Source organism: Pteropus medius, unplaced genomic scaffold (assembly GCF_902729225.1).
Source record: "Pteropus medius unplaced genomic scaffold, Ma_sr-lr_union100, whole genome shotgun sequence".
Lineage (NCBI taxonomy): Eukaryota > Metazoa > Chordata > Mammalia > Chiroptera > Pteropodidae > Pteropus > Pteropus medius.
In genome coordinates, this window is record NW_024354911.1 from 1,373,764 (window position 1) to 1,950,479 (window position 576,716).

The window sequence follows — 576,716 nt, forward strand, 5'->3', positions numbered from 1 at the left end:
CATGAACCACCTTTTATGGAAAGTGAACTCATCTCTTTCAAAATCTTGTGATATCCGAATCATATTTAACCAAGGTATATAATCTCGGGCTCCTCGACCCCGTTGCCAAAATAAACCGTTTGATTTTCCTGGTCAAAGGATTATTTGGCTTATCAAGTTGAAACCTCTCAGTTTTCTTGGCTGGTTAACAGCCAACCAGTTCTCCATACACAAAGAGCTCCAAATAAGAGTCCTCACTCTGAGTCGGCAGCATCCCTGCATATCTGCACCATTTGGTCAAATGGCTCGGGACTAGCACTGGAGCTGCGGGGACTCCAGGCCCTGACCAAAAAAAAGAAAATCGGAGCCTGACCCTTTGGGGAATACTCTATTTTGAGTCTGAAGTCCTGAACGAATCTGCAGCGAGAATCCCCGGTCCAGCAGGTTGTTCCAGGGTCTCGGCCTAGCCTCTCGGGCGGAGCCCCCTGGAGGAAGCCAGCCGCCTGAGGCGTCGGGCTTGAGCGCTGAGGCCGCCTGAAGCCTCCTAAGGCTTCCAATCATCGCCCTCCACGCCCAGGGCCTTCGTCTTAGCCTGGGAGCGACTTCCCTACCCTTCTACCGCAGAACCCCATTTCCCCTAACACCAGCTCGCCGCCGCGGCCCCTGCCGGCCCTTCGAGCGCCTCAGGCGAGGCCGAAGCAGGCCGCGCCGCCGGCCCCTCCCCCTTCCCCGCCCTGTGTCCCGCGCTCACCCAAAAGATGAGGTTGAGAAACACCAGGACAGTCTTGGAGGAGGTGATGCCGCACTGGCCCATGGTGCGGGCGGTCGCTGGTGCCCTGCTCAAAGAGCCGGATGCGCCCACCCAGCGAAGCTGCAATGGCGACGGCGCCTCCTGCCTGCAAACTTCACCGCCTGCGCGGCGAAGCCTCAAGCCCCCGGGTGTGCTGCGCAGCCCCAGACCCAGCAAGCACCTGGCTCCTCAGCGCAGGCGCTGCAGTCCCCTAGGGCAGCCACGCTGCTCCCTGGCAACCGAGTCCCGCCCCCCGGACAGGCAGCTTCAGCCAATCACTCCCTCAGTGGCTACATTGAGGCCACGCCTCTTAAAGGACCCAAAGTCCTGGCGATGCAGATGCCTGATTAGGGAAGTTTCAGAGGAAATCCACGCTTCCCCTGTTGAGCCATGTTTACTATACCAGCCTTCTTGATGACCCCAAAGAATGTTGTCTGTCTATCTAGCCTACTCTTCAGCTCCAATGCAATGCCAACGGAAATCCCCAGTATGGAATGCAGTGAAGAAAACTTTATTTGCTGTAAAGAGCTTAACCACGATGAGAGAGGAGAGGAGGCATCTGAAAAAATGCAAAAGAAAGGGCCTGCAGAAATAACTGACTCAGCTGGTTAAAACTGCTCTCTCCTCCCATTCTGCCCAGTGCTCTCCAGCTAACATGTTTTCCCATAGCTGCCTCCCCCACCTCAAGGACTCTCCAGCTCACATCTGTTGGTTTATAGCTTGCTATCTAACTAAGATTCTTATCTCTATAGCTGTGTAAGAATAACAAAATTGTGTAAAACTACTTGTTATGTTACAATTAGAGCTCAGCCTTTAGATAGGAATCTGCTAAGCAGGTCCTGTCTCTCTGTTCAAGAATCCTACAATGGTGCTGATAACGCCAAGGTCGTGGGTTCTACAAAACAAAGACATGTAAGACCAGTGATCTGGAAATTCCTCCACCTTTGCAGCCCCCGCCCCCCAGACTCAAAGCTCCCCCTCCCTTCCTAAGTCATGAAGCACACGTGAAACCTCAGACAAAGGAATCACGCATCCGTTGCATGGACATTGCAAGAGTATATAAGCTATAAGAAATCTAACCAAGGAGAGATCACGCTTTGGGTCTGTTGAATGCCTCCACGCTCTCCGCCGGCATTAAAGTCTCCTTCCTCTAACAAAGTTGTCTGAGCATCTAATTTCCTCCATCAGGTGTCACTTCCTGCAACAATGATACAGCACAGCTGTGGAGCAGCTCAATGTTTTACAGCTCAATTATGGAATAGCGCCACTATTATGTGGTCCTGGGGTGAGGCGGTCCTAAGACAAGGCTCCTCTCTGGCTAGACTGCTCTGCTCCAAATTGGTTCACTCTGCTTGGCTCTGCCCTGCTCTAGGCAAGAGGTCTTTAGTGGTTCAGCATCAGTAGATGGTCTTCAGTGCAAAGGGAAAGTATACTCTCCCAAACATTAGCTGACTTATATAGAGAGAGTTCCCCACTCTGATCCCTGATTGGTCTGTTCTCATGCAAGTGAGGATTCCAAATCGTCACAGCTTGATTGGTCCAAAAGCACCATCCTGATTGGTCTGAATGGAGCTGCTCTGATTGGTCAGTGAAGATGCTAATGAGGATACAGCTGCATGCTCTAATTGGATAGGGAAAGTCTCAGTCCTATTGGTTGAACTACAGTTCCAGGAACTCCTTTATAGGGGCTGGCTCAGATGGCACAAACCTAATACAACCAGGCAAGTTAATGTAGGCTTCTCCCTGAAGTGCTGTGTGGCGGGGAAGCCCCTGTTAGACCCGCTGGTAGGCTCTGATTTTAAATTTGATCCCACTGGCCACCAGTAGTCCTTCTTGGCAGCTATCTTGTTTCTTGAGGTTGACACTCTTTAAGGAGGTTGCAGACACCAATCTCTCCCACTCCACATTGAGATTTTCCTGACCAGGTAACAACACCTAAGTACTGTTCAGTAAAAGTGCAATGAACATCAAAAAACATCAAAGAACTTATGCCAGGTGCTAGGTTAACTCTCAGAAGAAGAGTTTTCAGAAAGAAGAAAAGGATGGTGATGGATTGGCACAACAAAGACATGTTTGTGTGGGAATATGATTGGGATAAGGTTGAACACATCAAGTCTTTTCCAGGGCAGAACATTTTGGACCAAGACTTAGAACAATTACAGAACATTTCACACTCTTTGCCTGATCCTGGATCATCATAGTAATTATAACTTTTTGAGAGCTTACCTTATGGTAGTCTCTATAATTATTAGCTCATTTAACCCTGTCACAACCTTAGGTGGAAGGTACTATGGTTATCAGCCCCATGACGTGGCAATTGAGGCTTAGAAATATGAAAAAACTCTCCCAAAGCCCCACAGAGAGTAAGCAGTCCTGTGCAGAAACCATGTTTCAGCCACAGAGGAAATCTGCCTTGTTTACTGTATGTCCTGCCATTGCAACCCTGCACTCCTTCCTTGACTGGGCTCTTAAAGATGCCCATTTACTTGTCCTCAATCATCTCATTCTTTTGCAATCTTCCTGGCTAATCACTTTCTCCTTGCACTCTCAGCAATACCTTTCTATCTCAGCATGCTATTCATTTTCACCAAGCAGCAACAGGCTCATCACTCATCAAACTTTTTGCAAGCATTACCTCTGTGTTCATTCTTCTAGATGATAGGTATTCCACAGTGAGCAAGATAAATCCTTGCTCCCGTGAAACCTTCATACTGGTAGAGGAGGCAGACGTTCAACAAATAGGCAAGTAAGTTTATGACATGATGTTGGATAGTGATAGAAAACAATTCAGAGGAAGGGGATAGAGAGTGATAAGGGAAGTCCTCTCTGAGGAGAAGACATTTGGAGGAGACCTGAATGAAATGAGGGAGAGACCATGTGAATATCTGGAGGAAGAACAGCCCATAGATGGAATAGCAGGTACAAAGGCCCTGAGGCAAGAACATGTCCCTACAAAAAGAAACACTGAAGAGCCTGGGTTGCTGGAGGTCAATAGAGAATGAAGTCAGCAAGGCCAGATCATCAAGGTCCTAGTAAGCCACATGTGATGGGAAGATACTGCAAGGCTTTGAACAAGCCAGTAACATCAAATGACTTAAATTTTTAAAGTACCGTTCTTGCCACACCATGCATGTCCTAGTTAAAATTTAAGAAACTAATCAATCATTCATGGCTCTCAGATATGATTCCCTTTAAGTGTCTATCTCCTTGCTGGTACTCATCCTCTACAAATTTATCTCTCTGCTTTACTGTTACTGCTTTTCCTCCTTCCCCAAAACATCTCCTTTGCATTTTTTCATCCCATCTCTTCCCATGTCCCTTGATTAATTTGTCATTCCCTGGTGCCTGTGCCTCTTTTCTGTCCTTCCTTCCTTGAATCTTCTCCTTGGATAGGTCTTCACCCTCTACACCCCACATTAGAATCACCTGGGTCACACAGACAGATTTTTCTGGGGATAGGCCTCAGGGAATTAATCATTTTTAACAGCACCCCAGGTGCTTCTAATGTGTTGCAGACTTGCAAACCACTGTTTAAATTTATGAAAATGCTTAAGTTTCTTCATCTGAGAATGAAAACCTCTTACTTACCACTACATTTTTCTTTCTCTCTCTCTCTCTCTCCTCTTAGCCAAAGTTCCTGAAAGATCACCTAGCGTCATACTTCTTAGACTTCACTGTGCACACGAACCACCTTAGAGCTTGTGAAAATAGAGAGTTTGATTAAGAAGGTCGGGCTAGGGCACGAGAGAAGTGGACCCCTCTTCGCAGCGAAGGGCTGGACCTTCTTGTTTCCAATTCACTTTTTAAACTTACTGCCATGTGGCTTCACACCACAGCACTACTGAAATTGCTCCTGCCAATGACCCATCTGTTACTCTTCTCCGAGGCAGCATATATAATGATGAAGAACATACTCAGGAACCAGATAGCCTAGGTTAAAATACAGGGCTCCACCCCACTTACTGGCTGGATGATCTCACTGTGCTTCAGTAAATTCATCTTAGGGAGGGGGCAATGATGATAACACCTGCCTGATATGGTTGTCATGAGAATTGAATTAATACACTTAGAGCTGTCAGAACAGTGCCTGGCACACAAATGCTTTGTAAGCATTGGTGGTTTTCATCTTACAAGACCTCTCAGCAGCATTTGACTCCTTTGACTTCTCCAGGCTTAAAATTCTCTCTTCCCTTAGCTTCCAGGAAACCGCCCTCTCTTAGTTTCCTGCCGACCTCTCTAGCTGCTCCTCTTGCTTGTCCCACTTGGACGATGGTGTTTCCCAGGTTTCTGACTTGGACTTTAGTTTTTTCAACCCATCTTACCCAGTGCCTTGGATTCAGTTACTATCTAAGTACAGAACTCTCCTAAGCCTAGAGCTTCATTCCAGGTCTTTCTCTCAATTTTCTATCCATATATCCAAATATGTGCTGCACAACTAACTCCACATTCATTAATTCATTCAACACATATGTTTTGTTAACTCTGCCTTGAGTTAACAAAGATTAAACATGAATTATGCAATTATTGATTTAATTGCAATTGGGATAAGCAATACAAATGAAAGTTGCAGGCTGCTGTGAGAGTGTGCAGTTGAGACCTTGACCTTGTTTGTGCTTAAGACTCAGTATGTCCCAGACTGAACTCATCAATTCCCCCAAACGTGCTACTACGCTGCCTGTGTTCCTTTGCTCCAGGAACAACAAGCTCACTGTCCTTCCCGTGTGTCATGACTTGCACTCTCCCTCAGCGACCCCTTTCACCCTTCTTTCTGGAAAATTAGCTTTCCTGGGTAACTCCTGGCACTCTCAGTTCCCACTATTCAGTGCTCAAAGAGTCTCACTTTACCCACACTGGCAAAATTTGACCTGTAAGAAAAAGAGCAAATGAGGGGGCAAGGTCCCTCCCCAGAAATGCAGACCTTCTGTGTGTCCTGCTGCACACCTGTCTCAGGATGATGGGAGGATAGGGCACTCCTGCCTACTTTTACTGACCCTTAGCTCTTAACTTTCCCCAATAAATTCTATTTTTAATCTGTACTGTCTAAAGTAAAATGTACTCTGATCTACATTATGTAACACAAAATGTCTATATTTTGCCAAGAGATAAAAGGTTTGTTTTTGTCCATTGTAAAATTAATGCCTGCTTAGGGTGGTTAGTATCCTTCTTAGACCAGCTCTGTAGCCTAATTTGGGACATTGTAGTAGTAGTAATCATCATCATCATCACCATCATCAAAATATGTGCTTGTAGTGAACATTTGTCTTTTTTTGAGCTATCCCAAGTTTGAACATCCTACCTATATGGAAGGATCCCCATTTTATGAATTTGGGATAAACCCAGCCAAGAGCCCAACAGTCCTTCTCCTTGCCTTCAGAAAGTTAGAATGTAATTGATGTTGGTGAATCAGATGACCCTGCCCAGATATCTGAACCTTTAGAAAATGACACAAAGACACAGAGATTGTTAGAGTGTTTATAATGGCAGTGCAGGCATCAGGAGTCCAGCAGCAGTGATGGCTGTGAGTGCCTGGGTGGCAGTGCCAGCAGCAGCCTTCTAACCAAACCATTGATCTTCGCTCGACCTTAGCTGGGCTCTCTTTCTCTCCCACTAAGGTTTCCTTAGCTTCCAGCATTCCTAAAGATGCTAGGAATTACCTAATGTCCTTACAATAAATCTTTTTCTACTGAAGGTAGCTTAAATCAGTTTCCATTATTTGTAATCAAGGGTCTTCACTGATATAATGACCATCACAGAAAAATTAAAATATTCCAAAAAGTAGAGGGAGGAAAAAACTTATTGTTCTATATTCAGGGAGAAAAAAATATTAACAATTTCTTCTACTCTTTTACTGTATGCATATTTTGACATAATTGCAATTCTATTATATTTTAAAATTATATATTCTAAATTGATTTTTATTTTTTTTCTGTAGTTTTGTGGGTTTTTTAAATTAAGATTATTGGGGTAACATTGGTTAATACAATTATATAATTTTCAGGTGTACATTATAATTTGACATCCGTATATTCTATTGTGTGTTTAACACCCAAAGATCAGTTTCCTTCATCTACCATATATTTGATCCCCTTTACCCACTTCACCTTCCCTCTATCTCCCTATATTTGACCCCCTTTACTCTGTCTAACTCTTCCCCCAGCCCCGACCCTCTGGTAACCACTAGCCTATATTCCATGTCCATGAATCTCTGTTTGTTTGTCCTATTCATTTGTTGCTTTTAGGTTTATATCCCACATATAAGTGAAATCATGTGATATTCAACTTTTTCTGTCTGGCTTTTTCACTTAATATGATTATTTCAAGGTCCATCCATGTTGTCGCAAATGGCAGTATTTCATCTCTTCTTCTGGCTGAGTAATATTCCATTGTATATATGTACCACAGCTTCTTTATCCAGTCATCTATCATAGGACACTTTGGTTGCTTCCATGTCCTGGCCACCATGAACATTGGTGCTCAAAAATCTTTATGGATATGAGTTTTCAAGTCTTTGGGATAAAGACCCAGTAGAGAGATTGCTGGATCATATGGTAGATCTATTCTTAGATTTTTGAGGAACCTCCATACTCTTTTCCATAGTAGCTGTACGAATTTGCAGTCCCACCAGCAGTGTATGAGGGTTCCTATTTCCCCACATCCTCTCCAGCATTTGTTATTACTTGTCCTGTTGATTATAGCTATCCTAACAGGTGTGAGATGATATCTCATTGTGGTTTTCATTTGCATTTCCCTAATATCTAGCAATGTTGATCATCTTTTCATATATTTGTTGACCATTTGTACGTCCTCTCAGTAGAAGTGTCTGTTCAGATCCTCTGGCAATTTTTTGATTGAATCATTTGGGTTTTTTTCTTGTTATTGAGTTGTATGAGTTCTTTGTATACTTTGGCTATTAGTCCCTTATCGGAGGCATTGCTTGCAAACATATCTTCCCATTCAGATGATCATCTCTTTATCTTGTTGACATTTTCTTTTGCTGAACAGAAGCTTTTTAGTTTGACGTAGTCTCATTCATTTATTTTTGCTTTTACTTCCCTTGCCTTTGGGGTCAAATTCATAAAATCCTCTTTAAGTCCAAGATTCTTGAGTTTAGTTCCTATGTTTTCTTCTATGCAGTTTATCGTTTCAGGTCTTCTATTCAGGTCCTTAATCCATTTTAAGTTAATTTTGGTGTGTGGTAATAGATAACAGTCTAGTTTCATTCTTTTGCAGGTGGCTTTCCAGTATTCCCAGCATCACTTATTGAAGAGGCATTCCTTTCTCAACTGTATGTTTTTGGTGTTTTTGTTGAAAATTATTTGCCCATATAAATATGGATTTATTTCTGGACTCTCAATTCTGTTCCACTGGTCTGTGTGTCTGTGTTCCTGCCAATACCATGCCGTTTTGATTACTGTCACTTTGTAGTATAATTTGAAGTCGGGCAGAGCGATGCCTCCAGCTTTGTTCTCCTTTCTCAGGATGGCTTTGGCAATTTGGGGTCTTTGTGCTTCCATATAAATCTGATGGGTTTTTTGTTCTATTTCTTTTAAAAATACTGATGAAATTTTGATGGGGATTGCATTAAATCTGTATAATGCTTTAGGTAATAAGGTTATTTTAACTATGTTGATTCTCCCAATCCAAGAACACGGAATATCTTTCCATTTCTTTGTATCTTCTTTGATTTTTTTCATAGGGTCTTAAAGTTTTCATCATATAGGTCCTTCATATGTTTTATTAAATTTATTCCTAAGTATTTTATTCTTTTTGTTGCAATTGCAAAGGGAATTATTTTTTCTACTTCTTTTTCTGACACTTTGTTGTTAGAGTATAGGAACGCTATGGATTTTCGAACGTTGATTTTGTATCCAGAGACTTTACTGTATTTGCTTACTGTTTCTAGTAGTGTTCCTGTGGAGTCTTTAGGGATTTCTATAGAGAATCTTGTCATCCACAAATAGTGATAGTTTGACTTCTTCGTTTCCTATTTGGATGCCTTTTATATCTTTCTCTTGTCTGATTGCACTCACTAAGACCTCCAATGTTATATTGAATAACAGTAGCGATAGTGGACATCCTTGCCTTGTTCCTGATCTTAGAGAGAAGGTTTTCAGTTTTTCACCATTAAGTATAATGTTGGCTGAGGGTTTGTCATATTTGGCCTTTATTATGTTAAGGTACTTTCTTTCTATACCAATTTTGTTAAGTGTTTTGATCATAAATGGATGCTGTATCTTGTCAAAGTCTTTTTCTGTGTCTGTTGATAGGATCATATGATTTTTATTTTTTAATTTGTTTATGTGCTGTAACACATTAATCAATTTGTATATATAGTACCATCCTTGTGCCTCTGGGATGAAGCCCACTTGATTGTGGTGTATAATCTTTTCAATATGTTGCTGTATTTGGTTTGCTAGTATCTTATTTAGGATTTTTGCATCTGTGTTCATGAGAGATATCGGTCTGCAGTTTTCTTTTTTTGTGTTATCTTTACCAGGTCTTGATATCAGAGTAATATTAGCCTCATAAAATTGGGAAGTATTTGCCTCCTCTTTGATTTTTTGGAAGAGTTTGAGGAGAATAGGTATTAAATCTTCTTTGAATGTTTGGTAGAATTCACTGGTGAAGCCATCTGGTCCTGGACCTTTACTTTTTGTAGGATTTTGATGATTGTTTCAATTTCCATACTGCTGATCAGTCTATTTAGATTTTCCCGTTCTTCTTGGTTCAGTCTAGGAAGGTCGTATCTTTCTAAGTACTAGTCCTTTTCTTCTAGGTTATTAAATTTGGTGTTATATACTTTTTTATAGTATATAGTATGATCCTTTGTATTTTTCCTCTTTTATCCTTGATTTTATTTATTTGTGTCCTTTCTCTTTTTTCTTTAGTGAGTCTAGCCAGGAGTTCGTCAATTTTATTAACCTTCTCAAAGAACCAGGTCCTTGTTGCATTTATTTTTTCTTTTGTTTTTTGTTTGTTTGTTTGTTTTCAATTTTATTTATTTATGCTCTAATTTTGATTATTTCTTTCCTTCTGTTGACTTTAGGCTTCAATTTTTCTTCCTTTTCCAGCTTTTTAAGATAAAGCGTTAGATTGTTTATTTGGCCTCAATCTTGTTTTTACAAGTAGGCCTGTAATGATATGAACTATTCTCTTATTACCGCTTTTGCCATGTCTCAAAAGTTTTGATATTGTTGTACTATCATTATCATTCGTTTCTATGTATTTCTTGATCTCTTGACCTCTTTTCATTTCTTCTCTGACCCAGTTATTCTTCAGTAGCATATTGTTTAATCTCCATGTATTTGTGAATCTTCCTGATTTCTTTTTACAGTTGATCTCTAGTTTCAGAGCATTATGATCAGAGAATATGGTTGGTATGATTTCAAATCTCTTATATTTGTTATGGCTATCTCTGTGTCCCAGTATGTGGTAGATTCTTGAGAATGTTCCATGTGCACTAGAGAAGAATGTATAAGCAGCTGTCTTGGGATGGAAGGCTCTGTAAATGTCAATTACGTCCAGTTGATCTAATGTGTCCTTTAAGGATGTTATTTCCTATTGATTTTCTGTTTGGATCATTTGTTCATATCTGACAGTGGGGTATTTAGGTCCCCTACTACGATGGTGTTTTAGTCTGTTTCTCTCTTTAGTTCTGTTAGTATTTGCTTTATTTTGGGGCTCCCTGATTGGGAGCATAGATATTAATAAGTGTTATGTCTTCTTGGTGCATGATTCTCTGTATCATTGTGAGGTGTCCCTCGGTATCTTTCTTTACCTTTTTTATTTTGAAGTCTATTTCATTTCATATTAATATTGCTACTCCCGCTTTTCTCTGAATGCCATTTGCTACTCTTTCGCTTTGAGTCTCTATTTGTGTTTGGAACTGAGATGTGTCTCCTGGAGGCAGCATATGGTTGGGTTTTGTTTTTTGATCCATTCTGCAACTCTGTGCCTTTTTATTGGTGAGTTCAGTTCATTTATATTTAGGTTGATTATTGCAGTATGAAATCTGCTTATAGCCATTTTATCTTTCGCTTTCTGCTAGATCGGTGTTTCTATTGCTTCCTTGTCCTTGTGTCTTGTTTTCTTTATTTTGGTTGGATTTTGTAGGTTTTGCTTCTGGTTCTTCTTGTTTTGTTATATACTTCAGTTCTAAATCTTTGGTGTGTGGTTACCATTACAAATATGTAAAGGATAGTCATATATATATATATGACTATCCTTTATACAGTCATCCATTTTTTCTGTATGTGCCTTATCGCTATTCCCCTTTGTGAATTTGGATCTTTGAATCCTCCCCTTTTCAGTCATTGTTGTCTCACTTTGTCCCTCTCTATGCTGAACATTCATTACTATCTTCTTATAACAATTCACTTCTTATTATTTAAGCTTATAATGCCCTGTTCTTAGTAAGGGTTGCACTCCTCTGCTTCTATTTACCTGATAGTCACTTTACTCCTAATTATATATTTTTGTTGTTGTTATTCTGTTTCAGGTGAGCTGACTTCTTTCAATATTTCCTGTAGTGCAGGCCTCATAGTGGAGAATTCTCTCAATTTTTGTTTGTCTGGAAAAGTCTTGATTTCTCCTTCATATCTAAAGGAAAGCTTAGCTGGAAACATTATTATTGGCTGGTAGTTTCTTTCACTTAATAGTTTAAATATTTGGTTCCATTCCTCTCTGGCTTGTAAGGCCTTTGCTGAGAAGTCCGATGATAATCTAATGGGTTTTCCTTTATATGTTACTGTTTTTTTCTCCCTGGCTGCCTTGAGAATTCTATCGTGGTCATTGATTTTTGATAACTTTAATACAATGTGTCTTGGTGAAGGCCTTTTTGGGTTGAGATAATTGGGTGTTCTGTTGACTTCTTGAATTTCAAGCTCCAGCTCATTCCTTAGATTTGGGAAATTCTAGTCCACTATTTTTCTGAAAATGCTTTCTAGTCCCTGCTCCTTTTCCTCACCTTTGGTAATGCCCATTGTTCTTATGTTTCCTCTCCTGATGGTATCAGCTAGTTCTTGTATTTCTCTTTTATTATTTTTCATTCTTCGGTTTCTCTCTTCTTCCTTCTAATTTATTTCTAGATTTTTGTCTTTGATATCACTGATCCTTTCCTCCATTTAGTTGACTGTATTTCCCAGGCTTGATATTTCATTTTTCAACTCTTGTAGTGTGTTTTTTATCTCCAGAAGATCTATTCTGTTCTTTTTGAGGGTTTCAATTTCCTCGCTCTGCTCATCTAGTTGTTTTTTTAAAATCCTGAAATTGTTGATATGACTCATTTCAGAACTCACTGAGCTCTTTCAGAAGTACCATCCTGAATTCTCTGTCATTTAAGTTGCATATTTCTATGTCTGTAAGCTTGTTTTTTGGAGATTTTTTTCTTTCTGAAATGCCTCGTCACCTTGGTTGTTCACAGTGTTTAATGGACTATTTCTCTGCCTTGGCATTAATGGAAGTATATTCTGCTGTTTTTCCAGAAAGAGAGTTTATTATATAAAGGTCTGTCTTTAGCCTGTTGCAAAGAAGGCACTTTTCTTTTGGTTTCCAGTAGATGTGTCTGAGCCTCTCGGATCCCTGCTTTATATAAAGCCTTAAAAATGCCTTTTTAAAAATTTTCTTGTAGATAGTTAATTATGCTCGCTACCCTCAGTTTCAGTCCCTGTCAGTGTCAGTGACAGTCTCAGCAGTGTTTGCTCAGATTCCCCTGTGGCTTCGCGGTGATTGGTCTCAGAGGGTATGGGTCAAGGGGCCCTGTGGGTTGGGGAATAGGGGCTGTGGCTCGGCCTCAGTTTTGCAACCGGGGATGGTAAAAATCAATTGTTGTTTCTTGCAGTTCTGTCCCACTTCTCTGTCTTCTGCCTTGATGACTGGGCCCTGCCACCCACCGTGGGGAGCTCACAGCTCTCCCAGGCAGGGCTGTTCAGGGAAGTCCCTGCACCTTTACCCCTCCCCCTCCTCCTGCTGGGAGCTCCAGAGGCTGCTCTTTATTTCTCCCAATCCACCACCTGACACCCAGAGTTTTGACCTGTGGTAGCTCTTATCCTCACCAATAACTATCTAGCCTTGAGGAAATCTGAAATAGAGTACTACACCATGTTGGCCAAGACTGGTGTTCATCACTACAGTGGCAATATTGAATTGGGCACAGTGCGTGGAAAATATTACAGAGTATGCACACTGGCTATCATTGATCCAGGTGATTCTGATACTATCAGAAGTATGCCAGAACAGACTGGTGAAAAGTAAATCATGCAACTTTTCTTTAATAAAATGGGACAGAGGTTGTTTAAAAAAAACTGCTAGTGTGCAGTTTGGGTGTTTTTCGTTGAGTTTTAGATGTTCAGTTTATTGTTGTTTCAAGGGGAGAGATCTGGGGATGTCTCTCACTCTGCCATGTTTTCCCCTTCTTCATCTAAATTTTTGTATAATTTAAAAAGTGACAGATATTCATTGTAGAAAATTTGAGAATACCAAAAAATATATATATTTTTAAACTACAACCCAGAAATAACTATTGTTAATAATTTGGTCTATTCCCAAAAGAAAGAAGAAAAAAAGTTCTCTGCATTTTTACAAAGCTGATATACAGTGATTATTCCAAATGTTTATTCGAACTAAGGAATTTTAAAAATCTCTAGATAAAAAGATGATATGAAGAGGTTCTAAGGGATGGATATAAATAATAATTGTCATTCACATGGTGTATCACTCAATACCAATTAAAAAGCCTTAATGAAGGCAGGTCCAAGATGGTAATGCACGTAGACCCTGAGCTTGCCCCATCCCAAGAATACATTGAGTGTATGCCTATATTTTGAGCTTTCCTCCTGAGAGAGAACTGAAAGACTACTGAACAGCTTCTGAACAACAGGCAAGACAGAGAAACCACATAGAGGATGCTAGGGAACTGCGAGAGCTCTCAAGGACCAGAGGAATTGGTGAGCACCATTGTTTACATTTCTCCTCCACATGGATAATGAGTGGGAGCACTATTCAGGTTCTCTAGCCAACCTGTAGGGCCACTGTAGCACATCCCCAGCCACCCTCCTGGAATTAGTTCCAGCAGAAGTAAGAAGGAGCCATAGTGTGTGTACAGGGGACTTTCCGCCAGGAGATAGGTCCAGAAAGTACTACAGGATGCTGCTTCACACACCCACTGGGCTGAGCATGTACACAAGGCTCCCCAGCCTGGAGAGAGTGCAGAGCTAGCAAAACGTTGAGATACCCACATGCAGGGCTCCCCGTCTAAATAAAATATGACGATAATGAACATGTCCTGCCCCAAAAAAGTGCAGAGCGAGCAAAACATTGCAGTACTCACACACAGGGCTGCCTCATGTGGGGTGCAGCTGAGTGTATGAGAAGCTGCACCACCCAGAAAGGGTACAGAACTAGCAAAATATGGCTGTGCATCACACAAAGCTGCCCTACCCGGAGAAAGACCAGAGCTAATCACACAGAGCAGCCCCACCCATACTCTGCTGTGGCAACAGGCAATTAAAGTAATGGGGCGCACCAAGTGTGCACCCAAGTAGCCTTACCCACATCAGGCAGCCCCACTCATATCAGAAGAGCAAGAAAGCATGTGCACATAAAGATGCTCCACCCAGAACCCGCTCCTTCTGGCGAGGCAATGCACAGATACTGTACACACCCGCCCTAACTACAACCAGCCTACTGAAATTGTCCAACACACAGTCTACACAGACCACTTTTTCAAGACTGAGAGAGAGAGCTATTTTGTGTAACTCATAGGAACAGACACAGAAAATCAGACAAAATGGGGAGACAGAAGAATATTGCCCAAATGAAAAACAAGATAAAAACCCAGGAAAAAACCTTAGTGAAATGGAGATCAGTAGTTTACCTGATAAATAATTCAAACAAATGATTATCAGGATGCTCGACAAATTTGAGAATAGAATAGAGGAACTCAGAGAGCACCTCAACGAGAGACAGAAAATGTAACAAAGAACCAATCAGAGATAAAGAATACAATAACTGCAATGAAGAACACATTAGAAGGGATCAACAGAAGATTAGTTAATACAGAAGAATGGCTTAGCGACCTGGTAGACAGAATGGTAGAAATCATCCAATCAGACAGCAAAATGAAAAAAGAATTTTAAAAAAATGAAGATGGTATAAGAGATCACTGGGATAACATCAAGTGCTCTAATATTTTCATTATAGGAATTCTAAAAAGAAAAGAGAGAGAGATTCCTTCTAGGTCCATGAAGCACAGAGAATTCAAACAAGATGAACCCAAAGAGACCCACATCATATATGTCAATATTGTAATTAAAATGGCAAAAGTTAGAGACAATCTTGAAGGCAATAAAAATGAAACAACAAGTCACATACAACCTCATAAGGCTATCAGCTGATTTCTCAGAAGCAACTTTACAGGCCAGAAGGGAGTGGCAGGAAATAGGTAAAGTGCTGAAAAAAAGGAGTAAAAATGTAATGATTTTAGAATGCAATTGAACTTAAGTATTATCAGTTTAAAATAGATATAGGTGGATTTATATGAACCTCATGGTAAGCACAAACCAAAAACATATAAAACACACACATGCAAATACATACACACAAAAAATTAAAGAACCCAATCAAAACACTAAAGAAAATGAACAAGTCAAAAGGAAAGACAAAAGCCTGGGACCAGATGTCTTCAAAGGTGAATTACACCAAATACTTAAATGTAAATGGATTAAATAATCCAATCAAAAGACATAGAGTGGCTGAATGGATTCAAAAAAATAAAAACAGGGCCCATCTGTATGATGCCTATAAGAGACTTACTTCAGATCAAAAGACACACACAGACTGAAAGTGAAAGGATGAGACAAAGATATTCCATGCAAATAAAAATGAAAAGAAAGCTGAAGTAGCAATGCTCATATCAGACAAAAAAACTTTTAAATTAAGAATGCAAAAAGAGTCAAAAAAGGACATTACATGATTTTAAAGGGGTCAATCCAAGAACAGATATACCAATTATAAATATCTACACACCCAACATAGGAGCATCCAAGTATATAAAGCAAATATTAATGGACTTAAAAGTAGAAATTAACAGTAATATAGTAATAGCTGTAGACTTTAATACTTCACTTACTTCAATAGATTGATCATCCAGACAGACAATTAATAAGAAAATAAGGGCCTTAAAAGCCACATTAGACCAGTTTGACTTAATAGACATTTATAGAGCATTTCATTGCCAAACTGCAGATCACACATTTTTATCAAGTGCACATGGAACATTCTCCAGAATAGATCGATACTAAGCCACAAAAAAAGCCTCAATAAATTAAAAAATATTGAAATTATATCAAGCATCTTTTCCAACCACAATGGCATGAAACTAGAAATCAACTATAAGAAGAAAACTGGAAAACCCACAAATACATGGAGATTAAATAACATGTTTCTGAACAACCAATGGATCAAAGAGGAAATCAAATATGAAATCCAAAGTTACCTTGAGACAAATAAAAACAAAAACACAACCTTACAAATTTTATAGGTACAGCAAAAGCAGTTGTAAGAGGAAAGTCCACAGCTGTATAGGTCTACCTCAAGGAACAAGAAAAATCCCAAATAAACAATATAAATTTACACCTAAAGGAACTAAAAATAAAAGAACAAACAAAACACAAAGTAAGTAGAAAGAAGGAAATAATAAAGATCAGAGCAGAAATTTAAAAAAATAGAAAAACAATAGAAAAGATCAATGAAATTAAGAGCTGGATAGCTCTTTCATTTATCCTTGAAAAGATAAATAAAATTGACAAGCCTCTGGTAAGATTCACCAAGAAAAAAAGAAATAAAATCAGAAATGAGAGAGGAAAGTTATACCTCATACCACAGAAAAACAAAGGATCATAAAAGAATAATATGAACAATTATATGCCAACAAATTGGACAATCTAAAAGAAATGAATACATTTCTAGAAACATACAACCTTTCAAGACTAAACTAGAAAGAAACAGAGAATTGAACAGACTGATTACTAGCAATGAAATTGAAACAGTAATAAAAAAACAACTCCCAGCAAACAAAAGCCCAGGACCAGATGACTTCATAGGTGAATTACACCGAACATTTAAAGAAGAATTAGTACCTATCTTTCTCAAACTATTTCAAAAAATTGAAGAAGAAGGAATGCTTCCAAACTCATTCTATAAGGCCAGGATTACCTGATACTCAAACCAGAGAAAGACACTGTAATCAAAGAGAATTACAAGCCAATATCCCTGATGAACGTAGATGCCAAATTCTCAAAAAATATTAGCAAACTGATTTCAACAGTATATTAGAAGGGCTTTACACCACGATCAAATGGGATTTACAACAGGGATACAAAGGTGGTTCATTATCTACCAAACAAGTAATGTGACTCATCACATCAACAAAACCAAGGAAAAAAATCATGTAATTATCTCAGTAGATGCAGAAAAAAAGCATTTGACAAAATTCAACATCCACTTATTATATATATATATATATTTTTTAAAAACTAACAAATTGGGTATAGAAGGAACTTACCTCAACTTGTTAAAGTCTATGTATGACAAACCCACAGCTAACATCACACTGAACAGAGAAAAGCCGAAAGCTTTCCAAGATCGGGAACAAGACAGGATGCCCACTTTCATCACTATTATTCAATATACTATTGGAAGTCCTAGCCATAGCAATCAGACAAGAAAAAGAAATAAAAGTCATCTAAAACGAAAAAGATAAAGTAAAACTGTCACTACAGATGACTTGCTACTATATGTAGAAAACCATAAAGAATCCACCAAAAAATTAGTAGATAAAAGGAATTTAGTAAAGTAGCAAGATAAAAATTAATATACAGTATTGTGTCACATTCCTGTACACTAATAATGAGCAATCAAAAGGAGGAATTAAGAAAACAATCTCATTTACAATTGCATCAAAAAGAGTAAAATATCTAGTAGAAGTAAATTTAATCAATGCAGTGAAATACTTGTACTCTGGAAATGATAAGATGTTGAAGGAAGAAATTGAAGAGGACAGAAATAAATGGAAAGATATACTATGCTCATGAATTGAAATAATTGATATCATTAAAATGACCATACTACCCAAAGCAACTATAGTTTCAATACAATCCCTATCAAAATACCAATGACATTCTTCTCAGAACTAAAACATATAATCATAAAATTTATATGGAAAAAATTATGCGAAACTGCAAAAGACCATAAATACCCAAAACAATTTTGGGAAAGAACAACGTTGGAGGTATCATGCTCCTGACCTCAAACTATGCTACAAGGTTATAATAATCAAAACAGCATGATACAGGCACAAAAACAGACATATAGATCAATGAGACAGAATAGAGAGCCCAGAAAAAAACCCTCACATATATGGTCAAATAATCTACTACAAAGAAGGCAAGGGTATACAATGGGGGTAAAGGCAGTCTATTCAATAAATAACATTGGGAAAATTGCACAGATACATGCAAAAAAAAAAAAAAAAAAAGGAAGAGAAACTTGACCACTCTCTTACACCATAGACAAAAATACACTTGAAATTAATTAAAGACTTAAATGTAAGATCCAAAAATCATAAAAATCCTAGAAGAAAATATAGGTACTTGACATTAATCTGAATAATGTCTTTTTGGTTATGTCCCCTCCAGCAAGGGAAACAAAAGCAATAATAAACAAATGTGACTATATCAAACTGAAAACTTCTGCACAGTGAAGGAAACCATCAACAACAACAAAAAAGACAGCTTACTAAATGGGAGAAGATATTTGCAAATGATATATCTGAAAAAGGTGTAGGTGAATACAGTCAATAATTTTGTGATAAGTTTGCACAGTGACAGATGATTACTAAAATTAATGAAGTGATCATATTGTAGGGTATTAAACTGTTGAATCACTATATTGTACACCTAAAATTACTATAATTGATATGATATAGCAACTATACAAAGATAATAAAGTTTTTTTAGTCTACAAAAATAAATAAATAAGGCCTTAATAGATTCAGGGCTTTAAAGATGCAGAAAATTGTTATGCAAGTTTTTGGCAGTGAAAATGAGTATTACACTGCCTTTCACAACTCTGCTTCTACTAACAAAAATGCAGAAGACTTCTTGTTCAGCTATTTTCCTGGCACAGTGTTCCAAACTCTTAAGAAGTTTGTCCTTTATTGGCAGGTGCTGAAACACAGTAGGGATCATTATTGCTTTTAATGTCATCAAATGTGGCAGAAAGATCATATGACTTGGGAATGAATTAGTAGCTTGAGAAACACTTTTCCAGGAGCAGAATAGAAAAGGAGTGGAATAGAAAAGAAACAGCTGATAAACTGATTCAGTGGAGTGGCAAAGAACATGAGTCCTGGGACCAAACTGCTGAGGTTAGACTCTTGGTTCTTAATCCTCAGTTGTTTTGTGACTTTGGAGAAGTTACTTTAAATTCTAGGCCTATTTCCTCATCTGTAAATTGAGGAATGATATTTGCTAATATTTTCTTTCACATTTTTGCAACTACCTTCAAAATGAAGGTAGGGTGGGTGATAAGAATAATACCTACTTCACTGAGCTCTATTTAATCAGAGAGGATTAAATAAGTGAATGAATATGAAGTTTTCAGCTACACTGCTGAGCTATAGGATCCACATACAACAAAAGATTCAAGAGTTTGAAAAGACTTACAAATTCTTTACAATTTTCCACTTCCTAAGTGATTCCTTTTTTATTATTATTTTTTTACTGATATAAAACATACATTCAGAAAAGTGAACAAACCATAAATGCATGGCTTAATTGTTATAAAGTGAACACACTTGTTAAACCATCACCCAGGTCAAGAAATAGGTGATCAGCACCAGAAATCTTCTCTCATAGCCCTTCACATAGTCATTACTCCCACCAAGAGTAACCACTATCCTGACTTCTAATACCATAAATTAATTTTGCCTGTTTTTGAGATTTTTATAAATGAAATTATACAGTATGTACTCTTCTATGTTTAGCTTCTTTCACTCACATTATGCATATGGAATTCATCCATATGGTTGCATGTAGCACTAGTTTATTCATTGTCACGGCTACATATATTCATTTGTGTAATTACATCTCGATAACTTTATGCCTTCTATCATTGAAGAACATTTGAGTTGTTTCTAGTTTTTAGGCTATTTAGAGTAATGCTGCTATTCTTGAGTCTTCCAGTTCATAAACATAGTATACTCCTCCCTCCTTATATTTAGGTCTTCTTTAATTTCTCTTAGTAATGTAGTATGTAGTCTTATATACCTTTCATTAGACTTATTCCCAGATATTTCTTGCTTTTTTGATGTTACTGTAAATGGTCTCATTTTTTTTTATTTCACTAGCTAATTGTTTGTTAGTAGCTAGTTAGTAGAAATATTATTGATTTTTGTACATGGACAGTGTATCCAGCAACATTGCTAAATTTAATAAATTGTTTTTCTCTATTGCTTGTTTTTGTATTTCGTTTATTTTTGGTCTTATCGTTATTTTCCTTCTTCTACTGTACTTTGCTTAATTTTGTGTTCTTTTTTTCGCTTCTTGCTCCATAGAGAAGTGGGGATTCTCTTCTGTTCCCACCACTTGGTCTCTTCCATTCTGGATTAATGGAGTATGTGAAAAACTGTGCATCGTTATCAGTTCTCCTATTCCATCTTTGATCCTACCTCAGTGCTTTATTTTGAGATTCTTCACCTTTCAGGATGTTAAGTGCCAACCTCATGCTCCTCTACTTTTTTTCCTTTTGTTTTTTTTGGGGATTATACCTCATTTAGTTTCAGAAAGATAGATACAAGAGGACAGAAATTTGAAAATACTGTGCCGGCTACCTCAAAAGTCAACCCATTTACAGGAAATGGGCAGCAGTGTGATTTTCTAGTCGTTAGATATTTGGGGGTCTCTGGACAGCATGAGAATTAAGTGTATTTCTGTCTTTATTTATGTGAGCAGATTGCTTCGTTTCCTAGCATAGGCAAGCAATTGTTTTGCCTTTCAGATTCCAGTAATTGAATGACTGTTAGTTTTGATTTTTCGAATTGTTTTGCATTTTTACGTTTTTCTTGTAAGAAGTGCAAAAAGCTGTAATAGAGGCTATTCTCCAGACACCATTTAGAACAAGATGTCTCCCAGGGTGATTTTTCTGAAATGCAAGTCTGACGGTATTTCAGATGCCTTACCCTCAAAACAGTTTAGTAATTTTCACTGTCTACTGAATAGAAACCAAACTCCCAGCTTGGCTAAACAGCTCTTTGTAATTAAGCACCTGGCTGAGGCTCTGGCCATCCTGAACAACTTTCAGTTCTCCAAAATTGCCCTGCCCTCTCACCCCACCCAGCATCTGAACATGTTACACACTTGGCCTAGAATGCTCTCTCTCATCCCCGTTTACCTTGAAGGACTGCTTATCCTTCAAGATCCAGCTCAGTCATCACCTCCAGAAACTTTCCTGATCTATCCCCTCAAGCTGGATTAAATCCTCTTACCAGGGCCCCCACAGAGCCCCCCAACACACACACCTGCATTCCTCTATCAAACCACTTGCTACACTGGCTTGTGATGTTCTGTGTTATAAGCTCCTTTAGGTAATAGACCATTTCTTGTGCATCGCCCTATCCCACGGCCTACTTATGAAAGGACCTCAGTAATGGTTCGTGCTGGCTCCTTCTGGGCTAGGAGCTCCTATTGGATATGATATTGTGGTATTAAGGCCTCCAGATATATAAAGATGTTGGTGCCTCATGTATTCCCACAAGACCTACTGTCCCCTGCTAGCTGTACCCTTGTATATGTGTGTAGACAAATAGACAAGGATTGCTTTCCACTATTCACCCCGTGCAGGCCAATTGCCCCCTCTCATCCTCTGGGTTCAGCTCTGTCCAACATTCCCAGCTGTTGCACTAAGGGTAAAAGAGAAACAGGGTAAGGAATCAGTGTGAAAGCTGCTCTTGATACTATCAGAGCTGAGAGAGGGCAGCTGCAACCTATGGAAAGAGCTTGTCCTTGGGATCAAGCTATATCGGAATCAAATCCTGGCACTACACTTACTATGTTACCTTGTGCAAATTACTCAACCTCTCTGGGCCTCAGTTTTCTCATTGGTAAAGTATGGTTAATAATATGTAACTTGCAAGGTAGTTGTGAGAATGAAATGAGGCAACATAAGTAAAGTGCCAGCACAATGCCTGGCACATAACAGGTGCTCAAAAAAATGCTTAACATTTCTAAAGTGGATAAAGTTTCACTACAAATACCACCTGTGGTTTCACAGCACACTGGATGATCTTTGAGGGAGCAATGATGTCCTACTCTTATGTGTGTCTCTGTGCTCAGCCCAGGGCCCACAGACAGGAGGCTACAGGGAGTGTTTACTCACTGAAGAAATGAATGGAGAAGGGGTGCTCATCTCCTGCTAATCTGGTGAGGAAGACAGTGCATGTGCACTCACATAAAACAATCACTCTGTTCAGGTATATAGACTCATTTGACACCATTTCAGTAAAACAGACCCTACCAAAGCCAGAAGCAAAAATTCCTCTGTAGAAAAGACATCCTGGCCCTAATTAATAAACCTGGACAACGAGGAGAGAAAAGGAAAACAGAGAAACATACAAGCACTTTGGAGTTCCTTACAAGAGGGAGTGACCTGTGGTAAAATGTGAGTGGTATGCTGGAGCCAGGCTGGAAAGTCAAGAAGAGGCATTTTGGAGGAGCTGAGTATTGGAGCAGGAAGAGAATTACAAAAGCAATTAGCAGAATAGAATAAAGAAGTGTGAGAGACAGAGAGAAGAGTAAATGGGAAGTGTGATTCAGAGAAGCAGGCCCAGGGGAGCCCCAAAGGCCAAGGTAGAGCAGGAATCCATAGAGCAGGAAGCATGGGGTAGGAATGAGGGTGAGGAATTTACTGTCCAGGCACAGAGGCTAAGGGAAAGTAAAGAGGGTAAAGATCAGCAGAGCTCAGGCAGGGGAGCCAAGGCCTTGGATGCAGGGCAGAGGGAAAGGGAAACTGCCTGTCTGGGCCCACAGCCCCTAGTGCTTCCCTGACTGGGGTCCTGGGTCAGGGAGGACCCTCCAATAAGTGGAGGTGGCCCAGCAGTGCTAAGACAGGCCAGGAGGTGGGGGTAAGGAGTTTTGGCAGCTTTCATATTTTCACTGCCACCAACTCAGCAGGTGGAGCAATTGCTGGGCAAGAGAAAAATAGGCAGAATGATTTGTAATAGTAGCGAAACCTATTTCTGAACTTCACAAGGAAGAGCCAGGAGGAGCTGAGGATAGGCAGAGGCCAGCAGGCCTTGGGGGTAAGATGATGATAGGCTTTTATCAATGCCTTGGCCAAACCCTATGTCAGTGCTTCCAGCCTCCTGCAGACACTGGTAAAAGCCTTACTTCTTCCATTCTCCCCACCGCTAGAGAGGCCAGAAATAGCTCCTGGTACTGCTACTCTGTTGTCTTGCATAAAGTGACCTGGCTTCTGGGGCTCACCTCATCCCTGGGCAGGGTCAGCTGGCTTCCAATGAATTGACCTGGAGTCTGAAGCTTCAAGGGTTCGCCAGCTTTGGGTTTCCCCTCACATTTATGGGCTTTATACAGTGTAAGCATTTTTCTTCCTCTAGGGTTGCAGCTCCTCAGGAGTTGAAGGACCCTTGCATCTGGTATTTGCCCTTGTCTGTGCACAGGCTCATTCTTATCTCTCCCTCTTTTCTATTTCCTAGCCCAGGAGAGCCCCTGCTCTCTATAGCATGTGCCTCATAGTAGACATGGCTTCAAAAGCATTGCTGCTGATAGTCTAGACGAAAAAGGGACTACATACTGCGGACAAAAAAAAAAGGCCACATATTAACTTGACAAGCTCAGGGAGAGGTCAGCATGGTGGGCCTTACAAACTCAGAGATTGAAAGTAATCACAAAGAATGGTCTGAACATAAAATTTCTAACCAAAAGCAGGTCATGGCGGGTAGTCACATCTTGGGCCTGTAGCTTTCGTAAGGAAGGTCAATCTTTACGTTAAGTGAGCTTGTCTATTGTCTTTTTGCATCTGAGATAACATACCCTTGGAAAGTCAGAGTAATCCCTTTTTTCCAGACCCCTCAAGACACAATCCACTGCACCAGAGCAGGAGACCACAGAACCCCTCATGGTTATATTGTCCCCCGCAAACCATCTCTATGTGCCATAAATGTTAATTATTAACTCTCCTGTACCCACCAATGTAAAAGAAGTATGTGTCTCAGTGTTTTACTTTTTACCCAGTCTGAGATACTCCCTTTGCTTTCTCCTGCCCCCTTAATCTACCACCAGTAGATTCCATGTAACTCTCCTTATATCTCCTCCTTTTACTCTAATGTATAAAATAAGCTGCAAAACTGCCATTCTCCAGAGCATTTTCTTAATCCATTGATATCTTGCTCCCCAGCAATTGTCAGTTTAGCTCATACACTAAAAATTCTCTACAGTTTTGGATGTTTTTACATCAACAATAAGAAAATGAAGCTTTTGGAATTTTAGAAATACTGAAGTTTCCTACCAAAACCTGTTAGCCTATAGTATCTTTCTTATAGGGAGTCCAGCACATCATGATTTAAGTGGAATTAAAAAGACATCACCTGATAGCTTGACAGTGTCTTACAAAACAAAACATACTCTCATCATATGAACCTTGCATTCCTTGGTATTTACCCGAATAAGTCGAAAATTTATGTCCACACAAACACCTGCACATGAATGTTTATAGAAGCTTTATTCATCATAATCAAACTTGGAAGCAACCAAGATGTCCTTCAATATGTGAATGGAGAAAAAACTGTGGTCCATCCAGACAATGAGATATTTTTTGGCAAGCTATCAAGCCACAGGAAAACATGGAGGAAACTTAAATATATATTGCTAAGTGAAAGGAGGCAGTCTGAAAAGACTATATATTCTATGATTCCAACTACATGACATTCTAGAAGAGGTAAAACTATGGAGACAGTAAAAAGATCAGTGATTGCTAAGGGTTTGTGGCAAGGGAAGGATGAGTTGTTAGAGCACAGAGGATTTTCGGGGCAGTGAAACTCTTCCATATGATGGTATAATGGTGGGTACATGTCCCTAGGGCCCCCTAGGGTCTTTTGTTCCTGCTTCTGCATTTATGCCACTGGGCTCTGCACCTGCCTCTGTCTGGGCTTCTCCAGAACTCATCCGTGCCACCTACTCCTGCCCCAGCGCCAGATTCAGTCTAACTTTTCTCAGACTGGATTGCTCCCTGCCTCTCATTGGGTGTCAGCCAATCAGATGTGGTCATGGGGGCAGTGTTACTCAGCACAAAGGTAGCTTCCTAAGATTCTTCTCTCTCTTTAGTTTGGACTGTGGTTGGAGACAGTTTCAAAGAAGAGGAGTCTGGGCAGGAAAACAATAATAGGCTTGCTTGGTACAGGTTTTTGCTGGACAGGTCACTCAGAGGTCAGGCAGAGCAAAGATTCAGCCTGCAATGGGGTCTCCTAGGCATGGGGGAGCATATGAAGGCTCTTAGGTTCCTGAAGGAGAGAGGCAGAGAGAATACTTGACAGTTGGGTTAGGAGTCTGTCCTTCCTTTCTGTGTGACCTGGGCAAGTGCCTTCCCCTCTCTGAGCTTCCGTTTCCCATTTGTGGGACAAGGGGATTGGACTAGATGATATTCTAAGGTCCCTTTGGGCTCTAAAGGGGGAAAAAGCAAAGTGCTGTTTAAGAAAGCATTGAAGTAGGAATGGGGAGACCTGGTTTCGAGGGTCTCTTCTCCCATAGCCTTTCTATTAGGCCTTAATCAGGCCATATGGCCTCGGTGAGCCCCAGTTTCCTATATCAGAAAATGGGGATAACAATCCCTGCAGATTGCTTCAAGAGTTAAAAAAACTCATGTGAGTAAAACTGCCTTGTCAACTGTCCTGCAGGCATAGGTGTGAAGGGGTGATTATAAAGGTTACTAACTCTATAAAAAGCAGTCATAACCCTTTCCTTGTCCCTCTGTCAGGATGACTGTGGGGACAAATGAGGCAGTGGGGTCCTGGCATGGCAAATGAGCCCAAGACTGTCTCATTCTCTGTCATATTTCCACTCATGTTCGGTGGTGTTGAATTGCCTTGAGTAACTTTGGGATCTGGCTAAGGGGAAGTTGAATCAAAGATACATTTATTTGGTTTAGTGGGATATATTTATGTTGTTTATAGTCACTTCTGTGTAGTTAAATCATTGCTAGCCATTCTGGCAATAATATTCTTACCCACCAATACCCACCATGCCAACTCAGCCATTATCATGACATAAGGGTGCAGGCCAGAGACTATATTGAAATGCAAATGTGTCAGCACCCAGCACTGGCAGGTTGTGGAAGAGAAATAAGGTTTGAAGTGTAAAAAACCAGGAACTATGGGAAATTCTTCCACCATCAGAACGTAGCACTCATTTCTCATGGATGCTCAGTCAAAATAGAAATTCTCTTCTCTCAAAGAATTTATTTCTGTCAAAGAATATACTCAATAATGCTGCATACACAATTAATGCACCATTTTGTTTCTCTTTAATGAGATTCATACAAAGTAAAATTTATCAGAATTCCATCATTTACAGTGCTTGAGTACTACAACCATCCTACAAACAGCGGGTACTCCTGTGTGGAAATTGGATGTTTTATGCATGCCAATATATGAAATAATATCTTGGTGTAACTGATGCATCTTGTCCTGATGAAGTCTGGCAGTTTCAGATGAAATGGCACATGAAATTGCCAATAACACAGCAAGACGGCCTGGAGAAACAGGTGTTCCAGTGACAAAGTTCCTATGCATACTCCTCAATAAGTACACTGTAGCACAGGAGTAATTTTATTATACAATTATGAAACTCAAAACTCAAAACAATGTAGTAGCAATTTAAGAATGCTCTGGTTAACGAGCCATCAATTCCGAATATTTAAAATTGACCCTCACTCTGCAACCTTACAGCTCATTTATAAAAGAAATTTGATAGAGATTTCCCCCAATCGACAACAATCCTGACAACTTTACCAATAAGTAGTAAAGCTGAAAGAAACTTTCCTAAACTATTAGTAACAAAATAACAAACTTGCTAACACAGTAGGGGAAAACACTGAATTATCTTTCCATATTATTTATAAGAAATGTCGTATACTATGCTTTATAGTATCATTATATGAAGAGGTAAACATAAGGCATGTAGCCAAAAATCAAGGGAAAAAAGTGTTAGGTACTTAAAAATATTATGCTCTTTGGGGGCATTTTGTGATATTTGTAGTATGTCAGCTTTTCTTATTGGTTGGTTGTTTTGAATTCTTTTCCCATTCTAAGAAACTGTTCGTGTTTGTACCCAATTTTGTATTTATAGTTTTTACTGTTTTTCTTATGGAAGCCCTCCAAATTATACAAGCTAAGGTTCCATAAAAATCAGATCTGCTGCTGACTGAGGGGCTGTACTGACTCACACCCCACAAGAGACCCCTCTAGAACCCTGGTCTCTCCTGCTCTCTCCAGCTACTGTGGCCTTCGGTTGGTGAGACCTTGCACGCCCTACCAGAGTGCACTGCAGTTGGCAATGATCTGGGTCTGAGCCACATGCGGCCCCAGCCCCAGACACGGTAGGCATCTCCCAGAAGGAATGAACCTGGCTCTGGGAGCTCCCACAGTCTTGAACACCCCAGCATTCAGCTTTCTAACACAGGCCCGATTCTCTCACACCTTCTCTGGCTCCTTGGCACCTTCAAGACAAAATAGCCTGACATTCAAGGTCCTCCTGGGTCTGGTTTTACTTTATGTTGAAAATGGGATTGTAAAAATTAAATGTCCTTGCAGAATAGAGCTGATAAATAGGAAAGCAAGTTTGTATGTGTTCGCCACAGTAAATTCTTAATGTTTTTGATTTTTTTTCCCTATAATTCTCTAGGAATTTCTAGGAAGACAAGCATGTCATCTGAGAAATGCCATGTGTTCTATTCCTTGCCAATACTTACACTTCTGTACCAGCCGAAGCTTTGGTTTGCAATCGACAAAAACCAACTCTACTTAAACTAAAATTGGAAGGCTACTGGGAGACCCACACTCTGGATAGTCAAAATAACCTACCAAGTCCTACAACAGTTTAGGCTTCCTTTTATCCTTATATACCCAAAACAAACAAACAAAAACAGTTTCAGCCTAACAAACCGAAAATATCTTCACTCTTTTATCAGTTACTCTAAACAACTCAAGTCCAGGATTTCTGGGAAAGGTCTATTCCTTCTCTAATTCGGAGTCCTGTCTCAACATTCTGCAAACAATATGTATAATAGTAGATTAAAAGGAAACAACAAAAATTCATTAAAGCATGTAAATATATACAGGGCAGAGCAAGGAAGAGAATATGGATGACCTCTCTCCACTACTGTTTATTTCAAAGTTGACATCGACTTTGCTTTCAGCCAACACCTCAGCTGGCTGCAGTTCTTTACCTGGTGGGATGGCCTGAGGAGTCTGAGCCCTAGTAGTCTTGAACAAATACATTTGTTGTCATCTTCCTTCCATATTGATCAGTACACATAGTAGTACCAGCAGGCACAGCAGAGGGTTCCCTCAGAGTCAACCTCATTTCTTCGTGCTTCCATTGTAATGATCTCCCATTACCCTTTGATTGTCTGAATCAGCACTGTTCAATAGAATTTTCTACAATGGTGGAAATGTTCCACATCTGCTCTGCCTAATGTGGTAGCCAATGTGGATAAGGATCACTTGAAATGTGGCTAGTGTGACTGAGTGACCGAATCTCCAATTTTGTGTAATTTACATTAATTGAAATGTAATGGCTATAAGTGGCTGGTGGCTACAGTATTGGACAGCACAGATCTAAATCAATCATTCTAACACCATGACCTCTCTTTGGGCCTGTTTATCCAGTGGCATGGAAAGCCCATAACAGCAGGTCAGCAGTATTAGCTTTCTATTCAGTGGAACCATTATGAGCCCTCACAAAGAAGCTTTCCTCCCTTGGAGATCAAAACCTCTACACCAGCAGATGTAGAGTTGTAGGGATGAGAAGCAAAATTTTAAAATAATGCTAAGCACCATTCCCACATCCATGCCTTGGTGCCAAGATCACTATAAATTAGTTGCTGGTTGAGCTCATATACTACATGCTGGAGGACAGTGTCCCCAACTCAGAAGATGCTGTTGACCATCTTCTGATTTCAAGAGTCCATTTCTGCTCTTCTGTCAAGTCAGCTCTCCTGGTGTATGCTAAGACCAGTGAATCAATGATCATTAGCCCATTGCTTCACTTCGTTGACTGTAAATTGAGTTCCTTGGGCAGAAACGGTGTTGAGTGGTTTGCACTGATGGCATTTATTAAGTCCAGTGATGGTGGTCCTGATGGAAGCATAAAGGAGAGAAAATGTATATTCAACTCTAATGTAAATATTTATTCCAATGAGGACAAATCACTGCCCCTCCATGATGGAAGAAGTCCAGTATAACAGACTCACTATCAAATAGCTGACTGGTCCTCTCCTCTGTAGTATAATATCATATTTGCAGAAATGGTCTCTATCACTGGAAATTAGACCTTCATCAGTGGAACTTGCTATTAGATATTTATTTGGATCTGTGGTCTCTGTTCCTGCCTCCAAAATTACTTTATTCCTGAATGGGCCCAAGAGTAACTGGGGAAAAAAGTTGATGGACATCCACTCATCCACCAGGTGGACCGTCTTTTCTACTTGGTTCTTGAAAACTTCCTCCATAGTGGGGACATTTTGGAGAGCATCCATGTGGGACACAAGTATTCTCTGCCTCTAAGTTAGTTCTAACAGATTTATTCACATTCTCTTCCCCAGACCACCTTGTCACCAGTCTCCAATCTTATTCTTTCCAAGCTGCTGATCATTAAACCAGACCATTAACTACTCCCCATGAACCAGTATAAATCTATATCTCAGGCCATTTTGCCTTCAGGAAAAGTGATCAACAAGATGTAATATTCTAACGTCTGCCCTTGAGAGGATTTTTCTCCCCTACTATCTTTTGGGCCCATCCATGAGTAGGATGGTAGCACCACAGCAGTCCACTTCCAATGGGCCAATTGTGTGTAAACCCTGCTCAATTTTTTCCTCCCCTGGCAACTGGCTGTAATAAATATTCCATGAAATTATTTATGCATAAGAGATGTCCCTATAGCTGTGTTTGGGTGACAGACCACTCATGTGCTCAAGTGAATACACACAATGCCTTCCACTGCAACTTCTTCCTCAAGGCAGTTTGCACCCCAGCCTTCCTGCATCTATTCTTGTAATTTTAATTCCAGTATTTATTTTATTAGATTTTGTATGCCAGCCTTGCAAGAGTCTCTTTCCATCTTTATGTCTTACATAGTTTAAAAAAGATTATTAGTACCTCGAAAGTTTGCCAAATTTTACTTTGAAAGTATTTAGGTATTAATATGTTTTGGTGGGTAGATCCTGAACAATGTTTTCAGTTTCTTCTGTAGTTATTGGGCCACTCAGATTTTCCACCACTTACTGATTTTGGTAATCTACATATTTCTAGTAATTTATGCATTTTATCTGTAATAGCTATTGTTTTATCCAAGTTTTCAAATTTTTGAGATTGTGTTATACATATTATTCGCTTATAATCTGTACAATGCCTCTTATCTGCAGCTATATCATTCCCTTTGTCATTTCTAATAATACATATTTGTGATCTCTCTTTTTCTTAGACTTAGCAGTCTGATCAATTTTATTTTTATCAATTTTATTTTTCTAAGTCATTTATTTTTACATTTTTATTCTTCTCTCTTACATTTCTGAGGGCATTTTATTGTACCTTTTCAGTTTCTTGAATTGAATTATTTAGGACTTTTTAAAATAATTCTTAATTATCCACTTGAATATAAGCTCCACGAAGAGCAACTTTCTTTTGGTCACTCATCTATCCCAGCACTGGGAGCAGTGCTAGCCTGTAATAAGCAATCTGAAAGTCTTGTGAAATGAATGAATGAGTTATTGACTTTACACAAAAGAGTTTAAGACTATGACCACCACTCTGAGGATCTTCAGTCAGATTATTTAGGTTTTGATATGAAATATTCTCATTGTTAATAATTTCAGACATTTTGTAATTACAATTTTTATTTTTCCATTTAACTTGAGCTATTTAGAGGAATTTTAAAAACTTTCCAAGTGGTTAGATTTGACATAAAGGCATTATCTTTTTGTTGTTTATACTTAGATTTATTACATTGTGATCAGAGAAGGTGGCCCATATGGTTTCTACTTTTTAGTTACTGAGATCTTTGTGGCTTGGTATGTGGTCAGTTTTTGTTATTGTTCCACAAGGATTTGAAAAAAAAAAAACAGTTTGCTTTTGGGCTGCATGTGAATCTTGTTAAATTTGATAATCAAACCTTCTCTTTCCTCTGTTTGATTCTGGATTATGATAAATTCTTCACTATGACTATGGCTTGGTTAAAAATCCCTTTTTATTGCATATCTTCTTAGAAGACTGTAACTTTTATTTGAAAACATTATGCTCTTTGTTTTGTTTAATGTATCTTGTCTTGAATTCTACTTTGCCTGATCGACTACAACCTACCTGTCTTTCTTTTTGTCAGCATTTGCCTTGACATCTTTTCCAGATCTTTAATGTCAACCTTTGTCATTTTGTGTTAAGTGAGTATTTGTGTGTGTGAGTGTATACAAGAATATGTGTGTGCAGGCCTAATATTAGGGTATCTTTAATAAAGATTTAACTAAGTCATAGTTATACTGTAACAAATATTTGGTCTTCCCACCATTTCATTTCGTGTTTTCTGTTTCTTATACCTTGTCAAGATTTTCTTTTTTCCCTTTTTCGAATTTTGTTGGGTTGATGCGTTGTTTGTAGCTGTTTTTTTCTTCTACGTCTTTTAAGTTCCATAGCCCATATCCATATTATTAGTGCTTATCTTTAAATTAGTAAATGTATTTGAACGTACAATTTCTTATTTACATTAAGAATTAAATAGGATATAATTTATCCACTGAATAAGACAAGTCTGTCATAAGAGATAGATACCCAGCTCAAACTGGCTTAAGAAAGCAATTTCATAACCAAGTAGCCCAGAGGACCAGTCTAAGTTTAAACACCAGCTTTTCAGAGAGTTGTCCAGAAACACTAACTGCCAGTCCCTGATAACCTGGTAGAAAATTGACTGCCGAGGTAAGGGTAGCCCTCAGTGAGCATTCAAGTTGTTACCAAGCAACCTGAGTTTCCACAGTCATTTGCTGAATAACTCACTTTGTCTCTTCATGTCCTGTTTTTTTTCTATTCCCTGGAGTAATTTAATGAGTATTGAGAATATCTTGTTCTTTTAGCTTTGTACAATTCGTTTCTGAAGTCAGTTTTAGGGACTGACTCTTTAGCAACTTTATTTCTTTATTAAGATTTATCTCTTTAGATTTTCTATCTCTTCTGGGGTCAGTTTTGAAATATAATGTATTCCTAGAAAATCATGACGTCAACTAGATTTTAAAATTTTACTTAGAGTTATGAAGAGAAATCTTATAATTTTTAAATTCCTTCAGCTTCAAAGGTTATTCCCCCTTTGTCTTTCTTGTTTTGGATATATGTGCTTTCTCATGCATGAGTCTCTCTCTCTATCCTTCTTTGACTGACAGATGGATGTCAATACTCAGGGTAACCTCGGAGATCACTTGCTGACAATGATGGAGCTTCTTTCATCCTGAGTCTATGGAAGATTATGGGCAGCAAAATCCCCACCTCACTCCATGCCCTCCAATGGATGCCACATGAGCAAAAAATAAACTTGTACTAAACCACTGATACTTTTGGAGTTTACTGCACCTTGTCCAATATACATGTTTTTTTCTATTATTTTTATAATTTCAGTTTTACAATGAAAGTCCATCTGAACTTTGTTTTAGAATAAGAAGTAATATGAGAAACCATCTTTTTTTTTCTAGATACATGGTCAGTTGTACCAAAATCTTTTACTGAATGATCTTTCTCCCCTTCTGATTTGCTACTTTTATCTTAAAGTGAATCCTCATGTCATTTCTGTCCATTTTTGAGGTCTTGATTTTATTCCTTAAATTAATCTGTTTATATACCAGGACCAAATGGTGTTGGTCTTGAATGTTCATTATCAAATTTTCCCTGAGATGTAGTGTGCTTTTTCAACCTGTGATTTCAAGTCTTCCCTTACTTTAGGAATGTTTTCTTCTAACTTTCTTGAGTTCTTTGTTCTTCTTCATGTCCCTTTTTGCATTTTTAGCATTCTACTTTTGGATGCACTAAAGTCATTTTCATTTTGACAGTCATGTTTGTAATTTCTGAATTCTCTTTCTCTTTCATGGTAGCCTGTTCTGGTTTTATCTATGCAGCGTCCTCTTGAATCTCTCAGAAAATGAGGCTCAGAATTTTTACAAAGTTATTTGCTGAACTCACTCCTTTCACTGCAGGTTTTTCCTTTTGACTTCTCATCTTCATCCTCTCTTTTGAGCATCTCTTTCTCCTCATATTATGATGATTTATTGCTATAGCTAATGTTTGACTACCCACTTCTCACCTACTTAAATAAATGTCTCCTACTTAAATAAAGGTCTAGATCCTCACTCTCCAAGATGAACTCTACAGCACACTACTTCCATGGGGTATTTAAAAGGATTATAAGGGAAAAGGTCCAGTGGTTTAATAAGTATGGGAAATGATGAGTTAAACAAAGAACTTTTTAAGTTACCGCAGAAACACCAAATAATGGTGAAGATATGGAGCAACAGAAGCTCTCATACATTTCAGGGGGCTGGGGTGACAAGTGTAAACTAGTACTTTGAAAAACAGTTTGGCAGTATGCATATACCTGCAAATAACATTGCTCGGTATAAGTCCCTAGGAAAAGTGCAAAACATATACTCACAAAAAGTCTAGTACAGAAGTGTTCATAGCAGATTTGTTCAAGCAAAAACTGAAAAACTCTAAATATTTACCAGAAAGAAAATAGATAAATAAAGTCTAATAAATATATTCTTACTGAGGAATACTCCTAAACAATTTTTAAAAATGAACTACCAGCACATGCAACAACATGGATGAATTTTGCAGTTACTATGCTGAGTGAAAGAAGCCAGACATGAAAGAGTACATATTGTATAAGAATCCATTTATATAAAGCCTTAGAACATACAAAAGTAATCTATTACAAAAGTCATAAAGTGGCTCCTCTGGGGTGTGGTAGGGATGATGGGAAAGGGGCATGAGGGAATTTTCTAGGTGAACGAAGATGTTCTAAATCTTGAAACAGTTGTGGGTTTTGTGAATATGATCTCTTGTCAAAATTCATTAAACCGCAATGCACACTTAAGATCTGTAACTGCACTGAATGTAAATTGCATAATAAAAGTTACTGGAAGAGTTCTCATATATGAATGTCAAGAGGGGAATATAGCACACAGGATCTTCTGAACTAATTTGAGCCTTGTTGGAAGAAACAGTCCAAGTGCATGAACTGAGAGCATATGGCCATGTGGAGACAGGAGCCACAGGATTCCTTGTGCTTCATGTCCCAGGTCTCACCAAGAGGCTGAGGCTGGGAGGGGCGGGTCTAGGCCATGCCAACTGCTTCCCACCTGCTTCCCACCTACCTATTCCTACAGCTTTTATTTAAGGGGACCTCAGGGTGTCCATGAGGGGACTAGACTGGAACAGCCAAGAGCAATAGAGAAGAATTTTCTGGCATGGCAGGAGCTGCCATTGCTGGGTCAAGACCCTCTCATGCTTTCTCTCTGGTGACCTATCTCTTCTGTCCTGTTCAGGCCTCCCAGACTTCTCACTGACTCAGCACACAGTCTTAATCCAGTAAAACCTGGGAACAGAGGCCAGACTAGATGTAGCTTTTGAGGCCTCCTCTAGACCCTTTGCCCAGCCCTGCTGCTCAGAGTTGGGGTGGCTCCCTGGGCTTTGATGGGGAAACTGGTCTCCAGAATTGTCTGGGTGGGTCACAGGCTGTACAACACCAATGGGCTTCTAGTTTTGCTTGTTTTTATCTGCTTTTAGCTTCTAGAAATCTTTCAGAATGATCACTCTGTCAATTTGCTATTTTCCCTTTGCTATTTTCCGACACTGCTAAAGAGGTGATCTTAATTTCTTTTTGTCTATGCAAATGGTGCAGAGCAGGTAATATAGGAATGAATCAGTGTGTGTGTGTGTGTGTGTGTGTGTGTGTGTGTGTGTGTGTGTGTGTGTGTGTATCTGTGCAGCCTGAGCCAGGCAAGGGGAATGGACTGGAGGAGGGGCTGGTGGAGGTGGGCAGTGGGGTAGTCAGGCAGGCAGTTGACAGTCTGCCCCATGAAAGGTCCTTGCTGCACACAAGAATGACATTGCTGTGTAATGGGGCTGACAGATGCTCTGTGAGAGATTAGGAAATAAATCTGCATCTCCCCTGGGTCTTGATACCATCAGCAGTTAAAAGGCCTGTCTGATTTCATTACAAAGCATCCATTCCCAGGGCTTAGAGTTCAGCCTCCAGACTCAGGTGTGGGAGGACAGTGGGCCACAGCAAGGGCACTTTGCTTTTAATTGTGCCATTAATCTGGCACCAACAACTAGACTATCTTGCAGAAGGGAAGAGTGACAGGAAACCCATCAATTGGGAACCAGATTGCCCTGCTGCTTTGCTTTATAGCAAGTGTGGAGAGAGGTAAAAGTTTTTTAATCCTGCTTTTTAGGACTCAACTTTTCTGGCCTCAGTGGGAAGAATCCAGGTTTGCTTTCTCCCTAGATTTTGTACGAGTTTCCTGGAGCCAGTAGATGACCAGCTCCCAGCCATGTTCCTCCTATTTTTCCAGGGCCAGGGCCAGGGCCAGTGTGGTGTGTGGTGACACTTTGCCTAGTGCCAACCTCTGCCCCAAAGTCAGGGTATGTCTCAGTGAGAAAAGTGAGGTAGGAATGTTTACCAGGAGGCAGGGAACATCTGGAACAGCCCAATGAGGAGTAGGGCAGAGTGTGGCGAGAAGCCCCAGAGTCAGACTGGGCATAACTAGGGAAGCCAGTGTGGCCACAAAGTGGGGAGCTGGGCCAGATCACATGTGCGAGAGAGAGAGAGAGAGAGAGAGAGAGACAGAGACAGAGACAGAGACAGAGACAGAGAATGAGAGACAGAGAGACAGAGAGAGACAGAGACAGAGAGAGATGGAGAGGGCTGACAGAATTTCATCCAGCAAATTCCATCTCCATACACCCACAACCCTCAGCTGGAGCTACCATGGGAACAACTCTGGCAGACTTTGGGTACTCTTCGGAGGTGTGGGCCTGCCCTGGGGGCTTGCCAGCGTCCAAGTGCCCAGTAGCAGATGGGGAGATATCCCGTGGAGTTAGAGAGAAGGTAGATAGACTAAGGCCTTGAAGGGTGAACAGAATTCTGACAGGCGGGTGTATATATGGGAAGGGTATGCTGGTGGGGCTCCTGGCAAAGAAACTACCTGAGGGTTTGCTGAGGAGTGGGGATTTACTAAAGAAAGAGGCTCCACTAACAGTGAGCTTGATTCCTGGGGGCAGATCTGGGATTAGTGGCTGCCTCTGTGAGGACATTTTTCCAAGAGTGGCCCTGTGTCCTCAGGCCCCCGCATCTTGGAGAGAGCCAGGGGCAAGGCCAGGGCATCCATAATCACAGCAGCCATCAACTACAGTGTGCCAGAACCCCAGGGACCCCCAGGCAGCTCTGAGAGGAGCCGATGCAGACATAGTCTATCAGTTGCTGAGGCTTGGAGAGGAGAGGAACATGCCCAGGGTCACACAGGGAGTAAGTGTTTGAGATCAGGCCTTCTTGCTATACTATGGGATCTTAAGGAAGGAAGCCCAGACACTCCTCACCTTCTCCTACCTGACAGGAGGGGCCTGAGCGCGGATGTGGGAGGGAACAAGTTGCTGAGGTCTGGGGTCCAGTGTTCCCGGAGTCCTATTTGGTGCTGTTCGGTGCTGTGAAGTTCTTTCCATTTCCCAAAGGAAAACTGAGGCTCCTTTTGCCTGTTATAATGGATAATTTAGGGTAAAGAATCAATTAAGCCCTGTCTGAATGTGAAGCACACATTTATCTGGGGTAGGTCAAGAGGAGTCCTAGCTCAGCCTGGGAGAGCTGCCCCATCTCCCACTTCCTAAGCTTAGTAACTTTGGGCAAGTTATTGACCATCTCGATGCCCATGTTTCCTCATTGCTGAAGTGGGGTAAGAACAGGGCCTGCTTCACAGGGTTGTCCTAAAGATTGGATGCATTATGCAGGTAAAGTACACATAACAATATCTGGCCAAAGGAAGCTGCTCAACTTGAGCCATTGCTGCTATTCAAGTCTTATGACCCCATGGCACAATTCAGAGGAAGAACAGACCACTCAGTTGCCAAGAAGTTTGTCCAGAAAGGAGGGTGTCACCCCTGCCTTTCCTTTCATCTGCTCCCTCCCTTCTTGAGAGGTCTGAGCTCGTGGGCAGCTGCCCAAGCTAGGAACTGCTGATTCAATCTCCTGAATATTTCTAGGATCTGGCCCTTCCATCTCCATGGCAATGAGTTGAGCTGGGGGACTCCCAACCTCCCTCACCTGGCTCTCTCTGCCTTTAGATTCCCCCTCTGGATCTTCCTCTATTGCAGCAGCCAGAGGGATCTTTCCTACAGCTCAAATCTGAACATGTCTTGCCTTTCAGAGCCTCCTTTGGCTCTCACCTTTGCCAGAACAAACCTGGCTTTGCACATGCTGCTGCCTCTGACTTTGTCTGCTTGGCGAACTCCTATTTGTCCTTCAAAATCCAATGTAGATACACCTCTTCTTAAAGACTTCATAGACTGTCCTTCTCACAAATCCAAGGCAACATGCATGGTCTGTCACATTGCCTTCTATGTTGTGTGGCCCCCTCTGTTGTCACCCAGTTTACACAACCATCACTGTCACTACTGTGCTATCTCCTTGAGGCCTTTGGATCTATCTTTACGCTCACACTTAACTCAGGGGCTGATTCATGCCAGTTTTGGTGGAACCAAACTGAACTTGTTTCTAGTCAAAGACTCCTTGGGTTGTAGGTGATACGGTACCAGGACCACATTGTGTGGCCTTGGGCATGCCCCTTCCCTCTCTGGGCTGCAGTTTCCACATCCATATAATAAGGAGCTGCCAGGGTCTATAGCTGTTCTGGGTTTCTGTAGCTGCCAGGTGTGGACAAAGAGCTTGAGGTTCTCAGCTACCTGCAGACAATCTGCCTCTCTGGTCATCTGCGCTCCCAAGAATCAGCAACTGCATCGCCCTGGACCAGGTGACTAGTATTCTTAAAAAACAAAGGAACATTTGCAACTTAAAACTTTTTTCTCTCCCCAAGAGAAATGGAGAAGCCTCTTTAAGCCAAGACGAGAGAACTGGGTCACACTCTGGTGATGCCAAGCAGGGGCTACCACCTGGCTCTGTGAGTAAAGCAGGTGGTTCGATTTCAGACATAAGAAATAATCTGCTCCCTGCACTCACCTGATCACTTTACTAGCACAAAAGAGAAATTTAAACCACAGACTTGTGGCAAAAAAAGAAATGTCCCCACTCTCTTCCTAATTAAACCAAGAGAAGCCAGCTAGATCCAAGGACACCCGGACCACTCAATTAATGAACACTTATTATAATCGGAAAACAATTTAATTCAATTAAAATGTTTCCACAAAAGTAATTTAATGAGTCTCCCCAAAATAAAGTGCATTTGACTGGAGCATTTATTATGCCAAGGCACAGTGTTGTGAAGGGAGCTGAAATGACAGCCCTGGTACAGACAACAGGCTCTGAGGAAGGACAAGGACAAGGCAGGTGAGGCTCTGGGCCAAGCCCATTGTCAGGAGAGGGAGAGGATGTCTGGACACAGCGGCCCTCGAATGAGCAAGCAGGCCCAGAGCCAGAGGTGCTGCCCACAGCTGCCTTCGCCCTCACTCCTACTGTCCACTGCAGCCCTCAATTTCTTTTGTCAGCCCATCACTGTGCCTGGCACTCCTCCATTAAAAAGTTAGATTTGGTAGGGATTTAAGGGGCAGGCTTGGATTCAGGGGCCTGGGTCCATTTCTGCCTCTGATGTTCTATGTCATCTTGGGCAGGCAGGAGGTGTTCAGAGACAGGACTGTTAGCAGGGCTTTCTGAAATTTAGCCAGGAGATATTTGGAAAGCTATAGAGACTGCCATTAAAAAGTCCTTCAGTTTTCTGACTCTCTCGAGGTAGATATTTAAATTCACAGTGCCTTTGTTCAGTAAAAGTCCCTTAATGGGCCCTTAGTTATAAAAACAGAAAGCGAATACTCGCTCAGAGTTTGTTCTTTTGAGCTAACATATTTGAGCATGTACTGTTGCCAGGCAATGGGCTAAACACATTTGCTGGACTATGCCCTTTAATCCTCACAATGCCCTGAGAGGTAGAAATCTCCATTAAAACCAAGGCTCATAGTTACTTAGAGGTAGGCCCTGAATCCAAACCTGGGCAGCCAGACCCAGGCACCTGGCAAGCGCAGAATAACTGGGGAAACCTGGGGAGAAGGGGGCCTAATTCACTGGATTTGGGTGGGGCCCCAGAGTCTGTCTTTTTGAACAGCTCCCTGGTAAGTCTGGTGCTCTTGCCTTGAAGATCTAAATTCTTTACATCCACTCTGTCTACTAGGGTCACACTTTGCCCCGCACCCTGGCTCAGCTGTGGCCTCAGAAAAAGGACAGGATGAATTAAGCTCCTTTCCATCCAATTCAATTGCATTTTCACTGTCTGAGCCATATACACTGTCACCAGCATTAAATATAAGCTTTAAAAAGGCCTTTGTTAATCTGATAGGCAGAAAATGGAATGCCAACAAAATGATCCTAATTTAAAAAGGAACAGGCAGAGGGAACAACACTTGCAGGATATATACAGCAAGTGTTAGTGGTGGTCATTTCTGGATGGTGACCTAGTGGGTTAATTTTATTTTCCAGATTTTCCACCATAAACCTACATTACTTTTATAATCAGTAAAAGCTATTAAAATGGTTTTTAGAAATGCCATCTTAGTTTTTCATTTCTCTTATTTCTAGAAAGTTTAAATATCTGGATTCTTCTGTGACTTGTCTCTTCTCATCTATTGGCATTTTATATCCTTAATGACTTGTATAATAAGCTCTTTATAACTAAGAATTTTAACCTTATGTTCGTTATATTTGTCGAAACAGTTTTCCTGGCTGGTTACTTACTTTTCAATTTTGTTTTTAATGTTTTCAGTGGACAAAGGTTTATCATTTTATGTAGTCAAACCTATTGATCTTTTCCCTTGTGGTGTTTTCCTTTGCTTCCTTTCCTTTCTCCACTAACCTATATCTTGTTTATCCTCCCAATTTCACCCTAATTAGAAGACTGGAGAAGCTGAACAGTAAATTCTGAGACCCAGTGTCAGCAAGTAGTCTAGCAAGCTTGTCTTCTGGAGAATGAAGAGAGGAGGAACTTGTAAAAAATAATTTTTAAAAAATATACCTAAACAGAAAATTAGAAAGTCCTTTATGAACAAGAGATAAAACAATCTTTTATCTCTTGACTTAGCAATCTTTCTAATTCTTACAGTTTCTTTTCTTTTTTCTTTCCTTTGTGGCATGTAGCTGTTTGTTTGCTCTTGTTTGGATTTATTTTGGTTTACAGTGTGCAGATTAATTACTTTCCAAATAGCTAACCAATTGTACCAGTACATTTTATCGGATAAGATTTTCTTTCCTTTCCATATAGTGACATCTTATCCTATAGTTTTATAGACATTTTTCTAGATATTTTCATTTTTAGGTTACGTTGACCTCAAGAAGAAACGTACCTGCCAAGAAGGACTCCTTGTGGTTACCTGAACCCAAAATCATAACCAGAATCTAACAGCTATTGCTAATGGAGGCCTCTCAGGCACACTGCATTCCTCTTGCTCTGTGCTACCCTGGAGTTTGTATTTTAATCAATGGGCTGAGACCTGCTCTGTCCAATCAGAACTGCACTGCTATATACTTATTTGCATCTTAACTGACCAATCAGAATGCACAATTCTTACCAATTAGGACAGTGCTATTTGGATTCATCTTTTGCATAAAGGTGGACCAATCAGGGATTGGGGTGGGAACTTTATAACAACAGCTCTCCCTGTCTCAGCCAGCAGAGTTTCAGTTTCCATTGGAAGATGCATTTCCCCAGTTTGTAAGCTGTTCTCTTGAATAAATTTTTCTCCTTTTATTGCCCCCCGAACTGGGAACTCCTGTTGCATTGGATTGGTGGCAGCAAACTTTTGTTGTCAGTTACCTATTTCATTACATTGAGCTGTTTTTGCTTATGCCTATATCACACTATTTTACTGATCAAAGCTTTCTCATATGTTGAGTTTCTCAATTTCAACAATTTCTGGGGTTCTTTCACCTATTCATTCCTCCAAGTGATTCTGAGAACCATTTTGTAAAAGTCAAAAAAATTGATATTTTTAATTTGAATTTCATTAAAATAGAAGACAATGGGGTCTTTCTTTCCACCCTGATGGTTCATCTCTTTAAGCATCTCCTTTCATAGTATTTTGGGGAATTTTAGTTTTTCATATTTCAGTGTTTAGCCACCCCTACAAGGATGTGACTAGATGCTCAGAGAAGTAGAAATAATAAGAATAAATTACATATATGTATGTTTTGTAATACTATCATTTTTAGTGAGAGAAGCTGCCCTTTAAGAAGTGCTATGACTGTGATGTCTGTTGGGGCCAATGCTTAAGTGAGAAAAGCAGTTTGCAGAGTATTGTATATATACACAGGGGTGTGTGTGTATGTGTGTGTATATATCTATATCTATATCTATATATAATGTTTTGTGTATATTTACATGAGCATGAAGCAAGGGGTTGAGGGCTTTACGATCTTACCACAAAGCAGACAAAACCTGTCTAGCTTGTTTTCTCATCAGTAAAATGAGGATAATTCTAGAACCTACTTCACAGGATTGTTGTGAAGATAAAATTAAGCTGGTTCAAGAGAAGCGCCTCTAGAGAACACAGATTCGTTTACCCTCAGTTCTCCCCTGCATTCAACACTGCCCCTTCCCTGGGGCCTGGTGACTTTGCCCTCCAGCAGCAGTCCCTTGATGCCCCATTCAGATGGACCCCAGATGAGCCTATCCCATTGGGACCCCCTTCCAGGCACTCAGGCTGGGACCCTCATCCACTTTGCAAGGCAGAATGAATTGGCCTGAAGTTGGCTGGAGGTATAGAGTGGGCAATATCAGGGTGCAGATGCTGGAGATGGGGCCAGCAGGGCCTTGTCCCTCAAACACTATTCTTTCAAGATAACAGTCTGTCCCTCAGAGGTCCCTCTTCTCAGGCTATGACCAGTTTCACCTGAACCCACAAATACTTTTCTTTCTTCCCTTGCTTCTTTCTGAATGCCTCATGTGTGCTCTGCTTTTTAACAACACAGGCTAAAACATTTGCACAAATGTTACTTCATTCATTCATCCCCCCAGATACCTGTCTAGGAAGGTGTGGCAGTCAAGTCTCTATTCCTCAGATGAACTGGAGTTCACAGAGGTTAAGAAATCTGCTCAAGATCCCTTCAAACCAGGTTTCTGGCTTCTTGGAGACAGGGAGTGGATGTGGCTAGCCCAGGGTGGTGCTGAGGGATACTGGTAGCCTATCTGGTCCTGATCTGTTGAGACTTCAGCATATGTAGCACTACATGGCACCCTTGGGCCTAGGGAAGGAAGGATTCCAGAGACCTTTGCCTTTGTCTGCAGGATAAATGTTTGTTTAGCCCAGCAGGTGGGAAGACAATTCATTCCAGACCCTGGCTTCATTTCTCTAAACCATTCCCCAGGCATACAGCAGTGGGCAGGTGCCTTTGCTCCTTGTTAACCTTCCAGCTGGCACCCTCTATGTCCTCTCTGCCTATTAGAGCTGGTGCAGGGCTCCCGCTGGCTTTGCCCATCATTGGGTCCCTGGAACAGGGGGCAAAAGAATACATGTAGAAAAGGCCTCCTCTCTTTTGAGGCTCTACAATTACTCCTAGGAAACTGCTCTCCCCTGAGCTCCCTGAGTGTCCTAGCCACACAGAGGTGGCAGGATGGCATGGAAGAACAACTAGAAGTCACACAGATCTGGGTTCAAACTCTCTGATTACTTGAGTTAAAAATGGGCAGAATGAAGTCATCTGTGGGTTAGCAGTGAGAATAAAGTGAGACTGAGGGAGAAGTGCACATTATCTTTTGTGTTAGCGCTCACTTGGCTGTAGCCTAGGGGTTCTCTGGTGCAGTACCCAGGCCAGTTGCCTACAGGTGCTTAGGAAAGGCTGGCTTCCCTGATTTTCTAGAGCAGGCCCAGGGTCAGGAGGCTAAGGAGAAAGAAAAGTCAGTCTGGGAAGCTGAGCAGCTTCAAGCCTCAGGCCCTGAGGGAGGGAGGCCTGCAGAGTTTGATGTTTTTGGCCCCAGAATTGGGTGGTATCAAACATGTCCCCAGATCTCTGGTAGAGTGTGGTGCAGGGAGAAAAGGTATTTGAGATTAGGGGAAGAATGGAAGATGAGCAACAGGCTTGGAGGTTTTCACGGTCTTTGACCTCCAATCCCTGGTTCTGCAACTCCCACTAGAGTGTGGGATGCTGAGTGAGTGATGGGCAGTGGAGGGTGACAGACCTGCAGAGAGCTGAGAGCTCTGACCCCTCGACATAGATGCAGAGTTCCTCTATTCCTGGGGCCCCCGGTAGGCCCCTAACCCCTTATAGATTCCCCAGGAGTCCAGCACCTCTCCCAGCCATGCCCTGATTCTTAAGCTGAGACTGGTGACCAGCGCCGTTCTACCTTCCAGTTGCTGCCATGTACCTTCTAGAGCATGTGCACAGAGTTCTCTGGAATCTCCAGCAAGCCAGGAGTTGTGCCCAGGCAGCCTACTTCTGTGTAAGTACTATGTGCTAACTGACTGCGCCACTAGAGCTCCGCAGCCTATTTCTGTAACTGCACATAAACTTCATTTCTTTAATATGTTTTTTTTCCTGATTCAAGATGGTTTTGCCCAGCTAATGGCATTGTGACTTGCTTGCTTCTTTTCCCTGCCCTTATCCTCTATATGCCTGCTCCTTTAATAATTAGGGCTTAGGGACATAAGATAGTTGAGCTTCAGGTCTATAATCATGAGGACAATAGCTTTAGACTAAGGATAACAGGTTGGCTTTAGCTGTTTTCAGCTCCAGGCTCATCCAGGCAGAACAACCCCACCAGCCATGGGACCAGACCACAGTACCAGATGGGATGGTGCCATGGCTGATTCCAGAACCGAACACAATGATCAATTACCTCATCCCCCTCCAATCATCCAAAATTGGTAGCACCCAGGACCCCAACTCCCTTAGTGTCCATGACTACTGATTTTTCCCTATATAATCTACTCCCAAGACACCTGGGGAGTCAGGCCTTTAAGTGATAGCTCGCTTGTGTCTCCAAGACTTGGAACTCTAATAAACCTTACTTTCTTTGCTGCAAAACCTGCACGTATCTATTACTTGGCTTGGATGCACACAGGCAGACATATTCCTTTTTTGTCCCAATAACATTTTCCCTCAGAGGTTTGCAAATTTGAGAGGACTGGATCTTAGCAATTGACTCTCTCCTGTCCCCCACCCAGAGTGAATCCAATTTTTAAGTTTCAGCTGTAATTGCCTTGAGTAACTCTTAATGAGAACTAGTGACCTGTAAACTGCAGTTCTTGGCTCCAAAGGCACTAATGAAATCCTTTTCCTTGCAGAGCATAGGCTCACTTAAAATGAAGTAGAATTTACTGGGCCTTGGAGAGCAGGCAAAGAGCTTCTGTAGCAGACGGTACATGCTCAGAGCCCCAGGAGTTCATGAGCTCCTCTTACTAGTTCATTCCAGATAGGAAAGATCCACATTTTCTGTGACCTGGGTCGAAATAAGTCAGTCTCCAGGCCTGCAGAAACCAAAGACCCTATCCAAATGTCAGTGGTCTATCATCTCTGGACAACCCAGGAAAGGATCCTGTGCTGGGTGAAGTGATGGAGGAGAAATAGGATGATGTCTCTCCAGGCTCTCCAGTTATATCAAAAGACAAAGCGAACCCACTGGAAGAACACAAACTGTTTTTCTTTGGACTATGACTAGGGCAACCCTGAACTGGTTCCACCATATCCCTTCAGGGCCTCAGGTTGGCCCCTCGTGCCAGCAGAGCATGACAGAAGCCCAAGCCTAATGCACTCCCATCTCCGTGACTTTGTGACCTCTCAGTCCTGACTCCCTGCTTCTTTATTTAGTTCCTTTCCTCTAGAAGCCAGTGTGCTGTGCTCACAACTAAGGCAGGCTCCTCTCCAGTGAGCAGGCTAAGGACCTCAGCAGGCAGAGCCCGTGCACCTGGAGTTGTCTCTCGGGTTCTGCAGCTGACCTTTCCTCTGAGGCTCAGGCAAGACAGAGCTTTGAGGCCCAAACCAACATGGGTTTTTGCTTCCTCAGCAACACAAAACTCCAGTCTGGCAATCAGTTTTATGGAATATGCCTTAAATATCATGTCTGTAAAGTCCAGAGTGCTTGCTAGTAAAGAGGAGCAGAAACGCTAGGCTGCAGTGTCCATTATAAAAGGTTCAGAGCTCTGGTCTAATTTTAGAGTCTACATGTTTGCATTGTCATCCATGCTATTCAATAATGTGGCAGCTGTTACTACCACTGCCAACTGCTGACTCTTCCTGCCTAAGCCAGGTGTCCTTCTTTGCTACTGAAGTGTCCACATTAATTAGCCTGTCTGCCTTTGTGAGGACTCTGTCTGTGCGTGACTGTGTACCTTACGGAACAGGCAAAAGGCATGTGAATTCTGTAGCAGATGATGCTCTCTCTCTGCGAGGCCTTTGCCTCTGCTTATATTGCCTGCACAGCTCTGAGATCTCCACTGGGTGCCAACCAGAGCCTGCTAATCAAGTCTAAAATACAGGAAGACTATACGGTGACCGGCCACCAGGGGGCAAGCTCACACAGCAAATCTGCAGCCTTCTCAGCTCTGGGGAAAGCAGGTGTTCACTTTCCATTCCGGGCCTAAATTTCTCAGGTGAGGAAGGGAATGAACAGAAAATATGGTCCATGTCAGCAGGGGATGAGGATCCAAAAGGGCACGAGTCCTGGGTGGTAAGACATAACCATGTCTGCAACTAAACCCTCCCCAGCATGTCAGTACGGATGGCACTGAAAGGACAAGCACTTGTCTGGTTTTTAGTGTATTTTAAAATGAATTTATTTACACAGTAACATGATGCCACAGATAACACAGCAAAGTACCACAGCAAACCAAAGGGCAGAACCACTTGGTGACAGAGGGGACCTTTTATTGGTATATTTATATAATTCTAAAATATGTAAGTAGAGAGGTGAAGCTTCAAGAAAGAGCGAGAGAAACAATATTTTCAAATATAAAGTGTGGGCCGAGTCATGGAGAATTAGAGAGATTGGAATGAAAACTACCATGATTCAAATCACTGAGAACGATGACATCTTGCTTCTGCCCTGATCTCTTGCCAAACTGCCTTGCATATCAACCCAGTGTGTCCACACACAATACACTTTAAACCTGGTTAGGGAAGGGATGACCAAGTAGTATTTGGAGCAAGTTTTCTGAAGCAGTGTGGTTTACCTTTCAAAAATGCTACCCTGAAGCCTAGCGATGGTCCAACATTCAAGTTACTGTGAGTACAGACACACACATACTTTCCGCACACTGTAAGGGCAAAGTGAATTTTCCATAATACAATATTTGTAGCAAAATATATCACTCTGTAATAGGTTAAAAAAAATTTTTCCTCTTTTGATTCCCTGAAACTTTCTTGATTTAAAGAAAACATGGTGGCGAGTGGGATGGGAAAAGGCGAGGAGCTAGAATAAACACGGAGGCTCTCTGGAGTGGGAAATGTATTGAGATGTGTGGAATGCAGGTCCCCGCAGCCGACCTATGTGGAGAAAGCTTCTAGCAATAGCTGATACAGAAACCTATTCTAATTTCAAACAGCTGCAGAGAGGGTGTGTTTAGCAGCTGTATAGCACCTTGTACATTCTGGGCACTTAAAAACATTAAATGATGGTGATGATGAGTGGTAAACATCTCTGTAGGAAGGTTTATAGAAACTATTACAATTTGTTAAGAAATTTCCCAAGAATTCTTTAAACAAATGTACATCTCTTTAAAAAATTCTCAGCCCTCAGTCTCACCTGGATATGATATTCTCAGGCTGAACCTACAGTCATGACAAGGGGAACTCCTTAAAAGAACTGGAGAACTTTACAATCTGCCCAAGGCTTTCATCGCCATCATCATCTTTTATGCCCTAATACACAAAGTGGACTTAAAAAAAAAGGATACTTTTTTGAGGAAGGATTATTTTATTAGCCAAATACCTTGATATGGAATGTATGTGAATTCCCCTTCCATTACTTTAGAAGCATCAGGACAACAAGGCTTGCTTTCTTTGGTATAATCCCTATCTAGGCTCTTGCATTGCAGCTCTGTTTCCCTTATAGCATCATTTTTGGACCATGGAATCTCCACTTTCGGCATTGCCATAGGATGGACAGCTGGACTTCGGTGTACATTTTGGCAAGAGCGGCACTTGGATTTGTCTCAGCATAGCACTTGGGGCCTTTGAGAGTATAAGCTTCAATGAGGTAAAACTAATAACCAGTTTTCGTGGGCAGCCATCCTCTTTACTCATTAGGCTGAACCAGAATTTTCAACCCTTATCAACTAGTCCAAAGAATAAAAAATATGTCAGAGTTGGCCTAAAGAATCAAGTTCCTCTCTCCCCCTCTCCAAGTATGTTCCTTTTTTATTTATCCATACTAGCCTGCATTTTTTCAGATCACTGCTGGTAAAATCTAGGGAATAATCCTAGTTGCAGGTTACCAGCAAAACCAAGTGAGGTTATTTCCTAGCAGCAAATTATTCTTAATATAAATTTGAGGAGCTAAGTGTAATCTTTCTGTGCCCTACTATTTAGTAGGCCCCAAAGATCTTTCATGGAAATTCTATAATACTAAAAACTTTAAAATACAATTTAGGTAGTTTTACTCTCAGAAATATCATTAATATTCCTAGAGGATTAAATTTCTTGGCTTAAGAGTTTTCCATGTCCACAAATTTATTCTGAGTTTGGAAGCAAAACTGGCCCTCACTTAATGTGACAATGAAAATCTATTCGGGCTTTTAAAATCCTAATGTATATATTTTACTTTTAGCACCCCAACATTAGTAGTGTGGGTGCTTGTGCCCCTCTCCATACCTCATCTAGTTCATCTTCAGAGGGCAAAACTTTAAACCCATTGCCATACTCCTGGCTTCCAGAGCTAAATTAGCCTAGGGGTTGGTAGACCTCATTCATGATTCTTTAATTGTTGATTCTACAGGTTACAATTGTTCTTTTTCCCATCCTGTTATTCTTCATGAATGAATGTCTGGGTATCACACTAGTGTACATATACCAAAGGAGCTCTCCTCAAGCTCGCATGGGAGATCTCTCCCAGTCCTAGTCCTCTTTGTGGAATATCTGATTCTCTTCCTTCCAAGACTAGGTTATATCGCTCTACCAAGGCTCTCTGTTTTACATTCCATTTTGGTCTTGCCTACTCCAGCTGTTGTCTTGTTTCTCTAGCACCCAGATGAGTTGGAGAGATTGTTCTTGCTCATGCGGCTTAAAGGAAAGTTCCAATAGTGGCTTAATTGTTCGAACTCTCAATATGGAAGAATAAATAGTACAGACTTCATTAGAAAAGAAAAAAAAATCCAATTACTATTAAAGACAGTAACTTGAAGTTACTTGAGAAAACTTAAAGTGCTTTACTAGTCACAATCCCAAACTCAGATATATATCTCTGTGTCTGAGGGTAGCGTTTCTTTTTAGTTGAATTCAAAGTTCTTAATATAATTAAAATGGAAATGTAAAAAAAATCATGATAGAGTTAGATTGACTGAATTTCATTATTTTGGAAAAATATTCTGAGGACCATCTGATGTAGTACTTCCTGCCTAAACATACAGTTATTTTGTCTATTTTGCTCTAACCTGTAACACCTTTTGCCCTCTTTACCTCACATTTCTCGGCCATCACTCAGAGAAAAATAAATCTAGCCGCCTGTCTCTAGGAAGCCTGAGTCCCTTCTACTACTAGATGGCATTTATCTTTTGCCCTTAACAAATGTGAATATAAAAGCAGTACTAAACATATCTGAAGTGAAGAGGTGCTTGGTTTACCAGTGCTATAAGATAATGATGGTAAAGGGTTATATAGAGTTAAAATGAAGAAGATTGGATCCAAGTCAAAACGTGGGAGTGGTGGAGGCATGGGTGGAGGAGAAAGAAAAAGAGAAAAGAAGAAAGAAAAATACTACCTAGAGAACAAATAAATGGACCAGAGAACTTTCTTGATTAAATATGAAACCACATTAAATACTCAACATTCAAATTTACATGGGCAAGGCACCACAAGAGTGACATTGAGAAAGAATCTCAATATGCAAACCGTCGGGGAATGGGGGGAGGCTGGTAAGGGAATGTGCTGGCTGACATGGTCAGTGGTCTGAGTGCTGCTACTTCAGTGTATAATTAGGCAAGGAGTTATGTGCACATGGGCTATGCTAAAGTGAACCCAAAACCAGTCTCTTAGGCAAGGCAGAGCCATGCCACAGGACACTGCGAGAGTGGACTGTGGCATGCCCATTCTCTGGCCATCCTTAGGGGCAGAGCCCTGCACTCTGGCTAGAGGAGACAAGCCACTTTTTGGGCCACCCATCTCCCTCTCTTAGGAGTCCTGTACTGCTGGCCAGGACAGGGACATCCTTCATGGAACCTCACATGTCCCATTCTCTTAAAAAAAAAAAAAGTATAATAAAATACATTCTTCTCCTTTCTTGATCCTCTTTGATACAGGTGAATCATATGAAAGGCTGTTAAAAATGTTAAAAGTTTAGAAACTTCCAAAGGCCACTAATGTGCGATCTAAGTAATACTGCACAATCAGTCTTGGCTTTAAGGAACTCTGCGCTGGTAGGTGAAGCGCCTAAGGGCGCCCTCACTGACTAGGTGCAGAAAACATGACTATCAATCCCGTCACAGGCTGCTCCCCTAGAAGCCTGGCCTCTACTTCCAGCATGTGTGCACACACATGGGGCACACGTGTGTACACACTCACACTGTCCGAGTGACTCTTGGGATTTCGAATTTGAAGTAAACAGATACTCACAGTTTTGAATAAAACAAGCACACACACACTCACGCACCCTGGTGGAAGGAACACTTGTCTCTTAGAGCAAATATGTGCCAAGGGAAGAAGGGGAAGATTTCTGTAGATCTTGCTTCAGGTGAAGTTGCAACATAAACACTGTAATACACAGCTAAAAATATTCATACAAAAATTGCACATATATCCATGAGAGGAGCACAGACCCCATGTATGGTGAATAGCTCTCAGCCACTCACCTCAGCAATCAAAATTCCCTGTGAGCTGTCCTTCAGAGCCATTTCAGAGTCATAAGGAGCAACATGCCAGTGCAACTTGGAGGCAGTCTCTCCAGAAAAGGTCAGCATTCTAAGGAGGAGGTGAGCAGTCTCATCAGTGGCCTTCTCTCCTTCTCCTTCCACTGGCCATCCTAACAGCCATTTGTGCCATGCTCTGTAGGGAAATCTTAGAGCTCAATTGACAGCCATTTCATTCAGAGCTGTTGTCTATAGCACTTGGTAGACCGATTAAGACTGGCTACTAAAAGTAGGAAGCTGGCCAGTTACCTCTTAGGGGAAAAAACTGATCTGTGTACCACCAGCTTTGGAGGCCAACTCTGACAGTAATCAGAGGACAGTCTTTAAACTCTGTTCTCCTGATGGTCCCTAGAGAATTGCACATGCAGGAAAATCACCTCCTTCTGTACTGCCAGCTATTTATCAGATCTGAACTGCACTCCACCCTGCTGAGGCATCGGTGACACTACCTTGGGTCAGCTCTGTAATATGCCACAAGCGGCTGATACACCCAAATTTCATTGGCAAGTGGGGACAGAGTAGAGGTGAAGGAGAGTCAGGCAGTGGCAGCAGAAGGGGGACTGTTAGGGCTGCGTCCTCCATGCAGTATACTGTCTTATCGATAATGGAAATGAAAATGGGTCCATGACCCAAGGGACGGGATCTCTTCTTGTCCCACTATCTGCTGGAACAAAGAACATACTCCCTGGAATCAAAGTTGGGCCGATACTAAAGATGGAAGTTCTGCTTGGTAACAGAGGAAGTCTATTGTGAGAGCTTAGTGGATGATGGTAGAATTGGTTAAATCTATCTATTGCTAGTGACAATAAATACTTGGTATTAAAAAGACAGGTGAAATTCAGAATTACGGAGGAACTGGACAGAGCTCACTGAGTTCATTCCAAAGGAGCTGTCCCTTCAAAAATGTTCATTTTCATTTTTTATCTGCATTTGCGGTACAATTAGGGTGAAAGGTGTCAAATGGAAGGCAACTGCATGTTTGTAACAGTAGAATTTCTGTAAAGTTAAGACAGACTCAGCTTCTTATCCGATTTTGAGCTGTGGAAAACCTTTCTGAGTAGACTCATTTGTTTGTGGAAAGAGATGGACAGTTTCACTCTCTTCTGTGAGTACTAGGATGGAGAAGTGCGTGGGTGACTTGAAGAAGGTGAAAATGGAGTAAAAGCAGCAAACAGGATACATTAACGATGGTGCAGGATTTTCACAATACGACTGAGGGTGTCTGGAGTGGCAAAAGCCAAATACTGAGCACAAAGCCAGTCTTCAAGGCTGACCCCACCCTCCCTATTCAGGGACTTCTCAGCAAACCTGATCATCAGCAGTGTTCGTTTGATGTCCAGCCAGTTTTGGAGCAGGGCATTCCTTTGCACTGGGCTGGGGGTGGTGGTGAAAGTCTGGAAGAGATCTTCCCGGGGACCCCAAAGCAGACACTGGAGGATGCCTTTGGCATCTGAAATGAGGATCCGCTCAGAAGGGTTGGGATTCAGGAGGCAGTTGGCCAGCTGCTGAAGGCCCCAGGAATAGGGGGAGCGGAGCGGGATTCGAGGCAGGTCTGCTCGAGTGTACTCCTTCTCCTTTAGCTCTGGGTTCTCATCAAAGGGGTTGGGCAGGTGTAGCATCTCATAGATGAGGATGCCCGTCTGGAACTCATCACACTTTTTGTACTGGGTAGCTGTTATGATCTCTGGGGCGAGGCGAGACTGGTCCCGGAGAATGTCAGGATCCACCAGGTGGCTCTTCTGCTTGGCTTGAGAGAAGTTGCTTACTATAAGCCTTGTGGGACAAGATGAGGTGGGGTTGGGCTCCGCAGGCCCAAGGCCTTGGGTGGTTCTCCCGGGCTGGTAGTGGACAAGTAGCAGGTTCTCCAGACGGAGATCGCAGTGAGTGACATGGTAGGGTTTGAGGTGCTCAAGGCCAGAGCACAGCTGTAAGAGCAGCAGACACACTTGCCTCTCATATAAATCAGGGCTTTTCCCATGTTGGGCCAGAGAATCTTGCACGAAATCAGCCATGGTGAGATATGGAACCTCTCTGGTTATGACCACAACATGGCTTCTTTGCTTCCTGCTAATAACTCCCTGGCTTTCCTTCTGGGATGACTCTATTTCAGAGCAGGGCTCTGGGCTTTTCCCAACAGTTTCTCCTTTCACATCTTCATTCTCTTGCATTTCATTCTCTTCCTCTTCAGGGGCATCAGGATCCTCCCAGGGAAGAAGACGCTTAGGGACTTCAGCAAGGAAATGACCACAATCCTGCTGGATGTTAAAATGGACAGCCAGACTCTGACGAACAGCCAAACTGTGATAATACTGCTGAGATTCTTTAGCTTTGCTCTTACAGATCTGAAAGAAGAAAGCAAATAACACAAGTTAAAACACGTACTTTCATAACCAGGCTTATGATGTGTAAAGGAGGATTAAAATGGAAGGTGACTAGTTAGGAACAGTATTATAATGAAGTCTTCAGAAAGGGTCGTCCTGTGCTGAGTAACAGTAATAATGGCAGTAGCCATTTCTTAAGGCTGTCTACGTGCTTGGCACTTTATGTGTATTATATATATATGTGTATAATATATACATATTATATATATGTATATAATATACATATATATATATATATATGTGTATTATATAACCTTCAAAGCAAGCTAAGGATCTAAGAATAAAACAAAGAAATGAACAAAAAAAAAGGCAGCCTAGGGCTACCAGTTTGTAAACCTAAGTCTGTCTCCACTATATCTTATACTTCACCTAGAAAACAGAACAACAAAAAATAATTTTTCACCTACTTTCTGTGGAGGTTTACAGCCAAGACTTACACAGCAGCTCAATAAATGGCTCATAGATACCTTATTTTACCACTGGTCAGGAGAGTGACATACAATTGGCCAAATAAACTGCGGGTTTTCCTAACTTGTCAGTGAACGTCACTGTGATGGTTACAATTCAGGCACTCATAATTCACTGGCAAGGTAGAGATAGAGGTTTGAGAGAATCGCTGGTCTGGCCTGGTGAAAACAAAACCAACATTTTGATGGCAGGAACCTGAGTTTTATGTTTCCTCTTAACAGACCTCATTTAAGGCCCAATATTCAAGGCAATAAGGCCTTTTAAAAAGAACTTTATTAAGTGGTTACAGATCAAGGAAGAGTTTTTTGATCAAAAACATTATCCAAGAGTCCTACACATTAAAACTATTGTATTTCTAGTCTTAAAGGGTTAGAAAAGCAAAAAGTAAATAAAATCTCCCCAAAATGGATTATCTTCATTATATAATGGAGAAGCTGACAGTGGACGATTCAGTCTCTAATACTAGTTCATAGGTCATAATAACACGGTCAGGACAACTCCTCTACAACCCTGTTAACTGAGGAGCACATTTTACACTCTTCCCCCTCAGCATGTGTACAATGCCATATTTCACAGAAATCAGAGCCCCAACAACAGGCACTCTGCAGTATTTACACTGCCCATTTATTGCAGTTATTCAGAAAAGAAGCAAATTTTAAAAAAGATTTTCTAGTCATTTTTATTTAAAATAAAAATGTACATATTATTAGGAAGATGCTGATGGGTTCCCAGTTCTGAGAGGCAGCATGCTCTGATTTCCATTCAAAGAGATATTAAAAAAAAAAAAAAAAAAAGGGTAAAGGAGTATCAAGGGGAAAGAGGCATCCCTCTCTCGTGTACTGTATTTACATATCATATATTATAGTTAGAGACTTGATCAATGCCATAGAAATCTCTCTCTTTCTTTCTTCACTCTACTGCCTCTGAAAACAAGTTTCTTCAAGTCTTCTACCACCTACTTAATCAGTTTGAAGGTATACGAGGCATTTCTTTCTTCTTTAAGCAAACTTCTGGTTTTGAAACAGAGATATCCCCAGGCTGAATTCAAGTTCGAATATATATCTTTCAGAAAATATTATCTTTGGAAAGCTCTCAAAATCTCAGCACATGAAGTATAACATATAATCCTACATGCTCAACAACTACATGAATTCTTTCTATACTGTACTGTTGACAATATTTCATGTTCATGTGTCACGAGATATTTGAAAATCCTATATTAGTCATCATTTAGTTGTATGGAAAGAGGCCCAGGGCATGGCACCATTAACCCCATTTCTAGATTTAATAATTTGCTCAATATCACATTTCCTACTGGAATGAAAGTTCGAAGGTCTCAACTCCTCAGCCTTTGCAAAGTCAATCAAATATCCGAGTTTGGCTGAATGAGACTGCGTAGTTAAACTCTAGCTGTCATGTTACAGAAAGTGTACTCAACCAAAGACTTGGGAGGCCTGGGGTTTAGCCTCGCCACTAGCTATGTAACCTTGGGCATATTACTTAATTACTCTGGGTCTCAATCTCCCTAATTAAGGAGACAATATAAAGAATATTGAAACCTACTTCATAGGGTAGTGGTAAGGATTGAAATAGATCAAGTATGCAGAGCATACCTGTAAATCTCAAAGCTGTACACATGTAACATTGATAGTGACTAAAACAATGAATGTGAAAAGTGATGCAATATTATAGAATCCTCATTTTTTCAAAGAGAGCAAGGCAAAAAAAATGAGTATTTCTTTTGAGTCCTGAGAGCCACTTGCCCCAGCGGTGAGTCTCTCTGACTACATGTTTGGCAGAGGGCAGCTAAAATTCAACACCTCCATGCCAGGGTCAGCCCTGAAAAATAAGTCAAGACTTGCAGTATGTTCTGATCCAAGAAAGATCTACCTAAGGTTTAGAGAGAGAGAACTGTTTCGCCAACTTCGGTTTTCACTATGTCAAGTTGCACTAAAAAAACTTGCCACCTTCTGGTTTGGCATTAGAAGCAGAGAAGATATTTTAATTGTAATTCTTATTCTAATTGTGACATTCTAATTGTATCTACACACACGCCCACACACACACACACACACAATTTGTGTAAGATTCCCCAGAGACTTGTGAATAGGTAAGAACATGGACACTATAACAAAAATTTATGTTTAGCTTCACAGATCAACTTGAGATAAAGGTTCAAAGTGATTTACAAAAAAGAAATGATAAATTGTTCAACCATTCTGGATGCTCTGAAGGAAAATGGTCTGCCTAGATAGCCAATCCGAGTAGATGGTACTTCCTTATCTCTTCATCTCATAATATGTAGAAAATCTGAAGAACAATGGTCACTCTAGTTTTAAGGGCAAAGGAAATAGGGAGAAGATTAGAGTGTGAAAGAGGGAAACAAAATACTAGAGCTTTTAACTGGTACATAACCATGAAAACAGTTACAAGCAAAACACAGACATATGGAGATTTCTATAATAGGATTTCTCAGATGATGTGGATCTCATAAATCTTTATTACGGAGTCTGCAAAGATGTTAATTTAGGTGGGAGTATTATATTATTCTATGTGCCGCATAGTAGCCATTTTTCAAATATTAATAACTCGACTCCTTTAGGTTTTCTTAAAAAAAAACCTGACTTCAGATGATAAATTTCTAGTTCCAAAAGTCATTTCAGAAAACAAGCCACTCTTTCTGGAACAAATTGACAGGGTTTTTCCTGCTGGTTGAGTTTTTTCCTTCTTCCTTTACCCAGGGATCAAAGTAACTCCTTATCTTTCTTGAAAGGAATTCATATTTCTTCCTTTTAAAGGGTAATTGTCTTGAACTGGAGGAGTCTCATGAAAGAGTTCACTCTTCAAGAAGAATGACTTCCACAGGATTCAGGCTCCCTAAAATTTTGAAATAGGAACAAAACTAGAGCTGGAATGGTCCCATATCTTCATGTAAGATTCTCCCTTTTAAAGAAAGAAAAATCACCTCATATTTGTTTTGACTGTGAATGGAAAAACCTATTTCAAATGCTGCCAATTTTATCAGATTCTGTATTGCCTACATTTTCAGAATGGGAAGAAAAAGCCACAGTAACATTAGAGGAAGCTGTAATATCGATTGCCAGGTGTCATTTACATGTAGACTGTATAGCAAAAGGACAAATCGTAAAATACACCATAGGTCCATTTTCTGAACAAGTTTTTGGTTCTAAGAAGGTGGCAATGTCAAATTTATGCAAATGGAACACTTCATGTGAAGAGCACAAGTGGAAAGAGATGCCCACGCTGGGCACAGAGACCCTTGCCCACTTGCCTACTCACAGGGCATGCCTTCCTGAGCTATTTCTCCAGAGGACACCAGAAGAACATCAAAAAGGACAGCCAGCCAACTGGTAGTTACATACTCACCAACGTGGGCAATGCACTGTCACAAAAATAGAGGCTTGAGGGGAAACTGAGTGCTTGCCTGAGTTAATTAAGGTGAGTGAGGACAGAGAAGCGGAAAGAAAAATGTTGATTCTTATCAACTGAACATTCAAACAAGTATCTGATAGTTCCTCAGCACTTCCAATTTGAAGGACATGGCATCCTGAAGCAATCCAGACAGAGCCCCAAATACAGTGGGGGTGAGTATCTCTTAACCACCGATAAATCATCTGTTGGAGAATGGGAATAAGAACATGCTTCCAGAATCAGAGCCAAATTGCCTTTCCCTGAGACCTTCTTAGATGCAGGTCAAAGCACACATAACTTACACAGGCCTGATCCTAGAGGAGAAACAGAGTGTTACAATGATTCCTCATAGACAACTCAAAAAGTTTAATTTCAAACATTCATTTCAGTACAGGGGGCTCATTTTCTGTGTCGTTTGTGACAACTGGTCTACATATCTTTGAGGCAAATTTGCCATTAGAAAGCATTTATGTTTGTAATAATAATCTCAACAGAGACAGCTAACTTAAAAAGCAGATTTTGGGGGACTTTGACTATAAAGCCCCCATTAAAAGCAACTGGGAAGGGGAAGATGGCATAGTATGTCAAAACTACTGACCCTTTCAGAGTGCCCACAATGACCAACGAGTATGTACATCTTACTACTCTTTCAATACTAGGGAGCAGAACAGATATTCAGTTTAAGGCAACAAAGTAGGGAGGTATGAGGGAAAGGTGGGCATTTAGCAAAACAAAATGGCATGGCTATGGAATAAATCAGTCATGAATAGAATGGTATTATCCATTCTTCTTTACTTGACCTTTCCTCCCAAAGTCTCCTTTAAATGCTGGTGTTTGGGGGCGGGTCTGCTCTCTGTTCTCTTTTCTCATTGATTCCCTTCAGCAAAATCATAGCTTGCTTGATATGTTGCTGACTTCCACATCTACATTTGTAACCCTGACTTGTGTCTGGGATTTAAACTCATCTATACAATGGCCTATTTGATTTATTCCAATGTATGTCCCATATCACAGATGCCTTAAGCTCAACATAATCAAACCTGAATTTTTCTTCCCACCAAACCCCGTTCTTCCAGCACTCCCTCTGTTGGTGAATTATGCTGACTTCTCACCCAGATGTTAGGACAGATGTTACCTCTGGATTTCTCCTCTATCTTCACTTCCTATATCCAAGTACTTACCAACCTCTATTGATTTTCTTCCCAAATAACTTTCAAATTATCCTCTTTCCTCCATCTCTATTGCTACTATTATCACTTGCCTGGACCACTACAAAATATTTCCAGCTGGTTTCCCTGCCTCTCTTGTGATTCCCCTTAAATAACCTTCCACATAGCTACCACAGCCACCTTTCAAAAAAATTGCTTGCCTATTTAAATTTCCTAGTTGCTCCCCACAGGATAAAGTCCTGGCCTGGCCATCCTTTCCAGACTTATTTCTCACCTCTCTTCTACTTTTGCTTTATTGAAAATGACCTACAGCCAGCTCCTTCTCCCCTGGTGTTTTCTCTGTTTGAGGCCCCTTCTCATCACTCATCTCCTTGAGTGATTCCTACTTATTCTTTCAAAGCCCTTCTCATGTGTCAAAGAGAGAAAGTACTAAATACCCTAAACTTATTTTCTGTGTTTCTTCTATATCTTGTACACATCTCTATTATTACAGATATCATTTTTTTGTCTGTCTTAAGAGCAGATATTTGTATCTTTACAGTCTAGCACAGAGCCAGGCACATAGTACATCTAAATATGTCTGTACAAAATACTGAGAAAGGCTCCATGTGATCTGGTGTAGCCACAGGGCTTATTTACTCAGACCAACTGAGTAATAAACGAACAGCTTTTATGAAACAGATAGAAGTTGTTAAGGTGATGGGGGAGGGGGCAAATCTGAGTAATAAACACTTATGACCTAACTATACAAATGAGTAAAATCTGCATAATGAGGTCTGTCTACTGAGTCTAGGCTGCCCTGGAGGCTCAGTGATTTTGCTGCACAAAACTACACAAAAAAACATTGCCCTTCATTATTCTATTCAATTTTCTTTCCTTTTCCCCAAAGAAAGCAATAATTACAAAATACAGAACTCTTCAAAACTATTTCACACTAGCTTTTATTTTTGCATTATAGGCCCAATTGGCTTAGTATGCCTTCAGCCTACTTCCACTTTATCAGCAGAGAATCTCATTTACATCTTACACTGCATTTTAAAGTGCCTCTGTGAACTCTAATAGAGATGGATATTATAAGAAGTAAATCGTAGAAGGACAAAAATGAGAAACACTGAAGATCACACACACTATACCATCTGTGCTTTGCCACATTACACAAAAGCACAGCTGCAAATGGGAGAGAGTATAGAATGAAAACCCGCAAATTCTAAATTGATATCCAGTATGTGGTACAATCTCACTCTAAGAATACAGGTCAATCACTGATTCACCTCAATTCCTTGATCTGCCTAGGAAGAGTGTTGTTTTACTTGCTGCAACAGAGCTAAGACCCAGACACACTTAATGCTGTCACGGATATATTAAAAATGGATTAAGTATTTAATGTATAAATACTGTCTGGACCCCAAGCATTCAGAACTCCATTGTTATAGGAATCTGCTATGAGACCTGTCAGGTAAGCCAGGTAATTTACAGATTAACTTGCTGCAAAATGTTCACATTCCCAAGAAATCTATTTTGGAATCTAAAAGAGAAATTCCAAAAGGCAGTTGTATAAGATTTTACTATTTTACTTGTGACTAGTACTCATCAAATCTTGTCACATTCCCACTCAGCATGTGGATCAAAAGAAAATCACTTGTGTTCCTGAGCCAGTAATTCAGGCTGACAGAATGACATCCAGGATGTTCACACTAGAGAAAATGAGGCACAGAGAAGTTCAATAACCACTCATAGTCCAGATTAGGAATTAAATTAATTAGAATCCAAATTTATAATTCTTACCTCATTAAAAGTTATGGCTCCGTTTTTCTACTAGACAATTCATTTTGATTCTAGGTTTTCATGAGTACCCTAAACCTCTCCTTTCTAAACCAATCCTCAGTTGAGACTCTTAGGTACTTCTGTAAGCATTCAGCCCTGAAATGAAGTGGACATTCACCCAGGATGGCTATGAGTATGTATAGTTGGCTGCTGATCAATTATTTTCTGTGAAGTTTCAATGTTGGGCATATTTGCGTTGAGTTATGAAAGTAGAAGTGGTTTCTCCTCTATAATTTTTTCCTTGTCACTAAGTCAGTAATTAATTGCCTGTGTCCACAGTCTGCACTAGCTGTAAATTCCTACCAAACAAATTTCTGTTAATGCTTTTTCATTTAGTTTCTTACTTTCTCAAAGTCCATCCAAATAAGATAAGCGGAGACTCTGGAAGTCAAAATGCAATAAAAGATGCTGGTCTCCATAGTTCACCTCTATTACAGCTTTCAACAGGATTCCTGGCATAGGGGAAAGAGAAGTGGCCCCACTGCTGTTGTAGAGAAGTGTATACCTTCATTGAACTTCATGTGCTCTAGCCTTGAAAACAAAGACCTGGGTTACGTCTAAAAGAGAAGATGCCTTTACTATCTTAAATTTGGACTGTTGGAAAAATACGTCAGAAATTTATACTTTTTGCTGATGTGAGATTTTCATTATCTCCTCAAAGTAATCTCATCCAAATTTCTTATGTGGTGTCCACATAACAGCATTTGTTATAAAATGATCTCATGAGAGCAGTGAAAAAATAATGTCCCAATAAGACTGAGCCATGATTTTACCAACTGTTCACCCTGCTTCTAGGCAAAAGGATGTCATTTGTCCATACAGGGACAACACTGAAGCACAGCAGGGTCAGTCTATTGACAGTAGGGCAGGTTCCATGTAGAAGTCAGGAAGCAGCCTTCCAGGAAGCTGGTGACCCTATGCAAAACTAATTGTTCCTCTCTGGCCTCAGTTTCCTCCTGTGTAGAATGATGAAGGTCCACTCTAAAGTTAACTTGAGTCTCTTTGAGAGTTATGTGTATGGCCAGTGTCTACACAGATCTTTTGAAAGGGGGAAAAACAGGGTAGATTTTATTTAGAGTAGGGAAGTTAAGGGCTGGAGGCCAACCAATACGCAGCCCACAGAGACACATGGTCCGGTCTGCTGGGTGGTGGCTCACCAAAAGGTGATGAGGGGATAAAAAGGAGACATGAATAAGACAGGAGTAGGAGTTGAGGCTAAATATTGCCTGGGCATCAATTTGGCCTTTCCTTCACCAAAACATTTAAAAAGTAGGCTGTGCTCATTGTCTCCATAGCTTCCCCGCTTCATGCTCCCTCTATCTCGCTGTATTTGGTATCCACTCCCATTATTCCTGAGACTGTGTTTTCTTAAGGTTTACCAGAGACTGAACTCCTTCCTTTACTCATTCTGCTCAAGCTTTCTGCAACCTTGGACTCTCTGATCTATAGGTCTTCGGTTTTTGATACTTCTTTTCTAAATTCTCTTAATTTGGGTCCCTTAGGTGTGTGGGCCTTTTCCCAATTTGTAGGCTCTAGCACTACCATCTCATATATTCCCACAGTTTGAACTAAATCAAGTCTATGAGGTGTGTGGGTACCATATTTCTAGTCCTGACCTCTCTTCTGAATACCAAAACTACAGTTTAAAAATCTGGCTACCGTGTTTCTCTTGACTTAACTGTCCCGGGGGCATACTTCACAAAGAGCTTATCTTTCTAGCTTTTCTGATCCATATTTTAGTTAATGGTATCACCATCCTCCTGGATTGTTCCTTCTTGAAATTTTAGCATTACTCCCCTCATTCTACATCTGGCCACTCACCAGACATAGTTTATCATCTGCCTTAGCTCTTTCACTATCTGCCCCTTCTTTTCCACTGTCCCATTTTAGGGACTCAATATTATTTACCTGGACTCTTGCAATGGCATAATGTCTGACTTCCCTTCTTCCAGTTCTTCTGGACTTTTCCACCATAGTTTTCTTTCAAAATCATTAATTTTATGCTATGCCTCTTTGTGAAAATCCTTAGTGGCCTCCCACATAAAACAAAATCTAACCTCTTAAGCTCATCAATCAAAGCTTCTAAATTTGGTCCCAAAACTCTCCATAGCCAAATTTTTCACGATTCTCTCCACACACTGTATTTAGCACAGTGTGAAGTGGACACGAGAGGCCCTTTTTGTGGCCCTGAGATAAATGTTAATGACTTCTTTCATTCATTCATCTTCATTCATCTTTACATCTCTGTATGCGACTCTGAACCTTCATCATAATGTCTTGTTTAAGAATTACTTATGCCTTTGTCTTTCCCACTACAATATAAGCTCCTTGAGAGCAAGGCCTGTGTCCTATTTATATGTAGTTCTGTAAACCTACACAGATATCACATTTTGTACAGTAAATGTTTCCTAAAAGGTAAAAAAAATACTTATCGAATGCCCACCATGTACATGGTATTACATTAGACAGCATATACTGCTATCTAATGCTAAGGATATCAGATTAATAATATAATAAGGATATAAGGATTAATAAGTGATGGTTCTTGTCATGGGGAAGCTCAAATCTAATAGTGGGGAGGGGAAGCATGTTACCTTAATTGCATAATGGCAGTATTGTACAAATGTACAACTGTAGCATAACTTAGGTGCAGTGATAGAGAAATTCATGGGGTATAAAATACATAAACAGAGAGGAGCCATCAACATGTTCTCAGAAGGTCAGAGAAGAAAATTCACAGAGCTGGATTAAAAAAACACAGGAAGGAGTTTTCTAGGTACATGAGAAGAGAGTGAAGGAATCAATAGCTAGCACTTACTGAATGCTTTCAAATGATGCTCTGAGCATTATATACATCACCATGTACATATTGACTCCTGTGATATTTCACAATGGCTTTAAGAAGAATGAGGTTTTTTTCTCCATTTTATATATAAAGACACCCAGCTCAGAAACAACAAGTAACTGGGCCAGGGTAACACAGCTTATTAATAAGTTGCTAAAGCACAAATTTAAACCCAGGTCTTTCTGACTTAAAAGCCCAAATTCTTAACCACCATATCAACAGTCCTCAAAGTTTGTGTATAGAAATCACCTGGGGGTGCTTGCTAATAATTGGAGTTTCTGAGGCCTCACTTCCAGAGATTCTGATTCTGTAGGTATGGATGGGGCCAAGGAAACTACATTTTTCATGAGGACCCCTGAAGTGACTCTGAAAGAGGTCAACTGCTCTTCCCAGAAGAGCAGTCCAGACAGGATGAGTGTGTACAAATCTGGTTAGCATGAAATAGAACCTATTTATAATTTGTGCTAGAGTATGAGACTAAAGAGATGAATTACTAAGGATACCTGCTTTTGAGAAGCTAAATCTCAAATGATCCAAAATTTCTAATTCCTTAGTTTTTGCACTGAAAAGACATTATGATATTACTTTTTAAAACAAAATAAAAATTACCTGTAACTATCACTATTCTTACATAGGAATTATCCACATAGTACAATTTTGTTGGTCAATTTTTTAAAAGTTATAATCATATTATCTGGTATTCTATTTTCATGTGACATTTTACAAAACATGTTTTTCATGATTTGTACAGTCTTCATAATTACCATTTTTAATAGCTGCAACATTCCATTGGGCTGATGTAGCATAATTTATTAAATTGTTTCTTTAATAACAGGCACTTAGTTTGTTTCCAATTTTTCGCAGTGCTAAAAACCATGAAGATATTAGCATTTAGTAGCTTTCTCTCATAATTTTAAGGAAAGATGTTTACATCTTTGAAGTAATGAGAAAGAAAATATCTAAGTACAGAACCTATCTAAATATGCTCAGGCTAGTGCCTAATATTAAAGAAGAATAATAGTGAATAATCTAAAAAAAATGTTGAGCAGTAATTTTCCATTACTGTTAAAAACAATAATGTATTATTTCATTATATTTTATATATACTTTATAATTTATAAAAGCAGTTTCACTACATAAACATATGTGCATTATAACAATCTTATAAGGTAGGTAGGGCAGTAAGTATACATTCATGTGAAAACCAAGACATGTTTAGTTAAATGATATACTTGGGAATATATAGCAATAGATTCAGGACTTGGACTCATGACAGCTGACTCTGAATCTCCTTTATTTAATCTGTGTTGACTTTTAGTTTAATATCAATAAAAAGAAAAATGCTATTCACACTGAATGAAAAATAAAGTTATAGACTGAATTGTGTCCTCCCAAAAGTCTTATGTTGAAGCCCCAACCCCTAACCCCTAATGTGATATACTCTGTCCCCCACCCCAACCCACAATCCCCTACACAGCTATCTACAAGCTATGCTGTCTGTAAGCCAGACCACTGATTTTCTTAGGAAAGAGACAAAATTGCATGGCAACAATACATAAAGTTAGTCAAATCCTACTTCTCAGTTGTTTTGAAATAACATATATTTCAATATCCCTTTCTGAAATATGTCCTCATCCTGCACTGACACTCCTGTATTATAGCAATAATAAGGTAATCCAAGGTAGAAAAGGCCCCATTAACCCTAATTGATATAACAGCCCTTGAGCACAACACAGAATCTCAAAATGCTATTTTAGACTCAACAGTAATATATGGGTTGGGACACAGGGCAACTCTGCCAGTGTCACTACAGGTAAACGATGTAGGTGCTGCAACTGCAGAGAGCAGCTAGTTTAAGGTCTGGTCCAAATATATACTGTTGTGATATATGGGTAAGGGCTTTAGTTTATCTTATTCATTAATTTACTAAGACACCATCTGGTCTTTCTAAGGCAAATTAACAAATAGAAGTCTTTTAGATATGTTAATTGGTTTTAAACCATGAATAGAATCAGTGAAAAGGAACTATGGGATTGGAGAACATTACCTTACGTTTACATAGATCTTTGTGTTTTTAAAAACTCTTTCACATGCAGTTATCTCACTTGATCCCAACCTGGATTATTACTGTAAACATTTAAGAGGAGGAAACTGAGGCTTAAATATTATTACTCTCTTAATGTATCGGGCAGAACTTAAGGAATAGTGAAAGAAATACTTATCAGAGACATTTTGTTTTCTATTAGCCAAACAGCCCCATAGGATGGGTAATCATTATCCTTTTTTAAAGTTGAGGAAGTTGAGATTCAGAGTAGCAACTTGTGACAAAGCTACTAAGTGGCAGAGCCAGAATTTGAACCCAGATCTTTTAGACTTCAAAGTCCAGGCTTTATTTAGTACATTGAAGAAGCTTATCACTTACTGTTACATTGAACGTAATTGGACAAGAATTCTTGACATTGAGTTTTTGCCCTCTGAAAAAACAGGTTGTCTGGAATGGGCCATATACGTTAAGAAATTAATATGTGACATAATGGAGAAAGTGTAGTCTATGGAATCAGAGAGATTTGTATTTAAATCACAAATCTACTAATTTCTAGCTGTGTGACTCTAAGCAAGTTAGTTCACCTCTCCAAGCTTTATTTCCTCATCTGTCAAATAGAAAAAAAGATCTTAGCCTTATAAAGTTGCTGTGAAGATAAAATTATATAACACTAACACAGTTCTTGGCACATCAACAAATATTGGTTATCTTCCTCTATAAAAATGTTTCTCTAGGAAGCAGAACAATTATAGAGCAGGGGTAGACAAGGGTCTCTTATTTGCTACAGCAGTGTCTCCAACCCCTGGGCCACTGATGGATATTGGTCCCAGTTAGGAACTGGGCCTCATAGCAGGAGGTAAGCGACAGGTGATTGAGCAAAACTTCATTTGTATTTGCAGCTGCTCCCCAGAGCTAGCATCATCGCTTCAGCTTGCCGTCAGGCCATCAGGCATTAGAATCTCATAGGAAAACCAGTCCTTGGTACCAAAAAGTTTGGGGTCTGCTGTGCTAGAGAACAAAGACAGAAAAACTTGGAGTGCAAGGCACATAACAGACCTTATCTGTACAGGTAGCCAATGCAAACAATCACAGCTCAAGGATTATCTATTTCAAGAAGACTTCTTTGACCTTTAGAGTCTGGGTTAAGGTCCTTCCAAGCTCCTATAGAATGCTGTTTACCATTATTTTAGTATACTGCATTGTAAGTCTGTCTCTTTACATGTCTGTTTAGATAATAAGTAAGCTCCCTGCTTATTACAATATCTGGTGTAAGGTAGATGCTTAACAACTTTTTGCAGAATGGAGGAAAGAAGAACAGACTTGTTCCAATAACAGTGTGCTGGATAAGATTAAAATCAAATTTATAACATTTTCTTACCTTGACTGCATAGTTATTAAGTGGATCTTTTGCATATGACGCTGTGTAGTAAACTGCATCACCTGCCTCGCAACATGGCTTGTCATTGGTTAGCCTGAAGTCTGACCAGCTGTCCACCCCAAAACGGAGCTGGTCTTTCTGCCCAGCCATGAAGAGGTCTTCACATTTAACAGCTAGTTTCTTCAAGGCATCTGTATAAAGGCTTCGGATTTTCCCCACCACTTCTTCCTGATTCTCAAGTCCTCGATAAAGTGCTTGTCTCTGTGGCTTCTGGATGCCTCGGCCCTGTTTGCAAGAGGGACCACGTCGACTGGAGAGGGACTCCATGCTGTTGCAAAATCTATCCTTAATACTGAGAGTGGTTAAGCTGGAATTGCTATTTGCTGCTGAGGGGATAGGTTGCTCCTTGTGCAAAGGTCTCTCCAAGGAGTCATTAGACTCAATGTCCAGTCCCTTGAGTTCATAACTAATGGAAGAGCCAGCACTGCTGGCATCCCAGTTGGGATCAATATCATAGGTAGGATTAGCCATGACATAAAGACTAGTTTCCATGGATTTTTGTAGGTCTTTGGAGATTGGCTCTGTATTGGCTCTTATAATCATTTTCTTTGGCAGTGGGGGTGGCATAGGTTGGGAAGCATTAGGTGCTTCTTGGTCTGTTTTCCCAGCAAAGGTAATGGCATCATCCAAAGCTCCCTTAGGCTGCCGTGGATGCTTGGGAGGTATCATAGCTGCTCTAGATTGCCCTGAATTGTTTGAAAAGAAAAAAAAAGAACAAGTAAAGTTTTCATTATTGCTACATAATTGAAACTAAAGCAGAAACAAGTGAGGTGGCCATAAGAATGTAAGAAGTCAATGGCTCAATTCAAAATCATAGAAGAAAACAACCAATAAATAGCTAAATATTAAAAACAGACCCCAATACTTGGTGGAAGCAACAAATGTGAACAATGTCTCAGGAATTCTGTGCCAAAAGAACAGGGTGATGGGCTTTGTTTTCAAGAAGAAATCCAAATTCTTTATTCTTGACCCTAAGAGTGCCACTCCTTAGTATTCTAGAGGTGTGAATAATACTAAGAAGTGACAGACACTAAAATAATTGCATTGTGACAGAGTAGAGATAACAGCATTTGTGGATTAAAAAAAATACTTGGGAAGGTTATTAACAACAATTGAAATAAGCAAAGAGACCACTAGACAGGTGCTCAGAAGATACCATTTTGTTCTTTTAACTTTGTTCCAAAGTTAAGTTGTACTGTATACAGCACTTGTCATTTTCAATCCAACACATATGAATATAATTTCATAAACCATGTTCTTTTATTTCAATACAGAGATGGATTCTGGCAGTGCTTAAACTGGTCTATGTATAAGATTCCTGTGATTGTGGTAAGGGGACAGTGTACATGAGCAGTCAACTGCTTTTCCAAACATCATTCACAAACTCTTATGTGATTCTGTTTTATTTGGGCGGGCACATAAACTGTGATTTGAGAGATATTACTTTTGAACATTACTCTTACAAGCCCTGGTTATAGAACTAATCAGAACTAATCTCTGCTTCCTTGCCAGTATTTACATTTAGAAAATAAAATAATGTGTGTGATCAATGATACCTTCAGGGCTTATTGTATAATGGGGAGGGGACATTATTTTTTTAAAAGACAGAACATACCATGAAACTTTTATAAAAGCTACTAAAATTAGTTATGTTACTGAGGCCTCCACTCAGTTTCTCAGAGTGAGAGCACAATACACTGATACAGGTTGAATTATGTACCCTCTCCCAAAATATGTTGAATTACCAACCTCTGGTACCTATAAATGTGATCTTATTTGGAAACAGAGTCCTTGTAGAGGTAATCAAGTTAAGATGGCATCATTAGGATGGGCCCTAATCCAATATGGCTGGTGTCCTTATAAGTGCAGAATGGCTTATGAAGACAGACACACAGGGAGAACACCATGTGATGACAGAGGCACAACCTGGAGTAAGGCAACTGCCAGCCAAGAATGCCAAGGATTCATGGCCACCACCAGATGCTAAGAAGAGATAAGGAAGGATTCTACCCAGAGTCCCAGAGGGAGCATGGCCTTGCTAACACTTTGATTTCAGACTCCGAGCCTACAGACTGTGGGAGAATAGATTTCACTTGTTTTAAGTCACCCAGTTTGTGGTACTTTGTTACAATGGTCCTAGGAAACTGATACATGCTTCTGCTGCTGATCAGACAGAATAGAAGGCACTGATGGTCCTGAAGATGATAATAAATACAGATGGTGGTAGTTTGTTTTATTAAAAATATGTCCTTGTAGCAATGCCAAGAGTAAGCACCAATATAAACTATGATTGTAATAACAATATATTCTACTTCCCATGCATACAACTCAGATCAAGAATAGCTAAGAGTTTATACAAACTATGACAATATACACATCAAACCAAAGGACTCCATTTCTCCACCAATGGCATGTCGGAATTTTTTAAAACAAGGATTAGATCTACATTACATGTAAACATAAACAAAAATATGTATATATAGGTAACATGAAATGAGAAAAAGAATACGAGAAAGCTCCACTGGGCCAGGACTTTTGTTTTATTCACTGTTCTATCCTTTATGTCAACAACAGGGTCTGGATATAATAGATGCTCAATAAATATTTCTTGAATTACTAAAGGAATAAGTATTTAGTACTGAAAGAGAAAACATGGTAAATTTGTATACGTACCTATAACAAGGAAAGATACTGAATTAGTAATTTAAAAAATTTTCAAATAGAAAGTCCAGGACCATAGCTTCATTAATGAATTCTACCAAACATTTAAAGTATTAACACCAATCCTTCACAAACTCTTCCAAAAAACAGAAGTGGAGGGAACACTTTCCAGCTTGAAATGAGGCCAATATCATCCACATACCAAAAACCAAAGATATTACAAGAAAACTAGAGACTAATATCCCTTATGAATATAGATACAAAAGTCCTCACAAAATAGTAGCAAACTGAAGCTAGCAAGATATAAAGAGGACTATATACCATGACAAAGTTGTATTTCTCCTAGAAATTCAAGGTTGGTTTAACATCTGAAAATCAACCAATGTAATATACCATGTAAACAGAACAAAGGGGAAAAAATCCCTCACATGATCACCTCAATAGATGTAGAAAAAGCGTTTGATAAAATTTAACATCTTTTCATGATAAAAACACTGTACAAACTAGAAAAAAAAAAGAGAGAACATCTTCAACCTGATAAAAGGGTACCTATGAAAAACCAAGAGCTAATATACTTACTGTTAAAATAAATAAATAAATAAATAAACAAAAAAAACCCCATGAACAACAACAACAAAAAAACCTGGATGTTTCCTGTCTAAAATCAAGAAGGAGACAAGGATTTTTATTCTTGTCATTGCTGTTGTACATTATACTAGAGAATCAAGCCAGGAATTAGGCAAGAAAAAAACTGGAAAAGAAGAAAAACCATCTCTATTCACAGAAGACATAATCTTATATATAGGAAAAGCTAAGGAATCCACAAAAAAACTAACAGAACTAATATACCAGTTCAGTAAGTTTGCAGGATATAAAATCAGCATAAAGATCAGTTGTATCTATACACTAGCAATGAACAATATAAAAATCAAATTAAGAAAATTCCATTTATAATATCATTAAAAATAAAGTATTAAAGAATAAATTTAACAAAATTTCACAAAAGTATAAGGCTTACACACTGAAATCTATCAAAAGTTGCTAAAGGAATTTAAAGATCTAAATAAATGGAAAGACGTGTTATGGATCAGAGACTTAATATGTTAAGATGAAAATACTTTCAAATTGAGCTAAAGATTTATTGTAATCCTTATCAAAACCCCAGCTGGCTATCTTGCAGAAATTAATAGGATGATCCTAAAATTCATAAGTAAATACGAAGGATGCAGAGTAGCCAAAAAAAAAAAAAAAAAAAATCTTGAAAGAAAAGAAAACAAAGTTGGAGAACTCACATTTCCTGATTTCAAAACTGACTTTAAGACTACAGCAATCAAGATTGTGGGGTTCTGGCATGAAAATGGAAATATAAATGAATAAAACAGAATCGAGAGTCCAGAAATAAATCTTTACATTTATGGTCAATTGATTTCAACAAGGATACCAAGACAATTCAATAGGGAACAGTCTTTCACCAAATGGTGCTAGGACAACTGGATATGAAGTTAGATCCCTACCTCATACTATACACAAAAATTAATTCAAAATGTATCAATGATCTAAATGTAAGAGTTAAAACTATAAAACTCTTAAAGAAAACATAGGAATAAATCTTTTTGACCTTTGGTTAGGAAAAGTTTCCTAGATATGACACCTAAAGTACAAGTAAGAAAAGAAAAATTAAATAAATTGGAATTCATAAACTTGAAAAACTTTTGTGCTTCAAAGGTCAATTTCAAGAAAATGAAAAGACAATCTATAGAGTGGAAGAAAATATGTGCAAAGTATCTTCAGAATTTATAAATAATTCTTACTATAAAAAGGAATGAAATAATCCATTAAAAGTGGACAAAGGACTTGCATTAGACATTTTTCCAAAGAAGATACACAAATGGCCAATAAGCATACAGAAAAGATGTTCACCATTACTGATTAGGTAAATGTAAGTCAGAATCATGAGACCCCACCTCACATTCACTAAACTAGTTATAATCAAAAAGATGGACAAGTGTTGGTAAGTGAGGATATGAAGAAATTCAAACCTTCATACATTGCTAGTGAGAATCTAAAACTTGTATGCAAATGTTCATAGCAACATTATTCATAAGAGCCAAAAAGTGATAACAACCCAAATGTTCATCAACTAATGAATAAATTGTAGTATAGTCATAAAATGGAATAATAGCCATAAAGAGAAATGAAGTACTGGTATATGCTGCTACCAGTATGGACCTTGAAAACATTATGCTAAGGGAGAGAAGTCAGTCGCAAAAGACCACATATTATATGATTCCAATTATATGAAATGTTCAGAAATACATAAATTCAGAGACAGAGAATAGATTAGTGGTTGCCAGGGGCTTAGGGAAGATGAGGGAAAAAAACTGGAGAGTGACTGCTAGTGGGTTTCAGTTTAGGTTGATACAATGTTCTGGAATTAGATACTGGTGATGGTTGTAAAATTCTGTGAATACACTAAAACTCATTAAATTGCTACTTTACGCTCTATGTCTGTGCTCACATTGACCCTCTTCCAGGAATGGTTTCCCTCTCCTCTCATCTTTAAACATTCCATCTCTCAGGAGTGTTTCGTATACCACTTCCAAAAATTGACCTCTCCTTCCTTAGGACCTCAGATATATCCTGTGAACACTAAACACTTGACTTGTGTCCCTGTCTGATTTCCCTATAGTTTTGCTCATTGAGGGCAGAGATTATCTTCTCTTTATACTCAGAACACCAAGCAAAAAGTTTGGCTGAATGAAGGGGAATGAAGAAAAGGAAGGAAGGAAGGAAGGAAGGAAGGGAGGAAGGAAGGAAGGAAGGAAGGAAGGAAGGAAGGAAGGAAGGAAGGAAGGAAGGAAGGAAGAAGAAGGAAGGAAGGGAAGGAAGGAAGGAAGGGGGTGACAGAAAGGTGGGTGGGTGAAGGGAGGAGAGAGGAAAGGGAGGAGGGAAAAAAACTAGAAACATGAACCTATTCTTGCTCCTTCCAATGTGAGCCTTAGAGGGCTTTTATGGGGTGCCATTTTCTACTCAATTCTCCAAATTAGAACAAAAATAATCATGGACATGGAAGAAATGTAGGATTCAAAAAGTGTTTTTTTTTTTCTTTTCATTACCTCAGAACTGACAAGTGAGACAAGGTCAAGGTCTATCACTATCAGCAGCTCTTTATTGCTTATCAGAGGAGGTAGAAGAGAGCTGATCATGCCGCTTTCTACCACCTGTAGAATAAAGTCCAAACTCCTCAGCAAGTTGGTCAAGGCTCTCAGTCTTATCTACCAACATTTCTCATTAGACCCTCCCACACAAATCACTCACTTCCTGTTCAATATGATCCATATTTTTATTTTTACATCCCTGCCTTAGTAATGGTCTGTTCTAAGCCCAGTTCAAATGACCCTTTTCCACTGAAGCCCTCCCTACTCTCTACCCACCAACTCCAAATTGGGAGTGATCACTCCTTCCTCTGTATTCTCTTAGCACTTTTTGCTCTATTAGAGCATTTTTAGCCTTTTATAACATTTTTTAAAAAAACATTCTCTCAGAACCTGGTGTGGTGTGAGACACACAGCAAATATTAAGTAAATGGCTGCCATACTGAAGGACAGAGAGCAGAGATGGTCATCATTCCAAAATGAAAATAGATCGCCAAGGCAGCAAGGAAATAAAGACAATTAATGGTGGCTTCTCCTTCCCAACAGCGGGATAGGATCTCCTGGGAACTAAGGAGATTTCCACGTGGGAATCAGAAACTTTTGCATTCCAAATGATACGACGAGCATTCCACAGTCCATGCAAGTAGGTCAAGCCATTCTTCCAAGTCTAAAAGTGTTTCGTGTTGTTATTTTTTTCCCCCTCCCAAATGAATTCCAATGATCTGGGTCAGTGTTTTAAAAGCTTGGTATCTTAGCTGTTTTTATTTTAAACTTTTAATCCTGTACATTCCTCTCAAGCCTCTGGGACCAGACACTAAGTTCTGCTTTCAGCAGGCCTGATATAACATCACATACTCTACATTTTTGTGGCATACGAGCTCTCTAAAAAGAAAAATTAGACCGTTTTCTAAATCTTGCTTCGCTATAGACTAAAAAGAAGTTTTTCGGGACAAATATGTTTGACTAAACCTTCACTCAAACCTTACTTTCCTCTTTTTGAGCCTTCTTATACTCTCTTTACCTTCTCTTTGCTTAAGAATGTCTTCAGACTTACAGATAAGGCCCTATATGTTCTGAAACTCAAGCGATGAAAACTGGATTAAAAAGGAATAATTTAATGACTCAAATTCAAAGAAGCCAAAAGAGTGTTTGAAACATCTCAGAAGAAAAATGATTGATATGGGGCTCTTAAAATTTACAAGACTGGTGTAATAAACAGAAAGAAAATAATAAAAATATTACTTCTAAAGATCAACATTTTAAAGATGACTGCATATTGAAAAACTCAAAATAATAAATGCATTATTATAGAGGTCTACAGAGAGGCACTATCATTGAAAACACACTAGGGACAAAACAATGATCCATTTGGGTAGGATCAGTATGCTAATGAGTACGATTAGCTCTTTATTCTAGTAAGACAGGAATAGGCTTCTGGTCAGTCTCCCTGCCTCCATTCGTCCCATCGGTAGCTTCCAGAACGATCTTTTAAACATCCTGATCATGCCAATAAAGGGACATGGTCAGGATCATAGATCGATATTCTTCAGTGGGTTTCCATTTCCTTTGGGTAAAAGATACACTCGTTGTGATATATACACACCATTTATGATCTAGCCTTGCTTTTCCGCTCTTATTTCTCCCACTCTGCCCCCTTTCACTCTGCACTTAAACTACCCTGAATTAATTACTTGTAGTTAATTTTTCTATCAAGCTCCAGGCCTTTATACATACTCTTTACTTGGAATATTCTCCCTTGCTTGTCAAGCTGGCAAACAACTACTCTTCTTTCAAACTCTGCTCAAAACCTTAGTGACCCTCTCATAGATTCCTTTGGGCAGATATTTTCATTAAACCTTTAAATATCTGTATCACAAGCAACTACCACATGGGCTCCTAAGAGCCCAGCCCTATATCTGTCTTTCCCAAAGATCAGGAGTCCTTGAAGATTCAGTTCCTAGCCTGGTTCCCAGGAGATAGCTGGTATTCAAAAAAAAAAAAAAAAGTTTGCTCAATGAAAGCATTAAAGCCAAAATAAATGGAACATTAAAATTGCAATTTCAATCTTCATTCCTACTTTTCCCCTGGACTCAATATAAGTAATATAGATGAAATGGGAAGGGAGAAGACAAAAGAAGAGATGACCATCTCAAATTGAAAAATATGCGCTAGAGTTTATAAATATAGATGCCACTCACTACCATTATGCACCAGCCTTGTCAAGTGAGTAGGTCTCTCATTGGCTGAATTTAGTGCTCACTATATCATCTCTTGGCAGCAAGCATAAGCAGTTTAAGAGGATGGGTCCCAATCTACCTGGGCATTATTATTGTGCTGGGTCCCACCGCAGTCAAACATAAGCACCAACAGGCAAACTGCAGGGGATATCAACTTCATGCCAAATGATAAAACAAAACTGATCTCCAAAGACCACTTTTGGCTTAAACTCTAAAGAATGTCAGTAATGTAGCAGCTGACAGACTCAGTTTTTTTAAAGATCTCATTAGTGAAAACCTCTCTAAAACAGAATTATTTATTTGGGGGTAGGTTATTTGTGTAATTTGAAAACTGTACTCTGCCAACTAATTCCAGTATATGGGAAACTATTTTTAAATGTGAATGCAACTAATTTTAAAGATGAAGAAGACACAGTCTATGATTTATTTTTAAATAGAAATAATTACATTTTCGGAAGTACAACAATTGCTCAAATGTTCAAAGCTATCAATCTCAGTTTTTTAATCATCCAGATAATCTAAAAATGTACTAATTCTTTAATCTTTGGTTCAAAACATTAACTTCACATTGTATGGGATAATGTCTGGTCTCTAAAAGTTTCTCAATAATTATTTGTTAAGTAAAGGAACAAATGGTTAATGTATTCTTCAGCATGACTTTTTTTTTAAAAAAAGCTGCCATTTATGATGACATTATTCCATAATTACAACATCAAAGCCAACAATGTAATGACATTTTTTTTAAGTACATCTTAAAAAAGTAGTCCTTAAAATTTAACACTGACGACCAGTACACTGCCAAAGTTCTGGAGACAGAAGACTTTCGGTGTTTTCTTTCAGTGTTTAATGGGTGTAGCCTTAAGATGATCGAGGTAAAGATGAGAAATGTGGAGTTTCTTGTGGGCACATGTAGAAAGGAAACTGAGGCATGGCTTATACAATTCCATAATTTGGAAACCTCTGGATTAAATAAGCCTCATATTAGAAAAAAAAAAGTCAGCTGATTAATGGAACACATAAATTGGGACTTGAAATTTTCCTACTTGAATTTTGCTGAGGAGAGTTTGATTTCTCTAAACTGGGAATCTTAAAAAGTCAAATGCAAAAATAATTTTTGGCTCATTCATTCAAACATGTTTTTAGCCCTTACTGTGTGTTTTAGATAAGGTGTTAGGTTACTAGGGACACAGAAAGAGGAGCAAGCCAAAAATCTGTTGAGTAAAGGGAGACTTGATAGATCTTTCTAAAAAGCAATGTACAGAGTACTCAGTTACCAAGTGAGTCAAGGAGAGTATCGTCATCAACTTATTTCCAACAGAATAGAAGTCATTATGAGCTGATTTTAGCAGGCTGATAAACACGTGCCATATAAAAAATTAGCGATATTTCTTCTAGATATTTTGAGACAGACGTAAGAAATATGGGGAAAATATTGAAGGTCTGATTTTAAAAAAAGTTCTGTCACTTTGAGAAATCATTTTGGGTGGCAGATACTCTGCTAAATTCAGTGTGGGTTAGATTAAGGTATTATAGATGAGAATTTGTTCAGTGATTTCCTATCACCATCACCCAGAACGAAACCATCATTCTGTAAGGAGCAACCTTTTTAAGGAGTTGTCAAGTTGCATAAAGACCAGTATGATTTTTGTGCCCATAGAAGACAATACAAATCCCCCAATTAACCAATTCTTTAAAGCAGTGCAGCTCAACATAACGTTCTGTGATGATAAAAATATTCTATATCCACATGCCCAATACAGTAGCTACTAGCCACATATAGCTAATGAGCACTTGAAATGTTGCGAATGAGATTAAGAACTGAACTATTATTTATATTTTAATAATTTTAAATATAAACAACAAGATGTGGCTAGTGGTTGGTTATAAACCAATCATGTATAGGATACTGCAGCTCTAGAATCTCATAATTCAGTTATAAACAAAATCCAGTTTGCTTTACTTATGTTAAGAACAAGATAAAAGGCTTCTGAATTAACCCTGGAGAGTGATCTCTGAAGGTAAAAAAAGAAAAATGCATGCACATAAGTCAGTAGATTTTTGTGAGAATGGTTGAATCACAACAGCTCTTGTTATATCACAATAGAATAATGAGACTATCTCAAGGATAGAGGTCTAATGGGAGATTCTGAAGAGAGTAATCAAGGCATATGCCAGTTGAGGGTTTTTTCCTTTTAACTTAATAGCTTTCAGAACTATCTAATAAATGTGGGAACTACAAACAAATCCAAACCATGTCCCTTCCTTTGCTATAATTAGCAGACCTTGAGGGACTGGATCTGTCAGTTATTTTGCTATTATTTGTTCTCTCTCCTCTGGTTCTTGTTAGCCACCTTGGGGTCCTGTCCTGTATCATGTTTCACACCCTCAGTCAGTAGTTGTGCAGGAGGCCCACAACTTTTTGGATTTTTATTTTGTTTTTCCATTTGTTCAATGTATCTAATAAAAATTTTAAATTAGTTCCACTTTATTCTACATTTTATGGCTATTACAACAAACATATTTAAAGGAGAAAGCAGTAGTATATTTTGGGGGAGAAATACAGGAACTTCACAATTATTAAGCACTTCTATGTACCAGGTACTTCTTTTGCTATCAGTCCTACAAAGCTAAGGAATAATAAATAGATGACCCACAATCATGCAGGTAGGCAGTGACACTGCTGTCACATGAACCAAATTTGTCTGATCTCCCAAACCTATGCTTTTTTCCTACTATATTATACCTGCTTCCTAAACCCAATTTACAGAAATAAATTTCACAGTAAAAATGATGGTTACCCTTAACTTTCCTCCCTCAATTTCTTCCATTGGTCTATCCATCCTCTGCCTCATTTTTTAAAAAAAGAAAGAACATGGTGTTTATGGGATGGTTCTGGAATATTTAAAAGGATCTAAAGCTATTACATGAAGAGTTCTTTTTCCTTTTTTTTTTTAAGCTATCAGGGCTTTAAATCACAAGAAATTACCCAAAGGGATAGTTTAAAACATCATGCAAACTGTTTAAAGTATTAACAAATGTCAGTTCCAAATGCCACCTAAAATACTTGTTCCATTAGGGAAAATAACAAGACAAAACAAAACACCCCTCGGTTTGTAGAACTAATGGAGTCAACCCTATCTATTACTCACTTATTATTTTATTCACATAGTAAATCCTTTCCAATGAAGCAACTAACCATGTGTCATACACTATGGAGTCAAATACAGCCACTTAAGCACTTAAGGAAAACTAGGTAATATTTTATGAGCATCACATACTTGTAAAAGTAAAGTAATAGATAGAAAGAAAGCTATTTTCCTGGTGGAACATCTATAATGTAGTATTTTTGTACTCTGAGTAATCATAATCCTTTTTTTAAGTCTTTTTCGAAGTAGATAACTTAAAAAAAAAAGGGGGAGATAGCTGCAGTCCTTCAGTATTTTGCAATAATTTAGTAGTTACAATCATTACAGTTTAATGCTTAAGACTGACTAGGTTCCAACTTTGGTTCAGTCCTTACTGGTTCTGTGACCTTGAGCAAAGCACTCTGACTCACCTTACTCACTGAAAAATGGGGATAATAATTCCTAAGGTTATTGGGAGAATTTAAATGAGTTAAAATATGAAAGGCACTTGGAATAATCATGGAAGTAATGCTCTATTTTTTCTAACAATCTACATAACTGAGAAGACAATAAGATAAAATAATTAACTAATGTTGGCTAATGAATATTTTTAAAGAAGAGATGCCATAAGATACCATACAATCAACAAAAATTAGTATATATTTTACCAAGGACATTATGAAAGAAATTTTGGTCCAGAAAGAATGTCTGAAATGTAATTCCTGATATATTATGCTATCTGAGGGCATACAGTAAATAAACAACAAATTTTTCATCTTATAATGCCTCATAAAATGTAAAAGAATAGAAAAAGTTCAATAAGCTGCTTGACTATAAAATCTATTCCAACTGGAAAATGGTATCCAAGATCACTGCTTGGGTAAACTGTAATATGCTCTCCCCTACCCAAAAAAAATATAAATTTCTAAAACTTAGCATAGAAGTCTTTTCCTTACGTAATATATTTTCAACCGCATGTGGGTTGTTATGGTTGAGTTTCCCAAAAGGACATATTAGAGCATTTCTCTAACAGTGTTACCTCAACCTTCTGACCTTCCTAAGGACTCCTTTATTTCCAAGTACACTAGCTGATTTCAGAATGATTCTTCCTTACAATAACCTGATAGAAGAAAAAGACAAAAAAAAAAAAAAGAAGAGATGACAAACTAGATAGGAGAAAGCATTGATATTATATGCCAGTGGTTTCCAAACAGGTGTTAAGAGTTGGTCAGTGGTACCTAAGAATCTTGCTAGTGCTGTGCATACAGGAGTTCAGCTCATGCTACTCATTTCTCCTGACTTCATGGAAGAGTAGCACTGAGAAATCCTTATCTAGCTCCAAGCTCTGCATTTAGAAGGAAGGAAACTGTGTGACATTCAAAGGAAGGAGAAAAGTCAGAAGTCAGTGGCACTCATTCAATTTAGAAGAGTAAAGATGATTAGGAAAAAAGAATCTTTGCATAGGCAGGCACCTTAGAGGTAATTTAATTCAACTCTTTTTGCAGTGTAGGATTCTCCTTCACAGTATATCTGAGAGACAGCCTTTCAATCTCCGCATGAAGACCTTCAATAATTGGGATCTTACTTCCGTGAGTCTTCTAGCTACAAGCCAGAAATCTGGGTTATACCAAAGATTCTTCACATCATTCATATCCAGTTAGCTACTAAGCCTTACGTATTTTACCTCTTAAATATATCTTAAATCTGTCCACTCTTGCCCCTCTTAGTTGAGACCTCTCTTTTTCATACCTTTATGTGGTCTTGCAATAGTATCCAACTACTAGATTTCCTACTATCAAATACTTCACCTATAAAACATCCTCGCATGGCAAGCCCACAGAGTGGATATTCTAAAATATAAATCTAGGCACTTTCAGTCAAGATGGTGGATTAAGAAAATGCTTGCTCACCTCCTTCTGTTACTACATCAAAATTACAACTAAATTATAGAAAAATAACCTTTGAGAACCACCTGAAGACTAGATGGGAAAAAAGCTATAACTAAGGATATAAAGAAGACACATCAAGACCGGTAGAAGGGGAGGAGACACAAAATGGGCTGGTTCCACACCCATGAGTGGTAGTTAAGAATCAGGAGGGATATCTTGGCTGCACAAGTCTCTCCTGAGGAGCAAGGGGTCCAAGCGCCACACAGGGTTCCTTGTTCCGGAGCACTAGTGCCAGGAAGAGAGTCCCCACAACATCTGGCTATGAAAATCAGCATGAAATGCATCATAGTGAGATGGAGGGCTTCTGTAGTCTCAGCCTTCCTTTTAAAGGGCCTGAGCATAGACTCATTCATTCACAAACACTCACCCTAAGCTCCAGCAAAGAAACAACAGTTCAAAAAGCACCTAGGACATAAGGAGAGGAACTGAATTGGCTAGCTTCAGGGCGAGGACTAGAGGGACAACTCTCATTTCTGTCTCTAATAGATGTCCTGGCAGGCACCACTGTTCCTTTGTTGAGCCTTCCCTCCACCCAGCCTGCAGGTGCGGGCAGTGCCTAATCTAGAGTCTCTATCAATATGGCTAACATAGCTTGCATGACCCTGGTGATTCTCTGAGAACATGCACCACCCAATTCCCGCACAGGCCAGAACCTTTTTCAGTAGCTATTCTTTACAAGTGGTGGTCTTCAACTGCACTGTGGACTTCCCCCAAATCTCTCAAAGGTCCACAAACCCCAAACAAGTGTTGGCTGGCCTCGGTGCTCCCCCTACCTCTTTCTTAGCCACTCTAAGCCCGGCATCAGTGGCAGCCAGTCTCACTTTGCGACTTAGCCTCTCCGAGGTGCCTCCAAGCCCAACACAGTTGGCAACCATCTGCAGACCGCTTTGTAGCTCCAACCAGGTAGCTCCGCTGGCCTGCACCAGAGCCTTTCCCAAGAAGCCGTAGAATGATTACAGTAGGTGGCCAGCTTCAGACTACACCAGAGTAACACTCAACTAGCTCCACAAATGACACACACAAATAGTGGACTCAGCAAACACTGAAACTCTGTTGAAGCAAAATCCACTTGATGGGGTCAACCCTGCACAACAGCTCATATACTGAGTTACAGCCAGTCCTCATAGCCAGTCAGCCTGAGCATCAGTCTCACCCACTACGTGCCAACAGCAATCAAGGCTCAACTACAATAGGAGGGCAACACACAACCCACAGAAGAGAAATCCGTGGAGCACATGGCTTAGGTGACAGGGGAGACTGTGCCACTGGGCCCCACAAGACACCTGCCACATAAGGCCAATCTGCGAAGATTGGTAGATGAGGCATATATAATTAATACATGGATACAAACAAGGGAATCAGCCAAAACGAAGAAACAAAGAAACATGTCCTAAATGAAAGAACAGGATAAAACGCCAGAAAAATATCTAAATTAAATGGAGACAGTTCAAAACACTGGTTAAAAGGATGCTCAATGAACTTAGGGGAAGAGTAGATGAACTCAGTGACAAATTAAAAAGAGATAAGAAACATAAAAATGGAGATAGAAAACATAATGAAGAACCACTCAAAAATGAAGGGTATAATAACTGAAAAGAAGAATACATTAGAGGAAATCAACAGTAGGTTACATGAAGCAGAGGACCATATTAGTGATTTGGAAGACAAGTTGGTGGAAAACACCCAATCGGAACAACAACAAAAAGAATTTTAAAAAATTAAGATAGTGTAAGAGACATTTGGGACATTAAGCATAACATTCACATCATAGGGGTACCAGAAAAAGAGAGAGAGCAAGGGACTGAAAATCTATTTGAAGAAATAATGATGAAAAACTTCACTAACTGGGCAAAATAGACACACAAGTAGAGGAAGTGCAAAGAATCCCAAACAAGATGAACCCAAAGATGCTCACACAAGACACATCAAAATTAAAATTCCAAAGGTTAAAGACAGAGAGAGAATATTAAGAGCAGCAAGACAAAAGCAGTTGGTTACCTACAAGGGAGCTCCCATTAGGCTGTCAGCTGATTTCTCAACAGTAACTTTTATAGGACAAAAGGGATTGGCATAAAATTTATTCAAAGTGATGAAAAGTAAGGACCTACAACTAAGATTACTCTACCTAGCAAGGCTATCATTTTGAGAGATAAAGAGCTTCCCAGAAAAGGAAAAACAGAAGTTCATCTCCACCAAACCAGTATTATAAGAAATGTTAGAGAAGAAGGAGAGGAGAAACAGAAGGAGAAGAAGAGAAGGAAAAAGAAGGAAGAAAAAGGAGAGGGAGGAAGAAGAAAAATAAAAAAATATGAATAATAAAATGGCAATAACTACATACCTATCAATCATTACTTCAAAATGAATTAAATGCTCCAATCAAAAGAAAGGGTGGCTGAATAAATAAGAAAACAAGACCCATAAATATGCTGTCTACAAGATACTCCTTTCGGGTACTTTCGCAGACTGAAAGTAAAGGGATGGAAAAAGATATCTGATGCAAATGGAAATTTAAAAAAGCTTGGATAGCAATCATTATATCAGCCAAAATAGACTTTAAAACAAAGGCTAAAACAAGAGACAATGAAGAACATTTCAAAATGATAAAGGGATCAATCCAACAAGAGGATATAACCCTTGTGAAAATTTATGCACCCAACATAGGAGTACCTAAATATATAAAGCCAATATTGACTGGCATAAAGGGGGAAACGGATGGTAATACACTTAATTGTAGGGGACTTTAATGCTCCAATGACATTAATGGATAAATCATTCAGACAGAAAATCCAAAACGGAACAGCCTTAAATGACACATTAAATCAAATAAATTTAATTGAGATTTTTAGAACATTTCACCCCAAAGCAGCAGAATATACTCTTCTTAATTACACATGAAACATTTTCCAGGATAGACCACATGTTAGGCCAAAAAACAAGTCTCAATAAATATAAAAGATTAAAATCATATGAAGCATGTTCTCCAACCACAATGGTATAAAACTAGATATCAGTTACAAGAAGAAAACTGAAAACAAAACAAAACAAAACAAAACAAAACACAAACACATGGAGTCTAAACAACATGCTACTAAACAATGAAGGGGTTAACGAGATCAAGGAAGAAATCACCGGATACCATGAGACAAATGAAAATGAAAACACAAGAACCCCAAATCTATGGAACACAGTGAAAGCAGTTATAAGAGGGAAATTCATAGCAATATAGGCCTGTCTCAAGAAACAAGAATAATCTCAAATTAACAATCTATCCTTATACCTAAAGGAACTAGAAAAAGAACGAACAAAGCACAAAGTGAGTAGAAGGAAGGAAAAAATAAAGATCAGAGTGGAAATAAATAAAATAGTCTAAAGAAAACAATGAAAAAGATCAATGTAACCAAGAGCTAGTTCTATAAACTTTCAGCCAGATTCATCAAGAAAAAGAGAGCCCAAATAAATAAAATCAGAAACAAAAGTGAAGATGTGACAACTAACACCAGAGAAATAAAAAGGAATATAAGAAAATACTATGAATAATCATATGCCAAATAATTTGACAATCTGGAAGAAATGGATAAATTCTTAGAAACATGCAATCTTCCAAGAATGGGTAAAGAAGGAATAAGAGATCTGAATAGACTGGTAACTACTAATGAAATTGAATCAGTAATAAAAAAAAAAAAATCCCAACAAACAAAAGTCCTGGAACAGATGGCTTCATAAATGAATTTTATCAAACATTCAAAGAATTAACACATACACTTCTCAAACTATTCCAAAAAACTGAAGAGAAGGGAAGGCTCCCAAGTTCATGTTATGAGGTAAGCATTACCCTGATTCCAAAACCAGAGATATTACAAAAAAAAAAATTACAGGCTATTATCCCTGATGAACATAGATGCAAAATTCTCAACAAAATATTAGCAACCGAATTCAGTGATACATTAAAAATATCATATGCCATGATCAAGTAGGATATATTAACGGGATGCAAAAATGGTTCAATATTTACAAATCAATTAATGTGATACACCACATAGACAAAATGAAGGATAAAAAATCATATAATCAAATCAATAGGTGCAGAAAAAACATCTGACAATATTCAGCATCTGTTTATGATAAAACTCTCAGCAATGTGGGAATACAAGGAACATACCTCAAGGGCCATATATGACAAACTCACAGCTAACAACATACTCAGTGGTGAAAAGCTAAAATCGCTTTCTTTAAGATCAGGAACAAGACAAGAATGTCCACTTTCACCAGTTCTATTCAATATAGTACTGGAAATCCTAGTCATAGCAATCAGACAAGAAAAAATAAAAGGTATCCAAATTGGGAAGGAAGAAGTAAAACTGTCATTATTTGCAGATAAAATGACACTATACAGAAAGTGACCCTAAAGAGTCCACCAAAACACTATTAGAACTAATAAATGAATTCAGTCAGTAGGGGACACAAAATTAATATTCAGAAACTGGTTATATTTTTAAGAGAATTTAAAAAAGCAATCCCATTAAATAGAAAAGAAAAAAATCCATTTATAATTGCATAAAAAGATACCTAGAAATAAATTTAACCAAGGAGGTTAAACAGTTTAATTGATAAATTATAAGACAATGAAAAAAGAAATTGAAGAAGATAAAAATAAACATAAGCATACACTATGCTCATGGATAGGGAGAACTGACATTGTTAAAATGTCCATATCACTCAAGGCAATCAATGTACAGATTCAGTGCTATCCCTATCAAAATACCAACGGCTTTTTCACAGAGCTAAAACAAATAATCTTAACATGTATATGGAATCTCAAAAGACCTTGAATAGCCAAAGCAATCTTGAGAAAAAAGAACAAGGTTGGAGGTCTCATGCTACCTGATTTCAAACTATACTACAAGGTTATATAGTGCAAAACAACATGGTACCGCCATAAAAATAGACACAGATCAATGGAACAGAATAGAGTCCAGAAACAAACCCACACTTATATGGTCAACTAATTTATGACAAAGGAGGCAAGAATATACAATTGGGTAAAGATAGTCTCTTCAATAATGGTGTTGGGAAAACTGGACAGATAGATGCAAAGAAATGAAACTAAACCACTTTCTCATACCATATACATAAATAAACTCAAAATGGATTAAAGACTTAAAGATTTAAATATTAAGACTTGAAACCATCAAACTCCTAGAAGAAAACAGGCAATAAGCTCTTTGACATTGGTCTTAGCAATTTTTTTGGATATGTCTCCTAGGGCAAAGACATCAAAAGCAGAAATAAAGAAATGGGACTATATCAAACTAAAAACTTTTTGCACAGTAAAGGAAACCATCAACAAAACAAAAAGCTTATTGAATGGGAAAAGATATTCTCCAATGAAACATCCGATAAGGCGTTAATATCCTAAGTAATATAAAGAACTCATACAACTTACCACCAAATGGCAAATAATCTGATTAAAAAATGGGCAGAGACTTGAATTTCTCCAAAGAAGACATACAGATGGCAAACAGACACATGAAAAGATACTCAACGTCACTAATTATCAGAGAAATGCAAATTAAAACCATGATGAGATTTCACCCTACACCTGTCATAATGGCTATTTTCAATAAATCAACCAACACAAAGATTGGCGAAGATGTGGAGAAATGGGAACCCTTGTACACTGTTGGTGGAATTGTAAATGAGTACAACCACTATGGAGAACACTGTGCAGGTTCTGCAAAAAATTAAAAACAGAATTACCATATGATTTAGCAATTCTACTTTTGGCTATTTATCTGAAGAAATCCAAACCAGTAATTGGAAGAGCTATATGCATCCCTATGTTCATTGCGGCATTATTTACAGTAGCCAAGATACAAAAGCAACCTAATGTCCATCGACAGACAAATGGATAAAGAAGTGGTACATATATACAATGGAATATTACTTGGCCATAAAAAAAGAATGAAATCTTGCCATTTGTGACAACATAAATGGACCTAGAGGGTATTATGCTAAGTGAAACAAGTTGGTCAGAGAAAGTCAAATATCATATGATTTCACTTATATGTGGAATCTAAAGAACAAACAAAACAGAAACAGACTCATAAATACAGAGAACAAACTGATGTTGCCAGATGGTTTGGGGGCCTGGGAGAAAAAGGTAAGAGGAATTAAGAAGTAGAAATTGGCAGTTACAAAACAGTCATGGAATGTAAAGGAAATATAGTCACTAATATTGTAATAACTAACTATGTATGATGTAAAGTAGGTACTAGACTTACTGGCAGGAATCACTCAGTAAGTCATATAAATGTCTAACCATTATGCTGTACACCTGAAACTAATATAATATTGAACATCGACTCTAATTGAAAATAAAATAAAATACAAATCTAATTATGTGATTCCTCTGCTTAAAACCCTTTGATGGTTCACTATCACAAAAGCAAAAAGTCTAAGGTTATAGCCTGAAATGCATGATCTCGTCTAACTCTTCAGTTCACATTTCAGCCACATTGAATGGCTGTGGTATCTACCTGCACCAAGATGTTTAGCATCTCCATGTTTTTGCTCCTGTTGTTACCTCTGGTTAGAATACTCTTCCTTCCCTCTTCAGCCAGCTAAATCACTTCAGGAATTATCTACAGGATGGCATCTTTTGACACCCTCACCTATGTAATATAAAAAATATTCCATGTGTATCTCTGTCAGTGCATTCATCATATTTACTGAAATCATCAACAAGATCATCTTTTTCCCTCGAGGTGAGTCCCTCATGGCAGTGACCACGTAAGACCTTTAGCACATGGAACAGGACTCATGGTAGCAGGTGTTGAATGCATGCCTAGTAAACACCAGGACTTTTTTTGATATGAGTTAAATTTATAATTCCATTGTTCAACTTTTGCTCCATGGAGCAATAAGAATCATCTCTCCAGCAAAATATAGCATTTGGCTAGTTCATGAAAAGGTAAAGTTTAAACACCACTTATATGACATTTGCACTTACCTAAGTTGCTGTATGTTGCACTACAGGGATTTATGTCCATTGAATCTGAAATGTCTTCTTTCTCCTCTTCCCTTTCCAATTCAGGTAGGGGTAATGATGATGTGCAGCCCCTGCCATCTTCTTTCACAACAACAGTTCTGGGGTCCCAAGGAGAAAAATCCTCCGTCACTTCATGGGTCACATGACTAAAACAAAGCAGACCACTGTTAGACTGGCATTCAAAGGTCTTGCTAAAATTTAGATTTATGGAAGGCATATACTTGCCATAAATGTAAATAACTGGCCCTTCAGTCACAGCTATGGGTCATAAGCCCCAACATGCTTGTCTGAATATAACACAGTCCTTCATGAAGGCTGATACTTCTATTTATCAAGAATTCAGTTTGATAGAAGAGGTATGGTAGGCACAGAGGGAAGCCTGAGAATAACAGGTAAGGAGTGGAACTTTTTTTTTAAGGTAGGAGGTGGTGATGGTGGTGGTAGAGGGATTGAATGCTTAACTGGTTAAAGACAAATATAATCAAGTATTTAATGAAGTATTTAGCATATTTACTACACTACAGTTCTATTATACTAGGATAAATATCAAATACTTTACTATATAGTATTTATTTAGTATATAGTATTTTACATACTAAAGTATTAAAATATTTAGTAAAGGATCAGGAATAAAGTTGAAATTAGACTATCTACTTTATTTTACTTTACAACATGCTTAATATTGTATTATGCTTACTGTAAATATATTACAACCCAGATATATCCCAAAATGTTAACAGTGATTTTGTAATTTGGGGGTTACAAGTGATTTTTTAAAAATTAGTTTCAAGTATACAGTACATTGGTTAGACATTTATATCGTTTATAAAACGATCCCCCTAATTGCTCCTTCTCTCCTCTGGTTTTCCACCTAGCTAATATATTAATGCTAACTACGTTCTCTATGCCGTGCTGAAATTAGACTACTTAAACAAGGAAGCTAAGCAATTGTCTTAGCAGATAAACTGAGGCCAGGAAAGTCTTGTTGCCAAGATTGTGTTCCCAATCTTGTTTCACTTCTCTGCCTGCTCACCCTGCCTGAACTGTTAATTTCTGTTGCTATAAATTACAAGAGAATAGAATGGTCATTAAATATTGGTGGAGAAAACTGGCTTAGAAAATCTCATTGGTCAATGAAATAAATTCAAAATCAGGCATCTTTAATGGTCCACTGAAAGTGTTCCTGGACTGTCACACACTCATCTGCTCTTCTTCCTGTTTTTAATTTAATTTTTTTTTAATGGGTAAAGAGACAGAAAGAAAAGAAATATATCCTATTGCATATTATTTCTGGGTTTGCAACTGGCAATGAGTCATGGTGATATTTACAAGTTTCTTTGAAAGAGGTACTCTGTTTAATCATGTGTCATCAGAACATATACCACCTGAGGATTTGAGGAAGTAGATCTGAAGGAAGAGTAGCTTCTTATCAATCTTTCATTATTGAAATTGTTCAGGGACATTTCTGTTCAAATGTGCCTAAGCAGAAAAATAAGCCTTGTAGTCTGCTGAATGTACAACTTCAAAATGTTTTTGAAAGCTGGTAGAGCCAGGGTCTCTCTATACTGAGAGTGAGCAATGAGCTGGAGGTTACATCATGGGATGTGGCTCTTGGGGAGAATGCTGAGGTGGGCAGGAATCACCCCACTGGCAGCCAAGAGGGTGGGTTTATGTAAAGGAGGCCTCAGACAGTAAAGCACGCTGCCTCTTCTTAATGGGCTGCCCTTAGTTCATCAACCCCAAATTGGAGCTCCACTTCCAATCGTTAGCAAAGATGAAGCAAAGTGACACTTATAAAACACTCTCAGACACCACTTAGTGTCAAGACTGTAGATCACTGAGTACTTATCAATATGCTTCAGGAGAGGGAAAATGTTCTTTGTTGGCAAAAGTTAATATAAGCCATTTCTGATTTCAAAGCAATAAACATAAAGTGATTTAAAAATATCAGCCTCCCTTGAGAAGAAAAACGTTAAGCCTCCAAACCATTCTCTTCTTACTCTAGACTCAACTTGAGAGGTTTCTATAAAGCTGTTTTTAGGCTCTTAACATCTGCAGCCTTGCTCTTGCTTATTCTCTTTCTTCCCCTAAGCTCCTCATTATTACTAAAAGAAAGCTCTCATTTCCATTTGTCAAAAAGGACTGCTGATGGTTGGTTCAGAAACCATGACTCTACCTTCACTTATCTGATTTTCTCCTAGGAAATGAGCTATTATCAATGAGTCTCAACTATTGTGAAAACCACAGTTAGAGTTGTTGCTATTAAATCTGTGAGGAATTTCCTGGCCTGTTTCTACATACATGAATCACAGCTCTGTGCTGTTAGGAGCTTCTCAAACCAAAGTATGAATGCTAAAAAGCAAGAAATATTAATGACTCACCTACTGTAACCGCTCATACAATTCCCCATTAAAGGAGATTCTACACAGCCTTCTGGAATCTGTTAACTATGTTCTGAAGCTCGGATGAACCACAGTCCCACTGAGTTCTGGAGGACTACATACTGCGCAAGATATAAGTGGCTCCAATTCTACACTTTAATATCACCCTCTGCACCTTGACCTTTACCTTAGGGGTTTGGTCTGGGAAATGTGCCAATTACCTTCGGGGAGCTAAGCAAAGTGAAAGCTAGTTTTATTAACTCTTTGAGGACCAGGGCAGTATAACCTACACAAAAATCAGTTTTTATAAGCACATTTTAAATAAGTGTACTAGCATATTAAATCATAAATTAAAATAACTCAACCATAAACAATTTTGCAAGGAGAGCTGATGAAAGGAAAATCATATGGATTTGCAAATGGATGCTAAGATGTTTAATCTGCATTTATAGTGACAGCAGTATCTAAAAAGGAAGAATTTTAAAAAATGCATCAGTGATATGTCATGTCATATCTTGATGCTTGAGGGGAGAATAGCTCTTTATATGATTGAAATGGCAAAATAGAGGCAGGGAAAAGGAGAAGTTTTGAGAGTTCAAGCATAGATGTGGTAACGTTGTAACTAAAAATGAAAAAGAATCAAGAACAGCATTAGAGAAGGTTGACTCTATGTATAAACAGACAAACCATTCTGAAAGGAAGTAAATTTTAGTTAGTTTACCTTAGACATATTAATTTTATAAGGGAATATAATTTTTGACCATTGATTTATTTTTTGTTTCATGTTTAGTTTTATAATCAAAATACCTCCTCTCAAATAATAAAATAAGTTTCCCAGTTCAAGTTTTATCTCCTAACGAAGTGGTTCACCACTCGCATTTCATTGGGAAGTGTTTAATATAATGGAGAAAACACCAAAATGGGAATCAGAGAACTCAGGTTCCGTTCCCCTATTACTTTGACTTTCTACAACTAGATGACAGCATCATGTAGGAAATAATGGAGAAAATGAAAAATTTCCCCCATTTCATCTATGAGACAGAGAGTAAAAAAAAAAAATCCTTTAAAATAAAATCAGAAGAAATCTACTAGAATTTCTGATACACTATATCTTAGCATGCATCTTGAAATAGCAAATAACAATGAGAGTAATAATTTTTTTCAGGGTAATTATAATTTGATAGCTATTACTATAAAACATAACTGTTAACTGATAAATGGCCCACAAAGAGGAAGTTATGGCTTTTCTATTTATATATTGAGATAATTCCTAGTTCTATAATGTAATGTAGAATGCTTGCAATAACTATTGCATTGACATGTTGGTCCTTGATAGGTTCGGCCAAACCCTGACAGCCTGCTCTTATCCTGGACCCTCAGCGTTCATTCTGCTTTCATATGGGAAGACATAACAAGTTTGTCTTTACCTCAAACTCTTCCACAAACTTTTCATTAATGACTAGTTTTTAATTAAGATTTGGTTTATCTGACCTGACATGTAAAAAAACAAATCACATGATAATCTCCACAAACAGATCTCATTTTCTGAACATGGAGAATGAACTTAAGGTGTTCATAGGAAACAGTACCAGTTTCAGTTATTTCTGTTATATAAATGAATCCCTTGGTAAGGTGTATCTCATCAGTCTGCAATATTTATACATAATTCAAAACTGCAGAAGCAATCTCCTAAGGGAAGCTCATCTGGCTTACCCAGGTGGTAGGATTAATTATTACAGCATCAAATAAAAGAATCCACCCCCCACCACCCCTGGAAAATTCATTCAAAGCAGATTTTTGTAAGAATTCAATCAAATGTCTAAATGTACATTTTTAAAAGGCAAATCAGATTCCACATTAGGTGAGAGTAAATGCCTTAGGTACCCTAGTATTTCCACAATTTCAGTTCAACTTTATCTTCAAATTCAACTACGTTCATTCAGCTTCGGAAGGGACAGTAAATGAAATCAGGCTTCTATAGAGACCATCTGCCTCTTGTGGCAAATGATACTCTACATTTCTATTTGCCAGTTCTCTTCAGAAGCTACATTATCTCTAGTTGCCCAAGACAGACAATAAACAAATGTGTGATTTTTAAAACTTCCTTTTATACCTTTTCTGATCAAAGCACATCAGAAACAGCATTTCATGGTTTTGTTACTGGTTTCTAAAGCTGATTTCTGGGATTACTGAGGATGACGGACCTTTGCAGAAATGGGATGTGCACAAATACGTAAGGAAGAAAGTTCAAAGTTATCAAATCTCACATCTTTAATCTACTAGAAGGGGAAAAACTCCATTCCTTTCTGTCTCTCTAACCCCCTACCAAAAGTGAAATTTCTTAATCCTATCTTAGTTTCCAGCTCATGAACTTGATTTTGCTACATTTTCCAATTACTGACATTCTCAGGTAGAAAAGTGTTCTGTCCATGGATCACTATTTTAGTGTCTCCAATTTTCCACTAAGGCCTTCTGTAGTCTCTGTAGTCTTCTGTAGAAATGTGAAGAAAACTTCACATTTCTATCCCTGAGATTAACTTTTAACCGAAATCTGATGAGTTCTTGCTAATATGTCTAACATAGTCTGATAAAGCAAAGGTAGCTCTTACTGGTGTGGATGAAGTGGCTAGATCTTGGGATGAGGAAGGTCTTGAATAGACTCTAATTTTCAGACACTGTAGTTTCACTTTTTCTTTTTTAACAGATGTGAATAGCAAATTAAAAGTGGCTTCAAGACGGATTCCGGTCAAGATAGTGGCTAGGTAAAAGCAGAGTTTGCCTCCTTCCACGACTGCATTAAAATTACAACCAAATTATAAAACAAACAACTTGGAGAACCACCTGAAGTCCAGCTGATCATAACACATACATCTGAGGTTATAAAGAAAAAGCCACATCAAGTCTGGTAGGAGGGGCAGAGACATGAAGCAGGTAGGTCTGACACACACATGTGGCAGTTGAGCAGCAGGAAAGCATGGCTGCAGAGCTCTTGGCTGCCACAAGGAACAAGGGGCCCTAGCCCCAACAGGGGCTTTCTAGCCCGGGGTTCCAGTCCTGGGAAGAGGAGTTCCCACAAAAACCTCACTGTAAAAACCAGTGGGGACTCTGGCCATCTGGGTAAAACAGAAAAAAAATCTGAAAACCCAAACATTCCGGTAAAAGGGCCGGCACACTGACTCACTTGCTCTTAGACACCCCATGCTCCGTTGGAGAGTCAGCAGCTCAGGAGGCACAAGACGCATACATGGAAAGACTGAGTTCTGGGGCACTGGGGCAAGGGCTAGAGGGACAGTTGTCATTGCTCCTTGGTTCAGCCCCTCTCCAGGGCAGTCTACGGGTGGGTGCCATCTTGCTTGTGTTGAACCCTTCCCCTGCTAATTCTGAAGCTGCATGGGTCAGGTGAGATCGCCCTCCTCTACTCCATGTCTCCCTGGGACCCTGCCCCACCGAGCCCACAAATTGCTGAGGTGGCCTGTTGCCTGGAAGCCAGCCTCATCGTATGGCTTTTTTGGGCCACATATTTATTGGCAGGCAGCAGCTCTCAGCTCATGTGGTCCACACACAAACCGCACATTTTGGGGAAGACTTTTGGTGGCAAGTCATTGGTGCTAGTCCAAGATGTAATATCTTTTGGGTGGATCACGGGGGTCTGAGGGACTGAGGAGGACAGTGGCTGGCTTTGCTGCAATCTGAGACTTTCATAGGAAGCTGCAGATTCAGCACTGGCATGAAACCTGACTGCATTGGCAGGGTGAAATTCCATCACTTTACCCCAGTGACTCCCTGGGTTGTCACCCCTCCCAACTTGCACACCATTCAAAGGCTCTTCCAGCTGCAGAGTTATATGAGCAGTTGGCAGGCAGCCTCAGGCACTGAAGTGCATAGGTCCTTTTGCTAAGCCATCCCAGGCTGGGTACTGGGGGTAACTGACCTCAGCTCCCAGCGTGGTCTCACTCACTTCCAGATCTAGCACAGGCAGAAACCATTCACAGAGTGCTTTGTAGCTCCTACCAGGTAGCCCCAAAGGCAGTAGCTGACTTTGGCCTACACTGGAGCACCTCCCAACGGGTCACAGAACCAACACATCCAAAGACTGGCATCAGACCACAGGTGCACCATCTGATTGCTCCATAAGCGGCACACCAGGTGGTCTCATCAGGTACATGAGACTGCTGGGGTGAATCCCACTCCATGAGGGCTCATACCATGTGGGTGTGGCCAGTCCTCACAGTCAGTCAGCTCGAGAGTCAATCCCATCCACTGACACACTAACAGCAATCAAGGCTTAGCTACAATAGGAGAACATACACAACCACACAAGGAACATGCCCAGAGCCCCTGGCACAGGTGATCAGGAAAACTGCACCACTGGGCCACACAGGACACCTACTACATAAGGCCACCTAGCCAAGGCTGGGAGATGTAACAAATCTTTCTTATACATAAAAACAAACATAGAGAGGCAACTAAAATGAGAAAACAAAGAAACATGCCGTGAATAAAAAAATGAGAAAACTCCAGGAAAAAAACTAAACAAAATGGAGGCAAGCAACCTACCAGAGACAGCATTCAAAACACTGGTCATGATGATGCTCAATGAAATTAGTGAAAGAATAGATGATCTCAGTGAGGAATTCAACAAAGAGACAGTAGGTATAAAAAAGGACAAAGAAACCATAAAGAACCAGTCAGAAATAAAGAATACAATAAGCAAAATGAAGACTACACTAGAAGGAATCAACAGTAGATTAGATGAAGTAGAGGATGAATCAGTGAGTTGGAAGACAAGGTAGCAGAAAACGCCCTATTGGAACAGCAAAAAGAAAAAAGAATTTAAAAAATGAGGAAAGTTTAAGGGACCTCTGGAACAACATCAAATGTACCAACATCCGCATCATTGGGGTACCAGAAGGAGAGAGAGAGAGCAAGAGATTGAGAACCTATTTGAAGAAATAATGACAGAAAACTTCCCTAACCTGGCAAAGGAAATAGATATACAAGTCCAGGAAGTGCAGAGTCCCAAACAAGAGGAACTCAAACAGACCCATACCAAAACACATCCTCATTAAAATGCCAAAGGCTGGAGACTAAGACAGAATTGTTACTTACAAGGGTACCCCCCATAATAATGTCAGCTGACTTTTCAACAGAAACTTAGTAGGCCAGAAAGGACTGGCACAAAATATTCAAAGTAATGAAAAACAAGAACCTACGACCAAGACTACTCTACTCAGCAAGGCTATCAACTAAAATTGAAGTGATAAAGATCCTTCCAGACAGAAAAAGTTAAAGGAATTCATCACCGACAAGCCAGATTATAAGAAATGTTAAGGGGACTTCTGTAAAAAGAAGGGGGGAAAGGCCCTGTAAATATGAATAATACAATGTACCTATCAATAATTGCTTTAAATGTAAGTGGATTAAATGCTCCAATCAAAAGACATAGGGTAGTTCAATGGAAAAGGAAATAAGGTCCATACGTAAGCTGTCTACAAGAGACCCACCTCAGACCAAATGACACACACAGACTGAAAATAAAGGGATGGAAAAAGATATTTCATACAAATGGAAATGAAAGAAAAGGCTGGGGTAGCAATACTTACACAAGCCAAAATACTTTAAAACAAAGGCTATAATAAGAGACAAAGAAGGGCATTACATAATGGTAAAGAGATCAATACAACAAGAGGACATAACCTAAGGCAACATATATGTACCCAACATAGGAGCACCTATATATAAAGCGATTATTGACTGACATAAAGGGACAGATTGACAGTAATACACTCATAATAGGAGACTTTAACATCCCATTGACACCAATGGACAGATTTTCCAGACAGAAATTCAATAAGGAACAGCAGCCTTAAGTGAAACACTAGAGTAGATGAATTTAATTGATATTTTCAAAAAGTTTCACCCCAAAGCAGAATATACATTCTTCTCAAGTGCACATGGAACATTTTTCAGGACAGACCACATGTTAGGCCAAAATACAAGTCTCAATAAATTTAAGAAGACAGAAATCATATCAATGGTTTAAAACTAGAAATCAACTATAAGAAAAAAATCTAGAAAATACACAAACACATGGAGGCTAAACAATATGCTACTAAACAATGAATGTGTTGAAAAAGACATCAAAGAAGAAATTTAAAGATACCTAGAGGCAAACAAAAACGAAAACACAAAGACTCAAAATCTACTGGATACAGCGAAAGCAGTCCTAAGAGGGAAATTCATAGCAATACAGGCCTACCTCAAGAAACAAGAAAAATAAACAATCTAATCTCACACTAAAAAGTGCTAGAAAAAGAACAGAAAAAAAAAGTCAGTAAAAGGAAATAATAAAGATCAAAGCAGAAATAAATGAAATAGAGTTTAGAAAAATACAAAAGATCAATGAAACCAAGAGCTGATTCTTTGAAAAGATAAATGAGATTGATAAATCTTTAACTAGACTCATCAGGAGAAAAAGAGAGAGGACCCAAATAAAAAAAATCAGAAATGATAAAAGAGAAGTAACTATGGACTCCACAGCAATACAAAGGATCATAAGAAAATACTGCGAGCAATTACACGCCAACAAATTGGACAATCTGGAAGAAATGGATATATTCCTAAAAACATACAATCTTCCAAGACTGAGTCAAGAAGAAACAAAATCTGAACCAACCGATTATCACTATGAATCAGTAGTCAAAAAACTTCCAAAAAAACAAAAGTCCTAGACCAGAAAGCCTCATAGGTAAATTTTACCAAACATTCAAAGAATTATTAACATCTATCCTCAAACTACTGCAAAAAATTCAAGAGGAGAGAAGGCTCCCAATCTCATTTTATGGAGTTACCATTACCTTGATTCCAAAACCAGACAATTGGGCAGATACATGCAAAAAAATAAAACTGAACCACCTTCTTATACCATATACAAGAATAAACTCAAAATGGATTAAAGACTTAAATGTAAGACCCAAAACCATAAAACTTCTAGAAGAAAACATAGGCAGTAAACTTTCTGATAATGTTATTAGTAGTTTCTTTTCAGATATATCTCCTCAGGCAAGAGAAAAAAAAAGAAAAAATAAACAAATGGGACTACAACAAACTAAAAAGTTTTTGCACAGAGAAGGAAACCATCAACAAAACAAAAAGACAACCTACTGAATGGGAGCAGATATTTGACTATGATACATTTGACAGGGGTTAATATCCAAAATTTATGAAGAACTCAACAACAACAAAAAAACAAACAACCCAATTTAAAAATGGGCAGAAGACCTGAATAGGTATTTCTCCAAAGAGGACATACAGATGGCCAACAGAAATGAAAAGATGTTCAAGGTCACTAATCATCAGAGAAATGCAAATTAAAAGCACGATGAGCTATCACCTCACACCTGTCAGATTGGCTATTATCAATAAATCAAAAAACAACAAATGTTGGCAAAGATGTGGAGAAAAGGGAACTCTCGTACATTGTTGGTGAGATTGCAAACTGGTACAGCCACTCTGGAACAGTTTGAATGCTCCTATAAAAATTAAAAATAGAACTACCATTTGACCCAGTAATTGTATTTCTGGGTATATTTATCCAAAGAAAACCAAAACACTAGTTTGTAAAGATCTATGCAACTCTATGATCATGGCAGTGCTATTTACAATAACCAGGATATGGAAACTACCTAAGTGCCCATCAATACACGATTGGATAATACAATGAAATATCACTCAGCTATTAAAAAAAATCTTACCATTTGCAATATGGATGGTGCTAGAGGGTATGATGCAGAGTGAAATTAGTAGGATGAGAAAGATAAATATCATATGTATAATTTCTTGAAAGGCAAAATATCAGAATAAAATGCCCACAGGTCTCTCTAATAGGACTAACCTAGGAAGGATATGAAACAGCCTTATTTGGGTCCTGGACTTTTTCTGTATCTCCAGAAACAGTAGAGAGCACAGCACTACAGTTTTTTTCCAATTTCCTCTTATCTCCCTCAACTGCCTGTTTGCCTTTTGAGTCAGAGGAGAGAAATGCTGAGAGATGATCATGTACACTAACTCTCCAAAATCACTGCGGGCTCAGTGAGGGAATATATGTAGGGAGGTAATGGAAACTGCTTTGAATCTACTCTTACTCAACACTGCACAATCTGCACACTTTTCCATTTAATTCACAAAAACACCTCAGGAGGTAGATTTTACAGATGGGGAAACTGAGATTGAAACAAGTGAAATAAATTGCCTAAGTACCCCGGGTACTTAGGTAGAGAGTCAGGATCTGAATTTGACACTATCCAGCTCTAATATCTGTGTTCTTTCCACTCTACCAGTACCATACGGCAAGCTTGGTGTATCGTAAACACTCAACAATAAATGCTTAATTATGAAGATGAAGTTAAGGTGCTTTGAAAAGCATAAAGCTATTATGATTACAGATGTGTTCTATTCTTGAAAAATTCTAAACAAAAGTTACAAAAGGATTTATCTAAATAGGAGCTGCTCTAGTATAGAAAGACTGTGTTTATAGATCTCTGGCTTCCTGATAGTCACCACCACCACCTCTACATTTGCTGAGTACTAGGTACTGTGCTTAAATATACATCTCCTAACAATAACATTCCAAGTAAGGTTTGTCATTCTCATAATAGCAAATAACAATAGCAACCAAAATTTACATAGTGCTTAATATATGCCTGTTCTAAGCCAAGTTTCTCAAAAGTGGCACTATTGACATTTTGGACCAAAATGTCAATTCTGTGCTGTGGAGAGCTGTCCTATGTATAGTAGGATCACACTAGCACCTCTTGCCTCCATCTAGTAGGTGTTAGAATGACTCCTTTTGCTTCTCCCCTAGTTGTGACACCAGTCTGTCTCCACTGTGTCAAAAATGCCCTGAGAAGCAAAATTCCTCCCCAATATCCTACTTTCTAAACTCTCTATATAAATTCTTTCAAGTCTTATAACAACCTAACAGGCAGGTTATTATCTCTCTTTTACAAAGTAAAAAATATAGTCATTTGCCTCTTGTAACACAGCTAGTAACTGATGGAACCAAGATTCAAACCCAGCAATTCAGCTCTAGTCAGTGCTCCATTCTGCCCGTTTATAGATGAAGAAACTCAGAAGAAGCAAAGTTCAAATAACTTACTTGTCCAAGAGCTAATAAGTGATGAAAGCAGGACTTAAATCCAGGTCTGAGTGACTTCAAAGTCTATGTTCTAAAATATTAGGCCAATTATTATCAGACTTCAATGTGCCTAAAAATTACTTTGGGAGCTTGTTAAAAATGCAGATTTGTGGCTCTTACCTTCAGGGATTGATTTTACAGGTCTGGGGTATGACCCAGGAATCTGCATTTATACAAACATCCCAGGTGATTCTGATGCAGTTGGTCCCAAGACCACACTCTGAGAAACTATTTTTCACTACCCCATCATCCCATCCCAAAAAGAACAGAATGATAAGTATAAAAGGAGCAAGGTGTAAAAAACGAGTAGAAAAATTTTAAGGAGCATCATTATTCAGATGTGATACAGTGAAAAAGGGGAAATGAAATAAGTAACCACTTATGAAAAATAGGCTATTTTAAAAAGGAGTTGTTTTGGGACCAATTCCTACCTTCTGAAGTTTATTCTTAGAATACAATTTATACAAACTCACAAAATGTTATAAAATGAGTATTTGGTATAGTATGACATTTATGATTTTATTAGAAGCCCTAGCTGGATGAAAACCACTCTGAAAGAAACGACATTTATGACACCAACAATGTCTTCCAACGTGTAGCCACTATCTCAGTTCTTTGTATCAATAAAGGATAGAGGTGAGCACAAAAGGCAGGCCCCCATGATTCAAAAAGCTGCTTATAAGAAGAGAAGAGAAACCATAGCACCTGTATCTTTTATCCACCCTGCTTTCCTAAAATCTCTCTTTTGTTCTGCTGTTCGTCTGTTCCATATCATCCATAGATCTTTGTGACCCGCCAAGGTCAGGTCCAGACTGTCTGCAGGTCTTCAAGATGCATCACAATGAGGCTGCAAAGTATTTTTCCAACTTTACTCCAAATTTTCTGAGACAAAATCCTTCAGCTCCAGACAGGCCAATGTATTTCTACATCATAACTCCCCGTCCCTTGGGCACACCATATTCTACAACTTTGCTGTGCCTATTTTCCCTTCCTAGAGTTGCCTCCCTTCTTTTTAACATCTATTCCAAACTCAGCCAGTCTTTAAAGATTATTCTAGTCTCACATTGCCCATGACGTCTCACTGTCCACCGGGACCTCTTCTTTCTTTGAACACCCAACTGAATGTTTATGTCACCTCCACATTTATATTTTGAAGCCCTAACCTCCTAGTGTGACTGTATCTGGAGATGGGGCCTCTAAGAAACAATTAAGATGAAATGAGATCAGAAGGGCAGAGCCCTGATCAGATAGGATTAATGTCCTTATAAGAAGAGACACCAGAGGGCTTGGTCTCTCCCTTTACCTTTCCGCATACATTCACTGAAGAGAGTGAGGACATAGTGAGAAGGCGGCCATCTGCAAGCAAGGAAGAGTCCTCACCAGAAACCAAATCAGCTGGAACCCGATCTTGGACTCTGGCCACAGGAACTATGAGAAAAAAAATTTCTGTTGTTTAATTCACCCCATCTATGATATTTTGTTATGGCAGTCCGAGTTAACTCATACCGCAGGGAATGAGCATTACAGCAAGCACTCAGGAAACAGGTGCTGAATAAATCAAATCAGGTGAGGTCTTGGCAGTGGGGTACTAGAGAATATCACCAGGATCTGTTTCCTCACTCCTCCCAGCAAAATTTCTCCTTGTATCACCATGGAGAAAGGAATTGGGACAGGTTCCAAAGTGAAGCATCCAAGGGATGGGGATGAGAATGGGAAACTCCCTCCCCACTAAGAAGTAAGAGGAACATGACATCTTCCCAGATACAGCGTGGAGCTTCATCAATGTGCTAGCAGTACTGAAAAGCCAACAGCTGATTCCAGAGGCTATTTCACTTCTGCATAATCAGTGTGCGTTGCTATCATCACTCTGTTCTTTTCAGGCAAGCCTTTCTCCCTGCTATTAATAAATCACCATTATAGAGGCACCAATAAGGATAAACTACTTGTCCTGGAATTAAACTTTTAAATGTCACCTGATCAATACCCTACTACAGTTATGCTAAATAATCACTAACTGAAACTATGGTCTAGAGGTCTGAATTCAGGTCTAGAAATTAGAAACTCAAATTTAATTTCATTTCTGCCACCAATGATACTCTGTCCACGTCTCCCATTATTCAACTATAAAACAGGTGTGGTAACATTTACAGGAGTATGCATTCATTAGGAAATTCACATAAACTGCTTTTAAGAGAGTGAACAACTATGCCAGTGTTGAATACTTTAAGATTGTTTCAATGAATCAGTGCACATCACTATGACCCTTACTGGTCCCACGCCTTCTTGTGCTCTGGCTAACTTTATAAAAGACACGTAGACAGCGACAGACTCAACAATCACCAGCAAGAGTACAAGAAAAATCACTGCAGGTCCAAACATCTCTGAAGTCAGAGTGGTCTTGGCAATGTCAACAAATTACTTTGTTTTTCAATTTCCTATAAAATACAAAAAATGCACTGTCATAGATGTTGGGACAATTGAGATAATGTGAAACTGTTTTAAGAATTACCTAATAAGACACTGGATTTAACCTCAGGCAAACAAAAAAATAATACTGACCCAATAAGTCAGAGAATTCTCAGTTTGAGTCTTCACTTTGGAATATATTCATTATGAGACTCTAAGCAAGCCAGCTTACTTTTCTGGAGTTTTATCACTTCCCAAAAGGGAAAGGAACATAAAGCTGTCTGAAGACCACTCCATCCTGGTGCATAAACATAACCATTCTGCATCATTCTGTGATTAGGAACAAGTGAGATACTTATGAGTTTTCTCTAAAGCAGAGTTTTTAAAAAAATCAACAGTAAGGACTTTATGAACTCATCTAAACTTTAGGAACAATATGTCAGCAAATGTAGAAGTGATCTCTATAAATGCTAATAGTCCAAAAGTTTGTTTACAGCAAAAAACACGTGAACAGGAGAACAAGCAGCTACTTTCAGCTTCTATTTCCAATTATTTTTCTTTATGAGAAATAGGAATTTGAACTTCAGAGGCCAGTTTGGTCCTAAGCATGAAAAGATGACTTTGATAGGGTTCTCTTAGTAGAGATAATGCAAATTAAGATATAATTGGAACATAAGTATTTTAAAAATTTAAGCTTCTGACTTTCCAGAGGGGATAATGTCACATTTTACCATAGTGTCTTTTTTCTATACTATATGTGCATACACACATATATATAAAGAAACTTAGGCTTTGGTTACTTTAGCAAGCAGCAAACCTATTTGATGTTTAGCATGCCTGGCAACCACAGACAAATCAGCTATTATTTGAGTCCAGGGATCAGCAAACTTTTTCTGTGAAAGGTCAAGTAGTAAATATTTTAGGCTTTACAGGCCATATGATGTCTATTGCAACTACTCAGTCCTGCTGTAATAGTGGAAAAGAAGCCATAGACAGCATGTAAAAGAATGAATGTGGCTGTTTTCCAATAAGACAGGCAGGACTTGGCCCGCAGGTCATAGTTTGCTGAACTTAGAATGTATTAGATGGCTCCTAGGATTATTGAGGAATGTGGCTTAATTCTAAGAACTAAGAAGATATAAGGGCCTGGGAGGTGAAAGGAAGGCTTATACAAATGCACAGCATTCCCAAGGGAGGAAAGGTGTGCCAAATCTAATTTGCCTGACAGAAATAGGAGTTGGCTGAGGACTGAATAGAATTCCAGCAGTGCGAGGCATAGCTAGATTCCTGAGATAGTTCTGGGAATCCTAGAAAAATCCTACTTATATGGTATCCAAAAGTACATGCTGGAGATTTTTGCTAATTAGGAACATGACATTCAGGGTTGGTAGAGTTAGAAAGCTTAGCCAAAGGTCAAAAGGCCATTCAGGGGGGCAAATGATATCCTTACCTTCGGCTGGGAGCGTTATAGTTACTTTAGGTGAGTTAGTTATTTTCTTAGTCATGGGCTAAGTTTTTCTGATTACAAAAAAAAAAAATTTTTAACTAAATTTTTAAGAACATGTATGTGATTGACAAGATTGCCTGCCAATTATGAAATTAATATGATTTTAGTCATTAATAATTAAAAGTTTACCACTATGGTTTACTGGAAAGACTACTAGAAAGGTATACTTCAGGAAGAAGGAAATTGAATCCAAAAGGGAGGAGCAAAATGAAGAAAAAAATAGTAAAAAAAATAAAAAAGTGATAAGCATATGAATAAATCTAAAATAGAAAAGAATGCTGTGATGAGGAGTAATAGGGTGGGAGGAGTTTCTTAAGACTGGATAGCCAGTGAAGATTTTTTTGAGGAGGTGACATTTAAATTGAGAGCTGAATGACAAGGATCTAGCCATGCAGAGATAGGAAGGAAGCATTTCAAATAAGAAGATAGCTGACATAAAGGGGTACGGTTGGCATGTTTGAAGAACAGAAAGAAAACTTGTATTGTGAGAAGTTCATGAGCAAGGGGGTGAGTAGGAGATAGGTTAAACAGGTAGGCAAAGGTCATATTATATAGGAACTTCCTTCACTGTGTTGAAACAATGGGATTTGCATTTTAAAAAGAGTACTTAATTTGACCTAGAGAGACTAGATTAGCTAGAAGGGAGATCAATTAAGATGATGATGATGGGTTGAGAAATGATGGTGGGTTGGACTAGGTGGTAGAAGACAAGGTGGAAAGAAGTAAACAGCTTTGGGATATATTTGGAAGGTTAACAAGACTTGCTGACATTTTGGATATAGAAGGTGAGGGAAAGAGAAGAATCAAAGGTGACTCCTAGTCTTCTGGCTTGAGCTGAATGGATGGTGGGACCTTTTACCAAGAAGGGAAGATTTTAGATGGAATAGATTTGTAGGAAAAATCAAGAGTTCCGTTTTGGATATGTTTCATTTGAGATGTCCATTTGAAATTTAAGTGGAGATACCAACTGGATACTTGTTATGTAATCATAAGAGAGAGATCAAGGATGAAGATACAAATGTGGGAGTCATCAGAACATACATAATATTTAAAGTCTTGATACCAGATGATGTTTAGCCAGGGCTTAGCCATTAAAGTTTAAAGAACCCTTTTTAGTAATATGGTTATGATGGGGAAAAAAAAGAACTTACCTTCTGGAGATACATACTGAAATATTTACGAAGTGAAATGATGTCTGGAATTTGCTTAAAAATAATGGAAGGAAGGGGATAGAGGTATAGATGAAACAAAATTGGTCATAAATTGTTATTTGTTGAAGTGTGGGTCTGGGGTAAATGATATTTCATCTTACCAATCTATCTATGTTTGTATATGTTTAAAATTTTCTATCATAAAAAATTTTAAATATCCTGTTAGAATAGCTATAATCAACAGAACAAGTAATAACAAATGCTGAAGAGGATGTGAAGAAATAGGAACCCTCATACGCTGCTGGTGAGACTGCGAATTGGTACAGCCACTATGGAAAACAGTAAGGAAGGCCCTCAAAAAACTAAGAATGGATCTACCATATGATCCAGCAATCCCTCTACTGGGTATTTACCCCAAAGACTTGAAAACTCATATCTAAAAGATGATGTTCATAGCAGCATTATTCACAGTGGCCAGGACATGGAAGCGACCGAAGTGTCCTATGATAGATGACTGGATAAAGAAGCTGTGGTACATATATACAATGGAATATTACTCAGCCATAAGAAGAGATGAAATACTGCTATTTGCAATAACTTGGATGGACCTTGAGAAAATCATATTAAGTGAAATAAGTCAGACAGAAAAAGTTGAAAATCACATGCTATCACTTATATGTGGGATATAAACCTAAAAGCAATAAATGAACAGGACAAACAAACAGAGACTCATGGACATGAACAATGGACTGACTAGTGGTTACCAGAGGGTAGAGGGGACGAGGGAGGGGGGAGGTAGATGGGAGGAAAAAAATTTAAATCATTTCTTCAATTAAAAAAATAAAAAATAAAGATAAAGTTTAAAATAAAATGAAAATAAATAAAAGGACCCATTTTAAGATGGTTTACATTAAAAGGTAGTCCTGTAGTACTGATTCCATGGTCAACATTACAAACAAAGCACTCAGAAAAAAGAAAAGCCAGATTAATCAGAGGTTCATGAGCAAGAGAGTAAGATTAAACAGGTAGACAGAGGTCACATATATAGGGCCTTGTTCAGTGTGGGGAAATGACTGAATTTACATTTAAGAAAGAGACTTGGCTGTTCTATGAATAGATTGGCAGGGCAAAACATTAAACAAGGATTATCTTAAGTTCTTGTGCCCTAAGCATAATTTGTAAAGAGGTCAACTTGTACAGCTAGCTGCTTTACAGGTACATATTTAGTCCTCATAATATCTCCATAAGCTAGGTATTATGATCACTATTGTATAGGTTGGGAAGCCTCCGCTTAGAAAAGTTAAGTACAAAGTCACACCAGTGGTGTGATTCAAATCTTTGTCTGATTCCAGTGCTTGCATTTGCTCATTATGCAATATTATCCCCTAATCTGTGGACACCAGAGTTGCAGAGATGGTAGACAGGCTACTGCTGCTAAAAGCGACAGTGGAGCAATTCCCTCCTGGTCACAAACCAGACTAACCACACTCAATTAAGTTCTCTTGATCCAGACTAGCCAGATAGAAATGATGCCCATGAGTACATTCCTAAGCCAAAATTTAACTGGTATACCTGTCACTGGTGTTTCCACCTCTCAGCCCATTTTCAGTACTAATGCCAGAAGAGATTTTTATTTAAAAATTTTTTTTAAATCTCAACTCACACTACCTTCCCTCTTAAAAACTTTCTGCTTACAAAATCTACATGATAAAGGCCAAATGTTTCAATGTATCATGCAAGGCTATTCACTGTCTGTCTCAGCAGTCCTCAAACTTTCTTCTCAGGATTCCTTTATACAGTTAAAAATCATTGAGAACGGCAAGGGCTCTTGTTTACGTGAGCCCTTATCTACTGACATTTATTATATTCGCAATTAAAACTGAGAAAAATTTAAAAGTTATTAATTCATTAGAAAATAATAAACCCTTTAAGTATTAACCTAAACAATATTTTTTTCAAATCTCTCATATCTGGCTTAATAGAAGACAGTTAAATTCTCATATGTGTTTCTGCATTCAATCTACTGTGATAAGTTATTTTGGCTAAATTATATGAAAAAAATCTAGCAGGAAAGGGAAGAGTACCTTAGTGGCCTTTTACATAATTGTGAATTTTCCTCCTTGGTACTATACCAGAACTTGGTAAGTGGTAGTTCCTTAAGGGTAACTTTCAATGTGGAATCTGAAACCATATCAATGAACTTTTTGTGTTCAGTAACATTAAAATCCATTGGTCTAACTTGCAGTTTTACTCACAGATCTTTTACTCATGGGTCATTTGGAAGTTATTAGTTCACTGAGTTAAGCAGCTCTTCCAAATGTTGACACATTTCATTATATAATATTGAAAAATCTTTTTGCTAATATCCCCAACAATCTCATCAGAAAAATGTTCAAGTATTAACAAGCCATCAAGGTCATGGTGATAAATAAAAGTTTTCAAAAATTCTTTCTTATTTTTGCTTTAAAGTTTTAATTTTATCATTGACAACAAATATTCCCAGTTGTTTCTGCTGAATAGGCTCACTACATTCATTCTTAAGAAAATACCTGCCAAACGTCCAAGAGTGAACAACCACAATTCATCAGCCACTTGTTCTTTTGAGATGGTCCATGAAAAAAGGGGCTTTGTAATTCAAATTTTGAAACAAACTATTTCACAAGTGTTTTTCATTAAGACAACTATTAAACTTTGGTATCCAGCAGAAGTACTCCATGTGTACTTTCCGTTTAATCACACAGATATATATTTTTAAACAGCCGTATATTCAAGGGTTGAGATTTAATAACATTTACAACTTCATCAAGGACATTCTTAAGTGAAACCAATGTTTTGGATTTTCTTTTTTAAACCTATTAGTATAATATGGTGGCATGACTTTGATTTGTGCTAAGGTATAAGTAGTTTTACCTGTTGTAACAGTGAAAAAGACAAATAATGTCTTAGTATTATGAAAATGGTGAATTTTGCAGGGTCACTATTTGACCTTGTATGAACCACATTTGAAGAACCACTGGTCTATTCATTATCCTTTTCCAGTCACCTGTCCTGCTCCTGTTTGCCATAATCATCTCTGTGACTTTGCATGTTATTCTTTTTGCCTACAATGTCTTTTATAACCAGCTGGCAAAGTCTTATTTGTCTTTTAAGACCTGGTTTGTATTTCATTTTTGAGATGTCTCCTTTAAGCTGATTTTTGTGCTTCTGTGCCACTCCGCATAAACATTGTTTTAGCATTTATCATACTGAGAGCAGAGGGGCTACTATCATTTTAAAATACCCAATACATACAAGACTCTGTGCTAATTCTTTTGCATATTTTCTCATTATATCCTCTAATTCTATATGATAGGTATCATTATAGCCACTGTACACAGAAGGACCAGACAGACAGCCGAAGCTAACATAAAACCCAATTATTTCAGCAGTGTGAAAATTTCCCCATTTGTCCCTATTGACACTGTTAAATACTCAATTTATGTTGCCTGAACGGTCAAATAAATGAACTTAGTGACAACTTAATCCCATAATAAAAGGCTCTTCAAAGTCCCTCATGTTTCAGAGCCTACATCCTGGCCTTCAGTATTTTTCATTCCTTATTCCTTATGTTTGGATTTGGAATCATTTACTCATAGAAAAACTTGTATATTCATTTCATACAGCAGTGTATTTCCAGGTACAGCATGGTGACTTAATGATTACACTGCTGGCAAACCAGAAACATAAATGTTGACATTTGAAAGGAATGTTTTTCCTCTCGAAGTTGCTTCAGAAAAATAACAGCGGTGTCTCCAAGTAAATGAGGTGATTATTGTAAAACAAATGGTGTATAGTTTTCAATATGTGTATTCATGTTTTAAACTTTTTGAAAAGCTAAAAAAACTATTTAATACCTCTTTTCTACTTAGTCTTGGACGTTATGAAATGTGAAAATTCCCGTGTGCCTCTAAGAAAAGCGTAATACCTCAAAATTGCTTTAGTTAGATACAGCACGTATCTTTAGAATGGTGGTAAGAGATAAGAGTGGTTCCATAGGTGTGGCCCCAGGACCAGCAGCATCAGCATCACCTGAGATTGCTAGAAACACAAATTATTAGGACCCACCTCAGACCTACTGAATCAGACACTACGGGGTTGGGGGCCAGCAATCTGTGTTTCACAGCCCTCCAGTTATTGTTGTAATGTATGGTTAAACCTGAGAACCCATGAGAAAAACTAATCACATCATCTGGATTCATGAATGTTACCTATAAAGAACTGATACATTTTAGAAGATATGACTGGCCCATGTATTACCAAATCTGTGAAAATATAAACTGTATAGTAAGAAGTCTATCACGCCAAGGGCCTGGGCCATCCTCATGCCTACATATCAGTGGCATGAAGCTAAAGTAGAGAGTTTCATCCTATAGAAGAGAGGCCAAATAATTCCTTGGCTCTGCCTTCCAGGATGTTGGTAAATATCCCATAGCCATTCTAATCTGCAAGAACTATCTGACATTCCCTCACAAGTAACTGCAACCATGTGCTGTCTAAATTGCTTCTTTCCTAAGAAAAACACTAACTTGTAATACATGCATTTTATTACTACTGGACTACAACACTCTATCATCCACTTTCAACTACCAATGACACACTATTATAAATGTACTACCAGGAGTACATTTATAATCACTATTCTATTGCTTTGGTATTACATGGAATTAAGGAAAACAGGAACTTGCTAGCATGTCGACAACAATTTGTAGGTATGTAAAAAGCTTATTTTAGTAAAGAATATATATAAAATTTCCTAGCATTTTGTTAGAAAAAGTGAAGGCATTAAGTGATTACTTCATTTTTATTTATACTTTTCTAAAAAAAAAAAAGCTGGTGAGAGAATCTGCCCAGTTTATTGTCCTTGCCAGAGAGATCACACCTGTTACAGAAGTTTTACTGTCAATCAGGAGGGAGGATGACTCAGAATCAGATGAATGAAGCACCTGGAGCATATCTCTAAGCATAAAAAGACAGGAGATATAAGGAAAACATCCCATTTATTACAAAACTGGGATAGTAGTTCCTTGTTTTTATTGGTAGTTCATTAATGATGCTTACAATACAAATGAGAAAGAAAAAACTTAAGCTTCCTAAAGTTTGTGAATCATTAAAAGACAAAATATAAAAATTTTGTTTGATCTTGCATTGATTAACAATGTTAACATTATAGGAAGAATACAAGCTTTAGAGTGAGGCAGATCAGGGTTTGAATTCTGACTCTGACTAGCTGTGTAAATGTGGTCAATTCTTAACTTACTAGATTTTTAGTTTCCTCATCTGAAGAGTACAACCAATCTGTAGGACTGTCATAAGGATTTGAGATAAATATTTGGGATGTGCCTTACACAGAGTAGATAATCATTAAACAGTTATTACAGTATTAAAGAAAACTAATGCCTAGAGAACTGATGTGGGTATACACTCTGCCTGGCTGAACTGAGGATTAAAGCATAGGTCTCAATATCAATAACCAATGTCTCCAATCTCATTTACATGCGAAATAACTATTAACAGCTTGTACACTATGCCCCACCCCCACTCCACTCTGCAACACTTGGAAGGACAGAAAGAGACAGCAATGAAAAACCAAATATTCCCTTAAAATAAACTACTGCATATAGAGATAACAACTTGGTGAGCCAAAAAGAATTGCTTGAAGAGTTTTATGTCATCTACAGTGAGGGGAAGAACAGTACCACCATTTATTCATTTAATCCTGTTTTGTCTGCACACTATCATAGCATTTCAAAGTAACATATTATTTATTGCTATTAAGGTGTTATGGATTTATTTGCTTTTCTAGGTGAAAGCTCCTCTGCATTCACCAGAATGTAGCAGGCTACTTTAAAGTTCCAGGGCCATAAATCTTGTCCAATGCAATAAGATCACTTTAATAATATGCTAATCTTGGAATGCAGTTATAGATAGATGGCCACTAAGTGCTACTTACAAACAAAAATGGCTCTTCTGTAATCTTAAAGATATAAAAAAACTTAGGACCTGAAAATGTGTTTAAAAATTTCCCATATTCTGCCAGTCTATTTTACATACCTGAGAATTTTTTTAGGAATCTGTGGAGAAGAATGACTCCTTTTCTTCTCTAGGTCCTGTAGTAAACCATCCTCTGTTCCACCCTTCTCCATGATTGCTGACTGGTCTGCCCTGGCCTTGCTCTGATCCACACTGAGGTGGCCTTGGGCAGGGTCGCACCTGTACATGAAGATGATGGCTGGCTTCTCACTGGATTCTCCTTTTGCCTCTGTGAACCAGTGATGGCGCTGAACTGGAGGAGGGGGCAGCATGTGGATGACTGTGCCATCCAGGCCCACCAGTTTCCCTTTCTCTCGGTCTTTCTCTTTATCATCCTCCTCATCTGTTTTCCGACGGCGGAAGAAGCTTTTAAATGATATCCAGCGTTTAGGTTTTGCATCAGCTGCCCGCCTGCTGCTTTCAGAGTGCAAAACTGATTCGGCTTCTGTTGACCTGGTAGAGCTGGCTGGCTTTGTCCAGTTGGTGAAATGCTTCTGCAAAAGGTTACTTGCATGGTAAGGGGAGGAAGTAGAGCGTGGTGGGGGAAAAGGAGGTGGTAGCTCACCTTGGGGATTAGTCACTAATTTGGAGGGAGAGGTGGTGACTGGCTTTGCCAGAGGATCTTTCTGTACTTTGGTGGTAAGATTTTCTGTGGTCTGAGGTGCTTCAGCCTCACTACTGGGCTGAGACGTAAAGAGAGATTTGGGCCGGACTGGTGTACTCTTAGCAGCATCAACATCTGGGGGAACTGCATATAGCTCTTCCACACTGCAAGCTTTAGGGCCAGACTGGGGCATTTCTGGAGGAGACTGTGGGGGTTGGATAGAAGCCACAATCTGAGAAAGCACTGTACTTGCTTTCTCCCTGGTGCTGCTGCCACTGCCCACTATCTGAGACTCCTGAGTGCCTTCTATTTTGGCAACAGGTTCTTGAATGGTTCTCTGGATCTTTGTTGGGGAGTTGTGGCTGGAACTATAGCTTCTCTGTGGTGAAGACTGACCTCTGTTAAGACAGCTGTTAAATTCCTGGACCTTCTGAGCCACTGAGCCCCTTTTACGCTCTGTGCTGTTTGAAAACCCTTTAGCTTGGGGGCATTCAGTGGGTTTGCTAGTGGTGTCATCAGACACTTTGCTTGCAGTTTCTATTTCTTCGTAAGTATGGCTTATTATACTTGTGGTTTTTTCCTTCACTGAAAGTTCTCCACTTGTTCCGAGAAAACTTTTATAAATGGCTAGATTGTCATATGCATTTGGATTGATTACAATAGGAACCTTGACAGCATTTTTGGAACTCCGAGCATAAGCCGGCTCATCATGAATGATTATTGGAAAAGGTGGCATACCAGCATTGTTATAACTATTAAATTTTATTTCAGACAGATTAGGTGACTTAACAGGGATGGTTCTGGAGGAAATGTTTGTAGCTATAGGTGAAGTAGGTGCTGATTTGTGACAGTTTTTCCTTGGAGGGACATTTGGTCCAGTTCCACTACTAATTAATTCTACCTTAGGGATCTTTTGTCGTGGACTAGTACTAGAAGTCCAAACTTCCTGGTATCGAATTGCACTGGATTTCTGGGAATGGGCACTTATGAGTCCTGATGTCAATGCAGGTGATATTACTGGAGAGTTTGGAGTAGAAGATGAGCTTTTTGTCTTGGGGCTATTAACAGGGCCCTCCAGGTGCTCACTGGCCATGGCTGCGGACACGTCCACAACAGTATATGGCTTGCACAATGGCTGTTCAAGATTCACAACACGGTAGGGCTTCGCTTGTTCTTCTACAGGAATGAGGTTTATGGTTACTGCTTGGCCAGCAATATCCGTAGAGGCTTTACTTTCTTCCTTCTCAGTTTGTACAGCAATCTTGCCATCTTTCTCTTCTAATCGGAGAGCAAGGACTGCTTTATGTGTCTCTGGAACTTTCACTGAGCTTCTGGATGCTTGTGATAAATCTTTCTCCTGATTATTGCCAGAGAGACTTTCATAATTGGGCTCACTTTCCTTCATGTCCTTAGAATCTCCTGGGTTACCAGGAGATACTCCCCCATTACAAATCTTCTGGGATATACTACTGGCTGTCTCTGAACGTGATTCTTCTGTTAAAGAAGATTCTGGTGATGTGGAGTCAGATGACACCATGCTCTGAATACTTCCTGGTACATAGGAGACCATGGAATTCTCTTCATAACCATTCAGGATTTCATCATAACTGTCATCATAATCTACAGCACAGATTCTCTGCAGAGACTTATTTCGTAGAGGAACAGTATTCCATTTTTTGTCCACACAGAATCGAACAGGAGATAAAGTGTTTGCCCTAAAGTTTGCGAAGCGAGGTTGCCCTCTCATGCGAATCTCCATGGCCAACAGCTCTTCATCACTCTCATCCCAGCTCTCATGCTCCTCCTCCATGTTACTGAAAAGTTCATCTTCCTCACTCTCCTCACCACTAGAAAACTCTGGGTAACAGAACCGGCCCCCTTCATTACTGATCACTTCTGTGCTCCCACTCAGAATAACGTGCTTGCCCTGAGTATCCTTCATCCCACCCATCATGCAACTTGGTGGAAGCTTTCTTTCCAATGATCGTTTATAGCAATCATTTATTCTTTCTAAGAATGTTTCTCTAGAGTTTGTTTCATTTCCTCTTATCTGAGGAGTAGTATCCAAGCCTGCTATCTCCTTCAACACTTCAGTTAGTCCATTATTGTTATTTGGTATCTTCTTTGCACTATCATTATTGTCGTAAGGTTTAGGAACACGGCTAAATCCTTCGATATCCTCTTCATTATTATTATTAAGTGGTTTCTGAGTCAAGGCTGTCCTGTTTTGGTTTCTCCCTATGATGACAGGTTTGTTCTCACTGTGTTCTTGGATACTAAGCTCACCACATATACTTTGCCCATCTGCTACCATCATAGTGGGCTTCACAGCTATAGTGGGTTTTTTAGCCACAGGAGGCCGGAAGTTTCCGGTGTTCCTGATGCGGTGGTTGTTACTGTGATTGGCATTAGTTTTCACATTGCCATGGGTGATGGGTGCCTTCTCAGGGTCTGGGGGAAACTGGTGCAAGCTTTTAGGTTTAAAGCAGTTCTTGCATTCTCCAGGTTTCCAAACGTGTTCAGTAAAGGTGCTACAAGCAGACATTTTTTAAAATAGAACTTCATAAACAATGCTTTCCTTTCAGTGCATGGCAATACTTCATCCGTTAGTTTTCACCTCCCCTATGTATCACAGCAGCTCTTGTTAAATGTGATCAACCTGTGGGGGATAGGGAGGGGAAAGGAAGAAAATCTGAATGCAAAAGGCACCATGAGGCTTTTCATGATGAATAGCTTGATAAAATTGGCCCTGTTCCTTAAATTAAAAGATTGAGAGAAAAACTAATTTGAATACATTCTGAACTCCCTTTAGCCAATCAGCACTTTAGAAAGTTAGTTTTTTAACCATAATTTTATGCATTGTTCTGGAACCATATCTAATCCTTCAGTTGATGTCTCTGGCAATGATACTGTGACTTTCCCCCCGGAAATGCCTTTAAAACTGCTCTGTTATCTACCAATCTGACATTTCTTAGGCCACTGTGGGTTCTTCTTCTACCCTCTCTATATATTTTGAATATCTCATAGACTCCTCAAACTCAATGCATTAAAAACTAATCCTCTAACTACCTCTTTCCTCAAGTTCAAGAAACTATTTTACTCTATCCCTCCTCTACTCCCCAGACCCCTTCTTACTCTTGTCTTTTATCCTAGTTCAGTTAATGTCACTATCATTCACCTCAATTGTTAAGCTTCAACCTTTAGACCATTCTTGACACCTCTCCCCTCACTTCAAACTCCACATCTTACTAACTCCCTAGACTTGCCAATTTTATTTATTACATTTCACTAGAACTCGTTCTTGCCATTACCAGACACGGAATAATTCAAATATTCACCATCTGTTGCCTAGATTCCTGCAATAAACTGAAAACTGATCTTCGCATCTGTAGTCTCACCCCATTCCAATCTAACCTCTCTACACTTGTCAGTCAAGGTGTAGTCAGTTAAGCATTATCAATTTAATCTGGGAGCTTGTTAGAAAGGCAGTATCTTAGGGTCAATCCCAGAGTTACTGGATTAGAATCCACATTTTAATGAGATTCTCAGGTGATTCCAACTATTCTATACTACCACCAAATTTTACTTTCTAAAATGCTAATATGATCATCTTCTTATCTAGCTTAATTATTCTGTGGTTTAATCTTACTAAATGTCAGTGTGCAGACTGCAGGTTGCTAGCGAAATAAGAACCACCTAGGAAACCACCCTAGATGTACCGAGTCAATCTCTGAGGGATCAGTCCAGGAATCTGATTTTTTACAACAAATTCTCCAGGTAATTCCTTGAGCATTGAGGTATGGAACCTCTGAGTTATAGTATGGAATACAAGCCCCTTAGCTTTCATGATATGGTCCTTGCCTCCCTTCTAGCATATGTCTTGAAAATCAGGTAGCCTTAAACTCTAGATTCCACTGGGCTACTCCATGGCACTATCAAAGCCATTCAGACATATCTCGATGAACAAGCACTTTCATTTTTTAATTGTCTGTTTCCTCACTTAAAGAAGTTTTTGAGTTTCTTTAAGGCCTGGGCTACATCTTATTCATCTTTACATGTCTAGTATAATACGGTGAATAAACACTGGTTGATTAAATGTGCTGGTTTTAAGGTTTATCTTTTTAAAAATAAATCTTGTGGCTCTCTCTCATCTTAGGGACATAGCTGCAGATCTTCCCACAGAACATCACTACAGTCTTCCATTTCTACATTGGATATTATAATAAAGTTGGCAGTAGGCATGTACATGTAAGAACTATTTTCATAAATGGAAAGGTTAACTCTATTCCTGTACAATGACAGTGACAGGATCCTTGCTTTGGTCAGAAACCCAGAGTTTTTGCCAAGTTTCAACATGCTTATAAAGAAGAAAAATATATTCTCTTAAAAAAATATATACACAGACTGACATCAGAAACGTGGCAGAGAGATGCCCCCAGACCTATCCCCTTGAAACAACAATAAGCTGAACATCCAAAAATCAACGAAAAACAGCCAAACTTCCAGGACGTCAGAGCATGGCATCTGAACATAAAAGATACCACAGGTCAGAACCCCAGTGTCAGGCAGTGGACTGGGAGAAACAAAGAAGCTGCTCTCACAGCCGGAACTCCCTGTAGGAGGAGGGTGAGGGGAGAAAGTGTGGTGAGTTCCCTGAACAGCTCTGCCCAGGAGAACTGTGAGCTCCCTGTGGCCAGAGGCAGTGCCAGGTCATCAGGTCAGAAAGCAGAGAAACGGGGACGGCAGAAAAGTAGGAATGGAAGATAAACAACAGTTGATTTTTACCCACCATGGTTTCAAAACCAAGGCCCTTCCCCCCATAGACTCCAAGCCCGAAAACTGTGAAACCCCAGAAGAAACACTACAGAAACTAACACTAACAACTGACTGGAACTGAGACTGCGATTAGCAAGTGTGATTAAATATCTATAAGAGAAAAAAAGACATTATTAAGACTTTATATAAAGCATAGATCCAAGAGGCTTAGACGCCACCTACTAAAAGAAAAGTGCTTTCCTTGAAACAGACTAGGGCCCATTATATAATATTCTTTCTGGGGGGGAAAAAAAAGAGCAGAATACACTTCCATTAATGTCCAGGCAAAGAAACAGTCCATTAAACACTATGAACGAACAATCAAGGCGACAAAGCATCTAAGAAAGAAAGAGAAAAGTCTCCAGATAATAAGCTTAGAGATATAGAAATATGCGACTTAAATGATAGAGATTCAGGATGGTACTTCTGAAAAAACTCAATGAGATCCAAAATGAATCATATCAACAATTTCAGGAATTAAAAAATGACTAGATGAGCAGAATGAGTTCTTTAGCAAGGAGATTTAACACCCCTGCCCCCCAAATCTAAGGAATGAGATGGAGCTTGAAATTCAAGAAGTCAACAGAACACTCAATTATCTCAACCCAAAAAGGCCTTCACCAAAACACACTGTATTAAAGTTATCAAAAATCAATGACAAAGATAGAATTCTCAAGGCAGCCAGGGAGAAGAAAACAGTAACGTATAAAGGAAATCCATTAGATTATCATCAGACTTCTCAGACCTTAAAAGCCAGAAAGGAATGGAATCAAATATTTAAACTATCACGTGAAAGTAACTACCAGCCAAGAATAATGTATCCAGCTAAGCTCGCCTTTAGATATGAAGGAGAAATAAAGACCTTTTCAGACATACAAAAACTTAGGAATTTCTCCACTATGAGGCCTGTACTACAGGAAATACTGAAAGAGATCAGCTCACCTAAAACAAAATGACAAACAAACAAACAAACAAACAAAAACCCACCACCACAACCAACAATAACAAAAAAAACATAATTAGGAGTAAAGAGACTAGCAGGCTGATAGAAGCAGAGGAGTGCAACCCTTACTAGGACCAGGACATTATAAGCTTAAAATAAGAAGAGATTTGCTATAGCAAGATAGTAATGAACATTCAGCATATATAGGGACAAAATGAGACAACAATGACTGAAAAGGGGAGGATTCAAAGATCCAAATTCACAAAGGAGAATGGAGATAAGGCACAGGCAGAAGAAAAGGAACTACTATATATATATAACTATCCTTTTCATATTCATAGTGGTAACCACAGGGCAAAGATTTAGAATGGAAGTATATGACATAAAACAAGAAGGCCAAGAGGGAAAATCCACAAAAGCCAACCAAAATAAAGAAAACAGAAACACATAAAAAGGAAACAATGGAAACATCGAGCTACCAGAAAGCAAAAGATAAAATGGCTATAAGCAGATTTCATATTGCAATAATCAACCTAAATATAAATGAACTGAACTCACCAATAAAAAGACAAAGAGTTGCAGAATGGATCAAAAAACAAAACCCAACCATATGCTGCCTCCAGGAGACACATCTCAGTTCCAAAGACAAATAGAGACTCAAAGTGAAAGGGTAGAAAATGATATTTCCAGCAAATGGCATTCAGAGAAAAGCAGGAGTTGGGTACTAATATTGGAAAAAATAGACTTCAATATCAAAAAGGTACAGAAAGATACTGAGGGACACTTCATAATGATAAAGACATATAACACTTATTAATATCTATGCTCTGAGTGTTATGTACCAAGAAGACATAACACTTATTAATATCTATGCTCCCAATCAGGAAGCCCCAAAATAAAGCAAATACTAACAGAACTAAAGAGAGAAACAGACTAAAACACCATCGTAGTAGGGGACCTAAATACCCCACTGTCGGATATGGACAGCTCATCCAAACAGAAAATCAATAACGAAATAACATCCTTAAATGACACATTAGACAAACTGGAAATAATTGACATTTACAGAGCCTTCCATCCCAAAACAGCTGCTTATATATTCTTCTCTAATGCACATGGAACATTCTCAAGGACTGAACACATACTGGGACACAGAGATAGCCTCAACAAATATAAGAGGGTTGACATCATACCAACCATATTCTCTGATCACAGTGCTTTGAAACTAGAGATCAACTGCAAAAAGAAAGTAGGAAGAACAACAAATACATGGAGATTAAACAACATGCTACTGATGAATAACTGGGTCAGAAAAAAATAGAGAGAGATACATAGAAACAAATGATAATGATAGTACAACATATCAAAACTTTTGGGACACGGCAAAAGCAATCATAAGAGAAAAGTTCTTATTGATAAAGGCTTATCTCCAAAAACAAGAACGAGCCCAAATAAACAACCTAACGCTTCACCTTAAAAAACTAGAAATGGAAGAACAAATGAAGCCTAAAGTCGGCAGAAGGAAAGATATAACCAAAATTAGAGCAGAACTAAAGGAAATTGAAAACAAAAAAAAAATAGTAGAAAAAAACAAATGCAACAAAGAGCTGGTTCTTTGAGAAGGATAATAAAATTGGCAAACCCCTGGCTACACTCACTAAAGAAAGAGAAAAGACACAAATAAAATCAGGGATGAAAGAGGGGAAATTACGACAGACACTGCAGAAATACAAAGGATCTTAAAAAGAATACTATGAAACAGTATATAACACCTAATTTAATAACCTAGAGGAAATGGACCAGTACTTAGAAAAATACAACCTTCGTAGACTGAATCAAGAAGAACTTGAAAATCTGAATAGATCTATCAGCCATATAAAAATTGAAACAATCATCAAAAAACCTACCAAAAAGTAAAAGCCCAGGACCAGATGGCTTCACCAGTGAATTCTACCAAACATTCAAAGAAGACTTAATATCTACTCTCCTCAAACTCTTCCAAAAAATCGAAGAGGAGGCAATACTTCCCAACTCATTTTATGAGGCCAATATTACCCTCATACCAAAACCTAGTAAAGATAACAGAAAAAAAGAAAGTTACAGACTGATATCTCTCATGAACACAGATACAAAAATCCTAAAAAAGATAATAGCAAACTGAATACAGCAACATATTAAAAAGATGCAGTATCTAAGGAACAAAAAGAACAAACTAATCAAAAATAGACTCATAAATATAGTGGACAATTTGGTGATGTACAGAGGGGAGCGGGGTTGAGAGGCCGGGAGAATAGGGTGACAAAATAAAAGCCAAAAACATATAGTGGAGAAAGAAAAGCCTCTTCAATAAATGGTGCTGGGAAAACTGGAAAGCCACCTGCAAAAGAATGAAACTAGACTACTGCCTATCACCACACACCAAAATTAACTCAAAATGGATTAAAGACCTGAATAGAAGACCTGAAACAATAAAGTGCTTAGAAGAAAACACAGGAACTAAACTCAAAGACCTTGGACTTAAAGAGGATTTTATGAATCTGACCTCAAAGGCAAGGGAAGTAAAAGCTAAAATAAATGAATCGGACTACACCAAACTTAAAAGCTTCTGCTCAGCAAAAGAAACTGTTGACAAGGCAGAGACAACCATCCGAATAGGAAAATATATTTGCAAGCAGTGCCTCCGATAAGGGCTTAATATCCAACATATACAAAGAACTCATATAACTCAATAACAACAACAAAAAAAACCCCCAAATGATCCAATCAAAAAATGGGCAGAGGGCCTGAACAGACATTTCTCCCTAGAGGACATACAAATGGTCAACACATACATGAAAAGATGCTCAACATCGCTAACTATTAGGGAAATGCAAATCAAAACCACAATGAGATACCATGTCATACCTGTTGGGATAGCTATAATCAACAGGACAAGTAATAACAAATGCTGGAGAGGATGTGGAGAAATAGGAACCCTCATACACTGCTGGTGGAATTGCAAATACACACACACAAAGCTAAGCCCCTTATAAACAATACTCATAAAGCACTCTGCCTCAGTGGAAGAAGTACCGACTGAAAGATCAAAGAACTCCATAAGAAGAATCCAACAAACCAGCCAAAATCTAAGTTCATTATTTGCTGGAGATCACTGAACTACTGTTTCAATAAGATTCAAATATATTTTTCAAGTGTTTGAAAGCATTTATTACTCTTTCAAATATTCTGAAAGATACATCCCTTAGTTGATGAAATCATTTCCTATTAGCCTGAGACTAGAACACATTAAAAAAAGACACACTAAAAAATAATAGCTATAAGTGTGATGACACAGAAGCCAGATGAGATTTCATTAAGGGAAAGAAGACAATTATTCAAATGCTGCTGGCAGGTAATGGAGAATGAGGACCTAAATGTGCCCACTGGACTTGGTGCTGTAAGCTCATTGGTGATCTTAGCATGAACTATTTTGGTGCAATGGTGGAGATGGAAAGCAGACTTTGGTGCATTGAAGAGTGAGGAGATAAGAGAGATTAAGCGTAGGTAACTTTTTGGAGAAGTTAGGTGAAAAGTAGGGGTATGTCTAGAAAGGACTTCCTTATTTTAAGATGGCAGAAACTAGATCATGTTGAATGCTAATATTGGATAAAGACACAGATGAGTGGTAGAGGCTGAAAAAGTAGGAAAAAGAGGCCAATAATCACAAAACTTAGAATGTTAAAACTGAGTAGGCCCCTAGATCAATCCTTCTGTTTTATAAATGAGGCAAAACTGAGGCCCAGAAAGATAGCCCATACAGTAAATGAAAAAGACCTGGAACTGAGACTCAAGGCTATAGCTACCTACGATATGCTTTGTTTTTAATTTTTTCTTTTATATATGCTCTCTGTGAGAAATAAGAAAAGCATAAAGAAAACAGAAATCGCGTGTAATCCTGTTACTCAGAAGTAATTTCTATTAATGTTTGGAACAGTTCCTGTCAATCACCAAGAATTTTCTTAAAAAACAAAAACAAAAACAAAAAAACAACATTCCCTGTCTATTCAGTACTACATGGCATTGAATACAATAAGGCATCCTGGCCTAATAGCTTGTTAACCAAGCTAAATCCACTGTGGTGAGAGGAATTAAATTTTCTCTTTATAAACAGTACAGTATATTTTCTTTTTCCAAGACTGGTTGATAAATAGTAAAACTAATTCCCTACTTTGAGTGCAAGTAGGTTAGTTCTGTCAAGGGATGGCTGTTGAGTTGATTAGCAGCTATAACATTACTCACAGGATAGACAAAAGAGATTCACATTCACTAGGAACACAATTAGCTTATGTCAGTGCCATGTGCAACAGAAACTCATCAATAAAACTGAGACCTTGGATTTGACATTCTTTTAGAAGTTCTATGTACATCCGCATTCATGCTGCTATAAAACCATGAGATGAACCAAGCAAACACCTTTAGCAAGCACAAGATGGAGCTGCTGTCTAAGCCTTAACTATGAGGTTTTCGTTTTTCAACACTAATTATGTTTGGAGACAAAGATGTGCACTTAAAGACAGTGCCATAACTATTTTAATTTATAATGGCTCTCACAAAGAGAAGCTGTATCAGGTGTAGCTCTGTCCAAAGAGCAGTCCTTAGGCTTTACTGCCTTGTGAAATGACTTCAATAGCAATCAATAGCTAGCAGCTTTGCCTGCTCAACATTGACACCCCTAAAATAGAAAACTCTAGTCATCAAAGTTATGCTTGAGAAAAAAAAAATGTCTCCCAAGGCACTTAAGTATAGGAAATATGACAATCTAACCTGGTGTCCTCTATTTATTTGCCAAAACAGACCTGATATGGACTTACCTAAGTTGAATAATAAAGGACTGTCAACTGAAAAATAAAAACCGGTCTGATATGGAATACCCAAATAGAATATTTGATAAGAAAAGCTCATTTGCCTCCACATTCCTTATAATCTCAAAGCAAATCCTCAGATGAAATGGTCAATGGGAGAGTTTAATGGCTGAAGCTGCCCCTAGAAGCTAGCCAGAATTCCAAGACCTAAAATATGGTTTCATATTTGACAGCTTTCAAGACCAAAGCCATTCAGGCTGCAGATAAAGCTATTCAAGAGTAACTTATTGCACTTCAAGTCATGACGGCTTTTTAAGAACCTATTACTGCTTTTACTCTCTCTACTGCTATACAATGACAATACTTAGTTTGCTTCTAGTCCAACAGTTTAAAGCAAATTTGATACTAAACAATTAAATCCACACTGGATTTCAATCTTGCAATAAACAGGCTGGGCAGAAAGAGCTGGAGCTCCTTAAGCTGAATGCAGTTTCCAAGTCAACGAAAAGAGGGAGAGTGTTGTAGGTGGTATATAAACACCATATATACAACATTTCCTAAAGGTGCCCAAGGAAAATCTGTTAATAATAAAGGAGGATGGGGAATGGACTGCTAAGTTCCTTCCCCAAACCTGTGACTCCCAGAGGCCATTATTTCTCTTCATAAAATCTGTCACATTGCCACAGAGACAAAGTCAAGAATCCTCACTGCTGTAAATAGGCTTTTAAGGATACTCTCACTAAGGAACTATTGCCTATGTCATTCTACACAATCCATCTCTAGGAAACTAGGGTAAAATTTACAAGTCCACGTTTTCATTAGGCTTTTGTAATGGAACATATGGGTCACTTATATAAAAAAAGGAAAAGAAAATGTGACAAGTATCCTCATATCACTGTTCCCAACTTTTCCTTCTTCCACAGTAAAAATGCTGACCTCATACCTCAACAGCTGCTAAAACCTTCAGCATATGACTAAAAGGGTGGGGAAAGGAAGTGAAAGCAAAGCTGCAGGAAAAGATTTGTAGGAGATAAAACACAGCTCTAATTTGGTACATAAGTGGAAATTCCGTGAGTAAAAGAAACCTCCTTGAGATCTCACACACACACACACACACACACACACACACACACATTACAGTACTTTGCTATCATCAGAATAGGGAAGATCTTAAGACATAAGGTTTTGCTGTTTATAGAAGAAACTAAAACTTGCTTAATACCAATCCAGTTTTTAAATTCAAACTTTTTGATGAACTAGTTAAATAATAGTAATTATTATAAACTTGTTATAAGATTATAAGTTCCAAAATGTTCACTGAACCTACCTTAGACCCTTACTTAAGATGGTACACATCAGAGAAAAGGTTAAAATGTTTTCTAATAACAGCTAAGGACTTGATAGTCTTTTACAATTTATTCTGTTCCCTCTGCCTGGAATATATTTCCTCTAATGCTGTTTCATTTGGCAAAACCCAATTTATCCTTCAAGAATCAGTTCAAATGGTATCAGTGCTGAAACTTTACCTGATTCCTTAAATACCTTTAATATAGTACCATGTTGTATTGTAATTATATAAGTTCCTAGAAGGAACTTCTCTATATCTCTTGGATTGCTTGAAAAATATGAGATATGAAATAATGTTTGCTGAATAATAATAATTCCAGGTACCATTTACTACTAAGTCCCAGGTACTATCTGAAGCACTTTACCCATGAAAACTCTCAGTTCTCACAAAAACTCTATGATGTATATACTACTATTAGCCCCACTTCACTAATGAAGAAACTAAGACTTGCCCAATGTCACAAATCTGGTAAATGGAAGAGCCAGGATGGATGAATCAATGCTTGTATGCACAAACGGTAGAGCTCAGCTACCCATGATGGCATCCAGAGGCTACTTTAGACATCAGCATGGTGGTACCTGAAAGGCAAACCACTCAGCAGCAGTAGCACTGCCCACCATAGTGGAATTATACCTTGAACAAAGAAGCATTAGAAATAAGCACACATGTGCTTCCCCCAGCTCAGCTTTGAGTTGGGCCAGGTAGGTCCATGTGCTCACTGCAGAGCAAGCGTGGAGTAAACTAACAGACATACAATCAGCTATTTAGGCTGCCCCAAAGTTGTGCTTTTTGTGCTTTCAGAGTATTGAACGAATGAATATTGAGGCAAATTAATCATGACCTTTCATCTAGTCCAGCTGGAGTCAGGAGCCACCCTTATTTGGAGGGACCTCTGAAGTGGCTGGTTGAGAATGAATGGTGGGATGCTGCTAGAAGTTGTCTTGCCCTCAACTACTGAGCTGTCAAGTGAAGATGCCAGACTGTAAAAAGATGTGAAGAAAAGATAGGTGCTCTCTGGTTTAAAAGAAGAGAATAAGAAAAGGAGAAAAGAAGGCAGTACAAGATTCAAAGGCAAGAAAAAGATGACGAAGAGGGTAAAAAGAAATTAGAAAGGAAAGAGATATAAGAAAACAGTCAATCATTCTGAGAGAAATCATACTTGAATTTTATAGCAACATAATCAGAGGAAGCAAAACTGTCATTTGTTACCACTCTTCATCGTATCTGGAGGCTTTATTTTCTTCCATGACTTGTATGTTTGGTAGGAGGTATTATTTTTCCACACTAAATTTTGCCTTCCCTAGCTATGGAAAAGAATAAACAATACATTCTGAAAAACATTTATATTTAGACTTTTTAAAGGGAAAAAGTCTGAATTATACAATACTTAAAAAAATATATTTGTTGCTTTCAAAGAGACCATAAACTAGTGTAACAGTCTTTCCTGGTAAGGGTATTTGGAAGACCCGTTCTAATAAATAGGTAAGAATTATTTTTATAATAGTTATTTAAAAATGCCTTAAAAACACATTAAAAGAGTACTTTTCAAACTGGGATCCAGTATATATTTTCAAAGGTCTGTGAGTCTCCAAAAGAGTTTCAACACTAAACTGAAAGCAAAGTTTACACCCACTTAAAATAAATTAATATAAACATATGCTGGATCATTGCAATAGCCACTTATTAACTAAGCAGTTACAGGATTTACAAAATGATTACAAATGTATACATACATTTGTTTTTCTACTCTGAACTGCCATCAGGCACACCACTTTAATTTTAAGGATTAATAGAAAAGGAGGCTCACTTAATATGCAAATGATACTGTCCCACTAAGTAAAGATCAAAATGGCATGGTGCACACACTGTACATTGTACCAATCTTGGATTTTCAATATCCTGGAAAGAAATTTGGCAGAAGAAGAGAGCCAATGATAATGAAAGCTGCCAAGAAACTTGTGGGGTGGCAGGCAGCTCCATACTCATATTGTGAGCAACAATTTAGTTTCAGTAAACAATCATCTATCACATTAAAATAATGTTAATTTGCATGTCATTAGATTTATAGGCTTTTTTGTGCTTAACTTTTAAATAAGTTTTGGTTTATAGCTAAATGAGAAATATAAACATAAGGAATATATACCTAACTTTGTTTGTTCATATTTAAGTAAAATTACTATAATGTATACTGAAAGACTGCAGTTTTTTAATCAATTAAAAGGTGTCTATAACTTACTAAGGTTTGAAAAGCAGTGCTTAAAAACAATATTCTTTTATGTCAGGTAAGGATTCCTCTTGTGATATTATTTACATAATTAATTTGCTAAGCTCCTATTAAATGAGTATAATAATCATCTACCTCACAGAGCTATTGTTTAAATGAATTAAGATAAAATATGAAAATCTTTGTATGAAAATAGGAATTATATAGAATCTATAGGTGGCTTTGGGTAGTATGGACATTTTAATAATATTAATTCTTCGATCCATGAACACCAGGTATCTTTCTATTTGTTGTAGCTTCTTCAATTTCTTTCATCAAAGTCTTGTAGTTTTCAATGTACAAATTTTTCATTTCTTTGGTTAAATTTATTTCTAAGTATTTTATTGTTTTTTTGGTGCTATGGTATTATTATGTGAATGGTATTATTTTATTTCTTTTTCAGGCATCTCATTTTTTTATGTATAGAAATATAACTGGTTTCTGCATATGGATTTTATTTATATCCTGCAACTTTACTGAATTCATTGATTAGTTAAGGTATAGGGCATATAGCCATATACCTTAAGGTCATCACTGTATTTTCCATAATAGCACTGTGACTGACTTTGATGCTAATGATCGCAAGGTATCAAGTAAATGATAAATTATGTTTAGAATCTTATATTTAATAAGGAGAGAAGAAAATAGAAGTGTGAAATGTATTTTGGAAAGATTTTCATACAAATGGCTTTGTTTTTAAGTTTTTTATTTATTTATAAAATAAACACCCATTATAGCAAACTTGAAAAATAAAGATAGAATGAGGAAAAGGCACTCCAAATCTTAGCCTATGTTTTAAAAAAATGTAGGTCACATAAGCACTAAAAACATTTTAGTTAGAATAATGAACTCAAGCTCACAGTTACCTAGAAAATAACTCAATCTAGTTCTAGGACACAGAGAGCTAAGATTTTACTGTATCACTACACAGTTATCCATTCGACTCTTTTGTTTTAATGTGTGACTGGAATGACGGGGTAAGAAAGAGATGAGGAAATGGGGAAAAAAAAAGAAAATAAAAATAGAGTGTGAGAAAGAAGAAAGGAAACGCAAAAAAAAAAAAAAAACAAAAGGTGGGAGGACAATCACAAGTGCTAGGAAGAAAAGAAAAACAGAAAAAAGAAAAGCCCAATATAGGAGCAGACTCATTCAGAAAAAGGACAGTTCTTCTTTAATTTCCTGTTTCTTAACTCCCTTTGTTCTAATTGACTTCAGGTTGATGTGTTTACCCTTAGATGCATGCTGAATTCCAATGAAGTCCTCTTACCCACATACTTTATACCAAAACAATCCAGTTTTAAGGATTTTAATTGGTGTGCACCATTCCCTGAAATTTCGACATTTAAAAAATGAATAGGCTTGCTAAGTACCAGATGGTGACATGTATTAATTAATCAGACCTATTCAATGAATGAGCATATGAAAATGAAAGCAACTATTAGACATGTGCTGCTGACGACGTTCCACTCTGAGGAACTCTCCCTTTAAATGAGTGCCCATGGAAGGTCTAGATTTACTGTGCAGTATTCACAAGTCTCTTACACAATATTTGCAGCAGGATTACCATTATTCTTGCATCTCCCTCTAGATCACTCTATATTTTATGCTAAGCAGCCTGCAAGTCCTGTTATTCTTCTATAATCTATTTAATCTTTATAAGCAAGAGCTAGCTATATATAAGGTTTGCATTTTTCTACTAAAGAGAAGATTTTATAAGCACATTAAGGTCATTTGTTAAATGTACAAACAGGTGAAGAACAGATCAAATGATCCAACTTCCTTCCTGCCCAATTTTGTCTGTCAGGCACTGAAAGCCATAGCATTGCTAGCTATGTCAGAGAATAAAACAGTGCAAATGACAAGTTGCCATGCTCTGGTTTTCTTGAAATATTGTTAGCACTGGGGAGAAAGGTATACTCTATTGCTGGGTCTCAAAATACTACTAGGTACATTTTTTGAAAGATAAAGAAATCCTAGAAACGATATGGTTTCTTAGCTCTTCATACGCACCACTCGTGTATCTTGGATCATCACAATTTCAACTATATTCTAATCTCCCAAATCTCTCTAGATTTACTGAGAAAAACAGGTTTCTGATTTGTTGATGGAACTGAAAACTGAGTGGCTGATCAGGTAAGGAAGCAACAATGCATAAGACAAAACCTGGACTTTGGAGAAGAAAGAGGTGTTGTGAGACATAAACATTATCTGGTACACAGTAGACACTGACAAATGTTAGTTCCCTCCCAGAGATAACTAAAAAATGGTAGGGAAAATTTTTGTTTGCTCATTAAAAAATCAACTTGAGGGAAAACTAACAGAATATAATTATATTCTGTTATATATATAATTATATATAATTATTTTTGGAGAATATAGAGATTATGTAGAAAATGTGATTTTTGAGTATACCTTTAAAATTAAAGACAATATACTTCCCTTCCAAAATAAGCCTAGAAGACAGAATTTCAAGAAATATGTTTATGATGTATGGTGATGGTTATTGCTTAAAATCATAATATTACCCAAAAGAATTCTTAGGGGAGGGCAAATCAATAGTAGAAACAACAAAACCTGTAGTTACAGCCTCCCCTAATGGCAAAGGTCATTTAAATTTGATTACCTTCCCTAGGCTCCTGCCTAAAAATAAAAGAGAGAGAGAATTAATTATTCAAGGAGAATTTAATTAATTTGGACAAAATTAAAAGTCAAAAATAATAACGTTTTCATCAGAGTTTCTGTGCAATGATTCAAAAATTTTTTGAAAATGTCTATTATTTTGGTTTAATAATTTTAGGGAGATTACTATTAACTTTCAAATTTTGGTTCTACCTTTCTTCCCCTCTTAAGAGAATATTTTGGTAGAGTGTTCAGCACACAGACAAGTTCTTCTAACAGTCCATGTTCTGAGATAAGGCAAAATTCAGGAAGAGAAGATATCAAAACCAACCACAATTCCTAGCCTAAACACTTAAAAGAAACCATATTAGAAAAACTGGAACCCTAACTGGAGAGAAAGCAATGATTTATACTAACATAAGCACACTAAGAAAATTTTTGCACAATTCTGAAAAACAATTTATTGTTAAATTATTAAGAACACAGTTTGCTACTACCCCACAAATCTAGACAAAAAGAAAACACGATGCTTCTTTAACATAGAGGATGTGAATAGCTTAATGTGAAACTACATGAAAAAGGTCATAGCATCTGTTTTTACTTTACAGGTAGCTCTAGGAGATTGCATTAATATTAAACCTTAGCTTGATTTGGAACAATATTAGAGTCTAAAATAAATATCAAGTTTGACAGAAAGCAGGTAAGTAAGATGCACAAAGGGAGCCAGTGTGGTCTAAGTATGATATCGAACACAGTGGGTGGGGATTCTACTTCTGTTTCTCTCTCTAAGATACAACTCTGAATTAGTCATTTCTGCCTCTGACTGCACAGCAAGCTACATCTAAGGTGCCTGGAATTCCTTGGAAAGGAGTCATGAATATATTAATATAAAAACAGACTCTGGAGTAGTTTTTTCTAGATGATATACCAAAAATGATGAAAAGACAGTATTTAGAATATGCTAGACTCTATGTAGTATTTTCAACACTAGAAAGACCCTTGACTGATGAAAGGGAGGCAGAATTGATTACTTCTTCATGAACAAAAGACGGTATCAGAAAATGGGGAAACAGTATTAACACATAAAAGGTTATCAATTTATACAATAAAATCTGAGATTAAAAAATAGGTCTTAATGTTGAAAAGACAGTAGTGAAACCTCTTTTTAAGAATCTAATCCCTGAAATCATTAACAGTAATCTTGAACTGCTTAAACTAAACTTGACACATTTAGCTTAGGCCATATAAATCTGAGAAGAAATGCTAAACATCTGTTAACATCTATACAGTTGATTGTTAAAAAGAAATCACATCACAGTGAGTACGTGAAAAAATTTAACTCTAATTTTAGGGTTGGGGAAAAAAGAAATTCACATTTGTTGAGGTATTATAGTCAATATGCTAGAAACTTTATATAATAACACCTCATCTAATTCTCATAACCTTATAAGGTATGTATCATCTCCAATTTACAGATGAGGAAATTAAGGTTCAAGGTTACAAAATTAGATAACAGTGCAGTTAATAAATATTAGAACCAAGCCCATCTGACTCCAAATCCTGTGCTTCTTAAAATTAATAACATTTGTTATGGCAAAGATAATATATTTTACCCCAGAGGGGAGTTACTGCAAAGTATGATTCTACATGTTATAACTCTCTAAAGTTGGTTAGCAGGAAAAGTACAAAAAGAAACAAGAAATTCACCATTTCAATGACAAGCAGAATGATTTGAAACTCATTTGATCCTATTGGAAGATCTTTCAAGCATCAAGAATTACTTGCTAACATTAAAGTTTATATTGAGTATGCTGGTCGTCCCCTCCCCGTGCCCCCTGCCATTTATCTCTTGTCTTCTAAGTGACTGGCAGGTCCAAAACGAGCAAACTCTCAAAATAAATGAAGCAAAAACCTTCCAGGATCCTGAACACAGTTTTTAAATTGTGAGGGACTTTCAAATTGTAAAAAGTGAAGCTACTACGCTATATTCATTTAGATAAAACTTGATTTTAGAGTAGGGCTTCTTAAACTTTAATGTGCTTACAAAGTACCTGTGTATCTGTAAAAACACAAATTTTGATTCAGTAGGTCTGGGGCCACAGACCATTATTTGAGTAGTGGGTTTTAGAATACATACAAAATATAGGTGTGATAAAAGTCTGGGAAATAGTATATGAAGAAATAATTTATACTGTTCCTCAGACAGGTAGCTAAAGTAGAGCACCATGATGAAGTTACTCTTGTAACTTCATAGTCTATCAAATTAAAATCAATAGCCCCACCCAGAAGAGCCAACACAATTTTGAAGAAGAAAGTCAAAGAACTGACACAACTCATTTATAAGACTAACTACAAAGCTATAATAATCAAGAGTGTGGTATTGGAGAAAGAATAAATAGATCCGTGGAAGAGAGCTCAGAAACAGATCTTTACAAATACAGTCAACTGATCTTTGACAAAGGAGCAAAGGTAATTCAATGAAGAAAAGATAGTCTTTTCCACAACTAACACTGGAACAACTAGAAATATATATATATATATTTATATATATATATATATATATATATATATATATATATATATACACACACACATATATATATATATATATTTATATAGTATACATGTATAAAATGGTACAACCATAAAATGGAGTATTAGTCAGTAACAAAAAAATATGAGCTATCAAGCCAGGAAGATATAGAAGAACCTTAAATGCACATTACTAAATGAAAGAAGCCAATCTGAAAATGCTACATACTATGTGATTCCAATTGTAGTAAAAATATTAGTGGTTGCCAGGGGCTTGGTAGAAGGGAGATAATGAATAAGTGGAGCACAGAGAATTGTAGGGCAATGAAATTATTCTGTATAATGGTATAATGGTGGAGACATGACATTATGCATATGTCAAAACTCATAGAATGTACACCACCAAGAATAAATCCTAACGTAAACATTGGACTTTGTTTGATAATGATGTGAAAATATTGGTTCACTGATTGTTAACAAATGTACTACCACATTCGTGTGGGATTTTGATGGTAGGGGAGGCTGTGTATATGTGTGTGAAGAACAGGTATATGGGAACTCTCCACACTTTCCACTCAATTTTGCTATGAACCTAAAACTGCCCTATAAAATAAAGCCTATAAATTAAAAGAAAATCAAGAGTACACATCTCTCTAATGCTTAAAAAGATTTAATTAATGGTTAGCTATAAGCACTGAAAACTTCCACAGCTAAATTAGTGTAACAGTAAAATAATTTGAGTTTATACAAGAAGGCATATGTATTTTTTGTTTTTGGATTTAAAAATTTTAAACAAAATTTTGTTTTCCAAAAGAGTATTGCTTGACTGATTGACCAGGCAGAAGGGAGTCTTTCTTTTAACAGGGATCCATATCAGGGAGTACCAAGGCAGTGCCATGGGTGCTAGAAGAGAATGTGCAGGGATGATGGAGGATTTCTAACAAAGAGTACTATGTTTTCATTTTCCAGTTATGTTTTCAGTTTTCCTTCCAGGACTCTCACAGTGTTCCTCCTCAGCTCCAGGCTCAGTTCAGGCCTGGGACCAAGTTGGGCTGAAAACGGATCTGTGCTATTCTGAAATAAGGGATATGGCTCTGAGTAAAGTTCTTCCCCCTAAGATTTTCTACAGAGTTGGTGAGAAAAATCTAATGTTAAGCAAACTCTGCTATGCATCTGCTATCTTTCTGGCTCCTATTTACTGGACTACGATGACTACTAGGATGACTACTACTATTATTACCACTAGGACATATGTCTTATCTTTAATTCATATGATAACCTTGAGGGGCAGCAATTATCATTTTAATAAAAGAGGAAGTGAGGACTAAAGAGATTAAGTTACTTGTCCAACACCATATAGCTTTTAAGTAGTAAGCTAAGATATGAACTCAGTCTGAACTCACTTCAAAGTCTCACTCAATTCTATTAAATCATGCAGTTTCTATATTTCTTGATAATCACCACATGCCCTCTTTGCTGGGTTGAAACACTTCTCTAAGTTTCTGATCTTAGCACATCCCATTCCATTCTGTACTTGGTCATTCCCTTGGCTAGTGCCACCAGATGCTCTTAGGAAAATAATAATCCCATTTTCAGTATTTTTTCCATGGGACTTACATTGGCCAGGCCAGTAGCTTCTTCTCAGGGTGAACATTATTAATCATTGTTAACTACAGCATTCATCCTTCCTTCCATTTTTCTTCATTTAATTGCTTATATGAACTGGAAGATCTATGAATTCTAGGCAATGTAGTTTAGAGGAAAAACACTGTCCTTCCTACCTGAGGAAAAAAGCTAGGAAAATGACTCAAAAATCAAACTGCTGTTTAGAATAATAGAAACCAAATAAAACAAACCCAAATGATGAATTATGAAACAGTTAAAGTCTAATGTATTAAATGTATAAAAATAATCTAATGATTTTAGTAAGACAGAAACGTAACTGTGAGAAACTATTAATGAAAAACTGAATGGCCAAAAAAAAAAAAGTCATGAGCAATTATTAAATAATACATGTCCTTTACCATCTCCATTACCACTTTGTATAGCAGCTATAAAACAAAGGTTCTACAAACTAATCAAAAACAGACTCACAAATACAGAGAGGACAATCTGGTGACTGCTAGAGGGGAGGGAGGTTGCGGGGCTGGGAAAAGGGTTGAAGGGCTTAAGAAGTACAAATCAGTAGTTAAGAGATGGTCACGGGGATGGGAGTATGGCATAGGGAATACAGTCAGCAGTAATGTAATGGCTATTGTTTCATAAACTACATAAATGTCTAAATAATGTATTGTATACTTGAAACTAATAATAAAATAAAATGCTTTAAAATTTTTTAAAAATAAAGATCATGAACTCATAAAAAACATATGTTCTAGAGTTCTTTTTGTTAAAATTCATTTTTGAAGGACTATCTTCTTTCTATTGCTATTTTTGAAATAAAGAAAGAGCTAAGTATCTAGACTGCAACTGAACTTACAGTACAGATTCAACTATTTATTCACTGACATAAAGACAGGATATAAATGTTGAAAAAAGTTCTATAAAGAAAACAAATTGAAACCAGATCTAAAAAAAAATCTAAGATAACCTTTTATCTCTTTTTAATGTAAAATTTAAAAATCATGACATATAAGAGATGATATAGAAAGTTCAAGATTGCCATAGACCCTCAGACTTTGAGTCTAAACACTAGCAAAAGAGATTCTCAAAGTATCTGATTAAAGTCAAAACTCTGCATCCATTTTATCCTTAGCTTATTTCTCTATCCTTCAGGAAAAGATGCTTTTTTTTTTTTTGCTAGAAACTATCAAACAAGCTGACAGATGGCAAGGGCATTGAATCAAGTCTAATTTGGGCTGAATTCAAGTTTGATTATCTGGAGACATAAAAGCAATTTACCTATATTAGCATCAAATGCCTAATACTAATAAAAATGTTATGAAAGTATGATCCAGTAGAAAGTTTTCTGTATTGGGACTTAAAAGATCCCTCCCACCCCATCCCCAGGCTAATTAGTTATAAAATTCTGGCAAAGTCACAGACTCTTTCTGCTTCAGGATCCATTATCTGTCCAATGGGGTGACAGTAATTAGTCCTCCTTCCTATGAGATAGGATAAAATAATGGCCCCACAAAGATGTCCATATCCTAATCCCTAGAACCTGTGAAAATGTTACCTTATATAGCAAAAGGGGCTTTACAGATTTGATTAAATTAGGATCTTATATACTAATTTGACATGACTTGAATGTTTGTGATTTAAGTTACCTTAATCCACTTGCCTATGGCAAAGACAAACGAAACTCTGTTTTTCGAAGTTGTTTTGATGTAAGAATGAAGTAAGTTGTGTCAGGATGTCATCATGTCATCTGTCGTCATTGACAAGCACGCAGTAGCTCAGCTGCTGAGAGGCCCCACTGGGGACTTATCCATAAGAACACATAGAGAAGCAACTATGCCAAGGTGACATTTAGACTGTAAATACCGAGAGCTTGTGAGGACCTATTTGAGAGTTTCAGTCTGGGCAGTGCAACTCTTTGCTGACCTAAAATAGCTCTCCGAAGACCTTTGATGCATTAGCTCTCTGTGGTAAAGGCAGCTTTTTTACGAGTTGTGGTGAAAGCTGTACAGGGGCCCCCAGAAGGAGAACATCTTGCCCAACACCTGGAGCCATCATTCCCTAGCCACAAGGGACTTTGGTTTCAGCCCTGACAGCTGGAAGTCGGCTCGAGGTTGGTTAAGCCATCTCTCCCAAGTACCAACTCCTAAAAAGTTCACCTTGAGCTTAATTTGAACTTTATTCTTTTCATCTCACCTTGTCTGGAACAATCATGTAATTAATCTATGGTTGCTTTAAAGTATGCTATTTCTTTATTAGCTTATTAAGAAACACTAACCTCTATACTATGAAATTCCCAGTGAACCTGTATCAAATAAATTGCTGGAGAAGACAAACTTAGTTTCTGAGCATAATATGTCCCCCGCAAAAGATTTTGAGAATAGGAGATTATCCAAGATTATCTGAGTGATTCCAATGTAATAACAAGGGTCCTTAAAAGTAAAAGAATAAAGTAAGAGGGTCAGAATCTGAGTGATGTGATATGAGAAAGGCTTGAGCAGCCACTGTTGGTTTTGAAGACGGAAATGGGTCATAAGACTATAAGATCAAAATTCCAAAAAGGAAGAAGCGATATGTATGTAATTTGTTTTAAACCCAGTTTATATAAACAGTATAAAATCAAGACTCTGCATTGTTTATCCTTAGGTTATGTCTTTATCCTTTAGGAAAAGGTGCTTTTTATACTAGAAAATTTTGATGACCAAAGATGATAAAATTTAAGATAAGAAGACAGATCACTATATCCCACCTCTTTATTTTACTAATAAAGAAAAATAATTACAGTAAAGTTACCTAATTTGGTTTGTTACCAATATTCAGCCAGTTCACGTCAGAGATGGATTACCTCTGGGTTTTCTACCTTCAATCTATGCTATTTTGTTACAATAGGGATTAGCAAACTATGGCCTGTGGGTCAAATCTGGTCTGCCATCTGTTTTAATAAAGTTTTAGTGGAACACAGGCATACCCATCAATTACATATTGTTACAGCTGCTTTTGTGCTATCTGGCCTGCAAAGCCTAACATGTTTGTGATCTGGCACTTATACAGAAAGCTTGCTTGCTCTTGTGCTATAGTATACTGCTTCCCAAGGCACAGAAACTTAATTTATCTTATAAAATGTTTAAAAATAATACCTTTTAAATATGACCTTTCAGCAAAATCTTAAGAAGGTTATACAAATAAAGAAATACTATGGCTTTTACCATTAAATATGGATGAAATTCTGTGCAGTCCAGGTTTTGAGGATCCACTAAGAGACACCAGGGGGGTAAGTTCACTTTTGACTAAATGCTGTTGATTTAATAATAGCAAAATTACTCATCTCAGCATACACATGCCAAGCAAAATAATGACTTACTATTGCTGTAATCATTATTCAATACAGACTGCTGTAAACATATTTGATAACTTTTATTAAAAACTGATTATTAAAAGTAATATGAAACACTGTATATATGCTTCATAAAGCATTTATTCATTAATATTTATTGAGTTCCTAATCCAGTGGGATTATATAGCTTTTATAAAACTTACATCCATATTTTCTTATGATCTAGTATGGGGAAAGGAACTAAACTATGTAACCACTAAATTTTCAAAATAAACTTATGAAGAAAGAATTCTCATTTCCATTTTCATAGCTTAAGAAATAGACTCAAGAAAAGTGGGCATCCCTCCAAGGTTATACCATTAGAGCCATGAGGCTTTTAAGTCTATAAGATTCTTTTCTTATTACTTCTCCTGCCTTTTATAACATCTTCAGATCAATAATCTTTTGTATCTTTGGTACAGAACTGTGAGTCTAAGCTGACTATGCGTTCAAATACTTTGGATTCAAAGATCGTTTTAAGAAATTTAAAACTCAGCCTTACCTTTAGCACTTTTCACGGGGAAGTGGAATATCCCTAAATTTGGGCAAAAAGATAAATCAGTCTCTTCAATTTTTAAAAATAAATGTCAATTTTTTATCACTTATACAATTCTGTCACCTAAAGTACATGGATCTCCCCTGGACTCAATAATACGGAATGCAGTCATATCATAAAATGATATGATAAAAATTGATTAAATTTAGTTTAGTCTAAAAATCTGCTTGCTACTATTTGACAGAGGCCAAATAAAGGATATTTTAGTTATATGTTTCCTTCACTAAACTCTATACTTGTATGTACATCATCTACAAGAAACAAACCAGGACAACGTTATCGCAAAAGTCCTGTGAAAAGGTCATCAATGAATTCAGATTTAAATGTTATGCACCTGGCTTTTTATAAAAGTGATATGAAAAACATCTAATCAGAGAACGTTTCTAGCTCTTTTGCAAAATCCCAGACTGAGTTATCTGAGTTGTTTATTATACTCAACGTCATTTACATAAGAATCCATGTAATATCTCCTAGAGTTTAGCATTAACAAAAATCTTTTTTTTCCACTTATCAGGATTGAGAAAACTTTTCAAAGGAACAAATAAGCTTGGAATCTGGGGTAGGGGAGGTAATTCTTTTGTTAGATAAAGGAAATCGTAAGAGATCACAATTGCTTATGCTGAATGTATTTTCAAAGCAGTACATTTGCAGTCAGAAAAGACTGAAATCCAGTTAACTGGAACTCTGCATTAAATGGAATGATGTCATATTCACTGTTTTGAGAAAAGGAAATAAATAACAAGATACACAAAATCAACTTTGGGGATCCAAGATAAAATTAGAAATGGTCTCTGCCTCCAAAGAAATTAATCTAGTACGGGAGTTGAAATATACAAATAAAATGACAAAACATAGAAAATGATTAAGGAGCACACCAAGATTTCCAGATAAAGAGTTCTGGGAGTTCAGAGAAATGAAACATTGTTTCCAACAGAAAGAATAAAGAAAGGTTTGATAAATAGGTGGCATAAAGGTAGGCAAAAAAGATGTATAGGATTTATTTATTTTTCCTTTTTTTACTGTTTACAATAAGAAAATCCACCGATTTCGTATACAGTGGGATAATATTTGTTAACTGTATATAATTGGGTACCCACTACAACAATGAAGATACAGAATATTCTCTTACTCAAATATCATATAAATAGAATCATACAGTATATAGTGTTTATGTTTGACTTCTCACACTTAGCATGTTTTTGAGATTCACCCATGTTGTTCTGTGCAATACTATTTTGTTCCTTTATACTGTTGGTAGGATTCCATGGACTAGATATACTATAATTTGTCAAGCACCAGTCTTTAGTTATTAGGAATAATGCTGTTATGAACATCTGGACACATTTCTGGGTGGGCATGTGTTTTCATTTTGCTTGGGTTAATATCTTTAAGTGGAATTGCTAGGTCGAATGGTGAATGTATATTTAACTTTATATGGTACCGCCATATTGTTTTTTGAAGTCAATATACAAATTTGCATGTTCGCTGTCAGTGTCCAAGAATTCTAGTTGTTCTACAAGCTCATCAACACTTGGCATTATTTGTCTCTTATTTTTTAACTTGCATTTGTCAGATAACAGGTGATGCTGAGCATCTCTTCCTGGGCTTATTGACCATTCATATATCTACTGTGAAGTTCCTGTTTAAATTATTTGTCCATTTAAAATCGAATTGCTTATCAGGGAAAGACAAATACCATATAATCTTACTTATATTTGGAATCTAAAGAACAAAATAAATGAACAAAGCAGAAACAGGACTTCCAGTCATGATAGCAGAGTTAAGTAAATCCTGTGCTTGTCTTATGTCACAATCACATAGAAATTACAACTAAACAACAGAATAGCCATTATTGATAGTCACTTGAAATCTAGCTGAACACCACAAGTCCTACAAATGGGGATAAAAAGAAAGAGCTATTTTGAGACTGATAGGAAGGGTGGAGACATGGAACAAGCTGGTCCCACACCGGTGTATGGTGATTGAAAATTGGGAGGGGTATCTCAGTTCTGAAGGAGCGAGGGGTCCCGGCTGCACACCAGCGTCCCCAGCCCAGGGTTCCAGTGCCAGGAAGAGAAGTTCTCACAATTTCTGGCTGTGAAAACCAATGGAGATTGTGGCTGAGTGAGACAGAGGAATGCTGGAGTAACAGGAATTCCTCATAAGGGGCCCTGGGTGAACTTATTCACTAACAGATTCACTCACTCTGAGCTCTAGCAGTGGGGCAGCAGTTCAAAAGGCAATGAGGACATACTGGGAGGAACTGAGTTATCTGACGCAGGGCCATGGCTGGAAGGGCAGCTTTCTCCCACATGGAAGTGCTGGTGGAATCCATTTTCTCTTCACTGAGCACCACCCCTCCACTGCCGACTGGCATGAATACTAAGGCAGCTGACATGTCTGAGTCTCCATCAACCTGGCTAATACTGGTCATCCAGCCCTGGAGATTCCCTGAGACCAAATCTGACCCAACTTACAGGACCAACAAAGTCACTTCCAGTGACTTTTCCATACAAATGGCCTGTCGTGGCTCATGCTGCAAACTTTTGTAACCTCTCTCAAAGGTCTGAAAAACCCAAATAAGCAGCATCTGGCTTCAGTGTGCTCCGTACGTCTTGCTGAGCAGCCCCAAGCCTAGCACAAAGGGCTGCTTGGCTCAGTTTGTGGCTTGACCTCTTGAGGTACCTCAAATCCCAGTACAGTTGGTGGCCATGCAAAGTGCTTGGTGACTCTTGCAAGGTGGCCCCAGGCAGGGCATAGGCTCAGATAAACTTAGCCTAAGGCATGGCCCCTCCTAGGAGGCCCTGGAGCCGGCACACCCAGCAGCCAGCTTCTTACATAACTAGAGCCATCACCTGGCGCCTCATCAGAGGATGATACACCCAAAAAATGGACTGGGCAGGCACCAAAGCTCTGCTAAAGTGACTCTTGCCCCATTGATTCAGCCCCTCAACAGCCAGTCCTCACAACCAATCAGCCTGAGGGTCAACCCTTCCCATTGACATGCAAACAGCAACCAAGGCTCAACTAAAAGAGAAGGGAACACACAACCCATACAAGGGACAAATCTGGAGCTCCCAGCTCTGGTGACCAGGGAAGACTGTGCCACTGAGCCCTGTAGGATACCTACTACATAAGGCTACTCTACCAAGACAGGGAGATATAGGAGCCCTATCTAATATATAGAAACAAACACAGGAAGGTAGCCAAAATGAAGAGACAAAGAAACATGTTCCAAATAAAGAACAGAACAAGGTTCCAGAAAAGCAACTAAACAAAATGGAGACAAGCAACCTATCAGATGCAGAGTTCAAAACATTGGTTATAAAGATGCTCAATGAACCTAGAGGAAGAGTAGATGAACTCAGTGACAACTTTAACAAAGAGATAGAGAACATAAAAATGTAAATAGGAAACATAAAAGAGAACCAGTCAGATGAAGAATGCAATAACTAAAATGAAGACAATATTAGAGGGAATCAATAACAGATTAGATGAAGCAGAAGAGCAAATCAGCGACTTAGAAAATAAGGTAGCAGAAAACACCCAATAAAAACAGCAAAAAGAAAAAAGAATCCAAATAAAGATGGTTTAAGGGGCCTCTGGGACAACATCAAGCATATTGACATTCACATCACAGGGGTACCAGAAGGAGAAGAGAGAGCAAGGAATTGAAAACCTAGTTGAAGAAATAATGACAGAAAATTTCCCTAACCTGGTGGGAAACAGACGTACAAGCCCAAGAAGCACATAGAGTCCCAAACAAGTTGAATCCAAAGAGGCCCACACCAAGACACATCATAATTAAAATGCCAAGGTTAAAGACAAAGAGAAAATCTGAAAAGTAGCAAGAGAAAAACAGTTAGCTACCTACAAGGGAGCTCCCATAAGACTTTCAGTTGGTTTCTCGACAGAAACGTTTCAGACCAGGAGGCACTGGCATGAAGTATTCAAAGTGATGAAAAGCAAATACCTACAACCAAAATTACTCTACCCAGCAAAGCTATCATTTAGAATTGAAGGACAGATAAAGAGCTTCCCAAACAAGAAAATTAGCTAAAAGAGTTTATCATCACCAAGCCAGTATACAGGAAATGTTGGAGGGACTTCTATCAGAAAAAGAAAAAAGAAAAAAACATGAATAATAAAATGGCAGTAACTACATATCTATCAACAATTACTTTAAATGTAAATGGATTAAATGTTCCAATCAAAAGATAAGGTGACTGAATGAATAGGAAAACAAGACCTGCTGCCTTACAAGAGACTCACTTTAGACTGAAAGACACACACAGACTGAAAGTAAAGGGATGAGAAAAAAATATTTTATGAAATAACATGAATATTTAATGAAACAAACAAAAAAGCTAGGGTAGTAATATTTATACCAGACATATTGGACTTTAAAACAAAAGCTATACAAAAGACAAAGAAGGACACAGAAGTCCCACTTCTAGGTATTTGCCCAAAGGAACCTAAAACACTACTTTGGAAGGACACATGAATCCATATGTTCACTGCAACATTATTTACAATAGCCCAGATATGGAAGTAACCTGGGTGTCCATCAATGGATGAATAAAGAAGAGGTGATACATATATACAATGGAATATTACTCAAGCCATAGAAAAGAATGAAATCTTGCCATCTGCAACAACATGGATAGACCTAAAGGGTATTGTGCTGAGTAGAGTAAGTCAGATAGACAAAGACAAATGCCATATAATTTCACTTATATGTGGAATCCAGAGAACAGGATAAATTAAAGTTACAAAGATTTTCTCCTATGGTTTCTTCTAGAAGTTTAATAGCTTTAACTTTTAAATTTAGGTGGATTTTTTAAAATAAAACTTCATGTGTAATTTGAGGTAAAGGTTAAGGTTCATTTTAGCCCATATAGATGTCCACTTGTTTAGACACTATTTGTTGAAAAGACTGTCTCTTTTCCATTGAATTACATTGGCACTTTTAAAAAGTCAATTTATCATATATGTGTGGAGTTATTTCTGCACTCTCTATTCTCTTCCACTGATCTATTCCTTTGTTTGTATCAGACTGCCTTTTCCATTGATCTATTTGTTTCTCTTTACATTGTACCACACTGTCTTGATTACTGTGGGCTATAAGTGTTGAAATCAAATAGAGTAAGTCTTCCAACTTCATTCTTATTTTGCAACATCATTTTGGCTCATGTCCCATTGTGTTTCAGTATGAATTTTATAAATTTATAAAATTTTAGCATCACCTTGTCGATTAGATCATCTACTTAAAACATTTCTTCTTGTGTAATATAGGCATTTCCTTCTAGGTACTACATTTCCCTCTAGGTACCACAAATTTCAGTATGTGATATCTTCATTATCAATTTAAAATATTTTCAAATTTCTCCTGTGATTTCTTCTTTGACCCAATGCTCATTTAGAAGTGTTTTTCTGATAATCTTATTGTTACTGATTTCAATTTCGTTGTCGTTAGATAACACAGTATGGTTTCAATTTTTCTAAATATAAGACTTGTTTTTTGGCACAGATTATAGTTTATTTTGTAAACATACCACGTGCACTTGAAAAAAAATGTCCATTCTGCCACCGTTTGGTATAATGTCCTAAGAATAACAATTAAAGTTAGGCAGTAGATATTCAATGTGTTTGCAGAATTTTTCATGTTGTCTAGTTCCATCAGTTGAAGAAAGGATGATATTAAAATCAACTATGACTGTGAAATTATCTAGTCTGGCCTATATTCTGTCAATTTTTGCTTCATGTAATTTAAAGTACTATTATTGCATATATACATATTTATGTTTGTTATGTGTTCCTGTTGAATTCCAGTTTAATTTTCCTGTTGGATTTTTAGCTATTATATTTTTCGTTATTTTTATAATAATTGTCCCTAGGGATTACAATATATATCCTTAAGTTTTCACAGTTCACTTAAAGTTAATAATGGACTATTTCACATAAAACAGAAAGTGTTTGCAATCATATAGGTCTATACGTCCCCAAATACACATCATGAGCCCCATAAGACGATGTTGTAATTTTAGTTTTCGATGGTTATATAGTCTATAAAGAAGAGGAAAAAGGCAAGAAAAAGAAATCTTTTATGTTTGCCCATATATTTAAAATGTCTGATGTTCTTTATTTCTTACTGAATATTCAAGTTTCCCTCTAGAATTACTTATCTTCAACCTGAAGAACTTCCTTTAGCATTTCTTGTAGTGCAAGTCCCTAAGTAGCAAATTGTCTTTGCTTTCTTTTATCTAAATATGTACTTGGCCTTCATTCTTTTAATTGAAGTATAATTGACATAACATTATAGTAGCCTTAGATGCACAATGTAATGATTTGATATTTGTATATATTGCAAAATAATTACCACAGTAAGTATAGCCTTCATTCTTAAACAATATTTTTCGTGGGTATAGAATTCCAAGTTTATTTTCTTTCAGCACTTAAAAAATATTATACTCTCTTCTGTCCTCAATGGTTTCTGATGAGAAGTCAATTATTAAATACCATCTAACAGATCTTTGGGGCTTTATTCACTTCCCCTCTAATCTTTCTTTTTCTGTTTTGCCTTAATTTAATATTGATATGTTTGAGATCAATTACTCTCTTTTACTACAAAAGACTGAAAGACTAATAAATAAAATGTTAAATGAAAAGGTATATATTCAAAATTTACTATGAGCATATTTCATTTAACATTTATTACTTTCATAATTAGAAAATAATTACATTAGGTTACTATAAAAACAGTCACGTGTCCTTTACCCATATGCAATCTACTTTAAATATTCTAGCCCTGATAATTATACACAAACCTTCTGCTCTGTCACTGCAGTTCTGAATGAGTCTGGCAGAGATCATTTTGAACATCTATCACATGGTTAGTCACCTGGGAGGGATGACATCAAATCGTTATGAATTTGGGGACCCAAATGACTGCCCTCTATTGCAGACCAAGACTATGTGTGTCCTAGGCAAGATTTATTCTCTAGATGTTAAAGGTTAATGCATTAACCAGATTTTATATAAATGTCTTCATCATTTGTGAATGGCCAGATGGTTGGTTATAAATGTAGATATTAAGAAACATAAGCTGACTGATTTCAATTAGCTTTGAAGTCAGACAAACAATAGTGAGGATACTAAGAGAATGTGTTCTTACAGATGAATACCCTATAAGCTAGAGTTACCAATTATATAATGTAGCAAATAGGTTACCCTGGAATATATGTGCTGTTAGAAAGAATCTCTGTTATGAAACACTTAATGGGGCATATATTTTATGCCCCAAATAAGGAAATCAGCTAATGTAATATGCTTGTATTTCAGAATGCACTAGATTTTATGAGGAATTTTGGAAGCAAATAATACTTTTAAAGTAAGCTGTAGTAGTTCTGGGCCAAATCCAAACTCTGCCTGAAAAGATTAGTAACTGAACAAGTGTTGGCTTTTCCAGGCTTAGCAGGCAATGCCAATTTTATACCATGCTCCTCAAAGTATCAGCTGTGTTGTTCTTGATGATTCTCCTCTGTACTACAATGAGAAAAAGGGCACAAAAGAGTCCTTGAGAATGTCACTATCTTTAGGAATGTCTTGACCTTAAAAATTCAGGTAAAGTCAGAAGAGAATGGAATTATTTGACTTATTCAAAATAAAGTTGAGAATCTAAAATTTAGTATCTTTTCTGAATCACAGAGATTCTAATGGTCATTCAGGAAAGTGATTCGACTCCAAGTCTCCCAAAGAAATTAAATGAATAATTTTTATAGAAAATATGATGCAAAACAAAAATAAAAATATTTTAAACATAATTTTAACTTTTTTTCTTTTATAGAAAGCAATCCATAAACTTCTTTCTCCTTTTGGCTACATTGCTAATGAAATCCCTGATGTTAAGAAAATTAAATCATTTTTAATGCTTGTTTCACCCCATTGACTGTGATGCTTATCGTTGATTACTAATGCCTATATGGTAGGCACACTATACCATATACATTATTGCTTATCACTAACTATACCAAAGACCTTATACAGATAAGTATTTTCATTTCACAGAATAATGAATTGAGAGTCAAAGAAATTAAGTAACCTGACCAAAATCGCACAGTCCAGGTCCTACTCCCAAATCCATGCTACTTCCATATAACCATAATTATAAACGGAAAGATATCTTAGTCAATTGATCTCAGTGCTTTAACTTTCCTGCAAGCAGAGACAATGAAAGACTCCTCTGGGACACACCGCAATGGTCCTAGACAAAGCATGGAGTTTCCACTAATAAAGAGGCATGTCTTCCTTTGCAGTTTTGTCATAGAATAAATAAGCATTTCACAATAGTTTAAAGTTGCAAAATAAAGGGTAAACAGCTAATAGGCAAAAAAAGGCAAACACAGGAGCTATAGGTAATAAGTTAAGACTTTTGTTACTCAGAATGCGGTCCGCTAACCAGCAGCATTGGTATCAGCCTGTTAGAACTGCAGAATATTAGAACTTGCTCCACACCAGATGAATCAATCTGGTTGTAAAAAGATTAGCATGCTCAAGTAAGCTTGAGAAGCAATGATTTTAATTATAATTACTGATGGATCCCTCTCCTCACTGAAAACAGCGGCTGTGCAAGACAGTTTAAAACAATCTCTTCAAAGTATCTGTCCAGATGATAATGAGTTAATTTTAAAAGGAAAAGAGCCTCATTTGAGAGATTTTTTAAAAATTTATGTATTATATATATGTTAGGTTTACAAAGTACTCATGGGGAACAATAAAGAATGCTTACAAGTCTAAATCTATCCCTGTGGGTATATATTAAAGAAATTCTTTCAAATTGATTTTAGTCCTTTTCTTATTTATTTATTTATTTGTTTGTTTGTTTGTTTGGGGGAGTCAAGGTTATTCTTCATCACTCATAAAAAAAAATCTGAATCAAAATCCCCAAAAAGCTTTAAAAAATCGGTAGTATATATTTCTTCTACTTTAATTTTAAAAATCTCTCTACCCAAAGGATAATAAATTCAGACCAAAATACTGAGACATTATCTGGTTTCTAATTCTAGATTCTTCTACTTTATAATCTTATAAATCTAATATTCTTGTAGTCTACAATAAAAAGTACTGAAAAAAATTGATGTCATCTACCTAATACCACAGCAAAGGATTAGTGATACAATTCAATGTTCATATTATAAAATTTTATTAATCATACAGATTTTGCTTTTCTCCTTCAACATGACTGTTGACTGTGCTTTTAAAAGGACTGATCTGACTTATCAGATGGTTGCAGTCTGACTAATTTGAGTAAGCTCTAAAAAATGTTGTTTAAGAAAGGTCAATTAGTTCTAAACAAAGGCATTCAGTAAGCATCTCCAATAGAGATACTTCCTACAGAGATAAGCCAATATTTCCTGTTGTGCTCTAGTGTATAAAGGAGTAAAGGAGCTGTAAGTGAATGCACACATTAACAGCTGGATCCCCCAGAGTTTATAATTTCTGACAGCACTTACAAGAGATTTCCACTGAGCTGCTACACCAGCATTTTCTAAGATTTTGCTGAATTATGTCATTTGTTGGGGGAGGAGTATTTAAAAATATGTTTACTTCATTATGAAATCTGGATGATTTTTTTTTTCCTCCACAGTGATTTTTGGTCTTGCTCGTCTATTTCAACTTCTACAGTTGCATCTTTCACATTTAGATTGTCCTGGTAGTCTCCTAGCTGGTGTCTTTGCCTCTAGGCCCTCCCACTCTATCAACATATAGCCACTAAAATAATGTTCCTCAATTAAGTTCATCATGTAATATGTCTGTTCAAAAATTACAGGACTCCTTATTTCTCAGCATATCAAACTCAAATTTCTTAGCTTGGGTTTCAAAACCCTCCACACTTCAAATTAATTATTATCTCTGTTAAAGATGAGAAAACTGAAGCACTTTGAGGCAATTTGCCCAAGGTCATATAGTTAGTAGAGGAGTTGATAAGCAATCTAGTTCTAAAGTTTATGCTATCAAACATTATGCTATATGTGAATGTTACCTTGCAAATCATTTATGGGTCTCTGGATATTTCCCCAACTCCATTATTCTCTGAGACAGTCTACTTCCTTTGTAAGGTCACACAGAGCCGATACATAGTAGAAACTTACTATGGTAGAAACTTACTATGTTTCATTTACTGGTGTTACACTAGAATGGTAGTTCAGGTGAACTATAATGCCAAGATTCCAATTGCTCAGAGTTAAAGATTTCTGAATGTATAAGGTGGTTAAAATAATTTTTTTCTATTCATATCCTCATCTGCTGTAGTTTCTACGTTTCTCTGTCTGTAAACAGTTGTGGTATTAAATTTTCCTATATTGTGTTCTGGTCCAAAAATATGCAGCGGTACAATCTGAACAGTGGCTTACCGCCCGCCCCCGCCCCCCCCGCCCCTTTCCGAATCAAATAACTAGGCTTAAAGGAAAAAGCTCCTGATGTGTTAAAGGCAATTCTAGAAATAAAAAAAGTAGAAAGGCTACATCAAGCATGACATTATGTAACCTCCAGCACTTGCAATGTTTAAATTTAAAACATTTAATATACTTGTTTTCTATATATGATGAAACCAACAAAGTAAATAAAGGGGGCGCCCCCTCACTGAGAAGGCACTGTTAATGTACATTTCCTGAGAGAAAACAGCTATTTGTAGCCTTGTTAAATGCTAGGCAAAGTTCATGTATATTAAATATTCGAGCTAGCATTATGCTCTATATGATCAATCCTTAACTAAGGAAAAAAAAAAAAGAGAAATCAATACTTCTTTTTAATTCTGTCAAGTTTGCCACAACTGAAAATAAAAGGATATATAAGTAATGTTAGATAGGATAGACCATAATAACCAGAAACTGAACAGTGTCTTTCCTCTTCTCCTTTCTCTTATAGTTTTTCATCACTGCATTGTCAATTAAATTGACCTAAGATGTTTCAAAAGAAATCTAAAATACTATCATTTACAAATCTAGAGATTAACAATACAAACATATGATGGAGCTGTCAGTATAAAGACTTAGGCATCCATATGTTCTTTCATTGACAAAAATCCACTGTTTTATGATTTTGCAACTAACAAGTTTGTGTCACAAGTTCATAATATGCCAATATACCTATTCTTAAAATAAGACAATATATAAATAACTCTGAAACTGGAACCAGAAATAATTAGCTACTCCAAATGATGCTAGGAAACTGAAAACTAAGATGCCAACTACTTTCTCTACCACTATTTTCCAAGCAGTCCAAATGCAAACTTAGAAGAAAGTTCAAAGCCCAAAGTAAATCTAATTAAAAGACAGCTGGAGGAAATTCTGCGTAAATATTCTTTTGGATGCAGAAAAGAACTACTATGAGAAAAACCTCACTCATCTTAAGATGAAAAATGAGGGTAACTCCACGCTACTAGATTAATAACACTAGCTATCACTAACTGTATGTCAAGTACTTTTCATCTATGAACTACTTTAAACCTCCCAATTACCTTATAAAATATTACCATTTCTATTTTATAGACAAAGATATTGAAGTTCAGAGAGATAGATTAATTTGGTCATATGCCTAGGTCTGGGTTCAGACACCTTGAATGTGGCAGATCTGGACTCTGGACTCTGGACTTAGACTTGTCTAATTCTACAGTCTATGCTTCTCTTAACTTTACTATACTGCAATAGTTCTCAACCTTTAGTCCTTGTCACAATCATCTGGAATCTTTTTCAAAATACAGATGCATGGGTTAAGTACCCATAGATCCTAAACCAGCCAGTCTGAAATGGCACCTGAACATCTTTATTTTTAAAAAGTAGTTCAGGTGCTTCTGATGTACATCAAAGTAGTTGTAGTTATTACTAGACTGGGGATAAAAACAGCAATCTAAAATTAATTTCTTTGTCATTTTGTAATACTTGTTTTTCAGCAAATTTACCTTTCAAATAATATATTTTGTAGAAATCCTTAAATCAGTATGATATCGCTAAGCAAATAGGAGGTTAGAGTAGTGTAGGTGATATAGAGGCTCACTTAGTATAGAAGGAACATCAAACAGATTGATCATTTTCTTCTAATAATCTAAAAAATGGAAAAGATGGACAGAAGTAGAGAAATATTGCTCTAATATCTTAATATAGCACATATTTTAGATTAGACAGAGAACAAAATCTTATAAATTAACAAAAAACAATAATTTAAAAGAGCTCTGGGCTTAACCTCCAGGATCTTATAATTTGTAGAAATGAAATTTAAATACTTTAGATACAACCATCTTCAAAATGTTTTCTGCTATGAATAAGCACCAAAGAATAAGATGGTCCTGGTTTTAGGTCCTTCATTTGATGGTCAAAACCAGTTTTATTCTCCTTGAGGAGACCTGATTCTGTCACTATACATGTTGCTTCTCTATGACTTAGGATGTACTGGCCCTAGAAAGCTCAGCCTTTTATAATCAGGCTACTCCAGTGATTCTCATTCCAGCAGCATTTCAGAACCTAATTCTTCATTCTGAACCAGGCAGTCCCTTAGAAAACCATTCTGAGAGAGTCTGAAGTACTCAACAGATATCAGCTGCTAGGTCTCTAAGAATGAAAACAATCTCCAGGGTCCCAAATACATTTAAAAGGAATACTGGGCAAGTCACTTCATCAGGATTTACCATCTTTCACAACCTACAGAGACATCCTTACTCTAAGAATGTGTAAGAGGATTTTCTCAACTAGATATGATTTTGTTTCCAGTATAGTCACTGTGTAAAACTGCTATACCATTCACAAAATGAAAGGTGTTAATTCTATTATAACCAGGAAAAAAAAAAACAAACAAACTACCAAGTCTGATATTTTATACACTTTAAGAAAACTGCCATTTTAAAACAGAATTTATCATTCTCATAGCACCTACTCTGACTGGTTTGACTTTGGGGTGTTCAGGTATGAGGCTCAGCTTGAGTCCTATCCTCTCTTGTAATTCAACATTGATCACTCCTCTCATGATTAGAGGTATTTGATTACAGACCATTTCTGTCACATTGTTTTTTTTTAGCTGTTTTTGATCTTTAATTCAATAAATACTATTTTGTAACTACTATATAGCAACAAATACTATATAACTATTATATATACTATACAGACATGCTATATACAAAGATCAGTAAAACAAGAAGAGTAATTTCAAGCAAGTGGAGAATACAAAATATACTAATATTTAAAATAGGGCAAAACATAAGTGCCACTATAGGGTACTTATTGAATGAAGACGGTTTCTCGAAAAACATCATGTCAGCGATAGCATTTGAGATGAGCCTTATTGAGAGGAAAGATTATTCAGCATCGGAAACAAGACAGAAGAGGACACTACATAGCAAAGACACAGAAAGAACAGTGTCAAATATATTTACAAAACAGCAAGAAGTATAATTTGGTTTACAAGATGCAGTACTGGTATTAAGAAGTAAAAGGCAAAATTAGGGTCAAAATACAAATATCTAAAAGGAATATTAACATCTGGAACTTTTATACTTTGTTTATATTCGTATAGCTCAGCCCAGTGTTGGTCATATATTTGGTTATTAACTTAAGCTGTCAGAAAAAGCATATACATAGTAATCCCCAGGCACCTGTCCAAAAGCATCTAATAATTAGAGTAAATATACAACTAATTAAGGCACTTGGAAAAACATCCCTTCCAATTCATTATTAAATTATATAGATTTGGGGGGAAATCATGCTAACATTTCTTGTAATATAAATTTGGTAAGATGAAAAATTCTAATAGGCCCCACGCATTTCATAACATTTCAGTGAAGTCCAGAAATAAAGTGTGTAAAAAGCTATGTGTAAGTGAGTTTCAATAAAAAAGAATCTCTAATAGTTTAGCCTACTCAGTTCACTTTTCGTCAAGTCTTCCAAGGCAGATGCAAATTTAATCTAATAAAGAAAAACTGTCATGGCTTCTCAAGCAAAAAGGGGCAGCTAAAACTAAAGACAAAGTTTTACAGAGAATGATTTGCAATTGCACAATTAGGTATGACTAAGGTAATAAAAGATGGCATCTTCGGTTTGAGAAAATGCCCAAATTAAACTGAAATTCAGAATTTTCTTGTAGTAAAAAAAAAAAAAATCCAAGTATAATTTATTTTAAGATGTGGGCAAAATATGGAAATTAAAATACACAAATAGATTCAAACTGCTAGAAATAAATGGAATAAATATTTAAGTAGTACTTTAGCTGAAAAATTATAATGCTTGCAAGTACAATGCAATATCTGTTCATTTAATGTGTTAAAAGCTAAACTGGTTATAGAACAATTGTTATACTCATTTCCTCTGACCATTAACCTATCAATACTAAGACTAAATGATCAATGTCTTCTTACATACTTGTATACATTCACTTTCTCTTCTAAGCAGCTCTGCAATTATATACTGTGAAATTTGAACAGAAACAGATATTTACTTTAAGACTACCATTATGACACAAAGTTATTGTAAAATGCTTCTTCAAGAGTGGCCCACAGTCCACGTGAATCATATTTCACCTCACTTTTTCTGATTTTCTCCCTACTTCATTGGCCAGCTCCTTCTCAATCTGTTCCTCGCCCCCACCTCCCCCACCCCCGCCCTGGCTTCTTCTCTAATACATCTCTCAAAGTTTGGGTGACTAAGAATATCCCTTTTCACTCCCCCACCCTCTTTATCCATTCTCTTTCCCTAAGTGTTTTTATCTCATACCATGGCTTTGGGTACCATCTAATATATATTCTATTACTCTCAAATTTTACCTCCAATCCATATCTCTCTTTATGAACTTCAGCCTCCTTTATATGACTGCCTTCTTAACATCTCCACTTGGATGTCTAAAACACATCTACACTTAACATCTCACAAAACGAAACTAGTGACATCTAATCTCTCCACTTGCAAAGTCTTCCCATCTCAGTAAATGGTCCACTATCCAAAAACTTGCTCATTCAAAAACTAGCAGTAATTTTATTTTCCACACTCTCCACCCTCTCTCCTCTAATCCAATGCATCTGCTTAACTCTTGCTAGCTCTACCTCCAGTATATACCTCAAATCTGACCAGGTTAAGCTGAGACTGAGTCCCTTTTAAGTGTCTGATGCCAGAACTCCACTTCAATGCCTTTTTTCCCTGCCTTCTACTTGTCAAACGCACATTCACCAGCTTAGTTCAAAGTCCTCATTTTCTTATTTAAACAACTGCCTTAGAGAGAAAGACAAATACCATATGATCTCATATATATGTGGAATAAAAATAAATAAATGAATAAATGAAAGAGAAGCAGACCTACATAGAGAATAAGCTAATGGTTGCCAAAGAGGAGTAGGGTGGGGGGGATGAGAAAAAACTCTTTTTAAACAATAACAAATAAATAAATGTCCCATGAAGGAAACTAGAGGAGGAGGAGTGGGGAGGGAAGGAGGGAGGAGGGAGGGAGGGAGGGAAGGAAGGCCGGAAGGAAGGAAGGAGTTTAAAGGAAGGAAGGAAGGAAGAAGGAAGGAAGGAAGGAAGGAAGGGAAAGGAGAGAGAGAGAGAGAAAGAAAGAAAAAAAAGAGAGAGAGAAAGAAAGACAGAAAGAGACAAAGAGAGAAAGAAAGAGAGAAAGAAAGAGAGAGAGAAATCTAGGAGGTAATACCAAGGTCCTAGAAATTAGGGTATAAAAATGTCTTAGATAGCTGTTTCCGAAAGGCCGTGCCAGGCCTGGATATGACCAAGGTTGCTCAGAATGTTTAAACTTTTACTAAACCAGCTCGATCTCCATTCTCTGACACACACAACCCCTCTTTCCACTTTGAATAATAAATTAATAACATTAATAAGTTTTCATGAAAATATGTGACGTTAAAGATCAGCCAAACACATTTTTTCATACAGGGAGGCAGAACTCCAAATAATATAGCTTATAACTCTCAAAACAGAAATCTTTCCATAAAACCAAACTGACAAGCTCCTTAAAAAAATCAGTGGGGTGTACTATGAAAACATAACATGTACAATATTCTTGGGACAGTTAACACTCAAACTCAGCAGAGTGAATCTTCCCAATACCCAAAAATGAGATAATTAAGATAATTCATGAATGAAAAAAAGTATATGCTTCAGAGAAAAAAATTGTTTATTAAGCACCTGGCAAAGTATGTGACCCAGAGTAAACAATTATTCATGCCACAAATTTAACTGTGGGCCTGGGAGCTGGAAAAAAAAACTGCCTTAGCCACCTAAATATAAGTCTTCCAGCCTCAGATATCTCCCTTTCCAAGTCACTTTTCACACTGTCACTATTCAGTGCTTAAAATCCTTTGGTGGTGGGATTTGGAGAAACATGGTGGAGTGAGAGACGTTCCCAGATCTCTCCCCTTGAAACAACAATAAGCTGAATATCTAAAACTCAACAAAAAACACCCAAACTGCACACCACCACATCTGAGCGTGGTATCTGTGCATAAGAGCTAACACAGGTCAGAACCCCAGGTGTCGGGCAGTGGACTAGGAGAAATAAAGAAGTTGCCAATCACAGCTGCTGGAGTTCCCTGTAGGAGGAGGGGGAGGAGAGAAGATGTGGCGAGTTACTGAACAGTCCTGCCTGTGAGCTCCATGTGGCTGGTGGCAGGGCCCAGTCATCGGGGCAGAAAACAGAGAAGCAGGAAGGCAGAAAAATAACAGTTGATTTTTACCCGCCGCGGTTGCAAAACTGAGGCTGAACCACAGCTCCCAAAACCAAACCCAGAAAGCGCGTCCCCCCATACCTTCCGAGACCCAACACCCCGGAGCCCCAAAAGAATCTAAGCAAACATTACTCAAAATATTGCTAAAACTGACAGGGAGTGAGACTGAGGTAAGTGAGTGTGATTAAACATCTACAAGGAAAAAAAAAAAGGCATTATTATGGCATTATATAAAGCAGGGATACAAGAGGCTTAGACACCACCTACTGGAAACCAAAAGAAAAGCGCCTTCTTTGCATCAGGCTGAAGAGAGACCATTATATATAAATCTTCTGGGGAAAAAAGCAAAAAACACCTCCATTAATGCCTAGGCAGAGAAACAGTCCATTAAACACCATGAACGACCAAGGTGACCAGGCATCTAAGAAAGAGAAAAATCTCCAAGGTGACAAGGCATGTAAGAAAGAAAGAGAAAATAAGCTTACAGACATAGAAATATGCAACTTAAATGACAGACAATTCAGAATGATACTTCTGAAAAAACTCGGTGAGTTCCGAAAAGAGTCACATCCACAATTTCAGAAAGCGAAAAAACTAGATGAGCAGAATGAGTTCTTTAGCAAGGAGACTGAAACCTTCAAAAAGAACAGAATAGATATTCTGGAGATAAAAAACACACACACACACACACACACACACACACACTGTAAGAGTTGAAAAATGAAATAGTAAGCTTGGGAAATAGAGTTGACCAAATGGAGGAAAGGATCAGTGATATCAAAGACAGAATTCTAGAGATAAATTGGAAGGAAGAACAGAGAAACAGAAGAATGAAAAATAATAAAAAGAAATACAAGAACGAGTTGACACCATCAGGAGAGGAAATATAAGAAAAATGGGCATTATTGAAGGTGAGTAAAAGGAGCAGGGACTAGAAAGCATTTTCAGACAAAGAGTTGATGAGAATTCCCCAAATCTAAGGAATAAGCAGGAGCTTGATATTCAAGAAGTCAACAGGACATCGAATTATCTCAATCCAAAAAGGTCTTCACCAAGGCACATTGTATTAAAATTATCAAAAATCAACGACAAAGACAGAATTCTCAGGGCAGCTCAAAAGAAGAAAACGGTTAACTTAAAAAAGAAAATTCATTAAATTATCATCAGACTTCTCAGTGCAAACCTTATAAGCCAGAAAGTAATGGAACCAAATATTTTAACATTAAGTGAAAGGAAGTACCAGCCTAGAATAATATATCCAGCTAAGCTCTCCTTTAGATATGAAGGAGAAATAAAGACCTTTCCAGACATACAAAAATTGAGAGAATTCTCCACTACGAGGCCTGCACTACAGGAAATACTGAAAGGAGTCAGCTAACCTAGAACAAAATGACAAAAAAAAAACAAAAACATAATTAGGAGTAAAGTGACTGTCAGGAAAATAAAAGCAGAGGAGTGTAACCCTTACTAAGAACAGGGCATTACAAGCTTAAACAATAAGAAAAAAATTGCTATAGCAAGATAGTAATGAACATTCAGCATACATACGGACAAATTGAGACAACAATGACTTAAAAAAGGAGGATTCAAAGATCCAAATTCACAAAGGGGAATAGAGATAAGGCACACACAGAAGAAACATTACATATTTGTAATGTTAACTACACACCAAAGATTCAGAACTGAAGTATATAACATAAAACAAGAAGAACCAGAGGGAAAACCCAGAAAAGCCAACCAAAATAAAGAAAATACAAACACAAGGGTAAGGATATAATGGAAACACTGAACGAAAATAAAATGGCTATAGGAAAACCTCATATTTCAATAATTATACTAAATGTAAATGGACTGAACTCACCAATAAAAAGGAACAGAGTTGCAGAATGAATCTAAAACCAAAACCCAACCAAGTGCTGCCTCAAGAATACACATTTCAGTTCCAAAGACAAATAGGGACTCAAAGTGAAAGGGTGGAAAATGATATTTCAAGCAAAGGGCATTCAGAGAAAAGTGGGAGTAGCTGTACTAATATCAGATAACATAGACTTTAAAAGGAAAAAGAAAAGAATGATACTGAGGGACCCTTTATTATGATAAAAGAATCATACATCAAAAAGACATAACACTTATTAATATCTATGTTCCCAATCAGGGAGCCCTGAAATATGTAAAGCAAATACTAACAGAACTAAAGGGAGAAACAGACCAAAACACTATCGTAGTTGGAGACCTAAATACTTCACTGTCGGATATGGACAGATCATCCAAACAGAAAATCAGTAACGAAATAACATCCTTAAATGACACATTAGACAAACTGGACATAATGGACTTTTACAGAGCCTTTCATCCCAAAACAGCTGCTTATGTATTCTTCTCTAGTGCACATGGAACATTCTCAAGGATTGACCACATACTGGGACACAGAGATAGCTTCAACAAATATAGGAGCATTGAAATCATACCAACCACATTCTCTGATCATAATGCTTTGAAACTAGAGATGAACTGCAAAAAGAAAGGGGGAAGAATCACAAATACATGGAGATTAAACAACATGCTACTGATGAATAACTGGGTCAGAAAAAAATAAAAAGAGAGATAAGAGACACATAGAAACGAATGATAATGATAGTACAACACATCAAAACTTCTGGGACATGGCAAAAGCAATCATAAGAGAACAGTTCTTATCGATAAAAGCCTATCTCCAAAAACAAGAACAAGCCCAAATAAACAACCTAACGCTTCATCTTAAAAAACTAGAAATGGAAGAACAAATGAAGCCCAAAGTCAACCGAAGGAAAGATACAATCAAAATTAGAGCAGAACTAAAGGAAATTGAAAACAACAACAAAAAAAAATAGTAGAAAAAACAAATGCAACAAAGAGCTGGTTCCTTGAAAAGGTTAATAAAATTGACAGTCCCCTGTCTAGACTCACTAAAAGAAAAAGAGAAAGGATACAAATAAACAAAATTAGAAATGAAAGAGGGGAAATTATGACTGACATCGAAGAAATACAAAGGATCATACAAGAATACTATGAAAAAGTATATAACACCAAATTTAATAACCTAGAAGAAATGGACCAGTACTTAGAAAAATACAATCTTCCTAGACTGAATCAAGATGAACTGGAAAATCTAAAAAGACCGATTACCAGTATAGAAGTTAAAACAATCATCAGAAACCTACCAAAAAGTAAAAGTCCAGGACCAGATGGCTTCACCAGTGAATTCTACCAAACATTCAAAGAAGATTCAATATCTATTCTCCTCAAACTCTTCAAAAAAATCAAACAGAAGGCGATACTTCCCAACTCATTTTATGAGGACAATATTACCCTAATAACAAAATGTGGTAAAGATAACACAGGAAAAGAAAGCTATAGACTGATATTTCTCATGAACACAGATGCAAAAATCCTCAATAAGATACTAGCGAACCGAATACAGCAACATATTAAAAAGATTATACAGCACGATAAAGTGGGCTTCATTCCAGGGGTGCAGGGATGGTTGGACATATGCAAATCAATTAATGTGATATACCACATAAACAAATTAAAAAATAATAATCATATAGTCATATCAATAGGTGCAGAAAAAGCCTTCAACAAGATACAGCATCCATTATGATCAAAACATTTTACAAAATAAGTATTGAAGGAAAGTACCTTAAAATAATAAAGGCCATATAAGACAAACCCTCAGCCAACATTATACTTAATGGTGAAATACTAAATGCCTTTCTTCTAAGATCAGGAACAATGCAAGGCTGTGCACTATCGCCACTGTTATTCAATATAACGTTGGAGGTCCTGGCAATGCAATCAGGCAAGAGAAAGATATAAAAAGCCATCCAAGTAGGAAATGAAAAAATCAATCTGTCACTATTTGTGGATGACATGATTCTCTCTATAGAAAACCCTAAAGACTCCACAAGAACACTACTAGAAACAACAAGCAAAAACAGTAAAGTCTCTGGATACAAAATGAACGTTCAAAAATCCACAGCGTTCCTATACTCTAATAATGAATTGTCAGAAAGAGAAGTGGAAAAAATAATTTCTTTTACATTTCAACAACAACAACAAAAATACCTAGGAAAAATCTAACAAAACATGTGAAGGACCTATATAATGAAAACTCTAAGACTCTATAAAAAGAAATCGAAGAAGATACAAAGAAATGGAAAGATATTCTGTATTCTTGGATTGGAAGAATCAACAGTTAAAATGACCATATTACCTAAAGCATTATACAGATTTAATACAATCCCCATCAAGATCCCATGAGCATTTCTGAAATAGAACAAAAAATCATCAGATTTGTATGGAAGCACAAAAGACCCTAAATTTCTAAAGCCATTCTGAGCAAAAATAATGAGGCTGGAGGAATTACACTGCCCAACTTCTAATTATATTACAAAGTGACAGTAATCAAAATGGCATGGTATTGGCAGCAAAATAGACACACGGACCAGTGGAATAGAATTGAGAGTCCAGAAGTAAACCCATATTTATATGGGCAAATAATTTTCAACAAAAAACCAAAAACATATAGTGGTGAAAGGAAAGCCTCTTCAATAAATGGTGCTTGGAAAACTGGAAAGCCACCTGCAAAAGAATGAAACTAGACTGTTGTCTATTATCACACGCCAAAATTAACTCAAAATGGATTAAGGACCTGAACAGAAGACCTGAAACAATAAAATGCATAGAAGAAAACATAGAAACTAAACTCAAGGACCTCGGAAACTAAATTCAAGGACCTCAAGGACCAAGGAAACTAAACTTAAAGAGGATTTTATGAATTTGACTTCAAAGGCAAGGGAAGTAAAAGCTAAAATAAATAAATGGGACTACGTCAAACTAAAAGCTTCTGCTCAGCAAAAGAAACCGTCAATAAGGTAAAGAGCGACCATCTGAATGGGAAAATATATTTGCAAAGAACGCCTCCGATAAGGCCTTAATATCCAAAATACACAAAGAACTCATACGACTCAATAACAACAAAAAAAGAAACGATCCAATCAAAAAATGGGCCGAGAAGAGGATCTGAATGGACACTTCTCCCTAGAGAACATACAAATGGTCAATAAATATTTGAAAACATGCTCAACATTATTAGTTATTATGGAAATGCAAATCAAAACCACAGTGCAATACCATCTCGCACCTGTTACAATAGCTGTCATCAACAGGACAAGTAATAAAAAATGTTGGAGAGGATGTGGAGAAAAAGGAACCCTCATACACTGCTGGAGGGACTGCAAATTGGTACAGCCACTATGTAAAACAGTTATGGAGGTTCCTCAAAAAACTAAGAATTGATATACCATATGATCCAATAATCCCTCTACTGGGTATTTACTCCAAAGACTTGAAAACCCATATCTAAAAATATATTTGCACACCAATGTTCATAGCAGCATTATTCACAGTGGCCAAGACATGGCAACCAAAGTGTCCTATTATAGATGACTGGATAAAGAAGCTCTGGTACATATATATAAGGGACTATTATTCAGCCATAAGAAGAGATGAAATACTGCCATTTGTGACAACATGGATGGACCTTGAGATAATCATGTTAAGTGAAATAAGCCAGACAGAAAATGTTGAAAACTACATGATATCACTTATATGTGGGATATAAACCGAAAAGCAACAATTGAACGGGACAAACAAACAGAGACTCATGGACATGGACAATAGACTAATGGTTACCAGAGGGTGGGAGGGAATGGGCAAGAGGGGAGTTAGATGAGGTAAAAGGGGTCAAATATGTGGTGACAGAAAGAAATCTAACTATGGGTGGTGAACACACAATGTAATATATATTTAAATGCCTTAGTGCTAAATTGTACACCTGAAACTTACTGGACTTTGTTAAGAAATATCACTATAATAAAATAAATAAATAAATAATTATAAAAATAATAAAAAAAACATTCAAGTTAAAAAATGAGCAGATGACCTGAACAAGACATTCCTCCAAAGAAGACATAGCAACAGCCGGCATACACATGAAAAGATGCTCAACATCTCTAACCATCACAAAACCACAAGGAAATATCACCTCAGACCTGTCAGAATGGCTATTAATAAAAAGGCAAAAAATAACATGTTTTGTACAGGACGTGAAGAAATGGGAACCTTCATGCACTGTTGGTGGGAATGTAAATGGGTACAGCCACTATCGAAAATAGTATGGAGGTTTTTCGAAAGAATAAAAATAGGACTACTACATGACCCAGTATTGCACTTCTGCAATTATCAGAACACTAAACCACTAATTCAAAAAGATATATGCATCTGTATGTTTATCTAGCATTTTTGACAAAAGCCAGGATATGGAAGCAATGTAGGTATCCAACAACAAATGGATAAGGAAGATGTGGGGTGTGTGTGTGTGTGTGTGTATATATATATCTTATTACTGAATAATATATTTTATTTCAGTAATAAAAAGAATAAAATCCTGTTTTGCAACAATATTGATGGACCTATAGAGTATTATGGTAAATAAGTCAGACAGAGAAAGATGAATACGTATCATTTCACTTACAAGTAGAATCTAAAAAAGCAAAATAAATGGACAAACAAAACAGAAACAGACTCATATATGCAGAGAACAAATTGATGTTGCCAAAGAGGAAACAGGTGGGGTATGGATATAAAAAGTAAAGAGAAATAAGAGGTACAAATTTTAAGTTATAAAATAAATAACAAATGGGGAAATAAAGTCAATAACATTATAATAATTTTGTATAATGATGGTTACTAGACACATCATGGTGATCATATCATAAGGTATATAAATGTAGAACCACTATGTTGTACACCTGAAACTAATATGATATTGTATGTCAGCTATGCTTTAATAAAAAGAAAGAAAACAATTCTATTTACATTGCATCAAAAAGAATACTTAGAAATAAATTTAACCAAGGAGGTGTAAGATTATACACTAAAAACTACAAAATATTAACGAAAGAAATTAACAGAAACTACAAAAGATTATACACTAAAAACTACAAAATATTAACGAAAGAAATTAACAGAAACTACAAAATATTAACGAAAGAAATTAACAGAAATTTCACATAAATGGAAATATATCCCAAGTTCATGGACTGGAAAATGTAATATTATTAAGATAGCAATATTACCCAAATTGACCTAGTTATCGAATGCAACCCCTATCAAATTCTCAGTTGCCTTTAAATGTAGAAATTGATAAGCTGATTATAAAATTCATATGGAGTCTCAAGGGACCCTAATAATCAAGACAATCCTGAGAAAGAAAAACAAAGTTGGACAACTCATACTTTCACATTCAAAAATTATTACAAAGCTACAGTAATCATAATAGTGTGGTACTGGCATGAGGGTAAACAAATGGAATAGAATTGAGTCCAAGAACAAACCCATACATCTATGGTCACTGAATTTTGACAAGGGTGCCAAAATCAATGGGGGAAAGAATCATCTCTTCAATAAACAATGCTAGTACAACTAATATCAAAATGTAAAAAAAATGAAGTTGGACTCCTACTTCACATAATATATACAAAAATGAACTCAAAATGTATCAGCATCCTAAATTTAAGTACTAAAAGCATAAATCTTTTAAAAGAAAATATAAAGACAAGCTTCATTATTCTGGATTGTTTTCCATCACTTTGAATATTTCATGCCAATCCCTTCTGGCCTGCAAAGTTTTCTTGAGAAATCAGCTGCTAGTCTTATAGGTGCTCTCTTGTAGGTAACTGCTTTTCTCTTGCTGCTTTTAAGATTCTCTCTTTTTCTTTGGCATTTTAATGATGATGTGTCTTGGTGTGGGTCTTTTGGGGTTCATCTTTTTTGGGACTCTCTGAACTTCCTGTGCTTGTATGTTTATTTCTTCACCAGGTTAAGGAAGTTTTCAGTCATTATTTCTTCAAATACATTTTCAATCCCTTGCTCTCTCTTTCTCCTTCTGGTACCCTTATGAGTAAATGTTCATACCCTTATATTGTCCCAGAGTCCCCTTAAACCATCATCATTTTGTTGGATTCTTTTTTCTTTTTGCTGTTTTGATTGGGTGTTTTCTACCACCATAATTCTATATCGCTGATTGGATCCTCTACTTCATCTCATTTTCTGTTGATTCCTCCTAAGGCATTCTTCAGTTATTGCATTCTTCATTTCTGACTGGTTCTTTTTTATATTTCCTATCTCTACTTTTATGTTTTTGATCTCTTTGTTAAAGTTCTCACTAAGTTCATCTACTCTGCCCCTAAGTTCATTAAGCATTCTAATAACCAGTGTTTTGAACTCTCATCTGGTAGGTTGCTTATCTCTATTTTAATAGTTGCTTTTCTGGAGCCTTGTTCTGTTCTTTTATTTGGAATATGTTTCTTTGTCTCCTCATTTATCCTGCTTCCCTGTGGTTGTTTCTATATTTTAGATAGGGCTGCTATATTTCCTGGTCTTAGTAGAGTCATTTTACGTAGTAGGTTGTGCTGTGGTACCTCAGATGTGGCCACCGGGGTGCCTTGCCACAGGCCAAGTTCAGCTGCAGCACGTGCCCTGCCCAGGGCCACCTAGCATAAGCCACCAAGAAATCCACAGATGGCTGCCACCCACACTGGACTTGGATGTTCCTCAAGAGGCCAAGCAACAAACTGAGGTCGACTGCCACTAGTGCTGAGCTTGGAGCTTCCCAGTAAGAAGTACAGGGCATGCTGAGGCCAGATGCTGCTTGTTTAGGTTTTGTGAACCTTTGAGAGATTTTAGGACAGCTCACAGCATTAGCCAAGACAGGTTGTTTGTATGGAAAAGCCACTGGAAGCAGGCTGTGTGGATCGACACATTGGTGGTGTGGAGTCTCAGGGAATTCTCAAGGTGTGGTGACCAGTGTTAGATATGTTGATGGAGACTCAGATATCCCACCGGCCAGGGTCTGCAAGCCAATCTGGGGCAGGCTCAACAAAAGAACAACTGCCTTTTCTGCCAGCAATTCTGCCTGGGCAAAAACTACCCTTCCAGCCCTCACCCTGAAGCCAGACAACTTAGTTTCTCCCCATATCTTCCTGGTGCCTCCTGAGCTGCTGCCCCAGTGTTATCTGTCAGAGAAAGTCTACATATGGGCCCCTTAAGAGGAATGTCTGTGACTCCAGAGGCTTTTCATCTCACTCAGCCACAATCTTCACTGGTTTTCACAGCCAGAAGTTGTAGGGACCTATCTTTGATGCACTGGAACTCAGTGTTCTGTGAGGCTGGGACCACTCACTCTTCTGGGAGGATCTCCATAGCCAAGAAATTTCTTCCAATTCTCAACTGTCACATGCCCATTTCGCATCTCCACCCTTTCGATCAGTCTCAAGGTAGCCTCTTCTGCGTGTTCCCAGTTGTAGGACTTCTTTCAGCTAGACTTCAGACGAGTCCCAATGATGGCTATTCTGTAGTTTAGTTGTAAATCTGATATGGCTGTCAGAGAAAGCAAGCAGAACATTTACCTACTCTGCTGTCTCAAATTCAGATTGGTATTTCCAGCTGCCTACTGAACCAGATACTTGGTCATCTCCAAATCGATTTTTTGCCATCAGGAGCTTTGGTGATGTAGCATTTCTCAAGAGTGCTCTGCTGGTGTTTCCTAACAGAATATTATTGAGCCATAAGAATGAATGAAGTACTAATACAAGCCACAACATAAATGAAATTCAAAACCTTATGCTAAGTAAAGGAAGCAATACACAAAGGGTCAGAAAATGTATGATTCTTATATATGAAATATTGAGAATAGGCAAAATCATACAAATAGAAAGCATATTGGAGATAGACAAGGGGAAGTTGAGAATGAAGACTGATTGCTTAAAGGACAAGGGGTTTCCTTTAGAGGTGATGAACTTGATAGAGGTGGTGGTTGGAAAACATTGTTAATGTACTGAATTGGCTTAAGATGATTAATTTTACATTATGTCAATTTTGTCTCGATGAAAATAAATAAATAAGAAAAAATTCTGGTGCTTCTTATTAGCAAAGTTATTAAAACTATTCTGAGTCTTAGCCAGAGAGGACGCACAAAATAAAAAAAAAAAAAATTTAGAAATTATAAGAAGCAAATGATTACAACTACACTACAAAAAAATAATTACCTTTTATTTCTCTTAGGAAATACAAAAGAAAATACCTTGAGAGATAAAGAACCAGTAATATAAATATTGCTCTGCTTATTTTTCTGGAAAATTACTCTTATAGGACTTTTAATTGGACATATGCATTTTTATTGGCTCCAAAACTCCACTATAGTAACAGTAAAGGAATGAAAAAAAAAAGGGGGACAATATTGTATGAGAGATATCAAGGAAAGTTTAGAAGCTAAAAAAACAGATGAATAGGTTCAAATCTTTGTCGTAATCTATGAGTCCTATCCTGACCAACCAATTTAAAATTTCAACCCCTTCCCTGTATAGTATGATACTTCCAATCCCACTATCTTACTATGCTTTGCCCATAGAAGATTTTCACCCACTAATGTGTAATGTAACTTAATTACTAGGTTTACTGTTGATGTTTGTTTCCCACTGCTAGAATATATACACCATGAAGACAGGCATTTTTGTCTGTTTGACTGGTTAATGAATAATCAGTGCCTAGAACTTTGCTTAGCACATGGTAAATACTAAATAAATATTTGTTGAGAAAATAAAGTAAATTAACAGACCAAAGAAGTGCCTAGGGAGGAAGGGAGAAGGAGGAGCCAGTATGTATCATGTCATGTCTCATGTAACAGAATCTGCAGGCAGTGGCATGTTGTAGAGATAAAAACAGCAGATTCCTTGAATGTACTAAGAATTGAGAGCACAGAGACTTACAATATTTAAAATATCCAGAATATTAAAAATTACTTGGCATGGGAAAACACAATCTACAGACACCGATGTCATCTGACAAAGACTTTAAAAATGGCTATTAAAAAAGACTTAAACATGTGAGGGTAAAAACTTTTGAATCAAATAGAAAGATAAAAAGTCTAAGTAAAGAAATAGAAATCAAAAAAAGAATAACCAAATGGATATTTTGGAATTGAAAAATACAACATTTTAATTAAAAAAAAAAAACTCACTAGGAGGGTTAAACAGCAAACAATAAAATAAAGTCAATAAACCTGAGTATAATTAAATAGAAATTATACAATCTGAACAACAGGGAAACAAATTTGAGCAAAAATAAGGAAAGACTCAGGGGACTGTGGAAATAATTGGGCCTATTATCAACACTACTGTAGTTCCAGAAGTATAGGAAAAAGAATGTTGTGCTAAAACAAAACAAAACAAAACAAAAAAACAAAAAATACAATGGAAACAATAATGTCTAAAAATTTCTCAAGTTTGGCAAAAGACATACCCTAAACAGAAAAAACTCGGTGAACTCAACAAAGAATAAGTCCAAAAAATTCACACCAGGACATCACAATCAAACAAATAATCCATGATTCAAAGAGAAAGATTCAAGGGAAATTAGGATATATTTTGAATTAAACAAAAATAAATTTCAACATTTGTGGGATGCAACTACAGCAGTGCTTACAGGGAAACTTATAGTATTAAATTTTTATATTACAAAAGAAAAGTCTCAAACCAGTAATTTAATACATTAAGATTTCACCATAAAAAAAATTAGAGTAAGACCAAAATAAACCCAAAGCATGCAGAAGAAAATAGTAAAACTAAGGGCAGAAATAGGTAAAATAGAAAAGAGGAAAACAATAGAACTTCCATCTGATTTTTTTAAATGTTAAAAATAAAATTGATAAATCCCTAGCAAGACTGACAAAAAAAGACCAAAGATACAAAACACCAAATTACTAATATTAGGAATGAAGTATGAGGTATCTCTACAGACCTTGCAGATATTAGGTAAGGTAATAAAAAGGAACACTAGGAGCAACTCCACACTTAAATTTGACAAGTTAGATAAAATAGATCAATACTTTAAAAATCACAAGCTACATAAACTCACCTCAGAAAAAATAGATAACCTAAATATCCTTGCAAGTATAAAAGAAATTGAATTTGTAGTTCATCCCACCCCGCCCCTCCCATCCCACACACACACCAGGACTAGTTGGTTTCACTTTCAAATTCTATGAAACATTTAAAGAAGAAATAACACTAATTCTAGACAATTTATTCTACAATATAGAATAAGAAGGAATTCTTTCAACTCATGAGATCTGCTTTACTGATGCCCAAATCAGGCAAAACAGTACCAAAAAGAAAAAAAAATCAATAAATCATTCACAAGTAGACCAATATCTCCCATGAACATAAGTATGAAAATCCTTAACAAATGTTAAGAAACCAAACCTAATTAATATCTGAATAATGCACCACAAATAATGGAGTTCATCCCAGGAATGTGATATAGAAGATTTATCTGACAAAATCTAACACCCATATGAAAACTCTCAGCAAACTAGGAATGGAACTTCAATACGCTTAAATGGAATCTACAAAAACTAAAGCTGACATCATACTTAATAATGAAAAATTGAACACTGCTTCAACATGCACAAAATAGAGAACAAGGCAAGAATGCCCACTCCCATTATTTCTAGTCCACATCATCCTAGAAGTCCTACGTAGTGCAATAAGACAAGAAAAAGAAATAAGAAGCATATAGATTGGAAAGTGGAAACTCCCATCTGGAGCCCTCTTCTAGGCCCTCAGCAGCTGAGGAAGGATCGTGTGTGTTGCCCTTGGTTCCTCTACCCTATGCCCACCCCCATGTTAAATGTTTGCAAGCACAAATCTAAAAGGTTCTAACCAAGAACCGAATTACTCTAATAAAGAATCCTTTTTTTTTTTTTTAAAGGAAAGGAAGAAATAAAACTGTGGCAATTTACAGATGACATGAAGTTGTGTATATAGAAAATCCAAAAAAATCTGCAAAAAAAGCCTCAAAATTAATCTGAGTACTGTGAGGTTGCAGAATACAAGGTAAACACACAAAAATCAATTGCACTTCAATGTACAAGCAATATACAAATGAAAACCAACATTTTAAAAGCACCTTTTAGAACAGCTCCAAAAAAAAAAATGAAATATCTGTGTATAAATCTAAGAAAACAGGTACAACGGTTGTATGCTAAGAATGATAAAACACTAATGAAAGAAATCAAAGACCTATATATGTGAAGAGACATACTATGCTCATCTATTGAAAGACCCAAATAGTAAAGATACCAATTTTCCTCCAAATGATGTACAGATTTAATACAAGTCCAATAAAAATCCTGCTTTTTTCCCCATTGAACAATATATCATGAATATTTTTCCATATCAATATTCTTCTAGAACATCATTTTAAATGGCAGTATATTCTTTCATTTTCTAAATTTATCCTAAAACTATCCATTCCTTATATTTTGATGTTTAAGTCCTTTTCTATATTTTCTCTAATATAAACATGCTTTAGTGAACACCCTCCTATGTTAATCTTTGCAAACATTTTTATCTCTAAACTGTATAGATACACATATTTTTTAAACTTTTCATATATATCAAAATGCTCAGAAAGGTCTTTTAAATTTTGACTCAAAACTTACCTTATCTGAAACTCTGTGATTAGCTTTCCCATTATTGCATCTGTGTAACTACTTTGTCTCATTAAATTATTATTATATTTTTTGAAGCATTTAAGCAATTACTGCTTTAATAAGACATTAAGTCTCCAGGCTATCTGCTTACAAAGTACATAATATGTCTTAAGAGTAAATCTAAGTGAGGAGAAAATATATACAGGGTAATGATAAACTTATGGGCGATGAATTGGCTAACAATGTTGGTGTAAAACATGAGGTATTGAAATTAAGTGGGTAGCACCCTATTTTCTATAAATGTAACACATTCTAATCATTTTTAAAATGTTCTTATTGTACTAATTTGTGTACCCATTAAAAGGCAGTGACTGCAGGTCAGGTTTGCATTTTATGTATTATTTTTAGAATTAGTGAAGAAGTTCAGGCTCCGGAAAATTTCGTCAAATTCTCCATATCTACAAAATTCATATATGTTCTTTCTAAATTTCTATCATGCCTTACTCATAAACCATAAAACTGAAGGCGAACTGATGTCTTGTGACAGAGAAGTATAAAAATAAATCAGAAACACTGCCTGGTATGTTTTATTCCACCTGTGAAATGAAATCATATACATTAAAATAAAGCCTCAAACTATGCATTTTCAGCATTTGACATCACTCACAATTAGCTAGTACCAATTAGGCCTTCATTAAAAAAATTAATTAGTTCTGTTAATTATGAATGCCAAAAGAAAGCCCAACCCTGGTACACTATTTATTTTCAGAACTCATTGCTGAGAATTATGTCCCCTAATTTTATTTTTATGGCTCAATATGATATTAAAATGTAGCAGTCCCTTGTATTGCCTGTTTCCTGCAAATATTAACTAAATATGCTACGTCAGAAGCATAGTTTTCATAACCACATGTGTCAGACTAAATCTGAACTAAGAAGGAGAATGACTGCAACTCATGTGATTTATATTTGGCACATGCAGAGATATTAAGTTCCTGGTTTGAATGCCTACATGCTATTGCCATGGCAACTGCATAAACATTTTCCTCATAACACATTGCCATCTTCATTCTTTACATCAAATTGTTTTTTCCACTCTCAGAGTAAAGCCTAATTTATTCCCCAGGAAAAATCAATCAATGGTTTTCTTAATGAGTGGCATTTTAAGAGTAGGTGGCATAGTTCTTTTTATGGGAAAGCAATTTCCATGAACATTCTTGCTATGTGATAGAAAACTGGGGGAGAATAAAAGTAGTACTTGCTTTAAGGAAAGTGTGAATACAAGTTGCAATAAATAATCCTTCCAAGAGAGATGAGAATGTGCCTTAGAAATCCACAAAAGTTGGCCAAAGTGATAATATGCAACTCCAGTTTCTCTTTTCCATGTGTATGGAGTATCATGGAGAATCCTTTATGGAAAAAAAATCTTTCATTCCTACAGAGTTTTAACAGTCTGAAAAAATTCACTTGCTGCTTTCCTTGTGTGATAGACACTACACAGAATGGCTAGCAACTAGAGGCACGAGAAAGACTAACCATTTAAAAGCAGATTGAATGACACCCCCCGCCCCCCAAAAAAAGATAAAAGGAAACTACATCAGATTTCTTCATTCACTCTGTCTATTCTTTGAGGTTGAGGTAATTATCACAGATTCAAATGGCAGATGGGAGAGATCTCATATTGGATTTCTGATATCAAATTAACAATTTTCAAAGTATTGAAAGGGACAGTGGATCAATTAACATTCTTCAGTGCACTCAAGAGCACAGTGGGCTAGCAAGAGAAGCCCATTAAAGGTGACTGTAGCTATTAACTACTCCTCTCCACTAGGCTTCCCTGGCACCACTACAATAGCACTTATCACCATTTTGTTATTGTTCATATGATTCTCTCAAGGGACTTTTATAATGTCCCTCTGTGAATATTAGGGTGCTTATTAAGCTAATGGATTAAAGGACTTTTTGTTTCTTTTTAGTTTTATTTCTAAATGTTCTGTACCATTTGTTGAAGACTAATCATTCTTCATTCTGCACCTTTGTCAAAAATCAGATTTTGAGGGGTAGATTATTTTGGATTTTCTACATAGAAAATTATTTCATTTGCAAATATAAAGAGCTTTATTTCTTCCCCTTCAATGTGCACTCCTTTCATTTTCTTTTTCTTCCCTTACACAACTAGTTATGACCTAGGAGTGGAATTTCTGGGTCATATGGTAATTTTATGTTTACCTTTTTGAAGGGACCATCTAACATTTTCACTGCAGCTGTAACATTTCACATTCCTACCAGCAATGTAGAGGTTCTGATTTTTCTACATTCTTGCCAACTCTTGTCGCTTTCCTTTCTTTCTTTCTTTTTTCTTTCTTTCTTTTTTTCTTTTTTTGCTTATAGCCTTCTTCGGAGATGTAGTAGGTTATCTATTGTGGTTGGTACCTTTGTCTTTGCACCTTTTGTTTTGTTTTTTTTTTTAAACTTGGACACCTGCCTGATGATTTTGGAAGGGTATACATGAGATTCCAGGAGTCCTGGTTATTTTCTTTGTTGGCAGATGGGCAATTGCATATAGAATAATTAACAGTTAAGAAATATATCTGGAAATAAAGATAATGACTGTGCATTTCTCCATTTTGTATCTGAACAAAGCATCCACAACTTGTTTCCTTTAAAACATCCTTCATGTGAAACTTACCTGTGCTTTAGCACAGTTATACAATGGACCATTACATATCATCAGAGAGGCTAAGCACCAGAATGTTTTATGTTTTCCTTCCTTTCTATATGACAAATCAATGGGAGGAAACAAAAGCTGGGACTGATTCCAATAAAAATGAGTTTCTTAGCGACCAAGTGTCTTTTCATTTTACAATTTGGCATTCTCAGATAAGCTTCCCTGTAACCTGGTATCAGAATTGTTAATCTTCAAAATATAAAAGCCAGAATAATAATACTAATTATTTTTCCTCCCTTGTTCTGTTGCTATTACATGGGGACAATTACTTCTGAATTAAAGTACCAGAGGAGTTGAGAATAACTGGCTTGTTTATTACAAACATTTTTGCAGATTTTCTGTTTTCCACTATTATAAGACTGTGGTACGTGAATTTCACTTCTTCTAATAGTAACATGGGGAATCTTCGAATTCATTATGCTCTTCGATCACTTCATATGTTTGGTGGCATTCCAGCTAACTGCCATTAACTTGAAACATTTACTGCTAATTACAGTTGGCACAATGACTCAAAGGGTAAAAATTGTTCTTAAGATCCACAGTAATCATCTCCTTCACAATTGCTGCAGATTCCCATCTTTTCCTCCATCATCACTAATGCCAGGGCTAGGCCTTTGGGGAAAGGACTTCTAAAGCTCTTCTCAAAATTCAGACAAACATCCTCTTCCTGGATCAACTCATCATGGTGTTTTTGAAGGCTAACTCTTTTCATACAGCATGAATGGCTTCTTACTACATACATAGCACGTTGTCTTGCTGGCAATGCATGTGTAAAGGGAGAACTTCTACCACGATACAGTCATTTCTTGGTCATCTGACTCTACTAGAGAATATTTCTGTTAAAATTATCTCAGTAGTATAGAATTTTTAAAATCTAATGTTAGAGCAGATGTAAGCCCACAGGAATAACTGTTCTCCCTATGAAAATCTTAAAAATATATTTTTGAAAACCTACTGAATGATGGAATTACATTCTTCCAAAACACAATGCCGATTTAACAAGACAGTGGCACTTTAGGTAGCAAGAAGATAACAAGAGAACAAAGCCACAACACGACAGCAAATCTCCATTATTGATTACTGCTCTTCTGCGCTCTATTTTATTTTGAGTTTAGATGAAAAATAGATTTAAATGAATATCGCATGCCAATGGAAGATGCGAAATATACATAAAGAATATCATTTGCACTACATATTGTTTAAGAATACACATATAAGAATATATATTCAACTTTATAAAGCATTTTCTCTGAAGAAGAATAGTAATGAGATTGGAGAGTGATCCAAAAAAGATCACAACTGTTCCTAAGTTGTTTCCTTTTAGCATGAATGACAAAATCTTACCATGAAATTAATTCTTGATGGTGAGATAACAAATGTCTGTTTCATATTATTTTGAACTTTTTGAATTCTTGAAAATTTTCACAATAAAAAATTTTAAAGAGATATAACAACACTTGTTTACATTTTTGCTTGGAAGTAAAGCAGATTTATAAACACAGTAAACATAAGGAAGACCTTGTTTCTTGGAGTAGAGTAATATCGGACCAAAATACATTTTGATCTATATTGTTTGAAAAAAAAAACTTGAAGTGATACTGTAATGTCTGAGTAATATTAGGCAAGTACATTTGCCTCCAAGAGCTTCCATTTCTTTTTGTGTAAAGCAAGAGTGTCAAAATATCTTGGATAACCTCAACTTTAAAGGTTTGACTTTTTTTCCCCTAGAGGATGTAAGTATATTTCTGCACGTTATTTCCTTTGCCTAGAATTCTTTTTCTCTAGCTTGTTCCCTGGCAGTAAACTCCTTTTTATCCAGTAACATTCAGCACAAAGAATACCTTCTCTCACCCCTCCCAGGCAGCAAAAAGCACTGTCACAACTCACTACTCACACTTTCATTAAGTACTAGATGCACTGCTAAACTGTCTGTTTATGTTTGGCTGTCCTGATAAATAGTGAGCCGCTAAGGACAAGACTTGCACTGTACCCTTCTTTGTATCCCCTGTACTTTCCACAATGACATACTTACAGCCAAGAGAGCTGTAATATACACAAACCATATAAATCTAACACAAGATTAAATTTTTTTTCATTCATTGCTAATATTATTTTTCCCAACTAAATGTATGATGTGTCAATATGTAAAATGGCATAAAATTTACTCCACTGGTCAGGTAGGTTGATCTTTCCACTAGAAAGTAGGAGTATAACCCAGATAATCTATCAATGTTCTCTCCAAAAGAATCCATAAGATCATTTTAAGTTTTATGGTGTTGGTTTAGAAAGCAAGGATGAAATAACTTTTCTTGTTATCCTTTTCTTTTTCTTTATACTACCCAGCTTTTTATGAAGTACATGATACACTCTTCTTAAGCAAAATCTCATTAAATTAAGATACACTAAACAAACTGAAATACTTATAAATAAGTAAAACATTTGATTATATATATTTAGATATTATGTGACTGGCTGTCAAGTTTTCATTCATTCGTTTTTCATTCAACTCCTGTTCTCAAATGGGGCCTGGCTACAGTTCATGTGGTGGAGGAAAAATAGTGATAATGTGGAGGGGAGAAAAAACTTCATGGAAAATGGCAAGCAACCCTCCTGCCCCAAGAACCCAAGGAAACGGAAGAGTAGATCTTAGGATCCTGAGTACTCTTTTAGCCCAATCTCCTCAGGTTAGGTTCATAAAATAGTTGCTCACTGGGAGATTCTTAGAATCAATGGGATTGTTCTGGGAGTCTTTCATCCTGCCACAAAACCTAGAAATACCCCCTGACAATATTTAAGACAAGGCAGACAACTGCCACCAGATGGAACAGGGAGAATCTGGAACTCAAAGCTGCATCCTCAGAATTCCTAACCAGGTACCTGTGGAGCTCACTCTACTTATTGCACTAACATAGAAGTAAAATGACTACTTTTTACAGGACTGAATTTTCTGAATCACACTAATTATGACAGGGTTATTTTTTTAGCTTTTTATTTTGAAATAGAGATTTATATGAAGTTGCAAAGATAGTACACAGAGAGACCATTTACCCTTTAAAAAGTTGCCCAAATAGTCACATCTTACATAAATGCCATACAATATCAAAACCAAAATTGACATTGGTATAATGTGTGTGTATTCCATGTCATTTTATGATGTGTAGATAAGAACTATTCCCTCACTGCGAAAATCTCCTATGTGTTATCTCTTTATAGTCATACCCACCCAATTACCCCTCAAACTTCCCAAATCCATGCCAACAACCAATTTGTTCTCCATTACTCTAATTTTGTAATTTCAAGAATGTAATATAAATGGAATCATATACTTTGTGACCTTTTGAGACTGGCTGTTTTATTCATTCCTTTTTATTGCTTATATAGTATTCCATGGTATAGAGTTTAACCATTTACATACAGTAAGGCATTTTGGTTGGTACAATTTGTGGCTATTACAAATAAAACTGGTATGAAAAATCATGTACATGTTTTTGTGTAGATATAAGTTTTCATTTTACTGAGATAAATGCCCAAGACTGTGATCACTATGTCATATGGTAGTATATGTTAGTTTTCAAAGAAACTATCAAATTATGTTCCAGAGTGTCTGTACCATTTTACATTCCTGCCAACAATTCGTGAAAAATGTAGTTTCTCTGCATTCTCACAAGCATTTCACATTGCTATTATTTATTTTAGTTGTTCTTATAAATATATAGTGATAACTTATAATTTGTATTTCTGTAATAGCAAATGATGTTAAATATCTTTTCATGTGCTTATTTGCCAATATTAAAAGAAAATGTATCCTTTTCGGTAAAATGTCTCATGTCTTCTGCCCATTTTCGAATTTGATTATATTTTTTTAACTGTTGAGTTTTAAGAGATCTTTATATAGTCTACATATGATTCGTTTGTCTTCTCCTCCTTTTAACTGCATCTTCTACAGAAGAAAAGTTTTCTAATTTTGATGAAATCTGAATTGTCAATTTTATTTTCTTTTATAGATCATGCTTTGGTGTCACATCTAACTATTCTTTATCAAGCCCTATGTCCTAAAGGTTTTTTCCTTTGTTTTCTTCTAAAAAGTTTTGCTTTAAAGACAATCTATTCTCCATTGAATTGCTTTTACATTTTTGTAAAAGAAAAATAAAAAATCAACCAGTTATACTTGTGTGGGACTATTTCTAGGTTTTCTATTCTAATCCATTGATTTATGTGTCTATCCTGATGCCAATACCAGTTTTGAGTACTGAGACTATATAAATAATAAGTCTTGCAATTGGGTAAACTGGTTCCTTCCTTTTTTTTTTCAAAATTGTTTTAGCTGTTCCAATTCCTTTGACTTTCCATATAAATTTTTAGAAATAAATATACATTAGAATTTAGAAACTGAATTAAACCTATACATCAATTTGGGAAAATTAATATATTTATTATGTTGAATCTTAATATGTTGAACTATCTTAAAGTTGATGATAGGTTAATGTACTGTTTACTATAACTAAAATAAATACCTATTTGAAAAAGACTACATATAAATTTAACAAAGATGCCATTAAAATAAACTGGATTCATTACTGTTTTAGTTTTTAGTGACAATAACAGTTTCTGAGACTGAAAAACAATTAAGAATCTTCTGGGGATAAAAGAAAGAGAGGAAGGCAAGTAAGATTTCAAGGGAAGACCACTGAGTAACGAGGTCAGTTTTGCATTTTTCCCAGCCCATTTCTCCTATCTTCCTCTGTTCTCTAAGTCTCTTTCAAATAAAATGTGGGTCTACCGATATAATTAAAAACTAAACCTTTACTTAGTAGTAGATTAAGTCATCTTTAAAATTATATAACTAACACTTTAAGAACATAATCAAAACAATGATAAATTACTGACAAAATAAAATCGATGCTGCAAAAGAAACATGTATCTCAAAGGAGAATAATTTTACAAAGCTGAAATGAGAATATGCTAAGAATAAGACATTCTTCTTATCTACCACTAAGTAAAGAAGCAACTTCGACAAATTGTACTGAATATTTGTAAACTACAATAAACTCCTGCTTAAGATCTCACCTCATGGATGTGAGTTACATGACTTCTGAACTAGAAGAGATGTAGTTTTTATTTTGGAGAGAGGTCAAGATCTAACCTAATTTATTCCTTGATAATATAACACTGAAAAGAAATTTGGAAGTAAAAAAAGTAGAAATTAATGATTAGAAATACCCACTATCTATGGATTTCAATGATTCCATCCATGGTTACCAAAAATATCTGAGACATAGATTTAAATGGAATTAAAAGTTTGATAAGGAGTGGTAAAAGTGCTATGGTAAAAATTTTGACTATGCTGTTTCTGTGGGGGTCATTAATGAAACTGTGGTTACATAAGATTATAAAATCAGATATAATTAGATGGGTAAAGAAACTTCAATCATTAATTCAGAAGACAGGAAAATTTGGTGACTATCTTATAAGTGAACATTCAGCACTTTTATTTCTGCTGTTTTGAAAGTAACTTTTTCAACTTTACTTAACTTTCTAAATGGTTGAGGGCTAGACAGAATTTCTGGACATTTAAAAATGGCTAAATGCTGCTACATGGCTGGTAGTGATAAGAACATAGAAAAGTTCTAATTATGCCATAGGTAGAGGTTTAACCAATAACTGGAGAACTTTTAAAAAATCGATGTTAAGGTTATTTTTTTTTTATCAAGGTTAATAATGTTAGCACAGGCAACAGTAATTAGAATATTCATTCATTATATACTATTTATCCTTGGGTTACACTTGTCAATTTGAATATTTCCTTGAAATAGGTACTGCATTCCTTAGAATCATTAGGACTAGTAACTGATAACTGTATTTGATAGATTTTTCACATCTCTTGCATTTCAAAGCAAAAACCTAGTTTTAGTAAATTCACTACCAAAACGCACTGACTCAAGCAAAAGATAACCTCTCAAAATTAGATTAATAGACTTCCAATGAATAAAAGTTCTAATTGTTCACTAGGATGACGTAAAAAATTTGCAAAAATTTGAATCTTTACAAAACATGCATTGAAACAACTTTGGTCTAAGATCAAGGAGATTTAAGAAGACTGATGAAGAATCTTAAATCTTTTTATAATTGCTTTACGCTGTACTTGAAATGTAAAGAGTCCTTGCAATTTCACAGGAAGAAATGATTTTATAATCTTTTCAAATTTCTATCTCCTTTTTTATTCTGTCTTTCCTAACTTAAATTTCTGAGGAGGGACAAAGAAGAAATTAAATATTAAATAAAAATAAGATGTCAGATATGAAGGGAAAAAAGATCAAGACCAAGTCAAGTAAGAAAACTAAAAAACAACATGAAATAAAATTCAGAAAACAAGGCTAAAAACCTTTGTATATACGATAGGATACTGCCATTTATGTTGCCTGAGTTATTTCTATAAAAGAAAAAAAAAATATTTGGTGAAGAATAGATCTATAACTATACCATTACTATGCCATATTCTTTACTCCAATAAGCTTATCTATGTCTATGTTAGGAAGTTCATAACATAGCTGGAAAAATTCTTTTGACCAATATCAGGGTTGAACTGTAAGAATCAAACTAAAAATCTGACTATGTTAAATAAGTTATAAAATTACCAGTTTTATCTATATTTTGGCATGTGTAAGGTAAATATTTAAATTTAAGAAGAAATCCTTTCAAGTCATCTAAAGTTCTTGGTTGAAATGTAAATGATATGAGAATTCTGGTTACCAGTTAAATTTGAAGTACTTCATCCATTATGGTGACAAAGGTGGTTTTAGCAGCTATCATTACATTCCTTTAAAATTTCAAAGTAGTTTGGATCTTTCCAAGATGTCCTTTCTTCCTCTCTTCTCATTCCTTATTTTTTGAAGACAGCAATGTTTACTGCAGGAGAAAAAAATAAAATAAAATAATAAAATAATTTAAATAAAATAAAATAAAATAGAGCAAAACTAGAGAGTAAGCAAGTTTTAAATATATTGGACATTTTTTTCCTTTAGAAAATTCTTAATTTCACCCTCACTCAATAGTTATAATTAGTCTTATTTATTTAAGAAGTAACTTCCTTACTTAGGACAGAGCCTCACACACTCAAGAACTATACATAACATATCCAAGAACCAAGGAACTTACAAGAATCAAACTAACACTGGTGCACTTAAAACTTTCTAAGACTTTATTTGGCTGTCGTTGTATATCTTTTTTTTTGGCTAGAAATATAAGAGCATCTATCTAATGAGAAATATTAAATGCTACTTCATTTTTACAAAAATCCAATTCTAAAAGTCAATGTCCAAATTTGATATAGCCTCTGTAAAATACGTAAGTAGATATCTCCAAAAGCAAAAATTTCTTTAGTCACTCTGCAGTGTTACTTTAAGCTCAAGTATGAAATGTATTTATACTTTGATATATAAAAATGTCACTTAAATTAATAAATTTCTATCTATTTCTGATTCTTGGGCACCAAGTATATGTATGTTCAAACTGGCTCAACCCCTAATTGGTTTTCTCTATATCACCAATTACAAGGAAAATAACTGGAAGAGTTAAGTAGAAAGTGAAAGATAAATGTGATTATTTTTAAATGATTCTCGATTGTGCTTAACGTATTGTAGAAATGAATCTTTCAATAAATTTTAAGACAACGAAAAAGCATTTTAAAAAGGAAGATTTTGTGCACTATCAAGCAATATCTAACTCCGACACAATTGGGTTGTTCATGATGAAAACAACACCCAATGTTCTTAGAGTATTTATATTCATCACTTAATGTGGTATACAACATTAAGCAGTATGTAGGAGAAATAATACCAAGAATATACATATACCACTAATATATAAATGAAATGATGATGCTTGGGATCACTACACAGTGGCAATGTAAGTCTTCAAATTATGTAAGTCTTCTTTCCATTATGAGTCTCTGAAGAAGAAAAATGGAATTTATGCTGATTTTAAATTTTGAATATGAAAAAACTGAATATATAGGCATACAAATATTAGCAACCTAGAAAAGCACAGCGCGATAGAAAAGTGAAGTAATTTCCCAAGGGAAGGTGTTTGGCAGGTGACTAAACTGAAATGAGAATACAGATCTCTTTTCTCCCAGTGCAGCGTTCTATTATCTTCCTATAATTCATCCTGCATTCTCTCTTCTCAGCCCCCAAAATTGTGTGTTTGTGAATATTTTATTCTTGGACTTGTACGTATTCCATCATAATATAGCCATTGAAAGCTTACCCAACAATGTAAGAGATAAAGAGACATAAAGTGTTTAATTAAATCTTCACATTTTAAACGTGTAATTTATAGACGGGATAGTTGTGTCTTATATTTTTCTCTAGTCTGAAAATTCCTGACTCTAAATTGGAGAGTTTAGTTCATCAATATTTATGTAATTAATGAAATGACTGGGTTCATAACTACCATTTTGCTGTTATCTATTTCTATTGTTTTCTGCTGCTTTTGTTTTGTTTTGATCCTGTTCTGCCTTTTTCTGTTTTAATTTCAGTTAATCAAATATTTTTAATGTTTTAATTGCTCTTCTTTATATCGGGGAAGGGTGACACTCTAAGGATTATTTATAATATGCATCCTGAAATTATCACAGTCCACTTAAAGTTAATATTGAACATCATGCAAAGCTAAGAACCTTGCAATGGTATAATCTATTTACTACAATATCCTTTTTGCTAATGTCATATATTTCTACATGTATTATAAAACCTTATAATGAGTAGTTTAAGTAGTTAGCTTTCTATTAAAGTAACATGAGGAAAAAGAGATAAATTGCTTATATTTATCATTGTTGGTGGTTTTCATTTCTTCCTGTAGAACCAAGTTTCTATTTAATATCACTGCCCTTCAGCTTACTCTCTTTTATTATTTCTTATATTGCAGGTCTGCTGACAATGAATTATCGAAGTTTTTATTGATCTGAAATGGTCATTATATTACCTTCATTTCTGAATGTTATTTTCATTGGATATAGAATTCTGAGTTGAAAGTTTTCTTTTTTCCTTACAGCTCTTTAAAGATGCCATAGTTTTCTGGCTTCCATTATTCTGATAAATTAGCTATTATTAATAGTATTGTTACCCTATTTCTTTTGATTTCTGGTTGTTTTTAAGACTTTATCTTTGTTTTTCAGGAGTATGACTAATATATGTCCAGATTTGGCTTTCTTTGTATTTATTCTTCCTTTGGGTCACAGAGTTTTTTGGTTCTGTAAGTCTTTTGCTAAATTTGAGAAGTTCTGCTAAATTTGAGAAGTTTTCAGCCATTATTTCTTTTAAAAAATTTTCTGTACCATTTTCTCTCTTTACTTCCTGGGATTTCGACATATGTAAGTTTGATTCTTGTTATTGAGGTTCTTTTTTAAAATCTTTTTTCTCTTTGTTCTTCAAGTAGGATAATTTCTATTGATCTGTCATCAAGTTCATTGGCCCTTTCTTCAGCCATCTCCCGTCTGATGTTAGGTCTAGATAGTGAATATTTCATTTTAGGTATTATATTTCCAGTTCTACAACTTTTTTTTTCTTTTTTAAAAATAGTTTCTACTTGTCTCTGCGGAGAGACTGGTTTCATTCAGTAAGTCCTCCTTTTTTGTTATTTTTGTTATTGATCATATTCATAATAGTCGATTTAAAGTTATTGTTTCCTGACTCTAACATCTAGATTGACTCCTTTTTCTCTTAATTATGGGTAGTATTTTCTTGTTATTTCACAAGTAATAACTTTTTTGCTGCAAAAAGACAATATGGATGATAAGCTATAGAAACTCTGTATTTATCTTGCTTTGAAGCATGTTGATTTTTCTTCCAATAGGTAGTTAAATACTGACTGCTCATCTTGTACTTGTGGATTCTTGGCTTTACACTGTGTTACGGAGGATATGTTTCAGCTTTGCCCTTTGTCCTAGAACAAATCTCTTAGGCTTTGAACATCTTTACTTCTAAGTCAGGACCCTTCTGAGATTTCAATAGAAACCCTGATATGTTTGATAGGACTCAAACTCCAAATGTGATCAGAAATACCACCTCAACAACTTCCCATGTCAGCTCTTAGTTTCCACTAGGCTCTATGGAGTCTCCTCTATACATGTGAACTTAAGGATGAGCAAAAAGAATTGAAAGGAATACTTGTGAAAATTTTGAGGCTCTATACTCTGTCTCTCTCTTTTCTGGGGATTTTTACCACTAAATTCCAGAACAACAGGCATGACTTGAAAGGCTTGTGGATTACACAGCAGTAATATATCAACGTTGATTTGCTGATTGTGATTATTTTATCTTAGTTGTGTGGAAGAACATTATTATTGTTGTAGAAAATATACTCTAAAGTATTCAGAGGTGATGAGGTATAATATCAGCAATTTATTCTCAAATGATTCAGGAAAAATGATCTGTACTATTATTACAACTTGCGTATAAATTTGAAACTATTACAAAATATAAAGAAAAAAATTAAATGTATCAACAGACTCTATCACATTTTTAAAATGTCTAATACTGTTAAATTCTTCAAGAAAAAATAGTTTACCATAAGGCAAAGTCAAACTTTTACTCATTCTATTTAATGGACTTGCTTTTAAGTGACAAAATAATGAAGACATGTTTTAGTTAGATTTAGTAGAGAAAATATTATAAATTTAAGTAGCCAAAAAGGAACTGTACCTCAAAAAATTACTTTCAATGAATAATTATACCTTTGTTAAAAAAGACTTAACTACTCAGGAGAGGATTACATGAAGTAATGTAGTTCATTACATTGTACAAAAATACTTCTAGAGTTATAGTTCTTAATATTTTGGGTGAAGCGTGAGTGGTAAGGAATACAAAACTATGAGAATCTGATAAAAGCTATGAACTGTATCACCAGAAAAATGCACATACATGCATCATATTTTGCATATAATTTTAGCTGAGTCATGAAACCCAGCCATGGATCCTGTGAATCTCTAAAATCTATTAGTAGACTTCAAGCAACTTCTGTTTTTGAATTTTTCAAAATAATGCACTTACAGGATTTTAGAACCTTAAGCAAGTTCACAATCTAATGTAAACTGCTTATAGAAAAATAAAGAAACAATAGACCACGAAGATAAAAAGAATTAAGTAAACCTTACCACATTCAGTTGGACTTTTGGTCTAAACACATAACAGATCATCAGTGGTGGTAAAAAGAATGAAATTTATATTGATGTGTGAAAGTTATATAGATAGATGTATAAAGCTGAGTTATATAGATGTGTGTAAAAGGTGATCGAGTTACTTAATCTTTCCTATCTTCGGGTTCTTCAAAAACAAAATGAAATATAACATTTACCCTGGTTGAATTATTTTTAAAATAAAATCAGATAACATGTATAAAGAATTTAATACAGTTCCTAGTACATCGTAGGTGCTCATGAAATGACACGATTTTTAAAATATTCCTTGTCAAGTCATAGAATTGGATAAAATATAAAATCTCAAAGTAAATGAGACGGTTTCCAGCTGAACAAAGTAAGTGCCAAACATTTACTAAGTATCTAACTATATAATATACTATTCAAGGTATTACTGAGGATACAAAAAGGAAGTTGTCCTTCTCTCAAAAGGAATTAGGCAAAGACAGAGCTTTTTCCTTCTTAGTTTCTTTCCTGGGTTCCTTTTTTTTTCCTTTTCCCTTAGGATTCAACTTTTTGCCCGCTTCATACGCTACCCACATTCTCTGTGCCCCCACTAGGACTAGGAGGACCTTCATATGAATATCCCTAATCCTGACCTTCCACCTAAGTTTCAGTCTCCTATATCCTATTACTTACTGGATGTTTCCACCTGAATGTACCATAGTTAAATTAAGTAAGTTCAAAGCTGAGCTGTTGATCTTTTTCTAAAGTCTGTTCCTTCTTTAAATTCTGTTACAGTTAACAGTACCACAGCCACTTATCAAGCCAAGTCTGGCAACAATCTCACGTTACTACCAATCATCTTCAAGCCTTAATGATTTCTACTCTAAACACTTTCCAAGTTTACTTTCTCAGCTCTATCCTTATTAACAGAATCCAAATCCAGGTCATTATGTTCTTAATATGACAAAATTAGTAACATACTTGATCTATCTACTGCTACTCTTATCCTACCTCAAAATCACTTACCATACTGTTGTCAAAATAATTACTCTTAAGTGAAAATTTTGCCACATCACACACTTACGTCAAACTTTCATATGTCAAACCCTTCAATGGCTATCTATTATCCATAAAGTCCAAGTTCACCCATAAAATAAATGTCCAGTAGGACATATAAAGTCCTCAATGACCTGGCTCATGCCTATCTCTTTGGCTTCATTTTCTATCTGCCACTTCATCACAACACAGCCATACTCAACTATTTGTCAATCCCATGTATTCTCCTGCTACTCTCTTTGCCAACATAACCTTTGTGTGACCCTTTCCACACAGAGGAAAATCTTACCTGGTCTTAAAGGTTCAAGTACTCTGGGAAGTCTATCCAGGGTATGAACTTCACTACCCCATCAAGCATTTTGTACTTCACTACCATCATCACAAGCATTTTGTTAAAGTGAACAAAAGTGAAACTAAGCAAATTAATGACAAAGCAGCAAACAATGTACACATATAAAACTAGTGGGAAGGGCAACTAGATGGATCTCAGTGTCTCCTTAGAGAAAAAAATCTTTATCTGGGGATATGAGAATAATTCATTGTTCACAGGTTGTTGAAGAGAGGCAAATAAAGTTTTTGAGTAAGTAAAAGAGATGAAAATGAACACATTTAGAGGAGACGTGTATGGCAAGGCTAAAGGGATAGTGAACAGCAAATATGAACTCACAAATACAGCCATCCTTTTAAAGAGGTTTAGAGACCAATAAATCATCAAAGGTAGCAAATTGCTGGATACGCTATATTTATAAAATTGAACAGCTGATCATAGATTGAAAATGCTAGTGCTATGTAAATGTAATGGCATAATAAAGTGAAGGAAGTGGTCACAGGACAGATAAATCATCACCTATATCAGTTTCTATCACCCAAATGTTCTTTGTCTCCACATCCTATTTAATCCATCAAAAAAAGTATACATAAATAGCTATTTCTGACCTGTAAGCTATTACCAAATTATATTTCACAGGTTCTCTCAACTAATTTGCTCTATTTTGCTTTTGCCATAAAAACCTACCAACTTCTTTTATTTGCAATCTCTATTACTTACACTAATGGAAAGGGGACAGAGTGGTAAAAATTCAAAAAACATTCAAAAATCAAAATTTATAAATTCAAACTAGACGATAAATGAACTTTAATCATGATATATGAGGAACTGGGGCTATTCTTCCTGGAGAATACTTAGGGAAGCAGACATGATGGCTGTCTTCAAATACGTGAGTTGTCATACCACAAATAGTGCTAAGAATTCAAGCCAGGGGATAAAAAATTGTATAATGGCAGGCTTCACGGTATAAAAGACAATCTCTTATGTATGGGTTGAACACCCAGAAACCAAAGGACATTGAATAGAGAGGTATCTGAACTAAAGAACACCCAGAAACCAAAGGACATTGAATAGAGAGGTATCTGAACTAAAACTAAATGGCCTCTAAAGCCTCTTTCATCTCCTGAGTCTATGACTTTGCAATGTAATGTTTAAATTTATGATCAAATCTGGAAGTATGACAGCATTTCATGAAATCACGCAAAGTTCTAACTGTAAAGTTTCAGTCTTGGGAGTGATGGTAGTGAGGATAGAATGCTGACCCTGAATTACTCTTAAAATCCTTAGGTTTCTAGTTTGGTCATAGTACTCATTTAAGCAGACCTTGTATTACTCAGAACTTTTCTGAACAAAGCAAACAACTGATAACTTTCTCTGTGGGTTTCTTACCAAAATATAAAAAACAAACCAAACCAAAATTTAAAAATTAAAGAGAAAATGGACTGGGCAGTAATAAAAAGTTTTTGAGCAGAAGAATCTAAGGTGCTAACATGAGTCGTATTTAAGGAATTGATCATGAAGTCTATACAGGACAGAAATTTAATGGGATGAGTGAATGAGCAGTTTGTATACAAGGAAAGGTTTCTGGAAGGGTGGATGCAGAAAAGCTATTTTTATAAAAGAAACTATAATCATTTTTGAAAATTAAAGGCAAATATATGCTCTCCACCTTGCTCAAGTCTATATGTTTATGCAAAAGACAAAGTAAGTGAAACATATAACAAAGGAATTTGACCTAGACCTGAGTGTGGACATCTGGAGGATGCACTGAGATTTGAAGGACAAGATCTAAATGATAAATGTTCCAGACAGAATAATATGTGCCAAAGACCTGAGGTGAAAGGGAGCACAGTATGTTTAAAGAACTGAAAGAAAACAAATGAGGCTAGAGATGTAGATACTCAGGAACCAATCTATGCAGTACATTGCAGGTCATGTTACGATTTAGTTTGCTGTCTAAGATCATCAGGAAACCAGAGAAGGGTTTTTAAACGCAGGGCCATAATGATCAGATTTGGAGTTTGAAAAGATCACTGGATACTGGGTAAAGAATGTATTTTACGAGTTACCAAAGTAGGAGCAGAGGGACAATTTAAATAGGCCATGATGATGGTAGTCTAGAACAAGGTGGTGGTAATGAAGATGGAAAGTAGATGAATTCAAGAGGTATTTCAACTAACTGTTCAAGAAGTGTATCACATAGCTGTTGCCAGTTAGGTGATAAGAGGTTGAATACAAGGGATCTTTGGGAGGGACAGGTAGAGAATTAGGGAAGATCTTCTGAAAGACCAGTTCTGACTCTTAAAAGAATAAAAAGCATTGAGAGCAGTAAGAATTTCCGGCTGAAAGTATGTTCTAAGATAAATAAGGACCCAGAAAACAAATGACAGAATTAGTTACACGTTTGGAATGAATTCAGGGGTGCGTGCTGTGGGGCTGTTTGTATAAGATGCTGTCATGAGATAAAGGTGGATAGCCAGGCGAGGTCAGATTCTGAAAGGCTGTCAAAAGCAAACAATTTGAACTTTATACTTGAGACTATACAGAGTCAATATATAATTTTACTCAAGAAAGAAACAAGATTTGATCTGCCTTTTGGAAAGACTGCTTTGCAAGTGGTGTGGGACGAAATGAACTGGGGGGCAGAGAGACTAGGTGACTAAGTATAAAGGGTTGTAATGATTTATATAAGAGAAATTTATGAGGTTCAGACCTAGTAGAGGAGCAAAGAAATTAAAGAAGATGAAACAAAAAATATTTATAAGGTAAAAAGAAAAACAGGCTGTGGTAACCAAATGGATGTGGAGAGTTAGAAAAAAAGAAAAGACTAGAACTGTTCTTAGGTTTCTGTCCTGGAACCAGGTAAAATGCAGAACCATCTGTAGAAATGGAGAAAACAATAAGATACATTAAAGTGATAGATCGATAATGGGTAATTGTGATCAAGAAAATGACAAATGTTTTTAATCACAGTTACTCATGTAATTATCCTATTCTGCATACCATTATTCAACTTAGGTTCAGTGGAAACAGGAATAACAGAGTTCCTCTCTTTTCGTTCCATTTAAGAGAGCCTTACACCTGGTTGGTCCTCAACAAATATTTCTTTAATAAATGAATTATAATTTTGCCAACCAAGTGGATATCTGAGTTGGCTAAGACTGTGTGCTTGGCTGTAGCAATTACAGAAAAACAAAGCAACAATCATTTAAACACATAGGAGTTTATTTCATTTCAGGCAACAAGAAGTCTGGAGCTGAGTAGACCAGGGATGGTTCACTTGCAGGTCAGCAGTGAAATAAGAGAACAAGGTTCCTCCTATTGCCCTACTATGCATTCTCTGGCATCTGTTTTCATATTCACACTGAACATTCAGGTATAAATTCCATTTTCCTGACAGGAAGAAGGCTGAAAGGGCCCAAAGATATCTCCATCCAGGTTTTGTCTTTTGAGTTTGGAAAGAAAGCCCTTCCCAGGAGATTTGTACTTATATTTCCCTGGACAGCACTGTGTCACAGGGCCAACCTTGGCAGACTGATGTCTAAGGGAGAAGGAGGGAGAAAGTAGTTGAAAATAGATGTTTAATAAGCCAACCTAAATTTGCAATGGTAAAATTAATATTAGATTTATCAGAGGTCTTAAGGGAAAGAAAAAAAAAGGAAAGCACAGAACTATGAAAAAAAATAGTAAGAGAAAAATGTAATAGCACCCAGATCTTGGTTTTTAATACTATTCCCCATGAAGAGGAAGCAAAGCTCTTTGGAAAAATGGCAGATTCTAGATCTGTGGAAAAATATACAAGATAAGTCTAGGGCACCTTGTAGTATCAGGAAATAAGAAAGTGCTTAAAAAACAAACAAATACAAAAAAGCTTTATTACTGGGGCACAAGAGGCAACTGCAAGAGCTCCTAATGGCCAAAGCTGGAATTATTTGAGCAATAAAATAAAGCGGTATTGGATTAAAACCCAAAGCATAAAATCAATCTCCATGAATTCATATTAATGATTAAATCAGTAATTAAATGGAAAAGACAAATCTTCTGTACAGAGGAATTTCAAATAATTTAGACATATATTCCAAGTATAGACTGTGCATAGAGACTTCCTTCTAAAGAGTAGAATATGTAAAGGAGAAAAAAAAAAGTAACTCTGTAGTGGAGAAACATGACAAACACTACTTCATCAAAGGGATCAAGGTTAACAGTAATGTCACGTTGACAGTATGTACCCTCGATATATCATAATCATAATGTGACAAGAATGGCACTTTGGTGTTCTTCCCCTCAAAAACCCATACTGTAGTATAAATCAAGAAAAACACATCAGATAAATCCCAATAGAGGGATATTCTACAAAATGCCAGTACTCCTTAAAACTGACAAGGACATCGAAAATAATAAAAGTCTGAGAAACTGTCAAAAGAAGCCTAAAAAGACACAAAAATTAAATGTAATGTGGTATCCTGGATGAGATCCTGGAACAGAAAAACAATATTAAGTAAAAAGCTAAGGAGGCTCGAAGAAATAATGGGTAATTAATAATAATGTATCAATATTGGTTTTATTAATTGTAACAAATGTACCACACTGTTATAAGATGTTAATAAAGGAAGCTGTGTATGTGTGCGTGTTTGGGTGAGGAGGGTATATGAGAACTCTTTGTACCATCTTCTCCATTTCTCTGTAAAGCTAATGCTGCTCTTAAAAACAATCTGTTAAAAAATACAATAGCTATGTCTAATGCTACCACAGTATTAATGCTTTGAGATATATTTTATCAATTTTGTTTCCTCTATGAACATGCATATTTATACATCAAACAGGTTTATGATTTTCCTTTTCATATAAATAATAAATACGTGTTCACTGTAGAAAAATCAGAAAATATAGATTTTAAAAAAGCTGTAATGCCAACAACCTACAAATAAACACAAATGCCATTTTGATATACAGCTTTCCAGTTGTGTACAGGAATATCTAGATAAATATCTATTCATCCATGTACTACTCCTTCATCAGCCTTTCCTAATTCACACATAGCCAATCTTGGATTTCATCTCAAAAGTTACTTTCTCTGGGAGATCCTCCTTGGTTCCCAGACCAGGTTAAGTCCCTCTAAAAGGCACTTGCATAGCTCCCTGTACTGCTTTTTCCTAGTGCGTGTCATATCTGTAATCAAATAATCAATTGAGAAATTAATCATTATTAATGTCTGCCTTCCCTCTAAAATGTAGGCTTTATGCATTATCATAGTTTCCCCAACAAGGTGCCTTGAACACAGCAGGTATTCACTGAAGAGTAACTGAATAAATGAATGAATGTACACAGTGAAATAACTATATGTGTGTACAGAGACCTTGGTAAAATGTTCAAATACTTGAGTAAAAAAAACAAGATACGAAAAAAAAAATGTGCACAGCACATTTGTAATAATAATAACAAAAGCTTACACTATGCATAGAAAAACGAACAGTTCACAGTAGTTAACTTTGGGAAGGAGGTTTCAGTAGGAATTTACTTTCTAGTGTATATAGTTGTCATGTTTCAATTTCCAGTAAGTATGCATTATTTTTATAAATAGAAAAATAAGGTAAAATACACATTCATTACGAAAAAGTTGAAAAATAAGTTTTCTTTGGGGAAAAAAACACCTATTGTCAATCTCATTACATAAGACACAACACCATAGTTAACATTTGTACCTTACATATATCTTTTGTTTGACGTAGTTTAGAAAAATTTGTATTTTGATTTATATGTCTCGTTTAATCCACATAATCACCTCATCAGGTGGGAGACAGCCCTTGGCCACAGGAAATGGTTACAAACGGGTTGAATGACAAGCATGTAGCATGTGGTCCCAGGGTTGATTAGAAACATAAGAATGAAGTCTCCGGATATTCAGTCTTGCATTCCCAAGTAGACTTAACAGTTCAGTAAAAAATGGTAAAAGCTGAGATTTCATATATATTGTGTAACAACTGAATTTGAATTTACCAGCTCTATAACTTTAATCACTTTTATAATATTTTAAACGTTGTTCATATGGTTAGACAAATATTTATTGTGACCTTAAGGAGAGAATACAATAATTTTTTAAAATAGGATAATTACTGACACATGTGACAACTTTAATGGATCTCAAGGGAATTAGTCTGGGTCAAAAAAAGTCAATCTTAAAGACTATGTACTATGTGATTCTATTTATATAAAATTCTCAAAATGGCAAAATTTCAGAGATAGGCAGCAGATTAGTGGTTGCCAGGGAATAGGGACCATGGGAGAGAACAGCGTGAACTATAAAGGGGTAGTATTAAGGGACTCTTTGTGGGTATGGAATAGTTCTATATCTTAACTATGGTGGTAGTTAGACAAATCTACATGTGATGGAATTGCATAGAAATACACACACACACAGCCCCCACACACAGAGAAATACATGTAAAATTGGTGAAAAAAAGTTTGTGTTCTGTACTAATATCAATTTCCTAGTTTTACTATTTACAATGATTTTGTAAAATGTTATCTTTGGGGAAAACTGGAAAATAGTACACAGGAACTCTGTACTATTTTGGCAACTTCTTGTGAATATTTAACTATTTTGAAATAGTTTTTTTAAATGAGCAAAAACGATAGTTTATAAAAAATATCCCCAAAATCTCAAATTTACTCATCAGAAACTCTTTATATTAGGTTTTCATACAAATTCAGTACAGAGTGGTAATAACTGGATGGGAAGAAATATGATACTATGGGGGAAACTGCTTAACAGAGCCATTTCACAATAGAATGTGGTCTCAGAGAGGCAGTGAGCTCCTCACTGGAGGTATCTGAATGAAGAAAGAATCATTTTCTGAAAAGGATATTTTGGTTAACAAGTAGGACTAAATATTTACTCTAAAACTCCTTTATGAATTTAGCAAACATACTGCATAAGTAACATAAATCTCACCCCCTCCGTTTCCAACTTGTGATCACGTAAGACATTAATAAATTGCTCACTCTTTTCCAAATGTCCCCAAGAAACCTCCTAATTGTCAAAAGACAATCCAGGCAGCTATTACCAATCAGATTTGGTACCTCCTAACAATGCAGTCAATATTTTATAAACTCTCCGATGACGGCAAAACTATAAAGTTTAATTAAAAAGTAAAGCTTTGCCAAACCTTGCATTAGAATCAAGAAAACTAATAACCTAATAGGTTCTGGAAAAGACTGCCTCCAACTGCTAAAGTAATCAGAATCAATATGATACAGCTTTGAAATTCAATAACTACACTGATCTAATGACTTACAACAACACTTTATCATTCAAAATAAATTAGACTTACTTTTGAAACTATTCTTACAGAACAGGTGAGAAATTATTCTTGGTCTATAATGGGTAAAATTCTAGCACGCAGAAGGTGAGCAATAATTTGCCCCAAATATAGTTAAAAACAAACACAAATGCACACCCACATACCATTTATAAAACTCAAGGCTTTGAATCTTTTGAGTGATCTAAAAACATGTTTAATTTCAAAAAGAGTATAGGGAGAAAATCCCAAACAAAGAAAATAAGTGTATACTTAATATTAAAACTATTCTCTAAAGTAACCAAAGAGTTAATAAATATTGAAAGTTCTTAAATAAAAGAAATTATGTAAAGGGAATCAAAACTGGTTCTAACTGTCAGACAGGAATCTTTGTTGGAATCATGCAGAATTCTAGAAGTAGCTCTGGTACTAATGGAAAAATGCACTACAGCTAATGAACAGACATAAAGCATAAATATAAAAGGTACTTTGAAGTGTTTTATGCTATTAAAAAGGTGTTAAGGAATAAGAATAAATAATACTAACCATTTCAACTAGCCACGAAATGAAATAAAAATACCGGATGTATATCTCCTATAGACAGACCTCTGTTTTCTAATTTTGCGCATCGAGTCCTCTCAAATAGCAGTTCTACTGCGCAAGGCTATTTTGTCCCAATGTTACAGACCCTCCAATACCAAATTTACAGATGCATCCACTTAGAGCAGAACAAATGGGTTGGCATTTTTGGCAGTATCACTATGGATGGTCTTTTATTCTTTCTCTGTTCATTTTCTTCATTTAAAAAAAAAATGGGAAGTTGCAAAATTTATAGGTTGGTGAACATACAAGGAGCTGGAAGAGTGCTCAGAGAAAGCATGGAAAACCCATGCCCCTTTCTCCATAACTTGCATTATGCACCTCTTTCACCTGGCTGTTTCTGAGTATAATACTCTCTTATAATAAACGAGTAAAATAAAAAAATCCACTGAATCTCTCTCAATGCTGAAATGTTTGAGGATTTTATTCAAAAGAATCTCCATTTATTTACTATATAGCAGATTCTGGAATAACATCGTTTCATTCAATGTCATTTTATTACAATACTGAAATGCCATAGGAACTGAACTCTTGTTTAAAATAAATTACATTACGTGGTGGCAGCACACCTTGGTTTGCAACATGGCCACTCTTAAATTCCTCTGGGTATAAGATAGGCAGCTACCAACCACGGATCACTCTGTAGCTCCTACATAGTGGCCAAAGCCAGGCACAGGCAGTGGCTAACTTGGGCCTGAACCAGAGCCCCTCTAAGGAGGCCCCAGTACCAACACACCCAGTAGTCTGCTTCCGACCACAACAAAGCACCGTACAATTAGCTCCACAAGGGCCACTCAAAAGGTGGTCTTGTCAGGCACCAGAGCCTCACTGTGGTGAACCCTGCTCCTACACAATAGTTTATGCACTGTGGTTGTGGCCAATGCTCACAGCAGTCAGCTTGCAGGTCAATCCCATCCGCTGAAATGCCAAAAGCAATCAAGGCTCAACTATAATAGGAGAGCATATACAGCCCACACAAGAGATACTCCCTGAAGATCCTGGATCAGGTAACAAGGAGACTGCAACACTGGGCCCCACAGGATACGTACTACATGAGGCCTCCTGGCAAAGACTGGGAAATGTAGTAGATCTACCTGATACCTAGAAACACACAGAAGCAGCCAAAATGAGGAGACAAAGAAACATCCCTCAAATGAAACAACAGGAGAAAACTCCAGAAAAAGAAAAGTACACAAAACTATCTATCGGACACAGAGTTCGAAACACTGGTTATAAGGATGCTCAATGAACTTAGAGGAAGAAGAGATGATCCCAACAAAAGATAGGAACAAAGAGATAGGAACATAAAAAGAGAGATAAAAAAGCATAAAAAAGAACCATTCAGAAATAAAGAATACAATAACTAAAATGAAGACTACATTAGACGAATAAATAACAGATTAGATAAAGAAGAGGAATGAATCATCTATTTGAAAGACAAAGTAGTAGAAAACACTCAACCAGAACAACAAAAAGTAAAAAGAATTTTTTAAAAAATGAGGATAGCTTAAGGGGCTTCTGGGACAACATCGAGTGTAATAATATTCATATACAGGGGCACTAAAAGAGAGAGAGCAAGGAACTGAAAACTTATTTAAAAAATAATGACGAAAAACTTCCCTTAACTGGTGAAGAAAATAGACATGCATTCTGAAAACCCTTTCCTAGTGTGACCAAGACAAAGAGGTGAAGCTGAGCTGTCAAACACTTTTATGCAGAGAGAAAAAATGAGCAATAAAAGGGCTACCGAAGAGCCAGAAGCAGTCAATCTCCTTATAAAACCTACATTTTTTTGAGCAAATTAAAGTTCCCAAGAGGAAAAGCTAGCTTTCTATTTTAGAACTGCTTTTAAAAAGATGTTGTAAAGTCTTTGAATTTACTTTCCTTCAACAATATATAGATCAAATTTTCAACTTATAAATTGAAAGATGATTTTTCTAACTGGGATCTGAATATCTAGCTGTGTCCTACTCACTTCTTTTTTATGTTTCTCTCTCCCTCTCAGGGACTAAGATTCTTTGATATAAATTTAGTTCTCCTTGAACTATAATCAACAAATTTTGTTGTTATTTGGAGTTAAATCTGCTTTGAAGAATGGATTAAGATTTTTAAAAAAGAGCCACAAATATAAGTAATAGTATGAATATAACAAAATTTACAGAAATTATAATTTTTAAAAGTAAACTAAAACCATATACTAAATCTAACTTCTACTGGTTAAAAATCTAATCCTATATAGTTTAAATGTGTGTATTAAATGTCCTAAATTGTAAGAGAAAATGATTTCAAGATATTATCCATAGATTATAGGAGATAAAATCTCCCCATTTGCTAAGCCATTTCAGCCATCTGTCTTGAACACTTAACATTTTCCCCTGGTTCCCTATCCCAACACCCCTACCCAGATTCATTGTTGGATTTTAGAGAATGACATAATGAACTACATCATTAGCAGCCTATTAACTTTAATAAAGGGACAGTCTAAAACATCAATAACAAACTACATCAATAACCTTCAACTACTCTCGTGATCAAAAACCACGATACTCTGGGTCTTGACAATCTTTCAAAAGGATAGATAAATGCAGAAATTTTAAATGAAGAGAAATAATAATAATAATAATAAAAGACAAACAATAACAAAATAAAAGACAAATAATAACAAAATATCTCTAATGGAAACAAAATGCCAAAACCATTCCAAAACAAAGTTATATCCATTTCATTAGAATGAAAATTAATCTATATTTTATCCTGGCATAAATAAAATGTAAGTCTAGAAAGTTCTGTTCTGAGACTCCCTCTATCAATCTGTACTTTCCAACTGATGATAGCATTCTCTGAATGCAGGGAATATCTCCCTCATCATAGAAACTTCCTGACCGGTAACCTAGGAGGAAAAAAAAATCACTCTTGGCTCCTAGATCTAATGTTTTAGCAATGGTAGAAGGACTTCTGCTTAAGATGTTAAGATGGTTCTGAAACTTGATAGTACTTCATTTACGCCAAAACAAAGAATCAGTCAGGGTCCATATTCTTGTTATTATTCTGTTTAGGAAGCAGCTTGACATGTGCAATGTCTAAAAAAAATTGTCAGTGACAAATGAGCTCATGCTAGAGGCAGACAGAAGAAAAACTATTTCATGTACTATATTTTGAAAATCTTCAGAAATTAAGTTTAGTAAAACAAAATAATCCCAATAGGGTAAACTATCATTTGCCTCATGTAAACATCTGTAACAACAAACTACATCCAAGAATATTTATCATAATAATAATGACATTTGACTAACATTTAAAATAAGTCTTCAGAATATGCAAAGAAAATGCAAACACTTCTGATGGGGTTCTTTCTTCTCCATGGTAATTAATAACATCATTGGACAAATTATATTTTGAAAAGACCAAAAATACATAACCAATGTTTTAGAAATAAGAAAATAACCAAAGATTTTCATGCAAAAAAGTGTTCTCAAGAGGGCTTCCAGTCAAGAGAGCAGAGTAAGCACACGCTGTGCCTGCCTTCTCTCACAACCAAATCAAAACTACAGCTGCAGAACAGCCATCATTGGAAAATGCCTGAAGTCTAGCTCAAGACTGGTGAACATGCAGGATGTGCTGATCCCACACTTGCGTGTAGTAGTTGAGAATCGGGAGAAATATCTTGGCTGTGGAGGTCTCCCCAGAGGAGCAATGGGTCCCAGCCCTATACCAGGCTCCCCAGCCCAGGATTCCAGTGCCTGAAAGAGAAGTACCCACAAATTCTGGCTGTGAAAACCAGCAGATATTGTGGCTGAGTAAGACAGAGGGCTAAGAAAGTCACAGACTTTCCTCTTAAGGGGCCCACACACGAACTTACTTCATGACGAACTCACTCACTCTGAGCTTCAGCAATAGCTCAAGGGCACCAGGGGCATGCCAGAGGAAACTGAGTTGCGTGGCTTCAAGGGGAGTGCTAGAGGAACAGCTTTCTCCCAGACAGAAATGCTGGCTGAGGGCATTGCTCCTTTGTTGAGTCATTCCCCAGTCGGGCTTAATATCTGAGTCTCCATCAACATAGCTAACAGTGGTCACCTCACCCTGGTGATTCCAAGACCTGTCCCTTCCAACTTGTGGACCCACCTAAGCTGCCTCTAGTGATGATGGCTTACCTTAGCTCATGCTGACGACTTTCCTAAAATCTCTCAAAGGTTCCCCAAAATTAAATAAGCAGCATGTGGCCTCAGCATGCCCCCTACCTCTTGCTGAGCAGCCCCAAGCCCAGCACTAGTGGCAGCCGATCTCAGTGTGCAGCTTGGCCTCTCTAGGCACTTCCAAGCCCAGTGTGGGTGTCAGCCATCTGAGGATGGCTTGGTGGTTCATGCCAGGTGGACCTAGGCAGTTCAAATGCTACGGCTGAACTTGGTTTCCATGCCTGGTGGCCGGCTTTGGTCTGAGTTGAAGCACCACCCATGGCCACATATGAGGATGACACATCCAAAGGGGAGACTGAAAAGGCTCCATAGGGTCAACTCCTGTACAACAGCTTCTTCACTGTAGTGACCAGCTAGTCTTCACAATCAATCAGCCCAAGGGTCAATCCCTCTCATTGACATGCAAACAGCAACCAAGGCTCAACTATAACAAGAAGACACGTGAAACCCATAAAACAGACATATCTGGAAAACTCAGCTGAGGTGACCAACCAGACTGTGCCACTAGGCTCCACAGGATACCTACTACATAAGGCCACTCTACTAAGACTGGAATACTTAGCAGTCCTATCTAACACATAGAAACAAACACAGGAAGGCAACCAAAATGAGGAGACAAAGAAATATGTCTCAAATGAAAGAACAGAACAAAGCTCCAGAAAAAGAACTAAACAAAATAGAGACAAGCGATCTACCAGATGCAGAGTTCAAAATAAAGGTTTTAAGGATGTTCAATGAACTCAGGGGAAGGTTAGATTAACTCAGTGAGAAACTTAACAAAGAGATAGAAAACATAAAAATGGAGATAAGAAACATAAAAAAAAAAAAGGTCAAAAATGAAGATTGCAATAACTGAAATGAGAATACCTTAGGAGGAATCAACAGAAGATGAGATGAAGCAGAAGATCAAATCAGCAATTTGGAAGAAATGGTAGCAGAAAAATACCCAATCAAAACAGCAAAAAGAAAAAAGAATCCAAAATTATGAGGATACTTTAAAGGAGCCTCTGGGCAACATCAAGCCTATTGACATTCACATCATAGGGGTACCAGAAGAAGAAGAAAGAGCAAAGACTTGAAAACCTTGTTGAAGAAATAATGACAGAAAATTTCCCTAACCTGGTGAAGAAAATAGACATACACACCCAGGAAGCATGAGAGTCCCAAACAAGTTGAACCCAAAGAGGCCCACACCAAGACACATCAAGACACATCAAGACACATAATTAAAATGCCAAGGTTAAAGACAAAGAGAGAATCATAAAAGCAGCAAGAGAAAGGCAGTTAGTTACCTATAAGGGAGCTCCCATAAGACTGTCAGCCAATTTCTTAACAGAAACTTTGCAGGCCAGAAGGGACTGGCACAAAATATCCAAAGTGATGAAAAGCCAGGATACACAACCAAGATTATTTTACCCAGCAAAGCTATCATTTAGAATCAAAGGACAAATAAAGAGCTCCCCAGACAAGAAAATGCTAAAGGAGTTCTTCGCCACCAGGCCGGTATTATCGGAAATGTTGGAGGGATTTCTTTAAAAGGAAGAAAAAAGAAAAAAGATCAAAAATATGAATAATTAAATAACAATAATTACATATCTATCAAAAATTACTTTAAATGTCAATAAAGTATACTCCAATCACAAGATAGGCTGGCTGAATCGATAAGAGAACAAGATTCTTACATATTGCTGCCTACAACAGATTCACTTCCGTTTGAAAGACACACGCAGACTGAAAATAAAGAGATGGAAAAAGATGTTTCATAAAAACGGAAATACAAAGAAGCTGGGCTAGCAGTACTTATACCAGACAAAATAGACTTTAAAACAAAAGCCATATCGAAAGACAAGGACCGAGTTATCCCACTTCTGGGTGTTTATCCAAAGAAACCCAAACCGAAAACACTACCTCAAAGGGACATGTACATCCATATGTTCATTGCAGCATTATTTACAATAGCCAAGATATGGAGGCAACCTGGGTATCCATCAATAGTAGAGTGGATAAAGAAGTGGTACATATATACAATGGAATATTGCTCAGCCTTAGAAAAGAATGAAATCTTGCCATCTGCAACATGGATGGACCTAGAAGATACTGTGGTGAATGGAGTAAAGTCAGAGAAAGACAAATGCCATATGATTTCACTTACCTGTGGAACCTAATGAACAAAATAAACAAACAAATGGAAACAAATCCATAGACACAGAGAACATTTTTATGGTTGCTAGGTGAGAGAGGGATTGGAAAGTGGGTGAAAAAGGGGAAGGGATTAAGAAATATAAATTGATAGTTATGAATAATTATGGGGATGTAAAATAACATAGGGATATAGTCAATAATATTGCAATAACTGTATGTATGGTGTCAGATGGGTACTAGATTTACCAGGGTGATCGGGGTCATTTTTAAGTTATATAAATGTTATACACCTGAAACTAACATATGCCAACTATAATTTAAAAAATTAAAAATTAATTTTTAAAAATTGGCAGCAAATTTTAAAGAACAATATATACCTTTTCAGACAAAGGGGGGGAAAGTGCTTTGTATAAAAATTATCTTATAGTGTAACAAAATAACCAAAGGTTCTATTCAATACACAAGCCAAATTTTAAAAATAAATAGAACAAGAAAGATTTACTGGTTGCCTACCACATGCTAGGCATAATACAAGAGGCATATCACAACCAATCTATAGGATAGGTAGTTTTATTAATGATGAAACTGAGACTCTGACAGCCATTCACAGTGCTATTCAGTAGCAGAACTGGAAATTCATCCCAGGTCTGAGTGATAGCAGTGTATTTTATTCCCACAGTGCCACATGTAATTCACAGAAATGTAATTAAGAAATTCAGAAAGCATAAAAATTAGAGGCAAGACAATTATTTTTGAAGCAAAGAAATTATTTTCATTCAAACATTCAAGAAACAACAACATAAACACTGGTTCTAAATCACTAGAAAACTGAACTGAATATCTACATTCCAATCAGACAAAGAAAAACAAGTCAAATATAACAAAACATTTACATACCACACATTGTTTAATAGGTATAGAAAAGTACAGAAGGTATAGAAAATTCTTTAGACAATAAAAATGGTTCACAATTACATTTCATCAGACTTCTCTTTCTCTACAAAAAAGAAATCATACTTATTTTTATTAATGGACTAAAGTACAGCCAACAGGCAATGAAGTAAGTTTGCTTGTATAAAACAAGTACTACTATAAATTTGCAATTTACAAGTGAAGCATGATTTCAAGCCAAACATTAAAGCAATATATAATCTTATCTTGGCCAGTGAGCTCCTCAATATCACTTGATGATGAATTTCTTGGGAACAAAAACTCAGAATCTCCATTTTTCAGGTAATTTTACAGGACTAAACACTGACAATCCAAGCAAGTGTTACTATTTTCACTAATATAAAACTCATGTTTTATGCTTCCAGATGATGAGAGTTTTCTCGACTTTGTTTAAAAACTCAGTCATCCAGATTATCTATAGCCAATTCTGAATTCCAGTCTCACTCCTCCCCTACCCCGCCCCTTGCTAATCAGCACACTCTGGACCATTACAACTTTCACCTAGGTTAGAGTGAGTTGGTTTATAAGTGCTCTGATATTTGGTATAATCAAGTAAATCAGAAAGGTAAGTCATAAGAGAAAACTCATAGTTCAGTATATTTTAATTTGTACAAATGATCTTCAAGAAATCAGCAATTCAACTCACATTCATTAGCAAGGATGACCTAGATAAGATCATTCTGTTGATTTATATTGCACAGTTTTTTGTCACTGAGTTATTCTGATTAGTGATGAGGTAAGCTCAGCAGAACACCTAAGTAAAAATGTATCCTTATAGCACATAATTAATCAAAGATGTAAAATACTAGGTGTTTAAAGTTTACATCACAAAGGAAAACAAGGTGATAGGGAAAATGCTGAATATAGGTCTCTCTAGCTTGAAGAAATGTGTAATTTCCTTTCTCAATCAATCTTACCAGTCAGTTAACTGGGCCTACTCACCATCTGAATCACCGAACAAAAAGGAATGCCTAACCCTAAAAGCAAAAAAATATAACTCTTAATTTTTTAAATGCATATAATATTTTGAAATCAGGTGGGGAAAAAAACATAGTGAAAGTAGAAGTCATTTGTAAACTTTTGAAAAACATCTGTATAAAGAAAATACAAACCATCTGCAATCTACCAAATATAATTATTTATATATTGATATAAATATTTAATTCTTTCCTCAAATAAGGGTTTATGGGTATGTGCCACAAATTCAGAATCAAACCACTTGGTCCAAGTTACCATCATGACAGGGTTATTACAATAGCCTCTTAACTATTTCTATGCTCCCATTCCTGCCACACTCCAGTCTATTCTACACGAAACAGCCAAAAGGATCTTTTTAAAATGTCAGTCATATTTCAATTCTCTGTTCAAAATCCTACGATGGCTTCTCATCTCAGAGTAAATATTAGGTGCTTACAAAGTCCTCTAAGACCAATGTAATGATCCTCCATTTTTACCCTCAACTTTCACTTCTCTTGCCTTATTTCCTATACACTTTCTCCCTTAGTTTGTATCAATACTACTGACCCACACCCTCACTGGAACACGAAACACATCTCCGTGTGAAGTCTCCTAACATGGAGTTCCCTACACCAGAAATACTCTTCCCTCAGAAGTAAACATTGTTCTCACTCTCTCCGTCGCTTTTTTCAGATCTTGATTTAAATGTGATTTTTCAGAGACTTCCCTGACCCACCTTATATAAAATAGCAATCTTCCGCCTCCCTTCCCTTGGTACTCCCTATCTACTTTAACCCTGTTATATTTTTCTCCAAAGCACTTGTCTCCAAAGCAACTGACAAATTGTTTATTTTTCTGTCTCTCCTGACCAGACTGTAAGTTCCATGAAGGCAAAGAAATGACATGTTTTGTTTTTTCCCTGCTCAGTGCTCTATTTCTAGATTCTGGTAGAATGCCTGAGTTATCATTAAGTATTTATGAGGAAATGGCTAAATAATTGCATGAGTAACTAGGATCAGGGTTATCTAAAATTTATACTCTGCTTTTGTTATTTACTATTATCAGGTAAAACATTCCTAATTTTTACACAGCATTCCATTACAGAGATACACTATAGCATATTCAATCAATTTTCTATTTGGAATATTTAGGCTGTTACTAAATTTACATGATCATTAAATATCCTGGTATACACTGGTATTCCTTGCATATACTAAATATCCTTGAATATATGTCTTCTTGCAGAGCTCTGATCATTTCTTTAGGATAAATTATTTTAAGTAAAATCATTGGGTCAGAAAATATATAGATAATGAATGCTTTTAACATATTTTTCTAAACTGTCCTAGAGAATGGCTCTATCAATTTATCTTACTCCTAATGATACAAGACTACAATTTTCCTCACCAACAATGAGTATCTGGATCCTTTTTTACCAAAAGAGCTGATATTTTTTCCTGAACATAAGCAGCAATACATGGCCACTATACAATACTTTTTATTTTATTCTATTGAAAAATTTTAATAGAAAAGTTTGAGGAAAATATAAATTTTATTAGTTAATGACAATGGCTGTTTCCAAGCACTATCTTCCACACTAGCATTTTCAATTTTAAAAGTTGCAGCAATCTGATAGTTTCTTAAAGATATCTCAACTTTTTTAAAAAGTACCTCATTGTTTTTCTATTTTCAATTTCATATTGACAATGTTTTCCCATGTTTATTGGTTGTTTCTATGTTTTCCTTAACAAACTGCCTATTCATGACTACCCATTATTCTATTCAGGTATTCATTTTCTTATTGACTTACAAGAGTTCTTCTTGCATTAAAAGTGTTGAGTTTTCATCATGTGGCATATATGTATGTTCACAGTTGCCATTTCCCTTTTCTTCCTGTTAACGATATTTGACACATTTATGTGTTTGTGCAGCAAATCAATCACTTTTTATATGTGGTTTCTTCATTTCATTTTACATTTAAAAGAACCTTCCCACATACAAACAACATGCTATCAATGGTGGTCTCTGATTGGGTGGAATTCTTGGCTTTTCCTTCTTTTTGCTTATATTTTTCCTCTAATAACTATACATGTGTCAGAAGAAGTTTTTTCTTAAATGTTTAAAATAGCAAAGGATTTCTCCACTACTTGGTGATTTATTTATATATGTATTTCCTCAAATTCTTCTATTCCATTATAAGAATATTTCATCATCTTAACCACCTAAAATTTTAGTTTAGGTGCAAAGTATAACTAATTTTATAGTCTTCCAATTTCTGAACCTATTTTCTAGCATCATTTGTTAAATCAGTTTTTCTCCCAATGAACTGAAATGACATCACTGTCAAATACTAATAAGTATTTTTTTCAGGACTATACCTTATTCTTAGTCATAATATTTTAATTATTGTAGGTTTATAAAAATCTTCTAATACATGGTAGTGCAAATGCAACTTCTTAACTCTATTCTTTCAAAAATTTTTTCTTAGACTTATTCTTCTAAATCAATTTCAGAAAAATATTGTTAAATTCTCTATCTATCCCACCTCTAAAACTCAAAAACATTGGTTAGACTTCTGACTAGAATTGCATTAAATTAATGGATTTGAAAAGAATCCATATAATTTTGAGTCCTCTTAATCAGAAACATGTTTAATCTCTCTACTTATTAAGTTTCTTACAGTTTCTAACTAGGTATTGCTAGAATATTGAAAAATTATGGATTTCAGTGTATGTAGTTGGTAAACAACAATGTAACTTAATATTACTTCAAACAGGTTTTCAGGTAATTTTCTTAGATTTTTAGGTACATCATCATATCATCTGTGAATAACGATAATTCTCTCTTCTTTTTTTCTAATGATTATACCACACCATGCAATCTTTCTGGTCCTAACGACCCTTTATTCCAGAAAAAAGGCCTCCCATCTTGCCAGCTATCTTCTTTAATTTTTTTGTGGTTTTTTTTTTTTTTTGCTTGTTTGCTTTTGTTTTTGATTCTTCACCTGCATTTTTTTTGCCAGCTTTTTACTTGTTTCTCAGAAGGGGATAGTCAATGGGATTTATTCAGCATCTCTTCTACTTACGACTCAGGCAGTCTGCTCTTTCATGGATGGAGAATTTAGGAGTTGAGGTGGCTCTCTGTACCTCCATCAGTTCAGTTCCTTTCATACTCTTGCTAGCACATCACCTAGCATATAAAAATGCTGAAGATAACATCCCAAAAAGGAGATACACTATAATTTGGCAAAGAGAATCTACAATGACTCCATTTTTTTTAGGGAACACCAAAGGAAAAAAAAAATCCTAGAACAAAAAACAGCTCTTCAGAATCTATTTAGTAAGCCTCTAAAAACACATCCCATAATAAAGTTTAAAGATACATTTGAAGGTTGAAATTTTTAACCCTCGGGTCAGAACTATATCTATGCTAATACAGAAAACCAAGATAAAATTACAACTAATGACAAATTAATTTTTAACATTAAATTGCTCTCAATTAAAATATTTTTTCCTATAAATTAAAATAATCTTCTAAATTGTAAAAATAATGCTAGGTTTTAAAATATGCAAGTTGCTAAAATACATGTAATGTTCATAATGTTGTTATTGTGAAATTTTAAAACAAAATACTTAAAACAAAATATTTAGTAAACTGTAAAAATGCATAGATCTTAAAAACACAAAATAAATAAAAATGATTACTTTTGAGAAAGGGAGAGGGATGAGATTAGGAGGGACTTACAGGGGTCTTAACTGCATTGATTTTATAACCTATAGATTTATAAGGTAAAATGTTAATATTTTATAAAACCATTTTATAGCTACTTTATGTATGGGTCATTATATCCTCATACCTGTTTCAAATATCTTATACTTTTAAAAAAATGTAAAACAAAATTTACAAAAAAATTAACTCAAAATGAATCACAGATATAAATTAAAACAAAAAACTATAAAACCTCTAGAAAATGACATAGGAAAAAATCTAGCTGACCTTGGGTTGGTGATACTTTTTAGATACAAAGAAATACCAAGAAATAAAGAAACTAATAAGTTGGACTTCATTAAAATTAAAAACTGCTCTGCAAAAGACATTCTAAATAAAAAGATAAGACATACTAGAAGAAAACATTTGCAAAAGACTCATCTATTAAAAGAGATTACCCAAAATATACTAAGAGCTCTTCAATTCAGCAAAAAGAAAACATAACACAATTAAAAAGTAGAAAAAGAGCTGAACAGACACCAAACCGAAAAAGATATAAGATGTAAAATAAACATATGAAAAGATGTTCAACATTACATGCTGGTAAGAGAATTACAAATTAAAACAATGAGGACTTCTGGTCAAAAAAAAAAAAAAAAAAAAGCTAAACTATGAGATCACCTGCTCCCACAATCACATCAAAATTACAACTAAATTATAGAAAAAGATCACTAAAAACCACCTGAAGACTAGCTGGACAAAATTCCTATATCTAAGGTTATAAAGAAGAAGCCATGTCGAGACTGGTAGGAGAAACACAGACACAGACCCTGGGTGTGCAGGTCCCACACCCAGTGTATGGCAATGAAGAAACAAGAGGATATATCACCTGCACAGGACCCACTGAGGAGAGAGAAGATATAGTACCACACTGGGATGCCCAGGCTGGGGCACCAGAAAGAGATCCTGTAACACTTAGCTGAGAAAACCAGTGGGGACTGTATCCCAAAGAGACAAATGGCTGTAGGAAATAAAACATACTGCTCTTAAAGATGTTCAACATCTTTAACTCACTTGCACAAACTGACTTGCTCTAAATAAGTTCCAGCACAGGGACAGCAACTTGAAAAGCACCAGGAACATACAGGAAGAAACTAAAATCGACTAACTTCAGGTGGAGGGCTAGAGGGGCAGGGTTGGGACAACTCTCTCCCAGGACAGAAGTGCTGGTAGGCACCATTGTTTTTTGTCGAGCATTTCTCCCTTCCAGCAGGCCTGGAACAGGCAGGCACCAAATCTATGCTCTCCATTAACCTGGCTAACATCACTCTGCCCACCCTGCTGATTCCCTGAGACTCTGCCCCACCTAACATGCTGGCAGGGCCTAAGCCTCTTCCAGCACCTCCTCTGTAGCAGCGACCTGGCTCAGCTCATGCTACAGAAACACTCACAGGACCACAAACATGACATGAGTGGTGGCTGCCCTAGCCTTGCACTGCAGACTTTCTCAAAAGTCCGCAAATCCCATTCAAGTGGCAGCTGCTCTCTGATGAGCTACAGACTCTCTCAGAGGTCCATACACTCTATACAAGCAACAGCCAGACTTGGTGTACATTGTGGCTCCTGCAAAGTTGCCCCTAAACCAGCAGAAGGTGCAACCAGTCTCAACTTGCACTGTAATTCTCATAAGGTGGCGTCGAACCTGGCATGAGTGGCACTAAGTCTTGGCCTATATAAATAGTTCCACTAAGGAGCCATAAGCCTGCTGCAAGTGGCAACTGACACTGGCTCACACAGTAGTGCCCAAAAATGGTCCAAAGAGGAGAACAAGTGGTAGCCAGCTTCATTTCATAACACAGCCTCTCCCAAGCACCACCAAATACTACACAAGCAACAAACAACTGCAGATCACTTTGTAGCTCCTACCAAGCAGCCCCTAACCCTATATGAGTGGTGGCTGATCTTGGCCTGCACTAAAGCCCTTCCCAAGAGGTCAGAGACAAAATGTACCAAGCCATCTTTAGACTGTACCAGAGCCCCATCTAACCAGCTCCACAACCAACACATCCAAAAGGCGGCCTCAGCTGGCACCAAAGCACCATGGAATCCGTTCTCACAACACAGCTCGTCCACTGTAGTTACTGCCAGCCATCACAGCCAGTAAGTCTAAGTATAAATTTCCCCCAATGACCTGCCAGAAGCAATCGAAGCCATTACAACAGGAAGGCACACAGAAATCCCAGAGGTGACACCCCTGTAGTACCTGGCTCAGATGACTAGGGTAATGGCACCAGAGTCCCAGAAGACACTTTCTACATGTAGCCACTCTGTCAAGCTAGAAATGAAGGGGACCAAACTAATACAGTAAAACAAGCACATGGAGTCAGACAAAATGAAGAGACAATGAAACATATTCCACATATAAGAACAGGACAAAACTCCAGAAAAAAAATAAATAACAAAATAAAGGCAAACATCTATCAGGTGCAAAGTTCAAAACAGTGGTTTTGAATATATAAACTTGAGAGAATATATAAACTCAGTAAGAACTTTGACAAAGTGATAAAAAAAACACAAAAAGGGCAACAAAAAACATAAAGAACCAATCAGAACTGATTAATATAATAACTGAAAGAATTTATTAGAGGGAATCAATATCAGATTAGATGAAACAAACAATCAAATTGGCAATCTATAAGACAAAGTAGCAGAAAACACCCAATGAGAACAACAAAAAGGAAAAAGAATTTTAAAAAATGAGAAGAGTTTAAGGATCTCTGGGATAACATCAAGTGTACCAACATCCATCATAGGAATGCTAGAATGAGAAGAGAAAGGTCAAGGAACTGAAAACATCTGAAAAAATAATGACTGAAAAATTCTATAACCTGGTGAAGGAAACAGAAATACAAGTTCAGAGAATGCAGAGTCCCCAAAACGATAAACTCAATAAGGTCAATATCAAGACATTAAAAATAAAATGCCAAATGTTAAATACAAAAAGAGACTCTTAAAAGTAGCAAGAGAGAGGCAGCTGGTTACATAAAAGGAAGCTCCCAAAAGACTACCAGCTGACTTTTTCAAAGGAACTTTGAAAGTAACAAGGGAATGGCATAAAATATTCAAAGTGATAAATGAGAAAAAACTACAACCAAGATTACTCTACCTAGGAAAGCCCATCATTTAGAAGCAAGGAGGAGGTAAAGAGCTTCTGAGACAAGAAAAAGCTAAAGGTGTTCAACGCCACTCAACTAGTAGTATTACAAGAAATGTTAAAGAAACCTCTTAAAGTAAATATATATGTAAATATATATAAATAAGAAATAGAGGAAAGAAAAAAACTCAATGCTAAAGACAAACAATAAAAGCAATGGATCAATCAATTATAAAGCTAGTGCAAAGGTCAAAAGACAAAAGTAGGAAGGTCATGTGTAATTACAACAGTAAAGTAAGGAATACATGCAAACACACACCACAAAAGAAGTAAAAATTAACAAAACATAAATGTAGAGAAGGTGAGTAAAAATGGTAGTGATTTTAGAATATGTTCAAACTTAAGCAACCATGCATTTGAAATAGACTGCTATAAACATAGTTCTGATATATAAGGCCCATGGTAAACACAATATAAACAAACCAAAAGTCTACAAGATACATACAAAAAAATAAAGAGAAAAGAATCCAAATACAACACTATAGAAACACATCAATATATAAGAGAAGGAACTGAGTAAATATGAAAGAAACAGAGATCTACAAAAATAATCAGAATACAATAAAATAGCAATCACTATATATTATCAATAATTACTTTAAATTTAAATGTATTAAATGCTCCAATCAAAAGACACAAGGAGGCTGAATGCATTAAAAGCAAGACCCAAATACATACTGTCTACAAGTGACCCACATCAGATCAAAAGATAGTCAGACACTGAATATAAAGGAATAAAAAATATATATTTCATGCATATGGAAACAAAACAAAACAAAAAGTTTGGGTAGTAATACTTACATTGAACAAAATAGACTTTAAAACAAAGGATATAACAAGGGACAAAGAAGGACAATTCATAATGATAAAAAGATCAATGCAACAAGAAGTAAACATTTATGCACACAAAACAGAAGAACCTACTAAAGCAAATATTGAAAGACATAAAGAGAGTGTTTAACAGTAATATAATAATTGCAGGGGACTTGAACTCCATTGACATCAATGGATAGATGATTCAGACAGAAAATCAACAAGGAAACAGTGGCCTTAAATGACACATTAGATCAGACTGATTTAACTGATATTTTTAGAGCATTTCTTCCCAAAGCCGCATAATATACATTCTTTTCAAGCACACGTGAAATGTTTTCCAGGACGGGCCACATACTCGCCCACAAAACAGGTCTCAATATATTAAAAAAGACTGAATCAAGAGTGCTCTCTGACAACTATGGAATGAAACGAGAATTCAGTTACAAGAAGAAAATTGAAAAACACATCAACATATGGGTGCTAAAAAACATGCTACTAAACGATGAATGGGTTAACAATTAAATCAAGGAGAAAATCAGAAGATACCTGGAGACAAATGAAAACAAAAACACAACCCAAAATCAATGGGACACAGTGAAAGCAATTCACAGAAAAAAATTTACAGCAATACAGACCTACCTCTGGAAACAAAAAAAAAAAATCTCAAATAAACAATCTAAACTTACACCTAAAGGAACTAGGAAAAAAAAGAATAAACAAAGCCCAAAGTGAGTAGAAGGAAATAATAAAAATCAGAGCAGAAATAAATAAAACAGTCTAAAAAAAAAAAACAACAATATGAAAGATTAATGAAACCAAGAGCTGGGTCTTTGAAAATATAAACAAAATTGATAAAATTTTAACCAGACTCATCAAGAAAAAAAAAGGAGAGCAGACTCATATAAATAAAATCATAAATGAAAGAAGAGATGTGACAACTGACACCACAGTAATAAAATGGATAAAATATTATGAACATTTATATGCCAACTAATTGGACAGCTGGGAAGAAATAGATAAATTCCTAAAAACATAAACTTTCCAAGACTGAGTCAAGAAGTAACAGAAAATCTGAACAGACTGATAACGACTAACAAAATTGAATCAGTAATCAAAAAATACCGAACAAACAAAAGTCTGGTACTGGACATCTTCACAGGTAAGTTTTACAAAATATTCAAAGAAGAAGTAACACTCATCTTCAAACTACTCCAAAGACTTCAAAAGGGGGGGAGGCTTCCAAGCTCATTTTATGAGGCCAGCATTACCCTGAATCCAAAACTAGACAAAGACACTACAAAAAAAGAAAATTATGGCCAATATCCTTGATGAATATAGATGTAAAAATCCTCAATAAAATATTAGTAAACTGAATTTAGCAATACATTAAAAAGATCATACGCCATGATCAAGTGGGATATATCCTGGGATGCAAGTTTGGTTCAAAATCTGCAAATCAATTAATGGGATACATCACATTGACAAAATGAAGGATAAAATCATGTGATCGTATCAATAGATGTAGAAAAAGCATTTTATAAAGTCCAACATCCATTTATGATAAAATGTCTCAGTAAAGTGGGAATATAGAGGCAATACCTCAACATAATAAAGGCTATACATGACAAGCCCACAGCTAACATCATACTCAATGATGAAAAGCTAAAAACTTTTTCTTTATGATGAGGAAAAAGACAAGAATGTCCACTTTCATCACTTTTATTCAGCACAGTATTGGAGGTCCTAGCCACAGCAATTAGACAACACAAAGAAATAAAAGGCATCCAGATTATAAAGGAAGAAGTAAAACTGTCATTATTTGCAGATGACATGATACTATATAGAGACAATCCTAAAGATTCTACCAGAATTAATGGTGGAACTAATAAAGTTATTAGAACTAATAAATGAATTCGATAAACTTGCAGGATACAAAATTAACATTCAGAAGTCAGGTGAATTTTTATACACCAATAACAAATCATCAGAGAGAGAAATTAAGAAAATGACACCATTTACAATTGCATCGAAAAGAATAAAATAACTGGAAATAAATTTAACAAAGGAAGTAAAAGACTAGTACTCAGAATCCTATAAAATATTAAAGAAATGGAAGACAACCCAAATAAATGGAAGGATATACCATGCCTCAGGATTGGAGCAATTAACATCATTAAAATGATGGTACTACTCAAAACCATCTAGAAGATTCATTTTAATCCCTATCAAAATAACAATGACATTCTTCTCAGAACTAGAACAGATCATCTTAAAATTGATATGGAACTACGAAAGACCACAAATAGCCACAGCAATCTTGAGAAAGAACAAAGTTGGAAGTCTCATGCAACCTGCTAGTTAACTATACAACAAGGCTATAGTAACCAAAATAGCAATGGTACTGGCATAAAAACAGACTCATAGATCAATGAAACAGAAAACAGAGACCAGAAATAAACCCATGCCTACATGGAAGAGAAGGCAAGACTATACAGTGGGGTAAAGACAGTCTGTTCAATAAATGGTTTGGGAAAACTGGATAGATACGTGCACACAAATGAAACTAGACTACTTTCTTATACCACACACAAGAATAAACTCAAAATGGATTAAAGACTTAAGTATAAGACCTGAAACCATAAAACTCCTAGAAGAAAACATAGAAATAAACTCTTCGACACTTCTCTTAGTAATATTTTTTGGATATGTTGCCCCAGGCAAAGGAAACAAAAGAAAAAATAAACGAATGGACTACATGAAATAAGTTTTGCACAGCAAAGGAAACCATTAACAAAACAAAAAGACAACCTACTGAATGGAAGAAGGTATTTGCCAATGATACATCAGATAAGGGGTTAATATCCAACATATATAAACTCATACAGCTTCACACACACACACACACACACACACACACACACACACACACACACACTCCAATTAAAAAATGAGCAGAGGACCTAAACAGACATTTCCCCAAAGAAGATATAAAGATGGCCAACAGACATGAAAAGGTGCTCAAGGTCACTAATCCTCAGAGAAATGCAAATTAAAACCATGATGGGATAGCACAACACATCTGTCAGAATGGCTATCATCAAAAAGGCAACAAAAAACAATGCTAGCAAGGACTGGCAAAATGGGAACCCTTGTGTACTGTTAGTGGAATTGTACATGAGTGCAGCCACTATGGAAAACAACATGGTGGCTCCCCAAAAATTAAAAATAACACTACCAAATGACCCGGCAATCCTACTTCTTGGTATTTAACCAAAGAAATCTAAAATACCAATTCAAAAATATATATGCACCCCTCTGTTCACTGCAGCATTATTTACAATAGCCAAGATATGGAAGCAACTCAAATGCCCATTGATAGATGAATGGATAAAGAAGATGTGGTACACATATACAATGGAATATTACTCAACCATAAAAAAAATATGATCTTGCCATTTGTGGAATGTAGAAAACAAAATGAAGGAACAAACAAAAAAGAAACAAACTCAGAGATACAGAGAACAACTTGATATTCACCAAATTGGGGGGAGGAGGTTGGGAGAAGGGGTGGAAAAGGTGAAAAGGATTAAGAAATACAAATTGCCAATTATAAAAATAGTCATGGGATGTAAATTATTGCACATAGTCAATAATATTTTAGTAATGATGCTAGATGGGTACTAGACTTATCAATCACTTCAGAGGTATGCAAATGTCTAATCACTATGTTTTACAGCTGAAACTAATATAATACTGTATGCCAAATGTAAAAAAAAAAATGTTAAAAAAATGTCTTAAGATAAAAACAGCGGCAATGAAATACCACACTACACAACTATTAGAATTGATGAAATTCAAAACAATGACAAAATCAAATGCTGACAAGGATGTGGAATAACAGAACTCTCATTTATTGCTGGTGAGAATGCAAATGGTATAGCCACTTTGGATAGCAGTTTGGCATTTTCCTACAAAGGTAAACTTAGCCTGACTATGTGATCCAGCAATTTTGCTCTAACTTGAGAAACAACATCCACTCAAAAGTCTGCACATGAATTTTTATAGCAATATTATTCATAACTGCCAAAACTTGGAAACACTCAAGATACACTTTCAATAGGTTAATGGATAAACTGGCAATCCACAAAATGGAGTACTATTGAGCAATAAAAATATATTAGCCAATCAAACCACAAAAATAAAAGGAGGAACCTTAATGGCATACTGCTAAGTGAAAGAAGCCACTTAAAAACACTACTTTATGATTTCAAATATATGACAGTCTGACAAAAGCAAAGCTATAGAGACAATGAAGATGAATGGTGGTGTCAGGGGTTTGGGGGCAAGAGAGAGAGAAATATGAATTGGTAATACACAGGAGTTTTATTGGGCAGTGAAACTACTGTGTATGATACTGTAATGATAAACCCATGACATTATGAATTTGTCAAAACCCATGAAGCTGTACAACATAAAGAGTAAACCCTAAAGCAAACTATGGATTTCATTTTATAATAAAGTATCAATAGTGGTTCATTAATCATAACAAATGTACCACTATTCTGTTTCAACCTTAAATGAACATACTGCATTTCATTTCTGATACTAACCACTCAGAAGTCTAGAATACACAAGTCAAAAGGCATTAACCCATACAAGACTAAACATACTTCAGATGCCAGCTGAACTTCAAGAGTCCCCAGGCCATCTGCATTTCTCAAACAAAGAGCTTCCATGCCCTTTGTCCATAAGTCAAGATGTGTCATTTTCCCAGAACATCAATGTGTTCACCAATCGAAAAGCCCCAGTGATCTTTCATGTCTAGAATCCTTATTGGGGTTTCAATATACAGGCATAATAGGTAAAATCACTATATGCATGATGAAACTCAATCTTCAAACCTTTCCCCACTCTGAAGAGGTCTTAATAGTCCAAAGCCTCAACTCTCTGTTTATGTGCTTGGTGTTTCCGGTGACCAGCCCTCATCCTAAAGTTATCTAAGGGTCCACCATGAGTTGCCACATTAGCATTCACCAAAGACTAAGTTAATATCCTCATTGTGCATAAGCTTCTCTTAATTTTTCTAACAAAATATTAAAGCAAAATGACACAAACTCTTTTAGTTTCATGAAAGATCAGAGGTTCTAAAGGGATGAAAGGAAGGGAGTATTGATTACAAGGAGACTTTCAAGAGGAGCACTTTTCACAACTGGCTCAGATTGGAATCTCATCAAAAAAGTTTATCAAAAAGGATTAAGGCAGACCAATGCCGCCACGTTTGCTAACACTGAGGCATGTGTCAATATAAAACTCAGAACTGGCATACTCTTAATATAAAACCCATTTCAATTCATTTTTTTAAATGGATACTCTGGCTATGGCACATAACAATAGTTAAAGTCTATCAGTCAAATGGAATCGTTATTAAATGAATTAACAAACGGAGAATGAAACGGAAAATCAAGTTGCATTCTTCCTAAAACCTGCCTCTTTCCATAGAGTTAACTGAAGGAGCAAGGACTCAAAACCTATGCCACAAACCAAAGCTCTGAGGATCAAAAATTATAGTTTATAGAACTGTCACTTTCCTCACCAACACCAATAAATAAGTTATTAAATCTACCCTGCTAGCATAATAAAGTCATTTCAATAGAACTAAGAGTGCTACAGTTTCAATGTCAACTTTTCTGAAAATAATCGCTGCCGTGCCTCAGAATTCAAATTGCAAAAGTAGGTCATTATTCTTTTCTAGTCTGTCGACACATTTTAATTCATTTTATAAACCTAGAATTTGTTTCTCTTCTATAACCCTAGAAAAATATATTTATGGGAAGGCAATTTAATTTTGCTAGATTGACAGTGACAGTCCTTTAGGGTAGAGACCAACTCAAGCAGGACTAAAGCTGCCATTAGGAGCCAGATTGTCTACCTGCTGATTTTGTGACTAGGTTGCACCAGCTAGGACACCCACCTGGCAAACAACAGATATATTGAAATAGTCACATCTCAAGAGGCTGAATATCAGAAGGCTTCTCCCCATTTCTCTGAAAGAATTCAACTAGGGAACTGAAAAGCAAGTGAAGAGAAAAACGTCAAAAGTATATTAAACACTAATTGTAAAACATTAATTGTACCTTCCTGACTACCAATAGGAAAAAATAAAATAAAAATAGAATTTTATAAATAGCCAATAGAAAGATTATTTGGTCATTCAACAAACATTTACTGAAATGCCTGTGGCAGACACTGTTCTAGGTGCTGAGGATACAGCAGTAAACAAAACAATGTCTCTGACTCCATTAGAGAAGATAAATGAGAAATAAATAACTACCAATTAGTAATTAGGTAGTAAAAAGAAAATAAAACATGGCTGTGTAATAAAAAGTACTGAAGGAGTGCTAATTTATAGAAAATTGTCAAGGAAAACCTCTAGAAGGGACATTTAAGCTGAGACTTGAATGACAAGAAGGATACAGCCAAGCAACAATCTGGGGGAAGACCACTCCCCACAAAAGGACAAGTAGAAAACCTAGAAGCTGAAATGAATTGTAGAGGTAAGAATTGTAAGGTCTGACTTGTAGAACAGAAACAATGGCCTATGTGGCTAGAGTTTCCTGATCAAGATTAAGAATGGCAGTAGACAAGGTCTCCTTAAAGTGTCCCAGCCATTTCAAAGTCATCAGTTGGAAAAATAAAAATAAAACTGCAACCATCGAGTTACTCATGGGAACTTACTTTTGGTCTAGTAATGACCACCAGGAAACTTTCAACAGAAAAAAAGAGAAATATGAGTTAAGAAATGTCCAAAGAGGAGAGGTTTCTGAATCAGAAAACATCAGTATCAGAGTCCTGGCTGAACCAGTGCTGTCAATCACTCCAAAAGCAACAGTGTTCTAAGTAAGATCAATATATCTAGGGCTGGTATGCCTGAACAAAGGGATATCTGAAACTTATAAAAGGAAATGTTAAAACACAGAACTCATAAATGAAATCTTAGAAAATTATGCTATGTGTGACAGTCTTCTTACATTCACAAATTAAAATTTTTAAATGAAAAAAATTTAGTAAGTATTTAGTTCACCTATTTTCTTTCTATAGCAAGGATAAAACAAGCCCTTAAGTTTAAAAGCATCTAGAACATTAAATACTATATTTTTAAAATAAAATATACCTATTAAAACAGAACTAACTCATCTTATTTGATGGACAAACTATGTTTTGCAGCATTGACAGATTCTCAGATATACTGTACATTATATAACACTAACAAAAATTTTTATAATTGTGCTATAATGTTAAAATTCTCAAACTATGCTTAATGCTATTGAATAAATGCATTTTTCTACAATAGCATTTTCATAAGGCTCTACCTTCATTTTGAGAAAAGAACAAGAAAACAATGAAGATCAAAGCTTACTTTAAATGATGTAGCAATGTGTCTACTTAAGCTATATGCTATTATAAAAAGAACACTGGGATCACAGACTAGATCCCACCTCTAATACTCATCAGCTGTGCAAGCTCCCTGAACCTCAGTTTTCCTCATCAGTAAAATGAGGTTAATACCGCCTACTCTCACAAAATGGACAGGAAGATTAAATGAAATATAATAGGGTCCATTGTTTCTATCATTAATGACTCTAACATTCACATCCTTAAAAATTACTTAATCCTTTATGTTTATCTATCTGTCTGTCTGTCTTTCATGCAGGATATTCAAGTTAACACTTAGGTCAATCAGTCTACGTAAATCAAGATGATTCACTTTTATAAAAGTGACACACAGGGAGGAAATAAGCTGTCTGACTTCAGGGCGAGGGCTGGAGGGGCAGCTTTCTCCTGAATAGAAGTGCCAGCAGAGTGTTGAACCCTCCCTCCACCCAGTGTGCAGACCCAGGTGATCACCATCTCTGAGTCTCCATCAACCTGGCTAACACAGGTTGCCACGCATAGGTTATTCCCTGAGACCTTGCCTCTTCCAACTTGTGGTCCTACCCGAGCCACCAACAGTGTTCTTTGCCATACAAATAGCCTGTCTTGGCTCATGCTATGGACTTTCCTAAAATCTTCCAAAGGTTCACAGAAGTCAAAGAAGCAGTATCTGGCCTCAACATGCCCCATACCTCTTGCTGAGAAGCCTCAAGTCTGGCACTAGCAGCAGCCTACCTTGGTTCATGGCGTGGCCTGTTGAGGTAACTCAGACAAACATGGGTGGCAGCCATCTGAGGATTGCTTGGTGACTCTTGCCAGGTAGCCCCGGGCAGTGCACAGGCTATGTCTAAACCTGGCCTGCAGCTGGGCCCCTCCCAGGAAGCCCTTGGGTCAGTGCACCCAGTGCCTGGTTTCAACCGGAGTCGAAGCACCACCCATGGCTGCAACTAAGGAGGATACATCCAAAAGGCAGACTGGTCAGGCACCAGAGCCCTGCTAAAGTGAAGCCCGCTCCGTAGGTTTGGCTCCTCACCAGCCAATACTCACATCTAATCAGCCCGTGGTTCAATTACTCCCACTGATGTGCAAATAGCAACAAAGGCTCAACTACAACAGGAAAGTATAAACAACCCATACAAGGGACACACCTTGAGCACCTGGCTCAGCTGATCAGGGTTGACTGTGCCACTGGGCCCCATAGGACACCTAATACATAAAGCCATTCTACGAAGACCAGGAGTCTTAGAAACCTTACCTAATACATAGAAACAAACGCAGGGAGGCAGCCAAAACGAAGAGACAAAGAAACATGTCCCAAATGAAAGAACAGGACAAAATTCCAGAAAAAGAACTAAACAAAATGGAGACAAGCAATCTACCAGATGCAGAGTTCAAAACACTAGTTATAAGGATGCTCAGTGAACTTAGAAGAGCAGATGAACTCATTAAGAAATTAAACAAAGAGAAAACATAAAAATGGAGCTAAGAAACATAAAAAAGAACCAGTCAGAAATGAAAAATACAATAACTGAAATGAAGAAAACATTAGCGAGAATCAACAGATTAGATGAAGCACAGGATCAAATCAGAGATTTGGAAGAAAAGGTAGCAGAAAATACCCAATCAGAACGGCAACAAGAGAAAAGAATACAAAAAAGTGAGGATGATTTAAGGGACAACATCAGGGGTACTGACATTCACCTCATAGTGGTACCAGAAGTAAGAGAGCGAGCAAGGAATTGAAAACCTAGTTGAAGAAATAAAGACGGAAAAAGGTCCCTAACTGGTGAAGGAAATACATATACAAGTCCAGGAATTTCAGAGACTCCCGAACAAGATGAACCCAAAGAGGTCCACATCAAGCCACATCATTAAAATGCCAAAGGTTAAAAATAGAATCTTAGAAGCAGCAAGAGAAAAGCAGTTAATTTACCTACAAGGGAGCTTCCATAAGACTGTCAGCTGATTTCTCAACCAACACTGCAGGCCAGAAGGGACTGGCATGAAATATGCAAAGTGATGAAAAGCAAGGATATACAACCAAGATTACTCTACTCAGCAAAGCTAACATTCAGAATCTAAGGACAGATAAAGAGCTTCTTCACCACCAAGCCAGTATTATAGGAAATGTTCAAAGAACTTCTTTAAGAAAAAATGTTTTGAAAAATACGAATAATAAAGTGACAATAACTACATATCTATAAACAATTACTTCAAATAAAAAATAATTAAATGCTCCAATCAAAAGACAGGGTGTCTAAATGGATAAGAAAACAAGACCCTTACATATACTGTCTACAAGAGACTCACTTCAGATCAAAAGACACACAGACTTAAAGTGATGGGAAAAAATATTTAAAAGTATTTAAAATGGAAATTTTAAAAAAACCTGGGGTAGCAATACTTATATCAGATAAAACAGACTTTAAAAACAAAGTCTATAATAAGAGACAAAGAAGGAAACAGTAATCCCATTTCTCAGTATTTAACCGAAAAAACCCAAAATATGACTTTGAAGGGACGTGTATATCCATATGTTCACTGCAGCATTTTTTACAATAGCCAAGATATAGAGGCAACCTAGGTGGCCATCAATGGATAAATGGATAAAGAAGAGGTGGTACACAATGGAATATTACTTAGCTATAAAAAGAAACAAATAAAAGAATGAAATCTTGCAATCTGCAACAACATGGATGGACTTACAGGGTATTGTGCGGAGTGGACAAAGTCAGGCAAAGAAAGACAAATGACATATAATTTCACTTACATGTGAACTCTAAGGAACAAAACAAACAAAACAGAAACAAGTGCACAGATGCAGAGAACATTTTGAAGGTTGCCAGATGGGAGAGGGGCTGGGCAGTAGGTATAAAAGGGGAATACAAATTAGAAATACCAATTGGTAGTTACAAAATAGTATGGGGATGTAAAATATAGCATAGGGAATACAGTCAATAATACTGTAAAAACTATGTATGGTGTCAGACGGGTACTAGATTTCTTGGGGTAATCACCTTCATAAGCTATATAAATGTCTAATCACTATGTCATACACCTGAAACTAATATAATGTTATATGCCAACTGTAACTGAAAAATAAAAAATATTTTTTTAAAAAAGGATCTAGCTTTGCAGGAAGTTTTCTAGGTTTAACAAGAGAATAAGGCACAGCAATGTAGAGAGAGTGCAACTACCATGTTGGTTTTCAAATTACTTGTTCCCTGGGTTCCAAGCAGGTCTCTGCTCAAAGCCACCCTCAAAGATATGAAAATGCAGGCCCATATACATAAAAGTAATTTCTGAGTTTTGCAACTAATAATTTGTAACACTGTTATTGGACAAGTGAGAGCAAATGATAACCATTAAATTAATACACAAATGAGCAGTAACCACTACACTATTTCCAAATGAATGGAAGAAAAATAAATAAATAATGTAGATGGGGATCAAGCACTCTGAAACAGTCATGGCCAGAGAGTACCATCAAATTAATTGCTTAGCTCAGTTCATAAGACCTCACCTGGGCTCAGCAGGGACTTCACTGAATAGAACACAGCCTGAATGCAGAAAGCTGTCTGGTGAATTTGGATAGTGCACATGCCTTTAGGTATGTTGCTTGTCTGTGTGTTCTGAGCATTTTAAAAACTACATTTGATAGTAATGCAATTGTGAATCCCTTTTATCTAGTGTTAAATTTATAGTATACTGCTTAGGTAGGCAAAATAGTAAGTAAATAAGTATGTTAGAGAGTCAACTGTAAAAACAAGGTCCAGCTTATGACAAAGAAACACTACAGATACCACTCAATCCCTTACAGTTTCCTCAGCCATAGCTCTAAAAGAGCCATACGATTCAGAATTATTACGCTGAAGTATCTTATGAATTAACAAAGACCTATAAATTCTGTACAGACCCTTTTGTTTAGCATTCAAATTATCTAAAACTGAGAATTTGTAATTGGCTGTTATGCAGCAAAAACAATTAATAGAATACTCAATTCCTTAATCACCTTGGATATGCAAGAGTTTACTATAAACAGTCCTGTATTTAAAGCAATTTGCACTTAAAGCACTACACTAATTACATTCTTCATTCAATACACATTTATTAAGCACTTGTGTAACAGGCACTATTAATGCCTTAATACCATGGTGAATCAAACTGTCCCTGCCTTTGAAGGCAGAGAGTGAGGCTTACAGATATGCAAATAATACACGGTGAAACAAGTGCTATAATAGAACTGTACAAATCACAATGGAAATATTGGAGAGGAGGACTTAATTCTTCCTGGGGAAGTGAAGAAAGGTTTGCCAGACTATATAACATTTTAACTGAGTGTTAAGTTATTTTAACTGAGTGTATAGATAAACTAGAGTTTCTTCATGGGGAGAGGGGAGTGTGACAGACCTATAGCCTATGCAAAGTTGTGTAGGTAGAAAATAGTACTTGTTTGGCATGGAAACAACAGAGCTTAAAAATAAGTAAAGATAAAAAGTAAGCAATGACCAGAAAGGGGCACAAAGAATCTTCAACAGGCCAATTTAGGAAGTCTGGACTTTAACCCAATGAAAATGCAAAGCACTGACAGGTTTCAAGCAGGGTTGTGATAATGGTTTTGGTTTTAGAGAAATCCTTCTGGCCACACAACAAAAGGAAGAAGTAATGTTGGAGGCAATCAAGTTTGGTAGTACTATTAAAAAATTACTATTAAATTACTATTAAAATCACTACTACCCTTAGATCAAGGCTTTGGCCCCAAAGGATTTGGCCCTCATGTGGCCATACCTCTCTGCATATAATGTGCAGTGCAAAGGGACAAGATTAAGCACTTTACTGGGTATAATCCCAGAGATCACTTTTCAACTACCTTGAACTCCAGATCCAGCTCAGGTGGCTGAGCCCATTTCCAGGACAGGTCCTCATGCAGGTGTGTGCACTCCTTGGCCTTAAGGGTAGCCAAGCAGCAGCTGTTGAGGGAAGATGGGGACTGTAAAGAAAGCCTGGACATTCCACAAAATATATATCTATAAATATATACATATTTGCAATATTATATGATATATATGACCAAGTTAAAAATATTTCAATTGTGATAAAATGTATATACGTATGTATACTTTTATATAATTGTATATAAGTATCAATATACTTATATAATATAAAACATATACAACATCCACAACATTGGGTGTGTACATATGTACACACATGTGCATGTGCAATATTGTCAATAAGCAATTTTATACCATAGTCACATATACATAAATATTTTTGCCTAGGAACCTAAGATTTTTATGATATATAGTACTGACCTGAAATTTAAAATTTTTTAATATTTCAAAAGATCTCAAATAATTCTTTGACAAAAAATACCTCTTCTATAAGACACACTAAAGTCAGGATCAACTTATTAGAAAGTCAAAACAATTTGAAAACAGATATGCCAACCAGGTGTTGGTAACAGCTTGGTTTTTAAATAAATCATTTAGTGAAAGATCAATGTGTGGCTAAAAGCTGATATGAGCTTCTATACTGTACAGCTCTTCTCATTAGTGTACAGAGATGCATTACCCTTGCATTAAATAAAGACAGTGAGCAAAACACTGTAGCGAGCCATCTGTTGGCTAATGAAAAAGAAAACCATAGACTCTTTGAGATCAATTTCCATCCAGCCATAAGCAGCAAACACATGTAATGCTTTTTACTATCGACCCCAAACATACATAAAAAAGCAGCTCCACAGCTTTTATGTTATTTTGTGGCAAAGACATTCTAGGTATTAATTACATATGCTAAACAAGACACTTAAAAAAAGTTAACTCTAAATAGCAAATGTCAAAATACAAAACTGCATTTTATTCTCTTTCCACTTACTTTGTATCAATATCCATGGTAAATAGAACAAAATGCAGTAACAAAACTGTAAACTAGGCAGTTTGTCTTCTATGTCCAATCACTTACAATATCACTTATTTTTTTCTATCCCTATTTCACTACCTCTTTTCCTCCCCAACATTCTCATATTTTCCAGGACTTTTTAATCTAATATTCCCTGGGGTCTTCCTTGGCCTCCCTTGTTCCTGTGTTGAAATTTATTATATCAATATTTCTCTCAGAATGTCACATGACCTGATACAGGAAGAGCAACCACAAATACTTTCCTTTTGCCTCTCCTCTTGTTCAAGACTAATGCTTTCACCTAACCTCAAGACCATACCCTTTCCTGCCTTCTCAGAAACATTTTAAATATCTTTTATCTTTCCTAGGTATTCAAATTTCTCTCTTCACTACCATCTTTCCCTCATTACATAAATACATTTAAGTCTCCATCTAAAGAACAATAGAACCCTCAGCTTAAAAGGTAAATAAATACTAGTATGTGGAACTTAACCTATAGTGTCCGCCCTTCAGTCTCTGTCTTCTCACTCTCCTTCCCTTCACACCATTTCAAAGCCCAGTATACAGAAATATAACTTCTGTTAATACCATTACATTAATCCAAAGGTTCTGAATCTAAAGGCTACAGGCTCTGTAGATAGAATTCAGGAGATCCATGAACTTAGGTGAAAAAGCAAATTATTTTCTCCAACCTCTAAAACAACTAATATATTTACAACTACAGGCTCCACTGTATCATGTTGTATATTGTGTTTAAAATGCACATGTACCTTATAACAATTAGTTTGGCAACAATACTTTAATAATTGATTTCCTTTGTAATCCTATGTATTTTATCTGTCTGCAGCAGACTGTATTTTCCAAATTTTCTGCAATAATAGCTCCCATTCCACATGCTCTTCTATGATATAAATTAGTCACCTCACCACAAAGATTTGGATTCCCTTCTCCTTAAATCCAGGCTGGCATTTAACTTGTATCCAAGATAGAAGTAACACTGATGGACTTCTAAGGCTAGGTTACGAAGAACAACATAGGTTCTGGGACTAGGTTTGGGGTGGTCTATTCAACAGCAATAGTTAACCAGAACAGAACTTGGTACCTGGAACTGGAGTATGACATAACAAAAGCATATGACAATGGCTTTGGGATTGGGTGGTAGGCAAAAACTGGAAGGGCCCTGAGGCTTTCACTAGCAAAAGGCTGATGAGCCTTGAGGAGAAGACTTAAAGGAGAGTAAAATGTTATCCGAAGCTGAAGGAAAAGAAGACCCTGTTAAGAAGTAACAGAAAAATTGGCAAAATGTTGTCTGTGGTAAGTGAAAAAAAAAACAGAAAATGTTGGTAATAAACTGTTACTTCTAGCTAAGGTAATTTATAAGCAGAATTTCCAAACTATCAACTTGTTTCTTTTATATGTGTAATAGAAGGTACAGATAGATGAGCTATAGAAGAAGGTACTGTTTTCAAGCAGAGTTTAGAGAAAATATTTTTAAAAAACAACAATTACTGAGTTAAAAAATAAAACAATGTTTTATCCACAATCTCTCCCAGAAGAGAAAGCTCAAAATAAGAAAAGGTCTGAGGACAAATAACAAATACAGAGTGCTGAAAGAAAAATCTGGCCTCCAGGTAGAGATGAAGCCAAGGGTGCTACTGTAAAATCTTTGTTAACATTTGATTTCTACTTTCTGATCTCCTTCCCAATGCTTTTCTCCATAATGTCCAATAAAATGAGATGTGCTCAGGGGTCTCATTCTCAATTCTGAGCAATTTCTTCTGCATCCACTCCCAAAATCTATTAACGTGAAAAAATTAGCACTCTCTCCTTCTGCCAGCCTCTCTCTCTCTCTGGCCTACATAGCTTTCTGATTTCTCCATTCCAAAATATTTTGTATACTATGCTCAAAATAATCTTAATATATTAGCCATCCTACTCTCCTGCTCAAGATCCTTCAATACATCCCTATCAAAACCTTTTGACATAGCTTACAAATAGAACCTCTGTAAGCTACTCGTTCCCTACAAATTGCTCCCACATACCATTTATTCCAACCATGCCAAAAAACAGGACCCACTGTGGTTATGAGTGCATGCTTTTCTCTCTAGAATGCAACTCCTGTTATGAATCTTAAGTACTTTACTATATATTTTTAATTTTTAAAATTTATTTAATTAGCTATGCAATGGTATGTTTTACTACCTACTAGTTGTGTGATTTTGGCAAATTATGTAAATTTTCAATTTTTTTAATTTTTCAATTACAGTTGACATTTAACATTATATTAGTTTCAGGTATACAGCATAGTGGTTACACATTTATATAATTTATAAAGTGATCATACCAATATATCTAGTACCCACCTAACACCATATATAGTTATTACAATATTATTGACTATATTCCCTAAGCTGCACTTTATATACCTGTGACTATTTTCTAACAGCCAATTTCTATTTTTAATCCCTTCACCTTTTTCACTCAGTCTCCCAACCCTTTTCCTATCTGGCAACCGTCAGTTCTTTGCATCTATGAGTTTGATTTGTTTGTTCAATTATTTTATTTTTTTCGGATTCCACATAAAAGTGAAATCATATGGTATTTGTCTTTCTCTCACTGACTTACTCACTTAACATTCTCTAGGTCCATCCACGTTGTTGCAAACTTTAAGATTCCATTGTACATAAGTACCACATCTTTAACCATTCATCTTTTGATTGGAGGATTTAATTCATTTATATTTAAAATAAACAATGATAGGTGGGTATATTTTACTCCCTTATTGATTTCTGATTGTTTTTGTAGTTCTTCTCTGTTCCTTTTTTATTCTCCTGCTCTCTTCTCTTGTATATTGAGGACTTTCTGTGGTGCTGTTTTTGGATTTGTTCTCCGTTTTGTGTATATCTCTTGTAGATTTTTGGGTTACCATGAGCTTCGTATATACCAAGTTATGTTTATAACAGTCCATTTTAAGTGGATGATCCCTTCAATTTGAACATATTTTAAAACCACTATCATTTTACTCACTCGCTCCACATATTTTTGTCATTATTTCTTAATTCTGTTGTGTTTATGTGTATCCCTTAATTTACTGTTGAAATTACACATGACCTTCCTACATTTGCCTTTTAACCTTTGTACTAGCTTTAGTATTGGTTGATCCACTGCTTTCATTGTTTGCCTTTGTCAGTGAGAATTATTTTCTTTGTGATATTTTCTTATTCATATTTTTTATTATTTTTTCTTCTCAAAAAAGTCCCTTTAACATTTATTGTAGTACTGGTTTGATGGTGATAAACTCCTTTAGTTTTTTTCTTCTCTGGGAAACCGTTTCTCTCTCCTTTGATTCTAAATGACAGCCTTGCTGAGTAAAGAAAACTTGCTTCTCATCACTTTGAATATTTCATGCCAGTCCCTTCTGGCCTGCAGTGTTGGTTGAGAAATCAGCTGACAGTCTTATGGAAGCTCCCTTGTAGGTAAATTAACTGCTTTTCTTTGCTGCTTCTAAGATTCTGTTTTTAACCTTTGGCATTTTAATGATGAGGCTTGATGTGGACCTCTTTGGGTTCATCTTGTTCGGGAGCCTCTAAAATTCCTGGACTTGTATATGTATTTCCTTCACCAGTTAGGGACCTTTTTCCGTCTTTATTTCTTCAACTAGGTTTTCAATTCCTTGCTCGCTCTCCTACTTCTGGTACCACTATGAGGTGAATGTCAGTACCCCTGATGTTGTCCCTTAAATCATCCTCACTTTTTTGTATTCTTTTCTCTTGTTGCTGTTCTGATTGGGTATTTTCTGCTACTTTTTCTTCCAAATCTCTGATTTGATCCTGTGCTTCATCTAATCTGTTGATTCTCGCTAATGTTTTCTTCATTTCAGTTATTGTATTTTTCATTTCTGACTGGTTCTTTTTTATGTTTCTTAGCTCCATTTTTATGTTTTCTCTTTGTTTAATTTCTCACTGAGTTCATCTGCAACAGGCTAAAGAGAGATCTTTATATTATAAATCTTTTGGGGAAAAAAAAAAAACCAAAAAACTGAATACACTTCATTAATGCCCAGGCAGAGAAATAGTCCGTTAAACACCATGAACTACCAAGGCAGCTCAGAAACAGAAAAATCTCCAGAAAATAAGCTTACAGACATAGAAATATGCGACTTAAATGATAGAGAATTCAGGATGGTACTTCTGAAAAAACTCAATGAGACCCAAAATAATTCATGTCAACAACTTCAGGAACTGAAAAAACAACTAGAATAGCCAAATGAGTTCTTTAGCCAGGAGACTGAAATCCTCAGCAAGAACCAAATAGAACTTCTGGAGATGAAGAACACACTGAAATAAATGAAAAATGAAATAGCAAACTTGGAAAAGTCGACCAAATGAAGAAAAGTATCAGTAATATCGAAGACAGAAATCTAGAAATAAATCAGAAGGAAAGAGAGAAACCGAAGAATAAAAACTAATAAAAGAGAATTATAAGAACTACCTCATACCATCAGGAGAGGGAACATGCAAATAATGGGCATTTTCGAAAGGGAGGAAAAGGAGTAGAGATTAGAAAACATTTCTGACAAATAGTTGACGAGAATTTCCCAAATCTCAAGTATGAACTGTAGTTTGGAATTCAAGAAGTCAACAGAACACCTAATTAATTCAACCCAAAAATGCCTTCTGCAAGGTACATATTAAAATTATCAAAAATCAAAGACAAAGAAAGAATTCTCAGGATAGCTAGGGAAAAGAAGATGGTAACCTGTAAAGGAAAACCCATTAGATTACTGTCGGACTTCTCAGCACAAACTTTACAAGCCAGAAAAGAGTGGAATCAAATATTCAAACTATTAAATGAAAAGACCTACCAGCCAAGAATAATGCATCCAGCAAAACTCTCCTTTGGATATAAAGGAGAAATAAGACTTTTCTAGACATAACAAAAATTGAGGGACTTCTCCACTACTAGACCTGCATTACAGAAAATATTGAAAGGGGTCAGCTCGCCTAAAAGAAAATGACACACACACACACACACACAAAAATACATAACTAGAGTTAAGGAGACTAGCAGGCAGAAAGAATCATAGGAGTGCAACCCTTACTAAGAACAGGGAATTATAAGCTTAAACATTAGAAAAGAATTGCCATAGCAAGATAGTAATGAACGTTCAATATACATAGGGACAAATTGAGACAACAATGACTGAAAAGAAGAGGATTCTAAGAACCAAATTCGCAAAGGGGAATGGAGATATGACACAAGCAGAAGAAAAGGGATGACTGTATATATATAAAACTATCCTTTACATATTTGTAATGGTAGCCACACACCAAAGATTCAGAACTGAAGTATATAACATAAAACAAGACAGATCAGAGGGAAAACCACAAAACCCAACCAAAGTTAAAAAAATATATATATATATATAAACGCATAAAAAGGAAGCAATGCAAAGAACAAGTTCCCAGAAAGCAAAAGATAGAATGGGTATAGGAAAACCTCATATTTCAATAATCACCCTAAATGTAAATGGACTGAACTCACCAAATAAAAAGGCACAGAGTCGTAGATTGGACCAAAAAACAAAATGCAACCATATGCTACCTCCAAGAGACACATCTCAGCTCAAAAGATGAATACAGACTCAAAGGAAAAAGGGTGAAAATGATATTTCAAGCAAATGGCATTCAAAGAAAAGTGGGAGTAGCAGTACTAATATCGGAAGAAATAAACTTCAAAATAAAAAAGGTAAAGAAAGATACTGAGGGACACTTCATAATGATAAAGAGAATCATACACCAAGAAGACATACACTTATTAATATCTATACTCCCCACCAGGGAGCCCTGAAATATATAAAGCAATTACTAACAGAACTAAAGGGGGAAACAGACCAAAACACTATCGTAGTAGGGGATTTAAATACTCCACTGTCGGATATAAATAGATCATCCAAACAGGAAATAACATCCTTACATGACACATTAGACCAACTGGGCATAGGTGACATTTATAGAGCCTTTCATCCCCAAACAGCTGCTTATACATTCTTCTCTAGTGTACATGGAACAATCTCAAGGACTGACCACATACTGGGATGCAGAGATAGCCTCAATAAATATAAGAGGGTTGAAATCATACCAATCATATTCTCAGACTATAATGTTTTGAAACTAGAGATCAACTGTAAAAAAAAAAAAAGCGGAAAGAATCACAAATACATGAAGATTAACAACATGCTACTAAAGAATGACTGGGTCTCAGAAAAAATAAAAGGAGAGATCAAGAGATACATAAAAACGAATGGTAATTTTAGTACAACATATCAAAATTTTTGGGACATGGCAAAAGTAGTAATAAGCGGAAAGTTCATATCATTACGGGACTATCTCCAAAAACAAGAACGAGCCCAGATAAACAACCTAATGCTTCATCTTAAAAGATGAGGAAAAGGAGAACAAATAAAGCCTAAAATCAGTAGAAAGAAAGAAATAATTAAAAGTAGAGCAGAATTAAATTAAATTGAAAAGAAAAAAATTAGAAAAAATAAATGCAACAAAGAGCTGGTTCTTTGAGAAGGTTAATAAAATTGACAAACTTTTGGAAAGACTTACTAAAGAAAAAAGAGAAAGGACACAAATAAACAAGATAAGGGATGAAAGAGGAGAAATCACAACAGACACCGCATAAAAACAAAGAGTCATACAAGACTACTATAAAAAAGTATATAAAACCAAATTTAATAACCTAGAAGAAATGGACAAGTATTTAGAAAGATACAACCTTCCTAGACTGAATCAAGAAGAACTGGAAAATCTAAACAGATTGATCAGCAGTATGGAAATTGAAACAATCATCAAAAACCTACTAAAAGTAAAAGTCCAGACCCAGATGGCTTCACCAGTGAATTCAAAGATTTAATACCTTTCTCCTCAAATTCTTCCAAAAAATGGAAGAAGAGGCAATACTCCTCAATTCATTTTGAGTCCAATATCATCCTGATACCAAAATCTAGTAAAGATAACACACACAAAATAAAATTAAAGACCCATATCTCTTGTGAACACAGATGCAAAAATCCTAAATAAGATACTAGCAAACCGAATACAGCGACATATTAAAAAGATTATACACCACAATCAAGTGGGCTTCATCCCAGAGGCACAGGGATGGTTCAACATACGCAAATTGATTAATGGAATATACCACATAAACAAATTAAAATATAAGAATCTTATGATCATATCAAAGATGCAGAAAAAGCTTTCGACAAGATAGAGCATCCATTTCTGATCAAAACACTTAACAAAATCGGTATGGAAGGAAAGTAACTTAACATAATAAAGGCCTTAGAAGATATACCCTCAACCAACATTATACTTAATGGTGAAATACTAAAAACCTTCCCTCTAAGATCAAGAACAAGGTAATGCTGTCCACTATCACCACTGTTATTCAATATGACATTGGAGATCCTAGCGAGTGCAATCTGGCAAGGGAAAGATATAAAAGGCATCCAAGTAGGAAATGACGAAGTCAAACTGTCACTATTTGTGGATGACATGATTCTCTGTATAGAAAACCTAAAGACTCCACAAGAACACTACTAGAAACAATAAGCAAATACAGTAAAGTCTCTGGATACAAAATTAATGTTCAAAAATCCATAGCATTCTTATACACTAATAATGAAGTGTCAGAAAAAGTGGAAAAAATAAGTCCTTTTGCAGTTGCAACAAAAAGAATAAAATACATAGGAATAAATGTAATGAAACGTGAAGGATCTATATAATAAAAACTGTAAGACCCTACTAAAAGAAATCGAAGAAGATACAAAGAAATAGAAAGATATTCCGTGTTCTTGGAATTGGAAGAATCAACATAGTTAAAATGACCTTAATACTTAAAGCATTACACAGATTTAATGCAATCCCCATCAAAATCCCATCGGCATTTTTTAAGAAAAATAGAACAAAAAAATCATCAGATTTGTATAGAAGCAAAAAAGACCCCAAAATGCCAAAGCCATCCTGAGAAAAAACGAAGCTAGAGGCATCACTCTGCCTGATTTCAGGTTATACTACAAAGCAACAGTAATCAAAACAGCATGGTATTGGCAGAAAAAGAGACACACAGACCAGTTGAACAGAATCAAGAGTCCAAAAGTAAACCCATGTTTATATGGGCAAATAATTTTCGACAGAAGAGCCATGTTATATGGGCAAATAATTTTTGACAAAAAAAGCCAAAAACAATACAATGGAGAAAAGAAAGCTCTTCAATAAATCATTCTTTTGCCACCTGCAAAAGAATGACACTAGACTATTGTCTATCACCACACACCAAAATTAACTCAAAATGGATTAAGGACCTGAACAGAAGACCTGAAACAAATTGCATAGAAGAAAACACAGGAACTATACTCATGGATCTTGGATGTAAGGAGGATTTAATGAATTTGACCTCGATGGCAAGTGAAGTCAAAGCAAAAATAAATGAATGGGACTACATCAAACTAAAAAGGTTCTGCACAGCAAAATAAACCATCGACAAAATAAGGAGACAACTATACGAATGGGAAAATATATTTGCAAGCAATGCTTCCGATAAGGGCCTAATATCCAAAATATACAAAGAGCTCACACAACTCATACAACTCAATAACAACAACAAAAAAAAACGATCCAATCAAAATACGGGCAGAGGACCTGAACAGACACTTCTCACAACAAGACATACAAAAGGCCAACAAACGTATGAAAGGATGGTTAATACTGTTAGTTATTAGGGAAATGCAAATCAAAAACAAAATGAGATAGCATATCACACTTGTTAGAATAGCTATTATCAACAGGACAAGTAATAACAAGTGTTAGAGAGGATGCGGAGAAAAAGGAACCCTCATACACTGCTGGTGGGACTGCAAATTGGTACAGTCACTATGGGAAACAGTATGGAGGTTCTTCAAACAACTAAGACTTGATCTACCATATGATCCAGCAATTCCTCTACTGGGTATTTACCCTAAAGACTTGAAAATATATCCGAAAAGGTTTCTGCACACCAATGTTCATAGCAGCATTATTCACAGGGGCCAGGACATGGAAGCAACCGAAGTATCCTACGATAGATGATTAGATAAAGAAACTGTGGTACATATATACAATGGAATAATACTCAGCTATTTGTTGCAAATGTCAGTATTTCACCTCTTCTTTTATCTCAGTGACCTTGAGATAATCATGCTAAGTGAAATAAGCCAGATAGAAAAAGTTGAAAACCACATGATACCACTTATATGGGGGATATAAACCTAAAAGCAACAAAGGAATCAAACAGAGACTCCTGGACATGGGCAACAGACTAGTGGTTACCAGAAGGCAAAAGGGGAGGAGCGGGAAGGAGGGAGACAGATGTGGCAAAAGGGTTCAACTATGTGGTGACCAAAAGAAATTAACTATAGGCAGTGAACAGACAACACTGTGTGTGTGTGTGTGTGTATGTATGTATGTATGTATGTATATGCCTTACTGTTGAATTGTACACTTGAAATTTATTGGATATCGTTAACCAATGTTACCATAATAAAAAATAAATAAATACATACAAAAAAAAATAAAGTGCCATTATTAAGCAGGAGATCCCTTTTAAGTCATTGACTCTCTTAGATTTGATCAAATCACATCACAAGGAACTTTTGGCTCCACCTATCGAAAAAGCCACCCCTGGCTAGGTGAACATTCAGTAAAACACCGCTGGATGGTCAAAAAAAATTCTGTGGTACTCTTTGCTACAGCCAGCCCACAACTCTATACAGCCACTACAGAAGGCTTCAAACATAGCATAGAAAAAGTCTTGCAAATGACTGAGAAATCTTGAATCTACTCATTTTAGGGGGACGGGGCCATATTAAAGTTATCTATAATTATGAAGGAAGTCTAAGAAGGTTAAGAATAATTTTATCCTGGCTCCAATTCCTGCCAAGATGCTGAATTAGCAAAACTGCTGAACCTCTCTCAGAAGATCAGCCCTTGGGGAAGATACACAGAAAAAATAGAAAATTGTAAAACCACTTGGGGTGACAAAGACCCATTTTGAACTGGTATATGTGGAACAGTGGCTTTGGCTTAATGCAAGAAGCAGCCCACCAAAGCTGTGGAATAACAAAACAGAAAAAAAGAACTATTGAAGTTCTACTATTGCTTGTGTCCCAGCACCTATGTACATACAACCTGGTCCCACATATGCATTACTCAGACTTCTGGTCTAAGGTCCTCAAAAAGATAACCAGGAGCTGAGAAAAAAACAGTTGGATACACATTAACCTTCCCTGGCTGCTTCTTCACATCACCCTCTCCTCCTATGCAAACCCCAGGGCTAAGCAACTATTATCTCAGCAGTGCTTTCCCCCTAAATGCAGCTTCTTCCTCAACAGCAAATAAGTGATCTGAGGTGTGGGCTGAGGAGTAACTGACTCAAGCTCTCTGAAGCCTGGAGCTCTCCAACTCCTGCCCCTGATATCACTGGGACTGATACAAAACTGAAGTTCTCCACACAAGCAATGTCTCACGGATTAAAATATCAAGTACCAAAGAATAAACGAAAACAAGGTGTATTAGTCTGCTTGAAATGCATAACCACAGACTTGGTGACGTAAACAACAGGAATATTTTCTCAGAGTACTGGAAGCTGGAAGTCAGAGATCAGGGTAACTGTACAGTCAGGTTCTTGTGAGAGCTCTATTTCTGGCTTCCAGACAGCTGCCTTCTGACTGTGTCCTCACACAGATAGGAGAAGGATGAGCAAACTCTCTGGTGTCTCCTTATAAAGGCATTAATCCCATTGAATGAGGGACCCACCTTCCTTACCTCATTTAACCCTAATTAGCCTCCAAAGGTCTCATCTCCAAATACCATCACATCAGGAATTTTGGGAGGACACAAACATCCAGTCCATAACATCTACGTTAAAAAAAAAAATGGTGACATTTGATCTCATCACCATACCAGGTGAAAAATCAACACCGGATGGATTAAGGACTTAAAGGTCAAGAGCAACTTTTAAAAACTTAATGGAAGAGATGAGTATCTTTCGATCCAAGAATAAGGCAAGATTTCTTAAACAAGACAAATCTGTCCATATCAAAATTAAGAACAAGTGTTCACCAAAAAGTACCTTAAAGAAAGTGGAAATAGAAGTAATAAACTAGGAGAAAGTATTCACTATACACAATTTATAATGCATTATTATCAAGAACATATAAAGCATTAATACACATGCACAAACCCCTAATGCATGGGCAGAAAAAATGGGCAAGAGACAATGAAGAGGCATTTCACAACAGAACATATACATAAAACCAACAAATGAAAAACTGTTCAAATCACGGGAACCATGGAAATTCAAAGAAAGTCCCCTTGCCAGGAAAAAGTGAAAAGCCATGAAATGGGGGGAAAAAAATAGATTAGTAAATGTTTTCCCTAACTCACACATTCATTATCTCCATCTTCCAATGCTTTGAGCAATTTTTCAATTTGATAAAATGTAAAAAATCAATAATAATGTAAACTATTCTAATGCACAAAAGAGCAAATTACTGTTCAGTGGACTGTAATTGATAATTGCTCAGTGGACAGACCAATTTGAAAAATTTCTTTCAGTGTTACTTTACTGCATATAAATCAGTAGCTCTTCAATTTTTCCTTTGAACTGGTTTTAACATCTTACCAATTTCCTCATGAATTAATGAGTTAAATAAAATATCTGACAAGTGTTATAACAATATGAGTCATGATTATACCGTACCCTTTAAAAAATTATCCTTTAACACCAAAATTAGAATTCAACATCACCCATTTATAATTTAAAAAAAAAAAATTTTTTTTTCAGCAAAGGAGGAATAAAAGGGGCTATAACCCAAGGAGAACATCATACTTCATGGTCAAAGACTTAAAACTTTCCCTAAAATCAGGAACAAGCTAAGGATGTCTGCTCTCACCACTTCTACTCAATATTGTATTGGAGGTTCTAGTAAGAAAAATAAGGCAAAAATAAATAAGACATACATGTTGATAGGAAAAAAAAAACTGTATTTACTTACATACACATATAGTTAGAATAAAGCCTAGAAAACCTTTAAAAAAACAGGACTAGAAATAACACAGGCCAGTATACAGAATTCCATTCTACTTTTACATACTAATAATGAACAACTGGAAGTAAAACTTTTTAAATGCCATTATCATATCATAAAAATCAAAGTACGAAATTTATACAATGGAAACTTTAAAAATACGGCTCTTGAGAATTTAAAAATGATATAAATGGAGAGAGAGAGATCATGTTTACAGAGTGTAAAGATGTCTACTCTCTCTACAGAAATCTGTGAACACAATGTCAAGCGAAATCTACAGATGTTTTTATAAAAAAATGAGAGGCTGATCCTAAAATCGATATGGAAAAGTGGATTTTAAAATTTTATATAAAAATGCAAAGGACTTAGAATAGCCAAAATGAATCTTTATAAAGAAGAAAATTAGAGCACTTACAATAATATTCAACTTCAAAACTTATTATAAAGCTACTGTAATCAAGATAGCTTGATAGTTGCCAAAAGAAAACTGTCAGTGGAACAGAAGACAGAACATAAAAATAGACTCATACATATATACAGTTAATTGATTTTTGACAAAGTAATCAAAGCAATTCAATGAGGAAAAGAAAGTCTTTTAACAAATAATGCTGGGAAAACAAGATATTCACAAGCATAAGAATGAAGTTGTATCCTTACCTAGCATCATATACAAAAATTAACTCAAAATGGACCAGGGACCTAAATGTAAAACCTAACACTATAAAACTCTTGAAGAAAACATACGACAAAAGCTTCGTCATGCTGGATTTTGCATTGCTTCTTGGGTATGACACCAAAGACACAGTTAACAAAAGAAAAAATAGAAAAATTGGACTTCGTGAATTTTAAATTTTTGTTTATCAAACAAAACACACTATCCAAGGAGTAAAATGGCACCAACAGAATGAAAAAAAAAAAATCTTCAAATTATATATCTAATAAGGAATTAAAATCCAGATATATAGAGATTCCTAAATCTCAACAACAAAAAACAAAGAACTTGATTCAAAAATGAACCAAGAACTTGAACAGACATTTCTCCAAGAGGATATATGAGTGGCCAATAAGCACATGAAAAGATGCTCAACATCACTGATCTTTAGGGAAATGTAAATCAAAACTACAATGAGATACCACTTCACACTTGTTAGGATGCCTACTAACAAAAAAGAGAAAACAACAAATGTGGGCGAAGATGTGGAGAGACTGGAGCCCTTGTACACTGTTGGTGAGAATTTAAAATGGTACAAGCTGCTGTGGAAAACATTACAGTGGTTCCTCAAAAACTGAAAATAGAATTACCATCTGACCCAGCAGTTCCACTTCTGGGTACATACCTGAAAGAACTGAAAGCAAAGTCCTAAAGAGATATTCGTACACTCATGTTCACAGCAGCATTATTCACATAGCTTAAATATGGAAGCAACCCAGAGATACAACAACAGATGAATGGATTAGCAAAATGTGGTATAATCATATAATGGAATACTATTCAGCCTTAAAAAGGAAGGATGGATGAACCTTGAGGATATTATGCCAAGTAAAATAAGCCAGTCACAAAAAGACAAATACTGTATGACGCCACTTACATCAGGTGCTTAGAATAATCAAAATCATAAAGACAGAAAATAAAATGGTAGTTCCTAGGGACTGGGGGGAGGAGAAAATAGGGAGTTATTGTTTACTGGGTATAGAGTTTCAGTTTTACAAAATAAAAAGAGTTATAGGGATGAATAGTGGTGACTGTTTCAGAACAATGTGAAGTATTTAATAACACTGAAATACATACTTAAAAGTGGTTAAGATAAATTTTATGCATAACTTATCACAATTTTTTAAGACACTCAGAGAATGAAAGGAAGGAAGTTGATAATGATGAGGACAAACAATTCTCTAAAATAAAAAAGTGACAGAAATCAGGAAGTGGTTCCCTTGTGTGAGGGGAAAGAATGTCAACAAAGGAGCCCAACGGAATTTATGGGGTAATAAAAATGTTCTCAATTTTTATAGGGAAGTGGATTACACAGGTATATGCATTTGTCAAAATCCACTGAACTATAGATTTAAGACCTGTATTCTGGTGTAAAATTGAAAATTAAACCTCAATTTTTAAAAGGTTTTTTGTAATTTAGATCACTCAACCAGCAAAATTTAAAAGTCTGAAAACACCAAGTATTGGAGAGATTGTAAAAGAACAAGCTCTCTTATGCATCACTGGTAGGAGGATAAAATGGTACAATCACTCTGGAAATATTTTTTTTTTCTCTCTTTAACATTTACTACCCAGCAACCCAGCAATTCCATTCATAGGTATATACCCCCAGGAGAATCTCCTGCACCAGTACTACAGGAGTCATGTATAGGAATATTTCTCACATCACTGTTCAAAACAGCAAACACCTGAAAACAGGATTCTTATCACTCAATCCCAGAAATAAGTTGAGTATGATAACTAAGGGTACCATTTTTTAATATTTAAAATGTCTTTATGTTTTAAAGACAACTCAGTTTCACTATACAGTTGACCCTTGAACAACACTGGTTTGAACTCACAGGTCCTCTTAGATGCAGATATTTTTCAATAAATATATATTCACTCTTCTGTATCTCTGAGTTTTGCACCTGCGGATTCAACCAACCATGATCAAAAATAGTATTTTTTATCTATAATTGTAATCTGTGGATGCAGAGGGCTGACTGCATGCACTGTTCTACGCCATTTTATATGCACTGTTCTACTTGAGCATCCTTGGATTTTGGTATCTGTGGAGAGACCCGGGAACTAATCCCCCATGAATATCAAGGCACTATAGTTAAGTTTTGGGGGAGTCAAAAGTTATACATGGATTTTCAACCACATAGAGGAGGAGCCCCTAATCTCACACTGTTCAAGGGTTAACTGTCTATATATCATCACTATGTCCAATGTGTATGTGTACAAAATAAATCCAAAATTAATGCACGGAATGAAGTTGCTATAATGATTTGGTATTTTATGGGACTAAAGATCGGAACCCACCTAAACGCTGGTTATACAATTTATACTATATTTATACATAAATAATCCTGTAGCTGCAAACATGAAAGAGGTTAGATCTAAGTATATGAAAAGATCTCCAAGATAGAGAAGTTTGCTAAAAAAGCAAGAAGTAGAACAGTAAGTTCTCATGGATTAAACTCCGTATATATTTATCTATTTGCAAAAACAATTTGAAAGTAAATAAACTGCTAATGGTATTAAATAGGGATAGGAAATCTGAGATGAAGGGAAGACTTACTTTTCACTGTAAATCCTTTTGTTGTACCACCTGAATTTCTAACCAGGTACGTATTTTTCTCAGTTTTTATGGAGTAAAAGGAGAAAGAAGCCCTCAAAAAAAGCCTTTTCTGTTTCTGGTGATCAACCTCTCCCGTACCTCAGAGCAGATATACCAAACTTTCACCAGACCCCTCAAACTCCATATCTCACCCTTTTTGCTTCTTCCCAGAACATGGAACCACAACCTCATCAAGCCAAGGCCCTTGTCTTCTACTTTAGAGAAAAAGAGAACACCCTATATTTCCTAGTTCATACTCCCAAGTTTACCTCTAGCTATATCCATAGGCACCTCCTTTCCTCAGAAGAAAGAGGCCACTCCAGGTAAATCTCCCATTTCTGCATGGGAGCCAGTTCCCTGTTATTCCTCTCTCTCTCCACTTCCACAAGCTTCCCACCTTTGTGTATAGGCATGCTCAAGTCTCTCCTAAATTAAAAAATACCTATGTTCCCCTCTATGTGGCACCATAAAATCATTCTCCCCCTTCCCAGTTAAACTTCTCAGAACAGTCTATACTCCTTGACAGTCTCTTCTTCATCTTCCATTCACTGCTCAGTATCTGGCTTCTGTCTCCAGTGCTACTTTAAAAAAAAAAAAAAAAAGTCTTGCTAAAGTCACTAAAAGTCTAAGCCAACAGCCAATTATGAACCTTATTTTACTTGATCTTGATCTCTCTGCGACATCTGACACTGCTGATTTCCACCACCCTTCAGGAAACTCTCTAATCCCTTGGCTGCTATGACATATCTCTTCCCTGTCTCTCCACTCTGCACACTGAAGATTCAAAGACAAATATGACAAAGTCTCTGACTTCAAGAAGCACAAATTCTAAAATGAGAGAAATATATGCAAATAATCGCAACACAGTGAAAAAGGAGTATGACAGTGAGAGGTACAAAGTGCTGTGGCAGCTTTTAGATGGGGAAAGAGAGAGAATGTATTCTAGGGGGAGTAATCCAGCATGTACAGGCACATGTATAAATCAGCATGGTCTGTACATAGAATTCAATGGATAATGATTGAGCACATAAGTTTGAAATCAAACAATCTGATTCTACCACTTACCACCTCAATGGGAATAAAATAAGTTTTTGTCTCACAGGACTATTATGTAAATTAAATTAAATACTAGATGTAAAAACACTTAACATAGGGCCTGGTATTTATCAAAAGGTCTCAATAAATGTTAAGTCTTTCATGACAAAAACAGTCAATAAACTAGAAATAAAAGGAAACTTCCTCAACCTCATAAAGGTCAGTTATTAAAAAATCCACAGGTAACATTACACTTAATGATTAAAAAGTGAACGCTTTCCCCCTAAGATCAATAACAAGACAGGCTGTCAGTTCTCACCACTTCTATTTAACATTTGCTGAAGGATTTAGCTAGGGCAATCAGGAAAGAAAAAAAATAGAAACATAAAAGGCAACCAGATCATGAAGGAAAAAAATAAACTAGTAGTAATTGCAAATGACATGATCTTATACATTAAAAAATTCTAAATAATGTATTAACTATTAGAGTTAGTAGTTTAATAGTTCAGCAAGGTTGCATGATATGAAAATCAATTATATTTCTATATACTAGCAATGAACAATTCAAAAATGAAAGAAAACAATTTCATTTACAATATTACCAAAAAGAATAAAGTACTCAGAAATAAAATTTAAAAAAGTACAAAACATAAACTGAAAATTACAAAACATTGAAAGAAATTAAAGAACACCAAAATAAATAGAAAAACATTCACTGTTCATGAATTAGAGGACTTAACTATTGTCAAGAGTCTGAATTGATTTACAGATTCATAACATAGATTCAACACAATCAATATCAAAACCCCAGCTATAATTTTAATGTGAAATTGACAAGCTGATCTTAAAATTCATAGGAAAATGCAAGTGACCCAGAAAAGCCAAAATGATCTTGAATGAGAACAAAACTGTAGAACTCATACTTCATGATTTCAAAACTTACTACAAACCTACAGTAACCAAGACAGTCCGGTTCTGGCATAAGGAGAGATGTATAAATCAGTGGAATAGAACTGAAAGTCCAGATATAAACCCTTACATTTACAATCAACTGATATTCTTCAAGGGTGCCAAGATAATACAATGGTCTGGGACAAATGAATATTGAAATGCAAAAGAATAAAGATGAACCTCTACCTCACATCATACAAAAAATTAACTTAAAATGGATTATAGACCTAAATTTAAGAGTTAAAATAAAACTCATATTTAGAAGAAAATATGAGTTAATCTTCATGACCTTAAATTAGGGAATGGTTTCTTAGATACAAGACCAAAAGCTTAAGCAACAAAAGAAAAAGATAAAGTTGAAAACTTTTGTGCTTCAAAGAACAATATCAAGAAAGTGAAAAAACATCTCAACAAGAAGAAATATTTGCAAACTATAGATTTCATAAGTGACCTGTATCCAGAATATATAAAGAACTCTTACAAAAACAGGATAAATAACTTAATTTTTTTAATGGGCAAAGAATTTGAATAGACATTTCTCCAAAGAAAGAAACACATACAGCCAGCAAACACATGAAAAAAATACTCAACATCATTAGTCATTAGGAAAATACAAATCAAAACCACATTTAGATACCACTTCACATCCACTAAAATGGCTATAATTTTTTTTAATAAGAAAGGACAATAGCAAATGTTTGTGAGAATATGGAGAAACAGGAACCCTCACACATTGCTGGTGAGAATGTAAAATCATACTATCTCTTTGGAAAACGGTTTGGCAGTTCCTCAAAATGTTAAACACAGAGTTACCAAATGACCTAGCAATTCCACTCTTAGGTATATACATGAAAATATCTACACACAAAAACTTGTACACAAATTTTCATAGCAAAATGCTCATAATAATAGCCAAAATGTGGAAACAACCCAAATGTCCACCAACTGACGAATGAATAAGCAAAATATGGTATATACATATTGAGGAGTCCAGCTCCTGACCAAGAAATCTGTGACTTTTCTTGTTCGACTATAAACAATTACAAAAGCTTTACCTGGCAGGCCTCACATAGGAAAGTTGACTTTCCCAATTTAGACCAGGTGCACAGCCAGTGTGCACTGCAGTCTCTCAAGAGAGTTGCAGTCAAGAAGTCAGGTCCCCTTGACTGAAGGTGTCCTTAAGCATAGCTGCATTCCTAGCGCAGGTGCCTTCATTCAGAAGTCTCTTTATCTGTGGCCTTCAGCTGAAGCCTTTTCCCAGGTGCCTCTGCAAAGGCCTCCTCATCAGAAAAGAACCCATTTCCCATTTAGAAAATAAGTGCAGCTCACTGCCAGCATTAATTTAATTTTACATAAACACACTCTTTGAGGTTGAAGCAAATCAAACTGGTTTTCGATGTGAAAATAAAATATAAAAACTCTTTTTGGAGTTATTTTTAAACAGAACTTGTCTCTAACCCTAATGCAACAGAAATATATACATAAATCAAGTGAATCTTCATAATAATCTTCATAATAACTGTTGTTCGACAACGATGTTAACATCATGTATTAGGAATGCTATGTTTTCTAGGATTTGACATTTTCGGCAATGGAGAATTACTATATTTTTTGTAGAAATACCACTACAAAAAACAGAATGGTATAAATAGAATGATGCCATTTGTTCCCAAAGACCGTTGATATTCTAGAGCAATGCAAAAATAATTTTAAAAAAGTGAGATATTTCATGGCAAACTTTGGGGGTAGAGTTAGGACTGTAATCCACGAGATATCTCAGGGTAAACGTAGCTGCAAGCACCGCTAGCAAGTATTCTCGGGACAAACAGGAAATGGGTTAATGATACTTTTTCTCTACTCTCAGTACTTTTCCACTCTTAGTTTCTCCACCTCACCCTCTAACCAGCCCTGGGTCCATAAAACTGTAGGAACCTTTTATTTGGGGCTCCTTTAGCAGTGAGATGACCTCCTCATCTCCCAACCCACTATGTGCTGATCCACCTGAGGTTAGAGAGAGCCTGCACTTTCTCAGGTTTAGCATCCTACTTATATTGTCTCAGTAAGTAAATAAACGTTAAACCATTCTTTGATTTGGGCTTGACTTTAATCAGCTACCCTGACATCTGGAAGCTCAGCTCATGCTCCAATTTAGCTGAGTTCCTAACACTTACAATGGAATATCATTCAGCTATATAAAGGAATGAAGTACTAATTTATGCTAAAATATGGATGAACCTTGAAAAATTTACGCTAAGTGGAAGAAATAAGTCACAAAAGACCATACATTATATGATTCCATTTATATGAAATATCCAGAACAGGCAGATCTACAGAGACAGAAAGTAGATTAGTAATTGACAGGGACTGACTGGCGGGAGGAATTAGTAGTGACTGCTAATGAGTACCAATATCTCTTTGGAATGATAAAATATTCTAAAATTAGACTGCTGTGGTGGTTGCACAACTCTGTAAAAACTAAGAAAAACCACTGAATTCTTCCTATAAGTGGCCTGGCATGACCTCTGAAAAGGTTTGCTAATTACTTGACCCAGAAAACCCCACAAAATCATGCAAATCAAGTTCAAATCTTCATATTGACTTTAAGAACATTCATGAAGCTGCCCAGGTCATCGAGGTTATGCACATTCCAAAAGCCACCAAACAGCTGAAGGATTTCATTTTACCGAAGCAATATGTGCCATTACACCATTACAATGGAGTTGGTAGGTTTGTTCAGGCCAAACAGAAGGGTTGGACGCAGGGTCATTGGCCCAAATAGAGTGCTAAATTTTCACTGCACATGCTTAAAAATGCAGAGAGTAATGCCGAACTTAAAGGTTTAGATGTAGATTTTCTGGTCATTGAATATATCTGGTAAACAAAGCTCCCAAGATGCAGCACAGAACTTAGAGAGCTCATGGGTGGATTAACTTCTACAAGAGCAATCCCTGCCACACTGAGATGATCCTCACTGAAAAAGAGCAGTGTGTTCCCAAACCAGAAGATTGCACAGAAGAAAAAAATATCACAGAAGAAAATGAAGAAACAAAAACATATGGCCTAGGAGTAAATTCTCCAAGAAAGGGAAAAAATCACTCCGGCGACAGTGCAAAAGCGAAAGGCGGATCGCTCAAACAAGTCTCCAGTTGATAAAATATCCTTTAAGGAACGAAAGATACTGAAGAATTCTGGGTGACATGACTGATATGACATTTATCTTTTAGAAAAAGCAACTGGTAACTGTGACGACAATGGCTTGTAGAGAAGTTGCACTCAAGGTAGAAGGACCAGATGACAGACTTACAATCGTCTACTAAAAAAATAAACATGAAGAGGGCTTGAGCCAAGACAGGTAAGAAAACAGAAAGGGCTATATAGGATCCTACAGTGGAATGCTATCTATAGAAGCTTTCTATAGAAACCAACTATTAACATAATAAAGGATATACCCCTATTTTATAAGCCCCACCAAATGGAGGGAACTAGAGAAAATAACCAAGTACAGTTAAATAGAGTGGTATAAAACTCTTGATAACTGGCCTAATAAAATGGTTACCCATTGTTGTAAACTAAGACTTAACAAATTAAGGATTTGCCTTCAAGAATAACAAATTATAATGCCAATATCTTTCTCAAGTGTGTGTCGAAGAACAGTAGAATGAACTCCATCTTTGAGTATAAAAAAGGATGGAAAATTTCACTCAAAACTAATCTAATTACCAGAACCAGGTTCATTTCTTTCAATGAAATGTCTTAAGAACTAAAAATAAATATGTTATATATGTAGCTTTATAATAAATAATATTTGCCTCCCATTAAAACTCTCAGAGGAAAAGACATGTGGTGCTGCCTCATATTTTTCAAAAACGATTCTTTCTCTTTATAATAAAATAATGAGTAAAAAGTAAATGCATCTATAAAATATCTCACCTTAGATTTTTAGAAAAATCCACAAAGAAATGGCTACAGCATAAGTTCCAGTTTAGGCAAATACCTGAATTGGAAAAAAAAAGGAAAAAGACATGGTCAATATGACAATCTGAATTGGGAACTGAATTTTTTCAATAGGAAAACCCTAACTTGATCATTTACCCCTAAACTTTGCAGTTCAATTTATTCTTTAGAAAACTATAGAAACTTTCCATTGTCTTTAATTATTTAATGTTTTCGTAAACCTTGACATAAAATACTTGTTAAACCGTATACTATACTAATGGGAGGTGGGGAATAAAGTCTTTCATCTGCTCAAGTCTTCAAAAGAAAAGGCATTTTCTAAAAGTCTGCACTCCCTGTATCATCATCATGACCTCCCATCCTCACAAAAATTATAGAATTCAAAAATCCGGATATGTAAAAGTAAACCAACAGCACGTGTTTATAACACTCTGATAAAAGGGAAAATTAAATAAAACAAATGGCTAATAAATTATAAAAATGTTCATGTACACTGGCAAAAAAATCAAATCAAAATAAGATGTCATCTTTCATCAATGAAATCAGAGTTGTTTTTTAAGTAAGACATCAGTCATTAGCACTGTTCCAGTTCTCCTTCCCAGACTCACAGTAGGATTGCACTTCACTGCCCCGTTTCAATTTAGGTTGAACTATGTGACTTGCTTTAGCCACTAAAATGTACCATAGACATGATGTGAAACATTACCAGACATAAGCTTCTGGAAACGGTACACAACTGAAAGACCTACACATTGCTGCAGTGATTAGGAAAGCAAGTAACCAGATGGAACTCTGATCAGGCGGGTTTGCTAAACTGACCCCAAAGTGAGAGACTCCCCCAGTTGACAGTGATAGGTGTGTTAGACATGTAGCATGAGCAAAAAACAAACTTCGTTGTATTAAGCCACTCAGATTTTGGAAATTAATTGTTACTACAGCACAATGTAAGCTATAGTGACACTACACATGATACTGTAATATAATATGTATTATGATATAATAATGCAATATTAATAGGCATCTTTGCACACTTCATGGTAGTGTCAATTGGTAAAATCTTTTCGCAAAGCAATTTTGCAATACACAAGTCTTAAAAAGTTCAAACCTTAACCTAGTAACTTCTCTTCCAGCAATGTCTGTCTTAAATAATAAAAAATCCAAAGACTGCTCATTTACGACTGTAAAGAACTACAAACAACCTAAAAGTCCAAATGATTAGTTAATAAGTTAGAAAAGGCTATCATTAAAACCATATATCAAAACTGTTTTATGACTAATAAGGGAAACTATATACAGGGTACATATGGGAACTCTACTATCTGCTCGATTTTTCTGCATATGTAATTCTAGAATAGGCAAAATTAATATATAGTAACAGATACCAGATCAGTTGTCGAAAGAGCCAAAGGGGCTTAAGAGAAATTTTTAAGAATGATAGAAATTTCTATATCTTGATTGTGGTAGTGGTTACATTAGTCAAAATTCATCATACTGCACTACACATAAATCATATCTTACTAAAGTTTATTTTTAAAATTAAATAAAAAATGCTTAATCAAAGGAAAATGGTCATCTACTGAATAATTTAAATGTGTGTAATACATACATTTACACAGAAAAAGACTAAAAATACAATTTAATAGTACTTGTCTTAGTATAACAATTACAGCTCATTTTAATTTTTCCATGTGTTCTATACATTCAAAGTGCTCTAAATAGTATGTATTTTTTATTGAGAATCACAGCCTGAAATCTAGACTCAGTCTGAGGTTTTATTAATTTATTCAGTATTTATTGCAAGCCTCCAGGTATAAACAGCATTCTAAGTGGTAGAGGAATACTTCTGCACTTGGGTATTTCCCCAAAGTTCAGCTAGACAAGTATTTCAAGTGATCATTGTAGCCAGTCAGTGTGCAAACATCAACAATCTGCAAAACACATCTGTTTATCATCTTTACGCTGGCAAATGTCAGGTATGTCAGAACTATTTTTAAGGACTGTTTGCATTTGTGATTACTTATTTACCTAATTTTTCTGAAAATAATCTTAAAATTTCTACAATGTTTAATACTGAAAATGTACCACATGTTTTGAATTTATGTATTTTGAATTATGTGTGAATGTGTTCAAGGATTACATGCATTGATAACTATTTTAAATTTTTATGTTTTGAGAATGTATTTAGGATTAAAAGTTTTTTACAACTATAAAAAGGGCTAACATGTTTAAACTAAGAAATTGTAGAGAAATGTAAATGAGACAAAAAAAGAAAAATGTGATAATGAAAACAGGGCATTAAACAAAGAGAATAAAGTATTGTTAATCAATAGAAATAACTGAGGCATAGAACAGGCTATAATCAACAAGGACATGTTTAACAAAGAAAATATTTGAGCAGCGAGCTTCATACCTAGGGCTTAGTAGAGGCTATGTACTTGTTGAATTAACACTGGGATATGATATACTAAAGATTTCACTTAAGTACTCTGAAAATACTCCTGCTTTCTATTTATTCAGAGTAACAAGTAGAGAAAAATAATATTCATAGAAAATGTAAAAATGAAGCCATTAAAAAACTTAAACCATTATTTCCAAACCACCTTTGAACCAAATAAACTGTTCACAAGGAACTCAAACGTTTTTTATCATGTCCTTTGTTCTACCACCACACATACCCATAAAGACAGTCATTTGTACTAAATATAGATTGAGAAAGAAAATCTCATTATAGCCAAGAAAATGTCAGTTGTTCACGTTTGTATTCCACACAATTCCTAGCACATAAGTGGGTACTTTCAAATCATTCACGGAGCTGAATGTTCAGAGAAAATGTTTTCTCTGCTGTCCGTACAACTTCTTTATATTTCAAAGGTGTGTCATCAACTCTGGCATTAAAAGAATTTACACCACAACAAATGTTTACCATATTACAAGAACTCTCAGAAATGAGAAGAGATATCCATAGATGTGTTCCCTAAGTTTCACAAGTATGAGAAAATACATCATTTTACTATTGTTGATCGGCTATATTAGATGACTCTGAATTGAATTATTCAAGCACACACAAATACAACCTTGAAGAGGTCCACATACTTGCTCCTGACAATATAGAAACAAAAGCTGCTAGTCAGATGAAATAAACGATAAGCAAAAGGAATCTGACAGGTACTGCATTTTCTGCACATTTGCATTTGTAGGCTTCCACAGCCATTAAGCAAAATTAGTTTCATGATATCAGCCAAAAAGACTCATGGGCAACAGTTTTATGCCATTAAAAGAACTACCATCCTCAATCTGCCTGATTTTGTGTTTGCTCATTAGAAGCCTCTCAGTGAATTGGTACAGAGATTTTAATAGCACTCTTGCTCTATCAATGTTTAGGATAGCCCTGAACCATAACTAATTCCTATTCTCCCTTCTTTCTCTATACCTAAAGTAATTTACACACAGTTGAACAAAACTAAGTATCAGACAGTCTAGCAGTTCTCTACCAAAAATGGAACAATTTCAAAGTCAGAGAAAGACATCTTCATCTTCTAACTCTCCCGCTTGTTAATCTCTGAATCCACTATGTTCTCTTACGTGCCCATACCTTTGCAAATGCTATTTTCCTGTGGGCTTGATTAGTATCTCCTCCTCAACCCTGACTGTAGCAAATTTCTACTGACTACAGAAGTCTTAACTAACCAGTGTTCTCCAAAAAACAGTTCATGCAATCCTTTCCCTTATCTACCTTTTACATACTTCCATTGGGCACCTCTCAAACTGGGTTATAACTCTGTCTCTTACAATCAGAGAACTGAACACCTCTTGGTAGAGCTAATATTCAGTCAGTACAGACCAGGACAGCTTCAAAGGCTGTACTGAAGTACTGAAATACTTCTGTAATGTAGTCTGGAAAAGTCATCACTCCAAACTCCACCAGCTCTACGGTGCCTGCTGATGGCCTCCTGCCCCCCCCACCACCACCACTCAACAACAAAAACAGCAAAGCTTGATACAGTATAAAGGATAAAAGGGTGCTTCCAAACCCTGATCCAGTGCTATAGCCACCTTGATTGATTGGTACCTGTGTTGTAGTGACTAATAAATAATTTGAATATCATCCTTGCCTCCTTGTACTAAAAGCCTAAGACACTGCCTAGAATATAGAAGATCTTTAATGAACTGTTAATTCTGTCAAAATAATGAATTGATGCCAGCCCTATTCGATGACACAAAGCCAACGGTATGCTGTCAAAACTATGCAGACACTGATGAGATTATTAACAAAAACCCAGGTCCTTAAGTACAAAATATGAAAGTGGTCAAGTCTATCTATTTGCTGCGCTTGCCAACAGCCTCTGATAAAATAAATGTTTGATTTAATAATGTAGGCAAAAATCTTCAATGTGATACTTTATAGAACATATGATTCAAGTATTTTTTAATGTTATTTAACGAAATTTATAAAGAAAGTTCCTATAAAATAATAATCTCTATAAGAATACCATAAATACTCACTTCCGGTCAAGATAGTGGAGCAGATAAACACTGTGCTCATCTCCCACAAACACATCAATATTACTACTACAGAACCACCATCATTGAGAATCACCTGAAGTCTAGCTGAACGGAAGTACCATAACTAAGATTATATAGAAGAAGCCACACTGAGAGTGGTAGAGAAGAGGACCAAGCTGGTGTTATATCCACACATGGCAGTTAAAACTCAAGAGAAATAGCTCAGCTGTGATGATCCTTGCCCCTACTCCCGAGAAGCAGGAAGTACCAGCCCCATACCAGTCTCCCCAGCACAGAGTTCCAGTGCCAGGGAGAGAATTCCCCATAACTTCTGGCTATGAAAACCAGCAAGGATTATGACTGAGAGAGACAGAGGGCTGTTAGAATCCCAAGCATTCTTCTTAAAGGACCCACACACAGACTTACTCACTGATAGACTTACTCTGAGTTCTAGTGCTGGGGTAGCAACTCAAAAGGCGTCAGGGACATTTAGGAAGAAACCAAATTGTCTGGCTCTGAGGCAAGATCTGGAGGGACAGCTTTCTACCAGGCAGAAGCCACTGTTTCTTTGTTGAGACTTCCCCTCACCTGGCCTATACATACAACTGGGTGCTATATCTGAGTCTCCTTCAGCCTAGCTAACATCATCCACCCTGCTCTGGTGATTCTCTGAGACCTCTGCTCCCTCTAACTTGCAGGCCCACCCAAGCCACTTTCAATGTCTTTTCCATACAAATGGCCTTTCTTAGCTTGGGCTGCAGACTTTCCTAAAAACTCTCAAAGGTTCACAAACCCCGCAAAAAGAGCATCTGGCTTCGATGTGCCCTGTACCTCTTGCTAAATAGTCCAAGCCTGAGACTAGTAGCAGCCAGTCTCGGTTCAGAGATTAGCCTCTCCTCCAAGCCCAGCACAAGTAACAACCATCTATAAGTCACTCTATAGCTCATACTAAGTGGTCCCAGGCAGGGGACAGGAAGCAGCTGATATTGGCCTGCACCAGAACCTTCCCAAGGAGCCCCAGAACGAACACACCTAGTAGCCAGATTCAGACAAGAGAGTACCACCTAATCACCTCCACAGATGACACACCCAAAGGGCAAGTCTCAACAGGCACCAGAGCCCCACTAAAGTGAATCCTGCTCTGTAGAGTCAGCCCCTGCACAACAGCTCCTCCACTGTAGTCATGACCAGTTCTCAGAACCAACCAGCCTGAGGGTTAATCCCTCCCATTGATATGCCAATAGTAATCAAGGTTCAACTACAACAGGAGGATACACACAACCCATACAAGGGACACTCCTGGAGCACCCAGCTCAGGTGAACAGGGAGATTGTGCCACTGGACCCCACAGAACACCTACTACATAAGGCCACCCTGTCAAGACTGGGAGATGTAGCAGATCTATCTATATGTAGAAACAAACACAAGGAGGCAGCCACAGTGAAGACACAAAGAAACATGTCTCTAATGAAAGAACAGGACAAAACTTGAGGAAAAGAACCAAATGAAATGAAGGCAAGCAATCTACCAGATACAGAGTTTAAACACTGGTTACAAGGATGCTCAATATACTTAGGAAGGAATAGATGAACTCAGTGAGAACTTATACCAAGAGATATAAACCATAAAAGAGAACTGGCCAGAAATGAAGAATACAATAATTAAAAATGAAGAACACATTAGATGGAATCAACAGGAGATTAGATGAAGCAGAGGGTTGAATTGGCAATTTGGTAAATATGGTAGCAGAAAACATCAGATTAGAACAAGAAGGAGTAAAAAGAATCCAAGAAAATGAGTATAGTTTAAGGAGCCTCTTGGGCAACTTCAAGCATACCAACATTCACATCATGGGGGTATGAAAAGGAGGAGAGAGAGAACAAGGAATTGAAAACCTTTCAAGAAATAATGACAGAAAACTTCCCTAACCTAGCAAAGGAAATAGACATACAAGCCCAGGAATCATGAGAGTACCAAACAAGATGAATCCAAAGAGGCCTATACCAAGACACATCATCATTAAAATGCCAAAGGTTAAAGACAAAGAGAGAATCTTAAAAGCAGCAAGAGAAAAGCAGTTACTTATCTACAAAGGAGCTCCCGTAATACAGTCAACTTATTTCTCAACAGAAACTTTGCAGGCCAGAAGGGACTGCCATGAAATATTCAAAGTGATGAAAAGTAGGGACCTAAAACCAAGATTTCTCTACACAGCAAGGCCATTATTTAGATTCAAAGGAGAGCTAAAGGAGTTCATCACCATCAAACCAATATGAATATTACAAGAAATGTTAAAGGTACCTCTTTAAGAAGAAAAAAGATCAAAAATATGAATAATAAAATGTAAAAATAAAATAAAAAATAACTACATATTATCAGTGATTACTTTAAATGTAAATGCATTAAATGCTCCAGTCAAAAGACACAAGACCCTTACATATGATGCCTACAAGGGACTCACTTCAGACTGAAAGACACAGAGACCGAAAGCAAAGGGACAGAAAAAGATGTTTCATGAAAATAGAAACAAAAAAGAAAAAGCTGAGATAGCAATACATATACAAGACAAAATAGACTTTAAAATGAAGGCTATAACAAGAGACAAAGAAGGACCCAGTAATCACACTTCTGAGTATTTATCTGAACAAATCCAAAACACTACTTCGAAAGAACATGTGAATCCATATGTTCTTTGCAGCATTATTTACAATAGCCAAGATATGGAGGCAATCTGAGTGTCTAACAATAAATAAATGGATAAAGAAGAGGTAGTACATACGTACATTGCAATATTACTCAGTCATAAAAAAGAATGATACCTTGCTAGCTGCAACAACATGGATGGACTAAGATGATATTATGCTAAGTGAAATAAGTCAGACAAAAAAAAAAACAAATACCATATGACTTCACTTACATGTGAAATTTAAAAAACAAAATAAATGAACAAACAAAACAGAAACAGACTCATAGATACAGAAACATTCTGATGGTTGAAGATGAGAGGGGGGTTTGGGGGGATGGGTGAAAAAGTTGAAGGGATTAAGAAATACAAATTAGTAGTTACAATATAGTTATAAAGATGAATAACACAGAACTTATTGTCAATAATATTGTAATAACTATGTATGGTGTCAGATGTATACTATATTTATCAGGGTGATTACTTCATCAGCTATATATATATGTCTAATCATTATGTCATACACCTGAAACTAATATAATAATGTATGTCAAATGTAATTGAAAATTTTTTTTAATTGTCCAAAAAAAAAAAGAATACCACAAACAGTGATCACAGTTAGAAAGGTATCATTAAGAACACAGTGATTAATTCAACTGAAGAGGAAAAGGCAAGAATAAAAAGAGTCTGTTAATTATGAATCACTGGTCTAATTATAGACTTTGCTAGGAGGTTTCAGATACTTCTAATTAGTTGGCATAATAATTATAAATAAAATATCATAAGAGAATGTACTGTGTATATAAAATTAGATATTTTTATCATCTTTATAATTTAATAATTAAGTATTCAATAAAACATAATTATTTTGAAAGTCATCAATAAAATATACATCACATTAAAATCAAGTTATTCAGAACACTACTCAGGTAGTGATAGATAGAATCTTTAATCCCTAAGAATGAAAGTATGTAGCTGAAAGGATAAATATGTAGCTTTAATTAGAATTTTGAACTTATAAATGGTTCTATAACATTTGTTTTAGGCTACTTACTTTCTAATAGAAAAATCACCTTTCAGTCATGTTGTAGGAAGTTTCAGAGAGCTGTAAGATTAAAAAATTAAAAATAAGGATGGAAGCAAAGAATAACAGTAACATCTTTGAAAAGAGAAGCTTAATTATCTAATTTCAACACTGTCCCATGAAGCTAACATCAATCTTTAGCAAAACAATGCTGTGCTGCAAGCTAGGCTAATGAAAAATTCCAGAAGGTGACAAAATCTCAAGAAGCATCATGAATTTATTTAGAACAATCAAGAAAGAGCAGACTGATTTTTTTGTAGTTATTAAATTGGAAACGAGAAAAAGACCATAATAAATTTTAATTTTAAAATAAGCTTTTAAGGTCTAACTAATCTTAATCTGAAACAACCATGTAAATTATCTTGGCTATTAGCACTACCATGTAAATTTAAACAGAAAATGTATACAAACAGGTATGTAATAATAACAGTAGCTGCAATTTATTGAGCACCATTATAGTATAGCAGACAGATGCAAGGTTCTTTACAAAGATTGTTAACTTTCACAACCAGCTTACAAGGCAGATATATCATCCCTAACTTACTAATGATGAATCAATGCCAGAAATAATCTTTCCAAGGTCAGCTAGCAAGTGTCAGAGTAAAAACTGAAACTCCACAATTCCTGAGCTTTACTCCACTTCCTGACCAGGTGTCCTCAGTGGAATTAAAGTAAGTCAACTTAGCACTGTACTTCCATGGTCTATTAGCTATTCTAAAGGGATGAAAACTATGGTCTACTATCCCAATTGATGTGACCATCTGAATACCTACAGAAAACAATATAACTCAGTAACTATATTTCTGACCCTTATTTGGGAAATCAAGGATTTGCCAGTCAGCTTAAGGGCTGTTAGGAAATTTTATCTTCATTAAACGTGCTTGGATCTAAATGATAACAATAAAATTACTAAACACTTAGATGAAGAAGTAGTAGAATTCTGAGAAGAAAAAAACAAATAAGAGAATGTAAATAATTTGTATACCTTTAGAATCTTGCATAAAAAGGCTCTAAATGAGATACAGGTATTCATGACAAAGAACCAAGTTCCATGGTCAGTATAAACAAAAGAAAAAATATGAAATTCAATCAGGACAGATATAGTAGTATAAGTTAAAATAGATGTAATGATAAAAATAAATGAGAGTTTGTACTGAAAAATAACCTTTCCCCAACTCTTGTGAACCTATAACAAACTGAGAAGAAATTATAATATTGGTTTAAAACAGGCAGTCATTTTGAATATTTCTCTTCCAAAACATGACCATAAATAAATTGATATGTAAAAAGTTAGTACACATCTTAAAAAGGCGCACAACAAATGTCTGATGGACAAGTAAATTGTTTGGCTAAACGAAGATGAAAAGTGAAAATGAGGAAGAAAAGGAAAGCTAAGAGGGTAGCGGGAAGAAGAAAAGAGGGAAGTAGATGGGGTAGAAGGGGTCAAATATGTGATGACAAAAAGAAATCTATGAGAGGGAAACATACATACATACACGCATATTTTTTTAAAAAAGAGTTGATGTTTCTCCAAGTTCCTTCTCATGTAAATAGTACCTGCTCTTGGGGTTCTTTCTAAAAGCAAACTACCTCAGAATATAACTTCTCTGGTAGAAATCTCTTCATATTGTGCCCCAAGAAATAACACCTCTCTCCTAAGAAAAGGCTTTACATCCAATGACATTTCCCTTATCCTGAACAGTCTCTTTCTGGAATTACTTCCAGGAACATTTCTGAGGACAACTTTTCTGTTTCTATTGGTTTTCTGAATTGAGTATTAATGCCTAATCATATGATTAAAAAAAATTTAGAATTTTTTGTTACACAGGATCCTTACTGCAATTATAATTTTTTGAAAAACACAGGCATCCTTCACAAAGATGGAGCTATTTGAAAAAAAAATTTTTTAAAAGACTTTGCTACATGAGTTATTTTCTACATTTTTATTTTAAAGAAACCATATCTTTAACAAAACCTGTATTATTCACAACTCTCACCTTGTTTACGAGTACCTGGAATAACCTCTCACATCTTACCTACTCTATCACTTGCTGACTCAAAAATCACCTTAGAGCCCAACTCCTTACTTGACCTAACAAAATCTGCTGAGCTTGCATACAAAAAGGCTGTACATAGTGTATTTTTTCCAGAACGATGTCTATGGTTATACAAGTTGAGACCAAAGGTGACTTCCTCTTCCCCTTATACCATATAACTAACCTATAATTTCACATGTTACTATTCTACATGAGTTTAAAAGGAAAAACTCGCCTGCTAGTCATATTTCCTAAAATTCTCAGCATCTAAGGACTGCACTGATACTACATAGTAACACTAAACATATCGCATAAAAACTAAATAATTTGTAGCTCCTGTTTCACTTGTGAAAAGGTCAGCCACATATCAGTTTTATGGAGCACCTCATTTCTTTAGCAAACTATTAAAAGATGATCTCCCTTTCTTTGACATATGTGGACAGTGTAACTCATAAGCAAGTCTAAATGAAATGGTCCACAGAAATTCTTGCTTCTAGTGTGTGGAATTCAACAGTCCGGCTACCAGGGATCTTACTATAGCAGGCTATTATTTACACTTACAAATCAAGTTTAAATAGAGTTATAGTACACAGGGCTTAATTATAGTTTGTTATTTGTTGCATTTTAAAGTCATTGGAAAATAAAATCTTTCCTTCACTGACATTCTAAATGCACTTTTAACTCCGTTGTGAATTCTAAGTTTATAACAATAACATTTTACATCTTAATGATTTTGGTATGGCACACTTATTTGTTGAAATAAAAAAATCCTTTTAAAAATCACATTGCTAGTTCTCCTTGGTCCAAGAAAATACACATGTAAAAAATTCATCTAGTCAGGATACATTTGAAATGCTATTAAATGATCTTGAGGACCAAATCTGGGTCAAACTACAAAAAGATCTTCAATCTCTGCTACCTGAGAATTCTGTTGCTTCATTCATGTACCTAATTCACACGTCCTTAGTCAAGCAGAGACATGTTAGCTGAGATGGAAGGTGTAAAAGTCCAATGATTTTATCCCCTGTCTCATCTTTCCTTAATCTTCAAGAAAACCACTGTAGTTCAACTGAGATTGTCTTTAACTGATTTATCTTTAAAGAAATATAACTGCTTAAATGAACCTTGCCAAAAAGCACTGCAGCCCCTCTAGTGGGTTCCAAGTTACACTGACGATGACTTAACTGTGTTCAGTAAGGTAACAAGAAAGAAGACAAAGGCCACCTACAGTAGTGCTGAGAATTTGAAGTAATGCAAAAATTTTCTCCAAAGAAAGAAAAGGAATTGAGTACTATTTATTTCAAATGGAACCTCAAAGATTTTGTGGTGTCCACAGCAAGACCTTCCCAAAGAAACAAAATTATTTAGTAATCATTCTGAGAATTTCCTGAATTAGCATTGTCCATAGAGCTAAAAATCATAACAGAATGTGAGTCACTCCTGAAGAGTGAGTTGAAGAATAAAATGTAAAAGACTTCAAGTGTTAAGAAACATCCCAAGTTGTATATAACTTAACAAAAATAACACTTATCAAACATCCTTATACATATAATTCTGTACCCTCTGAGAAGGATGGCATATGCTAACTAGACATACTAGGCTATGGTTCCCTATATCAAACATGCAGACCCACGCTATTCCTGTGAATATTCTAGAAGTGCATATCTAGAGTGGTTCAATGCCAACACTAAGTCCCACCCTAACTTTATACTACACCAGCAAGGACCCATGAGAGAGTTGGTTAGTTCTAGAACGTTAAGAGATTTAATCAACTTTGGGAAAGTGGCTAGAAATGCACTTGCCTAGGAGATGCCAGAACAAATGCTGGTCACTACAATGGGACCTGTTTTAACCCATCACATACAGATCTACAAATTCATTCTACCTTTTCCAAAATGCTATTTTTCAGTCCTTAATCAGAATAACCACCATTCCAGTTCCTTCTAGTACTAAAAATACCTTATTTTTTTTCCTAGACAATTAGTGAATTTCCACACTATGTTTCCTTGCCTTATAAATGAATAAACTCGGCTTTGTTTAATTTTGTTTAGTTTTGCTTTTTTAGCCCCAGTGGCCTGTTTTATTCTTTGATATACTGACTTTTCAAGAATACTCTCTTCCTCTTTCCTCCACCTAAAGCAAATCCTTTTAAAGATCAGAACTGGCCTAGGAGCTGATGCTGGTTGGTCAACAACATAGGCTGCCCTAGGAATCAGTAATACAGGCTGAAGGAGGTTACAGTTCTGAATGATGGTTGTGTCATGCCCGTGTTGTACCTGAAAATCTGCCAGACAGAATTACCACTTCAGCAAAACAGCAATCCTCTGAGTATTGAATGGTGGTGCTTAAAAGTAAGATGTTGGGAGGTAGGAAATAACTGATTTTTAAAGACAAATTTATTTTTTATCCTCTTCCTGCTTATCATATACGTAATCCAACTGTCAAGAGATAAGAGAAAATCAATTATTAAGTAACAATTATTTGTCTCTCAAAGACAGCCATCTCCCTACTATTACAAATGGCAGATAGATTGGTGTGTTGCTGGAAATCCTGGACTACTACACTCACCAACCAAAAACTACCACTTTCAATCACACAGTCTTCTATGACGGACTTATTCCTTAGGTGAAGGGTATCTGAAAAATTTAAAAAAAAAAAATATTTAGACAATAAAAATTAATAATATGAGTTGTCTTATTAGGTCAGACTCAATACCCCAGCACATCTCAAGCTTTCCTCTCCCTATTCAGAGAATATTCCAGAGGTTCTTTGGTACCCAAACAGAGAGCAAAATAGTACTGCAGATTTTTATATTAAGGGAATAACATGAGGAAAATCGTATTTCAAGAAGGTTAATAACACGACAAGATAACTGAAGACTACAATTGGGAGATAATGGAAGAAAACTGACCAATTCAACAGGAGATGATAACTGGTCCATACAAAATAAGACAATGGCTGTTGCAATAAAGAAGAGTTCCAAATAGGAAATGAAGAAGTCAAACTGTCACTATTTACAGATGACATGATTCTCTATATAGAAAATCCTAGACTCCACAAGAATACTACTAGAAACAATAAGCAAATACAGTAAAGTTTCTAGATACAAAACCAATGTTAAAAAATCCATAACGTTCCTATACGCTAATAATAAAGTGTCAGAAAAAGAAGTGGAAAAAATAATTCCTTTTGCAATTGAAACAAAAAAAAACACCTAGGAATAAATTTAACGAAACATGTGAAGGACCTACATAATGAAAACTACAAGGCTCTATTAAAAGAAATTAAAGAAAATACGAAGTAATAGAAAGGTATTCTGTGTTCTCGGATTGGAAAAATCAACACAGTTAAAATGACCATGTTACCTAAAGCATTATACAGATTTAATGCAGTCCTCATCAAAATCCAATTGGCTTTTTTTAAAGAAATAGAACAAAAAAATCATCAGATTTGTATGGAAGCACAAAAGACTCTGAATTGCCAAAGCCATCCTGAGAAAAAAGAATGAGGCTGGAGGCATCACTCTGCCTGACTTCAAATTATACTACAACGCAACAGTAATCAAAATGGCATGGTATTGGCAGAAAAACAGACTCACGGATCAGTGGAACAGAATCGAATCAGAAATAAACCCATATTTATATGGACAAATAATTTTCAACAAAAAAGCCAAAAACATACAGTGGAGAAAGGAAAGCCTCTTCAATGAATGGTGCTGGGAAAACTGGAAAGCCACCTGCAAAAGAATGAAACTAGACTGTTGTCTATCACCACACACCAAAATTAACTCAAAAATGGATCAAAGACATGAATAGAAGACCTGAAACAACAAAATTCATAGAAAAAAACATAGGAACTAAGTTCAAGGACCTTGGACTTAAAGAGGATTTTATGAGTTTGACCACATAGGCAAGGGAAGTAAAAGCTAAAGTAAATTAATGGGACTATATCAAACTAAAAAGCTTCTGCTCAGCAAAGGAAATCGTCAACAAGGTAAAGAGACAACTATCCAAATGGGAAAATATATTTGCAAGCGACAACTCTGATAAGAGACTAATATCCAAAATATACAAAGAACTTATACGACTCAATAACAACAAAAAGACAAACAATCCAATCAAAAAATGGGCAGAGGATCTGAACAGACACTTCTCCCTAAAGGACATACAAATGGCCAACAAATATTTGAAAAGATGCTCAACATCGCTAGCTATTTGGGAAATGCAAATCAAAACCACAATGAGATTCCATCTCACACCTGTTAGAATAGCTATAATCAACAGGACAAGTCATAACAAATGTTGGAGGATGCAGAGAAAAAGGAACCCTCATACGCTGCTGGTGGGACTGCAAATTGGTACAGCCACTGTGGAAAACAGTATGGAGGGTCCTCAAAAAACTAAGAATGGATCGACCATATGATCCAGCAATCCCACTACTGGGTATTTACCCTAAAGACTTAAAAACTCATATCCAAAAATATATTTGCACACCGATGTTCATAGCAGCACTATTCACAGTAGCCAGGACATGGAAGCAACCGAAGGATCCTATGGTAGATGATTGGCTAAAGCTGTGGTACATATATACAATGGACTATTATTACTCAGCCATAAGAAGAGATGAAATACTGCCATTTGCAACGACATGGATGGACCTTGAGATAATCATGCTAAGTGAAACAAGCCAGACAGAAAAAGTTGAAAATCACATGATATCACTTATATGTGGGATATAAACCTAAAAGTAACAAATAAACAAGACAAACAAAGAGAGATTCATGGTCATGAATTTTTCTGAGCTGTGAGACTAAAACTAGTGGTTACCAGAGGGTAGGGGGTAGAGGAGAGGGGGTAGATAGGATGGTTAAAAGGAGGTCAAATGGGGGGGATAGGAGAAGGGTGAAGGAGGTAAAGGGGGGTCAAAGATATGGTAGCTGAAGGAAACTGGACTTTGGGTTGTAAACACACAATAGAATATACAGATGTAAAATTATAATGTACACCTGAAAAATATATAATTGTATTAACCAATATTATCCCAATAAACTTAATAAAGAAAAAAAAAAGAGTTGAACCTGACATTACCAACAAACTCCACCTTTTCTATTACAAATTCAGTTTATTCTGGTAACAAGGTGAATGCAAGTAATTACTTTCTTAATTTGCCTGATAGAAGAAAGGGGGCCTTAAGAGTTCTCTCAGGAGATTCTAAGGTCTCCGTTTTCCACGGTACAAAATGTTTGAAATTTAAACACCAGGAAATCATCTTTTTCAATTACAACACTGTACTTTCACAGCATTTTCTGCCAAAACATCCTAGAAGGAGTAATTCCAGAAATACTGATTTAGCCATTATTGCTGCTTTGATGGCAATCAGCTTGCCTGCCTGCCCTCTCCATGTGCACCCATCTCCACAGACACTCCCACCTTGAAACACAGGGCCAGGGGAAAAAAGAAGGGTCCAAGAACCTAATTTTTTCTGAGCTGTGAGACTAAAACAGATGAGATGCTTTGCCTAAATTAGTAATGAAACCAGAATTAAAGTCAAGAGTTTTAAACTCTACCTTCACATTTTCTCTGCTGTTGGATATAATTTGGAAAAAAAAATTTTTTTCCCTAATTTTAAAAATCACAGAAGTTTCACACTAGACTCCACTTTCCTTTAAAAAAAAGAAAAAAAAATATATATATATATATTAGTGGGGCAAGAGTGGTTAACAGACACAGTTTATAAATCAAAGAGAATATGAACACAAGCTTCCTTCAGGGACTCCCTGCCATTGTCAGGACAAAGTTCTGACTCTACAGCCTGGTATATAAGGCCCTTGATATTTTAAATCCAACAATCCTTAACAACTTCATGCTTCATCTCACCATTTTCCACCTCTTCATTCTTCAACCATTAGTCCTATCTACAGATCCCCAGTGTTTAACATCCTCTTTCACGGACCCATGCCTTAGCTCATTCCATTTTTCTTCATAAAACATTCTTTTCCCTTGCCTGCATGGCAATGTTAAGCTCATGTTCTTTTCTGAGAAATAATCTCTTGATGTTCTTGCTCTTGGATCCTGAAACACATTCCTCCCTAACCCATACCAAGTCTGAATTAGGCTCCCTTCTTCATGCACATCTCTATCAAAAAATACAGAGTATTGTTAATTCCCAAACTAGTGAATGCCTGCCACATTATAGGTACGAAAGTGATCATTAATTCCCAGTTTTGTGTTCTCTCCACAGGACAGTATTCAATTTACTCCATCAAGATATACAGCTAGTTTTTTTTCCTTCTCCTATTTTGATTTGTTATCTAAGAATGTTCAGTATTTTTCCTATTAACCTGACAGTTTTCAGCACATTTAGAATGTGGCCACTAGCTTTTTTAAAGAGATTAAATATACATGAGAATTTTTCCATATAGGGCTCAATGGACCAAAATGACAAAAAAAAAAAAAAAAAAACATGAATATTTATAATGCTGTTAAAAAAAAAAGAACTTCACTTAAAATGTTCACTATATCTACTTGGAAAATGTAATCATATACCAGAGCTTCCAAATGGTAAAAAGTTAAAATATGAAATCGATTTATAGTATCATTTTAAATAAAGAATGATATCCACACTGTAACTGGAAATACCTGCCTTGAGAAGAAACAACAGAGTTAAAACTTACAACATCCAATTCTGTTCCCTTGATCTTTTTAGGTAGGATAACTATTAAAGGATACATCAAAATCTAATAACCACATTTTTCAGAATTCAAAGCTTTTCCTACTAAAGGATTCAGACTGGGGGCTGCATGACATCCTGATACTATTAGTTTAAAAAATAAAACAAAAAGGAAGCTTCAAGCAAAACATTATTCAAGACTACACTCAGGCAGAGTCTCAAACTGGTGACAAACCCCATATGCAATTGTTTTTATAATACTAGGTTGAGGAATTTTACCAAATCAATTGTTCTAATAAAAGTCAAAGGAAACTAAAATCTTTTCAGACTCAAAATGCAAAATGTCTATACCTAGGACCACTCCAATTACTATTAGTCAGCATTAAGTATGGTATGGTCAGAATGAGGTTGAGTAATGACAGAAGTCTATTTGTGTACCATTATTTCTGCATTTTTAAGTGGAAAAAATGGCTATATGTGCCTAAAACAAATGCACTTTAAAGATCTGTCAAAAGAAACAGTTATATTTTCAATGATGCTGTTATACTGTAAAGCCATCTTAAAATTTTCAGGTTTAAAATTCAAGAGCCAAACCTGATTAAGATATTGTATACTTAGATCTTTAATAAATATTTGGTGAATAAACAGTTACATAGGTGCCCAGGTTATTAACTTTGGTGCAATTATTTTTGTGTGTAACAATTTTTAGTCTCCTTAGGTAAGGATGTAGATCTAGAAAAGGAGTCTTTTGTAACCAATCCCAACACAACCCAAGGCCACTGTCATATCTAGGGACAGGAGGTGGTGATGCTGCCCCAGTCTGCTGAGGGGATGGAAAAAAAATTACATTGTATGAAAACAATTCCCAAAAACCTTGAGGCCTAAAAGGTACATTTATAAAAAGAGGGAGGGGCATCATATCATGTTATCCTGGTGATAGGAGAGGCATTCAGATGCTATCTGAGCCTTTGGTCTTCTAACACCAACTGCCTGCTAGAGTCAATGGCCAGCAAATAGTTAACAGCACTTAGAATTTCCAAAGGACTAGGCTTAGAGCAGTATAGTATATGAATAAGGGTGAGCCTGGGTTTTAGAATGAGTCACAAAGATCTAATTTGAATCATGACTCTGTCACCTATTTCATATGTGATGCAAGTTATTTAACCTCCCTGAGTCTGTTTCCTCATGAGGATAGTGATGGTACTACTTTCACAGGATTAGTATGAGGATTAAAAGAGCTACAGGAAGGTTTGACCACTGGAATGTAAAATTAACTAATTAATTGCAGCTAAACATATATAGAACCATAGGCTAAGCATATATTCCTCAAGAAACCTATGAGATAGGTCCTATTATTATAACTTGCCCAAGGTCACAAAATGAGAAAGTGGCACAACCACATGTGGAACCAGGGACTGCAGCTCTAGCATCAATGCTCTAACCTACATTATACTGCAGTTATTATAAGAATGGGCATCCTAGATATTCCTTAAAATGGCTCTATTAAAACAAAGTATTTGAAGTCCTTATTCATTAACATTTGAATTTTAATAGAGTTCTAGTTTGGAAACAATCCTGCTATGTTGTTAAAATGCTGCTGGTAGCACAAAGCTAATAATGCTATGGTTATAAACTCATTATCTGTTTAGGTCACTTAACTTCGAAGAAAACTTAATTTCCAAAACTGTAGAACATTTAGACTGGCACAAGTAGCCATACCAGCATGTAATGAATGGGTGTGACTGTTTGAATACAACTTAATTTACGAAGGCCTAGTTTGAGAATGGTAGAGGGTCCAGTAAAGGCACATTTTTGATGAAAAAAAAGAATAGAAGAAGCTACAGAACAAATATCCCTCTCTCCAAGAAAACAGCTCAGAAAGGGTTTTGGTGGCATCATAAAAGCAGAGACTCAAAGCTAGAAGGGTCGAGTCCTCAATCTAACTTCCTTACTTTATAGAGTGGGAACCAAAGTCGAGAGAGGTATGACTTTCTCCATGTTCTCCAGCTAGTCATCATGTCGGACCATTTGCAGGAGGTCCTTTCCACTACACCAGTTGTCCCCAACCTTTTTGGCACCAGGGACCAGTGCTCTTATGAGAATCAAATGCCTGATGATCTGAGGTGGAGCATAGGAGGTGATGCTAGCACTGGGGAGAGGCTGCAAATACAGATGAAGCTTCACTAGATCACTGGCTGCTCACCTCCTGCTATGCGACCAGTTCCTAACAGGCCACCAGAACTGATCCGCAGCCCAAGATTGGAGATTCCTGCACTACACCACTCTGTCTAGATTCCTATTGAACTGCAAACTCAGTGCCTCTTTAATGTCTACTGAAAATGATGTATAGGCAGTGACATCAGCATCACTGCAAAATGAGAAGATCCCTTGGTTTCTCTTCTTACAGTTACAAATCAGACCACTATAATTCAAAAAAAGATTCCCCGCTCAACATACAAACAGTTCTGAGACATCCACACATGGAGACACATGAAGATGGGAATATAAGAATGAGCAGGGGAAGGAGGGGGACAGAGACAGGGGCTACAGATGCAGTCCAATGCCCAAAATGGCTCCAGCTGAAGCAATAACAGTAAAGGAGTCAGGTTGCAGCCCTCACAGAGCAGCCCAGAGGGACAGAAGTAACATTCCAGCTTCAGTAGCCAGTACGTATTGCAGCTAAACCTGGTGACAGGAGCAGAGATGTGGTGCAGCAGTGTGGCAGCCTTCGACTGGCAGCTGTCATTGCTAAAGAAAAGACAAAGCCACAGACTTGCAAATGTGTCTCCCCTCACCCTCCTGGACCCCGCCCAGCACCAGCTGACACAGTAGCAGTGGAGATGTCATGCTGAAGCCCACGCTCAGTTGGCCAGAGGACAGGAGGGGCAGAAGCAACATTCCTGCCTGAGTGACTAGCACGAATTACAGCTAAACCCAGGAAGAGGCAGTGCAACAGTGTGGCAGCAGCAAACTAGAAGCCATCATTACTAGCAAGAAGGCAAAGCCACCGACTCCCAAACCTACCTCCACAGGCCTAACCCCACCACCACCCATCGTAGCAAAACCCCATAGAGGCAGTAGAAACATGTCAGATAGCACAATGCAGCTGGCAACCCAGTTAGAGAGGGGACACCCACCTCCTCAGAGAATGCAGGGCATTTTCCACTACCAAGGCAACACAGCCCACTGAGATCCCAAAAGTCACAGTGCAGGTAAGAAGGAAAAAAAAGTGCTACAGCACCATCTACTGGAAAACAAAAGAAAGACCTCCATTTATCAACCTACTGAATTGTTAAAAGCTAAACAGTACTTGAAAAAAAGAACTCACTACCCTCAAATGTCCAGGCAGAGAAACAATCCATTAAATACCATGAGTAAAACAGGTAACAAAGAAAGAAAATGAAAAGTCTCTAGGAACCAAACTCAAAGACATGGAAGACTACAATTTTAAATAACAGAGAATTCAAGATTGCAGTTTTGAAAAAACTTAATAAAACAAGAAAACTCAGAAAGGCAGTTCAATAAGCTCAGGAATAAAATCAATGAACAAAAGGAGTACATTACCAAAGAGATACTATAAAAAAGAACTAAAGAGAAATTCTGGAGCTGAAGAACTCAATAAAAAAAGGTGAAGAATTAATTAGAGAACATGGAAAAGAGGGCAGACCAGGTGGAAGAGAGAATTAGTGAGCTCAAATATAATAATCTAGAAATAACTGGGTGGGAAAAGAGAGAAATTAGAGGTTTAAAAACAATGAAAGAACTCTATGAGAACTATCTGCTGCCATTAGCAAGAGCAATATAAACATAATGGGTATACTAGAAGGAGAAGAAAGGGAACAGAGAGCGTATTTGAAGAAATAATTGATGAGAACTTCCCAAAACTATGATAAGAAAAGGACCCTCAAATTCAAGAGGCTAACAGAGTATCTAATTAATTCAATAAAAAAATGACCTCCAAGACACATTATATTAAAATTGTGAAAAATTAATAACAAAGAAAGAAACTCAAGGCAGCAAGGGAAAAGAAGATTGTAGCCTATAAAAGAAACCCCACTGGATTATAACCCAGATTTTTTAGCAGGGACTTTATAAGCTAGGAGAGAGTAAAATGAAATATTCAAATTATTGAAAGGGAGAAATCACTAGCCAAAAATAATATATCTATAAAAGTTATCTTATGAAGAGAAAATAAAGGATTTTCCAAACATACGAAAGTTAAAGGAATTCACCACCGAAACACCTGCATTACAAGAAATGTTTAAAGTACTACTATTTCAAACAAAAAGACAAAAATATAGAAAACTTTGAGTAAGATGACAGAAACTACAACTCTATTTCAGAACAGACTATTAAACTCTAAATCATTTAACATAAAGGTTAAAGAGAGGATAAGCACTTTTTAAAAAAAGATTTATTTCTACAATTTGGAAATGAACATACAGTATAAAAACGGATAATCTGTGACAACAAAAACATAAAAAGGAAAAGGGAAAGAATTGAACTTGAACAGGTGAGTGAAGATAACATACAATCTGAAGGAAAGAGAGTACTATATATATATATGAAATCTTTTTTTACATAAACCTAATAATGGTAACCGCAAAACTAAAATGCAGATTTGAGAGATATAATATTAACAAAAGATGCAATGGAGGGGAAAAAATCATAAAATACCACCAAACTAAAACAGCAGAACAGAAACACAAGAGAAAGGAAACAATGGTGATACAGAGCAATCAGAATGCGAAAGATTAAATGGCTGTAGTACGTCCTCGTATGTCATTAACCACCCTAAATGTAAATGGACTGAACTGACCAATCCAATGAAAAGGTACAGAGTAACAATATGAATTAAAAAAACAAAACCTATCTCAGCTTACCAAAAAAAAAAGATAGGTTTAAAGTGAAGGGGTAGAAGATAAGACTCCAAGAAAGATATCCAGAGAAAAGCAGGTATAGCCACATTCATATCAGACAAAAACAGACTTCAAGACAAAAAAAAAAAAAAAGGCAATAAGAGACAAAGATAGACATTGTATAATGATAAAGGGGACAATTCATCAGGAAGACATAACACTTATTAATATGCACCCAACCTGGAAGCACCAAATATATAAAGCAATTACTAACAGACCTAAAGGGAGAAAATGACAAAAATACAGTTATAGTAAGGGACCTGAATATCCCTTTGACAACAATGGACAGATCATCCAAACAGAAGTCAATAAGGAAATAAGAGACATATGAAGAACAAATGGACATGATCAACATATAGAGAGAGTTTTCCATCTCTAAACAATAGAGTATGCATTTTCTCAACTGCACACAGAACATTCTCAAGACTAGACCATAAGCTGGCATATGAAACTAGTCTCAGTAGATTTAAGAAGACTGAAATCACACCAAGTATATTTTCTGACAATGTTTTCAAACTGGAAATTAACTATAAAAAGAAAACTGGAAAGAACAAGTGCTGGTGAGGATGTGGAGAAAAGGAAACTCTCATAGTCTGTTGGTGAGATTACAAATTGGTACAGCTGCTAAGGAAAACAGTCTGGAGGTTTCTTAATAAATTAAAAATGGATATATCTTTTGACCCAGCAACAATTGCACTTCTGGGTATTTATCCAAAGAAAACCGAAACAATAATTCATAAAGACCTATGTAACCCTATGTTCATGGCAGCATAATTTACAGTAGCCAAGATATGGAAGAAACCTAAATGCCCATCAACAGATGATTAGATAAAGAATTTATGGTTCATATATACAATGGAATATAACTCAACCACTAAAGAAAATGAAATCCTACCATTCGCAATGACATGGATAGACCTAGAGGTTATTATGCTGAGTGAAATAAGTCAGGCATAGAAAGATAAATACTATATGATTTCACTTATAAGAGGAAGCTAAGGAACAAAAAGAACAAACTAATCAAAAACAGACTCATAAATATAGAAGACATTCTGGTGACAGCCAGAGTGGCGGGGGGGAGGGGGAGGGGAGGGGTATTGGGTGAATGGGAGAAAGGGGTGAAGGGTTAAAGAAGTACAAATTAGTAGTTGATAGACAGTCACAGGGATAGGGAGCACAGCATAGGAAATGCAGTTAGCATTAATGTAATGGCTAGGTGTAGAGCCAGAGGAGAGAAAGAGCAATTAGGGGGATCGTTTTATAAACTATATAAATGTCTAACCAATGTTCTGTATCCTTGAAACTAATAATAAAATTTTTAAAAAGAAGAAAGCTGGAAAAACCACAAATATATGAAATATTAAACAATATATTACTGAACAACTATTGAGTCAAAGAAAAAATTTAAAGACATAAAAAAAGACAATACGAGATATCAAAATTTGGGGATACAGCAAAAGTGATACTAAGAGGAAAGTTTATAGCAGTGGTCCCAACCTTTTTGGCTCCAAGGATCAGTGCTTCTATGAGAATCTAATGCCGGATGATCTGAGGTAGAGCTGAGGCGGTGATGCTAGACCTGGAAAGCAGCTGCAAATACAGATGAAGCTTCACTCGCTCACCTCCTGTTGTGCGGCCTGGTTCCTAACAGACCACGGACTAGTACCAGTCCACAGCCTGGGAGTTGGGGACCTGGTTTATAGCTTTACAGGCCCACCTCAAGAAACAAAAAGGTCAAATAATCCAATGGTACACCTCAAAGAACTAAAAATAGAACAAATCCAAAGTCAATAGAAGAAAGGAAATAAAAATTAGAGCAAAAATAAATGGAACACAAAATGAAACAAAAATAGAAAAAATTTAATGAAACTAAGAGTTGGTTTTGTGAAAAGAAAAATAAATGCCAAACCTCTAGCTAGATTCATTAAGAGAAAAAGAGATAAGACTCAAATAAATAAAATCAGAAATGAAAGAGAAATTAAAACGGACACCGCAAAAATACAAAGGACTATATAAGAGTATCATGAAAGGCTATATACCACAAAACTTGGTAACTTAAATTAATGGGAAAATTCTTAGAAATATATAATCTTCCTACACTGAATAATGAAGAATTGGAAAACCTAAATAGACCTATCATTAGTAAGGAAATTGAAACAATAATAAAAAAAAATTCTCCCAAAAAACAAAAGTCCAGGACCAAACAGCTTCACTGGTGAATTCTACCAAACATTCAAAGAGGTTTTAATACCTATCCTTGCCAAACACTTTCAAAAAATTGAAGAGGGAATACTTTCTAACAAGGCCAACATTGCCCTGATACCAAAACCTGGCAAGAATAACTCAAAAAAAAAAGGAAATTACAAGCCAATATCTCTGATGAACACAGATGCAAACCTTCTAAACAAAATACTAGCAAATCAAATACAACAATACATTAGAAAGATAGTACATCAAAATCAAGTGAGGTTATTCCAGAGATGCAAGGATGGTTCAACATATAGCAATCACTGTGATACATATTAATAAAATAAAAGACAAAAATCATGGCCCTATCAATAGATACAGAAAAAGAACTGACAAAATACAACAACCATTTATGATTAAAACACTTAATAAAATGGGTATATAAGGAAAGTACCTCAACATAATGAAGACCACATATAACAAACTCTCAGTTAATAACCTATTATTAAGTGGTGAAAAACTAAAAGCTTTTCCTCCGAGATCAAGAATAAGACAAGGATGCCCACTCTTACCACTGTTATTCAACACAGTACTGGAAGTCTTAGCCAGAGCAATGAGGCAAGAGAAAGAAATAAAAGGCATCCAAACTGGGAATGAATAAGTAAAACTGAGAAAATTGTCAAGACAGTGGAGTAGGTAGACTCTGCTCACCCCTGCCCACGAACACACAGAAATTACAACTAAGTTAATAAACTACCATCACTGAGAACCACCTGAAGATTAGCTGAACAAAAGTCCTATAACTAAATATATATAAAAAAGAAGCCACATCAAGACTGGTAATGGGCAGAAATGAGGAATTAGGAGGGATATCTCTGCTGCAGAGGTCCCTCTTGGGGAGCAAGAGGTCAGAGCCTCACACAGGGTTCCCTAGCCCAGGACACCAGTTCCAGGAAAAGAATTCCCCATAACATGACTGAGAAAACCAGCAGGTACTGCATACAAGAAAGACAAAAGGCTCTGGGAGACTGAGACAGGCTACTCTTAAAAGGCCAGTATACAGGCTCATGCTTACAAACTCACTTGCTTTAATATCCAGCGCAGGGACAGCAGCTGAAAAGGTGCTAGATACACATGGTGAGAAACTAACCTGACTAACCACAGGGCAAAAGCTGGAGGGACAGGGGTCAGGGAATCTTTCTCTAGGGATGTAAGCACTAGCAGTTACCAATGTTCCTTTGTTAAGCTCTCCTTACACCAAGCAGGCCTGGGGCAGGCAGGCACCATATCTGTGCTCGCCATTAACCTGGCTTACACTGTTCACTTTGCCCTAGAGATTCCCTGAGACAACACCCCACCCAACTTGCTCATCTGGTGTGGGACTCTTCCAGTGGATCCTCCAGGGGAGCAGCCTGCCTCAGCTCATGCTACAGACTTTCCCAAACCCTCCCAAAAGTCAACAAACCACAAACAAGCAAGAAGTCAGCCTCAGTACACCTTGTAGCTCTTGCTAAGTGACCCCAAGCTCACCACAAGCATGACCAGTCTTGGCCAAGAACAGTAGCTTCAACTGAGCGGTCACAAATCCAGAACAAGTGGCATCTGGCCTCAGCTCACATTGTGGTGCTTACCAAAGGGTCTCAAGCTGGGCACTAGTTGACTCACAGCGAAGCCTCTTCCAAGTGCCTCCAGGCTTGGCACAAGCGGCAACCAATCAAAGATAGCCACATCATCCTACCAAGAGCCCCTCAGCCCAGCAAAAGCAGCAGTTGACCTAGGGCTGCACTAGAGCCCATCCCAAGAGGCTCTACTCACAACATACCTGGTAGATGGCTTCAGAGCATCAACCGACAAAGCAGCTCTAAAACCAACATACTCAAAGAGTGGTCTCGGCTAGCTTCACAGCCCCACTAAAGTGACTCACGGTCAACCCAACCCACTGATGAAACAACAGCAATTAAGGCACACCTACTACAGGAGGATATATACCACCAATATAGTGGACACACTTGGAGCACCCAACTCAAGTGACCAGGAAGACTGCACCACTGGGTGCAACAGTACACCTTTTTTATAAGGCAGCTCTGTCAAGACAGAGAAACGTAGCACACCTACCTAATATATAGACACAAAGGGAGTCAGCCCAAACAGGAAAAAAAAACTGCAGGGAAAAAAAAATTTTAAAATGGAGATGAGCAACCTACCAGATACAATTAAAAACAGTGGTTATAAGGATGCTCAATGATCTCGGCAAGAACTTCAACAAAGAGATAAGACACGTAAAATTGGAAATAGAAAACAAAAAGAAATAGTACATTAGAGGGAATCGACAACACATTATATGAAGAAGCAGAGGATCAAAGCAGAGGATCAAAGCAGAGATTTGGAATACAAAGTCATGAAAAACATCGAAAGAGAAGAGCAAAAAAGAAAAAAGATTTTAAAAAATGAGAATTGATTAAGAGACCTCTAGGACAATACCGAGTGAACCAACATTTGCATCATAGAAGTACCAAAAGGAGAAGAGTGCAAGGGATTGAATACCTATTTGAAGAAATAATAATGGAAAACTTCCCCATCCTGGTGAAGGAAATAGGCATACAAGCCCAGGAAGTGCAGAGATTCTCAGACAAGATGAAACCAAAGAGACCGACACCCAGACACATCATTATTAAAATGTCAAAAGTTAAAGACAAAGTAAGAATCTTAAAAGTAGCAAATGAAATATAGCTAGGTACATAAGGAAGCTCCAATAAGACTATCAGTTGTTTTGTAAACAAAAACTTTGCATGCAAGTAGGGAATGCCATGAAATATTCAAATTGATGAAAGTGAAAAAAAAACCTACTTAACCAAGATTACTCTTACACAGCAAGGCTATCATTTACAATTGAAGAAGAGGTAAAGAATTTCCCAGACCAAAAAAAAAAAAAAAAAAAAAAAAGGAGCTAAAAGAGTTCAATACCACTATACCAGTATTACAAGAAATATTAAAAGGACATGTTTAAGTAGAAAAGATAAAAAATGTGAATAAAAAATACAAGAATGAAAAATGCTCACTAACAAAGGCAAACAATTAGTAAAAGAAGTGGATCAACCAACTATAAAGCTAGTATAAAGCTTAAAAGATAAAAATAGCAAGATCATGTGTAATTACAACAATGAATTAAGGAATACAAATATACACAATCATAAAAGAAGTAAAAATAACAAAAACATAAATGTGGAAAGGGTGAGTAAAAATTGTAGTAGTTTTAGAATGTGTCTGAACATAAGTGACTGTCCACTTGAAACGGATTGCTATAAACATAACTTGATATATATGAAGCATGTGGTAACCAAAAACCAAAAATTTACACAAGGTTTACAAGAAAAAAATAGAAAGGAAACAAAATACAACACAATTGAAAGTCATCAACATACAGGAGAATGAGAGAATAAGAACGGAACAGAGAACTACAAAAACAATCAAAACAATAAAATAGCAATATCTACAAACCTATCAATTACTTTATATGTAAATAAACTAAGTCCTCCAATCAAAAGACAGAGAATGGCTGAATGGATAAAAAACACAAGACCCATACGCATGCTGCCTACAATTGGCCCACTTCAGATCGAAAGACACACACAGACTAGAAGTAAACAAATGGAAAAAGATATTTCATGCAAATGAAAACAAAAAAAAGAACAAGCTGGAATACCAATACATGTATCAGACAAAAAAAACTGGAATAGCAATACATATATCAGATAAAACAGATGTTAAAACAAAGCCTTTAACAACAGATAAAGAAGGACATTTACTAATGATAAAGGGATCGATCCAACAAAAGAATATAACTCTTGTAAACATCTATGAACACAACTTAGGGGCTCATAAATGTATAAAGTAAATATTAATGCACACAAAAGGAGAAATCAACAGTAATACAATAATAATAGGGGACTATAACACTCCATTGACATCAATGAATAGATCATCTAGACAGAAAATCAACAAGAAAACAGTGACCTTAAATGACACATCAGACTAGATGGATTTAATATATATTTTTAGAACATTTCACCCAAAATTAGAATATATACTCTTTTTAGGTACACATGGAACATTTTCCAGGATAGACCACGTTAGGCCAAAAAACGAGTCTCAATAAATTTAAGAAGACGGAAATCACATCAGGCATGTTCTCTGATCACAGTGGTATAAAACTAGAACTCAATTACAAGAAAAAAAAACTGAAAAATATATAAACACATGAAGGCTAAATAACATACTACTAAACAATGAATAGGTTGAAAATGAGATCGAGAATGAAATCAAAAGATAACTTGAGATAAGTGAAAATGAAAACAAAACTAACAAAACCTATGAACTACCAAAGCAGCTCTAAGAGGAAGATTCATAGCAATACAGGCCTATCTCAAGAAACAAGAAAGATCTCAAATAAAGACTCTAACTTAACACCTAAAGGAACCGAAAAAAAAAAAAACCCAAAGTGAGTAGAAAGAAGGAAAGAATAAAGATCAGAGCAGAAATAGTCTACAAAAATAAATATAAAAGATCAACGAAACCAAGAGCTATTTCTTTGAAAAGATAAACAAGTTGATAAATCTTCAGCCACACTCAAGAAAGAAGGCCCAATAAATAAAATCAGAAATGAAAGAGAAGTGAAAACCAACACCAAAAAAATACAAGGGTTTATTAAAAAAAAAATACTACAAACAATTATATGCCAACACTTTGGACAACCTGGACGAAACAGGCAGGTACTTTATTCTTTGACATTACTCTTAGCAATATATTTTTGATATGTTTCCTTGGGCAACAAAGAGAAAACAACAAAAATGCGATTACATCAAACTAAACGAAGAGACAACCTACTGAATAGGAAAAGATATTCGCCAATGATATATCTGATAAGGGATCAATACCCAATAATTTATTCAAAAATTCATACAACTCAACACCAAAAAAACAAACAATCCAATTTAAGAATGGGCAGAAGACATAATTGTCATTCCTCCAAAGAAGACATACAGATAGCCAACAGACATATGAAAAGATGCTCAACAGCATTAGTCACCAGGGAAATACAAATCAAAACCACAATGAGATATCGCCTTATACCTGTCAGAATGGCTATCATTAAAAAGGCAACAAATAACAAGTTTTGGAGAGGACATGGAGATATGGGAACCTTCGTGCATTGCTGGTGGTATTATAAATGCATGCAGCCACTATGGAAAACAGTATGGAGTTTCCTCAAAAAATTAAAAATAGAGGGGGAGTGGAGAGATAGATGGGGTAAAGGGGGCCAAATATGTGGTGACAGAAAGAAATCTAACCATGGGAGGTGAACACACAACATAAATATATATGTGCCTTACTGTTAAAATGTACAGCTAAAACTTACAGGATTTCGTTAACCAATGTCACCATAAAAAAATTAATAAACTTTTTTTTTTTAAATTAAAAACAGAACTATCATATGATCCAGTAATCCCAGTTCTGGGTATTTAATGGAAAAAAATCCAAAACATTGATTTGAAAAGATATGTGCACCCCTTCATTCACTGCAGTGTTATTTACAATAGCCAAGATATGGAAGCAACCTAAGTGCCCATCAATAGACAACTGGATAGAGATGAGATGGTACAAATATACAATGGAATATGTCATAAAAAAGAATGAAATCTTACCACTTAGGAAAACACAGATGTGCCTGGAGGATATTATGCTATGAGAAATAAGTAGACAGATAATCTAATTTATATGTGAAATTTAAAGAACAAAATAAATGAACAAACAAAACAGAAACATAGATACAGAGAACATACTATAGGTTGCCAGATAAGATGGGGGTTAAGGGACTGTGTGAAAAAGGTGAAGGGTTAACTAACTATTAAGTGCCAGGCTTGTACTAGACTAATTGGGGGAATCACTCTGTAAATTATGTAAACGTCTAACCATTATGCTGTACACCTGAACTAATATAAAATAATAGCGAATGTCAACTGTAATTGAAAAATAAAAAATGTAAAAACAGAAAAAAGATATGCATCCCTATGTTCACTGAAGCAATAGCCAAGATATGGAAGCAATCTAGGTGTCCATGGAGTGAATCAAAAAAATGTGATACATATATACAATGGAATATTACTCAGCCATAAAAAATGAAATACAGCCATTTGCATGAACATGAATGGACTTAGAGGGTATTATGCTAAATGAAATAAGTCAGAGAAAGACAAATGCCATATGATTTCACTTATATGTGGAACTTAAAAAACAAAATACACGAAAAAAACATTAAAAAACTCATAGCTACACAGAACAAACTCAAGGTCACCAGATGGGAGCAGGGTTGAGAAGATAGATGAAAAAGGTGAAGGGATTAAGAAATACAAATTGCCATTTGAAAATAGTCATTTCTTTGTTAAAAAATAAATAAATAAGTAAATAAAATGTTTAAAAAAATAGTCATGGTGATGTAAAGTACAGCATTGGGAATATAGTCAATAATATTGTGATAACTGTGTGTGGTGCCAGATGTGTACTAGACTTATCGGGTTGATCACTTTGTAAGGTATATAAATGTTTAATCACTATGTTGTACATCTGAAACTAATATATGTCGACTGTAACTGAAAAATAAATTTTAAAAAAAAGTAACTGACACTATTTACAGATCACATGATTCTATATATAGAAAACCCTCAAGACTCCACCAAAAAACTATTAGAAACAATAAACAAATACAGTAAATTTGAATATACAAAGATACAAAAATCCACTGCATTCCTTTACACTAACAATGAAATATAAGAAAAAGCAATGAAGAAAACAATCCCATTTACAATTGCAACAACAAAAAAAAGAATACAATACCTAGGAATAAACATAACAAAGGAAGTGAAGGAACTGTACAGTAAAAACCATAAGACATTGTTGAATGAAAATGAAGAATATACAAACAATTGGAAAGATGTTCCTTCTTCATAGATTGGAAGATTAACATTGTTAAAATGGCCATATTACCTAAAACAATATACAGATTTAACATAATCGACATCAAAATCTCTGTCACATTTTCGCAGAAATAGAACAAAAAAATCCCCCCATTTGTATGTAACCGCAAAAAAAAACAACAGCCAAAGCAAACGTGAGAAAAAGGAACAGAGCCACACGTATTACACTCCCTGACTCAAACTATACTACAAAAGCAACAATAATCAAAGCAGTATGGTACTGACAGAAAAACAGACATATAGACCAATGGAAAAGAACTGAGAGCCCAGAAATAAATCCACACATATATGAGCAACTAATTTTCAATAAAAAGTCAAAAACATACAATGGAGAAAGGAAAGCCTCTTCAATAAATGGTTTTGGGAAAACTGCAAACCCACATACAAAAGAATGAAATTAGGCTGCTATCTGACACCACACAAAAAAATTACTTCAAAAATGGATTAAAGACTTGAATAAAAGACCCGAAACAAAAAATACATAGAAGAAAACATAGATATCAAACTTATGGACCTTGATCTCAGAAGAGTTTTTGTGAACCTGACCCCAAAGGCAAGAGAAGTAATAGCAAAAATAAACGAATGGAATTACATGAAACTAAAAAACTTCCGCACAGCAAAATAAACCATCAACAAAACGCAAAAGCAACCCTACTGAATGGAAGAAGATATTTGCAAAGAACACCTCCAATAAGGGGCTAATATCCAAAATACATAAAGAACTCATACTACTGCAAAACAAAATCTGATTTAAAAACAGGCAAAGGACCTGTATAAGACACTTTTACAAGGAAGACATACAGATGGCCAACAGGTATATGAAAAGATGCTCACCTTCACTAGTTATAAGGGAAATGTAAATCAAAACCACACTGAGATAATATCTTATACTTGTGAAAAAAGTATCAGTAAGACGAGAAATAGCAAGTATTGGAGAGAATATGGAGAAAAGGGAATCCTCACACACTGCTTGTGGGAATGGTTTGGTAAGGCCAATGTGGAAAACAGTATGGAGGTTTCTCAAAAAATTAAGAATAGTGCTACCATATAACCCAGCAATCCTTCTTCTGGGTATCTATCTGAAAAACTTGAAAACACTTATTCGTAAAGATATATTTTATGTACCCCTATGTTCACTGTAGCATTATTCACAATAGCTAAGATATGGAAACAACCTAAATTTCCTTTAACCAGTGACTTATAAAGAAAATATGGTACACATATATGGTGGAATACTACTCAACCATAAAATAGATGAAATATTGCCATTTGCGACAACACGGATAGATCTTGAGATTATCATGCTAAGTGAGATAAGTCAAATGGAAAAGGATACTCATATACGGGATATAAAACACTCATATATGGGATATCCCACTCATATATGGGATATAAAACAAAGCAACAAATGAACAAACATAACAAACTCATGCATGCAGACAAGAGAATGGTGGCTAGCAGGAAGGAAGGAGGGGTGAAGGAAGGACGACAAGGGTAAAAGGGGCTAAATATTTCATGACAAAAAGAAACTAGACTTTGGGTGATGAGCAAACAATGGAGTACAGAGATATATTATAAAACTGTACATTCTGACATAATAATGTTATTAACTAATGTTACCCCGATAAAGTTAATTTAAATTTTTTTAATGTTAAAAAAAGACATGTACAGGTTGTTGCTCAATAGAAATATATTAGAAATCAACAGATGGGGAGGAGTCTTTTACCAAAGATCTTTAAAGAATCTATAACTGAACAAAACATAGTCAACTTGTTGACTCTGAACAAAATGCAGACATAAAAGTAAACATTCCTAAACATTCAGCTCTTCTGAACTGTTTCTGTGTTCTCAACATAGAATAAGTCTCTAATAGAAATTATCTCCCCATTTTTATTTTCCCCACATAAAAACTGCCATTAAAGCCTGATTATATTCCTGATAATCTTTTCTACAAAAACATTTGCCCCTTAAGTCAATAAATTATAAAATTAATTCTTCCTTGGAAAAAAAAAAAACACATCAACACACTTTTAAAATAATGAGTTATCATATACTTTACCATCCTCTCAGATGATTGCATGTTCATTGCCCAAGTGTAAATATAATTAGTTTGCTCCTAAAATTTCAAATAAAAGATAGAAGCTTCACACTATAGGGTAGAAATTCCCATAGTAGGTTGTAAATATGTGTCTTCAAACATATACCTTTTGTTTAAGGCAAAAGAGATGAATCTGTTGTTCAAATTCAGAACAATCACAAAAGGAAAGTGATTTTATTACGTGTTAACTGCTGATGTTTTCAATTCCTCTTAGGCCAACCCTAACTGATGCTTATTATCTCCTCTTTTAGAACTGAAACTTATGGTTCCAATAAGGAGCTAAGTCTCCAGTGACATAATCTAGCAGCAAAACTAAGGGTAAATAACTAAAATAAGAAAAAAAGAAATGGCACTACCCAGGAAATTGTCTTTCAAAATATACTCGAAGAGCCTTACAGGAACTCTCAAAATACAAGAAACAATTCTCTTTTCATACATAGTGAAAAAAGGGGGAAAATCAACTAGTTGTGATGAAGAGAAAGGAACAAACTATACATTCCAAAGGAAGACTCAGCAAGATACAAAGATGGAGTCAATGAGTCAAAAGTGACAGCAGTTTGGTGCCTGGGCAACCATGCGGATGAGGACCTTGACAAACTCAGAATTCAGAGAAAAGCTGGTTGCTGGGGAAGGGAGGTAAGGCCAGTTTAGCAAGTGGGTATATTTAGTATGTCTTAGTGTATGCAACTGGATCATGGGTAAATTGAAGATGCAGAACCTGAGCCTCTTCTAGGGCTTAAACACATGAAAATGTTAAATAACTAAGGTGGGCTTCTTAGGTAAAAACTAAAGCCTCTTAGTAACAGATATGACATGCTAACATACAGCTAATAAAATTCATTATCTGAACCCTTAGTGTATTACAAATACCTCCTCAGATAATTGCAGTAGTTACTGAATGTGTATCTCCTTACCCTCTACTTAAACAAATTCCAAATAAAAGAGACACATCACACTGGGATCTCATTTCTCAAAAAATATAATTTAATACTATGGCAACAAACTCTAGAATGCTTACCTGAATCTTCTCTCTCTGAAACAAATATTTGCAATTAACTTTTAATGAACCATATCTATATCAAACCCCCACCTAGCCCACATATCTTTAACACTTCATCTTGATCATTTTTTTTTGTTAAATATACATAACATTTCTATTTCTACATTTTCCTTTCCACTGGTAACATCATCTTTACCCTCTCTTCTAGATATAATTGAAAATTGAATTCTGAATCTCCAAGTTAAAATGTGACACTACCAAAAAAAATCTTCCATTAGACAAAACTGCCTTCTATGAATTATTTCAATTTCTTGCTTCCTATCTTTTATAGTTAGTCCACATTTATCAATTTAAGTTTCTTCATACCTTCTTTCCACCTATTTACCTTCTTTTGCCTATTCTCTTTATTTAGTCATACCATTTATAAGTTTCTCTAGGAAAAAAAATTTGACTAACTTTGGAATTCGGCTTTCTTATTCTGAAAGAAAAAAAAGCTGTGGAATGAATCAACTCGCATCTGTCACTAAACAGCTGTGAAACCTTAGGCAAACTATCTACCCTTCCTAAGCCTGTTTTCTCATTTATAAATGGGAGATGATAACACCTATCATGCAGGGATGTTTTCCAAATTAAAGAAAAAGAAATGTAACAAATGAAGTAATAAGTTAATAGTATTTGATAAACTGGTTGTTATACATAGAAAGGTGTATGTTATAATCAAAGTCATTATCTCATAGGCCATTACAGAACTTTGCTACCAAAAGCACTGAATGTATTTCCTAATTCTGGCCTCAATTCAAGGATAGAATACAAATTACATTACTGCAATTCTATTGGAGAAGCCGTCATGAGGAGTATGTAATGGAAACATGAGCGACAACATCTGGGCAGAAAGGAGCTGGAATACAAGATCAGGAAAACCAAATCTCAAGGTTTACCATATTCCAGCATCCCTGTACGCCCTTGAAAGTAGTAAAATCATCATGGCAAAAGGGAGGTTATAGTATATGTATGCAGAGAGCTGCTACATTTCATTTAGCCTTCTAGTTCCAAGCAGAAATCAGCGCAAGTTTATATTTCACTGCTGATTTGAAACATGGAACAATGATGACCATGATGATGACAACAAATATATTAACTTTACAACTAATATTTGAGATTTACTGCATGTCAGGCACGATGCTAAGTATTTTGTAGTAATTATTAATCCTTAAAACAATCCTATGAGGTACATATTTTTATTCCATTTGACAAAACTGAAGACTGGCAGAACTGGGATTCAAACCCAAGTAACAGTGAAAATTTCAAACATTCAATAACACTCAACATGTTATATGCTTATCGCAGCAATCAGAACTATTTGGGTATCTGTGTGGGAAATGGAGCATCATGCTCACTCAACATATATAAGCAAAAGCAGGAGGGATGCAGAAGAAAGGGTTACCTTCCATAGTAAACAATTCTGGAACTTCCAAATACTAAAAATCATGACACTGTCAAATTGAGCATGGCCTGCTTTGGAGATAATTAGAGCTCTCCAGATCAAAGGTTCTCCACCTGACACATAGTGATAAATGAGGACATTAGAAGCTGATGATATGGTGCCATCATATGCTCAACACATCTTCATGGACCTCCATGGGTCTCCATACATCTCCATACACCTCCTGTATAGGCCTAGGTGAAATTCTCAGAACATCAGCTACACCTCTGTGCCTTCTCAGGAAAACACATTAGAATGAAAACAAGTAAAATAGATGTGAATTTTCTCTGTATCAAATACTAATATTTACTGAACACTGGTACTACGTACCAGGCATGTTCTAAACCCTTTCTTTGCCTATGTTAATCCTCCAATGACATTATGAATTAAGTGCTTGCTATTTTATTCCCATTTCACAGATGAGGTAACTGAGACACAAAGATAAAGGAAATAGCAGTTCCAAGATTCCAATAAGGAGGTCTGGTTGCAGATCTCCAGCTCTTAAACACAACAGTAAAGTGTCTCCCAGCTTTCCTAAGGCATGATCTAGTGGGCAAGTGCCATAATCAAAAATTAAGACCTTTTGCCTTTATGGTATACACCCAAAAGGCTCCCTAGGACTGTGAGGGTTCACTCCTCCCCCAGGATTTTAGTTTGTTACAGTAAACTTGGATTCTAGCCCCACAGCCCCAGGCAAAAACTTCATTTAGACCATCTCCTTATCTAATCCTGGGTAAGATGAGCAGTAGGAATTTAGTAACCCTATCAAAAGATACTAGTTATAAGGCAGCCCAGCCCCACAGTGCTACTGCTGGGCTATATGGATTCAACAAAGCTTCACACAAAGAACAAGACTACAATGTCTTGCTCTGAAACAAGATCTGTATATTAAAGTTTCACTGTTTTCTGTGTAAGGTTGTTCATATATTGTTAATTCAAGAATAATTATATGTGAGTCTGCTACGTGCCAGGCAGTATTCTAAGTGCTAGAATACATCTGTGAACAAGAAGCCCTACTGAGCTTAATTCTAGCGGGATAGAAATATGGGTCTATATGGACCAACAAACGTCAGCTAGAGAAAAAGATGCTAGCACCATCCTAAATTCTGGAAGAAAAAAAAAGACGTGAGTAAAAAGGGGCACTATTTATTCTTCCTGAGCTAAAGTTCTCAAATTGATAGCTGTATTAATACCAATGCAATTTAAAGGCCAATCTCTGCAGTCTTTACTGCTGAGTTATTTTCAACTCATGGCCCAAATACTGACATGTTTCATATACATGGCATTAATGCACTCAATGATTCCTACATCTTCATGTTTCTGTCACGTTAAGTACAATGAGAGGTACAAGGGATCTAATACAACAGGAAAACACAGGGCTCCTAACCTTATGGATAGTCTTTCATATTCAAAAAAGAAGATCTATATAGCCTAAATATAAGCTGCTTATATCCTTCCTGTCGCATTGCAGATAACTTTAATGATTTTTGTTCTTCCCAACTGCAAGTAGGAACTCGGTTTCAATTGCATTAAATCATATATCTAGAATAGTACAAAACAATGCAAGCATTTTTAAAAGAAGTTGAAACAATCTATGGATTAACTAATTTTCGCTTCCACCCAGTTTTGATGAAGAATTTGATGACGAAACCAAGGGGTATTTCCATGTTAAAAAAGTGCTAAATTCACAGTAAGGTCAATTTCAAGAGCATTGTTTTTTATTCTTTTTTAATGGAATAAACTTAAACTATGATAACTCTATGCTAAGGAATACTATGTAGCAGTTAAAAATGAGACAGAACCTGTACTGACCTGAGAAAACATGTTCCACTTTGGGGTAGAGAACAGAAAGCAGAACAATGTATGCAATGTGTAAAAATACACAAAATAAAACTACACACACAGAGAGAGAGAATAAAAGATCTGGAAGGATCGCAATCTGACTGCAGTGATTATCCCTGGGAAGTAAATCCATAGAGGGAGAGATCTGCAGGAGAAATTTGGCTCCTTTCTCTATATATTGCTATATTGTTTGATTTCTTCTAAGATATTATTCATCTATCCCTTGTTTAATTGAAAAACATGTTTAAAGAAAGTCTCTAAAACCTGATAACCATCCAATATGTAGCATTTGTCCCTTAACATTCCAAATGCTAAAGAAAAAACAATCTTGTTTGAATAGTCAGATTAACTGATATAGCATTTAGAAACAATAAAACACATATAATAAGTGGCATGAACCTTGAAATTTTAAATTCTAAAAGGAGTCAGTCAGAAAAAAGAAATCTTATGCTTTCAAAATGCATATTCTAAGCCACTGGAATCAGGCTAGATACTATAAAAACTGCTTTCATAGATACTCTATAACCAATATATTATGTTTTACAGATTAACAGTTACCAATATCCTCAAACTATAAACTACTATCTCCAAAATAATTACCTTATAAAAATTAGCAACTTTTTTTCTTCCCTCAGGAAGTTTTGCTCTACATACCATTTCCTTTCCTCCTAACAGTTCAATTTGCTAGGAACTGAAGCACTAAACCTTAAGAATATACAGCCTTCTTGCTCTCTCAAAATTTTCCCAGAAATTACACTCAAGACCAAAAATTGAAACATCACCATGACAGTCAATCTGCACTAGTCACAATAAAACTGTTAAGGGTATGAAAAGAACTTATGTAACTAAAAGCATGTTCCTTTTCTTCTGCTTCTTAAAAAATTCAACGCAGAAATTATAGCTCATGATTCAACTAAATTCCCAAATCAGCTATGAACATATCTTTTTCCACAAGATTAGTCATTGAACTTCATCAGTCAGACACTGGCATGAAAGAATCAAAAATTAATGTAAAGCGTACTGTCAAATGCATGAATTACAACTTGGTATATATTTAAAGTGCCAGTTTACTTTCCTGGTAGCTTTTGCTGATTTGGATTGGAATTTTTAAGGGCCTAATAATAAAAATTATTCAGAACCAGATTACAAGTAGTCATGAAATGAACACCTTCCTTTAACCAGTTATTGTTAGTATTTTCTAAGCTAAGAATGAGCAGATGCACAACACATAAAGAAGTAGAATTAAAGAAAAAGGACAAGATTTCAAACTTCTTTCCCTTGTGCCTGAGTATACCAAACAGAAAAATTCAGAATAAAACAGAAATAAGCAGAGTATTTTTTTCTAATAGAATTGCTTTAAAGTGCCATCAGGGAGGAAAAATCAACGAGGGAAGAGAATAAGCAAGTTCCTTCTTTGCATTTAACTGAAGCCAATCATGTCATTTGATCGATAGATCACTCATTTTTCATCTGGCCGAGTGGTCTGTCTATACTCTCAATGCATATACCTCCTTTACTAATATGTTCTATATTTCTTCATGTGAATAATTTTAATATTTACTGTCATATGGAGAAAAAATAAAATGTGATTTGATTATCTGTCACCTAACATACTCAAAGGTTTGGGGTGAAGACAGAAGTGGAAGATAGAATACTGGGCCAACTAATCCCAGAGTGTATCATTTAATGGTGTCCTAGTACAGAGACAATACTCACCTGCTTTCTAAAAGTTCCTCATTTACCCCCCCACGCAACAATGAAGAATACCGTTAAACTGCACATGCTATTTTATATAAGGCTTGCTTACTTCATTCATGATTGATAAAAGGAAGCCACTTTTCCAGAAAATACACCCTAAAAAATAGGAAATATCCAAATTTTCAATTCCTACAGATGACTCAGTGAGTTGACAATTACAGAAACTCATAGCTGATGCTAGAAAACCTGTTTTCATGAAGATCACTTTGAAAAGCTGTTCCAAATGGACATTATTTGCTTTTACATTACAATTTTTACTTCCACACTAAGTACTTATGAAGTGCTACACCCCTTGTAGAGGGAAAAAACAGACTTTCTCTGGTTATTACAGAAATAAGGAAGCCATTCTTATTTTCTGATAACTAGACTACATTCTAGTAATTAAAATATTGCTACTTTGCCTCTACAATTTTGGCATACAATGAGCCTGCATTTGTGTCTCAAATAGGCTAATTGTTAAGCTGATAAAGATTGGGTACAGTGAAAACAGTCACATCTATCTCCCAATAATAAAAAAAGTTAACTGTTGAAACAGAAATAGATATTTATTTTAAATGGTAGACAGCTTTTAAAACAAGATTATGACATATTTTAAAGATATATTTATATCCAGACAAGATCTGATGAATATTAACAATAAGTAAAAATACAACCACAACAGGCAATCCTTTTTTTTTTCCTATTTTTTGATTGTATGGGCAAATATTATAGTTCTCATATTCCAGTAAAGAACTTAAATAAGGATAGTACAAACCAAGTATAGTAAACATAATGGCCTCCACTTATAACACTCTCAGTTTAGAAAGTTCTTTTACATATAATCAGCCCTGGAATTCAATATTTATTGGGTGTTAGTCTGTCAGACCCTGCACTAAGTCCTGGGGACATAAGATGAATAGATAACATCCCTTTAGTCTCCATTCATCTCATCTGATAATCAAAATCATACTAAGAAAAAAGAGCAGGATAATCTCCATCTTATAGAACAAAATGAAGCTTAGAGATATTAAATTTTTTTTACATGATTACTAAATTGAAAGCAAAACTTGTTCAATACTCTTCTAGCATATATTATACTCAGTTTCTATTACTAACCCTAAGGATCTTCCTAATTTTGCCAAATCTCTTTTCATGCCACAAATTAATTTTGAGAATGATTTTAATTGCTATTGTTTCCTAAGAGTAATAAGGATTATGACAAATGTGTGTGCATGTATGTATATAGATAATTTATATATGCATATATAATATGTATGAATATATGTGTTTATTACTTCACAAAAGTATTCTCTACAAGGAAAGATAAAATTTATTTGTTCTCAGGTCTTAAATCACAAGGCATACTTGCGAACTCTTATTTATACAAAATCCTTGGAATATGGAATTGATCATACTATACTGAAATTATATGCTCTAGGACTGTGCTAATACTAGCCACATCTGGCTACTGAGCACTTGAAATGTGGCTATTCTGAATTGAGATATGTTATAAGTGAAAAATATACATCAAATTTTGAAGACTTAGTAAGAAAAAAAGATTGTAAAACATTTCATTAATTTTTTTATATTGAGTATTGTTGCAATGATATCGTAGCTATACTAGAGTAAATAAATCATTAAAATTAATTTCACCTGTTTCTGTGAACTTTTAAAAATGTAGCTACTAAAAGATTTTAAATTATACATGTGGCATGCATTACTTGTTGGACAGCACAGCTCTCAGTTATGCTGAAGAGATTTGAGACATTATTTGAGGCTGTCAAGGGCCCATTCAACTAATATATCCTATATTATTGCCAATTCTCAATCTATCACAAAGTGAACATGAGTGGGTAGGAGGCAGAATTTAAACATCCATAATATAGTAACAGAAAAAAAAAACAGGACATGAGATTATTAAAAAGTAGAGCTGCTTCAAACATGCAAGTTATTCAAATTTATTCCTCTAAATTAAAAACATCTCCTCAGTGAGCATGAATCTACTGCCTCCTCAGCAAGTCTTGGCTCCTGCATGCCTCTCACAGCATGATCAGCTTACTGCACTGACTATAACTGATACATAAATTATATCTCAATTATATACAATATGACATCAATTTGATATTTTGAAACGTACATATACAAAAAGAAAGAGAGAGAGAGTGAGAGAGAGAGAGAGAAAGGCACCAAATTATTAGTACTGGTTATCTCTGAATGGGAGAATAACAGATTTTCTCCTTTTAAATTATTCTACATTTTTCCAATTTTTTCTATAATGTTAACTTTTCTTCTATCGTAAAAACTATTGTTTAAAGACATGTAGTATAATGGGTAATATCAAACTCCACTTCAGATCTGCAGCCAAAAAAGATAGAATCAGAGGAAAGCCATTTTGTACACTTAGGATTCAGTTTCCTATTATTTTAAGTTTCCTAGTCAGAAAACTAGTCCACGAAAATCCAGACCACACAGTCCCAGAGGAGAGAAGAGGGGGTGAGCATTAATAAAGCTACAAAGCTACAAAGCGCTACACTTGCCTTTTACAAAAAAAAAATACAAAACATTCTTTTCTAGATGACGAGATTTTTTGCATGAGTTTTGGAATGAAAAACTGTCAAAAGAACTACAAGTTGCATGTATAATAGGAGTCAAATTTTATTCGTATATATTTAATAAAAAAATAAATGTGAAATAAAATATAAGTCTATAAAGTTCAACTCCCTAAATTAGGTACTGTATTTATAAATTATTTCTAAGCTGCTAATGGTAAAATTTACATATTCACTGATGCTCTCATTCCACAAGCTACATTTCTATGGAAAGGAGTATACTATGAGAAACAATGTAAACTTGCTCTTATACTACATACAAGACAAAAAGTTATCCCACAGCAGCATTCACTTCTCTCCCTTCTCTCTTACAATATACTAATTTCTTCATTGATTCTGGAAACCAACAAACTTTTTTAACTTCAGGACCAATAGCTGAATTAAGATTTGGCATCTACTTGAAAATATTTAGTCTTGAGGTTTAACACTATGAATGCAGCCAGTCCCCAAAATAGAAATGCTGAAAAATAGCATAAAGGATATTGCTGCCAAAACAGTTTTTCAAGTCAAAGAGAAAAGTGAATTAGGCAAATATTTTTTATTTGTTTTTATTTATTAATTTATAATTCTTTAATGTCACCACATATTTGACCCCTTTTACCACATCTACCTCCATCTTCCTCCCTCCCCCCCACCCTCTGATAACCACTAGTCTATTGGCCATGTCCATGAGTCTCTCTTTGTAAGTCCTGTTCGTTTGTTGCTTTTAGGTTTATATCCCACATATAAGTGATATCAGTTTCAACTTTTTCTGTCTGCCTTATTTCACTTAGCATGATCATCTCGAGGTTCATCCACATTGTCGCAAATGGCAGTATTTCATCTCTTCTTATAGCTGAGTAATATTCCATTGTATATATGCACCACAGCTTCTTTATCCAATTATCTATCATAGGACACTTTGGTTGCTTCCATGTCCTGGCCACCATAAAAAATGCTGCTGTGAACTCTGGTGTGCAAAAATCTTTTTGGATATGAGTTTTCAAGACTTTGGGGTAAGTACCCAAAAGAGGTATTGCTGGATCATATGACAGATCAATTCTTAGTTTTTTGAGGAACCTCCATAACCGTTTTCCATAGTGGCTGTATCAATTTGCAGTCCCACCAGCAGTGTATGAGGGTTCCTTTTTCTCCGTATCCTCCAACATGTTATTACTTGTCCTGTTAATTATAGTTATTTTAACAGGTGTGAGATGGTATTTCATTGTGGTTTTGATTTGCATTTCCCTCATAGCTAGCAATGTAGGACATCTTTTCAAATATTTGTTGGCCATTTGTAAGTCCTCCAGAGAGAAGTGTCTGTTCAGGTCCTCTGCCCATTTTTTGATTGGATCATTTGATTTTCTGTTGTTATTGAGTTCTATGAGTTCTTTGTATATACTGGATATTAGGCCCTTATCGGAGGTGTGCCTTGCAAATATATTTTCCAGTTCAGATGGTTGTCTCTTTACCTTGTTGACGATTTCCTTTGCTGAGCAGAAGCTTTTAAGTCTGATGAAGTCCCATTCATTAATTTTTGTTTTTATTTCCCTTTCCATTGAGGCCAAATTCATAAAATCCTCTTTAAGTCCAAGGTCCTTGAGTTTAGTTCCTAAGTCTTCTTCTATGCACTTTGTTACAGATCTTCTTTTCAGGTCTTTAATCCGTTTTGAGTTAATTTTGGTGTGTGGTGATAGACAACAGTCTAGATTCATTCTATTGCAGATAGCTTTTCGGTTTTCCCAGCATCATTTATTGGAGAAGCTTTTCTTTCTCTGCTGTATGCTTTTGGCTTTTTTGTCGAAAATTATTTGCCCATATAAACATGGGTTTCTTTCTGGATTCTCAACTCTGTTCCACTGGTCTGTGCGTGTTTTTCTGCCAATACCATGCTGTTTTGATTACTGTCGCTTTGTAGTATAATTTGAAGTCGGGCAGAGTGATGCCTCCAGCCTCGTTCTATTTTCTCAGGATGGCTTTGGCAATTTGGGGTCTTCTGTAATTTCATACAAATCTAATAATTTTTTGTTTCATTTCTTTAAAAAATGCTGATGGGATTTTGTTAAGGACTACATTAAATCTGTATAATGCTTTAGATAATAAGGTCAATTTAACTATGTTGATTCTTCCAATCCAAGAATATGGAATATTTTTCCATTTCTTTGTATCTTCTTCGATTCCTTTTTATAGGGTCTTATAGTTTTCATTATATAGGTCCTTCACATTTCGTTAAATTTATTCCTCTGTATTTTATTTTTTGTTGCAATTGAAAAGGAATTATTTTTTCCACTTCTTTTTGACACTTCAAATTATAGAAACACTATGAATTTTTGAACATTGATTTTGTATCCAGAGATTTTACTGTATTTGCTTATTGTTTCCAGTAGTGTTCTTGTGGAATCTTTAGGGTTTTCTATACAGAGAATCATGTCATCCACAAATAGTGACAGTTTGACTTCTTCGTTTCCTATTTGTATGCTTTTTGTATCTTTCTCTTGTCTGACTGCACTAGCTAGGAACTCCAATGCTATATTGAATAACAGTGGCGATAGTGGACAGCTTTATCTTGTTCCTGATCTTAGAGTAAAGGTTTTTAGTTTTTCACCATTAAGTATAATGTTGGCTGAGGGATTGTTGTATATGACCTTTATTATTTTAAGGTACTTTCCTTCTATATCAACTTTGTTAAATGTTTTGATCATGAATGGATGCTGTATCTTGTAGAAGGCTTTTTCTGCATCTATTGATATGATCATAATTCTTATATTTTGTTTATGTGGTATATCTCATTAATGGAAATGCGTATGTTGAACCATCCCTGTGCCCCTGGGACAAAGCTCACTTGATCGTGATGTACAATCTTTTTAATATGTTGCTGTATTCGGTTTGCTAATATCTTATTTAGGATTTCTGCATCTATGTCCATGAGAGATATTGGTCTGCAGTTTTCTTTTTTGTGTGTTATCTTTACCAAGTTTTGGTATTAGAGTAATACTGGCCTCATAAAACGAGTTGGGAAATATTGCAGCTTCTTCAATTTTTTGGAAGAGTTTGCGGAGAATAGGTTAAATCTTAGAATGTTTGCTAGGATTCACTGGTGAAGCCATCCGGTCCTGGACTTTTACTTTTTGGTAGGTTTTTGATGATTGTTTCCATTTCCATACTGCTGATCATTCCATTTAATTTTCCAGTTCTTCTTGATTCAGTCTAGGAAGGTTGTATCTTTCTAAGTATTGGTCCATTTCTTCTAGGTTACTAAATTTGGTGTTATATACTTTTTCACAGTATTCTTTTATGATTCTTTGTACTTCTGCAATGTCAGTAGTAATTTCCACTTTCATCCTGTTTGTGTCCTTTCTCTTTTCCCTTTAGTGAGTCTAGCCAGGGGTTTGTCAATTTTATTAACCTTCTCAAAGAACCAGCTCTTTGTTTCATTTATTTTTTATATATTTTTTATTTTTCCATTTCATTTATTTCTGCTCTAATTTTATTATTTCTTTCCTTCTAACAACTTTAAGGTTAATTTGTTCTTCCTTTTCTTGTTTTTTAAAATGAAGCATTAGGATGTTTATTTGGGGTTTTTTTGTTTGTTTGTTTTTTGAGATAGGCCTGTAATGATATGAACTTTCCTCTTATTACCGCTTTTGCTGTGTCCCAAAAGTTTTGATATGTTGTACTATCTTTTTCACTCATTTCTATGTATCTCTTGATCTCTCTTTTCATTTCCTCTCAGTTATTCTTTAATATGAAGTGTCAGAAAAATACCCAGTTATTCTTTAGTAGCATGTTGTTTAATCTCCATGTATTTGTGGTTCTTCCCCCTTTCTTTTTACAGTTGACCTATAGTTTCAAAGTATTATGATCAGAGAATATGGTTGGTGTGATTCCAACCATCTTATATTTGTTGAGACTATCTCTGTGTCCCAGGATGTGGTCAATCTTTGAGAATGTTCCATGTGCACTGGAGAAGAATGTATAAGCAGCTGTTTTGGGATGAAAGGCTCTGTAAATGTCAATTATGTCTAGCTGGTCTAATGTGTCATTTAAGGATGTTATTTCCTTATTGATTTTCTGTTTGGATGATCTGTCCATACCAACAGTGGAGTATTTAGGTCCCCTACTACGATAGTGTTTTGGTCTGTTTCTCCCTTTAGTTCTGTTAGTATTTGCTTTATGTATTTCAGGGCTCCCTGATTGAGAGCATTGATATTAACAAGTGTTATGTCTTCTTGGTGCATGATTCCCTTTATCATTATGAAGTGTCCCTCAGAATCTTTCTTTACCTTTTTTATTTTGAAGTCTGTTTCGTCCGATATTAGAACCACTACTCCCGCTTTTCTCTGAATGCCATTTGCGGAATTTTTTTTTTTTTTTTTTTTTTTTTTTGGTGGAATATCATTTTCCACCCTTTCACTTTGAGTCTATATTTGTCTTTGGAGCTGATATGTGCCTCCTGGAGGCAGTATATGGTTGGGTTTTGTTTTTTGATCCAATCTGCAATTCTGTGCCTTTTTGTGGGTGAGTTCAATTCATTTACATTTAGAGTAATTATTGAAATATGAGGTTTTCCTATAACCATTTTATCTTTTGCTTTCTGGTAGCTCGATGTTTCCATTGTTTCCTTGTCCTTGTGTGTCTTTTTTTATTTTGGTTGGGTTTTGTGGGTTTTCCCTCTGGTCCTTCTTGCTTTATGTTATATACTTCAGTTCTGAATCTTTGGCGTGTTGGCGTGTGGTTACCAATACAAATATGTAAGGTTATATATATGTGTGTGTGTGTGTGTGTGTGTGTGTGTGTGTAACATGTGGCCAGCATAGCATATATATATATCTGTATATATATGTGTGTGTGTATATATATATGTATATATATATATTCCATTTTCTTCTGCATATATTTTATCTCCATTCCTCTTTGTGAATTTGGATCTTTGAATCCTCTCCTTTTGTCATTGTTGTCTCAATTTGTCCCTCAGTATGCTGAACGTTCATTACTATCTTGCAATAGCAAATCTCTTCTTATCGTTTATGCTTATAATGCCCTAAGTAAGGGTTGCACTCTTCTGCTTCCAACTGCCTGCTAGTTATTATTAATTACTTCTATTAACTAGAAATTACTAGTTATGTTTTCTTTTTGTTTTTTTTATCATTTTGTTTTAGGTGACCTGACCCCTTTCAGTATTTCCTGTAATGCAGGCCTCGTAGTGAAGAATTCTCTAAGTTTTTGAATGTTTGGAAAGGACTTTATTTCTCCTTCATATTTAAAGGAGAGCTTAGATGGATACATTACTCTTGGCTGGTAGTTCCTTTCATTTAATAGTATGAATATTTGATTCCACTCCTTTCTGGCTGTAAGGTTTGTGGTGGGAAGTCTGACGATAATCTAATGGGTTTTCTCTTATAGGTTACCGTCTTCTTTTCCCTGGCTGCCCTGAGAATTTTTATCGTTGATTTTTGATAACTTAATATAATGTGTCTTGGAGAATGGGTTGAGATAACTGGGTAGTCTGTTGACTTCTTGAATTCCAAGTCCTAGTTCATTCCTTAGATTTCGGAAATTCTCATCTACTATTTTTCTAAAATGCTTTCTAATCCCTCCTCCTTTTCCTCCCCTTCAAGAATGCCCATTATTTTTATGTTTCCTCTCCCAAAGGTATAGCTAGTTCTTGTATTTCTCTTTCATTATTTTTCATTCTTTGGTTTCTCTCTTCTCCTTATGATTTATTTCTAGATTTCTGTCTTCGATATCATTGATTCTTTCCTCCATTTGGTCGACTCTATTTCCCAAGCTTGCTATTTCATTATTCATTTATTTCGGTGTGTTCTTCATCTCTATAAGTTCTATTTGGTTCTTTTTGAGGGTTTCAGTCTCCTGGCTAAAGAACTCATTCTGCTGGTATAGTTGTTTTTCCAACTCCTGGAATTGTTGATATGAATTATTTGGACCTGAGTTTTTTTTTTTTCAGAAGTACCATCCTGAATTCTCTGTCATTTAAGTCGCATATTTCTATGTCTGTAAGCTCATTTTCTGGAGATTTTTCTCTTTCTTTCTGAGTTGCCTTGTCACCTTGGTGGTTCATGGTGTTTAATGGACTATTTCTCTGCCTGGGCATTAATGGAAGTGTATTCTGCTTTTTTCCAGAAAGATTATATAAAGCTCTCTTGTTAGCCTGTTACAAAAAAGTTTTTCCTTTGGTTTCCAGTAGGTGGCATCTAAGCCTCTTGGATCTCTGCTTTATATAAAGCCTTAATAATGCCTTTTTTTCTTATAGATATTTAATCCTGCTCTCTCCCTCAGTCTCATTCCCTGTCAGTGTTAGCGACAGTTTCGTTAGCATTTGCTCAGATTCCTGTGAGGCTCTGCGACGTGCAGTCTTGTAGGATATGGGTGACGGGCCCTCTGGGTTGGAGAATGGGGGCTGCGGCTCAGCCTCATGTTTTCCAACCGTGGCTGATAATAATCAACTGTTGTTTCTCTGCCATCCCCACTACTCTGCTTTCTGCCCTGATCCCTGGGCACTGCCTTCGGCTACGGGAAGCTCACAGCTCTCCCAGTCAAGGTATTCAGGGAACGTGCTGCACTTTTTCCCCTCTCTCTCCTTCTACAGGGAGCTCCAGCTACAAGAGGCAGCTTCTTTGTTTCTCCCAGTCTATCGCCCAACTCCCAGGATTCTGACATGTAGTAGCTCTTTTGTGCAGATCCCATGCTCGGATGTGCTAGTGCACAGTTTGGGTGTTTTTTGTTGAGTTTTAGATGTTTAACTTACTGTTGTTTCAAGAGGAGAAATCCGGAGATATGTCTCACTCCGCCACGTTTCTGACGTCACTGCTACACAAATATTTTTTATTGCTTCTCCAATGCCTTGACTCTTCTTTCACACAAACTCCCACAATTACACCTACTTCATACCCAAATGAAATCTATAAAAACTGTTGTACATCTGGGAAGAAGGCAGTTTCTCAGCATTTGAAATATTCAACTCATTATTCCAAAATATTTAAGAGGTGAACCATGGTCTTTTCTCTTATAATAACAAAGGTAACTGAATCTATGAAAATTACAAGTGGGAATCCTAATCTTAAACAATGGAAAATGTTCATATCATAAACGATTTATAAGGACACATAGTTTTCCTGCTCCTCCACCATCAACAGAACCAAAGAAGCTCAGGAAAGCAGAAGTAGGGGAATAAGAGGAAACCTTTTCCCCTAAAGCTAGGAAAAGTATCTACCTAATATGTATGAAGCTATAAATATACTGGAAAGCTATTAATATCTTTAATTTCTAAATGTAACATTTCTACCATACTTTGTTTACTTTATTCAACGAACACATTTTACCTACTATGTTCCAGGCATTATTTTAAGCACTTTTCAAATATTAGCTGATCAAAAACCCTTTGAGGTGAGTACCATCATTATCCCCATTTTACAGATGAGAACACTAAGGTATAGAGAAATAAAGTAATTTTGCCAATAATTACACAGCTATTAAGTGGCAGAGATGAGATTCAATCCCAGGCTCTCTGGGTCCAGAATCCATGTTCTTTAACCAGAAGACAATGCTAACTCTCAAAAAGTCACATGCTCATGAAAACTCTTAGAGTTAAATATTTAATTAAAATCTGCTAAACAAATTAAGAGGGAAAAAATGGAGATGGCAAAAAGTAAAACACCTATTAATAGTTCCAACACATCACTATACTTCCCACCACCTTTTTTCCTTGTTCACAGAGGGGTTTTTGTTTTTCCTTTAATTAAGACTCATCAGACATGATTTTCTAGTAAATGAAAGACTTTAAGACATTAGTCTCAGAATTTTTAGAAGAGTTAAAATTAATTGAACACATTGTATGTCAAACACTTAATTTGCTTGTTATATATTCTTATTGCATCTCATAAACCCACAAAGTAGGTACCATATTACCCCCATTTTACAAATGAAGAAACTGAAGCACAATTAAGAAACTAACTTAAGATCATATAGGTAGGATGCAGGTGAGCCAGAATTCAAATTCAAGCAGTTTGACTCAACTAGAATTCCTGATACTCCTGGAGATTAGGATTATGAGCTATTTAAAAGTGATCACATTTTTACAGTTTCATTATTTGTTTGGCTAAGCCTAAAATGAGGATGATACTATACAGATTTATTTTATTTTGCCCCAACTCTGACTTAGACAACTAAAGTTTTTATACCTTAAGATTTCTTGGAAAAGCTAAAAAACTCTTCACATTTTATTTTATAAGAGCCAAGTATCTTATGTAATTCCTTCATTCAACAACCATTTGAGTATCTGTTACATGCTACAGACCAAGTTTTAGTAGTACTAGTAGTAGTAGTAGCAGTAGTAATAGTAGAAGAAGACTGTCTTTGCACCTAAGACAGAGTCTCTTTTCAGTCAGCATATAAATATGCTCAAGTTTCTCACAATAAATATAACACACCAGTACATAGAAACAGATAACAGCTTTGTCAATCATTCAGTGGTAGAACCGAGAATGGAATTCTGATATTCTTTGCCCCATATACTATAAAATAGATAAATCCCTTATTTTTCTTACAGTTCCTAAAGAGTGACTGAAAAATAATTACTCAGTAGGTACTATTTGCCTGTCTCATGCTATATCACCTCTACCAGTTGGCAATAAAAGCCTATCCATTTTTAGTGCAAGGAATTGAAATTAAAATCTTTTTACTAAAATCTTGGTTTACTAGGTTCCATGTTTAAGTTACTTTTAAAGTTCCATAATTGTATTTTGGGTATGTCTTTAATAACCACATAATAAATATAAATGTCTAAGACCATTCATGAAAGAAGCAATCAAAAAATAAGCATGTTTACAAATAGTAAGGCCACTTGTTTGATTTTACATACAAACATTTTGTTTTAAGCAGTATTGAGCTGAATCCAGTTGATTGTGGAAAGGTTAGCAGACAAAAAAAGTCAAGTACAGGAGAAATCCTCCAACCAGTTCACTGAGGCTTAATTGACAGCCAATAATTATAGGCACAATTACCAACCCAAGACCTTATAATGGCAGGGGACCAAGAGCCAAAGCAATCAAAGAAACCTTGGTCAATATACAGAGAAGCTTCTGCCTATTACTAATTATCAGTGTGTGCATGAAACCTTGATAAGTTTCTTGACTGACACATGCTTACATCAGTGTTTATGGCACATTTTGAACTCATTTCTTATGTCCAATGTCCCTTACAAGCTTCTCTAGTATGTTATACTTGTATCATTATCTGATATTTGCTATTCCACTGCTACTCTCTTTTTCTGTCTGTAATCTGTCTCATCTGAAATTGTAAATTTGTGGAGGAAGGGAGCAATGTTAACTCCCCAAACAGCATGGTGCCCTGCAAATATTAGGAACTGAGTTAGTGTTTGTTAAGCATAAATATGAAATCCACCCTATAGCCACACCCTAATCATTATGATTTTGCAGAACTGCTCCTCCTAATCTCTCTGACTGGAACGTCCCTAGGGTCATTCCTTGAACCTCTTCTTGTTCTGCATTTATCTATACTGGCAACTTCCAAGTATATCCAACCTAGACCATTCTCTGAACTCCAGATTCATTTGTTCAATAGCTGACTTAACGTTTCCATTAGCGTGTCTATTAGACATCTCAAAAACTTAGCCAGTCTGGAACAGAACTCCTGAAATCTCAGAAACCTGGGCTGCCTACAGTATACCATCTATGTTAATGACAACTCCATCCTTCTAGTGGCTTGAGCCAAAACTGTTGAAGTCATTTTTGACTCCTCTCTTTTCACATTCCACATCCAATCCATCAGCAAACCTACTTATATCAAAACATGTCCAGTTAAGAGTCAGAGATGTCAGTATAAGTGCATTCCTATTTTTATACACAAAAATATAGGTGTGAATACATAGGTCAGTACACATACATTTATTTCCTAGCTCTGCCCTGAGAGCACCTAGCTTCAGTAACACTACAGTAGCAACAAGCACACCTAGCATCCAGATCTTAAACCTTAAAATACCATTCTCCAATAAAAGGAACCAGGGTTTCTTGGAAAAATGAGTAGAGCTGGGGCAGGAAAAGTACAAGATGAGCCTGAAGCATCTAATAGTGTCAGAGACTAAAGAAGTGCACATGTACACACACAAAGGATAGGAACATGTCAAAAAGCCACAGAAGTCACCCTAAAAGAGCTCTCAATGGCCAAAGCTAGAATAATTTGAGGGAAAAAAATGATAACACTGAATTATAAACCTAAGAATAAGTATCCATGAATTGGAACTGACGTAAAATGATTAAAACAGATAGATGAGAAGGGAATTTCTTACAGAATTCCAATTAATAAAAGAAACAAGAATGAGGGAAATAAAAAAATACCTTTAGAATACCATAGCAGTAATTACTGCAGGCAAGATCTACTGACGAATGCTAAAATTAGTAAACTGAAACAGGATACTGGCAAAGCCTCAAAGTATCTCCCTCCAAATATTTACCAATTACTGGGGTGGTTTTAATATATATTCATAAATTCTTTGATACTCATCCCTCCAGGAAGTGGAGTTTAATTCCCCTCCCCTTGAGTGTAGGCTGGACTTAGTGACTTGCTTCTAAAGAAAAGAGTATGGAAAGAGTAAAATAGTACTTTTCCAGTGGAGAAACCTGGCAGAAACCACCTTAACAAAGAGACCACCAGTGATGTCATTTTTGTATCATGTAGCTCCTACAGGGCGAGACAAGAAGAACACTTCACATCAGTGGTAGTCTTCCCCTAAAACCGTAATCCCAGGTTAGTCATGAGAAAATATCAGACAAACCCAAATTGAGGAATACCCTACCAAATACCTAACCAGTACTCTTTGAAAGTATCAAGGTCGGGTCTACGGCCATGCTATCCTGAACAAGCTCCATCCCATCTGATCTCAGAAGCTAAACAGGGTCAGGCCTGGTTAGTACTTTGATGGAAGACCACCTAGGAAGACCAGGTGCTGCAGGCGTAAAAAATAAAAAATAAGGGCTTGTAAGCTGACAAGTTCCTTGCAATCTGTGAGGTCAACAAAGGGTTGCCGCATCTAAAAATAATAATAATAATAAAATAAAGTATTAAGGTCATTAAAAGAGAAGGAAAAACCAAGAAACTGTCATACATTAGAAGAGACAAAGACTGGACAAGTAAAAGCGACGTGGTATCCTGGTTTGGATAATGGAATGGAAAAAGAATATTAGTGGGGGAAAAAATGGTGAAATACAAATAAAATCTGGAGTCTGGTTGAAGCAATGTATCAATGTTAATTTTTTACCTTGGTAAAATATACCACCCGTTATGTTAAGACATTAACATTAAGGGAAACAGGGTGAAAGATATATGGCAGTGGTTCTTAATAGGAGCAATTTTGCCCCACAGGAATCATTTGGCAATGTCTGGAGATTTTCTGATTGTTACAACCTGATGGATGGTACTGGCACCCAGTGGATAAAGGCCAAGGATACTACTTAACATTCTCTGGCACAGGGGAATCCCCACAACAAAGGATTATCCAGCCCAAAAAGGTCAGTAGTGCTGAGGTTGAGAAACACTGGCATAAGGAAATTCTTATTCTATCTTTGCAACTTTTCTGTAAATCTTAAATTGCATCAAAACAAAAAGTTAAAAATATACATCCAAGTCCAATCATTTTTCATCAATACCCTGGTGTAAGACACCACTATCTCTCAATCGGATTTTTTTTTTTATGACATTGGTTAACAAAATCCAGTAAGTTTCAGCTGTACACTTTAACAATAAGGCATACACACACGCACACACACGCACACACACACACACACACACACACACACACATATATACACACACTTACAGTGTAAATATATATATGTGTGTATATATGTGTGTGTATATATATACATATATATATGTGTGTGTGTGTATATATATATATATACGCACACATATATACACACATATATATACATATACACATACACTTACCTCCCATAGTTAGATTTCTGCCAATTGGATTTTTAAAGAGCCTCCTAACTGGTCTTGCTTTTACTCATTGCCTCCTTAAACTACTTTTAACACAGTAGCCAGAGTGAAGTTTTTATTTAAAGTGTAAATCTGATCATGTCACTCTTTTGCTCAAAACCCTGTAATAGTTCCCATCTCAGAAAGTAAACACCCAAGTCTTTACAATGGCCTACAGGCTCTTATCTAATCTGGAACCAGTTATCTCTCTGACCTTACCACTTCTACTCTTCTATTCACACTAGTTTCAGTGACCGTGGCCTCCTAAAGGTCTGGGAAAATACCAAACACACCTCTGCTTTAGGGCCAATGCAAAATGTTTCTTCTGTGCCCCCTTATCCGCTTCAAGACTTTGCTCACTTCTCACCAAGTCCTTCCCAGGCATCCTCTTTAAAACTGCACATACTCCTTGACATTCTTGTCCCTCTTGTCTGCTTAACTATTCTCTACAGCATTCATCTAATATACTACAGCGGTACCTTTCTTTTTTTGTTTAATGTCTGTCTCATCTTCTTCAGCTCTAAGAGGGCAGGAATTTTTGTGTTTCACTACTGTAACCTCTGCACCTAGAACAGTGACTGGCACATATTAATGCTCACCAAACATTTGTTAAATGAATGATACACCTCTGAAGTCCTAAATTAAATATCCTAGTGTCTTTCTAGCACCTTTTATCATCACTGCATTTTCTCTCTTATTTCCTTACTTAAAGAAAATGTAGTTTTGAGAAGTAAGAATGGGCTTTGGATTCTGACTCTATCATTTGATAGTGTGTGTCTTTGGACATGTTATTTAACCTCTCTAATCCTCACTCAATTTCTTCATCAAAGGAGAATGGATAAAGGAAAGACTAAAAGGTTAATAACCTTGTAGTTTAGTGTTACAATTAGAAATAAGGTAGTAAAATGTCTAGCACATAGTAACTGCTCTATAAATAAAAGCTAATATTACTGCTCTTTCCTCATTAGCTAGCTCTTCAGTTTCACACTGACCTCTAGCCTTTCATTCCCATCATTTTCTTCCAATTGAATCACCCTTCCAAGCTTCCTGCTTATGATCCAGGCTAGATTCCACAGTTCTTCATTTCAGTCACAATCGACATCATTAATTCTCTCATGCACTGTTCTTCAGATATCTCTACCAAATCGACATCTGCAAAGCAATGGATAACAGCCTGGGCCCTGGAATTAAAGGAGCAGTATTTGAAACCAAGCTGTTCATCTTACAATCAAGGAGAGTAAGAGTATCTACTTTATGAGTTCTAATGAGTTTCTTCAGCTATACCCAGAGTGATCACTGCTGGAAGAAAATCAAACAATGCAAATTGATATTCCTACAAATCCAAGGTCTGGTACAACCTCAAATGGATCCTCAGTGCTACCTAACAATCATTTTTTAATTTTCCTAATCATGTGTCTGTCAATATGTCTGCGCCCATGCCTCTGCTCCCCTCCCCATTCCCTTCGAAGCTGTTATAAACTCACATATTCTTTTTAAGACTCCCTATTCCACCATGTTCGCCTTCATTCCTAGCAGGTACTCAAAAATGATAGAAGACACACCCTCAACTCATTCTCCCTCCTGCCCTTCAGATAAACTTATTTACACTGCCTCCAACTTCACTTCCTTCAATTCTGCTCACTAGAAAAGGAAAACTACCTCCTACCCAAGGCCAATTTCTCCACCTAGGCATTGGATCCCACCCATCCCCTTCTGCAGCCTCCAAATTCTTGGCTCCACCTATTATCCCTCTTTCCTCCCAACCTTTTTTCCCACCCTCCCCCTTTCAATTTCTCTCCATTGGCTCTTTCCAATCCCATATAAATGTGCTCCAAACCTCCTAAATTAAAAAGGGCGGTGGGGGGCGGGGAAAGGGATGGTAAAATACTTTAAATTCTCTGCATCTCTCTCCTCCAGATCTTTTCTTCAGTCTTTGGTTGAAAACACTGTTAGCTACACTTCTAGTTTGTTATTCATTCTTCAATCCCACAGATGGTTGGCTTCTCTTCAGCTGCCTACCCCATTCAGTAGCCACTTCAGAAATGTGGAAATCATCCTAAATCTTCAATTTTGATAGCCTCCATAATCTGATTATTTATCCTGGCCTGTTGATAATACTTTCTAAATCTTTCATATGTCCACCCCCTCTTCTACATCTTTTATCATTTCTCTCCATAAATGGCTTCCTAACTGGTCTTGCTTCCAGTTTTGCCCTTCTCTAATTCAGCATTCAGTTTGCTGCCAACATGAGAGATCTAAAATACTAATCTGATTCTATCATGGCATTTCCCCTGCCCCGCCCCCGCAAACCCTCACAGCCTTTGAGATAAAGTTAAAGCTCCTTAACTTGATTCACGAGCCATCGGTGATTTGGTTTCTTACCACTCCATTGGCCTGTTTTAAAAATTGTGCTGTCCACCTGTGGCTATTCAGCACCTTGTACTTGAATGACTGGTGCTCAATAGATATGACTATTCCAAACTGAGATATGATATAAATGTAACTGAATATTTGGAATAGATATGACTATTCCAAACTGAGATATGGTATAAATGTAAAATACATACCAGCTTCTAAAGACTTAGAATAAAAAAGCAAATATCAGAGTTCTAGTCAATATGATGGAATAGGAAAATGCTATGCTTGCCTCCTCCCATGAACATATTAAAATTACAACTAAATTGTAGAATAACCAACCTGGAAAACCATATGAAGACTAGCTAGACAGAAGTCTTATAACTAAGAATATAAACAAGAATCTATGTCTAGACTGGTAGGAGGGGTGGAGACATGAAACAAGCTGGTCCCATACACACATGTGGCAGTTGTGAATCGGGAGGGATAGCACAGCTAGAAAAGAAAGGTCCCCTCTGAGGAGCAAAGGGTCCTAGACGCACATTGGGCTCCCTAGCCTTAAGCACCAGTGCTGGGGAAGAAGATCCACAACATCTGGCTATTAAGTGGGTATTCAGTCCCCTGGGTGAGATAAAGGACTGCTGGAAACCCAGGCATCTTCTTAAAGGGCTGCACACAGACTCACTCCCAGGAACTCTCCCTGGGCTCCAGGAGAGGGACAGCGGCTCAGGAGGCACCAGAAACATACAGGGAAAGACTGAGTTGTTTGGCTTCACGGCCAGGGCTGGAAGAACAGCCACTGTTGTCCCTGTATTGAGTCCTCCTCCCACACAGCCTACAAGCAGGTACCATCTTTCCTATGTTGGACCCTCCCTCTACACAGCCAAATTTGAATCTGCATTGGTCTGGTGAACTCTACTCCCTCCACTCTGGTGACTCTCTGCAACCCTGCACCACCTACAACCCTGCACCACCTAACTCACCTACCATCTGAGGCTCCTTCAGCAGCAGAGAGCCAGCATTGGTTCCAGAAAACTGCAATATTTTTTGAACAACTCTGGTGAGTCTGCAGGCCTCAGGCAGGTGGGGTCTGGCGTTGGTATATTCTGCGCCACACAAGTGCTCAGCACTGGTGCCAAGTTTGAATATTCATTAACTGAATATTCATTAACTTGGTGAACACCACTAGTCAGCCCACCCTGGTGACTCCCTGAGACTCACATACCACACGAGGCTCTTTCAGCGGCAGAGCCTTTTGCTGAGTTGCCACAGGCCCAGTACAGGTGGCAGTAAGCCTTGGTTCACAGTAGAGCTTCTACGTTCCTCCAGGGCCAGCACAGGCAGCAACCAACTGCAAATAGCCTTGTAGCTCCTAACATGTAGCCCCAGGCTGACCTTGGCCTGCATGGGGAGCCACTCCCAAGAAACCCCAGAACCAATAGTCAGTGGCCAGCTACAGACAACAACAAAACACCATCCAATTAGTCCCACAAAAGGCACACACAAAGGGTGGTCTCAGCAGGCACCAAAGCCACTGCAGTAAATCCCGCTCAGTGGGGTCAGGCCCCATATAGAAGCTTATTGCTGTATTCATGGCTAATCTTCACAGCCAGTCAGCCTGAGGATCAATTCTACCTACTGATGTGCCAACAGCAATCAAGGCTCAACTACAACAGGAGAGCACGCACGACCCACGAAAGGGACACTGCTAGAGTACCCATCTCAAATGATCAGAGAAACTGTGCCACTGGTCCCCAAGGGCACATACTACATAAGACCACCCTACCAAGACTGGGAGATGTAACAAATCAACTTAATACATAAAAACAAAGACAGAGAGGCAACCAAAAAGGAAACAAACCAAGAGAAAACAAATAAACATGTTCCAAATAAAAGAACTGCATAAAACTTCAGTAAAAGAACTACACAAAATGGAAGCAAACAATCTACCAGATATAGAGTTCAAAACACTAGTTGTAAGGATGTTCGGGGAACTTAAGTGAGAACTTCAACAAAGTGATAATAAGCACAAAAAAGGACACAGAAACCACAAAAACAATCAGAAATGAAAACTATAATAACTGAAATGAAAAATACACTACAAGGAATCAACAACAGATTAGCTGAAGCAGAAAATCAAATCAGCGATTTTATGAGGCCATCATTACCCTAATTCCAAAACCAGACAAAAACATTACTGGAAAAAAAAAAAATACAAGCCAATATACCTGATGAGCAGAGATGCAGAAATTTTTAACAGAATATTAGCAAACCAAATTCAGCAGTACATTAAAAAGGTCATACACCATGACTAAGTACACTATGTTCCTGGGATGCAAGGTTGGTTCAATCCAGAAATCAATTAACGTAATATACCACATTAACAAAATGAAGGATAAAAAATCATATGATCATATCAATAGGTGCAAAAAAGCATCTGACAATGTCCAGCATCCATTTATGATAAAACTCTCTGCAATGTGGGAATACAGTGAACATACCTCAACATAATAAAGGGCATATATGACAAACCCACAGCTAACATCATACTCAATGCTGAAGGGCTAAAAGCATTTTCCTTAAGAGCAGGCACAAGACAAATATGTCCACTTTCACCATTTTTATTCAATCTAGTATTGGAAGTCCTAGGCATAGCAATCAGACAAGAAAAAACAAAAGGCATCCAAATTGGAAAGGAAGAAGTAAAACTGTTATTATTTGCAGATGACATACTATAGAGAACTCTGAAGATTCCACCAAAAAAAAAACTATTATAATGGATAAATGAACTCAGTAAAGTAGCAGGATACAAAATTAATATTCAGAAATGGGTTAAATTCTTATACACTAAAAATGACTTATCAAAGAGGAAAGGAAACAACTAAATTTATAACTGTATCAAAAAAGAAAATACCAAGGAATAAATTTAACCAAGGACGAAAAAAAAAAAAAAAAAAACAAAAAAAAAAAACCTCTACTTAGAAAATTATAAGACATTGAAAATGGAAGCATATACTGTTCTCATGGACAGGAATAAGTGACATCGTTAAAATGGCCTTTCTACCCAAAAAATTTATAGATTCAATGCAATCCCTATCAAAATACCAATGGCATTTGTCACAGAACTAGAACAAATAATCCTAAAATTTATATGGAACTACAAAAGACCCAACCAAATAGCCACAGCAATCTTAAGAAGAACAAAGTTGAAAGTATCATGCCAACTATACTGCAAGATTATAGTAATCAAAACGGCATGGTATTGGCATAAAAACAGACACATAGATCAACAGAACAGAGCACCCAGAAGTAAATCCACACTTCTATGATCAATTAATCTACAATAATGGTGGCAAGAATATACAATGAGATAAAGACAGTCTCTTCAACAAATGGTGTTGGGGAAAACTGGACAGATTCATGCAAAAAAATAAAAGTGAACCACTTTCTTACACCACAAACTCAAAATGGATTAAAGCCTTAAATGTAAGACCTGAAACCATAAAACTCCTAGAAGGAAACATAGGCAATAAACTCTGACATTGCTTTTAGTAATTTTTTTGGCTACATCTCTTCAGGCAATAGAAAAATTAAAAAATGGGACACTAATGGATTTTTGCAAAGGAAACCATCAACCAAACAAAAAGACAACCTACTGAACAGGAGAATATACTCACCAATGATACATCAGACAGACAGATTATATATGTGTATGTGTGTGTGTGTGTGTGTGTGTGTGTGTATCCAAGATATATAAAGAATTCATACAACTTAACACCAAAAGAACTGAAAATCCAATTCAAAATTAGTAGAGGACCTGAATAGAGATTTCTCCAAAGAGGACATACAGATAGCCAGCAGACATATGAAAAGATACTCAACGTCACTACTCATCAGAAAAAGGCAAATTAAAACCACAATGAGATAGCACTTCATACCTGTTGAAATAGCTATCACCAATAAATCAACAAACAACACGTGTTGACAAGGATGTGGAGAAAAGGGAAGTCTTGTGTACTGTTGGTGGGATTGCAAGTTGGTGCAGCCACCATGGAAAACAGAAGCAGACTCATAGACACAGAGAACAAACTGATGGTTGCCATATGGGAGGGGGATTAGAGGGTTGGGTGAAAAAAATTAAGAGATTAAGAAGTACAAATTGGTAGTTACAAAACAGTCAAGAAGAAATAGTCAATAGGAAATATAGTCAATAATAATGTAATAACTAAGTATAATGCCAGGTACTAGACTAATTGGGGAGATGACTTCATAAATTAACTGTCTAAACACTATGCTGTACATCTGAAACTAATATAAAATAATATTGAATGTCAACTGTAATTGAAAACTAAAAAAAAATAAAATAAAAAGTAAAGCAAATATCAAATATAAAAATGTTTTTATAGATTATGTTGAAATATTTTTGATATATCAAGTTAAATAAAATATAGTATTAAAACTAATTTCATTTTCCTTTTTTAATGTGGTTACTAGAAAAATTTTAAATACATATATGACTTACATTTGTGGCTTGTTTTATATTTTTACAGGACGGTGCTGGTCTATAAATGTCTTTTCCCTCTTTCTGAACCTAGATAATTCTTATTTTTGAAAATTAGCTTAGGTAACCCACTAAGATATATTTCAGGACACTCCTCTGCCCCCAAGATCCTACCCAAGTCTTAGTCAACTATCCCTCCTTCTCTGTGCTTCCATACATAAGAATCTGCTTATACCTGTTACATAGCATACCACATTGTAATTGTTGATTATCAGCTATCATCTCCTCAACTGCACACTCCTTGAAAAAAGCGGTATCATTCTACATATACTCGACGTACCATCATGCCTACCTCTTAAAAGGCACTCAAAATATCTGTCAAACAGATGTGAACTATCTATATTCCTGGCCTGATACTTCGAAGAATTTCTTCGAAGAAAACAAATCATCAATGAAGGAGCCTAGACTTTCTCAGGAGCTCTCTAGTAATGAAAAGACTGGGATGGTGATAGGGAGTAGAAATTACAGTAAAGAGAACAGTAAGGAGAAAATAGAGTTCATCACGCACGCTTGCCTCCTACAGTTAAAAAGGTATTTGCAGCAGCGATATGGAGCCCTGAACTCACACTTGGCATGCCAGGGGCCACAGCTTGGTTTCTAAATTACTTAAAATGCCCATCCAACAAAAAAAGTATGATTTGGCAAGCTTCGACACAAACAGCTAGAGCTCAGCACCTGTTCCATTTAAACGGCACATCATTAAAGTTAAAAACAACAAATCTCTTTCATGAATGCTAATCTCATGATGCTTCACCACGGAGCAATTTTGAAGAGTTATATGAAATGTGCCAGAGCATGAATTTATGGCTGATGCTTATTTGGCAAATATGATTGACACTGCTAGAGGTTGAAAAACATGTATGCAAATAAGCAAATAAAAGTTTTTAAGCTCTAAAACTTAAATATTTACATTAGCATAAAAGTACAAAGATAAATGTTTATGAGTACACATATAACACATCCAGGAACAATTTTTCAATGTGATTGTCAGGAACAGTTATGAAGTGACATTATTTCTTTACAGGCCTCAGGGTAGACGTTTAAAAATAAATTCTGACAGAATGTTAATGGGGCACGAAAATTATCGAGGAAGTTTCTGTGTAGTATCACTAGGTAAAATAAACAGTCACAGTATCATAGTAGTTCAAAACAATCTTATCTTTTCCTTTCACCAAAACATTTTTCTTCCCATCCTGGAACCCAGCCAAACATAATGTCAGCCCCTAAATGGAGGGTACAGGGTGGAGAGAAGGACTACATATCAAAAAGCCTTCAATAATTTGACATTTTTTCCCACATAACATAGTCATGTTAGTCTCCAAAATAAAGACATGATAAAATATTTCCTCCTCCTCCCCTTGACAGCTATGGAAAGATGTTTGTTTTTTCACATAGTTTGTGAATTGGTCATAGGCAAACTCACTAGCAATGGTATGAATTCTGCTTCCTTTGTTAACTGTTAATCTCTGGGCTGAGGCTATAACTCCATGTTTGAAGCCAAGAAAATGTACTATAACTGCCATTACAGTTTACTAAACGAGTCACCAAAGAGAAGTGCCAGGCACTTCAGAAAGTAATTAAGGTAGTCAGTAAACAGCTATCTAAAAATGCTCTTAGATTACAGAAGCCATCAAGAAGCGAGACTGCTCATGGAAAGTTTTACCCTTGTGGATAATTCATGTTTTTCACTTCCATACTGCAGAGAGCAATATACATTCTCCGACTACACACGGTACTACATCATTTCATTTATAAGGAAAAAAGACGTTGTGGCTAAACAAAAATCAGTAAGAAGTCCCCAAAACAGAATCCTCAAGGCAATCCCAATTCAGGTGAAAAGCTGTTGACACACGTCATCCAATGACCTAAAAAGTAGTCTTTTACGTAAGTCTCCAAATATTTAATTCAATGTATACTCATCACATTTAACAGAAGCAAAAGAAAAATGTATTAGGTTTTCTACAGCAAGGCCGATAAAGATGAAACCTAGTTTTTCTTTAACTTGTCACTAACGCCAGCCTTCCAATAAAACTCCATTCCGCAGCTCTCCAATTCCTAAACTTAGATCTTAAAAATAACAACGGGTTACAAGAAAGTAACATTTAAAGGTGGGAGGGCTCCTCTTTCCTGTTGCTCTCAGCAGACTTTAACGTCGTCAAAGGACGAAAAACGAAATCAAACTCTCAGATGGGTGGCGCAGGAGACGGAGACAGGATAGGGAAAGGGGTTCAGACGTTGAGTCCTCATCACGGAAGGTAAGAAAAGTTGCAAGAATGGACGAGTCAAAGGAGAAACAAACTGACCAGCCGAGCAAAGCAGCCCGTTAGGGGGCTCACAAGCCGCAGCCCGAAGAGAGCGGGCAAAGAGCCACAGACTAGGCTGAGCTGGTACTCCAGGGACTGGAGCGGGATGTTCGTGTAGACCTAGAGGGAGCGAGAAGAGACCTTCTTGCTCCAGTCTCTTTGCTCCCAGCACTTCCAGCCTTCACTTTCCCCACCATCCTCCCAGCCACGCCCGGGGACGTCTCTAGCTGCCAGGTCCCGACTTTCTCTCCTCGGGGGCGGGAAGGGGGGAGGGCGCTGAGCTACTGGGGCCGCTGCTGCAGACGCAGGAGAGGGGGAGAGAAGGCGCGCAGTGCCGGCGGGCCCCGGAGGCGCAGAGGCGCAGGGACGGCCAAGGCCGGAGAGCCCGGGCCGGGATGGCCGCCCGAGACCCCGGGGCGGCGCTAACCAGACTCCGCGGCGCCCTACCCGGATTTCTTCGGGTTAGCGCCCTCAACTCACCGGGACCCTGGTCCCACAAGCCGGCGCGAGAAGAGAAGGGGAAGGAGAGGACGCAGGCAGCCCTGCCCCCGTTACCTGAGAGGCGAACACGCCGCCGCAGGACCACCATCACCGGCCTTCCAGCCCTCTTTCCGGTCGCCGTGGCCACTGCCGCGGAGCTACTGACACTAACAACAACTATTCGCTGTTGCTGAGTCCACCGCGCGCTCCCGGCTGCCCGCCCAGCCCACCAGCCTACCAGCCTTCACCCAGCCCCGCGACTGCCTCTTCGCGCGCGCGCGCGCGCGCTCGGCGTCGCGCTCCATAAGGAACGCGCACGCGCACAGGCCCTCGACCCAATACCCTGTCGCGTCTCAGTCCCGCAGAAGGAGCCACCATGAGGGCCCTCCTCTCACGTTACTACCCTAATAGAATGAATCCTAGAAGGCCCCTTATTGGCTGAGGAGAGTGTGGCCAATATGGAGGGCGGGACGACCAGAACCTTAGGCTGCCCTGAAGCAAAATTTCGGTTCAAGTAAGTTCCAGTGGAAAAGGGAAATGAAATATTGGCCCATTTGGTGCCGGAGCCCCTTAAGTCAGCTTGTCGACGAATAGAATATTTGTGTTTTCAAGGACTCCAATATATAGTAATTGCCAATTTAAGTCCTAATACTTTCTGCAGGCCTTAGCGATTAAAAAAACTACATCTCCCAGAAACCTTCACGAAAATGAGTCTCGCCTTGCGTAGTCACGTAGTCCTTCGTCACTTTTGAACAAAATAATCCCTCCATTTTTCTGAAGGTATCGGGTGTAATATTTCATTTTTCTGCTCGCCAAAACAATTTTAAATGTTAGTGCAATAAGAGAAGTTGCCTATGGGAAGATGGTTAAGCGATTAGATAAAGAGAAAGAAAGGACATCATAATAAAGTACTGCGGAGGAATTTTTGTCAACCTGTGAGACAACGGAGTGAGAAGAGTGAATGCGATTGTAAGGGGCTTAAAGAATTGTCTTCTGTGTAGGCGACATTCTTTAGCCGTAGACCCCTGCCTACGCGTATCGTCAGAAGGTCAGTAAGCAAGGCGAGCTGGGGGGTGGCCATAGTGGAGGTGCCCCTCACCCTTTAAAGACCGTCGCTCTTTTGCTGTTCTTAATTGGTTTGTCTCGATTTGAGGCCGACTGAATGGGGCACCTTACTTCCGGTTGGGGGGGGGAGGGGAGGAAGGCTTCCTGGGGGAAACGGGGCGGGGAAACAACTCACTTCCTATGCGGGTGATGGTTTGGGGGTGCCCAGTCCACTTCCTGTGCCGCGAGGGCTTGAAAACGTGAAGCTTGGTGCCATTTGAACAGACCGTATTTTAAAGGTTTGGCATTGTGTTTTATGAGAACAGTTAAGGTTATCCCACCAATTTGTGCTAATCTCCCGCCTTCAGTAAAAATTTGTGTTTTGTTTCAATGTGTAAGATGGAAAATTTTCTCCCCGAAAAAATTTTGTTAATGCATTCTTCAAAGAATTCGAAACCCTTGTTAAAATTCTCTATTCATTTCTGCAAGACGACATACTTTCTTGTGTGACTCATAATTGCCCACCTCTGTTCCCCTACTCAAGTCCAGCCTTCACCGAGTGAGATACAGTGTTCTCTGCCTTGACACGCTACAGGTACTTATTTTCAAGTAGGTTTATTACAGGACTCTATATATGATGTAAATTATGAGGCATGTTCAGCTTACCAAATGGAAGTGTCATACTGAGGTGCTCAAAAACTTATTACTTTAACTGATATGATTACTATCTTAAACTTCTTAGACTTTCATTTTAGCCTACAGATTCTGCCCTGTGCCTGAGAACAACTTCCTGAGTCTTAAAAATTCTTACATGTAACATGTAGCATTTGCGAAAGTTAGAGACTTTAGTACATTTTCCCCTGTAGTTTAATTTTATATCGATTCAAAAATGGTATCTTCTTCGTGTTTTTAAAGCATCGTACAAGGATCAAGAGGTTCAGCTCAGATTTTAAGTGGGAGGAGGGAAATTGGCTCACGAAGGACAACAGATGAAGAAGAATTTCTATTTTTCCTGCAGTCTCTGTTTTGTAAGAAACTGTATAAAGTAGTAATAAACACTCAACAATTTTGATTCCTTGGCTTCTGTTTTCAAGTACCATGGTATTTGGGTTAGGTGAGTGTGTAGTGAAGGAATCAATCTATTTGGAGCTTATGAAATCTCCACAATTTTAATTTTAGAATATCTATCAAGTGAACTGTAATGTCTTTAATGGATTTTTAAGAGACTAAAGCCTATGTTTTTTTCTTTGGAATTGTTACATAATCTATCCTCAGAATTTGCAATTATTTTAATTTTAGTTCTTTTAAAAAGTTATTTGGTTCAGAGTTTAATAAAAATATGTTTTAAAAAATGTTACAGTAAAGGGAGAAAATATATGTTTTAACCTTCTGTAGACACAAAAGAGCTGTCTAAGACCCTAAAATCAGTGAGTTCATCTTTTCAAAGACTACAAAATTTATGCAGTAGTTGAAAAGGCGAGACAAAATACTGTCTGTTAGAAGATTAGGGACATGTAGACTACCTCAAGCAAGAATTGATTAAAGAGAAGGTGTTCACTGTCTTCATTATAGCGTAATATAAAAGAAAATACGATATTCTGACAAACTAAACTATTAAACTATAGTATTAGGAATTACTGAAGTAAATAAAGATTGTGGAACTAAGTGGAAAAGACAAAAATCAGTTAATATAATATTGGTTGAGAAACAGTAATACTGCCTTTTGGAAAGCAAAGGAATTTATTAAATTAGTTTCTCTTGCTATTCATGGAAGAAATGCAATGAGAAAAATAAAAATTTCTGCAGCTGAAAGACTTGAACAGCCTGAAGAACTGTCTGTTCGGAAGAAAGCAATATATAAAGTACATATCTGAGAGAAAATGGTTTGTGATAAGTGGCAGTTACTCATTGGTGCAATCAAAAAAGAAATACTAGACAAGTTGTGAAAAAAGTCCATGGAACCTGTTTTTATTCTCTTTAAGTGTTTCTGTAGAGAGGCTTACTGCCTCCGAAGGGCTTTTACTTTTCTTAAGGATTTTTTTGCAGTTTTCTTTGCATGTTCTAATAGAAGTATACTATCAAAATTAGAAAAATGCTTTTCTAAGTGTGCTCTTGTTATATCCTTGAATAACAAGAATTTGAGATTTTCATTCCATTATTTGCCATCCGTAATAAAGAACTTATCCATTTTGTGAAGTATTTAGATTAGATAACCGTTTTCTTTTCCAAAAGCTGTCATTGGATACAGTGCTCACAGCAGTTTGAAATATTAAAACAGATCAAAATTCTGAATTTCATCTCACTGAAATTTGATTAACCACAAAGTGCTAGATACCATGTATAATGCAAAAGTATCTTTTCATTCTTTGGTCTACCATTTTTTTTATAAAATCTTGATACTGTTTTACAGCTGTTGCTTTCTTTGTTTAGTAGTTTTTGTCATGAGGTTGAGTGTTAAAGAGAGTATGCTAACCATTTAAATGGTTTTAAACTTAGTACTGTGCTGTCTTTATATTTCAGAACCTCAAGACTATTCAATATCCCTTACATGACTTTTCATTATTTCAGCAAAAGTTTATTGAATGCCTGTTGTGTGCTAGTCACTGTTCTAGGAACTTGGAATATATCAATGAATACAAATATTCATAGTTTCTTGGAGATTATTCTCGTTTCCAAATTAAAATTATAATTTTGTTCCCTTGGTATTATGATCATTGTCCAGTTTGGATCAAGAAGCAGCCCTAAACTTGGTCTCTCTTGATCTGGATCTCTAAGCCATTCTAACCCCAGTTTTGAATATTTCAACCTAATTTTTTTCTAGAGCATACAAGCCCATCCGTTAAATATTCAGCCCTTTTCATTGACACATGCATTGTGATTCTACCGTCCCAGACTCTTTTTATGGCAAAAACAAATTAAAGTGGACAATGGGGAAAATAACAGCATCAGACAGGCCTGGGTTCAAAACTTGACATTTTGCTAACTAAGCTTACTAGCTTGGCAATCTTAAGCAATTTACTTGACCTCTGAGCCTTAGTTACCATAAACCTAAACATGGTTGTTGGGTAGATCAAGGATATTATATGTAAATCACCAGGCACAATACCTATTGTTAGGAGCTTAATGAATACTATTATTTTCTCCGCAGTCTTGCTTCTGCTAGTCTAGCTATTGGGACTTGCCCACATGTCTGTCTTAGGATACAGTAGTAAAAGAATAGGATAAGGTATAGGATTATTTAAATTCTATCATTCCCTTATAGCATGCTCACTTAGTTGTCAAGATTTTATTTCTTGTTTCTCGTGGGAAGGAGAGATAACTAATTTCCATGGTCACTTTAGAAAATATACATAATAGAAAGATTTGAAGCAAAGGTTAGGGAATCACTAGGGTAATTTGAATTGTTATAGGAAGACTTTCAAACCATTCTTCGAAACCTATTAAATGCTAAGCCTACCATTCAAGATTCTTCACACTATGACCATATCTCATTACTTACCTTTCCACAACTGAATAACTATTGGTCTCTGAAAAAAAATTCTATACTGTATTGAAAAAAATTCTGTACTGTATACAGGTTTTCTCTCTTTGTTCATGCTAGCTATCCTCTGCCTGAAATACTTTCTCTTTTCCTAGGAATCCCTATCAATCAAATGCCACTTTCTTTGAGGCTCTTTCCTAAGTACTATATTCAACTTCAAGAAGTATTTCCTGATGTCTATCTTCTCTTTCCACTCTCAAGCATATATGCTGTGTTCATTGAACCTCCGTTTTGTACTTTTCTTATGGTATCTAACATCCAGTGCTGCTTTTATTGTCGCTTGTTATTGTTATTGCATATAGAGTTTATGTACTTACATAAAAAGCTTTAGATTATCTTATTTTTATTTGTGCCTCCTGTCATACCTGGCACAATGCAGTTCACATCATAAGTAGTAAATATTTCTGGAGTTGAACTAGCACTTGGGATAAAGTGAAACTAATCAGTAAGTTTTATCTAATATTTATGCTCACCATTAAGCACAGTGAACAGCATACAATACTCAAATATCTGCCAAATGAAAGAGTGAATAAGTCATCATTTTCTCATTTGTGGGCATCTTACGGTGTCAATATGTCAATGAGTGTGTATTAAATACCTACTATATGATCTGAAATAAGAGAGCTGATCCTTGCCCTCAGTTTAACTGGAAAGAAGTTATCATTGATGTAGACTCTGAAGACTGCAGGTGTTTTGAGTAAAGATGGGGTGGATAGGTTAGTATAAAGCTGTTTGCATTGTGAGAGATATCTCAGGCTATTTGAACTCGGAAACAGAATAGATTTCGATATCAAGAGACGCTTAAATTGCAGTTTCGCTCCTGGGTGTGTATACCCAAGAGAATTGAAAGTGCGTTCACACAAAAACTTTTACGTCAATGTTTATAGCAGGATTATTCATAAGAGCTAAAAAGTAGAAACAAACCCAATGTCCATCAATTGATGAATGAATAAATAAAGTGTACTATAGCCGTACAATGGAATATTATTCGGCCATAAAAAGGAATGTAATGATACATGCTATAATATGGATGAACCTTGGAAATATTACCCTAAAGTGAAAGGAACCACAAAAGGCTATATACTGCATGATGCCATTTATTTGAGATGTCTAGAAAAGGCACATTCATAGAGACAGAAAGTATATTGGTTGCCAAGGACTGGGGATGGGAAGTGACTGCTAATGGGTGTGAAGTTTTTTGGAGGAGTAATGAAAATGTTCCAGCAATAGATAGTTGTGATAGTTGCACAACCTTGTTACTAAAATACCTGATATAACAATATACTAAAAACCACTGAATTGTACACTAAAGAAGTGAATTTTATGGTACATGAATTATATCTCAAAAAAAGAGGAAGGGAGAGATTTAAACTTAAAAAATAAAAACTTTTGGATGGGGCTAGAAGAAGAAAGCAAGATAAATGAAAGCAAGAAGGTGGCAATTCTTCCTCAGATCCTAGAGGGAAGGAAATATAAGTGACTAGGTATAGGGCTAGAGGTATATTGAGGATCAGGTGAAGATGAATATGAAGGTTTCTGGGTATCATGTCTTAAAGAAGCAGGCAGTTAGGTGAATGTTTAGAATAAAGGGGTGTTAACAAAGGAGAAAGACATCTTAGGATCTTGAAGGAAGCTTCAGATTTCTTTTTGATTAGGTCAAGGATATAGTATGTGGTCAACTTGGTTTCTATGTGACAGTCAGCTGAGTTCAGAGGGCAAAAGCATCATAAGGTAAGGCAGTCTGATAGCAATCAACAATGAAGTTACTAAAAAGGATGGGAGAAAAGAGACTAGAGAAAATTTGATTCTAGTTTGATTCTAAAACTACCCCCAGATGATGAAAATAGATAAATCTTAATGGGAAGGATCAAAGGGCAGTATTTTGAGAAGTTTATACAAATAAAGGTATTCATTGGAAGAAATACTTGAGTACCTTTTATGCGCCAGGCACTATTAAATAAAACTATAACTATTTTTCTTATTTGAATTCTTTCTTAGGATAATGTCTTATGAGTGGGATATTGATTCAAAGAGTATGGGCATTTTACAGTTCTCTGTATAAAAACTATATTATTTCCCTAAAAGTTTGTACTAATTTTTTATGTCACTAGTAATGCATGAGTGTGTTGTTTTTACCACAGTTTCACCAGCAAATTTTGGGCTAATTGAATAGGCATAAGATCATTCTTCATATTGGTTATTGCTTCTAATATAAGGATTTCTATACCACAGCACTGGCATTTCTTGAAGCATGAAGGAGTTCAAAGCCTTTATATTGGCTCCACAATCTGAAAGGATATGGATGTTTAAGGACCCTAGAAATCAAACCAGCCTCTAATTTGAACCAGTTCAAAAACCACTTTTATTCAGTGATGCGCTCATTTTCTAAATGATATTCACAATTATACCACATTTAGCCATAATTCTAATTCCCATTTGACTAACTTAATTCTAATAATTTGGTGTTGTAGATATTAACTAACTTTATTTTGCTTATGATAAAATTGAAGTTTAGAGAGGTTAGGCCACGTGCCCAAAGTCACTTAACCAGTAAGTGATAGAGAAAGGATTTGAATACCTCTTAGGCCAGTGATCACTCTCATACTCCATGACCCCTGAGTGTCACTACTAAAATTTACTGGGAGCTAATGGAAACTGGAAGAGTAATCTGAAATAGAACTTGGTAATTAGGTACTTACTTACCTGTGTACATAATAAAGCAGTTAAATTTTTTTTTTTTTTTTTTATTGAGGCTGTAGCATATTGACAAAAAGAGGGAAATTTTTCTTTAAGCCCACATTTTCAAGGCCTTTTCTCTTCTTCCCCGATGAGCAGGTACATACTGTCCCAAAATCTATGATGGGAGCAAAGTAGGAGGAGGAAGGCAGTGGTAGGAAGGTGCCTGCCTTTGAGTGTATACATTGAGATTCATCTGATGATAGAAGGAGCAAGTAAGTGACCCAAAATAACTTTTAAAATAATAACTTCAAGTCTTAACATGATAACAAGGTTAATAAGATTTTCAGAGCATTGGCAAAAAGATTCTTTCATTTTTATTCAAGTATAGTATACTCGCTAGACAAATTTAAGATAAGGAATGTAAAACAAGAGATGCCATGGTCCACCGCTGGCTTTTAGACAAGACATAATCACAATATATAAATAAGGCAAAAAGGCCCAGAATTACACACCAAATAAGTGATACAATGGGCATTAGAACATAGGCCTCCTGCTTCCCAGTACATTTTACTAAATTGACTGAACTAAGTAGAAACAACAATTTATGTGGTTGTTTTATATGTACAATTTTTTATATCTTAATGTGGTATCCTTACAGATCATTTCTCCGTGTATTTTAAAACAACAGTGATGAAGATCCACACACCAAATTGCTAGGTTAGAAAAAGAAGTGATACTGAAGATCAGATGGAACCCTGATGTATCAGATAGTCTATCTGTAAATTATACCTAAATCATATATATCTGTATCCAAGAATGCTTTGATGGGGGTGGGAGATACATATCTTTTGAAAACTATCATAGAAACATTATTCTTGAAAGATTATGATGTGGATATATGTGTATTCGTATTTAAGCATTTGAATTTTCAACAAAGCCCAGTCCTCATCCATCCCTGCTACTTTAAGTGAAACTTATATTCCTGCTTCACAAGAAATGGTATCCGGATACTCCACTTTTTTCTTAGTCTCAAATTTTATATCTCTCTTCTCTTGCCCATCTCCACACTGCCTTCCTTCCTGCACTCCATAGCTCTAACTTCCTGTTCTCTTAACACAAACCTTTCATGTTTGTTGCTAGTGATATCAATTACTACAACTCTTGGGACAACAATATAGCTGTTGTATCAACAAACATAAAATGTTCATAGTTTTGAACTAGTAATTCCACTGATAGGATTTTATTCTGAGAAAATACTTAAAATAAGGAAAATAGCTAATGGCACAAAATGTTAACAGCACTGATATCCATACTGTCTTAAAAAAATGGAATTATTAAATCCATATTAAGTGCTTTGCACATAGTAAGCCCTCATTAAGTGTTTTTGTTACTAGATGTTTTATAGACATATCGCATTTAATCTTCACATTCTCACAATTTTATGAGATATTTTTATTTTCATTTTACTTAAAATTACAACTCAGAATGTGTAAATACCTAGGTAAAATAACTTGCCACAGTCACATAGCTAATAAAGAGTAGAGTTTTGATTGAGAATCCAAGCTATGACTTCCATTCCTGGCTTGGACGGACGAGGTTGCTGCAGACTAATGCTGAGAACAACATGAAGAGGCAGATTTTTTTTTTTTTCTTTCAAGAAAAGGAATAGTGAAAGCTTCAGAGTCCTACTGAGGCAGCCAGAACCTTTTAAGAAATCAAAATCATGGAGCTAAGAGAACTTCAGAATGTGAGCTGATAATGTTCTATGCTTCTCTTTTCTTCCAGGAATTTGCTTAATTCATAGTGTGGGACAAGAAACTATGAAACTTAGCAGAGGATTTCTGCTAAAGACAGGAAACAGTAGTCTCATGGGGCAGGGTACACAAAATTTGGAGTTTTATTTACAAGTGGCTAAGACTGAGGGGCCAAGATCCTGGAAGAGAAGGAAGACAGCAAGAAAAGATCTTTTAAACTTACTTTGCCATCAAGGTATTTGCTGCACAAACTCAAAGGCTGAGAAGCTAAGTAGAAAACCTCTGAAAAACAGGTGAATTTTTTATTCATCTCATGATGTCGAGAAGTGAAAATTAAAATATCCAAGGAGGAGAGGACCTGTAAACACCTCAGACTCTCAAGGAAGATTTCCTAGAAGACTACACCCTTAAGTGGGGGCAAACTAGAGGTACAGAGAGGGCCTTACAAAAATTATCACCTAGACTCAAATTAGCTTAGTTTCTTATTGAAATAAAATGATCTGTCCTGCTGCTGCATTCCAGAGGATAGGGTGATTTCACTTTGGAGGAAGTAGTACCATCCAAAGTGGCTACAGCTTCGCATGTACAAGATCTACCATACTAGTAGAAATTACCAGGCATATGAAAACAATGAAATCAAGAGAAAATGTTGACAATAGAAACAGACACAGAAATGATCCAGATGTTAGGAGTTATCAGATGTTGATTGTGACTACTATGTTCACGGAAATAGATGCCAAGATGGAAATTTTCACTAGAGAAGAAGAATCTATTTTTAAAATAATTTTGAAGTTCTAGAAACTGAAAAATACAGTGATTGAAATTAAGAACCTTTACAGAGGATTTAACACAGCAGAACAGATGATTAATGAAGGGGAAGATAGAGCCTTAGAAAATATACAGATTGAAATATGGAGAGGAAAAAGGATAAAATTAAAGAAAAGAACATTATATAGAGGGCTGAATAATGGTTCCTGAAAGTTGTCCATATCCTAATCCCCAGAACCTGCACACACATTACTCTGCATAGCAAAAAAAGACTTTGCAGATGTGACTATGTTAGGAATCTTGAGATTATCCTGGATAATCCAGATGTATCCTGTGTAATCACAGGGTCTTAAGTGGGAGGCAAGAAGGTCAAAGATACAGATAGAAGGTACTAAGGACAGAAATACATCAGAGAAAAAAGAAGTTACATTCTTGGCTTCGAAGATAGAGTAAGGAGCCATAAACCAGTGAATATAGGCAGTTCCTAGAAGTTGGAAAAATCAAAGAAACGGATTCTTTCCTAGAGCCTCCACAAAATTCTGTGGAACCATTTTAGACTTATAATATCTAGATTATAAGAAAATAAATTTGTATTGCTTTAAGCCAGTAGTTTTGTGGTAATTTTTTTAAGTAACAATATAAAACTATTACAGAAGTATAGGGAAAATGATGAAAAAGTCTAATACATGTGTAATTGGAATCCCAGAAAAGGAGTAATTAGAAGAAGGAGTATTTGTTGAGATGATGTGTTGTGACTTTGTCAAATTAACCTTAGAACCCTGGAGTGTCAGATAGTAAGCTACGGTTCAGAAAAAGACCATAAGGGAATTGAAATAGAGAAGTTTATTTCTCACAGGTCTTGGAGGAAGTACATGGATGCCTTGAGAGGGCACACAGGAAGGTCAAGGCAGGGTGCAAGCAGAGAGAGCTGTAGGACCTGGGGCACACGCCTTTATTAGGATTCATGGATGGAATGCTTTGGCATTGCCAGGCCTAGTCTGGACTGGTCAGTTGAAACGGAAAAAAATAAGATTTAGGTAAGCTCCAAGGGGTTTTTGTCTAAAAGGCACACAAGGGGAAGGCCTTGGGCGGTTAGGAGACTGTTTATCACAAGAGATCTTGAGGAAGTCATATCAGGAACTTATATTTACTTGCGACTCTGCGGGATGTTATATAAGGCATGTGCATTGCATGAGGGGCTCATGTCTATTTAAAGCCCCCAAAGACTACTTAGCCAAACAAAATGGATGCCAAGGCAGCAATACTAGAGCGTATGTAGCTAATGACAGGGTTTTCCAAAGCTGATGAAATCCATCAAACCGTGGATCTGAAAAGTGTGAAAAACCCCAAGCAAATACAAGGAATATCAAACTTAGGCATTTCATAGTAAAACTGCTAAAAGTAGCCAGAGGAAAAAAAGACATATGCAAGGAACAATGATATGACTGACATCTGACTTTTCAACAGAAAAAGTGAGGACCAAAAAACAATGAAATGCAATCTTTAAAGGGCTTAAAATAACTGCCAATCTAGAATTCTGTCTCCAACAAAAACATTGTTCTAAAGTACATGAGCCATAAAGAGATTTCCAGAAAAATAAGACAATTCACTGCATGAAGACCCTCACTTAAAAAAAAAAAATACCAAAGGTAATTTTTTAAGCAGAAGAAGAATGATTCTCGTTGGAAACTTGAAAGCTCAAGGAAGGAGTGAAGAGCAATAAATAGAAAGAATAAACAAAATACAACTAAATATTGACTGTACAAAATAATAATGCTTTTTGGGGTTATAAGTACACATCATTTTAAAATGTATGATAACATAAAAGGTGGGGTCACTGTACATGGAGATAAAATATAGTAAGGGTCATAGCATCTTCTGGGAAGTAGTAGAATTATAAATTCTAATAACTATTGTATAACTATTAAAAGAACAGTAAGTGAACATATAACTAGGAGACAAACAATGAAAAATTAATAGATTAATCCAAAAGAAGGAAAGAAAAGGGCATATAACAGCTGAGACAGAACAATAGGTAAAAAAAAATTTATCAAAAATCCAAGTAAAACAATAATTGTCATTTTTTTTATTCCAATGATTTTTTTAAATCCAATTTATACTGCTTATGAAAGACAGGCCACAAATTATAAGGACCAAGAACTATTGGAAGTAAAAGAATGGAAAATATACATCTTGCAAACACCAACCAAAAGAAATTAGAGTTATACTGTATTAATGTCAATTCATAATAGACTTGAATTCAAGAAGAATGACTAGAAATAAGGAAAAACATTTCGTAACTATAAAAAGATCATTCTACCAGAAAAATACAAGAACTAAATTTGTATCAAGTAATGTAGCTTCAAAAACTATTTTTCAAGGTCACACTGAATTTTTACCAGAAAGAGTGTACGATGGGCCATAAAGTAAGTCCACAAATTTCATCCAGGATATATCATCTGACCACAGTAGTATTAAGTACAAAATGGTTTATAAAACAATAACTAACAAACTCCAACCCCAAAATAATTTTTTGAAAAGCCTGTTGGATCAAAAAAGAAAGCCCAATGGGAATTAAAACACATTTGTAACAATAATGAAGATGCAGTATATCAAAATACATGCAAATCAGCTAAAGTTATACTTGATGGGAAATGTGTAGCCTAAAATGCATGTACTAGAAAAGAAAATAGTCAAAAACCAGTGATCTAAATATCCTATCTAAAGAAATTAGGAAAAGAAGAGCAAATTAAAGTTGAAAGAAATTATAAAAATCAGAAATTAATTAAATGAAAAAATTTGGCCAAATTTTGTTCTTAAAAGGCCAGTAAAATGCATAAGCCCTCTAAAAATACTGATCAGGAAAGAACACAAATTACCAATATTAGGAATGAAAAGAGGACATTTCTCTACAGTTTCTACAGATGTTAAAATCATAAGATATAAACAACCTATTAAACAAATTTGAAGTTTTTGGCGAAATGGACATTGTTAAGCACACTTTACCAAAATTGGCACATGAAGCAATAGAATATTTGAATATTTAAATTGGTTTACAAAGGAAACAATGTCTAGATGACTTTATTGATGAATTCTTACAAATATTTAAAGAAGTAATCCCTGTCTTACAAACTCTTCCATAGAGTACAACTTGTTTTCTGAGATCAGTGAAGCCTTGATATCAGTCCCTTTAATGAACTTAAATGTATTGGGAATGTACAAACTCTAAAAGAATCTACAAATTATTAGAATTAATAAATTTAACAAAACTACTTGATGCAAGGTCAAATTACAAAGTAAATTTATATATACAAGTAACAAAAAAGTTAGAAAATGAAATTTATAAAAACAGTACCATTTACAATAGAATCCAAAAAATCAAACTTAAGTTTTGCAATACCTTTAGACAGAAAACTAAAACGTTGAGAGAAATTAACTAATAATCTGTAGTCATAGATTGGAAAACTCAGTATTATGAAGATGTCACTTCTCTCCAAATTGGACTACAGAGTGAATGGAATCCTAATAAAATCCCAGATGGTTGTATATAGGACAGAAAGGGAGAATTTACATGCTGGTTCCAAAATCCACATAAACTAAAAGGACTAAGCATAGTCAAGACAATATGATTAAAAACAAAGCTGGAAGACTCATTACCAGATACCAGGGTATACTGTAAAGCTACAGTAATTAGATAATGTCATATTCGAACAAGTGTACACGAATGGACCCATGGAACAGAATAAAGAGCCCAGAAACAGTCTGACACATACTTGTTTTATGACAGCAGTGGCATAGTAGTACAGTAGGGAAAGGACGGATTTTTCAATAAATTCTGCTGGGTCATTTGGGGAGAAAAGAAATGAATCTTGATTTCTACCTCACAACAAAAATCAATTCCAATTGGATTATCTAAATGTAAAAAAAATGCTTTAGAGAAAAACTTGAAAATATCTTAATCTAGATGTAGGTAAAGATCTAAAAAAGGAAAAGGTAAATCGGACTTCATTAAAATTAAGAAATTATGTTCATCAAAGAAACCATTATGAGAGTGAAAAGACAAGTCACAGAGTGAAGCGCATATTTGTAATTCATGTATTCCGTAAAGGACTTGTAGAACTCCTAAAAATAGGGAAAAAAGACAATCAAATTTCAATAAAAAAAGGTGCTCCACAAAACTATCCAAAGGCCAATATGTATTCAATGATCAATAATCATCAGATAAATGTAGTGAGATACCATTACATACCCTGTGAAATGACTAAAATTTTTAGACTGACACTATCAGGTGTCGATGCGAAAGAGTTGAAACTTACATGCTACTGATGCATAAATCATTACAATCATTTTGGACATCAGTATGGCTGTATATTTTTAATTTTTTTATTTCAGGTATACAGTACAGTGGTTATATATCTATATAATTTATTAAGTGATCTGATTACTATAGCATAGCACCCATCTGTTTTTACACATTATCCTTACAATAATATTGACTGTATTCCTTTATCTTTTTCACCTAACCCAGCCACCCTCCCCACTGGCAATCACCAGTTCTCTGTACCTGTGAGTCTGGTTTTTTTTTTAGTTTATTCCTTTTGTCCCTTAGATTCCTCATAATAGTGAAATCTTTTGACATTTATCTTTCTCTGACTTATTTCACTCAGCATAGTACCCTCTAGGTCCATCCATGTCGTTGCAAATGGTAAGATTTTATGGCTGAGTAACATTCCATTGTATAAATGTACCATAACTTCTTTGTGCAGTTGTCTATTGGTGGGCACTTACATTGCTTCCATATCTCAGCTATTGTGAATAGTGCTGCATTGAATATAGGAGCACATAAATATTTACGAATTAGTTTTCATATTCTTTGGATAAATACCCAGAAGTGCAATTGCTGGGTCAAAAAGTAGTTCTATTTTTAACTTTTTTAGGAACCTCCAAACTGTTTTCCATGTGGCTGTACCAACTTGCAGTCTCACCAGTAGTGTACGAGGGTTCTCTTTGCTCCACGTCCTCGCCAATGCTTGTTGTTTTTTGATTTATTAATGATAGCCATTCTGATGGTTGTGAAGTGATGTCTCATTGTGGTTTTAATTTGCACTTCTCTGATAACTAATAATGTTGAGCATCTTATCGTATGTCTGTTGGCCACTTGTATGTCCTCTTTGGAAAAATGTCTATTCAGGTCCTCTGCCCATTTCTTTTAATTGGATTGATTTTTTTATTGATGAGTAGTATGAGTTCTTTAGAGTTTCTGGATATTAACCCCTTGTCAGATGTATGATCTCCCATTCAGTAGGTTGTCTTTTTGTTTTGTTAATGGTTTCCTTTGTTGTGCAAAAACTTTTAATTTGTTGTAGTCCCATTTGTTTGTTGTTGTTGTTTCCCTTGTCCAAGGAGATATATCAGAAAAAAATTATTAGCAATATCAGAGCATTTACTGTCTATGTTTTCTTCTAGAACTTTTATGGTTTCAGATCTTCAATCTATTTTGAGTTTATTCTCAGATATGGTGTAAGAAAGTGGTCCAGTTTTATTTTTATGCATGTATCTGTCCAGTGTTCCCAACACTATTTGTTGAAGAGACTTCTTTACCTCATTGTATATTCTTGCCACCCTTGTCATAGTTTAATTGACTATAGAGGCATGGATTTATTTCTGGGCTCTCTCTTCTGTTCTGTTGATTGAGGTGTCTGTTTTTCTGCCAGTACCATCTTGTTTTGATTACTATAGCTTTGTAGTATATTTTGATATCAGGTAGCATACCTCCAACTTTGTTCTTAAGATTGCCATAGCTATTTGGGGTCTTTTGTGGTTCCATATAAACTTTAGGATTATTTATTCTAGTTCTGTGAGTAATGCCATTGGTATTTTGAGACTGCATTGAACCTATAGATTGTTTTGGATAGTATGGCCATTTTAATGATGTTAATTCTCTCTACCGATGAGCATAGTATATGCTTCTATTTATTGTATCTTCAATTTCTTTTTTCAATGACATAATTTTCAAATAACAGGTATTTTACTTCCTTGGTTAAATTCCTAGGCATTTTATTGTTTTTGATGCAATTGTAAATGAGATTGTTTTCTTAATTTGTCTTTCTGAAAGTTCATTATTGGTATATAAAAATGCAGCGAACCTCTGAATATGAATTTCTTATCCTGCTACTGTACTGGATTCATTTATTCTAACAGTTTTTGGTGGAATCTTTAGGGTTTCCTACATATAGTATCATGTTATCTGCAAATAATGACAGTTTTACTTCTTCCTTTCCAATTTGGATGCCTTTTATTTCTTTCTTGTCTAATTGCTGTAGCTAGCACTTCCAATACTATGTTGAATAGAACTGGTGAAAGTGGATATCCTTGTCTTGTTCTTGATCTTAAGAAAAACACTTTTAGCTTTTCAGCATTGAATATGATGTTAGTCGTAGGTTTGTCATATATGGCCTTTATTATGTTGAGGTATGTTCCATCTATTCCCATTTTGCTGAGTTGTTTTTTTTTTTTTTTTATCATGAATGGATGCTGGGTTTTGTTGAACACTTTTTCTGCATCTATTGAGCATATGGTTTTTATCTTTCAATTTGTTAATGTGATGTATCACATTGATTGATTTGCAGATATTGAACCAACCTTGCATCCCAGGAAGAAATTCAACTTGCTCATGGTGTATGCTCTTTTTATGTATTACTAAATTCAGTTTGCTAATATTTTGTTCAGGATTTTTACATTAATGATCATCAGGGATATTGGCCTGTAGTTTTCTTTTTTTGTAATGTCTTTGTCCGGTTTTGAAATCAGGGTCATGTTGGCCTCATAAAGGATTAGGGAGCCTTCCCTTCTCTTGAATTTTTTTGGAATAGTTTGAGAAGAATAGGTGTTAATTCTTCTTTGGATGTTTGGTTAAGTTCATATATAAAGCCATTCAGTCCAGACTTTTTGTCTTTTGGGAGGTTTTTGGTTACCAACACAATTTTGTTGGTAGTAATAGGTCGGTTCAGATTTTCTGTTTCTTCTTGACTTTGTCTTGGGAGATTGTATGTTTCTAGGATTGTATCCATTTCTTGTATCCATTTCTTTCAGATTGCCCCATTTGTTGGCATATAATTGTTCATAGTATTTTCTTATAATCCTTTGTATTTCCATAGAGTCCATAGTTCTCTTTTATTTCTGATTTTATTTGGGTCTTTTTTTTTTTTTTTTTTTTTTTTTTTTTGGTGAATCTAGTTAAAGTTTTATCAGTTTTATTTTATCAAAGAATTAGCTCTTGTATTTTTCTAGGCTCTATTTTTTCTCTCTAGTCTATGTTATTGCCTTCCTTCTCACTTTGGGTTTTGTTTGATGTTCATTTTTAGTTCTTTTAAGTGTAAAGTTAGATTGTTTATTTGAGATTTTTCTTGTTTCTTGAAGTTGGCCTGTATTGCTATGAATTTTCCTATTAGGACTGCTTTCACTGTGTCCTATAGATTTTGAGTTGTCATGTTTTTATTTTTATTTGTCTCAAGGTATCTTTTGATTTCTTCCTTGATCTCATTGTTAACCCAGTCATTGTTTAGTAACATGTTATTTAGCCTCCATGTGTTTGTGTATTTTCCATTTTTTTTCTTGTAGTTGATTTCTAGTTTCATACCATTGCAGTTGGAGAAGACGTATGATATGATTTCAGATTTGTTATGTGGTCTATCCTAGAAAATGTTCCATGTGCACTTGTGGCTGTATATTCAAATGTTGAATATATAGATATCTTCTACTGTTTCTAGGTGTGTACCCAACAAAAATTTATACATATGTTCACCAAAAGACAAGAACAAGCAAGAATATTCATGGTAACATTATTCTTAGTAGCCTAAATGTCCATCAAAGTAGAATGGATAAATAAATGATTCTTGTCACAACATGGATGATCATGGCAACATTTAATCTCGGCAACATTTAAGTTTCAGGTATAATACTCAGCAAAAGTAGCTAGACATAAATGAGTACATGGTATATGAAGAAAGTTCAAAAAACAAGCAAAGCGATTGTATGGTATTAGAAGTCACACTGGTTACTTTTATGGGAATAATGGGGAGAGGGCACAAGATGGGAGATTTCTGGCTTATAGTAATATTCTAGTTCTTGATAAGGCTGCAGGTGACACAAGTTTATATACTTTGTGAAAAGTCACACCCTTCACAAGGTATACACTTATAATTTGTATAATTTTTTCTAATACAATTAAATTTACTTTACCTCCCCCCACTTTCCAAATGACTTTAAAGGCTATGTAATTTTTCTAGACATCCCACACACACAAACCACATAGATTGTATGCTTCAACACCTGCTACTCCAAAAGGGCTCTTGCTAGATCACTAATAACTTCCATGTTGTGAAAACAAATAGACATCTTTCACAGTCTCATTTTATTTAATCTTGGCAACATTTAAGTTTCTTTTTTTCTTGAAATACTCTTTGACACCACTCCTAGTTTTCTGCCTATCTCTGGCACGCCTCTGCATACTCCTCTATTGATCTTGTAATTCCTGATTTCCTCGGGACTCAATCCTAACTCTTTTCTTATTCTCTCATCTCTCTCTAGGTTATCTCTTACATTCATGACTTAAGATACCAGCTATACCATATGTGCTGAAACTCCTAAATTTCTGTCTCCAGCCCAGACTTCTCTTCTGAGCTCTAGGCTCTGGTATCCAGCTCCCAACTTGACATTTATCTCAGAGACATCTTACAATGAACATGTTCAATCTTAAAATCTTGATCTTTCCCATAATTCTACATCTCCAGTCTTCCTCATCTCTATAAATCTTATCTCCATAAATATCTACAGTCAGCCCTCAATCACCCCTTTGTATCTAGATTCCACATCCAAGGATTCAACCAACGTTGGATCGAAAATAATCGGAAAAAAAATTCCAGAAATTTGATCCCTAAACAATACGATGTAACAACTATTTACAGGTCATTTACATTTTATTAGGTTTGTAAGTAATCTAGAGAGCATTTAAAGTATGCAGGAGGATTGTGTAGGCTGTATGCAAATAATACGCTATTTTATATAATGGATTTGACCATCTGTGGATTTTGATATCCAATGTGGGGTCCTGGAAGCAATTCCCTATGGATGCCAAGGGGGGACTGTACTAATTTCTCAATCAGAAATCTTGGTATCATTCTTGAGACTTCTCACTACCACACACACATATACACAGACATACACTCCTCCACCTAGACCACTACAAAATTGTATTGATTCTCCCTCCTAAATATATCTTGAAACCACCCTCTGTGCTACATTTCTACTCCCAGTAGTCTATTTTAAGTCACCATCATGGTGTGATAGACTATTACAGTAGCTTCCCAACTAATCTTTCTAGATCTTCTTAGTACTCATCAGTCCACTTTTTGCACAGAAGTTAGAGTGATCCTTTAAAAATGCATAAATATTGCAAGCCCCTCCTTAAAATTCTTCAAAAGTTTGCTCTTACACACTTTGGAGAAAACCTAAATCTTTAACATAGCCCTACGTCTCTGCAGGATTTGGTTCCTGCCAACCTCTCTTTGCTGTTCTCCTATCCTGATCATTTTTCTCTAGACCACTCTAGCCTTCTTTTACTTTCTTCAAAGCACCAAGTTTTTTTTTAACCTCAAGGCCTCATAAACTAATTCCTCAGCATAGAATGTACCTACTTAATATCGCGCTCTCACTTTACTTCAGAGAGATTCCCTGTCTAAATGACATTTCCCACTCTTATTCTATAATGTTCTATTTCCCTTCATAGCATATTTTCACAATTTAAAATTTTGCTTCTGGTACATTTGCCTAATGTCATTCAATTCAAACCGTAATTTTCATGACAGCAGAAACTATTTGTTCACCATTGTAGTCCTGGTGTCTTCACCGTATACAGGCTGGTACATATTATATGTTTAGTAAATACATGATGAATAAGAAAAAATATTGCAAGATTCTCAAATGGAGAGTCGGGACACCTAGGCTATAAGCAGGAAGCAGCGTTTATTGATGCGGACACCGGCTCAGCAGATTCTTATCCAAAGACTGAGCCCCAATTGTAACATAATGGGCAGTTTTATATAGTCTTGTCATTCCTACACATTCCTACACAGCCAACATTGATTGGTTGGCAAGCTGTGAAAAAACTGATGTTAGCCGGAGAGTCCTGGGGGTGGGGGCAGTCAAGAACGAACTTGTTCAAGCAGGAAATGGCCAGGCAAGGTCAGGCTGCCATATTAGCATGCCCCCTTCAGTAAACTATAGGTCTGGAACTGTTTCATAAGCATGCCCTGTACTTTAGAAGCATGGAGAAATTATTTGTTTCCTCTGGTTTAGTCTTTTGTATCTTCAAAATTGCTTTCTCAGAAAGGCACCGCATAATCATTGTAATGCCTGGAGACTGTTTTCAATTATTAGACAGCCTTCTCAGTGATGTATATTTTATGTGCTAAGCTAAACTGGCAGTTGTTGGCCAGGTTTTATTGAAGCCCCTAAGAGGAATATACCTGCACACGTTTCTTGGATTGGAGCTCTTGAAAACTAGAAGCAGTGTTCTCAGTGACAGTTTTGGCTAAGCAACTTGTCTTCTTTTCTAGAACTTAACTTTTTTAAAAAACATTATGCCCTACAGAGGAAAGATAGTCAAATTGTATTTGCTTAACTACTGAGATTAACAGTATTGTTTGATAAGTATACCATAGTGCTACCACAGTAGGTATACGACATGCCTTTGAATTATAAGGCAAAACTGACCACATTTCACAATACTAATGTCTTCATATATGTTTTATAAGATACAGACCAATTATGATTTAATATTACAAAATACTCATTTTCATAGAGAGCTTGCGTTTGCTTTCTTCATTTTAGACTTAATTTTTAATTAAATTTTTAATTGTTTTTAAGCTAGTTTCAGTAAAATAAGATGTATAATTGTATGGTAGAAAATTATAAGTCCAACAACTTGATACAGCTTTCAGGCTACTAACATTTCTCAAAACTCAGGGAAAATGCCCCTTTAATACCCGTTTTAGACCAGATAAATTTCATTTCAAGAGGAGATATTTTAGAGATTTGTCGTATTTCTTATAGTAAATGAGGTATTATTCATTTTTAAAGTCTAGATACCATACTAGACTCCCATAAACTGAAGAAACATGCTGAATGTTTATTATGCCTGTTAGCAGGTTCAGGGCCATGTTGAGGAAGGGAAGTAGACAAGAAAAATGAGAATTTTGAATGCTTAGAAAAAGCCAAGTTTCTGACATCATCGTTGTTATTATCATTATCATTATTATTTATTTTACCTTTAGTAAAATTAATTCTAAGTGAAATAACTTTTAAAGTTTCATCTATTTATTGATATTTGCAGATTTACCCTATGTTTAGAGCTGTTCTCATGTCCATGAAATTAGGAGCGCATAAGAGTTTGTAAATGTCGGCTGCTGGATCTGACTAAATATGTTTCTGAATTTCATAATCCTCTGGTTGCTGTTGCAGGCTTTTTCAGATTTCTTAACTGTAGATCACTGACTCTAGAGCTAGTAAAAGAATATGAGGAATATATAAGTTCTTTCTATAGTATTATAGACATACACAAATACGGTACATTATGGTAATAGGGGGGTAGGGAGATTTAAGTACAGGAAACTCTGCCGTATGTAAAAACAGTCTTCTCAAGCTAATTGTCAATTTAGGGACTATGTTAAATAAATGCAATGGAGTACTTTTATGTTTATTTCTAAAAAAGGGAAAAAGCAGCTTTAGTTTGCCAGAAAGACAATGTCAGCTGTTAGACATTTATTTCCTAGCAAAACAAACCACTTTCAAAATTCTAACTGGCAGATTTCTTCTCTCTGGTGTTTAATTAAAATCTTTCTCTAACAATACATGCTACTGAGTATAGTGTATAGATTCATTTATTGTACCAAGAATGACTTTAGTCAACTATATCTTTCTAACTTTCAGCCTTTACTAATTATGTGTCTTATTTGTTGAACAGTTTTGTCTAACAGCAGTATCATTGATAAAGAGTAGAATAGATGTGGTGTTCAGTCTTTCCCTTCTATGTCTGAGTCACCATCAGTAGTTTTATTTCTTTATGCAAAGAGTTTATTGTTTATTTAGATAAGTAAAATCTTATCACCCTAGAAATTGCAACTTGATTTTTGTTTTTAGCTTAACGTCTGCCATGTAATAAAATAACCCCAGTGCATAGGATTAAATTCTACTTACGTCCTACCTTAGACTGCTGACCTATCAATGGCAGGGGTAGGTGGAAGACTGAGGATGAATTGGTATAATTGCATTTTTGTTATTAAAAAATAGAAAGTGCCTAGCCATTAGTGAAACAGCAGTCATTTTTATATAACAAGGACACTATCCTTTTAGTTAACAGTTGATCATCATCCAATAGGAGGCTTGCATTCAAAGATTCAGAACACTATTTTTCAAATAGAATAAGTGGATTTAAGTTCAGTAGTACATCGCTTGATGACCTGTTTTAGAAAGCAGAGAGTGTAGTTTTAACGATTGTGAGAGCTTTTCCATCCTTAGTACTTCAATTGTTAATTGCTTTTTTTTTTCCCCCCCAAACTATGCCTTATTAGACTGTAGGGAAGACCTGTTTAACCTCGTGTGTTCAACTCTTCGCTGGGCCTCATGTTTTTTGTTTCAGTACTTTTTATTATATATATTATACATAAATAATAAAAAATAAATTGTAGTTGCAGTTCTGAATTTACTCTGCTAAGACCTGTAATAGTGTGCTCTGTACTCTGCTCTCTACTTTTTAAGCAAATCACATCATCCAAAACTTATAGCTTACTTTACTATAATAGTACTGTTCATGTTTTAGGAGCCTTGAAGACAGATTTAAATTTAACTGATATCATGGGATCTCAGTTGGTATAACAGCTTCTCCAATCCTTACTTCGTAATGCATGTATAATAATACTGAATGGCATTCACTCTCAAGAGGTTTTGGAGTTGATTGCAACAGAAATGTATTTCTGGAAAGAAAATAAATACTGTAATTAAAAGGGTTATGAGAGAGACTAAAAATTACTCTGTCTGATAACCTGTTAATTTGAAGACTTAAACCATGTATTTAAATATGATACTATCAAAAATAATCTTCCTAGTTTGAAAATTAAAAGTAAACTCCATCATAAATAATTATGTATATTAAGCACTAATCTTATGATACTCATTTACTTTATCTCTTTTCTTAGTAATTGTGTTTATTTCCTGGACATAGCTAGTATTATAGTTTATTGTTCTTTTATTTACTTAAACAGAGAAGATCAGGGCTGCAATTTTTTACTCAATAATTTTCAGCTCTGTAAAAACAGTCTTATTAGCAAGCAAGCTGAATTTTACTCTCTAAAGGTAAATTTATAAGATGTTTCATGTGAGAACGTAGAGGGTACCAATATGTGAATTGAATGTAGAAAAGATTTAGTTGTTTTTAATATATTGTTTATAACTTTTTGCATTCTGTTTCATTTAAATGTGTCAAGATTCCTTCTCCTGATACCAAAACTGGTTTAAAAGTAGTCATTCACTATAATGGGGCTAAGTTTCACTGTTTGTTCTAATGACAAAATAATGTATCCTTATTTTAAAACAGTCCAACTTTAAAATTCAGAACAAGCATAACTTTTATGCTTTCAAACAGAATTTTCAAAAGGAAAAGGAAAAGTCACCTGAAGACAATGGGTAACCTCTTGAATGATTTTAAACAAGGAATGGCATACATAATTAGATTCATACTTTCCAGTGATCACTGGCAGCTGTGTGGAAACCAAGCTGTGTGGAGGCAGGAAGGACAGGTAGGAGACTGTTAGAGTACTCAGGCCAAGAAAAATAAAAGCTTTAACTGAGACAGTAATAACAGGAAACATAGAAGAGGCAAAATCAGCTGGGTTTGGTAAGGGATTGAATGTGGTGGGAAGGGCATTGGAAATCTTGTAAAGGACTCCCAAGCTTTTAGCTTGAGTAAGAGTACAGTACCCTCAGCTGATGTAGAGAACATGGGAGATGAAACAGATCTTGAGGAAAAGAAAATGGATTCAACTGTACATGTATTAAGTGTAAGTTGCTGATGGCGTACCATGGAACATATTTCCTTTGCCATTTGAGGTACAGGCTTGGAATTTAAAAGATTTGGTTTTCGATGTCACTAATATAAGTGGTTTTTGAAATTAGGGGGCTGAGAGAGATTACTAGGAAAACAGATAGAAAGAGGAGGGCCTAAGTTTGAAAGAATGGCTAAAGAGGTGGTGGGGAATGGATGGTATACAGGAAGCAGTGGAAGAAGAGTTTGAAGAGTTAGCAACCAAATAGGATGAAAATTAAGAAGTGTCCATTGAAATTACCTTAATGTAATAAAGGCCATATACGACAAGCCCTCAGCCAACATTATACTTAATGGTGAAAAACTAAAAACCTTCCCTTTAAGATCAGGAACAAGATACGGCTGTCCATTGTCACCAATGTTATTCCATATAACATTGGAGGTCCTACCAAGTGCAATCAGACAAGAGAAAGATACAAAAGGCATCCACATAGGAAACAAAGAAATCAAATTGTCACTATTTGCAGATGACATGATTCTCTATATAGAAAACCCTAAAGACTCCACAAGAACACAACTAGAAACAGTAAGCAAATACAGTAAAATCTCTGGATACAAAAATCAATGTTCAAAAATCCATAGCGTTCTTCTACTATAATAATGAAGTGTCAGAAAAAGAAGTAGGAAAAAAATGATTCCTTTTTCAATTGCAACAAAAAGAATAAAATACATAGGAATAAATCTAACGAAACATGTGAAGGAATTATATAATGAAAACTACAAGACCCTATTAAAAGAAATTGAAGAAGATACAAAGAAATGGAAAGATATTCCATGTTCTTGGTTTGGAAGAACCAACATAGTTAAAATGACCTTACTACCTAAAGCATTATACAGATTTAATGCAGTCCTCATCAAAATCCCATCAGCATTTTTTAAAGAAATGGAACAAAAAAATCATCAGATTTGTATGGAAGCACAAAAGACCCTGAATTGCCAAAGCCATCCTGAGAAAAGAGAACGAGGCTGGAGGCATCACTCTGCCTGACTTCAAATTATACTACAAAGCAACAGTAATCAAAATGGCATGGTATTGGCAGCAAGACAGACACACGGACCAGTGGAACAAATCGAGAGTCCAGAAGTAAACCCATATTTATATGGGCAAATAATTTTTGACAAAAAAGCCAAAAACAAACAGCAGAGAAAGAAAAGCTTCTCCAATAAATGGTGCTGGGAGAACTGGAAAGCCACCTGCAAAAGAATGAAACTAGACTGTTGTCTATCACCACACACCAAAATTAACTCAAAATGGATTAAGGACCTGAACAGAAGACCTGAAACAATAAAATGCATAGAAGAAAACATAGGAACTAAACTCAAGGACCTTGGACTTAAAGAGGATTTTATGGATTTGACCTCAAATACAAGGGAAGTAAAAGCAAAAATAAATGAATGGGACTACATCAAACTAAAAAGCTTCTGCTCAGCAAAAGAAACCGTAAATAAGGTAAAGAGACAACCTTCCAAATGGGAAAATATATTTGTAAGCAACGCCTCCGAAAAGGCCCTGATATCCAAAATATACAAAGGACTCATACAACTCAATAACAAAAATAACAAATTACCCAATCAAAAAATGGGAAGAGGACCTGAACAGACACTTATCCCTAGAGGACATACAAATGGCCAATAAATATATGAAAAGATGCTCAACATCGCTAGCTATTAGGGAAATGCAAATCAAAACCACAATGAAATACCACCTCACAACTGTTAAAATAGCTATAATCAACAGGACAAGTCATAACAAATGTTGGACAGGATGTGGAGGAAAAGGAACCCTCATACACTGCTGGTGGGACTACAAGTTGGTACAGCCACTATGGAAAATAGTTATGGAGGTTCCTCAAAAAACTAAGAATTGATGTACCATATGATCCAGCAATCCCTCTCATGGGTATTTACTCCAAAGACTTGAAAACTCATATCCAAAAATATATTTGCACACCAATACAGTGGCCAGGACATGGAAGCAACCGAAGTGTGTCCTACGATAGATGATTGGATAAAGAAGCTGTGGTACATATATACAATGAAATAATACTCAGCCATAAGAAGAGATGAAATACTGCCATTTGCAACAAACAACATGGATGGACCTTGAGATAATAATGCTAAGTGAATTAAGCCAGACAGAAAAAAGTTGAAAATCACATGATATCACATACACGTGGGATATATACTTAAAAGGAACAAATGAACAGGACAAAGAAACAGAGACTCATGGTCATGGACAATAAACTAGTGGTTACCAGAGAGTAGGGAGGAGGGGGCGGGGGGAGGTAGACAGGGAAAATTTTTAATTAAATCATTTCTTCAATAAAAACTTAAAAAAAAAATTTTTTTTTAAGTGTCCATTGAAATCAGCAGTTTAGAGATTACTGGTATCTGAGACTGGTCAGTAGTGTGAGTTAAGAATAGAAACCAGATTACCATAAGTTTCAGACTGTGACTAGAATATCATCCTTCAGGAAGCTTAGTTTATAAAGAAAAGGTAAATGAACGAGCAGTTGCTGGTAGAGAAGATAGAAATTAATGGAGAGTTTTATTGTTTTCTTTTTAGGAGCAGAATATATATCTGAAGGAAAAGAAATAGTCACTGTTGCAAAAGAAGTTAAAGTGATAGAGAACTAAAGTACTTGAAGAAACTGGAAAGATATCTAGAGCATGCTGTCATCCATGAAGAAGACAGATACTTACATAAAGAAATTACAGCACAAAGTGATAAGATTCCTGATAATAGAGTTTTAAGTGCCAAGTGTTAGACGAATGAAAAGAGAAGGCCAGTTAGCTTCGGAGAAGTTGAGAAAAGTTTGATAGTTTGATGTCAAGTGCTAAACTCAGTCAGATACCCTCCCACATTTAATTTTCTTTGTAAATCAGTGTGTCACTGAGCAGTGTACAGCATAAGCCTTCAGTTCATTATTGCTGATGAGAACCTTTAGTTGCGTATAGTATTTCCCTGGTTCAGTCTGATGGATGAGCTCACTGTCTTCAGACATTTAATCTCCATGTTTCTATGCCAACTCCATAATACCATAAATTTCATGATACCTTTTCTCTTGGAGAGCACAGCCATGCAAAAAATTCTTAGATTGCAATAAAGCATTATTAGTAGTAAATTTTCCTTCTCATTCTCACTTTCTATTCTGCCTCAAGACTGCCCCAGAGTCATGAAATGAATATATTTTTGCATAATTCATATTACAGATAATCTATCTGTAAATAATCTTGAGTCCGTCTTAATTCTTATTCCAGCCTGTACAATAAAGGGCAAAACAGTAAGAATATGAGATTGCAACAGTGAAAGGGCAGTCATAAATAATGCTATAGGCAAACTGTTAGTGTTTGGCTTTTTAAATGGAAGGCCTGAGTACTACCAGAACATACATCATCTTGAATGTAAGAAAAATCTCATTCTGGTTTTACTTTTATCTCCTAAACTCATTAGGCTCTTTGAGGTTAAGGAAATGCTCTTGTGTTTGTTCATAAAGTCCATTATGATTCATTGCTTTAGGCATAACCAGTGCTTTCCACATATTCATCCTTATTCCCAATGTACAGGTCAAAATAGTCACCATTGACTTGACTTTCTGTCTAAGAAATACACTTCTTTTCAGTCTAAACATTTAATGGTAAGCGTTCTCTAAATGCAAGTTAGGTATCTTTCTGAGGAACCTTGATATTGTAATTTGTTATGCATTGAGAGGTATCCTTTCCTGCTCTCCTGAGCATACAAGTGTGGTGATCTACATACTATAAATATTGACATACATTAAAATTCATATTTTGAGTAAAAATCTACAAGCTGGCGATCTACTCAGGTTGAAGCATAACTTTAGCATAACTGAAGCTCAACAGGTGTGGAGAATTATAGAATTTTTAGAGCTGAAAGGAATCTCAGCAGTCATCAGATAAGTCTTAGGATAACTAAGGGGATAATATTTAGAAGAGGGAGCATACATATAGATATGTCCCCAAAAGAGTAGAACGAGAACCTAAGGATGGAAGAAACACCTTGTAATATTCAGAGCTACTCAGCAATGGGAGTGGACATCCCCAAAAGAGACATTCAGATTGGGTGCTGAGACTTGGATATGTAGATGGATTCAGTGATCTTTGTGGAACCTTCCATTCATGGAATTCTTATGTAAACCAATGCTTCTTCCTTTTCTTTCAAGTTTTTTAAACTGTGGTATATACAGTAAATCACTTAAATCTTAAATGTACAAGTCAACGAATTTTTACGTACATGTAAACATACATGTAAATGTGAATACCCAGTACTTCAAGAGGCTCTCCAGTCAGTACCCTCTCTCTCCCATCATAGATAACCACTATTCTGATTTCTATCACCAGAGTAGTTTCACCTGTACTTAAACATTATATAAATGGATTCACAGGGTATTTACTCTTGTGGATCTGGCTTCTTTTGTTCATCACTATGTCTATGAGGTTCATCCATGTTGCATGTAGCAGTAGTTAAATCTGTGTAATTTTCCACTGATTTCATTGTAGGAATATAGCATAATGTAGCTATGCCACTCTTGATGGACTCCTGGGCTGGTTCCACTTTGAGGCTATTATTAATAATGGTGCTATGAACATTCTTATACATGTCTTTTGGTGGACATCCGCACCTATTTCTCTTGGATCTAGTACTAGGAATAGAGTTGCCAGTTCATAGGATAACAATTATTGTAGCAGTTATTGCCAAACAATATTCCAAGGTTATTATAAACGTTTAAATTTCCACTAGAAACATAGAATTTCAGTTCCTCTTCATCCTTGCCAATACTATATTTTTTATTTTAGCCATTCTGGTGAATACGTTGCAGTATTTCTTTTTCTGTGGCTGTTGATCATTTGAATAGTCTCTTTTATGAAGTGCTTGTTTTATTTTTAGCTCTTTTTAAAAATTACGTCATTTATCTTACTGATTTGTAGGAATTTTTTATATATTCTGAATGAGTCTTTAGGGGATGTATGTATTACAAATATAATTTCCCAGTCTATGGCTTACTTTTTCTCTCTTTTAACATGAGCTTTGATGAACAAACATTTTTAGTTTTAGTGACTTCCAATTCATTATTTTTCCTTTTGTGGTTAATGCTTTTTGTTTCCTCTTCAAGAAGTCTTTGCCTAGCCCAAGGTCATGAAGACATTTAGACCAAGTAATTCTTAAATTGTGATACTAAATTAGATCATCCAACTTTCATTAGTTCACACATTTTTTAAAAAAAGGATTAAATGGATAGAATTGTATTAGTTTCCTCCACAATTCTTAAACTTTCAACGTTACCTATAAATAAGTAATCATGATGATATTAAATCTAAAATTTACTGTAATAACCAAGGCTATCCTTGGTAACTATGGTAACAAAACCACTACAAAATCTCAGGCTTTTTTCTCATTCATGCAACTTGTCTCAAGCGGATTAATGGGGGCATTGCTTTTTGGGGTCTTAGGCAACCAGGCTAACACAAATTCCATTGTAATACAGGTTTTCATAATCACTGTAAATAGAGGAAAGGGAACATGGAAAATTGCTAATGGAGGAAGTATAATCTTACTGTGTTCTTGAAAGAATAACTAAACCTATTTGTGAATAGCCATAATGGATATCACATTTAACTTGGGCAAGTTACTTAACCTCTCTATGGATTAGATTATTCACTAAGAGGCTAATGATAATATCTACTTCACATGGTAGTTATGAGGATTAAATGGGATACATATGTAAAACTCTTAGAATAGTGCCTGCTTTTTTGTAAACACTCAATAAATGTTAGCTACAATTGCTGCTTATCATTGTTATTAGGCTCTTACGTGATGCACACCATACTACCTGCTTTACATGGATTAATTCTTCAGATGATTCCTATAGTAGGTACTATTACTGTCCTCGTTTACAAATGAACTTTGGTTCAGAGTTATTAACAAACTTGCCCAAGTTCCATGCTAAAAATAAAAGGTAGGATTTGAATACAGGCAGTCTGATTTCAGAGCCTTCAGTATTAACCTCCCTTCCAGATAGCAAATAAATATTAACAGAAGAATTCATGAATGCATACATTGTTGGAGAATTCTGTGTGTGTCCATATATGTTCATGGTTATGGTTTTACATTGAGTTCTTAATATATTTCTATTTTCTGCTAGTTTCTAAAATCATTTCTAGTTCATATCCTTTAATTAAATGTACTATTTCATGGTATTCTGTCATGGACTGACACCTAAACAAAGTTAAAATTGATTTTATCCTTCATTAAAAGATTAAGAAACTTGGGCCAGAATGGGTTAAGTGATGCCAGAAGACACAGCTTGTTGATGGCTGAGCTTGAACTACGAATCAGACTTCCTGACTTAAGTTCATAGTTCTTCCTATTGCCTCAGGTTGCTTCCATATAGTTTGTATAGCACATAAATCCTTTGTCAAAAATTTGAAGCTCTTTGGGTTTTTTCTCCAAAACTGAGTGAATTTGTTGTAGAAAACTGTAATTGTGCTTTTTTTCCTTACAGCTCCCATTGGTACATCTTAATTAGAAGTTACAAATTTTGTCTTTTAAATATTCTAATGTTACAGATATCCAGAGCCAAATTAGATATTTAGAGAGACTTTATAATAAGAATAAATGTCTCCAGAGAATATAGATGCTCCTGTGGAAACACATTTTAATGATGAGCTTTTTGATGTAAGCCAGATTTGGAGTCAAATTTCTGAAGGAAAAGAGATGTCAGTGGAATTAAGAGACAGATCAAGTACATTACATTTGAGGTATATCAAGATGTATTACCAAGAAGTAAAACAATTTATAAAAAGCATGTTACTTTTCTTACCAGTGACATAAGAATGAATGTATATTTATCAACTTCAGGTGTATTATAATTTTCAGAATTAATCTTTTAAGGAAATGCTGTCGAACCATATTAAATTCATAGTTATGGTCTCTTTTTCTATAATTAAATGGGATTTTTGTATGATAATTGCAATATATTGTCATGTAATTTTATCTGGAAAGTTGACCGGATATAAATTGAGTTAACCATATATTTCTAGCCAATAATGGAAATTTCTCATTCTGTTGCTGTCTAGTGAAGAAGAAATAGGAAGTCACAATACTGCTTTATCTCTGAGTATCAAAATTTGTCACTTATCTGCCAGGAAGATGAACTATGTGTGCTATGTGATATTGCACTCATATTTTGCGAGAGTACATGACACTTTCCCCTGGTCTCCTATAATTTCAAACATTTATTTTTTGCATTAAAATAAATACTGTTTTATAAAATTGAATACAGAATTTAAATGAACCTTTTTAAAATTTTTATCTTATTAGTTTCAAGTATACAGTACATTGGTTAGATATTTATATAGTTTATAAAACAATCCCCCTAATTGTTCTTTCTCTCCTCTGTCAATAATACTAACTGTATTTTCTATTATCATTCTCCTCATCCCCAGGACCATCTATCAACTACTAATTTATACTTTAACCCTTCACCCCATTCTCCCAGCTCCCCCAAACCCCTCTCCTCTGGCCATCACCAAATTGTCCTCTATATTTGTGAATCTGTTTTTGATTAGTTTGGTTTTTCTGTTCCTTAAATTCCCCCATAAGCGAAATCATATAGTATTTATCTTTCTCTGTCTGACTTACTATACTCAGCATAATAATCTCTGTGTCCATCCATGTCATTGCAAATGGTAGGATTTCTTTTTCTTTTTAATGGCTGAGTAATATTCCATCATATATATGAAACATAACTTCTTTATCCAGTCGTCTGTTGATGAGCATTTAGGTTGCTTCCATATCTTGGCTATTGTGAATAGTGCTGCAGTGAATATAGGGTTGCATAAATCTTTATGTTTTAGTTTTCATATTTTTTGGATAAATACCCAGAAGTACAATTGCTGGATCAAAAGGTATATTCATTTTTAATTTTTTGAGAAATCTTCATACTGTTTTCCATAGTGGCTGTCCCAATTTGTAATCCCACCAACAGTGTTTGAGGGTTCCCTTTTCTCCACATTCTCACCAGCACTTGTTCTTTGATTTATTGATGAAGCCATTTTGACAGGTGTGAGGTAATATCTCATTGTGGTTTTAATTTGCATTTCTCTGAAGATTAGTGACCTTGAGCATCTTTTCATATGTCTATTGGCCATCTGTATTTCCTCTTTGGAGAAATATCTGTTCAGGTCTTCTGCCCATTTTTTAAATGGGTTTTTTGGTTGTTGTTGAGTTGTATGAGTTCTTTATATATTTTGGATATTAAGCTATTTAAATGAACTTTTTAATATAAAATGCAAAGTTTATAAACTGCCTTCATACTTTTCCTGGTTGACATGTTTACTCTTCTCTGTCCTGTAGGGATAATTTCGAATTAAGAGAGAGAATGAATATATCACTAAGAGTTACCTCTACCGCTTCTTTCAGCAGTAAGGTAGAAACTCTTCTAACAGTATTCTTTCTGGAGGGAGGAATAAGGAGAGTCTGTGAAAGGGAATTTTAGCTCTATTGTGTAGTCAAGTATTTTTTTTAAATAAAAGTATATTCATGTATTTCCTGTGAAATTGAAATATAAGTTTAAAAAGTCTTTGGTTCTTGAAGGTACATTCCTCTCTTTAACATAACCATATTACTGAATGTTGAGGAGTTAAAGATTGAAAAGTCTCATAATTCCACCACCACTCTCACCACCCTAACATAATTACTTTGAACATTTTGATATGTATCCTTCCGATCTTTTTTTGTATATATCTGTTCATTTAATGTAATATAACCTATATACTTTCTCATAAATATGTCATTGGAAATTTTGTAACATAATTCGCAAAAAAAGTTTCACATTCTTTTATTGTTTGCAAACCACATAAATATATATTTGATCCTCACTATATCTTTTTGAGTTAGAGAAGGTATTAGCACCATTTTACATGAAAGCAAATAATCATATAATGCCTCTACATAGTCTATGTTGGGTTTGTGTTCTCGACAGAAGTACTTGCTAACATAGGCAGGTGAGTTCATTTAATGTATAAAGAAGAGCAAAACAAATCATTCTGAAAATTCTTACTCCCTGGGACCTACTCCTGCCTACTGGACTAAGTGAACCTTTGAACAGGTAACTCTGGAAGTAAAGATTTTGTCAGATTTTAGTAATACACTAAACACCAAGAATCTTGAGGTGATTTAATTAGTCTGGTTACTCTCCAGTTAGTTACTGCTAATATGGTTTTAAACTTGCTTTTGTTTCACCTAGAAACAAAAGAAACAACATCAATAGCTTATAAATCAGGAAGATAACATCTAACCACTTCATGAGAATTGCCTTGGTAGGATGGGAGCCTGGTGTCTCTTTGTATGAAGGGAGACTTAACATATTTGGTAGGATACTTAAAGGAAAACTGTTCCTAGGAAACTTGACTTTTAGAGCTATTGTTACAGGAAGCAACTCCCGACGGAGGAATTCGGATGTTCAGACAACTTTGTTAGAGGAAGGAGAATTTATTAGTTGTTATATGGGGTAACAACTCTATGCACGAGCTTGGTCTGGTTAGATTTATTACAGTTTATATACTTTTGCAGTGTCTATGCAAGGGGCACGTGATTCCTTTGAGGTTTTACATGTGCCTTCTTTCTCAGGATGGGGATTGGGAGCTTCGGGTGGGGGGTTACAAGCGGGGAGGAATTTTCAGACCACTGGTCTTAAGGCCATTTGTTTGCGGAACCCGCAACCTTGGCGTTATCAGCACCATTATAGGATTTCTGAATAGAGAGACTGGACTCCGAGGCTATAAGCAGAAAGTAGCACTTATTGATGCTGGCACCTTCTCAGCAGATTCCTATCCAAAGGCTGAGCTCTAATTGTAACATAACAAACAGTTTTACACAGTCTTGTTATTCCTACACAACTACAGAGATAAGAACATTAGTTGGATAGCAAGCTATGAATCAACAGATGTGAGCTGGAGAGTCCTTGAGGTGGGGGAGGTAGTTATAGGAAAACATGTTAGCTGGAGAGCACTGGGCAGAATGGGGGGAGAGAGCAGTTTTAACCAGCTGAGTCAATTATTTCTACAGGCCCTTTCTTTTGCATTTTTTCAGATGCTTCCTCTCCTCTCTCACTATAAATGTGCCAAATTTGAATTCTTTGAATTGGTTTACTTTCTGAAGTCCTGAGCATTGTCAGCTTTAGGATTCAAAAACAAAATATAGCAGAATACGTCTGGGTTTTACGTTTTCTTTATTCCAGTTTAAAGTGCCCTGTTAAGCACATTGCAATTGTGCCTATTTGTTTTGTGAGGAATACAATTTCATGTTACTGTTCAAAGTACTGAAGACTATTAACTAACCGCTTTCCTTCTCTGCCCTTGTGAGGAGGGAGAGAGAGAGAGAAGAGAGAGTGAATGAGTGTGTGTGTGTGTGTGTGTGTGTGTGTGTGTGTGTGTGTGTGTGTGTGTGTGTGTGTTTGTCTTCAACTTTGAGCTGAAGAAAAATTCCCTACTATCCAAAGCTCTCTGTTTTCCTTTTAGGAATTCTTTTCTGTGAAGAGAATTTAATTTGTAAGTCAATTGATTAAAATGAAGAACATTTTTATAGGATCTGTTTCCTTGTATGACACTATAGTTTTTATAAATGATCTCCAATTTTCCTTCTCAAAACATGTTATCTTTTACTTTTAATATTCATTGTCTTTGAAAGGTAAAAGGTTTGGGAGTTAATGCCTGTAATGCATGTCTTCTTTGCTGTGATGGTTTACAGCTGCAGGTTTGAGCTGAAGAAATCGATGTAAAATGTAGGAAAATAGAGGAGCAACGTTCCTCAAACCAATAAGGACCCTTGCCCTAGTGCTGTTAACTAGTAAGTTTTTGCGTGTCAAGATACTAGTGACCTTAGTTGCTTCTGCTTTCTCAAATATTGCCTTCCTCAGACTTCAGGCTTGAATTATTTTGTTTTAGAATTAGAAAAGAATCCTGTCTTCCTATCAGACATGAGTCTAGATTCCAAACATGTAAGTACCCTGAGCTAAATGTTCTTTCTCAGGTGTTTATTCCGCTGGTATTTTAAGTTTCCTTCAGATCTGGAATGCATCTGTGACTTTATTATTATAATTACAATTATTTTAGCGGGTCACCCCATCTATTCCATTCATCTCTTTCCCTTTCCTGCTTTTCTCATATATTTAAATAAGTAAATAAATCTTTATCTTTAAACACATCAACTACTACAGCCTTTACATTTTTTTACGGTTTACCCATCTGTCTCCCCACTAGGTTATGAAAAAGGGTAAGAATTTCTTGTTAATCTTACTTACCTCTTTGTCTTTGGTGCCTAACACTGTGAAAAGGGTTGTTTTTCAGGTTTAGTTAAAACCTGTATTTCCTCTTGATAAACATAAAATGCCTCTGTTCTGACATATTCTCCACAAGACTCACCAAGAAGTGAAAAAATACATGTATGTATCTTTATCAAATAAGTACATTAACTTTCTGTACTTTCTATAATTAATTACTTCTGTTTTCGAAATACAAAATTATAATATTGAATATCATTGAAAATACCTTTTCACATATTATATGGCCCCCTAGAAGGAATATGCCCATTCTGGCTTCCCCTCCCCCACCTACTACCTCTCAATCCCCACCTCATACCCACCTTTTTACTATTTCATATTACCCAGTATCCTAGGAAATTTGGAAGGAAAATATTCTACACTAAGGAAATAATGCCAAATTTTATTGGATTACTTTGACTCTTAGTTCCAACACTGGTCCAGAAGTTGTGTTACTTGGGCAGTTATCTCCTTGTTTACTAATAATAAAAGCGGTGCTCGATTAGGCTGTGTAGGAAGGGCAACAGCTACACTGGGAAAGCTAAGTAGACTGTGACCTCAAAAAGCAACACCCTGCTTATAAAATGACAAGTTTTGTTTTAGCAGTGGCAAATGTTGGTTTGTTTATTTTTCCATTATCGCTGTGCTTTATACCATAATAAACAACTATATCTAGATTTCTGTTAAGTGTTTTGATAAGTGGATGCCGTATCTTGTCAAAGGCTTGATCATAAAGATGCTGTATCTTGTCAAAGACTTTTTCTGCATCTATTGATATGATCATAGGAATCTTATTTTTTATTTGTTTATGTGGTATATCACATTAATCGATTTGCATGAATTATCCCTGTGCCCCTGGGATGAAGCTCACTTGATCGTGTTGTATAATGTTTTTAATATGTTGCTGTATTTGGTTCGCTAGTATCTTTTTTAGGAAATTTGCATCAGTGTTCATGAGAGATATTGGTCTATAGCTTTTGTGTATGTATTTTTCAGATTTTGGTATCAGGGTAATGGCCTCATAAAATGAGTTAGGAAATATTGCCTCCTTTTCAATTTTTTGGAAGAGTTTGAAGAGAACAGATATTAAATCTTCTTTGAATGTTTACTAGAATTCACTGGTGAAGCCATCTGGTCCTGGACTTTTACTTTTAGTAGGTTTTTGATAATTGTTTCAATTTCCATAGTGCTAATTGGTCTATTTAGATTTTCCGGTTTTTCTTGATTCAGTCTAGGAAGGTTGTTGTATCTTTCTAAGTACTGGTCCATTCTTCTAGCTTATTTAATTTGGTGTTATATACTTTTTCATAGTATCCTTGTATGATCCTTTGTATTTCATAATTTCCCCTCTTTCGTCCCTGATTTTGTTTATTTGTGTCCTTTTTCTTTTTTCTTTAGTGAGTCTAGTCAGGGGTTTGTCAATTTTATTAATCTTCTCAAAGAACCAGCTCTTTTTTTCATTTTTTTCCTATTGTTTTTTTGTTTTCAATTTCATTTAATTCTGCTCTAATTTTGATTCTTTCTTTCCTTCTGCTGACTTTAGGCTTCATTTGTTCTTTTCTTCATTTTTTAAGATGAAGCATTAGGTTGTTTATTTGGGCTCATTCTTGTTTTTGGAGATAGGCCTGTAATGATATGAACTTTCCTCTTACGACCGCTTTTGCCGTGTCCCAGAAGTTTTGATATGTTGTACTATCATTATCATTCGTTTCTATGTTTCTCTTGATCTCTCTTTTTATTTCTTCTTGGACCTGGCCATTCTTCAGTATCATGTTGTTTAACTCCATGAATTTGTGGTTCTTCCTGCTTTCTTTTTGTAGTTTATCTCTAGTTTCAAAGCATTACGATCAGAGAATATGGTTAGTATGATTTCAACCGTCTTATATTTATTTATTGTTGAGGCTATCTCTGTGTCCTGGTATGTGGTCAATCATTGAGAATGTTCCGTGTGCACTAGAGAAGAATTTATAAGCAGCTGTTTTGGGATGAAAGGCTCTGTAAATGTCAATTATGTCCAGTTGGTCTAATGTGTCATTTAAGGATGTTATTTCCTTATTGATTTTCTGTTTGGATGATCTGTCCATACCAGCAGTGGGGTATTTCGGTCCCTACTACAGTAATGTTTTGGTCTGTTTCTCCCTTTAGTTCTGTTAGTAATTGCTTTATATATTTCGGGGCTCCGTGATTGGGCGCATAGATATTAATAAGTGTTATGTCTTCTTGGTGCATGATTCCCTTTATCATTATGAAGTGACCCTCAGTATCTTTCTTTACCTTTTTTATTTTGAAGTCTATTTTGTCCGATATTAGAACCGCTACTCCCACTTTTCTCTGAATGTCATTTGCTTGAAATATCATTTTCCACCCTTTCACTTTGAGTCTATATTTGTCTTTGGAACTGAGATGTGTCTCCTGGAGGCAGCATATGGTTGGGTTTTGTTTTTTGATCCATTCTGCAACTCTGTGCCTTTTTATCGGTGAGTTCCGTCCATTTACATTTATGGTGATTTTTAAAATATGAGGTCTTCTTATAGCCATTTTATCTTTTGCTTTCTGGTAGCTCGATGTTTCCATTGCTTCCTTTTTATGTGTTTCTGTTTTCTTTATTTTGGTTGGGTTTTGTGGGTTTTCCCTCTGGTTCTTCTTGTTTTATGTTATATACTTCAGTTCTGAATCTTTGGCATGTGGTTACCATTATGAATATGTAAAAGATAGTTGTATGTATGTATGTATGTGTGTGTTTGTGTGTGTGTGTGTGTGTATGTGTATGTATGTATACACCTGTGTGTGTGTATACATACATACACATACACACACACACACACACAAACACACACATACATACATCCATTTTCTTCTGCACATGCCTTATCTCCATTCCCCTTTGCGAATTTGGATCTTTGATTCTTCCCCTTTTTAGTCATTGTTGTCTCATTTTGTCCCTATGTATGCTGAACACTCATTACTATCTTGCAATAGCAAATCTCTTCTTATTGTTTAAGCTTATAGTACCCTGTTCTTAATAAGGGTTATACTCTTCTGCTTCTATCAGCCTTCTAGTCACCTTACTCCTAATTATGTATTTTTTGTGTCATTTTGTTTTAGGTGAGCTGACCCCTTTCAGTATTTTCTGTAATGCAGGCCTCATAGTGGAGAATTCCCTCGATTTTTGTATGTCTGGAAAGGTCTTTATTTCTCCTTCATATATAAAGGAGAGCTTAGCTGGATACATTATTCTTGGCTGGTAGTTCCTTTCGTTTAATAGTTTGAATATTTGATTCCACTCTTTCCTTACTTGTCAGGTTTGTTTCAGAAGTCCAAGGATAATCTAATGTGTTTTCCTTTATAGGTTACCATCTTCTTTATCCTGGCTGCTCTGAGATTTCTCTTTGTCATTGATTTTTGATAACTTTAATATAATGTGTCTTGATGAAGGCCTCTTTGGGTTGAGATAATTGAGTGTTCTGTTGACTTCTTGAATTCCAAGCTCCAGCTCATTCCTGTGGTAGTTCTTATGGCGCAGATCCCATGCTCAGACATGCTAGTGTGCAGTTTGGTCAGTTTGGTTGTTTTTGTTGAGTGTTAGATGTTAAGCTTATTGTTGTTTCAAGGGGAAAGATATGGGGATGTCTCTCACTTGCCGTGTTTCTGATGTTCACCCACAGATTTTTCCTTTATTTTCTTTTATTGTTGTATTATGTTAATTGATTTGCAGATACGAATATATTCTTGCTCCCAGGAATATATCCCACTTGATCATGGTGTATGATCTTTGTAATGTATTGCTGAATTCAGTCTGCTCATATGTTGTTGAGGACTTTTGCATCTGTGTTCACCAGGGATAAATATCATATAATTTTCTTTTTTGTAATGTCTCTGTCTAGTTTTGGAATCAGGGTAGTGCTGGCCTCATAAAATTATCTTGTGAGGTTTCTCTCCTCTTGAATTTTTTGGAATAGTTTTAGAAGGATAGGTGTTAATTCTTCTTTGAATGTTTCATAAAATTCACCTATAAGCCATCCAATCCAGGGCTTTTGTTTGTTGGGAGTTTCTTGATTACTGATTCAATTTTGTTGTAGTTATCAGTCTATTCATATTTTGTTTTTTATTGACTCGGTCTTGGAAGGTTTTATGTTTCTAGGCATTTGTCCATTTCTTCCAGGTTGTCCAATTTGTTGGCATATAATTATTCATGGTATTATTTTTGTAATCATATTTTTTCTTTGGTGTTAGTTGCCATTTCTCTTTTTTTATTTATGATTCTGTTTGGGCTTTCTCTCTTTTTCTTGATAAGTCTGGTTAAAGGTTTATCAGTTTTGTTTATCTTTTCAAAGAACCACCCAGTATTGTTTCTTTTAGGCTATTTATTTATTTCCACTCTGATATTATTATTTCCCCTCTTCTACTTCCTTGGGGCTTTGTTCGTTGTTCTTGTTGTTGTTGTTGTTGTTGTTGTTGTTTTTAGTTCTTTTACGTTTCAGGTTAGATTGTTTATTTGAGAGTTTTTCTTGTTTCTTCAGGCAGGCCCATATTGCTATGAATTTCCCTCTTGGAGTTACTTTGACTGTAGCTCATAGATTTGGGGGTCATTTAGTTTTCAGTATTACCTGTCCTGAGGTATCTTTTTATTTCTATCTTGATCTCATTATTAACTCATTTATTTTTAGTAGCATGTTATTATTTAGCCTTTACTTTTTTTGTGTTTTTCAGTTTTCTTCTTGTAATTTATACTTTCATATCATTGTGATTGGAGTAGATTCTTGGTTTGATCTCAGTCTTCTTAAATTTATCAAGACTAGTTTTGTGGCCTAACATGTGGTCTATTCTGGAAAATGTTCCTTGTGCACTTGAAAGGAATGTATATTCTGCTGCTTTGGGGTGAAACACTGAAAATATCAATTAAATCCATCCAGTTTGGCGTGTTGTTTAAGGCTGCTAATTCCTTATTGACTTTTGTCTGGAAGATCTGGCCATGGGTATCAATGGAGTGTTAAAGTCTCCTACTACAAGCATATTACTGTCTATCTCTCCTTTTATATCAGTCAATAATTGCTTTATATATATAGATTTTCCTATGTTGGATGCATATATGTTTACTTGGGTTATATCCTCTTGTTGTAATGATCCCTTTATCATTATGTAATGCCCATCTTTGTCTCTTATTATGGGCTTTGTTTTAAAGTCTATTTTGTCTGATATAAGTAATGTTTCCCCAGTTTTCTTTTCATTTCCATTTTGCATGAAATATCTTTTTCCATCCCTTTACTTACAGTCTGTGCCTGTCTTTCAATCTGAAGTGAGTCTCTTATAGACAGCATATGTATAGGCTTATTTTCTTATCCATTCAGCCACCCTATGCCTTTTGAATGGAACATTTAACTCATTTACATTTAAAGTAAGTATTGATAGGTGTATAGTTATTGCCATTTTATTATTCATATTTTTTATCTTTTCTTCTCCTTCTACCATCCTTTCTTCTCTCTCTTCCCCCTATGCCTCTGCCTCCTCTTTTTTCTCCTACAAGAAGTCCCTTTAACATTTCTTGTAATACTGGTTTGGTGGTGATATACTCTTTCAGTTTTTCCTCATCTGGGAATCTCTTTATCTCTCCTTAGATTCTAAACGATAGCCTTATTGGGTAGAGTAATCTTGGTTGTAGGTCCTTACTTTTCATCACTTTGAATATTTCATGCCAGTCCCTTCTAGCCTGCAAAGTTTCTGTTGAGAAATCAGCTGACAGTTTATGGGAGCTCCCTTCTAGGTAACTAACTGCTTTTCTCTTGCTGCTTCTAAGATTCTGTCTTTGTCTTTAATCTTTGGCATTTTAATAATGATGTGTCTTGGTGTGGGCCTCTTTGGGTTCATCTTGTTTGGGATTCTCTGTGCATCCTGCAGTTGTATGTCTATTTTCTTTGCCAGGTTAGGGATGTTTTCAGTAATTATTTATTCAAATAACTTTTCAATTCCTCACTCTCTCTCCTCTCCTTCTGATACTCCTATGAGGTAAATGTTGGTATGCTTGATGTTCTCCTAAAGATCCCTTAAACTATCCTCATTTTTTGGATTCTTTTTTCTTTTAGCCATTCTGATTGGGTGTTTTTCACAACTTTGTCTTCTAGATTGCTGATTTAATCCTCTCCTTCATCTAATCTGCTATTGAGTCCATGTAATGTATTCTTCATTTCTGACTGGTTCTTTTTTATGGTTTCTATCTCTTGGTGTAAGTTTTCACTAAGTCCATCTATTCTTTTCCTAAGTTCATAAGCATTCTATAACCAGTGTTTTGAACTCTGTATCTGGTAGATTGTTTGCCTCCATTTCATTTAGTTCTTTTTCTGCAGTTTTGTTCTGTTCTTTCATTAGAGAGATGTTTCTTTGTGTCCTCATTTTGGCTGCCTCCTTGGGTTCATGTCAACATATTAGGTAAATCTGCTTGGTCTCCCAGACTTGACAGGGTAGCCTTATGTAGTAGGTATACTATGGGGCCCAGTGGCACAGTCTCCCTCTTCACCTGAGCCAGGTGCTCCAGGAGTGTCACTTGTTTGGGTTGTGTGTGCTCTCTTGTTGTAGTTGAGCCTTAATTGCCGTTGGCATATCAGTGAGTAGGATTGACCCTCAGGCTGACTGGCTGTGAGGATTGGCTATGACTTCAGCGGACAAATGGTTGTGTGAGGGCTGAACCTATAGAGTGGGGCTCTGGTGCCTGCTGTGTCCACCCTTTGGGTATGTCATTTGTGGAGCTAATTGAGTGGTGCTCTATTGTGGTCTGAAGACAGCCACTGGGAATGTTGGTTCTGGGGCCTTTTGCAAGAGACTCTGGTGCAGGCTCAGGTTAGCCACTGCCTGTGCCCCTCCTAGGGCCACCTGATTGGAGCTTCAAAGTGATCCTCGATTGGTGTCTGCCTGTTCTGGGCTTAGAGGTACCTGGGAGAGGCTATGCTGCAAACTAAGGCCAGCTGTCACTAGTACTGGGCTAGAGGCTGCTTAGTAAGTGGTACAGAGCATACTGAGGCTAGCTGCCACTTGTTTGGGGTTTGTGGACCTTTCAGTGATTTTAGAGAGGTCCACAGCACTGGCTAAGGCTAGCCACTGTAACAGCTGTTGAAAGAGGTTATGACCTGTGCTCAAGTTGAGTGAAGTAGGTTCTTAGGAAATCATCAGCATTGGGCAAGTTTGATGTAGTCTCAGATTTGGTGCCCACCTGCACCTACAGGCTTGGTGGGGGAAGGACTGAACAAAAGAACAGTAGTGCCTGCTACTAAAGAACAGTTAGTCTTTAATCTTGGAGAGAGCTGCCTATCCAGACAGCTCTGGAGCCTCACGCTGAAGCCAGACAATTTATTTCCGTCTCATATATCCCTGGTGCTTTCCAAGCTGCTGCCTTGGAGCTGGAAGTCAGAAGCAGTGAGTCTGTCAGGAAGTAATTCTGTGCACGGACCCTTTAAGAGGAACTCCTGGTAATCCAGCAGCCCTCCTTCTCACTCGGACAGAATGCCCACAGATTCTTGCAGCTCTAATGGGGACTCCTCTTCCTGGCACTGGTAGTCTAGGCTGGGGAGCTCCGTGTGAGGTTGGGACCCCTTGCTCCTCCTCAGTGGGGACCTTGTCAGTTGAGATATCTTTCCCAAATTTTGACTGCCACATGTGGGTGTGGGGCCAGCCTGTTTAGCGTCTCCACCTCTCCTACTAGTCTGGACATGGCTTCTTTATATCCTTAGTTATAGGAGTTCTGTTCAGCTAATCATCAGGTAGTTCTCAAGGGTGGTTGTTCTTTAATCTAGTTTTGGTCGTGGGAGGAGGCGTGCACAGCGTTTACATCTCCCGCCATCTCGACCCTAACTTTTTTGTTACTCTCGATTCACAGAAAGAAACAGAGGTAAAAGAACGGTCTGTTTTTGACATCCCTATATTTACAGAGGAATTCCTGAACCACAGCAAAGGTGATTACCAAAGTATCATTCTGTGTACCTCAGGTCTGTGACACAGGATTTTTGTTCTCTTAAAAGCAATGGTAGTGATATTTCAGACCCTAGTGCTGATCTGGAAGGGAAAAACTGCTGCTGTTTCACTCTCTAGTAAGGGTTGCTACTCAAAGACCAGTGAAGGAAAGCTAGGCCAATGTTGTCAAATTGTCAAAGCTGCTTTAGTCTCTGGATCAAAACAAATAAATATATGTCACTAATTCAGTTGCTTCAGTTTGTTAGTCTAGAACCCTTTGTACAAATAAAAGCTTACATGGGCATCCAAAATATAAAATAAATAAGAGCAAAATTCGATCCCATTGCAGTGAAGATGATGACCCAAAACTGTACCTGCCCAATCTCCCTGGATTCCCCTGTGAAACTTGTTAGGTTTCTTATTACATAGTTTTTAAAAAACAAAACACTAAAAATTACAGGAATTGCAACTGTTCCATGCAATTTTAAGTATAGAATATAACCAGCTTTAAGAATTAAAATAGCTCTGGGGAGCCAGGAATTTTATTGCTGAAATTGCTATCTGGGAGGCCATAATGAGAATAGGGAGGTGAGATGAGCTCGCTAATTAGAGACAGCTAAGAACTTCCTTGTAGGAGTCATTGGGACTCCTCAGAGACTCCTGGTGCTACATGTGTCTGGTGGGGGGGTGTTCACAGCTCGGGAGGCAGAGCTCCGCCAGCTTCGCAAATCCAATATGGAGTTTGAGGAGAGGAATGCAGCCCTGCAAAAGCACGTGGAGAGCATGCGCACAGCAGTGGAGAAGCTGGAGGTAGATGTTATCCAGGAGCGGAGCCGTAACACTGTCTTACAGCAGCACTTGGAGACCCTGCGGCAGGTGTTGACCAGCAGCTTTGTCAGCATGCCCTTGCCTGGTAATGCAATCCTTAACTGAGTACTTCAGGAATGGGGGAGGTGCTGTTTCTGTTGGTATTGATGTGGTGAGGCTGAAGTCTTTGTCCAAGAGGAAAATCAATAGAATAAGAGATTTTTTTTCCCCCTCAGCGTTTTCTGTGGGTCATGCAATAGAAGCTCAGTATTGACTACAGTCATTTGAAATTTCAGGCTCTCTAGTCATTTAAATTTTTCTCCAGTTATATTTTAATACTTACTTTCTATTAAGCTTAATTTGCTATTCAGAACAATTGAAACTGAGTAATAAATCCTGAGTAGTATACTTAGAGTATATGGATTAATTTTTTTTTTTTTTTGAGGTCTAAAATTCTCTCCTCTGAAATTAAAATCTGTCTGAGGAGCAGACCACTTTAGAGACTTCTTTTGTTATGGATTCACTTAACTATATTATGGTTGAACTGAATGAAGAGGATTTTCTTACTTTCTCTTCTTATCTCACTTCAGGAAGTGGAGAGACACCTACAGTGGACACCATTGACTCATATATGAACAGACTGCACAGTATTATTTTAGCTAATCCTCAAGACAATGAAAACTTCATAGCTACAGTTCGAGAAGTTGTAAACAGGCTTGATCGTTAGAGAATGGTGAGTGCTCATTGATGTCAGCACATCTTCAAAAATAAGATGGCATTAGACTTTATCAACACCACTAAAACCCTACAATTACATTGAATAAATGAGTTGGAGACTTGATTAAAAATTCTTGTTGCATAGTTGCTAAATAAGTAAATAATGTTGGAAAACAGAATCAGGACAGTTTTTTTCTCATATATGCTTCAGCATGGTTTAATGGAAAGAGCATGATTTTTGTGGTTGGTTCTACTCATTACCTGTATTCTCTGGTGTTAGTTTCCAGAGGGTTTTGAAGAGTGAGTGAGAACCTTGGAGAAAATTGCCCCCCAAAACAGCACTTAGATATAAGAACAAAATAAAAATCAATTAAGCTTTCTTTTCCCTGGAAAATATTAATGATAATTTACAACAGTAGTCAGTGAGACATACATAAGAAGCTTTTCATTCACCACCCAATTCAGGTTAACTATGATGTTAAATGTGAATGTAAACTAACCTTACAGTGAAACAGTGCCCTGATTAAATGGATTAGAAAATAAACTCTCAATAAACAAAAAAGAGAGAAGAGAGTAAATATGCTTTTTAAAAACAGATTTAACAAATCACTAGTAGTATGTGTTATGTCCTTTTAGAGGAAACAAAAAGTATATTTCCAAAAGTACATTCATGTAAATGTTTTGGTGTGAATGGTCAGTCATCAGGTATCATTTCTTAAATGGAACTGGTGTTTGGTCACTCAAATTCCTAAAGCTAGAGTGCCTTTTAGTATTCTAGCTCATAAAATTGACGGCCCTTTAGTCTATCAATTAAATTGTTCTATACCTGCAGACCTATGAACTGTGTGGAAATCCTAGGGTTGGACCATATGGTGTGGTGACAAGAGTAGGCTGCAGGATATGCACCTTAGAATGGCCAGTCATGGATTTGAATCTTTTATTTATTTGTCCTATAGGTATGTGGGCATACTCATATTCATATTCTAGCATGGTTTGGACCTTGAGCAACATGTATAAGAATAAATAAAATCCATGATTCTTTATCTAATGAGGCAACATCTGCTAGCAGAGACAAAAGCAGTAGTCTTTATCCTTCTTAGTCATGCCCTTCGATAATTACTGTACAAGGCAATTCATTATACTTTAGCCTCAGCCATGTTCTTATGGAGAAGGGATTACTGTCCTTCTAGTGAGTAGCCAGATAGAAGGGACTATACTTCTAAGAGATGGCCGAACTCACTACAGAATAAAGAACTAGCATTACTGCTGCTGTTTATGAAGAGAACAGCTTGTAAATCTATTCCTGAGATTTTCAGGAACTCATCATCCTTCTCATTTTCATGCAGTGTTTTCAATAGGCACGCTTATAGACTTAAAAAGAGAGAGCTGGGAGAAACAGTGTTGGAAGCTTGTGAAAGAACAAAGTAATTGATAACATGGTATCTCCTCATGTAGGTATAGGGCAGTTATTGCAAGTTTGGGGCCAAAAGTGGTTTTCTGTTTTGAGCATTTTGCCAATAAGACTGTCCTAAAGTTTTACCCATCCTAAGGATATAAACTATAATATCTGCTTTCTGAGCTGTCTGAAAACCTAAAATGTTATCATTATCCTTGATTTTAAACTATAAATATTTTGCCCTTGGAAAAAATAATGCCTAAAAATGTGAATCATTTTATTATTACAGTTTCTTACAATCTAGCTGTACAAATATAAGACTGGATAGTTCCCCAGACCCCCAAAACTGTCAAACAAAAAAATTTTAAAGACCATGATTAATACTAGCTTGGCCTCATTACACAAATATGTAAAGAAAGCTAGGCTCAATGTTCCTAGCATCCGTGGTACAATTAATTACTCTGACATAAGCTTGGCAAAGGTTTCATCCACTGTCAGTAGCCAGTGAGTGAAGGGAAGTTAATGGTCTCCAGTTTTAAAGGAGCATATTAGAGCTAGAAGGGACCTTTAGAAATCCCAGCATTTTACATATGAAGAAACTGAGTCCTGTTTCTTATGTCTTACCTGAAAATACCTGTGCAGATGAGTACAGAGTCTAGGTCTAAAATACATATGTCAAAACTCTAGTTCATTGGAGTTCCTAAAACATTGCTATAAGGAAGTGAGTATAAGGGGAAAACAGTAAAAAATTTTGGAAAGAGCATTAAGATAAATAAGAGGTAAACAGAAAAAATTACAATCCAGTAATTATAATGTTATAAAATTTTGGTCAGCCCATTTAAAAATTATTTTTATAGATATACAATGGAATAATTACCCCCAGCTGTCATCTTTCTTTGTGACTAACTTGTACCTAGAAAAAAGTGGAGCCAGGAGGAAACCTTGGGGTGATTTCATGTTGAAAGGTGACCACTTTATATAAACTATTAATATCCATATGTTGCTTCATTTCAATCAAACCAAATGATAAATATTTGGCTGTTTGAGGGTTGAAAAAAATCTTATGTGATTGAATTTTTATCAGTGTAAGAAATATATGCACACAATACATTCCTACACATGCAGAGATCCTTAGATTTATACTTGAAGAAAATTGGTTTTAATTGGCCATCTATTCTTTGGACTAAAGTAGAGTACTAATTTTCTGTCATCAAATTTGTCCCTGATAGTTGCTTTTCTGTGTTCAGCTGAATTATTTTCCTATATCCATTGTTGCTGAACTGGAGCACAGGGCCATGTTTCTCACTGAAGTATTATCTAAAACATCTCAGTGAGGTTGCCTGCTTGCAGCTTTATGAGCTCTTTTGTTTACACACACTCTGCTCCTCACCTGAACCCTACTGAAAATAGAGCACAGCATTTATTAACCCATAGACCTTAACTTCTTCTGGTCAGCACTTAACTTTTTGCTATCTTCTCTCTCCTTCTCTCCCTCCCTCTTTCTCTCTCTCCCTCCTCCCCATTTCCCTTCTTCTTTTTCCCCCTCTCTCTCCTCTTCTCTCCCTCCCCTACCTCTCCCTTCCTCCATCCTTTTCTCTCTCTATCTTTTTCTCTCACAATTCTGCAGGTCTTAGAGCTCCATGATGTTCTGTAAGTGGTTTTAATTGTGAGGAGTGAGAAGCCATTTGTGGAAATGTGAACTGAGTGGAGGCAGAGAGGGAATATATATATATGACTCTACTTGTGAAAGAACTATCAGTTATGAGTTAAATGCCTTCACCCCAGGAAGCCATACGAGGGAGCACCAAAAGGAACATGTATATTAACTTTCTGTGGAATAGTCTTTGTGAAGCTTTAGTGTGCAGCCTCTCTCCCAAGTCTTCAATTTCTTATGATCTGCTTTTCTGTTAAAGTGGATCTGCATATATTCCACTAAGTAACCCTGAGACTGACATCTTCTACAGCAGAAAAGAAGCCTTCTCATTGTTCTACTTCAGATTGGACCCTTTCATCAGTGGCGCTCTGGTTTTCCAATCTACCTGTCACTTTTTTAAATGCCTTTGGGGGTTATCTTTTTATTCTCTTCTACTCTACCAAGTTACACATCTCCATTTTCTGAACTCTGGGCTTTGTTGGTCAGTGGAGCCTTGAAGGAGAGTTTTTCTTATTGGACAGACCCAATCTTCTTCCATCATTGTCCTGCTGTGACTCCAAAGAAAGGATCTTCTTGGTGACCGTTGTGTGGAGTGAGGCTATGTTATGTTTCCTACTCCACAGTGGGTACCAGCCCTCGTGGAGGCTTTGTGATTGCTGCCCTAAAGGAGAATGTGCTTTCCTTCCTCCTTGGTACTACCTGCTGTTTTCTGAGCTTTGCTCCTGCTCATACCCAACGTCCCAGCCCCAGCAAGGTTCTTCTGTTCCCATCTGTTGTCAGTGTTTTGTGGAGCATTTTTTGCTGAGGAAAAGGTCACTGGTAAATAGGATAGAAAAGGAAAAGTAGTTTCTCATTAGGCATTTAAAAAAAAAAGTTTATCATAAGTGAAAAGGAATTCCCTGTCTGCTTTAGGTACTGATTCATGGATCTCACAGTAGTCTCTTGAACTAACAAAAAAGGACACAGAGAAATTCTCATGTCCTCTATCTTCCTTCTGTAGCCATAACTGTAGAATCTATGCCAAATGAACAGGCTTCTCTTCCTCTTCCCCGCTTAGTGAGTGAATTTTTTTTAAAAAAACACCAAAAGGGAAAAGAGTTTCTGATTCTCACCTCAGGGTTTGGTTTTGTTTCGATGCTCTACAGCATGAGACTGATGGTTGCAGCTGAGATCTTTGGATTCAAAACTGGGCATGCTGAGCCCATTTTCCAGGTACCACACCACTGAAGCAGGTGGAAGTGTAGCCTCTTCACAACATGCTCACAGGTACAAGCCAGAAACCCCCTGTCACGTTGCTGCACCATCCTGTCTTCTCTGCATCTCACTACCAGATTTCTCCAGCAGCACAAAAGAAATAAAACAACAAAAAATAGCCTTTTTAAAAATGTCTTATATGAACACACATCGAACTTCCGTGCACCGAAGTCTACATGTCACCACATGGCAGTTTTTTTTAGAATAAGAGCCCATTCTTATCTATTGCTATAAACCTAGCCAACTCACCTGCTTTTTTCTGTATTTTTTTGTTTTCTTGCTCTCACCTACTGGTCCTGTCACTTCTCTCAGACTCCTTGCCTGTTAAATCCAAGTTAGAACACAGTGTCTATAGCAGAAGGACATCCAGGCCTGTTCTGAAAGTTTGTGTCTGCCCTCTGCCAGATACTTCCTCTCCTTTCTTCCTTCCTCCTAATATTTCTCTCTTTCTCCTTTGTGTTAGTTTTGTGCAGCTTTGTTAGAGTGCCATTGACCAAGAAAGGCTGTAACTTTGTCCAAAGATCATCATTCTTTTGACACCAGGTAGGAACCTGACATTGACTTGAAACATTTGCATATTCAGGAATGCATGAGACCTTGAGAGAGACTACAGTCTGAAATCACTTTCACAAAATAAGCAGCCCACTTTTGAAATAATAGCTCTCCCAGCATTACACACCTGACACTGGTGGCTGGCATTCAGCTGCCACAACGCTGTCAGGTTCCATAAAGCAGGTCTGTGTTGCCTCCTTTCTCCTCTGTGCCCAACCAGGAGGTGGTAAATGAAGTTACAGGATAACACGATACCTAATTCATGTTTTTCAATAAACATGTACATATTACTGCACTTACATGTTCTCAAGAAATAAGTTGTTGCCTATTCAGTGTTACAGATTTCTCTCTTTTTATTGAAACACAAGGAACAGCTGAGGAAAATGAGACAAAGTGTTTAATTTCAGATAAAATTAAATTTTAGAAAAAAAATTGTGTATATGTGTTTGGAACTGTTGAAATGCCAAGTCTTCTGTACAAGTGTGTTTTGTAATTAAACTTTTAGATTTTTTTTTAAGAATTCAATATGCTTGCTTGAAATTTGCCTTATTAAAACTTTTTTGTGTTGACTCCACCTGATTCAGTTTTACCTGCAGTATAATGAAAACAAGTCTTACCTCTGCCTTTCCATCTTAAAGACTCTGTCAACTCTATATTAATCATCAAGCCTGTTATGCTTTTAAAACAGTAACACGTTCATTTTACTAATTGCCTATTCAAAATGTGTCTTAGCCTGTTTGAGAATTCAGCTCTTTTAATGTATGTTATAACAATACAATGAGTTGTAATTCGTTTTAATGTAGCAATAGTGTTCTGGAGGCAACTTGAAAGAAGTCTGATGTTTTTTAAGTCAGTGACTTCAGTCCCCTTGATAAGAGGACTGAAAACAATCTTTAGTCTTTTTCTTTTTTTTTTTTTTGACAAAAAAATAAGTCTTCCTTAAATGCTTGCTCATAAAAATAACTACTATTAACCAGTCAAAATCATTTTTAAAGGAAATCTGCCATCTATCTCCACCATGCTTTTAAAATCCTTGAGGTGAGGTAACCTGGCTTCCAATGCCTGCCCCGTTCCACGTAGCCACCTGTGTGGTATTGGACAAGACTTGCTGTGTTTTAACTCTCGTTTCCTCTTGTGATAGAACACATGCCTCAGCAATTTTCCACTGTTGTTAGATAGAATTGGGTAACAATTGACCATACTTTGGAGGGTATATTACCTGAATAACAAGAATTATTGAGGTAACTCAGGATTGGGCTTGACAAAATTTAACAGAAACCCAAATCAGCAAAAGTTTAAATGAGAAACGTGTCTCAGAAAAGTATTCCAGAGTTTGGCATTCCAAGACCAGTATAGAGGCTCCTATCTGCACTACAACATGATTCCATTCTCAAAGTCACCTCATGGTGCAAAATAGCCACTTAACCATCAGTCATCATTTGAAATTTCTGTCAGCATGAAGAAGAAAAGAGATCAAGGACAAAATGGCAAATGCAGCTGAGTTAGCACACTTTAAAAAGTCTTCCTGGAAATCACACTCAGGACTCAGTCACATTACAACAGCCAGCCATAATGGAGGCCCAGAAATGTAATCTTTCCTTGGACGTTACTGTCCCAATAATATCCAGGTTTTAGTCAGTAAGGAAGGAGAAAATGAATATAGAGGAGGCAGCTAACAGCTCAATTCATGACTGATGTGTACTCCATGCATACCAAGGCCAGGCCTTAGTTGAGCAGGATACGTTATCTTGCCTTTGTTTCTTGGCCATCTGACAATGACTGTGTGCCTCTTTGGCACTATTTTTTTTTTTCCCTGAACAGCCGAAAAGCTGAAAACTAGCTTTAATCTGTGTCAGCATTTCTTGTCCGCACCTTAGCTTCTTCCCAACCCCTCAACAGCTGGTGGCCAGTCTTGTTTGCTAAAAGTCAGCATAAACAGGTAGTGATATTTCCTCCAGTTATTTGTTCCTGTTTTCTAACTGCTCAGCATCTGCTAGATTAAAGCACCAGAATAATCTTTCCCTAAGGGTGGGAAAACTGAAGTATTGCTTGGCAGAAAAGCTCAGAGCTACTTCATGCCCTCTGAAAGATTTCCTGCCATGTAACTGAGAGCTCCAGTCAAGGGCTTTTTCTTTGTCTTATTTATTTACCTGAACCCCATCTACAGAATAAAACACTAGTTCACATGCCAACTCATAAAACTGATCAAGATTGAGAGTTAGATCAGGTGAAAATGTTAACATACATCCACTCATCCAGAAACCTCTTCGGTTTAATTTTCATGGGAATATGTGTTTACAGGTAGAAACTTTTGCCAGAGGTAGAAATGTTAAGTTCTCTTAACCTAGAAAAATACAGAAAGGAGAAGGAACCATGAGGAGACAGGAATGGCACTGGCAGATTAAGGGCCGGGCAAATAATAGTCCAGATAGAAGGTGTTTGTAAACCTTCAGCAGCACTGGATCAGTGGGAAGATGCCTTGGATGTTTAGGTAAGAATATGTAAGACAGTATGATGATGATCTCTTGAGTCTCAAATATCCTACTTGACACTTAAGAGTCAGAGTTTTTTATCATCGACTCCTGTGTTCTCTGGTTCACTTCAATTCACAATTTAGAACTACAAAAATGTTTATAAAACGTGGTTTCTGCCCTTAGGGGATGACAGTCTAGTAGGAAAGACATGCATAAATAGTTGTAACACAGGGCATCTTGTAGTAAGAGTTTTTATAAAGGTAAATTTTGGAAAGTGAAAGAATTTCTTGACTCTCACCCGATAGGAGATGGTTTTTCCGTAATTGCAAGAGGGTTTGCAATGGGAAGTAGTTCTGAGTCTTGGGGAATCAGCATCTTAACTAATAAGGACTTTATCTGAAATGTAAATGAAATATAAAAGTCTAGACTGATAACCATTGAAGTTTTCCTAGTAGAGGCTGAGGTAGCTGAAAGGTAAGAGTAGTTGGATCAATTGTAACTTAAATAAATGGTTTTTCAAAGTGTGCTTTTGGCTTAATAATAAGTCATTAGACCTGTAAATTGGTCAAAAACATTTTTAAATTAAATCGAATAGAAACTATCAGAATATACTATATATAGTAAGGGTAAGCATTAATTTATAAAACTTTGTTTCCACTTTAGTTCATACATATGTGCTGGATTACAATGTAAAATGTGTTTCTGACTGTGGAGTCAAAGACAGTGACTGTTTCAACTGCATCCGAAATTGGATGGAACTGCTGGGTTCGTTTGGGCTCTGCAGTTTTCTACTTGTGTGACCTTAAATAAGTTGCTTAAACTATTCTGCGGCTCAGTTTTCTCATCTGTAACAGGGATATTTGTAGTTTCTATTGTATAGAGTTTCTAAATGGATTAAATTAGTTACTCCATGTAACACTTAGAATATTTGTCACAGAATAGACACATAAATATTATCTATTAAAATTTATGAAAGAGTCACGAGAACAGAGAATAATATAATTAGACGCATACTATGAGCTAAGCACTCGGCTCTGCTTTTTATATAAATTAGGTCATTCAATTCCTTAGAGAGTAAGGAATTGAATGACCACAGCCTTAGAGAGTAAGACTGCTATACCATTTTATAGATAAGTAAATTAAAACTCAAAGGTGATAAGCAACTTGCAGTTATACAAATAAGAAGTAGCAAAGAAAGGGTTTATACTCAAATAGTTCTGACTCCACATTCTACTATAGCCATACTGTCTTAGAGATTTTTAATGAGACTAACATGAGTTCAGAGGCGTGGCATAGGATGGTGGTTCTGAGAACTGGAATTAGGTATAATCATTCAACAAATATTGAATGTCTTTTTTGTGTGGGGAGTTACTCTATGTCTCTGTCCCCATGGAGTTCTTATATCCTCTTGATCCTGCTGGAAGAAAAGACTAAACAAATAACCTAACTCAGCTACTTGCCAAGACAAGATGAAATGATACAAACTTGGGTAGCGGAAAGTCCCCTCTGAAAAAGTAACTTTTGAAGAAAGAACAGCTTGATCAGAAGGAGCTAGCCCTGTGAGGACTTGGGAGATAGAAAGGCCAAGGTCCTGAGATAGGAATGAGCTCTGAGATTTCAAGAAACAAAAAAAACCAGTGAGGCTGGAACAGAGTAAATGAGAGGTAGAATGGCTTTGAAGTTGCTAGGTAGGCAATACAGAGATCATGTACAGCCTGAGGTGTGGTAAAGAGTTTCAGTGGTGTAAGTGTAGTGTGAAGAGGGTGCTACACAAGTCAGTGGCAAAATCTGATTTATATTGTTAAAGGATCACTGGCTGTTGTGTAGAGAATGATAGGGAAGCAAGAGAGGAATCAGACCAATTAGAAGGGTGGCACAGGAGTTCAGATGAGAAATGACAGTAGCGTGGCCTAGTGTGGCAGTGGGGACAGAAAAGAGCAGATGAATTAAGAATATATTTTGGAAGTATAATGGACAGAAGTTTCCAAGAGAATAGATGTAGAGAATGAAAGAAAAAGAATCAAGAATGACTCCTAGTTTTTTTGGCTTGAGCGGCTTGGTAGTGGATAGTGGTGCCATTGCTGGAGATAGCATAAACTTAAGGATGAAATGGTGTGGAGGAAAAATCAAGAAATCTGTTTTGAACTTGCTAAATTTGAGATTCAAACAGCAGATTAACCCTCAGGCAAGACACATCTCTCTTCTATCCATTAAAAGGATCCTTTCCGCTTGTAAATGCTGTGGTTCCGTGAGATTCTAATTTCAGGTCAATGTTTGCTAATGTTCCTTCCTTCCTCAGCACGTGCTCACATGCACGTAGATACAGTTACCCAAGCTGTTCATTGAATTATGAAATTAAGGAATGGTCTCCTTTTTAATTCTTCAAGCTCTTTAAGAAGGAATTTTTAAAACCTTCTGCATTTGTTTAAGATTGGCATAAAGCAGCTAAATATTCTAGAATATAAAAATCATGCCATAACCTGATGGTTAGAAAATCCTTGGGCAAGTAATGGAAAGCATCTGCTTGAAGGAGACTGGCCAAAAATATATGGCATCATTCAAAAAAGGGTAATGTGAGAAGACATCCATGAAACAGCCAAACAGTTTGTGGACTCAGCAAATGGGTTCCTGCTAGGGGTGTTTTTGCTATGTTGGAGGATAAAAAGTAACTAAAGGCAGCTGGGTCCAGAGAGTCGAATGTAATATGATAACCTATTTTCACTGGGGCTAGTGGGTTTTTTTAAGTAAACATTTATCAAAAGATGTTCTTGTTTTTAAGGACAAATGTGGCCATTATGGATTGTATTCATCTCTCAGAAGAATGACTATTTTAGATTTATTCATTCAAACATTTCCAAGTACTTGTAGTGTTTTGGGTGTAAAGTTGAGGACATCCTTTTCTTCAAGAAGCTCACGATATAAAAAAGAATAGACAGTACTACAGTGGGATCTGATAAGCTATCAAACATCTATAAGCAGAGTGTTCTGGAAAATACTAAGGAAGGATTCAGTGGTTGTGCTTGGTGGAGGTCAAAACAGGGCTTTGCTAGGAGAACATTTTGAGTTTGGTCTTAGAAAAAGTAGTTCTTTAAGAAAAACTATAGTTTTTCCAGTCAAGATGATGGAGTAGGCAAATGCTGTGCTTGCCTCTTCTCACAACCACGTCAAAATTATAACTACAGAGCAATCATCACTGAGAATCTCCTGAAATCTAGCTGAATAGAAGTCCTAACTAAGTATAGAGAAAAAGCCACATAGAGACCAGTAGGAGGGGTGGAAATACAAAATGGGCTGGCCCCACACCCACGTGTGGTAGTTAAAAATTTGAAGGATTATCTTGGCTGTGGAGATCTCCAGGGAGGAGCGAGGGGTCGCAGTTAAACACCAGGCTCCCTGGTCTAGGGATACAGTACCAGGAAAAGAAGTCCACACAACTTCTGGCTTTGAAAATCAGAAAATTACGGCTGAGTGAAATAGGGCTGCTGGAGTCCCAGGTATTCGTCCACTCTGAGCACCAGTGCTGGAACAGCAGCTTGAAAGATTCAAGGGACGTATGGGGAGAAAATGAATTGTCTGGCTTCAGAGTGAGGGGTGGAGAGGCAGCTTTCTCCCAGGCAGAAGTACTTGCAGAGGGTGTTACTCCTTTGTTGAGCCCTCCCCATTACCATCATGCAGACACAGGTAGGCACCATATCTGAGTCTTCTTCAGCCGGGCTAACACTGATCGCCCTGCCCTGGTGATTCCCTGAGACCCTGCACCACCCAACTTGTGGGCCCATCCAAGCCACTTCTAATGGCTTTTCCATACAAACAACCTGTCTTGGCTCATGCTGCAGACTTTCCTAAAATCTCTTGAAGGTTTACAAAACCTAAACAAGCAGCATCTGGCCTTGGTGTGCCATGTACATCTTTCTGAACAACCTCAAGCCCAGCACTAGTGGCAGCAAGTCTCAGTTTGTGCTTTGGCCTATCAAGGCACGTCCAAACCTAACGTGAGTGGCAGCCATCTGTGGATTGCTTGGTGTCTCATGGCAGGTGGTCCCAGGCAAGGTACAGTCTGCAGCTAAACTTGGCCTGTGGTCAGGCCCCTACACTCTCAGGGCCACATCCAAGGATGACACACCAAAAGGGTAGACTGGGCAGGCACCAGAGCCCTGCTAAAGCGAATCCTGCTCCATAGGGTCAGCCCCTGCACAACAGCTCCTCTACTGTAGTCACCAGCCAATCCTCACAAATCAGCTGGTGGGTTAGCCCTTCCCATTGATGTGCAAACAGCAACCAAGCTCAATTGCAACAAGAGGGCACACACAACCCATACAAGGGACATACCTGGAGTACCCAGTTCAGGTGACCAGAGAGACTGCACCACTGGGCCCCACAGAACACCTGCTACATAAAGCCACTCTACTAAGACCAGGAGAGATAGACGTTTACCCAATACATAGAAACAAACACAGGGGAAACAAACCAAAATGGGGGGAGTAGGGGACAAAGAGACATGTCCCAAATGAAAGAACAAAGCACCAGAAAAAGAAATAAACAAAATGGAGAAAGCAATCTATCAGAAGCAGATTTCAAAACACTGGTTATAAGGATGCTCAATAATCTCAGTAAGAACTTCAACAAAGGAGTAGGGGGAAAAATGGAGATAGAAAACAAAAAAGAACCAATCAGAAGTGAAGAATACAATAACTGAAATGAACACTGCATTAGAGGGAATCAGCAGTAGATTAGATGAAGCAGAGGACTGAATTGTCAATTGAGAAGATAATGTAGCAGAACACACCCAATCAGAACAGCAATGAGAAAAAAACTAAAAATATGAGAATAAAATTAAGGAGCCTCTGGAACAACATCAAGCATATTAACATTTGCATCTTAGGGTTACCAGAAGAAGAGAAAGTGTAAGGACTTAAAACCTATTTGAAGAACTAATGACAGAAAACTTCCCTCACCTGGTGAAGGAAATAGACATACAAACGCAGGAAACGCAGAGCGCCCCAAATAAGATGAACCCAAAGAGGCCCACACCAAGACACATCATCATTAAAATGCCAAAGGTTAAAAGACAGAATCTTAGAAGCAGCAAGAGAAAAGCAATTTGTTACCTACAAGGGAGCTCCCATAAGACTGTCAGCTGATTTCTCAACAGAAATTTTGCAGGCCAGAGGAGCTTGGCAAGAAATTTTCAAAGTGATAAAAAGCAAGGACCTACAACCAAGATTACTCTACCCGGCAAAGCTCTCGTTTAGAATCGAAAGACAGATAAAGAGCTTCTCAGACAAGAAAAAGCTAAAGGAGGTCACCACCACCAAGCCAGTATTACCGGAAATGTTGGAGGGACTTCTTTAAGAAGAAGAAGAAAAAAAAAAAGATAAAAAATGTGAATAATAACATGGCAATAACTACATATCTATCAACAATTACTTTAAATGTAAATAGATTAAATACTTCAATCAAAAGATGGGGTAGCTGAGTGGATAAGAAAACATGACCCATATGCTGCCTACAAGAGATTCACTTCAAAAGACACACCAACTGAAAGTAAAGAGATGAAAAATATTTCATGAAAATGGAAACAAAAAGCTGGGGTAGCAATACTTAGAGCAGACAAAATAGGCTTGAAAACAAAGGCTATATATAAAGAGTCAAAGAAGGACCCAGTTATCCCACTTCTGGGTATTCATCCAGAAACCCAAAATACTACTTTGAAGAAACATAAGAATCCATATGTTCATCGCAGCATTATTTACAATACTCAAGATATGGAGGCAATCTGAGTATCCTTCAATGGATGAATAGATAAAGAAGAGGTAGTACATATGTACAATGAAATATTACTCAGGCCATAGAAAAGAATGAAATCCTGCTATCTGTAATAACATGGATGGACCAAGAGAGTGGAACATCAGTGCTGAGTGCAGTACATCAGACAGAAAGACAAATGCCATATGATTTCGCTTACATGTGAAATTTAAAGAACAAAATAAAACAGAAAAACTCGCAGATATAAAGAACATTTTGATGGTTGTCAGATGGGAGGTGGGTTGAGGGAGTAAGTGAAAAGGGAATGGATTAAGAAGTACAAATTAGTATTTACAAAATAGTCATGGGGTAGTAAAGTATAGCATAAGGAATATAGTCAATAATATTGTAATAACTGTGTATGGTGTCAGATGGGTACTAGATTTATTGGGGTGGTCACTTCATAAGCTATATAAATGTCTAATCGTTATATTGTACACCTGAAACTTTAATATAATATTGTATGCCAAATGTAATTGAAAAATTAAAAATTATTATTAAAAAAAAAAAAACTAGGAATAGACCCAGAGATGATAGTGCATTTTTGGTGTACTCAGTAGTAATTCAGTGTGATTGGACCATATAGGTCATATCCAGGGTATTGATAAAAATTAAATAAATAAAGATAGGAGTTTTGAAAATGGATTATAAATGAGCCTTGAATGCCGTACGGAGAGATTTAGTTTTATTTTGCAGCCAGGGGAAGGCATTAAGGCTGTTTTTGTAAGGCAGTGACATGAGATGAAGAAAAGCAAGACGAGAAGTTCACCTTTTTTCTGCAGTGAGCCCTTTTGGCAGTCTGGTCAAGCCTGTGGGCCCTTCTCAGAATAGTATTTTTAAGTACAGAAAATAAAATACATAGGATTACAAAGGAAATCAACTATATTGAAATATGGCTATCAAAATATTAAGAATGTGTTACATAGGAATATCTGTGCTTAATAAAAGGTTGAACAACATGACCTAGCAGGAGCTCTAATAACTACTATAATTTTAAAGTAGTAAGGATCATAAATGATATTTCAACAACTGCAATGACTGCAATATGATGTGAAAATATCTATGATTTTCTTGGTGGCAAAGTCACAGGTCCTGACAGTACTTCTAGGGCTGTTACCAACATAGATAATCAAAGGAAGTGCAAATTTTCAGTGAAAGGTTTATGAAAATCAAGATATAATTTTTTTCCCCACCTGTGTTTGAGGCCCTTAGTCCTCACCAAAGTCCTGAATTCAAGGCCGTGTGCCAGTGGACTATTTAGGAGACTATTAAAATTGTCAGGACAAGAGATGAGACGAGCCTGTAGCAGGGATGGTAAAGAAGCAGATTGGAGAAACATTTGAGATTTTGACTTGCTGTCTCTCAAGCCCTCAATGAGAAATTAAGGTGACACATGGTTTGACCAGGCAGGTTCACCAGAAGGGCAGCAGCTCTTGATATTGCAGTGTCATTTCATTAATTTATTCAATTAATATTCATTACTCACTGTGGCAGGCAGGAGGAACACAGTAAAATAGACTTGGTTTTTACTTTCATGGAGCTTACTGTCCAGTGGAAGAAACACAATTAAACAAAGCTAAGTAAGTGGAATATTACCATTTGGGATCAAATGTGAGAAAAGAGTGTTGGTATGTTGGCAGGAAGTAGTATGTTGGCAGGGAGTAGGGACCTATTTTAGATTGTGGGGTCAAGGAAGGCCTCTTCAAGGAAGTGACACTTATGATGAGACCTGAAAAACGAGTAGGATTTAGGAAAAGAACCTGAAGTCCAGCTTTTCTCGGTGCTTTAAAGAAACTGAATGAAATGGGAGTGGAGCAGAGAAATTGAGAGAAGAGGCAGATGGGAGTTAGACCACATAAGGTCTTATCAATCATCCTAAGGATTTGGGATATAAAGTGCAGGGAGAAACCATTGAAGGTTTCAGAGAGGGAAGTGATATCCAATTTGTTTTTTGGTAGTGTTTTGTTTTGTTTTGTTTTTAATTATCCTGCCGCTCTCTGAAGAGTGGCTGTGGGGAGCAAGCATTGAAATAAGAAGGTAGATTGTGGCTGTGGCTATCTCCCAACCCTCAATAAGAAATTCAGGTGACACATGGTTTGACGAGGCAGGTTCACCAGGAGGGCAGCAGCTCTTCATATTGCAGTGTCATTTCATTAATTTGTTCAATTAATATTCATTGATTGTCAGAGATTGGGGAGCTCAGACAAAGGCTGTAGCAGAGAAGAATGAAGGGGAAAAGAGGATGGAATAAAGCTACTTGGGTGGTAGAATGAACAAGATAATTGATGGCTAGAGGTGGGAAGAAAGAAATGAGAGAGGAGCTGTGGGTGAATCTCAGGCTTCAGGCAGATCCGCAGGGGCATCATGTAGTGAGATGGGAAGCCTGGAGAAGGAGCAGTCTGAGGAAAGAAGAGTAGCTAGAGATCAGAGATCCTTGTAGGCAGGCCATTTGAGACTCAGGGTAGATGTTAAGTAAGCATCTGGATTGACAATTCTAAAGCTGGACTTGAGTGAGATTTACTAGAACCCTAGGAGGTCTTTTGTGTTAGCTTTTTCAGATCCAGGCACTGCTTGCTCTACCATCCTGATTCAAGATTTCACGGTTTGGTCCTTGGCTCTTCTACCTACTTTGACTATTTTTTTTCCTGCCCTTGACACTAGAACAATGTCTGGACTCCGCTGAAACTTTTCTGTTGTCTTAAATCAGGCAATATCTCCAAAGATGTTCATAGCATTTAACTTACATAGGTTTCTTGCCTGAGGGAGAGCTTTGCATCTGTAAAGAAGATGCTAAACATCCTAGGGGCTAATTTCATAGCAGGTATGATTGGGATATTTACTGTTTGTTTCTTGGAACTGGATGAGTAAATTGCAACAACTAAACATAATAACATAGGAGAAAGGCATATGGATTATAGAAAACTGTAAATTGCGATCATGCAAACAAGTGGTTTAACTCTAGCCTGAAGACCTGATCCGCGGCTAACTGTAGCCAAAATTAATCACATCTTGATTTGATACCTAAGCCAAAGGATCTTTTCTAAAGATCATGCTTATTAAAGCATAAAGACTTTTTTTGCAGAATATACCATAATGAGCTCTAGGCATTTAATGAAGAGAGAAACACTGTTGTGGCAGCCCTTAGCATCTAATCCAAAAACAAAGTAGGCCTGCTTGCTCTGCAAGATGTCAACCAGATGAAGAAGACTCTATCACACTTTTAGATGCTCTGGTGCAGGCAAAACTTAAATTTTCTGGGAAAGGGGAAAAGGTAGGTTGGTTGGTTGGTTGGTTGGTTGGTTGGTTGGTTGGTTGGTTTATAATTAGGTAAGGATTTTACATGCAAGGAACAAGCCGCTGACTCCAGGCCGCAGGCCCAGAAGCTTCTAAAAGCAGTAAAATAAAACAGCATTAAGGAACAAACCAGCCTAAGGAGCTTGATGGAGTTTCCCAAAAGCTTCTGGAGGAATATACAGCATCCTGAGCTCAGGAGACAGCTTCCATCTCTGTCACAATAGCTGTCTCAAATAAGGATAATTGCCTGGCCGAAAAATACCACCAGCACAAAAGAAAAAGTGTCATCCCACCCCGTTCCTTGTTTTTCAGCCCCAGTCTCTCATCTAAAGATTTATGTTGTGTCAGCTACTATTTTGTTATGCAGTAGGAAGTGCCAGGATGCAAACCTGACCCTACTCCCCCCACCATGGCCCTCACTAAGAGACCGAGTCCTGCAGACAGGATGCTGCCTCATGTCCTGGACCTTGCTGCAAATTCCTGCCCCACGGCTGCTTCTGGCTTCCTCTTGCAGTCCCAAGAGGCAGAGGGCAGCAAGGGCAGGAAGGGAACCAAGCACAATGTCTGAGGCTGAAACCCTTTAGGTGCCTGAACTTCAGCTGGTTTGCAACTGGTCTGCCTTTCTGGGTAGGAGACAGGGGAACCTCCCAGCTCCCTCCAAATGTCTCTTCCTTAAACCTTTGCCAGCACAAAACAAGCCAATTTGTTGTGTTCTTGGATATAAATATTAATTCTAAGTGGTGTTAACATTCTGTTTGTAAAAGAATGTAACACATTTCGCCCCCACCATATTAGATTGATGTGTTGTTTGGCCAAGAGAAGTACAGATTACTGGCTTCTCAGGGAAAATGTAGACATTTCAATGCATGCAGCTTTCAGAAGTCTAGGGAGCAGTCTCAGAATAGCAACTAGGCTCCTTCCTTGGCTCTAGCTCTGCCCTTCTCCATCCAGTTTCTCCTTCTCCAACTCCTTTGTTTGCATTGGCATTTCTAATCATCTGTAATTTAGAAAGATACTTTCTTAGATCTTGTTTCTTCAGTATGGAGAAAAGGACCTGGAAACACAGATGTTGGCTCTCTTCAGCAGGGCCTGGAAGGACAGGGCCAAGCATGTTTAGCTTTCTTCCCCTGGGGGAAAGATCTGGGAGGTCCTGCTTTTCTATTTTCTTTTTCTTTCTCCATGTGGGAAAGAAGGGCATAGGCTGCAGACCAGAGGTGGTCCCTTTGAGCATTCCACAAAGGCCAGACCCAGCCCAAGACTCAGACACACTGGCTGCTTTGGCGAGGCAAATTCCCCACATTCCACAAGTGCTCAAGGGGGAAATAGAACTAATGAGAAAGTGGAATTCTTGATGTGTATGCATGCTCACATGAGTGCCAGCACATCTCACAGACAAATCCTCATCCAATATTTCGTAAGAGGGTAGTAGAGCCTATTTCCAGATGTATGGGAGAGTTGCCTGTGACAGAAGTACTGTCAGGAGGTCCAGTGCCCTCTGCTGTCCTGGCTAGGAAGCACCATGACCATGGGCAAGAATTCAGGCGTTCAGGAAAGCCTGTAGCTCTGTCAAAATCTAACGCAGACCCATGCTGGTAGCTCCTCGCTATTCATGCATTGAGGGTATGAGGGGCTGGACTCCTCTGTCTAGCTGTCTCTCATGTTTTGTGGTTGCTAACAAGCCAGAAATGAAGAGGATTTATAATAAAACCCCAGCCTTCTATAGCATTTTCTGGTCCCATTCCCAAAAAGGTGAGGAACAGTGACACTCTCTCTGGCCCATGAACTTGGCCAGCAGGCCCAGGCCAGTGAGACAATGAGGGCAACTTGCCCAAGAGGAGACCTCCCACTGATTAGCAGCACTCCGGCCACACCCTTGCTTGAGAATTTGGCTTTGGGAGGCCTTGCTGTCTCCAAGGCTTCCAGCTTAAGGGAAGTTAAAACTGCTACCACTCAGGCATACTGGCATCTCCAAGGGACCTCTAGAGTTGGCACAACTGAGGGACTAGCTCAGCTTACAGGCTGAGACTGAACTGCCAGTTCCAGGGCAGAGAGAGAGAGCGAGGGAGAGAGGGAGGGAGGATGGATTGGAGATGTTTAGATGGGGATGCGGTAGGCTGGTAAACCAGACCTCTTGGACAATCTTGCAGTTTTGCAGAAAGGCACAATCAGTTTTTGCTTTTTGGAAGGCTTTTAATTTTCTTTTTCTTTTTCTTTTCTTTTTTTTTTTTTTTTTTTTTTTTTTTTGTAAACCAATCTCCCTGCTGGGAGAAGAAAAATCCAACCCGCCAAACAAAACCCCTAACAACAATGCCCTTCTCTCTCTGGGACCAATTTTCAGACTGCACAGTGGTCCTGACAAGGTCAACAAGCTGGAACTGTAAGCTGAAGATCTTTATCTATGTGGGAAATAGGAAAATCATTTGGCTGATAAAAGGAAATAAAATAAATAGCATCTAAATTCCTGCCTGCATTCCCCCAGGGCCTTCCTCTGTTAGAGAAAGTACATGGAGCAGGAATACATGTGCTGCTCCAGCATGTTTAAAAATAGCATACAGCACAGTTTTTTCTTACCTTCCAAAAAGACTTCATAACTGGATTCTCAGCCCTGAGCCTTCAGAGTTGCTTTCTTCTCCCTGTGCTAGATTTTTCTGTTTTAGCATTAAGGCAGAGCATGTGATAGGTTTTACTCAACAAGCCAGCTCCTGCTCAGCTAGTATTAATCTAGGCACGTCTGGAGCTCACTTTGAAAGTCCCTTGTCTTTAATGGTGTGTTAACTCTGTTTATTCTCTGGGATTTGTGCAGTAATTTTACACTGCAAAACTAGCAACTTGAACGGAAAGTGTTGTGTCTTTCTCCCCATCCCCACCCCAGTGACCTCAGTCCCCAGGCACTTCTGGCCTTGACTCCCATGGTTCCTCCAGCTCGGGTAGCCAAAGAAGTCCTGCATATGGCTGGACCCAGGAAACCTGGGGTTCATGCCCACCGATGGCACAACTGAGAGACTAGCTCAGCTTGTTAGGACTGGTGCAACTGGAGGAGGGGGCAGGTCTCTCCATCTCTTAGAGACTCATTTTTTTCTCATCTATAAAATGGGAATTTTAATCTGCCATATGTACCTTGAAAGACTATTGACATACAACAATCTCACAGTGGACAAACATTAGGCCGTGTTCCATGAAAACACTCATTTTATTTTTCCCAGCTGGGACTCTCCTATATCACCTCGTAAGCCAATTAATATTTCTAGACCATCCACCAGAATGGGAGGACTTAGACTGTGTCTTCACTGTGCTGCTCTGATTTTCTACTTTTGTTATTCTATATTTATTAGTGGGCATTCTTTTCTCGGGAAGAAGCTTTCTCTTTTTATATTTATTCACAGTGTCAGTCCTACAAGGTGCTGAATAAAGAAAAGACTAGATGAGATTCTAGCTCAGAGTCTCTGGGTCTAGATCAAATTAACGGAAGCACATGTGGTTTCTAATAAATACTAAGTTCTATGTGAGTTATGTGTTAGATTATTCCCACCTGGTCTAAAAACTGGATTTTTAGAGACCTTCTAGAGTGCCCACCACTCACACACTATCTGGACCTGGCTCTCTCCGGGAACTAGGCTTTTCTTCCTGAGTATCCACAGCCCAGATTTGAATCTCTAGGCCCCTTCTCTCTTGAGTTCCTTTCCTGATCTCTCACCAGCTCCCTCAGGCCTTCTTCTTTTGGCATTTTGCAGAATCTTCGAACTAATTTGTCCAAAGTTAAATACACAGTATCCCCAAACTCACATTTTCTCCTACATCTGCCAGCTTAGGTAAGAACTCCACAGCCACTCAAACTAGACAATTCAAAATCATTTTACATGCTTCTCCCTCAGTCTTCACCCTGCTCCCCCGATGGCCCCCACATCCTCTCATGTGCAGAATCCCCCACCCATTCAGCCATCCCCAAGTCAGGCCCTTGTGAGATCCTCAGCATTCAGCTTTCCTCTGGGCTCCCACAATGGGGTTTTTTTCTAGTTATACAGTAGCTCTTAACTGGCCTTAGTACCTCCAGTGTCCCATTTGTCCCCTCCCCAGCCCCTCCCCTCCATCTGTCCTGCACACGACTATAGGAGCAAACTTTCTAAAATGCAAGTCTAATTTTACAAATATCACTATTTTAAATAATTGTTCTAGTAATTGCTTTTATTTTTATTATCTTATTTAAGCCTTGTAATAATGCTGCATAAGTATTAGCCTCCCCATTTTAACAGATGAAAACTAGATTTGCTAGGTTAAAGGACCCAAGGCCGCATAGCTATTATACATTGCTAAATCAGAATTTGAACTTTATACTGTAAAAGCCATGTTCAGAAATAGGTAAAGTAACTAGCTCAGTCCCTGGTGTACAGCAGGCAGACCAATGTGTTTCTCTTTCATTCCACCTTTTCACAAATTTCCTTTCTTAAGCAAGGTACGAAGGACTATTCCATCATGGCTAGCTTATGTCCTCAAAAGTGTTTCCTGTCATTCTCTGTGCCAAATTGTTATCACCATCCATCAGGCCCCATCAGATCACTTGCTATTCCCCCAACCCTCCCTGTTCCTTCTTAACTCTGCCTTTTGAAATCCTCTTTCCCACTGCTTGGCAAGCCTTTTCTTTCTTTATCCTTCCTCATCTGCAAGCACCAGGTCAGATAGCACCTACTCTGGGATGTGTTTTCTGATTCCCAGACACAGAATTCATGGCTCCAATATCCCTTTTGCCAACATCACTTGTTATTTATGCCTCTTTGGATGCTGATCATATTGGAATGTGGTTTTTCGGGCAGGCCTTCCTTGTCACGTCCCATCTCTGTATCCTCTGTGCCTGGCATTGTGTCTGGGAGAGTGTACTCTCAATGGAAGTTTGTGGAATTTAGTTCAATCCCTCATCCTTCTCTGTGACTAATGCTTAATTTTATCCATTTCATCTAATCTTTGTAAAGATTAGAATGTCTTCAAAGAATTGTTTGGGTCACCTGCATTCTCTGACTTCTGCGCCAACCTCCTCATTGATCTGTTCTTGTAGAGGTCACCAGATCCCCAAAAACTTTCTCATCCTCATCCTCCCAAGCTCTCAGTAGCATTCGGCACAGTCACTATTTCCTTCTTGAGTCACTCTTTCCTTTTGGCTTCTGGGCATCACAGTTACTGCTTTCCTCTTGCTTCTCCAGGCCCTCCTGGGCCTCCAGCTAACCCCCAGAAACAGAGTGCCTCAGGGCTCTGTCCTCAGCTTTATACCCTTTTCTCTATATATTCCTTTCCTAAATGGGCTTGTCTATTCCCATAGTTTAAAATGCAATCTCTATCTTTAGCTCTCAGCTCCAGATTCAAATATTTAATAACCGAAGTGAGTTAATTTGATCACTTAGCTGATTCTTAGGTATCTCAGGCTTTCAAAGCCTAACAATTGACTCTCAGTTTCATCCCCTAAACCTTTCCTCCTTCAGTCTTACTCCTTTCTGCAAAAGGCACAATCATCATAGATCCCCTTCCTGGGATCATGGGAGCCACTTATCTAGGAAGAAGGTGTCTTTGAAGAGGGGTGCAATTTAGGGATGTCTGAATATCATGGATTCCTACATCCAACTTAGGTTTGGAGAAAGACCAGCTTCTTTAACCTGGTGGTCAATGTCCAGCGTGACCGGGCCCAGCCTGCTTTTCCAGCTCCATCTTCCACTGAGATCAGAAACAGGCCAACTATGGGCTGCAAGCCAAAGCTAGGTCATCACATGCTGTGTACAGCCTATAAGCAAGGAATGATTTTTATATTTTTAAATGGTTGAAAAAATAATAATACTTTGTGACACATGAAAATTATATGAAATTCATATTTCAGCATTTGTAAATAAATTTGTATTAGAACACAGCCATGCTCATTTGTTTACTTGTTATCTATGGTTGCTTTCCAGCAACAATAGCAGAGTTGAGTAGTTAGTTGTAACAGAGGACTTATGACCTACAAAACCTAAAACATTTACTATCTGGCCGTCTACAGAAAAAAGTTGCTGACCTCTTGGTCTGAATGTTATGTCTCCCCCAAATTCATATGTTTAAAGTCCTAACCTCCAATGCGATGGTATGAGAAGGTGGGGCCTTTGGGAGGTAATTAGGTCATGAAGGCAGAGCCCTCACAAGTGGGATTAGTGCCCTTATAAAAGAGACCCCAGAGAGCTCCCCGGACCCTTCTGCCATATGAGGACACAGCAAAAAGATGCCATCTAAGAACCAGGAAGTGGGCCATGTTCACTAGACACTATGCCAGTGTCTTGATCTTGGACTTCCCAGCCTTCAGAACTGTGAGAAATAAATTTGTTATTTAGAAGCCACTCAGTCTCTGACATTTTGTTATAGCAGCCTGAATGGACTAAAACACCTCTGCTCTATATGAATCAAGCCTTTCCCTTAAACATACTCCAGTTTTGCACTCATTGTCCTCTGTTCCTCTCTATTTAAATCTTACCTGCCTTTGGGCTTTCCAATTAAGCATCTCCTAGAATCTTTCATGTCTGCTCCACCCAGTGATTTCTCATCCTTCTCTAAATGCCCCCGGTAAACACATAAAGTCAGTGGTCTTACTACTCAGGGCCTTGTACTGACTGGTAGCTTTTCCAGGGCATCTGTTATGTGTCCTTTACAGATTGAGAGCAAAGTGAGTATTGGACAGCATCTCGTACCTCTTGCACCTTATGGCCCAGCACAATGCCTAGTGACTTTGTAAGCTCATAGAAAGTACAAATCAATATAGTCCTTTCTAACTGGTCTCATCTATCATGACATTCTCCTATTTAAGTCTGAGAGAGAGCTGTTTATTTATTTACTTAAGTATTCTTATTTTCAGGAAGATGCAAATTTTATCCAGTTCTCTCTAGTTTATTTCCATGTGCTATTGAGACAGACATAGATAGATAGGCAGCAAGAACAACTTTAGGAGACTGCCAAGCTTATGTGTGGCAGTGAGGTAGAAAAGGCCCCAGGTTCTTGTCCCAGCTCAACTAGTGACCATCAATTTTGCTATTTTACCTCTCCTTCCTCATCTGTAAAATTGTTGAGTGAAAACTGGATATCTGCTTGAGAAGAATAGACCCTAAAATCCTTTCCAGCTCTAAGACACAAGGATCCTGTTTTTCCTAAAAGCCCTCAGTATGGCAAAATCCCAGGTCACTTCCCAGGAGCTTTGACCTGAGCTTGCCTCTTGGAGCACAGCCTCGCGAGAGCCCTCTTATGCCCACTTCTCATTCCAGCAGCACAGATCTGAGAGAGCAGCATTATTATATCCATCTGGCAGACGAGGAAATGACACCCAAAGATTTGCCCAGATAGGGTAAGCATGTCATACAACTCCAGGGCTGCCATTCATCTGCGGCCTGTGTGCACAGTGCTCCCTGGGATCATTACACATGAGTGATTCTCAGACTTTAACATTTGAATCACCTGGGGATCTTGTTAAAACAGATTTTGATTCAGTCATTCTGAGATGGGGCCCAAAATTCTGAGTTTCTAACAACCTCCCAAGTGACATGGGTGTTGCTGGTCTCTGGACCCTGTACAACCTGTGTAGCTATCCATGGCAGCCCTGCCAAGCACACAGCTCGAAGGCTGGAGAGCTGTCTTACATTTAGGTCTTTTGACTCAAAGTCCAGTGCACTCTATGCTGAGCCAGGACTTTGTAAAAAGCAACTCCACTCTGAGCATGTGGGACTCTCGGGATTAGGGTCTTTGGGGATCTAGAGAAAATTTGACAAGGAAAGACTTACTAAAGAGAAACTAAATCCTGCCTTGCTGCCCAGGAGTCCTCAGCCAGGGCCCTTTTGGAATACCTGTAAGTAGATGTCTGCACAGGTGTGAGAACCCTGTGGGAACAAGAAGAAGCCAAGGGACTGTAACCCAGCCATCTGGTGCTGGGAATGAGGAAAATCAGCTGGGCTTCCAGTCTGCAGCTTCCCAGGCAGCTAAGAGCAAGGCGTTCTTCTGTGCAGGTGCTGAGAAGTGGGAAGATGCTTTCGAGGAGAGAGGGGTGCTGAGCTGCAGCATTAGAGGCCTTGATTCCCATTCCCAGATCCTCCCTGCTGCAGCTGAGCTGGCTCAGGGCCTGTTTTCTCTTTGCTTGGAACAGTCTGACATTTTGCATGGAACTCTGCACACGAGGTGTTCCTTCTGGCTTCTAAGGGTAATTGAACAAGAGGCACAGGTACTTCCCACTGTGGCTGGAGTCTCAGCTGGGGAAATCAACACGATATAATATAGAGGGGAAAGCTTTGCAAACTATAGACAGCAGTACAAATGCCAGGAGTCATGGGATGGAAGGTGGGCCTGCAGTGAGGTGCAGCGCTGGAAGGGTGTCAGAGAGGCAATGGTGTAAGAAGGGCTCCTGTGGAAGAAGTCTGGGAGGCCTTTGGGAAAACTGGCAGCAGAGACCTTGGTGCACAGGATGGGGTAGGGAGCAGCAAACTTGCAGGTAGGGACCTGGGGTTAAGTGCTAGCTCTGCCCCTCATCAGCTTCAAGCAAGTATCTGCAGTCCTGTGAGCCTCTGTCATCTCATGTGTACATGGGGGCATGAAACAATAGGGACTTGGACATCTCTGCCAGATTATTGTGGATTTTGAGTGTTCATATGGGTGCCTAACACAGTATATGTGAGTTGACTCTAAGGCTTGGTATTATGTGTGGCAGGGAACTGAGCACTGAGCAGAAGCTGTGAGCCTCTGCTTGGCCATGGAGTCCTGGACCAGCCTTCATAGAACACCTTCCTCTTGCATGGCCCTGGTTTCCCCACATGCATACTGGGGAAGGGTTGGAGTGAATAACCCACAAGTGCCTTTGTAGCCCTGGGACTGTGCTCTAGATGGCCTCAGGTTATGGCCAGCAAGGCCTGAATTGGGATGTTTACTTTGAGACTTTGCCTTCTCTGACAAGGCTGAAGCTGGCAGAGCCTTCCAGGGCCAACATAAAAGGCCTCAGCCTCTGCTGGGGCCAGTTCCTGAAGCCAGTAGCCATGAGGAAGCATCCTTCCTCCAGGCAAGGGTTCAGTGCTGCCCAGCTCCAGAAGCACGGCTAGATGGAGCAAAACCCTCGCAAGTCCGTGTCTGGGCAGCATGGTGAGCCCAGTGGGCATGGTCTGAGGACTCTGCCTCACCTTCTCTACTCCCATGAATCCAGGCAGGAGAACCAGGGAGACACACTGGCCTCTGCATCTTCACCAGGCACATACCAGAAACTAAGGGCAGTCACATTGGATTTACCAGCTAGAGAAATGTGATGGGAATAAGGATGCAAACCAGGCTGGTATGGACTTCGGGGCCTGGAGGGTTGGAAGGCATGTACCTGGAGAATTACCCAGATCCGGAGACTGAAGCTCAGAGGCAGAACTTGCTCAGGGTTGCATGAGAGTAGGTGGCAGAGCCAGATATGTGACTGGCACTGGATCTCCTTTCTGCCACTTACTCCCTTCTGAAACAGATCATATATCTGTTACTTCAAAATGCAATTGTTTCTATCTCTGGTTCTAACTCTCTCCCAAGACAGCCCTTCTGAAATTGAAAGCCGATATACCTGTCCCTGGAGTCTGCCAGCTGCCGGGATCAACATCTCCACTTTCTTCAACCATTTTGTCCCGCATGTAGAAGTGCCAGATTTAACAGAAAATATTAGCTAATTAATTAATTAATTAATACAGGACAACCAGTTAAATTTGAGTTTCAGGTAAACAACAATTTTTTAGGAAAAGTATGTCTTACGCAATATCGGACACAAATATATTAACAAATTATTTGTTGTTTTCTGAGATTCAAATTTAACTGGTTGTCCTGTATTTTTCTAGTAGCCCTAACCACACCCCACCCCGCATCCTGGCTAAGCCTTCTCTGGGAGCTGCTGGTGAAGTTTCAAGAATGTCACAGAATCTCCCTTTTGGTTCAGGGTGTCTTTAATGGGCAGCCCCTGACTACTCCATGTCCTGCCTCCACCCTCGCCAGCAGACTCCTTTCCCTTCTGGCCAATGGTTGGTTTGTGATGTAGGAGACAGCTTAGCCTCTCTCACCAGGCTCCAGCTCCCATTCCAGCTCCCAGGGTGTAAGTCTGCCCTCTTGACTCCTCATTCATGCTATTCATTACCACCACTCAGCCACTAAGCCTTTGTTGCTGAGCACCTAGAACACAATTTATTCTTCTCTTCCCCTCAAAGTGGGAGTTCTGGGAGGGGAGCCAAAGATCTGAGAAAGGCTGCTGAAAGAGGAAGCTCTACGTGCCTGCCCTGCCTGCAACACTGCGGCTGCTTTGTTCTGGTGCCACACGGGTAGAATGGGTGTGACCTTCTTAATGACGTAGGCAGTGGCTCCCAGACTCTCACAGAAGTGGTCTGCTGAAGGTGAAAGTATTCTAAAATTTCAGCCTTAGCTCCTGTGGGCATTTGTCCAGTGTCCACTTGATGCCAGCAGAAAACTCAGTCAGGACTTCCACTCCAGGGCTGCGGAGGAGGCAAAGGTGAGAGGCCTTGTACTCCTATTCCCACCCCCAACACCTCAGTAAGGACAGAGGCCAGCCAGGTGCACACACAGCTCCCAGAAGCCAAATGACAGACCTCTTCCCAGAAACCTGTACCTGGTTCTGTGTCCTCCTGAGGCAGACTGAATGAAGGATTGGTGTGAAACTGATTTATCAGGAAAAGAACAGCAGGGGACTAGACAAGTGGCCCAGGGAAGCAAAGAAGTGAAAGAAGTCAAGCAAAAATGTGGCATCAAGCCAAGTTGCATAGACAGTGACTTTGGCCCAATCCCATGGGGAGTTCTGGGGACACCTCAGAGTTGTCCAGTCAGAGGCAAGAGAGCTGGGGTATTATTGATACCAACACAGCCAGTTCTTCCAGGCACTTCCTGTCCTGGGGGATGCACGTGGGGTGGTTCCGGCGGCCTGGGGCTGTCCTCCAACAGAGGGAGAGTGTGAAGACACCTGGCTGGGCAGAGGCAGGAGAAATGAGGAGGAAAGGTGGGCTGGTGCTGGGCAAAGGTCAGAAGAGTTGGAGAGGGGCAGATTGAGGAGGGATTACCTTTAAATGGCCCACCCAACATGTACCTCTGTGAGTCTGAGTTTCGCTCAGAAAAAAGTTTCCCTAAAATGTGAGTAACACACAGCACTCATGCCTCACCCCTGCAGGCCCTAGTCCCCAAGTTATTTTTGTTTTATTCTAATAACAATAAGTCCATTACATATACCTCCTGACTAAGTTACTCAGTGTGGACTGAGGGCCCACTTCAGGTCAAGAATGAAGGCTGAGCCACCTGGCTAGGTCGAGTGTGGGAAAGACCACAACCTGCTCCCAGGCCCCACCCCTGCCACTCCACCTCCAACTCATGACGCAGGGGTTCTGCTTTATCATGGAAGGCTTGCTTCTGGCTAGAGCTGCAGAAAGCTAAGGACCCATCTGGTACTTCTAAACATCCACTAAATGCCAGATCCTGTGCTAGGCTCTTTGCATGCCTTATTTTATGTCCCCTAATGCTCAACCCCACGATGTGGTTACTATGAGCCCATTTATTCAGATAAGTAAGCAGAGGCTTGGAGACACAGAATGGTGATCCAAATGTATATGTCTGCTAAGTGATGGTGTCATGTTCAAATCTAGGCCCTGCTGGGCCCCACAGCTGGGGATCTCTGTACCTCTGAGGTGCTGTTGCCACACTGGAGTCAATAAGAGGTGGAGGCACCAAGCTAGGGCTGCATGGGCCAGGCTTCTTATGTGCCTTGGCATCAGCAAAGCAAGGCACACTCCAAATGATAAGTTTTAGAGAAATTATCCATTTTGAAAAATAATTGTAGGGTCATAATGGAAAAAGCTCAGACCATTGTAGGACTTACCTAGCTTTATTTTAATTTGTACAAGTTAAGTTAGAGGCACCTTATTCTTTTCCAGGCTTAGGGCCCCTAAATAAAGGTCTTCATCGATCCTGCCTAGCCCCAACTCACAGGCCCTGCAGGGGGTTGCTGCTTTCCTAGCCTCTGTGGCCCCTTTGTTAACTTAGCAAAGGTGAACTGTGCACCTCTATCTGACCCTGCACCAGGGGCTAGCCCAGGAGCTTCCCAGGAGCACTGAAGCAGAGGCAGGAGTCACAACCCTGGGGGCCGTTAAAGGCAAGTCCCTGAGTTTTCAGCCAATTACATAGGGCAGAAAAGCACAGAAATCCATACACTCTTTAAAACCCAGCACTGTCCTTGCTTACTTGCTTCCTTCCTGTCTGAATAATTGAGTAATTCATGCAAAAGCATGAATTAGGACCTCTCATCTTTCCCCACTTCTTGTTTAAGGCAGAGGGGTTGGGGGCGTGGAGCAAGGAGATGACCAATGAAGTGGTGGCCAGTGGGGTCAGAATATTGGCTACATACAGAGAGATTGAGCAATAAATAAGTATACTGAGGCTAGTGGGAGCCAGATTTCTCACTGTTGGAGAAAGAAGTTGCAAATATGGAGAGGGGAGAAGCTAGAATAAATCCTGTGGTGGTGGATTGGAAATGGAGGTATAGATGTGACTAACTTATGATTTTCGAAAAATGGATATAGAAATAAATGTAAACACATGTACACACACACATATACTCTAGCTATGACCACTGACAGACCCTAGGAACAGCAACCCCCCAAGAGCAATAAGCAAACCTCACACCCAGTTCTGTTTCTAAATGCCATTCTCCACTAAAGGAACCAGGGCTCCTTGGAAAAATAGCTGATTCCAGGGCTGTGGCAGGGCAAGTAGAACATATGAAACATCTTATCATTTCAGACAAGTAGAAAATGCTCAAAGCAGGATGTGGGACATATTAAAAGGAAACAAAGATAATATGCAGAATATATAAAGAACTCTACTCTCAACATCAAAAAACAATGCAATTAAAATCCAAAGGACTTGAATAGACATTACTCCAAAGAAGATAAATGAATGGCCAATAAGCACATGAAAACATATCAACATCACTAATCATAAGGGAAATGCAAATCAAAACCACAATGAGATACTACCTCACACCCATTAGGATGACTACTATCAAAAATCAGAAAATAACAAGAATTGGCAAGGATGTGAAGAAATTGGAAACCCTTTTCACTGCTGGTGTAGCTGCTATGGAAAACAGTATGGTGATTCCTCAAAAATCTGAAAATAGAATTACTATATAACCCTGCAATTTCACTTCTGGGTATATGCCTAAAAGCACCAAAAGCAGGGACTCAAAGAAATATTTGTACCTTCATATTCATAGCAACATTATTTATAATAGCCAAAAGGCAGAAGCAGCCCAAGTGTCCATCAGCGGATGAATGGATAAACAAAATGTGTTATATATGTACAATGGAATATTATTATTCAGCCTTAAAAAGGAAGAAAATCTTGACACATGCTATAACATGGATGAACCTTGAAGACATTCTGCTAAGTGAAATAAGGCAGTCACAACTGACACACACGCATGATTCCACTTAACGTGAGGTAGCTGAAGTAGTCACATTCATAGCCGGAAGGTAGAATGGCCTCCAGGCACAGGGGTGGGAGGGGGAGAAAGGGGGAAGGGAAGGCTAATTTAATGGGTACTGCTTTTCAATTTTGTAAAATGGAAAGAGTTCTGGAGATGGATGGTGGTGATAGTGGCACAACAATGTGAATGTCCTTAATACCAGGGATCCCAAATCCCCGGGTTATGGACTGGTACCAATCTGTGGCCTGTTAGGAACTGGGCCACACAGCAGGAGGTGAGCAACAGGCAAGCCAGTGAAGCTTCATCTGTGTTTGCAGCCGCTCCCCAGTGCTAGTAACTGCCTCAGCTCCACCTCGGATCATCAGGCATTAGATTCTCATAGGAGCACCGGTTCCTGGTGCTAAAAAGGTTGGGGACCACTGCTTAATAGCACTGAACTATACATTAAAATGCTTAAGGCGATGTTTTATTTTATGTGTATTTTACCACAATTGAAAATATTTTTTAAAAACACACAAAAGTCAGCTTGAAGGGTTCCCAATGCCAAATCTGGGACAATTTGAGCATCGAAATAAATAATAATGGAATCCATGAGTCCATATTAATATAAAGAAATAAATGAATAAACAAATGGGGAGAAGAGAAAGCTCTTCCTTACAGTAGAATGCCAGCTAATAAATGTAGAATGAATAATGGAAATATTTGATTTAGGCAAGAGTCATCAATGGATGCTAAAACTATCAGATGACATTTTCATGAGGAACAGGATATTTACATGATCTCAAACTCTCTTTCCACAAAATATTTATTAATATTTTAAGTGGAGAAGGCTTGCAGGCACCATCTTAACCAAATGTCAAACATTAATATCCCCAGTGGGATATTTTGAGACAAACTGACAATGTACAATGGGAAGAATACAGCATCACTTCTGTGATATTCCTGCCAAAAATGAGTAACATCAGATAAAGTCAAAATGAGGGGCATTCTACAAAATAACCAGACTGTAATCTTCACAAGTGTCGAAGTCATGAAAGTAAAGATTGAGAAACTATCTCAGACTGAAGGAGACTATAGAGACTTGACAACTAAATGCAACATGTGTTAAAAATCAGATCCTTTTGATATAAAGAACATTATTGGAATAATAGGTGAAATTGGAATTGGGTCTGTAGATTAGATAGTAATAATATAATGACCTGACTTCACTGGTAATAATGTAGTTTTCTGAAAGCATGTACCTGTTTTAATTTATTTGCAAATGATTCAGTCTTCCCTTCCTTTCCCTCCCCTTCCCTCCTCTCTTCTCCCTTTCTTTCTCTTCTCTTCTCTTCCCTTCCCTCTTTCTCTCCTTCCTTCCCTCCCTTCCTCTCTCCCTCCCTCCATCTTCCTCCTCCTCCTCCCTTCCGTCCTCCTCCCTCCCCTTCCTTCCTTCCTTCCTTCCTTCCTTCCTTCCTTCCTTCCTTCCTTCCTTCCTTCCTTCCTTCCTTCCTTCCTTCCTTCCTTCCCTCTTCATTCCTGTGTTGCTGCATATTTGAGGTTTTGAGGTAAGGGGTACAAGGCTCAGGCAGTTGGGAGAAAATGCGGGATCTGTAAGCAATGCAACATAGCTCTTAATTCCAACAAGGACACAGCCAACCACACAGGGTGGCAGCACCTTTTATGCACAAGTTAAACAATAGTGGCACACTGCCAGATAATGGAAGCCCGCACATGCATACCAGGCACATGGTTACATAAGGGGAGGAGTCCTAAGTCACTTTTGCTTGTAAGTTAGCTGTTAAGGGTGTCAGGAGGAGCATGACTATGGCCATTTTTCTTTCTCCGAACATTCCACCCCTTCAGGGTTCCTCCCTTACATCTATGGAGGCATCACAAGTGATCGCTGCAGGAGGGCAGAGCTCTGTACCCACAGGCCACAACAACAATATAGGGAACAATAACATGCCACTAGGAGGCAGGCTCCATCCAGGAGAGCTAAGACCAAATGCCAAGTGGACCTTAGGCCTGCCCATCACTCCTACAGAGAATCCCCAGTGATCTGCTGCACTTCCTGTATTTCTTGGGAGAGACCTGCCAAGGCTTGTGAGATGTTGTGCCAGTGGTCCGGGATGTAAACAAAACATTTAGTGTGGAGAATGGCACAAGTGCCTCTTTGGGCAACAGTCAAGATATCCAAAGCCATACAATTTTGCAATACTTTTCTAATTTGATCTGCTTCATCAGTTACCAGACTAAGGGCTTTAGTATATAGTTCCCTATATTCTTTCTTTCTTTCTTTCTTTCTTTCTTTCTTTCTTTCTTTCTTTCTTTCTTTCTTTCTTTCTTTCTTTCTTTTCTTTCTTTCTTTCTTTCTACAAATATATCTACACTCCAACTCACTCCTGGGGATATACTCAATAGAAATAAGTGCTTCTATCTACCAAAATTCATGTAGAAGAATATAGCAATTTTATTTGTAATAGCCTTCAATTAGAAACTACCTGTATTAGTCTAATCAGGCTGCCATAACAGAATACCACAAACTGGCTGGTCTCAACAACAAAAATTTATTTTCTCTCAGTTCTGGAGGCTGGAAGTCCAAGATCAAGGTGCCAATGGGGTTGGCTTCTGATGAGACCTCTCTCCTTAGTTTGCAGACAGCCGAGTTCTTGCTGTGTCCTCACATGGCCTTTCCTTGGTGTTCTAGCACTCTTGGTGTCTCTTCCTCTTCTTATAAGGACACTAGCCTTATTGGATTAGGGCCCCATCCTTGTGATCTCATATAACCTTACTTACCTCCTTAAAGGCCTAATTAACAAATACAGTCACACTCGAGTTTAGGACTTCAAATCATAAATTTTGGGGGGACATGATTCAGCACATAACATCACTCAAATGCCCATTAACAGTGAAATGCATAAATACTGATATAATTTTACAATGGAATGCTACACAACAATGAGAATGAACAAACTACGATGAATTTCACAGACATAATGTTGAGCAAAAGAATCAATACACAAAAGAACACATATGGTTTCATTTATATGAAGGTCAAGAATAGGCAAAGCTAACCTATAGTGAAGTTGGCTTAATGATGTGGGTAGTAGGTATTGCCTGAAAGGAACATGAGTGAGACTGCTGGGGTACTGAAATGTTCCGTCTCAGTCTGAGTAGTAGTTACACAGGTATTTACATAATACACAGGTATTTATGTAAAAATCAAGTCAGAAACATAGAAGCAACTCAAATGTCCATTGACAGATGAATGGATAAACAAAATGTGGTATATACATACAGTGGAATATTATTCAACCTTAAAAAGGAAGGAAATTCTGCAATGTGCTGCAACATGGATGGACTTTGCCATTCTGCTAAGTGAACTAAGGCAGTAAAAAAATGTCAAATACTGTATGATTCCTCTTATATGAGGTAGCTAGAGTAGTCAAATTCATAGAGACAGAAAGTAGAATGGTGGCTGCCAGGGGTTGGGGAGACAGGGGAGTAGGGAGTTATTGATTAATGGGTACAGAGTTTTGGTTTTACATGATGAAAGAATTATGAGGATAGATGATGGTGATTGTTGTACAACATTATGAATGTATTTACCACCAAACTGTAAACTTAAAAGTGGTTAATATAGTAAATTTTATGTTAAGTATTTTACCACAATAAAAAAGTTTGTATAAAATAATTAATCAAGCTTTAATGGAAGACGTGTACAGTTTACTGAATAAAAATCACAACTTCTGTTTAAAAAATCAAAGAAATGTGGAAGGTAATTAGCTGAAATAACCATAGAGTGTGTCGTCTGGAGAGAGAATAGGGAACAGTGTGGGAAGAGGCTGGATGAGAGGTGGGCCCTGGTAGTTGACCCTCGTAGTGACCTTTGGACTTTTTTCCTTATAAAGAGTTTAGATTTTTCCCCAAGAGCAATGAGAAGCCATCAGAGCGGTCTAGGCAGGAAGTAACATGATTGTATTGCATTTTTAAGACCTTTCTGGCTGCAGAGAGTTTGGCAGAATAGAGGGGCAACAGTGGAGGCAGGAAGACCAGTCAAGAGGCTGCTGTGATCCCAGTCAGGGAGGAGAGTGGCTTGGCCTAGGATGGGATCTGTAGGATGGAGAGCAATGGGAAGGTTTGCAGAATCATCAGGATTGGTAATAAATTTTAAGTAGGATAAGGTAAAAACAGGAGTCCCAGAGATACCTAGGCCTTTGCCTTAAGTGATTGGGTATGTTGTAATTCATTTCCCAAGCCTGAGAATATGGGAGCGGGGAGGTTTTGGGGATGGAGGAGGAGGATGTGAGTTCAATTATGATGTATTGAGTTTGAGGTACCCATGGAACATCCAGGAGACAGTGGGAAATAAAAGTTTGGAGAATATATAGAGAACTGGCTCAGAAACCTATACTAGGGGCAAGTACACAAATAAGGAAAGTGGTCAGTAAGTAGAATAGAAAGTAGTGGAAACTGTGGTAGAATGGGGAGTACATGTCTTTTATGAAGAAGGCAGCTGCTAACTGAAGCTCATTGAATGCTGCAGGCCTCCCAAATGCTGAAGAGAAGGTGGAAATCTGAATTTTGATGTGAAATCAGTAGATTTTAAAAAATAATTTTTAATCGAAGTAAACAAAAAAAATATATATAAATTCCAAGTATACAACTTAAAAATTATCACAAAGCAAACTCATTCATAGCAATCTGCTGGTTTTCCAATATTAAGCAACTAATTAAAACTCCTTTAAAAACACTGCAGGCCAAACAGTATATCCACATGAACCTGGGGCTACCATTTCAGAAACCTGAGATGGAAGTTTCAGAAGGAACATGTAGCTGGTCTGTGTGGGGTCAGGGTTGTGAGTGAGACTGAGAAAGGGAAAGTGCAGAGTGAGAGGCGAGAGAGCTGGGGTCAAGTTCTGAGGAAATCCAGATCCCATTTAAAGGTGTGGAGACAGAGAGGAACCTCCTGGCCCCTGGGGCTCCAGTGGTCGGTTGGAGATCTGTGGTTGGGCCACGCAGGGAGGCTTCAAAGAGGAGATGGCTTCCTATGCCGAAGGACAAAGCCTAAAGGGTCATGGTCTCTTAGGACCCCCTTGGCCTTGGTAGCAGAGTATCAGCACTGCTTGAGGGAAGTAGATTAGAGAAATTGATGGTGCTTAGATTTCGTTTTCTCTCTGGATGAAAAATAGGCAAGTTTTACACTGGTGCAGAACAGAAGCTCAAGTATGGCCACAGTTGCATAGTCCATATTGAGAAGTTTTCCCAGCTCTTCCACATTTCTGACTGTTAAGACATTTTTCCCCCTTAGAGAGTTAAAGGGTTACACACTTCCCCTCTCTCCAATTATCCCTCCGTTCATGACTTGCAGTGGGGCCAACACCGACCCTTCCCAAAAGCTGTTCACAATCCAGTGAAAGAGAGAGAGTAGCAAATAACACTATGACCAGGAGGCATGGGGAGGGAAGAGTCCTGTTGGACTGTAAGGAGAGCACTGAGCTCAATCTGAGGCTTTACGAGGTGAAGGCCAAGCTAAGCAGCAAGCAGTGTCTGCCAGGCAAGGAGATTTGGGGTTGAAGGGTCTCCCTGGAAGAAAAGAGAGCATAAGTAAAGACCTAAAAGTAAGAAACAAGGTGGCTCCATAGTGTAGTAGTCAGCACATCTGCTTTACACACAGAAGGTCCTGTGTTTGCACCCCAGGTGGAGCCACAAACCACACCCCGGGTGCTCCAGGCTCCGGGCCGTGTGCACATCTCCAGCGAACGCGTGGGAGGAGACGCCCCGCCTTCAGAGATCTAGTTCTTAAGGGGAAACGGCAACATCCGTAGGTCAGAAGTGGAAGTGGCAGGGACGGGGGAATTAAAGAGAAGGGAAAAAAAGTAAGAAACAGCTTGGTTGTGTGAGAAAGAAAAACAGTCTGACAAAGGTTGTGTGTGAGGGTCAGAAAACTAGGGCTGAGACGCTGGGCGGGGTTACTGCTGTAGGACTAGAAGGATGAGCCTGTCTCTCTCACCTCTCTCCAGAAGGGCAACTTCACTTTCCCCCACTTTCCCCACTTTCCTTTCCTTTGCTCAAGTCAGTATTTGTTCCTGGAACTTCCTTCCCACCATCGTCATCTACTTTGGTCCTAGACAACAAAGAGCTCCTTGAGGGCCTGCCCAGGCCCGCTTGTCTGTCTGAATCTCCCACATGGACATGTATCCCTTCCTACCACCTTGCCACTCATCATTGCAAAGCTAGCCTCTATAGCAAAGGTTCTAATCTTGGGGAGTGTCTGTCTCTTCCTGTGGCTGCTGTTCATCTTGGAGGGGTCCAGACTGGGTTTCACTTGCCTTGCCCAGCACAGTGCCAGGCCCATAGCAGATATTTAGTGAGTGTTGGTTGAATAAATTGCAAGCAAATCTGCTACTTTGCATGAAATGACATTCAGTGTCCGTGACTTGAAGATGGCAATGAGAATATTGTTTCAAAAACTTGGCAGTTCGAGGAATTATATGGCAGCCTTTTTAAAAGCACAAATGCTACAGAATGAATGTCACACTTGACTGCCCTTAGGGGGAGGACTCCAGAGGCTTCAAGAAAATCGAGTCTACCCTCAGGGTGATCACTTCGAAAGTTATACAAATGTCTAATCACTATGTTGTACACGTGAAACTAATATAATACTGTGTGTCAAGAAATTTTTTAATAAAAAAAGAAAATTGTGTCTAATTTCAACACAATTTTCCTCTTTCTGCTGATGTCTCTGGCATACTTTGAAAAGACTGCAACCTGCACCTTCAGCCGGGAATGCCTAGTTGGGGAGACCTCTGGGACAGCTCTGTGAGGAAGGGCATTTGGAGGCCCGAACTGCAGAGCTGCACCTCAGGGACCACATGGGCGCTAGGCCCAGATCCTTCCCCTCTCACTAGACTCCTCGAGATACTTCACACACACTCTACCTGGGGCAGCTGAAAAGGCTCAGGTTTTGTGGACAGACTCACTTATTAGGCAGATAATTTAGCCTGCCCGAGCCTCAGGTTCTTCATCTATAAAAAGGGGCTGACTTTTCTAATAGGGTTATTACAAGCAGTGAATAAGATATTGACTGTAGAATACTTAGCATAATGTCTGGCACTGGTAGATGTTTAACAGATATTTCCTTCACCCTCATTCCTATACCCACCATCACAAACACAGTCTGTCGCTGGCCTCTGGAATCAGATCTTTCTAAGGATCTTGGGCAGAGCAGCTAATCCCATCAAGGTCTGAAACTGGCATCCAGAGCTTTCATTTTGGCAGGGCCTCTTGAAACTGGAAAAGTCTCTCAGGAAGGGAGTTCAAATAGTAGAAACCAGTTGAGAAGACTCTCTGAGCCAAGGGGCTGGCACAGGTGATTAGCTTTGATGATTTCACCCCCATCCCAAACCCTCTCAAAACCAGTGGCTCCCCAGCCATTACCCCTAGGATAAAATTTCACCTCATTAGCCAGGCTTTCGACTTTGGTAATCTAGCCCCTATAAGCTTTTATTCATTTATTCCATAAACATGCCCCAGACCTTAGCTCTAGTGTTTGCACCCAGACTGTAATCTGGGCCTGAACACCTTCCCTCACCCTCTAGTTATCCTTATTACCCATCAGCCTTCTAGTTAGAGGCTATCTGAGCCTCTCCTAGAGCACACTTTAGAGGTATTTGGGTCTGTGTTTTAGTATCCCCACAAACTCTGGGCATCTGGAGTGCAGAATCCATACCCAAACCATCTCAAAGACACCCAGAGCAGACCCCCAGCCAGTGACCTGCACAGTACCACAGCTCAAGGTCTCCTTGGAGAGAATGAGCTTCCAAATCCAAGCCTTGCCCAGATCAGAATAGTACAGATGTGCTGTAGGATGGAAAGGTAGGGGTATACTTCTCCAATGACTCTCTGAGGGAATTTGGGGGTCTTGTTTGGTGATACTGTGCTTTCTTCATAGGCACATGGCAGCTGTTTACAAGTCTCTTTGGCCATTCTAAGCACACAAAGACAGTTTGTCTATCTCCCATCTGTTAAACTCTGCAGAGCACCTCCTCTAGCACTGCACAAAAGAGCACTAGAACAGCTGTTTGCAAAGTGCCCCAGAGATGCTGCAGGCAATGCCCCTACTCACTTCCTTCTAGGAGCCAGCCTTATCACATAGCAATGGAGCAAGGCAAATGCAAATAGCTACTCTTTGGAGTCCATCCACTACTTGTCCTGGTCTAGGCCCTACCTCGGTGATGTAGAAGGAAAATAGAGGTTATTGAAGAAAGCTTTCTAGTGGAGGAAGACTTAAGATGTTGTCAAAGAGGAAAAAGATCCATGATAGAAGTAGGGAGAAGACTGGCATTTGGATGAGTGTACCCCTGTCTTGTGTACAGACTTTGCCCATAAAGTAGAGATGGACTTGGAAGAAAAAGGCCTAGGAACTCCACCACTCGCAAGGCCAGTGTATGCCTGCTGCAAAAGCAGGACAAGGATCATGATTCCTGTTGTACAGATTAGAGAACTAAAGCTTAGATCAATCAACTTCACAAAAATCAGCCAATCAGTATGAGCAGAGCCAGGTCTGATTCCAAGGCCAAAGCCCCTTCACTATATCAGGCGGCTGCTTCTCACAAGGGGCCAGTTTGGTGGTGATAATGGGAAAAAGTACTATTTGTTCATCAAGGATATACAGATTAAAACTCCAACATCACGTGCACACGCACGCGTGCACACACGCACACACACAACATGGTTAAAATGAGTAAAACAGACAAAAAGTCCAGTGTCAGTGAGGACATAAAAAAAATCCAGGGTTGGTGCAACTGGAACTCATACATGGCTGGTGAGAGTGTGAATTGGTATGTTAACACTTTGCAAAAGTGTTTTACAGCATCTACTAAACTTGAACATATGCATACCCTATAACCCAGCAATTCCACCCCTAGGTACCAAATACATAGGTACTAGAATGTTCAAAGTAGCACTCTCCATAAAGAAAAGAAAAACAAAAACTGGAAATACCCAAAATGCCCACCAATAATATGACAGATCAAAATATGGCAACATATTTATACAATGTAATACTATATATGAATGAACAAACTACACACAATCAGGTGGATAGATGTTATAAACAATGCTGAGCAAAAGAAGCAGACACCAAAAAGTAAATATTATGTAATTCCATTTATACATCATTCAAACTAAGCAAAACTAATCAAGTGAATACCCCCCATGTAAACAGCTTTCCAAAAGTCTCTAACTTCTAACGCCATTTTCTGTGTGTATATTATTCTTCAATTAAAAATGTAAACTTAAAAAAAATGAAGACAATCTCTATGACCTGAGATGTATTGTTAAGAGAAAAAAAATCAAAGTGCAAAAATATACCTATAGCATGCCACTTTTTATGTAAGAAAGAAAAGGAAATAAGAAAACATATATGACTGTTTTTACAAGGAGAAACACAGGAAGGATAAACTAATGAGACCAGAGGTTGGGTGGGGATGATGAGGTAGAAGAATGTGAATATTTCTCCAAGTATAACTTTTTTATATAGTATTGACTTTTGGAACTATGATAATGCTTTATATACACAAATAATAACAACAATAATAAAAGATGGCAGCAATCCCTTAAGTGGAATATAAACAGAAACAAACAAACCCAAATTTATTTCAAATGAATAACATAATCACACTGAAAGAGGAAAAGAGCAGAATCCAAGGAAGTTTTGAACACAGTATTTTGACTATATATACTCAGATGAAAGATGAAAAAGGGCTGCAAAAATATCAGACTCCTGTAGGCAGGTTTGCTTTTCACAGTGATATAGGTTAGCAATTCTGAAACTACTTTCTGTGTGTTCCGGGTTTAAGAAAATGAATAAATATAATGAAAATCATGGAACCAGGTTTCTCACTGTTGAAAAAGTGTGCTACAAATAAGACAACAGTAAAGACAAGAATGTACCTTTAGGTACTGGACAAGAATTAGAGCTCATAGGTTCATAAATAGATATGATAAATAGATACAGTGATGGGTATTCTACCTCTCAGATCATTCTCTGCTAAAATAAACAAGGACTCCTGGTGAAATGGCTGATCCCAGGGCAAGTACATGATGAGTCTGAAAGCAAGGAAATGCTCAGAGAATGATGAGGAAATGTCAAAAGGACACAGGGACCAGCTTGAAGGGACTCCTACCAGCCAAATCTGGGACAATTTCAGCATCAAAATAAATAAGGATAGAAATAAATTATATTGAATAAAATAAAAACCATGAATCCATAGAGATATAACATAATGAAATAAATAAATATATGAGGAAAGAAAACCTTTTTCTTATAGAAGAATTTGAACTAATAAATGAAGAGAGTATTAAGGGGTTAGAAAATTACATTTGGCCTCCATTATAATAATAATTGATTCAGGCAAAAATCATCAGTGGATGATAGAATTAGTGGTTGAAAAGTTTGATAAAGAACAAGATATTTGTATAGTCTTTAGGTAACTCCCCCATAATACTTATTACATACAAATGGCAAAACAGTAACTTCACAGTGGTAGACACCACCCTAACCAGTGATCTAAGTTAGTATCATTAGTAATAGGACAAATAGACATCATGTACCTCCTGAGATAGTACACCAAGAAGGACACAATGTCACTTTGGTGATAATCCTGCCAAAAATCAATAACCTGTATCTAATCATGAGGAAACATCACACAAACCCAAATAGTAGAACATTCATTAAAATAACTGGCCAGTATTCTTCAAAATGTCAAGCTCATGAAAAACAAAGTAAGGCTGAGGAAAATATACCAAATTAAATGAGAATAAAAAGACATGACAACTAAATGCAACTCATGATTCTGGGTTAAATCCTGAGACAGAATATAATTTTTTTTAATGAAAGATATTATTGAGACAGTTGACAAAATTTGAATGTGAAGGTCCATAGATTAGATAATAACATTTTATCAATGTTAATATTCCCGTTTTGATAACAGAAGAAAGAAAATATTTTTGTTCTTAGGAAATATATACTGAAACATCTTGAGGTAAAGAGTATAATATCTGCAACTTACTCTCAAATGGCTCAGAAAAAATCCATGTATGTATATAATTATGAGAGAGAGAGAAAGACTGAGAGAGAATGGTAAAGCAAATGTGGTAAAATGTTAATTGTTGGAGAATTTGAGTGAAGGATAAATGGGAGTTCTTTATGCTGGTCTTGCAACTTTTATTTAAGTTTACAATTATTTCAAAATAAAGATTTAACTAACTGACTAAATAAATGCTATTTGCTATACTTGTATTATTATTTACATATTTATCTACTGAGGTAAAATTTACATACAGCCTTAAGTGTTTAGTTCAATGGGCTTTGACAATTGTCTATGCACCCACTATTCAAATCAATGTACAGAACATTTCTGTCAAATCACTCCAGAAAGTTCTCTCACGCCTCCTTCCTGTCATCTCCTCTTCCAACCCTGAGGCAACCACTTCTCTGATTTTTATCACCAGGATGAGTTACCTGTTCTGGATTTTCACAGACATGGAATCATTCAGTATGTACTCTTTTGTGCCTGGCTTCTTTTGCTCAGCATAATTATTTTGAGATTCATCCATGTAGTTGTATCAGTAACTTGTTTCTTTTTATAGCCGAGTAGTATTTCATTGTATGGATGTACAGTTTTATCCTGTTGATGGACATTGGGGTTGTTTCTAGTTTGGGGTTCTCGTGAATAAGCCTGCTATGGATATTCTTGTACAAATTTTTGTGGGGACCATATTTTCATGGCACCACCTGTCTCTTTCCAGAGATAGCAACTCTGCTATTGACTTTGCTCATGTACATGGTTGACACATAACCATGGGTTTCTAAGTATACCAGGAAAGCTTCCTGACTCAAATGATCTCTTCTGTGAGTGCCTAGAGTTCCACCATTTGCTGTTTCTTCATTTGAAACTACCCTAGTTCTAGCTGGTCTGAAATTTTATTGGAAGTTTGTTTACTAAATCTTTTTCTTCTGGCCTGGAGGGTCCCTGGATAGGGCTAAGGCAAATGGGTGAAGGGAATGCAGAGAAATTTTCCCCATTTTACCATTTGTGGGGCAATGTACACACACTCTCTTGCCCTTTCTGTGTCCTCCATAGCATTTCATGTCTGAGGTCAGACACTTCAGGTCAATTTAGGAACCTGGAATCCCAGGACTGTACACTTCCAGACCATCTGCAATTCTCCTAGGAGGAGGAAAGGAGGGAGGCCCATAAGAAGTCTCCATATCCCTTAATCTAGAAGGGTCCCTAGAAACCAGGGTATGGGGAAGGGGATCAAGGAGGGTGTGCTGGGAAGAATGAGCTGGTAGCTCTGTGCAGCAGTGGCTTGCCTGGTCTTCAAGGGTGTAAGCCTCTCTGGATCAGTGGAATAAGCCAATTTGTGCTCCTACCATCTTCTCCTCAGGAAAGATTTAGCAGGCTTTGTATAAGGGGATTAAAGTTTTAGCCTGCGTAATAGGGAGGTGGGCTCTCAGCTCCAAGTTCTGTGGCTGTGTGGCCACATTTCCATGTGGCCATGTGAGTTGCTGTAGGCCCTGACTCATGGGCAGCATGGGCTGCAGCTGGAAATAAGAGCTTCTGTCAGCAGCCCCCCTAAGGATGTGGGTACAAGGGCCATATGCTTGTCCTCTGAGGGGCCCAAGAAGCACTTTAGGGGTATGAGGGGGCATTTAGAGGTAGGCAGGAAAAGATGCCCCAGAAGGGTCTGAGCTCAGATAGGAGCAATAGTGGGATCTGGCAGAGATCCTAAAGCCTAACGAGGATCTGTTCACACTCCCATTTCAAGCTCAGAGAGAACAGGTGTCTTGCCCACTGTTACACAGCAAATCAGCAGCAGAGCTGAGACTAGAACACGGTCTCCTAGTCCAAGGCTCAGTCACCGACTGCTTTTGCCACTCCCTGCAATGTCTTTTCCTCTTGATTCCCAACACCAGGAGAGGGTCCTACTGAGGAGGAGGTTGGTGTGAGAACCTTCCTAAGAGCCTTTTGCATTTGGACAGGGATGGGTGGGTAGATGGGGTCTCATCTATGGCCCAAAGGGGGATTCTGACAGGTCTGGGCATGTCTCATGGGTCATCAAGACTGACAACAGGAGTTTCTTTACATGAGAGTCTTTTGCTACAGACGTGGGATGGCTTTTACAGCCCCTCAAGAAAGCCACCCTGCACAGGGTGTTGGGGGTGGTGGTCTGAGTCTAAGTAGGGTATGACTGGCCCTTAACCATTCTCAAGGATGTGAGTCCAAGCCCAGTGCAGAGAGGGACCATGGGAAGAAGGGGCAGGAGCCTTCAGGCCCAGCCAATGGCTCTGAGTCCTGGGTAAAAGTGAGTCCAAGTGAGAGAAAGGCATTCACGTGTCTCCTCAGAGAGCAGCTGGCTTTAACATAGTGGAGATGGCAAGGAACCCACTCTGGGAACCTACTCTGTAACTTTAAGAGGTGGAGAATCTTGTCTGACAGTAGGAAACAGGCCCTGGGGCAGAGGACATCATAAGGGGGCTGGAGAAGGAGAAGAATATGGTGACACTGTCTAACAGGCCAATTTGCCAGCTTGTGTGAAACACTAACAGAAAATAGGGAAGGTTGTAAGCACTGGAGGTCCTGTGTGTCAGCCTTAGTGCCATCAATGTCACTCTCACAGCCAGGCGAGATCATCTCTATGCCTGCTGGGCCTGCGCTGGGTGCTGAAGCAGACACACCAGCCCTAAGGAATCTAGAGAGGGCAATGCTTAACCCTCGAAAGAAGCTGCTAATAGGGGGTGGTCAGGCCCTGACACAGGCCAAGGGAAGGGGAGACCTTTTCCATAGGTTTATTCCTGAACTTGGAGTCAGAAAGCCAGAATCTGATCCCCAGGCTCCACTCACTAGCTCTATAAAATGGGCAAGTCTTATTTTCTTCATGGTCATGTGGGAATGAGTATCCTCTGTGACAGGATGGCTGAGAAATAAGAACTGTGAGATAATGTCCACATGAGAGATTCTTGCTGGGACTGTGCCACTCCAAAGGCTGTTTTTAGTGTGTCTCTTGGAGGCCAGAGACCAACCACGGCAGTGTCAGGGTTGGAGACATGACTGGCAGCTCTGCCTCTTCTAGGAAGAAGAAGAGCTGCCCACACACCCTCTGCTCACCTCCACTCCCAGGGGACAAGTTCTTCAGGTCAGCCAGCTCCCTCCTTCACTTCTTCCTCCTTCTGACAGAAGCCCCCAGCGGGAAGCCTGACCAGACCCCAGGAGAAAAGCTGGTGGAAGGGGGATGAGAGGGTGGGGCAGATTGGCTGCACTGTACTGCACCTCCTCTCACCCCCGTCCCAGCCTGGCTTGTACTTGCAAGGGCCTGCCTGAGTCTCTTCGAGGCCTTGGGCTCAGAACCTTAGAGCCAGGACTTGGAGCCCCAGGTCTATCTCTATGTGGCTAGCCTGGGAAAGGCTTCAGTCTCCTTATCTATAAAACAATATTTGAAGGGTGAGGCCTGGACGAAATGCCCATGTTGGGGCCCTCCTGATAGAGTCCCTCAGGCAGCCCCCTCCATTCTCCCTTCTTAGCTGACCACCTTGTGCCATGTTTGAGGATCAAACTCCCAGCACTTGGGAAGGACATTAAAAAGCAGCTGATGTGCTGCATCCATTGTCCAGCTGGGGACAGTAAAGCCCACAGGAGGATGATGCTTGCCCCATCCAGTTAGTCAACAGCCCGCTAAGACCAGAGCTCCGTCTGCTGGTACCCAGCCTGCTCTCTCCTGCCCCTTGGCACTTATTGCAGGAGGCAGAGCTTTTCAAGTTCTGAGAAGAGTGGGCAGGGAGGAAGCTTCCTTGTCCCTCAGGGCCCCAGGCCAATTCAGACAAGCATGGCCAGAATCTGCTCTGGTCATAGTTACCTTCCATCAGGCTGCCTCAGCCTGGGCCCAGGGCCTTGAGGTCCTGGGATACTGCTTTCTGTTTATTTTCTGCCTGGTTTCTGCACGAATTGTGGTTTCCAGTTGGAAGGGCTACAGTGGGAACTGAGGGGCCTGCTCTGGGGGTTGGGCTACATCTGTGGGAAAGTTTGAGTTTTGCCGATGGCTTACAGCCATTGCCAAGAATTCCCTGATTTCCCATACCATGGGCCATGGGCTCAGCTCGGTCTCCTCTAACCACTGCCTCTACCCAGGACGGTTTAGAGTAAGTAGATGGCCAAATCCTCCAAGGTGTGAGCCAAAGGAGTCTTTTAGTCCAGGCTCCTCACCTTCTATTTCACAGGTGGAGAAACTAAGGGCAGAGATAGGCAGGAACTTGTTCAAGGCCCCTCCTAGCCTATGGCAGAGCTGAAACTGGACTAAGGCCACCTGGTTCTCAGCTCAGGGAGCAGTCCATGCTGCTTAAAGTCCCCTCATCCCTTTGGTCTTCGCTGGGTTGGAATGGATACCAGGGTCTCTTGAAGCCCTGAGTTTCCCATGACTTCTCTCTGGAAGGTGGCTGGCCCTGCTTCCTCAGGCAGAAGGGAAGTTGGGAGGGGGTCGTCCCTGGTCGTGTTCTCTGTGGAATCCCCTCAGGGGCCTAGGTGCTGGGGGAGCCCAGCCCGTTCCTCAGAACCTGACCTGCTGCTAAGAAGGCGAAAGCACTCTGTGCTATATTCAAGAACCAACCCTCGGATTTGAATTCCAGCTTTCTCTCTCTTGCCTACTGGCTGAGCAATCTTAGGCAAGTTATCCTAGCTCCCTGTGCCTCAGTTTTCTTGTCTGTAAAATGGACCTATAACACCCCACCTTAAAGAGGATAATCGAAGTAGAAGGGCTGTGCGATCTATAAAGTACTCAGTACACACATGGGAGTTGAGGCCCTTGGCCCCGGACTTGTTTAAAGCAGCAGCTGGGAAGAGGTCGAGGTCTCCTCTGGCCTAGACAGGCCGGCTGTGGGGCTGTTGTGGTGTCCCAAGGAGCATGGTGAAGGTGCCAGGCCCTCCCTGGAGAATTCTTGCCCCTTTAGGAAGTGTTGAGGTATTGTGTTAGGGAGAAGGGTGGCCTTGTGGGTGGACCCACCTTGCCAGGCCCACCGTATCTCTGCCACCTGACTGGCCATGTGCTTTATGTGAGAGGAGCTAGTAACTGAGCCATTTCTCAGGGAGGCGACTGTGATTTTTATTAATCTGAAGGACAAAGGAAACAGAGCTGTCTCGCTAAGGAGACTGTGAAAAGAAATGAAGGGGAAGTCATTTATCTTCTCAGTTGCTCCTGCTCGGGGATTTTTGGTCAGTGAGGAAGAAGAGGAAGCCTACACACCCTGGGGTAGAAGGTATCTGTAGCATTTGAACTTGGTGTGGCTTTGCCTCTCATCCTCCTTCCCTGCCACCTGCCTCTTCAATCCATTAAACTTCTCTTCATCATAGTATTTTAAATACTTTTCTTCAGCTCAGGCCCCAAGGGCCTCCTTGACAAAAAAGAAGTTCCCAGGGTCCCATTCACAACAGCCCCTGGACTTGCTGCTCCTGGCACTGGCTGGGCTATTCCCTGAAGGAGACAGGAGTCAAAGTCAGGCTGATGTTGGCTGACCTTGAAAGCTTCCTCTGCCTCCCCTGACATGCCTCCACTCCCCAAGCTCAGTGAGCTCCATCACATTAAAAAGCTGTTAAAAGTGCTTGTCTGGTTCGCTGCTCCTGAGGCTCCATGATCGATGGCCAGGAGGGCAGCCTCAGTTCAGAGATGGGCTTCTGCAGGGTTTGCCTTGGGGATCCAGGCCCGAAGAGTTGCCTGGCATCTTCCCACCCATGGACTCTCACTCTCGGGAGGGCAGTGGGAGGAGGACAAAGTAGAATGGGGAGGTTGTGCACTGTACATTATACGCTTGTGAAAGGCTCTCCTTGCAGTTGTGCTGCCAACACTTACCTGTACCAGGCATTAGCCTAAGTGTTTTAGGTTGATGAATTCATTTAATCTTCACAGCAACCCTATGAAGTAGAACTATTATTGACCCCATTTCACAGCTGGGAAAATGAGACACAGAGAGGTTAAGTAAGTTACCCAAGGCCACACAGCTGGTAAGTAGCTCCAGAACTCCTTCAGCATCTGGTGCTTGCTGAGCTGCTCCCTGAGAGCGGACAAAGCTATACTTTTCCCTGACATCCTTAGAGCAATCTTCTTAGAACAATGCTCATATTATAAATAAAAGAAAGGGGCTCAGGAACATTCAGACATGTCTCCAGTGTCACATAGCTAGTAAGTAGGTGAGCAGACTCTCACCTGCAGAGAGTTTTGACATCTACCTTCCCACTCTGCACAAGACATAATGCCTGGGCTGCAGATGGCAATCTCTTCCGGGCTGTGGCTTGCCCCCATGCATTGGCACAGAAAACTTCTCCTGTCTGGGGACAACCACAGTAGCTCAAATTCTGGGCCTTGGAACTCTGGAGCTTGGGCCTTGAGTTTCTGTGTGGCCACAGACAAGCCCCTTCCCTCCCTGGGCTTGCATTTCCTCAAGTGAGGGGTCTAGGATTTGGTGGGTTAGACAGGTCAGAATGTTGGGCATATGACTGGGCAGAGTAACCATAAAATTTCTTTTTTTAGGGACCATGGAATGGAGCTTCAGAAGACATAAGCTACATCCCAATAATGAACTATTGGAAAGAGAAATTAAGAGAACGATCCCATTTACAACTGCATCAAAAGCAATAAAATACCTAGGAATCAACTTAACCAAGGAGGCAAAAGACCTGTACTCAGAAAATTATAAGTCATTGCAGAAAGAAATTGAAGAAAAAACAAATAAATGGAAGCATATACCATGCTCATGGATAGGAAGAATTAACATCATTAAAATGTCCATTCTACTCAAAGCAATCTATAAATTCAATGCAATCCCTATTAAAATACCAATGACATTTGCCACAGAACTAGAACAAATAATTCTAAAATTTATATGGAACCATAAAAGATCTCAAATAGCCATGGTAATCTTGAGAAAGAATAAAGTTGGAAGTATCATGCTACCTGATATCAAATTATACTACAAGGCTATAGTAATCGAAACAGCATGGTACTGGCATAAAAACAGACACATAGATCACTGGAATAGAATAGAGAGCCCAGAAATAAATCCATGCCTATGTGGTCATTTAATCTATGACAAAGGAGGCAAAAATATATAATAGGGTAAAGATAAATGGCATTGGAAAAACTGGAAAGACACATGCGAAAAAGTGAACTGGACCACCTTCTTACACCATATAAAAGAATAAATTCAAAACAGATTAAAGACTTAAATATAAGACCTGAAACCATAAAACTCCTAGAAGAAAGCATAGGCAGTAAACTCTCTTGCATTGGTCATAGTAATAAATAAATGGAAGGGAATTTCTGGTAAGGGAAGGGAATTAAAAGAAAAACAAACAAATGGGATTATATCAAACTAAAAACATTTTGTACAGCAAAGGAAATCATCAACAAAACAAAAAGACATTCTACTGAATGGGAGAAGATATTTATCTATGATACATCTTATGAGGGATTAATATGCAAAATTTATAAAGAACTCATACAACAACACACACACACACACACACACACACACACACACACACACACACACAACACACATTTAATTTTAAAAAAAAGAGGACCTGAATAGACATTTCTCCAAAGAGGACATACAGATAGATGGCCAACAGACATTTGAAAAGATGCTCAACATCACTAATCATCAGAGAATTGCAAATTAAAACTATGATGAGATATCACTTCATTCCTGTCAGAATGGCTATCATCAATAAGTCAAAACACAACAAGTGTTGGTGAGGGTGTGGAGAAAGGGAACCTTCATGCACTATTGGTGAGATTGCAAATTGTTACAGCCAATATGGAAAATAATTTAGAGGTTCCTCAAAAAATTAAAAATAGAACTGCCTTATAACCCATCAATTGCATTTCTGGATATTTATCTAAAGAAAACCAAAACACTAATTCAGAAAAACATGTACCCTTATGTTTACTGCAGCACTATTTCCAATAGTCAAGATATTGAAGCAACCTAAGTGCCCTTCAATAGACAATCGGATAAAAAAAAAAGTTGTGGTACATATATACAATGGACTATATTACTCAACCATGAAAAAAATGAAATCTTACCATTTGTAATGACATAGATGGACCTATGGAGTATCATGCTAAGTGAAATAAGTCAGATAGAGAAAGATAAATACCATACGGACTGCAGCTTCTGAAGAGATGGCTTCTAGGAAAGGATTTGGCAACTGGCACCCCCATAGGACTAACTTGCCATTCTCTGCCCCATATAGCAACTCGCATCCTAGCTTTGTGACCTAGACACTTGACAGAGTCACCCAGTCTCTCTAAGACTCATTTTCTCCATCTCTAAAATAGAGGATGACACAGATTTAGCCCTCTGAGTATGTGGCATTGCTCCTGGGACTTGGTGAGTGCTCTGCAAAAGTTCACTTAATTCAGGTGTTGCTAGATAACAGGAATGGCCTTCACTATTCAGCTTTGGGCCATCAGACTATTCTTGGTCTTCCCTAATGAAGGAGGGAGGAGCCACCAGAGTAGAGAACAGCAGAACTGGCACGGACCTTGGGGGTCAGCAGGATGGCTATTGGCCCCAGAGAGGGATAGGAGCTTGTCTTTGGCTGTCTCCACCCTGAGTTGGCCCTTTACTGAACACCTACTGTGGGTCTGGCATTATGCTAGAGGTGTTCATCTCACAGTTCTCAAGGTATACCTGGCAGGGCAGGGCAAGGTGGTGCCCTGTTAGGCAGGCTTCGCTATCTTGTCTGCGGGTCAGGATACAGGAGCATTCAGGTGTGTGTACACTCTCATCCTACTCTTCTCTCCATCAGGTGAGAGTTTGTAGGTGGGTGGGAGGCAGACCCTTGGTGGAGAACTAAGCTCCTGGTTCTATAGCGACTTGGAGTCTGCAAGTCCTCTGATGAAAGCTATGGACCTTCTCCTCAAAGAGAAGCACCTATCCACATTCAGATGCTAAAGCACCTTCCCTTAGGACCCTGTCAATGAGTTAGTTATTCTCCAGGAGTGCTGCCCTTGGTCTGGGGCTGGTTCTGATTCTGTGTGTCTGTGATGTCCAACTGCATTATCAGATCTCTAGCACCAACATCCTGTGTAAAACCAGGATGGTGGTTGCCGTGATTTTATCCATGGGTCCATTTTCAGCAGCAGGGCCCTAGAGGGCGGCACATAGCTCCTTGAACATTCATGATCCGTTTAGAGATGGGGGACCCTTATGGAGCTCAGACCTGTGCTTGGGGCAACAAGACAGGCAGGGGAAGTAAAAAAAAGTGTCCTTTAAGAGAATATTCTCTCTATCTCAGAGCAGCCACAGAGCATACAGAACAAGGAAGTGAAAACCAGGATTTGAATCTGCTCTGATTGCCTACAGAGTCTTGTCCTAGTGGATAGAACATTGTTCAACTATTTAATTCAGTGTTGAGCAGCTACTATATACAAAATCTAGTCAGACAACCTGGGAGGACACGGATTGATGGGGAGCAGAGAAATCACTGGAAACATCCAGGGCAGTAATAATAATCATAATAACAAAGAAAATAGTAGTTAAGATTTTGGGAGCACTTACTAGGGGGCAGCATTATGCTAAACAATTTTCACGAATTATCTCATTTAAGCTCTCAAATACTTTGGGGATATAAGTAGCAGCATACTTGTTATTTTTGTTTGTTTTTGGTATCCAGAAGTGTATACCCGTTTTTGAGAATAGAGGCTCAGCGAAGTAGGTGGCTTGCCTTCTACAGTGATGTCCTACTGTGGCTCCATCCCTTACCACCTGGGCGTTGTCTGGGCCTTGTCTGGGCCTGTGGCAACTCAGGCAGGTGTCACCTAGACCCGGACTGGGACAGAGTGAGTAGGCATCACATTGGATTGTCCTAGAAGAATTTCATTCCCTATGCCCTCTCCGGGCTTCATTTTCCCATCTTTGATCCTCTGATCTCTAATGTCCTCGAGTCTGTAATCTGAGCCATTCTCTCATTTCAGATACTTAAGGCTGAGTTTTTGAAAGGTTAGGGTCTCTGCAGGAGCAACAAATGACTTGATAGAGGAGAGAAAGGCTGCTGGGGTGAGGAGCATGGCACAGGTGAGAGCAAATGAGGAAAATACCCATATGGGAGCATAGCCTTCTGCAGGTGAGCCCTCTTGCCAGGGCGAGTGTGAGGCACAAGGGTCTTCCCACCCTCACTAAGTCTTAGGAAACTGGTTCCTCCTCCTGCAATCACTAGACCAAAGGCCAGCATAATACTGAATCAATCAAGACAGCCCAGAAACTCATGCTAGGAGAAGAGGGGCTGGCCGAATCACCTCTCTTTCTGGGCCTCTTTGTGAACGGAGGGAGCTGGCCCTTCAGTCATTTGGGGAATTTTCGTTCCAGGCAGCACCGCATCGGAGCAGGAGAGGTAAGGATAGTTCCTCTGTTTTCTACTTCATCTGTGATGAGTGGCACCTCCTCCCTCCCTGCCCCACCGCCTTCCCTCTTTCACAGCTCCCAGCGTGCATGCTATGCAGTTATTAGTTTAGGTTCATTTAAAATCAGCTTAGCAATCCCACATCCCTGGAACCTGGAAGCTTAAAGCACAAGATGTCTGGCAAATGGAAATTCAATTGCTTTAATATAGAGGCTATTTTGCTGCAGTCAAACTGGAGCCTCTTATTAAGAATCTGATGGAATTTCTAAACAGGAAGAGAGAACTCCAAGAAGGGGGAATAGCCCATCATGCACCAACATTGCTCTTGACATATTTATGGCTCCAATAAAATCTCCCATCTGGTATATTTTAAAATAAAATTGAAAATTTATCACTTTCCCCAAGTCAGTTTGTAGTTCTCCCCAGGAGGAGATAGCCAGCCTGAGATTACAGGCGGCAAGCAGCAGGAAGCAGGCAGCCCAGCAGAGAGGTTAGGCTGGGCTCTGATTTAAATTTCAATACCTTTCCTATTACAGCTGTCTGGGCTGGGAAAATTACTAGGAGGAAGTAGGCTGTCCTATTTCTCTGGACACCCCGTTTGGCTCTCTCCACCGGGGCCCACAGACTTGGTTTGTTCTCTCCACTGGTTTGCAAGGTTTAGATAAACCAAGACATGGGAGACTTGAGAAAAATACTGGTCCTCTGGGATGACAGAGCTCTAGGCCTGAGACTCAGCATCATCCATACTCACCCTTCAGGAGCCCAGTCGACATCCTTGGGGACCGCCAAGTGGTTCAAGAGTCAAGATCAGGGCTTAGACTCAGGCTGGGATCAAGTTTCAGTTCACTAACAAAGACAGGGCTCAGACTGCATCTATAGAAGTCAGTTTCTATCTCTGAACTTCAGTTTCTTCTTCAGTCAAATGGGGTGATAAATATTGCTTTGCCTGTTTCACATGGCTATGTAGAGGAACAAATAAAAACAAGAACACCTTCATTTCTACAGCATTTCATAGTTTATAAAATGCCTGCACATACTTTATTTCATTTGGTCCTCATAATAACCCCTATTTTAAAAACAAGAATAGAATAAGAGAGGTTAAGAAGCTTATTCAAGATCACGCAGCCAAAAAGTTGGGGTTGGGCCCAGATCCTCCAGACTCCACCAGTTCCTAGAACACAGTAGCACAAAAAAAGCAGTGATGAGAATTCGCAGTACTCATTTCCCCCTTTCTCTATGGTAACAGAATGCTTATTCTATTCTGGAAGGGCAATGTATCCATTTAAAAAAACTGCATGTCCCAGCTTTCCTTGCACTCAGGAGATATGAGCAATGAGAGCTATTGGGTGGGACCACTGGGAAAGCTCTGTAATAGAGAGGCAGAGAGCATGCATGTTTTTCCCCTTCCCTCCTCCTTGCTTCCCACTCAAACTGCAGAAGATGGAACCCAGCAGCCATCTTGGACAATGATGTGACACTGAAGATAGCAGTTCTGAGGACCAAGCCAAAAGAGAGAAGGAGCCTGGGATACTGATGACATGGTGGAGCCATCACATCTGGGCTGCTAACCTTCAGACACTAGAGACTAAAAGGCACAAATAATTTGTCTAGGCCATTATGGTTGGGTCTCGGTAAGCAATTAATTTAGAAGTAATACCCTGAAGAAGAATATGATCAAATAAGTTTAAGAACTATCAAGTTAAACAGAGTGTCTCTTGTAGGACTTACCAGAGCTTTTAAGTATTAGCCAGTTTGGGGAACTATCAAACGAGGGATGTAGTACATCACATTTCTCAAGCTTGCTTGCCATGGAATCCTTTTGTTATGGCACACTGTGTATACGTGGGGTGAAAGTGATTTGTGTGTGTGGAGTGTGTGTGATTTGTGAGTATGTGTGGCATGTATGTAAGGTGTGTGGTGTCTGAGTGTGAGCGGTGTGTGTGTGAGAAGAGTGTGAGATGTGTGTAACAGCATGTGCATGAGGGGTGTGTGATGTGTGTCAGAGAGGTGTGTGTGTGTGTATAAGGGGTTTGTGTGAAGGGAGTGTGAGGGTATGAGGTGTGTTTGTGTGTGAGAGGTGTCTAATAGGGTATGTGAGGAGGTATGTGTCACTATGAGTCTAGGTGCTATGAGACCATTCCTGATGGCTGACGGGCTAGTAGAATGTGCTTTGCCCGATGCTCTCATTAAAACAATTGAGAATGCTGGCCCCTTTTTCTGAGGTGTTCTGAGCCTCAACTAACACTCTGATTTCTGTTCTTCATTCTAAGGATTGTAGGGCCAAGAAGGGGAGGGCTAATTTGGGGACAAAGCTGGAAAGCTATCTGGAGCAAGAGGAGCCTTCATGGACTGGGGCTTATCTCACAGGTATGGGGGCTGTTATAGGAGAAGAGGGCCCTGGGCCCCCTTCACATCTTATACAGGGTACTAGCAGCCTGGCCCTCCCTCTCCCAAGGCAAAGAAGGACATAGAAGCATGGAGAATAGGAAAGACTTGTCCAGGGCCACAGAAAGAGTGACTGACAGGCTAGGAACTGGAGCCAGCTGGCTCTCGGTCCAAGGCTCTGCCCACACTCCTTGCCCTCTCCTCAAACTACCCCTTGCCCTTCAGTTTTCAAACAGGCTCTAGCTGAGTCAAATACTTATCTGCTGCAGTGGCTGACTCTCACTCCTCTGTGGGGGTCCCATTGCTGGCTGCAAGATCTTGACATGTCCTTTCAATACCTTTCTAAGAGACTCAGAAATAATAGCAGTAACAGAGGTACCTCCTAGCCTGGCTTGGGAAAGATTGCATTTCCTGTTGGGAGAACTGTGTACTGCCTTGCAAAGGGTTGAAATCTCCCACTGCTTCTTAAATAAGTGTCATCCTTGGAGAGCATGGCCATAGCTAAACAGTTAGTCACCAGCCTGTGCCAAGGAGGGAGAGGCAGGGAGCCCCAGTACAGCAGCCCAGGTGGAGGAAATGGGGCGGGGGGCAGCTAGTGGCCAGAATCCTTAGACCGAGGGTAGGGGGCTCGAGGCCACTCTTTCCTCTGCTGTGGCTGAGTTCAGTCCATTCCCCAGACTTCAATCTCTATCTGTACAATGGGGAACTGGATCAAACCTCTAAGAACTTGTCCAAAATTTTAAGATTATGTTTTATAAGGAGATTGTCGGGAACTGAGGGCAGAACAGGAAGATAACCAGCTCTCTCTCTCTTGCCAGGGAACTCCTGGGGGCAGTATGAAGCCTGCTTCCTCTCTCTAGCCCCGGAACCTGACCCTGTTGGGGCTGAATGGAAGAACCCTTCCCAGCCAGAGGGGAGGCATAGCCATGTTCTAGGGGAAGGAGAGGAGCCAAGTCAGAGGGAGGAAAGGAGAAGAGTGGAGTGGGGAAATTACAGAAGCCTAATGCCCTGTCTGAAAAAACCCAATACCAAAACTTTAACAAGAGCTCCATAAACCAAGAAATGAATCTTAGACTCGGGAGATAAAGGATCATTTAACTGGCAAATTTCCTTGTGCCTGCAAGGGCTTGTTTATAGAATATGGAGTTGAGAGTGCAGGTGGTCCCACACAGAAAACTGGAAGCTTTTCTTTTTTAAACTCCCTGGAGATTCATCTGCAATGCAAATGAAGCATCTTAGAAACAAGAATGAAAACAGTGTTTGATTTTCACATGGCCAAATCAGAGGCACACTTCCTGTGCAGGCCAGGGCACCAGCATCTGTTTAAGAGACAAATGTCCCCAGCTGAGTGGGAGCCTGCCCAGGTCCTGCCAAGGTCAGGTGGGTCTGCATACACACCTATGTGTGAACTCACTGCACACATGTTCATACACATACACACACACACACACACATACATTTACTCAGATCTACAGCAGAGTGATTTTGGATTTATCTTTATGTAAGGTCCAGACTGTGCCCAGATATGGATCCAGAAAATTCATTTATTCTGCACAGTTATTGAGCATATACTAACAGCCAGGAGCTGAGGTTAGCATAACAAATAAGGCACAGCCCCTGATGGAACTTACAGGCCAGTCGAGGAGATAGATAAAGTGATAAAAACCTTAGAGAACACAACACTATGGGAGTACAACAGACAGGCATCTAACTTGGAAGGCTTGGAAGATCAGGGAGAGCTTCCTGGAAAAGATGGCAGTTTGTAGCTGCACTATCCAATATGGTAGCCACTAGCTGCATGTGGCTTTTCATGTTTAATTAAAGTAAATAAAATGAAAAAGTAATTCCTTGGTAGCATTGGCCACATTTCAAGTGCTACCATATTGAACAATGAAGAGATAGGATGTTTCCATTGTCACAGAAAATTCTACTGGACATCGCTGTGAAGCTGAATGGACCCTTCCCAGGTGAGGGCCATGGAGAGGTATTCCAATTTCAGGGCTCAGCTTGTGCAAAGGCTCAGAATTGAAATGCAGTGTGTCCAGGGGACTGGCGCTCTGAGCACAGGTGTGAGGAGAAGGGGAACGGTGACAGCTAAAGCTAGAGAGGAGGGAAAACCTCAAATGGTAGCTAAAGACTACATGTGTTGGCAAGGAGCTTGGAAGCCTTGGGAAGGCTTTCAGTTGGGAGAAGCAAGGCCAGTTTTTCATATTGGAAGACCTTGCTTGGGAACGGGCTGAAGGGAAGCAAATCTGGAGATGTGGAACTTGTGGGAAGGGAGCAGATGCCAGCATCCAAGTGAGAGTGAAGGTGGAGAGGAGGGGACTGACCTGGGAGTTAAGCTGAGAGGACCTCTAACTGAGTTGGCTCTGGGCACCAGAAAGAGGAATTTATGGTTCCAGTGACAGGGTGGCTGCGGTTGCCTTTTGTGGAAAAGAGAGGGAATCTGAAGGAGGAACTTAGTCTGTACTGCGCCGAGTATAAGGGCAGGCGGAGACCTCTGTACCTGGCAGGTAGGTGAGGGCACCTGGTCCTTTGGAGGAAAGTTAGAACTGGAAATATTGACTGGGTGGTCACCAGCAAATAGATGTGTATACAAGTACTGCAAGGGGCTGAGATCCCAGGCAAATCCTCAGTAAAGATAATATTGGAGCCCTGAGAAGCACCAGTGAGTTAGTGGCCAAGAGAGGGGAAGAGGCCAGAGTGCCAGAGAAGAGTGAGGAAGGCCAGATGTTCCTTTGGAGGTGCTAGTATGGTTGTGGTCCTAGCCCTTAGAGTGTGTGAGCCATAGCTCTCAATCTGGGTGGGGTTTCTGGAAGAGGCAGGGCAATATCTAGGCACTGGGGAGATAGGTCTTAGAGAGGAAGGGAATTCATGACAACAGTGACAGAGGGGCAAAGGGTGGTTTGTATTTCCTGAAGATGGCCAGAACAATATCCCCCACCCCACAGGCTCTTCTACAGTATGACCTGGCCACCTACTCCTGGAGGCGTGGGTCTGTGCCCTTCATAAACCTGGGTAAGCTTCTGACTGCTTTGACCAATGGAGTACAGCAGAAGTGACACTCTGGGACTTACAAGGTTGGGTCGTAGAATGCAATACAGCTTCCACTGTATCTGGTGGTACACTCACTCTTGGAACTCTGAAATACCATGTCTGAAGTCCTATTTGGACCAAGGTCCATGCTCTGAGGAAGCCCAAGCCATGTGAATGGGCCCCATGAAGGTGTTCCAGTCAACAGCTACAGCCTAGCTCCCAGCTCCCAGTCAGCATCATTGCCAGACATGTGAATGAATGAGCCTGTGCATGATTCTAGACCCCGGACATCAAGTCACTCCCAGCCATTGAGGCCCCAGACATCATAGAGCAGATACAAAGCACCCCTTCTGCACCCTGTCCGAATGCCTGACCTACCGAAGCCATGAGCATAATAAAATGGTCATTGTTTTATGCTATTACATGTCAGGGTGGTTTGTTATGCAGTACTAGAGTACTAGTAGAACAAGCAGGAAGCAAACAGGCCAGGTTATGGGTATGTGGCAGGGCCCTGGAGATGCGTGGACTAGACGGTGGGACAGGACCACGAATGCTTGAGGGAGGTTGAGCTTTGCCCTGCAGGCAGTAGGCACAGGAACTGGGTAGACTGAGCAGGGAATGATGCTATGAAATCAAGATTTAGAGAAGTGGCTGAATGTCAGAGATAGTTCTGGCCTGGGAGGTTACCCCAAGAACAACATCAGGGAGGTCCTGGTGGAAGCAGTATCAAGAGGTGGGGAGGACTTTGGAGTATTACAGTTTTATGTTTAGTTTTCAGTGCTTTCACTAACCATCTCCCTCTGAGCTTCAGTTTGCCAGTCTCGGAAATGGGAATACAAATTCTTCCCTGGCACATAGCACATGCAAGATGAATATGACTTTCTTTCTTTTTATCAAATACATTCAAAGGCGAGGTCATTCATGCCATTTTATAGACACAGAAAATGAAGACCAGAGAGGCTAGGAGTGTCCCCAGGCTTCAGAGGTCTAGAGCCTTCAGCTTGTACCTTTTTCTGCAAGTGCATGTGATTCCTCTGGAGAGAGACAGAGAGGAGGGGAGGGCAGGCTGGTGCCCCAGCAGGGCTCAGGGGGCCTGGGCAAGGCTACCAATACTGAATTAATCATTCTTCCCCAGCTCTGCTTGAGCCCCAGTTTCAGCAGCTGCTTGAACTCTGGAGTCCTAGACAAATTGTAGCCTGAGAGTGAGAGCAATTGTGGGGAGCTTACAAATGCGACAGGTTCAGCCCTCCCCAACCTTACTCCCATTTCTGATGCCTGCCTCCAGGTAGGGGTAAGCACAGCCACTGAGGAGCTCCCACCAGGGTCCCCACACACACCCATGCTTCCTGGAGTCCTTTGCTGCAGGGGGACTCTTACCCCCAAGCCCTTGAAGCCCTGGATATGCTGCCTGGACCCCTGCCTCCTGTCACCTTCAACATCTGGTTCCTTCTCAGAATGCATTGTTGTTGCTCCTAGCAACCAAGCTCCAGCCCCATTCTGGTCCTCCTCCCTCCTCTCTCTTCTCCTTTCCTCCTCCTTCTTCATTCCTATCCTTTCTCCCTTTTCCACCTGTGGAGACAATATCAGGGGCTAAAAGGATCCCTTCCAACGCCCTGCAAGCCGTGTGACCCAGACAAGCTCCTGGCCTTTCTGCGTTGCTAATTGGCTGTTGATCACGGTCTGTACTGTACCTGCCTGAGGGACTGGGTACTGCAAGTTCTCGGAGCCAGGGCACATCCTGAGAAGACTCTCAAGCATGGATCTTAGGGTACCCTAGGCACAGAGATAGTAGCTAGTACAGAGAAGAGAGTAGACTCCGGAGCTCAAAGCAGCTTCTCTCCATCAGAGCTATCTGAGATGGTGGGCTTCCCAGAGCTGGAGGCGTGCAAGTAGAGAGGCCTTTCCAGGGCATACCTGCAGCCCCAACCTGGCAAGGCTTGAGCAGGAAGTCAGCAAGAGCTCACCTCACGTATCCCCTCACTGTTCTTTTTATCTTCATCTTTTCCCTTATCCTCTGAATTCCCAGAACCCTTAAATAACACTACCACCTCCTGGAAGCTCTGCCTTTCTCAGCTGGGCCCTGGAGAGGGAGGACAATACTAAAGAGGAGTCCTCAGGTATAGCATCCATCCACACGGCAAGCCTAGTAGTGCTCAGCACAACTGTTTCCAAGTGGGCACAGAGGCCCAGTGGGGCAGGGCACTATAACCCTGACCACTCTCACCCCCATAGCACTGTAATACTCAGTCTCCCTCCCAGACTCCTCAGATTATACTTATGGCCGACCTCCAGGCCTGGGTCCCTTTATCTTCTCTCTGGTTTCCAGCTATGCCAGACTCACCACCTCCACAGCCTAGTCTTACTCTTCTCTCCCTGCCCGAAATGCTCTTCCTTGCCTCTTCACTCTAATTCTGTGCAGAGGTCACCTCCTTCAGGAAGCCTTCTATGACTGCCCAGGCCATATGGGATGCCTCTGCTAGGCTCTCCAGCCCCTGTGCCTGCCTGTCTACAGCTCTTTTCTGGCACTCAGTGGTCACCATCTGTTTACACACCTTCTCCTGGGTGTATAGTGAGCACTTCAGGGGCAAGGACTCTGTGCCAAGTGAGATAGTCACTATAGCAACACCTTTGCCTCTCTCTTGGACTCGGTTTTCCCCATCTATATCATGAGGGGGACAGGCCAGTGGTCTTTGAGGACCATTTTGGCTGATGAGGCTGTTAGAGACAGAGGACAGTCTGATTATCTCTGCCCCTCCCCACCACATCCCCTCTGAGTTTCAAGGCCAAGTCTTAGGGACCTGGGTATGAAACTCAAGCACTCGCTGTGTGGCCCTGGGTAGGTCCTGACCCACTCTGAGGCTTCAGTTTCTCATCTGCTAAATGGGGAGATTAATCGCTGTGACCTGCCTCTTCAGGCTGCCTTGAGGCCTCTGAGACAGCAGCCAGACCAGACTTCTCCACCAGGAACAGCCAGAAGAACCCAAGTTGGCTAAGGGAACAACTGGGTTAAGCTGCTGCCCCATGGGCTCAGGGGTCCCTGGGGTTCTGCTGCCCTCCAGTGGCCAGAGGACCTTGGGCCCGTAGAACCTGTGAGCTTCTGGTTAATTTAACTGGCATCTGTCCCAGGCTAGAACAGACAGAGAAGCTGAAGCCCAGAAAGCGTAAGAAACTTGTGGGAGTCATGAAGCAAGTCAGGGATAGTGCCTGGACCAAAACCTGAGCCTCCTGTCCCCCAGCACTTCCAAGTTCAGGGCTTGTCCTCTTTCATCAAGCTACCAGGAGAGGGAGCTGCTCCCTCACCTGCATTACCTATCTCACTGGGGTACCCTTTGTGTGGTGGGCCCCACCTTGCCAGCTACTCTCAGCATCAGCCTCCACTGTCCCTCTGAGAAATGTTCCCCCATGCCTGCCCAGGGGCCCTCCTCGATTCTGGGGGCTGGGGGACAGTTACAGGATCTGGGAGGGGTGCCTAATCTACTCCCTCCTTGATTAATCAAATACTTAAAATAATGGCTGAGGTCGTGATTGATGGACAGAGCAGAGCTAATTACCCTGGAGATTAAAATGACTATTTCTGTTTAAAAAGGCTGCAAATGAGTTAATTATTTCCTTTGCTCACCTCTCTAACCTCGTTACACTTCTAAATGAATAGCAATATTGATCTTGGAACTGATTTTGGTGTTACACTGCCCGAGTGAGTTTAATTAGGGTTTGAAAATGCTGCTGTGCCTCCTCCTTCTGACCAAGGAAATTAGCCTTGGGTTTTCCTTAACATTTCACAGCCATGTCCTCCACACAGACACAAGAGCTAGAGAACATGGTGCAGCTCCTGGATGGCTCCCTGCCCAGAGCAGTGCTGACAACTCACATCTCACCTCTCAGGAAGATGTGACAGAAAAGCCATCGAGGTCAGCTAGTTTAGCCTCCTCTGGTCACAATTGGAGGTTCGGGCTCAGATAGGATGGGAAGGGCCCATTACTGCCCGGCAAGTTTGGGGTAGGTCTGGGACTAGAAACTGTCACCATCTTCTAGCTCTACACCTTAATAGCTCTCTGGCTGACTAAATATTTCTTCTCCATGGCCCTAAGGAGCCATCCCCTTCTAGCTCCCTCCTGCCTCTCCTTAGGGCCACATAGAGCAAAGGCTGCCAGCCCAAATGAAGTTATGGAACAAGATGGGAGCAGGGGCAGGAGACTAGGATTCCTACTATGGATCTGTTGCCAATATACAGTGACCTTGAACTGGTCTTCCTCTCTCTGGGCTTGGCCTCTCTCCTCTGAACTTGACAATCTATTTTATGTCACTTCTTCCCACCTCCCCCGATATGAGTCTTCAAGGGCAAGTGGTTATGAGCCAGGCACAGACGGTAGCATGGGCAGGCTGAACATGGTCCATGGATCCAGAACTGAGAATGGGTCTGCTCCCTCTCATTCAAAACAAAATCTTACCTTGACCTTGGCTCTCCTCTGCCATGATCAGACCTGTTCCCAGTCCACCTTCTTGGAACAGTTGTCTACACTCAGTGCTCCCAAATCCCCCACTTTCTCCTCATTCCTCTGTCCTCTATTTGACTTCTCTCCAGTAAAGTGATTTTCACCAAGCTACCAGCAGCCTCTGAATTGCCAAACCCCGTGACCACTGTTCAGACTGTCACCTGTGTCATTGGACCTGCCTTGACCCCTTCTCCCTCCCTGTGGCCTCCACAATGCACTAGCTCTGGCCTTACTCCTACCGCTCTGACTGCTTGACTTCACTCTCCTTTGCAGGTGTCTCCCGCCTGTCCCTTAAGTGACTCAGGTTTGAGCCTTAAGCCTTCTTCTCTCTCATCTCCTGGTGAGCCCACTCCTTTCTTGGTTTGAAAATGGAATATCTCAAATCACTGTCTTAGCTCAGTCCTCACTCCTAAGCTTCATGTAGATCCAGCCAGAAAGTGATGTGGTCAGATTTACACTCTAGAAAGACTGCCCTGGCTATATAGTTGGGAGAATGGCAGGAGAGGACCATGGTAGAGGAGAAGAACCTGTTAAGCGAGGTAGCTGTTAAGTCTGAGAAAGTGTAGCAGATGTGATTGGGAGGAGGGGGTAATCCACAGGATAGGAGGCTTTGGGGCTTGACTTTCCTGCGAGAATTCCAGGATAATGACCCATTTTCCAGTTAAACCACTGGATGCCTTGGGCTGATACTGGTAATATCAGGGAGAAGCAGGCTTGCAGTGAGAGTTCAGTTTGTAGATTAAATCTGAAGTGGACATTCAGGGACATTCAGAAGGAGAAAGGGAGACTCAAAGAACGTAGGTGACTTGCCCAAATTCCTACAACCAGCTTGTGGCCCTGCCACTCAGGGGATAGGTTATCAGTGCTTCAAAGAGTGTGGCAGTGACTGCGTCCCCAGAAGTAGAGCTTTCTGTCATGATGCACTGCTATAGGCAAGACAGCGAGGAGGTTAGGGGAGGAAGGCAGGCACTGCATTCCAGCCACTGGGGGCATTTAGAACCTGATTTACCACTGACATCTGAGAATCAGGCCATATGACCTGCCTTATCAAACGAAAAAGAAAAGTGGAGACTGAGGATTAGACACTTCAGACTTGACCCGATTCCAGTCATACACTGAGCCCTGACTCTAGTCACATACTGACTCTTTTCCCTGTTCATATACTGACTCCTGACTCTGGTCTCATGCTGTGCCTCAATTCTCCTCACACACTGAGCCCCAACCTAGATCACACACTGAGACCCAATCCTGGTTACACACTGAGTCCTGACCCTGCTTACTCACTGAGACTTGACTCTTGTCTGTGTGAGAGAGCAGGTGCTGCTGGCTTCTTCTTGTTCTCGTTCTCTGTGCTCTCTGCTGGGGTAGGGGTGAAAGAGAGGGAGCTCAGTAGCACCAATAAGGGCAGGTCTGTAGCAATGAAGGCAAGATAAACTCCCTTCACTGAGCAGGCTCAGAGAATCTCAGCTTTTGGGGGGTTCATGGTTTATGTTTGACTGCTAGAATTTCTGGTGGCACAGTTGAAGATGAAGGACTCAAAGTCACCCTAGAGGAGCCAATGGCAAGGTCCTTGCAGTCACCACTATAGCATTGGGGGCCTCACAGGCTTGTGAACCTCTTCAGTTACCTCAGGCTCCCTGGATCCTCAGGATAAAGTGGCCTTTGAGTGGAGCTGCTTCCAGCCCTGCTGTGCTGCCGTTCCCTGTCTTACTGTGGCCTGTGACCCACTCAGCTCAACTTGGTCTACTGGACACAGATGGAACATTGTGTTATCTTGGTAAGTCCAGTTTGGTGGTTAAGAGTTCCAGACTCTGGAGCCAGTCTGCTTGAAATTCAAATCCTGGGACTGGCCTTTCATCTGTGTGGCCATGGGCAGGTTACCTCACCTCTCTGTATCTCAGTCTCCTCATTTGTAAAATGGAGTAATAATAACACTTACCCCACGGAATTGTTCTAAGGATTAATGTGAATTAATTTCTATTCAGTGCTGGGTACCTGGCACATGGCAAGTGCTATATTCAGGTTAGGTGTTACTATCTTTTTGCCAATTGGTACACATTTGGTTGACATTGTGAGAAGATCACAGCATGCTAGGGAGGCCTGAATGTATTCAGACCCTGTGGGACCAGTATAGTTCAGTGACAATTAATGGATGCCACTCTGTGCTGGGCCATTGACACAGGGAATAGAAAACCACAGCCCTGCTCTCAAGGGCTTACTGTCTGTGCAGAGATCATCCTAACACATGCTGTGTGGGCTGTGCGTGCGGGGGGTGTTATTAACTCACCAAGGTGTTGCTAGATGTTTGTAACAAATAACATTTATTGAACACCTACTACGTACCGGATCTGCTCTAGGGACTTTACACTCATTATGTCATTTTATCTTCATGAGAGAATGATATATAACAATATAACAATTATCATCTTATAGATAACTCTGAAACTCAGAAAAGATAGGACTGAAGAAGGCTGAGGCTTTTCTGTGCTAGGGATGGTTTCAGTGGAGGTGTGACTGAGCCCCAGGAGCCCAGGGACCAAAAGTGCTGCCTGGCTGAGGGGCCTGAGAGAGGTATGGGTTTGGGTGAGGACCTTGAAGGCCAGGCTGAGGGACTCTGCTCAGCAATCATTCTGCATTTGAACCAAGCAGGGCTTCACTGTGGCGGAGCAGGTCAGGGACTCCCCACCCCAGGCCCAGCTCTGTACCCCAAGACCAATTATGAGTGTGTCCCATTACCCAGAGAGCTTTGTGGTGGTTGTGTGTGCAGGTACGTAGAGTTACAGTTGTGCCAAGGCCTGTGGGGCAAGGCCTGTTCTCCTCAGGGGCCCCATTCCTTGATCCAGAACCAGGCAGAAGACACTACTGTCTGGGATGGGCAGCTCCAGTTCCGTGGAGGTGGGAGACTTGTGCTGCTGTGGGGATGGCGACAGCTGCCTAGGTAAGGAGAGCACCAGACTAGGTTGTGGGTGGGCGAAGAGGCCCAGGAAGGTGGTAGTCTGTGGGGTTGGGGATCTCCCATTCAGCTCACTGCCCTAGCCTCAAGGATCCTCCTCCCTTACTGTGGTCCAAGGATCTTGACAACCTTCACCCTCAGACTGGGGAAGAGAGGCTGGAAGGCTCCAGGCAGGCGTTGGGGGCATAGGGTGCCTGTACCTCCATGTACCTCCTGCCCTGGACTTGCCTCCCTCACACAATTAGCTCTCTTGTCTCTAATTAATTCCTCTGGTACTCACAGGACAATTAGAATTTAAATTGCTTTTTACAAAGGTCACAAAAACATGATCAAAGAGAAATCCATTAGAGGAGCTGAGGTGGCCCCTCCTTTCCACCTTCCAGAGCCACGGGGTGGAGGCCAGGCCTTGCAGGACCATTGCCACCTGCAGATGGCCCTACTGTTACCCAAAGTCTTTTCCAAGGTTTCCATGTCCTCCCACCAAACCCTGTGCGAAGGGTGGGAGAAGGGCAAATATACACGCCCCAGCCTTGTTTCTGCCCCTCACTCATCCCTATCTCCCATTATACCCCTTCCCCAGTCTGTGCCCCACTGGCCCCAACCTGTCATGTTGCTCTGGCTGTATTTCTGATGGCCTGATCCTGTCTTTCACCAGCCTTATAACCTTAAATAAGCTACTTACCACTCCAAATCTTAATGACCTCATTTGTGAAATGGAGCCAATACATTTTGCTTCCTAAAGGCTGGAGCTCCGCATGAAGAATGCCTGGTTTCCCCTCTAGCCTTGGAATCTTCTCTGAGCACACTTATTCTTCTGCCTTAGCCACGAGGCCAGCTCTGGGTGCTCATGCTCTGGCCTCTCCAGCCCTGACTGTGACCCATGCCTGGCTATGCTCCTCATGCTGCCTGGGAGTGAGGTGATCTGTCCTACCAGGAGTCCAGGACAAAGACTCTGTCCACTCCTTCCTCTGGCTCCCTTAGCAGCCTGCACAGGGCTGGGCACATAGAGAAAAGGGTTCACTGGACAGATGGAGAGGTTGGCTGAAAGAGAGTCCAGGTCCCCACACACAGGGGACTCACCCTCTGGCAGGGCAAACAGGAGGGAGGCCTGTGTAACATGTGTGACCAACCTGCATGTCAGGACTGAAGAGGATTGTCCTGGGCCTCGACGTCCCCACACAAGCAACAGGGGCCTGGCTGGAAGGTTTCCAATGGCCTTGCTGACTCATGTTTTTGGTCTTGGATCAACTCAGGATTATTAAGGCTGGAAATGGCTGAAGAGGGTGGTCTCAGCAAGTGACAGGGGTTCTCCTTTGAGCCAGCCCAGTCATCTAAGCCAGCCTGGCTTGAGGGGAAACTGGTTGCCCAGCCTATTCCTGCCTCCCATGCTGGGAGGGCTGTCTCTAGAAAAGAAGCAGCAGTGCCCATTCTGCCAGACTGGCTCCAGGAGGAAAGAAAGAATGAGATATGGCTGCTTCCCTGCCCTGGTGGCCCTTTGCTGGGATGCAACCTACCCGGCAGCTCCATCTGCTTCAGAAAGGGAGTGATATTCACTGAGTACCTCCCATGTGCCAGCCCCATGGTGTCTTACTTCCCGGAATCCTCTTAGCAGTCCTATACGTCACCATTTCATGAATGAGAAAACAGGCTCAGAGAGGTTGAGCATCTTGCCTAAGGTCACACAGTAAGGAACTAACAGAGCTGGGATTCAAATCCGTTTAAACCCTAGTTCCAAAATAGCAGCCCTGCAGGGCTCAGAACAGAGCCTAATATGGGGTGTAAGGGATCCTGTTAATTTGGGACTGAAAACCAGTGTTAAGGACACTGCAGGACATCATGTGACTCCACCCAAGGGGGTGGGCAGGGAGCCCAGTAGGGAGTCTGTGTGGCCTTTGGGGAGATGGGTAAGGTATCAGTATTCTTACTTTCTCTGCAGTGGCCCCCAAGGTGAGGAGACACCATCATTCCTCAGTTAGAATCAGGCACAGAGCCACAGAGTATGGAGATTGCCCAGGTAATCCAGCCTGATTGCCAGGCCGCACAGAACTTCATTTGGATGCTGAAGGAGGCAGCTCTGGGTTGCAGGGTTACGGTGCACTCAATGAATGCCTGCCCCAGACCTGGTGTGAGCCAGGCTGCCGCATCAGAGGAGGTCCCTATTAATGTGGAGATGCATGAAGGGCAGGGGAAGACTTTCTCACTCAGGATCTTCAGAGAGGGTGAGGGAGGACTGTCCCTGCATTCCAGGACAGGAATCTGGGAGAGCCATGCACTGTGCCCCTGTCTTGGAGATCCTCAGTCTTGCCCCACGAGCAGAAGAGACATGTCTAAGAGCAGATGAGACATGTCTAAGAGTAGAGAAAGATGGAGGGTCTGTTCAAACCTGAAGCACCTTCATTGGCAGGGCTTCTTGCTCTGACCCTGGGTCTGGCCACGGCTAGGTGGGGCCAGGCATTTGGCCAGTGCTTGAAGCATGAGAAGGTCTCTCTGAGGGCATAACTCCCACAAAGCCCAGGTGAGCAGGCCCACAAAGCCGTTTTGACAGCAGTGGTTAAATTAAGTGGCCATCAAGGAGCCGGGCAGGGCTGGTTTTCTAAAATGGGATTTATGGCCTCCCTGCCTCATTGACTGCCCAATCAGTCCGGACTTTCCCCAGTACTGATCTGCATGAGGGAGGCTCATCCCCAGGACCCAGGAGCTTCTGCCACATGGGAGAGCCCACTGGTGCAGCCATGCCTGGGCCTCTTGGGCTGTGGTCCTGGAGCAACACCATTGCCTTCCTTGGTCCTCAGAAGAGGAGCCCAAGGTCAAGAAAGGGAGTGAGGTCATGTAGGCCTGCCTAGTCTCTGGTTTTCAGATGATACACCCACACTCCTTCCCTCAGGATTTTGCTCTGCAGCTGCTGGCCTGTGCCTTATTACATCTCCTACCATGTTCCATGACCTTCTTGCAAGCTGCTGCTTTCTAGGCTTTCCTTCTCTCCTGGAGTCTAGTTGGTGGTGATAGAGCAGGATGCAGCGGGCTGGCCCAGTCTCTCCTCATTCTCATATATGTGTGTTATACACACGCACACGTGTGTGTGTGTTGGGTAGTAACATAAATGTACCAACACTTCAGGTCATTTTAGGGTAAGACACTATGCTTGGGCATTTAATCTACAGAATCCACTGACCTGGGCATTGTCAGTTATTTACTTGGAACAAAAAGAACATCAGCGATAACAATGAAGAAGCAATATACAAAATATTAAACATATGGAACTGGAGTCCCCAAAAGTATCCTCTGACCAACCTGTTTGTTGCAATGATCTGAGCTTGGACTCTAGGCCCACGGTATATAGTTCTCAGCCAATGAAAGTCCAGAAGGGCCGACCCTCTCTGGTTCCTTACCCTGAGTCCTCGACAAGTCTATGGCCAAGCCAGAGAACAGAACCACTCTCCTTCCCTGGTGCTCTTTCCTGGGACCCTCCTGAGTAACATTAGCCCATGGAAAAAGTGAATTGTGGGTGGCTAGTGACCAATCTTCAAATAATAAAGTCATACCTAGCTCAATGATATCCCTGAGCAGAAGCATGCGGTGGCTCTGGGGGCTGCTACCTATCTCAGGTGAACTATCTGCATGCCCTCACTTGCAAGGCAACCTGTTGGTCCCAGACAGCACTTGGGCCATCAGGAGCAGCCCAACTGCAAGCCACACTCTGCTCTAGACGGGCTTTGTCTGCCTTGGCTCTCTGAAGCCTCGAGGGTACAGTTTCTCAGTGGATTCTCTTCTAGCATCAAGGCTGTCAGAAAGGTCTCAGCCTGGTCTTGATCCCTTCAGGCTCAAATTCCAGCCAGCTTTCCAAATCCTCTTCTTTCTGCTCCTCCATGTGCACAAGCTCAAGGGTTGCTGGTGTCATGTGTACCTTGCGCATACCCTCCTCCTAGCCTCTGCCCAAGCTGTTACCTCCTCTGGAGGCACCACCCCTTCCATCGCCATGCTTCTCTGATCCCCGCCATCCCCCAAGACCCCATCAGATGTAGCTGCATCCTGTGGTTTCTCCTTAGAGGGGGCATGGTCCATGTGCTGCTAGGTGTGGGGATCCTGGGCTTTCTCTTTAGCTGAAAGAAAGTTGATCTGGGATAAGTATACACAAAAGGCCCATTTACCCTGTTGGATCCTTAGTGCCCTCATCAGTAAAATGAAGAGAACTGCACTGCCCATAGTTCTGTACCCGCCCACCGACCTCTGCTGCTGTCCCTGGTGGTTCTCAGGCTTAGAAAAGAGGAATCAGCATGAGAGGAGGGGGCAGCCCAGAGCAGAGCAGCCTGGTGTGTGAGGATAAAATTGGGGAAAGGGGCTGCTGAGTCAGGACCTGCTGGTGAGTAAACTGGAGGAGTTAGAGTGGAGAAGCTTGGCTCTCTCTGCTCTAGGGCTCGTGAATGGTGAGGGTTTTGTAGGCAAAGGCAAGAAGGAGCAAGACTTGCAGCCCGTGCCTGGGGGAGCACATGGGGGTTTTGTGTGCATGTATGTCTGTGTGTACATGTGTGTATGCATAGTGCACTGTGCTGCTGTTGAACATGTGACATGTGAATATGAGCATGCATGTGTGCTCATGTGTTTTTGTGTGTATCTGTACGAGCATGTGTGTGTCTATGTCTGTGCATGTGGTGTGTTTGTGTGTCTAATGAGTACGCATTATGTATGATGTGTATATGTGTGCAACAATATGTGACTTGTATGTATAGTGTTCAGGGTGTGTGTAGAGGGTGTGCATATGTATATGTGAGATGCATGTTCTTGTGCTTGTGAGCACTGAGTTTCCTTGCCCAGTGCCTTTGGCCCTGGACCTACCCTCTAGGTCCCCATAGCCCACAGTTGCCTTGGACTTGTGTAGACAAGGACCACTTACTGCCCCCAACACGGGCCACTTTTCTCCTGAGAGAGCAGCTCAGCCCCTCCCAAAGTCCTTTTCAAACATGGTCCTAGATGAGTCTGGAACCTGGGGTCCATCGCATTTCCTCCTCTGGCTGCCCTACTTTTGTTAACAAAACCTGAAATCTTTAGAACGCAGGCCACTGGTGTGGCCCTCCCTTCCCCCACTTCTGTACCCCATCCCAAACTCTGCACAACCCTTCCACTTTAACCTGCTTGCTGGAGGAGGCCCTGGTCCCATTGTTCAGGGACAGAGACAGAGAGATAGGGGAAAGAAGTATAGGATCAGCAGCTGAAAGGGTCTCCAGAGAGGTCTCCTACACTCTGATTCAGAGTAGAACTCATCCCAGGTCCATCTTGGGGAGCTTGGGTCTGTCGCCCTAGGGCCCACTGCCCTTTAAGTGACTGCCTGTTCCTTCCAGCTCTTCTATTAGCTCCATAGGAAACATGGTGAATGGATGACAGAGAGAAAGTCAGCTTGCTCCCCAACCTGGTGGGCCAGCTGCCTCCACTTCCAGGGGTGTGCTCAGGTTTGGACCAAGAAGCAGGGTGGCTGTGGCCCTCTTGTTATTCTGCCCCATTCTTGAGTCTCATCCTGAGCATCCAAGAATTCCTCTAGGTTATAATATCTCCTTTCCTTCTCCAGATTCAGATTTGTGAGGTTCCTCACCCATTATTCGTTCACTGGTTCCTGGCTCTCTCCACCCTGCCTAGGGAGCAGTGAGAAAGGATATGAGGCTTTACATTGTGGGCACCTGTCTGATGGGCAGAAGAGGGAAAGTTCAGGCCTTGACATTGGGAGTCTTCCTCTCCTGGGTATGGGAGGCCAGCAGACACTACACACACACACACACACACACACACACACACGAGCACAGAACCGTGAGGTGATAGAGAAATGGGCCTGGTGAGTGTCTGGGGTAAGGGCAGATTCAGCCTATGGGAAGTGAGAGCACTAGGACAGAGCATGCTGGGGACCCCTGCTAGGATCAAGGGGCTGGGCAGAGGTGGAGCTCTGGCCTATACTGAGTCAGAGTTGATCCCAGGGGCTAGGGCTGAGGAGGGAGCAGAGCTGGGCGAATGCTGAGAGAAGGGAGATGGAGAAGACTCAGAAGAGAGAGCCAGAAGAACAGCATGTGCAGGAGAGAGGCAGAAAGGGCATCGGCCCTGGGGCAGTGGGGAGAGGAAGGAGGAATTACTGCCGGCCTAGCCAATTTAGCTAAACTGGACATCAAAGCCCTTGAGTGTGCTCTGAGGATGTTGGCCTTCCCTCCCATGGAGAAACAGATGTCCCTTTGAGCCTAAGAAAGAATGCTGTATGTCAGTGGCAAGAAAAACAGGTGTCTCCTCCTTGTGGCCCCCAGGGACTAGGAGAGATCACCACCAGTATCACAGCTTTCATTTCCAACAGATTGTGAATCCAGACATACCACTGGAGTCTTCATCCACCAGGGGAATGGGTAGCTGCCCTGGAATCAGGGGTCCAATCAGGAGTCGACCTTGGGCTACTTCCTGGCACTCAAAGTTCAACAAGGCCACCGTTCGGCTAACTAAGTCCCACAGTAGTGGAACACCCATGTGCTGAGTAGGCTCAATGCCCATTGGCTACTTCACACCTTCCTGCAGCCACCTCAGTTAGGTGTGTCACCTGTGCCAAAGCGTGCACACACATATTTGTTAGCCGTGGGCATGTATGCGCTGTATGTGGGACCTGCCCCTCCAGCCCTCTCACTCCAACAGGAACTAGGTATACTCCCCATATATTCCCTGGTTTCTCTGCTCCTACCTCTGCTCTTGACTTTGGGGGTCTTACAGTTTCCCTGCCTGGCATGTCTTCCGAACCACAACTAGGCCACAAGATGCCTTTGTAAGAATTAGCAAAAGGTGCCCCTTCCTCCAGACATTTTTCTGCTGTTGGAAAATTGTTATATGAAATATATACATCTATGATAAACTGGAGCTGTGGAGTAAGGACCTTGAACACTCTCCCTGCCCCTCATCTGGGTGATCTGAATCTAGCATGTTCCTCCACAAAGCCCTCTTTAATCACCCAGCCCCAGGGCCTCCACAGCCCCTGGTGTGAAGTAACCAGCTCATGGTGAGAGTAGTGGTGGCCTTGGGTGTCCTGTCTAAAAGCCAGGTTGGAGAGTCAGGGAGCTCCTCCTAGTGGAGAGCTCAGCTTCTTCCAAGGCCAGGCTGCTGCACTCCACCACACCCACAGAGGGCACACTCTGGGGGACCCATCCCCAATCCACCAGTGCCTGAGGGGCCCTGGGGGACAAGCAGTAGCTGGGTCACCAGTGGATTCAAGGCAGATATCAGTCCCTGTGGAAAGAACCCTCTTCTGACCAGCTGTCTAGGTGAAGAAGAAAGATTGGCTCCAAAGTCAGACCACCGAAAAATCAAGCAGTAACTCAGGTTTATTATGCGCAGTTCCAGAGGAGCTAGCGCTTTGAAGAATCTGGGCCCAGAGCACAGTTGCAACATTCCTTATACACAGGGATTTTACACAAGCTGATTGGTTAGTTTGAACTCAGACCATTACAAAGGGCAGGAGTTGCTATGGTTTGCAAGTGGTAACATTGGTAGAAGGGAGGGAGTTGTTATGGGTTACTGGAGGGTACAAAGTGATACAAATTGTTACAGGAAGCAAAAGCTGCCAGGGGTACAAAGTGCTACAAGAGTCTGAAGCTGCTAGGGGTAAAAACAGTTACATTTACAAGTCTAGCAAAGTGCAAATGAGCTCTTGCAAGAGCTTCTGCATACAGAGAGCATATTTACAGAAGCAGAACAGAGAGCTGGTTAGCATTTTGAATTATATTTTCCTCTTCGGTTCCAGCCCCAGGACCAGGAGGAAATGTCTTTAAAAGGTCCCTGGTGTAGTTCAACTAGATCTGAAAGCCGTGAGGCCCCTGTGACCGTCTTAATCCAGGTTCTTGGGAAAAGCCCCTTTCCTACAGAAAACAAGCTTCCCCAGCTGTACCCTGCCAGCATGTGGGTGATAGTGAATCATCAACAAGAGAATAACATTCTGCCCAGGCAGGACCACGAGCTCTTCTGATAACTTCTGAGAGTTCCTGGGGTGTCTCACCTGCGCTCATGGTCCTCTTACATTCTTTTGAGACCACAGATTGCAGAACCCCTGAGGGAGTGCCTCATGGCACCTTTTTGTCCACACCTTCTCTGGGAAAGCAGATCCTGTGCCCAGGCCCTGGTCTCCTCTTGTCCCCACAGCTGTCCTTACTTCCCCTTCCTGGTGCCAAGGTGCTGCTGGTTGGTCTATGGGGATCTACAAGCCTCTGGCTCCAGCTCCTGGGGCATCAGCCTCTTCCCCAGGTGTCCATGAGTCCAGGTTATTCCAAAGACCCCTGGCTGCCTTCCCACCTCCCCCTAAAAACAGATGCTTGTAGACTGCAGCATCTATACCAGCTTACCAGATATCTCTGGTCCCCCTGGGGCAGAAACTCAGCAGAGCCCCCTTGCATGTCTTGGGAAAGTCTGCATCACCTTCTACTTGGGCCAAGGCTCCATCACTAACCTGGTAGAAAAATTCAGCCAGCCCCAGTGGACTTGGCTCTGACCCCTTGTAAAGGAAAATGGGAGATAAAACAGGTGGAAGAGATACGGAAAAATAAATTTCCAAACCCTGATTGTGATGGTGACATCCCAACTGCCACTGCTGATGCAGAAAAATAAAAGTTTCCAGCTTGTTTTTCTCCCTCTTCTTTCTAAATGAACTGATGTTTTATCCCCGCCAATACCCCCATCAAACTCTCTATTCTCTGCTAATGGCAGAATAATGAAAAATTATCCCTCATAGTGTGTGAGTGAAAGGCCAATGCAGAAGCCCAGGAAAGGGAGGAAGTTGAGGAAGAAAAGGTTATTATAAATGTGTCAGCCTTGTTTATGGTCCTTTATCAGAGAGGGAGAGACGGGGAGGGAGACACACCATCAGCACACACTCTAAAGTGGCCTGCCAGCTTGGTTGAGGAGTGTAAATAATTTTTATTTTCAGCTGCATTTAGATATTTTAAAATATACACCCGTCAGCCATTATTGGGAGCCCACCATGCCTGCTGGGAAGAAGCAGAGTGGGGGCGGCCTGCCTTTCAGCCCCTTTGATGGGACTGTGTTTGACAACTAGGGCTTTCAAAAGCAGTGTTTGCTGATAAAGACTCCCTTCCCAAGGAGCAGAGATAGTGAAGCCAATCTTGGTGACTGCCAAACCCCCCAGGCTGGCTTGGCAATAATCTAATAGGCAGGATTTGGGAAGGTGGCTCAGGCACCCAGTGTCCTTTCCAATAAGTCCAGCAAGCCACAGGCCGCTCTGGGTCAGTGCTCCACCCTCTCTGCACTGGACACCACATCCACTTCCAGGTTTGAGACTGTGTTGCCTCAGACCCTCAGGTTTCATTCATGCCGTCTGTCATTCACTGGTCAATATTTACTAAGCACCTGCTGTGTGCCAGGATCATAAGAGTTCGAGGGCAAAGGAACTTAGAGATTCATCTCATCTAACTGGTCCTTTGATCCTTCCTCTTTGGGCGCCTCTCGAGAGTAGTCTTTCATGACCTCTAGCAGTGGTCCATTGTATTTGGGGCTTGAAATAAGCTGTCCTAAGTCAGTGTGGTACAGCAGTTAGGAGCACGCACTCCACAGCTGAGCCATGGCTGTGAGACTGTGGGCAAATGACTCCCAAGGGCTGAGCCTCTATTTCTTCTTCTGGGAAATGGAGATAAGAGTGGTACTAATTTTGTATGGTCCTGGAGATTAAAATGAGATAATGAACATACAGGCTTTGCTGCCTGACACACAGGGAGAACACACTAAACAGGGTTACTCATAATTTGCTATGTACAGAGAAGGGCATATTAAATCCCGCCAGTCACCCCTAAATGTTCCAATGAGCCCAACACAGAGGCTAGGATTAAGGGAGACTGCAAGAAGCCAAGCTCTGTTTTCTGGGAGTCCATGGGACTGGCTGGACAGAAGGACTGTGCGTGGTGCAGACTCATCAGACAGCTCTGGAAGTGGTCTCTGAAGGACTAGTAGGTTGGAGAGGGAGAGAGAAAAGCCTGGCCTGGCTGGAGAAGAAGTGGCCAAATGGCCTGAGGCCCTCCCCAAACCAGCTCAGAAAGGGGATTTGGCACTAATATCTCATGAGAGGTGATGAGCATATTACCTGTCCCCTATGTCTTGGGGCTACCAGCTCTGGTGCCCAATGAATGCCACTTCTGTCTGGAAGATGTGGAGGACACCCTTCATGCCCTATGTGCCCCTCTGGACTCTTGTGGTTGGGCAAGGCTGATACTGTCAGACAGTGGGCACAGGAAGGCTCTAAGAAGCAAAGGAGCACAGAACCAAATTCCCAGGTCTGAGACCACCACTCACAGGAGAGCAAACCCTTTGAGCCCTACCAACAAGTTTCTTCTTCTGGCTGGAAGGGCAGATAACATGAGGTCAAAGGGCATCTGAATGCTTGCCTCTGGGTACAGCTTTGAATGAGGGCACTGAGCTGGGCAGGGCTGTACTTAACCTTGCATGGGGTCTGTGGGCAAAGAGCAAGTCACAAAACAAGAAGGAGAGGCAGAGGGACAGAAGAGAGGAGTAGACAGGAACTCTGCACCTGCCTCCCACCTCTTGGTATCCCTTCAGTCAACCTCTATGTCTCAAACGAACTGCTGCCTGTTCTGAGCTTGGCCCTCAAGTTACTCACAGCCCAAGAGGGGAGACACATGTGTAAACAAACAAGGACAAGCCAGCATTTGAAGTGATGGTCTACAGTGGTCTAAAGGTGGGGAGGGAGGTGGGCATCAGGGAAAGAGGCATAGAGCAGGAGAGACTTGAGTGGGCTTTGGAAGTAGACACAGGAGTTTTCTAAGCCGACTAGGTGGGGAGGACACTCCTTGGAGAGGGTACAGCATAAACAAAGGCCTGAAAGCACATGGCCACAAGGATCATGGAGGAAAGTACAAGGTCATTGTATAAATCTGGATTCGTGTTTTCCAACAGTGTACTGAGGAACATTAGTCCTGGGGGATGTTGATCAGTGTTACTTGACATAAGAGTTCACCTGGTCAGATATAATTGGGAAATATTGGACTAAACAATAAAGAACACAGGGTACAAGATCAATATACAAAAATCAATTATATTTCTATACATAGTAATGAAGAATAAAATTTAAAAACAATTCTAGTTACAATAGTATCAAAAAGAATAATACACTTAGGAATAAATTTAACCAAGTAGGTACAAGATCTGTACACTGGAAACTACAACATATTTCTGAAAGAAATTTAAAAAGACAGAAATTAATGGAAAGACATCCCATGTCCATGAATTAATATTGTTAAGGTAGCAATCCTCTTTAAATTAATGTACAGATTCAATGCAATTCCTGTCAAAATCCCAGATGGCTTTTTGCGGAAATCGACAACCTGATCCTAAAATTTATATGAAAATACAAGGGACCGCTGGTAAGAATGCAAAATGGTACAGCCACTTTAAAAGACCATTCGGTCTTTTAAAACTAAACATATTCTTACCATATGATCCAGCAATCATGCTCCTTGGTATTTACCCAAAGGAGTTGAAACCTACGTCTACACAAAAACTTGCACACAGATATTCATAGCAGCTTTATTTGTAATTGCCTAAACTTGGAAGCAACCAAGAGTCCTTTAGTAGGTAATGGATAAATGAACTATTGTACTTCCAGGTAATGAAATATTATTCAGTCCTAAAAATAAATGAGCTATCAAGCCATGAAAAGGCATGGAAAGAATTTAAATGCATATTACTAAGTGAAAGAAGCCAATCTGAAAGGCTTCATGTTGTAGGATTTCAACTATATGACATTCTGCAAAAGGCAAAACTATAGAGACAGTAAAAAGACCAGTGGATGCCAGGGGTTTTAAGGAAGGGGAAGAGAAGAATGAATAGACAGAGAGCACAGGGCTGTGAAACTACTCTGTATGATACTCTAATGATGGATACATGTCATTACACATTTGTCCAAACCCACAGAATGTACAACACCAAGAGTGAACCCTCATGTAAATTACGGACTCTGAGAGAAAATGATGAGCCAATATAAGTTCATCAATTGTAGCAAATATACCACTTCGATGTGAGATATTGATCATAGGAGGGGCTATGCATGTGTGAAGGGAAGTGTTATTTGGGAAATCTCTATACCATATGCTTAATTTTGCTGTGAACTTAAAACTGCTTTAAAACCATAAAGTCTATTTAGAAATTTCTATTAAGAACAGTAAGGGACTCATTTGACTTTTCAGCCAAAATAATCTTGAAAAAAGACAAAGTAAACAAACTTATCCTTCCCTATTTCAAAATTCACAACAAAGCTACAATAATCAAGACAATATGGTACTGGCATAAAGACAGACATATAGATCAATGGAAGAAAAATGAGAGTTGAGAAATAAATCCTCACATTTATGATTAGTTGATTTTCAACAAGGGATCCAAGACAAGTCAATGCAGAAAAGAATAGTCTTTTCAACAAATGACCTGAAACAACTGAATATCCACATCCAAAAGAATAAAGTTCAATCTTTTCCTCACGCCATACATAAAAATTCACTCAACATGGATTAAAGACCTAAATGTAAGGGCTGGAGACTAGGAAAGGCCGGGCTGTTGAGGCTAGAGGCAGGAGAGTTGGATTAACACCTATTCAAGTCCTCTCGATCTTTTACGATATGATGATTATTATTATTGTCCAGAAATTTAGAAGTTGACAAGAGTCAGTCACAGATCCTGAGATAAATCAATAGAGACAAGAAGGATCTGTAAAGGTTTTTCATCTCCCCTCCAATTTAACTGTTTTAAAAGTTGGTGAGAATAGACATTGGTACAACCTTTTGGAGGACAACTTTGCAGTTAATAACACTCTCCCCCAAGAATGTGAGAGCCTTGCAACCCAATAATCCCCCCTTTGGCATCTGCAGAAATACCAGCTTGGTGGAGTAGAGAGTAAAGCACAAAGATGTCCATCATGGAATTATTTATAACAGCCTCTTTGGTATATCAATTACAAAAATGGTCCCAATCCCCCTTATTTTCCTGTATCCCTTTTCAGTGTCACTTCAAAGCTTTCTGCATCAAGATGTGGAGTTGATTTCTCCACCTCTTGAATTTGGACTGGTCTCTGAGTAGCTTTGGCTAATGGAATATGGCGAAAGTAATCATGTGCCAGTTTTAGTGCTGGCCTCAAAAGCCCTTGCTCTTGCTCTTTTAGGAACCTGCTACCAACATGAGGATGAGCCCAAGCTAGTTTGCTGCAGGATGAAGACCATGTGGAAAAGAACAGAACCATCTCATGTGAGGCCATCTTAGACCAGCCAGTCCTTGGCTGATCCTCCAGCTGACTGGACCCATCTAACCTGGCCCAGACTAGCTGACTTCCAGACTTGTGAACATAATAATTTTTTTAAACCACTAAGCTTTGAAGTTGCCAGTTAGCCATTATTTATAGTACTGAAAAACTGATACAGCCCCAAATTGGAAGCAACCCAAGATGTCCATCAACGTAGGTTGGAGATATAAACTGTGATGTGGTGTAACAATGGAGCACCCTGCAGCCAGTGAGAAATGAGGTCGATCTACACGTACTGACTTGGAAGATATCCACAATATACTGGCGAGGGGGAAAAAAAAACAAATGACTGATCAATATGTGTGCCATGACCCCATTTTTGTTTTTAAAAATGTCTACGTATAAAAATATATAGAATAGATACACCTAGGAAAAAGTTAGCAATGATACACAGCAAACTATTTATAAGGACTGCCTGTAGAGGAGACAGAAAGGAATTTTTCTTTCTTGTAGTTTTTTTTAAAGTGAAGATTACTTGAGGCGGGGGGCAGGGGAGTGGGCAGAGAGAAAGTTGGTGTTTTCAGTGACTGTGTTTATTGAAATTGAAGTCCAGCTCTCTTATATGGATTCTCCAGCTTTTTCTCTTCTGCCTAGCTTTCCTATTCTTCCTCTGCTCCTGGCCTGAGCAAAAACCCCTCCTGCACAAAACCCCACATTTCAAACTCCCCCGCACCTCCATATACCCCTTAATCACTCAGACATTCACTATACATCCCTCACCCCTTTAGGTATTTACCTCCAAATATTAGAGCAGGAAGATCTTTTGGGATCAAATTCTACCTTCATGGTACAGATATAGGGAAAACTGAGGCACAGAGAAGGTAGGGACATGATGGAGGCCCCAGCTGAGCTGAGGCAAAACGCAAGAGTCCTGACGACCCATCCACCTCAATGAGCCCAGAGCAACCCCCATCCCCAGCCCTGACCTCTCCTGGGTCCCACTTCCTACAGAGAGGACCTCAAACATTAGGGACATGCTTCTCCCTCTTGAGAAATGGAGGAGGGGCCGCGTGGTAGAGGAAAAGCAACAGAGCCAAAGACGGGGAGGGAGAGTGTGGTGGTGGGCATCAGTGCCAGCCTAAGCCCAGAGCCTCCAGCAGCAGCCAGATAATAAGCAAGAATAATAGAGGAAAGAGAGCGAAATGTCACACACGCTCTGGTGCCATTAGCCACCAGAGGAGGAAAATATCACATAATTAGGCTGGCTTTTGTTTGCCTTTGTGGAGGGGTGTATGAGGAGGTTCTGGTTATGGGGGGAACTGTGCCTTGGGAATGGGCTTGTTTACCCGGGCAGGGGGAGGGGGCAATGACGTGAGGACTCAGGGCTGGGGCTCCAGGACCCTTGGGCCTCTCATACCCTAGTCCCTGGGCCTGATGTGACTCGTGGTTGTGGTGGGAATGGGGCCAGGGAAGGGATGGGACTGAGCTCAGAAGCCTCCTTGCTAAACTGCCTTTGCTGCTGTTTGTTTATAGTTCCCTTGTTACTACCCAAGTCACAGAAACAACCGAGTAATAGCTGTAAAATTACACACTTGCAGCTAATTCGGATATGACTCTTGGCATAGCAGCCGCGTTTTAAGGGGGAAATAAACAAGGCCTGAAATAAAAGTCAGCAGGAATACAAATCTGCAGCAATGAGGCTGACACTCCCTTCCCGTGCAACAACAGGTACACACACACCGCTCTCTACATGCATGCACAAACTCACATGGACCCACAGGCCAGCCTCTCCCATTCCCTCCAGGGCCACTTGAGGGGGTTCTTACCCCAACTCTAATCCAGGGCTGGGCCAGGTCCTCCTTTTTGCAAACTCAGACTACCCTTCTGTCTTGCCTCCTTTCCTCTGTGGGGTGCCCCCAGCCTTTCTCATCTAGCTAAGGAGGTTCTAACCACTGGCTCACCATTCATTCATTCATACATTCATGAGTTTCTTTGGCACATACTTCTTGCCAGGTACTGTGCTCCAGCGGCAAGAAAATACAGACATGGGTTCTCCCTTGTCTGATGTAAGAGGCAGATATTAGACAACAAAATGCATGTATAATAACAAGCTAGGATAAGTGCTCTAAAGGCAAAGAACAGTATGGAATGGGAGAGGAAAAGGGAGGAACTGCTTCAGATTGGGAGTTCAGGAAAGACTTCTGTTAGGGGAAAGGAAAAGCCTGTTTGAGAGGCCTGGAAGTGGGAGTTTTCTGGGTGCTGAGAGGAGAGTAAAATAGTGGAGAGAATAGCACAAGCAAAGGCCCTGAGGCAGGAAAGCCAGTGCGCTGGTGAGCAGGGAGCTAGGGGAGTGTGATGCAAACCAGCCTAGAGAGGCTATAGGTACGGTAGGCCACCCTAGCGAGCTGAGAAAGGTTATAAGTTCCTATAGAAGTGAGGAATGAGGTCTGAGTTACAGTTTTGAAAGATCTCCCTGCTTAGCTGGGAGAAGCTTGCAGAAGAGTGAGAAGGGGTATGAGCAGCCAGAGGAAGCTGTTACAGTCATCCTAGTAGAGATGACAGGGAAAGGAATGTGGCAATATGGACAGGGAGAAAGGGAGGGGTGAGAGATCCCAAAGGCGGTCTTGACTTGCATTTCCAGGGTGAAGTAAAAAGAGTCAAGAGGCGCTGCTAAATGGGTGTCCATTTCCTGAGATGGGGAGGCTGCAGGAAGGGTAGATTTGGGACATGTGTCTAAGGTGTGTAGAGATGGCTCTTAAGGCCACAGGGATAGAGAAGCTTGCCTGGGGAGAGAGTGAGAAGTGAGAACAGAAGACATTTGAACATGTGTGACTCTCAGATTGGGCTTTGTGACCAAATGCCCTTCCCTCTATGGCTAAGAAAATAAGAATGAAAGTCCCAACCATAATATGTTGAGAGGATTAAACAAGTAGGAGCATTAAGCATCAGCCCAGTTGCATCAGAGGCTTGGGATCTACTTGGGATCTATTCAAAGCCAAGTGTCTGTGGCCTGGGAAGTTTGTAGGGGAGTGAATAGGACCCATGGTTTTCACCCCAGAGATGGGGGACAGAAGAGACAGAAGACAGGTAATGTGTTGTACCAGGGCAGCAAGGGAGTCTCGTATCTCCACCAGGCAGGCCTGGGCTGCAGGGACTAATTGACACAGAACAATGTCCTTAAGGAAGCCCTCTGGCTCCAGCTCAGCCCACACCTCACACCATGAAGTATAAGGAAGTGTGAGCATGTGAGTTGTGCTGGAGGCAAGGATGCCAGTCCTCTCTCTCAGGGGTCTGAGCTGAGAAGCAGGATGCCTTCTTTTTCCAGAGTCTCAGACTTTGCCTGGTCTCCAGAGGGTCCCTTTCTGAGGTCTCAAGAATACTGTGAGGTGTTGATGGAGGTCCTGCATGGCCTTTTGGACCTTAGGTCACCCTTGACCTAACCCAAGCCTCCTCTAGCTTTTAGCTCCATTATTCTCCACCGCTTGTCCACCTATGTGTGGGGGGACATGTTTTCTCACGTGCACTTGTTTTCCATATTCCTGTGTGTACATGAGTGCATACAAAATATACACAAACCTGCATGCATGTGCTCATTGTGTTACATGGCCTTGAATATGTGTGTGCAAGTACATGTGCGTGTACAAGAGCATAAGGGGAGGAGTTGGACCCACAGCTGCAGTGTGAGTAGCACCCTCTCAAGGCCCAGTTCAGTCTCCTTCGCCAGGAAATTCCCATCTTTCTTCCCCTTCCCTTATTGCAGAGCTCCTTTGTTGTCTTGCTCCTGCTGCTGGAATTGCACCTACTGTCCTAGGGTTGGACCACAGGCCTTTTCTGGGGACCTCAGACTGACCACTAGTGCCTTGGAAGAGGTGGAGACTCCCCCTTGTCTTTATCAGGCTGGTGAGGGCAGAGGCCCAAAGGTGCCAGGACTGAAGAGAGGAGGCTGCTTGTACTCAGGGACAAGTACCCATACTGGCCTGGGACTGCTGAGGGAGCTGTGCGCTTCAGCAACACCTAACTGGACCCTGGGGATCCTGGACAGGGTCTGGCTCCAGCCTCCTTACCTCTCGGCAGAACTCTAGGAAGAAGAGGCTGCATGCAGGCCAGGTGTCCTTCTCATTACCAAGGACACCTGGAAAAAGGAGGCCTTGCCATGCATTGTTGAATGAAGCTTGGCGTGTATACCATAACTTCTCTAGGTTCCAGGTCCTGCCCTGCCACTGACATGCCTTTTGATGCTAGACAGCTCCCTCCTCTCAGGGCCTCAGTTTGCTCACCCATAAAATTGGATAGGAGGAGACTGGATGACCCTTGAGGGCCTGTTCAGCTCTAATACTTTGTCGAATAATTGAGGCTGAGGCAAGCAGCCCTTGGCCACTGAAGACCATCCCAGCGGCATGAGTGGGAGCAGGAAATCCAGAAGCAGTCCTAGGACCCTGCTACCTACCATGAACTCTCCTGCACGACCCTGCATTGCTCCATGCCAGCAGCATGGAAAGCCTCTCCCAAAAACATTCAGGATCACTTAACAACTACATACTCACTGAGCTCCGTGCCTTCCCAAGCTCGCAGGCCCCCATGGGGAAACAGGCACTAAGCAATCTTAAGCCTTAAGCCTTAAGAGCTGTTAGAGAAGCTGTCGTGGACGCCCCGCTCTACCCTGCCTTGGCTGGTCGTCCTCAGGCAGGCCCCACATTTACACCTTCCTAGCCTCTCTAATAGGACTAGGGAGACAGTGGCCTCAGAAGCAGCTTTAAATTTTTATTTTATTATTTTGAAAAGGGAGTACCTTCACATGCTTCAAATATCAAAAACATATATTATAGATTAAAAATCTCCTCTCCCACTCCCCACTCTGTACAGCCTGCTTTTAGTTTTTTGTGTGTTCTTTCAGGTTTTCATCTGCAAATACAAACATGAGCAGCTTCTGAATAGATGACTAAATGACTTGGGGGCTTTCGTGATGTGGCAAGGGCGGGCTGTCTGTCTCTGCCTCTCCCTCAAGTCCAGGGCTGCAACCATCACACGATGATAATCAATTGGGCACTTTCAAATATTTATAACACACTGATGGATTTTCTCAGTCTGAAGTTGTAACTTTCATGGAATTTGGCTTTATTAGCCAGAAAGTCAATATTTTCCCTGGGCCACTGTCAAGATGCATGCATTCCTGTCCTATCCTGGTCCTGTGAGCCTGGCTGCTCCTGCCGTGTCAGCTTCTTGCTGGCGGCTTCCAACTTCTCTGCCTTGGAAACTGGTGGAGGACACAGAGGGCGACCCTCAGGGCTGGGAAGAAGTTCTGTGAATACTCACTCGGAGGTGTGCACAAGCCAATTTCCCTCCCTGAGTCTCAGTTACCCTATCTGGAAAATTAGCAGTTTGTCTAATCGCTGAGTTCCACTGCCGCTTGATGTTCAAGGGTACCCTCCAAGGCTTCCCAGACTGGGGGACTCTAAGTTCAGGGCCAGGTCTTCTCTTCCTCCTTTATCTTCCCTCCCCCCAAGTACCCCCAGACACAGGAAAAAGCTTGAGTTTGGACTCTTACTTATATTACAGCAAAATCAAGGCTCCATTATTCTAGGAATGGCTGTTTTCATGAGACTGGGGGAGGGGGTCAGGATCCCTGGGCTTCATCCAAACTTGCCCTGCTTCAGGGCACAAACAAGGGTTAGAGGCAGGAGGAGCAGCTGTTACAAACTTGGGGTCCAAGTCTGATCAGCAGTGAGAGCATGGCTGATGGGAAGTTGTGAAAGAAATGAGAGCTGGCGTTTCTACACCTCTGAGGTCAGAACCAGGGCACAGAAGAGAACTAATGAGCTTGGCTGTGATGGGGTGAGAGGGAAGCTGGGACTGCCAGGGTTGAGAGGTGTGTGTGTGTGTGTGTGTGTGTGTGTGTTAAAAGTGGAGCCAGGTAGGGGCCACCTGGCTCCAGGGGAGCTGGGGCGGGGCCTCCTGACCCCTGTCCAGCCTTTTGAAATATATATGTGTATGTGTATATTAAATTTTATGGTGTTATAATCTTAAAAATATTTAAACATATGATCAAATAATATGAATACATTTTCATCACGAAAACTCGAACAATACACAAACATATCACACAGGTTTCCTCTCCCTACTTAGCACCCTCCACTGCTTACCATCCTTAAGTTCGATATGCAGCTTGTAGACTTTTCTCCACATATTTTATTTACAAAAGTGTCTACAAAGTGCACAGATAATAACATAAATAGGATCCTACTAGATATATCTTATTTTGGAATTTACTTTTTCCACATAGTTTAGGGGCTCTTTTCATGTTATTATATGTAGCTCTTCCTTACTCTTTTTTAACTGTATCCACGTATTTTTTACAAAGGTCGGGCCCTTAACAATCCCTCTATCAATGAGCATTCCAGTTGTCTCCAGTTTTTTGCTTCTACAATGATGTTAGGAACATTCCTGATGAGCCTGCTTTCTTGGCCTAGCCCAGACCTCCCTTTCCCCAGGTGCACAGGGCCCACCTGTCCAAAGGAAAGTGCCTGATCCACAATGGCCCCCAAGAAGGAAGGGCCAAAAGTGTGCTTCCTCCTATGGGAGAAGCAGAATGTTGAGCCCAAAGGCAGATGCACATGCGGTGGCACTTCAGGCAGTGAGAGGGCTTGGTGGGGTTAATAATGCTGCCCCTCATATGGCGCCATGTCTCTCACTACCACCTCTCTCCAGAGGGGAAACTTCGGAGGCTCTGTGGGTAGAAGCTGGTAGTAAAGATGTCACTGGTGGCTGCAAACCAGAATGGTCAGAGAGGAGCTGGAGCCTGACTGAGACTTGATTAGTTCTCCATTCAAAGTCACAAGCCAAGGTAAGGAGCTTGGCATCCACTTTTTCAGAGTGCTTACTGTGTGTCAGGCACTGTGCTGGGGGATTTGGACACTATTTTGCTTCAATCCTGTGTGGTAACAATGATTCTATTTACAGATACTGAAGTTCAGGTGAGGTGGCTTGCCCCAGGTCACGCAGCCCCTCATCCTGACTGCATAGCCCCAGTTCTTCCATTTTCCCTGGCAGCTTCCCTTTGACCTTTCGGGCCCCAGCCTGATGATGTCAGGTCTGGAGCCCCACAGTCTCCTGCTGCCCTGGAGCTTTCGGATAAGGGATCAGTGGTGACAGACTAGAGGCCTCTTTCAGGAGAGTAGTGTCACCATGGGGCTAACTCAGGCTGCCCGAGCTCATCCTATCTTGGGATAACCTGGTTGGATAAGAGCAGGCTCTGGGATTTGGGCAGGCATTGCATGCCCAGGCCAGTTGGTCTGAGGCCAGATTTAGGGTCAAAGGATGAGCAGAATGGCCAGTGCCCTGTTGGCTAGGCGTGCAGAGCCAAGGCCTTCCTTGCTTATCCTTTCATCTCCTGTGTTAAGGCTTTCTTCAGATTCTCAAAAGCATCTGCGATCCAAAGAGGTTCCGTCTCTGTGGACTAAAGCACACTCTCCAGAGGGTTCCTGGTGCGGAGCCCTAGTTAAAACCACATATGCATTATTGGGACTGGACCTGAGCAGACCTAAGCCTTGCCAGCACCTCCAGCTAGACTCCATTTTCAGTCCCAGGGGAGAGCAAGGCATTTTGGGAGGCCCACTAGGGGTTCTCCCTGAGGGTCACTGGGCTCCAGGGGATAAAGAACAGGAGAGCTAGCCCCTATCTTGGAGAACAGGAGGCGCTGAGAAAAGCGGACGGTGGTACAAGGATAAGTATCTCTCTCTTTTTTTCCTCCGGTGGAACCTGTCAGGGAGGGAGCATCCACTGTGGAGAGCCAGAGCTCCTTAATCGGGTGCTGGATGCCTCTGCTGCCCTGGTGATATGAGGGCCCAGCTCTGTGCTGGCCCGCACTGGGGAAATATTATGACAAGAGACAGATAAGGAAGCCCTGCCCTGCCCTCAGAGAGCTCTTCCCAGGCTTGGTGGACAAATTCCAGGCCAAGCCACAGTGTTTGGGCTCTGAGGCTACAGAAGTTCAGGGAATGAAGTAGCCCTGAGGCCTGGATCCATCAATGAATAAGACCCTGATATTGGCAGACAGCTTTAGCATCACAGGACAGGCTTCCTGGAGTGGGTGGAGGGAAATTGCACTGAGCAGGTCTCCTAAGCATATGCTCTGGCGCCAGACACTCTTGGGTAACCCTCCCAGATGATCATTTATTAGATGTTTGATCACGAACAGCTGACTTTGCTTCTCTGTGCCACAGTCTTCTTGTCTATGAAATGAGAATAATAACAGACTCTAACCCAGAGGACTATTGTGAGGATCCCAATTGTTTAGTTGGCCCAAAGCAACTATTCAACAATGATTAGAAAATGAAAAGAATATGAGCAGATGGAGGAGCTGTAGCAGTCCAGGTGGTGGTCATGGAGGAGGCTACACTTCTCTGGGAACAGGGGTCCAGCACAAATTTACAAACTGCTGGATTATTTAATCCCTGTCTCTAGCACCCTATCAAACTTTGACCAAACTTTTAGCCCCAAATCCTGCGATAACTGACCCCATCCCAGGGACCCAGTGTATGAATGGTGGAATCTAGGTACAGCAATGGTCAAGAACAATATTTAGGACTTGAGGGTAGATAGGAAATAAGCAGATGGCTGCCTACTTTGACCATGCAGAAGGTCAACTCTTCTGGGTGGGTGGGTCAGACTGAGTCAATCAACAGCTTTTCCAGGGACAGGGCAAGTCTCTTTCCTGGTCTGGGCCTCTATTTCTTCATCTGTACAATGGAAAGGGGGTGGCTGGACCAGGTGACCAGAAAGGTCCAGCTATCAGTGGCTGTCTCTGAGCTGGCAGTCCAGGGCAGAAGCCAGATGTAGAGGGTTAATCTGAGGGTTTGACCTTGGGGAGGGCCACCCAGAGCGAAGAGTGGCAGGAAGCTAAGATAGGGCAGACCTCATCCTTCCCTTGTTACCTTGCAGGCAACAGTTCCTCCATTCCCTGAAGGAGGCTGAGGCTGACGAAAAGAAGGCTCCAGAACCAGTCTGTCAGCAAGTGCCCCCTGCCACCTTTGTGTGGCTGATTTGCATAAAATTTGCACAAATATGCATAATTTAGCAAACAGCCAGTGTTCATCTTGGGCAGCTCAATTTGCCGTGATTTTATGAGCTTTAAAGTAGTGCTTTCTTCTCCTGCACACTCCCCCGCCTTCTTCCCTTTTCCCTGAGTCTGACCTGTTAGATCCCGCTGTTTCCGCCCACCTTTCCAGAGCTAGAGGATGGGCCTCCCAGTCTTGCTTAGGTCCCCAGAGAGAGCTCCTCTACAGCTGCTGAGTGTAGTTGCCTGTGAGCTTGACATTGGTCCTGGCCCATCCATCCAAGGGGCCTTCATAAAAGAAGTTTGAAGATCCTGAGAAAGCTCTAGGTAGTTCACTAAGAACGAGTCAGGCCGAAGTGACCAAATCCTTTTTCCTTACAAGGCACTAGTGCGCAATGTTTGCCTGGGTTCCTTAGAGGCTTTACACCCGATGTTGATGAGGCCTGGATGGGGCCCCCAAAATAGGGGATGAACTATGACTGACTAATCAAACAGCTGTCCCCAAGGAAGCTGACTCAAATTACTGGCAGCCCAGATGAATATCCCCATAGGTGTGCCAACCACAGTGTTCTGTCCCTGCCCTTTCAACATTTTTATTCTTGGATTAGCAGTTTCTTTGGGGGTAAAAATGGCACTAACTCAACTCCAATTGGCTTAAGCAAAGAGAGGATTTATTAGCTAATGTAACTGAGAAATCCAAAGGTACATGGACTTCAGGCACAGTTGGATCTAGAGGCTCAAATGTTATAATGAAGACACTGTCTCTCTGCTCTGCTTTCCTTGGTTTTGGGCTTAAACTGGCTCCCTTATTGCCAAGGCCCCTGGTCACTTCAGTGTTATATCCTACCAGCTCCAAGTCCAGGAGAATCAGAGCTTCTTCCCATTAGTTCCAGACTTTACAATGTGGTTTTATTGGTTTAGCTTGGGTCACGTGCCAAAGCTGAACTAATCACGGTGATCAGAAGCATGTGGCCCTCTCATTGCCCATGTGCAGATCACATGGCCACCTGGGACTTGGGAAGAGTCAGCCCCACTACAATGGGGGTGTTCCTGTGGGGAAAATCAGGGACCCTTCCCAGAAGGCGGGAAGGCATGGGTACTGGGCAGGCTGACTCCAGCTGGGCACATAGTGTTTTCTATGGGCGAATATGTGGTTGCCAACCTGAAGGCAGGGAGCCGGAGGTTGAGAAGGGGGAAGTTTGTGAAGACTAGCTGAAACTAGGGGTAGAGAGAGCATGGTGCGTGGCTGGTAATGTAAATTTACTTCCCTTCATGAGCTAAGGCAGGACTTGGGCAGGATTTGAACCCAGCCCTACTGATACTTAGGCACTTGGTAGGGAAACCATGACACCCAGTTACTGCAGAGCCCTGAGCCACCTGCGCTCTGAAAAACAAAGACAATGAGCATTGTGGAACAGAAGCGACTGCAATGGCCATCTGGGTAAGAAACAGGAGACACTGTCATTTGGCTCTGATGGAGAATAGGCAGGGAAGAGTCTGGATTTCCTTTCAACACATACTGAGTGAGTGCTGGCCCTTTAAAACTAGGGAGGCTTAGAGGAGTAATTACAGACAGGGAAACCTCCATTTTAACATGATCCCTCGTCAACTGCAGCCCTCCATCCCAGCCTTAGGCCAGAACTGCTGAGTCTGCCATCCCACCTCAGACAAACTCAGCACTTTCCCTGCTCACTCAGGTCCCTTTGCTACCTGGGCCAGGATGGAGGCTGTACTTCAGGCCTGCTGTAGCCCTGCCCATACCCTGTGCTTCCTGGGCCAGCACAGTGGGGCAGATCCTGCCTGCTCTGTCGGGGGTCTGGCAGAGCCCATGCTCCTCCTTATGGGGCTCTGTCCCAGAGAAAGACCAACACATGCCAAGCACTCAGGATGAGCCAGACAATGGGCTAAGTGTTTTTATTCATTAAATCTTCAACAACCCATGAAAAGATATGATTATCATCAGCTTCCCCCTCATTTTACAAATGAGGACCCAGAGAAGTTAAACTACTTCCTCAAGGTGGTACAACCAACAAATAGCAGTAGGATTTGAAGCTTGAAGACCTGGGTTCTTTGTATTGTGTCCTTTCCCCTCTCTGTACCTCAGTCCCACCATTTGTACAATGGGCAGAATATCACCCATGCTGCTGGAGATATGGAGAGGATAAAATAAGATTTCAGAAAACAGGGCTTGAAAACATCCTCTAAGCCAGAGTCCTGTCCTTGATGCCAGGGAGGAGTGGGTAAGTGGGAGGCTGCAGCCCGAGAAGACCTGGGAGGACGATATATGGGAGGGAAGAAGTCAGCTGTATCTCCCACTGCAGGGGAGGAGGAAGAAGAAGAGGATGGGTCTCCAGGGATGGAGGGTGGGTCTTAGCTGAACAATGAAGGTGGTTGGAGGGTGGCTGACCAATCCTGAGGGAGCTGGTTCATGCCAGCCACCTGCGGAGGATTTTAGCTGGAAGGGGTGGAAGGAGGAAGAAAGGTGGGATGGGGCAAAACTAGGAGAGGACTTTCTGCTGCACGGGAAACAGCATACTTGGGTTAGAGCAGGGGTCATCTGGAGAAAGAAAGGGGACAACTACGTCACCTCTTAGTTGCAGAGCTCCTATCAAGGTCTCCATTAACCATTGTCTCCTCACCACAGTCCCTGCCGCACTCTTTACAGACTAGGAAATAAAGCCCTGATGGGTCTCTCAGCTTGGAATGCTGAATCTGTACTTCACACAAGACAGAGCTGGCCTCTGCTCCCTATGATTTGGGACACACACAGATGAAGGCCTAAATTTTGCACATTGTCATGCTGTTTTCCCAGAGCTTGGGCACTTGCTCTAGGCAGCTGCTCTGGGCACCCACAGGGAGTACTGGCACATTGTTATATTATTTTCCCAGAGCTCCCAGGACAGGAGAGAAGCCCATTTGGGATCATCGCAGCCTAACACAGCCCATGCCTTTCCCAGAGGAAAAGCCAGCTTAGGTTTAGGAATTTTCTACCAGTCATTGTGGTCTCCCAGGTAACAAACTGCTTCTTGAGGCGATGAGATCCCCATTCCTCAGGGTCTGTGAACAGAGACTGGATGTTGTTTGTATCTGGACTATGCAACTGGGATTGCTGCTCTGTCTTAAGGTGTCCTGTCCCACCTCCAGTGTTCTTACCAACTCTTAGGGAAGACCCATATTCCTAATGATGGAAATGCAGGCAAGCCATCTGACAAGTGTGTGTGTGTGTGTGTGTGTGTGTGTGTGTGTGTGTGTGTGTTGATTGAATGTCCTCCCAGAGCCTTTTCAACTTCACTGCATTTGGGTTGCCTCCTCTTTTTCTATGTATGCCTGCCCTAAGTTTTCCCTGGACATAGCATGGGCAAGTCCTCATAGAAACAGCCAGTACTCCCTGTGGGTGCCCGGATCAGCTGCCCAGAGCAAGAGAGGAAGAAAGAGGCCAGGGCCTACAGGTTCACCTGGCCTCCCCAGCTGCATAGGTCTCCCCAGCTGCATAGGTCTGCCCTTCTCTGATCTGGAGAGCAGCTTTGGGAGGATCCGCACTCCCCACGTAGGGAACATTTGGGTGCGTCTCAGCCTCACTGATAGTTTCTGATTCCAGGCCATGAGTGGCTGTGTGAATTTCTTCCCAAGTCCTCAGTTCCACAGATGCCAGCTTGCAGGGCCAACTGGTGGTTACCTTGGCAATGCAGCAAATATTTGGGCCAACCAGGCTGGTCTCTGCCCTTCATCTTGGTTTTAGTGAGACCCTTGGAGTCATGTAGTCCCATGGGCTTTGCCTATTTTTTAAAGTATCTGGGCATTTAGTAAAAATAACTCCACTTGGCAAAGCTTTTCTCCTGACTCCTTCTCTAGAGCTTTCTATTTGGGGGCCTGGGTGGGTAAGTGGAGAGACTGGCAGAGATATGGAAGAATGGTTGAGAAAGCAGCATGTAGCAGTGGAAAAAGGAAGCTAGGGCTTTGGGATGAGAAGGCCAAGGAATAAACCTGGCTCCTGGACCTTTGGTGGGTGGGAATGAACATGCCTCTCTCCCTCAGATCTGCTTCCCAACCAGTCCTTGGCCTGCAGCATCTCTACCTGATCTGCCCAGCTAAACCTGGCTCTCCCCAGTGGTTCTCATACTACGTGCCAACTCTCACCCAAATCGGGCACCCCATCTCTCTTCTGGATGCCTCACTGGTCCTCTTGATCTCTCCAATTCAACCTCTGCACTGGAGCCAGAGACCTAGCCCTAAAATGCAAATCTAATTCTCTTATAAGATCCAGCTTAGAAACCTGCTCAGCAAACATGCTAGCTATGTACCTGTGCCCTACCCAGCTCCCCTGCCTCCTCTCCCCAGTCCCCTGTAAGCCCCTCTGCTCATACAATTTGCTATTGTCTAAACCACGCTTCCTCCTGCCTCCAGGCTCTTGTCAGGACTGCTCCCTGAGTACCACCCCACCCATCCTTCCCTACCCTGCCATTGTCCACCTGACTACTCCCAGTGCCTTCTTGGGGATGTTGAGATTAGGCTCCTCTAGCATTCCTGGCCTGATGCCTGTCAGTAAAGTCTGAGCAGTGATTTCTTTCTTTACTGGTCTGTCTTACACCATTCTCATGCCCCTCCTGTCCTACCCTAATCCTTCCCACACTGCACAAGGAACACCTTGGTGCAGGGACTGAGGCAGGGCCACTCCTAGCCCATACAGTGCATTTGTGAGAATTAGACGTCTTTCCTTGTGGGGGACACAGCCCCATGCCAGGGTGCGGGGCTTGTCAAATAAAGCCAGGGCTGGATGTGAGCCCCTCTTCCTCCCCAGATGGTTGTGCCTGCGTCCCCAGGGCTGGTGCTGTAACTGGCCCAGTGTGGGTGCTCAGAGGAAGCAGGTTGAGTTGAGCTGGAAGGGACCATGTCCCTCACAGGGACCTCATGTCTCCAGCCTTCTGCCCTGAGCTGGTTCTGGATCCCAGGGGGTTATGTTTGCCTCCTGGTCTTGGGTGCTTCCTATTGCATGTGCTGTACTGGGTATGTCCAGAGTATGTCCAGCCCTCTGTCTATCTTTGTAGATGCTCATTCTCATAGATTGAATTCATTTCATTCCTGTTCTTGTTGAGATTATCCAACCAGAAACCACGGTTGGGGTTGGCAGTCTGGGTGTTCAGGACATGGAAAACACTGGGAATGTGAGGCAGGTGGGGCCTGGAACCCAGGGAAGAGAGAGGCAGTCCCTGGGACCGGCCCCAGTTGCTGGTCTGAGACAGATGGCCTGCAGAAGGGTCAGGGTCTGGGGACCCATTCAGCCCCCTCCCCCAGCCCCTTTCTTCTCTGTCTCTTGAGAAGTCAATGACTGGCCCATCTATTCTATCTTGTGAGGGGAGCGTGTACCCAGGGCACTGAGGCAGGGAAAGGGACCACAACCTCCCACTCACTCCTCGAGCATTTAACAGGAAGGATGATCCTGCAATGGCTCTGGTCATACTCAGAGAAAAAGCCAAAACCCTCACAGAGGCCACACATGATCTCTGTGTGGCTCCCGCCTCTCTATGACCTCACGTTTTTTCACTCTCCCCTCCTCCTCCTCCCTGACTCACTCTGCTTCCGATATGCTGGCCTCTTTGATGTCCCTCTTACATGCCAGACATGCCTTCCTCAGGGCCTTAGCACTTGTTTCTCAGATTCTTCTAGCTCAAGACCCATAAGACTCACTCCCTTACCCCCTTTGCATCTATACTCAAGTACCACCTTCTCAGAGAAACCTTCCCTGACCACATATTTAAATTGCAATCCCTCACCAGAACCCCCAAGTTCCTGCTTAATTTTTTCCATAACACCTATCACTATCTAAAATATAATTTATTTTACTTTCTTTTTCTGTTTCGTATTGGTCTCCCCTCTAGAATGTAAGCTCCATGAGGTCAGGTACTTTTCACTGCTCTATCCCCAGCGCCTGGCAAAGGGTAGGTAGAATGAATAAAAGTTTACAGAAGGAACAAAAGAATGAATAAATTGAGTGATAAAAGTAGCAGCAGCCATGTGCGGGAATCCACCTGTGCCAGCCCTTTGTGTCTGTCTTTGAATTCTCCAAACATGCTTCCATCTCATACAGTAAGAAAACTGAGGCCCAAGAGATTTAATGACTTCCCTAAGGTCACTCAGCCAGTGGATGACTGAGCCAGGCTACATGGATCCCAGATTCCTCATGTATCCTTAGGGTAGTCACTACAACAGGGAGGGGCTGCCTCAGGCCTATCCTGGCCTATTCCATCTAGGGGCTCACTTGTCTTTGGCCTTGGGGTACCAGCGCACCTGCAGACCCTGACATTCCAGGCCCAGCAAGAGGCCAGAGCCTCAAGCTGGGGAGGGAGTGCAGAGAGGATATATGAGCACCCCACCTCTATTCTAACAGCCTATGGACCCCTCCTCTCTGTCCCCTACAAGATCTCTTCATGGTCCCAGGCCATCTGACGTCTTCCCATGGCTGGCCCACATCAATGTCCCACTTGCAGCTTCCCAAGAGACTACTTCAAAGCCCCAGCTTTGACTCGCCCCTCAGCCTGCCTGCTCCCGCTCACCCGCCATTGCCACAGCACATAAAATACTTTCTGATTCAATCTCCTTCTAAGTCTACTTGGCGCTCTCTCCGTTCATATTAGCACCCCTGCCCCTAACTCTCCACTATCCTTTGCCATTATCTCCTCCAGCAGGACCCCCAGGGAATGTTGTATATGACATTATTTTGTGAAATCCAATAAAAATTTTAATCGGGGCAACATCGTTATAGGCAAAAGAAATGATGAATTTTCCCTTGTGCAGAAAAAAAGGAGAAGAAAAATAAAACACTGATCTACCAGTGCCTGTGCTTGTGCACACCGGCATCTGTGTGTGCACTCCCACTGATGCACACAGAGCCCTGCACTCGCACACATCTCTGTTGCTCATGGACCTTGCGTACATCATTAGCAAGTCCCAGGCTCCCTCTGGGCTTCAGTTTTGCCATCTGTACAATGGGGCCTTGACTGCTGAACTCAAATTCCTACCAGCTGGGAGACTCCTTAGTCTGGTGCCCACTCACAGCTGTCAGTATTGAGTCTAATGCCCCAGGCCCCTCTGAGGCCCACCCCTAACATTTGTGGGGCCTGAGGCAATGATATAAGGGGAAGCCCATATACCATACGTCTAGTTAAATTATAAATCAAGCTAACAAACTGTTAAATAAAACGTTCTAGGTTCCTACCTTGAAAAATATACCTTCACAGCAACCTGAAAGGCTGGGTTCAAATCTAGAAGTCTTGGGAAGAGCTGGCCCCCAGACTCCAGTCCAGGGCCCTGGCCTGACCCTCTGCTCTCCTGCCCTTGGCTCCATCACCCCCTGAGAAGGCCCTTGTTCACATACGTGGAGACAGATACCCTGCCTGCAAGGCCAAACTCTGTCTGCACCCCAGCCCTTGTACACTCCTCAGGCCTTGAGTGTGGACATTGATAGCATAAGGTCCCCTTAGAAGGGTTGGCCCGGGGAAGAAGCCCTTTGCGGCAGAGAGTCCAGGGCTGAGCAGGGCCTCTAAAGTGTAGGATTCAGGTCAGGAGCCCCTCTAACCTAGGTTTAGGGAAATGCTGACTGCTCTCCCCACCATGGGTGAGAGTAGAAGGAGAAGAAGGGGTCATTCCCCAGGCCCTGACGAGGCCTGTGGCTTTAGCCCAGCAGTCTGCCCTTAGGTCCCTCTTTCCCCACACTGCCCTCCAGAGGCTCCCTCCGTGGCTGGGCACAGCATTTAAAGGGTCCATTCCAGGGAGACCCTGAGCACACAGACATGTCCCAAAGTGAGTAGGAAAGTTCTCTGCACCTCCCCAGTGTGAGTCCTCATTCAGAGATGTGGGTGAAAACTGGCCATGAGGACACAAATAGAGAGGGACACCCGATCGGCACTCATGGTGGGGAGAGGAGTAAGAAGGTCAGAGCAACTGTCCGTGTAGGAGGAGCTGTCATGGCCCTGCAGGGTGTTTTTTGGGTTCTTTCAGAGTTGTGCTCCAAAGATGCCCCATGCTGCCAGAAACCCTCGGTGTCAATGATTCTGCAAGACAAATTCATTAACACACTGGTGCCCACCGCCCTACTGCAAGGAAGAGAATCCTGAATGCAGACAAGGGAAGACACAGCCTTGCTCTGATTCATTTTCCCATCTACAAGATGGAGCAGTGACACTGGCCATTCCGGGGTTCCTCGGACAGTTACAGGGTGCTGCATCTCTGATGTGAATAGGGCAGGGACAGAAAAGAACCCCTCTCCCTCCTTTCCAGCCCTGCCTCCACTTCTCCTCACCACAATCCGGAAGCTCTTTACCCCTCTGACATTTACAGAAGTCTACCCTCCTCTCCTTCCAGATGACATCTGAGCCTCCACTGGGGCCAGCAGGGCAGTCTTGAGAGCAGGGCTTGGAAGGAATCTAGAGCAAGGAGCCTAGAACCCTTGCCTTCCCCCAGCCTGATGGGGAGAGGCAAGGTGGAGAGGGAAAGTAAAATAGAGCCGCAAGGACTGGAGGGAGGCTCTTACTCCATGGAGTCAGGGCAAGGAGGCACTGACCACACACAATCCAATCCCCTCTGCTTCTTGCGGAGTGTCTATTCCGTAGTCAGGGCTCAGGATTGCTCAATGTCCTGCACACCCATGTCCCCCTCTCCTTGACCTTCCAGACACTGACTCTGTGGCCTCTCTGACAATCAGAGTCCGGGATGGGAAGCGGGCAGGGTCTGCTCTCTGTGTCCAGTGGTGCCAGACTAATGGCACTACTGCTGCAGAGAGGCACAGAAGGGGCTGATCTCCCATGTCCTCCCATGGCTGTTAGCCCTCGTAATATCCTTGGCTGTGGCCAGATGGCAATTAGAGTGGCTTTGGCTTCCTGAGGAATAATCACTCTTGCCTCAGTTATGAGCCTATCGCCCTAGGCAGACATAAAGGACCCTACAGCTCAGAAACTGCCTTTGGATAGTCAACAATGTTGCCAAAGAAGGAACCAAATCTTTATTGATTGCCTATTATGTGATAGGCACTGAGCTACTATTATCTCATTTAAAGTTCAAAATAACCCTGTAGGAGAGTTGGTGTTGTGAGCTTTTTATTGGTGAGGAAACTGAGGCTCAGAAGTCATTTTGAGTTTCCAAAATGCACTGTGTTGCAAGTGCTGTGAAGCCCTGCCCATACTGCTTCACCATGTCTACTCCACAGCTTCCCATACAAGCATTTGCAATCTTTGCTGAGAGCTTTCTCTGGCCCAGAGCTGGCTCAGCCCATGGGTGGGGTACCCAAGCAATGTCAAGAGCTATTACTCTTGGGAGCACCTCAACCAAGGGATGTGGGGGAGGGGAGGTAAGTACTCCAGCTCCTCATCCCACCATAGGCCAAATCTGAGGTGTGCTCTATGTGGTCCCTCAGAGGTCCCCAGGAGGACTACACTCTGGTTGCCCATGGCAGTCATCTGTACTGCTTTCCTTCCCTCCTTCATCTCACTTTCTCTCTCCCTTCCCAGTACTTCCTGGGATCATTTTCCAAATAAACTATTCACACTCAAATCTTTGTCTCAGTGTCTGCTTCTGGTAGAACCTAGCCTGAGGTAGTCATGCATGCAGTGAATGCCAGCTAGGACTGGATCCCTGGGGAAGAGAGGACATTTTCTGTCTCATAAAATAAAAGCTTATGTTCTGATCTCACTCTTTCCTGCAGGGCTACGCATGTCCCTCAGGACTCAGTCTGTCACCTGGGTGGGTCTCTTTGGCTTCCATATCAGAGCATTCCCTAGGCTGCCGGTTCCTTTCTCTGTCCTCTACTAGGCTGTTTGTCTGGGGTGGGGGAGAGGACTGGGACAAGTGTGGCACTCAGAAGGTGCTCAGGAATGGCTCCTTGAGTGAATGAGGCTGCTGGCTATGCTTTGGGGGCTCAGGACAAGAACTTGGTCACTTCCAGGAGGATCTGGCTGGGATGGGAGGGCACGCCTTCCCATTATCAGCCTAATGACACTGCTTTCTTCAAGCTGCAGTGAGGGCAGAGAGGACAGTAAGAAGATGTAAATCACAGAAGCAATGATTACTTGAGCATTTTATGCCACTCTCCTTCGCAATTTCAGTGAAGACAGCTTTCTGCCAGAAGAAAGCCTCCTAGCCCTGTTACAAGGTGATCTTGGGGTCTGCTGGGGTCATTATTCTCCAAAGGCCAGGAGACTTAAGGAGGTGTATCCAGGTATGCAGGATGTGAAGTGCAGGCTGGGAGAGAGTGCTCAGGGCATGTAGGAAGGAGCTGCTGAAGTGGCAGGGAGAGCATTAAGATGGGCAAGGAGATGGAAAACTGGAGGCTCAAGTTGTCCCTCCAGGGCTGTCTTGCCTTCAGGTCTGGTGATTCCAGGTAGAGACGTTAGTCACTCCAAGTATAACATGAGGGGCCTGAACTAATTGCCATTTTGGAAGGAGCACAGGGTTTGAAGTCTGTCTTCAAATCCTGACTCTGCCACTTATTGGCCTGTGATGTTGGCCTTAGTTTTCTCATCTGCAAATGGGCATAATGATAGTGACATTTGCTTTTCATGGCTGATGGGGGATAAAATTCCGTGTTTCATTCGACAAAAATTTAGCACTTTCTAGGAACCAAGGACGTAACAGTGAACAAAACAGACACAAATCCCTGCCCTCATGAAGTCTGGGATTTAGTGGGGTCACAGTCAATAAATCAGATAAACAAGTAAAATATATGGCCTGTTAGATAGTGATAAATGCTAAGGAGCAAAATAAATCAGAGAAGGAGAAGAGAAAGAATCGGCTGTGGTGGTGGTGGGCCTGCAAATTTGGGTGGCCAGGGAGGGCTGCACTGAGAAGTAAGATCTGGTGAGGGTGAGGGAGGAGGTCATGGAAGTCCTGGGAAAAGCGTATCAGGCAGAGGGAACAGCAAGTGCCCTCAAGTGGTGGTGCAGCTGGAGTGCAAGGGGCTGAGGTGGGAAAGGAAGAGGTTGGCGGTGTACATGGGCTCACAGGTAATAGTAAGAACTAGCTTATACCTGAGTGAGGGGAAACCTCACAAATTCTGGGGAGAGGAGAGACAGGACCTGACTTGGGTTTTAAAAAATCGGTCTGGCCGTTGTAGGGGAAAGAAGCCAGGGTGGAAGCAGGCAGCCCGCCACGGTCTAGGCAAGTAAGGGCTGACAGCACTTTGGACAACATGAACTAGTGAGGAGGTGCCGGTGAAGACTGGTGATAAGAGATGATTTCATGTCACACATGGACACACCATCATGTCATTAAATTGTCACTTGGTAAGAAAGTTATTCTACTTCCAATTAGTTTCAAGGGCTTTAGAAACATTGAGGAAGTCTCCAGTGTTTGCAAACCTCCTCCTCTTAAGCCTCAAATGACAGCCCTCAGACTCAAGGACTCCTGGTTTCCATGTCTAGTTAATATTTTAGAATGTGGTGTTTTTGTTTTTTTTTTCATTGTATTTTGTTTTACACTACCTTCTATTTGTGAAAATTGAGACTGGATTTTCTCTTAAGTTTCTTTTAACGGTTCTTTTTAAAATAAACTTATCAAAGCAAAAAAGTAAGTTGGCTTAGAGAGTATTAGGAGAATAATACAGAAAGTATAAAGGTTCAGCTAAAGTTGTAGAGTGGAATCCAAATGATTGCAGTTTGGGAATCTCTGAGCTAAGGGGAGAGCTTGTTTTCAGCTGTGTGTACTATCCCACAACTCCCTGGACGCTGACGTGCTAAGGTCCTGTGGCTCTGAGGGATGCCTCTGCTGACCAACCCTGCTCTCTTAACCCTCCTCCCATCCTGCTCTGGTTAGGGAGGGTGGACAGAGGCCGTGGGCTGAGAACTAAGAGACGTTGTGCCATGTAGGGCAGGGCTGAGTCAGGAAGCAGGGACTGAATCCTCCTGTTACCCCTTTACAACGGAGGGACAATAACCTTTGCCACCTCTTCCAAGGGAGGGTCCTGAGAGTGGGGGAAAAGCTTTGGTGTGAGGTTCGAGGGATCTGAGGGAGGAGGCTGGGGAGGACTTTAATGGCCATGAAGGTCATGCCCCCAAGCTAGCCTCTTGTCACATTTTCTTAGACTTCTCTTTAATCTCAACTTGCCTTCTAGCCAGGACATTCTAGCTTGGCTCTGCCATCAACACATTACCACATTAATCGGGGAGTGTAAAGTGTGGGAATGGGCATCAGAGTGATGTGTCAGCTCAGAAGCTCCAGGATCAGCTAACCTGCTCTCACCCAACTTGTTCCATTTTCTAGACTCTCCCTTGGCCTCAGAAGCCTCAGCTTTTCCAAACCCTCATGGGGTCCTCACCACCTGTTACTCAGGGGCTGTGGCCATCTCAGCTGGTTACTGAGGTCCCGGATGGCTCCCCAGAGGGCTTCCTATCCAGATTTTGTCAGATAGGTTGGGAGGAGGGCACTGTTCTTTCGCAAACCCAGAATTTGACCTAGGAGGCTGGGTTGGTGGGACCAGAGGGTCAGAGAGGTTCTATCAGCTGTGCCTCTTTCTCTTTTGCAGAGCTGGGTGACTGGGTTGCCAGTTTCTTCTGGGGACTGATTAAAGGGCCTCAATGCTCTCAAGCCTTCTCCCTGTGGGAAGATTGGAAACAGGATGTAAAATTTCTGGGGTGTTCTGGAACAGCCAGCCCTGCCCCAATATTAGAAATGATAAGAATTCCCAGGAGCCTTCCTGCACTAAGGAATTGGAGCACACCAAGATTCAAGATCAAAGGCCAAGAGGATGGGCAGTGGGGTTGTGGGATGGAAGAAGGGAGACAACATAGCAAGCCCAGGAAGGAAGCATGGCAGCTGGGGTATGAGCAGCAGCAAAGTTTTACCAGAACATTCTAGATCACCAGGATCAAGGGTTTAGACATCTACAAAAGTGTGTTGAGGACTTGTAAAGGAAATAGGTCCCAACTATGTCCCATCTGGGTAGAATATCCTGGTATGGCCCTGAGTCAGGTTCAGTCAGTTCAGACAAAGTTCTTCCCACAGAGGGGACAGTGGGGAGAAAGGGATTCCAGGCAGCATCTTGGTCCAACTCAGTTAAGAGCTCTTCAAATGAGACAATTCTAAGGAACTGATGTTCTACACTTTATTTCCAAGCATCTTTGCAACTGGAAGAATCTAAGGTGTGATGATAACCTTAAGGATTGAAAGATTCCAAGAATAGATTCCAAGAGTCCAAGGTATGAGGCCCCAGAGTCCCCACCTTGTTGATACATGTCTGGGGAACCACCCTTCTCAGACTTGAGTCAGGGCATGGGGAGTCACCATAAGGTGTTTATGGTGTGGCTTTGGGCTACCGATATTTTGAAGGCCAAGCATGAGATTTGTTTGGACAACACAGCCTCTGCTTTCTCAAGGAACAAGGCCATTCTCCTCCTGGAGAACCATTTGCAGGGTCGTTCTCTCTAAGGGAGTTGATAACAGCAGCATGCTTGCCACTAGAAATGAGGACCAGCCCCACCTGCTGAGGGGGAAGGAGCAGGAAGTGAGATGGGCCTGGTTCTGAGGGCTACCTACTCTCTGCTCACCTGGGTCTGGGGCTATCTCTTGTTTGGCTCTCTCTTTTTCATCCCCAGGAGACCCCCAAGTCTCAGAGTGGCAGCTGTTAGGGTTGGGGGCGGGGAGAGAGGAAAGGATGGGGTTGGGGCCGAGTCTGGCTTTTCTCATCTGGTTCTGCTTCCTCGCTCCCCTTACCTGCCTAGACTCCCAGGTCCAATTTTCCAGAGTGGTTCCTCTCCCCTCCTCCCCAGATAACCCCTAAGGTAGGGAATGCACCTGTTCCTCCCTGAGGTTTTCCTCCCACAGATTCCCTTGTTTGAATTTGTTCAGAGTATCCTCAAAGCAGAAATCCCATCTTCTCCTTTCTCATAGCATTTTAACTGAACTCAGGGCGTAACTGTCCAAAATGGGAGCCACCGGCCGCATGTGGCCACTGAGCACTGGAGATGTGGCTTGTATAAACTGAGATGTGCTGTATGTGAGAACTACACATCGAATTTCAGAGACTTGGAACAATAAAAGAATGTAAACTAGCCCAGTAATTTTTAATGCTGATTACACATTGAAATAATATTTCAGATGTATAGGGTTAAATTCATTTCACCTTTTTCTTTTTTTACTGTGGTTACTAGAAATTTTAAATTCCATATGTGCCTTGCATTTCTGGCTCAGGTTTTATTTCTGTTGGCCAGTGTTGGCGTAAAGGCAGGGCCTCAGATATCCGTGTGTCATCTGCACAGGAAGACTGGGGACTCAAGGTGCTGATCGTCTGAACCCCGGCAGGTGTTTCGGCCTCTGGCCTGAAAGCAGGTTCTGGGTTTGTGAGGAGCTGTTGTGGCAGGTGTGTCTGTCCAGGATGGAGGCTGAGGGCTCTGCTGGCTCCTGGTTAATGGGGATCCCTGAGTCCATGCCCTCCAACGAGGCCCCTAGCAGCAAGGTCCAACCCCAGGGTCTTGAGTGCTTAAGGAGTTTGGAGCAAGCACTGCCGAGTACAAATCCCAACTCCACCATCGACTCGTTGGTGACACTGGATGCTCTGTGCTCCAGTTTACTCATCTGAAATTAGTATTAGTATCTTCCTCTTGGGGTTGTTTTAAGGGTTAAATGGGTTAATGTGTGTAAAGGAGTCAGAGTAACATATGCAAATAGTAAGCACTCAGCACCCAGCAGTCAGTGGTGGTGTTGTCTGGCCTGGGCCACTTAGAGGAGGGAGGAGACAGGAGGTGGGTGGATGGGGGCAGACCAAGCTTAAGATCCAGTTCTTCCGTGGTCTCACTCTCTCCAGTTTCTCCCATCACATGAGGTTAAACAGAACCCAGATGGGCCAGGGTGGTGTTAGAGGAACAGTGAGCATGCTCCTTCCTCCTGATCTTCTTGCTCCTCTGATTCCCTGCCTTCTCCCCCAGTAAGCTGTGTGGAAGACAGTAGTCCCACTCTGGCCTGTCCAGCAGGGGAAGGTGACCTTGAGGTCAGGTGGGGTGGGGCAGGCCAGGCTGGTGAGGACTAACAGCTGTAGGACCCAGGAGCCTCCACTCTGCCAGCCCCTCAGAAAGCCTAGTCTCAACACCACTGGAAATTTTTAAGCTAAGATTTCAGTTTAATTACATATCGATTAAGTGGAACAAAGGCACGGGGGCTCCAGGGAGCAGGCTCTGTGTGCACCTGATGGAATTTCAATCCTGCTTTTTTCCTTGCCTCCCACTCTCTTAGAGGCTCAGAGCTCTCTCTGCTAAGGAGGCCGAGCTCCACGTGAGCTCTACAGTCATCACAGACTCTGCCTTGAACAGAAGGGCAGCAGGTTACCTTTGAACACACGATGCTGGGCTCACTTCCCTACTCTAGCTGCCAATAGTCCCATCTACCCACCACCCCAAATCCTGGTTAGGCCCAGAGAACTCCCTGGGTCTTCTGACCTGCTCAGGGTTACATCCAAGATCAGAGGCAGATCTAGAACTCGAACCTAGGTCTCCTGCACAGGGCACTACTCTCTAGAAGGCCTTGGGTGGCATGGGGATCTGCTCTGTCTTCTAGGCTCACCAGAACTCCATATCGAGAAATGCCCCAAAATAGTACTATTCAACAGGCATTTATTGTGCACCTTTTCCCATGTACCTCACTACGCAGCTAAACATGGGGCCCATGTGTTGGGGATGGGGACAGATATGAGACACTCAAGCACTGTGCTGCTTCCTGTCACCCTTTTAGAGGTCAAAGCCGTCACTGTCTGTTCTTGCTGCCAAGAGCCTTGGGAGCAGGGGAGGTGGACAGAACTCGCCCACCCCTTAATTCAGAGAAATCCAGAGAGGTGGGCTTGTTCGTGTGGGAGGCAGTATGTTTTCATGGAAAGTACAGACTTTGAAATCAGATCCACTTACTAGCAGAGAAACACTTCACATTTCTGGGCCTCAGTTTCCCTTCTGTAGAGTAAGGGTCACTGTGAGGATAGGAGTTGTGGCTGAGCAGAGTGCCTGGCGTACAGAAGTCTCCCAATAAAGGGCAGTTGTAATTGATCATTCAGGAGACAGTCCCCTCAACCAGAGGCCAGAGAGGGGAGAGGTCCAGATAGTCCTTACTTGTTTGGTGCGTCCAAGAAGGTTTCTGGCCTGGAGAGGCCCTGTTGCAGCACATCTAAGAGCCAAGGAGATGAGGGTTCACTGAATACCAATGTGAGAGCCATTGTCCAGTCTGAAACCTCTTTCCCTCCCTCTGTCTCCCTGACCTTGACTCATTGCCTTTGTTCTGGCTCAGAGTTCCTAGGATGTGGCAGCAAGAGACTGGCAGCTTCCAAGGCCTCTCTCTCTCCCTTCCTTGCTCCCTCCCTCTCTCCTTCCCTCATTTATTTTTTATTTCTTACACGGGCTATAATTAAGGAGAAAAAAATCCGTAAAAATTAGGTGATTCTGAAGGTGCTGAGCAGAAACTGGGGAGGGGTTGGGGAAGGGACTGAAGGGAGGCTGTGCCCTTGCTGCTTGTTGAAGCCTGCTGGAGGGAACACCTGGAACTACCCCCACACTGCCTTGTCCGGAAACCCAACTGGAGAAAGCACCTGCTGTGTGCCAAACCTTGAGGGAGATAGACACCTAAATAGACAACTACGTGCTGATGACAGTGGGACGCTGGACCCCTGAGCCAGACCTCTGCTGTCTTCTTGACTTGCCGAGGAACAAGCCCTCCTGGGCAATTTCTCATGAGGAAAGTGGGGCTTCTTTTAAACTCGTCCAAAACATAACTTTCCTTATAGGTAGTTCCTTTATGGATCATTCCCTTAGGTAGCTCCAGAGAGAGAGACCACCTCACCCAGCTGGGGTGGGGGGTGGACAGGGAGCCTTCCTGGAGAAAGTAACATTGGCACAGGGTTTTGAAGGCTGCTCAGGAGTTTAGAAATCTGGGGCAGGACTAGGGAGAGAGCAAAGATGGATTTCTATTCAGAGGGAATTGCACGTTTCAAAGGCTGGAGACAGGTTGGCGACTGGTGTGTAAGAGAATAGGGCATTCTGCTGTGTGAGTACATGAATCTGTATGTATGTGTGTTTTTTTGGTGAGGACTAGAGAGGTGGAATGAGCCAGGTCAGGCAGCCTTAAATGCTAGCCTCAGAAGCTTGGGCATCTTGGTCTGTAGGTGATAGAAGCTGTGTGAGAGGAGGGGCATTTTATAGGTGAAGGCTCTGAGACTCAGAGATGTGAAGGCCTTGCCCAAGCTCCCCATCCTGTGGGCTAGGCCTGAAGGGTGGGCGCCGACTTCTGCCTGCCTCTGATAACAGTGTTAATCACTCTAATTCATTTAACTCCATCAACAAGTCATTACTGAAGAGAAGCAGGCACCAAGAGTGTGTGGGTGTGAGTTGCCATGTGGGTGCTCCAGAGCCTTGCTGCCAGAGAAGATGGCCATTTGAGTCTCCCTAGACAGCAACCTGGGAGGCCAAGATATCTCCCTGCCCCCCCCCCCCCGTCACTACCCCTGGGCTGCAATGCCTGCCAGATGTCCTTCCTGGCTACCGAAGCCTTCAATCACAGAATAGATGGCAGATAAGGAGGTAGGCCATCACTGCAGTCGCTTGTGACCTAGCCTCAGCCTGGTCCCTCTTGGGGTCCAACCTAGATCTTGGGGATGTGATGGGGGTATGCATGGTAGGACCAGCCCAGCTGATGTGTTTCTTCTCACCTGGAGGAAGGGTGCCAAAGCGGTGACAGCAGCAGCCAGAGGAAGAAGGGATTCTGCCCAGCAGCCAGAAGGAACTCCTTCTTCAGGTCCCAGCATGGGCTGGTATTGGGTAAGGTGGAGCCATTGATGGGCTGCCCATAAGAGGCCTAGGAACATAGGGTGACAGGGAGGGTCTTAGAACACAGAAATACCCTAGCTGGCTTAGCCTGTGATAGGAATGATTATGCATATGCATGAGACCTCATGACTATGCGCATCAGGAAGAAGCCTAAATGCTCCAAGGGGCTGGGCTTGAGAAAAGACAGGAGTCTCTGGCCCCACCATTCTTGTGGTCCTAGGATTCTAGCTTATGCGACTGACAGCTATCAAAGCAGTCAGAGGAGGAATCCCAGTTCCTACCTTGGTTCTGCTCCTGTCTGCCACAGTAACACTGAGCACGTCACTGCCCTGCATTAAGCCTCAGCTTCAACATCTGCACAATGGGCATAAGTCTCTGCTTGAATGCCTCTGGGAGCTGTGCTGAAGTTCAAAGCCAGGCAACAGCCATCACTTAGACTGGATTTCCCTGGGTTGTCCCAGACTCTCAATGTAGGTCCCCAAGAAACAGTGCTAAATAGTAACTCCATTTCACAAATGTGAAAATTGTGGCCCAGAACAACAGTTCAGACTTGACGAAGCTTACACAGGTGGATGCTAAGCCCTGTGGCTGATCCTTGCCCTAGCTGACTTTAGGACCCTGGACAGGGCTGCTTCTCCCCAACCTAGGCATCCAAGCTGTTCCCTGTCACTTTAGCAGAGCTTTCTGAGCCATTTGTTTTTATGTCTGTAGTCAGGAGGCCTGTGAGTATAAAACTGACAAGAGGCACTGGCAGAGTGTGGGAACTGTCAGCAGAGCAGCCGCCTGTGAAATTAACATGATATCGAAAGTGTCAATGTTTATTTACTGGAAATATCTGGACAGGATGCAAAGCAGGCCTGCAGCTGCTGCCTCAGGGGGCAAGGGTGAGGGCCACCCTGCCTTTCTCTCCTCGTTAGCTACTAAGCTGTGCTAGCAGAATCAGCCATCTCTCTGGTTAAGACTCCCACTGTCTCTTCTTGACTGGCTGAGGAACAAGACCTCATGGAGTACGTGTAGCTTCATTTGTATTTATCCAAAGACAATCTCCCTCCCATCCCTGAGTTCTAATGATGGTGTCCAGGATCTGGTGAACGAGGTTAGGTCCCTCAGCCCCAGCTGATTGGGTCAGGTTGAGGTCACCTAACTAAAACTTGGCCAATCAATGTGTCTCACGGGAACTGAAATCAGGGCACAGAGATTAAGTTAGCAGAAAACTGAGGTTCAAGATTGTGCTGGCCCCTAGGCAGGGGCTGCCATCTTGAGGTGATCAAGCTCAGCTAAGTGAATGTGAGGAAGAACCTTGGAGATAAGGAGAATATAGCAGATATGCAGAGGGGAGCAAAGATGAGAGACATTCTAGTTCCTGGTAGAGTCAGACACAGACAGATGGTTTTCAATGTGGCACAGGGAAGCCTGGCAGTTCATTTTGCAAGTGTGTTTCTTCAAATTCTCTGTAACCTTACATTCAAAGGTCACTTTTTTGGGAAAAATCCATTGAAACTGGCCCTAAGACATAAACTGACCGTAGGACTGAAATAGCAAGAAACAGATCCTCAGGTATAATGTGGAATTAGCTGGGAAGGAGAGAAGGGGGACAGTGGCTCACGGTATATGGTGGCAAAGCTGCTAATTATGCTGTGCCCATAGTTGTTGGGACCCAGACCTCGGGCCTGCTGAAAGCCAGGCTCAGGGACCACAGAGAAAAGCGGAATCAGGGACATTCCCCACAGCTTGTCTCTGCCCCTCCCTGCGTCCTCTATGAATTAGAAATGTGGCTCCTGGTAGCTCCTAGGCTGATCTTTCCCAGACCCAACTCCGGGGAAAAATTAATATTGGTATTCTCTGATTTCAAGTTCAAACATCCTATGGAAGGGTGCCAATTTCTCATCCACTTACAGAGTGAGATGGGAGTATGGATTGGCCCAGCTTGGTTTAGGCGCCATGTTCAAGGAAGTGGGTTCCATAAGAAGACAGTGTCCCTAATAATACCAAATGGCTGTGGGGGGCTCAGCACCTCACACAAAGCAGGAGAACAATTTATATCTACTCTATTCTTCGAGCATGGCGATCTTGGGTATGGGGCCTGTTCCCATTACCTACTTTTCTCCAGAGGGGATTGCTTGGCCTCTACTAATGACAGCTGTGCTGGACTGAAAGCTTATTTCTACTTCCCCGTTTGCTACATGGAAGTGTCCATTGCACTTGAGCTGATTTCCCCCATGATTGTATATCAGAGGCAGCTACCAGCAGCAACTCACTCAGCCTCAGAGTTCAATTCCAAATTCCCAAGAGAAACTGATGGACTGTGATTAGGTCAGATGTCCACACTGAGGCAGGGCCAGAAGATAGGGAAGGCTGCCTTTTCCAGGCTGTGGGAGGTTTGGAGTTATCATTTAGTTATCATAAAGTTATCATTTAGCCCATTCTCCTCAACTTGCTTGGCAATAAGGATCGGGAGAGCCCCTCCCCAGATATTCAGATTCAGTAAAGCTGGACTAGGCCTAGGAGTCAGGATTCTGACTTTATGTTATCTTGAAGCTGGCTTGAGAATGACTGATTTAAGCCTTGAAGAGTGAACCTCTCACCTGGCCTGAAACAAGACCAAACTAGAGGGATGGATGATACCAGCAGTGTGGACTCAGCCACCAGGAAGTCTTTGAAGTGGTGGTCTGTATCTTGGCTGCACATTAGAATCACCTGGAGGAACTCCTGAAAATCCCATTACCCAGGCAGCACCCCAGACCATTGAAATCAGAATCTCTGGGGGTGGTAGCAGTATTTTTTAAAGCTCCCCTTGTGATTCTAATGTGGAGCCTGGATTGAGAACCATTGGTTTAGAGAAAGTCATCATTTTCACTCAGCTCACACACACTCCTACTCAGAGACTCCAACCCTCCCATAGCCTGGAAAAGGCAGCCTTCCTTATCTTCTGGCTCTGCCTCAATGTGAACACCTGACTTAACTGCAGTCCATCAGTTTCTCTTGGGAATTTAGAATTGAACTCTGAGGCTGAGTGAGTTGCTGCTGGTAGATGAAGCTGCCCTCTTAGGGTAGCTGTGCTCTTCAGGCACCACCTTTTTGGGCAGCAGAAGAAGCCACTCCCTCTGCAGAAAGGAACAGGTCACCTGAGCCTCTGTGCAGCCGGAAGCTGAGCCAAGAGAAAGAGGAAGCTTATGTGACAGGCTCTCCTTAAAGAAACTCTTTGTTAGAGAATATCTTTAAATGGGATCCTGTTCCTTGCTGTCAGTTCATTTTGGATACGGAGAACTGTGGTTACTCTCATCTTCACCATCACTGTTGTTACACAGGCTACAGAGTGCTTTATGAACCACAGAGCCCACTCTACCCCAACACGTGTGATTTCTCAAAACATCTGATCACAATTTTAAATGTGTACTATTTGAGCGATTGCTTGGAGTCTGTCTCCCCTGCCAGACTCTAAGCTCCAAGAGGGCGAAAACTTTGCTAGTCTTGTTCCTAGTAATATCCCTGGTGCCTGGGCCAGTGCCTGTTGAGGATAGGGAGCCAGGAAGGGAAGGAGTGCTCCAAAGCAAGAATTATTATTCCATTTTAAATATGGGGAAAGTAAACTCTGGGAGGGGAAGCCAGTTGGCCAGGGTCAGACAGGGAGTGACAGCTGAGGTGGGTTAGGCCCTGAACCAGAAGACAAAGCAGAAGTGATGGCTGTAGGCATAAGTAATCCTGAAGAAATATGTAACTACAAATTGAGTGTGAAGACTGGCAAGAAGACCCTGAGCAAAGCACCTTCCTGTGATGGAGATTCCTCTCTCTGGTGGAGAACAACCTCCCCTTCCAGCGGGAGTAGGTGAAATGAATGGTGATGGCTCTCTCCAAGGCTGAGAACCAGAGACCCTTCCCAGAGTGAACAGTAGGTATGCCATGAACTGGATAATGGGAAAGACCTGAAAAACCTCACTACAGGGCCTGTTAGAAATCATGCTTGCTTTCAATGTTCCTACAGAGAGAGACAGTTGAGCTTGTCCACTCAATAGAAGAAAAGACAATAGTTATTGTCACCATAGACTCTTAATTTATACCCTGGTGGGTATCTCTTGGACAGGGTACCTGGTATCAGAATGGGTCTGACTGTGTGTCAAAGACAAATCCTTCATTGCTCACCATCTGTGAGTCACCTGGTCCAAGGCCCCATGATTGTTCTGAATTAAGGCTGGGGGATGTAAGCTGTGTGGGGAAGGTGGCATTCTATATAATGAGGAATCCGTGAAAATAATAATAGTAGAAGCAAACATTAATTGGTCACCTGCTCCATACCAAACCTGTTCCAAGTGCTTTGCCTGTATGTTCCAATTTAAACCTCACAAGTTACATGGGTGACTTGCCTAAAGTCATACAGCTGGCACATGGCAGAGCCAGGATTTAGACCCTAGTCACTGGCTCCATATCCCATGCTCTTAAACCCTTACACTTGGCCCCTTTGATCAACCTTACCTCTTTGCATGCTTTGTGTTTCGATGTGATTAAAAAACCTCAAGGTATGGTCTTGCAGAGTCCCAGTGTTGGCAGGCCCTAAACCGGGGGATTGATCAGAACCCGGCGGGGTGGGGGTGGGGGGTAGGGGTGGGGTGGGGTAGGGGTGGTAGGGAAAGAACTATTTGAAGAAATGACCTACACTATAAAATGAAGGTTGCCAGAAAGAAAGAAATGAGCACATGTGTGTGAGTGGGGGGAGAGGAGGGTAGGGGACGTCCGAAGCAGAGGGAAGAACATGTAAAGAGGACTGGAGGGGAAGGACCTCTAGCATTTGAGCCAGGTTCCCTCACAGACCTCGTGCGTTCAGCCACACAAGGCATCTTTGGCTGGGATGCTCACCCGTCCTCAGCTCATCAACGAGACCAGAGTCACTGGGATCCATTTCGGGCTCAATATCTGTGTGCTTCTGAGGCACCCTTACCACTCCTGCCTTCAGCCTAGCCCTGCTTTCTAAACCTTTATGTAAGGACGAAGGCCCAGTGGGGCACAAGGGTAGTGAGGCGGGGTTGGTTCCCGTGGCCACGCCCCCATCGGCCTCTCCCAGCCGATTGGCAGCTCGGCTGGTCGCCTAGGAGACAGCGCCCGGCGAGCACTCATTGGCCAGCCGCGGCTCGGGGTAAGAGCGAGGCTCCCGGCGGCTGTCTGCGTGTGCGCGCGTGCGCACGGGCTCACGTGTGTATACAGGGTGTGTGGGCACTGCGGAGAAGGCCGATGTGGCCACAGCCGGTGTGGCCACCCTGTGAACCCAGGAAGAAGGGAGGCCGCAGGATGGGAGGCGGGCATGGATTTCTGGGAGGACTCACGTGGCGGGAGCTTGGTTGAGACCGTACCGGTGTCCTTACCTCTGTGTGCTTTGGGGCGCTGTTCTGTGGATCTGTGCTTTAGTGTGCATACACGGTGAGAGCGTAGTGTACCAATGTGAACATCTGGTACCTGGGCGTACACTGATGGTGTTTGTTTGCATGGGCGCGTGAAAGGATTGTTTGTGGACACATGAACTGCTGCATGTCTGCGTGGGGGAATGTGTGAGGCTATACAAATGTGATCTTTTCCACGTGCACATGTGTGCTTGCTGGCGTAGATGTGTGTGTGAGCAGAGAGGTAGGCATACTCATGTGTGCATATTCTGCTTCTGCCTTCTCTGCTCCCACATCTCAAATATTTCTTTCTTAAACTTGGATATGGGTCCTCCTCATGCTCAAGCGTCCACCATAGCTCCCCATTGCCTGGATAGTGCTCTACAGAAACACCTGCCTCAGTTTCCCCCAGCACCCCACATACACATCCACCCTCCCTCCCACAGGAGCACCAAGAGGCAACAGGAGGGGGGATTCTGTCCCTGGCACAGGCAAGACTTCAAAGGCAAGGATTCAAAATAGATTTTCTTCATCCTAAGATAGGGAACTGGAGCTGAGGGCCTGGGGACTCTTGGAAAGTTGCTATCTTCCTTTGATCTCCCCTATCTGTTCTCTCTACATGAATGGTAACCTTTCCTTAGCCTCCCACTGCCTGTGGGACATTGGGCTCCACAGCTTACATGTCATTCCTTCATGTACATCTCTACCCCATGCTCTACTTCCTACAGTGTATTTGGAGGACTGGAGGTCAACTGGAGAGCCCAGCTGGGACCTGGGAACCTTGGCCTCTCTAGTTCTCTGTGTCACCATAGAACAATCCTTCCATCTACTCCACAACTCTAGCAGCCCCTTCTGCCTCTGGGGCAACTGCAGGGGCCCATCAACTTTGCAGTGTCCCTGTCCCTTCCAGCTACCCTGCAGAAGAAAGGGAACAGCTATTCTCCTGGCTCCTAGCCAACCAGGTGCCATCTTATGGTTAGGCAGTCCTTCTCAGTGCCTCTGGCTACAGGGCCTTCCACCAGTCCTCCCTCTCTGCCGATGGCTCCCCCTTAACTCACTATGGGGCAGAGGATCTTGACCCACTCCTCATGGGCCGTCTTGCCTAGCTGAGCTCCTGGAGCCAGTGTGGTCCAACCTCAGATGCACAGAGAGGGAAAATGAGGCAGAGGGGCAGGGACTCACCCCAAGTGGTAGAAGACTGGCAGGCTCCCTGAGGACTCTAGAAAGGTGAACTCCATGGGTGTGTGTGGGGAGTGGGCTGCTCTAATGGCTGGGCCTCTGGGCGCTTTGACTGTCCTGGCTCCAGACTGAGCAGCACCTGGGGAAGGTTGTGGAGAATGGGCAAGAGGTTGCCTGAGGGGCCAGGGCCAGGGCAGGCAGATAGGCCTCTGTTCCAGGTAACTGCACAGTCAGTACCAAGCAGGGAGATTTATGGTCCCAGGCACAGGACCACGCAGTAAATGTCATCTATGGGAGAGGCTGTAACTCTGCTTTACTTCAGCAGCAGTATGGGGGCAGAGAAGTGAGACACAGGGCACCACTGAGGTCTGGGTGAACCCTAAAGCTGAGATTGGAGAGACCGCATCAGTACAGCCTTTTCCCACGTCCTTGAGAAAGGTCAGCCCAGAAATGTTCAGGGACTGGTGCAAGGTCACACAATGAAGTGTCCCCACCTCCTGGGGCTGGGTGCTGGACAGAGCCCAGGAGAGACGGACACTTGAAAAGCTTCACCCCACCCAAGCTCTGGGTTCTTCCAAGGGACTGCCATAACCCCCTTTTCACCCAGGTCTCCTCCCTGTGCCCTTGGAATGTCCTGAAAGAGGCTAAGCAGGCAATGGAGGGGATGAAGCTTTATTGTGTCTGTGTCTCTCCTCTTTACAATGCCATATTTTTTAATGAGCTATGTAAATATCTGCTAGTCAGAGAGGAAAGTCAGGGCCTCCGGTGGGCCCCTCCTCCAGGGCTGGGACCCTGGGGTATCCTTCAGTCTCCATGGCCCCCAAAGGCCCTAGCCTAGCCTTCCAGACACGAGCAGTCACCTGGCATAATGACAGGGCTTGGGATGGGAGTGTAGGATGAACCATAATAAGTTTATGGGAAAACTGTAAATCCCTATACAGGCTGAGTGGTCAGCTTTCTCAGGCAGTCAGACCAGCACTGTGCTATGTGGCCACTCTTCTCACACTCCTGCCCAGTAGTCCCCAATTGCCCAGCAGGTCACAGTGCCAGATTACCAGGTCCTCAGAAACAAGCATCTGGGCCTTCTGTATCATACTCTGATTTCAGGGCCCCACAGAGATGACAGGTGTCCTGGGAACTGGGAGAACGGAATTGACTAGCAGAAGCTTTGATCATGACCCCAACCCAAATGCTCACCCACCCCTGCCAGAGCACACTCTTCACCACTGACTCATTCCATCCCACAAAGGAAGGAGGCCAAAGGAGGTGATGGAACTGTGCCCATCACAGATGAGAAGCCTGAGTCTGGAGTGGTTCAGAGTGAGGCGACTAGTCTGGTGCTTTTTCTGCCATGAAATGCTGGTGACTTGAGTATGAATCCTGGCTTCATCGCCTACCTGGTGGTGAGCCCCTGGCAGTCACTTCTTCCTAAACCTTGGTGTTCTCAGCCAAAAGAGAGACCCTCCTTATCACAGGATTAAATAAGAGAACATAGGTAAAGTGTCTGGCCTAGTGCCTGGAACATCCCTTGATAGTCAGTAGCTGCTATTATTATTATTATTATTATTATTATTATTATTAATTATTATTATTATTATTTATTTTATTATATTTTTATTTTTATTACTATATTATCCCTGGTTCCCTGCCTCAACCCCTCACCCCGCTTCTGCTTGAAAGGGCATTGTACCAAGAGCAGCAAACTTAGGTTCAAGTCCTGGCTCTTTACTTACCACCTATAGATCCATCCGTAGACCAGTCACTGTCACTTTGTAAGTTTCCTACTCCTAGATAAACCGTGGAGGCCTGTGTACCAATGAATAGTTTCTGAAAGGAACGGGCACCACAGGGGTCCCTGTGGAGGGTGGCTGCAATAGCCCTCACATCCTGCATGCCCTTTTGCCTGTGTGACTTTGCAGCTCCTCCCACCAGGAGCTAGGATCTGTCCCCTCTCCTCTTGAATCTAGGAGGGCCTGTGACTTGCCTTGACAAATAGAAGGCAATGAAAGTGATGCTGTGGGACTTCCTGGCCTAGGCCTCACAAAACCTGGCAGCTTCTGATTCTCTACCTTGGAGTGCTGAGCCGCCATAAAGAAGTCCAACTAGCCTGCTGGAGAGACCATGTGGACATAGAGAAGCCAGTTGGCCTCCAGCCCTTCCAGCCTCCCCAGCTGAGGTGACAGATGTGGCCAAAAGCCACTTTAGATCTTTAGCTCCAGTCAAGTCTCCCTAGTCAACACCATACAAAGCAGAGATGAGCCCTGCTCAGGTTTTAAAATTGGGAATAAATGGTTCTTGTTGCTTTAAACCACTAAAATTTGGGGTAGTTGTCATGCAGCAATAGATAACTGATACAGTCCCTTAGCATTTTCTGCCCCATCATCACTCAAACTTGGCTTGGATAAGATCAAGCTCCTTGGCCTCAGCTAATTGGACAAGAGGGTGAGCACCTGACTCTGAGGCAGCCAATAGTCATTGGCTGGCAGGTGGCCAATCAGATGTTTTTTCTCTAGAGAATAGGAATGAAGAGATCAGAGATTCTAGCATGCCCAACTGTGAAAGAGGCTGGAGCTGGGCTTTTGGAATGGAAGCTGGGTGTGAAGGCTGTCATGTTATCAGAGAACACTAAATTGGGGAGAGAAGCAAGAAAGGCAATAGACCATGGAACCGGGTTCTGTGGGAGCCCCCAAAAGTGACTTAATTTCAGCTGGTCTGTGCTGCCCTGCTCTTTGTATCTCATGAACCCTGACTTCAGACCCCCAAAGACTCAAGGTCCCCAGGACTCCTAACAACAGCCAGTGGTCTGCACTTCCCTCACCCTTTCTCCCTTGCTCCCTGAGACCTCCATCTCCCCAAACACACAGGTTGTGGCCTGTCCTCCAGGGCTCCAAGCCTGGCTCTGAGAAGCCCTAGATAGGCTTTTAAGTCTGTGGCTCTGGGAGTTTAGAACTCCCACACCCTGGTCCTGTCACTTAGTAGGGCATGGATGTCTCTCTATCCTGGGCAAACAGGAGTGATGGCTCAGTTAGCTCCCATGCTCTCCACAGCCCTGAGGCCTTCAGTGGAAAAACAGAGAGCATGACCTGGTTTGGTGTCTACCCCAACCCCACTGGAGTTTCAGGTCTTTGGAATCCCCATTGTGTCCTTTGGCTTCTCCATATAGTCCCTTACCCTGCCAATTCCTGAGGTCAAACACCACTCCCCTGCTTGTCCATAATGACGGCATGCTAATAACTGTGGGCATTACTGCACACCAAACAGATGTCACGCCTAAGGTAAGATTTAAATCAAGGTCTTCCTGACTCCAAAGTCCAGGCCCTATCCACCAATCTGCTGTGCAGCTCTAGGCAGATTACTTCCTCTCTCTGAGCCTCAGATTCTCACTTCTGAGGGAGTAAACTAGAGAGGATCCTGGTGCTTGCTGCTCCCTCTAATACTCACCCTTAGTGCCATTTTTGATCAGCTCCACTTGCATGTCCAGGGTAGGATCCAAGTCTTATCACCCTCTCTTTAAGGCACGCTGTCTCATGGAAGAATAGGACTGGAGGCTGCCTCTGGTCTTGGTCTCCTGGAAAGCAGGCTAAACTCTCAAGATTCAGTATCTTGCCTTTTCTCTAGTAGCTTGGACCCAGACTGAAAAGTGAGCAGAACTAGCTCCCTGTAGAGGTTAAGGTAGCAAGACATCCGGACTCCACAACCCCATTGGGTTTGAGGCAGACTGGGGCCACTGGACTGTGTGGAATGTGAGTGACCCAGGAAGGTTTTGCCCCTGCCCCTAGACCACTTTTAGGTTCAGACTCCCAGCTGTGTGTGTGCCAAGGAAGGGGGCAGGGGTGGGGATGGTATCTGCTCTTCCCCTTTCTCCCTCAGAGGCTGTCAGGCCATGGAGAAAGTAGCCTCTTGACTTTTCAGGCTATTCCCCTGAATATATCTGGTACTTAGCATTTAAGTTCAGTACCCTCTTCTACAGATGACGGTCCCACAGCTAGGAAAGAACAGTACTGAAACCCAGGCCACCTAGCTCCCAGCCTGAGCTCTGTCCAGTACCCTGGCTCCTTTGCTTGGGCTAACCCAGCCTCCTGGCCCTGGGTACTCATGTCCCCTTAGACTGACTCTCTCCCATCTGCAAATAGTCTCACAATTCTTGTGCCCCAGAGTATCCTCAGGGGTCCAGTTCCCTCCCAGTAGGCAAGAATAAATTGGTCCCATAAATCCCCTGCTCTTACCTGAACCCTGTGAAGCCCCAGGGACCTAGGCATCCCAGAGGATTAAGGAACATGATGGCCTCCTGTGGGAGGACAGTGTCGATGAGGGTGTCCAGGGCTGGGTGATGGAGAGATTGTGCTCTGGTCTCTCTCTGGAGATTGGAAAGCCTGTCAGGCTCTTGAAGCCTCACATACCACTGGCATCTTCTGCATACAGATCACCCTATGTCCAAGGAGTCCTCCCCAAAGTGGTCTCCTACCAGGTTGGGTTCTCCAAGCCTGGCTCTTAGAAGTCATAGATAGGCTTTTAAGTCTGTGGCTCTGGGAGTTTGGAACTCCCACACCCTGGTCCTGTCACTTAGTAGCTGTTTGACTGTGGATAAGCTACCAGCCTCTCTGGTTCTCAGTCTCTGCATCTGCGCCAGATAGCAATCATCATCACCATTGGTAGAGGGCTTCCTGAGTGCCAGGCATTCCACCAATCAACAAATGTACTCCCTCATTTAACCTCACGACCAAAAGTAGTAAGACCATCTTTCTGTTATAGATGGGAAGATCAAGGCTCCGAGAGGTTAAGTAATAATTCCAAACAGCTAGTAAGTGTTAGAACAGTAACTCACTCAGACCTGACCTAGAACCTCAGACACTTATAATCATATCTCATCTGTTCCCCCAAGGACCATCATGCTTTTCCACGCCAACATTCCAGGATATTGTGGGGAAGATCCTGTTTCTTCCTGGGGCTAAAACCACTGTTCAAAGGGCTTGAGGCTCCCCCAGAACCAGGGACAGTCTAGGGATGCTGGCTGGGGGATGAAGGTGAGAAAGGCTGGCTACAAACTGCTTAGCCAGGAGTCAGGAGCCAGGAGCAGAGCCTGCTCTTGAGTACATCTGTGGATTGATTGAGTGAATGAATGAATGAATGAGTGAGTGAGTGAGTGACTGAGCCAATGCCATGAAGACTGCTTACCATGCTAGCCCCCATAGGCTTGGTCTAGAAGGTGCTAGGCATGCAGCCACCTAGTTCGAGCCTGCTTGGGTGAGAGGGTGAGCCCTGATTGGAGGAGCCACATTTTGGAAGTTTCTAATTGCTGAGGGGTGACTTTCCTATTGCTCCCCCTCCAACTTCAGCTACGTCGGCAACCTATGGGTTCCTGCATCACCTAGCCTGAGGTTAACGGGCAGCAGGTCACCCTGGACCCACTGTGGGGCTGAGTCCAAGGAGTCCCCGAGGAGAAAGGGGACACTTGGAGTGAAGAAGCCAGGCCGCCTTGACCCTGGTGCCCCTCTTTGCCTGACAGAGGTTGGGGTGAGCACGTGATCTCTGGCTGAGCTACTGCCCCAGCTTCTTGAGCTAGGGCCCATGGATCTAGGGAAAGTGACAAGGTGACCTGTTCGGCTCTTCGCACTTCTGTCATTTGGGGCACCCCTCTCCAGGGTTGAGTTGGGATTGCCTAGCTTTGGTATGAATGGGTGGGGCCACTTCTGACCTTCCTGGTCAGCTCTGTGCAGGTAGACCCCAATCCAGAACTTTTCACAGCCCAGAGTAGGCTCAGAGTATGGCATGATAGAAGACGTGGCAAAGGTGGGGTGGTGACCTGAGTTTGGGCAGTCCCAAGGGCAGACCTTGAACTTCCCACCCTCAGCCCCAAAGACTGGGCCCTCTACATGGGAAGTGGCATAGAGCTGGCACTCAATAAATGCTTATGGAAAGAAGGCTTAGAAAGAGCTGGTGTTCTCAATCCCTGGACAGGCCAAAACTGCAGGAGTATTCTGCCTGGGGAGACCCCAGAACAGAGGTGGTCAAAGCCATGATGCTCACAGGCTTTGGGCTGCCCCTGTGGGTCTAATGCCCAGTTCATCCAGCCAATGCTTCTGACCACTGCCCAGGCTGCTGTTCTGGAAGGAGTTTTCGGAAGTCTCTGAGCCTGCCCTCCCCTGACACACCCCCAACCTGACCCCATGGAGATCCCTTCAGGACACCCACCCCTCCACTTTGAGATAGATAATAATGACCATAATGAGAACAGTCACCCACATGTGTGCACAGCGCTTTACAGGTTACAAAGTGTTTCACATACATCATCTCATCAATTCCTCACAACAGCCCTGTGAGGTAGGCAGGGCAGGGAGTAACACTTCCATCTGTACAGATGTGGAGACTGAGGCCTAGAGAGGGTCAATGACCTGTTTGACCCCTGCAGCAATTCAGTAGCACAGCTGGGACCAGAGGTTAGGCCTCATCCCTGCCTCTGGTCCCTGGCTCTCTCTGCTGACTGTGCTGTCCTCCATGAAGACCCCAGCCCCTGTCCAGAGTCTCAGCCATACCAGACCAGGCCCCAACCCCTGGCGGCAGTGCTGCCTGGCAGCTTGGCAGACAGCACCGCCCCCATCTGGCAGCCCTGTCCTCTCCATCTGCTCCTAGCAAACAGCCAGCTGGGAGTGAGCCCATACCCACCACTCTGCCTGGCAGGGTGGGCGGGTGGGTGGGGCTGGAACCCCCTTTCCTGTTTTCCTGAGTGATCCCTCCCCACAGGGGAAGAGAAGGGAAAGGAGGAGGGGGGGAGGAGGAGAAAACAAGAAACTGAGCTGGAAGAGGGCCCTGGAGCAATCAGGACGTCAAAAGTTTGCATTCCAACTAGCTATAGGAAATCGTTTTTTTTTTCTTTTTATTATTTCAAGTTTTCATAAAAATCCATAATTATTGAAACCCAAGTTACAGAGGAAGTTCGTAACTTTTTAAATTGAATTATTGACTGCTGTGTGTCAGTCCGTCAGCTGCCAACTCATCTGTCCACATGTGTCCCTGTGCAGTGGGGTCCCCAGGCCCGAACTTCTGAGGTCCTGGCAGAGAGAGGGCAGGTGGTGAGGGCCAGTGAGGCAGCCGGGAACAGGGGTCGGGGGCTGGAAGAGGTGGGCAGAACCAGGGAGGGAGCCCCACCCTGTGCTCATATCATCTTCATGTTGAATTTGCGGGGCGCATCGGCGGAGCTGATGCCCGCATCCGACTTGCGTGGTACATACTCAATCTCAATGTTGTGCTTTGTGTTGCCCTTGCCCCGGCTCCAGAGGAACAGCAGCACCAGGCAGAAGAGCACAACACCCAGGAAGGAGATGAAGCCCATGGTGGTGGCGATAATAAGGGTCTTGATGTCAAAGGGGAAAGGCACGGTGGCGCGTGTGCTGTTGGCCTCTCCCTCGCCTGGCTGGTTGGAGATGAAGGCGAAGGTCTTGTTGGGCTGATGTGGCCAGTCGGGTGAGTAGCTGCGCACATGCAGATGGGCAGGCATGGAGTCGTTGCCACCTGCATTGGCTGCGATGCACAGGTACGTGCCGTTGTCTTGCACCTGGGCGTAGCGCACCTCCAGTGTGCCATCAGGGAAGACCGTGAGCCTCCCATTGCTTTTGGCGGAAACAAGATGCTTGCGAGGCGAAAGCCAGAGGATGGAGGGCGGTGGGTCGCCATCTGCCCGGCACACAAACTGAACCGTGTGGCCCTCATCCACAAACACCTGCTGAGCTTTGCGGTCCCGGATGCGGGCACGGCGGCAGGTGAAATAGTTGGGCAGTAGCACATCAGGGAAGTCTTTGAACTCCTTGCCCTGGACGAACTCAGGCGTGGCACATGTGGGCTGCTGTCGGTTGAAGTTGAGCCGCCAGCGGCGCCGGAATACCCACAGGAGACGGCAGTCACAGGCCAGCGGGTTGGAGTCCAAGATGAGCGTCTCCAGGTTGCCCACTGAGTGAAAGGCGGACTCCTCCAGTGTGGTCAGCTGGTTGCCAGAGACATTGAGCACACGCAGGTAGTTGAGGCCTCGGAAAGCATAGGGTTCCACAACAGCCAGCTGCCCCCCCACCAGCTGGATCTCCTGCAGCCGTAGCAGCTCATGCAACATGGAGCCCTCGATGGTGCTGATGGGGTTGTAGGAGAGGTTGAGGAAGCGGAGATAGACCAGATGGCGCACAGCTAGGTAGGGTACAGCAGTCAGATTGCAATGTGTGATGGACAGGGACGTCAGATTGAGGCCATAGAGGCAGTTGGGTGTCATGGTGTCCAAGTAGGGCCAGTGGGAGATCTCTAAGACCTTGAGCCGGTACAATCTCTTGAAGGAATAGTCCCGGATAGCGTTGATGTTGAGGTGCCGGAGTCTCAGGACAATGAGACCATGCAGGTGGGACAGCGCCTCGGTGGGGATGGAGGTCAGGTTGCATTTCTCCAGCGTCAGCTGCTCCAGGCTGTTGAGGCCGCTGAAGGCTCGGTGGGAGATGTAGACGAGGTCGTTGTCGCCAACCTCCAGTGACTTGAGGTTGTACAGGTCCTGAAACATGTAGTCCAGCAGGATGACAATCTTGTTCTCGCTGATGTCCAGTTTGGTCAGGTTACTGAGGCCAGTGAAGACGCCCAGGGGGATGAGCTTCAGGCGGTTGCTGCGGAGCCCCAGCGTCCGGAGGTTGAAGAGGTTGTTGAAGGCGCCAGGCTCCACGGCGCTCACAATATTCTCGTTGAGCTCCAGCTCCTCCAGGTGCGGGAAGCTGGCGAACTCGTCCTGGTTGAGCGTTTTGATGCGGTTCTTGCCCAGGTCCAGCAGGCGGGTCTCGGTGGGGATGCCCTCAGGCACGGCCACAAAGCGCTTTCGGTGGCAGAGCACGGCACGGTCCTGGGCGGAGCACTCACAGCGGGGTGGGCAGCCGGTGGCTGAGCCTGACAGCACCGAGCCCAGCACCAGCAGGAGGATGGGCTGCCAGCAGGCCAGGAGAGGGCTGGGCATGCTCCTCACGCCCCCAGTCAGCATCCTCTTGCTTACCTACAGCCAAGAGTAAGCGCAGGACAGAGCGAGAAGTTAGAGGACAGTATTTGGCTGGACTCCACCCAAACCCTCTGTGCTCCCATGCCCTCCTGCCCCAACAGATGTCTCTGACAGAGAGGCTGGGGTCCAGAGTGGCATATGACACCTGCCTGGGACCCCACAGTGAGGTCCAGATGCCTGGTGAGGGGCCTCCTGCCACCCTAGCCTGCTTCCTCTTTGCTCCTTGTCCTGCCCAGAGCACTGCTGAAGGACCTTTCCAGCATCTCTGGGATTGATGGGGTTCATAGAAGGGGTGGGGCCACCACAGAGGAGGTTGGTATTGGCCCTGAAGGCTGCATCTACCTCTAAGTTTTATGTTTCACAGGCAGTGCAACTAACTCCAGGCATGCATCCTGCCCCAACCCCCATCCCTGCACCCTGAGCCTCAGCTTCCCCCAATGCCCATCAGGGATAAGGCCAGACCCACTGAGTTGTCCTTGGGGCTCACAGAGGCATCAAAGGGGCTCAAGGCTGAGGGTACCAGGAACAGCCTGCAGAGGAGCATGTCTGGTTCCCAGCCTGTAGACCTATAGGCAAGGGCTTCTGAGGCTGCTTGGGGGCCCACCTCACAACCTTTAGCCTAAGCTACCTCAGGTGTAGACACCATGGTCTCCTCCTCATAGCATTGCAGCTGAGCTCACAGCCACTCCTGGGTAATCAGCAAAATCAGTGGCACCTGTCAGTGTTCACGAATCTGCTCCCTGACGGGGTTTTTAGATCAGTGGAGGGCACTCCCATCCAGAAAGCCAGGACCCAGGCCTGATGCCTCCCCATAGAATCTCTCCAACTCTCCCTGTCCTTGGGTCCTCTCACAGTGACCCACCGGGGCTCCTGAGTGCAGGGCCCAGGGCCATTGCAGTTCTGTCTTCCTGGAACGCCAAGCCCTTGCCTGTTGAAACCCCATTTTCTGGGCCTAATTTCATGTCCACTGCTCTGAGAAGCCTTTTCTGTTCCCCAGTAAGAAGTATGCTCCCCTCCAAAGACCTTCCCAGTGTTCATTGTTCTCTCTCTCTCAGGGGTCTAATCACTCTCATCCTAGTGCTAGGTTCTGTGCAACTGCCAGTCTGAGAGAGGCAGCCAGACCCCCAAAGCCCAGGATGGCACAGGTAGCCTGGAGGGGCCAGTTCACACTGCAGCACTGAAAATGTGAGGCTTGTTGCAGCTGAGCCCTGAGGAACATGCAGGACTTGGGTTGAATAGCAGTGACAAGGGTGAGAGTGTCAGAAAGGGGACTCGGCTTGAGCACAGGCTGCAGGTGAAGTGAGCAAGGAGTGTGCAGAGCTAGCCTCCCATATTCTCTCCCAGATCATGGTCAGAGGCCACTTGCTCACACTTGTACCCAAACAGTCCCTCCATCTCCTTTCCTCCCCTGTTCTACTCCATGAAAAACTGGCCCAGCAGGGTAAGAAGGGGGCTGGGAGGGCTAGTCTGGACTTCAAACTCCAGGAAGTAGACCAAATGGCCTCTGGAGGCCAAGCATTAGCTCTCCCACTGCTGATGGGGTGAAGATCCATCCCACTCCTGCCTGGCATCCTTCAGGCTTTGTTGCCTATCCACACACACCACATCATGGCTCCAAGGGGGAGGGCAAACTGCAGGAAAGGGAAGCCTTAACTAAGACAGCCCACCTCTCTGCCCCAGCTCACGCCCCTTCTAGACCCTCCCCATACCTGCACACAGCCTCCGCTTTTAAGATCACAAGTCTTTGTCATCTACACTTCAACCCTTAAGGCAACTGGTGTTAGGGGGTGCTTGTGGCTGCCCAAGGACACCCACCCCCAAAAGTGGGTGGACTTTAGACCAGAGCTCTGGTCTGTCAGAGCCACACACTTTCCAGTGCTCCAGCTATTGCCCAGGACTGACAAGTGCTCTCTGGTTGTTGATTGACTAAATGACTGATTAACCAGAAAGGGCTCTGGCTGACATTGGCATGTTATGGAATTGCAAGGTTTTGTTATCCTCAACAGTTTTGTCTAGCCCCCACCCCTCAGCCCCTCTCAACCTCTCTCCAAGCTCTTCTGTGGTTCATCCTCCCCCACCCCACCTCCACCAGGCCATTCTCCATAGTCACACATGCTCCAATGACCCACCAGAAAAGCAAACATCTTAACAGGAGATCAATAAGTAATTGGGCTGGCAGCTGGGGCCAGTGCGGGTGTGAGGCTGAAGGTGTGGGAGAGGTAAATAGGACTCTTAGCACCCTTCCTTGGCAGGAAGGGTGGGGGCTGAGAAATGAGAGGGGGGTTAGCAAGAGCACAGGCCCCCTCAGATATTGGTAAGCCCCTCACACAGACAAGAATCTGGCATTCAAAGCCTCCACCACCTTGCCTCAACCTACCCAACTGCCTCCTCTCCCATCACTTCTCCCAGTGTATTCCCGTCTTGTCCTCGCATTCCTGCCTTGAAGCCATCTCTTTTTGGAGAACTCACCCAGCTTCCTGCCCCAAAAGCCTTTGTAACCTTCAACCCCAAAGGCCACATCCTCCGTGAAGCCATTTTAGTGACCTACTCAGTCAGGAATCATCTCTACCCCACAACACTGAAGCACCTTACATTTATTAGTAGTGAAATCTTTTAACATGTATAGCACACATCATATTTTAAATGACTTGAGCTAATTAACAGAAAAGTTATGGTACAAGATGATAAAAAGATAAAACTAAAGAAGCCAGTCAGGAAAGAGTGCCACAAAATCCTGAATAATGACTAAAGGTAAGAGCTTCCTGGTGACCTAAACAAAGAGGGCAATATGCTCCAAAACCTCAGCACTTGGCCCTTCACCTGTTCTGTATATTTAATCATAGGTCAAAGGTCAAACAGTCATGGGTACATCTCGCCTGCAAGAGAGTGAGGTGCCTAAGGGCTGACAGTGTGGTGCAGCCTCAGACCAAAGAGTGGTACATACAGATCCCAGTGAACATTCTTTGAAAGAAAGAATGTGTGCCTAAGTGTTTGCAGGGTTGAAGACCCTCTGATGGGGCTAACTCTAGAGCAGGCAGCTGAGCAATAAGAGACCTGAGGAATTCAAATATATTGATGGAAAAGCTGGTTGGCATTGCCCTGTGTGGCTGCCACCCTCATGCCTGGCAGTTAGACCCACAAAGCAATAGGCCATGCTCCACAGGACCAGGATAGCCCCAGAAGGGCACATCCTCTGAACTGCCTCATCCTCACCTTTTACATGTGGCTGTCCTAAAAGGTGGGGAAACTGAGGCCTGAAGAGGCTAAGGTGCCTGCCTCAGCAAGCACAGCATGCTGGACCTAGTCTCCTGACACACCCATGGGGTCCCTGTCACCTAGGGATGCTGGCAGGGTTGTGTCTGAAGGGCCACCAAAACTGCTGAGTGGGCAATGAGCTGCTCCTGCCATCTTGGCACCGTTAATCCCACAGATTGCTACTGCAGTTGCCAAGAAGAAGTGTTTTATGCATTTTAATCAGTGTTTTATTTTGGATCCTTGTCCCCTGAAGGTCTTCCTACAAGGGCAAGAGTTTAAGAACTGAACCAATACAAAGGAAATAAACACTGAAGGCAGGCAGGTGGGCAGGTAAAGGAAAGCTGTGTCTGGGGTACAATGCTCAGACCCCACAGGGGCCTGAATCATCCCAATTCCAGAGCTCTGGAGCTGCCTGCCACCCCCATTAGACCTGCACTGCCAGCATCATACCCTCACTCATGTCCCATGCCATCTACTCTACTGTGTAACCTCAGGCAATGCCTGTTCTCTCTGGTCTGTTTCCCCCACTGTGCAGCGAGGGGCTGGATTCCAGGGTCCCTGAGGGAGCCCACAACAGAAACTGGATTCTCCAGCTGGGAAATGAACCTCCTCAAATGTGGTTAGATCAGGTCCCAAACTGCAGTCCCACTGCAGCTGGAAGACTATTTGAGGGGCTCATATTGGGACTGTCTCCTCTGGGGCTCGGGGTGGGAAAGGACAACGGGTGGAGACAGAAGGGGCATGGGATCACCTGTGGGAAGACTTGGAGAACCACTGGGGTAGGTCAAAGGTCAGTCTAAGGCAGTATCTGGAGGCTCTTAAGGGTGTGTCTCCTCCACATGCCCAGTCCAGCCCACACAAGCCAGTCAGACCTGCTCCTATAAAATAAGTTAGACTAACATTAACAGAGCACATGCTACAGGCCAGGTTTTGGACTTTATGCACACTGCCTCAGAAACATTCACACCAGCACTCAAAAGAGGTATTTCTTACCCATTTTATAGATGAGAACAACTGAGGCTTCCAAAAGACAATTCATTTGCCTTAGGCCTAGGCCACAAAGTTAGGAGGCAGCAGAGCTCTGCTCCTCCTGGTCAGTGCCTGCCCCAAGAGCTGCCTGGGGTGAAGTGAGAATTCTTTCAGACACACAGACCTGACTGGGGCGGGGCGGGCAGGGCAGGGCAGTGCTAGGGTAAGGCCCCCAGGGCTGAAGGAAGGCACTGGTCCTTAGGTAGCTGCAGGTAGGCACTATGCCTTCCAAACCCAACAAAAGTTCTTTCCCCAACTGTCAAAATGGTATGCTGAACACACTGATTTTTTTCAGTGTTTCTCCACCACACCCTTCTGTGCCTGCTGTGCTGTCTATACTAGAATCTCACCTAATTTGGGGTCGGCTGCAGTGCAGGGTGCAAGGTTTAGTTATTTTAAGTTTCCAGTATCATTATTTCATGGTGTTCCCACTCATCATTCCTCAAGAACTACAGGGATCCCCAGCACACACGAGCATGAGATCCCTGGCATGGAGGTGCTGCTGCCATTGCTGGGGCCCTCGGGATGCCAGGGCCTCTGGGTTCTCAGCCTGGGACATAAGGTGGGAATGTGCAACCTCATCTTGCCTCGACACCCTACGTTCTCATGACTGGGTTTGCAGCAGGAGGGAGTGAGGAGTGATGAGGAGAGATGACAGACTTGAGAAGGTGGGCCAAGGGCTTCCAAAAGTCAGCCTAGTGCCCTGCCCAGCTCTGTCAACCAAGAAATGACCAGAAGAGCAGGGGAGGGGAAAGGTGATGGAAATAGAAAGAGACACACGGAGGGCAAATAGAAGAGGCAGGGAGAGGAAGAGAAAGGCAGAGAAAGCAGAGGAGAGAGATGCATAGCTGGAGCTAGGGGCAGGTGAGGGTGGCAGGAGTCAGAGGAAGATAAAGTGAGAACTTGCTCTGCAGACTCAACTACCATTTCCTGAACTCCTGTGCCTGTCACCTATCAAAGTCTTGGCCTGTTAACACACCCTGTCCTCACCACCACCCCACAGGTGGGTTTGATTGCTCAGAAAGGTGAAGAGGCTTGTGCTGGGGGTCACCAATAAACAGAAGCAGAGTCCTTGGGACTTGCCTCATCTCCAAGTTCCTGCCTGTCTGAGGTCATTTCTTTGCCTTCAGCTCCAGGGCATGGAGGAGCTGGATCCATTTCATGAAATGATAAAGTATGTTAGTGGAAAGTGTACCTGCTCACAGGCAGCCATGGCCACAGGGCCAGAAGCAGGGTGGAGGTAGGATGCAGTGAGGCCTGTCTCAAGGGCCCTCAATGGGCCTTTCTCCCCCAGCAATGGTCACACCCATGCCTGGAGATCTCCCACTTGGCCTTCAGAATCCAGCTCAAAGGTCTTTTCCCCACACACAGCTCTTCTCAAGCCCTAGGGAAGAAGGGATCACCTTCCTGGGCCTCCCCTCTGGATCTCTGGTAGCCCTCTGCGGAACACTGCTGATGTGTTTACCTCCCTTTCTCCCTTGGCTGGAGCTTCCACAGAGCCCCCATTCTGTGTCGCCCAGATTGAGAGACCACAGGGCAGGGCTGGGGCTGATACAGCTCAGTGCCTTAGGCACAAACAACTGCTGAGACAGCTCCCCAGAACGTCTCTGATGCTGAGCCTAGGCTCTTTATAGAGTCTTCATGGAGGAGGTGTCACATGAGGTCAGGCTGAAATTTAAATATATTTCTCCAGGCCAAGTAAGGGGCAGTGACAGAGGGAACAATGAAAGCAAAGGTGTGTGGGGTAGATGTGACTGGCCTGGTCTATGTGATAGCATCCGGGGACTCCTAACTGATCCCTCCCACCCCAAATCCTGACCCAGGTGCCTGGACAGCTTTTCAGGGCAGTCCATTCTGGCTTTCTAGGGCTAATCCCTGCAGTGGTGTAAATGGCTGATAATGGTTTTAAGTGTGAGCTGCTAATGGGGGAGCTCAGTCCCAGGGAGGGGTTGTGTGACCAGGAGGCCCTGAAAGGAGAGCTCCAGTGCCCAGGCTGAGTTCCAGCAGGAGGACAGCTGAGCAGGGCCTGCTGTCTTCTCCTGGGCTGGTCTGCCCACCCTGGCCTGCCCTCTCCTTCTCCCTTCTCCTCCTCCTCCAGCTGCCCCCCACAGGGAGAGAAACATTAACCTGGAAGAAAATTGAGGTCATGTCCTTTCTTGTGTATTTTCCTCTTGCTTCTGGTTCTGGCAAAGAGTTGCCATCCCTGTGTGTGTGTGTTGGGGGGGGCGGGGAGGGAGGGCTGATGTGGGTATATGTGCCTGCTGCCCCTCTTCCCGCCACTCCCCGCCCTCTCTGGCCCAGAGCCACCAGCCCCATCTCTTAGGTACACTTGGAAACTCAATCCTCTCCCAAAGGTACTTACCTGGCCTCTTACCTGGGCTGTGCTGGAGGGTGCTGACATGGTGCTTGTGGCTACCTGTCTGTTTGCTAGGGCAGCTGTCCCTGTGTGGCCCTGGGCAAGCACCCGGTACCCTGCACTTGAGAGAGGAATGCCCCTGCCCACCCCACCAGAGCACAGCCCATCCTAGGAGCTGCCAGCCTTCTGGCCAGCCCATGGCCTCAAGCCATTTTGGGATAAATTATGAATTTTAATTGTCAAAGCATCTTAGTGTTTAAAGGCTTCTATATATAGGTTCTGCCCTCTAGGAGTGGCTGGCTTGGTGGGGAGGGGCAGGGGTGGAGCTAGGTCTAGACAAGGCCACTTCTGGGTGAGCAAAGGGCACTGGGCTCACATGTCCCAGGCCTGGGCTCCAGCTAGTACACCTCTGCCCTGCTGGTGATCTTGAATGAGTCCTAGACCACTCTGGGCCCTGTCGCCACTTCCTAGGGTTGTTCTGAGGTGGGAGACCAGCTAGGAAGCTAAGTACTGGCCTAGGGGAGGTGGGAGGGAACACTGGTTCTAAGAAGTTTCCTTGCTGTCTGGGCTGGGCCCACCTGAGCAGATGGCACCCTTACTTGGATTGGAGCTGACCCAGAATTGAGGAGAGGTAGGCAAGCACCCATGTGGTAACCTGAGGGGGCTCAAGTAAAAACTAGGTCCCAGAACCCCATATTTTCCTTCTTATCTCTCTCCAGGTCTGAGATACCAACCTAGGCTGTAAGAGGCAGGAAGGTACCTCTGAAGGCCTCTGGCCTCATCCCCTGCCCAGGCCAGTGGCCCCTTGGGAGGTACCTGGCAGTAACATCTGCCTTATCTATACTCATCCACTCATCCCTTTACACCTTCCTGGGGTCTTCCAGGGGGCCCTCTCCCAGTTGGCCCAGCCCTCAGAGCTCCACCTGGGAACAGCTCAGGTCGGCCTATCTCAGGCTTTGGTGTCCTGGAACCACCCAGCTCCCATCTGAGAGGGCTACAGGTCTTGAACTTGCGGGAGAGAACAGCTGAAGTCACGGCTTCAGAGACCCAGAGCAAGGAGCGGGGAGCTGAAGGGAATGATGGGGCTAGTATGAGATTTGAAGGCTAGAGACCTAATAAATATAGTGGTGATGATGATGATTAGAAAAGCCCTTACGGAGGGCCTTTGGCATGCCAGGCATAATTCTAAGCATGTTACATATAAAAATTCATTTAATCCCACCATAACCCATTGAAGTATATCCTGTTATTATCCCCATTTTGCAGATAGAAAAAAACAGAAGCACAAAGAGGTTCTGTAACTTGCTTAAGGTCACACAGGTGGCATGATATGAACTCAAACATGAACTTGTTTAATCCTTGCAACAATTCTATTAGGTTGATATATTATCACCAATTTATAGGTTAGAGAACTGAAGCACAGAGAGAACTGTTAGAGAACTGAAGAGATCAGTTAGATCTAGAGAGATCAGTTAGAGAACTGAAGCACAATTTATAGGTTAGAGAACTGAAGCACAGAGAGGTGATGCAATTTGCCCCAAAACACAGTGATGAATGGCAGAGCTAGGATTAGGCCCAAGGCAGTTAGACCCAAGGTTATTCTAACCACTCTTGCATACTGCTTCTCTCTGATTCAGGTTCAAGGGCCTGCTGAGCTGAATGATTATGGGCAAGTGGTTTTATATCTTGGGCCCTAAACTCATTCAGAAGAGAATGGCAGTCTTCACACTGCCCTCACAGGCTAGGAACAGAGATTTCAAGAAGAGACATTTATATTGAACACACTCAGTGCTTTGCAGAATGACCCCACCAACCCTCACCACATACCCCGTGAGGGAGGTATTATTAACCCCACTTTAGTAATGAGGAAACCGAGGCTCCAAGCCGTTAGTTCACCTGCTCAAGGTCACTGAGCTTGTGACTCACAGGCATGATAATCCTAGAGATCATCACACAGGTGAGGAAGCGGAGGCCCATGAACAGTAGAGACTTGTCCAATGTCGCACAGCATCTCAGGGCCGGGGCCTAGGAAGAACCCCCACCTCCTGACTATAGCCACTTCCTCTCCCCAGCATCATACCAGGGTAATACAGTGGGGCTAGGTCAGGGACAGGTGAAGGTTTAGGTTACTTCTGCCTCAAAAAGGGAAAAAGATTTAAAAACAACCCCCCAATATCCAACCCCCCAAGGTCCAATGAGTTATTTATATCACAGACAAGCTAACTATAAATAAAAACGTTTGCCCTTATCCTGGTACTGACTGTTCAAAGCCCTCTCTGTTCAAGTGAATCTTGGCCAACTCCTTGCCTAAGCCCATCTTTCCAACCTGATATACTGAGGTCAGTACCAAGAGGTGATGACCCCTCTGGTCAGACACATATGGGTGCTGTGTTCTGCTCAGGCACAATCATTACCATCGCTCAGCTTCCTGTTCCTGAGAAGCCCAGGCATGCGGGGAGGGCACTAGCACCTTTGCAAATCTCTAAGGGGTGTCCCAAGGCAGAGGGTGCAGAGTCCAGTGCAGGCCAAGAGGGTAGAGCCAAGACCTATGCACAGAGTCACAGGAGAGGTCCATTCTGCTTGGTGTGAGGACTCAAATGGAAGATCAGATGGTTCAAAATGGAAGATCTGCCTTGGGAGATAGTGAGCTGTCATGAGAGATATACAAGCAGAGACCATAAATCATGGATACTGCAGGAAGACTTCTCTGCTGGGATCCACACCTCAGCAGCCCCTCTTAGCTCTGAGATACCCCTATCTTGCACACGAGTAAAGGGACTTGAGAAGTTCACGCCCCTAAGTGCGTCCACAGCCCTGTGCTGATTCAGGCAGGGAAAGCCTGCTGGCTAGGCCTCACCTTTTCCCAGAGCCACCAGCAAGTTCTCTGCAGAGAAAAGCAGAGGAGAGAGCAGAGCTCCCCAAAATAGGAAAAAATGGAAAAACACATACACCAAACATCCTAATAACATGTAATACCAATGCCCTGGTAACGTCACTCTGGTGGCAATCAATTTAGGTGTCACGCGAAATAGGTATAATTATTCCACCAGCTCTGTCACTGGTCTCTAATCAGCTCCAGGGACCTGGGTCCAGTCAGGGAAATGCACCAGGCTGGTAGAGGGAGCCAATCCAAACTACCTTGCCAGCACTGGGCTTCTCAGGCCCTGTGGGTAGGCAGGGGCTAGAGGGCCTCATGTCAGGGCCTTGCAAATGCCCAGGAGCCACCATGCTCAGCCACCCCATAGTCGCACAATGGTAAGAGCAATCAGGGAGGACTCCCCAAGGAGGTGAGAATGAAGGAAGAACAAATATACATTAATTCCATCCAGTATTCATTCCCCAGATCACCAAACTCTTATTGAGCACTCACCAATGCGAAGCCCCACGTCAGGTGCCAGGGTGTAGAGATGGGCTTTTCAGGGCCCTGTGCATTATCAAAATAATGAAGCACAGGCTCCCTCTACCTCCCAAACTAGGACCGCCCCTGCCCTCCCTGGGGTGAATGCAGAACCACTGGGGTTCCTTTGGCTCTAGATGTGTAGTAACTCAAGCTCTCCTTGCTCCTCGTTCATAGCTCATTCCCACTTTATGAGAAAGTCCTCTCTGACCGTGCTTGCCCAACCCTCAGCTCAAGACTTATTTGGATGGCATCCCCACAACTGAGGAAACTGAGGTGAAAAGGAGATGATCCTATAGTGAGCACGTATTATGGACTTGCCGCTGCCCATCTCAACCCCATATACCACCAAGACCATAATGTAATACCATTTTATACTCATTCAATCAGTAACAATGAAAATATCTCAGCATATGAGTGCTGGCAAGACAGGAGCAATGAGGACATCACCTGCTGCTGGGGAAGCATAAACAGTCCCATCAGTTTGGAAAACACACATTTTCTAGTAAAGGTGAACACAAACATGCCCCACGACCCAGCAATTCTGCTCCCAGCTCTGTGCCCCAGAGATGCTATGCATACTGCCTCGGGAGACCGAACAAGCAGGTTCACAGCAGCATTGTTTGTAAGAGCAAAAACGAAAACAACTCACATGCCCATCAACAGAAGCATGGAAAATATACTGTGCTGTGTCCAAACGCACAGACCACTGTGCATCAGTGGAAATAAAAGAATTACATCTACTGTTACTTGCAACAATACAGATAAAGCTTACAGATATGATGTTGAAGAAAAAAATGAATTCCAGAGGACTGCATATGACTTTATGTTCTTTTTACAAAGTTCAAAAATAACTAAAACTGAACAATTTATATGTATTAAAACATATGATTTTCAAAAGGCAAGGGAATGCTAAATAGATAATTTAGGGTAGTGGTTGCCTCAGAGAAAGAAGCCAAGGGATAAGGTGAGGAGAAGCACATGGGAAGACATACCTCATTATTAAAGTGCTAGTGTTCAGGTTGGGGAGTAGGATCACGGTGTTCATTATATTATTAATACTAAATATATTGGTTAATTAATTAGCAGGCCAGCCAGAACCAGTGAGCAAGAACTCCAGAGCAAATGCCAGGAAGAAGGCATTCTAGCCCAAGCCTCATGCTTGTTAGCTGGGACGTTAAGCAAGTAATTACACTCTTCTGGTTTTGTTTTCTAGCTACACAATCAAATCCCTGTACCATGTGCAAGGGTAAGACTGAGGGTACATCACTGATAGAAACTATGAATAGCCAACATTTCTTGAGAGCTTTCTGTATAACAGGTGCTGCTCTAAATGCTTTGTATATAGTAACATACTTAATCTTCATGATGACAGCAGGTAAATCCTGCTGTTGTCCTCACTTTATCGATAAGAGACTGAGACCCAAAGAGATGAAGTAACTTGCCCAAAGTCACAGAGCTAGGCAGTGTAGAACTAAAATTTAAACCTGGGCATCTGGCTGCATGATCCACACTTAACGACTTCACTATAAAGTGAGACGGAAGGAATTGTACACACATGAGGAGGAGACTGTGGTCAGCACAACTCTACCAGGCCCACGGCATCTGAGGATATTCATTCGCTCATTCATTCAACACATAAACAAAGGTTAGCATCAAGAATGCCTTGAATGCATTTGAAAGTGAACTTGCCCTTTGCCCTCCCACATTGTCTCTGATTCTATAATGCCCTGCTTTCTGTGTCTCTGCAAAGTCTTCTATTACCTCAGGACCCACCCAGTCTCTCTCTCTCCCTGGAGGACCCCTGACCATCTCATCCCCCCAAAACAAATACCATCCTCTCTGAGTGGCTGTGTGAGAGCACTCTGCCTTGGTTCTTCTCAACCCCTGCCTGGGGCATCCTTGATGTCGCCTAGCTCTGTTCATGCACACAGGCTGAGGACACTGTGTCCTCTCCAGGTAGTCCTTACTACCGGTCACCAGCTGCTCCCTGGTGCTTCCCAGCGTCTTCCCTATTTCAAGGACCAGGCAGGGGAGCCCAGGCAATGATGGGCACAGGATTGCCCATGGTGTTCAAGGCAATCCATGGGAGCCATGGAAGGGCCTTGCCCAGAGCTGAGCAGGCAGCTTTGCCCGGATGTGTTGAATAAATGCATGAATAAATGGGCTGGTATAAATTAGGTACAAATCTACATGGTTCTACACTATGAGTGGCTGGAAAGGGATGAGTGACTTGGAGCAGTAAGGGAGGTTTCCTAGAAGAGGGGCCAGGAGAAGGCAAAGAGAGGAGAAGGCCTCTGGGTAGGGATGCTGGATCAAGCCAAGTGATGGGGGGATATGCAGAGGGACTGACTGGAGGGAACAGAACAGAGAGCCATCAGTAACTATCGGGAAGGGGGGACCCTGGGGCTGGAAGGCCACCATCCTTCCATAGAGTTACCACACACAGGACAGCTAGACCAGCAGACCCTGGGCAGCAAACCAAGGCTGACTCTGAAACCACCACTACCTCCTGCCTCCCCTCCCAAGCCCTACCCTAGCTCTACATGACCCTCTTCCTCACCCTCCACCTGACACTGCCTCATGCCTCCATGGGACCCTGTGCAAATCACCACACTGCCTTACTTCTCAACAGGAATGCACCCCCAGACCCAACTGCGATCCTCCAGCCATTTGCTTAGTAGACACCTAGACAGCAGCACCAGATGAGCCATCACTTGTACCAGAGATCCTATCTGGCTTTTGAGTATGAACAAATCTCACCCACTTCCCTGCCAAGAGGTGTGTGTGTGTGTGTGTGTGTGTGTGTGTGTGTGTCCTTCTGGAATTCTGGGTTTTAGAAAACAATAGCATAGAAAAATTGGGCGTTCAGAGGCAGAGGATAGAGGAGCTGAGCACTGGGATCTAAGAGGACTATTACGAGGGGTAGAGTGGTCTTTCCACCTCCCTCCAGCACACAAGGGCCCACAAGCCACAAGCCATGACACCTAGGCTTGGAGCACATATCCATCCCCTAAAACTTGGCTCCTTGGATTCAGGACCCATTCTAACTCCAGACTCTGGGGAGCACTGCAGCCTTGACCAAGCCCATCTCACACTTAAATAGGCAGGGGATAGGGGAGGGGGCCAAGACAACAGAAACGTAACAGAGGGCCTGCCCTGGCTTTTGCTAAACTCCCCTCCATGAGGGGCAGCTGGGTGCTGCCTGGAGCTCCCATCTGGGTCCTGAGGAATTTTTGGCCCTTTCCTTCTGCCACTTTTCTCTTCCACCTCAGGCTATGGGGAAAAAGCAAGAAGGCCAAGCAAGCTGTCCCTGCAGACCAGGTTCTGGCATCTTATCAGAGGTGTGAGGACTCTGAGAGCTTCCTGGCTCACACAAGGACAAAGGGTCTGGGACAGGTGACCCTCTCTTCCCTCACTGGCACTCCTTGATGGATGAGGGGAAGCCCCAGGCTCATTGCTCTCTGGGCATAGGAGGCACTGGTGCTGGGGCTGTTGTCATAATGACCAGCAAGGCTGAGCCCAGAATCGTGGGCCAGGCTGGGCTGCATGCCCTCTGGCTACCCAAGCCAAGCAGAGGACTGAAGGAGGGCTGAGGGCTGGGCTGGCAGAGAAGGGGCTTGCCCAGATGGTAGTGCCCCCTACCTCAGGGCCTCCTGCACTCCCACCCCACCAGGACAGAGTTGTTCCTATCTTCCTTCTCCCCCAAGATACCCCTTCTCCCCCACCCCAACCCCAGGACCTCTGAGAACAAAGAAGAGATGCTGCTGGCAAAACCAAAGCTGGATGGGGCTGGGCTGGGAGCCAAGGCAAGAACCAAGAGGGGACTGTCACTGGGCCTGGCCCCGCCCCTCCTCAATGTGGGAGCCATCTGGAGGGACACATCTCCTAGGGGTCCCTTAGCTACCTGGGAGAGGTGAAGAAGGGGGCTGGGAGGAGCAGAGTTGGAGGCTCCCTCACCTCCCTTTTCTTAGCTGGTTCCCATCTCCCACCCACTCTGCCTCAGAATAAAAAGTGGGGCAGGAGGAGGTGAGAAGCCTGGGCTGAAGACAGACAAAGGGGAGGCCCCTAAAGGGTTTCTGGATCCTTTACAGACCCAACTCTCTCTCCTCCACTCTCTCTACCTCCCATTTCCCTTTCTCCTTCTCTCTGGGCAGCAGCTGGAAAAGGGCTGATCCTTCTGAGGGGAGGGAATCTGGCATTCAGGCTGAAGCCTGTGGAGAAAGCTGGCCCCTGACCTGTATCCACCCACCTGAGGGTGCCTGGGAACATCTGGGGTCTATGGAGAGAAGGAACCACCTAGCGCTGAGCAGGGGGCGTACCCTCCAGGGTGAAGAGTGCTCAGAATGGGAGAGGGGAAGGAAGATGGACAGGGCTGGGAAGCCAGCGGGGGCCCCTCCACAGCCCTGGGGTCCCAGCTAGGCAACCTGGAATTGGTTGGGGTGGGGACAAGGGAAGGGAAGAACCTTTTCTGAGGCTTGAGGGGGGTCAGATCTGTAACCCCGAAGTGGGGGTTTGGGTGCACTGCGGTGTCCCGCAGCCCCAGGAGGACCCAGGGCAGCCCCCAGGGGCGATCACCGCGGGGTAGCCAGCTCAGGGCTGGGCCGTGGCCGCCGGGCTCACCTGCATCTCGGGCACGCGGTCCGTCCGTTCGGCTCAGTCACCAATCGCATGTCTTCCCCGCCGGGCCACAGCCCCTGCCCAGCCCCCTCCTCGGTCTCCTCCTCCTTCGCCAACACCTCCGCCCGTCAGTCCGTGAGCCCTCGCGGGGCTGACTGTCTGTCCTCCCCACACCGGCGGGAGCCCAGCCGGAGCCGGGGCTGGGGCCGTGGCCCCGGCGGGCGGGGGAGCAGCTGGGCTCAGGATGCACGACGCGGGCGCCACGAGCCCAGTTCTGCTCCCGGAGCCGGCCTGGCGCCACCGCCGCCTCCTCTTCTGCCGCTGGGGCCGGGGTCCAGGCCAGGCGCGCTTCGCAGCGGGGCCGGGGCCAGGGCTGAGGCCGGCGGGCAGCGGCCGCGCATGCTGCTCGGAGCCCCGCGTCAGGAGAGGGACCGGAGCGACGCGGGTGGGGACTCCGCTCGCTCCGGGGCCTGGACCCGCCGCCGCCGCCGCCTGTGCTTAGCGGGCCTCCCGCTCCGGCTCCCGCTCCGGCTCCCGCCCGGGCTACGCGCTCTGTCACGGCGCCGGGAGGGAGCGCGAGGAGCGAGCCTGAGAGGGAGGAGGGACTGAAGGAGGGAGGAGTGAGCGAGTGACGGAGCGGGACTGGGGAGAAGGCGCGGCCGCACAAATAAGGGAGGGGGAGGCGAGGTAGGGGGTTCGTCTCCTTTCCGCGAAGGAGGCGGAGAGCGAGCAGCGCCCCAATCATTGCCCTGCACGGATGGAGGGGCGAAACTGGCGAGGGGCCCGCCCGCCCGCCTAGAGCAGAAACCGGCACCGTGGTGCTCCTGCCCTGCACACGGCCGCACCCCTCCGAGTCCAGGCTCCCGGCGAATCCCGAGCCATGCGGTCCTCCCTGATTGTGCGCGCACACCTTCTCGTGTGGACATATGCGTGTGCATGTAAACTCGAGTGTGTTAACTAGGGTCGTTGCACACATTGCCATGTGAACGGACACACGCGCGTAAACGGGCAAAGCTCCCCACTCGGTCAGGGTTGTTTGGAGGACGGCGTGGGAAGGGTCAGGCCCGGAGCCTCTCTCCTGCGCCTTCTCCCCTCTCCAATGTCTGTGAATAGCTGGAGGGCCCAGAGTCTGGCGGCAGGTACAGGGGAAGCTCCTGGGAACAGCGAGGAAAGCGAGCCAGCTCCGCGGCTCTACCCCAAATCGGGTCTTGCCCACCTTTTGCAGCCCGGGTCCCCACCCAGCCTAGCTTCTTATCCAGCAGAGGGCAGCAGGCCGCTCTGGCCCGCTCTGGACAGCATAGGGCAGCGTAGAGCCTCGGTCTGGGCTTGGCGGTCTCTCACCTTGTTCCCCAACCGGTCATTAGGGTCCTGGGCTGGGGCCAAATACTCAGATGGGACCAGGAAATGGGACCTCTTCTCAAACATCCAGATCCTCCTTGATCAGCATATACAGAGAATCGGCTGGCGGGGGTGTCTTGGCAAAGCCTACAGAGTAGGCTACAACCTTTGGGAGCTCACCTTCTTCCACTGTACACCCCCTTTCATCTCCTTGAAACCAGATGCCTTTTAACACTAAGCTGGTTTGATTGGAATAACCATTAATGCTAATACTCACCCCTTCTCCACAGTTGGCAGTGCATCCCTTTAACACACCAGTTCTCTGGATACCTCGAGCTCACAGGTAGGGGTTATGTAAGCAGAGAAGCTGAGGCTGGGGGAAGGAGACTAGCCCAAGGCCTCTCAGTCTCAGCACAGATTTCTGGATCCTGCTCCCAGTGCCCTGCCCCCCATGGAATCTGCTGGTAAGGCCACCAGTGTACCCCCACTCCCAGCACCATCTTGTTTCTCCATTATTCAGCCTCACACACACAGCCCAAAAAGCATTCCACAGACCTTTCATTCCAGCTAAACAGATTCTGGGTACCTCTCAGTCTCAGTGCCACACCTCTGCTAGGAACAGTTCTGCCTGGACAACAATCTCCTGTCTTCTATATCTGTGTCCATCCTCATCCTAGACCTGGCTGGAGATCCCCTCCTAGTAGGAGCGGATGTTGTTCTGTGCACTTTACATTCACCCTCCAACAACCCTGGGAGGAGTCGCTGTTCCCCCTATGACAGAGAAAAGGAACCCCAGGCTCAGAGAGGTTACTTGATTTGCCTGTGGTCAAGCAGCTGGTAATACGCCTGGGAAAAGAATTTGAATCGCCTTCCAGGGCTGAGAAAACCAGTAGAGGGCAGGCTTGGTAGAGGGTATTATAGGTGGGAGAGGAAGAGGGGGTAGCACAGGAGCCCTCCCTTCAAGAGCCCAGAAAAGGCGGCTCCCTGGCCCCTCAACTCTGTGCTGCCTGGACCCCCTCCCAGATACCCTGGCTCCCCCGCCAGGCTGTTTGTGAGTTACAGGCAAGCTCCCGCCTCCCGCACCACCTCCTCCCACCAGCCCGGCAGGAATAGACGCGCTCTTGCTCCTGCGTGGAGGCTCCGCCAGGCGGGAGCGCAGACCCGCTGGGGCGGGGGCGGGGGCTATTCCTGGTGCGGCGACTGACGCAGGCACCGCGCGGCTGCGGCCGGTCTCCGCCCCCGACTCACCTGCTCCCTGCCTCAGTAATCTTCGCAGAGAAATAGGGGAGAGCCCAGTTGTTCCCCCAGCCTCCAGATGCTGGCTGAGGAAGCTGGCGTACCGAGGTGGGGTCTTCTGGGGCCCCGCAATCATCCCTCTGCTCCTTGCAGGCAGCAGAGAAGACGACAGAGTTTTGTCTGGGAGGAATTGCCCCGCAGACTTAGTTCTACATTATAAACAGTATCCAAGTCATTTCCTTTACCTGTTTCTCCAAAAGAAATGACCAGTCCCAGCTTCCCCTGTCTTATTTCTCCAATAGAAATAATGGGGATGGAGAGGTTTGGGGGGAAGAACTTGGAGAAAAGGCCTTTTTAGGGGTCTGGCCTGGGCCTTGTGAGAATGCAGGCTCCTGGCCTTGTCACCAGAGACCTCATAAAAGGAGGGCTTGTTACTGGGCCTTCGCCCAGTCAGAGCCTGTACATGCGCTGCAGAACAGGTATCTCTCCACTCTTGACTGGTAGGGTAGTCCCTAACCTCTCAGGGGTCCCAGGGCCATAGGGACACATGGGAATGGCCCAGTCCAGGACTTCACTGGCACAACCAGGGAAGGATACTCAGAAACTACAGTTGAAGAATGTTTACCCATACCTCCCAGCCATTGTCCTTACTGGTCCACCTGCTCTGCATGCCCTCTCCCTGTCTCCACCTGTGCTTCAAGACCAAATTAAGTCCATTTTCTTCTACTCCAGTCTTCTCCAAGGCCATGAAATAGACAGAGGCAAGGCTCCAGTCTCCTCCCTTCTCTGTTCTCAGACTAGGAACTTTCAAAAGTAGGTCTGAGACTGCATGTTGTACAGGTGGGCGCACATCAACCAAACCCTGGCTTTGGGGTGAAAACTTAGTCAAGCAAGAGCTGATGGTTGGGAGAAGAAGCCAGCCTGCTATATCCTGAGTGCCCACAGCAGAGCGGAGGAGCTGGAATGGGTTTGCCAGGGTACTCTGGAGGAGGGTACAGGGCCCTCTAACATTTACTCAGCCCCTACAGTAAGCCAGACTCTGAGCTATATTTTAAATACTTCTCACTTCAAGATTGGTATTGCTGTCCCTGTTGAACAATGAAAAAGCTGAGGCTCTGGGAAGGCTGTTGACTTGCTCAAGTGCACTCTGTGTGCTTTTGATGTCAGAGCCCAAGCCTGGGGAGCTGAGGATGCAGGAGGAAGGGCCAGGTTCCCCCCTAGAGCACAGGAAGGAATGAGTGGTACACCTAGGCCTGCCTGCATACCTGCTCTATGCTGGCCTATCCACTTACATACCAGCAGCTCATGGGATTTTACAATGATGATTATTTCTGAAGGCACTTGAAATTAATGACAGCTCTAAAATGGCTGGGACAGTGGAGTCATTGCTGAGACCTCTAATTAGCAAGAAAACGGAGACCAGGAGCTAGAGAAAGCAGGTGGGGGCTGGGCAAGCAGCACTGGGCATGGAGCAAGGTTGGGGGAGTGGACTGGAGACAGCTGGAGGTCCCTGTGTCCCACTTTATGCCATAAATTTGATTCTGAGCTTTCTTATTAACTTGCTGTGTGACCTTGAGAGGGTCACTACCCCTCCATGGGCAAAAGTGTCCCTAGCTATACAGTGAGGTGACGGCTTGGGGTTCTCTAAGCTCAGGGCTCTGTGGCCCTGCCTAGATAATGGGGAGAGTGGGCTGAGGCCTCAAGTGGGGGCTCCTTGAAGGGCCCTGAGTCCCTAGAAGGCTGAAGCCCAGAAGCTGGGGGCTCTATAGCCTCTGGGAGCCATAGCAGAAGCCCTGCATTCACTCAGGGCTCTTGCAGCCCTTCATTCTAGGGTCACCAAAGCCGCTGGTACGATGAAGTCCTAGAAACTCAGGCTGGAGTCAAGTGGATTAGGAAATGGCAGAAAATCCATAGGTCAGAGCCCTGTGCTGGTGCAGCTGTGGAGGGTGGCAAGGGATAGGGGGCACCTGAGGGGGTTGGCAGGAAAGGCCCCTCTAGGAGGTGGGCCTGGAGCTGTGGCCAGGGTTAGGGCCTTCCTGTCCCTTCTCCAAGAACCAGAAGGGAGTCAGGAACACTAGGGTTCCACCCAGGCATGTTATAAGAGGGTCAGGCCAAGGTACCTAAAAGGGAAAGGTTTTATTCGAGGTTACTTGTCCAGGTACTCCCCATCTCCTGGTCCTCCACATCTTGCATGGGGCAGCTGGCACAGGGAAGGGCACTGGGGCTCAGCTGAAGGGAACTTCTTTGCATGGTGGCTGGTCTAACTGGATGTGGTGATGTGCTGGTTGACCTGGAGGAAATATCCATTTGGGTACAGGCTGAGGCCAAGAGTCCAAGGGCAGGGTGTGGAAAGCCCACCCACACTTCCTTGGGGCATCCTTTTTCCTGGCAGTTTCCACAACTGGCATGTCAACGGCTTTCTCAGACACCCACTTCCTTCCCTTTGAAATAAGGCCCTATGTGGCCCCTTCCCTCCAGAAGCCTGCTCTAAGCACCTCAGTCTCTTGCTCTGAGCTGGCCTTTGTGTCCTTGGACATCTCTTTGAGCCTCAGTTTCCCCCTCTGTAGGATGAGAAGATCAATAGAACCATTTCACAGGGTTGGTGTGAGGATCTCGTGACTCAACGTATATATATTTAGTACTGGATGCTAGGCTGGGCACATAGTAGGTACTTGATAGATTCACATATATTTATGGTTGTTATTCTTACTGTTATGGGTGCTCTCTGTTCCTGAACCCACAGCCCCTCCTCTGTAAATGTTGCTTGCAGCATTTCCACTAGGAGAGGACTCCACCAATTTCTTCATCCTCTGAGAATCAGGAAAGCCCTGAAGGCAGGGGCTGATCTTGTGTTGCCTCCAGTTTCTGAAGACAGCCAGAGCCCTGATTCCAGAGGGTCTGATGTGTGCAAATTAAACTCAACTGGAATCCATTAATCAGGACAGACCAGAGCATGGGGGGCAGGAGGAATCTTGAATCCTCTACTCTTACTTCTTCTCATCTCAGGGCCTTGGTCACCCATACCTCCACTGGAAATATCCCAGCATCAGTGACATTCACTTATCCAGAAGCAATGTAGAAGCACTGAGAATCAGGGGAAGTCAAAAGGCTCTGGGAGGCCCCAAGGCAGAAGCCCTCCAGAGAAACAAGGTCCAAGGGCTGGCCCCTGCTCAGCCTGGCCACACAGCCCTGCTGAGCTAAGCTCCTGATTGCCGCTTCCACAGTAGCTAAGAAGCAGGAAATCTGTCTGGGGCCAGTCGGTGAAGGGGCTTGTCAGCCCTGCCCACCCTAAGTTCCTCTGGGGAACACCTGATGTTCTTGACCTTACAGTTAGCTCTCCTTAAGAACACAGGGAAGTATGCACTCCATTAAACACACACACATGCATATGCACGTGCATGCATACACACACACACACACAGACCCCTACCTTTAAATGATGAAATTGAGAACAAAACCAAAAAAGCAAACATAAAAGGCAGTTTGTGTGAAGGAACAACTCCCTGGCTCATTGGGAATCTGGGCTCCAGGCTTGGCAGAGCTGCGTCTCCCAAGAGCCTGGGCTTGGCTGTCACCATGGATCATGTCGGGGGTAACTTGAGCTAATGTGTGCACAGGCACCACTATTAGCAAATCCATTCATTAAGCACTTGTCCTGAGTTCTGTCGTGCAGGAGACTTGTTTATTAAGTCACAGGAAGCATTGCGGCTCAGAAGATGTCCAGCTACAGGGCCAAGCAGTCTTGAGTTCCAGTCTTGGCTCTGTCTCTAACCACTGTGTGACTCTAAGCAAGTCACTTCACCTCTCTGAGCCTCAGTTGCCCTGTGACAGGCAGCCCCTAAGATGATCCCTGATGGTCCCTGACTTCTGGTATTCCCCACCTCGTGTAATCCCCTCCCCTTGAGTGTGGGCTAGACTAATGGACTAATTTGTGATGAATAGAATATGGCGAAAATCATGGACTATCACTTTTGAGATCAGGTTACAAAAAGACTGTGGCTTCCATCTTGGGTTCCCTCTTTCTGTCACTTGCTTGTTCACTATGACAGAGGCCAGCTGCTGTGTTAATAGCAACTGAATATATGAGTAGATCTAGATGGGAGAATGCCTCCACCTGTATCACCACTAGAGAGCCCACTGAAACCCCGGCCCCTGCCCTCTCCTCCAGGAAACCTGTCCTGATTGCTATAGTCATACACATCACCCTCTCCTCCCAGCTATATCAGACCCTCCTGCTCTGGGCTGGAATCCTCAGAGGGCAGTAAGTCCTGAACCTCCCCCTATGCCCCAGGACCAAACGGAAGGCAGGTCAGAATGGAGGGAGGGCAAATCCTGACAATCTCAGCTCTGCTGTGTGACCTGGGGAAGTTGCTCACTCTCCCTGATGTCTCTAAGACCCAGTGAGGAACTGAGGCCTGCCAACAGCCACGCAAGCAAGCTTGGAAGCAGACTCCCCAAGTCTAGTCTTGAGATGACTGACACTCTGGCTGACACCTTGATTGCAGTCTTGTGAGAGACCTTGAACCAGAGGTACCCAGCTGGATTCCTCACTTATAGAAAACTGTGAGATAATAAATATTTGTTCCTTTATAACTAACACATGCTCCATCTGTAAAATGGGCCTAAAACTTCCTTTTTCCCAACATGGCTGAGGGCGTTGAGATAATGCAAGCAATATGCCCTCTGCCGGCCAGGGTAGAGAATGGCACAGGAGCTAAGTGGTTATCTAGTGGGGTTGAAAAGATGCACACACTATGAACCAACTCCCTCCCGGGGATATACCCTGGAGAAACATGTCCACGGAAGATAAATACAGGAATGCTCATAGGCGTAGTGTTTGTAATAATGAAATTTTTACAAACACAGTTGGAAATGTTCTAAATGCCCACTGTTGAGAGAAGGCCTGAATGGAATGTGGTATAATCACACAGTGGAATACTACACAACACTGAAAACAGGTAAGCTAGAGCTACCTGCATTAGTGTAGGTGACTCCACAAACATAATGTTGATGGAAAAAACAAAGATGTATACAGGATGGTACCATTTATATAAGGTTTAAAAACAAGCCCCAAACCATAGAGCGTGTATGGATACCTACATATATAGGAAAAGTATAAACACATGCATGAGAATGATGAACACCAATTCAAGGGGAGTGTTACTACCAGGGAGAGAGAAAGGAGAGGTGGTAAAGTTGGGCCTATCTCGAGTCTTACACTCCAGGGCGTTTACCATGAGCAGGCACAGTGGTTCTAACTAATTTAATCTTTTCAACAACCCCATGGGGTCCACTCTATTATTATATCTTATTACAGAGAAAGAAACTGAGGCCAAGGTCTCCAGGGAGATATTCCTGTGCTTTCAAGTCCAGTGGGAGGCCAGGGTTTGGTTCTTCAATTTGCCACTAACTCAGGGGAGGCCATGTTCCCTCCCTGGCCTCAGTCTAGTCTTCCGTAGCACATGAAATTCACCCCCTTCTTTCTTCATATGTGTAGATGGAGATGCTGGGAAAGTCTTGATAAATCATTCTGGAATATTTGCAGAGCACCCCATGAGCCAAGCCTAGAACTGTCTACATAGCAGGGGAAACTAAAAACAAAAAAGTATGAACAAAAGAAGGTGTGAATAAGATAATTCAACACAATTCAGTTCAGTTTGATTTTATTTTGATTCAGTTCACAAACAGACAATGGCTGAGATTAAGGAATATTGCTTGAGTGCCTACAACATGCTGGACCCTGTATTAGGTGCTTTTATAAATTATCTCACGTAAGCCTCAACTACAGTCCACTAAAGTAGGAACTTGTCATTATCCCTCATACAACCAATGAGGAAACAGGATCAGGGAGAGTGAGCAACTTCCCCAGGTCACACAGCAGAGCTGAGATTGTCAGGATTTGCCCTCCCTCCATTCTGACCTGCCTTCCGTTTGGTCCTGGGGGCATAGGGGGAGGTCCAGGACTTACTGCCCTCTGAGGATTTCAGCCCAGAGCAGGAAGGTCTGACAGAGTTGGGAGGAGAGGGCGATGTGTATGACTATAGCAATCAGGACAGGTTTCCTGGAGGAGAAGGCAGGGGCAGGGGTTTCAGTGGGCTCACTAGTGGTGATGCAGGTGGAGTCATTCTCCCATCTAGATCTACTCATATATTCAGCAAAATTCACTGCAGCTTTCTCGGTGCCCCAAAGAGCCCGTGGTCCAGTACACAAGGTTCAACATAACATGATCCAGGATGAGGTGAGAGAAGCATGGTGGGTTGTGCACACACAGGACAGGCACTAGGGAGTCAGGAAAGATAACCAGGAGGTGGTAAAGGTGGTGATGGATGATCTGAAATCCAAAAGGTGAGTAGGAATCAAATCACTGTACAGAAGGTGGAGTGGGAGGGTGCACCAAGCAGAGAGAACAGCAGGTGCAAAGGCCCGGCCCTGGGATGGTAGGGACAGACAGCTGGTCCCAAGGGTGGTTCCAGCTCAGCTGAGGGGGGATGTGGAGCTGAGGTTACCATCTCGCTAGGGTGTCTGCCTGCTGCATTCTCCAGCCTGCTGGGTACCCAGGCCAGCACAGCCCTATTGGGTAGGATGGACCCACTCCAGAGGGATTAAGAATGGAGGAGTTTGAACCATAATAGCTCATGTAATTATGTACAAAAATGAAGGAGAGCTCCTTAATAATTGATGGTAGGAGAGAGTAACTATGGGCAGAGGCATCTGACTGCATCACCCCCGTCCCGTCTGGCTGGGACCCAGGGTGGCTGCCTGGCCACTAATATGCCCATAAATTCTTGAAATTATAAAGAAGAAGGCAGGTGTCATGTCATACCCATAAACAGCTTGTTAGCTAAGACTAACAAAGGAGTGATTGGTGCTTAGCATTGCATGGGCTCCCCCACACCGTCCCTGATTGCAGAGGGAGGTGGATGAGGAGTAAGTATAAAGAGAGTCTGAGATACTGGCTGCCCCACTCCCCGCCCCCCTTCACCCTCCTGACCCACTGTGGAGTCAGGTGGTACTAGTTAAGAGAGGAGGTCCACAGACATGAAGAGCCAAAACCAGGCCATGAGCTCCCCATCACTGCAGTGCGCAAGCAGAGACCAGACAGACCTGTCGCAGAGGATGCTAGAGGGGCCTAAAGAAGTCTGAGGTCCTGCCCAGACTGATGTGCTGAGACAGGTTGGGGTGTTGGGAAGAAATGGACACTGGGGCCAGAAACAGAGTGCACATCCCAGGGAAGCCTCTTGCTGGCTGTGTGACCTTGGGCAAGTCACCCACCCTGTCTGAGCCACTTTCCATTCACAATACCTGGGGATAGTCATGCCTACTTGGAGGAGTGTGGGGAGGGTCCAAGGAGCACATGCATGTGATATTTCTGGTGCACAATAGGCCTTTGTGCATAGGGCATTCCCTATCCCTCTCTCATCCATCCCTGATCTCACAGGGCTCCTAATTAGGTCAAGCCTAATAAGGCTCCCCTCTGCCAGGTCCTGTTTATGCTCCATTAAAGCCTGAGTCTAGGACATGAGTTGGGGGTGAACATCAGAGGAGAGGAAGGTGTCCAGCTGTCAGTACTTGGCCCACCCCAAGCTCTCCCACACACAGGCCACCCCAACCCCAGGGAGCAGAGAGGGAAGACAGAGGCAGAGCTGCCAACATAGAGAGGCCTCATGGGGAGTGGGGAAAGGTAGAAGGGACAGCTGGGAATGCTGGCATTTTGGCTCCTTGATAGTGAAGAGCTTGAACCCCACTGTCTCTCAGGCTAGGGGTCTGTAGTCTCTGAGACGCTCCCTTCTGGGAGGTAGCCTGATTTGGGCACTTGGGTAATCAGCTGTGCCAAGGGCCACACAAAGCAAAAGGAGGCAATCTCGGCCTAGGGAAGGCACCCTCATCCCAGCCTGGCCGTGGAGAGGCAGCCTAATCACACTCCGTAACTCACCCAAAGCCACAAGGAACAGGGCTGGGCCCAACATTTGGGCTTTGGGCAACAAACAGGCTCTTCTTGTGCAGCCTTGGCCTGTCCCACTGTGGCCTGTTTTGCAGATGCACAGAGAGGCACTGCAACTGCCCAAGGTCACAAAGCAAGTCAGTGCTGAAGCCTGAAGCCTAAAGCCTGGACCTCCTGCCTTTCCTCACACCAGGAGGAGGTGGGGGAGATTATCATGTTCAAGCTTGGTGCTCAAGGTCATGCTGTGACAGATGGGACGAGCGCTCTGACAGCCACTGTGATATGGCATTCCCAGGAGCTCTCTTGCTGCATGAGAACTCGCAGCTCTTGACACTTGCCTGTCCAGCACTTGCCCAGTGGGGTGGGGGCAGCTAGGTACAGGTTCCTGCAGTCACAGCCAAGTGGTCTGGTCAGAGAGGGATGGAAGCATCTTCAAGGGACAGCTCTAAGGACTGGGTGCTCAATCTGAGCCCTAACGGCATCTTTTACTCAGGATCACATAGGTCATATGTGAGGGAGCTGGAAAGAATCTGTCTGGTTTCAAAGTCTGCACCAAACTTAACTGGGAGCATGCAGAAAGGGCAGAAGTATGGCCCCCAGCTGCTACAAAGAACTGGGCGGGATGTACACTTTAGGGGCAGGCTGGTCAGATTAGGCCATAGCCCCTTGTGGCTCCCACAGAGATCAGCCCCTCAAGGCTCTGTCTTTCTCTCTCTCTCTGTCTCTCTCGCATCTCCCTGGTTGACTCTCCTCTCATAGGGTCAGGGGAGAGAAAGGCAGGCCTGACCCTAGCCAGTGACAGGTGGCCCTGACCAGGCCCCCTGGATGGTGCTGGGGGCTGAGAAGAAATGGGAGCAGGAAGGCTGCCTGGTCTATAATAGGTAGAAGAGCAGGCTGCCCAGGGGGTCAGGGGAGACCCAGGGCTCTGGGGGTAGGACCGGGGTCAGTGGCAACCCTCAAAGATGAGGCGCGTTCTCTCTCCTCCTTATCTAGGTCAGGCCTTGATAAGGACTGCTGGAACCATCAGCAATAGTCAGGTCGCAATGAGGGAAGAGAAGCTCTTGGGAACATGTGGAAGGTGGCATGCCAGAAAGGAAGCCCAGGAGCTTCTGCAGGGCCTCTTCTGGCTACATGGGCGCCTGCACTCCCTTCCTGCCATTCTTGGGTGTGCTGTCCTGGCAGTCATAACACGGGAGTCAGGCAGGGGGAGGCACATCAGGTGGCCCACACCAAGCTCCATGATTTAGGTTTTATACCCAGAGAGGAGCCATGGCTCTGGCCCAGAGGCAGGAAGCCAAGAAAGAATCTCAGGTAGGGATGCAGGGAACCGGGGCATCCTTCCTGAGTCTGGTGCCATTTTTCCTGGCAGGACGCCTGGGCTTTTTGCTCTCCTACCTCATATCCATCTAATATGGGACAGGACAGGGGGATGATATATCTGCAAAGAGGAAAACAGGTGGGAGAACCTTCTGGAATATGGACCCCTATGGCAGAGCACTTGGGAAAGTCCCTTCACCTGCTCCAAAGGGTCATGAGGATTAAATGACATAACCCATTCAGGGCTCTGAGCACATGGTCAGTCCTCAAGACGGTGACTATTATGGTTGAATCTAGTTGGTGCAGTAGTGTCTGCTTTGTGTGTGTAGCCAGTTTGTTGTGTTAGTGTTTTTTAATATAACTGTGCTGTAGGGCAAATTTGTGTTGTGTGTATTATTGTTAAATGTGATGTGTCCTCTCTGTTGTGTGTGTCTGAGTTAGGCTTCCTGAGCAGAACTTTTCTGCATCTGCCCCGAATGGGGCCTTCTACCAAGGTCCCTCAGTCCACAGATGGAAAACCAAAGCCTCCATCCAGGACTTCCTGGCTGTGCTGGAGAGAAGCAGCACCTGTGGTCAGGGTGGTGCAATCTCTTTCTGTCCCTTCTCTGCCCATGTTGTCCTGAAAGTGCCCACCTCTACAACTAGCTGACCACAGCCTGGAGGGCAGGTGGTGAGGGGAGTGCCCTGGTTCCAGGGGTCCCAAGGGCAGACTTGAGCATCTATCTGCTCCTTCTGGGTTCACCACCTGCTTGTGGCATTTTTGTTACCTCGGAAATGAAGCTGGCATTGGTCGAAGTGTGAATGACACCAGGAGAGTGAGAGAGAACCAGCACATGTGCTCCTGAGATGACAGGAAATGAGCCCCAGAGCAGGGTGGAGCCATGGGTAGGCTGAGCCCTGGCTGACTTCTCATTGGCCACTCCTAAAGTTGATGAATACAGCACTGTGCTGGCTTCTTCAATCCCTCCAGCAACATATGCAGAAGGGACTACTGTGTCCTTTTCACAGATGAAAAAACTGAGACTCAGAGAGGGAAAGTGACATGTCCTGGTAAAGCCAAGACCAGCAGCTAGGTCTGGCCCTGATGATAGTCCCAGAGGTTTAGGGTTGGATGGAGGACCCCCAGGTAGAACCCTCTCCATGGGGTAAATGATGTGGCTCAGGCTGGCAGCTCAAGGTGAAGAGACATGGAAGGGCCCAGACCACGGAGGGCCTCTGCACTCTCAAACCCAAACATGGGCACATGTACTTGGACACAGTGTTTGCACTACCTGCTGGGGCATGAAAACCAGCCATAAATATCAGCACTGTCATGATGGCTCATTGGGCAAGTGGGGAGAGGGGCCTAGTGTGCCCTCGGGGAATTTCCCAATGACTCACAGATTCGTGGACCCCCTCTGCAAATTCAGTCACTCCTCCTGCCATACACACACACCGTGGGACTGGCCCATTCATCCTCCCCGAAAGAGACCAGGGTCAAGAAGACCATCCAGCCACTCCCCAAATCAGAAGGCTGAGTTGTCTGGGAAGAGGGAACCCTGATCAGCTAGCTTGCAAAGACTTCATATATCACAGCTCAGGAAGCAGGGGCCAGGAAGGGCCCACCGAACACACAATGGGGTGGGGAGAATGCGGTGGAATGAAGCACTGACCCTGAGTCTAGATCCTTCTCACCATCTCTCTCCCTAGAGCAGCCCAAGCAGCAGGCGGAGGGGTGGACCACATCACCACTCATTCTTCCAGTTTCCAGATCTCTCTCCACTCTAGAACTTGGCAGGGCCATTTTCACACTAGTTAACATGCTGGGGTGGGGAGGTGCCTGCATATCTCATGGCTAAGATAAATGCCAGCTAACATCTGAAGTGTGGGAAGCATCTGAACAAATGCAGGCTTACTGTGGCGGCCCTCCCATCCGCAGGCAGGCTGGTCTCTAACACAACAGGGCTGCTGCCTCAGGGCCCTTAGCTGTAGGCCTGCACTTACTTTGTGCCCACATACGTCTTACTGATCCCACTGAAGAGCTGGCTCGAGACTCACTTTAGAAAGGCTGGTGGCCTTCCGAGATCCCGTCTGATCTCAGAAGCCAAGCAGATTCGGGCCTGGTCAGTAGTTGGATAGGAGACCACCTAGGAAGACGAAGTGCTGTAGGCATAAAAAATAAAAAAATAAGGGATTGTAATGTGACAAGGTCCTTGCAATCTGTGACGTCAACCAAGGGTTGCCTTGTCCAAAAAAAAAGAAAGAAAGAAAGAAAGGCTGGCGGCCTTCTTTAAGCCAGTATTATCTCTGGAACTGAAGAATAAAAAGAGGCAGTTAAACATCTTGTTGATAATTCTCCCCTTGTGGTGGACATTAACCAGCCTTACTCCGAGGAGACAGCCCAAGAGCCTAAGATTCCAAACGGGCCTCAGATACCTCCACTGGCCAAAGGCCCAAGAGGCCCCAGAAGAGCCTCAGGCCAGCTGGTGGTCCAGGGAGAGTCCAGTGAATGAACAAGTGTATGAGCAGGTCTCAGTTTCCCCATCTACAAACTGGGAAAGCAATGCCTATCCTGCCTGCTTCATGGAGCGGTCAGCGACATGGGAAGGGTGGTAAAGGGTCTTGTGCAGGAGCCTGGTGGAGTATGATGCGGACAGACACACCTATGGCCACCGTAGTCAGTAAAGGGGCTGATTATTCCTGTCTGTGCTTGAGCTGCATGTCAGGGGAGTGTGGACCAGGCCTGAGGCCCTGAAGGAGCCCACCCAAACATTCAGCCCCCACCCCCACTCTACCACACACCAGCCTGCATGAGGAGCTGGGCGTGTACATGGAGGTACCGCCCACCATAAGCATACATGCTTGCACATTCTGGTTCTATCCCCAGAAGGAGTCCTGCTTCCCAGCACTCTGCTGTCATAGCAACCAAGAGAGCTAATTGGGGGAGGGGGGATAAGGAAGGAGGAAGGAGGTGAGGGGATTGGGCTGTGGCTCATAGTTCATCAAAAGGGTTGAGCTCTCCTTCCCTCCTCTTTGTACCCCAAATCTAGGTCACAAGTCTCTAAGCATGAACAGCATGGGCCGGAACCTGGGGTTTCTCCACTTCCAGGAGAGGCCAGCCAGCCCTTCTTCCTGGGAGCTTATGTGGCAAGGTATAAACCTACATTCAGAGTGAGGTTTGAGGGCTAGCCCCTGGCCCAGATATCTCCCCATGCCAATTCTTAGTGGTATTCTCTCATCTCTATCCCCACTACCTGACATTCTAGCATGAGAGATTTCCTCCTCTGTCCCCGTAAGTGACTGGGATAGGGTTAGCTGACAGCCAGGGAGGGTATGCTCCTCTAAACTGGGCCCAGAAGGAGGGAAGCCCTGCCACAGATCCAGAGAAAAAATAAAAATGTCTAACTCTTGCTGAGCATTTACTCTGAGCCAGGCACTGGGACCTCCTATAATCTTGGCGTTAACTTGTTTCACACTCTCAACACCTCTATGAGGAACACTCTATTAGCATCCCCATTTTACAAATGAGGAAACATAGGCACAGAGAAGCACAGAAACTTAGCCAAGGTCATAGAGAAGTGACAAAGCTGGGACTGGCACCCTGGGTATACTCTAGCTGAAGAGTGTAGAGGCATGGGGAGGACTCTGAGCTGGGTGGCTATGTTGTCTGGGACTTAGAACTCATTGCTCTAACTGCCTATTTGACAGGCACTGATGCTGAAACAGGAAGGGCAGTTTCTCTAGTGGTCTCCCTAGTGGGAGCCTAGAGATGGGTGGCCAGGGCCCCTGGAGTCTCTCAGATCAGGCCCTGGGATGTCCGGCTCCTGACAAAAGGCAGTAGGAAACCAGAGCTAAATGGGCTCTGGTTCATCTGCCAGAGCACAGGACAGGGAAGAAGTAGGCCCAGCTCACAAGAGGGTCTGAAACCAGGTCAGTAATGATCAGAGTGGAAAGGGAGGAGAGATGAGCCCCAGGGGAAGGAGGGAATCCTAGAGGTCTCCCTGGAGGAGGCAGTCTTGCAGAAGTAGTAGAATCCTGCCATACAGAAAGGGGGATAGATATTCTAGGAAGAAGGAATAGCGGGTGCAAAGATGCAAGGGCTGGACACAATGGGGTCTAGACAAGGCCCGTGGAGTGGCCACAATTGTCTAGAGCAGAGTCAAAGTCAAAATATGGCCAGAGGCCAAGCAGGAGCCTAGAAATTTCTCTCCAAAGTCTCCCTCCCCAGCGCTGAGGCCAGTGTTTAACTCATTGCTGAGATGCCACCATTTCTAATAGGCCAAGGGCACGAGGGCCTCTCCGAGGTTGAGCAAGAAGATTCACAGACGCAATGGCAACAATCACAGATGGGGCTGCCTTTGAGCCCAGGTTCGGGTGGGCATGCACTGGCTAGCAGCTCAAAGCAGGTGCTGATCAAGGGCAGTCTTGCCAAATGCTATTCCAGGCAGCTGGAAAAGCCCTGGCAAAACCTTGCCCCACTCTCTGCTGCCCAACTCCATGCCCCTCTCTCTCTTCCCTATCTGCCTTGCCCTTTCCTCCTTTTCCTCCCTCCCTTCTTTCCTGTGTCTTTCTATCATTGTTCCTTTATTTTCTTTTCAGCCCTCAGCACTTTTCCTGAAGAGAACAGCTGGGCTGCTGGAGCCACAGAGGAAACATGTTTCTGACTACGTTGCAGATTCCCTATCTTGATAAAAACTGACGCCACCCTTGCTAACTGATGGATGGACCACAAGATATTTATTTCCTTTCCTCCTTTCTTCCCTGGTCCTTGTTATGGAGTATCTAGGAAGACAGAGCAGTCAGATGGCAACTGGGGGGAGAAGGGGTGGTAAGTGGGAAGGACTTCGGGGCTCTGAGTAGCATCATTAACCCCATTTTACAGATGAGGAGACTGAGACCTAAGATCACTCAGATATAACTATAGTCACAGTATTAACATTAGCCATATAGCTAGCATTTAAGGAGCACTTGCTTCATTCCAGGCACTGGGCTAGACACTTCAAATGCAATGAAACTAAGAGACAGATGCATTACTGGCCCCATTTTACAGAAGGGGAAACTGAGGCTCAAAGAAGGGAAGTCACTAGCCCAAGGCCACACAGCTGGACAGGTAGAGCTAGAATGTCCACCTGTGCAGCCATGGACATGGCCACTCTGCCAGCTGCCCCATCCCCACCTCTAGCTGGCTGTAAAGTGGGGAGAATCAAGATTTGAACCCACACTTGTCTACATTCTCATTCCAAGACTATTGCTTGCTGTTGCCAAGAGAACATTAATCGGCAGTTCTAACATAGGATGATCTGCTCTGAACCTGACCCCAAATAGATTCCAAGGCCAGTGGGTACATAGCTCCAGTATAAGCCTGGCAAAGCCTTTGACTTGCCCTCTCTTGGCCTCAGACACCCTGCTAAGAAAGCAAAAATAGTGGGCAGGCTGAGCCCCGGGTAACAAAGAATGAAGTGAGGTCAAGGCCCCTCTTAGGACCATGCTAATCAATCCATTCCCCTGTCTCAAAGGCCACCCTTTGCTCACCCCATTCTCCAGGGCTGGAGACTTCAGGCAGCCCCTTATCCCTCTGGGACCCCAGTCTGTTCTCTGCTGCCAGAGGACCTGAGGTGGGGACAACAGGAACCCAAGACTATGCCTCAAATCTGCTGTTACACATGCCAGTGGTCCCAGGAATCCTACACACACACCCCAGAGCGCCCCTGTAAGACTGGGAGGCTCTCAGCTCTGAATGTATGATCTGTTCACACCCAAGTCCAAACTTCAAGAAGTACCTGTAAAGACACATCCAAGGAATGACTCCCAAACCTGTGAGCTGAGAGAGGTTATCTGAACCAGATACGGGTGTACTGTAAGGCAGCAAACCCAGGGCCCCTATTAGCTGACAGTGTAAATGTATTTTAATAGCAACACACAAGTTCAGGTCAATGGGACTGTTTCAGGCTAATTTGTGGCCTGTGTAAATGTCCATGAATTCAAAGTAAATATGGTGGGTGGTGATGCCTATGTTCAGTGTAAATGTTCATTATTTGGTGAGACAGAGGACTTTATGAAACTTATGTCTGGTTGATGAAAATGCACATGTGTGCAGTCAATGGTGATACACAGGTTTACTAAAATATAAGGCTTGAGGCAAATATCCATGGGAATCTATAATATGGGGCTGACCATCAGAGATGGAAGAAATCACAATGGATAAAGAGTGGGCCCGGTTCTACCCAGGGAGAGCAAAGGCCCAGGGGTACAATGTGGGAAGGAAAGGGCTGTAAGTGGGGAGAAGGGTACAGAAGGAAGCTGGGGGGCAGGGGACTTTGGCCACTGGCTTCGGGTAGAAAACCTGGTTGGCCGAGATCCAGAGTTGGCTGGGGAAGGTCTCTAGCTGGAACACAGAAACCAAGGGACCCTGGAGGGCAATTAGGGAATTTGGGGATCCAATGTGGCCAGCTGGACCCTCTCCCTTCTCCCACAGGCTGCCCCTCTGAGTAAGCAATTCCCAACGCTGCTCATGACTAGGTGAGTGATGCCCTGATAGGGGAAGAATGGGGAGGATGAAGCAGTGAGGAGACTTCTCCATCTCCAACCCTATCATCTCAGGGGGTCGACTACGGAGAAATAGAACTAGAGTCAAGAAGCCTTGGTTCTAGCCCCAGTCAGCTACCAGGCAACACTGTCAATACATCTAAAATCCCAAGCCTCGGTCTTCTCATGTGAAAAATGGAAGGGGTATTAATATTGCCTTGTTGTTCCCACATGAGCTCGATGTCAAAGGGCTTTGTAAACGGTAAAGTGGTGTGCAATGTGAAGAGGAGGAGTCCTGGTCCCTGGGGCTTTGCTATCTATTGACGAGAACCAGGGAAACCGATCTGATGTCTACATGCTGTGTAAGCATGTGCACAGCACGTGCATATGTGTGTGTGCATGTTTTTAAGACCTGAGGCTCTCAGAGACTCTGCCATGGAGGTTTGCATTAAGGGAGAGAAGTGAGACTTCCGGATAATCTTAAAAGTGACAAAAAACTATTACATGTCAAAAGGAGTGGGGAGGCTTAAACGGCTCCCAGGTGGGACACAGAATAAAACAGTCTTTGCTGTTATTTTTCTATTGTCTCCCTGCAGAGAACACAGGCAGGGTCTCCATAGCAACCGTGGGTATCTGGCAGGGACAGCCTGGACCCCAAAGTTTTGTCTGGGCTGAGAAGGGTGAATCACCCAGCCCAGAGGCCAGGGCTGGGTCCAGTCCAGTACCCTTGTCCTGAGCATCCAGTTCTCCCTGTTCTAGAAGCCACTACAATAGGAAGAGGACAGACTAGAGTTGCCTAGTGGTGAGGCCAGGCCAGGTTGAGACTGGGAGCTGCATCTAAAGATGAAGAAGTCTCAGGATAGGGATGAGGTGCGGTGAGGTGAGGGGCTGCAGGATTGCTCGAGGCAGCAAGGGAATCCTATAGGGTGGACACAGAGGGGAGAGGCCATGCATGGCTAATACCGAACTAAGAGATGGGGTAAGTGGTGGGAGGGTCTGAGTGCTAGAGTGAACAGGGCACAATGTGGAAGCTGGTGGCTCTCGAAATCCAACTCAGCCTGTGCTAATGAAGGGCAAGTAAACATTTCAGAGGCTAAGTCAAAGGCAGGGGTCAAGCAGGAAAGGAATGTGAAGAAAAATCCAGACTGAGAAAAAATAGCCATGGCAGATTCATGCTTCTGGGTATGAACACAGAGGCCACAGTCTTGTTTCAAGGGAAAGAAGTTCTACAATAATTTAGGGCTTGGGAGCATGGGGACTCTGGGCTTGGCCAGGCCCTCCGGGACTCTGGGATGAAGGCTCAGCAAGGGTGGCCTTGGGAGACCTCTCAAACTTGACAGTCAGGGAAAGCCACAGAGTGGGAAACCTAGAATCCATTTCCTGTACATGCCAGAACCCTGCTCTATCTACTCACCAAGGAGATGTCCCTTCTCACAGTCCCTGGGGATTCAGAAGCCTCTCTGGGCCTTGAGTAGCATCCTTTCTTTGTACAATAAAATCTTGGCTAAAAGCTCTTCCATCTTCCTGAATAACCCCAAATCTCTTGCCTGTGGCTGCAGCTGGGGAAAGAGTGGTGTTGGGGGTGACTTTTTCTAGAACATGGAAATCACACTTCCCCATATCAATATATTCTCCAGGTGACATCTTTCACTCATCCCCACTCCAGATGCATGGCACCTCCAAGCCATTGTTCTCCACCTGGAACCAATTCCCTTGCCTTGCCCAGCTAAGTGGTCAAGGGTTTAGCTCTAATGCCTCCTCCACCAGGGAGTCCTCCTGTATTTTACCAGTCTATAGTGGTCAATAGCAGGACCAAGGGGTAGAAGGCAGAAAATTGGGCTCAACCTACAGCCTGTCTGGTTTGAGCCATGGCTGGTAACCAATGATCCTTCCTAGAAGGAATATGCCTCTGTCATACCACCTGATCTTTGCTGATTACCTGTCTCCTCCTCTGAATGTGGACTACTGTAGGAGAGCAGGGTCTGACCGTACCAGTGCGTGCAAAGCAAGGGATAGGGTGGCTGGATAAGGCCCTCTCTCCCACTCTAGCCGCTTCACTTTGGGGAGGGGAAAATGTTGGTTGGTAAAGAAGCTCTCAGAGGTGGGGATGGGAACCTAGGCTGATCCTTTAATTGGGAGAGACTGAGGGCCAAAGTGGGAAAAAGCACCCTTGTCTGGCTATAGACTCAAGAGTCCCAAGTCCTAAGTTGCTTTCCTATCCAATGTCCCCTCCCCCCACAGGCCTTGGTTACTCATCTTAGACTCCAGGGCAGACCTGTGGCCTCCAGCCAGAGAGGATATCTTTCTGAGAGATGGGGGAAGGTGCTGGGTGAGAGTTGGGTCACCAGCCTGGTGAGCTATCCAGGTCACCCTGGGCCCTCTCAGTGTCAAATGGACCATTTGTGGAACAGAACTGAATTTCCTGGTTGATCACAGGAGGTTTGATCTGGGTCTTTATAGCCCTTAATAAGGTAAAGGTATTACTAGTCTCTGCTGCTTTTTTCATCTGTTAAAAGAGGCACTGGGGGTGGGGTTGCTCAGCTGGGAGTAAGAACATATATCTGCTTCTCCTGGCTCTGCTACCACCATGCTGTATTCCCCTGGGGAAGATACCACCCCTCTCTGTCCCAGAAACAAAGGTCTTCATCTTCAAGGCAGGGATTATCTATTAACCCTGATGACCCACTGGGGGAGAAAGGAAAGTGGGTTGGATCTCCTAGGAGTTGGGAGTAAAGGGGAAGAGAGCAAACATATACTAGGCACCTTCTGTGTGCCAGGGTCCTCATTCCCTTTAGCACACTGTATGCTCACGGGCAAGTGCCTGTGGTCATCAGTGAGAAATGTTTGCTAAGATCCCAGTTTTCTTCCTTTAAGGCACATGATGAGGAACTGCACTTCCCTGTCCCCTCTGAGGTTAGGTATGGCATGCGACTTGCTTTGGCCAATGAACTGTTAGTGGAAGTTCACCAGCATCACTTATAAGAGAGAGCTTTAGGAGCCAGTGCAGCCTTGGTCATGCCTCTTCCCACAACCATGGCATTGTTGGGACACATGTTGAGGTGGTGGCAGATCCTTCAGTCAAGAGCCCTGAGTAACATTGAGAAACAGACCCCCCTCCCTCTTTGCAATCAGTACAAGAAATGCACCTAAGCTGTCTTAAATCTCAGAGGTTTTTCAGGGTGTTTGTTATTGCAGCAAAACCTATGTAGGCTGGCTGATATAGGGCTGCTCCATTCCCTGTTTTCTGGATGAGGAAATGGAAGTTTAGAGAGGTTCAGGCTGAGACATGAGTGAGTAAGTAGCAAAGTTCAGAGTCTGTCTCAATCTACCTGATTCCCAAGCTGGGGTCTTGTGTCTCTGGGCTGGCTACGTGTGGTCCCTTTGCAGCCAGTGGGTATTGGAGCTTGATGCTCAGCATCTATTTCTCCCTGTTTTTCACTCTTTGCCAAGCACAGTGTCCCTGCAACCCCCGACAGTGGCCCATTGGAGATACTGAACTGGGGCCTTCAGTCTGTGGGAGCTGGAGGAACTCAGAGGCTAGAGACCCGGGGGTTCCAGAGCTAGACAGACCTGGGTTCTAGCCCTGCCTGAGTTCCTCTAGCTGGGTGACCTTGGGCAAGTTACTCTTCTCTGAGCCTCAGTCTTCCAAAGTGACAGGTGGTAAGATACTACTTCCTTAGTTATTATGAGTGAAATGAAATATGAAGATCTTGGCACATAAGAGGACTTGATGCATGGGCTTTGTTATCATTGGAGGAAATACCCAGAGTCAGGGGTGTCACTCTCTGCCCCTGTCTTCCCCACCTGCTCAATAGGAATAAAGCCAGACTTCCCTCTTCTGTTTTCTCTAGACACATGCTCAAGGAAGCTTGCCCCGTTATCTCCTAGAGCACTCTTCAGCCCCAGAGGAGGGAAGCGCAGCAGTCTGAAAACCCAGTCAGGAAATGGCAGTCCAGAGAGCAGAGCTTTCCCAGGGTCACATATCAGGAAGTGCTAGTTAGTGTCACAGTGCCAGTCTCCTTGCTCGGTAACCCTGTTTCCCAAGGATTGAGAGTGGACTTCCTAAAAAGGAAGGCTGGATGCCCCAGACATGAAAGGTGAGGCTTCCAGGAAGAGGAGCTGGGGGAGAGCCTGAGATTCAGTGGAGGTGGCAGTTCTGCTTTAGAGCTGCCCACATGGCCTGGGCCTGCCCAGAGCCTTGATGAGCCAGGCCTAGTTTTGTCCCAGACCAAAGATCCCTAGTTGTCACCCATGGCCTTCCTCCTGCCATCCTACTCTCCTTTCCTGTCAGGATAGCTCCTCCTTACAATGCTGCTTACCCAGAACATGGCTGTTCTGGGTCTCACCGCACCTTTGCCCAGGTGTGGTGGGACTCAGGCTCAGGACCACATAAACTCATCCCTACATCCCCAGCTGGCCTGATGTGACAGCTGCCATTTAATGAGATCTGCTCTAGTCCCTCCATTGTGCGCACCCCACAGGAAACCTGCAAGGGAGGTGCTATCAATCTCATTTACAGAATGAAGAAACAGGCTCAAGGAGTTTCATGTGCCGGAGGAGTTGGAGCTAGATTCACATCAGCCCTGTCTGCCCCAAAGCCTGTACTCTCGGCACAGCCACTCCTCATTCCCTGACTGGATGGATGAGTGGAAACAGTCTTCTCCTTTTCGTTCCTCACATTCTTCCAAGCTCACCCCCCGTGTCCCGCCCCTGGTTCCCTGTTCTTCCTCTAGGCAGCCTTCCAAGTCTGCTCTAGCTATGCGGAGGTCCATTCCTGAGCTGCTAAAAGATTCTGTGATGCACTTGGGTTAGAATGGATGCCTGTCCCTGACTGAGGACCCAGGAGCAGGGCCCGAGTCTTCCGCCCTCTCTGCCCCAGTATGGACACTCAGGAAACAGGAATGAGAATAAGGAACCCAGAAAAGAAACCAAAGAGTTGACTTGAGAGCTCGGGCAGGGTATAGGGTTGTGTATTTTAAGAAAAAGGTTTACCCAAGGCCTGGACAAGAGGTCAGAGAGGACACCAGGCCCTGCTTTGGCCCTGGGCTGAGCTCTGGGGAACACAGGTCCCTGATCAACACCCGACGGCCCCAGTGAGCTCCTACTGCTCCCATAGTTCCTCGTCTTACTCCCTCTTCCTCCTGCCTTTTTCCACCCCCTTTCCCTGCCCTTTTTCCTTTCCTAAAAAACACAGAGAAATGGGATTCAGAAGCCTACACCGCCTGCGAAGTATGGTTCAGCCTCCCCAAAAGAGGAAATGCCAGCGTGCGGGTTCTCATAGCAACCCCAGCTCCTCCCTGCACAGCCTCCTTGTGCCCATATGGTGAGATTCGCATTGCACTGACTCAGCTGAGCCCTGGGATCTTGGGCCCAGGCTGGAATGGGTGATGTTGGTTTATTTGGCTGCCCTAAACTGATGTTGGTTTATTTTGCTCACCCTCCTGAGCAAATGAGACCACCTCCTGCAGGGACTTTTGCGGGGTGGGGAGCCTGGCTGTCCTAAGCCCTACCCAGGGTGCAGGAAGGTGAGGGTGATATTCAGGAGCTGCCTCAGCCTCAAGTAGGGCACTTTCTGTGGTTAGCAGTGATCTGGTGCAGCTTTCGAACCCTGTTTCAGCTCCTAAAGGCAGAATAGAGTGGGCTGGTAAAAAAGGGGTCCTTTTGTCTGCCCCTTCTTCTGCCTTTGCCCCTCAGTAAATGACCTGGACTTTAAAAGTTCTCTTAGGTGTGGAAGGATCCAGGAAAATGAATGAGCTGGGGTCCTTTTCTTTGCTGCTGGCAATGGAGCACCAACTCCCTGTGCCTACCCTATCACAAACCACACAGCACAGGTCCCAAACACCCTGGCCTCTGAGCTATGGAATGAGGAAGTGAGCCTTTGGCCCTTGACATGGCTGAGTTGCCCCCAGGCACTGCCCCTTCATGCCACTAACTGCTCCCCATCCCCAGGGCAACTCCTACCAGCCTGCTGTGTAGACTCCTGGTTTTCCAGGCCAGTTGGCATTGCCAAGACTAATGAAATGGAAGCTAGTGCCAGGCAGGCCTGGGGACAGCAGGACTGGTGGCTGAGAAGCAAATCTTCTAGGGCCTGGCACCCACTCTGCTTCCTCTCCCCGGGCCCTGCAGGACTGACAAGTACAGCAGGGCAGTGGAGGGATGTCTAGGTGCCTGGTCCTAGACATCCTAGAGCAGTTGCCCTAGCTGCCCTCAGCCAGCTCTTCAAGAGAACTACCCAGGGTGGGCTAAGGGTGGGGGCTGAATGGGATGGTTGGTAACCCAAAAACCCCAAACCTGACGGGAATGAAGGTTGGGACCCACTTAGTCTGGCTTCATGAATGTGGCTCCCTCTGCCACCACGGGACTATCTTCCCTGGATGCTGTGAACCCCAAACTTCTATGTCTTGACCCCTCCTGTATTCTCCCCATTTCTAATCCCTCTCCCCAGACGTTTTATGTGTCAGAGTCAGGAAACTCCAAAAAGCTGGGCCTGATTCCTTAGGAGGACATGGGTAGGGCCCAGAGTGGGTCAGGAACTGTACAAGGTCACATAGCAAGTCTGGGCCCAGAAATAGGCACCTGCCTCCCTGCCCAGGGTCTTCTTGGAGTCCTGAGCTGCTTCCTCTGATTCTCTCTCCCCCTGAACTGACTGGAAGAAATAGGACGGACGGACGGACGGATGGATGGATGGATGTAGGGGGCAGGGAGCAGGGATTTAAGAACAGATGGGCTTTGAGGCTCCTCCATTGAGGCTTGGGGGAGGAGGAGGAGGCCAGAGAGAAACTGGAACTATTACAAAGTTGCGAGTTAAAACATTCTTCACACTCCCGCCTCCTTTACTGTTCTGATGCACCCGAGACGTGACAAAAATGTGTCAGATTTTTTAAAAAACCACACACATACACAAATGCCAGTCCCCATCTCTACCACCCGCTCAAGCTTGGGCCATCTGTTTCCAGGGGTGGGAGGGGAATGGGGCTTGGCAGTTGGTGCATTCACTCTGGATACCCCCAACACTGGGTCTGGCCCAGTAATGGCCATCAGGTAATAGTGAAGTATCTAAGAAGACGAGGGCTGTGACACTCTGCTCTCCCCCAGCTGTGCTGTCCCTGCCCTGAGCTGGACACTGCCCCACTTCTCCAACTTGCTGTGTTTGGGGGCACTGGGTCTGGGAGAACCGTCCCTGAGACACTCAGAGCCCACCTAATGGTATAGATGAAAAACTGAGGCCAGAGACGAGAGGCTTGTGCGTCTGAGTCCATGCCCCTCATTCACTCATTTAGTGAACAATGAGCATATTCTGGCACACGTCCTGGCACCAGCACTGCTCTGGGCATGAGGGATTCAAAGATGAACAGACACTGCAGGCCCTCCTCTCTGCTTCCTCTAGGCCAGTGGTGGAGATAGCGGTGGAGACAGACGATCAACGAGGAAAAACACACAAACTGGTTTTCCAACAGAAGAGTGGTGAGGACAAGAAAATAGGTGGGCCTTGCTGCAAGGGATGGAGATGAAATTAGGATGACCAATTATGATGTGTCTGGGATTGTCCTGGTTTTAGCACTAAAAGTTCTACACCCTGGAAACGCTTTGGTGCCAGAAGAACCGGGATGACTGGTCACCTGGTGGCTACTTTAAGTTGGGCATATTTGCACTGAGTCCCAAACATGGAAACTCAATACAAGAGTTTGAGACCCTGAGAGAAAGGGGTGGGTTCTGAGCAGAGGGAGGAGGCAGATCACATAGGGCCTGTTGGGCTTCGGAAGGGAGTAGGGGCTTTATTTGGTCACAGAGTAAAATTTTATTGCGGTCACAGAGCCAAATTAGGGAGCAGCTGGTACAAAGATTACAGCCTGCAGAAAATTTAGAAAATTCATCAGGCTGGAGACCTGGGGGAGGTCTGTGGCTCAGGTGAGTGTGGCTCACCCTGTGGAGAAGGTGGCAGGGACTATATCTTGCCAGGCTTCTGAAGCTTCCCTTGGGAGTGAGGACTTTAGACCAAGGGCATCGAGGAGCCCCTGAAGGGTATAAGAAGGGGCTTGACATGGTCAGATTTGTAAGTAAGAAGCCCTAAGTTCCCTGGCTTGTCATGCCCCCATGTGGGGCTCCTTCTTGACACCCCCAGAATGCCATCCACCATTCCCCAAACCCTAAATGTGAGGGAGTCTGGTCATCCTTCAGGGCCCAGCCCAAACGCTACCTCCTCTGAGAAATCTTCCCTGACTTGCTGAGAAAAGCAGGTAGAGTCATGGACTCTTCCACCCTGAGGAACTCCAAGCATGGGTCCCATAGGAGTACTCATCATAGTGGCTATTCTGCCAGCTCCCACACTTTGTCACACTGAATCCTCAAAGCCATTTTTAGTCCTCACATCCCAGGTGCAGACACAGAGGGGAAGTGGTTTGCTTGAGACCACACAGTAGTTGGTGGTTCACAACCATGTTACTGCTGAGTTAGAGTCCCTAGGGCCCTGCCTGGGGTGGGAAGAGGGGAGAAACAGGGAGTGGCCAGCTACCTCCCAAGGAGGGATGGATGAGTGGTCATTACCCAGGTAGGCTAGATGGAATGGGCTGTGGGTCACGGTGACTAGCTATATGAGAAAAGCCGGCCACGGCTGGGAGATTTATAATGGAAGTCTCCCAGATCAATTGCTGAGTTATCAGGCAGCCTGACCTTGAAAGCTGGCAGGTTAGGAGAGGCTAGGGTGGGGAAGTAAGGGGACCGCCTTCCTCAGTCTCAGCTGCTCAGTCTCCTCCAACAGGGGGTACCAGGATAACAAGACTGCCTGGAGGAGAGGGAAAGGGGTAGCGTCTGAAATGCCACCATTATCTCACATTTGTCTGCTTCCAATGCTGAGAGTTCCTGTTAGAATACAGTAAGCTCTTCCTTGCCCCTCACTTAAGGAGTTCATTATTTCTCCTCTCTGAGCCTCGGTCTCCCCACTTGCAGAATGGGGATCCTTATCCCAGCTCCACACACCCTATAGGGTTCATCTGAGACGCACATTAAATCGAGCTTATAGACAGGCTCCAGGGCATGTTCAGCCTAGAGTAGAGTTAAGGGTATGCCGGAGGGCCAGGCAGCTGCTCAGCCACAGGAGATCTGGAAAGGTTCAGAGTCCATTAGCTTTGACTCCTCAGGGGGCCTGTGTGATGACCCTAGACACCAAAGGACTTTCGAAGGGGTGCTCTGAGATCCTGGGGCGAGACTTCCTAGCCTGGAGCAGCACCCTCCCAGGCATCTGATGGGAGAACTATTAACCTTCCAGGAAGAAGCAGAGCCTCCCTTCCCCTCCCCAGGTGACTTCATGTCTGACGTGGTTTGCAGTGTAATGACCGGACTCTCTTCTCTGTACCAAGTGGGAGCTAGGATGGAGATTTAAAGAGAGGAGAGGTTCGCCTCCTGCTCCCCTCATTATCTTGCCCTCAACATTCTTCCTTTATCTTTCTTCCAATTAGAAATTCATTTGGGTAAGTGGATTAATTAAATGACAACACATGTACAGTGTTAACAACAGTGCCTGACAGTGAAAACGGAGGTGGTGATTATTATTGTTATTATTATTAGTACTATTGCTACAATGGTCTTCTGTGCAAATCCAAATACCATAGTCAGGATAAACTGCTACTAATTCACTCACATCCTAGTATGAATTAATTAAAAAACACCTTGCCTTCCTGCTCATCCTGATCTCAGGTCAGCTTCTCTTGGGATGAGGGTAAATTTGGAGCTTGTCATGTGTGGGACATGATAAGCAACACTTGGGCCTCTGAGCATCAGATTTCAGGGTGACACCCAGGTCTTCCAAACCTGGGTGGAGAAGATGGAGAGCAAGGGGTGAAAAGCCTTGGAGGACTTGAGAGTTGGCCATAGTTCTCAATCAAACCAGGTGTCTAGTTTGGGAGCAGGAAAACCCACAGAGGCAGGGATGAAACACCTGCCTGGAGTACAGACCTCTTCTCAAGACAGGCAGAAGGGAGGAAGGAAGGGCTCTGAGCTGGCTCTGAGCCTGGCTGCCTGCTCACCACCATGCTGGGCACTGCAGAGATGGGACAGGTTTGGGATGGGGGGGGTGGTGCTAATTATGGGCACACGGAGTAGAAAATGAAGCCCTTCAGATGGCAAATGAGTTTAATAGAAATGAGATGAGCAGAGGCTGTGATGAGAATGGCAATGCTGGGGAAAGGAGAGCTGACAGGCCTGGGTAGGAAGGCTAGGGTGGGTCGGCTTTGCCCTCAGGGGCCAGTGCCCAAGCCCCCAGACCCAGAACCAAGAAAGCAGAGGAAAAGAGGAGAGGTAGGCGGGCATTTGGATTGACAAAATTCCATAAGAGTGGCACCTGAAGTTAAAGCATGAGGGACTATGGTCAGACTTGCAAAAGAAATTTTTGGCCAGCACAGGGAACAGAGAAGCTTAGAGTCCTAAAGATAAGCATCTGGCTCTCTCAAAGGATCTAGTGCCGGCTCCACCTCAAGGCAGCGGGCAAAGCCTCCTTGCTGAGAGCATTCATTTGTGGAAGAACCCCCTCACCAGGAGCAGGCACTGTCCCTCCCTATCCATATGCCTTGAGAAGGCTCCCTTTGGACCGCAGTCTGTGCATCTATGAAATGGGGATAACAGTGCCTACCTTATCAGGCCATATGAGACTCCAGGTGACACATAGTGCGGATCACTATCCAGTCCGTATTTGGGCCACCATCTCTGAGGGCAGGGCTGAGACCAGCCCTTCTCTGACCCAGGGGCTTAGACACCGTTCACTGGGTGAACAGTTGGTTACATCCGCATGTCACCAGAGATCCTGCACCACTTTTGCATTCTGACTGTCCCACTCTCTGCTCCCTTTTGCGTCCTGCCCTTCCCAGAGGGGGCTGAGCAAGCTGGAACAGGGTGGCCCTCACTACACACAGCACAAGGCCTCAGTTTCCTACTTCAATGGGCCTCAGTTTCCCTGTCTGCACAATGGCTATGCTGACCCAGAGGGTCTTGCGGACCCTTAGTTTCCCTGTCTGCACAATGGCTCTGGGCAGGGACAGATCATCTCAGATTCTGTCCCAATCTTCATCGGCCATTTCTGGCTGGGACACTGTCCATGGCATACCCTGCTCAGCTCTCTTTCTAGCCCAGGATCCTGCATGGCCCTCTGAAAGGAGGCCAGAGGAACTGGGGGTTGAGCAAGAGCTACCTCCAGCACAATAACTAATAACTAGCTGATATATGAATTAAACCTTTTCTAGTTCCTTGCACTATTGAACAGGGAGGATGCCCATGTGCAAGTGTGCATGTACCCCCAGCCCGCGGAGCCAGGAGCTCCTGGGGCTCCCATGCATGTGGCAAGTCAGTCAGGTTAGCAGAGAGATTACATGCTGGCAGCTCCTGGTGGAATCCCTAGTTGCTCCAGCTCCTGTGAGAGGGCCCCCTGAGTGTGGGGCTGCAGGAAGCGAGGGAAGGATGTACTAAGTGTAGTCAAAGGGGGAGGGGATGGGGCTAGCTGAGAATCTTGAGGACAAGGGGGCAGGATACTCCTTCCCATGGGTTCCTGAAGAGGAGGCAGGCTGTCCAGAAGCCAATAATTCCATAGGAACCCCAGTCTGAGTGTGGAGATACAGCCCTTCTCTGAGGAGACCATGACCCTGTCTCTCCCCTAACCTCTCAAACCCTAACACTCTCCACCTCTTTTTCAAGGCCTTTCCTGACTCTCCTTCACCCCTCTCACAGCCAGCCCTCAAGGTCAAGGGCCAGCTCCTCTTGCCAGTAGAGTCTGGCCAGGGAGTCTCCACTCTATAAGTGGCTGGTCCAGCCACCTTCTCCATGACCTATAAAACAAGCCCGTTAGCCCCTTCTAAACAACACAGATATGTGTCAACAAATAGGCACAAGTGACACAAATATTTTAACAGCCAATTCCTACACAGGACATAGACATCCTATGCTTAAAAAAAAAGATGAGTATCCCAGTGGGTTCTGGATCAGGCTGAAGGCCCTGCAGGCAGGCAGCCAGTGCCTCCCCACACCTGGCAGACAGAAACTGGCCTCTGGGGGAAGCTGGGGACGCCTAGGGAAGCCCTTACATATCAAGTCCTGAAGCTAAGGCTGCCCCAGTGGCATCAAGAAGTCCTTCCTTATATCTAGCTTAAATCAAATGAATTTTCTATCCCTTCATTCAACATACACTCTTAGGCAGGTACTCTGGGTCATGCCCTGGTGGAAGGAAGGAGAGATTTCCTGGGTCAACTGAGAACCATGTGCAGGAAATAGTAATAGGAAGTGGCTGTGGTGTCTGCTGGGGTGGATGTATAGGGAGGTTTCCAGTGTTCCTGGGTGACTTAAACTGTGGCAATTCCCCATGATCCAATTTTCCCAGCTAAGCAGGAAACCCGACCACCTCCTTCTACCACCCAGTCCAATGTATGTCTCCCTGAGCTTACTGGGTGTGAGGGGCTCTCACCCTGGACTTCGGTCCTATCTCAGGCACTAGCTTACCTTAGATGAGTCTCTACTCCAAGCTTCACCCTGAAATGGCAGTATTATCTTTAGCTGCTTCTCTGTCTACCTTCTCTCAGAAGCCCCTTCCTACTCCTTAGGCATCCTACCCAGACTCTGCCATATTGCCTGAAATTCCACTACTAGGGGTCCCTCCTCTGTGTCCACATTCTCTGCATGGGGTTGCGACAACACCGCCCCAGCTCCAGAGACAGCCTTCCCCACTCCTCCTCTCATCCCCAAACCCCAGAGGCTGAAGCTGGAGGATCCAGTGCGGGGTGGGAGAGTTTCTGCCACCCTCCATACAATCAGCAGAGTGTGGCAAAATGACCTGTGAGTCCTGGGGCCTGGCCTGACATGAGGTCACCTGGACAGGAAGGCCTAGGGAGAGATCATGAGGGTTGAGCCTGGGGTCCCAGGGCAGGGCACCTCCATCAGGCTGGGGCAAGACTGAGGCCAGCCTTTGCCTTCAGACCACAGCCTGAGTTTGCAACACTGAGCATCTGCTGGGGAAGGTGGGAGGAAAACATGGAGCCCGCCCCGGGCGACTGACCCAGATTTCTCTCCTATTTCAGCCACACAGGAAGGAGAGAGAGAGGAGAGGAGAAGAGAGGAGAGAGGAGAAGAGAGGAGAGAAAGACAAGAGAGGAGAGGAGAGGGGAGAGAGGTTAGGAAGGGGAAGGGAGAGAGAGGAAGGGGAGGGAGAAGGAGGGAGGGGAGAGGGAAGGAGAGTGGAGGGGAGGGGAGAGATTTCCCAGCCTTGGCAAAGGGGTGGGAAGTGAGGAGGCTCGCTCACTGAAAACTCTGGGAAATGAGAAAGAAATCCTTCCCAAATCCCTTGCTGCTGTCACTAATAGCTAAAATATGCTCTTGACAACAAGGTGAATCTTCCAGCCTGATCTTGCTGCCAGGAGCTAAAGTCCCAGACCTGGCTGTTAGGGGACAGGCCCAGGCCCTAAGTGGTCAGGGCTAAGCCCTGATCCTACTCTTTGCCTTCCTGACCTCTCCTTTCTGGGCAATGTCCCCCAGCACTGCCCAGGGAGGCAGTGAGCTCCCCACCGTGACAGCTGTACAAGTGGCAGGAGAGGGTACCCACCTGTCAGAATCTCATAGCAGGCATTTAAGGATGGGTGGGAAGGGGGCCAGCACAAAAAAAAAGCTGGATAGTTCCTCTCAGCCTGATGCCGTGATGCCCACCTCTACAGTTCCTGTCCCTGGGAGGCCAGACCTCAGGACCCAAGGGAAGGCTTCATGAGGAGCAGGGCAGAGCTGGGCCCAGACCAGGCAGCAGCAAGTTTGGGAGCTTTCCAGCTAGAGTAGGAGGAAAGGTTGTGTCCTGTGAGGCTCCTGGCATGGCCAGCACACATATGGATGCAGAATTGTACTCCTTTGGATGCATGGACACACAGCTAGACACACATGACATACACACAGAGACCTTCAAGTACGAAAAGAAGCAGACCTGAACTCACGCAGGTGGGTACTTGCATGCGCATGACAGTGTACACAGGAACCTGGCCATGCAGTGCTTGGCTCCCTTATGGGCTGCTCTGAGCCTCATGAGGTACATGAGACTTTCCCCAGAGACAAGCTGCTAGGTGCTCCAGTCAAATCCTGGAAAATCTTCTAAGACTCCAGAGGGAAGCCTCTTACTCTGCCAACATCCCAGGCTTCTTGTCTGACCTCTATCCTTAGTGGGTCCTGCATTACTTTCTCTCCTGCCAGGCCTTCTCTGCACCATGCAGGCTGTCCCCTCTGGCTCTGCCTTGGACTCTAAGAGCTAGGGGTCTTGTCCTGGCAGAGGAACCCAACATCTCACTGAAGGGTAAGAGGAACCCTATCTCACCAGCTGTTCATGTGTGACCCTGGGCAGAGCCCTGCTGCTGTCAGGCCTCAGTCTCCCTTCTGCCCAATGTGGCTGACCCCAATGGAGGGGTTGCTTCGAGGGCTGGGAGCTCCGATGGCTGGGAGCTCCGATGGCTGGGATGCATGGTACAGGTGGATGCAGCCATGGTCATGGGTACCCTCCAGGCCAGTGCAGCCCAGGGCGTCTGGTCTCTGAGCCGAGAGAGACTCCCAATATGGTTGGGGTATCTTTACTCTTACATACCCCTCCACAGCTGGCCCAGTCCCCATGCTGGTGACCACTGCCCCCGCCACACTTCACCCATGGAGAGTGACCTGCTGACACTCCACCTTGCACTGGGCAGGAAAGGAAAAGCATGAGCCTCCCGACATGTCTTGGGCCTCTAGCCATTTGTAGAAGCCCTGGCCTTTAGGAATTGTCCTCATAGGCCCCTCCAGTGACTCCCAGCATCTGTAGGAGGAGGGCACCTATGCTCCCAAAAGCTCCCATGGCTACCCTACCCTGTCTCTACAACCAGGCCCACCCACCTGGGTATTTTGTAATTGAATTCTGCCTCTTCTTGACTCTGATCTCTCAGACTTAGAGGCTTTGTATAGGCTGTTCCATTTTCCTGTGGTGCCCTTCCTTCTCCATCAGCCTAAAAATGCCTCCTTCTCCTTAAAGAACGGTTCACATTTCCTTCTCTGTGCCACCTTCCTGCCCCACCCACCCATATGCAGGCGATGCTCTGGTACTACCTCCATTGGACCTGTTTTACCCTGCACTGTTCAAGTTTGGTTATGCTGCTGTCCAAACAAGGCTGTGGGCTCCCCCAGGGCAGGGCAGGATCTGAGCATCTCAGCATGCTTCAGACCATCCACAGAGCCTGATACTGAGCACACAGCATCCAGCAAGTGTTTGTTGAATGAATGAATAAACGAATGAATGAATAAGCGATGTGAATGTGTGGACATCCTTGCTAAGTCCCAGTATGAACTGAGACACAAGCTTCAAAGGTCCACTTCATGGGGGCAAGGCTGCCTCTCTGCCTCAGGAAGCCTTGCAGGCAGATACTGGCCCCTCATTCAGCAAACACCACCAGCAGGGCACACAGTGGGTGAGGCCCTAGTTGGCAGAGAGTGCGCAATGCTCCAGGTCAGTGGGTACACACCTGAGAGTCACGGGAGAGCACCACCTGTGGAATGCAGACCTCAGACAGTGTATGGCTGCTCCCTATGTTCCTCATTTGCTGATTATGAGTACCTGCTTTGAGATCAGTCCTGGGCTGGGAGACCCAGGAAGATGCAGCCCCTGCCTGCCCTGGGAGCTCATGGAGGAGAGAGGCAGGTGTAGGAAATGACTAGATGGAGGCAGAAAAGAGTGATGGCTCAGCAGAGCCACAAGGCCTGGTTCATGTGGCCCACCACTTAGCAGCCCTGTGATCTTGGGCAGCTAACTTAATTCCCTTACATCTCAGTTTTCCTCATCTGTAAAATGGGGATAAGTGTATTTACCCCTTAGTATTGTTATGCAAATTAAATGCTTGTAAGATGCTTTTAACAGAAGCTGGCACAGAAAAGACACTCAAGAAACAAGAGAGACTGCTATTGTGTTTTATCAGTAGTTCTGAAGAGCCTGAGACAAGGCGTGTAGCAAAGAGGCAGACTGCCAGCAAGGGAGGTGGGGACCTGTCAAGGGCTGGGTAACTCAGCCTCTTGGCATGATGGTTGGCTTGACTTCCCCTGCTCAAGGAACCAAAGGATCCAAAGAGATCTGGGTGGAGGGACTCTGAGGCAAGCAGTAGAGCTGGAACAGGGATATATTGGGTATATTGACCAGAGAATTCCCTGGAGGGGAGAGAAGAGAAGACTGAAGTGGATAAACAAGGATTCATTCGTGAAACAGGGGTCTGGGTGTGCTCATCTTAGCCCTTCGGTCTGAAACAGTACATAGATGAGGGGACATATGCAGGAAGGGGCTGTTTGTTCTTGCCTGGCTATGGAGGTCAGCACCAGCAGAGGTGTGCAGGTCTGAATGTGGCAGCGCTGGGGTAGGGGTCAGGGACATTCTCCCAGCAAGAGAAGGGCAGAGGGCTTAGGAGCCTCTTTCTCACTGCTGGCTACCTAAAAAGGCTTCCATGAGCCTTCCTAGGCTGATGCTTGTGTGGTGTCCCAGGGGTGTGAAGGCCACTCTTTAATCCAAGCCATCCTGGCAGAACAGGGAGGAGCTAGGGGCCATGGGGTAGAAGAGGCAACCTGGAAAGTGAACTCCCTTGGGATAGATGGGATGAAGGGCACTCTAGTGGGCTGTGCTCAAGGAGAGTAAATACCTGGTGGAGGAGGGGAGGCTGTCAACCTCTGCTCAGCAACCCCCATGCCGCTTCTCATTCTCCCTACCTAAAGCCACCCCCCATCAGCCTTGTCAGTGTGACATTAACAAGTTGACATTAATAAGCCAGAGCTCCTCTACTTGTCTGCCAGATTGGGCCTCAGCCGTGGAAGAATTGCTAATTACAGCCACAATAAGGAAATATCTATGCTGGACATCAATATTATTGCCTCCTGTGGTTCCCTGCCTGTTGATTTGGGGCCATCTTTCTAGGACAGCGCCAAGTGATGACAGGAGAAAAGCTCCATTTGGAGAAGGGAGTGTCTCCAGCTGGATTCATTCATGAAACCGGGGCCTGTTCCCTCTGGGCAGAGTTCCCTCCACCCAGGGCCCAGGGCTGAGGCTGAGCGTCAGGGGTCCATGAGACAGGAGGAGGAGGTGATCTTGCTGAAAGCCCTGGCTCGCTGAGTGACTTCAAGCATGCCTCTTTGCCTCTCTGGACCTCGGTTTCCTCAACTGCCAAATCAGTACAATAATTCCAGTTCTGCCTATCACTCCTTCGATGCGGAGGAGTGACTAAAGTGCAAAATCAAGCTTTAGGAGGGTGACCTCAGTACAAACACAGAGGCTTAATGGGCTGGAAGAGACAGGCAGGGGTAGCTCTAGGGCTGAGAGGCACCAACAATGGGACAGATATGTCCCAGCTCAATGAACTCTTGGCAGCAAATACCTTCCCCCTCCCTTGGCCCCAATCAAGCACTCAAAACTTGGTGGAAATCAAACTAACATTAAAGCCAGGCAGAAGAGGCAAATCTTGACTCAGATGTGCAGCAGGCCAGTTGACATCTGGTGTTCCTGAGCCCCAGCCCTTAAACATGTGAGGACTTCAACGCTTTCAACCCATACCCAAAACCCAGCATGCTGTGCCAGTCACAGGTGGAACTCACATACAGGGTGGCCCTTTAGCCACGGAGAAGCTCTCACAGGCAACCCCCCAGAATCGAGAATCAGAGTTCAGTGGAGAAACACCATTAGAGAAAGCCCAGAGAGCCATGTGAGCTGCCCTGTGCCTGCTGGGTTCATCACAGTCACAGGCACATAAAACATGCACACTCAGAACACAAACACATGGCCAAGTTCATAAATGAATGCATACTGGCTGGAAACAGGCCAGCACACACAGGCACACACACGCACACATGCAGCATCTTGGGCCCAAAGCCAAGCCTGGACCATGGAAACCTCTCCCTGTTGAGAAGAAAGTGAAGAGCCTCGTGTGGCCTCCCAGGCACATATGGCCTCTCTGCCATGGCTAAGCCAAGCAGCAGTGATGAGGAGGAAGCTGGAAAGTGGAGCTCAGATGTGCCCTGAATATTTCACAGGAGATTTTTCTTCACAGGAAGTCCTTTCTTCGCCTGTATGCATGTCAGGGTGTAATTACCCATTAGGTAGAGGAGCAGAAAGCAGGAGGCTGTGTGCGTGCAGCTCTAGGTCTGGGCCCTCACTCTGCCTCCGCTGCAGGCCTGGTCCAGACTGACAGGGCCCATCTACCTCTCACCTGCCCCTGAGAGAGGGAAAATAGGATGCCACTTTGGGACATGGAATGTCCTGACTCAGGGTCACCTCTGCCCTAGGTCCTTGGACTCTGCTCCCACCTAAGGAAGGGCCAAAGTCCCCCACACTTTTGTCCACCTGCCTCAGGCTCTCTTTGCAGGGGATTAAGAACACTGGCAATCTCACCCTCTCATATTCCCGCTCTCCTCTCCAACCCATGAAGCTATTTGCAGTTCCCCAAGCAAAGAGCAAAGGACAGAGAAGACCGAGATAGAGCGAAGGCAGAGAGAGGTGAGCACCTGAGGAAGGGAGAGGAGGCATCTCAGCTGGTCGCTGGAGCCTCCTCCCCTTACAGGGCTTGCCCTCCAGAGCGAGAAAAGGGAAGGGAGTTCACACCTCCCTGCTTTTGCCTCCCACCAGGAGCACTCTCCCTTAGTCCTTTTGTCCTAGAAAATGTCCACCAGGCATAAGCTAAGTTTAGGTGATATGTCCTCCAAGAAGCCCTCCAGGATACCTCCTCAGGTCAGGAGCCTCGTCTGGCTCCTCAGCCCTTTGTACTCCCCTCCATCATTGTTCTGTAAGCAAGGACTGAAAACTTGATGATAGGGACCAGAGAGGAAAAGACAATGAGTGAAGAGGTGCAAGTGATGCATTTGGAAGTGGGCAGGACTTAAGTGAAGAGCACATGCCCTACGGTGTTAACATCAAGTTACTTTATGGCTCAATGATCCCACTCCCCGGATAGACGCACCCCACAAAGACCATCACACAAATGTACACAGCAGCATTATTCATAATGGCCAAAAAGTGGAAACAGTCCACATGTCCATGAATGGATAAACAATATGGCTTACACTTAAAATGGAATATTATTGGGTCATAAAAAGAAATGAAATACTGATCCATGCTACAACATGGATGAACACTGAACATGTTATGCTAAGTTAAAGAAGCCATACACAAAAGGCCACATATTGTATAAAATGTCCAGAATAGGCAAATCCATAAGAGACAGAAAGCAGATAAGCGGTTACTAGGGCCTAGGGGATGGAGAGAGGGGAGTGACTACTAATGGATATAAGATTTCCTTTTGAGGTAATATAAATGCTCTGGAATTAGATAGTGGTGCTCATTGTACAATCTTGTGAATATACTAAAAAAGACCAAATTGTACACTTTAAAATGGTGAGTTTTATGATATGTAAATTATATCTCAATTTTTAAAAATTGTTTGAAATGGAACAAAACACATTCACAAGCTACATCCTTGGTTGGGGCCTCTAGTTTTCAACATCTGTCTCCCCCAACCCTGACCACGAATGGAGAGTCAGCCCTACCTGAAATCCCTCTGTGGTCCCCAGAGCTGGCACCCCAAAGTCAAGCACCTAAGCCACAGCAGTGACCATAGCAGCACATTACCCCAGGCCACATTTTGGGCTTTGCAAAACCTCCCTTGGACAACTCTGGTCCAGAATCACAGCCCTGTCTCAGGGAAGGCCACCGGGACCCAAGTTCAGGGTCATCTATCCTAAGGTCACATGGTAAGCTCTTTTCAGTTCTGAGAAGAGAAGCCAGGCCTCCTGACTCTGAGGCCAGCCTGTGGTGAGCAGAGGTAGGCAGACATAAAAGCGCAGGCAGCTCTGCCACTGCTTCTTGCCTCAAGGCCCCTCAGATCCCCGGGCAGGCTTCAGAATCAAGTCTATTCACTACGCCTAGTCTCAGTCCTCTTTGGGGCCCTGAAGGCAGCTCAGCCAGGCAATGAGGCCCCTGCCCTTCACTCCTTCTTCACCACAGCCCCAGGGAGCCACAGTGGCTTCCCACAATCTCCAGGCAAGGCCAGCACCATGACCTAAACATCCAGTTTCTCAGAGGCCCAGCACAGCTTGACTAGACATTCCGGGTTGGCCGGGGCAGTGGCCAACCAGAGCCTCAGGTATAGACAGGCTTTCAGGTAAGGTGACCAATCTTTCTGGGATTGAGAGCTGCTAAAACTAGGACAGTCCTGGGCAAAAGAGGACATTTGACCACCACGCCTGGGAGGGCCCTAGTGGGTAAGCCATGGAGGGAGGGGTCTCCTCTCCTGAGAGGCCTTCTCTGTCTTCCTCTTGTGCTTACCTTCTCTTTGTCTCGGCCATCCTCCCTCCCAGAACCTTGCATCAACAGAAAGGAATCTTCTCTTTTAGCTTTTCTTCAGGTCCCTCAAGGAAAGCAGGTTTCCAGAACCAGCCCCTTGAGTGTCTGTGTCCGTGGAGATGCCCTGGGTGCAACTGGGCAGAGGGAGCAGAGGGCAGGGTGAGGCCCTTCACTCCTTCAGCCATAGCCTCCCCGCAGGCCATCAGCTCCCAGAGGGCAGAGAACTAGTTTCTGTCTGGTTCACAGCTGTGCCTCTGGGTCTAGAAGGCTAGGTGCCCATTAAATATTTGGTGAATGAATGATTGAGTCCATTTTCAACTTCAGGCTTTCCTATGGTAGGTCTGAACCGCTGAAGAAAAAAAGAGTTTGGAAGCTACTGGCCTTAGAAATAAATTCTATAGTCTTCAGCGGGCCATGGAGGCCTCCTCCATCTGACCCCTCACACCTCCCAGCCTCCCCTCCAACTCACTAACAGACCCCAGGCCCCATCTCCAGGCCTTACCTCAAATAGTTCCCCTACCTGGAGCACTCTTAACCTATTCTGGGTACCTTTTCATCTCACTTTGTCACTACGTGCCTCCCTCCCATGGCTCCCTCTTCAGGTGATCCCTGGCAGCAAGTTTGGGAGGGTGAGCAGGTGAGAATGAGGGAAGAGCTGGAGGCTACCTGACTCAGGCCCTGGATCGGCCTTGAGGTGAAAGGGCATCTGGGTGTCTGAGGGTCTGACTGCCAGCAGCTGGATGCAAGGTTACCATTGGCTGACAGGGGAGGGGAGGAGGAAAGGAGGAAAGCGGGGAGGAGGGAAATGATGGGGAGGGAGAGGCTGCTTTTAGCCTCAGGGTCCTGGGAAGGCTAAAGGCAGAGTCCAACACAGTGATGAAGAGATTGGGCACTGGTCACCTTTTCAGACGCATGATATTCCCCCAAAGACACGGATCAGTCCCCGCTGTGCATGCTGAAGTAAAGCAGGGAAGGAAACCCTTCTGGGACAAAAACACCAGCTTTAGACAAGAAGTCACACCTTTCTACTCCCCTGCCCCCATGCACCAGTGGGGTGAGAAGCAACCTGGTACCATCTGGGGCCTCCTGCTATATCCTTCTTCAGCCTAAGGAAGTCAGCCTGGGTGACTTCTAGGGTCAGACTCTCCTAATCCTGGTTATAGTCTGAGCCCTGACCCTTGTCCTATAGTGAGCCCAGTTCCTATTCATACACTGAAACTTGAGTCTGGTCATACAGTCAGTCCTGACCTTGCTCGCACTCTGAGCCCTGGCCTGGCAGGGTAGACCAGCCCTCAAAGAACTAAAGGAGGTTCCAGATGCCTCAGCTTCTCCTCCTACTACTCCTCAGGGCTGGTGCTAGATCCAGTCTGTGTGTGTCAGAGACAGGTCCCAGCACTGTGTTACTGCTGGCGGCTGTCCCAAGGTGGCTCATGGGTGGCTGATTTCTGATCTTCTCAAGACCAAGACTGAAAATGTGATATGCCTCCTCTGGTATCAGGACACAGCAGGTGTCTAATAGATGCCAGCTCCTCTATGAGCCCAGCCTTAGGTTTCCACAGAGAAGCTGCCACTCTTCTTTCCCCTTCTAGTACTTATTTCTTCCACATCCCCTCTGAGCTCCCAGATGGATCCAGCTCCACCTCCCTCTCTTTCCCAAGGGTTCAGAAAAAAGCTGTAAATTGCTGGAAACCTGCCTCTTCCCCTTTCACTCGTCCCCTCTTCTGGCCTTTCCCAGCGCAGATGCACATCATACTGGTCTCCATTCAGCGTTCAATGTCCTCAGCTGGCTGTCAGCTAATCCCTACAGAGGTGTTAACTGATAATTAAGATGTTAGCTGTAAACTTAACATGTGATTCCCTGCCAGGAGCATTTTGGTTTTAACAGGTTGCTCGTGGAAATGGGAAAAACTTCTAGACCCAGCCAAATGGCAGAGTGGGGTGTGGGGTTATTTTGTGCCTGGAGTTCTGCCAGCCTTCCTGGAATACCCGCTTCTCCCTCCCCTTACCCAAGGTGGGCAGAACTCAGGTGCTGGAGCCCAGAGATCTGCTTTCTAGTCTCAGTTCCACTTTCTAAGAGTTGATACCATTAGACATGTAATGAAACCTCTCTGAACCTCAGTTTCCTCATCTGCAAATGAGTATATAGAATGTCAACCTTGCAGAATTGTGATGAGGCCCTCAGAAGCCAAGAGCTCCCCTCGTCCCTAATGTCCCTTTGCCTTGTCCCTCATTGCAGGTAATTGTGTCTGCTTCCCCACCTCCTGCCTCTTCACACTCCACCCCCAATCAATCACCAAGTCTGTCTATTCTCTCTACTTCCTAAATCTCTCCCCAGGTAAAATCGATGGAATCAAATGCCAAAGCCTGGACAGCCACAGAGACTATGGGGACACTGAGTATACAGTGGGAATGGAGCTTCAGAGTCATGGGGAAAGGACAACTTATTCAAATCAACCATGTGGAAACAACTGGCTGGCTGGTCATTTGGGGGAAAAACACTTAGGTTCCTACCTTAAACCACACACACAGAAACATTCCAGATGAACCAGAGATTTGAAAATTTTTAAATGTCATAAACAGTTAGAAAACAATATAAGACCACCTTTTCAAAACTCTGCAGTGGGTAAAGCCAGAATATCTAAAGGAAAAGAATGACAGACTTGACCACAGAACAATTTAAAACTTTTAAGGGGTTAAAAAAAAAATTCTATAAATTTAAATGACAAAAAAAAGAAGCATAAACTGTAGGAAAAAATATTTGCAACATATGATAGATAAAGTGTTAAATCCCTTACCCTTTTATAAATCAATTTGCTCTTGCAAGTCAATAAGATGCATTTCACATCTTATTGCGAAACATCATCCCCATCACTAAAACCAAGGTCACCTGTGACCTCCCCATGGCTAATGCATGATCAATGCTCAGTCTACATCTTACTCGACCTCATGTTTGAAGCACATCTTGCCCTTGTCTTCCAGGATATCATACTTGCCTGATTCTCCTCCATCTTGATGGTTGCTCCTTCTCGGTCACCTTTTTGGTTCCTCCTCAGCTCCCCAATTTCTAGCTGAAGGAGGCTCCAGAACTGGGTCTTTGATCCTTCCCTTTTCTATCTATTTTCATCCCCTTGATGCTCATCCAATCTCATTGTTTTAAATACTATATTTATGCTGATGACCCTAAATTTGTATCTCTAGCCCAGACTTATTCCCTAAACTCCGGCCTCATATATCCAGCTGTCAACTCCACATTTATACTTGGATGTGTACTGACACCTCACACCTTACAGTCCACAGCCAGGGCCTGCTCACCAATGTGCCACCCAGGCAGTCACACAGAACCCCACAGTCAGGAGGGCCCCAGGCTTGGTTTAATGCTTTAATGTCACCAACTGAAGATTCTTAATAATTTTCTTAAACAAAGGGCCACCTTTTTTCATTTCGCTCTGTGCCCCACACATTATGCAGCCAGTCCTGTCCACAGCAGAGTTCCCCCACTCCAAACCCACTACTCCATATTCTCTGCTCTGTCTCTGTTGTTGGCAGCCCCACCTTTTTAGTTACTTGGGCCAAAACCACTGGAGTCATTGTTATGGACTGAATGTTTGTGCCCCCAAATCCCCACATTGAGGACCTTACCACAGTGTGATGGTATTTGGAGGTGGGGCCTCTGGTGGGTAATCAGGGTCAGGTGAGATCATGAGGGTGGCGCCCTCATGATGTAATTAGTGCCCTTACAAGAAGAGGGAGAGACACCGGAGCTCTCTCTCCACCTGCACACAAAGAATTCCTGTGAGCACACAGTGAGTTAGAGGCTGTCTACAAGCCAAGCAACGGTTCCTCGCCAAGAACTGAGTCTGCCAGCACCTTGATCTTGGACTTCCCAGCCTCTAGAAATAAAAGTGTGTTGTTTAAGCCACCCAGCCTATGGTATTTGGTTATGGCAGCCCCAGATGACTAAAACAGTAATCTTTGGCTCCCTCTCTCTCACACGCACCACTTCATCCAATCCATCAGCAAATCCTATTGGCTCTACCATGAACATGCACCCAGAATCTATCCACTTCTCCCCAGCTCTATTAAGGCCCCATATTCTAAACCCCGCCGTCCTTTCCTTGGGTCATTACAACAGCCTACTGACTGACCTCCCTTCTTCTGCTCTGGCCCCCTTCATAGCAGCCAGAGTGATCTGGTTAAAATGAAATTCAGATCGTGTCATGTCACTAAATCAGAACCTTCCATGACTCCCTGCTTCATTCTAAGGAAAAAACCATGTTTTTAGGGTGGCCCACACGGCCCCACATGATTTGGCTCTTGATCCCTCTCTGGCCATACCTCCCACTCTCTCCTCACTCACCCTGTTCTAGTCACAGTGGCCTTCTCACTGAGTCCTGAACAGACCAGGCTTGGTCCTGACTCAGGGTCCCAGATATCCACATGACTCATTCTTGCTTCCTACAGGTCCTTACTTCAGTGCCACCTCACAGTAAAGCCTTCCTGACTACCATATCCAAGTGGCCCAACACTTCCCATCCCTCTCTGCTTTATTTTTTTCTCCTTAGTACACTCATACACACACTGTATTTCACTTTTTTGTTTTTCCTTGGCTATCTCTCCTCTACTAAAGCATAAGTTCCATGGAGCAAATTTTTTTTGTCACTTTTGTACACTGTTAGGTCCATTACCAAAACAGTGCCCAACACATAGTAGGTGCCCAATAAATGCTTACTGACTGAATAGACAGATGAATAGAAAAATAAGCTGAAGACATGATATGAACCAGCAATTTATAAACAAAGAAACTGAAATAGCCAACACACGAATATACTCAGCCTCATTAGTAGTCAAAGAAATGAAAATAAAATCAGTTTTACCTATTAGATTGGCAAAGATTTAAGTGATCAATAAAACCCATGGTTGACAAGGGGAAGGGGACGAGGCCTCTTGTTCATGGTAGGTTCGATACAGCCTTCTGGAGCTTGATCTGGCCATACAAATCAAATCTTGAAATGCGCATGCTCTCTGATCCTGGCAGTCAACTACCAGAAATATTCCTGAAGGACCCAGAACACGAGTGCACACAGATGTATGGATACTGGAAACCATCTAAATAGCCACCAACAGGATTAATAATTGATACATAATTTAATGACCATCCAAACAATGGGTGTAAAAAGATAGGGAAGAACTCACGAATGAGATACACAATATATGAAAGTAAAAAATCAAATGACAGAGCAGTATAACTATCATGATCCCATGTTTTTCCTTTTAAAATATGGATATAAGTACATAGAAAAAAGACTGGAAGGATATCTATGAAACTAGTTAGCAGTGTTTAGCCTGGGGAGGAAGAGATTATGGGAAGGACTTGAACCACATACTTAAGATACTTCTGAATTGTTAGATAGGTAAGTAGGTAGACAGCATATAGAGAACATATTACCTTAATAGTCAGAAAAATAACTCAGCTTACAGAGAAAACAATTCTCGTGTTTCCTCAATGTTGAGGATGCAGAAATAGGACGTTCCAAGCCCTCCATTACCCAGCCCTGCCTAATTCCTGCTACCCCCACCTGTACCTCTGCACTCCAAGCACTCTGGGTTCCAAGCTCATGAAACTATTTTCTATTCCCAGGCCCTTTCACAACTCCAGGCCTGTCTCACAGCTCTTTTCACAGACACAAAGGCCCAGTTGACCCTACCCCGTGACCTGTTCAGCCTGGACTCTGCTGTCAAGAGAGCCAGACAGAGGAAGACAGGACCCTGAAACCACTCTCAACAGCCAGGACTGCTACCCTAGCCTCTAGCAGAAATGGCCTACAGGACATGGTGGATCAGAAATGGCCACTCACTGTGGCCAGAGCAGGCTTGGCTGCCCTTGATTCCAGGGCTCCGGAGGCCCCTGATCTGAGGGGGCTAAAGTGGGCCAGGCAGGGAGTACTGGCCAGAGGCGGAGGGAGACTGGGGCTTCAGTACCCACTAAAGTTGCCAGATTTAGCAAATAAAATTGTATGTCTCATGCAGTATTTGGGATATACTTGAGTTAAAAAAATGATTTATCTGTCTGAAGTTCAAATTTAACTGGACATTCTGTATTCTTTCTGGCAAGACTAGCCCACAACCTATCCCAGCCCTTGGGGTGCTTGGTCCTAAACAGGAAGCATCCATGTGAGGTGTCCAGGAGCAGCAGAGAAACACCAAGTAGAAAAGTGAGCTGAGTGCCCGGAAGAGCACCTCTGCCCAGGTGGAGTCCCACAGAAAGCAGGACCTTCTAAAGTCAGAGCCATCACTCATAGAAGCACCCATACAAGGTGAGTACAGTGACTCTGGCAGGGAAAAGCCAGAGTGACAGCAAATGGAGCCCCACAGATGCAAAACCTCCCACAGCCAAAGTACTTAGCAGGTGTGTGCTGCAAAAGTCCTGAACAAATCACAGTCAGCATGTGAGTAAATGGGCACTAGAGGAAGTATGTGTCCTAGGGCAGGCCTCTCAGTGCCCCAGGAGGTGGTCTGGTAAGGACAGATCAATGCTGGGGTGGTCTGCTTTCAGGTCCAGAAACTCCTCTCCAGGAGATTCTATTGCAGGGATCCCCAACCCTAGGCCAGGGACCGATACTGGTTCACAGCCTGTTAGGAACTGGGCCACACAGCAGGAGGTGAGTGGTGGGCCAGCAAGGAAAGCTTCATTTATATTTGCAGCCGCTCCCCAGCACTAGCATCACTGCCTCAGCTCCACCTCAGATCATCAGGCATTAGATCCTCATAGGAGAACCGGTCCGTGGTGCCAAAAAGGTTGGGGACCGCTGCTCTACTGTGCCACTGCTCTACACCATTGCCCCTGGCAAGGACTCATTCAGTCCTTACTTCCAGAGACGCCCCCCAACCCAACGGAGAGGTATGAGGCAGGTGAGCCGACCTCACTCTCCCCCTACCTGGGTCAGACGGCACCAGGAGGCAAACAGAGAGGCCTCTGGGGACCCGGGGAGCAGCAGCCTGTCCTTCGCGGTCCCAGCATGCACTGTGGGAAAAGAGCAAGAAGATTAGTGCAGGCAAAAATGAGGCTTAGTTATCCAGGGTGGACCCACCTCAGCATGGGTTCCCCAAGACAGATCTGGTCCCCCAGCCCAGCAGGGCTCCATGCTGCCTCCCACACTGGGGATGGGCCTGATGGCACAAGCCCCACTGCCATCTCCCAGTCCCCCTGAGTGGCCTCTCTGGCCTAGCATTCAAGTCTCTGTCCAACCCCCACTTCTCAGTGTCTCATACTGTCTTCCATAGGTCAGGTCCACTCTGCAAGTTGTATTCACACCATATACAAACACACATGCACACACACACACACACACATACATACACACATATACACATACATGTGGACACATATACATACACACATGCACATATACACATCCATACACACATATATACATATACATGTACACACGCATACATATATACATACACATCCATACACACATATACACAAACAGGCAGCTCCACCCCATTCTTTCTGAGATTCCCAGTGCTTCCCATGAAGTCTTTCACCTGTAAGCTTCACTTACATGTCCTCACCCCCAGCACCCCTCAACTCAAGATGTCTTGCTTCTGCCCCACCACCACCCGTAATACTCTCAGCAAAGTTCCAAAGGACCCCACCTGCCCATGACAGACCTCCCACCTCAGCCTTCCGGGGATCCCTGACTCACCCCCTCCTCGGATCATTGCATCCCTCCAGCACTCCTCCTACACATGGTCACAAGCTGCTATTTCCTGTCCATCCCTCCCCTGCTTCCTGAGCCATCTCGCCCACATCGGTGTTTCAGTGTTTCCCTCTATATATGCCCCCACATGGTACTCATCATGCCCCGAGGAGAGTTGAAGCCCCTGATCTGTCTCCCACCCTCTCCTCCTCCTTCATTCAGCTCCAGCCACATGGACTGCCTTGCTGCTCTCTGCCTGGCATATCCTCCTCCAGATCCTCACAGGCCTGGCCCCTTCTCCTCATCCAGGTCCAGCCCAAGGCACCTCCTCAGAAAGCCTTCCCTGACTACTGTGTGCGGGAGCCTCTCCTCACATACTCTGACTGACTGATTCATCATTTGGTTTTCCCTGTCTCAACAATCCCACAGCTAGCTTTTTTTTTCCAAGTCAGGTTAATTGAGGTGTAAATTACCTACAGTGAAATTTACCCTTTTTAGTGCACAGTTCTATGAGTTTTGACAGCTGCATACAGCTGTGTAAACACTACCGTGATCAAGACACAGAATTCTATGGCACTAAAAAATCTCCATGTGTTGTTCCTTTGTAGTCAACTCTCTCCACCCCAACCCCGAACAATCACTGATTCATTTTCTGTCTCTATAGTTTTGCCTTTTCCAGAATGTCATATAAATGTCATCTATATGTAACTTTTTGAATCTGGCTTTGTTCACTTAACATATTATGCATTTGAGCTTTACCTGTGTTGTTTCTTGTATTGAAATTTTATTCTTTTTTTTTTTTATTGCTGAGTAGTATTCAATTGTTTATCCAGGCACCAGTTGAAGGACATTTAGGTTGTTTCCAGTTTTGGGCAACTATGAATAAAGCCACTATAACTATTTGCATACAGGGTTTTATATGAATGTAAGTTGTTATTTCACTTGGGTACCTATCAGTAGGATTGCTGGATTACATGGTAAGCACATTTTTAACTTTACAAAAAAACACCAAACTGTTTTCCAAAGTGGCTCTACCAGTTTGCATTCTCACTAGCAACATATGAGAGTTCTATGTGCTGTTTCCTCATCAGCACTTAGTATTGCCAATTTTATAAAAGTCAATGAAATAGCTATGCAATGGTATCTCATTGTGATCTTAATTTGCATTTCCCTACTGACTAATGACAATGAGTAATTCTTCATGTGTCTAATTTATTTAGTATCCCCATTATTTGAAATTATCATCTTAATTTAATTATTTATCTGTTTATTTTCCATTTCCCCCATCCTATGTAAGAACAGGGATCTTGACTTCTACTCTTGAACACCTAGAACAGTATCTGGTACTGGATGGTGATGGTAATGGTGATGATGACGATGATGATGACAGTGGTGGTGGTGTACCCAGCATTGTTCTGAGCACTTTACATATATTAACTCATTTAGTCTTCACAACTACCCTAAGAGAGCCAGATGCTATCAATACCTCCATTTTAAAGAGGATAAAACTGAGGCAGAGAGAAGTAACTAGCCCAAGGTTGCCTAGCTAATAAGGGACCAAGTCAAGCTTCAATCTCAGGTATCCTGGAGTCAGACTCTGCAGTTGTAATCAGCCCTTAGCAGCCACATTTGCTGAGGAATGAAAGTGTGGAAGAAAGCCAATAACTTGCAGCTCTTTCTGTCCCAGTGAGGGTGCTCTCCTGGGTTTGAGGCCATCCTATCCAGCGCCTCTCCCTCACCAGTTCAGATGTTGAAACCTAATCCCCAGTGTAATGGTATTTGGAGGTAGGGCTTTGGGGAAGTGATTAGGTCATGAAGGTAGGGACCTCACAAAAGGGATTAGTGCCCTTATCAAAGAGACCCCAGAGTGATTGCTCACCTTTTGCTCATGTGAGGACACCATGAAAAGACAGCCATCTACAAACCAGGAAGCGGGCCCTCACTAAACACCAAATCTTCCAGAACCTTGATCTTGGACTTCTAGCCTCCAGAACTGAGAGAAATAAATTTCTGTTGTTCATAAGCCAACCAGTCAATAGTATTTTGTTATAGCAGCTTGAATGGACTAAGACACAATGGCTTCTTGGATGTCTCCTCTTGGATTTTCTCTTTCCAACACTGAATTCATCATCATTCGCAATCCTTCTCCTGAGAAATTCGATGTATGGGATGGTGTTGGAATGGAAAGCAAACAATGTGATAAAAGCAGAAAGGCTGAGACAAACTTGGAGCCTGGGTGGAGGGCCTGGGCCTGCTATGGGCCTCATCTGTCCACAGGGATTCTTTTCCCACCAGCACCCCACCCTACCCCCCAGCCAGGCATGCTAGGCCTCTCTGGCCTCAGGTACCCCAGATGGAGAGAATAAATAGGAGTGATGGCCTGTGCTCTTCTGAAACCCGTACTGAGAGTGGTCTCATAACACACCCAGCACAGAGAATTTTATTGCTCACTGAATGTCTGGGCACATTTTCTCCACACCGTCTCCACACAGCACAATGTCCCTCACATTTCCTTAGCCCCTTTACAGTTATTTGAGGCCGTATTAACGTAGGGAGAAGGCAAGAGAATTAAAATGTTAATCAAGCCACATTCAGACTGCAGTATGCTGATCAGCCCTGCAGCCAAGTCAGGAGGACATCTGCAGAACAAAGGAAGATTTCTATGGGGATTGCCAGCAACCCATTCCCCACATCTGTGAGGGGGAAACAGGAACCAAGAGTCATTCCCTATGGCTAAAATCATGGGGAACCTAAGGATTAAAGACTGGGAACTGCCAACAGGCCTTTCGCTCTACCTATTCTTACCTTTCCATGCTACATACTCTTCCCCTTCTTCATTGTATGTTCATATAGAAGGAAATGGGAACTAAAGAATGACATATAAACTGAATCCTCTGAATACTCAGGGTTTCTCTCAGAGCCTTTACTCAGTCCCTCTCACTGTCCTCTCTCTGCCTCTGGGAAGAGACTGCACTCTGTCTATGGAGTGTTACCCCTCTTCAAATAAACTTTCCTTTTGCCTCTAACTTTGGCGTGTGTGTTGAATTCTTTCTACACTTGCTGCCAAAGAACCCTCTTCTCTCGGTGCAGGGCTTGGTCTCCTCCACCAACTTGGGGAAATTTGCCCTGTCCTGCATCAAGATTACTTTCTGGGTGAGAGAACTAAGTCTCTTTGGAAGCCCTTAAATAACTAGGAATTCAAGAGGAAATGGAATAATCTCAGTCTCCAAGTTGAAAGGTTTGCTCTTCACAAAGAAAAGGGGCAGTCCCAGATCCCACAGCAGGACCCACTAGCAACACAATCCCCACCTCGAGAAGGGAGGTATTAGCCTAGGCTGACAGTTGAGGCCTTGGCTTACATTCAAGGGCTTGAACTTGACTTTAGAACAAAGGCTGGGGTGTCTTCAGAGCTTTATCCCTGACTCTGATCTGGAATCGACTCTTGCGTAGGGCCCCCAGCTCATCTGACCTACATGGATACCTATAGGGGAGGGACGAAAACCTGACAGGGACTCTTAGAGTCAAAAATGACCACAAGCTATAAGCTTAATTATAGCTTTATATTATCAACTTATTGACACTTTAATTGGGCAATTGTCACCTTAAATGTTGTGTGCTCCTGTGGAACAACACAGGGAATAGGAAGAAGAACCCCCACAAGATCAGAATGGGTGCTGGCAGGCAGACAACCCAAGGGGAAAGCCCTTCGTGTCTATAAACGCCTTTGCCATGTCTCTTTTTTCCAAGAAGCAAGATTTGGCTGCAGGAATTACACCTCCCCACCCACTGCAAAACTAAAATGAGGGCCTACATCCATTTTTTTTGACACTATTAAGAAGACACTTCTACTATGAGGGCGAATTTGAGAAGTTCCTTGCACATGAGCACGGGGCGCTGGTGTTAATACTTATTTTGAACATTGGCCAGGGTAGCTGGAACCTGTGACTACATAGCACCCTGCAGGGGTGCTGGGTATGCTGGGGAGGGGACTTGGGTTGGAGGGATAGGGGTTGTTTAACTTAAAGAAGCCTCTGGGACAAAGGCAAGTTTGGTGGGCCTGGAGTCCTAGAGACCAGGGCTTCCAGAAGAGTAGTTATAAAGAATCCTCTCTCAGATGCAGAGAAAAAGAAACATACACTGCTGGTGGGACTGCAAATTGGTGCAGCCACTATGGAAAACAGTATGGAGGGTTCTCATAAAACTAAGAATTGATCTACCATATGATCCAGCAATGCCTCTACTGAGTATTTACCCCAAAGACTTGAAAACTCATATCTGAAAAGATATTTGCACACCGATGTTCATAGCAGCATTATTCACAGTGGCCAGGACATGGAAGCAACCAAAGTATCTTACAATAGATGATTGGCTAAAGAAGCTGTAGTACATACATACAATGGAATATTACTCAGCCATAAGAAGAGATGAAATACTGCCATTTGCGACAACATGGATGGACCTCGAGATAATCATGCTAAGCGAAATAACCCAGACAGAAAAAGTTGAAAATCACATGATATCACTTATATGTGGGATATATACCTAAAAGCAACAAATGAGCAGGACAAACAAACAGAGACTCATGGACATGGACTACAGACTAGTGGTTACCAAAGGGTAAGGGATGGGGGAGGAGCGGGGAGGAGGAAGGTAGACAGGGTAAAGGAGATTAAATATATGGTAGCTGAAGGAAGCTAGACTTTAAGTGGTAAACACACAATAGAATATACAGATGTCAAATTATAATGTACACCTGAAAATTATATAATTGTATTAACCAATGTTACTCCAATAAATATAATTTTTTAAAAGTTAAGAAAAAGAGAATCCTCTCTCAGAGGCTTTGGGGTACGGGGCCTACAATTGTCCGGGAATTCCCTGGGAAGGATTGAAGTGAGTTCTGTCATCCTTTTGGCTAAGAATAAAAGGGTTTGACACAGTATAAATGTATACAAAATACTACAAAAGAAACAGGCAAAACTGCTCCATTTTTTACCACAAGGATTTATTTACTTGGGAATTTATTTTGATGATGAGAAATCCATGATGGTGAGTTTTGGTGATTTCACTGAGTTTTCTGGCATAAAAGATAATTTACATTGGGTGCAGATCTGACAATTTTATCCAGTTTGGACAAATTGCGCTCACCCTCATGGCCACAGGATTTGTTTAGATATGTTCATGAGAAGGAACTGTGTCTAGGATTTGCTGTGCTTTCTGCTTTTGTTTTCTTGGCAAGTTTCCCAGCCAATGATGCTGAGAATTCTCATCCTGGGTTCAGGGATCTAGTGCTGGCTTGTGGGTAGAGTGGAGAGTTGGCCGGGTTGGGGTTGGCTTGAACTCCCAGCTTAAGAGTACACTTGAGCATTCCCACTCAGGGAGGAAGGGGTTTTTTATTTGGACGTTATGGTCTGATTCTCACCATGTTGGGATGAAAACACCAGCGCATGGAAAATGCCTGACTAGACAGGCTTAAGGGAGGATTCCTGGAGCACAACGTAAGTTCTTTTCCCCTGAATGGTATTTGCTGACTGATTGGGTTTTAATTCATTGTATACCATGGGTTTAGGGGCTGAAAACAGAGGACAAAGGTTCAAAGGCAAATGGTGAAAGAAATTACCTTGGGGAACTGAGAAGAGCTGGCATAGGAGTGAGGTGACAGGTGGAGGGAGGACGGAGGGAGACAAAAGAGGAAAAGGGGCGCAGACATGGAGGTAAGGGTAAGTGCCATCACCACTGTTGTGTCATCATCACAATCATCACAGAGGGCATCATAGATACTTGGCGCTCATTACGTAAGCACTTCACAAGCGCTAACACATACGGTTCCTACCAAACCTTATAAGGTTATTGTCTGCATTTTCAGGATGGGGAAACTGAGGCATGGAGGCAAATAACTTGCCTTGTAAAGAATGGGGCTATATTTCCAACTCAGGCAGTCTGACTCCAGCAATCATCCTAAGAGTCCCTGATGAAACTGGGTTGGTCAGGTTAGAAATGAATGAAAGGCTCCTCAATGCCATTGGTGGGAATTCTGTCTGTGGGTGGTCAGATCTAAGTTAGTGAAAAATTCCCCTTTTTGTCACTTACTAGCTCTGTGACCTTGAGCAAGTTACTTCACTTTTCTGAATCTGGTTCCTTACTTGTAAAACAAGGGTAGTAGAGATTACAGAGCATCTGTAGGGTGGGTAGGGGAGGAGCTGGTACAGTACTTAGTAGAGAACAGAAACTCTACAAAAAGTAGAGCCTCCGCCGTGGAGTCACAGCACAGATGTGCCGATCTCCAGAACTTCTGAGCATGTACCTGTATGCATGCATATGCCCATGTGTACACATATCCCTGCCAAGGCGAGCACTCACATGCACCTGCATGCATCTCCCTCCCTAGTCCCGTCCCCAACTCAGGGTGATGGTGGCAGCAGCCATGCTGTCCCCCAGCCAAATACACAGGCATCACTCTAGAGTCCTTTCTCTTTTCCTCTCTCACCCTCACATCCCATCACCATGGGCAGCCAATTCCTGAACATTTACCAAACTCACCTTCCCCCCAATTCTCCCCTCACCCACTTCAGCACAAAGGTCTCAACTGCCTCCTATCCTCTGGCTTGTAGTCCCTCCTCCACCTACTCTCTGCACGGTGGCAATCAGATGATCTTTTCCAGTTACAAATCTGACCTCATCCCCACTCTGCTTAAAATCCTCCAGGAAGCCTGGCCAGCTAAGACATGAAACTCAGAAGCCCCAAGGAAAAGTCTGACAGACTTGGCTGAATAAAAATCTAAAGCTTCTATATGGTCAAAGATACCATAAGCAAAGTTAAAAAGACAAATGGAAGACTAGAGAAATTATTTCCAAAACACATAACTGACAGAAGTTTTAAATTCCAAATATACTGAAAGCTGCTTTATATCAATAAGAAAAAGGCAAAAAGAAAAGAAAAATGGGCAAAGGATATAAACAATCGATTCACAGAGGAGGAAATACAAATGGCCAATAACTGTATGAAAAAATGCTCAGCCTCGCTGGGGAGAGGGAAAGTGAGGTTTGAAACCACAATAAGATGTTTTCCTGGACTGGCAAAAATTAAAAAGTGTGATAATGTTCAGTGCAGAGGATGGTGTGGGGAAATGCAACCGCAGATACCAAGGGCAGGAGCCTAAAATGGCCTTAAAATGGAAGAACAATATGGCAATACCTTCTAAAATTTAATAAGCAAATCCCACATCTAGAAATTGTCAGTCCAAGAAACACACACACACACACATATTGCATTACACACACACACACACACACACACACACACACCCCAAGGATGTTCACTGAAGCATTATTTGCAAGAGTGAAAAATGGAAGACAACCTAAAAATCCATCAACCCAGGACTAGTTACATAAATTATGCTACGTCCAAACAATGGAATATTAGGTAATGATTAAAAACAACACAGTAGATCTGTATGCCATGACACTGACAGATGCCCACAACACACTGCTAAGTGAAAAATGGAAGTTGTGGGATAATGTACATAATATGATTCCATTTCTCTTTAAAAAAAAAAATACAATACATATGCTTGCATAGACAAAGAAAAAGTTCTGGAAAGAGGAACATCAGACTAACAACAGTGGGACCGTGGCAGAACAAGATTTAAGGGCAAAGAGGGAACTCTCCTACTTAACTGGACACACTTCTAGGTATATCGTTTCAATGTTTTCTCATGAGCAAATATTGTTCTTATGGTTAAAAAAGAAAAGAAAAAAGAAAACGAAATACCCCGTAGCCTCTCACAGCCTGCAGCACCAAGTCCAAACTCCTCAGTGTGGCACCCAAGGTCCCTCAGGATGCAGCCCTTGTGTGGCACCAGCCTGTGGTCTACCCTTGTCCCATTCTTATCCTAAATCTAGACATGCCTTCCTTCCCTATCCCCAAAACTGCCTCTAGACCTTTGTTGATGTCATTCCCTCTTCCCAGAATGTCTTTTCCTGCTTTTTGTGCCTCATATTTCAAGCTGTTGCTCATGTTTCCCTACCTTCAGGAAACTCTCCATGAACATTCTCCCACACACTGCCTTTATGTTCCCTCCCAGAGCAATGGTGACAGTCAACACTCCAGGGAGCATACTGGGTGTCTGTGTTGGAGCTGTGCTATGTGCTTTACATTGTACTGACTCAGCAATCCTCATAGCAACCCTAGGAAGGTTTGTCATCACCTCATTTAACAGATGAGGAAACTGAGGCACAGAGAGATTACATGACTTGCTCAAAGTCACACAGCTAGTAATCTGCAGAGCTGGTGAGTAGAGTCAAGCAGAGTGCCCACATAGTCCTCTACCAGCACTCAGCACACAGGACTGAATTCCCTTGGCACCTATATACCTGCTGGGCTCCAAGACATGCCTGTGAGTCCCAAAGATGGGGTTTGCCTTGTTCCTGCCCCCAGAACCTAGTCAAGTTAGGAGCATGTGCTGAGAGCTCTGAGGGGGCCAGAAGCCAGCCCTCACCTCTACTCAGTCAAGGTTAAAGTAAGTGGCTAGTCTTCTCTGGGGGCTGGCGAAGGGGTGAGGGTGGGGCCGGATGACCCAGGACTGCTAAGAAAAGGGATGAATTTGCAGAGATGCAGCCCCTTCCAAGATGGAGACCCTGACAACCTCCTGCATCCCTGCTGTGTGCCAGGCCCTGGGGGTAACTGGCCAGGAAGTCAGGGGCCAGGCGAGGATCCTGCCCTCCACACAGCTGCAAAGTCAGACACAGGGAGGACAGGAGCCTAAGGGAGTACAGGCAAAGAGCTGTAAGATGGTCCTTAGGGGAGGGGGCCTGGCTTCTGATCCGAGTGAGGGCAGACAGGGGAACTCTAAGAAGGAAGTGGCATTTTGGCTAGTGTAGAAAGATGGGCAGGTGGAGTTGGAGAGGGGAGCTCCAGGGAGCTGAAACAGCTTGAGCAACGGCCTGAATGTGGGAAAGTGTGGGGAGTGTTAGGAAGGAGTCATTGGTTTTGGCTGGAGTACAAGGCAAGTAGGGAAGCGACTGTGGAGGGGGGTTTGCTGGGGGCCCTTGGAGGGGGAACTGCCCGCAGGCAAAGAAAGGACAATCCTGGCAAGGAGGAGACAATCTGAGATGGTGGCTGGGGCCAAGCATCTGAGCTTGTCAGGTACTGCCCTTTTGCAGCTTGCTATGTGAGTGTAGCCTAGTTCCTGACTTTGGTTCTCTCACTTGTAGAAAATAATGCACCTTCCCAGACTGCTCAGAGGACCGAATGAGACAGTGGTTTGCAGCCCCTGTAACCCAGAGAGGGGAGATGGACACATCTGGAGGCAGCTTCCTGAGGGCATCTGCCAGTGTAGTGTGAACTTTGTGTACATGCCTTCCAAGGCTCCATTGGAGAGAAAGTATTCAAATACGGTGCTTGTATTTAAAGTATAAATTCAAGATGTTGTGATTTCAGACTCTTCATCTTTAAGAAATATGAGAAGCAGAGCCCCATGACCTTGACTAGGTCCCTGCCCCTCTTGTGACCTCAATTTCCCCACGTGGGTAATGGATAGCTAGCTGGATGGTTTCTCTAGGCCTGGTTATTTAGAAAGGTCTGGGCCATGGAAGGAGGCAAATGTGGTGGGGGAGTAGAAATCCAGAGGTGTGGGATCCAGAGAGGGGAGGGGGTGGGGATGAAGGAAGCAGAAGACCCTCCTTCCTAAAACTAGTACCCTCCCCAGCCAGGGCCCTCCTCAGTTCCCCCACTCCAAGGACCTCAGTTGACATCAGAAGCCCTGGATGCCAGTCTAACTGGCCCCAAGCTCAAGTCTCCCAGGCCGGAGGCGTCGGAAGTAGAGGAGCCCCACCGCCCAGAGCAAGTGCACTGGCAGGAATAGCGGTGTGCAGGCTTGGAAGCAGCAAGACCTGGGAAATCACCCCACCAGGTTGCTACAGGTGAGTAGCATCAGGCAAGTCCCTGACATCTGTTTCCTCTTCTGTGAAATAGAGAAAAATGCCTTTCTTATGAGGTAACATTATCAACCCAGTACTTGGCCCACCAACAACTTTCCCCACAGGTGAATCCTTTAGTTCACCAGGAGCTGAGAGTAATCTGGGGGAGTCACAGCCAGTTCTTGGAGGGGAGAATCACTCACCCTAGGCCCCCACTCCTCCATGGGTGCCATCCACCTCATCTCTCACCTCACCTAGTCTGCACCATCCCTCAGCCCCTCCTGCCCCACACCCCACCCCCATCTCAGCCTCCCACTGGCCCCTGCCTCCATCACCTCCCCTTCCCACGGGCTCTAAGTGAAGATCCACAGCCTCCCAGCCCTCTGGGACCTCCCTCGCCTCAACTCTGATCACTCAGCTATCATTGCCTGTTTGTCACCTCCCCCACCAGCCCTGTGGGCAGGGACCATGTCTGATTCATCTTGTCCTTTCCAAAGTGTAAGGCCTGGCACAGGAGTCCTGCCCACAGGCAGCAGAGCTAGCAGTGGAGATGGAAAAACAGGGCACCATTCACCCCACCCACGCCGGCACCTGTTTCTCCGTTGCTATATCCATGACGCCAAGCCCAGTGTGGGGCTGAGTCAGGGCTCAGCATGGGCCCAGGACAAGGTTCAGTCTGTCCAGGATTAGGGCCCAGTGTGGGGCTGAAGTTAAAGCTCAATAAAAGAAGTTTTCTGCACCCTCACTCCCTCCATGGAGGGCTCAGGACTTTCCCCAGCCTTACCCATTGCTTTGAAAACATATCCTGCCCCTGGGGTACCAGGGCCTGCCTTCAGGGTCCCAAATATACCCACCCTCTACCCCGACAAGGCCCATCCTATGTTCCACCTCAAACAGCTATGCTGAGATCACCACATTCACTTTGCCCCAGCCACCACTCAACCTCAGCATCCCTGACTGGCCTTCAGAAACACAGCAAGGACAGTCAGCCTTCCAGCATGGATGTGGTCCTAAACCAAGGAGAAGGAGCTTGTGGATTACCTCAGGTTTTTTGATTATCCACCCTACTGCCCCAATTCCATCAGCCCATCTGATCCAGTGTCAACGAAGGTAAACTCAGGTCTGGCTGAACATGAAGGTAAAGGCGTTGGCTGGCACATGGCAATGAGTTATGCCACCCAAATACCTCCTCCTGTCACAGTACCCAAATCCTTCCTCAGTGCTCCTTGCCTTAAGCCACCCTTGCTGACTCGCCTCTGAAACCTCCACCCTGGGTCTAGCGTAGGCCTGGCATTCACAGGGCTCAGAAAAGGGAGCTGAATTAGAGATGGCCTGAGTGAGCATCAGAGCTGGGCTTACTTCTGAGAACAGCAGTGCCAGGGCAGCAGGCTGTACCATCCCTCAGCCCCCACCCACCCAGCCAAGCCCCCCAGTGTCTGTCTACCACTCTCAAGCAGAGGGTCAAGTTGGTTTGCTGGCAAGACACACGATTCTCATTTTAATTAAAGAAAAATCTAATCACTACATTAAACTTCTCATTACTCCACTTGAATACCCGTTAAGTAAATTTAATTATCAGAGGATTGGGTTTCCCAGCCTCTTTCATTAGCTTCTGATAAGATGAAGAGCAGGGAGGGAAGAGGGTTGGAAGCAGAACAATGCCGTTCCTGACCTATGGAGGGCAGGGTGGGCACTGCGCTGGGGCCATCACAGTCAAGCTTTGGGGTCTCCCTAGGGGGAGACTTGGCTCTAGGCCTAGAGATGAATCCCCACCCAGCTGCCCCTAGGAAGGTGAAAAGCCTAGCATTTGGCTGAAGTTGGCACTGAATGCTTCATTTTTTACCACTCTTGGTTATTTATACCCCACCTCTTTCTAAAAGAGTTTGAGGCTGCTGAGAACAGCACAAGCTGAAAAATAAGAGAAGAAATTGGAACAAGATGAAAAAGAGAGAAGATAAAGCCAGAGGCAAGGCTATGAGCATGCCACAGCATCCAGAGCACTTATCAAAATTGGGCCACAAAATAGCTATGAGCTTCCTAGCAGCCAAGGGCAAAGAAAGCAACTCACTTTGGTACTAATAGAATAACTAATAGAGTATTCATGCGGAAATGCACACTGGGCCTCGGTCTTTCCATCTGTAAAAAGGGTAGAGCTGGAAGATGAACTAAAGGAGATAACCATTGGCTGGAACAGTCAGCAAAGGCTTCCTGGAGGAGAGAGCTAAACTAGGCCTTGAAAAAGAGCATGGGCAGACTCAGTCTATAACGATCACTTGTTGTTTACCTTCCCCAGTTAGGGGCATCTCCTTCCTGCTAGCAGAACCCCAAGCTTCCTTCGGTTAACACCTTCCCCTCACTCTTGGTCGCATGGTTGGGGAAAGACAGACTGTAACCCCAAGTCCATCCATGCTTCCAAGCCCTGTGGACATGGATCAAGATAATCCAAATCTTGCCAATAGAGCACAAGAGATCAACTCCAGGACTTTTATTTGTTCTATCATGAAAGCAGATTTTGTCTCCACCTCCGACCCCAGATTTAAACCGGGAAGCATGTTGCCCAGAGATTGCTGGCAGACATCTTGTGACCATATCTTGTGAAATGCCACTAGGAGTACAGCCATCACCAAAGAAGAGAAATGGAGGAATATAGACAGAAACCAGACCAGATCCTGGCTGCAAAGTGTGAACCACTGGATCAAGTCCTTCCTGAAGCCCTTACTACCTCTGGATACTTGTTACATGAGCTGATCATTTCATTTTATTAAAATAGATTTTTTGCTACTTGCAACCAAAGGAATCCTGACAGATTCAATGTTAAAAAAGGTATCCCTCTTGTTCCAAGGACCAAGAAGGCTCAGGTATCCCCAGGAACAGGAAGTGGGTTGGGTGGGGATGCCACCTACCGTGACTGCTACTGTGCCCTTTTGAGTCCCAAAGCTTGAGGAGTCCCCTTGGCCCGAGCTGGGGTGAGGAGGAGTTGGTCTGGGGGCTGGACAAAGCCAGAGGCCCAGAATGCGGACAGGAGGTTGTGTGGCCCCACAGACTCAGGGCAGTCAGGACGTGGCCATGGGATCCCTAGAAAACAAAGAAGCAAGAGTGAGCAGTATGATTCATTTAGGGGACAGAGGGGCACTTGGGCACAGGGGTAGAGTAGGCGGTGGCCAAACCTAGATAAAGGAAAAGACCAAGTCAGTCAAATTTATCATTACTTCCTCACATCTTACATCTTATTTTCTACATTTACTGCCCCTTCCCCCAGGTCCCTCCCCTCCCCCTGGAGAGCCTCCAGGCTGCGGTAAAGCATCTGCAGAAGGCCTGCCCTCTGAAGGAAAGGGTGGGCTGGTGGCAGGTGCAGCTGGAATCCATGTACTGTTGCCAGAGTATGTGAGTTTGGGGGTGGAGTGGAGGAGGAGGGGCTTCACCCTCAAGTGCTGTGGACTCATTTCTCACAGTTCCTTTCCCAGTGAATGCCTAGAACTAGGCCTAGGGCCTGAGGCAGCCATCTTCTTTGATCTCTAGTCTAAGGGAATGGATGGTAGTGTTTCAGGCATAGAAAGAGAATAGTATAGCCCCTCCCAGTGCCCCCAGAGGCCCTGCATCTGAGGAAACAGGAGACCACCTACTTTGCCTTCCTACCAGCCTCCCTTGGGCACCATCCCTGGCTGGAGGCCACCCTTCAGAGGGCCCACACTCTTGCACAGCTTCTCTCTGAGGCCGAGTTGGGACCTTTAGGGAAAGAAACAGGGGTGTGGCTTTTTCAGACTCAGGACACTTCCAGAGTCGTGGCCTTTGGAAAGTCACTTAGCCTTTTTAGGTCCGTAATGAGTTCTCCGAGCTAAGGACTGCATGATGACAGAGATCCCAAATCACAGCACAATAAGGCTGATTGTAAGGATCTCTAGAAATATCTCTAGACTGGCACAGTCCAATAGAGCTTTTGGCAAAATAGAAATATTCTACGCCTATGCTGCTCAATGTGGTAGCCACTAGCCACAACTGGATATTGAAATGTGGATGGTGTCACTAAGAAATTAATTTTGTAAATTTAATATTATTAATTTATATTTAAATCGAAATAACCACATGTGGCTACTGGCTACCATAGTGGACAGCACAGCTCTGGACTGACCCTTGCTCAGCCCCTGGCCACAGTACATAGAGAAAACTGAAGTCCAGAGTGGGTAAGGAATTTGCCTAAGGTCACACAGTAAGAGCATGGTGAAGGCGAAATCAGAATCTAGTTCTTCTAGCTTCTAGTCTCAACTCTCCACCGCACCCACTGCCCTTGCCACGGTGGCCTCATGTTCTTCCATCATGCTCATATCGTCACGCTTGATGCCCTGTTTTTCCCATAATGCTCAGCACTGTCATACTAGATACCTTGTTTTTCCCATCATGCTTAGCACTGTCACACGAAGTGTCTTGCTGCCCATGATGCTGCTCCTGGGGCAGGATATCAAGCCACTTCTGAAAGGACCTCCTTCTCCCAGCCACTGCTGCTGGCCTGTCTCTCAGCCCCACACCCCCTCCAAAGCAGCCTCAACGAAATGTTCCTGAGGTTGCCTGAGGAAATCATCCATCAGAGAGCAAGTGCTCTGGGCACAGAGCTGTTCACTACAGGGCTATTTATAACAGCAAGATGCTGGAAGCTGCCTAAACATCCCACAATAGAGATGACAAAGTACATTGTGACACCTCTGCTCAATGGAATATTACACAGCCATTTCAAATGATAAACACAGACACAAGTAGTGACACGGAGCAATGTTTACCTAACAATATTGAACAAGAAAACAGAAAATGGATGAGGGAGAGAGCTGGGTTGCCACGGTACACAGGGATCCATGCTCACTGAGCCCCCTCACAACCGGTACCCTCAGATGCATCACTACATCATAGGGTCCAGATGATGCAACCATTCTACAGATGGAGGAGCTGAGGCTTAAGATACCACATACATACCCCTGGTTACATGAGGAATAAGGGGCTTAAAGTAATTGGCAGAGTGAGGGCTTAAACTCTCAATTGCTGACTCTAAGGACACATCCCACAGCTGCCTCTTTCTGCCAGGATGGCGGCATCATGGGTACACTTTCCTTTCTAATTATTACTCATCTTATTTAACAAACACATACTAAGGGCCAGGCACTTTTCTAATACTTTTATAAATGTTGACTCATAATCTGTACAACAACCGCAAGAAGGAGCAATTATTAGTCTCTTATTTTTTTTTGGATAAGAAAACTGAGGCACAGAGAGATAAAGTAACTTGCCTAAGGTCCAGGGTCACTTCTACTTTCCATGTGTTCTGCAAGGTTTTAGTATTGTCCTCACAGGAAAAGGGTAATGGGTAGGGAGGGAACGGTTGTTGCCTTGAGGTGGTGGAAACATAGATATGTGTTTTCCTTTTTTAATTTCATGGATATTCTTCTGTAGCAATTGAAACCAATGTTCAAGGAATAAAATAAATGTATCAAAGTTGTTTTAAAAACACACATACACACACACACACAAATAAAAACTTAACAAATTGAAGCTATAGATGCGTCCAAGAAACCTTGAGTGTGATGATAATCCACCTCCCAGTAGCAAAGCTCATGTCTCCAGGTTTTTCTGCCAATTTCCTGGCCCTGACCACTTCCTCCTGCCCAAGTAAGATCTCACCTCAGAGAGCAGGAGGAGCAGCCCTTTTCAGAGGTGGACTTCAATAAAAACCTCCCACTTCCCTCAGCACAGTGCAGCAGGCTGGCTGCTTGTATGCTCCTGCCACTGGCAAGGGCTGGCCTCAAGATGCCATGGCATCCAGACCTCTGCCTCAGCCTCGGAAAGCCCCGTTCCAGCGGAACACCTGAGGCCCAAAAGGTGAAAGATCTTGCCAGAGGTCACAGTGCTACTGAACAGGGAAACGTGTGTGCACATGCACGCGCGTGCACATGACCCGCACGTACAGGTGTGCGTCTCCCATGCATGCAGTGCTTCAGGCCCAGGCACTCCCAAGCCTATCTTTAAAAAGGCAGGTGATTCTCAGCTTACACACACACATACACACATACACAAACACACACTTGTTACATTTTAATTGCTACTACATCCACAATTATATAATTTGCTATTTCTCCTTTATATGTTTCTGTGTTATTTTTTGGTCTGCCACCAAATGCTCATTGTACACTTACTGTATGCTAGGCTTATTACATACAGGTGCTAGGGATTCAGTGGGGTACAAGACAAATTTGGTGCTCTCATGGGAACAGGGCTACAGATGATAAGCAAATGAATAAACAAGATAATTCCGGAGAGTGACAAATGCAGTTAAGATCATCGAACCTGGTGATGTGAGACAAAGTACCTGGGCTGGGGCTAGGGGGATCAGGGAAGGCCTTTCTGCAGAGGTCATACTTGAATTGATATATATATATAGTAAGAACTCAGTCATGCCTAGAGCAGGAGTGGGCAAAGAGCAGAGGTGGGGAGGGGCTGGTGTTTCTGAGGAGCAGCAGGCAGGCCAGGTGCCTAGAATGAGGTGGGCAGAGATGGGGGCAACTGTGGCAAATGAGGCTGCAGAGGGAGGTTAGGCCCTTAGGGTGAAGGTAAAGGCTTTGGTTTTCATCCTGAGTGTAATGAAGAGTCACCGGAGGGGTTTAACAGGTTTGTGCTATGAAGTTCCCTGGGGCTGAGTCTGGGTTAAAGGGAAGCAGGTGTGAGAGCAAGGGACCAGTGGGTTGGGTGTCTCAGAAGCCTGAGGACAAGGAGACTAGGCTTAGCCAGGGTGAGGGAGGGACTAGCCAGATGCAGCATGTCAGCTGTAGCAGAAGCAATGGCTGATGAGTTGGATGTGAGGGGTGGGGTAGGAAAGGCATCGAGGATGACTCCTAGATCTTCTACCACAGAAATGCATTGCTTTTTACCACCAGACCCCACCCCCCCAAATCAAACATAACTATTAAAAGTATCACAGCAGATGAGCTACCCATGAAGACTGTTGCACCCCACACCGATCGAGTCTCACATTTTTTAGGAAGCATTTTTCTCCCCAAGCCCCTGCTCTGTTCCCTGTACATGTGTGGTGTGTAGGGAGGGGCATAGATTGGGCACCACCATTAGGCTGACAGGAGACAAAATGATCCAAAAGACAGGTCAGGGCAGGATGGGACAGGGTGCAGAGGGGCTGGCACAGAGCAAGGCCCCAGCACATGCTGGTTGAAGAACATGCAGGCTAAACCTGTGAGAAGTGACAGGAGGATGCATGGGGGCTAGGGTCGGGGGAAGCATCTGGGAAAAACACGAGTATGAGGATAAGACCATCCAGGCTATGAGTCCCAGCCCTACCCCTTGCTAGCAGTGGGACCCTGGGTAAGTTATTTCACTTCCCAAGGCTCAGCTCCTTCACCTGCAGAGTGGCAACCACAATCCTCCCACACAAACCTGTGATGAAGATTCAATGAAATGGTATATGTCAAGAACTGGCATTTATAAATATTAACATCCTTCCCCTTTTGTTTTAAGAAGAAGGCTATAAAAGCCAGTTTGGGCTTAGACTAGTGAGCTTCACGTCCATTCTAATAGAAATTCTAGAAGTGCTACACAGAACACCAGGAAAGACAATGGCAAGACTGAGGAGTTTATTATCAAAGAGTCTTGCAAGATAACAACACATCCTCTCTTAGCTGCTCAAAAGGATAACATGCACTCCAGCAAGGACCTCTCATTCACATCCTCGTGAATGAGACAGAAAACTGCACTGGGTTGCTCAATGGTTGGCTAAATAACCACGTCCAGGAAAGTGGCAGGGTGAGTCAGACTGGCCCCTGGGGTGGACTTTCATGGGCACTGGCAGGGCTGGTCCTTGGCCCTGCCTGGCACAACTCTTCTGGCAGAGACTAGGATGGAGTCATGAAGGAACGTCCAGCTAGGAGGGGTCAATTAGAGAGGCAGGGTCCCCTGTACAAAGCCCTCCACTTGTCCCGGGAATAGGACAAGAGAGAGTAGAACATGGCGAGTGCCAAGAGTAGTTCCCAGAGCCAGCTACACAGAATAGCGAGGGAGCCTGATGGCCAGGAGACTCCGAGGCTGAGTGAGCCAGTCATTCGAACTAGACGGTACAGCAGCTCCAGAGAGCCATGCCCAGTCATTATTATGTCTGTCCAGAGGTCTTTGATAAAATGAGGTCTGCTCACAGGGGCCTTGTCAAGAAGAGATGAGCCTGAAACCCATGTCCCTTGGGGACTTCGGGTCCCTGACAAATACACTTGGCATTTATGGGCCCAGAGAGCAGAGCTAGGCCCAGTGAGAAAAGACTTCAGGAAGACAGATCTATGTTCAGTATTGGGAGTAGTGAGCTCCCTGTCCCTAGGGGTGTGCAAGCAGAGGTCTGGGGACAATATATGTTGGGTGGGGGGTTGCAATAGGAAAGGAGGTTGCTTTCAGCTGTGAGTTTCTTCAATTTTATCAACATATGAAACAGGGCTAGATTATACAGATCAAAATGGGTGTTAAAGTGAAGGAAGGCAAAGTAATGCCCAGAATGATAGTTATTATTATAACTACATTATAGATCACAGAACACTCCCATCTATTCTCTAACTGGAACTTCCTCTCAATTCATGAAGCAGATAAGGCAGGATGATTAAACCCATTTAGCAGATGAGTAAACTGAGGCCCAGAGAGGGACCGGGACCAGTCCAAGGTCCCACAGCTCATCAGCCCCAGATTCTCCCTATAGCCCCACACTTAGGGACCATCCCCTCCTGTACCCCTAATGGTCATTCTTCTATTCCCTGCCCTGGAAGGAGCAGGACTCTCCCCATCCCATCCCAGGCTTCCGTATAACTGCCAAGACTCCCCATCCCCAAAGGTTAGAGGTTATCTTTGTCCATCCCTCTGAAACCTGGGGATGGAGTCCCAGCCTGGATGGAGTCCTCACAACTTACACAGGCCCTGCTCCTCCATCCTCTCTCCTTCTTCTCCTGGTAGTCTTGCCACAGGGCCTCAGATGGGTTCCTTTAAACCAGACCTGGAACCAGACACTAAGCTTTGCCCAGGAAATGAACTCAAGGAGAAGGGTCCCTTCTGCTTAGCCTCTTACACAGGCAGCTGTGACCAGGGCAATCCAGAGCCCATCTTGCCAAGCACCCCTCCTGACTGCCTTTCCCCTTCCTGGCCAGAGGGGCAGAGAGAGGGTATCTGGGCAGGAGAGGTGGGTGCATCAGGAGGTAGTGTCTCCCCTGGGAAGACTGGGATCACCAAGGCAGGGCAAGCTGCCACCCCGCACATCATTCCTTGCCACATCACACACTGAACCCTCATAAAGCTCTTGTGGGCCAAGTAGTAGCATCTCACTTTACAACTGAGGGAATGAAGGCTCAGAGAGATTAAGGAGTTTGCCCAAATTCAAAATATTAAATTGAACAGAAATAGCTTGTAAGTCCTGGAGATAAGATCTGAACCCAGGACTGGCTGGTTCCAAATACTCAGTGCTTTCCCACACTCCGTGCCACCTGCACAAAAGTACAAAGCAGCTCAAATAGGCAGCCTGGGGACCAAATAAAAGTGGGGCTGGGGTGGGGCAGAGGGAGGAATGAGAAGACAAGACAAAGACAAGATGGAGAGCAGCAGAAACAGACGAACCGACAAGTGTACCCTGTAGGGGCCAGAAGAAGGTACCTCCAGAAGCTGCCCTCTTGATCAATGAAAGGCCATCAAGTGCCACTTCTGCTGCCATCTGCCCAGCCTCTGTCTGCCCATGCCTGCATTAGGGTCCAGCTGCTCAGACTGCCAGCCCCTGGTGGCCAGCACCTGTTTTGAGTCCAGCCAGGTGCCCCCATACCCACTGGCAGAGAGCACAACTGGCCTGTCCCCAGAGCATGCAGGGTTTAAGCAACAGCCTCTCAACTGAATATTTAAGAAGAAAAATACTTGCTTTAAGAAAAAGAGAAAGGGAGAGAGGAGGAGGTCACAAAGGAAGGGGAGGAAAGGAAGGAGGGAGAAACCTACCCCATCACTGCAGTCAAGGTCACAAGCATGGTTGTGGGGCTGGTGCAGGCAAGGAGCCTTTAATCCAGGAGTTGAGGCCATGGAAACTAAACGCTTGAAGCCAGAGTACATTACTGCCCTGAATGATCTGTCGGCTTCTATTAGGCTAAATATCTCTGTATAATGGGGAATTATCCTCTGAAAAGGCAAACTGCCGGCCTCTCCAAGGAGGGGGCGTGAGGCGGGAACCTCTCATCGTGAGGGCTCTCCCTCAGGGGGAGGAAACAACAGGAGAGCCTTGGGGAGGGGGACCAACTCAGAAAGCCACCCCTCATCCCTCATCCTTCCACACCCCCTCCTTGAAAGTCACAGTCAGCAGCTGTTTGATACTCGGCCAGCCTCCCACCCTTCTCCCCAGACTTTCCCTTGCCCCCTCCACTTAGGAGCCTGAAAAGATAACAGACCCGGGATAGAGGCCTGACAGTGCCTTGGTGACCCTGGGTGAGTCTCTGAGCCTCTTTGAACCTGTTTCCTCGTCTGTCAGATGGAGTTGCTATCTACCCAAGGGCTGTGCTGTGGGAGGGAATGAAGCTGGCCCAGAGCCCAGGAGAGCGGGCACCCAGGACAATTTTGCTTGCACGGCTCTGTCCACTAGTGAGAACCTCCTCATCCTCACGGGCCCGCATAGGGAACCCCCCTTGCCAGGAAACCCCCACCCATGGGCATCTCTTACAGTTGAACCCCATCTTCCAGGCCCTCGCAATCTCTGGTGGTTGTGCGCACGTGGGTGCTTCAGCTTTAGGGGTTCCCTCTGAACCAGGCAGCATTTCCTCCCTCCCATCCTCCCCAGCCTCTCCCACTCCAGGTCTGGGCACACAGGACTCTGCCCAGATGTGCAGGCTCAGAGGCATGGGCTGGCAGAAACCAGGAGCAGGAATGGACTGGGTCTACTGAAAGGTAACCCTCATGGGAAGGCAGTCAGCACCAGGCCAGGAAACCAGAAATCCCAGGACACGAGTCTGTGAGAGCAGGGCAGTGCCCAGAACATCAGCAAGACTACCAGGGCAGAAGGCAGGGCTGAGGCCAAGCAGGAGAAAGTAGACAGACTCAGTGCTGGGTTCCTGGCTGAGGCACCTCAGGGGTCAAGAGGGGCAGGGCTGACCTGTGGGGTAGAGCGGCATGGACCAAAAGGCTCTAGCTGGGTGGGGAACAGGGCAGCAAAGCCGAGATCCAGGTGGGGAGGTTCTGCAGACCCTAGTCTCAGGGACTCCCACACTACCCTTGGCCTGTAGTAAAGCCCTGGGACAGCTCAGGACCCCTCACTGCAGATATAGACACGGCCGTTCCATGGCGCGCAGCTGGGTCAGGAAGGCTGTGCTGGAGGCAATTCCAAGATAGTGCCCACAGCCCAGTGGGATACTCAGAAAAGAAGGCCACCCAAGGGTATGCAGTACTGCCCATTCCCCACTATAGGCCCAAAGGTCCAGCCCAGAGTCCCCACAGTTTGTTGATTCATTTAGTCATTCAGCAGATGCTCTCTAATGCTTTCTGTGAACTAAAGGGAAAAAAATGCCCAAGATCCTATATCAGAGAGCTTGGTCTAGTGAGATAAATGGTGGGGTTAGGGGTTGGACAGAGGGAGATAAGAGACAACCACTCAAGGACAGTGTGAGAGGGAAGCCCAAGATGCTGTGGGAACAGGGTGGAAGCATCCGACCCAGGACTGGGGGTCAGGGAAGTCTTCCAGGGGAAGGGATTTTTGGGAGGGGTCTCGAAGGAAAAGGAATTGGGTTTGAATGCACAGGGGAGGGGGTAGGAGAGGGGCTGCTTATGCCAAGGCCCAGGGGCATGAACAATGGGCTGAAGAGAAGGGCCTGTGTGCAGGAATGACTGAGAGGTCTGCTGTTACCAGCCACTGGGAGGCTGAAGGGATTTAACTGGAGAGTGACAGGATCCAATTTGTGCTTTAGAAAGATCATCCTGGCTGCCACCAGTGGAGGACGAGTTAGTTACATAGGAGAAGACCAGAGGCAGTTAGCCAAGTGAGGACTGAGGCAATGGCCACAGGAGAGCTGATGGGGCCTGAGGTGGGCAAAGGGATGGAGACAACAGATAGGAGAGGTATTTGGGAGGCAGAATCTGCAGTGAGGGCAGTGGTTGTAACACCTGCAGCAGCAATATCCCGCTGAGCACCATGAATGCTCAAGTCCAAACAACAAACTTCTCAAAGTCCTTTTAAATCCATCAGTTACTTTGATCTGCACAATGCTAGGGTGAGGCCAGCAGGCTAGGAATTAGTTACTTAATTAGTTCATTAATTCAACAAGAATTCATTGAGTGCTCACTGTGTTCCAGGCATTGTTCTGGCCCACTCGACAAAAGTGTTGCCCAAGATGTTCCACGGCTACATGGGGCTACACCGGGTTGGAGTCCAGGGTGGCTGTCAGTCTCTATTAGTGAGAGGTGGTGCAGGGCTTCTGCCATGGCCTAAAAGACTACAGAAGTGATTGGGCATGACCATTGGCTCGAGGGGCCCAGAGATCCTCCAGTGTTGGGGAATGGGTGGGTGTAGAAATCGGATAGGGGCTGTGGCAAAGGAACATCTGACAATGAGGGTGGACCATATTGGGGAACAGGGATGACCCTGACTGGAGAGGAAGCACCTCTTCCCTCAAGACAGAGGTGGGAAGCCAGAGAGAAAATATGAGGTAGAAGGAGGCAAGTTCACGGTGAAGGGCTTGGATCTCCTCCGTGGACAGGAGGAGCACAAGTGGGGAATGGCAGGGCCATCAGGCTCACTTGAGGAGAGGAGGAAGCACACAGATAGGCCGAGAGGATGAGAGAGGTCAAGGTGGGCACAGCAGGAGGACCCAGAGTTGGACTGGAACCACTAAGGTGGCTGCAGGGAGAGGGGAGGAGCAGGGCTGAGCTAGGGGAGGTGCAGAGAACAGGAAGCCCCATCAGGGAAGAGCAGGCTCCATGACCTAGTGGTGTCCCATGACCTAGTGGTGTCCATGCAGTGGCCTCAGGCTGCCCTCCATACTCCCACTGCCACTGATGAGAGCCGCTCTGGCCAGCTCTCTTCCACTGGCTCCCTTCTAGCTCCCTGCCTGTAACACAGGCCTCAAGGGGGTCAAGTCAGGAAAGGCACTTTGCAGTATGCGCATACAGATGATGGTCCCTGGCCCCATCCTGCTGGCAGGGCCTCTTGGAGTCCAGTCCTCAGCATTCCCAGTGCCTCACACACACATTTGTTCAATTAACTTTTACTCACCTGAGTTCAACTGCTAACAACTGGTAGCAATATGAGGTCAGAATTTTGACCAGTGGACCTGGTGGCGAAGGGGCTGCAGGAAAGGAGGACATGGCAGATGCCCCAGGGCGCAGGTGTGAGGATGCAGCAGAGGCCAAGGTCTCCAGGGTGGGTGGCAAAGCCTCTGCTCTCACCACACACATTGGCACTCCTCAGTAATTCAGCAGGCCAGCAAGTAAGGAAGCCAGTGGAGGGAAGTGAGGGCTGGGGGTGGGGTGCTCCCACATGGAGGGTCCCTGGGCAGATGGGCCTCTTGGGCCTCCCAGCACCCACAGCTGTGTGAGTTGCTCCTCCAACCCACACCCACCCCACCTCAGAATCCACCCCACTCTGTGCCAGGCCCTGAACATGCAATACCATAAGAGAGACACTAAATTAAGTCAGAAAGAATGAAAAGTCATTCTGGGAGAACAGGCAGCGCCTGAAAGGCTTCGTGGAGGTGGCGGCTTTTCAAATGCTCTGGGCTTCACCTTGCTCTTCTGTGAGATGGGACTGCACTCCTCCTCCTCTTCCTCCTTCTCTTTCTCTTCTTGTCCTCCTCTTACGACTACTACTGCTAACAGTAATAGCTAAAGCATGTGGGGCACTTGCTCTGTGGTAAGCTCTTCGGGAGTTTTTTATGCCAGGAGAGACTGAGGTGGAGCTAAGGCCAAGCCTGCCCCCTCCTAGACTCTCTCCTGCTGGAATGCCTACTGGAGGGCTGACTGGGATCTGGGCCTTGGGCCAGCTGCAGCCAGGGTGGTAGGCAAGGTGGGTGTCACCAGTAGCCAAGGTCTGCAAATTGCTGTGTGTTTTCAGCATCAAGTGGCTATAACTGAGCTGGGGTGAGTGGAGTGGGAGATGGAGGTGGAGGAAGGAACTTTCCAGAGCTAAGTCAGAGGCAGCAAGTTCAGAGGTTACACAGTGGCTGCGGTGGCAGCTCAGTTTGGCACTTCCACTGTTTAAAGCACTGATGCTTAGTGTGGCCTGCACCTGCAGCTTCCCCCTTCCTGTATTCAACAGAGCCAACCTCACTCATATGCCAGGCTCCAGAAGTTCTCAGGGGTAGAGGAAGAGGGAAGAGAGGAAGGAAAATAGTAGCAATGGCCAAGGCTATGTATGTCTCAGAGCTGAAACTATGTGACACTGGATGTCAGTTATTATTATTCCCAGTTGACTAGGAACTGGCTCCAAGGGATTATGTCCCTTGCCCAAGGTCACAGATGGAAATGGCTGAGCTGGGACTCACACCTAGAACTGTTTCTAATGGGTAAGGAGATGCTAAAGGCTGACAGGGCTCATGGGGCTGAAGTAGGAGGGCATTTCAATTAGCAGGCCCGGGAAGGCCTTTGAGGGTGGATTCTTCCTGGCTCCTCTCACAGTAGGTACAAGTTGTCCCATACCCAGGGCTTGAGGTCAGGCCATTTGAGAAGAGGCAGGGGAAGGAGGTCTCTCATTTGGCTTCCAGCAGCCCTCTGCCCAACCCCACACCTGCCTGAAAGCATCCCATCTCCATGGTGAGATAAACCACCAGGGGGTCTAATGACCTCTGCGTAGGACAGGGGTGGAGGGTGGGGGTACGTGTGTGGTTAGAAAGAGATGAAAGCTCAGCCCAGACCCAAGGCAAGGTCACCTATGGGCTGAGCCTAGTGGCAGGGGAAGGGCAGGGCGGAGGGGGGGAGCAGGGGGCGGTCAGGAAGGCCCAAGAGAACAGATGCCTTCACAGTGCCTAGACTCCAACTATTAAAGCATCATTTCTTTGAGTCCTCAAAGATGCTTAGTTTACACAAGGCTTCTGCGTCTGGAAGAGGGACCATCTGGGAATACTGGCGATGGGAGGTAGAACACTGGAATCTGGTCCCCCTCCTCTAACACACTGTGTTTCTTGCCACAAGTGTCTTCCCGCACTGGTCGCCAGTCATCTGCAACATGAGGTGTCCAGGCCTAAAGGTTGGGGAATACCTAATGGGGGTGGAGATGCTGCAGACGAGCTACCCCTCCCAACGCCCGTGTCAGCTGTATGCAGTCTGCATGTTCAACGCAACCGCCATGGCCTTCCTTTATCCTCTCAACAGGCCGTATTGCAGGTATCAAACTCCAATCTTCTAGGTGAGCAAACTGAGGCTTGGACATGAGAAGAGGCACTCTAAGGTGTCCAGGAAGGGGGCAGATGAGCCCTATGTCTACGAAAGTACAGCACCCTAGTCAGCTCCTGGCTGCTGCCTTCCTGACCACTACCCAGGCACCCCCCAGACACGCACACGCACGCACACACACACACACACTGTTAGCTATGCCTGCTTTTCCCAATCCCCTCTTCCTATCGAAACTTCACCAGCTTCCACAACTGCTCCAGCTGCACACATCTCTCCTGTGCACCTCTGATCTATGCACACAGCGCGGAAACCTAATGGAGCACTTGCCTGCCCCCTTTTACTTCTGACTTAAATCTCATTCCCTCAGTAGCTCCTTGAGGACAGGGAACTGCCTCCCACTCTCCTTTCTATGTTACAATCTGGGTACACAGAGGGGACTAGTGGAAACACAGTGTCTTTGGAACAGGCAGATGTGAGTGGAATTAAGCTGGAAAACTCTAGACCCATCTCTCCACCTCACTGAGCTTCAGATTCCCCAGCTGGGAAACGAGATGATCCTGTCCATCTCAGAGAGTGCAGATAAGCCAGGAAAGGGGCTGCTGCCCCTCCTCGTGTCAGCACGGCCTCCTGCTGACCCTTCCTCAGTCCCCTCCCTCTGGGACACCACTCAAATTCTGGACCACTTTTCCCCATGAAACTGTCCAAACAACGAACACACGGGTGGATTCTTATCACTGAGAAGTGTCTGAGGCTGGTAGAGGGTTCAGGAAGGCTCAAGAAAACAGCTGCTATAGTACTCAGAGTCCCTCTGTTAGAATATGATTCCTTTGTGTGTTCATGAGTGTTCAGTTTCCTCAATGGTTTTGAGCCTGGGAGCGGGAACACCTAAGAATATTGGCAGTGGGAGGCAGGGCCCTGGGGTTCTGGTCCCTCTTCTCCACTAATACTGTTTCTTGGCACAAGTGTCTTCCCCTCTCTGGCCCTCAGTTGCCCCATGTGCAACATGAGGTGTCCGTGGAGGCAAGATGCCCTCTTCACCCACTTCCTGGAAGCAAAGGAGGAAAATGCCTATAGGGGTGATGTCAGCGGTGCTGGGAAGAACCCTCCAAAGCTCTCAAACCCAGCACCAAGATGATCAAATACCCCCACTGGGGCTGCCGGATTCCTCTACCTTCTAACAAAGCCAACCCCTGGGATTTATGGGGCCTTGCAGACAGGCTCCACCTGTTCCCAGCCACTGTGAGAACAGGGCCTGCCTGCATGCCTTGGACCTTGGAGGAAATCCTTCCAGTCCATTCCGAGGCCCAGCTGGCCTACTCAGTGAACTTCGACCTGAGAAAAGCTGAATTTACAGTCCCCAATCTGGATGGAAAAAGGAATAAGATTCCGTGGGGGAACCTGGGCAGGAAGAGCTCTACTGAAGGCCCTCTGTCCCAGGGAGGGATGCTGAGGGAACTGAAAAGGGGGAAAGGAACAGAGTTTTATCCTGACTCTACCACTTACCTACCTGCTGACTTGCAGAAAGTCACTTCGCCATTTTGAGTTCTAGTTTCCTGATCTATAAAATGAGGAAAATGATACATGCCACACAGTGCCTGATACATGGCAAATTCTGGAGGAAGTGGATATTATGACCAGATTCCCAAGGGTTTGGTTTTTTCACATGAGGCCCAGGGTGGGTGACATCAGCCTTGAGCACTTGACTAACAGGGTGATATGAGCACTGAAAGCTAAGAGGCAGTAAAGAGGTAAGGCCCCCAAATCTGCCCCAGCAGGGTTCCACCTAGAGAACCAGACTGACCCCGACCCTGCTCACACACTGAGCCCTAACTGACCCTGCTTACACACTGAACCCCGACTCTGCTCATACACTGAGCCCTAATCCTGATCACATACTGAACCCCGACCCTGCTCACACAAGGAGCCCTGATTCAGTCACCAACCACTGTAGCCAGTCCCCACCAGAGATTAGCCAGCTCTAAGGAGGGCTATTGGCTCCCATCTCTTTGTAGAGTAGCTGCTGGGTTAATCTTCCATCATATAAACAGACTCATCCCTGGTGGGGAGGGTGTGGGAGCCCGTGGGCTCAGTGTGTACCCCCCAGCCCCTTGTCCCACCTGTTAACGTCCTCCCCACACTTTCCCCCTATATTGCTGGCTTCTGCCTAAAGATGTCCCCCACATTCCCCAGCCCCAATTCTATCACCCTGGCCTGAATTTCTAGCCCTCCTAACCAGTTTTGTCCCTTGCCCATAACTCTACAACCCAAGCCTTTGGTATGCTTTGCCCCTCTAACCTCAGACGATGTAGATTCTGGAATGCCTGAGGGAAAGGGCCTCAGGCCTCATTCGTTCACTGAGCTCACTGTCCACGTAGGGACATTGAGGTCACTGGGATGAATGGCAGCCCCAGGACACTCATCCTGGTCCAGTGCTTTTTCTACCCAGCCCTCTGGCTACCAGGGGGTTTTCCTCCTCAGTGCCCCACCCAGTCAGCAGAAGATGGCCCCTGTAGATGCGGGTCAGACAAGCCCCAAGCCCTGTCCCATGTCCAAGAAAGCAGCAGGAGGTGGCAGTGCCTCAGGAAGCTACCCTGTCCTGGGCTCCTCTGCCCTCAAAAAGCCCCAACTCAGGGCTAATTTTAGACTTCTTCTCAGGCTGAACAACTGAAGAACTTTTCTAGATCCTCCCTGGCATAATGGGGTCACAGAGCTTCCCCCCACCTTCCCCAGGGCAGCTAAGGCCTCCTGGCCAAGGGCAACAGAGCGTGATACTACAGGGAGAGTCTGTAACTGAATCCAGACATGGCCCTGGGTGAAGACCCACCACGCATGACTCACCCTTTCAGATAAAGCACTGCTCTTCTCAAACACAAAACTAGACAGGTGTGGGGGTCACCTTAGAGGTGACAGCTCTAGGTTCATTTCCTGGCTCTGTGTACTACCAGTATGGCCTTTCAGATTCCTCATCTGTAAAATGGGGATAATAATATATTAGTCATCTGATTGTGACTACTAAGATCCTAACATCCTTGCCATCTCCCCCAGGATGTCCCAGAAACATCTCACGGGGCCCTCGTCTCCCCCCAGGCCTGCTCCTCCCCACTAGTGCTCCTGCCTCTGAATGTCTCCACCATTTGCCCAACTGTGCCGACCAAAAACCTGGGAGCCCTGTGACTCCTCCCCTACTGCCTTCACCATCCAATTCAGCACTGTATCCCCGGTGCTTGAAACATAGTAGGTGCTCCAATAAACGGGAATAAACCAGAGAGTCCCCAGCCAGTCCCAGGAGTCATACCCATTGCCAGGTACAGACACCCAGATAGGCACGGCTCTGCCTCCCTGGCCAGAGCCAACAGCTGTGGCTATGCCAGGATGCCATGCAGATCCCCTGCAGGGGACAGAGCAGATAGGGACTGAGCAGGGCAGGACCTGCAGCTGCTGAGACCATGCCAGGGGCTAGGCATTCTCTCAGCAAACCATCTCAGCAGGCAGTGGGCAGTGGGAGGGAATGCTGGGGTGGAACGGTATGTGCCCACATTTTCTATTACTCCAGAAAAGAGAAAGAGAGAGAAGAAAAATCGCAGCTCACCCCTCTGCTTGTGCTCATCTAAGTTCTGGGCTCTAGCAGCTCAGCCCATTATGGGGCACACCCCCTAAAGTGGGCTGGACTCAGGACAACCTGACTTCAGAGGGTAGGGAGTGTCTGGGAAGGGCCGGGTCTCACATACAGAGTTCATGGATTCAAATCTTGGAATTGAACCATTGTGACCTCTCCTAGAAGAGCTAGCAGAGCAGGGAGCCAAATGACATCCATCTCCTGGCATTTGGGTTCCTCAGCATCTCCTAGCCTGACCCCTCCAACATTCTCCCATACGGGTGCCTCTGAGAAACCCAGATTGTCATCTTCCTGCAAGCAGGCCACGGACATCCAGTCACACCTTTACATCTTTGCCAAAGCTGTTTCCTCTGTTCCTCAACACCTTTATCCAAATTTCGCCCTGATCTAGTCCTACTTCTTGCAGGAAGCATTCCTGGACTTGCCCGCTCATGAATCTCCTACGGAAGCAGGACTCCGTTCCCATTACTGTTTCCCCAGATAGAGGCCAGCACACCTGGGATATGGGAGAGAGACCTGATGAGTGAAATTTGCAGTGATGGTGGAAAACCATGGCCGTGTGTGGTGACAGCCTCACACCTCCCACTCCTTAGTTGGCACAAGCTCATCCCCTGCTTGTGGGACAGACTTCTGCTCTCAGCTGAGCCTCAGTCTTTGAGGCAGGCAGGGTCCCTGCCTCTAAGAGTCATGGTCTGCTGAAGGAGACCTAGCCATGAAATCCAACCCTCCTATCACTTAATCAGTGAACAATCTGAACCCGGCACCAGGCACTGCTTGGGCCCTGGGGATAGCAGGGTGACAAAGCCCAGCACGGGTTCCTGCATGACTCCTGAGAGAGATGACCAAATAGAATTCCTTTAACCTCATCTATCAGGGCCATCTAGGTCCTGGACTGCGCATAGGGGAAAGGGAAGAGAATTCTATGGTGGCAGTCCACAGGACTAGGGAGTACACAGTAGGGACACTTAGACCAGACAGGGAGGGCCCAGGGATGCTGGAGACAGACGTCCTGGAAGAAGGATGTCGCACTGAGATGCAGTGTGCTAACAGAGGCCAGAGGAGGGGTGCAGTGGCAGGGAGGTTCTGAGACAGACTGGTACTAAACCCCAGGCACCCTGTTCTGCCACCCTGGGGCTTCCTCACAAAGACACCCCAACTCTTGACCACCAGGACTGTGGGGGAGGGAACTGGTCTGTCCCTACAGCTGTCCTGTCACTGGCTCAGCAACCCCCCTCTCAAGGAAGACACTTTCCAGGCTCTGTAGATGTCACTGACTTTCCACATGCCGTAATCCCTTGGCTGTGGCCCACCTAACTAGCTAGTGGGGACTGAGGCGGTGCCAGGAGCCCATCAGAATACTAAAAATTGAAAAGGTCAGGACTACAGAAAAGCCCCAAAGGAAGGCTTTTCCGGTAAGGCGCACCCTGATTGCCTCTCTTCTCGTCCCACTGCAGCACCCCCATATGCTGGCTAACTCAGAGGAGAGCGAGGCTTGCGGAGTGGCCCCGGCTGGCCCACAGCTCTGGCCAGGGCACGGCTGGGACAGAGACCAAGAAAAGGGAAGCAGTCATTCCTGCCACCACTCAACACACACACACACATAATCCTTGGGTTCAGGGTGTGGGGAGAGGAGCCACACATACTCAGGGTCACTGAGGAATGCCGGGGAGCCATTCTTCACATCATCCAAGTGGCCATTTGGTCCAGCATTGTGCAGAGAGGAGAGAGAAAGAAGTTTCCATGGCCAGCTGCTCCTAGGGAAAGGGAAGCAGCGTGGACTCCCTTCCTAGTATGTGCCCAATGCCAGGTATCCCATAACCATGGCCACAGCCTAGGCTCACCATGACCCGTGAAGGAGAAACAACCCTCATCATTCTGCAGGTAAAAAAACTCAGCTCAGAAAGGTCATGTGACCTGCCCAAACTCACACAGCCAGGAAGAGGAGAGCTTAAAATCAGTTCAACACTGGGGCAGCCAGAGTTTTAGCCAGACACAAAGAAAACCTCCCAAGAAGTTGGAGAGAAACCTTGATCCCAGGAAGCTGGGCTGGGGTCCCTTCTTAGGAGACTGATGGAAAGAAGGATAGAGCAAATGGCTGAAGGCAGGGACTGGACCTATTGACCTCCAGGGTCCTACCCAGTTGTGATTTTCTGGGACCACTGGGCAAGTTCCACCAGCTTCCAGGAGGGCAGGCTTGGGAAGAGGCTGGGCAGCCCTTGAGAATAGTCATGGGAGGCTCTGGTCATGAGAGCGTGGGCTGTAATCCAAGGCTACTGCCCCCATCCCCAGCACTTGGCTGCTCTACTCTATGTGGAGGCTCTGACCTCCTGGGGCCACCAACAGAGATGAGGGTGTCCAGATCCCAGGAGAAAGGGGCCAGAGAGGATTAAATGAAAAAAAAGGAGGAGCTCAGCCCTCCTGGCCAGACCAGCAGTGAACCCTGTCCTGTGGTTTTGACTGTCCTAGGCACCAGCTCAACCAGAACCTCTGTTTTACGCAAGATAATTACAGTTCTTCCTATATAATGAGGTAGATTTTAAAGACCATTCAAAAGAAATTTCCTATAACGAGGCGAAAGGGTTTATAGTGTTCTACACATCAAGGCAGCTGGTAACTGGTGGGACCCAGGCTGAGTTCCACCATGGAGTGATGGGAGTTTCATGTCTAAAGGTGAGAAGAGTGGGAGGAGGAATGCGAAACCCTGGGAGGTAAGACAGACACTCTGCCAGAAAAGTTTCCGCAACACTAACAGCCATCCCTGAAGAACAGATGAGGGCCTGAAGAGGCTGTAACCCTGCTGGAGCATTGGAGGCTGACAGAGCTGGGCTGAGCATGGAAGTCTGGGCTCAGGAGAAGAAAAATGAATGTACTGTGCTGAATTGTGTCTCCCAAATTCATGTCCACCTAGAACCTCAGAATGTGACTTTATTTGGAAACAGGGTGATTAGTAATTGCAGATGTCATTAGTTAAGATGAAGTCATGCTGGATTAGGATGGGTTTTGCTCCATGACTGGTATCTTTATAAGACAGAAATTTGGACATAGATACACAAACATGGAAGAATGCTCCGTGAAGATGGAGGAGAGATTGCATCTACAAGGCAAGGAATGCCAAAAAAAAATCACCAGAACCACCAGAAGTTGGAAGAGGCAAGGCAGCTCCTCCCCTAGAACCTACAGAAAGAGTACAGTCCTGCCAACACCTAAGTTTCAGACTTCTAGCCTCTAGAACTGTGAGAAAACAAATTTCTAGTGTTCTTATCTTCTAGTTTCTTGGCAATTTGTTACAGCAGACCTAGCAAATTAATATAATGACCATTCTAACAACTGCAACTATCCAGCTTAAAAAAAAAAAAGGCAGCCTGAAGAGTGGTAAGCACTCTACCTTCGGAGGTATGCAAGGAAAGCTAAGAGTGTTCCCTTTCCTTCAGGACTCTGAACAGTCGCTGATGCAGGTTCATACTTAGTCCTCCATCTCACCTCACCATATGCAGTCCAGGGAGCTAGACAAGACACAGTCATCATTCAGCACAGTGGCAGGCCTGAAATTCTGGAATCCCCACCACCAGTTTGGGGCTCTTGCAGGCTCATTCCCATGAGTCTTCCTGCTGTGCCTTTCCTGTCTCTAGACTCAGCTGCAGTTCAGTGTCCTGGAAGGCAGAGAATAACCTACAGTCCCTGGACCCAGCTATTTCAGACTGAAAGTGACATCACTGCCAAAAGCTTTGCCCAGCTCTAACCTAAAGCTTCTGAGTGGCACTGATGGCCCACTGCCTCTGATGTTTGTGTCCTGGTGCAGTCACCAGCCTCTCAGACATCATGGGCTAAGTGAGACAGACAGACCCTTACTAAGCACCTACTGTGTACAAAGCCCTTAGCACAGTGAGGAGTGGGGGTAAAAACCAGAAGAAGGCAGGACCCCTCATCTGCTCAGGGACCCAGAGTCTGTGCAGATCAGATCACCCAGCAAGACCCAATGGGGTGTCCCCAGTCCAAGTATGACCTCTGGCTAGACATCCTAGGCCTGTCCTGGGTCCCCCTCAGGAGCAGCTGGACCTGAAAGGAGAAGGAAGGGAGGAGAGAGTATGGCTGAGGGAGAGCAGTAGTTCTGCCTTCTCCAGCTCCTTCCAGGCCTCTGGGCCCCCCAAGCTGTCTGGCACTCCAACTTGCACATGGCGCTCGGCTCTGCCCATCTGCTCTAGGACCTGGAGAACGGCTCAGAGGCCCCAGACCGGTGCAGTCAAGCTCGCAAGCCCAGGCAGCCCAAATCTAAATGCTAGTTAATTGGCACTATTCAGCCCAGGAATGAGAGAGGAGCAGGCTTTGATGTCACCTGGTATGACTTGTCCAACAGGAACAATGGGCCACCTAGCCGGTGGAGTCACTGCTCCTTCTAATTAGATGCCACTTTGAACACAGAGGCAGCAGATTAATGAGGTTTACAGCACTCAGTTTCATGGCCTGGGGGCTATTTCTGTTCTCTCATCTCAGTTTGATGCCTAAATGTTCTGTAAATCAAAGATTCTCCTAAAACTCTGCTTTCTGATGCACCTTGGGTTTCTGCTGGGCGTCTCTGTCAGGGAGCTAAAGCCTTCACCATCACTCTGGTGCTGGCTTTTGTTTCACTGAAGAAGACTGCACAGGGCTGTAAAACTCATACAGCCCACCTGGGAGGGAGCAAGAGCAGCTAGGGTAGTCCCATTTTGCAGAGCTGCCTGGTTCAAGGTCACAGGTGAGCTGGTTAATCGTACCCTGCAGCTGATACCCTACCCCTACCCCGGCCTGTAGGCCTTTGCTTCAGCTCTTGGTGGCTTTGGGCATGCTGGGCCACAGAGAATCCACTGGCCAATTCTGTGGCCAATACGCTGTTAGCATCTCTTCAGAAGTTTTAGGAACATTGGTTCACCCATCCCAGAGAGGACTGAGACATTATGGGAGCCGGCCTGCATGCCTTGCCTTTCTGCCTCTGCTGTTATAGTGGACACACCCCCCAATCCTTCTCTGGGCCTTTGCTAACACAGCTCCCCTTCTTTCTTCCCCTGGAATGCCCCTCTCTACCTTCCACCTCACTAAACTCATACCACCCTTCAAAACCCAGCTCCATCCTTCCTCCTTCTTCACCGCCACAGTCACTGGACCTCTCTTTCCTTCTCTGAGATCTTCCAGCCTCAAATCCTTGTCACCTTGAGCAATTGTTTTCTGGCCTATATTCCATTATTTAATGTTATTACCTTTGCTCATTATTTTGCCCTATCTCCCACACGAGACTGTGGCACAGGGACAGGAACAGCATCTGTGGCACCTCTGTGTCTCTCACAGTAAAGACTGGTCGATGAAGATTCTGACTCCCTTGGCACTCTGGGATACATGGGGAGAGAAGTCATCCTGCCCTCAGTTCCCCATCTGCCAAATGGGAATGAAGCCTTCATGCTGCTTCATCCATGAGACTGCTAGAGCATTGAGACAGCCAGGGCAGAGGAAGGGCCCTGGCAGGAGGTGGGGCACCCCAGGGGCTTGGACAAGTTAATTCCTCTGAGCCTCGGTTTCCCTATATGTAAACAGGGTTGGCCCCAGGACTCACAGGAAGCACACATTAACTCAATCCTCATGATACTTCTGGAGTGTGTATTGTTATTGGCCCCATTTCACAAATGACGAAGTCCAGAAAGGTTTAAAACACAGGCTACAGGTAGAAAAGGCGGACTCAAACCCACACAGCATGCTAGCTCCTGAACCTGCCTTCTTCACCACTCCACTGGGGGACCTGGCTAAGCTTAGGAAGAGGCTGTTGTTTCCGAAACTTGCTAAACCTCCCTGGGTCTCTGCTTTCCCATCTCTGTTTTCCCACGGGCACACAGTGATGCTCTGTAGGTGATTTCTGCTAGGCCAGGGCAGGCTGGTGCATTCCCTGCCCCTGGGTCCCTTCTAGACGGCGGCTCCAAATGTCTCCCACCTAGAATTTTCCTTCCCCTCGGATACCCACCCCATCTGGCTGTGCCTCCCCCATCTCTTCCTTCCAACTTCCTGGCCACTTCCCCTCATCCACAGAATGCTCGCGTCTCCCTCTGTACCTCAGCCCTTGTCATCCTCTAGATGACTTCGCCATGCTGGGATGACCAGCGCTGAGGCTCCCCGTCCCCTGATCTTCTGCCTCCAGTGACTTTTGGCTTCCATTTCCTCCAGCCTCTATCCCAGGCGTGGCCTAGCCTTCGTCCACCGCAGCTCCTGATCAGGCCTCTAAGCTCGGCCTGGCCCACTGGTGCCTCTCCTCAGCCTTCTTGCCACAATTCTTTCACCACATCGAGACCTTTATATTTCCCTTCTCTCCATTACTGCTCTTCTGTCTTCACTCCCTTTTCCTACCTTGGGCTCCACAGTCCATCGATCTAATTAAGCCCCAAAACACCTTGCCCTCCTCTCCTTTGGCAATACTTTCATGAAACCCTAACCTTGGATGAATTCAGCCAGCACTCTCTTGGCACCCGTAGCTGGGAAGTCAAATGTTATTGGAGAAAATGAGCCCACCACAAAGGCTGTGCCCTCTGTGAGCTCAAGGGGTCCCGGCACTGCTGAGCAGTCCCAGCTCGTGCCACTTTCCTGCTCTTCTTATACCTCCCACCTCTGTCTGACCTGTCACTCTCAACTGAGAACACCTTCCATTCTCACTGAGGGATGTCAGCCCCCTCATCTGCCTCCTATACATTCTAGAAGCCCACCTGCTCTGCCCATGTCCCCTCTTCGTGCCCAAAGAGGGGTTTCGGTGCACGTCAAAGGTTAGGTGCACCACTTGGACTCTGAACCCACCTCCTCTGGACATCTCTGCTCGAGGAGGTAGTTAAGAACAAACTCCTGTCTGATCCCAAACCCCAACCTCCACTGTCCTCCCATCTCAAATCAGGAAACGAGTGGTCCTCCTGTCCTCATTCATGTCCCTCCCCCGGCCCAGTTCTGCCTCTATGATGGGTCTGCGTTCATCTGCCTCTCTCTATACCCACAGCTACCATTTTTGCCCAAGCCTCCATCATTTCTGCCTTACCCTGTTTTCCCTCTTGGCCCCTCCTACGGCAGCCAGAGAGATCTTTTAAAAGCATAAATCAGATCAGTCACCCCCTGCTTAACCCACCTAGCTGGTCACTGACCCTTGGAAAACATCTCAGTTCTACCTCCCACACTCCCAGAGTCCCATGTGAATGGCCTCTCATGGGCTCCCTCCCCTGCTACACAGCCTCCTCTTCCCCACAAGAATGGAGCCTCATCTCGCATATGTCCCCATTCCTCCCATCACTGCACCATTAGCAATTTTGAACTTCCTGTTTGTCTTTATTTTGTTAGTGTCTGCCTTATCCACCAGCCTGAAGGAGCTTGCCGTCAGTGCCTGGTGCATACTAGGCACCCAATAATGCTTGCTGAGTGAATGGACAAGCTGTCCCTCATTTCCTCTCCCAGAAGCATCTTCTCTGCCCCCTGACGAGGCTGGCTCACCTGCGCACAGAGAAGGGTGCACATGTCTATAAACCTACACACTCCACTCTCCTCCAAACAGTAACTGATACCCAGATGATTGGACATGATAATTTCCCCATGTCTTGCTGGGAGCTGCTTCCAGCAGTAAAAGTTTGCTGTTTTATGGCACCAAGAAGACATCAGCCATAATGTGCTAAAATTATAACCTAGGAGAGTTATCTGTTTAAATACTCTGGAAACCAAACTCTCAGGGCTAAGCACTATTCCAGATTGCCCTAGATACTAGTGAAGAACCTGGCTGATCGGACGCTGAACTCCAGGGCTGGGTACCAGAGCTTGGCCCAGCCTGTTCTACGTGGTGACCATGGTCACATGTGAAATGCAATCATGCCACACATTGTGTCCAGCCCACTGCAGGCTCTCAGTATGGGACATTGGGAGGAAATGGCGCAGCCTACTCAGCATGGGCCCATCAGGCAGCATCAGGACCAGGTAGAACATGGCTAAGGGGATGTGGAACGGATAAGGGGTGAGTTATGGCAACCGGATTTGGTTGCAGCTGAGTATCATGTTTAGAATGAGTGGAATCATATGAAAATGGCATGAATTGTCCTAAAAGGTAGTCAGCTCCATCACCAGAGCTGGTCGTTGTGGGGGAGGGTTTGGACTCACTGCCCTTCTCTATCCTTGCAGTGCTGGGACTTGAGCTGTAAGTAAAGTAGAGCTTCAGGGTCAAACAGACACAAGTTCAAATCCAACCTCTGCCACTGACAGCTTGGGTGACTCTGAGCAGGTCACATATCAGTGCTCAAAGTTTCTTCATCTCCACAGAAACATACACAAGATGTCTGCATGCAGCAGGTACCTACCAAACATTAGCCTCCCTACTTCCCTCTAAACACCTCCACCTGGGCCTTGGCATGCTCCAAATAGCCTTCTTGACCTTCCCCAACAGGTGCCCAGGTGCACACTCCTCTCTGTCTATCTGCGGCCTAGTGCTGGTGCCACCTCCTCCAGGAAGCCACCCCTGGCTGCTCTGATGGATGCTGGGCTCCTCCTCACTTGCAAGTTGTGGCGCACACCAGGTATTGGAGGCTGGTAGATCTGGGCACATGGGCCTACTGCATTTCTGCTGTCTTGTTGTCTGGGTTATGGAGGGAGTGCAAGCAAAGTGCGCGTGTGTGTGTGCATGTGCATGTGTGTGTGTGTGTGTGTGTGTCTTACAATAATGACAGCAAACACTTACATTGCATTTACATGTACCAAGCACCTTATAGGCAACCAGTCAGTACAATAAAGTTATGAGGGAAGCACTATTCTTATCTCTGATTTACAGATGGGGGAACTGAGGCACAGGGAGGTTAAGTGGCTTATCCAAAGTCACATAGCAGTAAATGATAAAGCCAGATTTGCACCCAAGCAGTGTGGTCCCAGAATCTATGCACCTAACCTTGACCTGCACCACTCAGCCTCTCTATGCAGATTTTGGTTCTCCACTGTGAGCTCTTCCACAAGTCCAGCAGAGGGTCAGGAGACACCCTAGATGAACAGCAGTAGTGCTCACGACCCTGGAGGCCAAGATGCATGCAGAAATACACACACACAGGCATTAGTAAACACATGCAGACTCATGCACACAAAAGAAGCAAAGAGCCATCGAGCCATTGTTACCAGTCCCACTGCCTGACAGTCTCTCGTCTCTCCTCTTCCCAAGCCACCATGGGCAGGGAGAAAGTGGGAAAACCACAGGCACTGCCCACCTCTGCTGTCCTCTGTCCTAGATGTAAAAATCAAATCCTGGTCTGCCCATGTGGTAAGACACCTTTGCATAGATGGTGACCTGAAGGCTCAGAGAGGGTGAGACATTCTCCTTAGGTTACACAGCAAGTCAGGGCAAAACTGAGCCAGGCCCAGGCCTAGGCAGTTCCCAACAAATACTTTCTCATACCATCCCAAGGACCCCTCCATAATCCCTAAATCTAGACATCTCCTCTATTCCTTCTTGCTTTGAGCAGAACCGAAATAGACACGAAGAGAAAACAAGAAGAGATAGAATGGAAACAAAGGCAAGAAGGAGAGGAGAGAAGCAGGAGGGAAACTCTGAGCAGGAAATTGTAGGGTGCCAGCTACAGGGTGTCATTTCAGCTACCAGCTCACCAGTCCCCTCAACAGCCCCCCTAGTCCAAAGTGCTGCCACAGGAATGCAGCAAGGCAGCAGTTAACTCTCTGCCATGGAGCAGAAAATGAGGTTCCAGTTATTAGTTGATTTATTGCTCTGTCCTCAATCTGCGCTCAGGTCCTGGAAGGAAATGTTCCACTCGAAAGCATTAAGCGTCTTCAAAGAACAGAGGCATTAAAAATTGAAATCATAAAATAGACACGTAAATATAGTGAAGGTGAAAGCGGGGCAGCCCCCTAGGCTAGCTGAGGTGGGGGTGGCAGGCCCAGGTCCCAGGCAGCCTATGTCCCCTGCTCCCCTCCCCACTCGCACGCAAGAACCAATTGTGTTTACTGAGGTCCTAGGGGTGTCCCTGCCTAGAAGTGGTGCCCAGCATCACTCGCAGTGCCTCAAACCCCTCCATTGGCACTCCACGTATTAGCAGTCATAATTTCCTTGTCTTTGAAAACTCGATTCCCTCTTGGCAGAGGTCATAAGCTCAGCCTGTCAGATAATGGGGAAGAGGGTTGGCGGGGGGAGGGCAGACAGGGGCTTGGATGACTTCCATCTTAGTGGGTGTGTTGGTGGGAAGAGAAAGGAGCATACCTGGGAGCCGGCCAGGAGAGGTCCTGTCAAGACCCAGGCTGTTCTGCACAGGGGACGGTCCCAGCAGAAAGGTTTCAAGTCCAAGGCCCTCCTCAGTGTTGCTCATACACCACTGCACATCTGGGGATGGGTTGCGCAAAGGGAATGACCTCAGAGGTGAGGGGAGTGGACAAGAAGGTCCTTGCTCTGTCCTCAGCACATCTAGGCATTGGAGTCACAGGGCAGGTTATACAGCTCATGCTCTCTCCGTAAAAGGGCTCGGGGCCCAGTGTGCTAGGAGGGGGTGTCCAAGGCCTGCCTGGAAGAGGATACTCACTGGCGCATAGATAGACGATGCCATCCCTCCTGAGGGGGCTGGCTCCCAGCACGGGCCAGATCTCACCCCTCTGACTTGTCACCACCCACCTAGGGAGCTACGCTCTTCCAAGGCCTAAGGAGGGGCCTTGCCAGGTTCCCCAGATGCACACACAGGCCTACACAGGAAGACACACATGTGAACATGCAGGCAGAACTCCTAGGGCACAGCACCCCAGACACATGTGTGTCAAACAGCCACATGTACATACACCCACAGGAGCACTCCACACATGCATGTACACATGTAGAACCACATGCTTGCACATTCCCATGCGTGTGCACAAGCATATGTCAACACTTGCATACATGTCACACATGAATATATACACCTGACAACACACAATTGTGTACATGCCCACTTACTCGTATAGGTTCATGTATCCACACACACATTGCATAGGTACATGCCCTCGCACATACATGTGTGAGTACCTACACCCATGTGCACTCACAAGGCAAGCCTCTGGACCCTAATATCAGGCCTCAAAGATATGGGCGAAGAGCTAGTATGCAGGGTTCTCATAAGAGGCCCAGGGGTCTAAGGAGCCTCTAGCATCTCTTCCTCTGGCCGTGGGGACCCCACAGTCTTAACCCCTTGGCCTAAGCCATTCTCATAACTCCCTGGGGTTGGGGGCCTAGGCTTAGACCCTTCCCCAGACTGTGGTTCCAAACCGTATGACTTTGGACAAGCCCCTGCCCCTCTAGGCCCATATGCTCTGTGGGCTACAGGAGCCTCCCTGACTACAACAGCCTCTTCCTCAACCGTGCGCATATATGAGAAAAAGAATCCTTCAGTTTATTTCTTCTTTTTTTGGCAGCAAGAGAAGCTGGGACTGGGCTGGGGTTGGAGGAAGCAGCGTGGCAGTGGGGCGTATGGGAGGGGAAGGGGGATAGACAAGGCCCCAGGTTACATTTGGTGGGTGGGGCCTGGGTTGGCAGGAGCATAACAGGAGCCAAAACCCTCAGCAAATGAGGACTGTGGCTAGAGGAGGGCAGTGACAATGACCTGGAGAAGAGTATACAGCAGATTGCTGAGGCCTCAAGGAGGAGGGGACAGCAGGCAGCTCTCCCTACTAGGGCCTCACTGCTGCGGCACCTCCTATAACCCTGTCCTCACAGCCCTCTTGAAAGAGCCTCCAGCTTTGTCTGAGCCCCTTGGGCAGTGAGCGTGACCAGGGCTGAGCAGCGACCAGGACTGGAATGGCTGGCTGTGAATGTAGTGGGGAAGCCCACAGTCTCCTTCAAGCACTTAAGACACTTCCACTCAATGCTTCTGTGATCCCATCTATACTTGATCGTCTCAAAAGAAAAGGATAGAGTTCTGCTGAGATGTGCCCCTTTTCTTTGGGGCCTAAACACCCTCTCCATACAAGAGATTCTCTCCAACCCTCACCGTCCTTGGATGACCACAGAGTCACAGCGCACCAGAACCTAGTCAGTTTTTTCTGAGAACAGGGATTGAAAACCCAGACAGGTCCAAGTTAGACTGTAATGGAGACAAGAAGGGAGGAGGCTCAGCGGGAGCTGCTGCCACTCTACCCCACCCAGGGTTCCTGGCCTGCACAGGGTCCTGGGCTTCTGATTTTCGACATATACCAGAAAGCCTGAGTTTGATGGGAAACCACCCAATCTTTCCAAAATCTGTGGGCTGAGATTTTTACCACACTCTATGGCTGGAATATATATACTCACACAAATACTTATATCCACACACTCAGGCTTACATACATACACACTCATATTCTTACACATGTAAACACACTCACAAACACAAATAACACACATATACACTCTTAGACATCCATGTACTCACATACTCACACTTGCCCAGACACACTCTCACCCATACCCATACACACACACACACACACACACACACACACACACCCCCCTCCCCACTCATGGACCGGATTCTACCTCTGAGCTGCTGTTTGGGATCCCTCACCCAGGTAGAGATAAGGAATCAAGGCTGAGACCATGAGGCTGTCAGTCACACGGTATGTCAGGCAGTGGGGGAGATGGGCCCAGACTCAGATTTCTGCCATCAAGGCCCCACTCTCACTCCTTCCAGCTCAGCTCCCCCGGGAGAGGGAGACAGGGGTCACCCCTCCCTGCCCCTTCCTACCTGCCTTTCCCTTCCCTGCTGTGTCCCTCCCTCATTTCATCTCTCATCCCTGCACATCAACAACCACCTCCATTTATTAAGGACCCTCCTTCCCCCCTCCTCAGCTACCTTCCACCTTCCCCGCCCACCACAGCCAAGGTGGAGGTGTCCTCCAGCTCACCCTTTAACTCTAGAACCACTCCTGGCCCAGGCACTTCTTTCTCCTACATGTAATTTTTCTTAATTGGAAACTCATTAATTATCCCTATGCTTTCCAGAGAAAATAAACAGCAATTAGAGAAATAAGTGGTATTTTTATTCTCCAGCAGACTCAGCAGCACAGTACCCCATTGCATCCCTGCTCCTGATGGCCAGTCCAGCCATTCGCCAGGTTCGCTTGCCTGCCCTCTCTCCCTGCACCCATCCCCACATGTGTGCAAGCAAAGTGCCTGTCACAAGGCCACCTGACGACAGGTTGCTTCTTGGAGTCTGCATGAAGATCCGTAAATTGCTGAGAAAGGGCCTCCTTCCCCGTGCAACAGAAGGTTAGAGTGTTTAAAGAGAGCAGTAGAATTGTTTTTATTAATCAGAACTGCTATAAAGAAAGCATTTTAATTAACATAATTATCCTGATTGAGAAAAGCAGTCCTTACCCCATAGATACTTTTCAGACTAAAGATGCAAGCTGTCACAATCAGTCATAATTAAGTAACATGAGCCATTTTTTTTTTTCTTTCACTCCTTCCCCTCTTGGGCACCAGCTACTCCTTGGGTTAGATCTCAGAATGTGACAAGGCAGATGTCACACCCTCAGTGCTCATGCTCTCATGCCCCAACTGCCTCTTGAGCTGCGTTTCAGGGAAGGAGCACCCCCAGGCAATGGGCCCTCCCATGACTAGCCTCTCTGCCTCCTCAAGAAAGAAGGGCACCCATCTCACCCCCTCATTCCTCCACCCCCCTCAGAATGATGAGTCCCAGAGACCCTCTCCCTCCTTGACATCTGTAGAGACTTTCTGGGGTCAGCAGGCCCAGCGTGAATAATGGGGGCTGACAGCCAGCCAGTTGGCACCCCAGATCAGCACCCTGGTCCAAGCCACCAGCCTCTCCTACCTGGATACTCGTGTTCACCCCTAACCACCTCCCCACTCCACTCCTGTCTCAACTTCAGGCCATTTCCCCACATGACAGCCAGAAATCTGTCCATATTACAAACCTAAGTATATAACCTTCTCCATCACAGCTTAAAGCCCTTCATGGCCCATATGGAGGCCTGGCCCGGCTCCTTTCAGCCACACTAACTTTTTCTCATTTCCTGAGCTCTGCCTCAGAGCCTCAGTACACACCATTTCCTCTACCTGCTGCCCCATCCCTCCAACCATGGCCTCCCACCCTCTCAGTTCATTCATTTATCCTGCGGCTCTCAGCTCAGGTGTCACCTCCCCAGGGAAGCCCTCTTCAATCTCCCTGACCTGACTGATCCCCTCTCAGACTCTCTCAGGGCACCACATAGCCACCAGAGCCTTATGTGCAGAGTAGCCTTACAACACAGCTGGTTTCTTTATTGAGCTTCAGTTTCTTTCGATCAACTGTAAGCTCCACAAAATGGCCAGAGAATTCATTTTTGGTGGTTTGATCATTTGACTATTTTTTGTTTGTCCACTGATGTATTCCCAGTGCCCATCACAGTGTTTGGCTGGAGGTAAGCACTTAAATATTTGTGGAAGGAAAGACAGGGAGGAGGGAGGAGGAGGGAGGCCCAGCCCAGCACTCTCCAAGAGAAGGCCATGGCCCATAGCCCATATCTGCTGGGGGCCTTTCAAAGAGGAAGTGAGGGGACATCCAACAGGTGCCAAAACTCTCCACTCCCCTCATCCTATCTGGGCACTCTGACTCTCCCCATTTTACCAATATTAAGACTAAGGTCCAGAGAGAGAAGTAGGCAATGCCTAAAGGTACAGTGAGCCAGCACAGAGTCTGGGCCTGCCCAGGTCTTGACTATGTCTGCTTCAATTTGGGATGACACAGGAGAAATACAGAAATGCCCCCTGTGGGTGCAGTGTCCCCTTGGGCTTAGGGGGCCATGAACTGTTGGGGACAGCCCTCAGGATGTATGTATGACCTTGGACCTCTCATCTCCTCTTCTGGGCCTCAGCTTCTCCATATGCGAAATGGGTGACCTAGAACAGGCAACTTCCTCCCCTTCCACCTGCACACCCCACTCCACCCACCCTGATATCTAACACCCCCAAATCTTCAGACCCTCTCCTTTCTCCTCCCCTTACAGAGCTGGAGATGCTGACATGCTCATTGAGTACCTGCTGCCCTGAAGGCCGCTCAGGGAAAGTGAAACTGGATGCTAACTGCTTCCCACCAGCACCTGCAGGATAATACATGCATAGGTGACACCATGGACATATTTTACCCTGAAAAGTTTCCTCCCCGAAAAGGTGCTTGATTTTTAGTACATCTTAAATAGGAGCTGCAAAGTGTGTTGTCAGCACTTTTTAAATGGCTTGTTAATGCCCCGTAAAGCTCAGTGCTGGCCAGAGGAGGCGGCTTACTCTTGGCCCCAGTGCAGCCTGCCCTCCAAGCACACACTGGTGCTGAGCCTTGGGCTGGACCCCACACAAGAACCAGATACTCCTCAACAGAAGTATGCCCAGAGCCCCACTGGGACCACAAGACTCAGCGACCCTGAGGGGGTGGCATAGTCTGGCCGTGAGTTGACGCTCATTGACGGGAACAGAGGATTCAACTGATCATCTCCCCTGCTTTCATGCAGGTTAACGTTTTCACACTGAACCATCACTCAGGCACCCACCGGTATTCACGGAACCCAGGGATGCACTCTACCATTCTCAGAAGCCTTGGACCCCTTGGACCCCTTGCATGGCAAGATTCAGAGACAGGTGCCAGCAAGACAACATGAAGCACCAGAAAGGAGTGTTCAGAGGCCCCTGGAGGCTCCCATAGTCCACAGAAGAAGAAACAGGCAGATAAGGGGCCCCTATAACCCAGGAAATTGGGAGCCCAGAGAAGTCAGGTAGCCTCTGTTCCAGGTCTGCTGTCCCAACTGTGTGACCCAGGGACCATGGGTTTCCCTCTCTGAGGTCCAGGTTCCCATTGTTAAAGTGGACATCTCTGCGTCCCATTCCACCTTTCCACATAGTGGGAGCCTGGCCTGAGGCAGGTGCTCACTCACCCTTAGACTGGTCCTGTCTTCCTCAGCAAAGCTGAACCCTCCTGAAGGCTGTGGTGGACAGGCTGCCCTCACACTAGACACTGGGATGCAGACCTGTCCTCAAGAAGCTCCTGGGGGGAAAAGTCATTTTTTAAATAATACTATACCCAGCAAAGTCTCAGGAAACAGGCCTGAGAGGACTTCGGCCTCTAGAAAAGAGGGACACACTGCCAGAACAGAGGTGAGGATAACAACAATGAGCACAGGGGCTGACTTCCTGAGTGCTTTGGACGTGCCTGGCCCAGCATCATGGGCTTCACCTGCATCTCTCCTATCATCCTCACCGAAGCCCACCAGGTTAAGTGGTTTCATTATTCCCCATGTATTGAGGAAACTGAGACTCAGAAAGAAGATGTTGCAGCAAGTGAATGCAGAGCCACATCTTGAACTGGCCTGAGCCCAAGGCCCAGTGGGGCAGGGAGACACTGGGCATCCAGAGGGGCCACAGCAGAAAGTCCGGGAGCCTGGGAGCCTGCTGAAACAGGCCCTCTCCAGGCCTCAGTTTCTTCGCCTGTGAAAAGACCCCAGCCTCACGCAATGGGCACCAGGGTAAAGTGGCACAGGTATGGGAGGGGGCAGCATCCTGAAGGGTCCACGAAGAGCGAAGGTAGCTAGGAGGTAAGTCGGAGCACAGGGGCAGGAGGTGAGAGAAGAAGACAGATCGCTCAGGGACTGGAATATTTTCCCTGGGTTGTATTTTTAGATGGACTACTTTCTTTCCCCTCCCCCTGCCTCAGTAGGAGGAAGAACACAGAAATAGCTGGGTGTGTGTGTCTGAGCAACTATATATAGTGGGCACAAACCCGTTGCCAGGACTCCTCCCCCTCCCTGCCCCTGAAGCTGGAGCTGAGAGGGGGCAGGGTCCTTGCCCAATTGCCACAGTGTCTGCTCAACTCTCATGACTTCCTCTAAGCACCTCCTCACCCCAGCACACACAAGTGCGCACTCACTCACAGCCAGACACATGTTGCTGATGACTGCCTGCCCTGACCCATGTCTCAGGGGTTGTTTGAGGGGTCCCAGAGTAACTGACAAGCCCTGCCCAGAGAGGTGGGAATAACAGCCTGACTGACTCTCCACAGAGGGATTCATATCTACGATCTTGTTTAACCCTCAAAATTCCCCTATAAGAAGGAAACAATGGTCTTTTTACAGGTGGAAAAACTGAGGTCCAGGGAGGGGACAAGGCCTTCCTGAGTCACACAGAAAGCTAGTGGCAGAGCCTATTAACCCCCTAGTTCCATGGGCAGCCCTGTCAGAGGTAGAGCCAGTATCTGCCAGGCCTGCAAAGTCCAAGATATCTGGGACGCCTATGCTGAACAAGTGGCACAAAAAATTCCTGAACATGTGTCAATGAGACACATGTTCATTGACTCATGAGGGAGATGGGAAACTGGACTGCAGCTTGGTATTGCCAGGGGGTATGTGGCAGTGGCTGCCTTGTCCTTGCTCCTGTGCCCATTCCCTGGCCACTGAGCTTCTGCGCCCAAGTACAGAACTTCATTTTTTCAGCTCTAAAATTCCAATTGGTTTGGTAGGTTTTAGCCCAGAGCTTCCATCTGGGCACCCAAAGTGAGAACCGCCTCTCACTGGCAAACGTGGACTCTGCACCTTCATCTAAGTCACCAGGAGATCGGGGCAGGATCAGGCCAGAAGCTTATGGTGCCTCACTGGTGACCTTCCTCCAACAGATCGATGACCAGTCTTGGCTCTTTGGACTGTTGATCCTGCCAGAGTCCTTCTGGTAGGACTGACACCAGAAGTATACCTCACCACAGAGCTCCTGATTCAGCCCAGGGGCCCCAGCCACCCTGGAGATGGGTGGGGCAGAGGCTTGCCTCCCTGCAGTGGTTCATACCGCCCCAATGGGGCTTCGGGCCCTGCCCTGGGGGCAGCCCAGCCCTGTCTGACCTGGCCTGGGGGCAACAGTGCAAAAAGAGGGGAGGAGGAAGGACTCAGGGCCAGGGCAACGGCCAAGCCTAGAAGAAAAGGCTGTGGGTCCTGCTCTCAGTAAACCCACATGTAAAGACATTGCACAAGAGAGAATGATCTTACAGTTGCTGCAGCCTGTGTTCGATTTCTGTATATCCACATGCAAACAAATGAAATTGGACCTTTATCTACATCATACACAAAGGTTAACTCAAAATGGATTAAAAATCTAAATGTAGAAAAATTAATTAATTTTAAAAACTCTAAACGTAGACATGAAACTATAAAACTCGTAGAAGAAAACAAAGGGGAAAAGCTTTATAACATTAGATTTGGCAGTGATTTCTTAGATGTGACACCAAAAGCACATGCAACAAAAGCAAAAATAGAAAAATGGGACTATATCAAACTTAAAAACTTCTGCATGTCAAAGGAAACAACCAGCAGAGTGAAAAGGCAACATATGGAATGGGAGAAAATAACCTCAAACCATATATCTGATAAGACAGCGATCCCCAACTGGTCCCCTGGCACCAGGGACCAGTGCTCCTATGAGAATCTAATGTCTGATGATCTGAGGTGGAGCTGAGGTGGTGATGCTAATGCTGGGGAGCAGCTCCAAATACAGATGAAGCTTCGCTCACTCACTCACCAATCACCTCTTACTGTGTGAGGCCTGGTTCCTAACAGGCCATGGACTGGTACTGGTCCATGGCCCAGGGGTTGGGGACCCCTGTGATAAGGGATTAATATCCAAAAATATATAAAGAATTCCTACAACTCAACATTGAAAACCAAATAATCCAGTCAAAAACTGGTCAAAGAACTTGAATAGATATGTCTCCAAAGAAGACATACAAATGGGGCAAAAAGAGGAAAATCTCAAACTAAACTTCTTCGGGTAAGACCTGAGGTCAGGGCTGTGTCTCCTCCCTCAGACTAGGCTCCCATCCCAACCAACTGCCAGAAGAAATGGCCACTGGCTGCCTCCTTACCTCCCTGTCTAGCCAGGCCTGGTAGTAATAGATTCTGCCCCAGTTTAGGCATTTCAGGCAGCTGCCACTCCCCAAACTTGGCAATGTGATTAATACTTAACCTGCCAGGAGCCCATTGATCACAGCCACGCCATATGCCCACCAGCCCAGGGCAGATGGGCTACACCTGGGCCTGCCCGAGTCCCAGCCTCCAGAGTTTGCCCAGTTCCTGGCCAGGCCGGAGACTAAAGCCTCACTGACGGCCCCAAATGATGGCCACACCTGGAAGAGGGCTCTCACCACCTCACTCCTGCCCCCTCCTCCAGCCTCTAGAGCAGCTTCAGCTCCAGCTTGAGGATCAGATAGAGCTAATGGGAATCCCACATCATGCACTCCCTCCCAGATGTGTGACCTTGGGCAGGCGTCATCCTCTCTGAGCCTGTTTCTTCACCTGTCACATGGGTGTCCACCCCTCCCTCACAGCCCTCAGAAGCAGCCAAGGAGACAGTTCATGCCACATGCTTGGAGGCATAATAGATCATGGGCCCCTTCCCTTTCTATTGGATCCAAACTACCGGGCTTCAAATCTCCACTTGGCCATTTATGGACTGTTACTTTGGGCAAGTTACCTGACCTCTCTGTTTCAACATTTTCTTCTGTAGAAACTGTCTCATGGGTTGTGGTGAGAATTAAATAAAGATTTGTAAAATGCCTACAATAGCGCCTGGCACCCAGCCGGCATTGTGGAAGCATCACCTGAGCTTGCTGTTGCTATGTTGTTTGTGTCCTATTTCATAGTGCTGTTCTGAGGCCTGGACTTGGCTGAGTATATGAAAGATTCTGCAAATTGGAGACCCATCCCCTGTGATTGCTGAATGTCCATTCTCTTTAATCCTTCTTCCTTGTAAGGTTTTACAGAGCCCCTAAAACCCTGTGAGTCCAGGTGGCACCGGGAGAGAGACACATCATTCTGTTCTGCCCTGACCAGCTCAGGGATCAGTGGGTGGTGGGGAGAGTAAAGTTGGCATACCTGGACCAGTGAGTACCTGCAGAGTTGGGTTGTGGGTGCAGTGGAGCCCCAAGGGCTGAGCTAGGCTCAGGGGTGAGAGCTGAAAGCCTGGGCATAGGGAACTGCAACCAGGGCTCAGGAAGTGAGGAGACACTGAAAGCACTTGAGGAGAGAATCAGAGCAGGCAGAGCTGGCCTCCGGCCCTAACCTGCCTGTGTGCAGGCCCGGCTGG

General features: G+C 41.4%; 4 protein-coding genes, 1 long non-coding RNA gene and 1 pseudogene across 29 annotated transcripts in view; 3 read left to right on the top strand and 3 right to left on the bottom strand.

Moving 5' to 3' along the window:
• Positions 1-1,004, bottom strand: part of TSPAN3 (tetraspanin 3) — a 26,202-nt gene extending 25,198 nt beyond the window's left edge. The window contains exon 1 of one of the 2 annotated variants that reach the window (XM_039856676.1): positions 731-1,004. In XM_039856676.1, coding sequence (XP_039712610.1) covers positions 731-793 — 63 coding nt within the window. In that variant the 5' untranslated portion in view covers positions 794-1,004. The remainder of the gene's footprint in view (positions 1-730) is intronic. The other variant, XM_039856678.1, reaches the window with a different exon arrangement.
• Positions 1,005-46,040: 45,036 nt separating this feature from the next.
• PEAK1 (pseudopodium enriched atypical kinase 1) lies at positions 46,041-302,300 on the bottom strand. 18 transcript variants are annotated; one of them, XM_039856423.1, is made up of 9 exons: positions 251,098-251,353; positions 246,756-246,806; positions 238,492-238,555; positions 216,095-216,194; positions 174,141-174,296; positions 108,862-112,103; positions 86,092-86,276; positions 65,896-66,641; positions 46,041-52,696 (listed from the first exon to the last, which is right to left on the bottom strand). In XM_039856423.1, the coding sequence occupies exons 6-9, from the start codon at positions 111,987-111,989 to the stop codon at positions 51,536-51,538; spliced, it is 5,220 nt and encodes a 1,739-aa protein (XP_039712357.1). In that variant the 5' UTR covers positions 111,990-112,103; positions 174,141-174,296; positions 216,095-216,194; positions 238,492-238,555; positions 246,756-246,806; positions 251,098-251,353; the 3' UTR covers positions 46,041-51,535. The 18 variants fall into 18 exon arrangements, with proteins under 18 accessions (XP_039712357.1, XP_039712369.1, XP_039712362.1 ...); XM_039856425.1 differs by lacking the exons at positions 246,756-246,806; positions 251,098-251,353 and adding exons at positions 134,301-134,333; positions 302,168-302,300 and having other exon boundaries at positions 46,043-52,696; positions 174,159-174,296; XM_039856426.1 differs by lacking the exons at positions 246,756-246,806; positions 251,098-251,353 and adding exons at positions 199,141-199,244; positions 302,168-302,300 and having other exon boundaries at positions 46,043-52,696.
• LOC120597957 (uncharacterized) lies at positions 291,247-291,365 on the top strand (annotated as a pseudogene).
• Positions 302,301-303,146: 846 nt separating the features above from the next.
• LOC120597789 (uncharacterized) lies at positions 303,147-308,019 on the top strand. The gene is made up of 2 exons (XR_005651451.1): positions 303,147-303,435; positions 303,681-308,019. It is a non-coding gene; the product is annotated as an uncharacterized LOC120597789 (long non-coding RNA).
• A 37,100-nt stretch (positions 308,020-345,119) lies between these two features.
• HMG20A (high mobility group 20A) lies at positions 345,120-347,413 on the top strand (the record flags this gene model as incomplete). The annotated part of the gene is made up of 3 exons (XM_039856405.1): positions 345,120-345,318; positions 346,014-346,229; positions 346,714-347,413. Coding segments are annotated over 3 exons (552 nt in total), but the record flags the coding sequence as incomplete, so codon positions are not given.
• Positions 347,414-464,554: 117,141 nt separating this feature from the next.
• LINGO1 (leucine rich repeat and Ig domain containing 1) overlaps positions 464,555-576,716 on the bottom strand; it is a 197,095-nt gene continuing 84,933 nt past the window's right edge. Inside the window, exons 1-4 of one of the 7 annotated variants that reach the window (XM_039856454.1) lie at positions 572,531-572,548; positions 540,567-540,738; positions 526,978-527,063; positions 464,555-466,707 (exon numbers count right to left, since the gene is read on the bottom strand). In XM_039856454.1, the coding sequence (XP_039712388.1) occupies positions 464,851-466,695 (1,845 nt within the window). In that variant the 5' untranslated portion in view covers positions 466,696-466,707; positions 526,978-527,063; positions 540,567-540,738; positions 572,531-572,548 and the 3' untranslated portion in view covers positions 464,555-464,850. Of the gene's footprint in view, positions 466,708-470,716; positions 470,844-473,356; positions 473,525-481,370; positions 481,945-526,977; positions 527,064-540,566; positions 540,739-566,867; positions 566,912-572,530; positions 572,549-576,716 lie in introns of those variants that run through there. The other 6 variants (XM_039856455.1, XM_039856453.1, XM_039856451.1 and 3 more) reach the window with 6 other exon arrangements.

Excerpts from the sequence above, each read along its gene's own strand:
- PEAK1 (XM_039856423.1), bottom strand. The coding sequence starts at position 111,989 with ATGTCTGCTTGTAGCACCTTTACTGAACACGTTTGGAAACCTGGAGAA. Across the intron at positions 86,277-108,861 it reads ATTCCTAAAAAAATTCTCAG|TCATGTGACCCATGAAGTGA; the intron begins GTATGTAAAATA and ends GCTTTGTTTTAG. Across the intron at positions 52,697-65,895 it reads TTAATAACTATGCAGTCAAG|ATCTGTAAGAGCAAAGCTAA; the intron begins GTAAGAAAATGT and ends TTCTTCTTTCAG.